This window comes from Rhipicephalus microplus, chromosome X, assembly GCF_043290135.1.
Source record: "Rhipicephalus microplus isolate Deutch F79 chromosome X, USDA_Rmic, whole genome shotgun sequence".
NCBI lineage: Eukaryota > Metazoa > Arthropoda > Arachnida > Ixodida > Ixodidae > Rhipicephalus > Rhipicephalus microplus.
Window position 1 is genome coordinate 393,938,674 of NC_134710.1, and position 576,716 is coordinate 394,515,389.

The 576,716-nt window shown below is 44.9% G+C and overlaps 2 protein-coding genes across 2 annotated transcripts; both read right to left on the reverse strand.

Annotated features, from left to right (window-relative positions):
* Positions 1–35,656: 35,656 nt before the first annotated feature.
* LOC142775430 (uncharacterized) lies at positions 35,657–50,068 on the reverse strand. The gene is made up of 7 exons (XM_075876823.1): positions 50,054–50,068; positions 47,215–47,348; positions 46,575–46,675; positions 45,546–45,646; positions 42,638–42,838; positions 39,696–39,759; positions 35,657–35,746 (listed from the first exon to the last, which is right to left on the reverse strand). The coding sequence occupies exons 1-7, from the start codon at positions 50,066–50,068 to the stop codon at positions 35,727–35,729; spliced, it is 636 nt and encodes a 211-aa protein (XP_075732938.1). The 3' UTR covers positions 35,657–35,726.
* Positions 50,069–417,493: 367,425 nt separating this feature from the next.
* On the reverse strand, positions 417,494–427,509 carry LOC142775431 (uncharacterized). The gene is made up of 9 exons (XM_075876824.1): positions 427,233–427,509; positions 424,715–424,785; positions 423,459–423,611; positions 423,276–423,363; positions 422,336–422,488; positions 422,023–422,235; positions 421,129–421,300; positions 419,458–419,543; positions 417,494–417,517 (listed from the first exon to the last, which is right to left on the reverse strand). Exons 1-9 carry the CDS (start codon positions 427,359–427,361, stop codon positions 417,494–417,496), a joined length of 1,089 nt encoding a protein of 362 aa, XP_075732939.1. The 5' UTR covers positions 427,362–427,509.
* Between the last annotated feature and the right edge of the window lie 149,207 nt (positions 427,510–576,716).

The window sequence follows — 576,716 nt, forward strand, 5'->3', positions numbered from 1 at the left end:
TTGAATGCGAGACTTACTTTCGTGTTAATTCACGTCACGTAACACGAAGTTTAGTACATCTGAAGCTCGAGAAACTGCCACGAGCGCACCATGAGCGTGGCGTGTAGTCATGGCTTACAGAACATACATGTCGTGATTTCCACGTTAGGTGTGTCACTTATGTTCGCCAAGCAGTCATGCCTTACCAGTTTTGCAATATGTCATGCGAACGAAATTACTGGAAGAGCGGGAATTAAGACCATGAATTAAGACCATGTAAGGGACGGCTAGTCACTTATGCTCATCATATAGTCATGTTATGCCCTACCAATTTCGGTATAGATGGCATTATTGAAACGGCCATGATATCTAAATCGTAGGTGGCTACATAGCAGATAGATAGACAGAATGATACTGTCAAACTCGGCAAAGTATGCTACGAAATGCTTCGCATTAAAAAAAAAAGAATCTGGCAAGGCATGAGAGAAAGAGATAGAGAGAGAGAGAGGAAAGGCAGGGAGGTTAACCAAGCTTAACTCGGTTGGCTAATCTACAGTTGGGGTGAGGGAAAGGTGGAATAGTAGAAAAGAAAGAGATAGAAATGAAGAGGAGTTAGAAAGAGAAGGATGAATAGTCAGCTCGATTCTACACAACACGGTATCACACTGTTCTTTCACAAGCACTCGTGAAGTATGGTGGTCCTTAAGAAGTACAAGAGTACAAGAGGGTTTTCGTGGCTTTGCGCGTTTGCGAAACCGTGGGCCAAGGCCCCAGGATTTTCTTTGTTGTAAGCGGCTGTAAGGAAGGTGACTGCGTTGCAATTTTTTTTATTGAGTGACGCGTCATAAAATGACGTAAAATATATATGTACAGAAGTTGCACGCACAGACTTATGTAGAAGAGTTACAGATGTTTATATAACCAGTTGTTCGAAATTGCGCAACGATGCCAACTGGAACATGTGTATTAGCAACACCAGAAACTGGTATGAAGCACTGATGCTCGCGAGGATGATGAGCCTGGACACTGCTACATAAATCAACTTCAGAGCATGGCAACTAACCACAATTCACGTTAGCGGGACGTGACGGCTATATCAAAGGAGTACATATGTATAGTTTATAAAATTTGGTAGGCAGCATTGGAACCACTATGAACGTTTTACGAAGATTAGCTTATATTTAAAAAGTAGTTCCGAGACCTGGCGTAGCTTTGTGGTAAAATGCTTCATTTCCACGCAGCATGCTTGGGTTCGAATCCAGCTGGGACCCTGACATTTATTATCTGAATTTGTCGGGTCGACGCAACTTATTTCGGGTATTTCTCAATTCTCGCGTGTTGAAATTGTCCATGTGTGTTCTCGTCGTTCCTGGGTAGATACGAAGTGCCAATCACGTGTGGCACATACCCGTCCGTAGGTATGTGCCACTGTCTGGCGGGAAGTGTTTGACGACGTACGCGACGTGATTGTGATATTATTCATGTCCTGACCAGCGCGTCATATGCGTCAAACCGTCTTACCTCCCCATGCTAATTTTGGTTCACGCCAAGTTAAGGGGATAACCAAGAGAGCACCCAAACGTAAGCGGCTAGATAGATAGATAGATACGCTCAAAGCCACCGAAGTTTGCGAAAAAATGCTTTGCATTTAAAAGTTAACAAAAACAAAAAAAAGCTGAAACACCATAAAGACGCCAACATAAAGCACCCAATAATCGAAGCATATAAGATAGAACAAATAAAGGCTAAAAGAATAAAATGAAAGGCTGGTAATCAGAACAAAGTAAAACGCCACAACATCACAAAATACCGGCATTTAAGCACCTAGCAATCGAAGCTTATGACAGAAAAACGTTTATTGACTAATATAAATCATAATTGTGACAAAACAATATCATGCACCTAAAAGCACGAACTCTTCATACTAGTCGGTGACGTCAACGCACACATTATGGACCTAACGACCTAGTTTGGTCATCGACTCTCCCTGTTCGGTGTCAATGTAGACCACCATAGTTATAGTCGAAACATGTGTGCGTATGTGAATAAAAAGTGGTTTAAAATAGCGGAACATCAATAACAATTGTGAACAAACACTATAAAACATGCACAAGCCTTTATATCACCCTTTATATAAGTTGTTGAGGAAGATAGAAAGAAAATAAAGGAAGGCAGGGAGGTTAACCAGATGCTAAGATCCGGTATGCTACTCTGCTTTGGGATGAGGGAATAGGTGTTTTAGCAAAAGAGATAAAAATAAATAAGAACAAAAAAGATAAGCACACACGCACGCACAAAATCAATTTACTCACAGTCGCTCAGACAGGCTAGTAGTTCGTAAAAAGCCTAGTAGCGCTTGCATGGCCTTCTTCTGCGATGATGAGTCTACACGATGGCGTAATATACTTTCCTCTGACAAGAGGCTGGTCATCTCATTTGTTGAGTGTATTAGAAAGATATCGTCTTTGTATGTTACATTCCGGGCAGTCGCACAGGACGTGTCGAATTGTCTCTTCCTCGTTGCAGTGTACGCAGGCGGTGGTGTCGGTCATTCCTATTAGGTATACGCGTACATACGGGTAAACGTGACGCCCAACCATAGTCTGCACAGAACACTAGCGTCACCACGTCGGAGTCTTGTTGGAAGCCCTAAGCGTAGCGTAGAATCAAGGGAGAGTAATCTTGCATGCTTAAAATAAAGCGAATTATAATGTGACATGCATGGCACATTTGGCGAGCAAGCATGCAGTGCTTCCTAGCAGCGTCGGTCCTAAAGAGAGGTACTGACAGGCCATGCTCTTCTCTATGGGCTGAACGGGCAGCTTGATCGGCCTGTTCATTACCGGTAATTCCAACCACGCCTTCGGAGCTACTAAAATATAACGGGGAGCCCTTTCTCTGTAATTTGGTGTAGTATTTCTGCTGCCAGAAAAATTAACTGTTCGAGTGGTCCATGGCGTAGGCTTGACAAACGTGACTGCAGTGCTGCCTAACAGTCGCAAAAGATCGTCCACCGTTGGGTGCTTTAGTCGGTGACTTCAACTTGGACATCAGGGGCCTCAATACCGAGCTTTGTCGTTGATGCTGTTACTTTATACCACACTCTCACTTTATATCAGTCAGTTTACAATATATGGGGCAACGTTCAGGTAACATATGATTACCCGAACGCTTAACCGAACCCGGTGCAGCGATGTCGTATTGATTAGAGTATCAACCTCACTTGCAAAAGGTCTATCATTCGAATCCCGGTCCAACGGAGTTTCTCACCGTAATCTTTAAAAAAACATTCTACGCGTGATGATGGAATTGTATTGGGAGGCCTTGGGTGCAGCCTCTCCAGTGACCACCGCCGGTAACGCACTCCCTTACCACTGAAGAATTGGTCACGCTGGTACAGTATCTGGGCACTACCTCCAACGCCAAATAACTCTCGTCCCTCAGTCCCCTGCGGCTGCGAAGCTACTGACCACGGCGTCGGTCAGATCTGGGACGCAGCAGAAGGTGCTAAAAATAGCTGGCTCCTGACAGGCCGCCATTAGAACCTGAACTTGGCAATGTTTAACGCTAGAACCTTATCTAGTGAGGCAAGTCTAGCTGTGCTATTAGAGGAGCTAGAGGGTGTTTAATGGGATGTAATAAAGCTCAGTGAGGTTAGGAGGACAGATGAGGCCTATACAGTGCTACAGGATTGGCACGTCCTTTGCTATCGTGACTTGGCTGACGGAATAGAACGGGAGGTGGGGCTCTTTATCCACATAAAACACAGCTAGTAGCATTGAGGAATACTATAGCAATTATGAAAGGGTAGTGGGTATCGTAAATATACTCAATAAGAGATACAAAATGGAGGTGGTAGAGGCCTATGCACCTACACTCAGCTATGATGACGTATTAGTTGAAAGCTTCTGTGAAGACGCGGAATCGTCCATTAGTAAGGTAAAAACACACTATACAAATCTGATGACCAACTTTAATAACAAAGAAGTAGGGAATAAGCAGGCTGAAGACCAGGCACTAAAGGATTAAGGAATCGGCACTAGAAATGACAGAGGGGAGTTATTAGTAGAACTTGCAGAACACAATAATTCACGGATCTTCAATACCTTCTATCGAAAACGAGTGAACCGTAAGCAGACATGGAGTAGCCCTAATGACGAAAGTAAAAACGAGATAGACCTTATATTGAGTGCCTATCCAGGCATCGTGCAGGATGTGAAGTGCTTAGCAAGGTACGATGCAGTGATTATAGAATAGTAATGTTTCGAATTCACCTAGACTTCAAGAAGGAACGACCGAAACTGATACGCAAGAAGCCAATCAATGAGATAGCACTGAGAGGGAAAGTACAGGAATTCAGTCTCTCTTTTCAGAACAGAAACTCGGCTCTCATCAAGGATTCCGACCTTAGCATTGACGCAATGAATGATAATCTGACGCGTATGATTACGAAGTGCTCTGTGGACGTTGCAGGTACACTAGTTAGACTGGACACTAGCAAGCTGTCCCAGGAGACAAAGAACCTGATTAAGAAACGACAAAGCATGAAAGCCTCAGACAAATGAAGTAAAATAAAAACGCAGAGCTTTCGAAGTTGAATAATAAGCTTGAGGTATGCAATATAAGAAGGTATACGATGGAGAGAATTTAACATACTCTAAATAATAGAGGAAGCGTCAAAGCGGGGAAAAAGAAACTTGGGATAGGCAAAAACCAGATGTATGCGCTGAGAGAGAAGAAAGGCAAAGTAACTACCAATATTGCCACAAGGCAGTAGTGGGATTGGGGCATGAAGCGGTAGAGGGTCTCTGCCTGGAAGAAAAGACTATGAAGTGAATAGAGACTGGTTCTAGCCCGCCAGTGTGCCAGGCATTGTCGTCGCGTGTAAAAGTCATAAATAGCTGCAAATATTCGTTTCCTTGTAAGAATATGGATAGTGTTGTGTACGCTCACACCTTCCGACAAGCGGCCACACCGAATGTTGTGCCTCGCTTCCAGGTGCAATTGACGTGCTCATGCTCACGTGATGCCGGATCACGCAATATTTTTCTCACACCCTTTTCTACCTCTTACGTTCGGTTCTAAGGGTTAATAAACAGTTTCGCGCCAGCCACCGTCTCATGGGGTCTCTGTAGCGCGGAGCTACGATATCCCGACTTAACAAAGAGGATAGTTAAAGTAGCGGAGGCGTTTTACATAAATTTGTACATTAGCTGGGACAGTTACGATAATAATGTAAGAACTAGCACCAAGCCAGATTACATCCCAACAGTATTAATAAAAGCAGTCAGGAAAGCCTCGGAGGAAATGAAAAGCGGCAAAGCTGCTGTTGGTTATCAGCTAACACTAGATCTGATGAAAAACGGAGAAGAGATTGTGTTAAAAAACTAGCCGCCATGTTTACGAAGTATCTCCTCAGGGAAGGGTACCTGAAACTTTGAAAAATGCTATCATCTTAATCGATACGAAAGGGGACGACAATGACTTGAAGAATGACAAGCCGATCAACTTGCTCTTCGTCGTATAGAAGCTGTTTACAAAGGTGATTGCTAACAGAATTAGGACATCATTAGAATTCAATCAACCAAAGAAACAAGTAGGAGGGTTGACAGGGGGGCTGGTTGGTACAATTTCATGATGAAATAATTGGAAGCGCAAACCAACGGGACACAAGAGAAGAGAGAAACAAGCGCAGACTGAAACTAAGTTTATTCAGAGAAGAAATAATATACCAGAAAGATGAGAAAGGGAAAAAACTGGGGAGAAGCTTCCACCATGATCAGGTGTCGTCCAGAAACAAGATTTCGCAATCTAACAGTGATATAGACGGTGAACTAACACAGCTATCAATATTCTTTATAATAAAAAAGGCGTCCACAATCTCTCTACTTTTCGTGTCACGATGGCTGAATAAGACAAATGTGCGCGAAAATTCAGGTACGCAGCCACACTTTTTTGCAATGGGTGGACAAATGTAAACCCGGGGCTGATTTTAGCGCATTGTAGTGTTCTCGCAGGCGAACATTCAAGCAGCGCCCAGTCTGCCCAAAGTATAACCTGCCGCAAGACAGTGGAATACAATAAACGACATTAGATCAACAATTGGTGAAATAATTGACATGCTTGACACCACAACCTTTCTTCACAAGACCTGCCTTCGTTCTGCTTTGTAAGTCAATTCGAGAACACATTTGCTGCAGCTTTCCACTTGCGGAAAACACAACGTCGAGGTTGATTTTTTTTTGCACAATTTTGTCTTATGCGAAAACTCGTGCACATATGGGACTACCGCAAACTTACGTCGTTTAAGGAATGCCCCTTAAAAGAAGCAGATAAAGGAAGCAAGGAGGCATTTAATTCAGTAGAGATATGAGCAGTCATAAATACATTCCAGAATCAGGGCGCCGATGATACATATATATGAAGATAATAAAGAAATATACTGAGCATCGACTGCCACCAGAGTGCTTCATGAAGAAAGCGACAGAATACAAATAAAGAAAAAGAAGAGTGTATCACAAAAGAATACGATTTCCCCAATGTGATTGACCACGTGCTTACAGTAGGTTTCAGAGGCCTAGAATGGGAAGAGTTAGTTATAGGAGTTCGTGGAAAATACCTCAGTAACCAACGCTTCACTGATGGCTTTGCATTCCAGAGTAACACAAGGACCGAGTTGCGATTCATCATTACTGAATCATTGATTGATTAATTAATTGATTGATATGTGGGGCTTAACGTCCCAAAACCACCATATAATTATGAGAGACGCCGTAGTGGAGGGCTCCGGAAATTTTGACTACCTGGGGTTATTTAACGTGCACCAATATCTGAACACATGGGCCTACATTTCCGCCTTCATCGGAAATGTAGCCGCCGCAGCCGTGATTCGATCCCGCGACCTGCGGGTCAGCAGCCGAGTACCTTAGCCACAAGACCACCGCGGCGGGGCATCATTACTGAATAACACAAGGGGAGTAGGAAGGCAGGTGTTAAACCTAATCTAGTGAAAACTAAAGTAGTGTTCAACAACTTCGGAAGAGAACAGCGCTTTGAAACAGACAGCAGAGCAGTTAGAGTCGTAAAAGAGTAGGTTACAGGTAGTAACCACAGAACCGAACCACCAGATGGAAGTAACTAGAGGAGTAACAATAGGGTAGAGCACAATCGGCAAGCAATCTCAACTAATGACTGGTACATTGCCACTATCCCTCAAGAACAAGATGTATAACAGCTGCACCTTGCCAGTAGTTACCTACGAAGCAGATACCTGCATGCTTACAAAGAGGGTTCGGCTTAAATTGAGGACGATGCAGGGAGCAATAGAAAAGAAAATGATAGGTGTAACCTTGAGAGACAAGAAGAGAGCACAGTGGATTAGGGAACCAACGGGGGTTAAGGATATCATAGTTAAAATCAAGAAGAGAAAATGGTCATGGGCCGGGCATGTAACGCATAGACAGGATAACTGCTGGTCATTAAGGGTAACTGACTGGATTTCTAGTGAACGCAAGCGAGTAAGGGGAAGACAGAAAGTTAGGTGGGCAGAGGAAATGAGGAAGTTTGAGGGTATAAAATGGAAGCAACAAGCACAGGACCAAGTTAACTGAAAAAAGATGGGAGATGTTTTTGTCCTGCAGTGGGCGTAGTCAGGCTGATGATGATAATGTTCCACCCATACGACATCTAAAACTTCGCCCACTTGTCATGATTGACTTCGTGAAGATGCATGAATATTTCAATCTTTTAGTCACCATTGATCAATTGAACCCTGAATGCAACTCGGAATGGAATGCTAGAGACAGCAGTTCAGTTCAGTTTAGTTCAGTTTATTTTTCTCTATAGGCCCTGTTTATAGGAGTGTTGTATAAGGGTTAGGGTACATAATACAATGAATACAACACTAGAAAAATAATCAGACTAGAAACAAAAACACGCGGTAAATTGTCGGATCATACAAACAACGATAACTGATTTGGCAAAATAGAGGACACAGCAGCATGGAACATATCGTGGTTATTTGTAGATACAACATAGTGGGGAAGAACATTCCAAACTGGCACTCTCCGAGAGAAAAATGAAGCAGAGGAGGTAGTAGTGTGTGGACGTGGTTTTGAAACCTGTGGCGGATGACGAGTGCGTTGCAATATCCTTGTAGGTGGCGTGATGTACAGCATGTCATTTAGCGAACTGTAAAAACATTTAAGTAAAAGGCCAAGACTGGCTATCGTACAACGGTGCACGAGTGATTTCAATTCAGATTTATGTTTTAGGACAGACATGCTTACACCATATGAGTAAGATGAATGAATGTATCTTGCTGCTCGATTTTGAAAGATTCAAGCGCGTTTACGAGGTAGTTTTGTCTTTTTGGGCGTGTTTATAAAGAAAACTTCACGACATATTGAATGCTAAAAGACAGGTACTTGAGAAAGAGGACAACCCAATGCGCTTGTGTTGTAACGCATTGTGTTGTCCTCTCTTTCATGTCCCTGTCTCTTAGCGCTCAATATGTCGTCGAGGTATTTTTGATATGGGTCCCAGATTGGTGAAGCATATTCAGCTTTTGATCTTAGTAGTGATCTCACGCTAGCAGTCTAAGGTTTTGTGGGGCATGATGCAAATGGCACCTCAAAAAGACGAATGAATGATTAGCGAGCGGATGATAAAATGTGGTTGATGTGTGTGCCCCAGTTAAGATCAAAGGAAACTAAACAACCTAAGTACTTGAATGATCCAAGCGTTTCAATGGGGCTGTTGTGTAAAAAAAAGGGATGATGTTATTACTATGGGTGAATGACAAATGTTTACACTTCTTTTATTGAGAGTAATTAGCCACCGGAAAGACCAAGACTGCACACTGTTAAGGTTCTGTGTCAAAGTATCTGCGTCGGTAATATTGCTGATGGTACGATAAATCACGCGGTCATCTGCGATTATTCTAATCAGCGTATGCGCTGATCCCACTAAAGGAGGATCTCGTTGATGGTTCCCAGGGCACCTTCAGTGATTGGGTGAACCATTGACAGCGCGTTGACATTGCGATAAGCCAGGGTGAGAGTATTTTGAAAACTTCTGAAGATTGTAAACTTGTAATAAATAAATTAGTTATAAAATAATTATCCTGAAATATTTGGGACATTCCCCAATTCCTAATGTATGATGATTACCAGATGAAAAAAAACTGAGCAGTAAGTTAATTAGCAAAGCATAATTAGTGAAATGAGTGTGAGTTACCTTAGGAAGATTGGACGTCAATCCAAGCGCATGTTGAAACATCCCACGTGGTTAAAATTTAAGGAGCCCTTTACGACGGCATTCCTCATGCTCAGATCGTAAGTTCTGAACATAAATGTTCAACAATTATCTTTAGATGCGAAGCAGCCTGTGTGACGCGGTCCGTCCGTGTCTCCGTGCCAACGAGCCGCCCCACGCTCACCTTACCGCAGATGTTGAGGTGGTGCAGAGTAACTCACGCCTTCTCTCGCAGTGCGCGGTGACGTAACTCACTCCCTCACCTGCCACGCGCTCATGACATGTCACTTCTTTTTCGCTTCTGCCTCTTCATCACTCGCAACGTTCGAGTGCACATCGAGTGAACCCTCTTTCGGCTCATTTATCTGAGATGGAGAAGACGCGTGAAAGCGAAGTTTCTTCACCCTCCAAAACATGCGCCGAAGCGATTTCCTCACCTGGCCGTCACCGGTGTTGCGAGGGTTTCAGAGCCGATCGCGTTTGCGAATGGCGATATCGCTCCAGCAACACCGATGAGGCGCGAACCAGGGAAGCGGAACGCAAGCGTAGGCAGCGGAAGACCAACAACACCGACGAGGCGCAAGTAAAAAACGCCGATCTCGTCCGTGCGCAATGCTGATGCTTGGCATCCCATCAGGGTTCCCTTTGGGAAGATGTTGATTTTATTAGGGTGTTGGACATGTGCATAAAATGCGTGCTAAGATAGCCACACTGGATGATTTTCACATTTCAGTTCTATTAGGTGAATGCATAAAGTGAGTGTTTCATAAATTTGCACAAGCAAGAATTGGACAAAAACTGCATAGCTTCATTTGATAGCTCTCGTCGGATGTAAAGAAATAAACCACTTGCCTCTACGAACCATTGCTGCTCTGTGAACAAAGCACTGATTCTGGTGATTTATCACTTCCAATCTAAGTTGAGTGCAAAAGTGAGAGAGCCGAGTTACAAAGCGCACTTTTCTTGCACAGTCCAGTTTTTCGGAGGAGCCCGTACTCTCTGTTGACGTACTAGATACTCTTTGATATTTCGAAGGTGTTACCTTACGACTGTTTTCACGGAAGTAGTTCTTCTATTAGGGCAAACGTAATACATTTCTGTCGCACGAGTGTGAACGTGTCGCTATAGCTTGCCACAATTCACCTCTTCCAGCCGACTACTGCAAAAACTCTGCCTACAGCTGCTTGATTTACCATAGTTCACGAAATGTACCGGCAGAACAACGTGCATTCGTCTTCCCATAGCTCCGTTCACAACACTTTCATTTCTCGAAATAAAACAGCACTGACCCAGCAAGACAGGGAGACGTGGCGTATGGTTTAAAAAAAGCAAAAGAGAGAAAAGAATGGAAGTTGCAGCGAGCGTAAAGAAGAGGTGGATTCATCGGGGCAAGAAGCGTTCGCGTGTGCTACCAAATTGCACGCGAGGCGCCTGTGCCGTGAGGCACGGGAAGGAAAGAAGTAATCCGGCCGCGGGCGTAAACTGAGCGGCGGCACATTTCTTGAAGCTGCTGTCTGGTGAAACGTCTCCTCTTCGAGAATGGCGTCACAGCGGATGGCCAAGCGGGGACGTCAGCTGCGTCGTTTCTCAAAGCCTTTTACGCGTGGTCGTAAAACTGCAAAGGGTTTCGTGCTGTGTGCGAGACACTTGGCAACCGCGCCGCCCTGATGCACTGCTCTTTTGTCCTTTGAACCTCAGACGCGGTGCTGCATGGCCCGACGAAACATTCGAGCGTATACGGTGATTGGTACTACAGTGGCTCATAGGGCTCGTGCACCTTACGTTGCCGCGCAGTGATTTGAATGAGCAACACATTTCAGGACTGAGCATCTAAACCTTTCACGAAAGATACTTTTTTTTCGCATGCGTGCTCACATATGTACATGCGCACTGAGAAAGAGGCACACATATTAGTAAAGAAAATTAGCTCCGTAAACAAGTAATTAAAGTACTCCAAAAAACAGTATGCCGACATTTTATTGATCGAAATATCAGCTTTGTGGCAATACAGTTGAGAGTGCTATAAACAAGCACGTCCCTCTTGCTGGAGCTACGAAGACCGACAACCAAATTCGACCTCCGAGACTGAATCACGCGAATGCAAAACAGTTGCTTGATTGCTTAATTTACTTGCAAATTGCCTCGTTGGAAGTTGCGTAATTTTTCTTCTCGAGAAAGCGTGAAAGCAACGAGTAAGACATCTTACGTGTATTGATTTGATGTTGCACCGCAGCTCCTGGAAAGTGTTCGCGTATATTACAGCGCACAAACACAGCGCTTCTGAGCGGCAGCATTGCGTTCGCTCTCGGCTTTCCGTTGTCGCAAGACAAGGCCAGTCAGACACAACAACTTTCAGTATCTGAAAGAGAGTGCATGGTTATTACGGTGTTTTGGTGCTGGGGAGCGCAAGCCGCTTGCGTACGCACTCTTGCACTCTTCTGTACTCGAAGCTGCGTCCACGGGCAATAGAAAGAAACTCAAGGACTAGCGTGCGTAAACAACTGTGGGGACCCGGCACTAAATTGGCTGACACAGGCGCATTCCCCAGGACAATGTTAGACTCACAAAAATAATGCTCTGGAGTGTTTGCTTTGAAAAGACCCCTGCCCATCGTGCATAGCACGCATCCATGCAACGAACAAGACGGCGCCTGTGCAGGAACTCACTGTATACTATGTAACAATAACTTTCACTGACCTCTATTTATGGCTTCATGTCCCATGTTTCTCTTACTCCGCTGAGAAGTACCAGGTGAGAGTTATGCAATTTTTCCACCACCCCTCCTTGCTCTACATTCCATATTGCCTTCTTTTCCTGATGCACGTGCAACTGCAAGTGTCTATTACGAAAGGAGGCACTCGTAACAAGAGACATCATATTTTCAAATCTCACAGGCGTTGCTCAACAAACTGCCAAGCACCGTTGACTCCAAAATGCAAACAGCAATCAAAACTACAGGCAGATGTTCCTTGCTCAACCTTGTTAAGGCTGTAGGATACTGCTATATCATCAGAAATGACGTTGTTCATCTATAGGGTACTCCTATATCATCAGAAATGACGTTTCTCATATATAGGGTACTGCTATGTCATCAGAAAGGACGTTTCATTAGAAATGACAAATGAATATGTTTTCGATTTGATAGTAAGCTCGTTATTTTTTTAACGTCTCCGTCAATGGGTGCTTGACAACTTTTGTACGAAGCTTCACGGCCCACGCTATGGTGGTTCCAAAACCCTAGGAAAGCTTAAAGAAACGAAAAGAAAAGCGTACGTTGGTAACTTACCACTCGAGCTGTGCTCGACGTTTTTAAACTGGTCGACGAAATCCTTGGTGTAATCGACGAATCCTAATGATTGAAAGGTACACGGAGGATACTGTAACAGTGTCAGATCGTTTCGATTTCTACGTAGGATGTGAAAGATTTGTTAGAAAACATGCGAAAGAAGTTACGAGGAGTGTTGCGGTTTTTTTTTTGTCACAATATTTTGCTGGGTATACTTAGAAATGTGGATATTTTTTTTCTATGGTGGATAGAGCTCGAAGACGTAACATATTCGATATCCACTATAGACCCGCCACTGCTTTAGCCATGCTGAAGTGACCTTTTTATACACTCAAGGATAAAGAAGAAGAAGCTTGCAATGACAAAAAATCCGTAAATAGGGATTGCGTGCTCGAACTAATGCTTCGACAAGAAGACAGGTCCTCGTGTAAAAACGCCGGCTCGAACTCACAGCCCCAATTTACGGGGTTTTTTCATCACTCTTTACACCATAGTTTGTGATAAGCTTGTGAACATGCCCGTAAGTATTACACATTGACTGACTGCGCAGGTTTCGCAACTCTATTCGTTTTCATTTTGAACAAGTGACTTTTATGTAGGCCACATTTCCATCACTGTTACTGGTCTCGGCGCGTTAAGTATAAGCATGGTAACGTGGTCAGCTGTTAGTTTCAACCATTATTGTGAAATCATGTGAAATTTTTAAACAATAACACAAAAATTAATTTTGATTTTAAGACCGCGAATTTCTTGCAAATGAGAGTTACACATAAAAGGTTGGAGGGTGACGAAGAACACAGAGGCTGGTATTCATCTCGTTACATACTGACAACTTCTCTTATAGTTTTCACCTATAAGATGGCCTCCCCTTTATTGAATACTGCAACTTTTCTTTTGTGGGAGGAGAGGGGGGGGGGCGGGGCTAACTTCTTTTCTAGTCCAAGGTGCCATTTCACGACCATCCAAACATTTGTGGTTTTCAGTGGAAACTAGAATTAGATGGTGTATTAAGCCTATAAAAATATGAAAACCGAGCCATAAAGAAGTATTTGAAAGCTAAACAAGCCCTAGAAATAGCCGCATGGCAAATGGCGGTCACTCGCCAAAGCAAATAGCAATGTGGCAGCTTGGGCTAGTTGGTATGGCATGACGATAGTTATAGCGCGAGAACACAACGACGACACAGATACAAGAAGGACACGAAGGACACGAGCGTTTGTGCCCTTCGTGTCCTTCTTGTCTCTGTGCCGTCGTTCTGTTCTCGCGCTATAACTATCGTCATGCAAATGGCAAATCGCCATTTTGCCATGGCGAGTGTGACGTGATGTGCAGCGGGGAACAGACCCATAACCTTCTGCCAAAGTGAGCTGCTTCGAGTCGGTTCAATTTCAGAGCCAAACTGAAGAAGCTATAAAACGTGTAGAGATCACACCCAGTTGTCCACAGAAAAATACCATACACCGAAATGATGGTGTTGGAATAGTGGCCGGAATGCAGACGTTCGACCAACTAGCTGTTTTTTTGTGTCACGGCTTGCGAGTGTGCCAATGTTACCTGACTCGCTGGCCAGTCGCGTGCCTATAAAAAGATTCAGTTATAAATTAACTGACTGACCAATTGCGCCGAAATTTCACCAGCTTACTGGTTAATGTGCAACGACGACTATGTTCGAAAGCTGGGGGTCATGGCCCTTTTAAGGTTCATGGTTTGCTGTGACTGCGTAAAGAAGCAGCGAACGATTCATAAAATAGAACTAGGAAGCTGCTGCAATTTTTATTTATCGTGGAATGATTTGTCCTTCTTATGACTTCGACTTATCGTAACATAGCAACAAATTAGACCTTTTGCAAAATAAGCAAAACATGAAGATCTTTTGATCTTGCTATATCACTAAGGAGTTAAGCTTAAGTCTACTACGCCATGTGCTGCCTCCTTTTTATTTTTCTTTAGCTTATTTTATTTTATTTAGGGCACAGAAGAGAACGGTATGAGCTTTTTGAATATGTAAACGTCCCCCACAGAAAATACTTTGTGTATGTAGTGAGAGTGAGAAGAAAATTTTGAAGAAGCCAACGAAGCGTGTATTTGGCCCTACTTGCATAATTAAAGAAATTCGTAATGAAGCAGATAAAGGACTTGACATAAAAATAAAGAGCCGATGACAAACCGAAACACCGACGAAGTTAAGTAATTGTGCCATAAACATGTTTGCACGTACATCACCCAAAAGGGCAGAGCTTAGCGCGGCGTCACTCAGACCTCAGCGAGTTTCCGGAAAAAAAAATATTTAGCCAGCTCTTTACATCAACTGAAGCGCTGTGTGCGTCGTTATGTGTGCCGTAAAGAGTGGGACCAAAAAATTAAAAAAAAGAAATGAGGAGAAAGAGCGAGTCGGAAGCAAAAAAAAAAAAGAAAGGAACGTCGAGAATTAGCGAGAGCACTAATTAACTTCCGCAGGAAAGGTCAGAGGGTGCAAAGTTTACGAGATTTATAGGAGAGCCAGAACGGTGCTTTCCGAAACAATTGTGCCTGTCCGAGCGGTTTTTACGGGGTCGATAGGGCCGTCAATTTTGCCAGAAGCTATGTGTATATTGTGTTAAAGGCCCCGAAAGTGCTCCATAAAAGTGCGAACGCCCACACCGAGTGCACCGCTTTAAGAAGGCACTCGACCGACAAACGTGCACGCGGGCTCTGTCGCGTATGTACGTGACTCTTGCAGTCAACCGTAGAAGCCCACGCGTTCGTGATGTATTCGCTGAAATAGACACGTATAAGGTTGTTTTTGTTGCACACCACTGATGCCTTACAGAAACTTGTGCTTTACAGAAGCAGGCTGTATGATTAATTGACCCCAGGGTCAGCATGAGGTATGTATGGTGCTCACGAATTCTCTAAAAAAAAAAAAAAGCCATGCCACGCCATGGCTAATTTGGTTTCTAAAGATGATGTTTTTTATTTGCGCATTCTAGCCGAAATTACAGGGATATGACGTGAACTGAAGACGGCGTAAACTTGAATATATGCGCCTACTTAGCCCTAAATTTTTGTTTCAGTCCGTGAGTAATGTGCGTCTGTGTGTGTGTGCGTGTGTGCATGTGTGTGTGCGTGTGCGTGCGTGTGCGTGTGTGAGTGTGTGTGCGTGTGTGTGTGTGTGTGCGTGCGTGTGTGCGTGTGTGTGTGTGTGTGTGTGTGTGTGCGTGTGTGTGCGTCCGACATTTTCACCGCCACTGGAACCAGCAATGACGGCCTATGTGAACTCATCCATAATATAATATGCGAAGAGTTGCAGAAGGCTGGTGTAACACCTCATCCTACGGTTAGCTCTATTGCAACTGTGATCAAGGATGAGCTGCACCAGGCACTCCGGGACACCTTGCCTCCTGATACAGCTGCAACAGTTCCTGCTGAATATCACAGTGAGACAACCTACGCGGAAGCCTTGAAACGCCCTGCTGCATCACCGTCATTGTTCGTTCATCCTGTCCCTGCTGTTTTACTCCAGTCAGCGCAGCACATACCGTACTACGAAAGCACGCACACGCCACTGCCTTTACCCTTTGTCCGTGGTGCTTCTGTCACCCATCATTCGGTGCAACCAGTCCAGTACATCAACGATCGGCATACGTCTCCTCGGAAGTCTGATGTTCGGCACAAACCTGATCGCCAGCCTCCATGCTTTCACTGTGGAGAAGCTGATCACTTGTACCGCCAGTGCCCATATCGCCGTCTTGGGCTTCGCGGCTTCTCTGCGTACTCGCTGCCACCCCGTTAGGGCCAGCGACCACGTGGCATCGAAAACTACCTCTCCCACCAGCATGCACCACCGTCTGCCGGGCGCTAGTCGCACTCGCTATTGCCGATGGGAGGTGATTTTTATCACCACCTCAGCAGTATTATACCGCAAGGTATCCCAGCCCCCGCCAGATAAACTAGCCAAAGTGGCCTCTGGGGGTGGGGTTGGTGAACGTCGAAGCACTGAAGACCTCCTATTGACGCACAACCGTACAGAAACTGGTCCGACAGCATCTGCTGCTGCAAAGATTAGCCGGCTTTCACTCGAGATAGCAGTAACAATTGATGGTTGCGCAGTTAATGCGTTAGTCGACACCGGCGCAGACTATTCCATACTGAGCGGGAAACTGACAACGCAGCTGAAAAAAGTGATCACGCCGTAGCATAACTCGCAGATTCGGACAGCTGGTGGCCACGTCGTTACTCCACTGGGTGCCTGCACAACTAGAGTACAGATTCAAGGGTATACATTCCTAGCAAGCTGCCTTGTTCCTCGTGAATGCTCCCGTGAAGTCATTCTGGGAGTTGACTTTATACAAGAAAATTGAGCTAACATTGATTTGCAAGAGCGCCGCATCACGTTCTCAGCCCAGTGAGCAATCAACGTGCAGGATGACAGAAGGCGTGTCGACGTACTCCGTATTTCTGAACAGAGCGTCACGCTTCCTCCGTCACTTGCTGTGGTTCTTGCACCAATCACAGTTTCGCCCGTACCTTTATGGCGAAGTGGCGGCCGAGACAAACTTAGAACATATCGTGCAACAAGGCATTTGTGTAGCTAGAAGTGTAATACACCTTCGTGATGGGCGATCTGAATTGCACGTTACCAACTTCAGCAACGAGCATCGACGCCTTTTCCATGGCACTTCGATAGCGTTTGCCCACGAAGTAGCAATCGTCACCAACTGTCTCACGTCAGAACTAGTGGATACCGAAGACACGTCAATGAGTAATATTGACACAAATTCTGATCTGTCCACCGATAACCAGACTGCGCTGCGAGCACTCCTGTTCGAGCTCAGGTGTTGCTTCATGAGTTCCTTAAAGATCCACCAGGCGTCCATCAATCTCCACAGTATCATCACGTACGAGGACGCACGCCCGATACACCAGCACCCTAACCTCGTGTCGGCTAAATAACGTGAATCGATACGTACGCAAGTCCGCCAGATGCTTGACGATGGCGTTATCGAACCATCCAACAACCCGTGGTCATCTCCAATCATGCTTGTCAAAAAAAAAAGGACGGGTCACTACGCTTCTGCGTTGATTACTGAAAGTTTAAAAACGTGACCAAAAGGATGCGTACCCGCTGCCGCGTATCGACGGTTCGCTGCATAAACTTCGTCGTGCGCCCTATTTCACTTCTCTTGATCTCAAAAGCAGGTACTGGCAAATTGTGGTAGATCAGCGAGACCGCGAGATAACAGCCTTCATGACTCCAGACGGCCTATACATATTTTGAGTACTCCTTTTTGGCTTGTGTTTAGCGCCAGCAACTTTTCAGCGGATGAAGGAAACTGTGCGCCCAGTGGCAGACTTGTCTTGTCTACCTTGATGATGTGGTGGTCGTCTCTGCCACGTCCGAGCAGCACCTTCACCGCCTGCGCAGCGTGCTGGAGGCTACACGATAGGCGGACCTCACACTAAAGCCACAGAATTGCCACTTGAGCTATGAGGAACTCAAATTTCTTGGACATGTAGTTAGCGCCGAAGGAGTCCGGCTCGATCTACAAGCTTGCCGCTGTTGCCGAATTACCAGCTCCAGTCGATAAGAAAGCCGTCCGGCGCTTTCCTGGTTTGTGCGCCTACTATCGCCGGTTCATTCATGGCTTTCCACAGATAGCAGAACCTCTGACCCGTCTGACAAGGGACGACACGCCGTTTGTCTGGAAAAACGAGCAACAAGCAGTTTTTGAGCAGCTGCGACAGCGCATGCAATCAGCGCCCATTCTCGCTCATTTTGACTATGATGTTGACTTGGAGGTCCATACTGATGGTAGTAACATTAGTCTCAGTGCAGTACTCATTGAGCGTCAAGATGACATCGAAAGAAAGAGTGATAGCCTATGCTATCCGCTCTCTATCCCGTGCCGAGGCAAATTATTCCACTACGGAGAAAGAGTGCTTCGTAGTCATGTGGGCAATCACCAAGTTTTGCCCGTACCTTTATGGTCGTCCCTTCAAGATAGTGACGGACCACCACACCCTGTGTTGGTTGGAATGCCTGCGCGACCCTTCAAGACGACTAGCACGGTGGAGCTTGCGGCTGCAGGAATTTAACGTCACCATCGTCCATAAGTCCGGCCGTAAGAATGAAGACGCTGACACACTGTCACGTGCACCCCTTCATTTCGTCAGTCAGGAAGCAGAAGAAGATGAAGGCTTCTTGGGTGCCATTAGCCCATCAGACTTGAGCAAACGGCAGCGAGATGACGCAGAGATTCGTCCAATAATTGATAATTTAGAGGGCCAGGGCGTAATCATACCACGTCATTTATGCCGCTCGTTGACGTCGTTCTACCTGCGAGACAGTGTGCTGTACAAGAAGAACGCTCGTTCGAATGAACGTGCCTACCTCCTGGTGGTTCTTCGAAACATGTGGGACGACATCCTCTTCGCTTGCCATGACAAACTCACGTCCGGTCATCTGGGCTACTCACGGACACTTGCCAGATTGAGCGAGAGGTACTATCGGCCAGGACTTTTGGCAAGCGTCAAGAAGTACGTCAAGGGCTGTCGGGAATGTCATCGCCGAAAGCAACTAACTGTTAAGCCAGCTGGCTTGCACCAGCTCATTGAAGCACCTTGCATGCCATTCGACCAAGTCGGCATGGACATTCTCGGGCCATTTCTCCTGTCTGCGGACAGCAACAAACGGGTGATCGTCGCGACCGACTATTTGACACGCTGCGCTGAGACGCAGGCGATCCTACGAGCCACGGCTTCTGAGGTGGCACAATTTTTCGTGCGCCACATCGTGTTACGACACGGTGCTCCTTCCAGTATAATAACAGACAGAGGGACGGCATTCACGGTGCAGCTTATGGACGAACTTTTCAAACTAACAACACCAGACACCGAAAGACAACTGCGTACCACCCGCAAACCAACGGACTTACGCGTCTAAATAAGACCCTCGCGCACATGATCTCAATGCACATCGACGTACAGCACGAAACATGGGACCGGATCTTACCTTATGGCTTCATGTATATTACCGGTACTTTGACCCATATAAAGTTTTACGCCGCGTCAGTAACGTGAACTACGAACTGGTTCCAGACTCAACACCACATGCACGGAGCAGGACACAACCGAGGCCGGATGTCGTTCATGTGTTGCGCATGAAACCATTTAGTGTGCGTTGTCCGTAACTTTTTCTTCACCGTACACCGCTCTATGTACTTTTTATTTACTTTTGTGAACTTGATTTTTTGTTTATTGTCTTTTGATATATTGGCACGCTCTTCAATTTTTACTTCCACTGTATCCGAATTTCCAAATTCTATTTTTCACGTGCCTATGTTGTAGCATCGGGGTTGTGCCATGTACTTTTCTTTCCCTCTTTTGGTACTTTTTTTGCTTTTCGAAAGGGGGGATAATGCCACCCGCACGTCAACAAGAACGGCTCTCACTCTGGAGGATAAAAGAAAATCACGCGCTTCTTCTCTGCTCAATAGCCAGCTTGAAATGACGCATCGTCCTGCAGCTAGCTACTCGGTGGTTTAATGAACCTCCCAATACTTTTGATTCACCGTGCCAGTATGTATGTATGTATGTATGTATGTATGTATGTATGTATGTATGTATGTATGTATGTATGTATGTATGTATGTATGTATGTATGTATGTATGTATGTATGTATGTATGTATGTATGTATGTATGTATGTATGTATGTATGTATGTATGTATGCATGTATGTATGTATGTATGTATGTATGTATGTATGTATGTATGTATGTATGTATGTATGTATGTATGTATGTATGTACGTACGTACGTACGTACGTACGTATGTATGTATGTGAGACAAACAGCTAGAGTGGGGAAGAAAGCGCATAATAGGTCAATCGTTCGTTGTGTCCACACGTAGAAACAGAACTCGCGACTCGTACTGCTCTTATGCAAGAAGCGCGTCACGTTGTTTTGGCAGCCTCTGCATAATGAATAGCTCGAACACTCAGCCACCTGCTCTCTTTTTTTCCTCACACGATATGTGAAAAGGCGACAACAAAAAGAGCGCCTAATGTCCTATCACACGCACTCAATGATAGCGTTGTTCATGTGCTTCACTTCGAAACCAATCTACCTCCTCCCTCACTTTTCTTCCCCTAGCATGTCGCATTAACCAATATTCTCATAGAAAGCGCAGTTTTAGCAAGTTTCATATTTAATGGAAATACGAAGACGATGGCTAAGACATAGTTTGCTGAATGGGATTTCTTTTTTTTTGTTATTTACTCTGACGAAAGGCATTTTCGCGCTTTTGAAATGCAATGGGGCTAACTTTCTAAGTGAGTCATGGTTCAATACACTGGACAAGGAAAGAACAAACAAAGCGTTGACCAGCAACCATTTGTTGTATACACAGCAACTATAAAACAGAGTGCCAAATACGTTTTTTAAGGGGCCATTGCTATTGGCCAGCAAGCTAGTTAATTATGCTTTCAGTGGTGCGGTTGGCCTAAAACTTCTCTCACGAACAGTTCCAGCTAAAGTAATCAATTTAGGTATGGTGAATGTCTGCCCATACTGCACTAGTATCACAACCACGTTTAGAGTACCCGTACAAGATCTTGAGTAGAGCTGTCGGGGCGGCCAGCACAGCGACTGCGGGTTCAGTGACGTCACAGGTGAGGAGTGAACACGAGCGGCAAGCATGGGATAAGGAGAGGCCAGACGCTGCCGTGCATGTTGGTTCCGCCTGACCCGCACTTCCAGACCAGATGTGCCTGACACTAATGAATGATAAAAAAATTGGTCTATGTAAGACTTCATGAAAGACAAAAATGGAGATGCGTAGAAGAATAAATGTTGAAGAGTGAATGTGTGGACGGCACATTCACCCTTCAACATTTAGAATACGTGGACGGCAGCACGTTAAAGGGAACGACGAAAGTGAAAAGTTGGCAGGGATAAAATGTAACCAGCCCTCGCAAGTTAGGGTAAATTGGAGATCATTAGGAGAGACCTTTGTCTTACAGTGGACCTGATACAGGCTACAAATGATGATCAATAATTGCAGTGTTCATACAACTGAAGGATGGCACGCTTCAACAAACACTCAGAAGTAAAATCGGGGCGCACTGTTCGCCAAGACTGGCTTCCAGTATTATTTTGTCCTCAGGATATGGTTACTGGTTTAAACTATTGCTTGTCTTGCTGCTCTGACTGATGCAAAACGAATTGAGCAAAACAGTTTGTCATAGAGTAGTAAAGCTTCGAAGAATTCCACACGATTGCGGGACTTTCAGCTGCATAGCAATTCACAACAATGTAGGCAGCACGAGTAGAGGAAGCAAACGCGGAGTGCTTGCTGCCTGCTGAAATATCTCATATTTTTCAGTGAAATACTAAGGCTTACCTTGTCGTAAAGGTCGCGGTTATTCATCGTGTTTTGCTCGTCGTACTCCATGCTAGTTGCCTCTTTCTATCTTGCTATGTTTGTGCTGTATTGACGCCCTGTGACAGCCTTTTTTTTTTCTTTTTGTCAGATATGTTCTGTCTTTTTACCTTAGTTGCGTATTGATTGATTTGTGGGGTTTATCTTCCCAAAAACACCATATGACAATGAGAGATGCCGTAGTGGGGGGCTCCGGAAATTTCGACCACCTAAGGTTCTTTAACGTGCACCCAAATCTCAGCACACGGGCCCACAACATTTCCGCCTCCAACGGAAATGCAGCCACCACAGCCGGGATTCGATCCCGTGACCTGCGGGTCATCAGCCGAGTACCTTAGCCGCTAGACTACCGTGGCGCGGTTCCCTTAGTTGTGTACAAGATATTTATATGTATGGAAGCATCTTCCGCCGTAGTGGAGGTTATGCCACGCTTGATAACGTTCGGTGTCGTCGACTCTAATAACACGCCGTAAGCGTGTGTTTCTTGAAGCCGTATGTCGGCTGGAGAAGGGCCATTCATAATTAGTGACACCGATGTGAGTGTACCTACTACGTCATTCAACGAATTGCACAGCTTCTTTCATAATAACAGCAGCTGGGTATCATTATGAGCCACTAGAGACCTCAGGTTAGTCAGCTATTCTAGGAAGTTCTTTCCTACAATAGCGATAAGTTATTAGACTTGGCGGCACTCCGACAATGCGGTTTGACGTACGATGCCTTTTCGCTTGTGCTCTACATATACAGCCTCCCGATTTCGTCCTGCGACTCTCTGCGTACAACAGCATATGCTAAAGGCGTCTCAGCCGTGAAACATGTTCACCTATCGGAGGCTTCTGCCTATCCTGCTTTGCTGCGTTGCTTACCTGGAAATGAAGCTTCTAGTCAAGGATTCCTACCATCCAACTCTAATGACCGGCAGCTCATTGGCACCCGACGGGAAGGCGTGCCGACACTTCGGTACACTAGCCCTGGAATCAGCCGAACTCCGTCACCACCGCAACGCCTCAAAGCAAGAACGGGAGCGAGCGCCAATAGCTGCTGCTTGTGTCGCCCTCAATCGGAAAATTATTCTGGCCGTCACTACCCGCCTATGCTGTACCGAATAACGCGTCGACACTGGCATCATCTTTAACGCATAATGCTTGTCACCCTTTCACACTCTGCTTAGTGGGTTTGACGGCAAACGAACAATTCGGTTCACTGACACACGACGCCTCACAGGTAACGAATGGCCATGCTGTTTTCGCGCGTCGAACTACATATGCCATATTATGGGTGCTACCAAGCCCAGGCTGCTATCTTGATATTGCTCGGTATTTTACTTGTATCATTCTATAAGCTCTAGCACTTTCTGGTGACACAAAAACTAATCCTGGCCACCGCACCCACTCGCATTGAAAGCAAGCTCCCAGTGATATAATAGCAGTGCTATAGAACAAATAAAGCCAGGTTAGGTGTCTTTTCTAAATGAAGTCAATCCAAACCAAACTTTCGTGGTGTGATAAAGCATTTGACGACATGAAGAAGCGCTTGGCCGAAATTAATGACAGTGCTTCCTTTGTGTCGACTTTAAAAGACAGAATCAATGATGTGGCTACTAGACAAAAATACGAAAGCCATAGCCGGCTTCTCATCTAGACAATACGATTCAGAAGAGAGGGCTCATCGCTCAACTTTTGCATTTTTTGTTATTGCCGACTGCAAACCTGAAACGTGCAAGTAACTAGAAGATAAAATATTTGAAGTCTGCGCTGCAAAGGTGAACTTCAAAATATGTTCCGCGAGTTGTAAGCTGGCTCACAAAATTAGCATGTACCATGTTTCTAAATATAAACGAATCTTTGCTAAACTATCTAACTTTAAAATGAAGCAGCACATTTTTTTTTATTACTAAAAACTGAAAGGCTTCAACCTCAGTGCATGAGGGATTTACTATCCTAACACCTGACTAGCGTGTAAACAGTTATTGTCGTTCAGAAAGACTCAGCAAAAGTCGTTTCAAACTAAACTACGACACACCTATATTAGACAACAAGACTTACAAATACAATAATGATACTCGCAGTGTTATTTAAACGACATAGTTAGCTGCTATGACATCTGCGAAACCCACCCTATGCTCTTTATTATTTATCTACATTAGCATAAGAAGCACGTTGTCAAAGCGCGATGAGCTTCCTAACCTGCTGAAAAGCACCAACTGCAAACTCGTACTAACTAAAATAGTGCTGAATTTAACCTTCCAGGACACAGAGATCACTTTAATATTTCAGATTTAAACAACATGATCAGACGTGACCATAAAATTAAATGAAGTGGTGGCATTCTGATAGCCTTTCACGAAAGCCTGTGCTGCAAAATCGTTAAGATCACTTCACCTCTCGCAGTTTTTTTTTGTGTTATGTACAAATCTGTTCTCTCAAACACTTATTGGTGTATGCGATCAGCCATCTGACGCAGATGTTTCTTCCTCCGTTCATTTTCACGAAGCTTTTCAAACAATCATATAATTCTGTCATGCACCGTTGCTTCTCTTTTGGGACGGCAACTTCTCTGACATACCTTGGTGCGAGGCCGCCCTTGACGTTAGCTACGAGCAACGCTGAAAGTACATTTCCTAATACATGCCTTACTTTCCGATTAATTCAGCTTGCATCTGATCCAACGTGAATGAACAGGCCATGTTTGAACATACTCCACATCATTTTATTTCCTTATCCTGATAGTACTTCTCCAGTAACACATTTTCCAGGATTACGTGATCATTCTGTATTACTCGCTGAACGCGCATGTCACACACGCATGAGCACAACGTTAAAACAAAAATAACGCTTTACGATGAAAGTGAGTGTGTGAGCCATCAACGCCACGCTGACAGATTTATACAGCCAGGATATTGCTACGAGGAGGCCGAAAGATATGACTGAATTTTGGAAGCATACGGTAGCAGTAAATAGGACGCTTTTTAAGAACAAACTACTAGCACGCACTTAAACATTCATCCCAGCTATTACTTTAACTTACCACCTTTATTATTATGGTTCAAGAGCACAATGAAACGTTTAAACAACAAAAAGAAGAAGTTTTTTTTTGCTCAACCAAGTGATAAAATTGTGCTACAGTTTGGGAAAAATACCGAGTAATGAAAGTAGGGTTGATTTCGTTGGCCGAAGGCACTAGACGCTTCTTTTGTTCGGATACGCCACCTACCATGCTATGAAATAACCCGAAATCGTTTTGTAAATATATCAATCCAAAGTCACAAAAATCATTTTAAATAGTAATTGACTATGATGAGCCTATACCCAACCGAAACGTAGCCTGTGTACTCAACAATGTTTTTTCTTTTAACGTATTCACTTCTGAGCCCTCCACTGACTTCCCTGAACGTCCTTACCCAGACCACCCACCAATGCTCGATATAACGTTTGAAGCAAACAATATTACTAAATTAATTGATACACTTAAATTATAACACCTTCAGCTGGCATCGACGGGATCAACTCTAAACTGCTACATAATACTAAGCACGTCACCAGTACTTTCTTGCATTCCATATCTTTCAGCAATATCTCTCATCTGGGGCAGTGCTTCATGATTGGAAGGTAGATAAGATAACTTCAGTACTAAAACAGATTCATCATCTTCATGTAATAACTATTGCCTTGTTTCCCTCACTAGTATCGGTTCCAAACTTATAAAAGTTACAATATGTTTTCACGTGGTAACGTTTCCAGCATCTGAATATTCTCATTTCTTCGATGCTTGATCAACACGGTTTTGAAAAACGCATGTTTTGCGAAACTCCTCTTGCTCTTTTCATCCAACGCATATCCTGTAACCTCAATCAAAACATACCCATTGATTTCTTTTTCCTAGACTCTCAGAAAGCATTTGACAAGGTTCCTCGTAAACAGCTCTTTCTCAAATTCTCACGATTAAGTCTCAACTCCCCTGTTTACAATTCGCCCTTTAACTTCTTGTCTAACCGTCAGCAATTCGTTCACGCTAATCAACACTCCTCTCCTTTAACGCCTGTTGTCTCTTTCGTGCCACAGGGAACTGTCCTGGGACTATTGCTAATTTTTAGTAGACATTATCGACTTACCCAGTAGTTGTACTTCTACAATCCGGTTGTTTGCAGATAACTATGTAATTTATTGTCCTGTACTTAACAATGTTGACAACCTCACCCCACAGCCTGCCATTTCTCTCATAGGATCTGGGTGCAACAAACGACTAATGTCACTAAAAGTAAGCAAAACACCCTTTGTAATTTTTCATCGTCGTCACTAATTCATTTTCACTAAATACACAATAGGTGGCTCGGAAATAGGCAAAATTTCATGAGACATATACCTTTGTGTTAACTTATGCAATAAACTTGCTTGGTTCATGCACATTTCTCACATCCCCAACATATCTAATGACACGCTTGGCTATCTTCGTCGTAATATGTGCCTTACTCCTTCCCCGTTAAAACTACTAGCACTATTGACACTTATACAACCAAATCTTCAGTACGCATGTCAGAGTGAGATCCACATCAAACTAACCTTTCATCTGTGCTAGAATACATACAAAAGCGCTCCGCTAAGCTTGTTCATTCAGACTATTTATATAACGCCAGTGTCGCCGAGCTCAGGTCACACTTTCATCTTCAAACCATTGAGCAGCGCCGCGAATTTGCAAGATTGTATTCTTCAAAAGTTCTATGACCTTCATCTTCATCAGGCTGACATCGAATCTTTGCATCATTCTTCATCCCGTCATGACCACCCAATAGCAGTTTACCCCCCGGCAGCCCGCACTACCACTCACACGAAATCATGCTTTCTTCTGACCACCAACAACTGAAATCCTCGTCCGGCCGATTTGGTGCGCCACTCCAGCCATACATCTTTGAAAGCATCAATCAAAACCACCAGGGCTAGTTATGTTCACTCCTCGTGTATTACTGGTCATGGGGCATTTGAGGTACTAATGGGCAAATAAATACTAAAACATAAATAAAAGCTTGAACTCTATGGCATCTGCGAATTGAGATTCACATAATATATTAATTGTTTACCTAATTGATACGTTAAACTAGCTAAATAGCATATGTATTTTGAGTGCACATATTTGTGGCTGGCTAAATTCGGTGATTTAGCATGTGACTGGCAATATTCTTCATTGGACGTTATTTCTGACGAAGCAAAAATCTCTCTTCATCATGCACGCGATCTGTTGGGGCCTATTCAGTCACCTGGTCGCAAAGGTCACTCACTTGTGTCTAGGTATCAATGTATTATTCTCACACGCTCTGAAGGTACGTTTCCAAAATTGTTTCCTTTAAGTTAGGCTACTACGAGGAAGAAAACATTTTGCTGTTGTGTTTCGTGCGTGCAGGGAGTTCACGAACATGGCCTCAACGGTGGACATTCAGAAGTCGCCGTTGGCGTTCAGTTCTGTTTGGCTCCGTTCCGTCTGTGTTGCATCGGCTGAATGTTTTACGCCATTCCCGTTACTATCTCCCTGATGGAATTTGTATAATACTGTAACTTCCACATTTTAACGTGTGAGCATTCTGCGGCTGCTTAACGTGAAAAATATACGTGCTAAGTGGCAACGCATGTGCCAAAATGAGTTCTTTATGGGCAGTGGAAACCCCACAAATAACTATTTCACATAGCTGCCTAACTCACCCCTTCTCTCAAATATGGACGAGACCGGTAGATTCCGCATGGTATGGCTGATGGCTCTCTCAAATACGAAATCGAATTGAAGCGTGACAGGTGCTCCGTCTTACCGCATTTACTGGCACACTGCCATCAGAGGTTAGAATTTGTAATGTTGGGTAATGTTTGCTAAATGATCATTAAAGTTGACTTGATCTGTTGAATATCAGATATAGTTGTCCACAGGTTGGTATTTGGTGCCTAATTTTGGCTATTGTCGTTGAGCGTTAGCTAATTGATGATTGATCGATATGTGGGGTTTAACGTCCCGAAACCACAATATAAATATGAGAGACAGCGTTGTGGAGAGCTCCGAAAATTTCGACTTCCTGGGCTTCTTTGACGTGCACCAAAATCTGAGCACACGGGCCTACAGCATTTTCGCCTCCATCAAGAATGCAGCGGCCGCCGCCGTGATTTGATCCCGTGACCTGCGGGCCAGCAGCCGACTACCTTAGCAACTAGACTACCACGCGGGTCTTGAGCATTAGCTGTCGACGCCTAATGTAGATTTGTATTGGCTAATGACACCAGTGTCCGGTGTTTATACTTAAATAATGGCTAATGTTTTGTATAACCTTGCCATACGTCGGTTAAGTGACGCAAGAGCATATAATGCGCTATCTGGCAACTCCCTAGTATGATGTTTCGGTAGAATGTTTTATGAAATTTTAAATATGACCAGTGATGGCTTTGTGCTATCTGAAGTAACATTGCAGCTTAACGCTTATTAATTTTCTTCTTTCAAACGCTCATGTCGGTGCCGGGGTAAAGTTTCACGGAATATATATGTACGTTGCAGCCGAACGTAATATGAAGCGAAACGTGGAGAAAAGCCTTGAGCAAGCTTTACAGTGTAGTGCAGGCATACACTATGACCTGGCCGAAAATGTGTATTGAAGTTAACGACCGAGTTTCGCGTGTTGCATTTTTTTAAAACTCCATCACTGACCTACGTGTCCGGCGACCAGGGGCCAGGGTGCACTACATGCGAATAGAGGGGAGGCCACACTGTTCGATCATTAACCTGTACATTTTCAAGTTAGGAGCATTTAAATACCAACAAAATTTATACGCCTTTACTTGAAGTTTACTGTTTCCGGTGGCCATTTAATTCCTTTTATGTCGAGAGCACTGTACTGCCATAGATACTTTTCTTTACGATTGGTTAAATTAACAAAAATATGACGCGGCTTATTGTAATTTGCTATTGGGCTACTTGGTGTCATCTTGAAAACTTCTAGTGTGAATGCATGTGTAAATGATAGAGTGCCAAACGGCTCCTGATTTTCAGTATGCTAGTATAACGCTGCTTGCTCTATTGTTACCCTGGTTTGCTATTGAGGCTTGAATGTGAACCTACACAATAGAGTTTTGTGCCTTGTGATGATGGTTTTATTGCTACTAGTTAAAATTGTTTGAAAACAAACGAGGGGGGAGGGTCTGTTTTGAACTGTTTTGTTTGAACATATACATAGAGGTTTGTAGTGCCAGTGCGCAAAATGATCGCGCGAGTGGTGTGGCGCAGGGTAGTGTTCTTAGTCTGTCACTAATCTGGTTGCGAGTACGTATTGTGTCGGCTACGCGCACACTTCTCTTGGTTTTTTAGTCAATATTTCTTGGAATTTTCGTGCGCCTTCGACGGAACAGTCTGATAACAGGGGTGGTGGTGGAGACTTCACGATTCCGCTTTGAGCGTCTGTACATTTACAAACTAAATACAGCAGACAAATTCATAAAGTTTCCATTTATATTCATGCACGAAAAGCAAACAAGTCTCTCTTCCCTTGCCGCGGTGGTCTAGTGTCTAAGGTACTTGGTTGCTGACCCGTATGTCACGAGATTGAATCCTGGCTGCGGCGGCTGCATTTAGGTAAAAATGCTGTAGGTCCATGTGCTCAGATTCGGGTGCACGCTAAAGAACCCCAGGTGGTTGAAATTTCCGGAGCCCTTCACGACGGCATCTCTCATAATCATATGGTGGTTTTGGGGTCTCAAACCCCACATATAAATCAACAGGTCTCTCTTCGAGCTAGTACCTCCTGCAAATTTCCTTCGCCTAACTTTTTCTCTGTCTTCTACCATTCTTTGTTTGTTATTTTACTAAATAACTACAATTTAAACACTCTCGAGGATGTACCACAAGCTCGAGAAAGAGACAGAAGTAGCAAGGAATCAAACAAGGTTCAAACGACTCCATGGAAACCATTGATTTTAGTCCTCTTCCGAAGCACCGACCCGTTGTACAATTATTTCTTGTTTCATTCGCTCTTGCACGAGAATCGCGTTGTGGCCATTCTTTTCTGCTTTGTTAATAATTCGCCCGCGGGCTACGTGCGGGCCTGTATTTATGTACGGTCGTTGAGCTCATACGCCTCCGGAACAGAGACGGGCACGGCAAATCGAAGCAGTCCGGCGACTGTCATATTGGCTCCGGCTGTCACCGCGTATATAACAAATGAGAACTGAGAACGGTCGGTGGAAGCAGCCACGCGAGTATTGAAATATTAACACGGTGCGTCTTCCCCGGCAGTGCCCTCTCGTGAGGACCGCCCCCGTTTTTCATTTTTTTACTACCTACGCACCATGTTCTCTGGTCAGATAATTTCTTTCTTTTTTGAAATATATCTTCTAGTTATAGCTGTCATTGGTCTCCGCATACGTCCCGACTTATAGCACGTGACGTCATTGTTAGGTGCAGCTTGTAAAGTTTGTAACTTGTAAACTTTGCTATTGAGAGGCAATCAGGTTTGCCGTGCGTAAAGTCACAAAGTATAGCGTCACATATACGTGAAGCAGATTCCAGGTGTGACTCCAGTGGTCAATCTTTAACAGTGAAATGGCTGTACAGAAACTAATGCCAGACGCGTTCCATAATTCTGAGAGCTTATCAAAGTTCACAGAGGTTGAGAGATCATATTAAATGACGATAGTGTCTATGTAAAAGTTCAGTACAAAAATTGGCTAAGTAATAGTAAACGCTGCGCAAAAGGCTAGGCATTTACCGAGATTGTTAACGCAAAGAAAGCTTTCAACAACTAACATTTCTGTTTAGCAGATAGTCATATCAGGTGTGGAGTGAGCCAAGCCTAGCCTTAGCTTTCTAGATTGAGATGCTGCTGGAGTGGAATATTTACCTCCGTGAATGTGGATTTCCGCAAACAAGTTCAAAGGGTTCATTAGGCGTACGTCTAGGACAACACGACATACCTAATACGTATGAAATTATTCCAATGTTGCAAGCCTCTCTCGCACACCATTATAAAAGCATAGTTTCTTCATAGTGCGCTGCAGTGCATTCCAATTAGATATCGCGTATTAGTGGTGAAAAAAAAGCAAGTTTCTTCGCAAGGGCGAAGCAATGAATCCAATAAAAAGAAATGATGTCAAGTATGACGTGCGCAAATTAGCGACGGACAGGTAGGACTCCCTCCGAACAAATAATGCTTCTGCACATCTCTTTCGTCAACGTCCGCGTGCAGTTGGGGCCAAGAAATGGTGCAGAACGTGCTTCAAAATCTTGGTTGCTACTGCATGCAGTTTCTCCTTAGAAAATGGGGATTTTTATAGCTGGTGCATTATCTTCCCAGCAGTACACTGGGGTTCTTGGTCGTTGTTGAGTGTTACAAATTCACGTTTGGAATATCAGAACTGCACCTACTATTTAAAAGAGTTTTAAAAGAGTCAGCAAATGTCAGTGGGATGCGCTCTCCTGCTGACTTCTGCACTGGACTTCTGACTTCTGTACGTGATGTTCAAATTCACCATCAAATTATGCAACCACTAATCAAACATCAACCAACCGATTTTCAATTTTGATCTTTCTCTCTCTAGCTGCCTTCTGTTTGTTTCTGCTGCTGCGGCTGCATTTTTAATGGAGGAGAAAATGCTGAGGCCCGTGTTCTTACATTTGGGTGCACGTTAAAGAACCCCAGGGGGTAGAAATTTCCGGAGCCCTCCGCTAGGGCGTCTCTCATAATCATATGGTGGTTTTGGGACGCTAAACTCAACATATCAGTCAAATAATTATCACACGTGTTTGATTCTTTGATGTTTCTAAAACCATCAGTTCAACTTGTTTTGTAGAACACAAGCATCAACATGCATAGGCCAGTGTTTTATTAAGCCGTCGCTCATGCACTATAGACGAAAGCATGCCTATCTCGCACCCAGGCGCCTTCGTGGGTATACTCTCGCTCCCACAGTCGCCAGAATACGTTTTGAACTGCCAAGGCGTGCATCACTAGCATGACAAGCAGTGGCTCTGGGACTTTAAAATGTGAGAAATGCGCCTGTTCACACTGCACCAGCGTATAAGAAGTCATCTGAGTACCACTGCGCTGTCTTCGTATATGCAAAAACAACCAGCGCCACAGTAAGATATTACTCCACACTGTTTGTGAAGATCCCAACTCGATGCGGTACTTGTGCTTGTGCGTTGTTTTCCGAGTGGATATAATCGCAATCGGCACAAAAAAACTACGAGTCCAGTAAAAGTGTATGAGTAACAGTATACCTATTGCATTTACTCAAGCGTGACGCCAGCTGTTTCGTTTTACAGCAACGATTAGCTTGCAGTATGCCTGTAAAGTATGGGGCACCAGATCATTGCCCTACTGTTTCGCAGGATGCATGCCAGTAATAGGACATATTACAACTCACGCGTGGATGCGACCACCACGCACTTATACGACAAAGGGCATATTATAGCGATGAAAAGAGACGTGAACAGCGCGAAAAGCATAGCTTTCGACTCAGTCGAACTGCGGCATGCCTTGACTCACAAGGCGAATCTGTGCTTTCTGTCGGCGTCACCGTAACATTTTAAAATCTCGTTCTGGTTGGCACTTTCGCAATGCGTGTGTGTTCCGTGTGCCCAGATTGAGTGGCAAATGATAAACAGATGCAGTGGTTGAGCGCAAGTTGAAGCGAGATTCTAGCGCTACGTTGACACCGACTTACAGCATAATTTCTGCCTTGCCGCAGCCAAGGCACGCCGCAGTGCAACTTAGTCGAAAGCAACGCTTTCCGCTGTTTGCGTTTCTTTCAATCGCAATAGTACGTACTCGATGAAGTTGCTTCCATAGTCTGCAATGCACGTGATGGAGACATTCCGGACTACCGAGGAAGGTCTCCTCGACGTTTCACAGGAAATCAGCTCCAAATTTCAGGAAAGGACGAGCGTGAAACATTCTTACAGCCGCACTCGGATTGTGCAGTTTCGCGTTTGATTTGCGGAGCGTCTGCTCGCGTGGCAGTGCATGGGTCTTGCTTCGCCCCGCTTGCAACAGATGGCGCGACGCGCTTTTCAATATGACAGCATGCGTTGAGCTCGTTGTGGTCTGGTGTATAGCGCAGCCGCACCGCGAACCCGAAACTTTTCAGCTTTGCTGTTCTCGCGTCTGTTTTCTTTTTTTTTTGTCCCCCTCCTTCACGCGCGCGTGCCGGTGGACATGAGCAGGCGCGCGTCACAATTTTTTCTCCCCCCCCTTCTCCTTCCCCTCTTCCTTCCCCGTTACCCTCCTCCTTCCCCGTTCACGGTGCAGTCGTTCCCGGCGCTTCGATGCCGCTCCGGCGCACCCTTCCAGGCACTGCGCCGTGCTCCCGACCGGGTTGCAGAAATTAGGTGCCTTTTCTCATCTTCTAACCACTACCACCACCACCACCACCCTTTCACTTCCCTCACACGCGCATCCGCGTGCGGGGCCGCATACGCACTTCGGCCGCTTATCAGCAATTGCTATAAGCGGCATTACTCAAGTTTGAGGCCACCTAAAGTGAGCCACGTATATCTCTCTTCGCCGGGCCATCCACATCCGTGATAATACACAGTACGTAGGAGTGCGCCACCAATACCCGTTAACCCGCGCCTGACTGAGAGTGTAGTGCAAGAAAATGGAAGATTGTTAGAACAACAGCAGGCTAGTGAGTCCTGCGAAGCATGTCTACTACAGTGTACACGTTCCCTGCAACTTCGAGTAAAGGAATATTTCTCCATTTTGTTTTGTTTCTTTCAATACTTTCTTTCGAAACTTTCAAAGCTTTAGGGCTTGAAAACTTTTAAAGAGTGAACGCCATCTTCAGAGCTGTTTTAAGTGCTTCGAGGGGTAGTGTTTTTAGCAATATAAAAATAGATGTTTCGCAAAGTAATTGCAAAACTCCACTTGTAGGCGAACATTTTTAATCGCCAAATTTAAGTGTCCTTTCTTCTTTGTTATTCTTTTGCTTTTCTGCGACCCATTTCAACTTGCGAAATGCTTTCTAAGAAATTCGCGCGCCACTGCGTACTGGGTTGAAGCGCTCATCAAAATAACTGTTTTTGGCGCTTTCCAAAATGGTAAAATGTCCTTATATGAGTAACGCTTAATTATGCCGCGTTTATTATTACGGGAGGCTCTCTAAATGACCATCACAAACTTCATAATCGCGTGATGAATCAATTAGTGTTCCAATCGCTGTTTCCGGCTTGATCTCTTGTTTCCATTTGCCCATCTTCTAGAAATGTTGGTGGTATGTCCACAACCAGCCTTTAGGCCTCTTCTTCACTTTATGATGGTTATGTAAAGCTAGGTTCGCGTCCTGAAGCTTATCGACGGTAGAAGTTAGCCCCTAAGCGGCCTCGGCTGATGGTATGAACTGGAATATGATTGCCAACTATCAGGTCATTGTTGTGTTCGAACGGATTTGTAGTCTCATGATGCAGCAACGACAAGGAATCATTTGTTTTTTCATCGCAACATGGACGCTATTATGTGAATGAAAATAGTGCCACGAGTGATCAGTACAGGCGCGCTTCATCGCAGCCAGGTGGACTTTCTTTAAAAAGCGTCAAAATAAGCTCGACGGGCATGCTTGCACGCGTTAGCCTTGTGCAAGTGGGCGATGCTTGCACTGATGGTCCATGTCTTTCAAGCTGATAGCACTTCTTTGCTAAAGATACAACACTTCAGGAATATAGCTAGCGATAACTTAGCGCACTCCGCACCGTAGCAGATAGCTCCCGTACTTGATGCAGGCTCCGAAGAGTGCAAGGCTGTTACTTGTTCACTCTAAGAAGGAACAGCGTGCTTTATCCTCCCGCTGAGATCAGCAGCCTTAAGGCAGCTGGGACAGGAGAAAGTGGCTAGCACTCTTTTTTTCCGCACCATTATTTCGCCATACACTGTAAAAAAAAATGTCTCGGTACACAGCAAAAGCTGCTGGTAAATCGTTGCCGGAGGCATTCTGTAAATGAGTAACAGCAGGCTCCGTATCACGAAGTCTCTGTTATACATTTTTCCGTATTCTCTTTCACATCATATCTGTATTCCTGAACACAGCAGATCTGTTATTTCAAACACAGCAAATCTGTTAACCCAAACACAGCAAATCTGTCAACCCAAACACAGCAAATCTGTCAACCCAAACACAGCAAATCTGTTAACCCAAACACAGCAGATCTGTTATTCCAAACACAGCAGATCTGTTATTCCAAACACAGCAAATCTGTTATCCCAAACACAGCAAATCTGTTATCTCAAACACATCATGACTCTGTTTGTAGGAATACAGAATTTGCTGTATTTAGAGGAGGAATAAACGGAGATCGCTGTAGAGCAGTCTGGCTGTAAATTATTCCGTTATTATTAATGAAAACAGAAGCTTCAGTAAAACACCTGGTTTCGTTTAATGGCTTTTCTGTGCTTGACTAAGGTTTTGTGTAGTTTCTTTGCCTTGAAGGAAAGAGTTGTTTCACTGAGCATAAAATAAACTTAGTTTTGGTAGTAACTTAATTTGTGAAAAACTAACACAAGCTTTTGTTGACCAGTACTGTCGAAAAGCCGATGTTTTACGGGATGGAATGGAATGTTTATGTGGCTGCCTGTAGATTCTCATGATTGAGTTTTATGTCCAATTTTATGTACTGTTTCAACCTACACTAATGCAGTCTTTATGTACTGTGTGTGTGTAAACCACCCCTGCTGCTGCATACCATATAAATAATAATGCAACATTAACAAAACACAGATGAATTTATTTACATATAATACATGTGCTGTAGCTTGCTACATCACCATTCTTCATCACTTCAGCATGTTTATGCCTGAAAAGAATGTGAAAAACAAGTGATCAAATGAATGCAAGAAGCAACTTACACACACTTTATAATGCCTTCTCTGTGTATGTATATGGCCCTTGATACAAAAAGTAGGGGCACGTGGTAGAGCAAAATGTGAAAAAAAAAATCGCTTTGTTTTCTTTGCAATTTGGGGAGGGGTGTCCCTTTGTGCATCCACATTCGTGCTTTTCATAAACAGCATTTTTGGTGGCTCAAAACCAGTTTTTCCAAAAGGAAGTAGCCAGTGAAAACACACTCTAGTGCAAGCCCCTTGCATTCGCTCTATGCTTACGGCCTAATTTTCTGACGTACAAAAGTCAAAATGCTTGTCTAGAGTCAGCTGTGTATAGAAGATTGTCGGGTAACTTCTAAAGCAGTCCGAAGACACTGTGCACCTTTGTATTCACAATCCGCCTTCAGAATACATAGGTTGGAACACTTTCAGCTCCTAGCATCATTACACCTTGCATTTGCCGTGCTTGTCGATAACCTTAGATGCTGGGGGTAAAGAAGGTTCTGAGGAAGTGTAAATTTCGTTGAAGCCCGTACAGTTTTCTTGTTAATGTGAATAAATCCCTGTGACGTACTGAGGTGCTGAACCAGCAAGCTCTTTATTGTTAAACCTCCCAGCCTTTTCAGCATCTTTCGAGGTGAATCACGTATATACATGGGGACAACGGGTATGCTCTAATGGACATGGACTAATATTTCTGATGCAACTGAATAACAATGTGTGAGAACGACTCAGTGTAAGTGTTGAGTTAATGGGAATTGAGTCACAGAATCTTTCCTTTCTTTGTTTAGGGTGAGAGTCCTAGAAATGGCGACATTGAATATTTTTTTTGCATTTAATAATGGTAGTATCACACGAGCCTCTATTCTGAGATAGGATTGAAGCTTGGCCAAACTACAATGAATTTGCTGGAAATCGTTGACCACACTTGACGATACGTTGCAGATAGAGCTGAATGACATCTCACAAAAAAAAAAAAACAAGACAAGCATTGCGAGAGGCTCCACGGCGAAAAATTGACTTTGGCAGTGATTACCAAGCTTGTAACTACTAAACAAAATAATTGAACAGTGTTTCTGACAGTGCGATCACTTTTCACCTGTTTTTGAACTTTATTCCATATCTCAAAACAGTTTTTTATTACTTAGCTACCATTATTTCCCATGTATTTTAAGATAACCAGTTGATTATTTTTTTTGTATACAGCTACTGAAGCAAAATAGAAGCTATGCACTTTACCGTTATTGTGTTACAAATTTTCATAGATGCCAATTAACTCAAAAGTCAAGCTCTAGTGGTAAAAAATTCACAAAAATTCTATATTATGAAGTTAAAAGAGCAAAAAGTTTGGAAGAAAATGATGTATGGATTATATGAATATCCCTTTTAGTCACTGAGAAAACTACCTAAAATCAGCAAAAATGCACAGGATGTATAGGGCCTGCCCGGCGCTCCTGAGAAGTTTCCCACTGGCTCTGATCATGCTCAGAATGAGCAGTTACATTTTCAGAAATATTTGTTGCTATTGTATAGCAGAATGCACGGGTGAATACCTATACTGATTTTCAACTTTGCATTCTGCTGTTAAGCTCTATGTGCCACATATAGCTACAAATTATGGCTGAACTTTCTTAATATAGATTTACCAGCGCAAAAAAAGACGGCACATATTTTAATCATGAACCAACTCGCCCAAGCAGCAGCTTTAGTGAAATTTTTTAAGCACTGTTTATTGATCACAGAATGTTTTTTTTCACTATGCTGAGGTGGGAGGGGGGGGGGGGTTGAGGATCCTGTAAAAAAACTGAAAGAGCTTGACCTGAACTAAGAAACATCATGTGAATATACACTACACTTATTCGTAGCCAGGCGGTGGCACACCGGGCCCGTGCCTCTCCCCTCCTTCCCCCCAAACTTTTTTCTCCATGAAATACTTAGCGCAAAATTACCATTTGCCTGCCCAGACCTCTGGTTCAGATCAAAAAGGGCCCCCTCCCCCTAAAAAGTTCTGTGTATGCCCTTGGTTTAGATGAATGAATTTCCAAACCCTGTTTAACATAAGCATCAGTGAGATTAGATAGATATATGGGGTTTAATGTCCTAAAACCACATATGGTTATGAGAAACGCTGTAGTGGAGGGCTCCGGAAATTTCGACCACCTGGGGTTCTTTAACGAAGCATCAGTGAGATTGATAACTAGGATAAAATTAAGGCCAAACCTTCCATTTTTCTCTTTTCACAACATACTATATGTCCTTGGCACAATTCACAGTATATAGAAATCTCAATTGAGAGTGCATTTTCATGTGCTGGCTCTTGTGAAATAATAGCAGTATATTTTGACTACACTCCGAAGGACAAAAAAAAAGAAAACGCCAGGCTCATAATACTTACAAACAAATTAAATTGAAAATGCAAAGCCACAATCAAGATAATATTCAGCTCTAATAACCGGATATCATCAGAAAATGTGTATGATTCATGCTCACACTTTCACTGATTGAAACGCAGCTTCTGGGCCAACTTCATTATCTTTGTGTGCACACTTGTGCGAGACTTCTGGCCACCTTCGCACCTGCTGCCCTTTTTCGTGTTGGAGCCCTTTAAGGTTATCAAGGTGTGGTTCAAATGAAACATATGAGAAGAGCACAAGGATGGGTACAGACTCGTCAATGGGCTTCATTTAGAACACGTATGGTTACACGCTACAGTCTGCAAATTCCTCATCTATGCATCATAGACTTGCATTAATTCTTGTACAATCTGAGCCAAATACGCTGGCCCAATCATTTTCCTCCTGAAAAAAAAAAAGAAGACCTCAGCAAGCTTAGGAGCCAATTGGTCAAGGCTGCATCTCCGAATTTCATTCTTGCCAGTAATGGCTGTCATAGTTTCTGACAAGTAATCAATGGACTTTCACTGAAGTCAGAGGCAGATAAGACCCTTGTCAGGAATCAACAACTTGTGTTCCCTGCGCCGTTCATATATATATTGGCCTGTTTGATTGATGTAAACATTCCTCCTGGTTTGATAAGCAACTAACAAACTAAAAGGTGTGGCACTTAGTGCAATTTTACACACCCTACTAGTGGTTTGTACGCTCCCAAAATTTTTCCAAGGCTTCCTTTGAAAAAATGTGCAATGGCCTTTTTCAGTCTTCGAATACGCACAATCATAAAATAAGTCTTCACATGCTCGTGGTAAATATGTTCAGAATGTATGATCTGATGTTAAAGTTGGGTTAATATTAAAGCACAGCATTTTGTCTGGTGAGCTAGTTTGTGGGTGAAGGTTACTCTTCTGTGCCGTTCAAGGTAAATGCTAAGACCCCGCATTGCCTCTATGAGGTGTGCAAGATTGCACTAAGTGCCACCCCACTGAGTTCGACGTGCGCTCGTCAAGTAGGATAACGAAGTCACTCAGACATGGAGGAATGTTAACATTGGTCATACAGGTCAATGTATAAATGAATGATGTAGGGAACACCAGCCCTTGATAAAGACCAGACAAGGTTCTCACCTGCCCAACTTAAATGCATACGAATTGTTTACTTTTAGTAAACCATGGCAGACTTTACTGGCAAAGACAAGAATTGAGATGCAGTTGTGACCCAATGGCACTTGAGCTTGCCTAGGCTTTTTTCCTAATGAACAAAAGCAATGATTGTGTCTGTGATACTTCACTCAGACTATCAGAATGAACGCAGGTTCCCTGCATGAGTGTACTGAATAAAACCCAGTTGCAGGTCTGCCCTCATCTTCCACTCTTCTCCTCCGACAACATCTGTTATTTAAGTGTATAAGTATCTACTGCACCTTGTAGCTGGAGTTAGGCTCACACTCATGTTGTAAAATGTCATCAATTTACTTGACCTCCTCGCACAACAATCAACACATAATGATATCGACAAGGGAACTCACCCAGTGCAATGATTGTAGGCGTTGATGGCAACTCGGCAAGCTTTTCAGTGATGCTTGTTCCCTCCTGGATGAGCAAAAATATCCCATGTACACAAAAGCACAAAGAGATATGTACAGTTGCGGCCATTCCAATATATAAATCAGAGATGCGATCCCTGCAATTCCGTTTTCCACCATGGTTCCTGGTCTATTGCAGGCTGTGTGCACCAAGTACAAATTACCTACCTAGGAGCCTTGAAACTTGGAACAATTTTAGAGCAAAGTAGAATGGATAGCGAGCACGCAAAAAAACCTGCTCACATTTTGATTCATTTTTCTCTTTGGATTACAGCAACATCATAGACAACTCTGAATGATTGCAGGTCAATATATCAATGTTAGTGGTGATAGTATTGCTTAAAATTATTTTGCATGTGCGACAGCAAGGGACAAAGTGAGCAACATCTTGCAACAACTCTGGCCTATTCCCATTCTTAGTGCCCTCCTCACTGCGTCGTAATGAGGCACTACAGCCAAAGTGACGAGAAACATTGTTCTGCAGTGCATTGCAAAAAACTAATGCTTTGTGCATGTGGAGCACTCTGATTGCACACAAACACTTTTTTTCCCATTGAGCCTGAAAAAGGCTAGTAAACCAAGTTTGTGCACTGTGGTTCACCATGCGTGCACCATGCCCCAACACAGTTTTTGTTGCATGAAGTCTCACTTTTCACAGCGCTACGTTCCTTCTCATTCACTCTGTGAACTTTATAGTCGGATGCTTGGGGACTTCACTCCCTATCCTAGTGGCTCTGATGAAACAATGGCACCTGCCCGCACTAACTGTTGGCTCAAGGGCAGTGTATTTTTTTTTTCAGAACATTTTTGTGACTACGACACAATGCGGATAACCAAAGTAAGTTCCACAAAAAAATTGAAAATTGCCTTTTTTTTACACTATCTTCAAATGCTGATACTTGTGACAAAGCGCGTGTTCCGGTGTAATTTTAATGAATAATGCTGCTGTACAAAGCCACCAAAATTACCTTAAAATGAAGCACAAAGGCAAAAGATATGCAAAGCTACACTATCCTCCTTTTAACTTGTGTCCAGCAATTCATGAATTAGGTATTTTTGGATGTTTAGCATATTTGTTCTGTCAAAAAATTTTGCTGCAGCGGTCACTAAATTCTCATACGGTAGCATTGCACTTGTTCTTTATGGGAAGAAAATACATCGATTAAAAAGTGTAAAAAAGTTAAGTCTGCTCAAAGTTCAGAAATTGTGAAATTAGAAGAAAACTGATTTCAGCAGTCAAAGTTTAATTTTCCTTTATACAAAAGCAGCTTTTTTCACAAAATTCAACTGAAAAAGCTATTGTTTTGTGCTAAAAACCTGCACAGCATTCAGTCGATCCCAGATATATTGAACTCGAAGGGGATCGCGATATATGTAGTTCAATATATCGATGAGTCGAAACACAAAATATGTGTATTTAAGGCATAAATTAGAGCATCTCAGACCTAAAAACAGTTTTTTGAAATCCTAACAAGCACTTAAAGAATGATTCTCTCACAATATGATAAAGAACAAGGCCTGAACATCTACTTTTGCAAGTTATCGCACTTCATTTCACTTGAAAATAGTCTGTAAACTTTTCTCTCTTTTTGCGTGCCACCAAGTTTCAGTTGTCCTCAATATCACTGGACCCTTCCAAGTAAGCAAATTCAGCTCATTCGGCCACAACAGCGCTGAGTGGCACTGAATGCCAATGTAAGCTCCGTAGAGCGTTGGTGGCGAAAGCAATAATTCCACGGCACCGTCAACATTGGGCATCATCTCGGCATCCATGCAGTCAGAACCAGCGACGTCGTCTTCTGCTCCAATGAAGCCGCTCGCTGTCCGAGATGGTGCCCGAAAACACTAACAAGGCATAGAATTTACTGAGGCATTGTACGCCCTTGACAGCAGTCATGACGCACTCAAAGTCGTCACCTGGCACAAAGCCCGCAAAGAAACAGTTCACGACTGTGCTTTACTTGAGGTCGCTCCTAGCACCAGCCATGATTTTTATCGCTACGAGCGTATCAATGTGTAGCGCCGACTTCCAAATGATGATTTATCAGTAACGAGGCGAGAAGTACACAGGTCCACAAGCCACAAAAGGCGATGCTGCCCACAAACGAGCAAGCTCCCACCGTCAGCATGTTGGTGATAGCGATGTCACTTGTGGCTTTGTCATTTTGTAACCGACAGCTGTTGCTTTGGTGCGGAAAGCTAGAAAAAAGCGTAGCCTCCGAAATGAGCGTTCTAAAACCGGAAGCACCAAAATACCTCATGAAGTTGCACATCTCGAAGGCCACGCTTTTCAGTCCCACATGCCATCATACACGATTGAATGCGAACATCGCAATGAGATCACTAAACTTCCTTAAGTCATTCCACTTCGTTTTGGTGCCCTCGGTCATCACCATGCCCCCACGTTAAAACCTGCAGATCGCACATCAAGCATACCGGTGCACTCACAAGTGCTGTGCAACGAGCTAGATCAGCAAGATGGAGTTTCAATGTTTCACTTTTCAGCACCCCCTTTTAGTCACTTGCACGCGAAAAGGGATCGGAACTTGTCGAATTGTGGCTATAAATGATCATTATTTGTTAGGAAAAATGCAATTTGTGGGCTTTAGCGTGGCTCAGAGTTCAATTTAGCGGATGTTCTGCTGTGCGTGAGTTCGATAGATGTGTACAGCAGTCCCGTATTTTTGCATGGGAAATTCAAGGGGATCTCTCAACTTTTTGATATAGCCAATAATTCGATATATCATAGTTTGATATACCCGGGATCGACTGTATTCTATAAAATCTAGAACCTAAAGCTGTTCTCAACAAACCAATACATCACTTTCTGAAAAGATGTTACTGTCCAGTTTTGTACTAACATAATGCAACAAAGTGAAACTTACTTCAAATACTTGGTAAAGGTAGTTCTTGTCTTCCTTAAAATGCGCGCAGAGGAATGGTAGCACAGCTACCTGGACTGCTTTTTCTCTTTGTCCTTCGTCTCTCACGCGCACCACCAGTTCCATAGTATGTTTCGTCGGCGCCTCCTCCATCATCTGAAATAATGCAGGCGCACAGGCCGCCATCCTCTCCTGGAAGATTTCCTGCAATTATTCCAAAAATCAAAGTAAATAACAGTTACTTGATAATAGATGAATTCATCTGTAGAGATATTAAAGTGAAAACTGATTGAAATGTAGAACTATATTACCACCCTACAATTGAGTGCAACAGCTGTGACACGCCAAAAAAAGAAGACAAAAAACAGACTGGTGGGGAATACCACCCTGAAACTACTGCACCAGCTTACTAGAACATGTTGTTGGCTAGTAGGTTCAGGCTGAAGAAAGGTAGGGACGTAAACCACATAGACAAGAAAAAAAGAAGTGGACGAGATAGAGCATTGATTGCAACAGATTTTGTTTGCAAAATAAAAAAGGCTCCTTTTGTTTTTGTAAACACCAAAGCATATGAGCAGGAAAATGGCGTGCACTCCACGATTATGACATCACAATAAAAAAAAAAAGGGGTTCAGCGGCAAATCGCTGTCACAACCAGACTCCCTTTCACAGTTATCTCCAACATCAGCAGGGGGTGTGCTACTGTGCTCTTGATCTGAACTGGATTCAATTTCAGGTACTTCCGTGCACTGTGTTGCAGTTTTGCCCCGGTGATACCTTGAAACATGTGTTCTGAAGGAACCTGCTGACCTCAGCACACTACCACAACCCACAAAAGGACACATAACAGCATCAATTCCACTCTCCAGATGGGCAGCTATGTGACCAAGAAGCTCCGTGCGAGTAGGCACACTCGCCCCGCATGACAACACAGAGCAGACAAACGCATCATCAGTCTGTTTGCTGCATCGCTTCTTGTGATGTCTGAAGACGTGACTTCTTAGGCTCTGATAGTTTTTAAACAAAGCTCCACAAGGCTCACAAGGGCAAAGGGCACCGCCCAACACACTGCTGTGATAGTGGTAGTGCTCGAAGTAGTCGGTCAATGTTGAAAATGTCTGTGCGCAATGCCGGCAAGTGGGCATTCTTCATTGATGTTATGGCTGCAATGAAGGTAGAGCACTTATTTTGCTAAATTACATTCACTGGCTTGTGCACTTTTTCAGACCGCCCAATTTTATAATAAAAACACTGCTACAATGGTAATAATACCTTACAGTCTACAATAGTAGAATCATTCCAATATCTGGTTAGCATGTCAGGTTATGTTCAATTTCATATGAACATTAGCCAATGCTTTTTAAGCAGTCCTCTATATAAGAGCACAGTGAATATAAATATTCTTGACCTGCTACAAATGTTTAAACTAAGTTGAAGCAGGCGGCGCAAGGAAAAGAAATAATGACGGAGACTGTAACATTAACTGCACAAATTCTACAGAAAACTGCACCCATACTTGCGCAACTTGGGTCTCTTAAAAGGCTATTCCTGAATGTGCAGTCAAAAGTGAGCTTAGCATATGCTCCAACATTACACATGTTCACAACTTAAGTAATGCTATCCATTATATCGCTAATGTTGACAACAGATGTTCATATCTTGCACATATGTGAAAGCAGCTTCAGCCTCTCAAGTGCAGCCAGGTCCAATATTGAATACAATTACTTTAAAATTTTAGCTTGAAACATAATTACTTTAAACAATTACTTAAAGCTTTTTGTGATATATTGACTAATCAAACAGTTGATACCAAGTATGAATTGCACCGTAGCCTGCCAGTAGTACGCGCAAGAGATGGAAATGGGTGGCTTCAAGATAGGGCACCCAAAACTTCGCATATGCGATCGCTTGATTCTGTTGCCATACACCAACTTCTTGGGTACACACAAGGACTCCCATGCTGGATTAGCTGCAGTTAAGCAGTAGTATGGCTAAGTGACGTGCAAATTCGCAATGTTGTCGGGTGTAAGCAATGTGTCGTGCAATTCCAAAGAAATGAACTGCTGAGCACGCAAATCAATAGACACAACAGAACATGCATGCGAAATGCGAGCGCCAATCGTACCTCACGGCTGTCACTCAAATTCCGCCAAGTACGGCAAAATAAGTTTACACACAGCCAAGTGACAGTTGCTGCCCCTGTCGTCTCCTACACCTATTTTTGTAGTAATGGACGTATGACTTGCAAGCGATGCAGGCATGGAAAACACGAGTGCTTTGTCTGCGCTCGATAAGACGACAAAGACACGTACACGCCTGGTGTGTACGTGACAGCAGACTCCTGCTGATCCGGCTTACAAGTGCACCTTATAACAGCCATGTGCATGGGCACCGAGGAGATCACTAATGAGTGCGTGCACAAACTGACCTGTGACATCCTCAAACTACAAAGATGCAACTCAACAGCAGGCTTCACCACAATAATACAATTAAGTGACACTAACAAAGGAAAAATGCCGTTATTGCTGAGTGCAAGCAATGCTTCATATAATTCCGAAGAATTAAACTGTTCACTGTACTGCTTCCTGCATGCGCAACTCAATAAAGGTGCAACACAGCGTGCGAGCACTATGGTCGTACCTCATAGCCGACACTAAAAATCCACAAAATGCACTGAAATATGCCTACGCACAGTAATGTTACCGTTGCTACCCCTACTGTTTTCTGTGCCTAATTTAGTAATAAGGTATGTATGAGCGATGCAAGCATGGCAAACACGTGTTTCATTATTCACCTTATAATAGCGACAGACATGTTACATGCCTAGCTCGTATGAGCTGTGGCATGCGAGTGCACCTTATAACTGTTTATAAGATAGGTAATGATCGATAACGGTGAAATAAATGCCTACCTGATTGTGATGTGTGCCAGGTGATGGACTTCGCAGGAAGGTGAGAGAGCTCTGACAATAGCCGCCTGCCTTGACCACGTAGGGTGCCAGAGACCACTGAGCTGAACAAGTGAAGAGTGCGCCAAAAAACTTGACAAGTGAGGAACCAAACAAATGAACTGCTAGCACTACTTGGTCCTGAGCACGTAAATCAATAACAAGATGCAACACAACCTGCATGCAAAATGCGAGCACCAATCGTACCTCACGGCTGTCACTCAAATTCCGCCAAGTACGGCAAAATAAGTTTACACACAGCCAAGTGACAGTTGCTGCCCCTGTCGTCTCCTACACCTATTTTTGTAGTAATGGACGTATGACTTGCAAGCGATGCAGGCATGGAAAACACGAGTGCTTTGTCTGCGCTCGATAAGACGACAAAGACACGTACACGCCTGGTGTGTACGTGACAGCAGACTCCTGCTGATCCGGCTTACAAGTGCACCTTATAACAGCCATGTGCATGGGCACCGAGGAGATCACTAATGAGTGCGTGCACAAACAGACCTGTGACATCCTCAAACTACAAAGATGCAACTCAACAGCAGGCTTCACCACAATAATACAATTAAGTGACACTAACAAAGGAAAAATGCCGTTATTGCTGAGTGCAAGCAATGCTTCATATAATTCCGAAGAATTAAACTGTTCACTGTACTGCTTCCTGCATGCGCAACTCAATAAAGGTGCAACACAGCGTGCGAGCACTATGGTCGTACCTCATAGCCGACACTAAAAATCCACAAAATGCACTGAAATATGCCTACGCACAGTAATGTTACCGTTGCTACCCCTACTGTTTTCTGTGCCTAATTTAGTAATAAGGTATGTATGAGCGATGCAAGCATGGCAAACACGTGTTTCATTATTCACCTTATAATAGCGACAGACATGTTACATGCCTAGCTCGTATGAGCTGTGGCATGCGAGTGCACCTTATAACTGTTTATAAGATAGGTAATGATCGATAACGGTGAAATAAATGCCTACCTGATTGTGATGTGTGCCAGGTGATGGACTTCGCAGGAAGGTGAGAGAGCTCTGACAATAGCCGCCTGCCTTGACCACGTAGGGTGCCAGAGACCACTGAGCTGAACAAGTGAAGAGTGCGCCAAAAAACTTGACAAGTGAGGAACCAAACAAATGAACTGCTAGCACTACTTGGTCCTGAGCACGTAAATCAATAACAAGATGCAACACAACCTGCATGCAAAATGCGAGCACCAATCGTACCTCACGGCTGTCACTCAGATTCCGCCAAATATGGCAAAATAAGTTTACACACAGCCAAGTGATAGTTCCTGCCCCTGTCGTCTCCTACACCTATTTTTGTAGTAATGAACGTATGACTTGCAAGCGGTGCAGGCATGGAAAACACGTGTGCTTTGTCTGTTGCACTCAAAGGTGGTGTGGTGTCCATGTCGAACGCGGACAGCATCATGGGCACTTCGGCATTGGGGTCACTAGTAGCCGGCGTTGCGCCCGCGCCAGTGTTGGGTCGGCGCGGGTGCTTTGTTAGGCCTAGCCTTGAACGTACCCCGGGCGCGTCCTCGTTGTGGGGTTTTTTTCGCTTCTGTGCTTTAAGTCCCGAAGATTTTGGTTGCAAAAGAGTCTTAGCAGCTTTACTGACCTTGCGCACAGGAATCTTGGAGGCAGGAAGAGAAGTTCCGGGGCAATCCGGCGTTTTTGTGGGAGCAGATGCAGCCGTGACTGATGTACACGACGCTCGTAGCGCCCTCTTAGGCTACGAAGGGAGGCGCTCAGCTGAAACGGCACCGGCGGGTGGTGCGGCTTTTAATCGAACTCGCGACGCTCCCTTTGGGGCAAACTGACTACTTTAGCGCCTGCCTACAATTTGTTTTTGTATTCTAGCCGACACCACGATGCACCGATGCTATCTTGCACCCATTCTATTGGGCAGTGATGGCCGGACACACCGCAGCAGTCGTGTTATTTTGTGTGACCATCAACGCATTTTTTTTTCTTTTGGCCTGTTGTGGTTGGGAAGAGCTATGGTGGTGCAAAAAATTTATCGGTTATTCAGGAAAAGTGGTGTAAAGGGAAATAGTTCTGAAGAATCGATGTTCTCGTCGCAGGTAGTGAGAACCATTCAACAACCGATGAATTCTTCGGTGACGAAGTGAAGTCGCCGTCGGTGTTCACCGAGTAGACTCATGAATTCATAAAAAGAACAAACGTTTCCCCGAGCCTTCCAAATTTTATTATTGGGCTTGAGCTTGCATGGTAGGCTTGACGGTGCGAAACAGCGTGAAAACAACGAGTTCATACAAAGAAACAGCAAACCGCACCCTTTTAAAATACACTTCATTACTGTGTTTCATTGACTGCGTGTTAATTGGTGTGCCAACTATACAACGCAGCTACGATTATAGGATTGCTCTCACTAAACAAGTCAAGGCTTGCAAGCACGAAAAAAAAAAGGAACGAAAATAGGAGAACATGTACACTGTCTCTTCTTCTGTGTGTCGTGCATTCTCACGATGTGACGAAAAAAAAAAAAACGTAAACTATTATGCACACCATCAAGATTCACATATATGCAGGGATTCTTGGACGGGTATGTTTTTTTTTTCACTATCTTTTGTCAATAAAGTCTCATAGACGCAGTACAAGTACCTGTTCGCTTTCAATCTTGCAAGATTGAAAACGAAGTGCAGCGCCTTTCGACGATATATATATATATATATATATATATATATATATATATATATATATATATATATATATATATATATATATATATATATATATATATATATATATATATATATATATATATATCGGAAGCGAAAAAGCACGACGTACGCCGAAACACCTTTACTAATTACAAATGTTTCGGCTGATGGGCCAGCCTTCGTCAGTGTGACCACACTAACGAAGGCTGGCCCACCATATCGTCTCGCTTTATAACTTTTTATGGCAACCCGACTTCGCTACTAATAGTAAATTTAGCTTCCCTTGCGGTGAAGTATCATAATGCTGTAATTATCCTCTTCCTTAATCGGTAAAAACTCTGAAACGTTCTCTTTTTCTTTTTTACCGCTGCTATCCTTCTCCGCCTCTCCGAATATATATATGTATCCATACTGGCACTTTCCAGTGATCCTGCATGCAGCTCTTTCTCTCCATTGTGAGTTAATGAACAGTTTCTCTTCCTCATTCTCTCGTATTTCTTAGTCTATCTTCGAACCCAATGTTGCTCTAAGCTTAATTTCCTCATCAAAGCCTGCCCAGTTATCACACTTTCCGTCTTCGTTTTCTGACTTTCCATGAGCGTACAATGCGAATCTGCGCATTCCTTACACACTGTGGGACGCCTCATCTTAGTCGGCGACTGCAGCGTTGCCGCTGTATGTATACGTTAGCCACCCGCCACGATAGCTCTCTCAAGGCATTGTCCATGGCTATCGCTTAATTTTCTGTTCTAGTTCACTGTATCATTGTCGAACGGGGGGAATGGTCAAAGTTCAGCCAGTATGTCGCCGACAGCTCTCTCAAGGCATTGCCCATGGCTGTCGCTTAACTTTCTGTTCTAGTTCACTGTATCATTGTCGAACGGGGGGAATGGTCAAAGTTCAGCCAGTATGTCGCCGTGCACACAAATCACGGAAGCGTGTTCTTGAAGTACAGAAGACATACGTTTTTCTGGTGTTTTACGGAAGGAGCGAAAGAACGGAAACATCGACTGCTGCTTTACGGCAACTCCTGCTGTTTCCCATAAACCGCAGCACAGTTTGTGCTTTAAACGTCCAGTCTCGCTATTTTTCAGGAAACAGATGTTACTCTGTAGTTTCTACGGTCTGCTCCGACGTTAAAACACGGATATTTTTTACAGTGTAGAAACTGCTCGCTTCTTCTTTTTCCCTTCAAATCCCTCTCCCCGCCACTCTAGCTTTTTCGCAAGCGCACACACACACTGCTTGCTTCCTTTTTATTGCATCTATCTTCAATTTACAACGGACATCCGTCTTCGTTTATTGACGGAAGTGAGTGACCTATTTGGAAGGCGCTGTTTTCTTCAGCAGCTTTTAATCTGAATCTGATAGAATGGAAATGAGAATACTTGTTCCTATTTCAAGAATATCACCTTTATAACAATACCTTAGTCACTCTGCATGCTCTCCCCGTCGTGACGCAGGTGCATATGAAGCGCACGTTCAAATTTACCTCTATTACAAATTGCGAACGTTGTGTGCAGAATAAAAAATGCACAAAAAATGGCTCTGTTTGGGCACGCACGTTTCTTCCATATGAAAGAAAGAAGGTAAAATTGCGTCTGCTTGTATAGAAATTGTGTTTTGATACTGACTCCGTAAATTACTTTTCCGGGAACTCAGCTTTTCGCATGGCATGGAGGTCTCGTATCATAAAAGCTCGATGAAGAAAAAAAAATATACATGGAGTAATGGAGCGAAGGAATTTCGAATAGAACCCGATTCCGGTCTCACTCTGAAGTAATACATCGTACTTTCGAAGGCTAACTGAAAAGAAATACACGCTTTATTTCTCCGTGAGTGTCTTTACATATCTGAAGACATTCGAACGCCTAAAAAAAGAACTTGCTGTTCGTTTGAGATGGTAATCAATGTGGCGTTTGAAATAGCCTTTACCCTGTTGCTAGGCGGGGCAGGGGACATTCACAGCACATCTCTGTCAGTGCCCGGTTTCTTTTTTTCCGAGGCTCATTTCGAAGTACCGCTTTATATATATATATATATATATATATATATATATATATATATATATATATATATATATATATATATATATATATATATATATATATATATATATATCCTTTTTTTGAGCTACAGAAGCAGGGCATTATTAAAGAAATATTATCGGAGCTTGGAAAGTAGACTCTATCGTGATACGGAGAACGCGGCATCTGCCATTTAGAGAAATAACTCTTCCAGCGTTCACGTCTGAACAGCGATGAACATTATATTATGAAAGGATGATGCACGAAAATAGCAAGATATCTACCAATTTGTAATCGTGCCGCAGAGATATATACTTGTGTGTTCGTTCGCGGACAGGCCAAATATTCGCAGAGTCACAACGAATATCTATAGACTTACTAAATAGTGGTATAGGCGCCACCGACATACTGACGTTCTTGTAGCGACGTCGCGGAGAGTAGGCTACGCCCAGCACAAGCTCGCCAACACCCTCTATGATCACGTGACAACTGGCACAGCAGCTTCAATGCTGCCTCCGAACGCAGCACGCCAGGGAGCGTCCCGCGCGGGCGCGCTGGTCTCGGAGGCAGCATATCAGCTACTGTGCCAGTTGGCATGGGAGCTCTGTGCTGAGCTCTGTGCTGGGCGGAGCCCACGCACCGCGACGTCGCTACAAGAGCCTCAGTATGTTGACGGTGCCTACCGCCAATATTTACATACATGGGATAGGTCTAGAGGAATGGCTTGGATGGTACTAAGAATGATAACTACCAGCAATGACTCAGGCTATAATAGGATGGTCTGGTGATCAAGTTGGTAGTTCATTGTTGTTAAAAAAAGCGAGAAAGCGGGAACCGGAACGACAGACGAGGTAGACCCACGCAACACGAGCGCTCGTGTTGGTGTTTATACATTGCAGGTCACACTTGTATCTACTTTTTAAGTTATATGAGCAACAAGGACGCAGAGGGTGCTTCCTCTGCTATGCACCGACCGTCACTGGCTCAAGAGTTTACCCCACATGTCGGCACGCAAAGGACAATCAAAGGCAAAAATTGTCACACTGTGTAACTCATTTGAAACGTTTTTTCTTCTTTCTCTATCTCTCTGTATATGATGAAATCATTTCTGGGCTTTGGGATCGTCGAAGACCCTTGCGGAGCCGCTGGAAGCGAGGCTTTATTCACACCATGTGAACTCTGAAGTGCTCAATAAACGGCGGGTCACCTATCGTGGAGCGAATCGCAGCGCTGTGCAACGAATTTTCGTTTTCGCGCTTGTCAGCCTGCCACCACCAAGGGTACAGGAGTGTTCCGCTGCCAGTTTGAAAAGGAAAACGAGAAAAGAAAAGAAAAAGAACCAAGTGAACCAGGCAGTATTTGCCTGAATCACAGCCGAGCGGACCGATATCAAAGCTGGGGTGTCGTTCAATGGCCCGAGAACTTTCGAAAGGAACGCTCATTAGTGCGTATACAGTTTCTGTCTGGTTCACGTGAGTCCGCTGTGTGCAGCGGTCTAACTGCGGGAAATATAAAGGGCGCGGTTTATTTGAGAGTCTAGTTGCAGTGCATAGGTACTTACAAGGCGCATTCAAGCGCAGCGCGCGTACATCACCGCATCGGCCACCAGGACCCCATTCTTTTCAGCATACAAATTCTATAGCGAGCTTGTCAAGCAAGGCTTGAATATTTAAAAAGCGGGCGCGGCCGTAGCTCTTGACCTGCAGAATGCAGGATATGTGGAAGCGGTTCTCAGGGCACCGAGTCCCACCACGTTATTGTACTAGCCCTCGTGTCTGCTTACACGTTATTGCCTGTGCAGCAATCAGGCAAAGAAAAGTAACAAAACGCGAAAGCGAAATGTAATTCAATCCCTCACGTCGATGCCATTCACGATACCTTTAAAAAGGTGGATAAAATTAGGCAACCATTTTCTGAGCCGACTTGTGTCACTCTGGTTTCCTCGTGCCTATGCTGAGGTGGATTGGTAAATTATAACAAGTACAATGGTGCACGTAAAGATCTGATTCGCTGATACCACCTGTAAATTCACGTGCGTGCTCGCAAATGGTACACTTTAAAACAATTACATCGCCATCGCAGTTCAGTATTGATAGTATAAGTTGCATTCAAGTGAAGCCTTAGTGCTCAGCATACAAATTGCAATTTAATTTAAATGAAGAGAGGTATGTCTTTTCTAATAGAGGATAACAGCCACGCCACTGCTTGCATGCAATAAGGGGGCCCAAATCCATATGCGCTGCCCTTTAGCCAGTGCACTGTAGCAAACCAGATATTTATTTTTTCAGTTAACATCGCTGCGTTTCCCCTACATTTACTTTCTCTCTGCATGAGTACTCCCCGACAAGCTCGCTAGCTCAATAGGGAACGGGTGAGTAATTTCTCGTTTTCCTTGTCATGTGCGCTGCGTCATATCCGAAAGCTCAACATTGCGTCCGAATTCCCGAGAACCCACGGTGCGTGTGATCGAGCAAGTGGTCGAGCGGTGAACCACGGTGAAGTGGCTTGGTCAGCATTTGCCGAGAAGGCTCGAGGAGGCCCCGTGGACCGTTGCTCACAAGAAGAGAAGCGAGGAACGTCGGCCGACCAGAGTAGAAACCCAAGGTTCCGGAGGTGAAGGAGCTTCGAAGAGATCCCCCGTCGGGAAGTGATGCACCGGGTCACTAATAACCGGCGTGGTTTTTCCGCTCCCGTCGCCCACGTATAATTGGACAAAGAGTCTACGTGAGTTATAAGCCGTCCCATTCACAACTCTGCGACGCAGCGAAGTCGCCTTTGTAGAGAAACTTTCGATGCCAAACTTCATGCGCACAGCTCAAGGAAATCTAGCAGTGAAACTACAGACGCTATCCCAGAATAATGGCTGCTGCAAGCCTACGCCTCCGATCTCGTTGTTCCCTTAATACAATCAGTGGCTTCATAAATGACTTCGACTATGCTCGCATTTCTGACCAAATCTTCGTTTTTTTTTCTTTAGTTTCCTGTCTTGTTTCTACTTTGAGTCTTCCTCTCTCCTTTTCCCCTATCACTTCCCTCCTACCGAAATAGCAGGCAGCTGTGCCCCTTAAAGTAGCACTTATCATCATTCTCCTTCGCTATTTCCTCTGTGCCCATTGTGAACTTGTGCGCGCGTATAAATATTAATAATAGTGATATTCGCATATATACATGAACAATAATCGCCGATGCTTCCTTCGCATTTTCTTTGTTTTGCTGGCCTGTATGGAGGGTGTTTACACTAAAAAGCACCAAGCAATAAAAAAATTAAAAATGAGCGCTACGTGTCTCCAGCTAGCGCAGTATTGTTCTTAGCTGTCTTTAACACGTCAGAATATTTTTTCTAATCAGCCGAGAACTGTAATTAACAAAAATTGCTTAATGAACTTATTGAATAGTAACTCTAGAGAAAAAAAATGTAATACAAGACTTGTAGCTATTATCCAGAAGTAACAAAATTTGCAACTTACGGTGAGATAACAACGCTAGTTAATTTTTTTCCAGGGTTTGTTTGAAGGGTGCGAAATAAAAAAAAATACCACGTGATTGCTTCCTAACGCGCGGCGCTTTGAGTGCCCTCAACTATAAGTTGAACGAATCCGCAAAGGCTTCTCACACATGAAGGTCACTTGAACACGCTATTGGTGACTACGATGGACATTAAGCGATGGTTGTATGGTATCACTTAAGAAAAAGAGGGGGGGGGGGGGCAAAAGAAAGACACGAGGACAATACACTTCAACGAAAAAGCGCCTGCCTCGTGCATTGCGATACGAGACCGGAGGCAGCATTCGGCGCAGCGCAGACGTTTATTTTTCTTTTCGGGCAAACGATAAACATAATGGTGCGAGAGAGGGTCACATTTTGATAAAGGAAAGATATCAAAAGCACGATGGGAATATGTGGTGCGCAGTTTTTTTTTTTGACACACTTCGACAAGAGAAAGTCTGAGTGTGGAACGATGTGTTTCACTAATGAAGAACGTGCGATTGTGGTTCTCACCCTTGGCCGAGCGAACGGAGACAAGAGAGATGTGGCACGATTATTTCGCAGTGCACCCAGGAATTCGAGTAAATAGTTCGACATTGGTGCGAAATTATGAAACACACAAGGAGACAGGCACGTTCCAAAAGCAGCGTCAGCGCACAAAAGAAGTGATTGAGTCTCTTAAAACAGACATTCTGGTTTGCATAGAAGTCCATCCCCCCGCAAGCGTGCGCCGCGTGAGTGTTGAGACCAGCGTTTCCAGCAGCAGTGTTTGGCGCGTACTCAAGAGCGGAGGACTTCACCCATGCCATGTTCACCTGCATCAACAGCGTGAAGACAGCGATTTGCAAAGCCGTCTTGACTTCGGCTACTGTATCCTCATACAGGAAGAAGGTAATCCCGGCTTTTTGAAGAACATAATCTCGTCCGATAAAGCTCGCTTCTCGGGCTATGCCCCAGTCAATGTTCACCATGGTCGTTACTGGAGCGCTACAAATCCTCACTGGCTGCTGCAGCCACAACACCAGGTGCAGCGGTCTTTCAGTGTTTGGTGCGGCATTTACGACGGCAACATTATTGGCCAGCTCTTTTTCGATGGAACACTCACCACAGAATACTACATCAGCGAAATACTAAATGACCCACTGAGTGACTTCACCTGCAACCTCCCTCTAGCACAGCTTGAGAATATCTGGTTCCAGCAAGATTGAGCTCCTCCGCACAGCTGCGCACGGCCTCGAACGTGGCTAGGTCGAGAATTTCCCCAGAAATAGATCGGTCGTCTTGGACCTAGAGAGTGGCCCGCAAGATCCCCAGATTTGACTCCGCTAGATTTTTTCATATGGGGATACATTAAAGACCACGTCTACACCGAATAGACGACATTGCCCGCAAGGCTAAAGTCTAAAATAGCAGGTATGTGCCGCTCTATTACTCCACGCATGCTACGAAACGCGACAGAATATGTTCTGACTCGACGTAGATTGTGTATAGGGGCTGCTGGAGGGCTGTTTGAGCACGCTATATAACTGCTCATGACGTCTCGATAAAAGAGCTTTGGACTTTGCAATTACGCTGACCTCTTTGCAACACCTAGCTTTCCTACTATTTCAGAGTTATCTATAAGAACACAGAACACTTTTTTATTCGTTCTGTTTATTTATACGCACGGCACTCTAACAGACGGGTAATAAACATGGATTTCTAAATGGAGAAGAAGTACGAGCAATAAAGTTTTGAACGCTAAGGCAATTGTGCCGTATTCCTTACAAGTATTCAGTAGAGCCTCGCACGTAATTATGTAAATACGACTAAAAGAAAAAAAACAACTTCTGGATTACGACCGTTGAAGTTTTTATATCCTTATTTTATAAAAATTTCACCCTCTCCCCCACCATCAGGTATATCGTTGGCCCGAAAAGATAAGAAAAAAAAAGCCTTTCCTGCGTCAAATGCTGCCTCCGGTCTTGTATCGGATTGCACGTGGTAGCCGCTTTTTCGTCAATGTTTATACTCTTGTTTCTTTCTTTCGCCCCTACTCTTTGTTTTTTAGTGATACCATCCAACCATCGCGTAACGTCCATCGTAGTCACCCATAGCCTGTTCAAGCGAACCTTCGCACATGAAAACCTTTGATCATTCGTTCAAATTACATTTGAAGGCAGTCAAAGCGCCACACGTTAGGCGGCAATTACGTGGTATTTCTTGAATTTCGCGCACTTTAAACAAACCCTGGAAAAAAATCAACCGGCATTGTTATCTTACCGTAACTTGAAAAGTTTGTTATTTCTGGATAAGAACTACAAATATTCTACTAAAAATTCTTTCTAGAGCCAATTTTAAAAAGTTTATCAAACAATCATTGCTAATTACCATGCTTGGTGAATGAAAATGTTTTGACGTGCTGCATACAGCTAAGAACAATACTGTGCTAGCTGGAGACGCGTAGCACTCATTTTTAATTTTTATTGCTTGGAGCATCTTTAGTTGAAACGCCCTGTATAGGAGGCGTTCGTGTCTGTTGCCATTGAATCCGCCTCTTTAAATGGTATTATTATGCTTAAAGGCGGCATTCCATAAAATAAATTTTCTAGAGCTACTAATAGTCGAACGTTTTGAGGTCACTTCGGTCTCTTCTCATGCATGACTCTTACTTACGGCCACAGGAGTTGCGTGCCTAAACGGTCATTGCTGCTCCTTACCGAACTTGTTGTCGACGTTCTTGCGTTGCTCTTTTGCTTGGTGCTGCCTAGGGTCATGCTGATTTTCGCTGAGTTATGCATACACAATGTCATCTAGATTTTAACGAAGGCTATGCCACGCTTTAGGTGGTTTATGTTCAGGCGTGTAATCTTCTTCAGTGAAATTGGGCAGGCGTCTCACTTCATGAACACTGCCTACGTCTGTTTCACACCTGCTTATGATTGATTGATATGTGGGGTTTAACGTCCCAAAACCACCATTTGATTATGAGAGACGCCGTAGTGGAGGGCTCCGGAAATTTCGACCACTTGGGGTTCTTTAACGTGCACCCCAATCTGAGCACACGGGCCTACATCATTTCCACCTACATCGGAAATGCAGCCACCACAGCCGGGATTCGAGCCAGCGACCTATGGGTCAGCAGCCGAGTACTTTAGCCACTACACCACCGCGGTGGGGCCCACCTGCTTATAGCTTGGGAAACAAAGCTATTAGTAAGGGAGTCCGACTACCTGTATCCCAGAAGTCGGTCACAACAAAGCGTAACACACGACCCTGGGCCCCGCTACACTGCGCCACATAGCGTGCACTATGGCAAGCGAAGAGAAAAAGAATGACGAAACCAGAGCATGGTATATATATATATATATATATATATATATATATATATATATATATATATATATATATATATATATATATAGTGGGAGTAATAAATCAATGGACCAGTTAGTCTTCGTGAAGGTATGGGATATGGCACAACGGGAGCGTTGTCAACAAGGATAAATATATTTATTTCCCAACAGTTTCGGGAGGGGTCATCCCCTGATAAAGGGAGGACCCCTCCCGAAACTGTTGGGAAATAAATATATTTATCCTTGTTGACAACGCTGCCGTTCTGCCATATCCTATATATATATAATGCACCCCTTCCCTCTCTGACTGTTCCGGGCACGTCAATTTTCATTTTCTCGCACGGTGAAAGGACTATTATGACTTCAAAGATGCTTTCAGCTTTGGTGTTCTTATATATATATATATATATATATATATATATATATATATATATATATATATATATATATATGATTCTGTGTTCCGGGCTAAGCAACAAGCTCGTCCAAACGCACGGAATAATAAAAAAAAAACGGCCAAAAATGAAGCACGCACTATAAGGGGCACGAAATGGTGGTGGAGCGTAACTTCGTAAGCGAGTTTTCTCGATGCGAGCTGGTGGGCCGTGTCTTTCTTGAGAGAGAAAATGCCGCTTGCATCTCTTCCGGCTCGGCTGGCTTTCCCGCGCAAGCGGCCGCGCCTTGGTGATCATGATGATGCTCCCGAACGATGACGACCTCGAGTGCCAGGGAGGTGTCTCGAGAAAGGCATCTCAGCTCTCCGGTTGGCCTTTCCTCGAACAGCCTGCGCATAGGGAGGGGGAAGAGGTCGCGGCGCATCGATGAGCGAAGGTTGCGCACCTCTTCGTTCTCGCGCACTCCAGCCCGCGATCGGCGCTGCTTGCGTCATCTTCTTGTTGCGCCTGTGCGCATCGATATACAAGCGACGAGTATGGATCCTGCCGCTAGCTGCTGTTGGCAGGCGCTCCTCACACCCGGTTGACGGACGAGTGCCTTTGAACCAGCGCCGTGTGGGGATCGCTTTTTCCCGCTTCATTCGATGCGCCAGCCACGCACGACTCGGGCGGGCCAGGTTTTCACTAAAATAAAGGGAGGGAGGGGGGAGTTTTTGAACTACGCATAGCTTCGTGGCCCGGCACACGTCAAAAGCAAAAAAAAAGTTATGGGATATAAGATTCACCAGCTTGGTTGGCAGGCCCGTCTCTGAGCGACAGCATCCTGTTGCTAGGGCGTAGAGGTATATTCAGAGATTTGAACGGTGCTCGGTGGAGAGTCAGGCACTCACGCATCTCGCGTACAGGGAGGCATCAGTGCTAATCTTGTATATCGATACTTGACGCTTGTTTTTGAGACATGCATTAGGAGAGACGGCAAGTGAATGAGTAAAAAACGCAAGAGAGAGAGGAGAAGCAGGAGGGTAGTACGTGATTTGATTCAGTAGAGTGAGTGTAAGTGGCTTCTTGAAGATGTCCTGAAACATTTTCAAGCTTTCCTGTGGTGAGTCGAGTGTCATTCAGTACATGTAGAATGCAGGGAGCACGTTGATGCTGCGAACAACAACAACAACAACAACAACAACAACAACAACAACAACAACCAACAGAAATAAAAATGACTGAGCAATGCGGATGGGAAAAACAGGAAATTTCCATCGGTCGGCTTTATTCGATTCCATAGCATGGAGTTGGCGATATCTTTCTTGTAATCACTGCATTTTTACGCTCTATGCGCGCTCAAAATATATGCACAGAGACCTGTAGCAACTGCGAAGTATTTGATATTTTTTAGAGACACTCTATTCAAAACAACCCTTCTTTTTCACTGGGGTTAGCTATATGCTTAGATTGATTGAGAGATTATCACAAATTCAATGTGCTATGTATTTTCAGTTATAATAAAGACATGACTCTCACAAAGTTGTCTATATTTTAGTGCGATCATAGAAGAATATAACGTCTTATTCGAAGGCAATAAAAATAAATGCTAGTGCACCATGGAGCATGTACGAACTTTATGATAGCTCTTAAATTAAAGAAAATGTCATGGTGAGGAAAAGAGAAACCTTTAGGCGTGAGGAATGATTGACATTGAGTCTAGAGCGGGCATAAGGCGCACAATTGGAATCCAGCACATGACGTGGCGCGTCCTTTACATTGAGTACTGATGTAAGGACTTAAGTGACTAACGTACAGTCTCGAAGAAGTATATACATGGTTGTTTTGGCTTCACGTCATACCTCCACGCACCTGTGGAATTATAATTTGTAGATGATATAACTGACGCAATGGCCAGCTCACAGAAAGGCATACAGTTTGCGTACTAAAGTTCACCTTAATTGTCAAAAAAACATATCGTCTTGTTCGGTTATTTCTTAACCCCACTGCGTTGAGGAGTTATGCAACTGTTGAAGTTCACTAGCGTTTCCAAAAACTCATAATAGCATTAAACCTAAAAATCACTCTTATAGATATCCTGCTTTAAAAGTGCTTTGAAACATATTTACAAACGTGACCTCCGCTATGCTTCTGTGAATTGAGAAGTTCACTAATTTCAATTACCTTGGTAAAAAAATATTGGGGAGACAGTATAGGGACCGTGACTCTAATCTGGAAATGAAAGTTCTTCGGTGTTTAGGCCGATTGAAATGTTCCTTTGCATGCAGGTGAAGGTGTTTTTAGAGCTTCCCGTTCCGAGTGCTAATGCCCGGAACTCATCTCTGCTATGCTGCATTTTAAAATGCTCGACACACGAGGAATGAGATTATAATGCCTCGCGAAGTGCAGACAATAAGTAAAACTAGCCCATATATTGTGCAGCATTAGAAGACGCTTATACATTTGCTCGGACGATCCGAGTCAATGTGCACAGCGTGGATACTAAAATAATACTAAAACAGAGTGGACGTACACAAATCTAACTCGATTGTTTTAGTTAGAGCTTGCTAAGGCACGAGTCAAGATCAACCGGGAAAAGGACACACACACCCAAGAGCTGGTGGGATTAAGAAGTTAAGAGAGCCATAGTAAGACGTCAGGAAGCCTCAAAGGAACACAGGCATGCTGAACAGAAGAGTGAAGTAGAAGATCATGCCAAACAAAAATTGGATAATGTTTTGAGGTGCAGAAGGGAATCGTGCAATCTGATCAGTGAAAAGATCAGAAAAAAGGGGGCCCAATAAATTGCGGAAGTAAACAAAAAGAATAGAAAGGCAGCTGCAAAGTCTTGGAACCATCTCGATTTTCTGAATAATAAGACAGACATGAAACAGAGGTTTATAACTACAGTTCAAGTTAGACTAGAAGGGAATGAGGCAATGGAATATGTAAAAACAATGAAGACAGAAAAACTTCAGCCCCAATAAAGCGCTGCATGTACCGTACCAGATGAGGATGGACCAATTAGTGCATTGGCTCTAATAGGACAACGAGAGTGGGGAAGGGCCGAGAAATGGGTTCCGATATAGCACATCAACAGGCCCTGACGGCATCCCAATTATGCTAATAAGAAAACTAGGACCAAACTCTGAGCAAACATTAATATATAGGCAGCGAGCAAAACAATATTGGATGGTGGAGCCCCCAATGGGTGGAAAATAAGCAGGATGAGCATGATCTATAAAGGAAAGGGAGACAAAGCTGGTATAAACAACGACTGCCCTATAACAGTGACATCAGTAGTTTCCAGGCTGGTGATGCAGATAGTAAAGACTACATACATGACTGGAGGATGAGGGGGTGCTGGGCTCCGTAAACGAAGGAGGTTGGAGGACAATCTGTTTTCGTTGATGCAGTGTATTGAAATAGCGGAAAAAGAACACAGGCCCCTGTGGCTGGTATTTCTAGATATCAAGGAAGCTTGCGATAGTGTGATCCAAGAAGACTTGTGGAAAATACTAGACACACTAGATGTTTAAAATGGAATAACTAACCTTCTAAAGGATATATATAACAGCAACAAGGTAGTTATAAAATGGGAAGAACAGGTATGTGATCCTATAGAGATACAACGCGGGCTTCGACAGGGATGTTGCTTGTCAACTTTTTAATTTATGCTGTATCTACAGAGACTAGAATTCAAATTAGAGGGGAGTCGACTAAGCTTCAGCCTCTCTTTCGCCAAGCAAGGAAAGCACATTGAACAGTCATTACCAGCATTGATGCATGCAGATGTTATAGTATTAATGCCTGACAACAAGGAAGATCTTCAGGAATCGATAGACATCTGGGGTAATGAGGGAGATAGGTTAAATTTCAAGTTCAGCAGGGAAAAATCAGAAATCATGATTTTTAATGATAACAAAGACAGTGAGCATAAGATACAGAATGTCACAATATAGAAATAGTAATTAAATACAAATATTTGGGCGTATGAATAAACAACGAGGCCCAGTACCTAAGGGAGCACAAAAATATGTAATGCCTAAGTGTAACAGGAACGCAGCTGTAATAAAAATAGGATACCGTGTAACTACAAGAGTTATGACGTTGTGAGAGCGATTTGGAAAGGTGTCGTGGTCCTGGTTTTGACGTTTGTCAATGTGGTCTTGTGTATGTAATCAGAGGTTCAAGCAAGATTGGAAATTAAAGAACGTGGCATAGGTAGACTTGCTTTGGGAGCACAGGGAATACCCCAAATCAGGGAGTACAGAGTGACATCGAATGGACATCATTTGAGTGCAGGGAAGCTAGCGGCAAGATAGAATTTGAGGAGCGATTGAAAAAAATGGGAGAGGAGTGATGGGTTAGAAAAGTTTTCAGCAATTTGTACATGAATGTTGATACTAAATGGAGGAAGCAAACTTCAAAATTTTTCAAATAAGGAGTTAGTCAACAGCAGAATACCAAGCCAAAAAGAAACATCGGATATGAAGAAGGTGAGGGAAACAGAGATGGATATGTGGAAGATTAGAATGTTTGCGAAATCATCACTACAGACCTACCGAACTTTCAAGCAGGTAATTGCAAAAGAAAAGATCTACGATAATTCTCGGGGTAGTTCTCTGTTGTTCGTGGCCAGAACGGGAATATTGCAGACCAAGACGTACCGAAAAAAATACGAAAGCACAGACATGGTATGCAGTGCGTGTGGAGAGGAAGAGGAAATGGCTGAGTATTTGATAATGGTCTGTAAAGAAGTCCGCCTTATAGTCGAAGATAATGGCACGGATTTTTCAAAGCATTGGAGTTTAGGGACAATAAAGGCAAAATAGACTTTAAACGGGTAGAAATAATCAGGAGGAGGCTAACTCATTGGTGGCTACAATCAAGGCGCGAGTGAAGAGAGAGATAGAGAGAGAGAGAGAAAAAGGCCGGGAGGTTAACCAGATATTGGCATCTGATTTGCTACCCAGCGCTGGGGGCGAGGAAATAGGGGCAAGAAAGAGGGGGTGGATAGAGAGGAAAAAAAACGCACGCGCACTCATGTGAAAACGAAAACACACAAAGGAAGGGCGTCCTAGCTACAACCGTTCAGTAAGGCCGGTCGATCGCAAAAAGTGTAGTAGCACTTTCAGGGCCTTCTTCTGTGAAGTTGCATCTTGTCGATATTGTAGAATTCCTTGCTCCGACAGAGGTCGATTATCTAATTTGCTGAGTTCCTTGCGAAGGCATAGTCGTTGTTTACTATACTCCAGGCAGTCACAAAAATATGTTGGATCGTTTCTTCTTTGCTACAGTGGCCACAGGCTGCGGTGTCGGCCATCCCAATGCGGAAAGCGTAGGCGTTGGTAAACGCAACGCCCAACCACAACCTACATATTAGGGTCTGGTCTGCTCGGCAAAGCCTCGACAGGACTTGAAGACTTAGGGTCAAGCGAGTACAGCCGGGCATGCTTGAAGTGTGGCTGATTCCATTGTGATGTGGTTTGCTGGCGAGCAAGCCTGCGGAGCTTTCATGCAGCATCTGTCCTAGAAAGTGGTAGTCGTAGTTTATGATCTGTGTGGGCTGAGCGAACAGCTTGATCGGCCCGTTCATTGCCGATGATTCCGCAGTGACTGGGTAACCACTGAAATGTAATTTGGTGCCCTTTCTCAGTCAGGTAGTGTATAACCTCTGCTATCTCTAGTAGTAGCTGCTCGTGTGGTCCATGGCGTAAGGCTGATAGTAGAGACTGCAGGGCCGCCTTCGAGTCGCAGAAAATAGTCCACTTGCGTGTAGGTTGATCAACGACAAATTGCAACGCGGCACGAAGTGCTGCCAATTCTGCTGCCGTTGATGTTGTTGCGTGAGATGTCTTGAATTTAATTGTCGTGGCCAACTTGGTATCATTACTGCTCCTGTAGAGCTGTCCAGCTGAACCGATCCGTCAGTGTATATATGTGTGGATTCTTGGTATTTCTCATACAAGAGAAATAGTGTGAGCTGTTTAAGAGCCGGTGACGACGAATTGGCCTTTTCTGGACGCCAGGTATGTTAATATTAATCATTGGTTGAGCGAGGCGCCATGGCAGAGTCACCGGTCTAGCGGCAGGAGAGAACGAAGTTTGGATCGACTCGCCATGTGCAGTCACTGTTTTGCAGTATGATGTGCATGGTCGGTCCACTGGCAGAGAGGCTAGGTGATGTCGAGGAGTTCGAGGAAGGTGTCGTATATGTGTCCTCAGCACTTCAACATTAATGGGCGTCTTGATGAGGTGGTCCCTTGTGATGGCGATAGTTGTCGCTGTTGATGCACTATGGGCAAGCCTAAACAAATCCGGAGTGCTTGAGCTTGGACACGAGTGAAATTCAATGCTTAAACACATTGTGATAGTGCTTAACTTCATGGCTAGGTGGTATGAGTCACCACCCGGTCTAAAAGGCACAGTCGGATACATACATACATACACACACCCGTCCGTCCGTCCATCCATCCATACACTGGTTCCCTATTTTTTGCTCTGGGAAGCCAGCAATGGGCGTGTCGTTTTTTAGGCTTGCGCCACATATCTTGCCACACTTCAAGAGCTTTTCTCATTTAGCGGATTCATGATTCCGAGTTATTTGACGTATGCATGTGGGAGGTAGTGACCAGATACTGCACCAGGGTGGCCCATCCTTCTCTGGTGAGGGAGTGCGTTCCCGACGGTGGTTACCGGTGAGGCCGGTAACCACCGGTGAGGCCGGTAACCACCGTCGCACCGTCAAACTGCATTACGAGGCCGCACCCCAAGCCTCGTAATGCAGTTCCATCACCACGCGGATTTTTTTTATCCGGTTGGGAACTGCGCGGCACCGGGATTTGAGCCACAGACATTTTGCATGCGAGGCGGATGCTCTAACCACTACGTCATCGCTGCTTACACATGCATACGTCAAATAAATCACGGCCCTCAGTCCCCAGCAGCTGCGAAGCAACTGACGACGGCGGCGGTCAGATCTGCAACGCAGCAGAGGGTGCAAAGAATCTCTGTATCCGGACAGGCCGCCATTGGAACCTGAACTTGGCAACGTTTAACGCTAGAACCTTATCTAGTGAGGGAAGTCTAGCTGTACTATTCGAGGAGCTAGAGGGTGTTAAATGAGATATAATAGGGCTCAGCGAGGTTAGGAGGACAGATGAGGCCTATACGGTGCTACAGAATGGGCATGTCCTTTGCTATCGGGGCTTGCCTGACAGAAGAGAACTGGGAGTGGGGTTCCTAATTCATAGAAACATAGCTGGCAACATAGAGGAATACTATAGCAAGAATGAAAGGGTGGTAGGTATCGTAATTAAACTGAATAAGAGATACAAGATGAAGGTGGTATAGGCTTACGCGCCTACATCCAGCCATGATGACGCTTCAGTTGAAAGCTTCTATGAAGACGTGGAATCGGCAATGAGTAAGGTAAAACACACTATATATTACTGATGGGAGGCTTTAATTCAAAGGTAGGGAAGAAGCAGGCGGGAGACCAGGCAGTAGGAGATTATGGCATCGGTACTAGAAACGCCAGCGGAGAGCTACTATAGTAGAATTCGCAGAACGCAATAATTTACGGATTTTGAATACCTTCTACCGAAAACGAGGAAACCGCAAGTAGACATGGAGGAGCCCTAATGGTGAAAATAAGAACGAAATAGACTTTATAATGAGTGCACACCCAGGCATCGTGAAGGATGTGGAAGTAGTTGGCAAGGTACAATGCAGTTTCCATAGAATGGTACAATCTCGAATTCGCCTAGATTTGAGGAAGGAACGACAGAAACTGATACGCAAGAAGTCAATCAATGAGCTAGCACTGAGAGGGAAAGTACAGGAATGCAGAGTCTCGTTTCAGAACAGGTACTCGGCTCTTAGTGAGGAAACCAACCTTAGCGTAGATACAATGAATGATACTCTGACGAGTATCATTACGGAGTGTGCAGTGGAAGTTGGAGGCAGAGTAGTTAGACAGGACACTGGCAAGCTTTCCCAGGAAACGAAGAATCTCATTAAGAAGCGTCAAATCATGAAAGTCTCAAGTACATTAGACAAAATAGAACTGGCAGAGCTTTCGAAGTTGATTAATAGGCGTAAGGTATCCGATGTAAGAAGGTATAACATGGAGAGAATTGAACATGCTCTGAAAAAACGGAGGAAGCATCAAAGCAGGGAAGAGGAAACTTGGGATAGGCAAAATAGGATGTATGCACTAAGAGACAAAGAAGGCAAAATAACTACCAATATAGATAGGATAGTTAAAATAGCGGAGGAGTTTTACAGAGATCTGTACAGTAGCCGCGACAGCCACGACTTTAATAGTATAAGAACTAGCAGTAACCCAGATGACACCCCACCAGTAATGATAGAAAAAGTCAGAAAAGCTTTGGCGGGCGTGCAAAGAGGCAAAGCTGCTGGTGAGGATCATGTAACATCACCTCTGCTGAAAGATGGAGGACAGATTGTGTTAGAAAAACTAGCCACCCTGTTTACGAGGTGTCTCCTGACGGGAAGAGTACCGGAGTCTTGGAAGAGCGCTAACATCATCTTAATACATAAGAAAGGAGATGACAAGGACTTGAAGAATCACAGGCCAATTAGCTTGCTCTCTGTAGTATAAAAGCTATTTACAAAGGTAATTGCTAACAGAGCAAAGAAAACATTAGAATTCAATCAACCAAAGGAACAAGCAGGATTTCGAACAGGCTACTCAACAATTTACCACATTCATACTATCAATCAGGTAATAGAGACATGCTATACAACCACTATACATAGCCTTCATAGATTACGAGAAGGTGTTTGATTCAGTAGAAATATCAGCCATCATGCAGTATATATGCATGATGGCTGAAGTATATATAAACATCCTGGAAGAAATCTACAGGGGATCAACTGCTACCAGAGTGCTCCATAAAGAAAGCAACAGAATACCAATCAAGAAGGGTTTAAGGCAGGGGGACACAATCTCTCCATTGCTGTTTACCGCGTGCTTACAGGAAGTTTTCAGAAGCCTAGAATGGGAACAGTTAGGGATAAGAGTTAATTGATAGTACCTTAGTGACCTGCGCTTCGCCGATGACATTGCATTGCTGAATAACTCAGGGGACGAATTGCAACTCATGATTATGGAGTTAAACAAGGAGAGCACAAAAGTGGGTCTTAAAATGAATCTGCAGAAAACGAAAGTAATGTACAACCTCGGAAAAGAGCAGCGCTTCGAGATACGTAATAGTGCACTTCAAGTTGTAAAAGATTATGTCTACTTAGGGCAGGTAATACCCGCGGAGCGGCACCACGAGATTGAAGTAACTAGAAGAATAAGAATGGGGTGGAGCACATTTGGCAAGCACTCTCAAATTATGACAGGTAGATTGCCACTATCCCTCAAGATGAAGATATATAACAGCTGTATCTTGCCGGTACTTAGCTACGAAGCAGAAACCTGGAGACTTACAAAGAGGGTTCAGCTTAAGTTGAGGACGACGCAGCGAGCAATGTAAAAGAAAATGGCAGGTGTAACCTTAAGAGACAAGAAGAGAGCAGAGTAGATTAGGGAACAAACAGGGGTTAAGGATATCATAGCTGAAATCAAGAAGAAGAAATGGACATGGGCCGGGCATGTAGCGCGTAGACAGGATAACCGCTGGTCGTTAAGGGTAACTAACTGGATTCCAAGAGAAGGCCAGCGGGTTAGGGGGAGACAGAAGGTTAGGTGGGCAGATGAGATTAAGAAGTTTGCGGGTATAAATTGGCAGCAGCAAGCACAGGACCGGTTAACTGGCGGAACATGGGAGAGGCCTTTGTCCTGCAGTGGGCGTAGTCAGGATGATGATGATGATGATGATGATGATGATGATGATGATGATGATGATGATGATGATTCCAAGTGATCTGAAGCGGTACAGAAGTGTAGATAAAATAGAAGAAGGTGGGGCTCAAGTCTTTTGAAACGGAGCGTGGAGCACACGCTGCTGTAATGCGATGTACCAAATATAGCGTGGTGAGACGTATTGTGGGAGCACCACAGTTCTCAACATAAAGCAGGTGGTCCTACTTGAGATCCATTTGTTTCACCTGTACTTTCTTGAACCAGTTCACGGAGGTGCTGCACTTCGGTATTCATTTCACGAGTTCAACATGGCGGCAGCGGCAGCGCAGTATTTGTTTCGAAAAGTACAGCTCTCGTGCGAGGATAGCTCACAAATTCCCTGCACCTGCTCGTGTGGTAATGCCGAGACCGTGGAGCACAAAATGGCTGCAGCTGCAGCAGATGACACAGCCGATTGCATTCGTGTCTGTTTTAGCGTCGTGTAACAAGTACTACAGATAGCATTTTCCGGTAGACACACGCTAATTAACATAAGCGGCGCCTTCTTTTTCGAATCAAAGCCTGCACAACTCTCGAAACAGCCGAAGAGTACCAGGCTTCCTCGACATCTGCACTCTCGTATTCTTTTCCGCGTCTCGTCACTGCTGAACCATTAGATTTTAGGGACCATACATAGACAGCACCAACGTAAACATGCTCTGGAAGTGCAGGGTGAATTGAATGAACCTTTGTCCTGTGCCGCTAGTGACATGCTCTTTGACTACTCGTCACCAGAGGCGCCGACATGCATCCGCCAGAGCAGTCCACCTGCCGATCGCTACACAATACCGTTTTCGGTCACTTAATAAATATTGGCCGACTGTATTCATGCGATACTTTTATGCACTAGAAAAATCCGTAAACAGGGGTTTGTATAGTATGATACATACACTAAAACACCACTGCGAGTTGAGTCTTCCGTTTAGGAGTTTCAAATCTGTCATTGTTAACCCCTGACAACCGATTCGAAAACCGGGACTCAGCAACATGCGCACATTCTCACCTCCCCACTGCTTTATTATTTTCTTCTTACTCACTGAATACCTGTTCCTTCTTCACTGATACCATTCATCCCAGCAGCCCCCTTCCCCCACTTTCTCACACCCGCGTATCCAATGTTGGTCCTCCCACTCCTTTGTTATAATGGAGGAAAGGGTACGAGGTGTAGACACGCTAGCGTTAAGATTATCAGCCCTGAGACGCTGCGCCACGCTCCCTACCGGGCTGAACTCTAAGAAAAGAGCGAGTAAAAAGGGTGTCTTTTTGTCCCACAACAATAATTGTCATCTATATTGCGTTCCATCCTTGCGCTATCGCCCCGCGCCCGGTACATTCCGGTCACGATCGACATGCCCATTATCAGGGTTACATTGCATCTTCGATAGCAAAATGGCCAGCGCTGAGTTTGCAACACGGAGAAAGGAAAAAGGTAAGGAGAGGGCATGCCCAGCCGGCGCAGGGCGTAAAAAATGTGGCGGAAATGACATCATGGCGGCCACATTCAGTAGGCACAATGGCGGCGTTGTTATGGTTACGTGTTGCGCAGTGAAGCTGGTCTAGCAGTGAGCGGCCGCAGCTGGCGGCGGAATGTGTGCCTCCCCAGGTCTCGTGCTGAGCCGTGGCGGACAATATCTGTGCTCTGCGCCGCGTTATTGGTTACGCAGTGTTCTTCTGGCTGTTACATTACTCTTAGCAACGTTTACAAATCCCTTTGTCCATCACGGGGTTTCAACAGTAGATAGAACAAGTGCATATCCATGTGTCGTGCGGCGGATGACGAGGATGAAGCAGTTAGTGTTCAGCGAAATGGCGTTGGGCACCATGACGAAGCTGAATGACGACGAACGCCTTGCAGGTCAGTGACGGTTGAGCAGTGCTCCTGCTCGTGACAACGGACGACGCTGTTGAGCCCAGCAAGACGCCGTGAGGACCATGTGCACATACGTAGTTTCATGTTGTGTGTGTACAGTAACAACTTGCATGTGCGTATTAAAACACCTTTTCTGTTCCGCTTGGTACACTCTCCACCAGCATTGCATGTAATTTCAACGTAACACCAACCACGTTCAACTGTCACTAGCACCGTGCTCAAAGTAACCAAGGTCGCAGAATGCTGACGCAGGTGAGTTTCACGCTGAACACGGACACAGTGGCAGGACGCTGCGTCAGTCGCGTGGCGGAATGCAACCGTAGAAGGCGCACCACCGATCGTGTTGTCTGTACAGTTGCTGAATTAATGACGTGAAAGCACTCGCCGTTGTCAGTGCATCTAGCACGCGTTCTCTCGTAGTTGCTTCGTTGTCGGCGAGCTGTTACTCCCTGTTATTACTCGGACGAAGCGATTTCGCTGAAGGTGTCCCGCTGGCTCAGAGTGATGAGCCCCGTTGCATTAGTTTCGGATCGTCACGACATACGCGCTGCGCAGCCCACGTGCTTTCCGAGCCGGAGAGGGAGTCGTGCCTTCTGCTTCGCATTCATATGTAAACAAGAGAGGAGAATTTGCCTAGTCAATATGGCCGACTTCCGGCTACATCGCGGCTTCACATCGAGTGACGTCAGGGCCTCTTCTTACCTTTTCCTTCCTCCGTGGTTTTCAAGAAAGGAAGCGCATGCAAGCCTGATTACGATCATTGTTGTGGAACAAAAAGACACCCTTTTTACTCGATATTTAATTTAGAGTATGCAGAAATTGGGTGCCTTATTTTTAAAATGTGGAGCATTTCTTAGTCGCACCATGTCACTCGTCGTCGGCGTCCACATCCCCACCGCGAATGCTCGGCTCGTCTCCCCTCCCTCTCTCCCATTTCATCCCCCTCCCCCTCTTTCGCATGACTTCACGCTTTGCTTGACTCGAGTAGATGCGATGAAGGCAATAGATGGCAACAGTATCTTCAACCATTACTGGGGCACAACCCAACATCATCCTCCCACCACTCGTTGAAGGCAACGTTACCCCACCCTCACCATCTTCAGCTTCAACAGCAGCCAGCAACGCCGACGACAAGGCTGCGAAGAGACGAGCATACGACGCTGAACTCAAGCGTTTGAAGCGAGCTGCGGATCCTTCACTCGGGGAACGTGAAGCAGCTACAGCAACGCCGAGCTGCAGATTCCGAACTACGTCCACGAGAAGCAGCAGCGAAGCGTGAGCAGCGAGCTTTAAGACAAGAGGTAAGTACGTGAGCGAGAAGCGGCGTGCAAACGTCGTCAACGAGAGGCGGCTCCGGAAGCTGCTCGTGAACACAAGCGCGCTGCAAAAGGGGCGGTGCAAGCCAAGCAGTTTTCGCTGTCGGTCACTTGTTTCGAACGCGACTTGGAAGACCGCAGGTTCCGACAGAGCTGTAAGATGGGTGACCAACTGCGCTTTGACAATGACCTTACGCTCGTCGGGAGCATCACGAACAAAGCGAAGTAGACCAACGCGCTTTGGGTTCTTTGGAGCACGTTTGACAACGTCGACTTGAAGGGCGTCGTCGTCAAAGCCAACGTTAACAGCGACAAAGATAACGACAAGAGACTGCTGGAGCTGTTCAAGTCGTACTTGGCGTGCGCATCGTGTAAGGACTCGTTGGTACGTGGGCACGTACCGTCGATGAGTGTCACCTACGGTTACCGTTACCTGCCTCAACCCGCACACTTACCCGAAATAAACGCTACTCGGTGAGTCCCAAACCACTCCCAATCACGCAACATTCACGAGATACCCCATCATTCTGCGACAAATTTACTCGAGTTTCCCCCGTGGGAAAATGCAGGCGTCTTTTTTTCTAACAACTATACCACTACCCAATCAGTTATGTTCTTGGCCTGATGAAGAAAAGTGCGCTTGCTGAAACGACGGCTCGACACAACCCATGTTTGCACTTTTTTCATCGCAAGCTTTCATTTCCTCTTTCTATGGTTTTTTGTATTTTATACACTAACTAGGTAGCTGAAGCACCACATGTGTGGTCGCTCTGACAAGTATGTTCAAGGAAATAGCACGCAGCTTCACCATGACAGCACAAAAAGCACGTACCCATAGTGCTCAGCTTGGTGGCAGAAGAAAAAAATCTCTTACAAAATTTTTCATTTAACCTTCGCCTACTATATAAAAAAAACAGGCACGCGTTTGTGCTCGTCAAATTGCCCCAGTATTGTACTGAGACGCGCGCAGCACGTCAGAATATTTTTTTAGAGTCCGCCAATATAGGTAATTAACAAAGATTACTTAATGTAAATATTTGAAGAATTAGCACTGTGAAAAATCTTCGATAGCAATGCTGTAGCATTTGTTCCGCAGCATCGAAGTATTTCATCTATGATGAAATAATTGCGAAGTTGCCAATCTGCGTAGTTTACAAAGATCACTTTAGGAAACTTTATTGCAGTAATTCCATTAAAAAATAAACGTTAAAACATTATTCGCAGTTCCAGCAATTCATGTGGCATCTAGCGGTAATATAGGGAAGCTGCGTACTGAGGTCTAAACAGTCCAAGCGCCAGTCGTATACGGATGGAGCACGGCAGGATGGTGCCACCCGTGAAGAAAAAACGAATGGCCAAGCAGATTTCTTCTTTTCAGGTGAGGCACCAGTGTTAACTTGTTAACTCGAACGTAATAAATGACCATTGTATTCAGCGACTGCATGTTGCTGCGGCGTCTGAAGTATGTAAACAAATTTCGCCGAGACGCGGTGCGCCATGTGCATTACACACATGACGCGACCACTTTAAGAACGCCATTCGCGCTTGCGGGACAACTGGTGCCGACAAAACTAAGATGCTCCGTGTCAACAACTCGCTTCTCTTCCACAAAGCAGCACGAACTGCAGTCATACTGCAGAAAACTCAATATTTATGTTAGTGATAGCAGACATGGTGACCTCCATGAATCCGCCATGCTGGAACTCTGTAGCGCCCTCTCATGTTATTTGAGTTGTGAATATCGAGTATTTTACGCTAGAAGTCCCCAATCCGTATCAATAAAATTCTTGCTCTTCTTTTAACAAAAAAAAAAATATACTCGATAGCGAAGTGGTAATGTTTGTGCAGCAACGTCGGGTTATTTCATCTACGCCATGATAGCTAACATCCTTATTTTTCCATTTATTCTTTAGAGGGCCCAAAACTAAAAAGAAACTGTATACTCGTTTTAGTTAGCCGAGACATCTAATCGTCTCGGTCGTGAAGCTGCGATCCATGTTCAGTTTGTTCTGAGAGTTGGTACCGGGAGTATATGAGGCTTCAAGACAGCACAGTGAAGCCAACACAGAAGAAAAGTGGCTTAATAAGGGTAATATAAAGTTCCTACTGCGACTTCTCACATGTCGACAGATCCATGTTCTGTCAGAAACCCTTTAGCACAAATGCACCACATTGTGGCTTATATTGAGCGTGAAAGCATACGTCCAAGTTTTTTGGCGCTGCGTTCGTCACATTTGGTCGGGTTTTATTCTGGACTGGTCTCTTCATGATGATTGCATCAGTGGAAAGCGGCTTGATACAGCCAATGAGTCTTTAAGACTGATTCGTTCCACTCGCAAAGCGTCGTCTTTAGTCACTGGCCAATCAAACTTCACGCACAGGATACTATTTGAATAGGTCACTGAATGCCCGCGAACGCTATACTTCAACGTATCATCAACTCAATTGCTTTGCTAGGCTTTTTTTTTCATTACTCAGGCGCTCCTTTCAGGCGTGCGCAGCCGCCGCGCGACGTTCTAAATGTGAATGACTGGAAACTTTCAATGGGGACGTTAGCGAGTGGTATGGCTCACTAGCTCGGGGGCAGTGAATGATACAATAACGAAACACACACACACACACACACACACACACACACAAACACACACACACACACACACACACACACATATATATATATATATATATATATATATATATATATATATATATATATATATATATATATATATATATATATATATATATATATATATATATATAGGCAGGCATGGTGGTTGAGTGGCCGTAGCGTTACAAATAGTCCAGTAGATCCTCCGTGAGTGGTCACAACGTGGTTTATTTCGACGTTTCGGCCTAGAGTCTCGGTCTTCATCATCCTCTAGAGTCTCGGTCTTCATCATCCTGATGAAGGCCAGACTCTAGGCCGAAACGTCGAAATAAACCACGTTGTGACCGCTCACGGAGGATCTACTGGACTATATATATATATATATATATATATATATATATATATATATATATATATATATATATATATATATATATATATATATATAGGCCCTAACACAATAATGCCAAGGAAAGTATAGGGAAACCTATTAGACCGAATTGTAATGGAAATGTATGTAAATGGGAAGAAAGAAGATAACTTGCCATAGGCAGGAACCGGTAAGTTATCTTTTCACCCACTTTTTTTTCTTCACACTTACATTACAATTTGGTCTAATAATTTTCTCTATACTTTCCTCGGCATTATTGTCTGTTAGATCTCATTATTATTGCCTCAAAACACGAAAAAACGAGCCCTTAGATATGCACTTATTTCCCTTATTCACTAACGAGATCTCGTACTGGCCGATTTGGTGCCTTAGGTTGTATACAAGGGACTATTGGTCAGCTGCCAGCTTGTAACACGTTCACGTGCTATTTGACGCCAAACAGGCTAATGAAGATTGTGCCACACTCGCCGCCATGGCTACTGGTGGCACTGACTGACATTCGCACGTGTAAATTCACATATATACCCAATAAAGTGTCTGGGGTGATGGCCGCTGTGGTAGCTCAGTGGTAGAGCTGACGTTTCGGCTGGTGGAATAGCCTTTTGTCGAAGTAACAATGACATGTCAACGAGTACTCTAAAAAATACGATCGAGATCGTAAAAAATGACGACGTAGGTCAGCGATTGCCCAATTCATTGCGTGCTGTGCTCATGACGGTACTTTTGATATTATGCAGAAGAAAAAAAACAGTACAGAAATCACATATTCGTTATATAGCATAACTGTGCAAAAACACAAGATTGATATCTACAGCGCAAACATGACAATATCAAAGTGCCACGTGGTATTGCAGCCAGATCGTACGTGATATACACAGCTCAGTTATTGCGATGTGAATAAGATGAGTAGTCAAGGCTTTTTATTCGCGCTTGCGTGGTGAAATAGTCTTGCATGCATACTCATGGTATAATAGCGACGATTACACATGTGCTCCGCCGCGGTGATCTAGTGGCTAAGGTACTCGGCTGCTGACCCGCAGGTCACGGGTTCGTATCCCGGCTGCGGCGGCTGTGTTTCCGATGGAGGCGGAAATGTTGTAGGCCCGTGTGCTCAGATTTGGGTGCACGTTAAAAAACGCCAGGTGGTCGAAATTTCCGGAGCCCTCCACTACGGCGTCTCTCATAATCATATGGTGGTTTCGGGACGTTAAACCCCACATACCAATCTATCATATCATCAACGATTACATATGTAAAGTTTAACATCCCAAAACCACCATATGATTATGAGAGATGCCGTAATGAAGGGCTCCGGAAATTTCCACCACCTGGGAGTCTTTAACGTGTACCCAAATCTAAGCACACGGGCCTACACCATTTTCGCCTCCACCGAAAATGCAGTCACCGCAGCCGGGATTGGATCCCACGACCTGTAGGTCAGCAGCCAAGTACCTTCGCCACTAGACCACTGTGTCGGAAAAATACCGAAATTTATTCCACACAACGATAAAACACTGCATAAGAACACAATACCAGAGGTATCAGACAGAGTATCCAACAAGATTAACCGATGACGCCACGTGCAGTGGGTTCAAGCACAAAAGTAAACGTAATTTATGAATTGTTCCAGTTATAAGGCTGATGATACATGGCCGGCACGCTAGAAGGTATACCTGTATGTCGTTAATACCTGATGACATGGTATTCAATTGATAAATTTCCAAGACTCGCATATGCCGTAATCGTGATGAGTAGAAAAACCCGATTCAAGTATAGTGGCCTTGATTTTTACGAAAGGATATCCTAAGGTTGCTATAGAGGGTAGTCCTAGATTTTAGGGCAGTCTAGTTTGCTCCGAGTTTGCTCTACTGCGTCCATGTTTTCAAGACAGTGCGTAGCGCGTGATAGCAGCGCTGATAAAAATGACTACAAGAACGCGCGTGCATGCCGAAAGAAACGCATGTTGGGCATTTGCGGTGTGCGTGCGTGCAAGAAACACGGCGCACGTGCTTACACGTCAGCCTCGCCACTCTGGCAACATTTCAACAACGCAGGACCATCAGCTTGATAGTCGCGCTACCTTTGTGCCACCTTAACATGCACTTCCACAGGTTGTTCCTTGGTGTTTGTCCTCTTTCGGGCAAGTTCTCTAGTTCTTTCATTACGCCTGCAGCATGAAAATTTGCCCTGTCGAAGGCAGCAAGGGTGCACACGCAGCGCTCTCGTGCTGCTCGTTCGGCTTCTACGCAGTATTGCAGGTAAATATAAGGGCATGTTGCCACCAGGGGCGCTCGCGTCATGGCTGCCACGCGTTTGTGAGTGGATACGTAGTGAGCGTGGTGAAATGTAATGCGATACATAGCAGCCACGTGTTTATATACCTTTTAATTCGGAGTGCGTGTGTGCATAGTCTGCGCGATAAAGGTGGTAGATGATTCGTGCCACTTGCTGGCATTGCGGCGTGAGAACTGCTCCTCGGCAAGAGCGGCGGGGTGACCTGGTCTTCGCCGCGGGCGTCTGTCATTCAAACGGACGCGTGAACTTGGATACGAACTCGTTGACTCTGAGAAGGCCCCCGTTCAACTCGTGGCTGTCATAGTGCCTGTGTGATTGTCAAGCGTTTGATGCGGTAGACGCTAAGAAACTGCTTCTTTGCATATAAAATAATTTGGCCATCTTGCACTGCAATGGCCTATAGCTTTTTTCAGCTTTTCAATGTGGTCGCCTACTCATCTGCCTGGTCTTCATCGAAGTGAAGGCCGCATCAGCTTTTTCTTAATTTTGATCATTCTAATTATATGAATCTCGGTGAACATAACATTGGACAGCTCTGTCCTAATAGATAAGTTTTCAGTTAAAACGGCAATAATTATCTCGGTTGCAGTTAGCAAAGCCATTATTATTATAGAGCTATTTATCGTAATTTTTATCAACACAATAATAACTGTCATTATATTAGCAAGGTTCAGTTAGCAGAATTATACTTAGTGTGCTCAGTATTATTGTCTGGACATTGAGGTTTTCAACAAACAACACGACCGTTTATTCTGCGTTGGTAGCTATAGAAGGTGGAAAGTGTTAGCGAAGGTGATGGCCAGGTGGATGTATGGACGATGCAATCCTGCATGTAGATAGCACATGTGTTTTCATCAGATATGATACATACTTCTTTTAAATAGTTGATAAAAGTATACGAGCTGGCTCTTCTGCTGAAACTGCTGGTCATAACCCAGATGCTCTAGCGGCACGTCTGTCGTTGACTGCGTCTCAGTGGTTGAGGAGATGGCAGCTTCCGTGGATGAGGCTGCAGTGATCGATGTTGTTACACTCTGAAATCAGGTGTGGTTTTTGGCAATGCCAGCATAGTCTGATGAAGCAGCACTATATGGCTCCTTCATGACCAGAAGACACCGATGGTTGCGCCTCGGCACTGTATTGTTCTCTGTGCGCACCTACAAGAATCGTGGGTCGGCCGATCCGACCACCTTAACTTTCGTTGCCCATAATGTCCCATTCAAGTGTATCATGTCATTGTCGCAGAGGCCAGTTAAGTGCGCCTATGATGACTTCTCTGCCGTTGTTTCTTGGCGATATTTCAGGACATTGGAATGAAGCCCGGCAGTGGTGTGCGCAGCCACCTTCCTTGCAAAAATCCACCCGGAGACCGGTCATCTTCAGCATGACTCGCCCTGTAACATAACAAGTCCAGCTAAAAACATTTTCTTGCAGCTTTTGTTTTCCTTAGAATACGTTTTACTTCGCGTAACCCTTTTCTGTGAGCCCGCTCGATTGAGGATACTGCGGGCTTGATTTAACATGGATAAAGTAACGATTTCCGAAAATAATAAACTCTTGGCTACTAAACTGTGGCTTATTGTCAGTGGCAACCTTTGCTGAAATGGCGAACGTTGAAAATATTTCACTCCGTCTATCAATGACAGTATTGGCAGCTGTATCGGGCAGTGGCTTCACCTCGGTAAAATTGCACATAAATTAGTCATAGGCGCATGCACAGAAGTCTTCCCGAGTACTGAAAGAGATCGACACTGATACGGTAGCATGAATAAGTCGGAATCGGTTGCATATTTAAAGGTTCCGATGGCTGCTTATTAGCCACGAGAAGTTGGAGTGGCGCCTCCTGGTGAGAGGCTTGCATAACATCATGACACGAACTCTTCGACTTTTGCTGTGGCGCGTCTATGCAGAACACGTGCTCGCTTCGTACGCTAGTGCGCTGCCAGCGTTCACCTTTTGGTTTGTCTCACAAAATAAATAAACAGCGAAAGCAGCATCGATAATTTTGTTGGCAAAACAATGAAAAACTAAACATTTCTCCCCCCCGTGCCCCGCCGCGGTGGCGTAGTGGCTAAGGTAGTCGACCGCTGACCGGCAGGTCGCGGGATCAAATTCCGGCTGTGGCGGCTGCATTTCCGATGGAGGCGGAAATGCCGTGTGCTCAGATTTGGGTGCACGTTAAAGAACCCTAGGTGGTCGAAGTTTCCGGAGCCCTTCACTACGGCGTCTCTCATAATCATATGGCGGTTTTGGGACGTTAAACCCCACATATCAATCAACATTTTCCTCAGTAGAATCACCAACGGTGTCCGCGCCCCAGTGTCGCACTGCTATTACAGAGGATGGGTTCAATTCTCGGTCACGGCAGCCGCAACCGCATTCCAACGGAGGTGAACAACAAGACCATGCAATTGGTTAGATAGGACAGCATGTTTTAAAACGTGAGGTGGCCACAATTACTCTACAGCATGCCTTGCAATCATGTCGCGATGTTTTAAACGTATACGAGAAGGTATTTTGATTTCGGGTTGCGTTGTTCACGCGAGAAAATAGATGTGACTGTTTCACTTCCACAAGTGGTATTTGTATAGGAAGCATCCTAATAACTTCTGGTAGCGTTTTTTTTCCTGTGTGCAAAGCCCCGTGCGTGAGCTTACTATCGAGCGTCGCAAAATATCTCAGCTGCGCTTGCTCGAGAATACCACTGCACTTATTTAATTGAATTTTCTTGTGTGTAGTTGCTTATTCATCAAAGTATTTAGCAGGTTTTTTTCATCAATTTCAGTGCTCATATTCACTACAAAAAACTTTTGGCAATTTCCAGAAACTGCTAGTGCTTTCAGATAGTGTCTTTGTGCAACAACGTACATGCAACTGTGATGTCACACTCGTAAGTACCAGTTTAAATAGCCACCTGATAATTTTTTCTCTCAGCTGATTACCCCTGAACAGCATCAACCTCTATATTGACATTACGTGCGAGACCAATAGTTCCTTCATCAAGGCAAAAGATGTTTCATTATCACGTGGGTCACGAAGCTGAGGGCGTCATCCAAACACGCTCCCACGTGAATGAACATTACAGTTTATGGCGCGGCAACAGATTGAGTCAGCTGTTCCTGTAAACCAGGGTGTGCGACTACATAATATCTGACGACTGTTGAGAAGAAATATGTCAATGAGATCCGTGTATACCTAGGTCTCAGAGTTCCGGACGCTATTGTGTAGGTTGCAGCCTATTACTTTACTTTTTTTAATGGTTTAAGTGGTTGTGTAAGACACACAGATTCATGTAGTCTCCTGCATTTTGAAACAGAATTATGTCAAATGACCTACAATATTTACAGAGGCAGACATAACGTGCGCGATGAAACTCAATGCTGTTAGTAAAGTCGAAAATGCCCTAATTTCATTTGCAATACTTCGACACACATATTTGAACGCGTAGTCTATGCCAAGTTGTAATGAAGTTAGACCCATTTAGCACAATCATTTTCTTAGCACCGATTTCGTGGATTTCGTGCATGGTAAAAATAACTAATGGCTCGCTGTACTTCACCTACATATTCAAAGTGGATCATGTGTTCGAGCGGGGGTAGCCCATCCTAAGCTATATTATCCATACTTCCTGCTGCGTAGTTACCTTTTGATGGTAATAAATGCGTTCACTTTGAGCCATGCGAGATGTACATTGCGAAAGTGAGGAGAAATCCCCACCACATCGCGGAAGAACGGGTACACGGCGGGCTCGGAAGGAAGCGACCGTCGGCATGCGTCGGCGGCGGAGAAGGCGAGTCCTTGCGGTGACGTCATTTCGCCACGACTGCAGCGACGACAGCGTTCGTTCTGAGAGATAGTAAGCGTATGTCTTGCAATTTGAACATCTGTCCATCAAGGACTGAATATCTGAGTTTATATTTGGCCAATAAACAATTTGCCTTGCTCTAGCTTTGCACTTTACCTGGTCAAGATGGCCTGCGTGGATCGGTTCAACATGTCGCTACGCATGCTGGTCGGTATCACCGCTTCAGTGCCTTTCAGTATAGTACGCCGCTTATTACAGATCGCTCAATGGTCACTGGTTTCAACGGGCGTCGACAGGCTGTCGTTTAGCGAGCGCTCTTTGCACTGAGCCAAGATGTGGACCGAGAGCCATTCCTGTGCCAGTTTTCTAGTTATTTCATTAACGAGTGGTGATACGACCGTGGCAGCATGAATCTCGACGTCACTCATGCATGCAGCAGCTTTGAGTCCAGGAACGGGTGATCGGGACAGCATATCAGCAAGGGCCATCTGTTTGCCAGAAGTGTAGAAGGAAGTGTAGTCATATTTCATCAACCTCAAGAAAATGGTTGCACTCTGGATGACATATCACTTATGCCTCTATTTGATATGTCTATCAGAGGATTGTGATCACTCTCGAGGATGATGAGGTGACCATTAACAGAATGATAGAATTTTTCGCAACCAAAAACTCAAGCCTGGTAAAGTTCTCGGCGCATAGGCTACCGGCTGCCAGCAGACTCTATGACGTTGCAGAAGTGCCACACCAACACCACTTGGAGGGGCATATGCAGTCACTTTTGTCCCCATATCTGGATCAAGTATAGCAAGCAATGGCGCACTACTTATGTTCCGGCATACAGTCTTCCATTCGCGTGGTTTGGTGTGCAGTCAAAGATGGCAACATGTTTGATGAGGGAACGTAAATTAGATGTACTCTGAGAGAGATCGTAGGTACTTGCTGAAGAAGTTAACTACACTGATGCCTTTGGACAGCTTCTTTGTCCTGACATTTTGGCATTTTCAAAAGAATGTCAACAAGATCAGGGTTCGGCCTAATTACCTTTTTGTTCATGATGTTACCCAAAAAGAAAACTTCTTGTAGTCCGAAGCATTATTTGGATGCATTGAAGTCAAGGCCTGCTTATTTAGTTGTTTCTAATGCTCTGCGCAGCCTTTCATCATGATAGGCACTGGTCCCTCCTCAAATTAACACATCGACTGCATACACGCGTACACCAGTTAGGCCATCAAAAACCTCGTTAAAGGCCTTTCGTAACACTTCGCTTGCCGACGCTATACTGAACAGTAGACGAAGAAAGCGACAGCAGCTGAAAGGCGTCGCGAATGTGCATATCTTTGATGATTGTTTGTCTAATGCGATTTGATTAAATTCCGCATTTGCGTTGAGAAGCGAACCAAACTTGGTGTCTACCAAGCCCTCCTCAATATTTTCTTGGCACGGCATTTGATAGTGTTCCCTCTTCATTTTTTCATTGATACGTCTTGGGTACATGTATACTCACAATTTGCCGTCCATTTTTATTACAACCACAAGGAAGCTCTGTCAGTCTGTGGGGCGGCTGACTTTCTGGATGATGCCTTCGTTTTGCGTTCTCTTCAGTTTGGAGAGGCTCCCTCCCGCATGGACAGGGAACTCTCCGAACTGGCTGGACGAGTGGTATACAGCGTCCCTGTGCAGCTGAACCTTGTATTCACGTGAAGCGCATCCTGTTCTATAGAAAAAAAACGGAAGAACTCCTTGACAATCAATTCGGTGTTGTACGTCATCACGTTGTTAACAGCCCGCTGTATGATTACAAGCTTCTCGCTGGTGTTCAGGCCTAAGATAGTGCTGTGGTCCTTCTTTATAACAAAATATTCTGTGCACGTCCTACTGAGCGATGAAAACTTGTCCATGTGCTTGATCATGTTGCCATCGTAGGATTTTAGAACAGCACTACTGGACACCAGGGATGTTATCTTGACCTTCCGAAACATTGAAAGCGGCAAAAACGTTTGCCTGCTATCCTGTGTTTACCTTAAAGATGACGTACTTACGTAAACACATACGTTCACTCACCAGTCTCATTCTCTGCTTGTGCTATTGCTGGCGACATTGAGTGCTTGAAAGTCACCAGTCTGATGTTGCACTACATACACGCTCTATTTCTCGCTGCAACAAGCCGCGATGTGGTTTCGGCCGTTACACGAGTAGCATACTTTGCCGTATGCTGGGCAGCATCTGAAGGCACGCCTTCGGTTGCAACTAATGAATTTTACGACGTTCCTGGACCTTCTATCGGTGCTCATACCAACTGTGGCAGCGTTCCTATATCGAGTTTTTTTTTTTTTTTTTTGCGTTCTGCCAGAATTTGTTTAGACGAGCTGATATTTTCGCTACCTTGCAGAGAATAACTTTGTTCAACGTCAAGTTTTTGTCCTTGACCATCTTTTCTCCAAACTTGTGTGAGTTTGTTCCGAAAACAATTTGTTCTCACACCATGTCATCCACCATGGTCAGAAAACTGCAGTTCTGCGCTTGTTTACAGCTAGCGTAGAAACTGCTTAAAAAGGGTCAGCCTCACCAAACAAAAACGTATCGTTGGGAACAAAAACAAAAACGTTGGGAACAAAAAACGTATCGTTCGTGTACTTCGTTTTGTTGACCCAGGCAGTAATCTTCGAATTTCGCAATAACGGTGTTGAAGTCTTCCTTGTTTTCTTCGCCGCTGGAAACAACATATTTAAAACGCCCAAGGCCTCCTGATCCGTCACGCAGAAGAGCAGGTTGCAGAAAAAAAAAACTAGAATTGCTGATGAAACAGATTCCAGTTCCATCCTTCATCAGCTGTCAAACGTAGCGGTTCGGGCGGCCTCAGGTGTTCCATGTCGTTGCTTTTTGCGTTCAATAATCCAAACAACAATTCGCTTATGCTGGTAGACTTCACCTCACTCCTGATACTATGTTTCATTCGCATGTAGACTGAACAGACTGAACATCTTGGCTGTCAAGAAACAAATGAACGCCATTGTTTATTCTGTGTTGGTAGCTATAGCCGAAGGTCCAAAGGGTTAGCAAAGGTGAGGGCCAGGTGGGTGTATGCACGAGTCGATCGTGCATGTAGATAGCACATGTGCTTTCATCAGATGCGATACAGCGTGGTCTAGTTAGCACGTCAACTGGCATGCTTTAGGTAGCACGGTTCTAGCTCTAGATGGCTTCATTGCCATGGTGTCATTAAGATGTGGCCTAAACCTTGGTCTTACCACGACTTGGCTTAATTACCTTGTTCATAGCATGTCCTGGCCTAACTAACAAAGTATACCGCCCAACCAAATAGGTAATTAGCCGGCCACACGTGCTCGGGTGCTAGCGGACGATGACGACAAAAAAGGCGTGTACTGGCCGAGCAGCAAGCTAGAATGTACATGCTGACCATGAAGATGAACACGTTACCTCAGGTTTGGCTATATGCGGTCTCAATGCTGGAAGGCACTTAGCCGGAACAAATCTTAGAGGCCACCATGCTGATTATACTAAAGCAGACATCAGTATGCTTCAAACTGATTTTAAAAAGCTTGTGCCTTTAAAAGAAACATAATCAGGCAAAGCTTCTGATACTTTTATTGCATGGGTGCACTTTTCCACTCAGTGGAACGACAAACAAACAAAAGAAGATGCTTCTGGTTTGAAAACACCGCCCAACTTTTTCGACCATTGTTGACGCGATGCCGGGTTTCATAGTAACTGATGGGACGCAGCGCGCTGTGTGGTAGATTTGCTTTTTCCTCGCTGTTGGCTCATTCAAAACGGGGTGTCACCAGAGCTCGGAAAGAGCCCGAGTTTCGCCAAGCTCGGGCGATCCTGCATAACGCTCCTGGTAAGCGAATATATGTTTTGAAAGCGGCATGCAGGTTAGGTAACGTATTGGTATGGGATTTGTGATCTTTAAGAGTATTTTAAAAGGCATTTCCGTTTGGCCTATATGCTATTTTTGGCAGACGGCTCACTCGAGCATGTATATAACGTTAGGGCTATCGCATTCTGAGGAGCCGTGAACTTCAAGGGTGAACTTTGATATGTAATAATGACTTCCTGGGTGGTTTCTATGTGTAGACGTACGCTGCAGCGGGTTCGTTGCAAGGTTCAATACCGGACATTATGGGTTTATTTATATTTGACGCTGTTCTTAACATGTCGTAGAGATTCTGGAACCACTGGCGAACTACGCAAGGTTTTCAGGAAAAATATTTTTCAGGTACTTTGTTTTTTAGCAACACTCTTTTTCAGCACCCATCGTACGTTTCCTCACGCAACGATCATCAGTTTAAAGTGGGCGTTCCTAGCGCCCGCACGAATTTATATTTTGAATCATTCATCCCGAAAACTGCAAATGAGTGGAACCACCTTCCCGTCCCTATCGCTGCTATCACTGACCTCACTTTGTTTAAAAACGCCCTCTCTAACCATTTCGCGTAAATTCGCCACTTAAGTCACGCTGTGTTTTCTCTTGTTAGTTTTTTTGTGTGCGCGTGTCATTCAAAGACGCAGCCATGTTGAACATTGTTGTTACAACTACCGTGCCTCTTCTTCACATCATGCAGTCTTTCTTTTCTTTTATGGTTTTCAGACCGCTATTGTGCGCATATAATTTTGATTTGCTGTTTTTCCTGATTTTCTGTACGATGTATACCCGCTCCTCTCTGTAATGCTTCGGCCTTGAGAGTAAATAAATGAAATGAAATGAAATGAAAGATGTTCACAATGAACAAGGATGTTGTGGTGGCGTTTCAGTATAAATAAGTCCTTCGGAACTAAAGACGAGTAAGACAGTACAATATTAGTAGGAGTACGTCATTCAGGCAAATGGTTTCCGCTAAGAATCTCGGCTCTATTTAATTGGTCTGCTCGGCCCTTAGAGCCATCAACCAAAACCACCGTATACTAACGTTTAACAAGAGAGCTTTTAAGTTACTCGCAATTAGATATGAAGTCATCGTGGTCGGAACGCAATCTTTTAAAACAATGCGCCTGATTGTAAGCTACAATTGTTTAGCGATGTCACACATGACTGCTATGGATATGTAGAAGCTGGTTTCTGTCAGTAGGCCCGCGGTATAGTTTTGAGACTAATTTTTCTTCGGAAAGCAAGACAGTTGGTTCTAAAAAGTTAACCAAACATATAGAATATTTGTGCGAAAGCTTGAGTGACTGCTGGAAATTATTATATCCTCCTCTAAGTTTTACGAGAGTCTCCGCCCTTACGTCCAAATAAAAAAAATATATCATGAATAAACCACCCATAAAAATGCCCCAGGTCAGTGCTTGGCACAAAATCATTCATTAGAATGACCAAGTAAATGTTACCGCGCCTAGGGCCTTTTCGAGGTCCTATACTGACGGGCCACTGATCTCGACTTAATAAAAGAATATTAAATTTAATGTTATTTCGTTACAGAACCGCTTTATTAGGGATTTCAGGTCATCTTTGCCAATCGGCCTCTCAAAACAAGATTTTATATACGGGGTGTTTCACGAAATGTGTCCAATATTCTTTAAAAATTCCAGAAAAGAGGTATCTGCGTGCTACTTACGGCGTTGTCTTTTCTGTGGCAGAAGGCACCTTCAGATGCGCACAAACATTATTTATGACAGTTTTATAGAAATCTACCATTCACTTCGAGAATGGTAGATGCGCTGTTTGGTGCGTCGGTTTCAGTTTCTCCAGCTAAATTGGACTTATGTCTTCGCTTCGCGGTGATTACAGGTGGCCGCAATTCCAATATTTGAAAACGGCTAGGAAGGTCTTGAATTCGCCATATTGACTCGACCGGCTATTAATACTGGTTCAAAAGGTAACTGTGTTAATTTCTTTATTAATTGCCGTAATAATATATATACATATATTAAAACTAGAACGTGGTTTGTTTCTGTCTAATTAATATTTAGTGATGACAAAACTCCTATCATTCCTTATAAAAGGGGAGAACAGGCCCATTAGGGTCAACAAAAAGTATGCTGTTAAAACTATACTAATCATCTCTTCATTTTTTGATGGCTTAGCATCTCTCGTGCCTGAACTGCCACTGCCAAGATTTCTACTAGCAGTGGGGTGACGCAGGGTCTGCTACTAAGTCCGTTTTTTAAAAGACTTTTTGGAAGTTCGGGTTGAAGTCGCAATCACACAGGACTAAAACAAACCAATCTCAAAGTGTACTAAGTGCCTGTTGAGGGCCAGGTGTTTGGAGGAAAATGATATATTTAGACTCTGGCAAAGCCCTTGAGTACCTCCAATACGAAGTAGTAAACCAAAAGAAAACAAAACAATAGCACACTTTTATATGAAACAAAAATTGGGTAACTCACGAGACCCTTTCATACATGTGATCGCAGTCCACCATAAACACAGAAGTGATGTCTGTTTTGTTAAGATCACTCGACCGTGTCTTGGGTTCATTATCTTGTCCGTAGCTGCGCAGCCCTCATCGTGGGTCCACTTTTGCGATATCTGCCCTTCTCTTTCTTCCTTCCTCCGTGGCTTGAGACGCCCTTTCTTCGTGCTTATCAGCTTGACGTGGCCGTACTCCATTCGAATCCATCTTCACTTCCCAAAAGCCCTCCTCTCCTTGCCGAGTGGGAGCCCAGCTTGTACCTGGTTCCTTTTTCTCGACTGTCCCCTGTACAACTTTACTTGGCAGATCAATCTTAATCCTATATACCTCTATTTTGCCCCGTCCTTGTCCCCCTTTCTCTTTTTTTTTTTCGCGTCCCTCCGGTCTTCTTTAACCTTATTTTATTGGCGGGCTGTTTTCTCGAGAGAATACTTTTCCTATTAGTTATTTGGACATTGCTTTAGTGGCATTTTTGCTTCGCCTCCATTCGCGGACCAATTGCTTTTTCGGTAGAGCACCGAATGAGGCAATCTACAGAACAGGCAAGACGGAGATAGTTCTGGGGAACAGATGTTTCCTTCGTCTTCATTAAGATTCCGGCTTCCCGAGGAGTGGTTGAGGTCGTTGCTGCGTATTCACAAGCGAGTGCTCTAATTTCTAATTTCTTTTTCTGGTATTATTACATTTTTGTGACGTTTACTGTTTTAGCCGGGAGGAATGATCCAAAGCCGAGTTTTAAGAGAGAATATTTCATCGGTACTCGCATCGCGGTTGGCCACTTGAGCATCTCGAATACAGAAAACCACGGCAGAAGCCGCGCTTCAATCAAAACCTTCGGGGGAAATGCGTTAAGAGGACTGTACAGGTTTAGACGCTGGGAGCTCTTACTGCTATCTTGAGAGGGCCATTGCAGTGAGAGGTGTAAGTTATTTATTTTCTCTACTGGTGAGGGAAAACGAACACAAAAATGACCCGACCTCCCCGAAGGGAACCACGAGGAAATGCGAATGCATTGCGTAGCGTCCATAACGGCATTTTGTACGTGCGAATCCAGCATTAGAAGAATAATGTTTTCTTTTTTTCTTACACCATGCAGCCAATAGCGCCGTTCGCTGTACGTGGTGTTTTTCTGTCGCGAGAAACGCGCTATGCATTTCCGGCTATAGTAGCTAGCGTGCACGGTTAAAAAATACTATGAAGTGAACAAAACAAACAGCGTTCTCGAATCGGCGTTGGCGTTTCACAGCGGCATCACGAGCACACATTTCTGGATGTTCTTGAGAGGCGCCCAGCCAGCGAGTGGTCGAGAGTGAGGCGTGAGCAGACGGTAAAGTGGGGCGCGGGGAGGACACTGAGGGCGAACGGCGACGGAAAGAGCGGCGAAGCACTGCACCTACCTTTTCCTAAACTCTGTCGCACCACATGCTCCAGTTGCTAGAGGCGAGGATAAGCACGCGCCCCCGCAGCTGTTGCCATGAGTTAGGGAGTGAGAGCGCAGAGATAACACCCGCCGGAGCGCATACACCGCCGCCGTGCTCCCTACCGGGCTGCAGAAATTAGGTGTTTTCTTCCTCTTCTAAGCAATACCACTACCACACCACCGCGGATGCCGCAGACAACGCCGGATGGCTGACATAGCCCGAGTAAAATATGCATTCGCATTTAAAAAGGGAGAAAGAGAGATAGAGTATCGGGAGCAAGAAATCATGCTGTGGCTTCTGAGAACTGCCAGCACGTCGCACGTGCCAACAACTTGTATCTGCTGTAATAAATGCCCAGGCACTTGCAAAAACAAGAGTACGAAAGAAAATACGGAATAGAATATCAGGAAATTGCGTTCCGCGAAGAAACCTGGTTAGAAGAACGGCGATGTGAAATAGAAAACAGGAATAAAAAAAGGCAAATGTGAAAAAAAGTCACGCGGGCGCTTTGGAGTGTGTCAAAGATGATTTAGCTTTGCATATTTCAGGCCCAGAGGCAGCAATATTTTCGGTTTTTCCCGCATGGAAGACGCTTGGTTGAGTGGCGCTGCAGATCATCGAAAAAGTTTGGTGGGATATTTGTCTTTATTTCCGGAATTCGAACGTATACACAGCATAAACGATGAATAGCGAAATATATAGTGAACTACTCCTCTTAACTCACCATGTTACGATACTCATTTACAGATAACAAGCTCTTTCTCGCCATCTTCATGTTCGATTTCTTTTACTCTGCGATACAAATTGCAGAAGAAATGTAGATATTGCACTTTAAACAGCAACGTGAAATGAGGCGACTTGACTTCCATACTTAGGGAACCATACCCCAAGCACTTCTAAAGGCTGGTAAATCTCCTTTGGATATTGCCTCATACCGTCCTATCGCGCTTGCCAGTTGTGTGGGAAAAACAATGGAACGAATGACTCTAACATGAATGGAGTGGTATTTAGAGCACTACGAAATCTATCTAGTATCCATGACCGGATTTAGCCGCGGCCATTTGTCAATAGACAACGTTCTTGATCTGGTGACATACGTTGAACCGCAGAAAGCTTGTAAGAGACTGTGCGTCACCCTGTTTATAGACGTTAAGGGGGCTTACGACAATGTCACCCATGAAGCCATCCTTAATGCTTTGGAAACAGTAGATCTTGGTGGCAAGATATATATGTTGATGTACAGCTACTGACACTTGAGATCATTCTACGTGATGACAGCGAATGGCCCAACACCTCATTATTACAGCAGCCGAGGAGTTCCTCGGGGAGGAGTGCTAAGCCCTACACTTTTCAATATAACTCTCATTGGACTAGTCCAGCACCTACCTAGCAGTGTATAACTTTCTGTCTACGCTGATGACATCTGCATTTGGACATCAGGTGTGACAAGCCCTCAGTTTCGCGCCCGCCTTCAGGAGGCTGCTACAACGACGTCATGCTACCTTCATAAACAAGTTCTCGAGGTGTCCTGCGGAAAATGTGCAGTGGTAGCACTCACGCGGAAAGCAATGTCTGCTTACAGCATATCGATTAACGGAGGCCGCATATCATTCAGCAGAAGCTGCAGCTTCTTGGGAGTCATAATAGACAGAAACCTGTCGTTGACTCCACACGTGAACTATGTGAAGAAGCGGCGGATCGCAACATGTCACAGGTTCAAATTCCTTGCAGCAAACCATTGGGGAGTGCCCATACCATCCATGCTACAACTGTACAGAGTGCTGTTTATCGGATTCTTATGGTACAGATTACCTGCAATATCTAACACCGGCAAGACCAATCTGCGCGTGATTCAGAACATTAAAGCTCAAGCACTTGAGATAGGACTAGGATTACCCCGCAGTGCATCAACGGCTCAAATCATTGCCATCCCTCAAGATCACTCAATCAAGACGCATATTATTACCGAGACAATGCGCATGCACCTCAGGAATTATGCCATGACCCCTTACTACCACTTGGCGAGCTTCGCTGCTGAAAGGCCCCGCACGACATACATTTCCACTGTCTGCAAGCATCGTTCATCGTTTACTGAGGCGTACGCACCTGCATCAAAGCCACTGCTTCCTCCTTGGAGCTTGAACCGGCCGCGAGTTCACTTAATGATTCCAGGAATGCGTAGAAAATCGGACTTACCGACACATGCCATAAAACAACTGAGTCTATTCCTGCTGGAACGAAACCGCAGGAACCACGTCCACATTTACACGGACGGCTCGACCACGCCATCTAGTTCAGGTGGAGCAGTGGTTATACCATCAGAAAGGATAACTCAGTGTTTTAAAACTTCACATGCGACAACCTCCAAGACGGCAGAACTCGAGGCTCTGCGTAGTGCACTGGAACTCATCAGTTTTGAAGAAAGACCAGGTAAGTGGGCCGTGCTTTCTGACTCAAAACCAGCGTTGCAATGCCTGCTGTCAGTTCTCTGACGTGGATGCCACGACCAGTTGACGTACCAAACCGTGCAGCTTCACCACCTCTTAATACAAAAAGGCCACGGCATCATCATTCAATGGTTACCTGGGTATTATGGTATAAGAGGAAATGATTCAGCAGATCATGCTGCTCGCAAGTAACATGAAGAAACAAACAGCGTTTCAATCCCGCTTTCTAGAGCGGACGCGGCGAGGTAGATTCGTCAACTGGCCAGCAGTCTCACACTGACTGAGTGGAACACACCAAGCATATGACGTACATCACTGCACGAGCTTGACCCTTTACTACAACTCCGGCCTACATCCGGCTTACATCGACGTGAAGCTTCGCTTCTTTATCGCCTTTCGCGGGGAGTTGCTTTTACGAAAGCTTATACCACGTTTATCGGAATCACTGACAGTGTGGCTTGCGATGTTTGCGGCACCGATGAAAATATCGAACGCCTGCTGTGCCACTGTCCTCGATTTGCCTCATACAGACAAGTACTTGCCAACGCAATGCGGTGACTGGATGATCGGCCTATTTCTATGCAGGTGCTACTATCGCAACGTCCACATCCCTCGACAGCCCACAAGGCAGTGAAAGCTGTGCTGTGTTTCTTGAGAAAGACGGGCTTGTGTGAACGCCTCTGACGTGCGGTGAAGTTCTACACGCTGCAGTGAAATTATTGTCAGTCTCTCATTTTTTCCCTTTCTTCCCTCTTTCTCATATTTCTTGTCCTCTTCCCTAATCCCCCAGTGTAGGGTAGCCAACCGGATGTCTTTCTGGTTAACGTACCTGCCTTCTCCATTTTGTTGCTTCCTTCCTTAAACAGCAATGTGCGTTGCGGTGTGCTTAGCAATGCATGCTACTTCACAGTTTTTTCTTAGGAAGCAGCTAAACAAGACCCATATGTCTGTTTCAAGCCACACATTTCTTCTACGTGATAAGCCTGTGGTTGTTGCCCGAGGAACTCGGCCTGATGGAAAACGTAGAAAAACGTCAACGTATATTATCATCATCTTCATCATCGTCATCAGCTCGACTACGCCCACTCTCCCTGAGAACTGCGACGCCTTCCCTCGCTTCTGGACTGTCGGTGCCTTTGTGACGATTTCGCGTCGGCGATGGCAGCCGAGTCAAGAGGTTGACTCCATGAGAACGGCCACAGTGGCCCCGTCCCACTCTGTTCGAACCCGTTCAATAAAAGGGTTGTCTAGCGAAGCTTTCGTTGAGACCCGACCACTGCCTGGAACACCTACAGGTCTGAATCTAGCTGACTGGGCGCTGATGAGGTTGAAAGCATCCTAGAAGACCGGTTTACGCACAATGGCGTCTGGCCAGACGAACTGCCGGGCCATACGTAACAGCGGGCAATATCACTGGACTGATCATATCCCCTTGTCATACACCCTCTTTATTGGTATTCTGTGGCTTTCCTCAAGGAGCACTATTTTAGATTTCTTCCGGCATGCTTTTTTGTTGACTTTCTGATTCCGCAGTGTCTGCATGACTGCTGATATCTTTTCTGAATCAAGTGCCTTCTTGTAGTCTATGAAGGCTATGTACAGTGGTTGTGTGTATTCTAAGAATTTCTCTATCACCTTATTCATAGTATGAATGTGGACGATTGCTAAGTAGCCTGTTCGAAATCCTTGTTGTTCTTTTGGTTGAATTAAGTCTAATATTTTCTTAATTTAATTAGCAATTATTATTGCAAATAGCTTGTATACGACGAAGAGCAAGGTCATTGGCCTGTAATTGCTCAGGTCATTGTCATCCCCTTTCTAATGAATTAAGATGGTGTTAGCATTCTTCCACGATTCGAGTACCATACGCGTCACGAGATATTTTGTAAAGAGGGTGGCTAGATTTTCCATCTTGCGGCAGATCTGATGTTACCTGATCCTGAAAACCAGCTTTGCCTTTTTTCATTCTGTCCAAGGCTTTCATGACTGCCTCGGTCATCACATGGAGAAAGTAAGAATGAAATAGACTTTATTTTGAGTGCACAACGAGTCACCATGCAATATGTGAAAGTGCTTGGTAAGGCACGATGCAGTGACTATAAAATGGTATTTTCTCGAATTTGCCTAGACTTGAAGAATGAACGACAGGAACTGATACGTAAGAAACCAAATAATGATCTAGCACTGAGATGGAAAGTACTGGAATCTATTGTCTCGCTTCAGAGCAGACACTCGCCTCCTATTGAGAAAACCAGCCTCAGTGTTGACGGAATGAATGATAATCGGACGAGTATCATTATGGAGTGTGCAGTGGAAATCGGAAGTATGGTAGTTAGACAGGCCACTAGCAAATTGTCCCAGGAGACAAAAACCCTAATTCAGAAACAGCAAAGCATAAAAGCCTCAAACACAGTAGACAAAGTATAAGAGGCAGAGCTTAATAATAAGCCTAAGGTATCCAATGTAAGAAAGTATAACATAGAGACTATTGAACATGCTCTAAAGAACGGAGGAAGCGTCAACTCAACGAAGAGAAAAACCATATGTATGCACAGAGGGACAACAAAGGCAAAGAAACTAACACTATGGATAAGATAGTTAAAGTAGCGGAGGAGTTTTACAAAGATATGTACAGTAGCAGGGACAACCACGACCATAATGTAAGAATTAGCAGTAACCCAGAAGGCATCCCACCGATAATGACCGAAAACGTCAACGTATATATAGCATGCTCCAAGTAGGGAGAGACTAAGTCACAATATAGAGCTGGTAGACACGTTTCAGTTTCCCTTGTTTCATTGAAAGCGTACCGTTTCCTGAGGGTGACTAATTTTTATCTACGGCACCCGGCAAATGTCACCCTAACAACTCAGCTGTAAGAACAGGGATATCCTTTTGCCATTTGTCGTTGGTAGGACGCTCAAAGCGCTTTCAGCAATTTCTTTCTTTAACGACAATCGAGGACAGTTTGCGCTCCTGCAATCATATCAAGGTCTCCGTGTTGTACGGTGTTAGCGCCGACCTGCGTCTTTTAATTACGATAAGTTAATCCCGCCTTCTTCTTTGCCACTGCCGAAGCTCTTCCCTAATTATTCACCCGCACCGAAGAGGAGTTGTGTCTCCGTGATATCTCTGCTCCCATCTTGTCTCTCCGAGTGTGGCTGGTATTGTTAATGAATCGCACTTTGCGAATACAAGGAACATCCATTGCCTCGGAGCACTATACAGGAGAGTGTGGGCTCCAAGCTCCCGAAGTACGTTGCTTTTGCTCGCTCGTGCAAGATTAGTCTTGGGTGAGAACTACCGCAGTGAGGAAATGATATTCACTGGCTTGTTACCTGAAGCACCTAAAAATGTATTTTGTGCTTCTATATAAATATCTCGAAAGGGACGTGCCTTTCTGTCTTTCTTAGACATCTACACAACTGCTGTTTTTTAAGGTGCTGTAAGTTTTATTTTGTAGTTCAGCAGAAATCATGCAAGCACCTTCAAATGGTGTAAGCAGCACCATCGTACAACAACGCAATACATTTCTGCTGTATTTTCTTCTTCTTTTTTGAATGAGCGAAACAGTGTCATTTGGTACACATAGACGCAAATAATGTCCAAATTTTCTTATGTGCGCACGACATAACGCTTTGCTTTCTCTTACGCATGTACAAGAGAAGAACGTTACTGATGGGACAAATAATGCTATTCAGATATCTAATTCAAAAAAGTCATTTATAAATATTTTTTAATTATTCAACGTAGGATCCATATTTCAATTGAGGAATTGAAGTCATGCATAAGAGAAGTCAGGTTGGCTTAGCTTAAATTACAGGTTTATCAGCACTTTCAGGTACTCGTGGTGACGAGTATGCAGCTAATTACACGCCAATTCAGTCTACAACCTCTTATGACAGTGTCGGAACCATTCGCAAAGATTTGAAACTGAAACGGTAATACACTTATTCAGCAGATTTTCGATGAGAGGGCCTGGTAAACGCCTTAATTTTAGATTTTCTATGTTGAGATTACTTCATTGGCTTCCGAGTTGCATAATTCATAGTTCATCTTCCGTCTGCCCCTAAGAAGGTGATGGTGATCGTCTTGGACGTTAGGACTTTGTCGGTCATCAAAGTTTGCCGCTTCAAAAATCTTCTCAAGTGAGTCCGAATCGCGTTTCAGCTACTGAAAATTAAGTGAAAATATGTATGAATTTCGCATTGCAGCGAAGCGGATACATGCATTATTCATAGAGTGGTACCAAGGTTTGGTGCTTTTGCAGAGTGAACATTTTCATGTGATTTGTAGCTTCGATGCCGACACAGACTGCTTTAGGAAGAAGATCAAACAGTCTCTTCTACGTGCGCCCGGTGTATATCACTTGAGAAGCCTTCAAACACGTCTTGTGCAATCCTTGCGGGCCTGATAATTGTATACTTGAAGAAACAAAATGTGTTTCCGATTTTGCTGACAGTAGGCGATGAATGTAAACTCGAAGCACCGAGCCTTCAGAGTCAATAAATGCAAAAGCAGGCTTCCCTTACAAAAATCGCTGACGCAATTCAGCCACATTCCGACGAGAAGTACATTGAAAACTAGGAAAGTCAACAATAAAACATGAGAATAATTATGAAGACTTTTTATGATTCAGTGGTCACCCAGCTGTTGCCCTACTGTATCGTGAGTGTATTGCACATAAAATTTCTGACTCTATAAAAGAGAAAAATGTTAATGGCTTGCGTGTTTCGCAGTAATTCTCATGTGAACGAGGACTTTCCATGACACAGCAGCTGCAATCCGATGTCTTCGTCGCGGCTCTTCGGGAAATAAACAATAGCAACTCTTTTTTTGCAGTATTTGCGTCGTCGTGCTTTTTTGTGCGTAGCAAAGAGATGGTTCTGTATTATTATTATTATTATTATTATTATTATTATTATTATTAATAATTTATAATGTTTTTGCATACGATACATTTACGACTCCTCGCTGAATACTTGACAGCGCGCACGTCAGGTATACAACATATTTGCAAAGCTGGTCACTCCTGCTACTACTTCGGCAAGTCTGAAGTATTCTCGCGCTTTGAAATGTTCTTCAGCTAGTTTAATTGTTATCAGTGCGGTTGCTGTAAAAAAATCAATAAATGTTTGCTCTTATTGGCTCCACAAAACGACTTATTTGCCTACAAGGGCTAGACGTTCTTGCAATATACATGTCAACATAAGTTGCCAACATGTGATACGTACTCGATGTATTGGTACCGCTATTGCGCACAGCTATCATTCCCTCAACATAAACGTATTTCACACAACTGGGCTTTGTAAATTTAATTTACTCTATAAACAATATGCAGCAATAAACATTTGTGGCAATGAGGGTGGTGTTATATGGGTCTACCACATGTAAAGTCAACACACATTTAGTATTCTGAAATGTTTAACTAGAACATTTATTCTACTTCATGGGTGAAATGATCGTTATACAACGTCTACTGTGTCTCGATAAACATAATAATTTTTGAAATATGTATTAAACCTTTACTTCAAAGTGGTCTTGAACACTCATAAAATGTTGATCGTAGATGTGGCTGATGCTTGTATGTAGCCAGGCAAAATCGAACGTAGATATTAGCTTCTTGGTGTTTCGAATTATTCTCTTCTCTCCTTGTCACCTAACTACATTTCCTCCAGTAATCTCTACCACCAAATAATGCTAAAAACGTCGAACTCTAAATTACCTGCTTCTGCTGCTACGAATAGAAAAGAGAAGGTGTAATATGGGTCTCCTCTTTTCATTTTTGTAGAAAGAAAATGTGTTGTGTGTTTGTGTTTCTCGGCAAAGTCGATGACAGTGGTGCACATTTTATGACGAGAGCAGAAGGATCCACCTGCAGCTGAACAAAAGCGCACACGGATACACTTGAGCATGCTTCGAATGATTGTTCAATATAATAAAGAAGTGAGGGCGCAACACTAGTTGATGCTCACGACGAAACCTCAGTTTCAAATCAAGTATGAATCATTTCAGTATAAGTAAGATGCACTTTAGTCAGATATGGTAGTTTGATTATGTGGCATGAACACAACGTTATTAATTTTTTTCACCACTGATCCATGCGAGACGGTAATGTGAATCTACATTAAAAATATCGCTACAACTTCTTGCACTGCTTGAGTAAAAATGTAAGAATTATTTTCACAGCCTTCAGCAACCTGTTATTCTAAAAAAATGTTTGATTGAGATGAGAGATAATTCGCTGATATGCTACATTTGAAAAAAAAAACTTGCTTTAGACAAATACTTCGCCACAGTCTGAAGCATCGGGTACGGCGAAAACTGCGTTGTAAGAGTGACATCTGGATGGGTGACAAAAATATGCCCTGCCAAACTTGGCGTTAGCAGGTTTGAAAAGTCTCGTGCATAAACATTCGTTGCATCAACTGTACCATGTAGCGGCAGGCGGTCACGCCATCCATGCATTTTCTAAATTGCACCCTGGGAACTGCTTCGTCGACAAATGCCTGTCAGCGTGCTTTCCAAGTTATATTGGAAACCTCAAGTGTTTGAATTCGCAATGTACTAGTAAGCAAGATCACCTAATAAGCGTGTTAAAGTGCTCCCTAACCTACATACCCAATATTGTACCATAGCGCCAACAACAGTGCCGTCACTTAGAGAATTTGGGTGCCTAATGAACCATGACGTATTGGTTCGTGCACAGTTTGCGAAGCCGGTGCTTCGCGTAAATTTTTCTTCAGGGCTATTTCTGAAAAGGTAACACTGAAATCCACCTTTTTATTTGTATTCGGAAATGTAGTAAGCTCTAAATCTCCGCCTACCTTTTTATACAAATGTCATTCACGCATATAAAATAACACACTAAAGAGAGTGCAGCAAAAGGTACTGCCACATGTATAAAAATTGTCAAGTGACACCTTTCTTTTCTTTTTTTTAGTGTGTACATTCCCACACCACCATAAATCACGTGTCTTTACGAGCCCAAAATGTTTCATAAAGTGTGTTCACTTGTTCCAGTCGGTACATATGCGATGAAACAAAGCGTTTGAACGAGACTAAATAAGACAAAAAAGAAAACACAGACCCTAGAGCTTCCATCTGCCATATCTCTTTGTCCGGCTCAAAATCTCTTTTTTCGCATCCTACCCAGCTTCGGTTTCCTCGTGTCGATCAACTAGCCTTGCGCCTTCGACATCACCATTTGTGCCCTCCTCTTGATCGATGACAAAGTTGGCACCGATGCAGCCTTTCCTGCTTCTTCGTCATCACTTGGCTGAAAACGCAAACAGCGCTCAAGAATGATCGCATTGTCGAAGCACAGCTATTTACCCGAAAGAAAGGAGGGGCTGATACTTCTCAAAAACCTGTGCGGCTGGCATCGTTAGCAAATGGCTCGAGACAACAAAGCCTCTGGTGAAGCGCTATTCTAAAAGAAAGTTATCGACAGTTAAAATTAAGGAATAAAAACGACGAAGACAGAGAATGTCGACCTGCATTAGAATCAGGAGCTCGCCAAAAGTGCGATTTGACAAGTCAATCAAAGCCGCACTTAAATTGTTGTTGAGGCCAAGCAGTTTGGTTTATCCTTCATGGAATTTATTTTGCTAATACTGCCTTATGAGATCTTAACTGCCAGCTAAGGCGTGACACTCGAGGTGAGGCGCAACAACTTCGTTCGTTTCATTTCCCCTAAAGGGGATTTATACCGGAGCAAAACAATAGACTTAACGCCTCACACCCATTATTGCAGTAATAAATAAACATTATTTCAACTGTACGCCATCAGCCACCATTTTTTTTCAATATTACTTAGGTTTTAGAACACACGCGAACTATCAACAAAATGTTAGACACTCGTTAATGTGCTAATAATCATGCAGTATTATATCATCAGCCCATCATTCTTTTCGTCATCTCATGCTCTGTTAAACGAAGCAAAAACAAAAGCGGAGCAATCATGCATTTCATTCATGCACCAGAACACTCCTACCAAGTTACAATGACCAATTAGAACCCTGAAGTTTTTCATTGAATAGAATGAGACAGATTGAGGACGCATCTCACGCGACTGAAACTTGCGGGCGTTCGTAGCGTCGATTATGTCGCGTTGATTTCCGTGTCTAAACGTACGCTGACATGAAACGACTGCTCGAGTATTTGAACTGCAATGTCATTTTGCAGCCCATCAGCACTACGACTGGCTGCGCTTATAAAGAACCCGTAGAACGTTATACTGCTTTGATATGCGTCAGTCTGTCAGCGTAGTGATGTTAGGTCTTCATACTTGGAAAAATTTCGGCGTGCACACAATAGACACACAAACGCAAGGGGAGAAGACAAACGTTTTCCGTGTATTTATTGTGTACGCACCGAAATGTTTCCAAATATGTCCTCAAACTAGCTCACCCAGCTTTCCATATTACTATTTTGTGTTAGGTCTGCTTTAGCTTGGGAACCAGAATAGAAGTTGGTAGTGAGAGAGGACACAAAGCTTATAGACAGAAGTGCCAAGGGAGGCAGTTGCTCGCCTTGAAAAATCTAAGATCCCTTATCCAAACGTTCGCTTCAGCGATACCGAACGCTTCAAAATTTTTCTCTTCCACCTTCCACCTTTTCCTGAATATTTGCTTAATGTGTGTCTACACACATGCAGTCATTTTGTTTTCGACAAGCCTCTTTCACTGCTTGTTGCTTTTTGTCACCGGATAACAATATTGGGCATACTGCGGCGGAATCGAAAGATGTGTGTGTTTCCTAAAGGCAAGTTATGAGAGAATAACGAGACCTATTTTCTAGCACAGGTCTCTTTGTTAAAGCCGGGTTAAAATGTATTCACTCAACAGCTCTACATAGAGCTTCATATACATTGGAGAGAAAAGGTAACTCGCTGTTTAACGTTACGTTAACAGGGCGTTCTCTGACAAAATGTGTGCATTCGCTTAGTGGGTGATCACCGCGGGGCAAAGAGAGCCCCGATCGTCCCGTAAAGTGTCCCTCTTTTGTCCCCCCTTAACCCCCCCCCCCCGAATTGGTGGCAGCAAGTGGTGCACTGGTCTTCGGAGGGGCGTTGTTGCGCGGGAAACCGCTCGGGGGAAATGAGGGCCCAGCTGTTGGAGCACTCCTCTTAATTAAATTCTGCACGCTTTCGTGGACCTTTTTCGAACCCGTTGGTGCACTGTGATTGGCCAAAGCCCAGTCGAAGTTGCCAATGGAACGACTCGGAAGGCGATTTCGACCTAATTTCATCTGCCACCTATTTGCATTGGCCACTCTTTTATTTTCGTACTGTTTCGTTTCTTTCTTTCTTGAAAACATGCTCGAAGTTCCACTCCTCTCAAATGAAACTCTGTCGTGCATGGTCGGCTGCATCGGCAGGACTTCTACTTCATGCAGTATACTTAGTTTCTTCTGTTTTTTTTTTCAATATTTTTGCGTAGATTGAATATCAAATGCCGAGCTAAACTTCGCCGTAGTAAGTGTGCGATTTGTTCGACTTCATTTATTTCGAACACCCAATTTTGAGAACTACAGCAAATATATTACCTGCTCGCTTACCGTGTTTTCACGGCCTACTTCAACGAAGTTTTTTTTGCTTTTTTGTTCTTCTTCATGACGTGTTCTATGCAATCGGTTCTCATGCAAATGAGGAACCTTAACTAAAATGCTAATTCTTGCCAGCAGCGAATGCAGCCTGAGAAGCTCTACAGAACGTGCTCCTTCCGCTTTCTAGCTCTTTTTGTTTAGATCATTGTTTTCTGGGCAGATATGTGGAATAGCACTCACTGAAGCGGTAATATATAATATGCGATGCATTGTTTTCGTTTCGTTCTTGTGAGTTGCGTCCTCACAACATGTCTGGCGTTCCACAACTATGTAGACGTTTTAGATGCAAGTTTTTTTGAAAAAAAAAAACGCGTTAGTTGTCTTCCGTTCAGGCTCCTTGCCTGAAAGCAGGAGCTTCGAAGAACTAGGTAGCAGTGCGGGGTATCTTTGTTTCTGCCATGCTTTGCTGTCAGAGCCATTAGCACCTAAGCCGGCATTAGCACCTAAGTGTCAGTCAGCGCCACCAGTAGCCATGGCGGCGAGTGTGCCACACTCACGTCTAGTCGCACACATGGTTAGTAGAGTATTGCTCCAATAATCGCGTGTAGTTCGCTTTGTCCTCGCCTATTGCATGTCGGCAAAAACCCCACGGCTATTTTTCCCAATCCAGCCATCCGCACCCCTAGGCTATTCGCGTTGCGAGTTATACTTCCTTCCGTTCTTAACACAAACTCTTTTTTCTTTAATTACCACAAGTGATTTACGTACATTGTGCAGTAGTCTGCGGACCTTCCAATGTTTATTAAAGTTTCAATCACTATCAGGACTACTCGACGTACTCGCTTTCTGTGATCACTAGTTTGCATTTGTTGTTCTTTGCTACCATTGTTTGGGATTAGCTATATTTGTCAGCGAGTTTTGTCCGAAAGACAGCGAATGCTGGCTGAACGTTGCTGAATCGTTGAAAATATTGTCTATCATTGTCTCACTATTAACTAGCGGAAGCTAGCATCACCACTTGTTGGCTGAATAGTGCTTACTTACTTTTTGCTGATATTACCTAGTATCGGTCGCAGTTTGCCGAAGTTTTAATGACCTCGTGTAAACATACACAACAGTCTAAGTCTGTTCTGGCCGAATTTCTTTTTTTTCATCGTTCTTTATCGTTTACTGCCGGCGTAAGTGCTTCGGCTGATCATCACGTCACGCAGGCCTTTCAGGCGGGATCGGTATAAGGTGAAAGAGGATGAAGAGCGTTAGCACAACGGGGGTATGGAACGGAAAACGCCGTGCAGCCCCAGGGGGGCGGTCGGCGAGCGAACTCCACTCACGGATGGCGAGGGTCAGTGTCTCCACGGGCACCCAGGCTGGATGCATTTTGTGGATGACCGCGGGTGACCGTGGTGCGTGTCGCCCGAACTCGAAGCCCTGCGAGGAAGAAGAGACGCGATATAAGCGACGCCAACGGGAAGCCTGAAATCGAAAGCAGCGTTGGGTTCGCCACGTCCCACTACGCCGTCCCTCTGCAGCTACGTGCTCCCACTCGGCCCCGACTCGCTCCTTGCTAACGGAGTTCGGTCTTGTTCTTTCTGTGTTTGTGACATCTTTCTGTTCGTTTCCTTCACTTTACCCTCTCATCTGGACGAATCCCACGGTGCGAGTGATGGGAGCTGCCTCGCCATGCAGGCTACCTATAAGCGGAAACACTAAGGTCTTGGTGAAATATCGGACTTTCGATCACTTTACGGGGGCGAATTGTATATTGCAGCGCCGGAAATTTGAGATTCTATCCGCGGAACATTTATTTATCATTTTTTTTCATAAAAAATTGACTGTTCATTTCCAGTCACTTTTGCTTATGTCATTTATACGACTGTTTATTTATTTATTCACTTATTTTTATTTTCTTGGAGCTGGTAAAGAGGGCAGAATGCCTTACACATGTACGAGAGAAAAATACTAATGAACAATATCGGCACACGGAGCATGCTGAATAATCTATCTTTCTATATATCTATCTAACGATGGCCGACGCTATCTATCTATCTATCTATCTATCTATCTATCTATCTATCTATCTATCTATCTATCTATCTATCTATCTATCTATCTATCTATCTATCTATCTATCTATCTATCTATCTATCTATCTATCTATCTATCTATCTATCTATCTATCTATCAGTCTATCTATCTACTGTGAAGGGAACGCCAATGTCACATCTTTCAGTTCAGTGCAGGTCATGTAGGTTAAATTCATTTTCTTAATAAGAAAATCATTGCAGGGAAGCAGAAACATATAAGATTGCGTGAATTCGCGGCAGCAATATTCATAAAAATTATGCGTAATGGTTGCATATCTGGACATTTTGTTTGTCTGCAAGGTTGCAAGCTACGCATGCACTGTGATTTCTTTCACGTGACCTGAAATTTCTGCGCACGCATGGTATTGAACTTTCATGTGTTCAGGTTTTCTTCATTTTCCTTCAATTGATAGACTGCACTCGTCCTGCGTCCATGTCATGTTCGTGTGTTTTTCCAGGTAGAAAATTGTAGGTCTTCGGAAACAGAGTGCTCGGCTACGTGACCATCTACAATTTCCTGACTGACGCTGTGATGTGTGTGGACAAGCTCTTCTTTTTTGCCTTAATTGTCGGTTTCCCTTTTATCTTTAATCGCAAAGCTCTATAGGCCAGCCGTAATTGTTCAGTATATTCTGTGTAGCATGTGCTGTGTGGACTTTCAAGTATGTGCAACATAATCTGGGTAATTCGCACTACACATCATTGTTCCACTAAAAAGGAAGAATAAAATAGTTAGCCTAAAGCCAGGCAACGGCAGATGCGAGAACACCCTGAAGCGATGGATAGTCTACGCCAACGATGACCTGCGCATATATTTATGAGAGGTGCGCCAGTTTGATTTCAGCGAGACTTCGTCCCTCTGTACTTTAGGTATCTGTGTTATATCTTTGTTTATTTCTCTCTCTTTCTCTGCTTTTACAATCAACGCAGAAACAACATAGCATAAACTAGCAAAGGCTTACAAACATCCTAAAAGCCACCGTCTTAGTCTTCAGAAACTTAAAAATTTGTAGCATCAAGCGTAACGCGGCTCAATGCGAGCGTCACTTCTTTTTCTCCCCATCTCCCTGTCCCGATGTAAAGAGATACAACCTTGTTAACCTTCTGGCCTTCTCTTCCCCCTCACTCAGAACATGCCAACGCTGACTTTGCTTCAATAGCACACGGGACACTCGCCGCGCTATCTCCTGAAGCCGCAACACATCCTTTAAATTTCTTTTCCATATTTACGTTGTGGCATCATTTAAATATTAGTGCACCGTATGTACAAAACTTGCGCGTGTTGAATAGATGTATATGCCAATGTCACTCTTCCACGGCCGCACCAATCGATAACTTCTTAGCGCATGAAATATATACAATGACTATATATCAGAAACAGTAATGAATTCATAATTCGAAGTATGCAGCATCCGTAACAACACTACGGCGCCATGTTTCAAGAGCGCGTATTGTATCCTAAAGTGCTCCTGTGGTTGCGCCGTATACACGTGCTGCAGGCAAATAACATTTACAGCTCGATTTCTGACTGCGAAGAAACTAACGGCCTCGTTTCAGTCCGACTGCTTCAATATTTTCGCTCCAGCACTGATTTACCCCCCTTCCCCTGAATACCTTTCCTCTTAATTTTCAATTTCTTCAGTTTTAGTATTGGTCTTCCATATCCCATCATTGCTAGAGACTCAAATATTTTGAATTTCTCCGCTTCAATCAACCTGTTTCTGTTTTACTTTGAAATATTTTGGCCGTAGAATTGGGATCTTTTTGTCTGTTTGTTTAAATAGTGCTGATCACTATCGACTAACACCATTTTTACATAGCAGTATACAATATTTTCTGCCTGCTTTATTGAATATTGAGATGACAACGTCGTCAACGCCACTAAATGAAATTTGCGCCTTTTTCTATGGACTGGAGAAGGACGTTGAAGTGCTTGATTAGGTATGTCGACAAGCTTTCAGTGTCGAACTACAAGTAGCCCAGATTACCCTAAGGAGGATGAAAACGTAAGACTTAGGGAATATTTTTTTTACCTAAACACAAAAACACACAATTCATGTCCATATGCAAAAAAAATATTTAGGAAAAGTCTCTTTGGCTTCAAACACATCTCGCTTCACTAATGTGCCAAGTACAGCTTTGACAACGCTTGCTAAATCACAAAGCATACAAAGCAATAGTACGCAGAACCTGGTGTTCTGTGGAGTTCTCTGCTCCACATAACTTTTCGATAGCCTGAGTGGCATAGACAACCCTTTCAGTAGCACTCACAACAGGAAATTTTAGCATTGACGATGTTACTGTAGCGGAAGCTGCTAAGCACCACTGCATTCTTTTCTATCCCGTCTGCAGCCGGCCGTCGACAGCGCGCCTACTCGCGGCGCCAGCTCCTCCTCCTCCGTGTTCGGGGAACAACGTGTTGTCGGGGCTGGCTCTGGGGATTAGACCGGCTGCATGCTACGTCTGCTCGCTCGGTGGCCCCCCTTTTCCTCTTTCTTGTAGAAGAACGCGGGGGTGCCTCATTCTCTCCCTCGTCGAGGGGAGCTCCCGTCACTCGCACGGAGTGGAAATAAACAGTCTTGCCCTGCAACTCCAAACCTGCTTCACGTCTCCTTTCTCGCTGCCTCCGGCAGCCGACATTTCCGGCCGCTACAAAATTGGTGACCCGAACGCTTCAACGAACACGCCGCGATGAGCTCCAACGACAACGCTGCTGCCTCCACGCCTGCGGTCATCGCCACAGAACTGAAGCTACCAAATTTTTGGCCGAAAAATCCAAGAGTTTGGTTCAGCCAAGTGGAGGCCCGTTTTCAACTCCGGCACATCACCTCGCAGTCGACAAAATACCTTCACGTCGTCGCAGCCCTGCCCCCCGAAATCGCCGACGCTATCGACGACATTTTGGTTTCACCCCCCGCGCAAGAAGAATATGACACCCTCAAAAAGACGGTGCTGGACCGCCTCGAGGCGCCTGAAGAAAGCAGACTGCAGCAGCTCTTGGGTCGCGAAGAGCTGGGCGACCAACGACCTTCCCAACTGCTGCACCGTATGCGGCAACTACTCGGTGTGCACGCGCGTCAGGACGGCCAGCTCCCACTTCTTCGTGAACTTTTCCTGCAACGGCTCCCCCAGTCGGTGCGCGTGGTTCTCGCGGGTTCAAATGAGACGTCCCTTGATCGACTAGCGCAACTTGCCGATCGCATCACGGAATACTCAACTCCAACCTTTGCGCCCATAGCTGCTGCAAGAACACATGAGCAACCAGATCGACTGTCGCGCCTTGAGGAGAAACTGCAACACCTTACCGAGACCATGCAGAAACTTGTGCTATCTGGCGCTCCCCAACAGGACGAGCAACGACGCAACCGATCTCCTTCAAGACACCCAAGCTCTTCCCAGAGAAGCCATGCACGAGATACACAGGACGGAGTTTGCTGGTACCACCGTCGTTTCGGCACGGGTGCTAGCCGCTGCACTCAACCTTGCTCGTTTCCGGGAAACGCTCCGGCCAGTCGTTAACGGCGGCTTACGACATCGGCCCTCCACCCAGCCGCCTGTTTTTTGTAGTCGACCGCGTAAGCAACTCGCGCCTGCTAGTCGACACGGGAGCCGAAATCTCTATTGTCCCGGCAACCCCCGAGGATCGCCGACATAGCAAGAACACATCGTCGCTGCAGGCAGTGAACAACACTGCCATCGCTACGTACGGCTTCCGCTCGCTGACAATAGACGTCGGACTCAGGCGCCTGTTTCGCTGGGTCTTCGTGGTGGCGGATGTTAATTTCGCCATACTCGGAGCAGATTTTCTCAGCCACTTCAACCTGGATGTGAGCGTACGTGACCGTTGCCTCAAGGATAACAACACATCCCTCAAAGTACGTGGTTTGGAGTCAAACATCTGCTCATCTGGCATCTGCGCCTTCCAGCCAGTATCAGCCTACCACCACGTCCTGGCCGAATTCCCCTCGCTCACCAAGCCCCGCAACACGGAACAGCCGGTGAAACATAACGTGACTCACCACATCGTCACCACCGGGCCGCCAGTCACCGCCCGGCCACGACGGCTGTCCAGCAAAAGGCTTCAAGCTGCACGCAGGGAGTTCGAGCATATGCTGCAGCTGGGAATTGTTCGCCCTTCGTCTAGCAACCATTCATCGCCGCTACACATGGTGCCTAAGGACGACGATTGGCGCCCGTGTGGTGATTACAGAGCCTTGAACGCATCGACAACGCCGGACCAGTATCCTCTGCCACACATTCACGATTTCAGCGCGCGGCTGGCAGGTACGAAAATATACAGCAAGATCGACCTTGTAGCGGCATACCACCAAATCCCCGTCGAACCGCAGGACATACCAAAAACAGCCATAACAACTCCGTTCGGCCTGTTTGAGTTTGTCCGCATGCCCTACGGCTTGAAAAATGCCGCACAGACCTTTCAAAGGTTCATGGATGAGGTCACCCGGGGTCTTCCTTTCATCTTTGTCTACCTGGATGACATTTTGGTGGCCAGCAGAACGCCTGCGGAGCACGAAGAGCACCTCCGCCAGCTCTTTCAGCGTTTGGATGAGCACGGTCTGGTGTTGAAACCTCAAAAGTGCGTGTTTGGAGTAGAGGCGCTCAACTTCCTCGGCCACCACATCACTGCTGAAGGCATTATGCCATTGGAATCGAGGGTGGAATCCGTCAAGAAGTTTCCAGCTCCAACATCTTTTCGCAAGCTGAGGGAGTTCCTCGGGCTCTTAAACTTCCACCGGCGCTTCATTCCGTCTTGTGCTCGAGTGCTCCAGCCATTGACCGACCTGCTGCGCCGAGACGACCAAAAGGCACCAGAATTTTGTTGGTCTGACGAACACCAGAACGCTTTCCAGAAAGCTAAGGACGAGCTAGCCGCGGCTACCCTTCTCATTCATCCACGGCCTGAAGCTCCTACACGCCTCATGGTGGACGCTTCCTCCACATCGGTCGGAGCAGTGCTGCAGCAACAGGAGGGCGCCCAGTGGAAGCCACTGGGCTTCTTTTCGAAACGTCTGAAGCCTGCAGAAGCACGGTACAGCACTTTTGGAAGGGAGATGCTCGCAATATATTGTTCCATTAAGCATTTCCGCTACTTCCTCGAAGGCCGTGAGTTCTACATCTTGACAGACCACAAGCCCCTCACCTACGTATTCAAAAACAACAGTTCCTCCTACTCAGAACGAGAGATCCGTCAGCTCTCATTCATCTCCGAGTTTTCTACAGACATCCGCCACGTTCCCGGGGTCGAAAACGAAGCAGCTGACGCCTTGTCTCGCGTCAATGCTTCCAGCACAGAAGTCCTGGACTTCGAAGCTATGGCCGCAGCTCAGCGGGACGACCCCGAGTTGACAAGACTGAAGGGAGGGGGATCTTCACTCGTGCTCTCGGAGGTTGCACTTCCCTACGTCCAGAGCACGATAACCTGCGATACCTCCCAGGCAGCACCACGACCTTTTGTCCCACTGAACTTTCGCCGAGTGGTATTCAACACTTTCCACTCCATCAGCCACCCAGGTGTCCGTGCCACCCAGCGGCTGATAACGCAACGCTTCGTTTGGCCCGGAGTCAACGCGGACGTGCGACGATGGGCTCGGACATGTGAAACGTGTCAGCAAGTGAAAGTGACTCGCCACAATCGGGCTGCACTACAGGAATTTCGGACTCCTGAGTCGCGGTTTGACCACGTTCACCTTGACCTCGTGGGACCACTACCGCCCTGCCAAGGATTTAGGTACCTGCTCACATGCATCGACAGGTACAGCCGGTGGCCCGAAGCTATACCAATTGCGGACATATCAGCTGAGACCGTCGCGCAGGCCTTCATTCAAACATGGGTGTCCCGCTTTGGCTGCCCCGCCCGCATAACAACTGACCGGGGACGGCAATTCCAGAGCAACCTCTTTTCCGCACTTTCAACGCTCCTCGGCACGAAGCTGCAGCATAAAACCGCCTACCACCCCGCCAGCAACGGAATGGTTGAGCGCTTCCACCGGCAACTCAAAGCCGCACTGGCAGCGAAACTCGACCGCCAGCACTGGGTGCAGAAGCTCCCGCTCGTTCTTCTTGGCCTACGCTCAACGGTGAAGGAAGACCTCGGCTTCAGCGCAGCGGAAATGGTCTACGGCTCAACAGTGCGCCTCCCGGGAGAATTCTTCTCCGACCAGACACCTTCCGCCCCAACAGCCTCCGATCACATCGAGAAGCTGCGCGCATGGCTCGCGCAACTCAGGCCAACAGCACCTCGCATCGCCCGCAACAGGAAAGTTTTCACTTTTCCTGACATGGACTCTGCTACCCATGTGTTTGTGCGACACGACGCAACGAAGCCGCCCCTTACTCCGCCGTACGATGGCCCATTCAAAGTTTTGGGACGTACTAACAAAACCATCGCAATCGACGTGCGGGGGAAACGAGAAGTCGTCGCCGTTGACCGCGCCAAGCCTGCTCATATTGAAGTTTCCATTCAAGCAGCCTCTCACGTACGATTTCAGTGCTAACCATTGGACTGTGACCTTTCACTATTCAGCCCGTAACTGCTGTCCTTCTTTAAAAGCTCCGCAATCTAGGGGGGGAGCCTTTGTAGCGGAAGCTGCTAAGCACCACTGCATTCTTTTCTATCCCGTCTGCAGCCGGCCGTCGACAGCGCGCCTACTCGCGGCGCCAGCTCCTCCTCCTCCGTGTTCGGGGAACAACGTGTTGTCGGGGCTGGCTCTGGGGATTAGACCGGCTGCATGCTACGTCTGCTCGCTCGGTGGCCCCCCTTTTCCTCTTTCTTGTAGAAGAACGCGGGGGTGCCTCATTCTCTCCCTCGTCGAGGGGAGCTCCCGTCACTCGCACGGAGTGGAAATAAACAGTCTTGCCCTGCAACTCCAAACCTGCTTCACGTCTCCTTTCTCGCTGCCTCCGGCAGCCGACATTTCCGGCCGCTACATTACCGTTAGCACTGTAGGGTATTGATATATGAGACCCTTACTTTGCCAAATACAGGCCTTGCAGATAAGAATATCGACGTTAAGACCTCGACAACACTTTATTTCCGTACTCGCCGGTAGTATAGATAGCTTTAGTTCAAAATTGGCGGAAATCTGAGAGTGAGGTTAGGATTGTTTTGCAGAGCGAATTTACTGTGTGGTAAGTACGAACACACAATGCCGTCTCGGTCCGCATGTAACTTTGCGGAATCTACAATAGATCAATTAGCCACCTCTATCCTCTAGTCTTGTTACCACACACAGTGAGCAACTCGAACAGCTAAAATATTTGAAAATAAAAAACCTGCATGCCAACCACGACAGTAAGGTATCTCCAAACGTATTCCACAGCAGTTGCGGCGTGTGCTTGTTGGGGATGAATTTGAACATATTTGATGTAGCGTGAAGCAAAACATCGACACGGGAAGGCAGAAATGGACACAACACACCGCTACTTGAAACAACATGTTTATTTTCAAAAATCAAGGCGCCTATATATTAACATCGCCAGGCAGACAGTTGAACACGTGGGGTGGCGGAAAACATGCACAAAAAAAAAAACACTGACATCTAGCGAATTCACAAGGATGAACCTTGCCTGGTGTGTGCGTGTGTGAGTGATCATGTCGTGTGTTCGCGCCAGAATTAATTTTTAGAAATGTTCTACTAACTTGCCTAACAATAAGGTATTTTGTAAATAAGCGCTTGCGCAAAAATTTCAACTTCTTAGGTGACAGTGATTAAGACGACTTGCTAACACACAGATCACACATAGTGTGTCGATAAATACAGCTTATAGAGACAGATGTGCTACCTTTTTTTTCATTTCGACCTACTTTGACTGTCTTAGGAAACAAAGCACGAGAACCACACGCATGAACGTGCAAAAAAACTCCCCAGATGCTACTTTGCTTGACTTATAATTATGCTCTCTCAAATAAACAAACAAGTTGTTACTAGTAGCGCTGTGTCGTCTTCATTTGTGCTTTCTCGTGTCCGTATTTCGCTTCGTGATGCATCAAATCATCTCAAGCATATGTATTCCATACGCTTAACCGGGAACGCTGAAACCCACGAGTTCTAAGAAACCCAAAATATACGGCGACCGGTCGAGCTTTCGTGTTTTCTTGGAAGGCGAAGACTCCAGCTCGCGGAGACATGCGTCAAACAGCACCACGCTTGGGCCTCTTTATCATTCCCACACAAGGCAGCTGCGGGGGGGGGGGGGGGGGGCAATTGTTTATTTGCGCGCCTTTCGATTATAGCGCGCACGGTCCCTCAAGGAACAGCGCGTATGCAGCCGCATTGGCGTTGTACGCAACTTCCCGCCGGAGACTCGCAGTGCGCGACGATGAAAATCCCCATCGCGCGACGCGGCCGGCTGCCTCTCGACGATGAGTCGTGGTGGAGGATATAATTCGGGGCTTTCGTATTAGGAAACGAGCTACTGTCTCGTACCCGCAAACCCTGGCACGGAAGCGCCTCTTTGAAGCGCGAGCCTTATTAAGATCTCCTCCTCAAAGTAAGGATGATTGAAATTAGGGCTTTCGAGGGTCCCCTCTTTTTTCTTTTTTTCTCTTTCCCACGTACTCTCTTTCCTAACCGCTCTCTCAACACGGCCGCAATGTGATACTGTCGAAAAATATAATAAAGAGAGAGATTTATGCGGAAAACAAAAGTATGAAATTTTGTCTCTGTTATGCTTTCTCGCTCCTCCTCCCCGCTCCCGACGAACTCATCTATAATTCGCGCGGCTTCAGCCTGTCCTCTGAGCGTTGAAATAAGCTACACTCGGCGCGCGTAAAGGGCAGCGCGCTTATTGTATATGCAAGACTGCCAACGCAAGACTTATATTTTTGCCGCGGCGTTCCTGCTTTTCTTTATGTCTCCCTTCTTGTGATTGCTGCTTGTTTACTTTTCTGAGCTAAGGGTTTTACGAAATACCCTCAGCTTCAAATGACGGCAGTGAGACCCCCCCCCCCCCCTAATCTTCTCTCTTTTCTTTTTCGCAACTACTTTTGTGCAACTGCGATGCGTGGCCATCTATAGTGATATTTTTCATCTTCGTTTCTTTGGTTTCAAAATTCTGTCGGCCCTGTATTTGCTTTTACTACACAGAACAGCGCCTCGTAATAAAGAAGCCAAGAAAACAAACTGCACCGAGCATTTTTGTTTGTATACCTACGTACAATTTTTCTTCTAATTATGCAGTGATTAAATTGCCACATTATTCTATTCGCACTATGTCGGAACTCGTTCCGCGCACGCGTATATAAATCAAGTATAAGTTAAGCAAGAAAAAAATATGAGCGAGAAGAACACGAAACATACAGAATAACTTATTCAGCGCCTGTGCTTTCGGGCAGGTGAGAGGAGCCTTTAATGAAAGGACCCGCAATAAACAGCATGTTAGTCGGGCTGAGGAGAAGAGATGGTTAAATATAAAGACAAAACAAGGCACATGAGTTAGCTATTAGGGTGTTGATTGAGCGTTGCAAGGCGCAAATAGTGCTTTGTTGGTATAATACAAAAAATATATATTACAGAGGGGCAGGCGGAAATTGATTTATGATCCCAAATAGCTGTTCCAGTGCCGATTTGATTTGTTCGAACTTAATTTTCCTAATGACATCGCAACCTAAACTACACCCCCCCTTTTTAGGTATAATTCTTACAATAGCTAGGTGAATGGTAGTCGTAGAAAGCGCACATTATTCGAAACGCTACTGGACTTATCCGCGAGGCATATTAGCAAAAAAGAAAAAAAAGTAGAGGTATGCCAAACCGAATAGTTCATTTGATTTTCCTACGTCGTCGGTTTTCTATTGTCCGGTGCTCTTCATACATATATATATATATATATATATATATATATATATATATATATATATATATATATATATATATATATATATATATATATATATATATATAATATGTATGTGTCGTCTGGAGTGGAGTGTACGTGGGTGTGTGTGCACGTGTGCGTGTGTGTGTGTCTATTCGGAAACAATGGAGGAGTGCAAATTAGGGGCAGGACGTAGAAGAACACACAAAGCGCAGAAAAAGCACAATTTTGCGCTTGTAGTATGCCTATTGGATTTTGTCCTGGCACCCACAAATGACGATTATGAGCCACCTGTCCAGCAACGAATTCACTTTATATACGTATTTCTAAGATGAGCCCGCAAATCAGGTTTCGCTGACACATTACTCCCACAAGAGAAGCCAGCTGAAGTCGGTAGTGGTTACAGCGCTCGGCTGCTGACTCAAAGGTCGCGTTCTGAAGCCGGCCGTGGAAGTCGCACTTTGGTTGAGGCTAAATGAGAGGCACGCGAAATGTGGACGTCAGTACTGTTTAGAAACACTAGATGGTCAAAATTTCCGCAGCGCTTTACTGCAGCGTTCCTGATAAGCATATCATTCCTTTGGGACGTAAAACCCGAGATAATATTAAATCGTATAAGGGAAATACACATATGCATTAAATCACGTACAATGTTTTTCCGACAAGCAGTTTTGAAGGTTGATGTAAAGAGATTCTACAGGGTGTTTACTCTTCTCGTGTCTCTTATGGATGGCTATGAACTCCGCCGCCATGCGCATCACAGAATGCACAACTTCAGGGGAGCGATGCTTCGCATTGAATGCTATAATGTTGCTTACTAAGCGCATAACATATTTCCACATATAAGCTCCATAATGTATATCATCATTTCTTTCATTTTCTATCTTTTCTTTTTATTTCTTTGTCAGCGTGCCGCTTACGGTCTAAGTAAAAGCTATGTTCTGTTATTCAGCTTCTTCGTATTCCGAGCTGCTTTGAATGCATTCACCTCTCGTAGACTTGGCGACCTTTTCTTGTGCTTGTTCAAAAGCGACTTCCCTGCTTCGAGAGTGATTCTTTCTGAATCAAGTATACTTTTATGGAAGGTTGTGTGAAGACTCTTAGCCTTTTATATTCGGCGAAAAATGAGCAAGCGGCACAAGTCGTTTATCTTCACATGTCATGGTCCTGAGGCACTTTTGGGTGCTTCGTAATTTTTATGTATGCCTGTATTGCTCACCAAAACTTTCTAAGACAACCAGTAATACAATCATTTTAAGAACAACGATGCACTATTTATGTTGTTCTGGCTAGACTTAATGTCAGTACCTTTAGGATTGAAAAAAAAAAACTCACGCGGCTGATCAACACAAATAAAGAAATTCCTCTGCTTAGAAATGCAGTGAAAGTAACTTTCATGCTTTACTGAACAAACGCGTGCTTAATACATGTTTCACAATAAAACATAAAATATTGCAGTAAGAATACGTGGAACAAGCGTAAAATTGCCATCGGGCGCCAAAACATGTCATTATCATAATTACTTTCAACTCAATTCAATTTTTAATCCATTTTTCTTGCCATACATGAAAAAATTGAGTAGACCCAAGGAAAAAGGGAAACAGTGTTCACTTGACAAGAATTCGGGTCCCCTTCCAAGGCATACAGCAGGAAAGTGGATGCTGTACACAGAAAACGTGCAGTATGCGCATATGTGCTTTCAGATATTGTTTGGCTGTATATTTGGTGTTTTCATGTTGCTTTTTTGCGAAATAAACATTTTCGGTAAGTGACAAAAAGCACATGTTATACTTCTGAAGTGAGAGAGACACAGTAAATACCTTAATAGCACTTTGCAAACGAAGGAAAGAGAAATAAGAACAATCTCTAAAGGCATATAAGCTCACAAAAACAAAAACGTACAACAAAAACGTACAATTTTCCGTTGGCCTAAACTATTGAAGAGACACAAGAAATGTCTTAATGTTTTCTCACCAGTCGATTTGACCGATATATTGAAACCCAGTCACGCACTACACAATGCACACACGTGTTACTGCGCCTATTCCCTTAAGGCCACATAGAGGTTGCATAGCAAGTTCGAAAAGTTGTCATGCACTAAGTGCATGAAGTACGCACTAAGGACAGAATATCGCAATCACGTTTAATATTTAAAGGCGAAGCTTAAGGATCCCCAACTTTTTACTTTTTTTTGTCTTTGTGCGGCACTCCACTTCATCGCAACAATGATGGGAGGCTTAGACCAGGATAGGCTCAAAAAACGATGCCAGCCAACTTCACAACTAGGCACCGATGTCAGCGAGAAATAAAACGAACAAAACACCCCGTGTTTATTCAAAATCCGGAGAGGTGCAGTTCGCCTTTACATGCATTTCGTCTTTCTTCGGGATATATATATATAAATAAATAAATAAATATATATATATATATATATATATATATATATATATATATATATATATATATAGTGGGAGTAATAATTCAATGGGCCAGTTAGTCTTCGTGAAGGTATGGGATATGGCACAACGGGAGCGTTGTCAATAGGGATAAATATATTTATTTCCCAATATTTTCGGGAGGGGTCCACTTCATCAGGGGATGAGTTATACCTATATAACTCAATCCCTGATGAAGGGAGGACCCCTCCCGAAACTGTTGGGAAATAAATATATTTATCCTTGTTGACAACCCTCCCATTGTGCCATATCCCATACCTATATATATATATATATATATATATATATATATATATATATATATATATATATATATATATATATATATATATATATATATATATATATATATATATATATATATATATATATATACGTGTGTGTGTGTGACGCTGGCAGAACGATCGATCAGTATGACTCTTAGATGCTCATCACCAACTATACTACTGGGAAGCATCAATCATGCTGCGCAGCAAAGTTGTTCTTTGAATTGTCGTTTAGTCAAGAGTTACACTAGACGTCGTGTGACAGCGCATATATACATGTGTGCATGATCGAACACTTATGATATCAGCCTGCTTATGCACGGTCATATCTTTCGGCATGTTTGTTAATATTTATATGCTACGCCAGTGGCCTCACGGGCTTAAAATTTGCTTATTCTTCATTCCTGCATGATCTCACTTCGCCCTCGTGTTCTCCCCGTTGCTTCTTTCCTCCTCTTCCTTTCTTTTTCTTTCTGGTTTTCATTGGTTCACTCATTCAATTTATTTATTTATTCACTAGAACCCTTATGTATGCAGCTGCGTCCCCTTTCCAGAGAACATCGGCGTCTCACAAGTCTCGAGCAACGAGGGTGCAATGCGATGGTTTTTCCGTGTGGCGCTTAGGGTTCTTATTCAAATGCCTGTATGCAAATAGAGCAGCAGCGTGCCACCCTTTGAACGAGCTCTCTCCTCTTCCTTCTCTTCGTCCTTTTCATACGCAGAGAAATTGCTGCACAAGGAACGCAGAGCTCTTCCAAAATCTCAGAGTATTTCCCTCTCTCTCTCTGACCAAAAGCTGAGGAGATGTGTGTGGTTTTATTATTTTTTTTACCCTGGGATCTTGGCACACGCGCACGCGAGTCTTAGCATGTGGCATGCCGTTCGCTTTCCGCAGTGCCCGTTCCCCTGTTTCCCGGAAAATGTTTGGGGGCTCCAAAAAGTGCTGAGGCGCACGTAATGTATGCATGTGCGTTAAGGGGCAACTGGGGCAGCGTCGACGAGCACCACAGACGCGTACACAACTCGAACTTGCCCGGATACCAGTGTATGCACGGTGGGGCAACTTTTGAGTGCGAAAGACTAGGCGAATTCGCCATAGTCACTTCGGTTTTATTTTCTTTTTGTTTCTTTGAATACGTCCTAATTCGTCTTTTGTTTTAGTTGTGAGGGATTACGAAAAAAAATTCGATATTGTAGGAAATGCAGAGAAGGTCCACTGGGCCTACAGTGCTCTCGGTTCTACACGGCGATCGCATGCATACTAGACAATATGCGACCATTCGAGGTCAATATAAGTGCTATTTGTTTGCTTGTACAGTGCACTGCTCAGAAGTGGTGGATGTTAAAGGTGTGTCGTAGCAATTCCATTTGTCTCTGTTATGCAGACGGAGAAAAGATGGACGGCTAAATGAAAACCTCACAGAGTCCATTATACGTTCACCTAAGACGACTGACAGCTAGCTGGAAGCTATAGAGGTAGAAGGCGTCGATGTTAACGTTCATAGAGGCCCATAGACCTCTGAAATTGATGTTGGCTGAATAAAGACATTTCTACGAAGCTTCTCCTGCAATCTCTTTTTATATATTTTCGATTTGATAACGTACGATTGTGCACTCGGTCTAATTTTTTGCATATTACTACACCAATGAGCAGACACGTGTAATATGCGCACATGTCTCGTCACAGCCGTACGCATTGCTTGTAGGACTGTTTGCCATTCTAATAAGAAATGCACATAAGTTAGTTAATTGAAATGATAGTGACCAGTGTGAAACAATCACTAGCGTGACCGTAGTGCCGAAGAGAAAAAAAAAACGCCATGGCGGTGGTGGTAGAAAACCTTTTATTATAGATATTGTGCTAGAGAGTTGCGGCATATTGCATGTTTGAGTGGCAAGACCCTATTCCGGAATGCCAATGAAGTTGGCCGCTGCTCAAGCGTGCCTCACCAAGGAGCGTTGAGCATCCAAGGTAGAGCAGCCAAGCAGGTACTCCTCCCAAGCCTTTCTAGTTCTGATAGGAAAATGGGGTGAAAAAGGAAGGGGGTTGGTGGTGCACGAAGCAACGACGTGGTAGGTGTCGGCAAGAACCTGGAAGGTCGAGCAGGTGCCACTGATTGCCGGCAAAAAATGCTTGGTGACCGCCAGACAGAGATAAGTCAGTGCACGTGTGGTGCAAAAAGTTGCAAATACAATAATTCGCCATGGCAACTGCATCATACGGTGAAGTGGCAGTTATCTCTGACACACACACAGCACGTTCATACACGCGCGCGTGCGTGCGAGAACTTTAGGCACACTATAGGAATTACGGATAGTCAGCATCCATGTTGACCCCACCACTCGACCTTGCTAGATAGGAAGTTTGGGGCTTCAGGCCTCAAATCTAAGCAACTAGTATAATTAATAGGAAACGTAGAGTCACGCTTGCGTTGATGGCGAATACAAGCTACAAAATGTTCACGTCTCTACTCAAGATGCATGATAACAAGGGGCGATCTTAAGAACCGCGTATTAGCGAAGACAAACACACGGTGGTTTCGTTGAAGCAGCACGTTAATGCACTCAGAAAGCATTACTAATAATTACAATATAGACGCCAGGTCGCGAGGCATATCGTTCTTGTAACCATTATATCGCAGTCTGCAGACGGTTTTGTTTAACGAAGCGACAGGCGACACTTGAATGCTCGTGGAGCCGCTACGTCTGTCCCTCTTTCTGTTTGTCTCTGCTCTTCATGACCCCCTGACAACAAAAGCGAAATGCCGCTCTGACATACTTCTCTGCGTATAGAAAATGAATACTCAGCACGTTGAAGGACACAAATTTTTCTTCACTGCTCCCAAAACCACGCGGGAATCAAAACAGTGCGCCGTCGTGCGTGGCTAAAATAGTACGTCAGCCCCTTTCTTTTTCTTTTCTATTTTGTTTAAATGGGAGCAAGGTGGCAAGAGAGCGCTTTTCTGCTTGCGTTATTCGTCGTTTTCATCTCTTTCTTTCTGCGAGGTATCAGTTTCCCTCCATAAGTCACGCGGCGCCTGTAGCAGTTCCAGCATGTTCCCTATGCCAGCACTTGTCTGAAGTCATTCGTTTTCTCGCTGCCGCCGACGAAGCCTTCTTTCGTTGTGTGCTTGCACGCTGCGCGCAAGTGAATCGTGCCCCGCGTCGGGCTGTTCTCTTCGAACCAACGTCACTCTCAGCCTTTCTTATTTCTTCTTCCTTTCGTGACTTACTGTGCCAACTTCCTCGCGTGTGCTTCTCGCTTCTTTTCCGGCCGACCATTATTGTCAAGCTTACAATATACCGTCTTGAAGGCGCAAGGAAAACAGTTAATAAATCAGCGTGGCATCTTAAAAGAGAGCCGCCCGGCCAGGCACCGCGCTCTGGCGTATTCCAAACGTGAAACGTCGCCTTCCCGGCAGTCTCGGGGTCCCCGGTTCTATTTCACACGCCAATCCTTCACTGAAAGCTGTCGTGTCGCTACCACATTTCTTGTCGGGCGCGTGCTGACGCATGCAAAAGAGCAAGAGTTCTTCGAGCTGCACTGGTGGTTTTCGGCCTTGCCAGCGGCAGTTTTTGTTTTGTTTTGTTATCCGAGGATTGTCTCTTGTGCATGTACTGTCCTTATGTCAGAAACGAAGTCTAGTGCTTGGAGTGCAGTTTACAATATGTGCTATTCGTGTCGTTTTGTGTTTTTTTCTTTTTTTCTATCTTTTGCTTTTCTAGCAAAAAGCACTTGTTCACGACATGCTACTCTGCAAATACTTGCACCGAACTGTATATTAAAAAAAAAAAAGGCTCGATTAGGTGAGCACCTAACTGATATTATGCTCCAAGATGGCGTCGGAATTTCATAACTCGATGTGTTCGACATGGCGTCAGTTCAGATATATGCTGGGCGTGTGGCTGCAATACTAATAGGGCCCTACAACAATTTCCAAATTAATCACGGCATGCCTTCATTTGAGGAGTTCATTACCTCAAGAAGGGACTGTCGCAAAATATCTCAGATCTCTTTAGCATGGTCTGGGTTACAATGATTCACTGCTTTCTCTCTCTTCTCGCACCAGCTAGTTCGTTCAAGGGTACGCATAGGGGGAAGGGATGAAAATGGGTCAATAAGCTGTGTCCTTTTCTCAGCGTGCGTCGTGACCTCAAACACTTTTTTTTTCGAACGTGCGGCTTACTTGCAGTGTGATCGTGAGCATGCTTTCGCGCATAGAGCAGTGACTATGCTGTTCACGATGCTAAAATCAGCCATTAGCCGTAAACATTCTGTTTATGGTGCCGTCATTCCTCGCATCATTTGTTCAGAGAAGAGCGGAACATTTTTGGTCGACTTTCACAATGAATTGTAAACTTTGGGCTGCGTGCTGGTGTGTAATGCTTGGCTCGCGTGTTCTCCGGAGCGTCGACTACCTATCGGTGGCGTTTCCCGACACTGCTGAAGAATTATTCTTGGGTCTCTTCAAGAGCGCAGCAGTGGAGCTTCCTGTCGCCGTCACAAGCGGAGCAGTACGGTGACCTGATAGGAGGCGTCACGTGTGACGTCATACCAACACAACATTTTGAACTCGAGAGAAAAGCTGCGCCTCGCGTTGCATAATTATCGCTTTTGTTTTTACTTCCAAGAAGTTTTTTTATAAGAAGCTCATTCATTGAAATTCGTAGGGGACTGTGAAATTGTTGGATTTTAGGAAAGTTCGTATTGGTGGGCTAGAGCTAGAATGAACAGACATCACTCCACACTGTGCGGAGAGAATGCAGAGGAGCCGCCTCTGGACTCAGTTCCTCAAATTAGGCGATACTACACGTTTGTGGCAAGTAATTTTGTAAATTAGGTTCATACTCCAACAGCAAACAGAATTTATTGTTCAGTCAGTGATACACCAGAAACAAGCAGTGACGTTAACGTGAGCACTAAGCCTCAACGCAAAAATATATAAAGGTATTCGTGCTTATGAAAAAAAAAAACCTTCCTTTACGAGGCAGAGTTAAATCTATGAAAATTTCGGTCCCTTTTTTCTTAGTTTTCTTGGAACAATATTGATATTGTGCAACAGATAGGGCTAAAGGCAAACACTACCTATCTGGGCCGTGCCACTAATACAACAGAAGCAGCAGACAGACAACATTTTCCAGAATGAAAGTATACACGGAAATTATTCTCTGCAGTTGTTTTACACAGATGAAAGCAATCAGTAAGTTTAACGGTCATTTACGGCTGATTTCTGCGAGGAGGAGTGGAAGCCAGGGTGCTGCCAGTTCAAATTCATTGTTGTAGATACCGACGTGTTCGAATTGTTGGGAATATTGCCCAATAGAAATACATAGACCGATGCTGCGACGCGGCCGTCAGGTTGAATCAACTGTAAGTTCAAATTCTTCGACTTCAAATTAACAAGATCTTATTGTAAATTATAAAAGCGCGAGCCTATAGGTTGATGACCATTTGTGTAATAAAATTTGAAAGGTTCTGATAAGAATGGTTGGTATGCCAGACGTTCACACATAACGAGTGATTTATATGTTGGGTTTATGTTCCAAAACCATCATATGGTTGTGAGAGACGCTGTAGTGGAGGGTTCCGGAAATTTCGACCAACTGGGGTTCTTTAACGTGCACCCAAATAGAGCACACGGGCCTACTACAACAGTTCCGCCCCCATCGGAAATGCAGCCGCGGCAGCCGGGATTCGATCCCGTGACCTGCGGGCAGCAGCTGAGTAACTTAGTCACTAGGCCACCGCGGTGGGGCTTCAGACATAACGACATGAAGCCATATGAACCAGTAGTAAGTTGTTATGATTGTCCACTTTCATTTCAAATCATTTCCTAAATACTCCACTTCAAATAAATATACGTCTCTAAGCCACGCACTTGGCTTCATAACCTTGTGTCTTCACATGGCCGTGTCCAGCAAAACTGCCTTTTACATTGATTCTTCTTCTTTTAATTCATGCCAGAAGATTAGTACAGCCAGTTTAGCTAATAATACAACATATTTCTGATTTTCTTCAATAGTTATTTTGTGAGAAAAAAAAGCTACAAAGAAGAGCAAACAAGTTACGAGTGACTAACCAAGCACGAATTTCTCCGAGAAGCCATTTAGCCGTCAAGAAGAAAAGCTAATGAAATAAACAGATCCAAGCATCCCTCTAGGGGCATTGGCGAGCTGTGACAGCTGATCTCTCATTTCAAGAGATGAAGACACTTTGTCGGCTTCGTTGCATTTCTATCCCAGTGATCGCAAGATCCCCGTCACGAATTTTCGGTTGCATCCTGTCCTGTCGTGTGCCGGGGCGTGAAAGAAAGAAAAAAAAGACGAAAAGTGCACACAGTCCCCAGCTATGAACTGTAAATCAAACTTTGACTTTTTGACAGCCCGCGAAGACAGACCGACGAAAGGCGGTGGTGCGGCCATAGTGTATAGCAACGAAACGACGCCTTCCTCGTGCAGCGGGAACCAGAAAGGGAGAAAAAAAAAACACGAAAGACTGCTTGCGGTGGCGTTCGGGAATCTCTCTGGGATGCCAAGTTTTGGGTGCTCAATCTCTCTTTAGCCCCGAGAAATTGGCTTCGAAGGATCGACATTGGTCCAGTACACGCGTCCGGCATCAGAGGCCCGCGGGATCCGCGCGCGTGCGTGTCCCGGCGTAAGCGCGAGCCCGGCGTCGCATTTTCTTCTCGCTCCTCTCCATCCTCCATCGTCGTTCGCCGTGGTGCCCTGGGTGTCACGCGCGTTACTGCAGCAAAAGGCGCGCCCCAAAAGAAAACAAAAGCTTTCAAAGCACGTGTGCTGCTGCGCCCTTTCCCTCAAGCTAACGTCTCTCTCACTTGCTACACTTCGCCCATCCCTCACTCTATTTTTATCTCCACTACATCTTGAGATGTATTACGTGGGCGTTGTGTTATTCGCGGCAGCCATCTTTCTCTATCCTTTATCTTGCTCAGTCATTTTCTCTTCCATATATGCGACGCGGCAACCCGCTATATATACGCCACATTTCGAGCAATGTACTGCTCTACCCCGCTGCACTTGCTACATTCGCATTTTCGCGGCGCTTCACACAGTAATATATGCCGGTCCGTTCCTTTAACGTTTTTTAACTTCGACTCTCAGTCTCTCCCGTTCTTTTTTTCATTTTTAATAGCCTAAGAAGAATGTCTGAACTTATTACTAACGCTTGTAGATAAAAGGAGAGTCTCAAACGGCATAACTTAACATGCCGAAGCATTCGTAATTTCGCTCGTTTTTGACGGAAATTCACGTGCGACTAACAGCCTCGCGGTGCCAAATATTTCCCATCGTGGCGGTGTCCTTTGAAGATTCTTATTCGCTCTTATCGCTGGTTCACAAGAAGAATCGCGAAAGGAAGAAATCAAACTCGACCAATCTAAACTTACTGTGCCTATTGCGCGATACTTACCACTGCGTTCATGACGAAACAGGATCATAAATTCATGAAAGTACGCATGACATACAGCTGGATGCTTCCGCATTCAGCCGACTCTTTTAGTTTTCTTCCCCTTATGCCTCCCCTCCCTCTTTGCTCTTTCTTTTGAGTAAGCCTCATCAAGTGCAAATTTTATACTGATGTTCTGCAGAAACTCTTGTATTTCCCAAGCAATGGTGTGGAGTTTACCCTACGCTAAAGCTTCAGGCGCCATCGGCCTTATTCACGGATTCGTTCGTCTTATTCGTTTTGGCACAGCATAGTCACCGGGCAACTCAGCTAGCCCACCAGCCAAGCTCTATGGATAAGCATTTCATCCATCGCCTCACAGCTGTTTTGGATGTTTTTGGTAGCTTGTCGTTCGTGTTTTGATACGCGCTGTTTTATTTTCGAATCTCGCTACACAGCCCCCCTCTCCCCCCCCTCTTCTTATCACAGACACGCATCCTTAGCTACTGTATCTTTCTAATTATGTTTATAACTTTTGGTGGGGCAGACAGAAAGCATTGTCGAACTCTAGGAGAGGCCCACCTTGTGGTGGAGTGGGACAACGATACTATTCGATAGTGGATTAGGGGGGGGGGGGATAGGGATGAGACACTGCGCTTATTTGATGCGATAGCTTCTCCAGATCTATGTAATTGTGTGTTCAGTACTAGAAGTTAACGCATGCGAAATGTTATCTTATAATTTTCCAATGCCGTAGCATGCTGTAGTTTTAGTATAAACAAACAAAAAGGCTTTGTCGTCGAAGCGGGTACAAAAGAGATTATGCGCAACAAAGTCGTCGCACTTGTAAAGGCCTAACGAAAAGCTTAATGCTCATGCACGCACACACCCACAAAGAGAGAGAGAAAAGAGATAGTAGCACTGACGTCATTTGTGCAACAATATGAAATGTCCTCACATGCTGACCTGTGTACACCCGAACTAAGTGCCTAGGCGGCTGCATTAACACTCCCACATACTGTGCCTCGGGGTGTGGGTCTCTTACGGAGTGTGGCCGCTAGCATCACGGCACCCTACTCTCACAAATCACACAGCGTTGAGGTGCCAAAGCGGCGTAAAGACGAATGATCGTGTCGGTGCTGTTTCGTGCTAAGCGCTGATATGCTACAGCGGTTATTGATGAAAAGCATGAGATGACGCAATTTTCTCTGGAGTGTCGTAGTAACATCTTGCTCTTTGTCAGCGTGTGATAGGATACGAAGCAGAATATTACGGACCCTTTAGTTTTATTTCCTCCAGATTTGATTTCCTATCGCCGACTGTTGGCATCATGGAGTTCCGCTAACTTTTAGAGAAAACAATTTAGCCTCAGGGGATCCGGGCAGCCTTAACCTGCATCTCTGGATAACACGGTGTCCCCATGCCCAGTGTGGCCTGCTGTGTAGTTTGCTACATGAACTTCATTTTCTCTGCTTAAGATTTGAAACCCAATGGGCCTCTAGTTGACCTTCCTGTCTCGGATTCATTCTTTTTTTTTTCTCTCACTGGACATATCTTTTTATATTGTAATTTAGCCCCACAATATTATTCTGTTTAGCCAAATAGTTTACTTACAGATACCTACCTTGCACTTCTTTCTGTTTTAAGCATAGGCGGCTCAGCCTCGTGAGCTTAGGGCGTGTTTTCTGGTTACTTGACAAATGGTAAGGGGCAAAAGAACTCAGCACAACAGGAACATCTCGCTCTTAAAGAGCTCGTTTTAGCAATAATTATTTTGTATTTTCGGTTTATTATTCTGAAATTAAGTTGTTCCGTTTAGAAGGTTATCGTTTGGTGATTTCAGTACATAGAAGTTACACTCTCTCGAGATCCACTGCGCATTACGAAAAAGAGAAAATGAAAAAAAAGCAAACCAGCAGAAAAATTGCTGCAGACCCAATTTCCGCTATGTGAATTGACGTACAGTGAAGCATCTTCTCAACTCGTCTATCGCCCATGCTCTGACAATTACTTTACTACTTTTCATAAAAGGTGGGACGTCCAGAACCATTTTTTATTGACCTTTTGTCAGAGACATTTCGTGGGTAGTCTACAACGGGGATGGAAAGTTCAGAACGAAAGCGAAAATAAGCCCTCGGCATCGACGTTGGTGTTGTGGTTTGTGAAATGTCCATGTTCTGTAAGAACGTGACACACCCTGCATGTAATAGTGAAACATTACAACGTATCCCGTTAAATAGAACCATGTGTGGGTGCGAAGCAGCGGGCGCTAACGCTTGCGCTGGTGTCAGCGTTGACGCTGGCACTCATCACGCCGTTTCGTAGACAAGAAATGTGGGGAGGTGCAAAGCACACAGGGATAGACCGGTGTTTCCTGCCCGAACATGAGAATTGCTACTAATTGGCAATGAGCGACAGAAGACTCCGATTGAAACTCGCAGTCCGCGTTAGTTAACGCGCACGCTGCAAATTCTCATCGTTCAACACAGAACAGGACAAATCTCTCACCGGCACTACTTTGGAGGTCAGTATATAGTGCTTATATACATGGGGTGGCCAGTGAACGGTTGTACAGCGTGAGCAGTAAGTTTTATCAATCAAGAAACTCGCTAGCGGACGCTGCCTGCGTGTTGGTTGCGCGACGAGAATTGGGGGAGAATAGGAGAGGAGAAGAAGATGCGCAATGGAAGTGTAAACGCCGTGGAGAGGGATGCCTAGAGGAAAAAGCGGGGATGGAACCGCGCATGCGCAGTAAGGTTGGTCACACCACACACCGAATTGAGCTCGACCATAAGAAGCTTCACTTATAATAAAGTATGGGAAGAATGCGCTGTTCTCACACACGCCGGGGAGGATTTAGGCGGTGAGCGCACCCAAGACGAGGAGGAGACAGCGGTTCTCCACACTGTTCACTCGGCCTGAAACAGTCAAAATCGTGCACGAGTGGCTTATCTTGCAAGCAGTCAGTGGCGATTCCAAAAGTTGAGCGAGCTGCGAGTGTCTATAGTGCTGTAGTTCGCATTATATGAAAAGAAGCTAAAGCAACACAATTTGCTGCTCAAGTGTACTTGTGCTATTTGTCATTGCAGTGTTGCTGATGCAATTTTTGGCGGTCACCGAGTGAAATCTGTTTGTGTATAGACGAACTATTCAACTCTATGCTCGTTAATTATTTTTATTACGCAAATGTATACACCTCAATATAACACATGACTGACGAAACTCCGAATTTTCGAAGATCCTTGGTGCATTTTTTTCCCGATCAGTGCTTCGCTTTTTGGGCGAAACAGTGATTTGAATAAACGTGTGCATTTTGTTTCATTGATATCAACAATTCAACCAAACTGATAGCTGGAATGAGTGGTGGTGTTTTGCCTCCATACAAGATTGCGCGCTTTGGTTCTCCCCAACAACGACCGCATTCCGATGAACGTGAAATACAAAAATGCTCGCGTCCATGGGTGCGCCTTATAAAAACTTGAGGGCTTGAAATGAATGCGGAGTTGACCTCCGTGTCTCTGTTATAGACGGCGAGATTGCAATGATACATGAAATCTCCAATTTATTTGAGGTTTGTTGTGTTCCAATGTTGCTCTGTGCATGCCCCTTACACAGCCATGACTTGCACTGCGCTTCTAATTTCATTTCTTATCTTACGTCATACCCAGCTAGAATATGATGGCATTCTTCCCTAACGAACAATTATATCTATGTCTCTCTCTCTCTCTCTCTCTTGAAGTTCTGCACCTCTTCTCAGTTGAATTTATGGCCCTTAGGCCATCTGCTCCATTTAGATCGGCTCTTTCTACCTAGCTCTGTTCCTATAACACTGTTGGAGTTGCTTCTGCGGATTGAAGTGTTCTCAAAAGCTCGACTGGCATTCCACCATTAACTCTCCTTTGTACGAGTCTCCGGCAAGAAGCACGCCCTTAGGGCGCAGTCTCTATCCAACACCTAGAACATGACGGCTGCCATTACGGCGCGCGACGTAACGGAAGGGGCTAGAGTGCTGAGCGTAACTTTTTGTGTTGGCCGTAAGTGGTCGGCAAGGGTGCGATCTCTTTTTATCATTTCTGTTGCGTGAAACTTTCGAAATACCCGCGGGCTTTCACACTCAGATAAATTGAAGGATGGTGCTTATGAACTACGGTTCTCTATTTACGCACTAGCTGGACAGATGTCCGTAAATACCCGAAATATAAAAAAACACGCGGTTTTGTTGACTGTGGAAGCATACGTTGCAGCAGATTATAAACAAATAGCGCAAAAAGAGAAGGCTACAAAAATAAAAGCAAGTACGTAAACTACCTAAGCTAAAAATAGCGGGACAGCTGTGAAGCGCAAGTAAATATCATAAAAAAAGAACAACACCATTATAAGAGCACACTGCGCATTGCAAACGTATGTTTTTTGAAAAAAAGAAAAAAAAAAGAAAGTTTGGGAAAACAACCTTGTTCATATATAGCCATTGTCCAACACCATAAAATTGCACCGCATATTCTTTGTTTTCTTTTTTTCTTGGCCAACGTTTATTATCTTTTTTTCTGAGCTATTTTGATGCTTCGTTGGTGCAGTTGTTGGGACGCTACCGGAGATGAAGTCGGACATGTGACAGATCGAGAAGAAAGAAAGGTTGCGATGGGTGAGGCGCAGGAAGAAAGCACACCGGCGACTTACTTTCACGACTGAAAAGGAGCGAATTTCTTTTCGATATTGACCATTGTGCCAGGGCAGCAGCTGCATCTTCGTTCAAGTCTCCAGCGGGGCTTCTGTTAGAGTACGATTTTCTTTCAAGCACCGACAGCAATCGCAGGGGAGAACAAACGCAGCTCGCGCGATGACAGTTCAATCGCTCGTCTCACGAGATGCGATCAATTCGGAGTTTCCCGAAAAAACAGTCTCATTTCCGCCTGTAGTAAAGTGATTACATCTGTTTCTTTATCAGTGCGAATTATCCTTTGTTCTCATTTTTTGTGCTTTTTTATTCAACCCGGGATAGCTGACTGGAGGTGAAAATGCTGTATATAGGCCCGTGTGCCCAGATATGGTTGCACGGTAAAGAACCCCAGGTGGTAAAAATTTCCGAAGCCCTCCACTACGGCGTCTCTCGTAATCCTATGGTGGTTTTGGGACGTTAAACCCCGCATATCAATCAATCAATCAAATCAATCTACCGGAATAGTGAACAGAATCATGAAACAAGTTCGCGGGAAAAGCACTGTACTTCCGCTGGAACTGCGTGCGTCGCACATACTCATGGGTCATCTTATTGGATAGTTCGTCCAAAACAATCGGCAGCACTTGGTGCGTGGTACTGGAGCCGGGGATAATATAGCACTTAGAAACTCATTTCTCTGATCTTATTAGCCCCGAGAACGAACACTGGCGTCACTGTTCTCGTGGTGATGTGACGCCACGGCGAGGACTCGCCAGCTCCGCCCCCGCTTTTCGTCTTTTTCTGCGCCCATTGTGTGCCCAATATTCGGTGCGATATGGTGGTGATTACTCAATATCACAACGCCAATCTTTCGGGGTAGATGCTGGTAGGTTCCAAAACTAGTCAATGTTTTTTAAGATGTAGAAAGCTGTGATAGTAGGACTTGGTGTATAGGCAAACGTCCACCCGTATGGCAGATTAACTGTGAAAGTAGTGATGCACGACAGCAAGACATTTCTTATTTTCCGTTCACACTCCGAAAATCAGTGCTATGAAAGTACGCTAAGTGGTACTAACTTTATTACAGCTAGGTATAGACTGCGCAGCTCAGACATGTGTGCCGATGTATTACGAATTATATTCAGATGTTTCGATTCCCCAACTACGTTGCCGTTTACCATGAAAGTTACGTCAGCGTCTGTGAAAAGTCTGCGTGATTTCTCAGAATGGCACTTTTTTCAAGACTTCAATTGAATCTGTCTTACATAAACAATGACTTGAACTATTCGAAAAAAAAAACCAAAATACTTCCGCATACACAACAATTTCGAAAATTCTGAGGCGTCGGTTTACTCAGGTCCTATGCACAGTGTCCTTTTGAACAGTCACTGCGAACCATGTAGTCCTAAACTCTAAACTTTGTGAAATGCTGGTCCGATCTATACTAGCGTCACAAAGCGTAATGCTAATAATAACCTCTGGTGCAAGCACAACAGATATCAACATTCGCAAAACAACTCAAAGGTCGAAATTAACTTTTTCGGTGGCACACTCAGATAGTGACGAGGCCCGCGTAATAATTTAACATCCTTCACCTCACTGAGGTGTCGACTGGTCTTACACGTCATGTTTACATGCACGCTGATCCTCAAGTATAATCTAGTGGAACGTGAACGAATTTACGAGGAGGCTATCTAAAGTGCTACTTACGAGCGTACAGCAGCTACGACGGTGTACGATGACACAATCTGACAGCAATAAGAGTGTCCGCGCTTAACCTCGTCCACTTCAGTGAAACGAAGAATTCGAATCTTTTGCGAAAAAACATGAAACTAAAGAACATGGGGACTGAGCACGTCCATGAGAAAAAAACTGACACAACAACTTCGGTGGTATTCTAGGGTGAGCGTAGTCGAGATATGTTGCGAGACTAGACGCTGCACACGTTTGCGATGCTTGGTACGCCGGCGGAAACGTTGTCCGTGTATACGCGGATGCGTTCGATACAAATAACCCAAGTGCAGGCAAGACTTTTATATCTTTTAAAATCACCCGCGAACTATTTAGCGTAAGGATGCAATTATGGTGCCTTGCGGGTTGAAACCATGACTTGACTATGTGGCAATAATTTTGCTGTAGCTAAAAAGAAACGTCTTCTTGTCTAAATGTCGTTACACGCGCTTCCCGCACAGCCACACCACACGCGCTGGAACCCTGCCGCACGCAAGCGGGGAGCAAATAAGCCAATTGGCGATGCTCTTTCACCCTCCGCTTGGGTGCGGCAGGTGTGCTGGCACGTGCGTTGCGGCTGTGCGGCGAGCGCGTGGAATGGCCCTAACACCCCCGTCGGCTGCCGAGGCAGCAGCACGACAAAAAAACTTGATTTCAGTTTTCGTACGACAGAGTGCAAGCACCATTCACAAAAACAAACTTAAACTGTTTTTCTTTTTTTGATTGTTTTACCATGAACATTATATGCGATTTTCATCATTCATCTGTAGCTTGAGGCAAGAAAAAAAACAAAGCAGAATGCACAATAGAACCCCGTACTAAGCGAGCGAATATTATGCAGAGTCCTTGCCGTGACATCACCCTGGCCTCCCACTAGATGGCATCACTACAACTTCTCGGGGCTAAGAGACGCGAATTACTAAAGTGATCCACTTAGATTTCTCGGCGTAAAAGCTTTGGCCCTATCATTAGGACATTTCTCTCGGTGCCGATAAGGTTATTTTCAGCGCACAAAGAATAAAGGAAGCTTTGTTTACCGACGAACACATATACAAATTTTCACGGCGGTGGGTACGAAACGTGTGACTACGGACAGGCCTTCACATTTCTCGACATTTAAAACATTCATTTTGTTATAAAATGCACCCGATTGTGGTAACCAGCTTAGGTTCAGCAAATAACATGGAAACTTTATCGAAATAATCCCGACGAAGCACCAATATTGGTCCTAGAATTGCTATCATCTTGAAGTCAAAATGTAAGATCTACAGGACCTTGCATATGGTAGCGTTGTTTGTAATGTCGTCCATACGCCTGATTCTCTTACACTACCAACCACTAGTTTCCCGTTTCTATAGCGCGCACTCGGTCACATAATCAAAAATTGATTGTTTGATTGACGCATTACAAGACCTGACAGTAGGATGACAGCTGCCAGCATTCGATCTATAATATACCTTTCAAGGGGCTGTTAGATTACCATTGATGCGAACACTTATTGTATCACTTGATATTTAATTCGATCGTAAGTGTGCTGCCACAGAAATCTATCAAAAAGGGTACCACATTAGCCGAGTTATAACGAACGTGTGTGCGACTGCCGCTATTTCTCGTTTAACCACGCTCCCCTACTTTACTGCTTGTTTCTCCACCTAAAACGCGATCGGCTCTCTGAGGTAACTGTGCTCCGCAATACGTCAAAACTGCGCGTCACGTCGCCACGTTTTTCTTGCTATTAGGGGCGCTGACAAAAGCGTTTACTCCGGTTTACTATACGGTAATACGGTTCCGCCACTGGCCTTTGTGCTTCCCGTAGTCTTTGTGTCCCGGTCCCTGCTTGGGATGCCCATCCCGTAAAGTGCTTCTGAATAATGGGGGCCCCACACCGGCACCTTGCTGTAGAAGCACCGTGGCAGCGCTGAAAGGGCGAGTGCCTGAATCGAAGCGTGCCAAGAGCCCACTGACAGCCGCCACCCAAGTACACTGCACGCTCCCTTGATAGCTGTAAACATAACTCTTTGCTTAGAACTCAGTATGCATACATCGATGGCTAACGGTCTAATACTGCCTGGTTTTCCTTGTCGTTTACTACTGATCCCAATGAGTGGTACACAGCTGGGCGCAACAAAGAGGAACGGCAAGTGCAGTGATTTAAGGAGTCTTTTGCTTGGACGGAAGAATGAATTACATGATGTATGCATTTCTTCCTAAAGAAGCCTGTGTATGACGTTATCAATTCATTACAGTCGGCGTTATAAAAAATGCACGGCCCTGAAAAGCTTACGAGAAGGAAGAAAAAAAGAGGCAGATAAAAAAACTGGATAAAAACAACAAAAACTGATGATAAGAATGCGCGTGACTTCGATTATGTGCAATCAATCCATGGTTTTGATCTGGAATTGAAAACGATCGAGTAAGTTGACATGACAGAGGATGATTTTAAAGTCGTTCGTCCCGCGAGCGAGCTCAATGCTCGGGATTCTACCTTCTCGAGTCACGCGTCGAATATCTATATATATTAGGTTAAGTTTAAGCCTCATTTGCTGACCCTGACGTCAGTGCTTACGAAAAGTCTTGTGCATTGCGTACTGTAGTTGTACAACTAGTCACTAATTCAATTGTTTTGTGGTGGGTCCGAAGGGGAACTTCTGTCTGAATAAAAATAGGCAACAAAAGAAGACAGCAATGAACTTTGGAAACACGTTTCTTTTTATATTTAGTTTTTAGAGTAAACCCTGACCTTCTCGGGGCATTCGTATACGGACCTGTAATTGTAGCCTAATCCTGTCACTTCCGAGTCCTGGCCACCGTTGCAGGGCACACGTTTGTCCCAGACAGCAAGCAATGATTTCGCCGCTATAGACTTCTGCTGAAGAAAACAATGAGGAAAAAACGACTTAACCGAAGCGCAAGGACAGTAAAAGGAACAGTGCCAAAGTAAACAAGACAGAACCTCATCCTCGTGACTATAGAGCCCTAAACTTGGCCGCAAAGCAAGCGGCCCCTCTGAACGGCAGAGGCCAGCAGGGTTGCCACTGACGGAAGGAGAGGCAGGATGTAGAATCGGTGCCCATTAGCGCGGTTTCGGACGCACCATGGCACAAAACTACGTTTCCTGGCCTCCAGACCGACCTTCCATAGATCCCACCGACTTTCTCGTCGTCTTCTCCCGCCCTCCTTTCTAAAAACCAAGGTCTGCGGCTTTTCAGGCTGTTAACCGCCACCTTTGTGTGCCCTCTTTGGGCTGTCTGTCTCTCCTACCATCTCTCTCTCTTTGTTCCTTTCCCTTTCTTCCGCCCCAAGGAATTCTGCGCATCCATGCCTGTATGGAGGCCTTCCGTCACATATAGAGACCTCCCGACGATGGCCCCCGGTCGCCGACAAGCCACTGCGCATTGTGCAATGAGCCGTCACTGAGCTCCAGCCCTGCAACAGATTGCTCCCGATGCCCTTGGCTCCGCAATCATCCCTCATATTGATTCTGCAATCGATTTCAGCGGCCAAGCGTCCCTTTGGCCACCACGCTGCGCCACGGCGTGTTCTCGTGTTTCCGTTACGCGTGCGTCGATACGGCTGCGTAGCCGTATGATAGAGTTTGCTGACACGTGAAGCGACGTGTAGAAAACACACGGAAAGCACCCCGAGTCTGAATGTTTACAGTGTGTCACATTGACACCCAATGAACTCTCTTTGGGCATCTTCAAGTCAACTTTATTTCGGTTGAACACGGAACGTGGACAAATACAGAGACGCTCATCACTTACTATAAAATGTTTTTTTTTCAAAAAAAGTCATACAAACGTAAAATAAAAGAACACTTACCAGGCATTTTCAAACCTATATTGAGCCAGAGGGAAAGAGACAGCCGAGCCGGCTCGAAAGACAGGACAGAGCTCTGCTCTTTCTTTCGGCCTGCTCGGCTGTGTCATTATTTTCCTTTTTGCCCTGTATCAACTAAAGAAAGGACCAACTAACTTGACTAATTCTGAAAACTAGGTTAAGTTAGATCAGAGCAACACTATGCGGTCTATTCCTGGAAAACAAAACGCAAGCTGTGGCGTGTACTTAGCCTTATGTAGTGTGAACTATCCAAGCCCTATGAGAACGTTGCCTGGGCAAGGTATAGTACTGTTGCACATTAGTTTTATATTATTTCTTTGCCAATAAGAAAGAGTTTATAGGCATGTGCTTGTTCTGTTACTGCAGCAGAATAAAGAAAAAACACTATAATGCCTTGTTTCTGTAGCGCGTCATCCACATTTGTAGCCAACAGCTTAGCCCACAGAGGTAAGGTTAACCTACTTTAGAAAATTTTGTCCATGTGGTGTTTCAAGAGCGGGAAACACCGTTCCCATTGGACATAAGCAATAAGGTCGTTAAAGCGCATTCATGGCAATCAAACGCACATGGCGTGGAAATAATAACGATAGTGCAGTTGTCGTGAATGACCATGCAGTGTAGAGGGAAGGGGGTCTAACTGCTGAGCGCGTTGGAGCGCTGATACAATTGCTGCAGAGTGGTGCCGATGATGGTGATGAAAATGACGCTGGTGGTGACCGTCATTCTGACGATCACATGCATGCTTAATGCTCACTGGAACCCACCGTACTATGCATAATTCACCTATCATGTACAAGTTCGTCAGATTAAGTAATGTACATACTCAATTATTGAAGCGCTAAAATGTAGAGCTAAGTAATCAACATACCATCACTTCCAGCCTGCGCAGTGCGCGTAAAATCAGCGTAGTTTTGACTTGAACACCTACATTGCAGATTTCATTACATCAAGTGGACATATTCTTATTGCGATACGACGTACTTATCTCAAGCAATTGCACACAATTTCTGTTATACTAAAAAATGAAGTCGGGTTGCAATGTGTGAGGTCTGTACCTATGTATTTCGTATATCGCGTCATTCATAACGAACGCAAATATTAAGACTTCGCTAAAAACGGTGACTCAGATATCAAATGAGAATGTGGAGTCCTCGCTTATAGAAATGCAACCGATACAAAGTGGTAACCAAAAGATGGCCGCAAGTTTGGTCATGTGACGATATTTTGAAGTTTGGAAAGGCACAAACTGTAATCAGCTCACGCAATATAGACTAAATTAGACATCATTGGAAGCCCCGCCACGGTGGTCTAGTGGCTAAGGTACTCGGCTGCTGACCCGCAGGTCGCGGGATCAAATCCCGGCTGTGGCGGCTGCATTTCCGATGGAGGCGGAAATGTTGTAGGCCCGTGTACTCAGATTTGGGTGCACGTTAAAGAACCCCAGGTAGTCTAAATTTACGGAGCCCTCCACTACGGCGTCTCTCATAATCATATAGTGGTTTTGGGACGTTAAACCCCACAAATCAATCAAATCAGACATCATTGGAAGAGAGAGGCCTATGCCCTGCACGGGACATAAGTATAGGCTGAGAATGAGCAATGATAGGGATCATGGAGTACGTGGTTGTGTTTTCATTGACACCACGCCAAGAAGAGAACATAACATCCAGTACAAAGCGTAGGACCGATGGCTCACCAATGGTGCTTAAATATTAGAGCTTCTTTTCCGGGTCAAAAGGGGTGCGCGGTTTGGCAGAGGAGTGTGTTGTAAGGTTTTCCACGCAGTATTAAAAAAAAACAATTCTCGAAGCTCGTACTAAACCGAGCATGGCTCGAAACAGCAAAGGTTAACGATTTTGAAGATTATTCTTGTGGCTTCTAGGCTAACTTGAGGTCTTATCAAGATGTAGTTTGTTTCTAGATTGCTTATAGGTCGTAGATACACTATTAAAAAAGTTAGTAAAAACGTACCAACTGCAAGCAAATAGGTAGCAACTGCAGTGCTTACTACCTTTCTTGGACCATAATTATTGTTTTGCTACCTGTTTACTACTTGTGTTAGTAAATAGTTACAAGCTGCAACCATTACTAACTTTTTGTGACCTGTTTACTACCTACGTTAGTAAACAGTTAGTAACTAGAAAGAAATAGGTATTAAATGCAGCCATTATTACCTTTCTTGCCCCATTACTACCTTTTTGTTACCCGGCTGTTGTCACACACTATCCAAACTAGTGTGAGATTTCAGTTTTGATAATTTATGAGAGGAATCATCTCGACGTATCGTCATTAAACAGAAAAATGGCGCCGAAGATATTCATAGATCAAGAAAACACATCTTGTTTTATATTGCTCAACCGAGATATGCAAACATCTTCGTGATATTGTTGAAACGGAGAAGTACAAGTTGACGAACCATAAACAAGTGCTACATGCGTCGTTATGGACAATTACAACAAACTTAGTAGAAACAGCAAATTAGCAAGACCGGCGGATCGAAATAATGCGGCGGTCACAATTCAGCCTGAGGACGGTCACAATTAATCCACTGCGGCGTGTCTCTAGATATTATCGTTGTTTCGGCACGTGAAACCTTAAAAACAATAATTAGCTTTTAACCGCTGATATATTACCGTGTGAAGCATTCATATGCATTGAGTCGGAGTTCAGTACTTTGTTTCAGCCACCGTACACTCTTCGAAAAAAGGCTGGTATATTCACTAAGTACTAGCCCGTTACTTGTCACAGAATCCACTAAGCAGCTAGTAAATGCAGCTAGTACAGTAACCTTAGTGAAAGACACTACCTCGTTGGGCTCATAGCCAACACTAGCCGAAATACTAACAGGTGTGTAAAAGCACTACGTCGTTGGGTAGTTAAAATTACTACCGTCTTGTAAGTGAATAGTGCTGACTCGAGTGGTTACTTCATTACTAAATTGTTAGTAACCCCCGCAAATTGAGGTCTACGCCTATTTTGTTAAATGTTCATGAGCATGGCCATAATAGTATGATTATATTATAAATCTATAGCATAAAAACGAATTAACATGGCCCTCGTAAATTATTAATGGCTTTTAATTACGCCATGTAACTATACTAGCGTAAGTGCACAGCACAGCAACATACTTATACATAATGAACGATATGATCATATGATCAAATCAGATTCACATATGTATGATAATATGAGTCTTATATGCTCAAATGGACTCATATGAGCATATGATATGTTCATGTGCGTCCATATGAGCATATGATTCTCATACTCACATGATTATGTGGTCATATGAGTATGAGAACTCATATGAGCGGATCACGAGAGCACACGCAAATGCATGCACAAGTAAATCTTCAAGACTTGGGCATAGCAGAATTCTACTGTAGCAGCAGTATGAAGACTATATATGTGACGCTTATGATGAATGGGTGACGTGGCCTGGCTCATACCCCATGTTTATTCCATTCTCTCTTCTTCCTCCTCTACCTCTACTAACCATCACTTGATACGTCACACGATTCCCCCTCCCCCCGAATGAAGGAATGAATTATGAACAAGAAAAAATAAACAAGGAGAGGTTGAAAAGTCACACATGTCAAAAGTCACAATTGGTTCTATACTCCAGAGGAGTTCCGTAAACTTTCAAGGACTTCAGTGGAGAGTGCAGCAGTCCAGTTAACGCAGGAGTTCTGGTGGGCGAGGCTGACTGTTGCGTTCTGGATGGCATAACCACACCCTTGTTATCTGCACTGATGATGACACGACTTGAGGTCTTGTGAGGAACGAACAAGGCTTGAACTCTGTGTAGCATTGGATTGACGGATGTCTTTGGCATCGGATCCAGCGCCGTCGTGGCAACAGACGCGTTGCTTCTAGTCGGCGTGCGTGAGAGCCAAGGCTGATGGGAGGAAGTATTTTTTTCTCCGTTGTATGCATGGTAGCTTCATGCCTTTTTCGTAACTTTCTGTGTCGTTCTCTCCGTTTGTTGGATCGCAGACACGGCCTTAAGAACTGGTGCAGAAAAATTTGTCGACGTTGCTTTCTGCGATGATGGCTTAGGCATTGACTTGGTCTTTGCTTCTTTAATTGCTGTTGTCTCTTATGACCTTCAAGCCACAAGTGTACTCGTGAGAAGGTTTCACTTGATCGCTGTTCTTGTTCGAGTAGCCGTTGTAGTTCCTGGGGTTCGTGGAGTTGCCTTTCTTGAAATTGCTCGTTTTGTTGCGAAAGTTGGTCAGATGGGCATCTCTCAGGAACATGAGTCTGCTTTTCTTTGCATGGTGATGTGATCAGAAGATAGTCGGTGGTCGATACTGTACTACTGGGCTTGTCTTGCGATGAAAGCATCGTGACAGACTGATGAGAAAGCTCCCAAGATGGTTGTGAGTCATCATTGATTGTAAATGCTTCTGTCAGTTGACAATGCGCCGGCGTTGGTAAATTCGAAATTCCTGCAGTGCTTTGACTCACATGTGTGTTATCCCTTGACGATGAGAGCACAACAGACTGGGCTTTGGGTGGTTCTGATGGCGTATGTTTTTCGTTTTGCTGCGTGATTAGGCTGAGAATGTCTATCGAACGACTTTGGTCCGGAACGTCAGGGTAGGGGCTGGTATTATGAGGATTCACTAGCTCGTCACGCGTGAATTCCGTCGCACGCTCGAAACCATCTGGGCCTTGTGTGTGACACGAAGCATCAAGGAATTCGGGTGGTTCAGTAAAATGTGAAGTGTTGTGGTGCAGTGAACACGTTGAAAATGCCGATTTCATTGTTCTTGGGAAAGCCGGCTTTAGGTTTAGTCTTTTGCCGAAATGGTCTAGATTCCCTTCGGTATACGGAGGCTTTACCTTGTTGGTTGCGACGTGCAAGTTACCAGTCGGTGTTCGAATGCGTGACGTTATTTCGGAAGAGTCATATGATGGTACAATGGTGGTAAATTTTCTCTGAGGGCTCATTTGCAAAATAGGCTTACTGCGGGAAAACTTCGCGTAACTGTGACGGGCGAGTTGAAAAGCCTTCCACTGATGAAGTACGGACAGGTCTTCATCGTATTCTTTGAAACGGGTGATCATCTGCTCTTTGATTTTTTGCCATGACTCGTCGTTCTCGAATATGTGAACTAGGTAAAATTTAAATGCCTCACCGGTGACGTAGTCGCTGAAGCTCGTAACCATCTCCCGTTCCGACCAAGATGCAGCGGTAGCGTGGAACTCAAACAGGTCGAACCAGTCCTGTACAGGTCCATCGTCCGCTGCTCCGGTGTACTTGGGGATGGAAAGGTCGTCTGATGCTGCTGTCATGATGCTTGGTGGTCTTGGTGGTCCGCGTTCGGTCACTGCGTCTCGCTGAGGTCTTCGATGATGATGGCCGGGCGATGAAGTGGTTGCGAGGTCTTCATCCTGTCGACTTGTGTGACGCTTATGATGAATGGGTGACGTGGCCTGGCTCATACCCCATGTTTATTCCATTCTCTCTTCTTCCCCCTCTACCTCTACTAACCATCACTTGATACGTCACATATAAACCCGTGCTTTGGGACCACACGCCACATACTGGTTAGCAGTTACAGAATTTATAAGATAATTTTTGTTTTCTATGCATGATCATGTCCCCTTCAATTTACTTATGTGTGTACCATTACGTTGCCCGAAACTTCTATTCCAAGGTAGTCAATAAAATTGAAGCTTGCCTGAATTTACCTTACCATGTCACTATTACAGCAAAATGTACTGCGGAATCTACGACTGATCTGGCAACGTAGGTGGCTTAGTAGTTGCTTAGTTAAAAACACTAAGAAAGGTTTCCTGGTTAGTAAAGGCTAAAATTACTAGCTCTACTTGCTGGTAGCTAGTAAAAGTACGCCGCGAAGGTAGTAAAATGCTCCGGAAACTAGTAAACATTAACGTTTACTGATTACTAACTTTTTCTAAAAGTGTACATAATGCCTTTTTATGGCCCTTTTATACTAAATAGATATGACATATTTTTATTATAGGTAAGTCTAATTAAATGTCTTGTGCTACGTCCCTAAACACACGTGACCAGATGCTCCTCTGTCCCAGACATGCATCTGGAAAGTATGGGGATATATATACCTCGCGCTTATTTCCTACTGTAGCGTAAGATAGTGAACTTGTTAGGCTGTACAGTACTGGCATAGATTGGAACCATAAACGTCGGGATATATGTGGTAATACTGTATCACCAGAGCCACTCTTGACCATATCCTATGGAAATGTTCAGCAACAATCAGAAATTCTAGGGTCATGGCCTCCGATAAAGACCTTCAGGTGCGTTGGCGGACTGCGCTGCTCAGTTCAGGCCTGGACAAGCAACTCTGGGCGATCCAGCAGGCCAAAGAAGCTGCCGGGAGACATGGTCTCTCCGTTAGCTCCTAGAGATGGGAGCCCAGCCCAGTAATCTGCTGTAAATCAATAAAGTTTACCTCACTCTTGTTAGGACAATGAATTCTTCGCGTTCATTGCGTACCACGCAACATTACCTGAAGTTGTGTAGTAATGAGGCATTGATTCACCAATATTAGCAATGAGGAAATAATATGACAAAATAATTGGACAGGGTAGTACTGGTTACTACTTTGTTCTCTTGAAACCCTAAATGTTACTACCCATGGGTGGTAACGGCTAAGGTAGTTACTAAATGCGGTAGTGAGAGCAAAGGTAGTAACTGGTACCACCCTCGCCGTAACTAACTGCCCTTACTAATAGGGTTGTAACTTAGACAAATCTCAAATTCCCCAAAATTAGCAAGTGCTGCTACCTTTTTCTAAGAGTGTGGAATTTATCTGGGTAATATTAGGTTGATTCTACGTTGATTGTCAGCGCAGCAAGGTTTGAGTTAAGTCAGAAGCAGCCACATTCACGACACGTATGTCGCAACTCCAGAGACAGAATCTCACGTTGAAACAAAGCGTTCACACTTCTCATTGTCTACGGGCATTTCATTGTAGTTGTAGGCCTTCGATCGATTCCTGGTGTTATCGCAGCCACTGTTGCTTTTCCCGCTCCCTATATTATTCTTTTGTTGTATACGTACTCGGCATCGTCGGCTCACCGCCACCGTTTCACAGACACATGATGGATTAACTGTTGCCTCCGTCATTTTTACTAGGTCGGTGGTAAGAACTGGGATTCATCCACTTTCTGCGGCACATAGCTGTTTATGATGATGACAGTTTTTTGATAGGCAACACATACCCGCTTAATGACGATATTTTAAACCATTTTCATTGCACCTGTTCATTCATTTTTATTGCATCAAGACTTCAGCTGAGTGTGCGTAAGATGATATATCTTGCGCTGAACTTGGGTTAGAAGTATTTTGTGACGTGTTGTTTTCATGCTCAAGCAGAAAACATACAACAGTTTTGACTCTATTTCTTGCATTCAACGAATATCCGAAACCTACAACCAAACGAAACAAAAAAGAAATGTTAGGTTTCCAAGTGCTATCATGCACATTCGATTTATACATCCTGTTTTGGTTCCAATGTGAGAACTTCGTCGTTCATTAGGGTGTAATAGGTAATCGCCTGGGAACAGGACATAGCCGTGTGCTTTATCAACCGTTCTCATTCGTCGGTTTCTGCTAACTTTTTTCTTGTCATGAGATCTAGCTACTTAAAACTGCAAACAATCAGGTGAGCCGACGCGGCTGTCAAAATGGACATCTATCTTGCTATAGCAGAGCCATTGTCATCATCAAGGCAACACTACGTTGTGTCTGGTTCTGCTGTAGAGATTCCTAATCAAATCAAGGTGGCTTTGATGGCAAATCTCTCAATCAGTAAAATATAAGTTTTTCTAACCATTTTGAAATTCATTACATTTAGAAGTAATGTGTGATTCACTATCTAAATAATTGTTTCCTGGCCAATCCTCCAGAGTGGGTGTGAGCCATTTGTTTAGATCATCATGATCTTCATCATCATGATCGTGGAAAACAAAATGAACGTAGGCTGTAGAATACTGTCTACATTATATTATTGTAGCGCACCAATTATAGTATATATATATATATATATGTAAATCGGCTTGAGTGGACAAACGTACGAAAACTTTTATTACTCCTACGTTTCGGCCGTGTCCGTCTTTCGTCAGGGACCCCGGCCGAAACGTAGCAGTAATAAAGTTTTCGTACGTTTGTCCGCTCAAGCCAGTTTCTATTAAGTGTGAATACACTTTGTAAGCGACCCCAAACCATCCACCGCCGTCGGCGGCGTCCGCAGTCTTCTCTCTATCTTTAAAAGAAAGAGGACTTGGCGGGCCGCAGCGCGACGCTCTACCGAATAAGCCACGGACGCGACGCTGATAGCGGTGTCAGTAACGCGCCTTATATCCCCTCGCCCTTTGCTCGCTCCTCCGCTCTCCTCGCTCGCGGCAGCTGCGCGCGCACCCCTCTCTCTCGCGCGCCCGCCTTCTCTCTCAGTCTCCCGTCGAGAGCGGGTCGTGAGGGGGAGGAAAGTTAAAATTCGTTGGCATTCGCCAGTGAGTTAACGTAAACTCCCCCGTGTGGTCAAATTGCGATTCCCAGGAACCATTACACCATAAAGGCACCATAGTGTGATTAATAAATATAATAGTGCGAATTAATAAATACCCCTCATAGCATCACTCCGTGTATTCGCACTTAACCATGTTCACCCTCGGGGAAATGCTTGGGAGTTTTTTTCATCACTGGATTCACAGAAGACACTCGCTTGATATATATATATATATATATATATATATATATATATATATATATAGTTGAAGGATCCATGGCACTATCATTAAAGCTCTGTGGCTTTATTTATATCGCTATAAAAGTGCGGATAATTTTGCCAATGTTTCCACCGGAGTATTCCGTGCACTAGCAACCCATCAACATGGAAACTATGCGCTCACACCATTTAAGTGATCGTAAGAAGTATTCAACAAGAAACTAGGTGAAAAAAATTGCACCGGATTTGCCACAGTGATTGCACCCTGCCGCAATTTTTCTTTTCCGCTCTTATCCTCATCAGTGCGCAGAAGCAGGTCAGTTAGGCTGGTGGCACAGGCTACTCCTTCTCACTTTGCATAAAAAAATGGAGATGTCTAACTTGTATTATGCGCCACACTTTTAAATCAATAGTGGAGACGATACGTGTAGACCTTGTGGCACAGAAAGTATTCCTTACTGACCATAGCTTTACATGAAAGTAGGACGTAACCTTTCGTGAAACTAACTGGCATTGAAGACGTTTTTCGAAGTCGAAGGTGTACGTTCACGTTATACATGATGCAGTTGGTAAATATTTTGGCATACCATTATTGTCTTTTTCATTGCCTGTTTGAACAGGCTTTCTTCGCAAAGTAACACTTGTCAAAGAAAGAAAGAAGCGTGTCTTTCGCTCATAATGCCAACTCCTGTTGCAAGCATATTAGACAACATCGGTGAAATGTAAAAAACAAGTACGGTTTAAAATGCGACATTGCAACAAGAAAAGCGCGTTGGGTACTCATTCCCTACTGCGACAAATCTGACGTCGTATAAGTGAATCTGCATTTCGCGACAACATTGCGAAGTATTCTACGACATAGAAGCACCAGTATTAGCAAACTTCATCAATACATAGTTTCGGTGTGTGCTCGCTCATCTCAGTTTGTCCTGAGATCGAGCAGAATCGTTACCTGGCGTCTAGTGGGGATTGCTTCCTGCATCCTCTTCTAGCCATGTCGTGTATGCATGTGAGCGTACACTATGAGCATCCTCGGAGCGTTCTTTTATTTTGTTAGCGTAATTTTAATTACTTTTACGTATGCCTAACACAGCGTGTAGAAAATGTTGGCCTTTCTAAGCTGTCAAGCACTGTAATAAGACCAGTAAATGTACTTGTTGAGAGTACTGTGCTTAGGCGTCGTACCCTACGTCCACCATTGGTACTTGGCTCAAGCTCATTATACATAGGCGTTACGTGCAGTCCACATTCTGTGAGTATTGCATTGAATTTGAAAGAATGTCCTGATCGGGATAATAATGATGATTCCTAAAGTTTGGAGTCCCAAAACTACCAAACTATTCTGAGAGAGGCTATAGTGGAAGGCTCCAAATTTTTGACCATCTAGTGTTGGTAATTATGCCCCTAAACCCAAGTGCACGAACCTCTATAGTATTTCAGCTCTATAGAAATACGGCTTCTATGGCAAATGTTCAGTCCCACAACTTTCGGGTCTGTAGTGCAACACCATAACTGCTAGAAAACCGTGGCGGCTAAGCCGTGGCTACTCTGGACGTTCACAATCTTTAGTGATGCCCAAAGTCACTCCGAGAGGCACCCAAGGAAAGTATAAGAAATAAAGAAGAGAAAGCGTATATTTCGCTTTATATTACTAGCTAATTTATCCTGTCACCGCGCGGCACTATAAAGCACTTTGATGGTCACCGAGTAAACCACACTCTCTGTCTTTTCTGTTGTTACCGGGAAGAAATAGCCAATAAAGAGTATGCAGAAAAAGTGTGCGTGCTAGCCGTCTCGTACCAATGCTTCTTTGGTGTTGATTACTCGGCGAAGTGTATTGATCGATTACAAGCGATGTCCTCGGGCGCCTTTGCAAATGCGATGCTCCAATAAGGAGGAGATTGAAGAGAGTCTTCGCGATGTGTTCGTCCAATGAACTGCAGGGATAAACAAAAGCGGCTGCTTCGCGTGGCAGGGTCAACGCCATTTTGATTCGGGGAGCCGGCCGCAAGAACCTATTTCACCCGCGAAACAAAAGGGCGTGCGCGTGAATGAGTATGCACTAAACGCAATCGCGATAAGAATTGGAGCCAGAATTTATGAGCCGCTTCCACTTCCAGCTTATGCTCTACTCGCGCAGGCGATCCCATTTCTCTCATTATTCTCTCCTAGCTGTTACAGCTGCGGAAATAATGGTAAATTCTTAACAAAAAAACACACGAGCAAAACGACCGTAAAGGCGACGGATAAGCGAGAGGCGCAGATAGGAGAAATCCCCGCCGCACCTCAAACAAATCCGCGAAGCTGAAGGAAAGCAGTACACGCGCTCGCGGTGGAAAAAGTTGGTAGCGAAGAAAGGATTTCCATTCATCGCGGTGGCAGGGCGGGCCGAAAGATAAGCGCCCAGGCTTCTCCGGGCGCATCCATCGCGAGCACCGTCTCTTTGTTTCACTCTTAGATATGCACGGGCTCGAAAGGGCGCGATGAAGAAAAAAAAATGGGTGAAAGCCAGAAAAAGAATCTTCGCGCCAGACATGTACGAAATTCCCTCACCCATCCTTCCCTATTGCCACCACCGAGCGCTTTTCTTTGGCCCCCTTAAAGCAAGATGTGAAAGCGTAGGGCCTCAATGCGGCACGGTGCGCTGACGCGCCATCTAGGCTGAATTTAGGAAGTTTGGTCATTAAACCAAACGGCGAAAGGTGGCGGAAGGCGTCGTAGAAGTGGAGAGGCAGGTGGTGGTGTAGCTGTAGGGGCGCCAGAAAAGGATGGCGAGTGCACCGAGAAGGAGGGTTTGCAGCTGACCTCTGACGTCAGGCCTGACGTCATCGCGAAGGGAATCGACCCGCGGATAAAGAGAGGTGGCTCCCTTTTTCCACTGGCACCATGACCCACCATCGGATTACTAGGGCATTTAAAATACCTCGGAAGTACTTGTCCTACGTTCGTTATTCTTTGAGCGTGCCGTGAACCTTTGCTGTGACTTGATTTTGCCGCCGAGAGATGCGGAATGCAGCCTGCACTGCCGCTCAAGGCGCCGGTGGTGTGGTTTAATGATAGCTTCTTTCTTCTTGTGTTTCCATTGTCCTTTGAGCCTGATATTTTTTACGCTATTCTGTTTCGGTAGCTTTATCTACGAAGTAAGGAACAAACACAGCGTTGATCACGCGCCGATGCACAACTGACCTCAGCCATTCTAGGTGGATGGAAAGGGGAGAAGAGGCGAATCTCTGTTAGGTGGTGCAGGAACTGAGGGGGGATGTGGTTATGTTGTAAGAAGGAAAAGAAAAGAAAAGTGAGCCCCGTAACTGTCTGCTTCAGGGAGCGACACCTCAACAGTAGCTCACAAGGGATGGGGGTAAGGAGGGATTAAAAGGATAGGAATAAAGGTGTAGAGAGAGAGAAAGAGAGATGAAGTAAGCGTGAAAGCGTGAGAGCGACGACATATCGAGGCGATAGGAGAGATAGGAAAGATGGAAACACGGTCACAGGAGTCCGAGGACGGGGCAACACTTGCGAGAGCTCTTGTAGGCGTCAGGAGATGGCGTAGAGCAAGTCCAGTCGGTCAGAGCTACACTGTCGTCGGAGGTCGGCGTCAGGAGATAACGTAGGGCGAGCCCAGTCGGCCAGAGCTACGCTGACATCGGAGATCGCGAGGGCACAACCGGTCGGCACGGAAACTTCTAAACGAGAAGAGGTTGATCATATTGAGAAACTTAGGCACTGCAACTGATGTCTGGTGGTCGTTTGAGGCATCCTCGAACAGTTTGGTATGGGCTCGTGTTCATCAACTGAGCATATCCTTTTATTTCGACACTACTGACAAGTAGTTAGGCGAAAAGACGTTCATTAGGACATAGAGCGTACAGCTGCGATGCTCCTTTCACGTGTAAAAACGAAGGCATCTTAAGTGCGTTATCACTCTCGACTTTTTCCGCTGATGTCCTCCGTATTTCAACTATCAGTGGGACTAAGTAAGGGAAGTACGTTAAAAAGCGAAAGTTCACTATTTCATTCGGTACGTCTTGGGTGACGAATATCTGCGCCAGTTACTGTAAAGGGGATTTCCAACCTACTTAGGAACCATCAGGTCTGCTCACGCTTGCAAGGCACTTACGATGCAGCCTTTCTGCCGACTTGTTGCAAGCAGGAACCCGCTAAGCAACAAACAGTCGTTTCGTTGTGTCCACAGTCCGTGATATTCAACGTACTGCCTCTATGTCATAGGGTTTATGGTCCGGCCTTACTAACGTAAATGTTTGAGCTAGTTGGTTATGTGACATTCAAAAGAAAACCGAGACAAAATACATTGAATGAAGTAAACGTTTAGTTTTGAAACAGTGGCCCGAACAATGCCCGGTGTCATATTGAAGTGGGAGGGCTCCTTAGTCCAGGAACCCTCTGGCTTCTACTGACCTCTTGGCCCTGGCGACGAGTTGTTGGTATTCTAGGTCTTCGAGGGCGAGCTTCACCTCCCACGTTTCGGTTAGGTCTTCGTTCATCCGTTCTGCTTCATTATCATTCGTGTGTTGTTGCAGATTACGTCTGGCAATACACTGGCATGCAAGAAGCAAGTGTGCCAGGGTGTCCGGTACGCTGCAGAGTGGGCACATGTAGCTATATCTCTTTGAGTAGAGACGGTGCATTGGGGCCCCATGTGTGTATGTGCTGCTTTGCAGGCGTCTCAGTATCACGCTTTCCTCTTTTGTCAGTTTTGGGTGTGGTAGAGGGTATACTCGTCGCTCCAGCCTGTAATGCTGGAGTAACGACGAGTAGGTGTTTTGAACAGCTTCCGTCTCTTCAAAGACGGGTCGGATGTCCTGTGGGTAGGGGGCAGCCCGGCTGACGTGCTCGCGGGCAGCGGCGTGGGCCGCTTCATTTCCCTGCAGACCCTCGTGTCTTGAAACATGTGTCTCGTGTCTCGTGACATTGCAAACGAAAAGAAAACTAGCGTGGGCCCCGTTGTGTCTTGCGTGTTTCTTTTTGTACACGTGTGAAGAATCATTGCTGTTTACCATTAACAGCCGTTTTCCATAATTGTAAAGCTAACATTCCTGCATGTAGCTAGCATATTTAATGGCAGCTAGTCAGTTCGGCAAAAAGCATTTTGAAGCGTACTTTGCTTGGCCTATGATGCGGAAAACGTAGACTCAACTCTCTCGATAAAAACGCGAATAATTGAGAAGCCCCAGAACGTGCAAAGAGGACCTTTTCTCCACTTGAAGCCGGCATTAGTTTAGCGAATGTGTAGCTTAGGGAAGCGCACTTGCGAATAATGACAAGGGTCTGTTATCGAGTTTTATCGGTCGAAAAGTATCTCTTGAGTGTTCTCTCTTAATCATACTCGATGTAAACATTAAACAAGTCGCTTTAGGCTACCACACAGAAAACAGGTATTAATAGGTTGAGCTTGACTATGTACGTCTACTCGTTAAATATGCCATATTTCACAGTTAACACATTAAATGTGCATACCGCTGTGCCTAATGTTTCAAGAATGTGCTGAAGCTAGAAGCCGAGACGGCGTCTCTAAAATAACGCACTGAGAAGCAGTTACCTGCACTGAATTGCATTACAAATGTTTATTGAAAGACACAGCTATAGTAATAGCGAAAACAGCGATACTGTCGTTCTATTGCAGGTAATAGAGAATGTGGCTGCCGAATAATGTTGCTGTCAGTTCAGCTGCCCGGTAGTCATGACCATCGTTTCTTTGCGTGAATATATTCTTAAGAAAAAAGCACTGGACACACTGGGCAGGATCGGTGCATCACGTCGTTAGGTCATTGACAACATTACAGAGTTTTAGCAAGTTAAGAATTACGGTAGCCCAATATGGTATGGCAGCACGATAGTGTTCCTCTTCCGGTGACAGTGCGTCCGCGTCTAACGACAGGCGTTTCGTTAAAAATGTGTACTCTGACGGGCAACAGTCAGGTGGGGCAACCCGACAGTAATATTTAAAAAATGCTTTCCTAGTGTTGTTGACGATCAGCTCGCTCTCCGTCGTATGCAAGCTATTTACAAAGGTAATTACGAACAGAATTGAGAAAACTTCAGAATTTAATCGACCAAAGGATGAAGCCGGCTTCTGTAAAGGCTACTCAACCACATACCGCATTCATGCCATCCATCCTGTGATAGAGAAATGCTCAGAATACGCCGAACCACTATACACAACCTTCATAGATTACGAGACGGCGTTTGATTCCGTAGAGATATCAGCATGCATGCAGATACCGCGTAATAAGGGCGTCGTCGACAAATCATATATAAACATCCTGGAAGAAATCTACAGGAGATTAACTGCCATCATAGTGCGCCATAAAGGCAGCGACAGAATACCAATCAAGAAAGGTGTAATACTATACAGAATGGAAAGTGTTAGGCATACGAGTTACTGGAGAGTACCTTAGTAACCTACTCTTTGCCGATCACATTGCGCTGTTGAGTAACTCAGGGGGCGAATTGCAATTCATCATTACTAAATTTGACAAGGAGAACAGAAAGATTGGGCTTAAAATAATTTGCAGAAAACGAAAGCATTGTACAACAACCTCGGAAGAGAACAGCACATAGAAATAGGTAGCAGTGCACTTGAAGTTGTAAAAGCGTCCGTCTACTAGGTAATGCCGAGGCACCGAACCACGAGAATGAAGTAACTAGAAGAATAAGAATGGGGTGGGGCACATTTGGCAAGCACTCTCAAATCATAACTGATAGACTGCCACTATCCCTCAAGAGGAAGGTATATAACAGCTGCATCTTACCGGTACTTACCTATCAAGCAGTAACCTGGAGGCTTACAAAGAGGGTTCAGCTTAAATTGAGGACGACGCAGCGAGCGATGCAAAGGAAAATGATAGCTGTAACCTTAAGAGAGAAAAAAAACAGAGTGGGTCAGGGAACAAACTGGGGTTAAGAATATCATAGTTTAAATCAAGAAAAAAAAGTGGACATGAGCCCGGAGCGTAACACGTATACAAGATAACCGCTTGTCATTAAGGGTGACTGACCGGATTCCCAGAGAAGGCAAACGCACGAAGGGGAGACAGAAAATTAGGTGGCCAGACGACATTAGGATGTAGGAAGACGTGCGGCGTTTGGTTTCTAACATTTTTTCATTTATCCCTGCTCTGGCATGGACGTCAACAGACGCTGTCGTTCTTGCTGGCGTTTTCTTCTCTCACGTGGCTCGAACGCGCAGAGTAGCTCCAGCACAACTTTTTCGTCTTCTCCGAGACGCTGACGGCTTGCCATAGGGCCCCCCTCTAGCGAGGTGGCCAGTGCGCGAAGGAGTGACCCCTATGAGCAGGTTGTAGGTTTTGCTGTTGCCAAGTGCGTTCCTCTGGTTTTTGCGGATGGCTTGTAGTCTTCGAGGAAGACGTCAGTTTCGAGGAAAGCCGGCTTTACGTGGTCAATGGAGATACTGTCTTCGCGTCCATTAGGCAGCAGAATGGAGTGCTTCGGGCAACGTTTGACGACCTTAAAGAATCCGTCGTAAGGAGGTTGCAGTGGAGGTCTATTTGCGTCATGTCGTACGAAGACGTGGGTGCAGTCGCGGAGCGAACGACTGACGAAACTTGTGCATGAGTGTTAACTTGCAAAAAGAGGAGACACATCTCTCATGGCATTCTTGAGGTGACTGGCATAATCAGCTACGTCCAACGGCTATACCAGTGACGTGTCAAAAAAGTGTCCACGAATCCTTAGGGTAGTGCCATATACGAGCTCAGCCGAAGAGCAGGACGCGTCCGTGCGTATCGTGCTGCGTAGGGCGAGGAGGACGAGTGGTAGTCGCTCCATCCAGGGTATCAACGATTGCGAGGCCATGAGCGAAGCTTTGAGCTGGTGGTGAAATCGCTCAACCATGCCAATCGACATCGGGTGGTAGGCCGTCGTCTTGATGTGGTTGGCACCAAGCATTCGGGACAAGGTGCAGAAGAGCGCGTAGTCAAATTGATGACCTCGATCCGTTGTTATGGTCTTGGAAACTCCGTAGCGGCTTGTCCACACGTTGATGAGTCCATGGGCGACTGGCTCTGCCGTGATGTCGGTGAGGGATAGTGCCTCAGGCCACCGCGTGAACCGGTCTACGCAGGTTAACATATACCGGCTGCTCAGCGATGGAGCCAAAGGGCCTACGAGATCCAGGTGCACGTGACTAAACCGTGAGTCAGGAGGCGTGAAGGTAGCCAGTAAGCTGACCGTGCTGCACTGGACTTCGGTTAGCTGGTACTTGAGGCAAGCACGTGTCCAGCGGCGGACGTCGATTCGAGGTCATTGATGCCGCCCTGTGATGAGGCGATGAGCCACATGTATACTGGGTTGCGACAAGAAATTCAAGGCGTCGAAGACTGTGTGGCAAAATGGTGCTCGAACGTGAGGGCGAGGACAACCAGTAAAGATGTCGCAAACGAGGAAAATCTCGCAACCTGTAAGTTGGACATCTTTGAACTCGAAGAAGTTCTTTTAGAGTCGCAACACTTAAAGCTCGCTGCCGTCCTGCTGTGCAGTAGCCATGGCTGTAAAATTGACTGCTGTGCGCTCATGTATAGTTGCGTTCATTTCTATTCGGAAAGTGTGTCAGCGACGGGGTTGTCTTCGCCACTTATGTGCCGGATATCACTCCGATATGTAAGCAAGCTGGCAGATCTCACGTGGAGTGTGGGCAGAGGCTCTAGTGGTCGATTGACACGTAAGCGGCTTGTGGTTGGTGAAGATATGGAACTGCCGACCTTCTAAGATGTGTCGAAACTGCTTGACAGCCAAATAGGCCGTGAGCAGTTCGCGACCAAATGTGCTATAATGATGCTCGGTCTATGAGAGCATCCATGAGAAGAATGTGACCGGCTGCCAAACTACGTCGACCAACTGCTGCAAGACTGCTCCTATATGGCGACGTCCGAGGCGTCCAGTGTGACTGACGTGATGGCGTTGCTCTTTGGATGCCCGAGAAACATTTCTTTAGCCAGAGCTTTCTTGATAAAACTGACAGCTGTCTCTGCATGGCCCGTTCAGAAGATAGAAGCGTTGGGCTTCATTTGACCGGATAGAAGTGCATGGAGTGGTTGCAAGATGGCAGCGCAATGAGGAATAAACCACCGGTATTAGTTTGCAAGGCCGAGGAATTCACGTAGTTTCTTCGTAGTTGTTGGTCGTGGAAACTGCACTATAGTTTCGACACGCGCGGCTGGTGGAGAGATCCCAGGCGAATCCACGTGATGGCCAAGAAAGTCTAGTGAGAAAACGCCCAACTCCCTCCTCGGTTCGTTGACGAATATAGCCAATATTTGCAGAGTCGTGTGGAGAGCTGACGCAGGTGAAGTTAGTGATAAACTGCAGTGGGGATGAAAACAAGGATGTTCTCGATGTACACAAAGCAGAAGGTCAAACCACGAAGCACCTGGTCCACAAACCAGTGAAAGGTTTGTGCGGAGTCTTGTACACCGAAGGGCACAAGCATATATTCAAACATGCCAAAATGTGTTATTATAGCAGCCTTCCGTACGTCAGATGGCTCGACAGGTATTTGGTGGTATGCCTTTACTAATTCGATTTTGCTGAATATGGTGGAACCATGCAGCAATGAAGGGAAATCCTGGATGTGCAGTATCGAATAGCGGTCCGGTACCATCCCTTTGTTGAGGGCGTGGTAGTCACCGCATGATCTCCAGTCACCCGAGGGCTTAGGAACCATGTGTAGCAGTGACGACCAGGCTCCGGAAGAGGGGCGGATGTATCCGAGTTCAAGCATGCGCTCGAATTCTCGGCGTGCAATCTTGTAGCGGTCAGGAGCGACACGATGAGGACGTGCAAACAGCGGCGCTCCTACTGTCAGTATGTGATGAGTGACATTGTGGCGTATCGGGTCTTCAAGAGATGAAGCATGAAAGAGGTAGGAAAATTCTTGCAGAAGCATAGACCATGGCGGGGAGACTTTGGCATGAGCTTGCAAGCGACGCAAAAGTGGCAAATTTGATGTCATGCCTTGAACTGTTAGGAGGGTCTCAAAATTCACGGGATGACTATGTTGTAGGTCTACCACAAGCTTACAATGCCAAAGAAAATCCGCACCGATGATAGGTGCATGCACGTCGACGATTAAAAAGATCCATCGAAACGTGCGTCAGGCCGATATCAAGCGTAACAGACCTCTGTTTGTAGGTCCGTATGGTCGAATCATTGACCGCGGTGACAGGCGGCGAGGTCTGGCGTCGTCCGCGTTACCACTTGTAGGAAGACGTGTGACGTTTGGTTTTCCACATTTTTTATATTTTTCCCTGCTCTGGCATGGACGTCCACAGAAGATGTCGTTCTTGCTGGCGTCTTCATCTCTCGCCTGGCTTGAACACGCGAAGTAGCTGTAACAAAACTTCTTCGACTTCTCCGAGACGCTGCCGGCTTACCCTAAGGAAGTTTGCGGGTGTAAAGTTACGGCAGCAAGCACAAGACCCAGCTGACTGGTGGAAAATGGGAGAGGCCTTTGTACTGAAGTGGGTGTAGTCAGGCTGATGATGATGATGAGTGTTTCGGTACCTCCACTGGCAAATGGTCCACGACTGGGAAAGGAAGATTGGTATCGTCACACGATAGCGTATTTGCGTACCGTATTTCCGTAACTCAGTAAAATTCTATAATTTTGCGTTGATTACGGGCCGTTGAGTGAACGAAAAAATGCATAAAGCCCCATGCGCGTATGAATTGAACTTGACGTATCGAACACGCCAAACAAAAAAAGTCTATATCTCTTTCCTGCCCCAGTTTCTGCATTTGTAATGGCGTCGCAGCAGGTAGTATTAATGATCTCCTCGTAAAGTTTCTATCATTTGGTACAGTGTGCGGAAAGATGTGGTTGTGGAACATCCTATAAACTACAGCGTACAGACTGCCTTTTGTAGTGTCATTTATAGTGTGCTCGATGTCATAGTTTGGGACGTGTTTTGACGCCGACAGTATCTATTGCAGCTATTGTGCATATTTAAGAAAATAATAGTATACTCCCCACGCACATCGCACTGGGTAATAGAGCGTGGAAATGAATGATAATAATAAAGAAAAATATGCATAAGGCTTGGTGCTCCAGTAACACTGGGCGCGTCAGTCATTTTTGTTTTGTTGTTGTTGTTAGGTGCCGTCGGCGAATCATCGGGATGTGCCTCCGTATATGTTAGGGCCCATGAAAAGGCGGAACTGCAGTCGTTGGCGAAGCTTTCGGACCGAGAAAATACGGTGACTTCTGTCTTCAACCACCGCCGAACAGTCAGTAAACCTTCCTGTGCCACTACAAATCGACGAGAACGCAATATCGGAGCTCTGTGCGCTTCAAAACTCCTCCGAACGACAGCTGCACGAGACGCATAACTTTGCAAAGCGCAACTGTTTTTCTCTAGTGGTGTGTGTTTCCGATCTGTTGTAGGCGTTCAAGAAAAGTGTTGGTTGGAGAAGAGATGTGCCTTTCAAACTTCTAAGATAACCTTAGAGGAATGCTTTTCATTTTATTCCCCACAGCGACTACAAAAAGACGTCATATATAAAAAACCACGTTCTCCCTGAGTGACCTGCGTAACGCTAAGTCACATTCCTTCAGTATTTTCCTTAGGCACAGAAATATCTCTATACACCCTTCGAAATAGCGTGTCTCGTAGTTTGTTTAGATAAACATGGGATATACGCGTTAATGAAGGGTGCGCTACAAATCAAACAAAATTAATGATTGCGCATTTTGATGGCATAGAAAGAGACAGCATCCCGAATGCTGCTTTTTAATGTGTAGTACTTGTTTGCAATGTCTAGCGGCCGCACTATATTGAGTAGATTTAGTATTGTTGTTTTGGTTGTGACAGCGGCTTGCATCAGTGAGGGTTTCACATATGACTGAATCCTGTGTCATGGGTGGTATATGCTCTAAACCATGAGCCGTGTGAACGCTTTTCGAACTTTCTATGCACCCGCTACGTGGTCTTAAGATAATACGTTCAGTAACGTGCGTGCATGCCTTTTGTAATGGGTCATAATCATCATCATCATCATCATCCTAACTACGTACACTGCAGGACAAAGGGCTCTTACATGTTCCCCCGTCAACTCGGTCTTGTGCTTGCTGCTGCCAACCTATACCCGCAAACTTCTTAATCTCATCTGCCCACCTAACCTTCTGTTTCCCCCTAACCCGCTTGCCTTCCCTGGGAATCCAGTCAGTTTCCCTTAACGACCAGCGGTTATCCTGTCTACGCGCTACATGCCTGGCCCATGTTCATTTCTTCTTCTTGATTTAAACTATGATATCCTTAACCCCCGTTTGTTCCCTAAAGCACTCTGCTCTCTTCTTGTCTTTTAAGGTTACACCTACCATTTTTTTCAATTGCTCGCTGCGTCGTCCTCAATTTAAGCTGAACCCTCTTTGTAAGTCTCCAGGTTTCTGCTCCGTAGCTAAGTACTAGCAAGATACGGCTGTTATATACCTTCCTCTTGAGGGATAGTGGCAATCTACCTGTCATAATTTGAGAGTGCTTGCCAAATATGCTCCACCCCATTCTTATTCTTCTAGTTGCTTCGATCTCGTGGTTCGTCTCCGTGGTTATTACCTGCCCTAAGTAGACATAATCTTTTACAACTTGAAGTGTGCTATTACCTATCTTGAAGCGCTGCTCTCTTCCGAAGTTGTTGTATATTACTTTCATTTTCTGCAGATTAATTTTGAGACCCACATTTCTGCTCTCCTTGTCTAACTCCGTAATCATGAGTTGCAATTTGTTCCCTGAGTTACTCAGCAATGCAATGTCATCGGCGAAGCACAGGTTACAAAGGTACTCTCCATTTACTCTCTGCCTAACTGTTTCCATTCTAGGCCTCTGAAAACCTCCTGTAAGCAAGCGGTAAATAGCATTGGGGCGATTGTATCCCTCTGCCTTACACCCTTCTTGATTGGTATTCTGTTGCATTCTTTATGAAGCAATATGGTAGCAGTTGATCCCCTGCATATTTCTTCCAGGATGTTTATATATACTTTATCGACGCCCTGATTCTGCAGTGCCTACATGACTGCTGATATTTCTACTGAATCAAACGCCTTCTCGTAATCTATGAAGGCTATGTGTATTGGTTGGCTATATTCTGAGCATTTCTCTATTACCTGATTGATAATATGCATGCGGTCGATTGTTGAGTAGCCTGGTCGAAATCCTGCTTGTTCCTTTGGTTGATTGAATTCTAATGTTTTCTTAACTCTGTTAGCAATTACCTTTGTAAATAGATTGTATACTGTGGAGAGCAAGCTGATCGGCCTGTGATTCTTCAAACGCATACCACCATGTTACCACCTGATACGCCTTTTACAACAGAGACAGCAATGGATAAAAAGGTCTCCAAAAATGTTCATATAATCGCTATCACAGTGAAAAGGTGGAGGTTCGCATACACAGGTGCATGATGTCACGGCAACTCTTGAAGAGTGTGTCTAGTCCTGCGGTTTGCGGAAAGACTACAGCCGCTCTTGTAATGATGGCTGATATATTGGCGTTAGGCCACGGACCTAACACAGATTAGTTTCGTATAGGGTAATGGTCTATTAGCAATGTGCAAGGTAGAAGATATCAATATTGTTCGTTGGCGCATCTACGCTATATAGGACCTGATGTAATTTCAAATAACCAAAGCAAACATTCCGGAAAAGTGTCTTTCATCAATACGAGCGATAAAAGAAGTTAACTACTACCGTTATGCATGTCCGATTGGAGCCAAACGAAATACGAACTGCGGCAAGCTTCAGCAACTGTAGAGTGCGTGCCGTCCAATCATCTCAACAGGCATGTGCAGTGCTGCCAAACCCGAGTGATGCGCGCCAGTCAGCGGTGATGATTGGATGGCACGCACAATGCGGTTGCTAATGCTTTCCGCTGTTCACGTCTCGTTTAACGACAATAGTACGCTGACTACTTGACGAAACCTCTTAGAACCCGAAGCAACTTCGTAAAAATATGCCCTAATCAAAGCATGCGATAAAGGAAACCAGGTTACTTCGTTCTGGCACTTTGATCTTGTAAGTCATATTAGAACCTTATCGGATGTCACCAGGCTCTTGGCACGCTTCATTTGTTTCAAAGTGAAGTTGTATACTTCTACTCGCTAATGGTTACATCTCCGTGGGCAGAAAACAAAACGACAGGCTCCCAAACCATGCAGAAACAGGCGTTCGCGCTCGCGTGCTCCTCTGTTACGCGCGTTCATTGTGTTTTAACCTCGTGCGCTCAGGACAGTCATGCGGATAAGTGGACAAACGAACCAATGTATGTACGGCTTTGCTGTAGACTTGTGCACAACTGCAACACCACAACTAAATTTCTAACTCGGTGTAGTTTAGGTGCCCTTTAAGGGTACAAGGGGAGGGGGGGGGGTACTATATGTACCATGGAATTTCGGTCCTTTCGAAGCACCGTTTTCAAGGTGACTAAAAAGAATATTGACATAATTCATTCAACAATATTTACAAGTTTTACGCTCTTTTATCTGAAACAAGTTCAATGAAACGTGAGCAATATTATAATTTTTGCATTTTAACAACGAGCATAATATTTTGGAATCAATTTGCATCTAGGAAAACTTGTAACAAAGAACTGTAAAGTGTACAATTTAAATTCTGCTTCAGTAGCTGTATGAATTCATCGAAAATACAAAAAAATAATCAACTGGTGATCTTGGAAAGGATAAGAATTAATGGTACCTAAGTAATGAAAAACATTGTTTTGAGATGATATAGTTTAAAGTTAGAAAGCAGCTGAAAACGAGCACGCTTTGTTATAAACACCGTTAAAATAATATATTTAGTAGCTGAAAGCTTGGTAATCATTTACAGAGTCGAATTTTCACTTTGGAGCCTCTCGTAATGCTTGCCCTGCGTCTTTTGTGAGCTGTCATGCAGCTTTACCGGCAATGTATCATCGAGTGTGGTGAACGTTTTCCAGCAAACTTTCAGTGGTTCGGCCAGTCTTCAATCCTAACTATTCCATAATTTGGGCTCGTGTGATACTACCATAATTAAATACAAAGACAATAGTCGCAATCATTTGGACTTTAAACATAAACAAAGAGAGCAAAGACTCTGTGGCGCAATTTCCATTAACTCAACACATGTACCGGGCAGTTTAAACGCGCTATTCGGTCTAATTGCATTAAAATAATAGTCATTTACATTAGAGCATACCCATAAAATTGACTTGCTGCGCAAACTTGAAGGAAAACGAGAAGGGAGACAGGAACCCGTTGTCATCACGCACGTGATTCTCTTCGAAGGACGCTGAAAAGGCTGAAAGGTTCACAGACGAAGAACTTGTTGGTTGAGCGTTCAGCGCCATGGTACGTCGCTGAAATTTATTCAAATTTACAAGTATGGGTTGCCGCGAAATCCACACTTGCTAAAGGCCTTCATAACCCACATTATATAAAGTTATCGGCAAGCACTACAAACACAAGGTGTAATGAAGCTGGGAGATGAAAGTTTTCGAAGCAATGTCCTTGGAAGATGAAGTGCGAATGTAGAGGCGCACATTGTCTTCGGACTGTCTTATAGAAGTTACCTGAAATTTTTCAACACCTAGACAAGCTTGACACATCACATATGACACAGTCTTGACAAGCTTTTAGACGATGTGTACATGAAATGCGTTTTTTGTTTGTTTGTTTTAGAAAAATAGACCGTAAGCACCGAATGCATACGAAGGGCCTTCCCTAGGGTGCGTTTTCCCCCCATTACTTACTTTCAGAAAAACTGGTTTTATGCCACAAAAAATGCTCTTTACGAAAAGTACGAATAGGGGAAATATGCACACAGGGACAAACTTCGGAAATTGCATAGTAAAAAGTGAATTTTTTTCGAATTTCGCCCTACTCTGTGCCCTTAACATGCGAAGACAAATTACCTATTTTTTTCTTTTCAATCAGGCATATAGTACAAAGTGCAGTACTCGTATCAACAAAACAAAAACAAAGAACAAGCATAGAAACCGCATGCTGGATGATAAGGCACCCGTGAACAATGGGAACAGCCTCACACAAGTTGCCGGCCAAGATTAGGTTGCAGCTGCTTTGCACTTCACACGAGGGTTTCTAATGACGTCTACAGCCCTTCCTTCTGCCCGCGTCTCTTTCCTGCTTTCATATGTAAAAGGCAGACCCGTCTACCAACTCATTCAGTTCGTTCTAATACTGCCATGGTGGACCACGACAATTAAGGACACCAGAAAAACCGGGTGAATACAACGCTCGACCGAAGGAACAAAGTGGGCTTTATGAAGAGGATCGGGGAACCAATCACGATCTACCACAGTCATCACATAGTCAATGTTTCTACCAGTACTCTAAAGTAATAATTAAAAATGCTTTCCCCTACGCCCACCAGTATGTGCGGCATTTGATACAACTTCTCTGTACATTTACGTTCACAGAGAGGGATGGCATCCAATTTTCGTAGATGGAGTCGGCTTTCACAAACATTCTTTACTTCGAAATTCTGTCATCGCTCTTGCGACCATTACTAGTGCATATATTTATTATAATAAATGAATAATTCCTGCAGCGAACCAAAGGCAGTTTGGCTATTGCTATCTATCTATCTATCTATCTATCTATCTATCTATCTATCTATCTATCTATCTATCTATCTATCTATCTATCTATCTATCTATCTATCTATCTATCTATCTATCTATCTATCTATCTATCTATCTATCTATCTATCTATCTATCTATCTATCTATCTATCTATCTATCTATCTATCTATCTATCTATCTATCTATCTATCTATCTATCTATCTATCTATCTATCTATCTATCTATCTAAGACGAACGGGAGGCACTGGTACACGCATGAATAACGTCACTGCCTGCCGCATACATCATTAAACCCTTTTCATGAGTCACGTACGGCTCATACCCGCATAACAAGGTGAGTGTTATACGGGTGTGTGCCAGAGGTGGTTCACCGTCTATATCGATTAACGCCGGGACTTGGATACTCGATTTTCGGAATGTAAACGTGATAACCCGTGAAACTTTGCTGCCGGCATCAGTGACGCTATCAGTCAGCGAAAAATGCCACTGGACGCAAAGAATAGATGTTTCAGTTTAACCAGACTTGAATCTTGGCCGTCTGCGTGACAGTCGACGTGAAGCAAGGCCGTGCTTCAAACTGCTTGGAAGAAATATCATATACAAGTGTCACTTCAGGTTGACGTCAGTTTGGCTGGGAGCGTTCACTCTACGCTTTCAGGGCAATCTATCAAATGCTCAGCGTGTAAGGTATAGTAAAGCGCTGGTCGTATACGTCGGTGACTGCTACCTATAATGTGCGCATTATCGAATTATGGCGTGCACTTCAGTGCGATAAAAGCGACATCTTCGCTCTAACGTGAATGTCACTGTTACATTGGTTTTTGAGCTAGCCTTTAAAGGACGGTGTCGTCGACGTGCCTGGCAAGCTCGCGATATGTGACTCGGCCCAAATGCAAGAATACGCTGCTGTTCGTCGGCTGCTCCACATGAAATCACTTCCCACAATGCGTGGGATCTACCAAATTTTAGTCTCAAAAATTAACTGATAGAATGATATTGAGTATGCAATGTAAGTATGAAATCAGATCTGCGAACACACAGTGACCATTAACTTGTATTTCACTAGGAATACATCCAGCTGAGGGGTCTCGCCCGATGCGCACAAATGAAGTCAGAACAACAACAAAAAATGTGCCCTTTTGGATGAGACTACTCCAAGCATTTTGTCCCACATAAAAACAACGCTCGTACGAAAAGAAATATCTAAAGAATCTATGCCACATGTGAGTGTGGAATCATCTTTAGAATGTACAGCCAAGAAAGCGTGCCCCCCCCCCCCCCCGAGCCTGCAGCTTCAAAACCATACGCCCAGAAGTTCATGCCAGGGTTCGGCTCTGGCCTGCATCGCAACCTACTTCAACCAGTGCGGGCTGCTTAAAGTATACTTGAATCAATTGGGTCTGGTAAGGCACTCCCCCCCCCCCCCCAAAAAAAATGCTTTGTGTGGTTGCACGCCCATGCAGTGAAAACAGTCCTTACATCGGGCTGATGTCTGCATCAGCGGTGAGGGTCAAGAACGCGGGATATTCGACATGTTTGTCGCGTTCACATTCTCTAAAATATAGGCGAGTGCTAACAAGTGTTCTTACTGCAGTCATTCCAGAAATATTAAAGCAAGGTCGGGCAGGGGGGATTTATACCGCAAATTCGAGCACGGCTGTCCTTAAGTGATAGGATTGCAGGCGGAAGATTCTCGTTTTCTGGTCTCTTAAGTCTCGACGTAACACTGTCCTTTATTATCGTTGCCGGTAAATTTGTTCCACGCATGCTTTCACAGGCTTGCTTTACCAAGTGAAAACACCATCTTCACCCTCTTCCGTCACTGCAGCAAGCACAAAATGACCATAGAATCAACGGTGTCACGAATGCGCCGGCATTCTTGGTGAGCGAAACTGAATATGCGTAGGCGCATATTTACGTGTCGGAGATGTTTGCGAAGCATGCCACCCACCGCATAAAAAATGAGGTCGACTGCTGCTCAGATCGCTATAGCTAGCTGCATTTCACCGCGCCGTGTTTGCGGAATGCTTTCAGTAACATTGAACATCATCGTGTGGCAGCATTAGTGACCAGGTTGTGTTGATCTCTTTTTTTTGCCCAAAGAAAGCAGCCATCCTCTGCATGCTTCCTTTAAACTTAGTTTTAGTTTTCTAACTTCTTAGCTAATAATTTTGTTAAGGCGATTGTCTTTCTTCAACAACAGCGACAACAAAATGTCAACGTCGATGCTACATGGTTCCGGTGCTCGCGCTGCTGAGCCGGAAGTAGTGTGATCGGCAGTGCTCTTTCTCTCTCGCCTTCGTAGCTTAGTGACTCAGGTGTCGCCCTGTTAAACTTTAGAAAATGGGTTTGATTCTCTACGGCGTCGACAACATTTAGATCCGGATGAAATGCAAGGGCAACCGTGGACTTAGATGCGGGTGCACGCAAAGGAATTCCAGGCGGTCGAAAGAGACCTGGAGTCTCTCCTTACTAACTGCGTCTCAATTACGTGCATACCGTAGCTCTTACAAGTGAAACCTCAAATTTTCTTCTCATATGTAGTGCAGAACACCAACATATGACATTTACACCCAAGCGTTCCGGAAAGGCCGGACGCGTTTGAACAACGCACGCGTCCATTACTCTCTTGCGTTTCTCAATGCGCATTGACTAGCGATGCGCATTCTCTAGCGCCCGCCTCTCCCTTTTTTATCAGCATGCGCCAATCGAGCTGCGTGTACTCTTGTCGCATTCAAAACGCTTCAGAATATTGCGCATCCTGCCTCTGAACCACCGTAGCAGATATATCTCGCGCACCTGCAGTGGCGCCATCTACCCGGCCTTCAACGAACTGGCCGATGCCTTGCCGCCAGAAGCCCGCCCCGTCTGCTGCTGAGGTGTACAGCATTGATCCCGGGTGTCCCGGAGGTGGACGACGCTGCTCCAGCGCTTCGGGTTCTTTTGTGATGTGGCCGCGCCATCGCGTAGCGCTAATTGGAACTGCTGTGAAGAGAGCACGGTCGAGTAATACAGCGGTGGCGCCACCGAATGACCTGCCAGCTGCGCTCGTGAGTTGCTGGTTGTCACGTGGTTGAGTTTTTTTTATTAACCAACAGTTCATGACGCATTACGCACAAACAAAACAATGTTTCTTAAAACCCTTAGATGAAAAGCTGAGACATAATTTTTGTTATGGGACGTGAACGCAGAACGTTTTTGCTGCAGCAGTCAATATTTGACCACATGCTCCAGCTACTACAGCTATGACGAAGCGAAGCTTTCATTTCGAAGCCCGTGGTCCGCATTCAGTTGCTTGCGCGTGAAAATTTTAAGTACGGTACTTTTCAATTCCATGGCTTTTACGTAAAATGAGGCGTGCTAGCATGGTACGATGTATTCTGCTTCATATAAATCGGTACGAGATTCCACCACGGTGTTTATTAGTCAGAATATTTCAAGAATGGACGAAATATAATCTGTTGCTCTGTTACACTTCTACAGAATTGTCATTGATGGTTTTCGTTGTGCACTTTGCTGCCAAATAACGAATCATTGCTACGTACAATAACTGCTGAGTACTGAATTTCGTCACTCTGGGAAAGGACCATTGAGGATAGCAGCTGCAGCTAACAGAAGCCAAATCTCATAAGTACCGATAGTTATAGCGCGATAACAGAACGAGGACAAAGAGACAAGAAGGACACGAGCGCTTCGTGTCCTTCTTGTCTCTTTGTCGTCGTTCTGTTCTCGCGCTGTAACTATCGTCATCTCATACCAACTTGCCCAAACTGCCACACTCATAAGTACCGTGTTTGGAGGCTCTTACGGCTTGTCAGCATGAAAGGGAGCGCAAATAACTTTAAGGTTTTGAAGGCGGAGGGGCAGGAGTTGTGCACTGATATTTTCTCTATGAAACGTAGTAAATAAACAATGCAAGAACAAAGCAAACGACATCATAGGGTAGTGACAGTTGCACAAGTTGCAGTAGTAAACTATCCTACTCGTTGGAAAAGAAAATGAACAGTGAGTCTGTGATTGAGTGAGTCAGTTTGGCATAGACCATATTGCTCCGGCGCCAGTTTATGCAGCCAGTGCGGTTACCAAATGTCTAACGTAATCATTGAGCATGGAGCCCGATTTGGGTTGCGGTGACTACTTGTCACTGTCTTCCAGAAGTTGACGAAGGAGTCATATATATCATTGATCTCCTGTTATCTCTGCTTGCAAAAGACGATTCCATCTGACACTTACTTATGATTCATATGGGTACAGCACTCTACGACAAGGAAATAAAGAGAGACACACACAGCGTTAACCTGCAACTAATGTTTCGTTTGGGATCACACATGATATTTATACAGTAACAGTAGATCGATAAAATGTATAAAATATTATGTGAAGATACAGCACTTGCCAAAGTCACGCTGGAGAGTGCACATTGTCGCAATCAGTGATGATACGCGCATGAGCTGTGCTGTATCTTCACATAATATTTTATATGCTTTATCGACCTACTGCTACTATATAAATAGCATCCCGGCTGCAGCGGCTGCATTTTCGAAGGAGGCGAAAATGCCGTAGGCCCGTGTGCTCAGATTTCGATCCACGTTAAAGAACCCCAAGCGGTAGAAATTTCCGGAGCCCTCCACTATGGCATCTCTCATCATATGGTGGTTAAACCCCACATATCATTGTATAAATAGCATGTGTGATTGCAAATAAAACATTAGTTGCAAGTTAGCGCAGTGTGTGTGTGTGTGTGTGTGTGTGTGTGTGTGTGTGTGTGTGTGTGTGTGTGTGTGTGCACCTTTGCGTCCTTGTCGTGGTGCGCTATACCCATGTGAATGATGAACCGCAACCAACTAGCCCGGCAACGTGCCTTAGCGAACTTACTCATGGCTTCAATTGCGCCACACATCACTAACACATAATCGCAATATAACATTAAACCGTGATTACAACAACATCGCACAACCAGAGACAGTGCAGGTCGGTTGGGATGTTTACAGCTGTGATATCAAGCATACGAACATGAAGAGTGTGGGCATGAGTGCTATGCCCAAAGACAGGACACGGTGTGTTACTTTTCTGGAAACTACTTTTGTACGGAAATCAGCGCGAATAAAATTATATAGTCAATCAATCAATGAGTGCAATAACATCTGCACTGCTTTGCCACATAAACATTTCTTAATGGACACTATTGGTAGCTATTCGACAAAAGCGCAGGCTCTGCCAAGTGATTGGCGGTATGAACAGAAAGAAATAATACTACGATTTCTTATTTCATTGCAGTAGCAAATGGTCCTCGCAGCACGCAGTGAGCACAAGCCATAGGACTGCGGTGATGGCCAGACGCCATAGGACTGCCGTTTCATTGCGGAGTGCTTCGACAGCGAATTAAATTTTAATGTGCCACTTCAGGGCGGCGGCAGTTACGAAAGATTGAACATCGTGCTGACTTGCCCTTCTTACGTTCAATGCGTTCAACGTGATGGACCTGTGCCGCTTATATCTTCTTGTTGCTTGAGTTGCTGCTTGAGCTCTACTGAACCTGGTTATCGCACCCCTCCCCTCGGTCCCTTCATTGCGCGGCACTTCAACAGAATGATCTCGGTGATTCAAATAGTTTCGTGATTTTCGTTTTTGAACGAACTTCGTACTCTTCTTGGCGATAATTGAAGCTGGGTTTGGAAAGCTACACTTAAAGCGGCGACAACTTTTCACAGTTGTTTACAAGCAGTGTGTAATATAAGAACAGTTGCTCAAGCAAACAGTTGTGGGTTCTTAAACAATTGCACTGAATCATTAGAACTATTTGCTTGGTATCGCAATGTACCTGCAACTGATTTATTTTCAGTGCACGCCTGACAAAAACCGCTGTGCGCTCTGATGCACAGGAAATTAAAAACGGAAAACAAACCTGTAACTAGATTTCCTGGTGCGCAGCACTCACGTCTTTATCTCCCGACCTCTGTGTGTGCCATTGGCTCTCTTCTCACTGAGGGTAGTAATTGATAAGGTAATTGTTTGATTTGGTTAAAGTAGTAATATTGTGCGTAATTATTTAAGAACTACAAAACACTTATTGCAAAACACTGCTCACATAAAGTTAATTATTCTACGCGGACGCTGAGCAAGCACAAATGCAGATTGATTGAAAAACAGGTCAGTGGACATCCATGGTCTTGTTCACATCGGCTACATGTGCTTAAATTGAGTGCCGGCAGGCCATGTGAGTGTGTTCTGTCGTGGTGTCGTACTTCCTCGAAGGGATCACGTACGCCCTGAAAATCTGCCCTAGACTACTTGTATCAAATTGAATAGCAAAATTATTCATCCATTTTTTCACTGCGCATTGAAGTGGAGATGTCAACAGGAACATAGCCGCACACACAACCACGAGACACTGTGCGTCTATGCCCCTGCTGACGTCTCATTAGTCAATATATGAAGCGACAAGGCAAACAAGGATAATTTTTTTTTCAGCAAAATTAGCCCTGAGCGCCTTGTTTGCCTTTGAGCATAACTTTGCGACAGTAAAATTATCCTAGCGCAACTTGGTAGAGTCCTGGTAGTTACGAAGGCACGACGCTTTCTCAACCAAACGCTCATAGCCCCACCAAAATGCCCTACGTTTTCAAGCAGAACGCTCAATGTGTACACAGATTTCCATCAATTCATACCATGACTTTGATTTTGGAGTAGTCGCGTTTTCTATACTTTTGCTGTGGCATGATGCAGGACGCGCAGATCTCAGCCCACACGTCTGCCGATGCCCATGCGATCACAGCGAAGCGGCCGGGCGGGCAGACAGACTTGACACCTATACCGCGGGGCCGCTCCGAGAAAAGTCAAGTGAGAGGGCGATCCATCAACATTGCTGACGATTGCCCCTGGTCATGAGCGAGAAGCTTCATTCGCTTCCGTTCTTTTCTGCTGTTTCTCAAATGCCCAGCCATTTGATTCTATATTTGTTCCTCGAGAGCTCTACAGTTTCAATTCTTCTTTTTTTTGCCGATCCACATGTGTGTTCTCACGCAGCTCTCCTCCCCCTCCTCTTTTGCGTTGTCTGCGTGGCTGCCACTTTGGTATTCTCATCGGCAGATATCACTGGCACTTGCGTTACGGTTCGGTGTAGGGTATGGCAAGGTGCAAGGTCTTGGCACGGCGACTCATGTCCACGGGAATCAGGCGACCCTGAGGCCATCGTTGAGGGCGACAACGGCGTTTGCGAGAAAAAAAAAAGAAGAGAGATAAAAAAGCAGCCAGAGTCAACAGCGTGATGACCCGCGCACCTCTCGAACCGTCGCCCCCTTTCGTCGAATTGGAATGCCGCCTGGAAACGTGACTTGGCATCACGATGCCCGACTTGGTGTGGGATGGCTCGAGAGCACACCTCCTGCATTAGACTCCCAATTTCCCTCTCTGCTTTTTTTACCACTTCTTTCGCACACCGAATCCCACCTCGCCATCATTCCTTTACGGGCTTAATATTCCCAAAGAAACGTCTGTACTCCGAGTCGAAGCTTGTACCATATACGCGCTCTCAGAAAAACGCGGCCCCCACCACATTTATTTGTTCCTACGCCACCCTCGCTGCAGCTACGTACACGCACCCTTCCGCTAGCCCTTTCTCTAGGTGCACTATTTATACTTATTTCGTCCCTGGGTGCTTGCATCCTATGACAAACGCACACTTGTCGGTCATAACGATCGCCAGGAGGGCGGAATTCGTGATCGCAGTTTACGTAACGCGTGGCGTGAAAAAAAAAAAAGAAACGACGACGCGAAAATGCATGATTTCCATTCCACTCACTGCGAAAACCGGCGTCACGCGCACACGTACTCGCAAAATCAGTCGCGCCGCGCGATAAATTCATAGGCAAGTTGGAGCGACTGCTGCTGGGGACGTGCGCGAATATCGGGCCGTGGGTAGAGTTGGTGGTGTCGAAGGAGCGGCATCGAATACTGCTTAGATCATTTTTATTTTTATTTTAAATCTTTTCACGCGTCGTCGATCTCCGTGTTGTCAGAAGCACGACGTTAAATATTGAAATTTTCTGATGCGTTTTGACTGCGTGTCTGGGCACGACAGCTCCTCTCTTATACAATCGTCTTGCAAACTTTTCGTAAAAAATAAAACCAAATGAACGAGAGAGATATAACACGACATTTGGAAAAACGATGACTACTCTGTTTACCAAAGTACCCCTTGCAGAGCATGTATTTTTTTTCCTATTTTTTAAGCGCATCGATACAAATTCAATAAAAATTCATTTTTCCCGGACTGCGTTTGTTTCACGCATAAACTTGTCTGCTTCGCTTGTGCAGCTTCGTGCATCGTAAAATAAGTTCTGTATATGCCTTCCCATAGGAAGCTGCTGACTTAGCGTGGACCTAGCGTCACTTTTCGGGGAACCGATAAAAATAAATAGAATAATTATACGTGGCTCCTGTTTTTCTTTCGGTTTTTACAAACACACGCCTACACTTATCCTTCGATGGAGTGAAATGCTGTCGTGACAATGCTTCAACTTCTTGACAGGCCTTCTCCTTCTTCCTAAATGATGCGAGATGAAGATGGACAGCATTGAACATTGACACTCGGGCATTGATTGATTTTGCTTTTGATCTTATCATTTAAAAAAAAATATTGCGTGGCTTGTACTAAGGCTGGGTCAGATAAAAACTGGTGAGTGTCGAGCTGTTCCTGGCATGAGTAGGCGTTTGCCCTCTCAGACGTCTTTTTTCCACCTCTCTGTATAGTATATGATACATGGACATGCTTGCTAGAGCTCCCTTTTTAGCTTTTTACAGAGGCTTTTATAACTCTATGTCTTTGTTTCTCTAACTCTCTCTGTAGTCGTTCTTGCAAATTCTGTTTGTAGTAGCTTTTCCTCCTTTTCTTTTTGTTTGTTTATCTCCCGCTCTTTTTTATTTCTGTCTATTGATGTGACACGTCAAACCTCGACCACACAAGCCCTGCTGAAAACCTCCTACGGCGCGTATGAGCCACAGAAACTGGCCGAGGCCGACTACTCACCACCCATGTCCACAAAAATTTGACAGAGACCAACAGGGTTGCCATTGGTGGCTACATTCCGATCCCGTCTGGCGAAGAAAATTTCAGGTTCGTGTCATGGGTACTTTTTGGCTACTTTTAACATTTATTTTGACGCATTTACTCGCCATTTTCTTGACAGCTCATATTTTATTAGATTTCTCTAGGTAAAGATAGGTTGTTAATAGTGTAATTTTGTAGCAATCTTTGTCCAATACTAAAAAAAAAGACAGCTGCAACGTTGAAAGTACCGGCTGAGTTGTTGGCCCAAAAGTATTTTTGCAAGGATTCTATCTAATGTAGAAAAATTGTGTGGAAGTGCACTGCAAGTATAATAGTTAATTAATTTATAGCAACTTATATGTGGCTTGAAGACTAAGGAAGAGGAAAAAATGTGGTGCTCGTAATATTACTTCTTTGCTTTTTCAAAATTATATAATTTACTGTTGAATGCTAACAAATCTACACGTTATTTATATAATTTTTGTTTGATTGGGCTACAAATCTGGCCCAAAAGTAAATGGCCTATCTACTCTGGCTATTATCAACTTGAGTTTTGGCTTCTTTTTATATCTGCTCAACGGCAAACCCTGGAGGAAGACACGATTGACAAACACCTATTAGGGACAGCACCTTGCGGTGTTTTAAAGACGATAGTCTCTCTTGGGGACCTTCGACGCACAAATTTCAGTATGTCTGTCGGTCTGTAACTTTGTCTGTTTGTCCGCCCATAACGGTACTTTAAATGGCACCAAAGTGGCCAAACGATACACCAAACGGCCGACCCCATCCGCAGCACCCACCAATATTGCTCAATATTCAGCGTTCACACTTGTGCCATTTCCAATAAACAGCAATTATTGCGGATATCAGAGGCACCCTAAAAACACTTTAATATTCTGTATGTGTGTCTATTACTAGAAAAGGCATACATAAGGATTTATAAGGACCGTAGCGTTTATCACGTTGCGCTGACCAGGCAACGCTTGCACGAAAAAGCAAGTGTTTCCACCGCTTTGCTAAGACGACACGGTGGTGGCACTTACCCGTCGACTTGCGTTATAAACCTTATCACCTCCGAGACAGGCACGCAGGGCACACGCGCTTCGTTTTCCAAGATAACTGCCAGATAGCGCTCATGTCTCACGTGTGACGTGACTTGATGCACTCGTTAGCCTCCGCTGCACGCTCGACGCACTCTAACGCAGCGCCTCCAGCATACCAATCACCAATTTTCTTGCGCGAAACATCAAATAAACGTTTTGTTCACTCTCTGCAGACGCAAGACTATCGTTTTTCGACGACATTTGCAGTGTAATATGCACAAAGTTATTTTGTTACCCACCCGTATACAGAGCTTGGGTGGTGACTTAGCACGTGTCGGTTCAAGGTGGTGATATTTTCCATCTGCGACAACCGACAAACCTCGACCGTAACATCTCTGCACCCCACCCCGTGTCACAGATAAAACTGCGACACTACTACGTCGTGACCACGTGTAGAACGCCTCTTCGTCAGCGCCTCGTAACGGGAGTCCCATGATACTAATACAAAAGATGTAAAGCGGAGCTATACATCGACTCCTCTTGCAGTTTTGCAGAGGAAGTGCGTGTTCGCCAATTGGTTATCAAATGCAGTCTTGATTAGGGAGAGAAAGAGCAAATGGATCAAAGAATGGCGGGCCATTCACTGTGCTTCGAATCTTCGAGGCCGAGCTAAATGCACCCTAGTTCCCTCTACGAAACGAAGTGGCGCTGCAGTCTCAGCTGGATTTTGAGTGAAGCTGCATGCATGCGCGTGTGCTTGCATGCATGTATGCGTGTGAGTGTGTGCATTTGTGTGTGCGTGTGTGTCTGGGGGGGGAGAGGGTAAATCACGCACGTTGCCTTGCATTATCTTTAAGTAAGTAGGCTCATCAGCACTTGCGTATGTACATACAAGCGCATAAATGCGGGAATCAACACACAAGTGTTTGCGCATAAACTTGACACAGGCAGAAACGTGCGCCCACGTTTTACGCAAACTTCGCGCATAAATAGCTATGACAAATAATTTTCTTTTTTGGTTTTTGCTTTCCTGATGGTGGCCCCGCTGCGGTGGTCTAGTGGCTTAGGTACTCGGCTGCTGGGTCATCGGATCGAATCCCAGCAGCGGTGGCTGCATTTTCGATGGAGGCGAAAATGATGTAGGCCTGCGTGCTCAGATTCAGGTCCACGTTAAAGAACTCCAGGTAGTAGAAATTTTCGGAGCCCTCCACTACAGCGTCTCTCATAATCATATGGTGGTTTGGGACGCTAAACTCGCCATATCAATCTTTTGGAGCGAGCGTTAAGGTATTTAGCCTTATCAGCGTACTCGGTGTATATATATATATATATATATATATATATATATATATATATATATATATATATATATATATATATATATATATATATATATATATATATATATATATATATATATATATATATATATATATATATATATATATATATATATAAGGGAAACATGTGTATACTCAAGGGCTCATTTTTCGTGTTTTACACAATATTAATGAGATCTAACAGACAATAATGTCAAGGAAGGTATAGGGGACGTTATTAGGCCAATTGTAATGCAAATGAGAAGAACTAAAAGTGGGTAAAAAGATAACTTGCCGTGGGCAGGATCCAATATATATATATATATATATATATATATATATATATATATATATATATATATATATATATATATATATATATATATATATATATATACCTTTAGTGAATTTATCGCATTGTGAGACCTGTGTTCAAAATTATTATAAACATAGCAAAATGTGTGCGTCTGCCAGCACAAGTATGTGTAAATTATGGGTTAATATGTAATTTCTTGGCTCATTGTCACCATACAATAACAAAATTTATCCCAGAAGAAAGGGTTTTTTTTATGCTAACATGATAGGAGGAGAGAAATTCATTGAGCACGCCTGACAAGCAGATTTCGCAGCTAATGATGGCGCTGTTATTTTTGGGTGCAATCTGATAAAACAACTAAAAGATCAAATAGACTACTATGTAAATGTTAAGGTATACACGTTACTTATGAGCCCATGGCACATATGAAACGCACTTTCACTGGCGCAATGATGTCAGGGTGGCGTTACCATTGTATCAGCTTGCTTGTTGATTTTTGTTTTCTTTGATATGTGTGTACTTTCTGACAAACTCGATCAGTTGAATAAAAAAAAAAAAAAAACGCCAGGCCTGCACGGAAGCACAGCACAGACAAAGCGAAATGTAGAAGAGTGGCATTTTGAGAGTTTTTTCTAAACACCCATTGGGTAACTTTTGCAAGCACACTTGCCGAGTACCCACTACGCCATTAATAATAATAATTTCTGGGTAGTAGGCCTGCATTCGCTACGCTATCCTTCGTCATTCTTCTGAGAAGCGTGGTATCCGTTAAAAACTTGCAAGGAATGTTGTGTCAATTGTTCATGCAGTGGCTGACGACGATGAGGAAATATGCCTGAAGTGGGTATCCGCCGCAGTTAATAGGTGATCAAGAACAAGCTTTTGTAGTGGGTTGAAGCATCGGATGACCCACTCATTACGTTATTCGCATTGTGTAACTACAGGCTGTTTTTTTTTGTTGTTCTAAAACGTTTTATTATTCATATTAACGCCGTTCCTTTCCCGGCATCAAGCCTGCCTAAGGCAAGTTTGCGAACAAGTCGCAAGCAGCGGCGTGGCTCACTGGCAGAATTATGGGCTAACACTCAGCGGACCCTTGTTCGTGCCCCACTGTGCCCTTGGTACTAGGATTTTTTTCCTTATTTCTGTGATATAGTGGTTACGGTAACCCGCGGCGGACAACGAACTATACGGTGCTACGCGTGCACATGATCCGCGTTTTGATAAATTCGACAGCTTTTGCTGTCGAATTTATTGTCTCAGGTTAAACAGCTTAATATTGTTATGTCCCTTTGATTTTACGATGTCAATCTTGAAGGCATGACAGTCTAACACCGCTCATCAAAAAGCTCAGTGCCAGAGCAGAGAAATGCGAGTAGTCAGCACATGATGCACACATCGAGGTTCTCAGAAAGCCTCATCCGGTACTGGAGGGACAGAAACAATGATCAGAATATTGAGCTGCTGAGTTAAGTGATCTACAGAGGTTCGACCGCGCATTTTTGTTAAAAGTTGTCTTCCAAAGTTACTATATAATGTCAATAGGATGCAACAACGTTGCCTCAATGGTCGCCAACTGCAGAAAACACTTTGAATCCACCAGAGATGAGTGAATAACTGCACTGAACAAGTGGTTTATTTTTTTGTTTTCCTATAGAAGCTAGCCTTGCCTTTCGTTCTGGTGCCGATATAGAACCGTTGCTATTGTCAAAACCTATGTGAGACATAAAAAAAAGTTTTTACAATACACTTCACCGCAGACATAACCCAACTATAAGGTATGTTCCCGACTATAATAACCTATCGAGAAGAGTATTGATGAGTTGATCTTTACTAAAATGCGTCTAGATGTTCAGGCTTCTAAAAAAAACATGTAACACAAAAGTGCACGTTGAGCCCTCTATGTTCCAAAAAATTATTAAAAAGGCATCTAACCACCGATAAGACAGTGAGTTCTTGCATTAACTTTCGAGAATATCCTCCACTCTACAACTTTTCGAAATCCTCTGTGAATTGCCTGGAAGGCGAAATAAATTTACATTTCTATATGCACTTTAGGTAACTCAATTCAGAATATAAGGAACAATGCTCAGTTAACGCACGATTACTCACCGATACAATAATCACAGCTTCGCCCACTCGTCATGATTCACTTCATGGAGATGCGTGGATTTTTTTTCGTAGCCATGAGCGGGCTCGAAGCTGCGCAAATGGGGTATAAAAGGCAAGGGGCAGGGGCGGCGACAGGTTTGATACTGTGGGGGAACCTCGCGACAATGAAGTTACTTCTGGGAGTGCAGGGAAGCGGAAAACCTATGCGTTGTTTAGGATGACTGCCAGTTGGGCGTGTTGGTAAAGGTTCATGATGCGTCGGGTTATTATCATGTTTAGTCTTCAAGGGAAGCGGCGGGGGGAGAGGGCAGTTGAATATAATTAAAGTGGGGATGCTGTGGCTGGCTGCCCTTGTGTCCCAGCACTCCATCCCTGGGCGACGCGCCATTAGAAATTAAACACCCGTGTCTCATGGGCTTGAGCACTTTTAGCATTCTAGTTTCCTTTAGAAGTATATACTAGACGCTGCTTCTGGTTTATGATCTCCAGCACAAATGATTCTGATCAGCGCAAGTACGTTGCATTTGTGTAATGTCAACCACAATGCCGTGTAAACTAGTTTGTTCAACAACCCATTCTGAACTTTTCCGGTATTTTAAAGTTATAATATATGCCTATCATTTTCCGCCCCATCGGAAGCTTCGGGGTCCCCATTTTTTATTTTTTATTTCTCCTAACGAAAAAAATATTTATGAAATTAAAAAAAAGGCCAAAAACATCAGCGAATCAGCTAGAGCGATGAATTTAGTAACCTAATAGGGACAAATAGGAACCAACTCAAGCAAAAAAGCATAAATTGATTATTCCTGAGGGAGGCCTCCATCCAGCAGTGGACAATAATGTAGGTGGCATTTGATTATGAGGATCAACCGACGCCTACGAGATAGTACACTCAAATCAGAAAGCAGGAGTACAAGAAATCACCTTCCGTCGACATTATAACTCACGTACTGCACACATACATATAAATTGACTGGTGGTGAACATAGGTCGGCAAACTCACGCATTAGTCGATTCACTCGGAATCGCACAGACTCAGATCAAACCGTGAGTCAAAGTCTAGGTGATTCTGGTTTAGTAATATTTTGGGACTTCGAGTCTGACTGAGTCTAGTTGAAAAATTCTTCAGTGATTCAGAGTTCGGACGAGTCCGGCTCAAGAAAATTTTGGTTAATCTGAGGCCGAATGAACACTTAGAGCAAGATCTATTCACTTAGTGGGCCTGAGTAAGCTCGCCTTTTATTTTTTTTTTTGCCAACCTACGGATTTCCCCTTCAGCTGATGCCATCAGGCTTATGTAGGCTTACGCTTACACACGGGTCTACTCACAAATATTTCAAAGCAGTAGCACTTATACACCAGTTCATTGTTTGTTGATCAGGGCTTAAGTTACAAGAGGGGGGGGGGGGGTTCTCGCTCGAAAACTATCTCAAGGCATGTTATGAAAATAGGTCATGCCTTTTCATACAATTGTCCTTATGGGATCGCAACCACTAATAACTCGCGTTTGATGGTGCGAGATCATGAGGCGTCACAAATTATGTGAAATATTCGTGTTATGCAGCATTGAGACCATGGTTAGAAAAGCTAAATCTACGCTAAATGGCTCATGAGCAGACACACAGATCGAGCCTTGACTACCATCGAATAAGAATTTTGATGAGTCTTAAGCGTGAGGGAGCCTTAAACCCAAAATATATTCCTTGAGTGAACCTGGGTGAGCTACCTATTTTTTTTCCCGACATATGGTGGCGATTCACCCATTTGTGATAAATGCCCCGAGCCTTGAAGGACTGCAATGTACTAGAAATTTACAGAAGAACGCATTCTTTACTGATATTCACAACATATTGCATGACCTCATCTATATTCATTAGCAGTGAGCCTCTTGTCAAGTTACACGTGGTTTTTGCAATTCGTAAAGAACGTTGCCTCTCGGAACGTTTTATATCGACGATCCAGTAAGCCCGTAGCAAAGTGCATTCCTCTATAACAGCGACCGCTGCGGCAATAAATTTTAATAAAGCGTTTGTTTCCTTGATCTTAAGAACAAAAGCCTCATTTATGAATACATATATATAAATGTTTTGCCCATATAACAACCCACTTCTCCCCATAGTTTAAATTTATATGTTACTAATGTATGCTGACTCATTTTAGGCTGCTTTATTCCATCCTCACCTATACCTTCACTCGCAGCAATAGCAATGCTGCTTTCTGACTGCTTTTTGCCCATGCGCTAAAAAACAGAATCTCATTATCAAAATGAACGAGAATACAGGTGGTGTGAATATCAAAAAAATTTTGAATAAAACACCAAATATCCTTCTATTCGGTTCGCTACTCGAAACGAATAATGAATATTTAATATAAAGGAATATGTATTTTTAAGATTCCTGAAAATTTACTGACTGATATGTGGGGCTTAGCTTCCAAGTTTCCTAAGCACTTAACAACAGGTGAAAGGGTGGTGTTCATGTAAACTGTTCTAGCACATAGACTGCTCAACACTCATGCTTACCAGCTTATGGTGGAAGGCTGCGATAGTTGGTTCAGGTTTTATTGCGTACTTAGCTCTATGTGTATCACTAGGTTCAACATTATTTAACTTGATTTGTGTGTCTCGGTTTCATTTAGGGGCTTGTCACAAAAGGCTATCATGAATACTGTAGTCACTGCTGTATTCTAGCCTAGTTACAAAATATCTCTAATGCTATAGTCGCTGCTGTATTTCAGCTATAGCTATGTTCATATAACACTACTCCTTCATTGGGTTTGTGATTGTTTTTTCCAAAAAAAAACACTCAGGAATTCTCGGGCTGTTTTGAAGGTGTGTGTCTCCCTCTTTCAAGACATCTCTATTGGAATCAAGCATTATTTGATTCATGTTTGCATTCTATTCGGTGTCATCACTATTAGTTTTGTATTTGGCACAGTTCTAAAATTTACTATCAACACACCTTTCAAAACAGCCGTAACGTTTCTTCATTGTACAGATAAAAGGAAGAAGATGCTTGACTTTCGTTATGTGCTGAAGCAGGCACCCTTGCTACTCCTCGACTGGTTAAAATTTCTACTTTTGTTCTTTCCAACCATTTCTTCTCTCTCTTTTTCCTGCACACGAACTCAGTAGGAAACAACAAGAGACACGAGACAAATGAGGTACAAAATAGATTCAAAGTGAGAAATTCAGATCATGAATATAAAGAAACACTCACCCGTAATCACTATCGAAGTCAATCTTATGAAACGTGACTCTTCAAGCCAGAACTTCGGTGGCTTTTAGCCCACCCGATTATTGTGACCACTGTTCAAGCGCCCATTTTTTTTTTGATCCTCACAGCAGCTGGATATATAACACCTTCAACGTCCTATCACGCTATACAACACCAGCTTCTTGGCAGTGCAGCGCTGGCGTATGCATACGCAACACCTGCTTTGGACATTAACGTACGACCGGCGATCCCAACGTTCATCTGTAATTAGAAAACGTACGGTTTCACGTTTATATGTTCCCCCCTTTTGTAATTCTGTGGGCACTTAAAAGGCCCTTCACCACCCCGCATTCAAAGACGAGAGAGTACGTGGTTTCCTCCTCGTCTCCGCTACACTTCACACAGGCGGTGTATTCTTCTCGCCACTTATTTCTTAAAAGCACGTGAACGATGGGAGCACTAAAGCGCTCGAGCCAGTCAAGATTTCGCGCTTTTCGGCTACACGCGGTTATCGCCGCTTGCGAAGTCGTGAACACACAAAATGTAGTGAAAGCAATCGATCGCGCATGTTGGTCGAACGAGACAAGGAATAACGGATAAGTGGCTGCGTGGCAAAACAGTGTAGGAGACAAATCAAGTCTGGTGTTTTGCGTATGTAAACCAATCGAGAGCATGGTACACTATAGACCCATTCAATGTTTGTAAACCATGGTAGGCCGATGTCGACATTATGAGTAAAATTATAGCGACGTCCGCACGTAACTTCCACCATAAGCGCTGAGGGCTGCGATATGCACCAACAAAACGACGTTGTGAAACGCCATAAGCGTTGTGAGAGCCATAAGTGCTGAGTGCTGTGATGTGAAGTTGTGAGACGCGACTCACATCCAACCGCGACGCAGTTCGTCGGCATACCGTTTTTTTTTACTCGTTGCTTGGACTGAGAACACCGCATGCACCATTGAAAACCCAGCAGAAACAGCGGTAGGCAGAGCGTCTTTTGCCTACCAAGACAGCGCCAGCACATTTTCGTGACGTGAGTCCAATGGAATTTGTCTATAGATGACATGGTAATCGCTGTCTGCGTCATGAAGGGTGCAAGAAAGACAGGAAGGGCCAGAAGAGAATAATTCGGTCGTTTCTTGTATTTTGGCAGGCTAGTGAGGGGACCTTTAAGGAGAAAAAATAATAGGACAAAAGGAAGCATAACACGTGAGATCGCGTCTTGAAAGCGACAAGTGCCACCGGTGTACGGCTATGTGCCCAACTAGTGGCGAACGAGCATGCATTGGCAAACGTGAGGCCATGGCTAGTACGAGAAAGTTATTTTTTTTTTAGACGCCGGTCAGCGTAGGTTGTATACGTAAGCCTTCAAGTCAAAAGTCAAACAATATTCAGGACCTAAATTTTACCCCACTGCTCTGTAATAATTGTTATGGCTCTGGTTCATTTTACGGCCAATATTTATGTAATGCACAATACTTTATGGTCCATCTAAAGGAGGAAGCAGTAAAAAAATGACATGCGCATGGCTTCAATGTCTCCTTGAGTTTGTTCTTTGAATTCCACGCAGTGTCAAAAAGTGAAAAGCGTAGCAAAAAAAAATAATTCTAAGTGAAATATAATGATACTGCCCCGAACACTGTGAATGGTGCAACAACATTGTCACGCCACTGGAGGTCTAATTATGGCTGTCTTCAAATTTGTCTTTCTTATAAAGACCAGTGCTGTGATTCCGATATCGCGAGCGTTGTATTGTGATGTGTAAAATGAAGCGTAACTGAACGTGTAAAAGTTCCCTGGTTTGGGTTTAATTCCCAGGTGCTAACAAACACTCCCACTTGACACATGGAGAGATTCCGCATAACGCCTTATTTCTGCACGCTTGAACCGAAAGGGCCATCTTTCAATAAGCACTTGCATAACTTTTGCCCTCTGTGTCCAGGGCAACAGATAGCAACAGTAAATAAAATTAAAGTAACTGAAGTTTTTATCAATGTTTAGGAATTAAAATATACCAAAGGGTTAAACAAAAGAACATGAAGAGAGTGGCCTGTGTTTCTTTTCTCTGCTTTACCCTCATCATAGTCGTGATCGGCTACAAGGTTCGTCACGAGGTATAGCGCCATGGGCGTTAGCAGGGGGTGTAATAGCGGCACTTGCCCCTCTCAACCACGCAAAAAGTGCTCCCTACTCCCCCACTTCAACCAAGCTACGCCAACAGTCCCCCTACTGCGACACGGCGAAACACGGGTCTCCACCCCCCACAACGAAGTCCTGCAGACGCCAATGTGTAGCTCCCAGTTTCCTAGCTTTATTTCTTTTTTTCGCCGACCACTGAAGCAGTCTCTTTCTATCTTCTTTTTTTTATTCCTGCCATTGGCTACTATATTATTCCTCTGCATCGAGAAATGGCATTCGATAAAATCCCCTGCAGCGGAAACAACGACGCCATCAAACCGTCGTAAACCCAACCGGAAACATTGCCCACCCTACGCCTTCTCAATACAGTTTTTATATCTTGCCCTCGGCCACGTCTCACTAATACAGACTTAGCAACCACCCTTACATCGTCTTTATTTTGCTCAGTTGTTGTCTTTCCGCAACGATGTTTTCTGCAAGAACACGACGCGACGTATACAGCGGTAGCCACGCCCACGTTGCGAGCGTAAATATAACTATTTCATTGATTAACCCTATCTCGCTCACTTCAATACTTTTTTCTTGTTTATTTAACCGGGAATAGACATCCCGTAGCTTGGTGGCCCTTCCTTAATTAGCTAGGCTTTGCTTAAAGTGGCGACCTCGAGATTCCTTCTCAAGTTCATCGTTACGTCATTTTCTTTTACTCGTCTTTTCCTCCCACTAGCATATCCTGGCGCGAATATGGTAAATAAGAGACAAACGGCGTAAGAACGCCCGAGAGAATACGCACTCATCAGTAAGAAAAAGAGGGAGTTCCAAAAAAAAATAAAAGAAGGACAAAGGAAACGAAAGAAGAGGCGAAGGGACCCATAAAAAGAGAGCGCACGCAGGCGAGTAGCTCCCCCATCGGCGAGATTAATTTCCTACTCTTTCAGCGGTCCCGCCTTCTCTACTTCTTCATCATCTTTACTATTATTGTTTTTTTCACTTGCTCCTTCTATCACTTTCACGTATAGTGCGGTCCGTGCGAACTTCTGGAATACGTTCTCATCACTACCCCGCGCGCTTTCCCCTTTCGTGTTAAAAAAGAGAAGCCTCTCCTTCCTTCTCCTCCAGGCTGATAATAGGGGAAGGAGAGATAGGGAGAACGAAAAATGTCTCATTTCGGCTCTCTTTACTTCTCGCTCTCCGAGGACTGTCTGTATAAGCGGAACGTCATTTACGCCGTCTGACCGCAAATATAAAGTCCTGAAAGAGGCCGTAGTTCCGCCCTCTGCTCCTCCTGCCTGTATCTTTTCCGTTCCCCACTTTTCCTCATTGTCTCGTGCAAAGGGCAACTCTCTCTCTTCTTCGTTACCCTCACCATTGATTCGCTCGAATTGTTCGGCATTACCAAGAAGCCTTAAAAGGCAGGCGCTCATGTGGTTTTACCTTGCTCCTCTCGCCATTCAAGAGTTCTCTCCCTGAACTTCCTGCGGAAGGTAGTCCTTGAATCCACCCTCACCCTATTCTCCTCCACACTTTTTTTTATACCCTTGGAGATTCGTGCTCGCAGCTTTGCGTTTCCTGTCGCTGCATTTGGGGCACTTTGCGCACCCACGACGCTTTCCTATTTCCGCGTTTGAAATCCTTACGCGTCCCTTCCCCTTCGCTTGATGGCTGTTTCGATTAAAACTTTCCAAAACACCAGCATCTGCAGCCACCTGATTCCGATGGGCGTGCGTGCTTGCGCAAGGTGTAGGCTGCAAGTTTCAGAGGCACTGAAGTTGTGGCGTGATTCGAAAGAACCTCAGAACGTCGCCGCGAACTACAGCTTAGCGGTGTGCCCTTGGGGTAATAATAGCGCTTGCCTTCGGGACCCGTCACAAGGCGCTGAAATACACTTTAAGTCGAAATTATTGAGATCGCTGATTCCCCCGTTGCGGGCGAAATGAAAATTCCGCCTCAGTCGCGGGGCTTTCTTGCGCAGTTCTCTTCTAGAAGCCAGAATTTATGTAATGTACATTATCAAGTATGATGGTACCAGTGGTTTATCGCGCGTGCTTTATTTCTATCGGTATAGTAACCTTCGCTTTCTGTTTCTCGGTTGAAACTATTGGGAATGCGAGCGGCCCGCATAGAGATTGACTGCCTCTGCGTTCTCCAAAATAACTGTCTGAGCAAGTAGGAGCGCGCGCTCCGTTTGCTAGATTTCCTTCCTGTCTAAATAAATGAGTAAATAAATAAACAAATAAATAAATAAACCGCTTTACAATATTGCTTTGAGTCAAACGGTGTGAGCTTCACCAACATTAGGCATTTTGAGTAGATATGAGTATACAGGAGACAAACCCTTAAAGACTAATTTTAGGGGGTGTTTGTCGAAAGCCTTGGCAAGCACAGATTTTGAGGAAAGTACATATTTTAGCAAGGTACAATTTGAAAGGGAACTCTCAGTCTTGGCGCAGCTCTGTGGTAGAATACATACCACGCAGAATGCTTTGCTTCGATTCCAGTTCTTACCACGATACTCAATTTCTTCGTTCCTTTCCTCTTTTTTTTCCCTCAACGCTTCCGGCGCCGGCCCCGCATTTTCTGCGACACAAACTCCACAGCGCGATTGTGTTGGTAACAACTTTATTGCCAATCCGGCTGAGCTTTCACAGACCGGGTCTAAGTTATCTCACGTGGGGACATCGAGGGCTTTCCTCACCAGCGCATAAAGATTTTCGAAAGTCTGTTATCGCCGTTCCTGGGTTTATACAAACTGTAAACTACCAGCGGCTCATACCCGCATTCCAAAGAGCTAAGCCTCAGCATGCGGGCGGTTACCACACGTTACTACAGGCAAGGGTTTCGTGACGGACGCGGCAAGTATAATGTTTTAAATGTAATGACTTATTCATCGTGTTTTTCGTACACTAACGAACTCTCATGCAAACTTGAGTATGCGTTAAGGAGATGATCACGAGGGCGTCCAGGGGTAGGCGGCTAGATAAAGAGAAATTGTCAAAGGGGCTTTAGTTCGTAAAGAAATGCTTTGCAATTAGTAAAGGCGAAGCAAAGCAGTGAGAACTGGACCTTTCCTACGTCGACGAACGCCGATCTTGCAGAATTTTTAATAACTTTTTCTCGCTAAACTCCCAAAACTTTTTTACCGCTTCTTATTTTTCTCAGAAAAAGTGTTATGCCCTCCTTTCAAGAAAGCAATTTTTCCGACAGACATCTTGATGCTCAAAACCTTAAAAATTATTATGAGGTGATTATCTTTCTTTTTCACCATGTTTTCTTTTTTTCACCCACTTTTTCACAATGTTGCTATCACCAAATGTAAAAATGAAATAAATGAAAAGCCTATCTTGCTTTACATAATATGTTTCAAAATTTTCTGCTTTGTCTGGAAACCACGAATCAGTAGCCATTTATATTACGTAATCGTTCTAGTGTAAGCTCAGGAACAATCCAGCCATTTTTATTGTTAACTGCGAAAGCACATGGGCGAGGTTTTGCATTAATTCTCAAAAAAAAAGAACAAAGTTATTAATGTGGTTGGCTATTCTGTTTTTCAATTATTTTGACTCTCCTAAATATTACAGACAACGAAACGAATTTCTTCCGCATTCAAAATGCTTTCGCGATTGTTACTCCCACTTGAAAAAGACAATACTTAGCAACTAAGAATACATCGACTAGATTGATCAATTGCATTATCCAACATTAAATAAAAATGCACTATTGCCACCTTCTAGAATTTTTCCACAGCAATTGTCTGTTGTACAAATGAATCTTCGATAGAAGCAATATGTCATGAAATATTTCACAAGAACACTGCTGGTTGTCACATACAACTAAAAATTAACAGCTCAATGAAATGTATTCCGAACAAGTAAGAATTGTAAAAAAATGAAGAAAAATATTTGAATATATGCCTAAAAACACGGTAAAGCGTGTATTGCTACACACTTAAAAATTGTTATAAGAGGCAGAATGTAGTTTAGGGTGATACTAAATTTTAAGAACCTAGACGGTTCATCTATGGCAATGATTTCGTTCAAAAATGAAAGATTGTGATGGCAAAACAATGACGCATCTTTTCTCCGTTCTTTTTCCCTGTTTTCTATTTTATAATCAGGGTAAAAATTCCCACTGTCCTGAATATGAGGAGAGGTAACCTCACTGCACGAAAATAACGGAATCAGCTCATCCAAGTAGTGTGAATTTTGTGTGAGCTTTGTGTGACATAGTTACGAGCACAAAAAGCCTAAAGGAATACAGTTGGTGACAGAACAGAGCGCAAGCCTTCAATTAGCGCCTTTTATTCAGCGAACATGTGAATATGCCACCATATCTTCAAGCGAATGGTCATCCAGAGGCACAAAGTACATTTTGAAAAAAAAGAGAAATCCAGAGGCCTGAGTAACACGAGGTAGATAAGCTCCTGCAACAAGTCATTACACCTGTTTGACGACGAAGTTTCTCTCAAGGTACAGATAGTCTTTATCAGATAGTACAAGAGATGGTGTGCGCTTAGGCATATATTATCAGTGTTTCGAATACAAAGGGCTTCGCATATTTTCCTATTCAACTGTATAACCACCTTAGTGCATGCATGTAATCATAACACGGGGAGCATTTACATCAACGTCAGTGGTCGTTCAAGTGACCAACGGCCGCTAGAGAGTTCACAGCAGTACCTGCGTGGGCCCTAAACTGATCATTCAGGCATCTACCAGTTTGTCCTACATATAACAATTTTGAAAAGATAGTAGAACCTCGTAGATCGCGCTCACACTGTAGCAAACCGAGTGGCGTTCCTTTTTGTGCAGGCATCTACATCCCATGGGAAACTTCTTAGGCGGTCCAACCTCGCAAGCTTTTCTGATCCTGAAAAAAACAAACACAAAAAAACACGAACGCCGCACCTGTTTGCCGCCATTTTTAGGAGGTGGGACAGCTCGTGAATGTATGGCACAGCCGCAAGGCCCCCACTGGGACTGGCTGTCGGGCCAACTCTTGACTCTTTTACGAGGATCTCAGTGGCAGACAGCAAAGTGTCTCCAGAATACCCGACCCTGCGCAAACGGCTCGCCTGCTCGTGAATGCTGAAATCTCGGGCCGTTCTTACGAAAGCAAATATGGGGCAGTTAAGAGCTGAATCTCGACAGATATACGGCAACAGGCCCCCTACTTTCTCTATTACACTACGGTGATGGGCCCCCTCATCGTAGCCATCGCGTTATGGTGACGGGGCCCGTCGCTATAGCTGCATCGCTATTATCACCAGCCCGCTCACTGTTTCGATTTCACTACGCTGACGGCCCCCGCACTTTAACGATAGTATACTGCACCGACGGGGCCGGTCACTGCATTCACGGTTACACTACGCTGACGGGCCACTCACTCTAACAATAGTCACTGCCCACGTCTCTTTAGTAGACCTGACACTGGCTTTGGCGCTGCTGGTGCGGAATTACCCGACGCTTTTTAACGAAATCTGGTGGACTAGAATTCACAGCGAAATAGCCTCAAGACAATTTCATTCAATTTAAGGATAATAAACTTAGTTTCACGAAAGACCACTTTTACTGGATGTAGAGCACTTGAGCAAAGAACAGGCTTTTGCCGTACGAGAGCACACATTCGACGCTTATCAATTTCGGATGCACTGAATCATGGTCAAGTAAGTGCATTTCTCCACTTTGCACTACTCATAGAATGAAACACGAAAATTTAGGACTAAGCATTGCATGTATTTTTGTTTCAAACGTTTTTGGTTTCTGCCACTTCTGCGTGAGTGTGGCTCCAATCTAAGAAAAAAGAACAAATATAGCTTAAAAAGAACGGGGATCAAGTGAGGAAACTAAGTGACAGACACAAGTGGTACTTCCAACTGCTTATCAGCATAAACCCCGTCGATTTATATAGGTGGTAAAACGGGATAATCTCATAACAGAAATAGACCCATAGAAAAACAAGAAAATCATCATGGTAGTGTTTATGGTAGTGTTTGCAATACGCAGGATACAGCTTTTCGCAAAGCACGTGGGCAGTTAAAAAACCCTGGAAATTGAGTAAAAGAGAAGGGCTAAAGAAAAGGGACACTGTGGCTTACGAAGACGAGGATACCAAAGTAGGAATTGATGGATCTGCTAATAGATACGATCTCTATTTATTATTTTAGGGGAAAGTGTTTGTGTCTCCTGAATCGAGAAACTCGACGTCGTACCCGTGAACACAATATATACGGAAAGTGAATCAAACTCGCATGTGACTTGAAACATCCGGCATTGGTTCTACTCTCATATGTTGTTTCTTTCTCTCCGAGCAGTCACTCAGGAGTGCAGCTCCTCAGCCGCTAGGTTTCTCGATTTTACGCAGCAAAAAAAAGAATGGTTATTCGAAAACAAAACAAATGAACATCTAAAGAAATTGATTGTGAAACTAAGATACATAAACAAAATAGCAAAGCAAGGGACATTTTGCTGGCAACAGTTCACTTTACAACAGAACGGTCATAAGTGTATGTTTCGGTTCAAACTCTTTCAAACAAGTTCATAACACATCCCTCGAAAGGTAACTGCAGAATGTTGTTCCTCAGAAACGATTGATTGATTGATATGTGGGGTTTAACGTCCCAAAACCACCATATGATTATGAGAGACGCCATAGTGGAGGGCTCCGGAAATTTTGACCCCCCGAGGTTCTTTAACGTGTACCCAAACCTGAGCACATGGGCCTACAACACTTGCGCCTCCATTGAAAATGCAGCCGCCGCAGCCGGGATTGGATCCCGTGACCAGCGGGTCAGCAGCCGAGTACCTTAGCCACTAGACCACCGCGGCCGGGTCCTCAGAAACGATTGTCTAGTTCAGTGTCCACTAAGCACTTTTCAGCTATCTGCCTTTTAGTGCAGATGCTTTACAGGCCATGACCCACGAAAATCTTTTAATGTATAAAGGGGCATACTTGTCCAAACATGCTAGAGTTGAAGAGGTCCTGAGCTGCTTTAACTACTAATCAATTGACGTCAGTATTGCAGTATATTGCCTCATGAATGGATCACTGCAAAGTTATTTTTTCATCGATGAAGTTGCAAAGATTTGCTCTTCCTTCGCTCCAAAGCACGCACTAGAAGCTACAAAAGGATAACACGGAGGAAAGAAGCTAATGTGACAGCGTGCCATAAACCGCGATTGCTCTTTCCATGTGTGGTTTCTGAGCGCGCTAGTGTGAACACTATGCAATTTTGGAAGAGTGTAGAAATAGGCACTTGGTACGTGGTGGCACCCCGCTGCAAGAAGTGCACCTGTCGACCAATGGAGGGGATCTGTTGTGTATTGACAGATGTGACGTATGAAATACCTCCGAAGAGTGTCAATATGAGCCTGTGTATGGACAGAGTATGCCTGAAATAATTTCAACTTTGTGCTCTGCTTGTCAAGTCTTTTTGCCCCGCACGACTGCAAGATTCGGCTGAGCTGTTCACAGCAGCGTCTGCTTCCTGCTGTTTTTCATCCATGCGTTAGGGGTGGCTCAGGGTCCCTTTAAGTTCTGAACCACCATTGGCAGACGTTCCACCATTGACAGACGAACCACCATTGACAGACGTTCACCAGCATTATTCGTTGTTGCTTCATGAGGGTATATTGGGGGCGAAGCACCCTATGCCATGGGTCGTGCGTCCGCGATGTATGTAGTAGTCGTCGTAGTAGTAGGTAGCCACCTCCCGGACCGGACTTGAGAAGTGGCACGCGCGCACCCTCTCCCATTGAGGAGAAAGCCAGAGCACGTTAATCATAAAAAATAGCTATTTATTATACAATATCTTACAGAGACAAGTACTGGTGACTTAATCTCTAATAAAATTTTACTGAATTTGATGCTTACTAAAGAAACTAGTATCAGAAGGACGCACTTTGAGCACTATATAACCAGAAAGGGTTGCCACGTCAAACTCGCAGGGAGTAACCTCCTTGGTTTTAGCAAGGCTTAGCGAGGGTTGGACCGCAGTGTCATGAATATAGTGAACTAGTATATAGCCATGAACTAGAGGCGGTGAAAAGTGGGAAGTAGACATGAACCGCAGGTCGTTAGAAAGTGCGCGAGTACCACTTGTATGGTGAATATATGATGAAAAGATGCGAGATGGTGGTACTTCGAGTGTTCACTAGATGGACGGACGGACAGACAGACAGATGCACGGACGGACGAATGGATGCATGGACGGACGCAGAGATGGACGCATGGACGGTCGCACAGACGGACGAACGAACGCAGGGATGGAAGCAAAGACGGACGCTTCGCACCTCTCATCATCACGATCTCCGCGGATATGCTGTGACTTTCTACGTCCTTAGACGATGTGATACAGTTACGCGTTGCCCCGCCGTGGTGGTTTAGTGGCTAAGGTACTTGGCTGCTGATATGCAGGTCGTGGGATCGAATCCCGGCTGCGGCGGCTGCATTTCCGATGGAGACGGAAATGTTGTAGGCCCGTGTGCTCACATTAGGGTGCACGTTAAAAAACCCCAGTTGGTCGAAATTTACGAAGCCCTCTATTACGGCGTCTCTCATAATCATATGGTGGTTTCGGGACGTTAAACCCCCACATATCAATCAATCAATCAATCAATCAATCAACTAACCAACCAATCAATCAATCAATCAACAGTTACGCTTTTCGTTTATGTAACGTAAATAGAGTAAGAGACCCATATTGCATTCCAGTCGCGCACTTTATTTAGTCGTTTGGGATTGACAATAAGCATGCCATCCACAATCATAGGGCATCTATCTCCTAAATTGTCCCATATAGACGTAATCTAGGGCCTGTTATGCCTATTAAGTCTAATGCAAAAACTTCACGGTCAACGCTTTCAAACGCCTTAGACTAGTCTGCCAATACGGATCCTACCAGTTTACCGTAATCAATAATTTTGTTTAGTTCCTTAGTAAGAGAGACAAATGCTAGGTCATTAACGTAACCATTTTTAATTCAAATAGTCCAAGTGACAGAAAAATTAACTTTTTCAAAGTATTTTATCAATCGCTTTTCGCTTGTTTCCTCTGTGACTCTGCTTAAAAAGGGTAAAACACAGAATAGTATATAATTACTAATAAAAAAATCTGCCTTCTAAAAACAGGAGCAATTCGACCACGTCGTGGTCAACTATAAAAGTTAAGTTATAAATATAATAGTAATGTCAGACAGCACAAGCGACTATAGTTTAGAAATTAATTTAGCACGACCTGGGAGAATGGTCTCCAGCCCAGCGCTACTTATGTTTCAATTGTGAATTTCTGACGCCACTTCATGCATCGGTAGAGAATGGAAACGTGTAAGGCCATCGTGGAAGGCACTTTGTCGCATATTGGAGCATCACTCACCACAAACGTTTGTTAGCTACACTATTTATCGAGGGGCGAAATGCTGTCCAAAGCCGAAAGGAAGAGCAGTAATTATGAAAGCACCAAATGTCCAAAGCTCCTTTGAAATCCGTCTTTCTGTTCTTCTCGCGCATTGGCCGCTCGTCTGAATCTGGAGCGCTTACAAGGGCCGGCCGGCCCTTTGCGGCTGACTTAATCCGTCGTAGTAATGCTGTCGCTTGCGACGCCAGCCTTGTGGCAATCGATGACAGTTTAACCTTTTCTTAACGTGTGCGAGGTTATTAGCAGAGAAAAAAAGTCATCTAATGCGACCGCAATTGCAAGAAGTGTAAGGTGATATCACGAAGGAATATTTAAGCTAAGTTATCAGCTGCTTGTTTCCTGTTCAGATGGGAGGATCTCCCTGCGCAATACTATCAAGGAGGTACGCCTTTAACTCCGACTCGACAAGCGTCTTCACTCTCCCACTCATACATAACTCCCTGTGCTAGAGGCTCGACTTTTCCGCCACATCCAATTGAATCGCCCTATCACCCCCTCGGGCCTTTTTCTCTATATATGTAGATCCAACCTATGTTGTCCCCAATTGCCCCTCGGCATATGCTGAGCTGTCACACTGCCTTTCCTACTGCCCATCTGCTCAGCAATCCAGTGTTTACCCTTTCCTTCTCTTTCCATTGCCACCTGGCTCGAGTCGATCGGTGCCGAAAGGGAAGAACAGCATCGACTGGTCGCTCAAATGATCGAAATGCTCGGCCTTTAGTTAGTGGCTAAAATAAAAGTCTCTTACTACTTCTACTTGGCTGCTATTTCACGAAATTAGAAGAATAAAAGTGATGTGTGGTAGTTGCCACACAAAAAGGGATGATTGGTCATTGTCTGTGCCCATCCTCACCTCGTTTTATGCAACTAATTATGAAATTACTGGTGTTCAACACTGAATTCTACTTTCGGTGCAGCAGGTCTTTGTTGCGTAGAAAAATTTCACATGCTCACCACAAACCCCTTTTATCGAACAAAAAGTATGATAATACACATGGTGCATTCAGCAACTTTTGCCAATTAACACTTATTGTTGGCTCTCAAAGCATCTCCTGAATTCGAATTAGCCCCGTGCCATTCATACTCCCTTATCTCCCTGCCTTTCCTTGCATCTTTATCTCTCTCTCTCTCTCTTCACGTCGTGAGCACTTAGTTTGACACGTACGTTTCCGAGCTGTGCTATAACATTTCTTTCCGTCGCTATCTTCATACAGCGTCTCAAACACCCGCACTGCATCAGAGTAGTGCTTCGCCGCGATGCTACCGGACGGGTTATCAGTTCGGTGCTGGTAACAGGCTCCCGCGCCAAATGAAAGGCTGCACCCGTCCTCGTTACGAGAGAAGGACGTAAGCAAACGCTGTGTACACGCGCAGGCACAAAGCGTCGCCGCCAGCGTCGTCGTCAATTGCCGGCAAATGAAGCAAGGGACGAAGTAGAAGAAACGCGCTTCCCTCCCTCCAGCTGGGTCGAGCGGCAACGCGAGAAATATAGAAGGCCACGTGGACACCCGCAACTAGTTAGCGAGCCAGTCACCTGAATCCAGGACTGGCCCCGCCATTCATTCATCGAGCGCGGTGCGAGAGAAGTGTGTGCGTGCATGGTGACGAGGCATCGGCCCGGCGCTCGCTACCGTCGCAGCGCCTACGCCCGGGGGAACGGCGTCGCACGCACGCACGTAGGGCCACATATAGCTATACAGAGCACTCCTTTGTGATCACGCGTCTCTTTTGGTCGGCGAATCGACGCGAACAAATGTCCTTTAGCTGCCCTCCTCCGTCCGTAGGCGGCCGGCTGCTCCTTTGCTCACAACGAGGAGGAAAACCCACACACGGCTTTGGCTGCACACGGGCGGTGAACAATGGGGACGTCCGCTGCAGATGCCGGCAGTAGAAATATCGCCCCCGCAATCGGACGGCTTGGCAGCGCCACCGCTTCATTCCCACGCGCAGCAGCGCCGGCGTCCGTGGTCTCGGCCGCGTAACAGCTCGCTGGTTGAGCGGCTGTGACGACCCGTCTTCGAAGGCGCTAACGTCCCGCCCATGTAGCCGGATGAGGCCTGCAGTGTCGCGTATCGTTCACGGTGTCAACTGGTGAATTAGAGTCGGGTGCGTGCGCTTGGAGCGCCGCTCGATCGAACGCTGCAGCACTTGCCCACACTAGAACGGGAGTTGGTCGTATTCTAAGCAACCCCTTGAATTTCTTGCCCAGTCGATTCCAGAAATAATCGTTTCAATGTCACACTGGGGTCCTGAATACCGAACTGAGCTATGAGCCGAAACGACTCGAGCCTTCTCTGAGAGACTTACGCGTACCAGATGTGGATTATCATACCGTATACTCCCAAAGTGCAGTTACGCACGCGCGTGCCTAATAACGTCCAGTTGTGTGATAATTACATTTATAAAGTTATCTCACTAGAAGTAAGTAGAGAGACAAGCAGGTGCATTTAGACAAGAACTCTAGGCACATAAGTTAAAAAAAAACATCTTTATCGCAGTAAACATCCACATAACACGTTCAAGATGTTCAAGACGAATGATTTAATAACAACCATTTTCCAGTTCACCTCCGTACCACTCCCTCATTTTCTCTCTCTCCTAATAGTGACAAATTATTAATAAATAAAAATGCCGAGTAAATGACTGGGGTGCTGTCTGCCGTTTAGAGGCAAAAAATAAAACATTATTGCCTTCCCACTGAAAAAAAAAATGTACCATGTGACAAGCAACTGAAAAAAACATTCTACGCAGACATCATTTTTTTACGTGACAATAATTAAATTGCTAGACAGCTGCAATAATACACCTGGTGTCGAAAACTATCACCTAACTGTCTATCATTGGTTAGAAGTAGTTATCGTGTAGTATTTTAGCCTTGTCGAGTGTTGTCTTAATAAACCCAGTAAAAACAAAGCAAATAAGAAAACCTGCTGCTGAAGACGCTTAGACATGCATCGCTACAAGTTACGCCAATATCGCTCGTAATCAGCTATTTCATTAGGATTCGGATAAGACTGTTTCATTTCCCGTTTTGTGCAACGCGCATTGGATAGAAAACCCTCACTCAGACGAAAGGCAATAAACGTCGCGGTGCCTTAATGGTTACAGCATTCGGCTGCTGACTTGGAACATGCGGGTGCGATCTCGACCGCGGCAATACCATTTCCATGGCGTCGAAATACTTAAAGATTGTATACTTTGCGATGGCAGTGTATGTCAAGGAACACTATATGGCCGCAATATCCGGAATTCTTCTCTACAGCGTCGCTCAGTACTTTGAGTAGCTTTGGGCCATTAAAAGGCGAAAGGCAAGACCTGCCGTGCACGTCTACGCTTTGCCCGAGCGTCACACGAAAATACGCCACGTTTGCAAACAGCCGTAGGCGCCGTCGACACACTGAGGCGCTTGTAGCAACGATGCGCCACGTAGGCTCTGCCCAACCCAAAGCTCGCAAACGCTATAGTACTTAAATCCCAGAGCCTCTGCGTTGCGCTGTGCTTGGAGGAAGCTTTGAAGCTGCAGTGCGAGTTGTCGCGTGATCATAGTGGGCAGTGGCGAGCTTTGGACTGGGTTGCCCACGTGGCGTAATTTCGATACAAGAGCCCAGTTTATGAAGGCGCTGCCTACCGCTGTTTACGAACTTAAAGTAGATGGACAGAGCACATTCGGAGCCTGATTTGAGCACGTTTTGGTAATCTTTCGTGAACAAGTCTAGTCCGTGCGTGTGATTACCGCGCGCAGTGTGGTCAAGGAATAGCACACCATCATCGCACATTGATAGCTTGCAAGTGACGTCATGAACGCACAATATGAATTGAACGTGTCATATTATTTCTCGTTAAGGCTGTATAATCACGTGGCGACTCACCTGCTTCATCTCGATAACGACGTCCCTGAAACGTTATTGGGCCTCTGCGCATGCATAGCGAGCAAACAAGCACACAATGTACTGGTAACACTAAGGGGACATTACAAACTTTGCGTCCCACCATGTTGGAGCTCCAACATGACTGTTTCAGTGACGCCAGTGCAGGCCGTCTATATAAGACTAGCATGCGATCGAAAAGAAAGGAGATTGTTAAAAAAACGCACCCTTTTGTTTGACGGATTAGTATTGGCAAAGTCTTCCAGTGAGGTCATGTAGATAAGTTTTATTGTGCTGCCCTTTTTCTTATACTAGGCTACGTTGTACGCGATGCTCAACTGCGACTTTGTGTTTCTCGTTCTTTCTGTGTTCGTGTTTCGTAGGCGTATCCTTTTGCAAAATGGACCCCTACCAACGTAATCAGTTTCCTGACGTTCAATACATCGTGTATTCCCTGACGAGATTGTCCCGGTACATTAAGCTCTACACGTGGAATGAATAATTTCCAGCCAATTTCAATCGACCTGCCCTCAGGTGATTTTCCTACACACCTCTACAGTGTAAAGCGGGACGAGAGTGCGTGGGCATAACCCCCTAGAGGCTTTAGCCAGCCGCCGCTTACGCATTGGATGAAGTAGAGAAAACCACAACGCATTCGCCCGCATGCTTTCGGCAGTAGCGCGCTTTTAACGCGCGAATAAAAAGCAAGCAGGAGGAACACAGAGAAAGGAAAGTGAATATAAGAGGAAAGCTTGAGAGGGGGGTCAGTAACAATGGCGAAACGAGATGGGAGCATTTAGGGCTCGAATTTGTAGCAAACGAGGCGGAATGCTTAATGAGTGTAGAGCGCAGCCGTTGAGTGATGATATATGACCCCGCAGTTGCGGAAGCGGCGCTGTTCTGTACGTGAGGCGCAACGTGGAATGCCCCCCCCCCCTCCCTTCCGGTGCCGGAGCTTGCCGAGTCGCAATCATGCGTGGTGCTCACCATCTGCATTGCATGGAGTGCCGTTGTCCTTGGCAGCCAAATATTGTGAACACCGAAGACCGCACGGCGCGTAATCTCTCAGAAAAAAAGGTCACTTCCGGGAAGAACACTTTCTTCCTTCCAGCCCTCTCTCTGTCTTAATTCCTTTTCGTATCTTTGGCAGGTGGGAACTGCAACTTGGCTCCAGCGGAGGGAAACTGCGCCTAGTTAATGGTGAGCGTTTTGAAAGAGAGGGCGAGTATGTTGCGGGAATCGGAGAACAAGAGGCGATAAAATGCGCTCTAGTAATAGAAGCCAAGCTGCGGATGACGACGTGTAGTGTGCGCAGGTGAGGAGGCACTGTTTTCAGTAATACTACAACGGCGCTCAAAAAACTTATCCACTCTATCTGCCTAACGCAAACTGTGGCGCCTTTAAGAGTGCGTGAACCCACAAATTGACCGTTGAGAATATTGTTATAGATCTGAAACCTTGTTTGAAGCAAAAGTGTACCAACCTAGGTTGCTTACTTTCTTTTTAGGCCATGGGGTCAAATCACGGCCGTGGCGTTCACATTTTAATGAAGGCGAAATGCTGAAGTACTGTGCACCGAGATTTTGGTGCGCGTGAGTGCATTGTTGAAATTTTCGGTACGCTTCCCCTCGGCGTTCCTCCAAGTCATATCGTCTGTTTAGTGTGTAGAAACCAATTTATCATTATTATTATGATTTTATTGTTAACATTACAATTTCATTAGTATCAATACTATTATTATTAAAATTTGTTGTTTTTTATGTGAGGATAGCTTTTATTCTTTATGTAATTATTACCAGTGGACGTTGACCTTTTTTTTTTACTGCAGCATGTGAGTTGTCCGCCCTGATCGTTTTACAGTCATGGTGCTCAGCTGCTGAACCGAAGGTCGCGGGAATGGTCTCGGCTTCGGCGGTCACCTTTCGAAGGTAGAAAAATGCTTGGTGTCCGTGGGCTGTGCGATTTCACAGCACGTTAAGAACCCCCGGATGGTCAAAATTTCCGTGGATCTCCACTACGGCGTCTCTAGTGATATTATTGTGGATTGGGGTGGAAACATCCCAGATATTATTATTATTGAAAGTATGAGCTTACCGCGGCTTTTACACATTTTGTAGCGTGCACCTCATAGTGAGATATAAAATGTTCTACACACAAAGACAACCTAAGAAAGTGCTTTAAAGGGAAACAAGGTAGTGTGTTTCTACAATTGCAACACTTCGTTAGACGAAAGTCATCAAGGCTGTCACACGAAACACTTCTTCCATATCAAAATGTTGCTAAGCGGTGACGAAGAATGCTTGTTGATATTCAGCAGCGTAGGAATCTTGGCTAATAGGTACATGTTATAATAACTGTCGAGGGTTTGCGAGCGTAAACAAGATGGCTCCTGAAATCTTGTCCATCTGGTGTTACTTATTGTACGCCTAAATATTAGTACACGGGTAGCTGTCATTTCTCCTGTGCGCTACAGCGCAACACACACACACACACACACACACAAACACACACACACACACACACACACACACACACACACACACTAGACCGAACACAAACAATGACGGCATCATTATGTCCGCTGTGTGTGTGTTTTATCAAAGTGAACCACAATGATGTACCAAGAACCCAAACTCGCCACTCTAACCTTTGTCATTTGTCCTCTATGGAAAATGCGGCCACCACAAGAGGGATTATATTTCGGGATCTTTGGGTCAGCAGTCCCAATTTAGTACATACTGAACTATTAAAGCAAGACGAAATGTGTGAGGCGGACATAAAAGCGCAAGACAACAGAAGCGCCAACTTTCAAGTCAGAGTTCATGTGGAGATGCATAAATTTTCTCTGATACAGCGTGGGCATTTTCGCATGCATAAACGTACTTTTCAGTCACAAGATGTTGATGGTAATTGTTGATGAAACACGAATCTACATCTGCAAAAACGCAACAAAGATAAACATGGTAAGGCCGTTATGAAGCACTCAAGTTCATGGTGCTATCGTACGTTACTACCTTGTTTTTCAACTTTTTGTATCATGTAACGTTCATGCTATACCACAGTTAACACAAAAATTTAGTAAGTGAGGTGTTCATTCACGTATGCGCAAAATATGAAGGTTGTGGGGTGAAGTGATAAACGTTTTCTATTTGACATCTCATTTTTGAGTTCACGTCTGCCTGGTGGTGCGTTTTTAGCCATTACTAATGTGTCACATGATTTATTTTGTTATACTTGCTCAATATTTATTCTCATTTGCTTTCATTTATTTGTATCATGCTAAGTACATTTCTAGAAAAAGATTGTATTACTCCTTCTGACCATATATTTGTAATTAGCCTGTCGCAGTCATGAGTACGTCCTAAGAGTAAAAGGGGTAAAGATGTGAAATATTATCGAAACCATAATCACCATGTCCACCAATAATCTGTGTAATGCACGTTTTTAATATGGTCTGACCGTTACAAAAGTAATTATCAATACTAACAGGCACTCGAAATCACTTCAGTATATTGAATCGAAGATTCATGAATATATCAGTTCCTACCATTGCCGGTTGTCGAGGAAAGCTCAAATTCACCGTTCTGCGAATATGGCCCAGCGAATGAGACTACAGCTATTAATTTGATTACTGTTGGTTAATATATCAGCTGATTCGTTGAATGAAAGTTGTGACATTTAACTTGCACCTCCAACGCGTCTCGATGGCAGCTGGCTCTGAAAGAGGTCAGCATCCATCGCGTGGTAAGACACCCGGTGATCTGTCGAGAGCTCTTTTCTCTTAAGTTATGCCATATTTTGATGGAAATTATACCAAATATTCGAGTCACCTTTGAGCTTTTGGCGCTTTTGTGTTGTCTTAATGCTGCATGATTTGTAGTGAAACGCACCTAACGTATGACCAAAACATTTTAATCCAGCTGAGCGCATCATTACGCTTTGCTCAATCAGCTCTTGAAGTCAGGGCACGAATCTGACTTTTAGCTGCCGGAGTTTACTTATATTGTTGTGCACACGTATATTGTTAAAGATAATTTCTTTCGTTCGAACTGTCGCGTTGTCCCACAGGAGAAGTTGTGTCGAGACACCTTCGTGATGCTTTTGTAAACGGGATAATGGCCAGGCTTGTACAGCTCCTTGCTGAAATAGACGGCAACGCTAACAAGAACGAGAGAGGAGAGAGAGTGGTGGGCGCGAGAGGGGGGGGGGGGACTCAGCGGCTGAGCAGAGGTGAAAGATGTTCATACAACGAAGGACGAAAAATCCTCAGCTGCCTAAGACACAAGTAAATATGTAAAGATAACTGTCTGTAGCAATTAGAAACCTCAGCGTCACTGAGTTATCGATGACGATGAGGTTCTTGACCCCGAAACTTTCTATAACATGCATGAAGCTGAGCAGGTGAGCATGTGTTTGCTATGTCATGGTGCAGCGTTGTCTGGGCTCATCGCATCATAAATACCAGAATAAGTAAGTCTAGTGATTTCAGTGTACGCTGACAAGAATTGCAAGGATTTCCGTTGGTATACTTCCATGCCCCATATATGCAAGGCCCCTGCTCACATAAATTAAATCATGTTAACATTGTGAGGCGCCTGACTCACGTACCCCGCCTCTGTGCCTGCTGCCTTTCAGAAGCTGTATCGCGTTCTGCGTCGCATCATAAATCATCTTCGTTTATTACTCGCAAAAATACTACTTTAAAAAGCTGAATTCTGCTGCATATGTCGCTATTGGATTCGATAAGTAGTGAAATTGCCAGTTTTATTGTTTTATTTAGTCTGCTATGTTTTTCCTCGATAATTGCCTAAAGATGAAGCCTTCATGTAAACGTAAATGAATGACGGATCATTTACGTGTGGTACCAGCGGTCATGCTTAAAACGAAAATCTCGCAATAACTAAAACATGAGAGATAACCTGAGGGCTGGCGTACAGCGCGTATATATAAGGGGTTACTTTTAGACAATACAGATTTCTGACGAACATGCTGTGACACACAGGCACCTTTCTTCTTCTCAGAAGAGCTATAGGTCAAGACTGAAATAACTATGTGCACAGCTAAATTTGAAGTAAAGGACTAATTAAAACTGTTCAATCGAATTATTTACCAACTTGAGGCCGTTTGTATACGTAGAAAAGTGCTGGGATACTACATGATATGGCATACCTATTTCTTAGAAATAAAAAAAATTAACATGTAATTCCAAATATCCGCAATTTATTTATAGGGTCCTGAGTGGGCCGGTACAGCTGGAACCGCGGTCGCTCTACGACATAGCGAATGTTCCGTGGCTAAGAGACCGACTTTCAATGAAGGCACGTCGTGGCATTATCTTGTCTTTAAAAGCGACAAGCCGTTTAATTTGACCAAGTAGGTAGCATTAAACGCTTACAAAACACCCACTTCGAAAATACCGTAGGCAATTCTACAGTCCAGCACGCCAAGTGCAGCCTGCAGAAAAGATGCAGCACCTCGTGACAACGCGAGTGTGTTACGACTTTTAAGGCATAACTTTATTTTTTTTAAATCCACACTTAGACAAACAGAGCAGTAAACTGGACAAATCAGTACATTATAAAATATTAACAATAGCAAAAAAAAGATACTATATGAAAAGCTTTTTTTTCGCTTTTATGTCCTGAAGGCTCGACATGATTGCCAGAGACGCCGTAGCGGAGGGCTCCGGAAAATCCGACCAAGTGGGGTTCTTTGAAATGTGCCTACATCTATAGCACACGAGCGTCTAGAACTTCTCCTCCGCTTAAATGCGACCGTCGTGGCCGGGATTCAGTCCCACGACCTTCGGCTAAGTCGTCGAGTGCCAAAGATATTAACCCGCGAGGTCGGCTTATTTTAAATATTAGGTGAAAATAACGAGCTGACTGGTTGGATTATACTTAATTTCTATTTCTTATAACTGTTTACATTTACGCATGAAAGAAAAGTCAGATCACCCATGCTAAACAGTTGCACGGCGGAAATTGTTCCATGTTAGCAGAACGTGCCGTTTGTCAGATGAGACGTGACACGATTGTTTTCCTTCCCACAAAGTTTGTTTCGCGTAGCACGAATAAATCAGATAGCACGCTGTAAATTTCAATCTCGAGACCCCTTTCGGGGACACGGACAAAACTGTGAATAAAAACAAGAGAGAAAAAGTAAAAAAAAGGAACTGCCATACTGTGCATAACTCCTAATTAGACGCCGCTTCTTCGCGCAAAAGAAAACATAGCACTCGTTCTATCTTGCAAGGCCAGCAAGGCCTCTGGTGCGCATTTCGCTTACTCGAGGAGACAGCTTCTTCCCTGTTCATATTTCTTTTATATTTTTCGCTTACTTGCAGAAGGTGCACGTATACTATCCACAATGAACTGGCATCGCAGATATATATATATATATATATATATATATATATATATATATATATATATATATATATATATATATATATATATATATATATATATATATATATATATATATATATGCGACGACATAGAATGGCTATGCACTGGCGTGTGGGTATTCGGAAAGCAAGAGTATTATAGCTTCTTTTGGGCAGTGACAACCTCGGGGCATGACTATAGGGAGTCCTACTCCTCTTTTTCCCCAAGAAAGAGTAGGGGGTGCAAGATATGCACCTGTTCACATGTCATCGTTGTCGCGAGCCCTTGAAGGCCGTTAGTTTAAGGCCGGCAAATTCGAGAATCTTCTGAGAACGAGATTTCACTTTCGTCTTTCTTTTATATCTCCGCCCCTTTCTTCTTTATTGCGACAAGCAGCCTGGGATGAAATGCAGTCCAATTTGTTCACCTAGGACTGTCGGAGAATACCTCTGCCTTTTAGTTTCTTTTTTTTTGTGTATTTGATTTCACGTGAAGCACTCTAAGCGAGGTTGTCTGACGCCGCATTATAACGCGCAAATGGCGAGACCTCGACACGAAGGACATACGTAACGCCACCCATCACGCTCTTCTTTTCAGTGCTGACAAACGAACACTTGTGAAGCGTTCGTAAATGTGTGGTGTGGTCAGGGCGAATGCATATACGTCTTCCTTGGTTCATTTTTGTTTATTTCAGCTTTTAAAACTTGCCGAAACAAATAATGAGCCACATGTGAGCTTCTTGAGTAAAAAATAAAATGCGAGAGGAGAAGGAGAAAAAGGAGGAGAAAAGGTTAAGCGGAAGGACAAGAAAGTTAGCCAGCTCTTAGACCGGCTGGCTACCCTGTGCTGGGGAAAGAGGTGAGGGGAATAAAAGATGATAGAAGAGAAGAGTAGGAGAAGGAGAGAAAATACAAAAAATAGCGTCAGAGGAAAAGCAAAATCAAAGAGGGTGAGACGCTAATGTCTGTCTCTGAAGTCAGTTGTTCACAAAAAGCGTAAAAAAACTTTCAAGGTCTTCTGGGTTGAGAATGGACTTGGCTAATTACCGAGAATCCTTTGTTCCGACAAAGGCTGATCATCTAATCTATCCAGAGCTTCAATGTGTTCTTGTCTTCGTGCGTTGAAGTGTGTACTCTCACATGAAAGGTGGACGATGGTTTCTTCGCAGCTCCAGTAAGTGCACGTGGAAGAGCTGGCCATTCCAATAAAGTAGGCGTATGCGTTCGTGAAGGCCACTCAAAGCCACCGGTGGCATAGAAGAGCTTCCTGAGCTCGAGATATTTCTGAGCGAAGACGAAGATGAAGATGGGGATCCAAGTTATGCAGGCACGTGTTTGTGAATTCCATCGAGTTCCACTGTACCAGCGTGAGGTCGCGTGCAAGCTAACGAAGTCTTATAACTGCGTCGGATTTTGAGAATGGGATGGCTGTGTATTGAGTACCGTTATGTGCAGATCTAGTGGCCTCTCCTGCGCGGTCGTTGCCATATGTACCGCAATGACCTGGTATTCACTGATACATTATGCTGTGTTGTTTCTCAATTGCTAGGTGATGAAGAAGCCTTATTTCAACTAGTAAATGTTTATTAGGCCCATGGCAAAAGGGTGCCATGAGACATTGAAAAGCTGCCTTTCAGTCCAAGAAGATAGACCACGTTTCTGCAGGTTCTTCAACTAGAAATTCGAGAGCTGCACTTATGGCAGCGAGTTCTGCAGCTGTCGACAACGTCAATTACGATGTCAAGAATTTCATTGTGATGAAATTCACGGGAATAACCACCGCCCTGGCTGAGCTTACTGAATACACAGAGCCATCTGTGTAAATGTGAAGGCATCCGTCATGCTTCTCGTGCAGGAAAAGTAATGTGGCTTGTTTTAGGAATATACGCGAACTCTTTTTCTTACTTGGATGCCAGGAATCATAAGAAGGGCTTTGAGTGGGTGTTGGCACCACAATGGTAATGGCGGCCATGCTGCATGCGTGAAGTGCAATGGAAGCACTGCGCAACGCTGAGGTACAGTTGCACTGAACGCTGAGTGATGCCTAAAAGTTAGAAGTGAGGGGATGTGATGTGATGGAGTCCGAGCGAAATCTCTTAAGTGCATTCTCAAAGCGTCTACGCGGATGTATGTGTTGACGGGATAGTCACGCGCAATTACGACTGTCGCTGCTATTGATGCGCATCTCGGAAGACCAAGGCATATTCGCAGTGCTTGGGCTTGGATCAACTAGAGGACGCGCAAGTTTGTTATTTGGATCGCGCAAAGCGTGGGTAAGCTGTAGCAAATAAAGCCTAGGAACCGTAGAGTTGAAGCACTGTAGAGTTGAAGCATTGCGCGTACTGATGCACCACAAGTTTTTCCAGCAAGAAACCTCAGTACATGGGTGATCATGGTGAGTTTCGTTTTCATGTAAGTGATGTGAGGGCTCCAAGAAAGGTGGCGATCAACTATGACTCCCAGGAATCAGTGGATCTTCACGTAGTTGATCGAGTGTCCGTGATTTTAATATTATACGGACCCATCGCCTTATGCGTGATTGCTATACGCGAGCACTTGTCTGATGACCGCTCTATTTCCCGTTCTTTAAGGTACTTTGTCGCCAGTGTAGCTGTTCTCTGAAGCCGGGAACGCAAATGAAGGCGTGTTAGGCATGACGCCCACATGCAGATGTCATTTGCACATAATGATAGGTAAAGTAACGAGATTAAAGGAACTACAAGAATAAGAACGGAGTGTAGCACATTTAGAATGCACTGTCAAATTATGCAGGTAGATTGCCACTATCCCTCAAGAAGAAGGTATATAACAGCTGTATCTTGCTGGTACATAGCTACGGAGCAAAAACCTGGAGTCTTACAAAGAGGGTTCTGCTTCAATTGAGGATGATACAGCGAGCAATAGAATCAAAAAATGGTAGGTGTAACCTAAAGAGGCAAGAAGAGAGCAGAGTGGATTACAGAACAAAGGGGGTTAAGAATATCATAGTTGAAATCAAGAAGAAGATATGGACATGGGCCGGGCGTGTAGCCCGTAGACAGGATAACCACTCGTCATTAGGGGTAACTAAGTGGATTCCCAGAGAAATCAAGCGGGTTAGGGGGAGACAGAAGGTTAGGTGGACAGGTGAGAGTAAGAAGTTTGCAGGTATAAATTTGCAGCAGCAAGCACAGGACCGAGTTCACTGGCGGAACATGGGAGAGGCCTTTGTCTTGCAGTGAACGTAGACAGGCTGATAATGATGATGATGATGATGTTGATGATGATGATGAACTGATTCTGTAAGTGCGTCAACCAGGCCGAGGAGCGCTAGATTTAGATGTATGGGGCTAAGAACATCACCTTGAGGCAGAGAGATGAACAAATGTATGTGCGAGTAGGAACGAAAAGTTCTTGGAGCAGGTGACGGTTGATGCGAAGAAGGTGAGACAATGCTAAAAAACGGAACAAACATTACGCTCTTTCACTTCGTTCTTTTTATGTTGATGCGAGTTGGCGAACAAAAAAAAATCGCCGAGAAAATCACTGTGAGTGCCAACTTTCACAGTGCGCGGTGTAGGGACTCTTCGAATAAGAATAATATGATAAGGACATTTTTTAACGCGAAAGTGTTTTATGCAAGGCTCCACCACGGCTTTGTGACGCATTTTCATCCCGAATATGATGTTGTAAAATGTTTACTAACAAGATTGCAGAGTAAATACGAGAAGGAAAAGTTCCGCAGCGCGGCGACGAGCTACGACCTCTCGCTTCTCAGCGCGCAATGATTCACTACACCGCAGAGCGACTCCTCTCCAAAGGATCAACAGCAACCCGTTTATATACGCCATATGCCACTGGCGGTTCTCAGAGCTCAGAAACTTCAGCGCGTCTTAGTAATCAGTCGCGAGATGGCACGACGGACACGTGTTGGGTGCGCGCGCTCTCAAGGTCATCGTGCCACGCCATCCCTCGCGTCTCTGTGCTCGCGCACCTTCACCAGCCGCAGTCAACGTGCGCATAGAACAGTGATGGCTCACTCACGCGTGTGCTTATCTCGAGATTCGGGCGCTTCGCACCTCTTGTGCTTCCGCCGAAAGTTTGCTTTGAAGTTACAATCAGTGGAAGAGAGCACGAAAGTCAATTCATGCGCTGCCGGAGCCGTGTTTACAAAAGGAGCGCGCTAATCACACACCTACTAAATATTGAGACAGTTGTTTGTCCACGCTCGCCTCATATATGCTCATTTCAAGGGTGCTTTCTCTTTGAGGTATGCGCTGCAAGTTTCAAGCTGCTTTCCGTTCATTGCGTGACATTGCAACTTGTTACTGCAGCATGCATTCCTTCGCCCTGGTGGCGAAAGAATTCACAATGAATGCTCAACTGGCTCTGCGAGGACACATTTCACTTTCGTGTTATACCTATTGCTAAAAACAGCGATCGACCGAATTTTTTTTTCGCCGTTGAAGTAGTATTCTTGCGAATAGTGCAAGAAGCACAAGCCGTCTATATCTAAGAATTTTAAAAGCGGCGCATTCGTGAGTAGGTTCAAGTGCACGAGTAGTTTTGTGGACTTGGGCCCAGTGCTGTGCGCCTGATTGTGAAATATTGAGGGTTTTCTTATTTAATTAGGTGTTTCTCTTTTTTTGCCCTAAAGCACTGCCGCTACATAAAAAAATATGTAGCCTCAATTTCTATATCTAGACATTGCAGGTGGAGGCTGGTGCACTGAAAAGTGACCAGCCGCTGCTGTACTATCCTCGTTGCATCTGGCCCTGGAAAATCTAGGGGAGACAGAATGACCACACAAGGTCAATCTCGTGGCTCGCGCACCATCTTTATCTGAAACCCCACCAATTATTCTGACTTCTACTCGTCCTCTCTCTTACTTTTCTGAAAGCCTCACAGAAAATGTGCGTGACGCAAAAGCGAAACGTTTGCGATGTGTCCATGCTTCGCGTGATGCACTTTGTCGAGAACGCGACAGGCAATGATTTCTCGTGCAGGTCTTTGCGAAGTGTGCGACAAAATTTACGAAACCATGGTATGCTTTCGTTACGGCAAATGTGAAGCCATGTATAGCATAGGATTGTAGAGCTTAGTATGGCATATTCTAATACAGCCACGCGTGATATTTCAATGTATTAAGATTTCTCCCAGAAAAGATGTTTGCTTCGCTCGGTGCAAACCGTGCCGCAGTGTTTGAGAAACTTCGTGATTGTTCGAGATCCCTCCGCTAAGATTGCGCGAAAGACACGAAGAGCCGAGTTTATTAGAGAGCCTACTCGGCCACTAGTGCTGACGCTGGAATCTTCCATACAACAACTATAAAAACCAACACGTTTGTCAGTTTATTGACGGCCAAAGCTCTGTGCACAGCTAAAGAGTGTATTGCTGTAGTTAGAGTTTTAGTTTCTCTGGCAGAGGTTCACCTAAATAAAATTTCATCTTGAACACGCCGATACTGCCTTCATCAAAGTCACTGACCATGTACAGTATAGCATCGCCACACACGTTTCTTGTTTCAATTAAGCTGCATGTGGTTTATGGCCACAAGGACTGTGAGTAATTATTGGCGCAGACCACGCCTCAGAGTTCGAGAACCTTCGCGAGTATACTAGACTGTGTCGGCAAGATTCTGCGCAAAATTCAAACAGTCAAGCTTATTCCAGAACTTGTAGGACCACAAGTGGTAAGGCTAGAATGTTATATGCCTGATGTATGAAAAAAGACGTGTCCCAACCTTGATCAGTTTTTTTATGACCAACGCTCTAATCGCCGATATCAGTGTACACCGTGCCTTTCTTACTTGAATTTAAGTTTGCGTTTCACAGCCTCAAGTTCGACCTATTAAAGAGTTCCTCCTTGAAGAAGCCGACTGCTGTCTTCGTCCACGTCAAGGACACGTGACACTAACATAGTATAGAATAGTGTTGCGAAGTGCCATCCCCTACATAGTTTTTGGGTTGTATAAGCGTTAGTCTTACTGCCTTGAGTACTATGACGTGCAAAATAAAAAAAATGAGCGCGTTTCGTGAAAAAGTAGCAGTACAGTTGAGATCAACAAGTTACGTGTCCAAGAATTACGAAAGCAGTTGCATAGCATGCGAGCGAAACGCATCCAGAAGCCTCCCGCGCGAGCACGTCGAGGCCTCCCGATGCACATGTGCTCTCCGGCTGTCTGTGCTCTGCGTTTTTGAGATGCTGTGCTAGATTTCATTTGATCATAGAAATCGGTGGGTAGCTTTGGGGTGGGTGCAACCTACGCACACAGACAGAAACGCCTCAGTATGTCGATGAAGTGTACCCCTGTTGACAAACACAAAATACGTCCATATATTTCAGATTTCAGCACCCGACATTGCCGTTATTCAATGCCACGTATGTGACGCTACAAAGAAAGGAAGAGACATGGAAAAGTAACAATGGGACAGAAAAAAGATGCTCGAGCCGGACTTTTCGCACCGCTGGTGACGAGCACCTTTCGACAGCTCCCTTTGGATCGTTAATGACGGCCGCTGTCTGTGTCGCTTGCAGCCTGAGTTTTCGAAGGGTGATGGGCCCGATCGTTACGCTGAGCGGCAGCAGACTGGCGTGGATGGATGACTTCCCCATCCACTTTGGTTGCCAGGCTTGCCTCCTCACGCGTACAAGATAGCCGGGGCTCTCCTTCAGTGCTGCCCGCTATCCTGGCCTCTCCCATATTCTTCACTTTCTGCTAAGGTTTCCCACTCTTTCGTTTGGATTTTTATGCGTGCCTCTTTATTTGCCGTGTCTTCGAGAACCTGCACCGAGTGAGGAACCGTAGACTCAGTATTCCATCGGCATGCTCGTTCACCGATTTCTGTCCTTCGTTCGTTATTTGTTTTGCGAGCCGTGCCACTTGCTTTTTCTAATATTATTCCTCTTCGATTCGTTTCAGCAAGCTAAAGCTGTCGAGATTCATCTCTCACAGCCTTGAGCAACACCTCACACTAGTGTAGCTATAGGGTTTTATTATTTCTTTTTTTCTTTATTTTCGTTCAGCACTTTTCGCTCGCCTTGGTCGCTGTAAGTGCGTGCCTTATTGTGCGGGCTTCAACCCTCCCCCCCCCCCTACATCCCCGCGTCTCTTCCCTCGACAACTTCATCTTTCTGGGTGACCGCACCATCGTCCGTCTACCGTTACACGCCGTCTCCTGTCCACCACTTTGCCAAAGTGGACGTCTAGCTCGTCGTACTCTCAGTGAGCGGCAGGAAATCACTTTACGGGAAAGGGAATCTAGCGCTGCATTAATTTTTTTTGTCTCTCTCGTGCCTGCTGTGTGTTTGAGTCCGGCTCGTGAGCCTCTGGCGTACCCGTCTTCTCGTGATTCTCTTCTCCATTGACCTTCCTTGCCACGTTACTTTTTGGGTGTGTTCTTCTCTTCTCACACTTCTCGAGCAAACAGAAAGGAAACAGAAGAAAAGAAAGACCTGCCGGCAGCACGCGTTTACACAGCTTGAGGAACGCAATTTCTCTTTCAGCGAGTTTGGTGGAAGAAGCACAAATTCAGTACAAAGTGCCGGCAACATCATAATTTCCGTCTGACGGAGAGCTTAGGAGCTGTAATTGGTAATAAATGTGGGTGCCATATGTAAATGGAGCATGAAAATTCGTAGCTAACCTTTAACGGCGAATAAAGCTGCTGGAAAAGCGAAATGATGCTACCGCGCTTCGGATTGCTAAAGCGTAGGTAGGATATCTTAGCTCGAAAGATAGTTGTGAATCTCAATAATATTTTTAAAATTTTCAGCGCCATGGTGCGTACGGAATGCACAGAGGCGGCCGAAGAGGCGGTGATTGCTCTTGCACTGGTAATGATCTGATAATGATCTCCATCAATATCAACATGAATGTAGCGAGAAATCTGTCGCCTGGATTAAAGTTCCCATGCAGAACACCGCCCACGTTGTAACAAGAATCTGACAATAACAGCGCTGGACAGTGACAGAGCGAAATTCTTTAACACGTGTATTCAATCAAAGGTGTTTCTATAGCGCAGTACAACAATTTCAATTTTGATTCTCTTGTTTGGGTCACTTGATTGAGTTGAACAAAAGTTAAGGCTATATGTGTTAATAAGACTTTTTTATTGATACTCGCATTGTGAAAGCAACCAGAAACAATGATTAGCATAGCCACACACAGCTGTCCCAGTTTTTCAGAAAATTTGTACGACTCAACAGTGTAGCCTGTGCGCATTAATTTTCTTGAGCTTCTGTCTATTATTAAAAAAATATGAAGGACGCATTTCAACTGTTCAGGTAAGGAGAACTGCAGTTCGACAGTGATAAATTTCCCAAATGTGGGTGCTCATCCGCATATATGTAGAGAAGTGAAATCATCGCCACTGTCGCACAGTTCAGCGTGCCTTGCTATTAAGGCTTTCTGTCGACTCTACTGCTTAAGGGCAATAGCTAGCGTTGCTAAACTACCACGCGCTGGATGGCATTGGACGCAGCTGCCATGCTAAACCGCAGAATTTCACAAATATCTAATCACGCGGGCCAGAAACTTGAAACTACTCAATAAAACGAATGCTTGGTGTCTAGGAACTCTCACCCCACGTATTTGTACAGCTTTTCCCCCTGGAATGGTTTTCTACGAACATGCCTAGAACTATGGCTACAGGCGAGTTTAAATAAAAAGCAGCAAATTTCAAAAACAAGAAACATAAAGTGAAAAGAGAAATAGACTGCGAATTTCTCAATATAAATTAGTTTGGAAAGTGCGTGTGGATTAACGGATTTGGACTATACTTTTTTTTGAAACAGAAAATCTCTAAAGGGAGAAATTACAATAAGTACTCAAATTCAAACGCGTTATCAGTTTTATAAAAAAAGTTGCACATTAAACAAGCGCTGAGAACGTCGTGCTCAATTTGTTTCGAGCTCATTTTTACAGTATCAACCTTGCTATAACTCGCAAAACACCGGCCACGAAGCTCGGTTGGAGGTCCGCACAATTTTTGTCTGAACTGGAAATCGAGGCTTTCTGGGAAAATGAAAAGAACGAATCCTAGCTTATTTCGCGGCATGTTTGGGGACGCATATTTCAAAAATAATAATATCGGAACGATGCATAAATTGAGACGTGAGCTGCTTATGTCTATTGCAGATTGACTAATGACAAGATTGTATGCTGACGAAACAAAGTAAAAACACAATTGTTTTATTACGATAATTTTGTAGCTACCTAATATTATCTGGAATGCACATGGGCGTTAAAATACTGGGTGATTTCGTTGCCTCGGCCATGTTACCTGATTTCTGTAGAACACTATGTGGTTACCTTTCAAACAAGGCAAACTGAACTTAACGAACCAGTACGTCCACTGCGCCCACAATACGCCTCCATGCAGCCCAAAGTTTGAGTGCGCAGCTATGGCTGCACCAGCTGTAGCTACACCATCTATTTTAATCCACGACAACATGCAGCACTCTTAAAAAAAGGTAGTGCTACTTATTCTAAAGCTCTGAGGTTGTAAATCTCTGTGGTATACTACCTGCAGTTACTACTTAGGTAGTGAATGTTGTGACACCTAAAAGTTAGTAAGTAGCAGTACATTTTTAGGAGTGAGGAGCATCTCCTCATGTTTACGGAAGAGTCTTTCCGGTATAGCCCCCGCTCAACCTCGGCTGCAAGTGCAAGTGTAATAGCAATGACGGGGGCGACCATCCAGTGCCACCTTCTATTCCACGCCCACACTACGCCCGCTGAATTGGCTGGTCTTCACTTGGTGGCTGATTACTTCACTGCTAAAACAACCAAGCAGCATGTGACGATGCTCTACGACTTTCGGCGAGCCCTGCAAGTGCCACTGCAGCCACTTCGAGCAGGGCTCACAATGGCACTGCTGCATGCCAGATTAACTGATATCAGGGCTAGCGGTGTGCACCTGTCTCTCCACAGTCTTCACTCCGGCGTTGGGATAGGTGGGAAAGAGGAGGCCAAACGCCACCGCAAAAACAGCTCACCATGGAGACACACCACTTTTCAAGGCGATAGCCGTGCCGGACTATTCCCGCCAACTCCAGCGGCAGCAGATACCAACGGCTTACCCTGAGAGGGAGTGATGAGCGGTAATTCACCGATACTCATAGTGGCGACAGACTTGGAGAGACGTCAGCAAGGGCTACTGCTTCGCCAGCGGAACGGCAGCGCCTGGCCCGCTGCATGCATGTGCTGCACGGGTCGCTTTTAATCTCCTGCGTGCCGCAGAAGTGATGCCGAAGAAACTCTAGAGCACATAATTGGCTACTGCGTGACTCTGGCTTGTTAACAATTCGACATCAGTGTGCCACTACCACTTGCTCGGTCTCCTTGTGACAACTGTGAAGGGCTTCCTCTTTTCCGCACGTCGCAGAATACCGACTCATGAAAGGCCCTGCAAGGCTTTCACAAGTTTGCGACTCCGGCGCGTCTCGATGCCCTTTAGAGGAACGCCTTGGCTTCGTATTCACGCTTAGACAGACAAAATACTCTCTTGCCAGACCACCACCAAAAGGGGAGGCAGGAACTAGCGTCCGTTTCTTCTTCTCCATCTCGAATCACTGTCTTTCTCACTGTAATTTCTTTGGTTCTTTGATATTTGAGCGTATTACTTGCAATTACCATAAAGATGATACTTTTTTTCGTTTGTCTAGGTACTTGGTTCTGTCTACACTAACGCCGCTCTTACTATAGAAGAAATTTATCTTCGTTTCATGAGTGCCGCCTTCTCGGACTTTCATCAAAACTAATTATCCATTCATATATCAGGACTCTGAAATGTCAAGCTTATAAAAACGCTGGAAGCATCCGTATTTCGTAAAACTGTCACAGCGAAGCTTGATGTCACTATGCAAAACTAAAATTCATTTGTCTTATGTGCTCCGAAAATTTCAGTGTGCAGGGGCCACAGCAATTCACTTATCACCACTTGCACACTAAAAAATACAAGCAGGACTGGATTCTAAGTGAGTGCTTATGTAACAAAAAAGAAAGAGAACATGAAACACTCATTGCCCTCATCAGAATGGGGATAATACGAGGCACAGTGAGTGGCATGTAAAACATACACTAGCGAAAAGCGCGTGTAGATTTATGGAGAAATACACAGACTTTAGTTACCCTTCTGGAGAAACTCTGCAATAAAAACTATGCCACATGTTTCAGTTTCATCAGTAAAGCACCTGTACGATTTCATACACGGTGACCTTTTCATGCTTTTTAATTCAAGGTAGTACCATAATTGTTTTCAAGAAATGCCAGAAGTTTGAAGAACAATTGAAGTTTGAAGAGACGAAAAACCACGGAATTGGTTGCCACAGATCCAAACAGCAACGTGAACTTCGCATGATGGCCGCACTTCAAGTGATCAATAAAATAGTCTATATTACATTGCTATCAAGGGATCAGGTGCTAATTCGACACGAGAGATGAAGCCCTACAGCCATTATGAACATCCTGGATAGACCTCCACTTTCATGAATGCCACTAGATGCTTCCATCATGGCGTGTGGGCCAATAAACGATAGAAAGAGTCAGTGGTCATGGAATATTATATCAGCAGTGCGAGTGTCTCTGTAAATAGTTTTGACACCTGGAAAAGCATGATGAGTCAAAATTCTAATAAGATGAACGTGGAAGTTTCGACGCAGTTTCATGTAGCAGAGCAAACATAAAATCATACTGCGCATGATTTATGCAGGTATAATTCAAGATTTACGAATATGCTTGCTTTTAGAGACCTAAGAGGGGCTTGGGGTTGGCTGCATTACTTAGTGTTGGTTGATATGTGGGGTTTAACGTCCCAATAGCGTAACTTCGTGTGCCTTGTTTAGTTCTCCAAATAAACAGGATTTCTCTACCCTTTATTTTGTTGATCTCTTTCTTTCTCTCTCTTTGTTACGCTTGCACATGTCACTCACTTCACCCAATGGGAGACTAACGAGCCGCTACGCAGTGTTGAGGCTTCGCTAGATGTAGCTATAGAGGAAGCGCTTCGCAATATGCAGATTTCACAGTGTGGAATATCCACGTCAACTAGCATGCAGATATCAATAGGCAGTCTGCCTCGGTGCATTAGTGGCTAGAGTGCTCGGCTGCTGACCCGAAGGTCTCGGGTTCAATCTTGACCGCGATGGTGTTATGTCGATGGAGGCAAAATGGTATAGGCCCATGTACTGCGATGTAAGAAGGTATAATGCGATGTAACAAGGTATAACATGGAGAGAATTGAACATGCTCTGAAAAACGGAGGAAGCGTCAAAGCAGTGAAGAGGAAACTTGGGATAGGCAAAAGTCGGATGTATGCACCAAGGAACAAACAGGGCAAAATAACTACCAATATGGATAGGATAGTTCAAATAGCGGAAGAGTTTTACAGAGATCTGTACAGTAGCCGAGACAACCACGACCTTAATACTATAAGAACTAGCAGTAACCCAGATGACACCCTACCAGTAATGATAGAAGAAGTCAGAAAAGCTTTGTAGAGCATGCAAAGAGGCAAAGCTGCTGGTGAGGATCAGGTAACATCAGATCTGCTGAAAGATGGAGGACAGATTATGTTAGAAAAACTAGCCACCCTGTTTACGAGGAGTCTCCTGACGGGAAGAGTACCAGAGTCTTGGAAGAACGCTAACATCATCTTAATACATAACAAAGGAGATGACAAGGACTTGAAGAATTACAGGCCGATCAGCTTGCTCTCTGTAGTATACAAGCTATTTACAAAGGTAATTGCTAACAGAGTAAAGAAAACATTAGAATTCAATCAACCAAAGGAACAAGCAGGATTTCGAACAGGCTGCTCAACAAGTGACCACATTCATACTATCAATCAGGTAATAGAGAAATGCTCAGAGTATAACCAAGCACTATACATAGCCTTCATAGATTACAAGAAGGCGTTTGATTCAGTAGAAATATCAGCCGTCATGCAGACACTGTGGAATCAGGGCGTAGATGAAGTATATATAAACATTCTGGAAGAAATCTACAGGGGATCAACTGCTACCATAGTGCTTCATAAAGAAAGCAACAGAGTACCAATCAAGAAGGGTGTAAGGCAGGGGGACACAATCTCCCCAATGCTATTTACCGCGTGCTTACAGGAGGTTTTCAGAAGCCTAGAATGGGAACAGTTAGGGATAAGAGTTAATGGAGAATACCTTAGTAACCTGCGCTTCGCCGATGACATTGCATTGCTGAGTAACTCAGGAGACGAATTGCAACTGATGATTACGGAGTTAGACAAGGAGAGCAGAAAGGTGGGTCTTAAAATTCATCTGCAGAAAACGAAAGTAATGTACAACAACCTCGGAAAAAAGCAGCGCTTCGAGATAGGTAATAGTGCACTTGAAGTTGTAAAAGACTATGTCTACTTAGGGCAGGTAATAACCGCAGAGCCGAACCACGAGATTGAAGTAACTAGAAGAATAAGAATGGGGTGGAGCACATTCGGCAAGCAATCTCAAATATGGCAGGTAGATTGCCACTATCCTTCAAGAGGAAGGTATATAACAGCTGTATCTTGCCGGTACTTAGCTACGGAGCAGAAACCTGGTGACTTACAAAGAGGGTTCAGCTTAAATTGAGGACGACGCAGCGAGCAATGTAAAAAAAAAATGGTAGGTGTAACCTTAAGAGACAAGAAGAGAGCAGAGTAGATTAGGGAACAAACGGGGGTTAAGGATATCATAGCTGAAATAAAGAAGAGCAAATGAACATGGGCCGGGCATGTAGCGCGTAGACAGGATAACCGCTATTCATTAGGGGAACTAACTGAATTCCCAGAGAAGGGAAGCGGGTTAGGGGGAGACAGAAGGTTAGGTGGGCAGATGAGATTAAGCAGTTTGCGTGTATAAATTGGCAGCAGCAAGCACACGACCGGGTTAACTGGCGGAACATGGGAGAGGCCTTTGTCCTGCAGTGGACGTAGTCAGGCTGATGATGATGATGATGACTGTGCGATGTCAGTGCACGTTAAAAAATACCAGATGATCTAAATTTCCAGAGCTCTCCACTATGGCTTCTCTCATAATCATATCGTGGTTTTGAGACGTAAAACCTCACATATAATAAATGAAAGGAGTATACAGGCAAAGTAAGTCGAGGACTAAGTGTAAACACACACACCTATAATGTATTCGCATGGTCTTCATAATATCACATGCGCCATAATGTCACACGTCACCATCATGTCACAACGAAAGGTCACACGCACACTCGTGACGTTTTAGAATGAACAACTCGCCCAACAGGTAAGCATGCCAAAATCTGGAGAACGCCTAGGTAAAACATCTTATGTAAGACGGTCACAGATACCATCGATACTTAACTGATGTTCTCTGAAACAATCGGCAAAACGTCGAAGAATACAACACTGAAAAGTTAGCAAGCAACGACCACTACCAAACTCATCATGTGCATTCGGTTTTTGTTGCTGCTGTGATAAGATGACGTAATGACAGTGCATGAAGGCGACCGCAACTCACTTGCAGCAGTACAGGGGCTCCCTGGAGAAATAAGTAGGGCAGTAGCCTGTCTATTATTTAAAAGCATGCCTAGGTACCCTGCTTTTGTGACAAATAACAATGTTAATATCCACCCATGCGCGTTTCCATAATCGAGGAGACTGAATAGTAAAAGTTAGTTTTTTTTTTCAGTCAACATTTGACCTGTAGGTAGGCCGACAACCGCCCTTGAACATTTGTTTACTTCACGGGGAAGGTAGATACAGGTGACTAATAAAGCCCCAATACCATTATGCTAGTTATTGTTGTCTTACTGCAATTCAGTGAGAGCTCATTGCTTTGCTTCGGTAAGCATCGCGTAGGCAAGCAGTGGGGTGAAGTGATTTTCCAGGTCCACGAGTGAAGAAAAAGAAGTGCACAAGCGTAAACATACATATCTCCGGGACAAAATTTAGGAGACGAGCCTCTTAAGAGGTCTCTTCCCAGAGGCATCTCGCTAGACAATCTTTCAGAAGTTGTGCGCGACTTGACGAGATTGAAGATTTTTTTCATAGCACTGCATAAAGTTTAGGATTTTCGCTCGGGAACAGTGCTCAAAACAAAGACCAGTTCATTTGATTTTAGCGAAGACCTTGGGTATATACGAAGTATGCTACTAGAAGTACTGTTACGAAAAAAGGCTATATCTAAAGGTCTAAGCAATGACGAATGTTCGACTGAAGCCTGTCTATTTATCTCTTCGTCGTCGCTGACCTTTGCCTCGCTTACAGACTCGGCCTTCCTACTGCCTGGTGACACTAACCCTCTAAAGCCTTGCGAAGTTATGAGTAATCGAGCGTGCTGCTCGAATAAACGAGTGTGCCCATGTGGCCGTGCCAGTGTGTCATCATGGAATGGCTTGGAGCAGAGCGCTGCAGCGATCAGACACAGGAAAAAACAACAAGCGCAAGTGAGCTATGAATAATTGGTTTATACTCGCAGCGTCTAACAAGGGCTAACCTGGTGCGCTAATTGAGCTAAGTAGTTAGGAACAAGCGCTTGTAGACTCGAAAATTGGTAACTAGGCGTCAGAACTTTTATGCGTGGCAACTTGTGAACTAGACATTAGAACGGAGTTTTCCCAACACATGCGAGTGTTAAGGCAAAAAAAAATTTTCGCAGTATAATAAGGAATGCCAAGTTGTATCTACGCACTGTAGTAATGCGTGATCATAAAAATACTACAGCATTCTTTATAGCTGAATAATATGTCTCTTAGAGAAGCTACTTGTTGGGCGAGTTGGTGCATGACCTAGTGTGGGAAAAGTGTGCGAATCTCGGACGAGCACAGGGAAAAACAAAGTAGACAGATGTAGTATACTTTGTTTTTTTTGCTAGGTTGGATATTTAGTGTAGACTTTTCTCATGTCATGGGAGGGTGTGCATAAAAGAGAGAGAGAAAGAGAGAGAGAGCGCTCACGCAATTATTTTAGGTAATTGGTTTTGATGAGTACACCTGCTATGGCTAGGAAATTTTTCTTTCATTTTTATTATCAATCGTTGTTTTTTGAAGGACAGTATGCATGGCTGTGAGGCTTCCAAAGTGTTCGATCATCTGTCCTTCAGCGCAGCGAATGCACTTTTTCTGTACTACTCTTCTGGCTTATGCAAATCAATTATATGGAAACAGACTAAAGACAGCCTAGACAAAGTGAGCTTGTACAGATTGTAGGTGTTGTGTGACATCTATGATGTGAGCTGTACGCTTCACTTGAAAATCCGCGAAAAAATTCATCTTGAGTAAAATAAAGTACAACATGCGAGTTACGAGAAGGCACTGTGATTTCTGAAACATGAGCAGTCCAGTCAACGCATACAAAGCAGTTGTAAGAACAAAGTCACCGTGATAGAAGAAATTATGGAGCTGGAAAGTAGACCAATAAAGAATATCAAATAAGATAGTATATGTGCGCATGCAATACAGCTGCATATCTGAATTTTCAACTACTTCCATATGACGTACATTTCAAATGTGTGACACCGAAAAGTTGTGTGCACATGCACTAAAAAATATTAGTAGTCGTTAACGTAGTCGAACTACTTCGCCATATCTAAGCACGCTGCCTCTCCTCGACCTACACTTTACGTTACACGTTACAGCATATGCTGCACAACATGAACAATTTCACTGCATTTTTCCTCTGCAGATTGCCACGTTAGACAATCACCTACAGAGGAACCAATAATGAAAGTCCCGAGTATTTCATGTTCCGCATTTGTCATTTGCATGCATAAATGTTTACATTAACTTTCAATGAGGCAGGTTTGATGATTGGTGACTTGTTGAGTGCATTTGCACTTCGGAGAGAGCACGGCAGGCAATGATGAAGTGGGTTCTGACTACGTAGTGTGAATTTCCAGGAAGTTCTTGAGATGATGATTCTGTGTACTCAGTAAGAACCTGTAGCCATAACCAATATGGGAATCGAGCACCGTAGGAATTTCTGAAGTCATTCAATTTCATTTTTTATACTCAGTGAGAGTCATAGCGGGATCCGGAAATCCGTTACATACACTAGGTTGTTGACACTGCTTATTTTAAAGTAACTTGCTTTTAATCCAAATTATTCGGTGATATCAACCTCGTAGGTACATGAAGATTCAACGCTCATTCTGATGTTCATTTGCTGAAGCAAAGTACAGTGCTCCCCTCTGTGCGCCTGTTCCTAAGCCTTCCGACTTACAAATAACTTCACCTCTTGACATACTTATTTGCGGCAGTGCACCCTTCACAGGAGAACAACGCAGTAGCAGTGATGTTGATAAGGGTGTAACATCTTAAAGCGAAATCCTTAGGTGCCTCGACAAGCACTAATTTGGCCGTTCGCGACGTCAACTTAAGTGATACGAAAAATAATTATCAAGTGATGACGTCATAAAATGACATCGCTTGTTGAAAGGCAGGCTGATCACGGAGGCCATTTAAAACCACGTTAGGTGCGGAAAGCTTTCGGAAGGGGAAGATCAAATCATGGACAGCAAAGAAACCGAAGATGGCTTTACCCTTCGAGTCTTCTTGAGAGAATGCATAAAGGACCATGTGCGTGCGTGTGTCTGCGTGTGCGTGTTCTTGTGTGTGTGTGTACGTGCGCGTGCGCACGTGTGTGTGTGCATGGTGTGTGTGTGTGTGTCCATTTCATTGGTATATAAAAATGAATTCTAATGGTGACGTGAGTTTCAAAACGTACGTTTATATTTTTTCTGTTGATGTGCACTGATCTTCCGGGAAATTTAGTTGGAATCAACACAACAGCATAGTGTCAAAAATTGTCTGGAACGCATGTGCATTCTTACCATGAAGCGGAGAGCGCATAATAAAAAAATGGTGCATGCCTTGAAATTTGTTCTCAGAGGATTTACCTTGCGAAATAATTGACTTCAACGTCCACTTTGCATTGCATGCGCCAAAATACATTAATAAAAAGTCCATTACTAAATGTGTTAATTAGGATACTTTATTTTTTATTTCTAGTCAGATTTCTAGTCATATGTGATACTTTCAAGCCAAATATGCAAAAACAAAACGGAAAAAATAGCATGCCAACTACACGCGCAACCAGTCTTCTTCATCATGATCCTTTTTCCAATAATAATAATAATAATAATAATAATAATAATAATAATAATAATAATAATAATAATAATAATAATAATAATAATAATAATAATAATAATAATAATAATAATAATAATAATAATAATAATATAATAATAATAATAATAATAATAATTATTATTATTATTATTATTAATAGTAGTAGTAGTAGTAGTAGTAGTAGTAGTAGTAGTAGTAGTAGTATTTAAATAGCCCGTTTATGCCTACTCCAGCATTCACGCATATTACGAAGACCTCATGCCTCTCGTACCCACGTCTTGTGCCAGTTGGCTTTCATCAGCAAGTGTGATAGGCTTTCACACCACTGTGTCTTCTGCCATTCTCAACTGCGTTGTCCCTGTCTTAGCACCTTTTCTCCAACTGTATCACACAATATGTTGCACTTGCACTTCTATTCATAACATTTGAGATCGAATTTAATTCAATTCCTAATGACAACTGTAGCGTCGGCAGTGATGAAAATCACACCTGTGTCTTTCTGTACTTGCGTTCTGTAACTTGTGGCACGTTACTCAACTTCTTCAAATGCTTCTCTGTTATTCTCCAAGTGTTTCTTTGATATGTTCATACTAACCTGCAGAATGCCATGACGGTACAATTTTGATTTCAAAGATTGCAGTAATCAAGACGCCAATCTCGTTTAGCTAAATCCTGCCGCATGTATATGAAACCACGTTTCTTTTTCTGTAATTGCTGTTATCAAAATTATCAACCAAATACAGAAATAATATTCTGGCTCACTTGTGAGAATTCACCCGCCACTGTTTGTTTGTATGTTGGGCTTAACGTCCCAGAACCAACCATCACTGTATTCTTCTGGGTATGGTGCTTCCCTGTTGACTCAAAGATTGCCGAAGCGAATACCAGCCAAAGCGGCCGCATTTCCGATAGAGGCGGGAATGTTGTAGGCCCGTGTGCTCAGATTTGGGTGCAGGTTAAAGAACCTCGGGTGGTCGAAATTTCCGGAGCCCTCCACTACGGTGTCTCTCATAATCATATGGTGGTTTCGGGACATTAAACCCCACCAGTTATTATTATGATTATGAGGAACTCGCCTATAAAGGGGGTGGCAATCATCACGCAGCAAGATAATAAAAAAGAGGAATGGCATTAAGCTAAACGAACCTAGGGCGTTTTGTTCTCAGTACAGTGTAGTATCCACTGTTATTTCTTACTTTGATGAAGGTCATTTATTATACCTACACAAACACACACACAAATATATATATATATATATATATATATATTTGTATCTCCACAGCTATTTATAAAACCATTAAAATGTCATTTAGGCACATTCCTATGATATCTACCCATGCTATTTCTTAACAACTTACTGATATTGTGATCACTTTCCCGGTTAGCGAATAAAGCAAGTACATGTATTTTTCTATGCTAGTTTTAGTTTTCACGAAGTTGAGGAGACGATCACGAGAGTGTCAAGACGTAGATAGATAGATAGATAGATAGATAGATAGATAGATAGATAGATAGATAGATAGATAGATAGATAGATAGATAGATAGCCGCAAATGGTCAAACTACCTTTGGTTCACTAAGAAAGGCTTCGAATTCAATAAACATAGTCATCTTTTAGGATAACACTAGTTTTCCACTGACAAGGAATGGCTTTTGCTTAGCGGAGACTCTGATAGAATTGATGGCACGATATTGTCAATGAATAACTTGCACCGGAAGCAGCAAACATGCGCGTTTTTCTGACATTGGGCAAACTCTATTGCTCAAATGACTAGGTGAATTCATTTCGAACCGCTGCCAACAACACTAGATAATAAAAATAGTTGAATAAAATAACTAGTGCCGCAAACGACAAGCTATTCAGAATTTTAAGGTAATGTAAGGGGTGACTACTGAGCAGCTGGCATTTCTTTTCGACACAACCAGCGCATGATCTAGACAAAGCAATAATACACAAAAAGAGAGACAAGGACTAGTGCTGTTGTCAACGTTATAGTTCTAGCTGATAATTTTGGGTTATGCGTCTACGCCTAATTTTTACGCTAGTCGCTCGAAGCTGATGCGAATACGAAGCATTTTTATTTGTAGTAGCCAATGGTGATTGTAAGCTTCACGCTAGCATGTTAGCGCATCCCCCAAGTAAAAAAAAAATAACTCATTGGCATGGGCAATAGTACTGTCGAGATAAACGAGTATGAATAGCCGCCTAGTCAAGTGTGTTTTTTTTTTCGAATTTTCTCGTATTACGCCTTCTTAAGGTACATCATGGAGGAAACAGCAGTGTGATCTCTTTCCGGATCTCCACACTGATGGCACCCAATTGAACCTTTCTTTCTCTCTGTATTGCACTTTTTTCATATAGTAACCACCATGGTCTTACGCTGCAGTGCATCGGACGAGTGAAACAGATAAACACGTTGGAGGTAGATTCGATTTGCTCTCCCAGGGGTACATCTACAGTTGGACCATGTCGATATTCGCGTAGAAAGTCGAGTTATTTTGGCCCGGTTTAGCGGGGGGGGACAATTGGGGGGTGAAAAGAAGGTTCGAACGTCAGAGCCTAGGCTGCCACGTTGGCCACACGACGAGAAGAAGCGGCAGCAGCCAATTCAACGGTCGAGTTGCCGCTCGGCCGACCAGCGCGCGTCCAAAGGCGCTGAGGGCCACGGCACTTGGCCACAGCTGCTCCGAGTGGGCCTACTACCGGTGGACGCGATCTGGGTCGTCTGCCACCAAGCTGCCGACCCCTGTGGCACCTATCCCCCTTTCTTGGTGTTGCCTTGCTCGAAACTCGCACTTCGCTGCCACCCCAATGCTGACAATCAAGTTTGCGATGCACCGCCACGCCCGACGCAGCAAGACCAAGAAGGAGAAGGAAGCCGAGGCCCGACTGAGTGGCCGTGCGCCGCAGCACCTTCACCATACATCTTCCCAGTTGCAGCGAGCGCTATCTTAGCATCCATACCCGCTACTTGCCTCCCCAGACGCGGCACCATGATGGCGTGTGATTAGGAAAGTTTCCTGTTGTACCCACGCTGGTCTGGCTGGCATGGTCTGTTGGTGGTCTTCGAGGCGCTCTATTTTTCTTTTCTCTTAGTGTCCATGCAGGGCCTATTTGCACCCTACTGCCATCCTTTGTCTCCCTGAAAGAAAGAGCCGCCAGTGAGCTCTGAAAGATTGGAAGGCTTCTGTATATGGTAGTACAGTTGCCCAACTAAACGTAGACTAGAGGACTGTGAAACTATGTGGTTCTTTTTTTTTTCAAAGGGTGTGAAGCCTATAACTCCTTCCCCCACTCCTCAAAAAAGGGTGAAAGGGGTAAAGAGTGGGAATAGACATAGTGCTATAAATTTATCGTTTTTTTCTTCATTTTTGCTTTATTTTTGCAGTGCAAACGTAGGAAAGGTTTTGATTTACCTATCAACATTTCTTCCGTGGCATTTTATCTTTGTCAGCACCCTCTGGCACTTATAACGTCGGAATTTGTCTAGAATGGATCAGACGAATATTCAAGGTTGAGTACTTCGTGAGAGCTTTAAGCGCACTTTTCCCCATCGTGTGCAGTACAACTACCCCGCCATGTGTATGTTAAAGATTCTGTTAACATAAACTGCTTTACCTGACTGTAAGCTTCATACTACATATACAACGCTATGGAATGATGTCATAGCAGCTCAGTCGAATGCGATGCGTTCGTACGAAGTCTTCGGCACTTATCGGTGATTTTTATTTCGCACTTTCTGTTCATGCGTTTCCAACTCACAAACGAGATGCATTTTCGAGAAACAGCTGGAAGTAAATGTCAGTGGGCACGAACAGATTAACTTGTACGCAGCACCACATAGCTACGTTATCAGCATAGCCATGAACACGCAATGCTTGAACAAACTGAATTAGGGGTCATTAAGCTGTTGTCTCGAGAGCGGAGAAAATAACCCTCTGTTAGTATTACTGAAAGATTCATTAAAATCACGCTATAAGTGCTAATAGACGCCGTTACTATTACAAGGTTACTATGTTTGCAGTTTATTGCCTTGGCAGTGTCATGACGCACGGTATCTGTAGTAAGAAACTCAAGGGCACATCGCACACTCACCAATTTGGCGCCAGTCTGGTAGTGCACTAAGAAGTTGGGTATTTGTTGCTTATTACAGTACAGGCATCTGTATGTAAAAATATCGGGTGTTTCACGTCCCAAAATATTTCATTTCGAAACGCGCCGTATTGTGGAGGGCTCTAGAAATTTTGGCCATCATGGTGTTCTTTCACGTGCGCTGACATGGTACAGAAGACAGGCCTCTACCGTTCCGCCACCGTCGAAATGTGACGGCCACGGCCCGGATTGACCCCGCAACCTTCAGGTCAGAAGGCGAACACCGTAGCCACTGTTCAACTAAAGTGGACCAACAACATCCTATGTAAAGCAAGAGTTTTTAACGCGATAGTGTTAAACACTCTTACAGGCTGGTACGCAGGCGACTCATCTTCGAAGCACAATGTGTTCTTTGTGTTTATTATTCACTTACATTTATTCTTATTCAGTGCGACAGTTGTCACGGACACCGGCAGCGGCCGCGGACAACTGCGGTGGCAAAAATGACCCACGTGGTGATCTCATAAAAGCTTTAAGTGTAAAAGAAAGTGAGAAAAAGGAAAGCAATGGCTAAAATATGAAAGAAAAGAAACATATGGCGATACTTAATTCATGTGCAATGAATGGGATGAGAACTTCCAATGTGCTATTTCGGTCGAGCGAAAAAATCATTCCTATTTCTTGCTCTCACCTTTTGTTTTCGTTCTTGGCTTCCTAGAAATCATACATGTACCACTCCGGTAAAACAAAACTAACTGATAAGAACATCTGGGGCTTTTCGTGCCTAACGTATCTATAGGATGTGATTATGACACACACTGTAGTGGCGGGCTCCGGATATTACGACCACTGGTGCTCTTAAACGTGCAATACCATCGAGAAGTGCAAGGGCCTTTAGCCATTCACCTCCATCAAAATGTGATTGCCGTGGCGGGGACTCAAACCTGTGACCTTCGGGTCCACAGCCGACCACCGTAACCTCTGTACCACCATGGCTGATAGCGAAATGACCTATGTAGAGTTTATTGTTTCTTGCACGTCGGCGAACCTTTATCGAAAGCGATCATGCAGCAGAAATTAATAGTAAAAACTTTGTTATAATATCTATTTGCATGTGGGCTCACACGCTTGTTGTATGTTATTTTGGCTATTTTCATCTAATCATCTTAAACGCACGCTGAGCTCAAATTATGCTTAGACAACTCCTCACTTGTATCACACGTTCTACTAGTCCGACTGCGGGGGAAAAGCCGTAACGAGTTCCAGCAGGATGAATGACGTGCGAGCTTTGTGTGGTTTCTTGGTCAACTCTATCAATCCTCAGAATCTTTACTAACAATCTGTTCCACCTCTATTGGTTAGTACGGTTCGTTCAGAAAATAGCCTATTTCTAGCAGATGCACGTACATTGTTTTGAAATGCTTCCGTTCATTTCTCTATATTTTGATATAAAGATAATGAAGCTTCTGCTGCTTTTGTATTAAGCCCTTATTCTTGGCCTTCCGTAAGCTTTCGCTAGTGACTTTGATTGCCGCCCTCTTAAGAAACTGACACACGTTGCTCTTTGGCTCTGTCTTCAAGCTGTCGCTACGACGACGACTGTGTGGCACCCCCTCATCACTCCATGGTGCAACTCAAGATGAAGTAAAAAAATGAAGAATAATAGTAACATATAAAGAAGCAATTACAAAAAAAGGGAGGGTAAAGAAAAAGTCATTTATTGTTTTTCATCTCAGCGCTCACTGGCGCAGCACTTACTTCACGCGCATCACTTTCCGCTTTCAGCGAAGATTCTCGAAGTGATGCAGTGCGAGTCGCTCTGCGAGTCGCTTTCCTCTTCATTTTTTTTCTTTTTTTCTCAATTTTGGCAACCCGGCGATTTGTCTCGTTGCAACATGGTTTTTCGCACACCATGGACGGCGAGAATGAACGATGCCAAATGAGAATGGCGTGACACTCGTCACATCTTTTTCCCTCGCATCGCTATGTCGCAGCATCACACACGCAGATCCTTCTTTCAAATTCGCGCATCTCGGTGTTTACTTCTCTTTTTTTGACCCCCAACCTCCTCGCCCATAGCGAGTGTCTGTCGGTGATATTGAGCACAGTTGTCGATGGGGCTTCTGTGTCCATTGTTTCCGCTTCGGTCTCGAGAAACTAAATACAAGCCGACAGCAACTGTGGCACCGAGCAAAACAAAGAAAGAAAGTGGAGCAATACAAATGGGAGAGGAGAAAAGAGAAAAGGACGTTGAAAATGGAATCCAAGCAGAGGGCATCACGAGAGAGCGTAAGTGAACGAGAAATGCTCGCGCACGCCAGCCATTTGAGAAATGTGCGCGCCCTATTTGCGGGAGGGGCAGCGTAGGGAGAGTGCGCCGGGAGTAGTGTTTATAGAGAATCGCTTTGGCGATGCACGGCGCCCTGTCGCATCGTCGCCTCCGTGTTGAATGTTGGCTCGAGTGGTTTCGGTGGGTGGGGGCGCGGATGTCAACACCCGAGCAGCTCCCTCCCCCCTTCACCCTTTTCCTTTTGCGCGCCCTTGTGCCTAACGCGCGTGTTGATGTGCCGGGTGCAACGCGCCGTGTCGCTGGCTGTGCGTGTTTGTTGCTTGTCTGGTCTTCCAGGATGTTCGAGAGGAGGGCACGTTTTCTCAACTGGCGCGTATTTTCCTGGGCCTGTCATTCAGATTGTCGGATGCATTTCTTTGCAGCTGAAAACGCCGCGCTGACCCGCCTGACCTCTCGCTGATATTCCCTTCAATAGCTTCGATTTTATTTTCTCTAGGGCCCTCAACGCGAGGCGAAGAACTAAACTTTCAAGTTGCGAAACTACTCTGAAAGTTTGGTGTGCAAAAAACTGAAATTGCATAATCGTGTTTGATGTTTGAGGTTACATCAAACATGATGTTTGAGGTTACATCAAACATGATGTTTGGGGTTACATCAGCAGTGGGACTTGCGGCACTTCGAGGTACAGTAAATGCGTACGAAAGCAGCCAGCCATTGGTTGGGCTGTTTGTCGCGGCTGAGACAGCCCTGAAAATTGTGTTTGTCATGCTTCACACGATACATGGTATCTGGTGAACAAAATAGGGTATTAGAACGAACATTATGCTCAATAGCGACGGCCGTAGAACGATTGCGGAGCTGTTGACAATGACTTCCGCCGACATACATGTGTACATACCAATGGGAAACAAGATTTGCAGCTGTCCATATCACGCTTTGGAACGGATGCTGTGCGGTAACTTCAATGAGCTGTTCATCAAATAACACTTTCAAGTGAAGTACGCATGGCTTCTTCAACTTCCCCGTCCATGCTCTTCACCTTAACTTGCGGTATCGTCTGTCATCCTTGTTGCAACTTAACGCTACTGCATATGGTTGAGCGTGGCGCATGCAGGCACCTATCTTTTCCTATTATAAATGGCTAAGATTTTCGTTTGTAGCTTTTGCCACTGTGAGTGTTAAGGAAATCGCCCACATTCTGTGCCATTGTCTATTCATCGAAACTCAACAATTTGCAATGGGGGCTAGGCTTTGACCCTTGGATGTGAGAATATCAACAGCGGAGCTGTTCAAGTCAGGCGTGATTTGTCGGCTGAATTCGAAAATTATCATACTCATCCACCGGCACGCACTCTCCTCTTTCGGCGTAGGCGTTCCAGAGGTAAGGCCGCCAGGGACGGAGTGCTAGGACGCTCATCATCGGTTCAATAGACGTTCCAGAGCGCCGTGGTAGGCTTTCCAGAGGCCAAAACTATACCAAACGCTTAGCCGTCGAATAACAGATGATACAGATTCGCTGTGCATTTAGCCTTGTAACAGCAACGACTTGCAAATGTAGCCCTGGCCTTTTTTCTTTGCAGGAAAAGATCCCGGGAGTTGGGCTACGATTCCTTTCACGATCATAGCTGGATCAGATCTAAATAAATATCATTAGCAAAAATTACTGGTCACTGCTCCAGTGTACAGAGGGTAAATGCAAACTAGGTTGCCTTCATCTTTTTAAAAACGCTGGCGCTTGTTAACACTCCGCAAAAAAGAGTGCCTGTCTTGTCGATTGCGAAGTGCAGCTGCGCCCTGTGGCCGCTCTTGTCCTCCATAGATGTCGGGCCGCCTCTCGCAGACACCTGTCATAACGGGGCCGCAAGGTTGGTCTTGAAGGGATGGATGGGAACACTGTCCGGCCAGACTGGAGCGTCGGGATGTGGCAATCAGCGGCGACCGGCCATGGTGTGCAAAGCTGCGTATGTCCAATGTCGAACCCGGCGCGGCTGCGACACGGCGCTTATTTGTCCGCAGCGCCACCTTAGTGTTTGGCACACAAAGCGGCCTTTCCTTCCGGCCCACCGGCGATACCTCGACGCACATCGGCGACGGATCAGAGACAGGCATGTGATCGATGAATGCCGCTTCCCTTCCACTCCGAGATCGGATGCGATTGCCGGAGGGGATTTTTTCGCCTTGTCTCTCTCACACAGGCTGCAGCGACATGAGCAGCTCTACGCTGTTCGAGAGAGATGCCCCGTCCTGAAGCTACTTTTGCCCTCTCTTAATGAAATAAGCCTGGGGTTGCCACATGATTGCTCAATTTCATATAGGAGAGAGAGAAAAAAAGAGTGGAAAACAGGGTGGTTAACCATGCAGACGCAGGTTCTGTTTGATGCTCCAAGGAAAAGGGTAAAGGAGAGTCAGAAGAAAAGAAAGGGATGAACGGAATAACGAGCACATTTGTGAGAGCACATCCATTCTACAGACGGTCATCTGAAATATTTCAGTAGTGCTTTAGTTTTCGGTGCCCTCAAAACACATGGAAGATCCAGGGAATCCTCAAAGATCCTGATATATTTTTAGGGGCGAAGCTCCTCTTAGTCTAACCTTGTCCTGCGTGTGGCCTAACCGAGAGACGAAGGCACGAGAAACCGAGAGAAGAAGAGGCGAGGAAAAAAAGGAAGGCACTATCTCCCGAACAGTGTAATAGACGGCACTGTTCTATAGAAGTACATAGAAACTGCAATTGAGTGAGGATATTCTAGATTGCGCTGTACCGCTACTGCTAGATTGGCTGTTTCGCAGGTTGTGTCTGGGTGGGCGAGGAAGGAGTGCCTCCCTCAGTCTCCTAGATAGTCGCCGTACGTGGCGGATCGTTGGTGGGACGTGGGCGAAGTAGAGCGGCGGGTGCGTTGAAGATGCTTGCGCTCGACTTTCTTGGTTCGCGTTTTGTCGGTGTTACTTGAGCGCTGTCTGCATTCTCGAACGCGATTGGACGCATGGACGCATGCACGGATGTGCTGACACTCGGACAGATGGACGGACGGACAGACAGACAGAAATATAGATGGACAGAAGCACAGACGGAAAGATGGATGGACATACAGACAGGCGCACAGACGGACGAATGGACGCACGAACGGACACATGAATGGACGTACAGAAGCACGGATGAACGTATAGACCCTTCGTCCCACTCATCATCACTCACTCCCTGGGTATGTTGTGATTTTTACAGATTATCGCTTAGTGTCCAATAGCAGCTGCGCTCGCTATGACGCCCAGCGATGCCCACTGCGGATTCTTTTGAATTTCGTAAGGCGCGTGATTAAGTGACTAATCTCAGAAGCGTGGTGATATGTGCTGATTGCAGTTTTGATTCACCTCTACTAGTGTATACTTACAGAAAAAGATAAAACAAGTCAAAACAAGTCAAAACGAAAACAATGAAGTCATCACTTTCTCTAAACACACACACACACACTCGCACACACACACACACACACACACGCACACGCACACGCACACGCACACGCATACACACACACACACACAGAGAGAGAGAGAGACTTATTGATCGTTGTTGTTGTTGTTGTTGTTGTTGTATAATTTCTGACAAGAACGTCACCTTTATAAATGAAAAAGTTAAGTCTAGTGTATGAAAAAAAACCTCTCTTCAATTGGATACGATCAGCTGGTTTGATTCGTCTGCGGTAAAGGCGTGATAATGCTGGTCGAAAGGAGCTTGAAGTTCGCCGTAACTACGCCACTCTAACCTACTGCATGCCAAACTTAATCAGTAGAAGTGCTTTCATTTTGTGTACTTTCTACGCGAACACATTATTAGTCAATATTTAAGCAAGCATTGATAAATAAATTGCAAGCGTGAGTGTTTGTCAGGTTACATGTAAAGAAATGGAACACTGTTTTTGTGAATGCAATAAAAACTATTGATGCTATTTTGTGGAAACCCACATGCTTAACCGATAATATAGGCAATAGCGAAAGATAAAGCATTCTTAGGCCAATATATGGAAGTTTTTTTCACATTTCCGCGATTTAGCCAAATCGCATATGTTTGCGCAGTTTATAAAAGTGAAGGCAATTCAGATTTGTCTCTTCCTGCTGCAAAAGAGTAGCACTTTTTTACGCAACATGCACGAAACAAATATTTTATGACAGCCCTTGAGTAGCGTGTCCCATCCGTCTTGATCCTCAACATGCAGCGGAAGCTGGTGATTTATTCTGACTGACATGCGAGGTCAATTTTTCAGGAGGACTAAATATTCAGTAGTGTTAGACCTATAGGCTTCTACCACGTAATACGTGTAATCTTTGGACAGCGAGGTCAATGTAGAGATTATTTGAGCAGCCGCCGCATGTACGATGACACGGCCTTCACATAAAGGTTATCTTACCGAGACAGCACTTGTGTGTCAGAGAAAGCTTTTTTCTTGAGCGTCCGTCATAAGCGTCTCCAGAATTTTTTCAAGGCGGGAAGAAGGAGGGGTGTCACCTACTTTTTTTCATGCCCATTCCTGTACAGGTTTTTGAAAGGAAAAAAATGAAGAAATAAGTGCGAAGCTGTTACTTTCTTTCACGAGGAAGGCACCTACACGACTTCACACAGCGAATGGGGGACGGGGAACGAAAGAAGGACTGCGTTTGTATGTGTGCGTGGACATATGTATGCATGTGCAAGCTTGAATAATTTAGAAGGGGTGGGTTTGAGCCTTTTTCTGCCCCTAATGCTACTCCCCTCCCCCTCCCCCGACATCACCGCTGGCTACACGAAGGCTGTCCCTATAATTTGTATGTTTTCCCGTTCTGTTGCACTCACTATGACGATTGTCTTCGTTGATGACACACCACAGCAATATTTGTTGTCACCAGAGCATTCAGTCATGCCACGCTTAGCCTTTGTTCCATCGCGAGAGAAGATTCTCTTAAATGACATCTATTGGGGTTTCAACCAACGTTTCTGAGGCAATGTTCGTCAGGAAGTCGAGCTCGCTAACCTCACTGCAACCACGTCTCTGAGAGCGGAAGCGGCCTTACATAAACTTAGATTCATGTAAGCATCCTAATTGTATTTAATGATCTGATTGCATCAAATATTTAGCGCATGCCGACGGGTTGGCGTCCAATTTTTCGCAGAGATGGTCATTACCAACAGGAGTGTTGGGGATGTTAAGTTATCCTACATGACAATGATGATGACAGTAATTGACTTAGAAGTGGCACCTACATTCAGTCTATTTTAGAGGTTATAACAAGAAGTTCTTCCTTATGACGTAAAAGAAAGGTACAAGTATTGCTAATCAACAATCGCTTCTACGTGTTTATTTCACGTGCAAATCCGTCAAAAGTTTACATGCCAATCCTCTTAAAGCTAGAACAAAGGAAATGTCGAGCGCTTGCAGAATGAATATAAATCGAATATAAGCAGTTGTCAGCCTTTATTGTGATTAGAATAATTGTCATTATTCGCAACGTCTTCGTCTTATATGCAAATACAAAAAGAAAAGATAATCATCGAGGCAGCTGTTTGGCTTGCGTTCTCGTCAAACTTTCTCTCAAGCCACGGTCATTTAAGGCTCACCTCAAGCAAACCCTGCACTCGCCACGACGTTTTGATTGGGGAAAATTGGCACAAATATAGCAGTCGATTCAAATGACTCAGGCAGTGGCGTGTGGTGCATACATACAAGGAGTATTGCGGAGAAGAAAAAGGGGCAGGGCTGGAGGACTCTTTGTGGACATCAGCATGTCAGTGTTAGCGCTGTACAGTGCGCTGCGAAACGATGTTGAATACCACTTGACCGAATGTGGAAACGTTGTGTGTACAAGAAAGAAACGTTTTTGGCTTTACCAAATTGTTCGACGAAATTCCGATTGAAATTCTGGCGATCATGAAATGAGCCTATTGTTCGAACTTCGTGGAATTTCTTGCACCATCAAAAGCTACTATGTTGTACAATGCCCGCTTTACATTGCGTCACTACAGATGATTCGGTCAATGTTTCCAAACTTCCTTTGTCCCTATTGTCAAACGCATGGACAGGAAATGAATGCTGCAATTCTTCTTAAGAATTAACGCTACAGCGTGATCAAGTGCGGTGTGCACGTTTGCAAATGTTAGTTGACTACATTTGATATATTTCTAGCGCTATCGGCAAGAACATTGAGGTGCACAATATCAGGCAACCAGAATACTGCCCAACTCAAATATTATACAAGGCCTTGTATTTGGAGTAAAATCAAAGCTAGTGCTCCCTGGCATAAGAGTTATTTCGCTGTTCCAAAGACAACTCATACACACATACTGGCGTTGCTCAAGCGCGGAACTAATCGACATTACTTCTTATAAAGCATACCACCAAGCTATTCACTGCCACCACCATAAATGTGGTTTCATGCTTATTGAAACAGAGAAAACTAATCTCCGAGCAGCTTCTTTCCCATTCACAGCTTCGGAAATGACTTTACAACTGAGGCTGCACTGCGGGGCTCTGTGTTCGTCCGGCTTTACTTATTCTTCCTGTGGGTCTGTTTTAGTGCAGCGCTTTGTTTTGCTTTTGAGAATAACTAATAAAATACCTAATAACTCACTAGAATGCCTAATACCTAATTTGCAACAACTTCACTTAACTGTTTTATCACACACCACAGGAGTTCTTGCTGGAAGTTAGATATATGCATTGCGGATGCCTTAGGATTAGTTGTCGAGTGGTCTAGTGGCTAAGGCACTCGGCTGCTGACCCACAGGTCGCGGGATCGAGTCCCGGCTGCGGCGGCTGCATTTCCGATGGAGGCGGAAATGTTGTAGGCCCGCGTTCTCAGATTTAGGTACAAGTTAAAGAACCCAGGTGGTCTAAATTTTCGGAGCCCTCCACTTGATATGGTAGCTTTGAGACGTTAAACCTCTCATATTCTATCATCATCAAACTATTGCCGAAGTAGCCTGCATGTCCTTTGTTTAGAGTAGAACCCACTAGTTCAAGTGTTGTGCAACATAGAAAGGAGCTTGTACTTGATGTCTGATGTATTGTGTTGCAGATTTTGGATGGACTAAATTACTTGTATCTTGGACTTTCTTACAGCGCAACACCAGAAAAAATACAGGACAGGGAAGGAGTAGAACAGAAAGAAAAGACGGCGCTGACTCACAACTGTTGTTTATTGGAAAAAACGGGGTGAAAAATATATATAGGTCCCGGCAGCCTACACCGCAACATGCGCAGAATACGAGGTGCACCGAGGTAGCGTTATCACACTCATGGCAATAAACAAGCTTGGCCTAAAAACCTAATTCTGTTTCATGCAGTGTGACGGATGGTTCACTAACGCACTTGCTACCCCTAATCTTTATATGATATGCCTCAGCGATTTCTCTAGTTAGCTGGTTAGGATGCTTGAAGATGATGGTGGTTCTCTCAAAAATGGGACGACAACCGCATGACCTGCAATGTTCCGGCAGATGAAGTCGCGCGATCCCTTGAAAAGATAACTCATGCTCCCTTAAACGAACATTCACACATCGTTTCGTTTGTCCCACGTACTCCCTGCCACACGATAATGGAGTTAAATACACAGCTTTCTTTACGCATGCGATGTACTTGTTTTTATGATTCACAGCGCATCTCCCTTTGGCCTGTTTGTTCCTCAGCGCATTATCAACCATCGGGCAAATGCGACCTACCTTATTTTTGGCGGAAAAAAGAACGTCGACATCATACCTTGAGCCTACGTTTTTCAACCCATGCGCCAATTTGTGTACATAAGGAAAAACTGCTCTTTTTCTTTTTCCATAAGAATTTTCTTGAGCTCCTCTGTGTTTATCGAGCTTAACGCTCCGAACCATAGACTCACACACAGACGAAATCACCTTGTCGGGATACCCAGCATCTACTAAGCGTTTTACATGGTTATTAAAAGCAGTATTCGACACGTGCACACAGGATTTCCTAAGCGATGCATTTAAAATTGTCTTTGCAATCGCTCTCTTCACAATCTTAGAATGGCCAGACTTGTAGTTTAAGATAGGCTTAACTGATCTTGGCTCATATTTCCAACACAAATGATCTTTACCAAAAGTTAGCTTTAGGTCAAGAAACTGTAGCTCGTAATCCTCACTGACTTCGTGGGTGAAGGTGAGGCCTATACCATGCTGACTAAACAATTTAAGAATGTGGTCAATGTCCTTATGGTGAATGTCATTGTGGGAAAAAATGACAAAATCGTCGACGTAACGAAAAACAGCACTGCAGCACTTACTAAGGTGACCTTCCAGCTGCCTGTCAATGTAGCCTAAAATAATGTCACTAATAATAGGGGCCACGCTGGACCCTATGCAGACACCAGACTTTTGTACATAAAGATCCCCCCGCCACAACACAAAGGTACTTTCAAGGTAAAATGACAAAAGTTCAAGAAATGAGTCTAAAGAAATACCGCAACCATCGATGAAAGATTGTTCATCGTTATCAAACACAATGCAGGCTATTACGCATTTCATAACCTGGCAATGCGGATGGGAATAATATAAATTTTCCACGTCTACACTGAAGGCATTACGTAGGCTCATCGAGTTATTTTTGAGGTACTCGCACACAGAATCCGAATTCGGTATGCGGAAAGTGTCAACAATATTCAGGCCTGCTAGGTTCTTTTGCAGAAAACGTGAAATATCTAACTGCCAGCTACCTTTTTCCGAGACTATGGCCCGGAAAGGCATGTCTTCCTTGTGCGATTTCACCGTAAAGAAAACTTCTAACTCCAGGTTTTTCGACCTCTTTACGCTGGCTGCCAAACGTTGCAGATTCATTCCTTCTAACAAGGAAAGCGCTCGGTGTTTTGCTTCTGTGGCCTTAACACTGACACGCCTGAAATTTTTCTTAACTGCGGCCTCGCTCTTCTGTGAATACGCTTCAGAATTCATAATGGCAAAGTATCCCTCTTTGTCGGCTACTAGTACATGCAGTTTGTTTTCACAAAGAAAATCAACGTGCGACACGGCCGAATCCACCAGCGAGTTCCTCTGGCGCATTGTACGTCCGACGCTTCCGGTGAAGAAGAAAGCAAAGCTGGTACAGGGCCATGTGCTTAACCTTAGCGCAACGCCAATACCGGAAGAACATGAGAGGGTGCTGGGACTCGGCCCGAAGTACTGCTTCGAGCCTCGCCTGAATCCCTTTGAAAAGGTAGCCACCGCGAGGAAGGTCTCAAGGTGTGCCAAGGAAGATGAACTTTCAAGGTGTGTTTCGGACTGTGTTGATACCATTGCCAGAACGGCAAAGGCGCGGGGGGGCACGGACTCACTAAGGCCGCTAGTTGATTTTCTTTGTGAAAACAAACTGCATGTACTAGTAGCCGAGAAAGAGGGATACTTTGTCGTTATGAATTCTGAAGCGTATTCACAGAAGAGCGAGGCCGCAGTTAAGAAAAATTTCAGGCGTGTCAGTGTTAAGGCCACAGAAGTAAAACACCGAGCGCTTTCCTTGTTAGAAGGAATGAATCTGCAATGTTTGGCCGCCAGCGTAAAGAGGGCGAAAAACCTGGAGTTAGAAGTTTTCTTTACGGTGAAATCGCACAAGGAAGACATGCCTTTCCGGGCCATAGTCTCGGAAAAAGGTAGCTCGCAGTTAGATATTTCACGTTTTCTGCAAAAGAACCTAGCATGCCTGAATATTGTTGACCCTTTCCGCATGCCGAATTCGGATCCTGTGTGCGAGTACCTCAAAAATAACTCGATGAGCCTACGTAATGCCTTCAGTGTTGACGTGGAAAATTTATAATGTTCCCTTCCGCATTGCCAGGTTATGAAATGCATAAAAGCCTGCATTGTGTTTGACAACGATGAACAATCTTTCATCGATGGTTGCGGTATTTCTTTAGACTCATTTCTTGAACTTTTGTCATTTTACCTTGAAAGTACCTTTGTGTCGTGGCGGGGGGACCTTTATGTACAAAAGTCTGGTGTCTGCATAGGGTCCAGCGTGGCCCCTATTATTAGTGACATTATTTTAGGCTACATTGACAGGCAGCTGGAAGGTCACCTTAAAAAGTGCTGCAGTGCTGTTTTTCGTTACGTCGACGATTTTGTAATTTTTTCCCACAATGACATTCACCATAAGGACATTGACCACATTCTTAAATTGTTCAGTCAGCATGGTATAGGCCTCACCTTCACCCACGAAGTCAGTAAGGATTACGAGCTACAGTTTCTTGACCTAAAGCTAACTTTTGGTAAAGATCATTTGTGTTGGAAATATGAGCCAAGATCAGTTAAGCCTATCTTAAACTACAAGTCTGGCCATTCTAAGATTGTGAAGAGAGCGATTGCAAAGACAATTTTAAATGCATCGCTTAGGAAATCCTGTATGCACGTGTCGAATACTGCTTTTAATAACCAGATAAAACGCTTAGTAGATGCTGGGTATCCCGACAAGGTGATTTCGTCTGTGTGTGAGTCTATGGTTCGGAGCGTTAAGCTCGATAAACACAGAGGAGCTCAAGAAAATTCTGATGGAAAAAGAAAAAGAGCAGTTTTTCCTTATGTACACAAATTGGCGCATGGGTTGAAAAACGTAGGCTCAAGGTATGATGTCGACGTTCTTTTTTCCGCCAAAAATAAGGTAGGTCGCATTTGCCCGATGGTTGATAATGCGCTGAGGAACAAACAGGCCAAAGGGAGATGCGCTGTGAATCATAAAAACAAGTACATCGCATGCGTAAAGAAAGCTGTGTATTTAACTCCATTATCGTGTGGCAGGGAGTACGTGGGACAAACGAAACGATGTGTGAATGTTCGTTTAATTGAGCATGAGTTATCTCTTCAAGGAATCGCGCGACTTCATCTGCCGGAACATTGCAGGTCATGCGGTTGTCGTCCCATTTTTGAGAGAACCACCATCATCTTCAAGCATCCTAACCAGCTAACTAGAGAAATCGCTGAGGCATATCATATAAAGATTAGGGGTAGCAAGTGCGTTAGTGAACCATCCGTCACACTGCATGAAACAGAATTAAGTTATTTAGGCCAAGCTTGTTTATTGCCATGAGTGTTATAACGCTACCTCGGTGCACCTCGTATTCTGCGCATGTTGCGGTGTAGGCTGCCGGGACCTATATATATTTTTCACCCCGTTTTTTTCCAATAAACAACAGTTGTGAGTCAGCGCCGTCTTTTCTTTCTGTTCTACTCCTTCCCTGTCCTGTATTTTTTCTGGTGTTGCGCTGTAAGAAAGTTCAAGATGGATCCTAACCAACTGGCCCGACTTACCGTCTTACTATAAATTACTTGTATTTAGTCTACAAATTTGAACACATATGCCGAGAACTTTGTAATAGATGTGAAGTGTGTTGTATCCTAATGTGAGGCGCGCATGTTTCGCCTTTTGTTTGCATTTCTGGATGAACTAAAGATTTGAGTGACGGCCTGTGTAGTGAGCGCGCCAAGGAGTGAGTGTGCCTAGTGGATAAAATGGATCGACGAGGACACTGATGAACGCGCAAGAGAGGCGCGAACATGAGAAGTAAGGGGTGGGAGAACAAAGGGAAGGGGCAGATGGTGTGAGTGGTTGGATGCAGTCAGCCGGATGGACCCGGGTGTCGATCTTCAGTGTTGCGGTTCAGAGTTGAGGATACCGGCGTTATGTGGCCGCCAACTAACTCTATCTCCTGCGCTTCAACATTGCAATCATGAGGCTCTCTCGCGAGTTCCCAAAAACATGTGCCAACCTCCCTGAAGCTGTCCTGTCACCTCTCGGCACCGCACCTCGTCACCAAGCATCACCACTAGGCCTCGCTCAACGCGATGTCAGGGAGCCTGCGTCAGCCTAGAGCACATGACTTTCATGTGATATTAGGGACGCTAACTGGCCAATGCATGTTTTTTTTTCTGTGTTTGTACAGTTTGTTGTAGTGTGTGTATGTTTGTTGTGTTCATAAAGTGTTTCAAACCTGCAAGTCACCTTGTCGTTTGTTGTGACCACTCACGCTCCCAACTATACCTACCATAATAATCACGCGTTATCATGAGACCCGTAACTATTATATAACCAGTCGTTTATAGTAGAGTAACGATGCAATAAAAACACAGGTATTACCGAGAGAAGCGGCAAGCTGACATGTAGCGCTTGGGCTTGTGAAGATGGCAAAGCTGGTTGGGGCAACATAGACCAACTTCAGCGGCGGGTGCATAATCGAACACTAAAGAAAAACAATGTCTTCGTTTAGATTGATAACCTGCGCTCTGAGAACCCTCATGTTATATGTTTCACTGTCATGATTTCATCATAAGCCGAGAAAATCAAGGGTGACATTTCATTTTTAAATTTTGCGCTGAAAGCTCTGCGCGTGACGTAGCAGATTCCAAAATGTATTCTTCGTATTTTCGTGACATCGGCTCAATGAAGTTTTTGAAACTTCGTATCCTAGGTGCAGGCCACCTGCAGGATACAATGTACTTCATTTTTATCGAGTAAAAGCTATATGCGGGGGCGCCTTCGAAATTCACTACGTTGCGGTTTTTGAAGCGGGAATCTCTTTTGGCATCTGCACCCGCTCAATTCAGGCGCTTCCTCGTTTACCAAGTGTCATGTCGCTCCAAGAGTGGTGTTTTCAGGACTGTAAAATTGTACTTTGCTAATACACGAAAAATCTCATTGCTCCTTAGTGTCTTTTAAGGAAAAAATTGTCGTTAACCCGACGTGACGCCTCTATCATGGGAGTGCACATGTAATGTTTTTGAAATTTGATAGCCAGCACTGCAACCTCAATTGACGTTTCACAGAGAATAAGGCTGCACAGGGCTTTCTTCTAAAAAAATTTCGAGGTCTGTAGCGTAGCTCTGTGGCGAAATACTGGACTATCATGCAGAACTCTCGCGCTAGATTCCTGCAGCACTGTGATATTTAATATTCGGACTCGTCGGGTCAACCACGCTGATGTCAGTATTTCTTGACACTCTCGCATTAGAATTACCGATGTCTGTTCTCGCCGTTCCTGGGTAGTTATAACCTGGCAATCCCTTGTTGCACGTATACCTGCAAATGGCGGCCAGCGGTATACGTGTATACGTTCTACACGTGTCTTGTGAAAAGAGTTTGTCGACGTACGTGACGGGACTGTTACCTCAAGCCTTGACCAGCGAGACATATTCTTAAAACCCTCCTACCTTCGCAACATATTCATGTCATGATCAGCCAGACATGTTCTTCCAACTCTCCTACCCTCCCAACATCATCTCAGGGTAGGAGAATTGGACGACATCATCTGATGTTGGGGGGTAGGAGAGTTTGACAATGTGTCTGGCTGGTAATGACATGAATATTGCCACAATCTTGTCACGTACATCGTCAAACCCTTTCCACCAGACACGTGAAGAACGCATACACGTATACCACGAGCCTTGGTTAGCAAGTAGACGTGCCGCAGAGGATACTCAGGTTATATCTACCCAGGAATTGCGAGAACAGACACCCACCCTACGTCTAGCAGGTCATCCCGAAAGCCCTCAGACGTAGAATAGATAGATAGATAGATAGATAGATAGATAGATAGATAGATAGATAGATAGATAGATAGATAGATAGAAAGGTATACTCAAAGTACCTGCAGTTCGCTAAAACGTTCTTCACATTTAAAATATTCTCCGTTGGTGTCAAGCAGGTGTTCTGTCCTAGAGCCACACGCGTACTTGAACAGTTTTTAGGAAAAAAGATTTCAGGGTGCTTTAGCTTTGTACTCAAGTGTAGAACGTGATCTCAAAATAGGGTCACGTCCGCATCATTTTGTCAGTCGCACACCAAGGAAGGTTCACTTCACTTCTTGTTGGACAATGAAACCATGCCGAAAGAAAACGACCGTCTATGTGCGTAACATTTGCGGTTTCAAAGTATTGTAAAATATCTACCGGAAGTATAAAGTTGGAAAGTGCCTGATACGCGTTCGTAAGGGGCCACGGGAACCTGCGTAAATGTTATGTTGACAATAATGATATATATAATAATATCTTGGATTTAACATCCTTAAATCACGAAATGATTATGACGAACGCTGTAGTAGAGGACTAAAGAAAACGCGACCACCGCCGCTGGAATCGAACATGCTACCTTCTTGTGACTAGTCAAGAACCCTAACCTTGCTTCGTGCCCTAACCTTTACAGCACAGCCGCGGACATGGACAATGATAATCAAATGTGCCCGAAAGCTTCGCAATGAATGAGCATTTCCACACACACGCTGTGTTGGCATTTTTGACGCCTAAAGTAATTGCCAAGCTAACGTGACCAAGAACCTATATCACGACGAAAACACTCATAACTTTACTCCGAAGGTTGTTCAATCAATTGCACAGCTTTACTTTATATGCAGTGATGTACCGGTAATAATAATTAAAGAAATGGGAGTGAAGGTGCAATCAACATCACAGCTGTCTTTCTCCCGACATTATTATCTTAGTTGTAGGAAATGGCCTTATGAAATCACTTTATTTTTACTACTTTCACCACAGAATGTCATGCTTGAGCCTCGCTGCTAGACTTGGGCGGATTGCGTACCCGTCATTGTATCAATCACGAGAAATATGCTCGGCCAAAGCTAACATAACATGTAAATAAAGCAGTGTAATTAGCAGACGCTCAGAAAATATTGCATTAACTTTTGTCGATGCTCAATGATGATCTTTATGTAATTCTCGATTCATTGCTGAATTACTTCATAAGCGACTTCCTAACAAATTTCAGCTATCCCTTAATCCCTGGTTATTTCAAGAGCCACCATTACGACCTCGCACTGGAAATAACTGCCGCGGAAGATTTCAAAGAAAGAAAATATGTGAGAGAGGGGGGCAGACAAAGACATATTACCAAACTCACCCCCTCATAGAAAACTCGGGGACGTCGTATAAATAGTAAGGCACTGTGACGAAAACGGACAGGGACAGACAAATAAACACACACACTCTTCATGAGATATGCTGAGCCAACACAGTAAGCCAGTTTTACCGAGAATGTCGTAGTCGTTCAACGACGCTGATTGACCATACAAACATCAGTAGCGCATTCGTTGCCAATACTGATGCCACTTTCATATAGCCACGCAATATTCTGTCTCAAAGCTTTTCAGAGACTTAGCATCTAGCTAACAAAATATGTAATAGTGTGTTGTTAGCACTTGACGCTGGTAAAACCTTAGTAAAATCACAAACAGTCCATGAAATATCCTAATTACTTAATAAAATTACAAAAGAAACGGCATGTCAACACGCTCAGTAAATTATACCAGTCATGTGCCACATTTTATTAATGTATAGCTGCATTACCTCGTCATTGGTTCAAGTTGAGGGCAATATCACAGTCTCGCAATTTTATTTCCCACGCGTTAGTGTGAAGGCAGAGTAGCGCTAACCGCTCAAGCTGTTGATAGCAGAGTTAGGGAGCTAGGTCAAAGAAGTTCACACAAGGTTGCCCATAACTTTCACTGAATGTGGACAACAGCACCTCAGAGCTGCGTGACATAATTATGTACAACACATCACGTTAACGATCGCTGATGACAGAAAATTGCACCATTAGGGGGTTTCGATGGTTCAAAGCCTCGAAGCAACACTGGGGTTGTGAAAGATTAGTATTGACTGCTTTGAATTCTTCAACATGTGTCTAAATATCAGTAAACTAGCATTTTCGCACTTCTTCCTTTCCCAATAACTCAACTGCATTGATGGTATCGCGGCCATGATTCAAACTCACGACCTCCTATGTAGTACCTGAACGTGGTCACCAATTCCGTAATAGCACCTATAGAGAGTTCGTAATTATATACATGTTTGCTACTATCAGTTCTTGCGTTTTTTATTTGCACTGATTGATAACCTAGCGTTCTTACAGCGACATGCTCAAAATTAAGGGCAGTTATTCAGACCCGCACGAAATGTGTAGTTTGTAGGTTTTTGAAAGCCTATATAAGTAGTTGACATGGCTCCATTATCATTATCGATGCTGCTGTGTCATTGGCTTTACCGGCTAAGCATTTTCTCAGGCACGAAAATTATTTGAAAAGCTCTAGAAACTGGACTATGTTGTTTGCAACAGAGAAGTGCGCTCATGCCTAATGAAGATCGACTTGTGTGGCAAACTGTCAAGGAGAAGTCACACCTCTTCTCTTTTCAGAAATCATCCCCATGGTTGGTGCGGGCAACATTACCCATTATTATCGCGTGCATTCACAAAACTAATAAATTTGTGCCCTGCCGCATTGAGTTGTGTCGTGATGAATCACGTGCAGCTCAAGTTGAAGTCGACGCCTGCGACTTGAACGTGCCACAAACAGCTCTGTCATCATCACTTTGTGAGAAGGCGCACTCACTCAGTAGGTGAAAAGCACATAGTAAAGAAAAGCACTGAGGGCCCCTGGCACTCAATGCTTTTCAGTCACTCGAAGTCGCAAGGGCAATCAATGTATACGAGAGTGAAGGGTTCAGTGTTTCTACCGCCACTGGTTCGTGGTTAAGTCACGTTAGGAGCAAGCCCTTATGCGGTGCTGTTGATGTAAATACAGGAATAGCCGACGTCAGCTGAAGTAAACGTTGATTGATGTCAAATCGTCCCTCATTGCCGCCTTGCAGCCGTGCGCGCGGTCCTACATTGAGACGGGGAAGGGCACTATATATTCATGAAACCCGTTGCTCTTCCATTCTGTCTTTGGCGTTCGACACGAAATAAATAATTAAAAACTGAAGGTTAACTTTTACGAACTACATTACTTATCTCCAAAACTTGGATATGTAGGCTTACGTATTGTACCATAGTTGCGATCTTTGCAATCCAAAAGGATTTCTTATGAGTTCATATTCAGTGATGTTCTGCGTGCTATCGAACCTTTCAGGGCTGTTCGCTTCAGTTTCAATAGAAATATGTTAGCATTCATTAGCGGCTTGCAGAATGATAAAAGTTGCGAAACTAAATTTGGGTCGCTCGTTATTCTCGCTCCTTCACGACAATGGGTAGGGGATAGAACAACTAATGCTGCACGCGAACAATGTTTTGAAACTTTATATTCGTCAACAATTCAAGTCAAAATAGTCTCGCCGTAATTCCGAGGCCACATCGCTTCAGGCAACTAAAGTTAAATGACAAAACATGGCATGAATCGACCCCTTGATGGCTGTGATCATTGTAGATTCCAAAAAGTGGGCACTGTATTTTGCTCTAGAACATTCTTCGGGCTTCACTTCTCCTGGATCTCAATGCTGGGCTACACCGTGATTGTTCAGTCGCCTATCACCGTTTTGACTAGCAAGAGAATATCAGTTCTGAAGAAAGCAGTTCTCTTCTAGCCTTGAGGAAGACAGGCCTGCTTGTCGAAACATCGGCTTGACACAACCCCTGTTAGCGGATTTTTCATTGCAAGCTTTCATCTTACCATTCCTACTGTTTAAAACAATATAGGCACTTTAAAGAGGAGAGGCTTCATTGCCACAAAGACCACGGTGGTGCATGAGCAGCAAATGCCGAGGTGTCTCTTCTGAGTATGGCCAATACTCAGAAGACAATACCGTCTTCTGAGTATTGGCCATAGTCAGTATCTCCCTTCTGGTATCAGACATTGCACTGTCTAATACCGACGTTCAAGAGGATCACTAGTTCAGGTTGTGGTAGCGTGGGTAATTGAACATTTGATGAAGCTTATACACTTTTATCGACCAACATGCCATTTCATATGGGGCAGCATATGCACACTCTAGTGTGCTTTGTCAGTGCAATAATATATATATATATATATATATATATATATATATATATATATATATATATATATATATATATTATTAGAATAAAGGTAAAGAGCCGACCGACCCATTAACGGGAAACCCTTCTTTTACGCACGCCGACCGACCCATTACGGGGAAACCCTTTCTTTACGCATGCCATCACGGACCCTCCCGGCACCGCGGCGACAATCTTGGGTGGCCCGACACACGTCGAGAACTGAACAGCACGTGATAAGAAACGTATGTGGACGTACACGGACAGTTGGTTTCGTTCTCAGTGTTGACAGTGGTTCTTCCTCTTTTTTTACTTTCTTTCTTTTCTTTCTTTCTCTTTTTCGTCTTTTTTCTCCCCCTTTTCTGTTTTTTTCCTTTCTTTAGTTCCCTCTCACTCTCGCAAACATCTTTCAAGGCGAGAGGGACGCGGCAGCAACGAAGTTTGGAAGTTCATGTTAGTATAACTCATCCCCTGATGAAGGGAGGACCCCTCCCGAAACTGTTGGAAAATAAATATATTTATCCTTGTTGACAACACTCCCGTTGTGCCATATCCCATACCTTCACGAAGACTAACTGGCCCATTGAATTATTACTCCCACTGCCTATATATACGTATGTATATATATATATATATATATATATAAATATATATATATATATATATATATATATATATATATATTATATAAATATAAATATATATATATATATATATATATATATATATATATATATATATATATATATATATATATATATATATATATAAAATCTAACAGACAATACTGCAAAGGAATATATAGGGGAAGTTATTAGAGCCAATGTAATGTAGATACGAAGAAAGAGAAGTGAGTGAAAAAAGCATCTAACGCGTTATTCGAAGGTCGTAGGTTCGATTCCTGCTGACAGCAAACTATTTTTTCACCCACTCTTCTTTCTTCTTATTTCCACAACATTGGTTCTAATAACTTCCCCTATACATTCCTTGGCAATATTGTATGTTAGATCGCATTATTATTGTGTCATAACACGGAAAAACGAGCGCTTATATATACACTTGTTTCCCTAATATACATTGTCACGTGCGTACCGTGAAAAAGACGAAGGCGACAGCGCATACGCGACTGCACGCTTTTATGCAGAACGCAACAACAAAAAAAGATGAGAAACTCTCTGGTGCGCGCGGTTAATAAAAAGACCGACCCGCTGCTGTTTTCTCAGCGTCTTCAAATACAACCTCTGTCTTCACGTCGCGACACTGGTGGAGGTGTTAGGGTCTGCAACCTGATGCAACAAAGCGTTGTTCGGGACCGTACACCTAGTCTGGAGCCTCAACATCTTGTTACGACTCCAGTACACCGATTCAGTCGGCGCCTACTAGGCCTAAGTCCAGAACGCTTGACGGCATCTCCTGTTACCAACATGGCGGCCCATTCAACGTCTGCGAATCTTCCTCCGGCCCAGACGACTCATCCTTACCAGGTAACTTTTGAGACTCCTCGTGTTCACGAAGTCTTCCGTGGAGAACCGTATAAAGATGTCGAGGACTGGCTCGACCATTTCGAGCGGACCGCTGTGGTGAATCGTTGGAGCGTGCAAGAAAAACTTGGCCGTGCCTACATCGCAATGGAAAATAGTGCTCGCACATGGTACGAGAACAGGGAGCCTACTTTCCAAACCTGGGACAATTTCCGCCAAAAGCTTCTCGAGATGTTCCTGAGTGCGGACCCACGGGATCTCGCTTAACAGATGATTGACGCCCGCGTGCAAAAGCCGAACGAAAGCGTAACCATGTTCGCTGAGGATATGGCCCGTCTATTCGCCCCGCTGACCCTGACATGCCCGAGGCAAGGAAAGTTCGTCACCTGATGCGGGGAGTTAAGGAAACGCTTTTCGCCGGCCTTGTACCAAATCGGCCAACAACAGTGGATGAATTTATCGAAGAGGCGACTGTCATTGAGCGGGCGCTCCGCCAACGATGCCGCTACTTTGACCACCTGCCCGACCAAACGCCTCTTGGTGCCGCCGCTCAAAACGCTGCCGTTCCTGAAAAGTCTTTACGGCAAATGATTAGGCAAATCCTGCGGGAAGAGCTGCGGGCCCTCGGCATTCTGTCTATGAAGCCCCCAGTTGCTTCTGTTGCGGAAATCGTGCGCCAGGAACTACGACAAGCCTTTCCATTACCGGCGCCACCACCCGAACCACGTCCACTGAACTATGCTGATGCCGTCCGCCGTCATCTGCCTGCCCAAGAAGAAGCACCCTTTCAGCCACGGCCCGTTACCTTGCCGTGGTGGCAGCGGGAACCTGTGCGTCCACCACCAGTACGTCGGACCGACTTGTGGCGCACTGCCGACCGTCGACCCCTTTGTTTCTACTGTGGCCAACCAGGCCACATCTCGCGCTACTGCCGTCATCGAGAAGCCCGGTTTGGAAACTTTTCTCGGCCCGCTTCATTTTATTTTCAAGAGCATCGTGACCATGGTGCTGATCACCTGCCGACCAACTCAGCGTATACACCAAGGCGTCGCTGGTGGTCTCCCTCACCGGCACGAGGTCAGAATTCCCCGAATCGCCAAAGATACGCTGACGCCGCCAGAAACCGCTCCCCAAGCCCATGCCAGGGAAACTAACTGCCGCGACCTCCGGGCGCAAGGTTGCCAATCGCCGAGACGCCAAAAAGACCCCCTTGCTTCTACACAAAGACGACGTGACGACGGTGATGACGAAGACGACGACAACCACGAGTACTACTGCCAATGAATTTCTACGTGCCGACCTTAGCGTTATTATAGACGGACATTACGTAACAGCACTGGTTTACACTGGTGCTGACTTCTATATTATGAGACAAGAGCTTGCCGACCGCCTTAAGAAGGTCAAGACGCCATGCAGTGGGCCGAGCATAAGGAGTGCTGGTGGACAGCTAATGACGCCAACCGGTAAATGCACCGCTCAGCTCGTGTACGGTGATTCGAGCTTCGTCGCCACTTTTGTCATTTTAACGGACTGTTGAAAAGAGTTGATTATTGGTATGAATTTTCTGCGAGACTACGGTGCTGTCATCAACATTCCAGAACGTATCGTCACCTTTTCCGCCCATCCTTACGTTGACGCCATCACTGACGAACAACTGTAACGTGTAACGTTTACGTGTAGCCGATGATGTGATGCTCCTGCCGAGATCTTGCTGACTTGTGTCGGTGTTGTGTGAACGGCCGTGCCGTAATGAGGTGATAGCGGAGCGAATAGACACGCTATTGCTTACGCAAGGTGTTTCAATAGCGAGAGGCGTTCTGGCACTAATTGATGGGCGTGCAGAAGTGCTCATCACCAACTTCAGCAACGAGCGTCGTCACATCCAGAAGGGCACCGCGATTGCCCACTACGACGACGTGGACCAAGCCAGAGATTACTTTGCTTTGCAGCCGGACGACGTGACTGTCCCAGCCTCGACACCTCTGTCTGTCAACATTTCCTTTACCCTGTCACCCTCGGATAAACAGCGCCTACTAGAGCTGATACACCAGTTCAAAAATTGTTTTTCGTGCACGTCGAAAGTCAAGCAAACATCACTGACCCGGCACCGAATCATCGTTGAAGAAAACACGAGACCGATTCGTCAAAACCCATACCATGTGGCTCCGAAAGAACGTGAGGAGATCCAAAAGCAAGTTCAGAAGATGCTCCAGGATGACGTAATACAGCCTTCCATAAGTCCCTGGGCATCCCCCGTGGTATTGGTTAAAAAGAAAGACGGCAGCTTGCGTTTCTGTATAGATTACCGCAAGTTAAACCAGTAACGAAGAAAGACGTCTACCCACTGCCACGCATAGATGACTTTCTTGATCGGCTGTGGCATGCACACTATTTCTCATCGATGGACCTGCGAAGTGGCTATTGACAAATAGAGGTCGACGAGAGAGACCGTGAGAAAACTGCTTTCGTGACGCCCGACTGTCTTTATGAATTAAAAGTGCTTCCATTCGGGTTATGCTCGGCGCCAGCCACTTTTTAGCGTTTAATGGACACTGTGCTATTAGGACTCAAGTGGCAGACATGCTTGGTCTATCTAGACGACGTTATCGTCTGCTCAGCTACATGCGAGGAACACCCAAGTCGATTATTCACAGTTCTACAAGCTATACGTTCGGCTGGCCTGACTTTAAAACCAGAGAAGTGCCATTTCGGTTTCAGCGAAGTTTGCTTCTTAGGCGACGTGGTCAGCCACAAAGGTGTTCGACCTGACCCGGGCAAAATCGACACTGTCGCAAAGTTTCCCGTACCGCATGACAAAAGAGCAGTAAGACGCTTCTTAGGCCTGTGCGCTTATTACCGACGATTCATCGCTAACTTTTTGTCTATTGCGACGCCTTTCACGCGGCTCACACGAGAGGATGTCCGCTTTCTTTGGAGTGAAAAGGAACAAACAGCATTCAACGAATTACGCCAGCGCCTCCAAACACCTCCGGTTCTTGCGCACTTTTACCAGGAAGCGCCAACAGCCCTTCACACCGACGCAAGCGATGTAGGCCTGTGTGCCGTACTGATACAATGGCAAGATAACTCCGCGAAAGTGATAGCCTATGCCAGCAGAGCTCTTTTTCGCACGGAAGAGAACTACTCGACTACCGAGAAAGAGCGCCTCGCCGTGGCTTGGGTGGTTCTCAAATTTCGACCATATCTGTACGGCAGCTCATTCAAGGTCGTCAGTGATTACCACTCACTTTGCTGGCTCACTAACTTGAAAGACCCATCCGGCCGTTTAGCACGCTGGAGCCTTCGGTTTCAGGAGTTTGACGTGACCATTGTTTATAAATCAGGGAAGAAGCACACCGACGCAGACTGTCTCTCGCGGTCACCCGTCGAGCCTGCCGCTATTAATGACGAGTCTATGGACGCTGGATTCTTAGTTATAAACGCGGCCACTATTTCACAAGAGCAGCACAGTGACCCCAACCTGCTTACGCTTATCGACTTCTTAGAAGGACGACGTGAAGACGTGCCGCGAGGTTTTGCGAGAGGAGTGCCATCTTTTTGTTTAAGGAACGACGTCCTATACAAGAAAAACTTTTCTCCCACCGGCAGCCCATACTTGACCGTCGTCCTTGCATCACTGCGGAAAGAAATTCTGGAAGCCTGCCATGACGAAGTCACCTCCGGTCATCTCGGTTACACTCGAACATTGTCCCGTCTGCAGAACAATTACTACTGGCCGAACCTACCTGCTGCTGTGAAACATCACGTCCATACATGAGCCGACTGTCAAAGACGCAAAGCATCACCCAGCAGACCGGCAGGCTTATTACATTCCGTCCAAGTACCAGCAAAGCCATTGGCCCAAATCTGAATGGATTTCCTGGGCCCATTCCCAACTTCTACCACAGGGAACAGATGGACCATTATCGCCACCGATTACTTGTCTCGCTATGCAGAAACTAAAGCCATGCCGAGTGCCACAGCAGCAGAAGCGGCTCATTTCTTCATAGAAAACGTCGTCCTTCGGCACGGTGCTCCAACAGTTCTCATCGCGGATAGAGGAACTGCGTTCGTGGGAGAACTATTGGAGTCGGCTCTTCGGCTCAGCGGTACAGCTCACCGGAGAACAACGACGTACCACCCACAAACGAACGGAACAGAGCGGCTTAATAAGACCCTCGCAGACATGCTCTGCATGTATGTCGACACAGAACAGAAGAACTGGGACGAAATCTTGCCTTATGTGACCTTCGCCTATAATACTGCCCGGCAGGAAACTACCGGAATGACGCCGTTTAGTTTATTACACGGGCGTGAAGTCACTACAACGTTGGACGCTATGCTGCCGCACGAGTGTGACGACACTCACGCTGACGCTGAAGAAATTGGTTATTGCGCCGAAGAAGCCCGACAGCTAGCCCACGTGCGTATTTGTCACCAGCAACACAAAGATGCGAAACGATACGACCTACGACATAAATTGGTAACCTACAAACCAGGCGACAAGGTATGGGTCTGGATCCCAATACGTCGACGCGGACTTTCAGAGAAGCTATTACGACGATACTTCGGCCCATATCGAGTCATCCGACAGTTGAACGATATCAACTACAAAGTTATTCCCGACGGCGATTGCAGTTACAGTCGCCGAAACCGCTCGCCCGAGATCGTGCATGTCATCTGAGTGAAACCTTACTTATCCAGCTAACTTTCGTTTGTCCTGTGAGTGCCGGTGCATATGTGCGTTTTTATAAGTAGAGTACCTTGGCTGCGCATCGGGACGATGTTATTTTTGGAGGGAGGAAAATGTCACGTGCGTACCGCGAAAGAGACGAAGGCGACAGCGCATATGCGCATCTGCACGCTTTTATGCAGAACGCAACAACGAGAAAGACGAGAAACTCTCTGGCGCGCGCGGTTATTAAAAAGACCGACCCGCTGCTGTTTTCTCAGCGTCTTCAAATACGACCTCTGTCTTCACGTCGTGACAATATATATATTATCATAGAGTGTTATGAATAGTTCAGACTTGTTTCGCGTCTAACTTGAATTTTAATATGTGTCGGGTATTCTCGACTGTTGAGAGAGCAACGTGGCTTCATCGGGGAGTTGAAAGGGAAACTCCGGTGCTTTTTTATTCATACTGAGATAATGCTGTTTTCTAATAGTATTGATAGTCCTGAAAAAGATATAGTGGTTCATTTTTCACAGACACTCGTCGATAATTATAAATAAGCAATACACGACGAGTCAAAACAGAAATCGAGACAGAGAGGGGCTCTATCGTCCATGGTTGGTATTCTATGACGTCATCAGAATGCGTCGCTGAAGACGTCCCGAGATCAGCTACATCCCGCCACGGCTGGCCAAGGTGTAAATATAGCTCACGTGCCTCGATCTTCTGATAGGCGAAAAGCAAGTGTGCGATGTCATCCAACGCAGAATCAAGCGGTGCCGCTCGTCCGAACTTAGCAGAGACAAGTTCAGGGATGATTGTAGCTACTATCTGAGCACGGAAGCATCGTTATTTGATTTCGACCCTCCTACGCCTGAAGCGTCTGACATGCCCTGAATCGATTTCTTCATTGCTCAATAATCTAAGACCCGACGTCAACAACTACTAACATGCTGTATGAAGCTGACAAACAAAACTGCATGAAGCTAACACGTTCTATGAAGCTAACAAAAAGAGTAGGCCCTGACGTCATATACATACGGTGGCCCGCGTTTACAAGTGTGTTTCCAGAATCAGCTACCAATTTTAAATTTGATTTCTAAAAAACTAAATGACCTATGGTTGTATAATTTGGCACATATCACGAAGGTACCGACGCAAACACATGTTCAAAGTTTCATTGAAATTGGTTAATATAGAAAAAAACGCCGGAATTCCCCTTTAAGCTCAGGGTGCCTGAATTGTCAGGCAACGCCAAATGCCAACCGAACAAAAGAACGCAAGGAAATACGAAATAACAGAATGTGGCTTTGCGATTGGGAGCCCCTCACCTAAAAATTTTTGCTGGGGCAGTGGTACATTGCGTGTATGCGTTTTCGGCAAGCCCAGAAGTACTAAGGAAGCTCGCGTTGAGCCTGTGCGCATTCTAGGGGAAACAGAACACTGGTACGCAAATGCGCTTTGGTTACCCAAAGCCATTTGGGTGGACGAGCTCTAAAGCTCCCCAGTACCACTATGTCCTCCTTATGGTCCTATTTACCACAGCAGTTTTTATGGGCAGCTTACAACATAAAACTATAAAACCCTTTCGTATCTGAAATACAACCCTTAAACTACGCTTAAAATAGAAGGATGTGCCACGCTCGTGAGAGTTACTCTATATACGGCTCCACCTAACCCTGTGGTCTACAAGCGCCATCAAGTGCAGTGTAAAAAAGGGATAAGAGAATTCATCAGCCTCTGATATTTATGGCATGGTTCCCACGGGGTCTTTCGATTAGCCTTCTGCAAGTCGTGTATATATTTAAAGCGTACAATCACTGAATGCCGGTTGAAGTGTAATGAGCTGCATGATAAATATCGCAGAGGTGTCGTATATGGTGGTATTCTTTTTTGTTCATTGTGGGGTGCTTCGGTGTTCAGTAAGACATCATGGTACCATTTAGGGCTCACTCATATGGTACACGTCGGGTAACTCTAAACTTCAACTTTTTAATGTCCACATTAGTGCACATGCTGTGGGGTTGACTTCAATCAAGCCCAGATTTCTTCATAGCCAATCGGGAGCGGACCATCCGCCGCCCACTCCTGGCTGACCAGCTGTTGACTATCCAGCAAGGTCAGTCAAGCGGCCGACAGGCTTGGCCTGGAGGTATCGACGTTGTCTTCCGAAGCGGCTTCTGAGCAACTTTGGAGCCTAATGAACATTTTTATATATGTGCAAGCCCATTATTCGCACTCAATTCTTTGAGGCCTTTATATTCCACCCTACTTTACGTTTGGAAATGTTTGGAAGTACATCGAAGCGCTATAGTCTGCAAATAGCACACAGTCTTGTGGACACGTTTCGTACTGAACTGCCAGGCTGTTATCAAGTGTGTATTCAGAACCGATGCTGTCGGAGTATAGCGCACACCATAGCTCACGCCATGCGTTGTAACCATTCCTCAGCGGCAAGCGTCGGTTTCCAGTTGTGACGTTTAAGGATAGTCCTCTCTTACCAAGAGTGCAAATAATGGAGGACGGTTAATGTCAATAAAGGCGGCGTGCCCCTCAATAGCGTGAAGATGCTAGTGACCGAACACAAATCGAGACATTCCTGGGGGAGGAGTTAGCGGCAAACAAGCCGGAGGCAGTGTGCTCTAGGAGTAGTGTTGTCGTGCCCATTCCAAATACCATGCTCAATATGTGTGTGGTTACTTCCGCGTGCGTACAAACTTAAAGTTCCCTGCAAGCGCGTAAAGTCCTGCTAATGTGTTTGAATACTTGGAGATGGGGAGAACTGAACAAGCCGGAAGAAACGAGATGTAGCCGAAGGAAACCTACTTGTGACATCAGAAGATTAAGCTATGTCGTTCGTGATAACATGAAGCATATATTGCTCTTTGGCGGCATGGTGATTTCATGGTTTATCGCAGGTACAATTTTTGCCTGCTTATTTTAGTTCGTAGATTGTAGGGAACTTGAGGTGTATTATGTACTTTCTGTAAAAATAATACAAGTGTATGGCACGTCTTTTCTACACTTATCATTCCTCAAAGAAAGAAAAAGCAAGCATGAAAGCAAAGGGCATCTACGAACGGTGGCTCTCTCTGGTTGCGCAGCAATACTGGTGTATTCGTTTGCCTCATTAGAGTGCGTGCACTATTCCGCATTAGGAGCAAAAATGGAGGATGATGGATGAAAGAGCTCGTAAAGTCAATGAAGATCTATGGCATTCGAGAAAGTAAGAAGTACAGTTATGAAACGTGGACATATAATCTCTGTTCCAGCAAACTGCGTGGTTTAGATAGCTAGGAAAAGCCATGTTTTGCTGTTTCTTTTAACAGCGATGCTCATTAACTGAGCTTAGAGCGTGCAAAGCAAACAAAACAGTATCGTCATCATGAACCGGCAAATGCTGCTTTTGTCCTCCTCTTCGCACCCAGAACAAGTGCGCTGATTTCTCGGGTATGGAGTGCAATAACCCTGATGTGCGAGAGAATAGGTCAAGAGAGAGCGAGAGAAGTAACGAGAAAGAAATAGATAGAAAAATGAGAGAAAGAGAACTAGAGCGAAACAAAGGGAAGAAGTACAGGAGATCAAAAGAACAAAAATTAGAGCACATCCACGGACTGAATGATGATGACCGGGGAAAGCGTCCGTCCGTTCGTTTGTGCATCTGTCCGTTCGTCCAACCATGCGTCGATCTGTCCATCCGCGCGTTTGTTCGTCTGTCTGTCTGTAGGTCTGTCTGTCTTGTGAACACTCCAAGTACCACTATCTCGCATCTTTCCATTATTGATTTATTATATACAAGTACCGCATCTAGCGGGCATTCCAAGAACTAAACTCTCCTATGGCACATAGCCGAGAGAGGTGGTTACTACAGAGGATGATAGTGTGAGGCCTTAAGGAGCTTCGCTCCTAAAAAGATTGAAGGAAGAGTGAGCAAGAGACATCGAATAAAAGATATATAAAGAAAAGAAAGGAGAAACAGAAAGAGACCGTAACAAAAAGAAGAAAGAAAGGGAAGAAAAAGAAAGGATACAAAAGTGCACGAAACAAAGAAATAGAGTCAGAAAAAAATAGGAAGAAAGTGAAACAAAAATAGAAAAACACACAAAAAGGAAAGGAAGGAAATAAAAAGAAAGTGATGTACAGGAAAGATGGTTCATCCTCCATCAAAGTAATGGTATAATACGTCATCGAAACGTGTACACACATAAGTAGCTGAATGTTTTTGTAAACTGATATGCGAGAGTTCGTACAATGTTTATCGGTATTTGGCAGCTAGAACACCGTTTTACGTGGATACTGCCACTTTTACACCTTGTTGCGCATTTCAATCCCTATGACTATAAGTGCATGGTTTTGATGAAGCATTTGCGGTTGGCTTAATAATAAGCATATAATTGGACAACGTATATGGTGAATACCACGCAAACATGGCGTCAATACGCACGTAATGAACCCTGGTACTCTAGCAGCACTCGATGTGAAAGATACGCACATCACGAGAGATTGTGGGCGCGACTACCGTTAGGGCAACGCCTTCTTTATTTCTTTCAATGATATTGCATGCAAACGCGCGCTTTTCAACGGGTGCCATCGGTCCGCCTTAGCTCAAGGAATAGTCATGATGCGATGCTGCATGAGGGGTCGCGCTGCTTGTGGTTTTCCTCGGACATGCGGTAGACAGGTTTCCCACTACAATATCCTAGTCTGTCAACTTCGTTCTTCGTGCTGCTTTTTTGTGGCTCGAAGCAACGCCGCCACCGCATCACGGCGCAGCGCATCTAAAAGCGTTGCAGCGACGCTTCCTCATTGGTTCCCCACATAACGCCACGAAGACTCTTTTGCAGAGCCAGCGTGACCACCAACATGGTGAAAGCGAAGAATGCAAGACGCCGCCACAGGGATATGTATACCACTACACGAGAAAATTACTTCGTATGATTTCCGTCATGAGGCAATGCATGAGGGGGCTCCCTCCTCCATGAGAGTAAAGCACGTGCGAAGGCTAGGTAATGGGCTAGAGCAGGAAAGGGCTAGAGGAAACGGTGTTGAACGGCTGTATTGGGCGCATCTGGCTGGCATTTATAAAATACAGGAGGCGTTGGTTAAGGGAACCCATCTTGAAATGTTTGCGGAGGCATAATGGAACACAAGAACAAACACAAAGGGGCGCAATCTAACAACTATTTTATTTTTAGAAAAGATTCAATTAATACTCCTCATATCTGCGCCATCTGTTCACCGAAAAATGTTTGAACTGCGCACATATCAACTTACGATCACAAGCACACTGAACACCAGACAGAAGCGCAATTTCTTTCGCTAGTAAGGCAAATGAAGGCTGCCTAACACACGTATCTTTCAGCTTGTTAATAAGATAGTCTTCCTATAGTTCTCTCCATATTCTGTTTCGATGCTTTTATTTTAAAGTAGTGTTACAACAAGGAGAACATGCGAACTCATTGCAACGCATTGCTAAATGTCTGTTTGGGCGACCTTTCAGACTCGACATATACTCTCTTAGCATCGTGCTAATAAATCTGCCAGTCCGCCCCATATATACACAACCACACTTTATAGCTATACAGTACTTCACCTTAGGTGCACTTTCAACAAACATGAGCTTGTGTTTTATGCTGCATTTGTGTACCCTGCTCACTTTGTCACATTTCTGGTTGACCAACGCGCACACTCCTCCAATTTTCTTTTTGTCTGAAAACAACGCCTTTACATCGTACCTTCCAGCTACCTTTTTTTTATTCTGTGTGAAAGCCCGTGTACATAAGCAATTGCTACCACCTTAGATCTAAAAATAAAGAGCCCACCCGTTAAAAAAATCGTCCCGTTCTATGTTCGAACTTCTTTAATAGCCTGATACTTACAGCCAACATCCAGGTTAAAGGATACCCTGCGTCCCTGAGCCGGGCAACCTGTTCTTGAAATGACCCATGAACAGTGTGGAAACAAGATTTTAACAAAACAAATCGAAAGCAATTTGTGACGATTTGATTCTTGACCAGATTTGAAATATTTGAAGCGATATTCATGAGCGACTTCCCAGCCTAGGCTGATAAGGTCCAACACACAATCTGGAAAAACCTCTTGACTTAGAAATTTTCAACCAGTACTTCTGATGTATATGGTACTCCCTTTCTTAGAGAAATAAAAACATTTATTACCGTTACTCTGAAGCCCTATTTGTGCACAGCGCACCTGAGAATTAAGTAGTCATCAACATATCTGAAGATTTTGTAGACTATACCTTGTAGGCACAATGCCAACTCTCCATCTATGCTACCCATGAATATGCCGCTAAGCACGGGGACTACCTTTGACCCGATGTATACTCCCTTTTCCTGAATGAACCTTTTTTCGCCGAACCCAACGTGGGTGTTTTCTAAATAAAAGTGCAGAAGGTCAAAGGTAAACACGACGGGCATAGCGCACGTGCAGTGAAACATCACTTCATTGTTATTTTCTGTTAGACACTCTTGGACACAGTTCATTAAGGACGTATGCGGCAACTAGTAATATAAGTCTTGAGCATTTATGCTGATACCCCAACTATTTCTTCTGCTCGCTGATGTTAAAAAGTTCATAAGGCCCTCAGAATCAGTCAGAAAAAAAAACATTGACTTCCAAGGAATTCTACACTTTTTTGCAGATTCGCCACAATGAGGCACTGACTCACCCCTTTTTCTGGAACAATAGGACTAAAAAAAACTTTTTGTGGGATTTTTGTGTGAAAAAAACGCCGACCCCTTCAATTCTTTTGAATCTCCAACATCGCAAGCAAGTTTTTCTAGGTTAAATTTCTTTAGTAACTTAACAGCCTTCTTTTTCACGCTTTCTACATGCACTTCACATTCTTTAAAGCACTTTTTTCATCAACGCTGAGGCTTTTTTCTACGTACACAGTCTCCAGTTGAATTACCAAGAAACCTTTCTTTGGGCGCTTGAACCACGATCAAGTAGTTGTCGACCAAATACCTAGCAGTTCGAGCAACATTAAGGCGATTGAGGCCTATTGCCTACCGAAACTTTGGCTACCTAGTCGACACATTCCACGACACATTTGTCCTTTTCTTTCTCAGGTACTTGCCGGGCAATGTCTCTTGTGAGGAATAGCCTGTAAACAAGGTCAAGCCTTGGCCCCAAGACGAACTTTGGTCCCAGCATCAGGGACTTTTGTTGGCGTTCATCCACCGCACAATCACCTAGAAGTAGAAGGCTGCCTTTTGGCGGATCCTTCTATTTTTTGGGCAAGCTCCGATGCACATCATTTCATAGGGCCTCAGTAAGAATGTTGACCTGTCTACATCACTCACGGATAATTTTAGCGTTGAGACGCCCTTCAAAAACAGACAAACAAGCAACTTTTAGACAATCCCTGAAGTGTTTAACCTGTATTCGGCTTTCTAATCGCAGACGCAGAATTTTGCTTATGATTCTTGTGTGTCTTTCCTATGAAGGCGACCATATACACTCAAGCAGAACCTCCACTGATCCCTGTGCGTAAAGGGAACAACAGACAGCTGAGATATTTGGTACGCATTCATTCTCAAAAACACAGGGCGTGCAAACACGGACGCAAGGAGGAAGTCAGGGCACCACAGGCGCCTACTAACAACTGAAAATGCGCACAATTATGAAAAAAAAAGAAGGAACGAAAACTGAACTGCGCATGCTTATGCGAAATGCGAACCTATTCATCAGACACGCGTGTTGGTCTACGTGAAAAATAACTGTTATTGGATTTGATTCCATCTTTGTGCAAGTTATTCAACGGTTGATTCACACATCTGCTACCGCTTTTAATGATATGCCATTCCTCGTTCATCAGACTCATTCCTTCATTCCTATGCCGCTACAAAACTGCGTGTTCATCGAAGTTTGGCGTGCACTTACGCTCTCGACAATGAAATAAATGATAAAATGCGTGCACGCCTCCGGTAAGCGATCTCTTAATTGCCAATAATATCTTGTTAATTCTGGGGGCCTCTCTGTCCTAGATAGAAGCAACCACAGCTGAAAGAGACCTCATATGATACACTTCTACAACAATTAGTGGGTTTGCTTTTGTGTTTTATGAATAACGCATCAGTCCAATGATTGACCCTTTTTACTCGCTCATTTTTTTCTCCACACAGTCGCAAAAATCTTATTTAGCTCATTTGCAGCCGTAAAGACAACATTAACGCCGTATTTTCTTCCTACTTTCTTTAGCCTGTGACATACGCAATGAATGTACGGTGCACCTACGACACGTTTCCTCTTATTGCTGAAGCTTCCTCCTATCAAAGTTTGTCTTTTTTCATTCAAACGTGTGCATTGTTTCGATGCAATTTCCGTGGCGTAAATGCAGCGCTGAAGCCTTGGTAGATCCCGCCATGACACATTTTCGCGTTAATAAGGAGAAGCAAGGCAGGCCGCCGATCATCCGTACTTCATTCAGGCTTGACACCACTGGAGCAAATATGGCTTAATTTAATTTTGGCTTTGCAGTAACTTCCTGGTAAATGTTGTAAGCGCATACGCGCGGAAGAACTGCAGACATCGCATTTAACCATTACGGGGACAAGCAGTGCGACAGCTGCAACAACAAAAAAGTAAACAAAAATTCTCACATCGCGCTGCTTTTCACAGCAGAGATATTGTTGTTCCCCGGTGCAACCTCTCTTTTAAATACGCGTGCTAGCAACGTCACGCACCCCTTGCATTAGTCCTCCAGCAGCAGAGGCGGCGAGGCAGCGTGTATATATATATATATAGTCTAGTAGATCCTCCGTGAGCGGTCACAACGTGGTTTATTTCGACGTTTCGGCCTAGAGAAGGCCAGACTCTAGGCCGAAACGTCGAAATAAACCACGTTGTGACCGCTCACGGAGGATCTACTAGACTATATGCAACGCTACGGCCACTCAACCACCATGCCTGCATATATATATATATATATATATATATATATATATATATATATATATATATATATATATATATATATATATATATATATATATATATATATATATATATATATATATATAAGGATAAGGGGCACTGAGTCTACAGAATCCACGTGGTCTGGGCTTTCTTATCCGCTCGTAAGTGCGCTATGGTTTGAAACTTTCCAGACGTTAAATACCGCGTCTTCCTCGTGGCTCAGGGAAAGAACGGTGGCAGGAGCTTCACAGGTTATGCATGCTCGGAGAGAGAAAGTTCGTGCCGCCAGCACCAGTTGTATGGCATCATCGTTGCCGTAGACCACACTTGAGTACTCAAACAAGCGTTGCGATTTGGGCGCTTTTTAGCATACTATATGATAATGCGAACTATATAGCACAGCTGCTACGGCGGCACGTAATCATGGGCCAGCTTTTTCTAAGCGCAATGTGCGTACGGGATGGCGAGTAAACTTGGAGTTTTATGGGACGAAAAATAGACAAGCGGGGATGTGGGGGGTGCGGGAGGGATCGCAAATGTTTGAAGTGGGAGAAAATTATTGTTTGCGATAATGAATTATCCACAGGTGCTCTTGGTGATATAGTTTGTCGTGTTTGTTTGTCAGCGTAGCATTTGTTTCTCATACATGTTCGTTGAAATTAAAGCACGTCTGTTCGCAAATAAATTGCTAAGTTGCACATCAGTTGTGTGAAATATTTATACCTTTGTGAACTCTACTGTAGAGTGGTCATTTGTTTGTGATGATGCGCTGGGTTTGCAATTGGGATCCTGGCAGCCTTTAGTATTATATTTTTATTATTATCTTTCTCACTCTTTTTGTTTATATTTTTCTTTATTCTCTTTCTATATTTCTCTATTTATTCGTTTTTTTATATCCTTTTCTATTTTGTTTTGCTCTCTATTTATTCTACAGCGTTTGGATGTGTTTTCTATATTATGGCATTTATTTCGTTTTCTCTGTCTTGTTAGGATTGACTGTATTGCTTCTCTTCCTTTCTGTCATTTTATTTCTTTCTCTCGCTCTCTCTTTCTTTCTTCGCACTCATTTCTCACTCATGATAATTATTGCATTCCACGTGTGACCAATCTTCACACGTGTTCTGGGAATGAAGCAGGAGATCAAGAAAATGAAGAGGAAAAACTTATGAGGATAATGATAATTTCGGTTCGCGACCTCTAGACTCCCTTTGATCTTTACCAGCTGCGCTGTCAGAAAACAGGTGTGGCTAAAGCTTCTCTGCACCCGTGCCCCCCCCCCCCTCCACACCCACACACACACGCACAAAAGCACAATCGGAGAAGCATACAAGACTTGGATAAACCGTATAATCAGATCGCGAACGAAGCGAAAAAAGTGAACGCGGAGAGGTGACAAGACACACATGCGCCAACTGCGGCTTGAATAACTATCCCTGGTATTTTGATGATAGGGGTCAAACTCACGCATGAGTCGACTCACTCGGACTCATTCAGACTAAAATCAAGCCGTGAATGTGAGTCTAAGTGAGTCCGGCGAGTCAAATTTTGGTGAGTGTGAGTCAGAGTGAGTTCAAAGTGCAAGATATACTTCTTGAATGAGTCTGAATAGGATACAGTTTTTTTATTTGACTGATATGTGAAGATTTACGTCCAAAACCACGATATGATTGTGAAAGATGCCGTAGTGGAGGGCTCCGTAAATTTCGACCACCTGGGGTTTTTTAACGTGCACCCAAATCCGAACACGCGGGCCTACATCATTTCCACCTCCATCGGAAATGCAGCCACCGCAGCCGGTATTCGATCTCACAACTTGCGGTTCAGCAGCCGTGTCCTTATCCACTAGACCACCGTGGCGGGGAGTAGTTTTTTTCCGACCTATGTTTCTATCTACTTATCTTCAGCAGTACTATTGGCTTCCACGTGGATTAACGTTTATTCTTCCGTAAACTCCCACGCATTTCAACGAAGTATATCGTTCATACACAATTTCAATATCATGTGATCGGAGGCGTGAATCTCATGGGGGGGGGGGGATGCGTTAACCTTCACCCCGCCAACTTTTTCATGGAAGTTCTGGATACATGCGTCTGCAGTTGTGACTTCTATTAAAAAATGCCTTTACTCCTTTGCAAGCCACCATGAATCGTATGATAAGGTACTCTATCAAAAGGCATCAAGAATAGCACCGATTACACGAGATATAGGTGTCAAAGCCCATTGACACCATGACCGAACAAGCTGATTTTAGGATAATGGACTAATGAGTCGACTCACTGAAGCTCACTTGGACTCAGATCAAGCCATGAATTGGAGTCTGTGGGAGTCCGGGTGTGTAATAATTCGGTGAGTTTGAGTCCGAGTGAGGTTGGCTCGGAAAACTTTTGGTGAGCCCTAAGCGCAAAATATATTTCGTAAGTGAGTGTGAGTGAGCTCCCCAATTTTTGCCGTCCTATGATTATGAATAGCCAGTTATAGAACATATAAAACTTTCATAAAACAAAAAATGAACAAAAGAACCTGTGAGTACATCGGCACAAAATATAGAATAATATATTTGTAATCGTAGAGAAATATAGCCTTTGGTAGGAACATCTTAGCAGTGTGAACAAAAAAGAAGCTTGATATCGTTTAGCACTTGTGTATTCATGGCTTAAATTCATACATAATTTAATGTACGTAATTCAATTTGCGTAATCTCAATAAGTGTAGCACCTCTTGAAAGCTGCACTGGATCAATTCCAGCCAAAATCTGCAGTGTGCACTTTTCGCTTTTATATTTTTTTGCAGTAAGCACATTCAGTAGGTTAAGTGAACTTGGAAGCAGTGCGCAGGCACAAATCACACAAAGGGAAAATACATCACCAGTCCTGAGTCGCAACTGAGGGCCTGTTCATTTATTACTTCTAGAACAATGAAGTTTTTGTTCTCTCTGCTTTTTTATCTCAAGGCACCACGGTGAAAGCGTAACAAATGAACTCAGCTCATTAGAGCGAAACTTCATGGCTTCAGTAACCTCAAGAACGAATGCGCACTTCGCCTCATATTTGTGGGGTTTGGTTACGAACCTGAAAACTTTGTCAGACGCATTGAGGCAGCTGTGGCGTTCGTACCATTGGTTGCATGCTCTAGATTCAGCTGACTTCCAAACTCGAAATATCACTGTCAAAAATTAACGCTCACTTCTATACCGTTAGTGTTTCCTACGACCATGTTGCAACCTACTCCAGATCTTATAAGGCATGCATTTCTCTAAACACGAATAAAAGCTCATGTTTCTCCGGTTTGTTCATATTGCTTTACGTGAAGTAGTCGGAACTGTAGACAATAATGTACCAGTGGATGCAGAAATGTTAGATTACCCTGCAGCGTCACGGTGCGCATTTAAAAGAGTTCAGGCACAATTTTGAGACATAGCAATAATGACATTTTTTTGTTTCCTTGGTAAGCGTTGTTAATGCTCTTCACGCACACCCAAGTTATACAACGTGTTTACGGTACTTAACTTTGATTTTAAAGTTTTTTCTTTCGCAGAGCATATGCGATTCAGCCCCACCTGACGATAGTTACAGCGCGAGAACAGAACAACGACAAAAAGACAAGAAGGAGACGAGCACTCGTCTCTTGCTTGTGCCTTTGTCGTCGTTAGGTTCTCGCGCTAAAACTATCGTCATGCCATACCAACTAGCCCAAACCACCACACTTCTCAGCCCCACCACAGTGGGCATTGCTCTGACGAGCGTATACAATTCCGCTTTGTTGGCAAACTCCGTGTCCTGCACGCATCCTCTATTATGGCACTCACTGTCGGGTGACTGGACGACAATTCCCTCATCGCTGTTTACGCGCATCACGAGCATTGATTGATATGTGGGGTTTAACGTCCCAAAACCACTATATGATTATGAGAGACGCCGTAGTGGAGGGCTCCGGAAATTTAGACCACCTGGGGTTCTTTAACGTGCACCCAAATCTGAGCACACGGGCCTACAACATTTCCGCCTCCATCGGAAATGCAGCCGCCGCAGCCGGGATTCGAACCCGCGCCCTGCGGGTCAGCAGCCGAGTACCTTAGCCACTAGACCGCGCATCACGAGCAGACGACGGATATGCCACTAGTACGTTGCGAGTCGCTGTCTTGTCGTGACGACACACAACGATGAAACGTCACTGAGAAACCACCCCATCAATACTGAAACCAAATTGTCCTTTAGGTCGCGGTAATAAATGTGTATTCAATGCATTGCTTAACACCCCAATAATTTTTTTAGCATTCTCGATGAGTGTTTCTATTTAGAGCAACAATAAAAAATATTTAAAATTCGTGTCAGTCCACATTTCATGTTTTTATGACGGTAAAAAGCTTTACCGGCTCAAGCTCATCAAACCGCTTCCCATGCTACCGAAAGGGATGGTATGCCAGTGCCTCACATCATCCACTCGTTTAAGTGAATAAGAGATAGTAGGGCTTGATAACCCGATTAGGGCGCAAGTGAACGGAAAGTGGATGTGAAGAAGGTTGAATTTGATCTAGTGAGGTGATCGACAGGTGTCGTGAACCAGGCGGGATGTCGCAGCTCCCAGGATGCGGTGCGAAGGGCGCATTGTCCAGGGAAAGTGAAAGTGGGCATCGGGACAGTGCGTCGGCATGGTGATAGTTGCCAGACTTACATGTGCTGGTAAAGGCACACTCTCGCAAGCGCAGCACACAGCGCTCTAGACGTCCTGACATATTCATCCTCGAGGACAGCCAACAGAGTGCGTGATGGTATGTGACGATAGTGAGGTGCCGACCGTAAAGGTACGGGCGGAATTTTTGTATCAAGTAGACAATAGCCAAAGCACTCTTGCTCCGTGATCGTGTAGTTCCTCTCCGCTGTCGACAGAGTCCGACTGGCGTATGCCACAACCTGCTCTTTAGAGGTGGCATCACGCTGCGAAAGTACAGCTACGATACCTTGTGCGCTTGCGTTAGTGTGGAAGATAGTAGGCGCTCTCTCCTCAAAGTGGCGAAGCACTGGTCCGGAAGTCAGGTGTTCTTTAAGGACTTCAAATGTGAACTCGCAGTCGTCAGACCCAGCGAAAGGAGCACCAGCGACTAAAAGCTTAGTTAGGGGAGCATCTATTATGGCGAAGCTGCGTATAAAGTAGTGAAAGTAGGACACCAGGCCAATAAAACTGCAAAACGCCTTTGGTTGGTAGGCCGAGGAGAGTACAATACAGCGGCTACCTTGTGGGAATCTTGGCAGACTCAGTCTTTGAAAATTACGTGACCGACGACTTTATTACTTTTGCTGGAAAACATGCACTTTTTTGGTATTTCTCTGGAGGCCAGCGTTCGAAAGACACTGAAGTACTTCGTCTAATCGCAGAAGGTACTGTGTAAAGGTAGATGAAAATAAAACAATATCGTCTAAATAGCAAAGTCAGGCCTTCCATTTTAGGCCACAAAGAACAGTATCTATCATGTGCTCAAATGTTGCCGGAACGTTGCACAGGCCGAATGGCATTACGTTAAACTCGTAGCCCATCTGCCACAGCAAAGGCAGTTATTCTTTGTCAGCCTCAATCATAGGGATTTGCCAATACCCGACCATAGGTCAAGGCTGGAAAAATAATTGGCTCCTTGTAGTGTGTCCAAGCCGTCATCTATTCGAGGCATGGGATATACATCCTTGCGCGTGGTCTTTTTTTAGCGCACACTAATCAACGCAGGAACGAATAGAGTCATCTTTTTTTTCTTCACTAGGACGACTGGAGAAGCCCAGAAGCTGGAAGATGACCCCATTATCTTGCGTGATAGCATATCATGAACTTGTTCTTCTATAAGTCTCCTTTCTGATTGCGACACACGAGGCCGACGACGTATAACACCAGAACCATTGGTTTCAATGCCACGAAGTCATTGCACAACTATCGAAGCAGACCTTATGCTTAGCTAAAAGAGCCAATAATGCTGTGAGATCTGGGGAGATGTTAGATCGGAACCGATGATTGCGCGGAAAGAGAGAGAACTAGCACCTGACGAGGGCAGTTGCGATGAAGATGGGCAAAGTGCTGCAACAGAGGTCAATGGAGAGTCGTCTACCATCGATATAGTCATTCTCTTGGGTAAAATCAGTGATTCTGCAGTTGTGTTGCAAATGGGCAGAAGCGCGTGGCCGGAGCAGACAGGAGATGAAAATTCCACGAGAAGTGCAGTGAAAAGCAGTGGCAACTAGAGCATCACCATCGGTTACTTCGCTAGATGCAACAGCTACCAAGGGTTCATGACCAGGGTGCAAAACACACTCTTCAGTGACAGCCAAGTTGAAGATCAATGAAGGCAGGTCTGACAGAGATGCATCCGATGTATCCGCTATGTGAATGACGTGTTCTTTACATCATTTGACAGCAGAGGCGGAATGTAGGAAGTCCTAGCCCAGGATAAGTTCATGAACGCACGGGCGTAGAACAATCATGTCGATGTGGTTACGTAAGCCATCGATGAAAACGCAAGCCATACACTGTTCATCAGGTCGTATGAGTACGCTATTTGTGCCACGCAACACAGGTCCTACATAAGGAGTCCTGGATTTATGGAGCCACGAGCACAAGCCACCACGTGTAATAGAAGTAGCGCCACCAGTATCAACAAGCGCGTGCACAGGAACACCTTCAATAGTCACTGACAACAGGTTGGCCGAGGAAACAGGAGGTACTTTTGATGATCGATGGGACGCAGTTTTTCCTACGAAAACTGCAATCCTTTTTCCGTGTGCTGTTCAACAGTGCGGTAGAGGGGGCGAAGTGGCGATGCAGAACGTCGGTAGGGTTACGGAGAGTGTCGTCTGGAGGAGCAGTAGTCCTGATGTTGACGCGGGTACAGTGTACTAGAAGGGGGCCGTGGAACGAGGCGGCCTCGCCGTATATCAGCTGATTTTCCCGCCAGTGACAGTAGAGGCGGCGATGTAGTCTCATGGTGCTGAAGATCTCAGGAGCGTCTGCATTGGGAGCGCACGCGCCGTTGGATGCGAAAGTGTGTAATTGCTCGTTTATAGCGTATCAAATACGTTTCAAAGCCTTTATCAGTGTATGCACACCTGAAACGCGCCATGGTGCACGAGTGAATACAGGCACGCCAAAATTCCTTTGAGCCATTCACTGTTTCAAGGGCCTGCCGAACCACACAAAAAATTGTACAAATGAAATTTTCAGGGATCCGCCTAGCTTCTCACTCAAGCAGCGCTTTGAGCTGTACTACATCATAGGTGGCTAATGACGAACTACAAAGAGAGGAGAGGTATCAAAACCGTGAATAAATGATACGATCGTTCTGTAGGCAGTCTCTACGATATCCAGAGCACAGTTCCTCATAAGAGACCATATGCGCTTGATGGTTTCGTCAGTGTGAGTAACGTTGTCACAACATTTATATCAGTGAGTAATCATGCCAGTTTTGTGAGGGATAATAATTTTTGCTTTCTGAAAGACTTATGCTGTTTTAACCGCGTGTTTTTCACTTACTTTGCTTTATATACTCAGTTATTAAGTGTCGAAAGTGTAGGCAGGCAGTGGTGCAATTTATTTTGAGGAATTCAAATTATGTGGTAGCGTTGTCAACACGGATAAATATATTTATATTCCCAACAGTTTCAGGCGAGGGGTTCTTCTTTCATCAAGGGATTCATACCCTGGCGAAGGAAGAACCGCTCCTGAAACTGTTGGGAAAGAAATATATTTATCCTCCCGTTGTGTTACATCCCCTCCCATTGCTCTTTCAGTACTAATCGACTGCAGCGCTGCCGCTACGGGCAACGCGGAAGGCATCAGGCGCTGAGGCGCGGTCACGCCACTCAACACTCATAGTACACTCTAACGCGGGGACGCTGGAGGAGACGGAGACCAGTACTGCAAGAACGGCTAATAGTCTGGACTATAATAATCGGGTCTTTGATACTGGTCCCGCTCGAGCTCAGCATAACTTCGTCGTTCATCCTGCTTGCGGCCACGGTAGTAACGATGTATGTGGACTTGGATACCGCAGTAAAAACAAACTGGACGGGATGAACGCCACTGAGGATAAGAGAGTGCAGCAGGTGCTCCGCCTCGCACAGAAGCCAAATGGCCACAAGTATTATCAGCAGGCCCAAATAAGACCGCAGGAGACTGAATTGCAGCTATATCCGCCCGCATATGTGGGGGTCAGTGGTTGATCAACTGATGCTGTCGGCGTCGTCATGGAGGCCACATCAGCGTATGTAGGCAGCGGGCGTGCTGGTGGAGCGACCGGCACTGTCGGCCCTCTCATAGCCGCCAACTCCTGCTTCACAAGAATCCGCAGGTTGAACGGCGCGGATTGAGTTGAGACGGCAGTGGACCACTGCTATTTCAGGTATCAAAGTTCTTCATGGACGATTGCGTGGATTAGCACTTTCAAATCAGACGGAGGCATAAGGCGAGAATCGCTGTCTCGTTGAAGGCGGAGCGACTGCAACTCATCAAGGCGTTGGCGTGTCGACATGATGTTTTCAACCGCAGTGGGATTGTTAATACCCAAGGTGTCGAATGCAATCATGCCGATTCCTTTGAGGATGTGGCGAACGCGCTCGGCTTCCGTCATATCACTGTTCGCACGGTGACAGAGGGCCAAAACATCGTCGATATACGAAGTGTATGTCTCATGTCGACGTTGAACTCGCGTTGCCAGTTACTGTTTTGTGGTTTCGAAATGACCTGACGAGCATGCGAAGATTTGTCGCAGCTTCATGGTAAAGGTGAAAGAATCAATGAAGTCAGTTTCATGGTTGAAATAACACACGTTTTGGCTACGCCGGTCAGATAGAATGGGAGATGAATCAACTTGTCCACTTCAGTCCACCGATTGGCTGAACTCACAGATTGGAAAGGTCGAGCCAGTCCTCGAAGTTGTCACCGCGGAGACCCGCGAACATGGGTGGTCCACGCTGAGGGCTGGTGACAGTGGACGAAGGGAGGGCAGCCGCAGGCATCAGTGTAAAAGGGTTAGGACTATAGGCGTTGGTTTCGTTGTCTGAATGGCTGTGGGGTGGGCCGGGTGCAGGCGGCGACGGGATCGTAGCTCCATGTGAGACACGAACGTAGGATGACGTCGGGATCTTTACCCCGCACCTCCACCTCCCTGAAAGACGCAGGAAGACTTCACCAGGCAGGACCAGCAGGAGCGTTTATTTCGCAATGATTGCTTCGGCTCAGAACAGCAACGAACGAGCCGAAGTGCGAATATGATTGTTATTTATGCACAAGTGATATATATATATATATATATATATATATATATATATATATATATATATATATATATATATATATATATATAATAGACCGGTCTACCAGTCAAAACCGTTCGAAATAAAATACGACGGCCGCTGAGTTGTGTCTCTGCTATGTGCAAGTACGTTTGTCCCATTGAAAAAGCTTGCTTCGTCAGTATATATATATATATATATATATATATATATATATATATATATATATATATATATATATATATATATATATATATATGTGTGTGTGTGTGTGTGTGTGTGTGTGTGTGTGTATGTGTGTGTGTGTGTGTGTGTGTGTGTGTGTGTGTGTGTTGCCAACGTATATTAGGATATTAGGTAATCAGACACGTCATCTTAGGTAGCGGATTCCTTGTCAAAGGTTGAAAACACTGCATGCTTAGACATATCTCGCCCCTGTGGTTCATAAGAAAGAGCTCAGGAATCTACTAGACATGTACCAACTAGCCCGACTTTCATCGCTTGTTCCGGTGAGAGCCGCGACTACAGAATTTCTTGTTAGGAACCTCCTTGCTCAGTGTAAACACCAGTTTGACTAAAATAGACCATATTCGCAAAAAAAGAATACGGTGGACGACCCCATCTCCCTTTATTTTACGCGGTTTCTGGTCTCACGTATGGCCTAAACGGCCAGGAAGTAGCATCGTTCCATATATTAAGTGTCTGCGCCTGCCATGGATTGTCAATCGCGATGGGGATATCGAGTGGTCTGTTCCGTCCAGCACCGATGTGTGGCTGGAGGCCACCTTCTGCGGACAGGGCTAAAAACTGTCAACGCAAGTCATTTAATCCGAGCACCGTCTTCATCCGAGCCATGAGCTCGGCCAACAGCGACTCATGGGCAATGTGATCACTTTCCTTAAAACATATACCAGAGACGGGACAACTATTTGTTGCGGTAAAGGTAACCCAACGAATTCCTCCGCAAGCATGCCTGATATGGTTATTGTTCGAAGTGGCAGTTTTAAGAACTGCCGTATTATTTTCAACCTGTATAGTCATCAATGGTCGGGCCGACGAACGTTTAAAAGGGTATTGACACAAAGATGTTGTCCTCGCGTTTTTTTTCCTGCAATATGCTTCTGGTGACCTGTTAATTTTAGCACGACACATCGTTTTCGTTAGCGCATGGCATATAATTATTTACGGACTCCTTATTACCAACCAGGGTCAGTTTCGGTTTCGAGAACGACAAGTCACCGGGTGCAGCTATCACCACCTAGCGAATGCAATGCTTGATGATGTCAGCACACAGAACTGTGACGCACTGCCACGTGCTTCACATGATATGTTTTTTTTTACAGAAAACGAGATAGCAGTGTCATCAAACACAGAACTTTCCACTTGTGCGCATAATTCCACTTGTCGTCCACTGGTCGTCATAACTTCTGCAGCGTGGTCACGTATAGTAGTAGGGTGTCCGTGAGGGTCCCCTTCGAGGGTGTTCATAGCGCGATGGAGTCAATCGCTCACGCAAACTTCAAAATTAATTTAAAATACCTTCCCAAGTATAATCCCTGATGATATTTGACAGATGATATGAGCATGTTTACTGGAATCGATCCCGCAGGATATATCGGTAGTGAAATTTTGTGTCAGTACCCCTTCAAGATATGATTGGGGGATTTCATATCCTCGGTTAAGCGTTACGCCTTTCTTCACATCTTTCTTTCTTCCTTTCTTTCTTTCTTTCTTTCTTTCTTTTTTTCTTTCTCTCTTTCTTTCTTTCCTTTTTCAGGATGGACATGTCACTGAGAGAGAGAAAAAAAATAAAAGGAAGAGACAGGGTGGTTAACCTTGAAGAACTGGTTTGCTATCCTGTACAGGGGTGGTCAAAGAACGGTCGGAAAGAGGATAAAGAGACAGAAAGTAAATTGCAAAACAAAACCAGATGCACGCACGTTCAGGGCTTTCCGATCACAGTTGTTTGGAGAGGCCGGTTGAACGCAAGAAGCGCAGGAGCGCCTTCACAGCCTTTTTCTGCGACATAAAGTCCTGTAGGTAGCGCAGGACTCTTTCTTCCGAGAAAGTCTGGTTGTGCAGTTTGTCTAGTACATTGCAGAGTGACTCTCTCTGCGAGCAGTATTGTGGGCATTCACACAGAATGTTTCAAGCTGTTTCGTCACCGCCGCAATGGTCGCATGCAGCAGTGTTGGCCATTCCTATGCGAACGCGTACGCATTGGTAAATGCGACACCCAACCATAATCTGCACAGCATAGTAGCATCTCATCGCCGAAGTTCCACAGGAATTCGAAGACTGAGAGTTGGGTCTAAGGTACATAATCGAGCATTGGCGAAATGTGAATCGCTCCATTGCGACGTGGTGCGCTTGCGAGCAAGCATGCGGAGTTCCCGTACAGCGTCAGTTCTGGAGAGCGGAATACATATTTGATCGCTTTCAGTATGGGCAGAACGGGCAGCCCCTTCGGCTCGTTCATTGACAATTATTCCACAGTGTCTTGGAAGCCATTGAAAGGATATTTTATGTCCTTTCTCATCGAAATGGTGAGGCGTTTTTGCAATCTCGTAGACCAGTTGTTCGTACGGGTCGTGGTGTAAAGGTGATAGAAGGGATTGCAGTGCCGCCTTTGAGTCACTGAAAATTCTCCATTTTTGTGGCCGTTGATCGCTGATGAGTTGCAATGCGGCACGAACAGCTGTGAGCTCTGCTCAAGTTGATGTCATAAAGTGGGAGGTCTTGAATTTGCTTGCTGTGTCTTTAATTGGTATAACAAATGATGCCGTTGAACTCTTCTGTAGGACAGGGCCGTCGGTGTATACGTGTATACAGCCTTGGTACTCCTCGTATAACAAGAGCAGAGCAAGCTGCCTAAAAGCAGTTGACGACATATCTGCTTTTTTCTGGATGCTAGGTATAGTTAGCATGATGTCAGCCTGAGTCAGAGACCACGAAGGAGTCGAAGGCCTGGCGGCGGGTGTAAAGCATGTTGGCAAAGAGTCGCGATATGTGGTTAGCGTGTGGCACAATGACGAACGTAGTCTGTCTGCTGGTAAAGAGATTAGGTGGTCTCGACAAAAACTACTCTAGCAATCGCCGGTGACCACCTCATCGTGACACATATTGTCATTAAGACACTCAGGACACATATGAGGCATGTTGCTCGGACACCCTGCTACCTCCTAGACATGTCAGTAAGCCTTATTGAATATCTTGTGGCCTCCGTGTTACAGGCATGACAGCGAAAATCTATTTCTTTGTACAAAATACTTCCATGCTGCTTTTTACCTTTTTATTTGTTAGGTGCAATGCAAATATAGGTGCTTCGGCTTTCTTTAGTTCAGTGGTGAAAATTTCTGTGTGCACGATTCAAAATGCGATATTGCTGGAACCGATCTCGGGTCACCCTCGCTTTACTGTACAGCACATTTTGAATACGGTGCCTCACTCTGCCCCCTTCTGAAGAAAACAAACGAACATATATATCGCAGCTGCATCCGCGCCACTTCCAGATTTCAAATGCGTTATACACATTGGCAGTGCATTCTGAACGATTTCATCGCCTCTCCAAGTAAATCACGTCGAAAACTTAAAAAAAAATAGATGAATGTCTCGCTATCACTGAATTCTACGAGAGGGCGCAGACTCTCTGGCAGGAGAAGAAAGAAATAAGAAAAGAGATATGTGCAGCGGCTTCACTAGACATGTCTGCCTCGTCTTTATAGCGTGGGACAGGAGACTCGCAGGATGGGGACAGAAAGGAGAAATAAAAGTGAACGCTGTCTAGCTAAACAAAACAAAAACAACCAAAAACAGAAGAAACATGGATCTTTGAGATTGTGCCGCGGTCGTAAGGAAAGTTGGCCACTCCATCTTTCGTTTCTGATCAATTCGCAATTCCTGAAGTCACTTTATCCCTCTTTACTGCGTTTTTACCTTTGGGAAAACTGCAACGCACTTTTTTCTGCTTTCCCCTCCCCGCCTCGGCCATACTACGCCCGCAGAAGTACTAACGGCTGTCAGTACACGCGCTGGCGAGCACATACGACAGCGGTGAATGGTTCGATAACAAAACAAAACCGACAGACAACAAGCCAACATGGACAGAAAATGCTTGGGCACCCAGCCCACCCTTCCTCTTATTTTATATCAAGCCCTTCTTTGCTGAACGAGCAACAATACCCAAACATTTGAAGGGGTGGGCCGGCCAAGCGAGGACCTCAACTCCGAGTCAGCCAGTCAATAGAAAAGGACCAGTAGCGGCCAAGTGCGCACCGCGTTGTTGCCTTTTTTTTTTTTTGCCTCACGTCGTTCTTTTCCGGAGAGTTTGCTGTTTTTGACTTTCACATCTAGCCTCGTTTATCGGGACCTCTTCACTGCCACCCCGTGCCTCCAGCGTGGGGAGTTTGGAGTCCACCCGATGCAATTATATGGTGTCCCTTGGAATCGATGCTGCTTGGCATCGCCTGTTGCCGCCGTTCTTCCTTCTTTTGTGGTTACCTTTGCTTATACTTCGAAGGTCACGAGACAATTTCTTTCTTTTTTCATTACATTTTTCCACTGCCTCTTTTTAATCCTTGCGTCAGTAGGTGAGAAAGAGAGCAAATTAAATACAAAACGGGCGCGTCCAGGCGAAAAGTCACTGCACGGCAACAAGGACGACAACCACGATGGGTATCGCTCCTTTCCCCTCGGCTTAACTTACAGCCATCTCCTAAGTCAGGATTATATTGAAGACGCGAGGGCCGAAACAAGCAATGTGTCCTCCTAGTTCCAATGGCCGCCTTGCCGGCCCCGAGAAATAGCAAGTACACTCGAGGCATGTGCCACTGAAACCGGTGCACCCTACACGCATTCCGATGCCAAAAAGCTTGTATATACGTTGCAGAGACTCCTTTTTTTTTATAGCAATGTGACGGGAACGTTGCGGGAGTGCTCCCAATTGCTCAACTCGGCCCTATTGCACTGGCAGCAGGGTTATAAATAACGAGAAACGAGAAAGTAAACATCGTCCTCATAAAAGTTGTATAATTTAAAACAAGCCACAGCAATAGCAAGTCTTAAAGTTGCTGGCTAAATGGGTCCCTTGCGTGCGACCTATCTTTTTTCGCCGTCACTCTTACAACAATAACGTTGAATGGCCATACTTTGCTTGTTGAAAGCAACTTAAATGTTGATTTCAAGATATTAATAGGACTATGGGTCGAATGCGTGCGTTTCCGCTTGATGCACTCAAAGTACGTGAAATAAAAAAAAAAAGTGAAAGATTGTACACACGACCTGAAATGGCGGTACTTCTTGGCGGAGCAGAAACCTTGTAAGCTGCGAGATATGGATCTTGTTCTTGTTAATATATATTCGCATGCTTCGATATATTACCATGCTTTTACAGTAGCCTCGCACTAAATCGTGGAGTTGGCTACATACTACAATAAAGCCCCCATTTCAGGGCACCTGTCCAAGACTGACTGATCAGTGATCACGTAGCGCAAACTATATACCTTGAATGCTGAAAGACAATACGGGATGCCATGGAAGTGTTATTCTACATACGAAGCGCACATCTCCAATTACGGAGATATCTCATCACAAATAGATTTCGCGAAAACGAAGCACGTGTATCGTACGAATCGAAGAGCTTCATAGCCTCGGAAGCCCTCGTACCGCAAATTTTGCGAAGGCGTATGGTAAAGCCCACTTCCCTGCGAGGCTCCCGCTTTCGTCGCAAGCCCGTTGTGAGTGGTTAACTCAGCTCAATTAAGCAAATCACGCTGTGTACTTGACCCGCTTCGAAAGTCCAGAGCCAAACGGCTCCTTGAAAGACAGATGGGGGAGGGGGAGCATGCGTTCCGGTGACACAAAGAAAGGAAAGGGAGGGAGGTTGGGCTATTAGAAATACATGCTTGCTGGTGTGTATTTCTGCTGTACTTTTCAAAGCAGTTTCCAAGTTTTTTTTACGATTCTTGCTTGTGAGCTGCCGTTAAAGCGACATAACGACAAGATGAGAAATTTTTTTTTCTGAAGCAGTGGTAAAGTCGGTATGTTGAACTTCACGGCACCGTTCAGCCTCTGCCCAATAAAGGTGACGTAATTTACGTGACCTCAACTGGCACTAACTTGCGTCTCAACCCGCCGCCTTGCCCACGAGTGGCGCTGGCCAACACTTCTACGACTGATATTCCACACGTGCCCGAACATCCCGTAAAAGTTAGCAGAAGGGAGACCACCGATAGCTGAGTACTTTCGCTCAAAACAGATGTTTGTGGCTCGTTCAAGTATTTTTCGGTTACCTCTAACGTGCAACAGGAATTAGTTTTAAGCCCTCTTTCATTTTTGTTTTTGATCAATGAAATGATCTCAGGCAACACAATCATTTGGTATGTGCTCAGACGATAGTACAGGGTGTTTGAAGAAATGAGTTCAGCATTCTTTAAAAATCATTAAAAGACGCTATTTGCTCGCTATCTTCACAGTTGCTTTTCTTGTAGTGGCATGCATCTCAAGATGGTTCAAGAGAAAATTTCGAACAGTAATTTGTCAGTTTAAATTATATACGTTTAAATTTGTGGAGTTTAGCAGTCAAATCAAATAAGTGAATTCAAGTCCTTCAAACGAGGAACTTATTGTCGCTTTGAGATTTCGGAAAAGTGGCCTCTAGTATTAGGTGAGAATTATTGAATTTACCATAAATTCTGTGGTGCAACCGAAATGCGAAAGAGCGCAACTGTTATATTCCTATGATATGCATCCGAAATGAGGGAGTGTTGTTATAGCAACCATAAACCGACTTCGTAGTGTGAGTGTATGTGTTGCGCTTGCAATTACAGCAAGCATGACGCGCATACGTTAACGAGTGGGAAACAACTGCAGCCCTGCAACCACTGTTTTGATGAGTGAAGTTATTCTAGTCGTCTGCTTGTTGCGCTCATTGGTCATTTGGTTTTTAAAAAAAGAGAAAAAATTTGTGCAGGGTCAGACCCGTGCTCCCGATTAGACGTAGACTGTTGCCCCCATGTCATAATCAACCCTTCCCGCGCATCTTTTAGCACGCTCGCGAATAAAAAAGGAGGGAAAGTGTTTGAAGCATGCAAAAAATAACTTTAACTCGAGTCGTTCTTGATGAATTCTGGATCATTTTTGTGGCAGTGCATTCATGAGGCAATACACTTCTATAATGAAACCATTAAAGTATTACTTGCAAAAGTTTTGCAGGCACTTTTAAGTGAGGATGTCAGCAAAGATAACCATTTGAACATGACTGACTTGTACCACGCCTAACTTCTATTCCGATAGCAATTATATGGAGAGCCTTGGCTGGTTCTCGCCGTCAGCACCACTGTCATTCACGTATATATATATATATATATATATATATATATATATATATATATATATATATATATATATATATATATATATATATATATATATATATATATATATATATATATATATATATATATATATATATATATATATATATATATATATATATATATATATATATATATATATATATATATTTATTTATATATATATATATAATGTTTTAAATGCGGAACACTTTTTGGCAAACTTCGGCGACTTTGAGCGTATCTATCTATCTATCTATCTATCTATCTATCTATCTATCTATCTATCTATCTATCTATCTATCTATCTATCTATCTATCTGTCTGTCTGTCTGTCTGTCTGTCTGTCTGTCTGTCTGTCTGTCTGTCTGTCTGTCTGTCTGTCTGTCTGTCTGCCTGCCTGCCTGCCTGCCTGCCTGCCTGCCTGCCTGCCTGTCTGTCTAGCCACCGACGATGTTTAGCTCTCCTGGCCGTTTCGTTAATGGGGTCTATACCATATTGCTATAGCATAACACGACTGTATGGCAAGCATAAATGAGAAGTCATAACATAAAAATCATAACTTGTATGCCATGAATGTCGTGATTTACATGTCAAGGTCTTACTGCCTTTGTGGTGGTTTCGTTCACATGACATACTGCAAAACTAGTATGGTATGACATGACAGCATGGTGAACATAAGTGACAGACCCTAACGTGGAAATCATGACATTCATGTCATGAAAGTCATGATGACACGCCATGCTCATGGTGCGCTCGTGGTCATTTCACTAGCTTCACATGTACCAAATTTGGCATTATGGGACGTGAATGAATGACAAAGGTCCGACTGGTGCAAACATGATAATCGTGAGATGCGTGTGATGTAAAAATAAGACTACATGCCACGGTCATGATGCACTCGCGGCCATTTTGCTAGCTTCACATGTAGCAAATTTGGCATTACATGACGCGAACGGATGACGAAGGTAAATGACACGTCCAAACATGGTAATCTTGAATGACATGCATGTCTTGTCAAACATGACCACATTCTACGCTCATAGCACGCTCGCGTCCGTTTTGCTAGCTCCAAGTAAACAAAATTTGGTATCACTTGACATGTATAGACGACGAAGGTATATGACACTTCCAAAGATGATTATCATTACATGCCTGTCATGTAAAACATGAAAACATGCTACGCTCCTAGCGCGCTCGTGGCCGTTTCGCTAGCTCCACATAAGCCAAGTTTGGTATCACGTGACGTGAATAGACAACAAAGGTAAATGTGCGTCTAAACATGACAAATATGACATGGGTGTCTTGTAAAACATGACCACATGTTACGCTTATAGCGTGCTCGAGGCCGTTTCGGTAGCTCCACTTATACCAAATTTGGTATCACGTGAACGTGAATGGACGATGAAGGTAAATGACACGCTCAGACATGACAATCAACACATGCGTGTCATGCACAGCATAATTTACGTCCACCTCGTAACATTGTGCTGATTTGAAAGTGACATATAGTCCTTCCTCATTCGTGCTTCGCAAATCACCGATTTCCACTGTGTGTGGGATCTGCCAATGTCTGTGTTTCATTTTCACCGGAAAAATATTTATTTAGCAGGTCTGTTGTTAAAAAAGGTTAGCGAATATTAAAATAGTATTAGGAAAAACCATTAATTTTTTTCTTGTTTTGCCCTAAATGCGCTTTACTGACGGATTAAGTGATTCTTGATTGACTGACTCGGATGCTATTGGATATGGTGGCAAATATTTTACCGCACACGTTTGACAAGAGTTAATCTCACTATAGATTAAAAGTGGTAACATGAAAAGGAGTGACGTTACAGAAGCGTCCCGGTTACAAACTGATTTTCGAAATACGCTGTTCAGTAGTAAAAATATAAAAAATTGCCGAATTAACGTGTTCTGTAGTTTCTACAACGATATCTCTTTTCGTATTGGCTCGTGGGCAGCACGACTGTATAATCGAAAACGATAATTTTTCCATTACACACATACTAGATCACTTAAGTCAAAACATGCTTATAAAAATATTTAAGAGTACTATTATAAGAAAGAAAATATTTATGAGTATTGAATACTCGAAGTATAGCGGAGCCCTAAACAACCTCAAAAGATATACAAAGAAGAAGCGCGTCATTCTCCCCGGGTGGTTCCCATCTTTTCGGCGCACTTCGTCACGCCAGCCGTTTGTTTACGTGACGTCATGACGAAATGAGCTCTCGATTGGTCGATGTACGAGAAATACCAGTTGTGAATATCCTCCTATCATGTTTTCTCTTGCAGTCGTACGTGCGTTCTACCCTGTTTCGCATGACTATCGTGCGATCAATTGGATTCAATTCGTTTCGTGCGTTTTTCGATTGTGCAAGCAGAGATAACATCATGTAGCCGAAAAACGCTAATAATGATAGGCCTAACGGTTAGTGCTGATATTGTCCCCGTGTTTAAACAGAAATGAGGGGCGAGGAGAAGATGGCGCCAGCAGGAAAGACAGTGAACAATAATAATAGTATTATTATTATTATTATTTTTAAAAATAATAAATAAAATTGTAAAATATATTATCTGGGGTTTAACTCTCAAAAACCACGATATGACTATTAGAGCCTCCGTAGTGGAGGATTCCGGATTGAACCACCTGGCCTCGACCACGTTCTTTAACGTGCCCCTAAATCTAAGTACAAAGGGCAGTGAAGGAGAGAAATAAAGTACTGTCTCGTCTTTATGCTTGCAGGGTTTTAGGAGTCCTCCAAGAAATACGTAAAATATCGCTTTCGTTACAGTTGCTTCAGTCGAGTCACTTCGACAGAGTCACTGCGTAGTGGCTGAAAGGCCGCATACAGCGGCATCTTTCACGTCATTGTAGTACATGGAGCATATCATTCGTAGCACCAAAGTAAGCGGCTACATTTTGGCATCCTCTTGTTGATTGTTACATACTAAAATATGAGTACACACGCATTTTTATTCTTTTTAGAGGTACCAGCGGGTCTATATGGTGCCTGATCTCGATGAAGCCATTCAATTCATGCAGTTTAAAAATAAACGCGCAAAAAATTATGGCAATATACCTTTAGATAGCCTAGGGTTCCACTAAAGACACCATGGGTCAGTAGCTATATTTGTTTATTGGGTAGCTCCTAAAACAGGTCGAAATAATTTGTTATGAAAAAATAAACCAGTTTCTAATGGGTTAGCAGGAATGCGACTTATGCCGGGGTGCACAAAGACTTCAGAGACGTCTCAAAAAAGAGGCACAATCAGAAAGCAAAGAAAAAAAAGATTCCGATAGTTGGAATCAAACCAGCGACCTTTTTGTCAAATATTCCGAGAGTTTTATAAACACGCCTTTTATATCTACCACTCTCCTGTCACAGTGCTTTTGGTAAAAAGAAGTGATGCATTATGAGCGTAACATCCGCGATAATTTCTTCAACAACTCCTTTCTATAGGCATTCGCCGTATGGGCGTGTTTTCAGAAAGAGAAGTCCGATTTTGTCGGCGATTTAGTACAACGTCAGGTGGCGACATCACTCCTAGAATCGGGCTCGCTCATATCAGCGATCGATATAAAAAAATAGCTGTGCGTCACCTTGCTGTAACTCCTCGTGCTACACCTATGCTCGCCCATGAAGGGAGAAAAATGTTTCTTCCGCCAGTAGTTCGCCGCACGAAAAATTGCGGCCGGCCAACAACGTAAGCAACACACGCGTTGCGTTTCTCTCTGCTCGGGCAGTCACGTTCAGTGCTGTAACATTCGGTGAGCAGGCGACCTTAGCCCAGTTCAGCGTACATGCAGTGACGGCTGTCCTGGCTGTCTTACCGCATTCTCCGATTCCACTCTCGCCATTAACTATTACAATTATCTATGACAACAAGGGTTTGTTTATTCATTTATCATTGACGTTAGTCGTTAGAATGGTTATGTATCACAAAGCGCCAACGCGGGTGCGTTATCGGTTCGCGGTGCTATAGTCAAACATCAGCAGCCATTGTGCGAGCTTTCATAAATTAATGTAGAGTAAACAATGAAATAAATCTGTGTGGACGTATCACTTTCGTGTTATATCAATTCCTATTACGGAAGGATCAACTACGTGTTCTTTCTTCAACAGCCAGCTCAAATTGCACTCACCAAACCGACAGATTGCGGGTGTGGAGAGTTGCAGGTGTTATAACCTGCAATTTTTCCGTCCACCGCAGTGAATACGTTTATCGGCGAACATTTAGCTGGCTGAAGAAGGTTCCTAAGAAAGCAAACAAAGAAACAAGCCCTGTTTTAATTCCTTGATGAACAATTTAGGCCTACCATACTAAGCCCTGCTCAACCTTCCAGAGTTTCCATCCTTCTTCTCCTCCTCCCCTCCAGCACTGAACGAGTGCCACGAAAGTTTCAGAGTTCACACTATGGGCAGATTACGCATATATGTGTCATTGATATGTATATTTATCACTTCACCAACCATGCTGACATCACATGAACAAATACCCGAATTTTAAAGAGTATGAATTGTGATTGAACGAAACATGTTGATGCACCGCAATACGACGTTAAACCCTTCGACATCTCGGTGGTCTATAGTGTGAATAATAAATCATCATCATCACCATTGATGTATTTACCCTTAAGGACCCCACATGGGGCATTACATAAGGGAGGCTCATCATCATAAGGCACCGAGCACTTCATTCCATAGTACTCATGAATTTTTTCGCAGTGGTTCTTATCTAGGAACGAACAACAAAACGAAAGAAATGTGAGGAAAGAACTCATTTCTGCCGCACTCGATGAAGACGATGCAAACTACGAACTACGGAACAATCGAGTTTAACATATAGCTAGCTTAGCGGGGACGGATAAGCCTGGGAAGTAAGAAAGGAGAAAAATAAGAGCACAGAGAGATTGAGCGTATTCCTTGAGCCTCTCACCAGGTCGGAGGGTGGAGCAGTGAGACACGAAACGAGATTTTGAATTTGGTGCACGTGATTACCAACCATGCAGCTTCGTTTGGCCGAGCTTCACTGGTGAGTACCGACGGACGATACTTCCCCGCCCGCCAATGGGAGGCCTCTGCCATTGCGAGACTAACAGGGGAGCTCATCTATCATTGTCACTTCGCAAAGCCTTAGCGCGGGGTAAAAAGTGGACGAACGCCAGAGAAGTGTCATTGTCTCGGAGAAAATGAAAGCACTGTCCTGTTCTTCCTTCCTGGCCATGCATCCCATCTAGCGCGAACGACTACGCCTGTGATGTATCACAAGCCTTTGCTTTGAGCATGGCTTCGTTTTTTTTTTTCGGATCATTGTCTCATTCACATACATCTATGACGGAGCATGAAAGAGTTGCTTGACTGTTACGCGAGATTCTACAACGAGTTTTAGAGAAGATTTTGTTCACGATAATCGCATGCAGCATCATTGCACCCGACAAAGAGAAAAATTACTTCCAAGTGGATTCAACGAAGATAATCAAGACGTGAGGATATTCATGTAGTGCTCACGTTTGTTGTTCATCCTGGGGCTTAACTGCTTGAATACTTTCTCAAACACAGACAGTCCCTTAGGTTGACACTAAGGGGATCACAGGCGAAGGCCTAACGGGGCACTCAGCAAATTGCTTTCGTGTTCTCGACCAATTACATCCTCTCCCGCCCACTGTTTTAAGCTTTCTGAGCAACACTCGTTGTCTCTCTACACCCGTGATTAGCCCCATTTTGACCAATAAACAATTTCATTTGATGACTTCTGATAAGACGCCATCACGCGATCACGTCACCTTTAGTGCTATTCATTCACGACGCATTTTGTAACTAATAGGGCATATTATTCTTTCGCCTAAATAAACATCGTCATCTCACGGTGAGCCCACCACTGCAACGACAAGCTGTGGGAATTAAGGCATACTCGAAAGGAAAGCCCTACTTTTTAAATACGAAGCTTGTATTAACTGTCCTGTGAAACTGATTATGATGGTGTTTAAGAAATAAAACAAAAAAAAACAGCATCACGGAAAAACACGTGAACCGCTCCGCCGAAACACCTCCTCACCGACATCTTGGGTGCACCAAAAAAAATGCAATTATCAGTGTGTATGGGATTTAAATTCGGGACTCTTCGGTCCGAAAGCGAGTACGTTTTCCACTGTGCCACGCGTCCATCTATTTAAATTTATTAAAAAAGTAAAAAAATAACACAGTTGTCCAACATGAACTCGACTGAAGCCTAGGAATGTTATCTACCAACGATGCAAAAAACAGTGCACTTGGTATGGCCGCTTCATTCAACGTTCCAAAAGTAAAGTCAGTTTCAATCCTCCGCGTCTCCACCAGCGGAGGAGGTTGGTCGGCTCAGTGGTCCCGATGACTAGAGGCGCTGCAGTCAACTCTTGCACTGTATACTTCCAGTGCGCGGTCTCCTATACAGCCGCGTACCGAGGCGGTCAGCAGTGCAGTTGCTTGTACCGACTTTATAGCTGTGCTGTCACCAAACCTAAACATTTATCGTCATTCCAGTCGACGTTGCCGCATCACATTTTGGGAATGCATGAGGTCACCTTCATGCATTGATTGACCCTAATGCGTTGTTCAGCAGTGTGCTAGCAATCAATGTTCATCCTATATTTTTCGAGCTATTTACCAAGCGATTACCTCCCAAGTCGGCAAGTTTCTAAGCGAATGAGCATTTCCGGCGTAGTATTTATAACTACCACTACAATTTTAGCCTCTCCCGTAGTACCTAGGCTGAAAATGACCAAATGCGGTTCCTAAAAGCTTTACACGTGAAAACAAGTTGACTTACTGTAAATACAAAGACGTTCTTGAGAAACAATTTTCTAAGGCTGTCATGAAATATACCAACAACCGATTCGCAGGGACCAGTGCAGTAGCCTTTGGTAGCAGCGTTCAAGTGGCATCTACAGTCAAGTGAACAAGCACAATGGGGGAGTTGGTAAGGCTCCATGATGAAAATATAAATCAGCGCTTCAACACAGGACACAGTTGCAAGTTCAGCGCCACGTGTGTGTCTCTTTCTATCCTGCGTCACATGAAAAAAAAAAGAAAATGAACGACCAGCTTACAAAGCAAGAAGGTTTCCACGAATATGTTTTTTTTGGGAGAAAAAAATTCAATGAAGCAGGCCACACGCTAATTTTGTCTGAAGGCTGGAATATATGGCTCTTTGAACACTTTGTTGCGCTTTCTAAATTAGGCTAATACAAAATTTACCGTACAGAACAATCGTAGGTTTTCCGCTTTAAATTATTCTTATAATCTTTTGTGGTTTCTGGAGTATTTAAGCAGCCTTAAATATGGACAAAATTGTTCATATTGCTTTTTTGTAGAAGAACAGCATTTAGTGAGGCACAACATTTTAAGTGAACTTGTTATCACGAAGTTTTACTGAAGGCAAAAAGTATTGCATTTGTATATATCGGGAAAGGTTGAGTACAGCTGGCAACAATTGTGGCAAAAAAGTGCCTTTTCGCATACGTTTCAACGTAAGTTTACCAGTGAGGTGGTCTCTTGAAAAATATTCTAAATAGCACATTAACTAGCACGTTAACTAGACACAGCGCTTTTGGCCCTCGTTTGTTTGTGCGCCTAAAAGTAAACGTAGATTACCGACTTGCCCAAGCATGCGCTCTTTCTTGTTCCTCCTCGCTACGCTTCGCACATAATGCACGTGTCTTTGTCCAAAACACTACCCATGGTCCAAAGCAGTCTCAAAAAGGACAAGCAAACAGAGAGGAGAAGTCCCTGTAACCCACGTACGCTTGCACGTCACCTGTGCCAAAACCACAAGCACCGGTCACGTGAGCAAGATCTGACTACATCGCCATTAATTCTCGTGACCACAACGCGCGCCACCTCTCCAACGGACCTTTGAAACTGAGTTTCCTTTAGTAACGCTGGCTTCAATGACTCTATGTCTCGTGTTCACGAACTAATAATGATAATAATAACAATTGTTGAGGTTCAACGTCCCAAAACCACCAGATGAGCTGCCGTAGGGGAGGGCCCCAGAAATTTCGACCAGCTTGGCTTATTTAACGCGCACCCAAATCTAAATAAAGGGCTTCAGACATTTTTCACCTCCATTAAAAATACAGCTGCCGCGACCGGGATTTCACCCCGCGTCATGCGGGTGAGCAACCGAATGCCTTAGCCACTAGACCACCGTGGCTGGTTGGGCTAAAGATGATCTCTTGAACAACGCGGAAGTTGATATCAGCAATAGAACTCTCATCATACAGTCTTGGGAAGCTCGAATACCTATGTTAAAGAGAGAAAGTTGGTGTCCTTCGCCTCCGACAACGAACTCTTCTTGCTAAATGACGGTAGTCCAACGTTTATGCGTGGTTCAAAGTATAGCAACTGCCTTGACCTGGCCTTTCTCTCACGAGGCCACATCAAGCATGCTGAGTGTTTTCCAGACATAGAAACGCATGGAAGTGACTACTTTCCTACTTACGTCAAAATTGAAGGATTATTCCATGCTAAGATACGCGATAGCGCTCAAAGGGTGGACTGGTTGAAATTTCAGTCTCGCATGGAAGAGCAATGTCAAGAAAACCGATCCCTTAACATAAAGAAGATAATCAAAAGCACAATACACGACACTACGTGTACCCTCACATGCTCTCCAATGTAACGGAATTTGACATAGAGTTAGAACAACTTCGAGCAATCCGACGGCATGCTGAACAAAGATACCGACGCATGGAGGCAATGGAAGCATTACGGATCGCTCGACGTATGCAGAAGAGGATTCAGTGCCGGATATATAAACTCGAGTCACAACGTTTTACTGATTTTCGTGAGTGACTTGACTCACGAAAACCTTTATCACAATTGTGGAAGACGGTACGAGGTCTCCGCACAAAACCCACTCAGTGGTCATCATTCAGAGCTCCCGCACTTTCTGAACAGCGACGCGACATTGACTTGGCAAAAGATTTCTGTGCCAAATTATCTGGGCCAATCACAGTGCCTAATAGCCTATTGCCCTCGACCAACTATCCACAAACACGACATTCCCGCATCGATATGCCCATTTTCATCCTTAAACTCAGAGCAGCACTAACTTTGTGTGGACGCACGTCGGCACCAGGGCCCTATAAAATTTCTTATAGGGCCCTGTGTCATCTGAGTGGACGTGTGAGAATCCTGCTCATGGAGTTGTACTACAAATCCTGGGAAAATGGGACGCTCCCAACAAGCTGGAAGACAAGTCACCTATATATATAGTTCCACTTTTGAAGCCAGGCAAGTCACCGTTCGAGCTCTCATCCAATCGCCCGATCGCATTGACCAGTTTTGTAGGCAAAGTTATGGAGAGGATGATCTTGGTATGCCTGGAGTAGTACTTGGAGTGAAACAACATCTACCCAGATGTCATGGCGGTATTTCGACGTGGTCAATCACCGACTAACAACGTAGTCAGCCTGGTCACTTACGTCCAACACGAGAAAGGCCATAAGAGTCTCTGTGCATCTTTGTTCCTAGACGTCAAAGGGGCGTATGACAACGTTACACATGAAGAAGTTCTCACCGCTCTCGAAGATGTAAGAATAGGTGATCGGATGTATCACTGGATACGTAGTTATTTGTCAAAGCGATCCTTCTTTGTGAGCCCCGAAGACGGTCAAACCTGTCCACATTACAGCCACCGTGGCATCCCCTAGGGTGGCGTACTCAGCCCTGTGCTATTCAATCTAACGCTAATTGCTCTCACTGAGCATCTGCCAAGCACAGTCCAGCTATCAATGTACGCAGATGATATCTGCGTTTAGGCATCGGCTGTAACACGCCTGAAGTTGCGAGCGAGAATTCAAAAAGCTGCAACTAAAACATTTACCTCCGAAATCGAGGCTTGGAAATTTCTTCCGAGAAATGCGCCCTCGTAGCGTTTATACACAAGCCACCATAAGTGACTTGCGCAATAAGTACAACATAAGCATCAATGGTCGAAGTGTACCATACGTTTGATCGCACAAGTTTTTGGGCGTCATAATTGATAGGAATCTATCATGGAGCGATCACGTTTCGTAATTGAAAAAAAAAACGGTAATAGACATCTGTAATCTACTTAATGTCTTTACAGGGAAGACTAGGGGAATGTCACCCAGAGAAATGCTGCAGCTGTAAAGGGTACTTTTTTTTCGGTTTCCTGTGGTACAGCTTACCGGCATTCAGCAATGCAAGCAAAACAAGCCTACGAACGTTACAGAATGTTCAGTCCCCGGCACTCCGGATTTGCCTCGGCCTGCCTCGGAGTGCGTCGACTATGAATACTATAGAAATCGCTGGTAACAACCTCATCACGACCATAATGACGTTGAGACACTCAGGCGACATATAAGGCATATTACTCGAACAACCTGCCACTACCTAGCGTCTTTACCAGCAGACAAACCACGTTCGTCATTTTGCCAAACGGTAAGCACATATCGCGACTCTTTGCCAACATGCTTCACACACGCCGCTAGGCCTTCGACCCCTCTTTGGTGCCTGACTCAGGCTAACATCATGCTAACTATACCTGGCATCCAGAAAAAAACAGATATGCCGTCACCTGGTCTTAGGCAGCTTGATCTGTTCTTGTTATACGAGACGTATCAAGGCTGTATACACGTATACACCGACGGCTCTGTTTAACAGAGGAGTTCAACGTCATCATTCGTTATACCAATAAAAGACACAACAAGCAAATTCAAGACCTCCCACCTTATGACATCAACAGGAGCAGAGCTCACAGCTATTCGTGCCGCATTGCAATTCATCAGTGATCAATAGCCACAAAAATGGACAATTTTCAGTGACTCAAAGGCGGCACTGCAATCTCTTCTATCACCTTTACACCACGACCCGTACGAACAACTGGTATACGAGATTGCAAAAAAGATTAACCATTTCAATGAGAAAGGACCTGAAATATCCTTTCGATGGCTTCCAAGTCACTGTGCAGAAATTGGCAATGAACAGGCCGAAGGAGCTGTCCGTTCTGCCCATACTGAAAGCGATCAATTATCAATTCCGCTCTCCAGAACTGATGCTGCACGGGAACTCCGCATGGTTGCTCGCAAGCGCACCACGGCGCAATGGAACGACTCTCTTTTTAACCATGCACGATTATGTACCTTAGACCCAACTCTCAGTCTTCGAATTCCTGTGGAACTTCGGCGATGAGATGCTACTATGCTGTGCAGATTATGGTTGGGTGTCGCATTTACAAATGCGTAGGCGTTCCGCATAGGATTGGCCAACAGTGCTGCATGCGACCATTGCGGCAGTGACAAAACAACTTGGTACATTTTGTGTGAATGCCCACAATATTGCTCGCAGAGACAGTCACCCTGCAATGCACTCGAAGAACTGGACAACCAGACTCTATGGAAAAAAGGAATCCTGCGGTACCGACAGGACTTTCTGTCGCAGAAGAAGGTTGTGAAGGTGCTCCTGCGCTTCCTGCGTTCAACCGGCCTGTCCTAACGACTGTGATCGGAACACCCTGAATGTGTGTGCACGTGAACTTTTTCTAATTTATTTTATATCTCTCTATCTCTATCCTCTTTCCGACCCTTATTTCCCCACCCCTGCACAGGGTAGCAAACCGGTTCTTTTAGGTGAACCTCCCTGTCTCTTCCATTTATTTATTTTTCTCCCTCCAGGAAAATTATGACTTCAAGATTATATAAGTTCCAACCCACCTTTCTATACACTTCATGAAGAAGATTTTTTGGGGCTTTCTAGTGGCTGACGAGCGCTGGAAAGAACACGAAATACGCCACGCTGATTCAGACCAGAAATAACGTTTTTGCGAGCTTAAACAAAAAAGGAAAGCAAAAATGAATAAAAGGAAAAAATCAAGAAAGAAAGAGAGTAGGTCAGGGCCGCTCATGTCAAGCCTCAGTTGCCTCCATTGCCCCAATAAGGAAGGGAACCTGACTTTGTTTTTAAACGCAAAGCATTAAGCATTATTTTGCGTACTGCACACACATTTAGTGAATCCTTTAGCGACACATTTAGCGAACCTCGACCGACTGAAGTCACCGGAACTGGGAAAGTACCGCGACAATCCAGAGGACCACCTTTGATGATCCAACGTGGCTGAAGCTCCGATGACGCGCAGTTGATTTTGTGCGGAATAATAACGCAATTCAACACGTTGCGTGTACTGTTTCAGCCTCGAATGAAGCACATATATAATTGTTCTTTAATTAATTAAGAAATAAATAGCGGCACTTTTCATTGAATACATGGGCGCGAACACGTACTAACGCGATAAAGGAATGCAAAGAGCGCGGCATTTGAGCGCTCGGTTTTCAGGATCTATCTATCTATCTATCTATCTATCTATCTATCTATCTATCTATCTATCTATCTATCTATCTATCTATCTATCTATCTATCTATCTATCTATCTATCTATCTATCTATCTATCTATCCGCCTACGTCTGGGTGCTCTCGTGATTACCCTCTTAAGTTGTGGTAAAGAAAAATAAGTGTGGGAGGGTAACACGGTTTGATGAACATGACTTGCTGGTCGTGACATGAGTAATGTCATATTGCCGTCGCGTATACGTCCTCAAACCCTCTACGCCAGACGTCAGGCACATACCCGGGGATGGGTATTAGCCATAGCATCATATATGTATGCAGGTACGTGCCACAGGTGATTGACAGATGATATCGACCCAGAAACGGCTAAAACAGACATGGGTAATTCTAACGCTTCGTTAAGAAAAAGCTGACAGCGGCAGCGTTGACCCGATGAGTGCAAAGAGTAAATGTCAGGGTCCCGGCATGAATTCAACCCAACCTGTCGCGTGGCATAATGTATTCTACTGCAGATTCACGCCAGGTCTCGGAACCATTTATCAAATAGACAGTAATGTTCATCACACATCTATTGTGGTGCAGTGCTGGCTATCCAACTTTATTAAAAAACATATGCCGTCCTATCGTAAAGCCGTCACGTTGGGTTAACGTCAATTGTCATTAGACGCCTTCTGCTGAAGTTTATCTATGTGGCATGGTGGACTTAAATGAGGGGTGTATACAAACAGAATCAAATAAAAAAAAGTAGTTTAAACCATCCAAGAGCTAGAGCAAGCGAGAGATGGTATTTGAGGCAACATGAAAAATAATTAAACACTACTTCAACTCAAAGGAATTTTTATTAAGCGCCAGCGGATATGGGTGAGCTGTGTGTAATGGTGAATAGGACTAAACAAATAAACTGACAGTGTATGTGCGTGTTTGACTAGAAATTCCGCCGAAAGACTTCTGTTTGTAGAGGGATAATAAGGCGTGTTTTAGATGTTCCGCAGGAGAAGATTGGTGAATGGAATCCTGATGGCGCTGCGTTAGACATCAGCGCCATCAGACAGTAATCTTAAAAAACGAGAGCATCTGTAGAACACAATGTCACGAGTAGGTCGCAGCACCATTTCGTCTTATGAGAGCGTAGGAAACCTCAACATTTTCATGTATAGCGCCGCATTGCCAGCGCAGCGTAATAAACAGGGCGGTATTTATATATATGTATCTATGCGTTATCTAGTATAAAAACACACCACGATATATTGACGCGTTGGTATTGTCCCTAAATATGCGTAATATTTGCTTTTTGACCACAATATGCACAAGTATGAACACAAAAATCAGATCAAGATTGGTGGGTGTTGAGGAAGTGGTTCCACTTTGGCTTAATAACTGCTTTCTATTGGTTGACAGACAGATAAACAGAAAGAGGGAGAGGCAGACAAAAATTGTCTGCGTTGAAGTGTCACAAGAAAGACTGTCATCTTTAAAAATGAAACCCTGCCGACGTCATACGGACTATCAGCCGTGCTTCAAAGAGAGGATGATTCGTGTTTCAGCGGACGATGTTCGCAACACGCTCAAAGCTGAGCTTCGAAAGAGAGTGAAGTGGGGCAATGATAGGTCGGAAATTGATCAGCGTCGATCAACGCGTCGCCTTCTCAGGAATGATGCCAGGCACGCTCGAGCGCCAATCCGTACTCGTCTCGGCGGACAAAGCTCGGATGAGCCGGCGGTGCGGCGAGGACGATGGCTGGAGGGAAAACGCCACTGCCGTCGACACGGTCGCTATAGCATGGAATGATGGCGCCACGAAGCACACGCCGAACGATCCGAGTTCGTCAGCGTGGCCGAGCAGCACTCGCGCGCGCTGAAGTTCCCGCGTGCCGAAGCAGCACGCCCATTTGGCTAATTGAATCGAGAAAGCATTCGGCCGCCCGGCCACTGCTACGGAGCTCAGAGAGGCTTCGGCGGTCAATGCACGTACACGCATTGAAAATGGCGCTTTAACAGCTTAGCCCGGGTGTGAGCTGGAACAAAAATAATGTGAGAAAAAAACATGTCCCCCCCCCCCCCGAATAAAATGGGCGATAAAAACCAGTACGGTAAATATAGCATAAGCAGAGAGTCACAAAAAAATAAAAGTAAATAATTACACTGTGGCTAGTTCGACGTGCGACCGCGTGCGAAATACAGAGCAGTGAAGAGCTTAACCCAGAAGCGCGCCATATCGGCCGCTCCTAATTAAATTTCCTGAGAATGGCCGCCGCAACGATGCGATCGAAGAGAACCAGTGAATTCTTGGACGCTTTGTTTGGCCTTCTATCGCACAACGACGACAGGAAGACCACGAAAGGCTTTTGTTACAATCAGTTTCGTTGCTTTCTTTGTTGATTTCTTTTTCTTCTGTCATCAATAGCCTCGCCAATGTTATAAGGTATAAAGGGCGTGTATCATCGAGGCAGCAGGGTTCGCATTCATAAGTGTGTACCACGTCTCTCCCTCTTCTCATTACTTCATGCTGGCCATTGAAACGTCTGCGGAACATAAATTAGGCTCCTAGGTTTAGCGCTCATCTTTCGTCATGGCCGATAGTCACTCTGTTTATATTTCCTTTCGTTATCGCGCTGATAGTGGCGTCGCGATTTACAAACCCCTGGATCCCTGTGGCGGTGCGCAAAGCGTTCGCACTATACACTAAGGCGCAAATCTCGTTAGCCGGAGTCTGATAATTTTCGCCCTTGCCAATCTTCTCATCCGACCGTTACATGTATTGTGCCGATGGACTCACTGACGGGCGAAAGTATTTCGCAAAACATCTCGCTTCTTTCTGCGTGTTTTTTTTTCGCAATGTATGCTGTTGCTTTCATCAAATTTGGTATTCATCTTTTTTCGCATACACTCATCGCAGGATCTGAGCTTTGTTTTTTTTTCCTTCTAGAAGAACTCTCAACACGATAGCAAAAAACAAAAAAAGCCGCGCGAGTTGCGTCAGCTAACAACGCTTCGGGACCAGAAAAGTAAAAAAGATAATCAGAAAACACAGTAAAAACACATGGTTAACTTGAGACGCCAGACTTTTTCTCTACATATTTTTAGTCTGGTCCAAGCAGCTTAGGCTTTTTCTCTACATATTTTTGGTCTGGTTCAAGCAGCTTAGTTACACAAAGCCGACGGAAACCAATTAACGCTGCTGGGTGCAGTCTTAACATTGTGGTATTGGGTGAGTACCGACTCTGGTGCCATTATCAATAATGCGTACTTAAAAAAAACAAAAAAAAACGTTGTATTCCGTCGCGCACGTACACGATGACGATGCTTGTGTGCTAGAAGCGCGCCTTCAGTGAGATAACATCAAGGTTGTTAATTAAATGTGGCTTCGCAACTGTTAAGCGGAAAACAGTCCCAAATTCCTGACACACACGCACACAAATACTATACCGCGAACGCAGCTGCGGCGTGTAACGTATGTAACACTCTCATTTTATTAGTAAGTATTAACACCCCACTCTTTTCTTTTTTTATTCTTGTAACGAGAGAGTCTGAAGAAGATCTAATAGCCTTTCCATTATTTGAATTATTTTTTTTAAGTCTGATGGCATAAGCAGTTCTTCTGTGACGATAGCACACAAAGAGGGAAATAATCTAAAGGGAAGATTTCTATCTCTTTCTCCCGAAAAGATTTTAGGTTTAATACAGTCTTGCCTTTCTCGCATACAGAAAGTGAGAGAGTGACAGAGTGTGAAAGCAGGGAAAGGCAGTGAAGTAAAGCAGAAGCGAAACTTATCATTTGCAGCATTAAACTTGGGAGACAAGGCAATAAGCCTAGTAAAAGTTGCACCGACATTAGTCAGATGTGCGAAAACATCGGTAGAAAAGGGGCAGCGACTATAATCGTTCTCGTAGGAACCTGGTAGTGGCACTGGCACATGGTGTATTTTTAGGGTTAAAAGAAGCCTGAACTATTTTTTCAAGTAATCATTAAAGACCTCAGCATTCGAGATTAGGTGCATCAGGAATCTATTACCCCAAATATTCCTTGTGTACGTCAAGAACGAGTGTAGTATATAGGCCGGATTTGTTGCGTGGTTCAGGTGGTTTTTCTCTCCTCCCTTATTTAGACGAGCACACTGACAGCTGCACAGCGAAGTATCGCATGAAGGAAAAAGTTACGTCAGCACACGTCTTCACCGTCAGCGCGGGTGATGAGACGGGATCGGTCTCTTGCGTTCTGATTACTAGCGCAGAAGCGTGACTACTGTGTAAGGCTAGCAGAATTGATCGATATGTGGGATTTAACGTCCCGAAACCACCATATGATTGTGAGAGACGCCGTAGTGGAGGGCTGCGGATATTTCGGCCACCTGGGGTTCTTTAACGAGCACCCAAATGTGAGCACACGGGCCTACAGCGTTCTCGCCTCCATCGAAAATGCAGCCGCCGCAGCCGAGAAGTGATCCCGCAACCTTCGGGTCAGCAGCCGAGTAGCTTAGCCACTAGACCACCGCAGCGGGACAAAGGCAGACTATAGAGCACGGCGTCATCACGTGAAGGCACCCCGTGGCAAGAAGCGACGTCAAACAACCAATGTCAAACAACCGGCGCCGGCACCTCGGAAGAGCGTGAGCACAGGTCTCTGTATGAAAATAGTGTGCCTGACAAAGTAGAAAACTTACGCTCCACTTCTAAACTCTAATAAAAGTATTTTCTGGGGTTTAACGTCCCTAGACTGAGATATGATGGTGAGAGACGCCGTAGTGGAGGGCTCCGGAAATCGAGATCACCTGAGGTTTTTAACGTGCACCTAAATCAAACTACACCGGGCTCAAACGTTCTCGCCCGCATTGAAATTGGAGACGCTGCAGCCGCGATTTCATCCCGCGACCTTCGGGTTAGCAATCCAGTTCCAAACCACTAGAACACCGTTACGGGGCACTTTAAACTCTCTTCGCCATACGCGACTGAAATATTTAGCTCAGCTGTTCATAGGAGTGTCTGCTTTCGGCAGGGTGTGTTGTTTCAATAAGCCCGAGCCCTGGAACATTGTCCAAAGCGGATTGGAGGGACTGCGTAAAAAAGGAGAACTTTCTCATCTAGGTGGAGCAACTATCCCAGCTGCTCACAAGAAGAACAACATATCCACGAATCTTCACGAAGTGAATGATGATGATTCGTGGGGTTTAACGGCCGAAATCATTATATGATTATCCACTAAGTGAATGATGGTGAGTGGGCGGTGCTAGGTCCTAAGGTCTATGATGTCTGCGGTGAGGTCACCGACTAGTATAAAGTGGTTGTGCTTGAAGGTGTTTTATATTGTTTCTATAAATATGATTGATATTAATATTGTTACACCTTTTTTCTCTCTCACATCAACGAACATTTCCGTGATGAACACGGGCGACCACAAAGCTAGGCCCTAAAGAAGTTCGCCTCTGACACTCTGCTCTTTCGAAGGACTCATTCATTTGTTTTTTGTTATATTCTGAGTTAATTGGCATTGTCTTAAGTAAAGCTGTGCTCCTAGGAGATGTGCACCCAAAGTAAGTCTTGAAGCATAACTATGTATTTCGTACGAATTTTTGGAAGCTTTTCCTTGGATATTAGAAAAACCGGAAGTAAGTGCTTGATCGGAAGTGCTGGGAAAAGAAACGAGAGTGCCACTCGGTACTCGTGCCATTAGCAAGAAATGCCAGCATGTGACACTGCGTGCAACATTTGATGGCAAAGGCCTGCCACACAGTTGGCGATGCATTAGGTTGTGCGATCGGAGAACCTGGCTTCCTGCAAGACACAATGAGCTGCTGCGTGAGAGCACGCAGTAAGTCGCTTCGACGGTTTTAGTCAATTTAAATGTTTCTTCCACTTCCACTTAAGTTCCTCGCACCTTTCGAGGTGTTCTTCTGCCGCCGGGTTCAGCCTATTCTTTACCGACCGAGGATGGCAGACGATGACATCCCAAATTTTTTCATTCGTGACGCCACGATGACGTCTTGCTGTGACGCCACCACTCGCTCGGAGAAGTTCATGTGTGATAGTGGTACAGGCTTTTGCCAGAACTGCGCGACACTTCACGACATCTTCAGAGGCTCGTAAGTTATAGCCAAGTCTCGCCAATGGGAGCGCCTTCATAGCAACTTGACGAACAGCAGAGACAACTTGCCGAAGACAGTAGATCACGCAGCACGACCTGAATACTGGTTTACATTGACCTACATTAATAAACTAGGTTGTATGATACCGCAAATTATGACACTTTTCTGTAGAACGCTTTGATTTCTCATATTCAAAGAAAGGTTTTGACAACGCAAAATATCAGTGATTTGATCAATATACAATCAAGATGATTTAATATTTTTAAAATACTCTTTACTTACCAACTGCTGGGACGTACTTTCCGTTCTTTAATTATTGTTTGCTAGATCCAATCTTGCCTCTCTATTTTATCTGTTTATGGTTAACTTGCTTGTTTATTTCTCGGTGTATTGTTTGGCTTGTTTATGCGTAATTTTCTTTCCTTCTTATACTTACCTTTCGTTCTTTTTTACACTGATCTTAGTCAAAAACGACCGGGCATGACACAGTGTTTCCGAAGGTGGGTGGCTGTGGCCTAGACAGAAACTGTTTTCTAAAAAGTAAAGCATCATCGTTTACGGGCAAATGATGCCGTTGTTTTCGAGTTCCTGTGCCAAACGTCATTAGATTCGACTCAATAGTGTGTCCCAACAGTCTTCTTAAATGGGTTGCCGTGACCATGTGCTCAAACTGTGAAGGGCACCATTCGCCCTTGAAGCGTGCGAACGATCAGAATCATAAACGACAAGTAATAACAAGACAAGCAGAAACATCAGCCTGGAAATGCTGGACAGCACTACTTCAAAGTTTGTAGGAGAGGTCGGGGTGCTACCAGTCGTCAACTGAAAGGGAAGAATAAAAGGCTATGACTTAGACATCTCCATCGACAACTCGTAGTTATTCAACTTGTTTATTAAGGAAAAGGGGGAAACAATGTATTTTTTCCATTATGGCAATGACGGCAACATTGATGGTCATTACGAATTGCAGCATATAGAAAATTTGGGCTATTTAACTGTCTGCTATATACAAAAATCTTCGCGAAAGAACAAAGGCCGTCTTAGTCAATAAATCAGAGCGAGTTTTGCGTAAGTATGGAAATATTAGGCAGTGATTACGACGACTAGTCATACCATCATAGGCCTTTTCGTTTTTAGTTAGAGCAGAACAAATCTATGCGCCCGCGTACATGGACGCTTCTTGAGGCATGGGCAAAGAAGGGAAAGTGCAGGAAAAAGTAAGAGACAACCATTATAATTGCCTTAAGAGTGTGGTAGCTGCACTCGTCTGTCGGAGTTCATGTGCGTTGGTGTATTTTTTGGGTTAACTTTGCGTATCTTCATTTCTTTGGTTTGTGGCCTCCGAGACCCGAAATGGGTCTCAGAGGCCACGTAAAAAGAAGCCCGCGGCTGAGACGTGCTCGGCCAGGCACCACAACGATACCAGCACCTCACAAGAAAGCCATCTGCTCTACAATGAACACATTCAGTTAATTTGCACTTTTTATCCTAATGGTTCATGACCCATATCATAAGTAAAATTATGCTTCCCTATCATATGTATTCAGCATATCTCTTGTATTAAAACAGAGCCCTTGATTGCGTACTGGTTTTATTTCGTAAATTATTTTTATTACGCTTGACAGAAAAGTTTGGAGGGAAAACGGGTCACACTGAGACTATAAATGTCTCTCAGAATGGTTGAAAATGGGGCATGTTAGTTTACTGAACAAAAGTGAGACAAACGAAGAGACGATGACACAGAGAGCACTATGTGTCTCCGCTTCTTTCGTGTAGTCATTGACCTGTTTGCGCAACTCAACGCTTTTCGACAAAATGTAGACGACGCTCAGGGCATTTGATCTATCCTGCGCGTTATTCGCCGAGCTGGTTTCTAACTTTACGCTTTGCATTGGTCGTCGGATAAGTGCGCTTGGCCATCTCGTTCGTGCCAATGCAATCTCACCCAGGCAAAATCTGCGGTGGTACGAACTTTACATTCCTAAGCGTGTAAAGGGTGTACAGTACTTACAGATACTCACTTGACAAGAATTTTCCAGTTGAAGGATTAGTATGCGTAACTGCTCGGGGTAACCACGTCATGTCGCAATGAATGAGGATCTTCAAAAATAATGTTCAAGGTGATTTACATCTACCAGTTGAAATTACACCCATGTAGCACGAACTGAAGTAGTTGTAGAGAATACCCATGTTACACCAGCATGTTAACCTCGGTTACGATAAACCTTAGTTTGTATTTTCTAATCGCAAAGCTGAGTGTCATGTTACGTGCCTCACAACCCAAACTAAGGATGAATTTTCATGTGAAGCGAGTAACATGACACTTAGTTTTGCGATTAAAAATAGAAACTTCAACTGAGATTCCTCGTAACTGAGGTTGGCGTGCCCACGTAACAACGAAGTAAAAAAAACTCACAACTTTGTCATGAAGGCGAAGCAATGAACGCGATAGCAACAAATGGGAAGGTCACGCGCAAAATGGCAAGCAGATCAAAATGAGCTCCACGTTTCTCACGCATAAATAACGCATGAAACGTATATACATGTACAGATGAATGCGAATAAGCGTCACAGTTGTTACTTCGCCGAGTCTGAAAATCGCGCTGTTTTCGCAAACGGAGACTGTGCAACAATTGCATTAACCTTTTTACGCCCAGTAACTACAACAGAATCGTTCCTGTGAAAGCCATAGGCCAGCCAAGACGTACAATTCTCCCCACTGCGAGACAAGCGCGCGCGAGCGAGCGTCCACCTCCTGCTCTCTGTGGGGCAAAGTACGCGTCGGAGTCGAGAGCACGCACCTCCACACGCTCATTGCGCAATCTTGCTGGTAATGCTGAAAGCATGATAGTTCCTCCTCGAGGTGCCCATCACCAGCGGCAAGTGGTAGATGCTTGCCGTTTGAACATTGAAACTTTTGCTTCTCCGGGGCTCAGTGGTTAACGCCACGCAATTACGACTCAGAGGTTCCACGTTCGAGCCCCGCTGCGGTGGTCTAGTGACTAAGGTACTCGCCTGCTGACCCGCAGGTCGCGGGTTCAAATCCCGGCTACAGTGGCTGCATTTCCGATGGAGGCGGAAATGTTGTAGGCCGGTGTGCTCAGATTTGGGTGCACGTTAAAGAGCCCCAGGTGGTCGAAATTTCCAGAGCCCTCCACTACGGCGTCTCTCATAATCTTATGGTGGTTTTGGGACGTTAAACCCCACTTATCAATCAATCAATCAGGTTCGACGTTCGATTCTGCACGCCGTAGTCTTTTTCAGAACCTTTTTTTTTCTTGTGTTTTCCCACATATAGATACGGATACGTATATGATGAGTGACGGTGACGCCCACGACATCGACGCCGGCGGCAAAATACAGCCGAGAGTGCCCATAGAATTGTTATGGCAATAAAATTAACTCGTTAATTCAAGCTTGGTTTATTTAAAATTAGAGTTCATTCGAACAGGCGCCTTGGTTCTGGTACAGCGCTGTGTATTTTCTCGAGGAAAAAATCCCCAGAATTTGATTACGTCAGTATCGCCGATGGTTTATTTGAACTGGCAGCTCCTGTATTTCATTGATTAAGGCAAAATTTGGCCTCGAGTGACCACTGCTTCACTAAGTCGACACAAAACTAATTCACTAGAGATGCAAAACAACAAAACAGTAACACCTCTCGGCAAATGTGAATTTGGCCGGTTTGTTGGGGTTCTCAGATGAGCTGCAAATGATACTTAGGGAGTCTCGACAGAAGAAAGTCAAGCAAATTCAATTTTCTGGTTATTTCACTTTTTGATTCCGTTATTTTCGCGTTTATATTAACGTGTTTTCGAGCATAAATAGCATCACATATTGTGACATTGACGCTCTCTGCTCATATGGGAAAATGTCAGTGCTTCTTTCTGACGTATCGGTGGCTGATCGATTAATTTTGGTTTACGGCTTGAGCTGTGTCAGCCTTATTAAGCAAATCATCTGTAAAAAACGTGCAGTATAGCTTCAATTGGCTATAATAATTTGAGAGGTGGCTGCTTTTGGTACGGCCAGCGTAGTGAGGCACGATGTGCATTTTTTTCTCTTGCTAATTTGAGCTATACTCAATTTGAACAATTTCTAAATGTTGGCTTCAATTCCAAATTAACGAGCTCTTTTTCCTGTATAATAGGTGTTCGGCTTTAGCGTTCCAAACTGACAATTTTAATATAAGGGGCGCCGTTGGGGCGACTCAAGAAATTGCGACTACCTCGGATTCATTATCATGCACCTATGTCAAAGTAATACAGGCTCTAAGCAGTTTGACTTCCATCGAAAATGCAGTCGCCGCGGGTGAGATTCGATCCCGCGACCTTCAGGTCAGCAGCCGAGCCCAAAGCGGTGGCTGCGAAATGAAGGCGCTGGAAACCGAGGTATGTGCATCAAGTAGCCCCAAAGTGTCATGTTTTATTCCGTGAGTACAGTACGTAGCTTCAAATGGACTATGCTCGCCCTTTCGCCGCTTTGAGAAACGTTTGCGTTAAGAAGATCGTCTCGCATCAAGATTATATATAGGCTACAGTGTTATGCTTTGAACAGTGCCGCTAACCATGAGCATTGCACATACCTATCGCTGGGAGCTCCACGAAAGTTCTCAAGCGTGTTTGACCATTTTAATAACTTCAATATTCCTCTGCAATGCTACGAAGAGCTCAAGATGAACAATGCAAACTTTATAAATGGGCCATTGTATCTAAACAGGCGTGTCAAGCGCGAACGTTACTAAATGACACCACTTCGATTCTGTTTGGTCGCTAATTTCTTTGTGACTGTTCATAACTCAGCAAATACAAAATATGCTCGACATTTGCCTCTTGAATACTGCCGTGTTTTGTCGAGCCCTTAACCATATTAGGCGCACAAGAGAATTGTGAAAGAGCTGCGTTCTTCGCGGCACAGAGTGCTTTGTCTGCTTGCGTCTACCTGAACGGCTTGCAGGTTACCCCGTCCTCTTAATGAATACGCGGTGTTTAATTGAATACTTTAGCCGAGTCGTATGAAGCAAGGATATACAATGTATGCACATAAACATTCCGAGCCCGACATTTTGTAAGATTGCTCTTCAAACTATTTTGGGCTCATGAGTGAAGTAAATTGAATTGTTGTTCTACTGCACTGCTTTACATGTCGAACAATGCAATGGCGAGATGTCTGAGTATGTTGGTATTATTTTTGCTTCACATTCTTTTATTCGTTTGGGTGCGTGCCTGTGGAGGTCACTGCTTTTATCATAGGGGCTGACAGAAGAGCAAACGGGATAGATACCAAGGTCCGGGGAAACCGAAAATTCACGTGGGAAGTTGATATGCTTGGCTTCAGCCAATAACAATAAGAAAAAAAAAACGGAAGGAGGGAGAAAGGACACACCGAATGCATTGCAGATGCGAACGTTCCTGCATACAGAGGAACAAAACAGCAGAAAGCACATGCACACAAAAATGGGAACGTGTGATATGACAAGAACCAGAATGTGAGGGCAGTGCAGTCTGCCCCCCCCCCCCTCTCCAACTTCTGTGGTCTTCTTTTCGAAAGCAAAAAACAAGCTTTTCGCCCTTTACAGTAGATATGCAAAACAGTTTCTGCATGGCGTCAATCCACCGTCTGCGTGAATTTCAAATTCTTCATTTCAGCCGCCTTCCTCCCCCTCTTTTACGGTTATACTGATTATGGCTTTCGTTTGACGAACACATTCGCACCCTTCATGCATCACAGGCTTCCTGCTTAGGCATCCGGGAATTGAAAATGGAAACTCCGAAACTAAAAGGTGTGGTGTTATATCGTTTTCTCCAGTTTTTTTTTTTTTCAGATAACGAGCCTCGAATGGAAGAAGATACGTCGAGCACGTTGGTGAGAGCACCCAATGTTCTGCCATAGAGGTCCTTGAGCTTTTCCTACACACTCTCTCTCTCGCTCTCTGACTCTCTGATATCTGTATTTTATGTGTCATTATCATGTAACGATATGCTCCTTTCAAATGCTTTGCAGTTCTTTTGCTTATGAATGTTTTTTCCTCGTGCGTTTGTAGTTAGTAGCGCTTAAAAAGTTTTCTCTGAGGAAGTGGCTTACCGAAAAATCTAACGCAAGAAAAAATACAAGGAGGTCAACAGAAGAACGTGTCTTGTCGGCTGATTTCCGTTGGTCGTAGGGAAATTGGGAATACAAATATAAAACAGCGCGAGAAGGACCGAGACAGAGAAAGAGAAAATGCAATAGTTGCAGGGCTTTCACGTCAGAGATGCGAGGAAATGATGGTTAATGTGGCCAAGCTATGTCAAGATTACGAGGTATGCTGTAGTGTGGGACTCGAGAGCAGGGTTGCCACTGGTGGCTACTTTTCACCAAATTGGCGAATTCTAGAGGCCCGTGGCAGCGTAAAATTATGAAGGGTGACATAGCGAATTTTCGAAGATTTTCGGCTTAGATGTCGACTGAGTTATGCATACGATAATTAGTGTATTAAAAACAAATGGGCGACAAACTGTTTCTATTTTTATGGTTTCAGATCCACCGGTAAAAGGCGCACCTAACGCTAAATTTACCATGTCTGTCTTCTTTCTCGTGTGTGTCTTCTAATTTACCTAGGGAAGTACTGGCGCACTGGTGCGTCCGTCAGCAATTTCCCAGCAAAATTTAGGTCAGTGGACTGCTTCGCCTGCCGGGCGGCGGCGGTGTTACACTACGTTTTTAGGTACTTTTAGAGCTTTATGCTTCTTCAAAGTTAGGCTTCTGAAATGGTCAGGGAGGGCTGCGTGTTTCGACCACAGCTTCAACTGCCGTGAATAGCTTGTCGACTTTTTTCATGCTGTAGTACCCCCTAATTCCGTATATTGAGCTTAAATTTGTTTTTGAGATACTTTTTGTGTGAGTCAACAAGTCGGGCTTCTTTGGCAGCCTTCTGAAATTGCAGTGAGGTAAATGTATATTGTGAGCATGACGCGTCCTAAAGCGTCATGCGGAGATTTCAACGGTTACGCAAAAGTGGCGAATTTATTTCCCTTGTTTTAAAATTAAGTTGTTCGATTATTGGAAACTTGACTCACGGGAAGGAAAATCTTCAAATCTGCGGGAAGGCTATGCACGCCAATCTCCAGTAATCCGGTATTTGCTACAACGGAAGCCATCACAAGCTTTTGTTAAGAGGCGCTAGCAATCATCGACGCTGCTATAGTACATGCATGCCCTTTATCAAGTCTCCCATTGAGAAGTGGGTGATGTGACTGGCATTAAAAAACGTCAATATAATTCGGGTCTTATGATTTCTACTATACATTTCTAGGCTATATATAATTATAAATTTTTATTACTCGTAATGCCACACATATGTATAGTGGCGGCTTTTTTGGCAAAATTTGAATGAAAATGGCAACTTTCGACATTTCGCTCGTAAGCGAATTTCACTCGAAAGTCAGTGGCAACCTTGCTTCAGAGTAACTTTGACTACGTAGTGTTCTTGAGCGTGCACCTAAATCTAAACGCACGCGTGATTCTCGTATTTCGCCCTTATAGAAAAGTTCCCGCATTGGCCCTTATAGAAATGAAGTCGACCACGCGCCTTGAAGCTGAGATTTACAACACAACTCTTCTAGTTACCAATGTAGAGGCCGATTCGTGCACGCGCTCGAGACAAAGACACTCAGCCGAGTACATTCAGGCAGGTTAATAGTCCTCAAACAGGGATGGGCACCTGCCTGGAACGTCTAAATTATTGTTACGTGAATGACGAGTAGCTTGCATCATAGACTATTTACAAGATATATTTACATCAGTGGTCGGACAGCTGACTGATTAGGAAGGAATAAAGGAAAGAAGTGCCTGGAAACTGCGGCACACAGCCACGCTAAGCTCAGAGAGCGAGCAGCCAGAAATCCTCTCTTCGTCGGCCGCACACGCGCATTGTTTAGGCGGCTGGCACTGTGCATGTAGTGAAATCCCCGGTGGTGGATGCGTCGTCTCGGCAAGTGTGGACATTAATAATATTGTGGCTCCGAAGACAGCAAGTGTTGGGTGATTACGACCAGAACCGCAACCTCAAATGCTGATTGATTTGTGGGGTTTAACGTCCCAAAACCACCATATGATTATGAGAGACGCCGTAGTGGAGGGCTCCGTAAATTTCGACCACCTGGGGTTCTTTAATGTGCACCCAAATCTGAGCACCCGGGCCTACAACATTTCCGCCTCCATCGGAAATGCAGCCGCCGCAGCCGGGATTTGAACCCGCGACCTGCGGGTCAGCAGCCGACTACCTTAGCCACTAGACCACCGCGGCGGGGGCAACCTCAAATGCTACTCATATGCTTCTTATACAAACTCTACGGGACTATCTACCTACGGAGGGCAAATGTAGCTAAATCTTACAAGTAAATTTTATTACAATTAGCGTCATACTTATTTGTCAGCTTAATGGGTGTGTGAAAACATAAACAAAAGCAAAATAAAAGTTAGAAAATAGATTGAGCATTAGATGTGTTTTTTAATAAAGCATTTTATTTTCAATTTTTTTTTGCTCTGACTTGGAACATACGAATGAATTCGCGGACTGAATAAAGTAAAACACAGAAACATATCTATTCGTGTTAGCCCGTATAACAGTTTTCTTTTTGTTCACCCACTAACGTGTTACAGAAGATAGCACAAGAAAATATTAATGTGATCAGACTAGCCTAATCACTACAGTGAAATGATTTCCTGGCCTGTTTAGAGTCGTAGTAAAACTCGAGGCCGTCCTAGGTGAGAGATGTTCGACGCCACGAAGAGTCCAGTTTCTTAGATAAATTTGGGATCAGGCAACAGGTGTGGGAGCGCGAGCCAGCCTTCAGAAAAAAAAAAGTCGCAGTTTTGTCTCAAGGGTGAAACAATCGGAGCGATAGTAACCATTCCGAATGTTGCACAAACTAAGGCTGGCAGCTGTCTGCTTCAGCATCCAGCCTGACGTAACTCTGCAAAACAGCAGCTCAAGAAAACGAGGTGGCTGCAGCGAGCAAAAAACGAACTTCGTGTCGCCTATGACTTCATCACAAAGAGAGTGGGGAGACCAGCGCGGACAGAGGTATACGAACCCCCGTTAAGATAAAACAGGCCTGATTACGCCTGGTTGAGCAAAATGCAGAGTTGCGGCAGGAGCCACGCCACTACCACCACCCTTCCTTCCCGCTACACTTTCCCTTTATGGGTCTTTCGTGCGACGAAAGCAAACCTGTGCGTTATCTCACCACTTGATGAAGGCGCGTTTATACTAGAGCGGCATGACACTGACACGAGCCCGCCGAAGACACGAGACAGATGCAGACCATCGGCTGGCGAGTCACCCGTCGACCAAGTCGCCAGACCCCATGGTCACGCTAGGCCGACGACGACAATGACGCCTCAAAAGACAGCACGTGGTCGTAGTGTAACATGATCAGAGACCGAAAACACCAGCGAAACGCATCCGTAAACCTGTCGTCGGCATGTCTTCAGTAGATCGGCGGCTGAGTGAAAATTTGTCTCATGTCTTTGCTTCAAACGACCACGAAGCGGGTAACCTTGGGGGAGTTAATAATGCCCTCTCCAAGGCTTCCACGCCGTCCTAATAGGTATTTTGAGCACCCAACCGAACTCTTTTATTTGCTTCCCTATTGTGTCCACCACTCGTGCCCCTCGTCACCGTGGATTATGGCTGGGGCTGTGCTGTGTAGCCAAAGAGGGACAATGGCAGAGCAGGGAGCATGGCTGAAAACGAGGTGCAGCTGTGCAAATTTAGTCGGTGTCTCTGCGTGTGCCTACAATGTGACTACAGAATCGGCCAACTAAAGACTGTCAGCGTGAGAAGGTGTGGGTGGATTTTTGAGAGACCACCGGCGGACTGTTTGTGTCTTTGCAGTGTACATAGGCTGACGACAAGACCAGAGACACTCCAAGAGACAGTCCACAGACCAATATCGGTGCCGTGTCTCTCAACTGTAAACGCGTTAAGCGTAAACTAGTGGCACTCTGCTGGTTTAAATCACACACGACACATGCAATGCGAGGGAGATGAGGTGGATTTCTTGTTTTTATGGAACCTCACGGCGTCATCAACGGTGACATTAACAGTGACAGCAGCAACACACCAAGATTGTATAAATGCTACCACAATAAAATGATGTGCTCGGGGCTTTTTCACCGTGTTGAACTTTTCCCTAGCAATATGAAGTAAAGAAATGTTGGCGCACAAATAGGGCATCAATTATTCTCTATCTTTTAAAGGTGTCTAACGTGCTGTACGTAGGGTCTACGTCTCTAAGCGTGGGGAGGTCACAGCACTGCAATACACACTTTGCATAACCGTTAGGACCTAACATTTCAAAGCAACGAGTAAACAATCAGACTTATGGGTACTTACTGGTAGTTCAAGAATTTTATTCTTGCGGATCTGCTGGTTTAGCTCGTCTTGTATCTTTAGCAAAACGCCAGGCCTGCTCGGAAGGCGCATCAGAGTCACAGCGAAAGCTAGAAGAGCGGCTTTTCAGAGCCTTTTTTATCAGCACTGATTGGGTAACTGCTGCAGGCATACTTGCTTGATGCCCCCGGCATTAATAATAAAAAAGCTAGTGCAGTAGGCTGGCATTCGCTATGCTATTTTTTGTCATTATTCTGAGAAGCATTGTATCCACTAAACTATTGCGAATAACGTTTTGCCAATTGTTGCTGCAGTGGATGACGACGGTGAGGAAATATGCCTTGATTGATTGATATGTGGGGTTTAACGTCCCAAAACCACGATTTCATTATGAGAGACGCCGTAGTGGAGGGCTACGGAAATTTCGACCACCTAGGGTCCTTTAACGTGCACCCAAATCTGAGCACACGGGCCTACAACATTTCCGCCTCCATCGGAAATGCTGCCGCCGCCGCCGGGATTCGATATACGACCTGCGGGTCAGCAGCCGAGTACCTTAGCCACTAGACCACCGTGGTGGGGCAGGAATTATGCCTAAAGTGGGTGTGCGCCGCAATTAATAGCTGAACAAAAACAAGCTTTTGAAATGGGTTGAAGCATTGGACGACCCACTCGTTATGCTATTCGCATTTTGCGACAACTGCTTGTTCTTTAGCTGTTTTAAAACGCTTTATAAACTATAATAACGCGATTGCTTTATGGACATCAAGCCTGCCTAAGGCAAGTTTTCCGACAGAACGCAAGCACCGGCGTGGCTCAGTGGTAAAATACTGGGCTGGCGCCCGGTAGTTCCGGGTTTGAGCCCTCTGTGTCATTGGTACTAATTTTTTTTAATAATTTTGCGCGATGTGGTTACGGACACCGGTGGCGGCGGCGGCAGCGGCGAACAACTATAGCGCTGTGAAAGACTCGAGCTGTGATCTCATAAGAGCTTTCGCTGTAAAACATGTTGCCTGGAGTTTCTGGCTGTGGATTCAAATACAGAAATTCGTACATGTGGGTGCCTTAGATGTAGGTTATATGAGATTCCGCTTTCATGTGACAAGGTCCCACATACTACTCATCATTAGACTCACTTATACTCAAATGGAGCTCTGAGTGTGAGTTTCAGTCAGGGTGAGCACTATTTTGGCAAGCTTGTGTCCGAGTGAGTATGATTGAGAAAAACTTTAGTAAGTGTGAGTCCGAGTGAGTCTAGTTGAGGAAATCATTGGGAGAGTGTGAGTTCTAGTGAGCTCTGAGGGCGAGGTATGTTTCATAGGTGAGTCTGAGTGAGCCCCGTTTGTTTTGCCGACCTCTAGTCCTACCTACTAGGCTTCAGAATTACTATGAGCTTTATGTCAGCTCACGTTTACACTAATAATGTTTACTTATGCATCAATGCAGTAGCATCCGTAAGCCAACTCAATAATAATTGAATAAACGCTTGAGTTATGGAGGAAAGAGCGAACATGGCCCTCCCTCCTTTATTTTTCGAAAAAAAGGTCTTGTTAAAAACGTCTCCTGTGAGCCACCACTTGCGATAAAAATTGTCTCAACACATTGCAACCACTGATTACGTATAATTAGGGATATGAGATGAAAAGCGCCAAGTAAAGCACCGAATATGCCAGATATCAGTGTTGAAAAGCACTGAAACCTTTGACGAAACAGCTAATAGTAGGCTAATGGTCTGATGCGTAAAGTCGCTTAAACTGCCTTAGACTCAGATAGAGTAGTGAGTCTTAGTCTCAGTGAGCCCAAGTGAGTAATATCATGGTGAGTTAGGGTCTCAGGAAGCCCGGTGGAGGTACATTTTAGTGGGTGTGAGTCCGAGAGAGTCCGCTTGAAAAAACAAACAAACATTGGTCAGTATGAGTCTCCAACACAATCCCACTCTGATTAGCTTTGCAAACAAACTACGTAAAAACATACCCATATTGTTCTGTATCGTTATACCACCGCTGTGAGGACCTTACTTAATATTCCAGTGCACACCAACGCATGCCATGTGCAGTTGATTAACATTCCCACTAAGCTTCCACCCGTCCTGTTCACTTCCGATAAATGTGGCAACAACTGTGAGCATAATGGCTCTGTTTTGGTCGGCCCACCTATTGGCAGTGTGTTTAATGGGTTCTCATAAAACAAAGTTTGAAAAACCTCCATGAAGGTACATCATACATGAGCGGATCATGGGTCAAAATGAAATTAAGCATTATTGTTTAAAAAAAGACATATCATTTGTCCTCGCCTCAGGAATATAGTTTGTGAATTATTGTTGACGTTTTTGCCTTTCCTTTTGTTTTTTTCTTTTTACCGGCATTGACCAGCGGTCATCTTCACTTGAATACATGCACTTTATTGAAAGATAACTCACTTACGAAGAGTCTGTATAAAAAAGAACGCACAGAATGACTGTACCGGCATTCCCTGTTCAAACACGAAGGAAAGGGCATAATAAATCACGGGGCGATCGGATTCTTCAGCTCATAGCAAGATCACAAAATTAGATACGGCGCCATAAATTCCCCGTCACAAATCCCAGTTCCAATCCGCTTACTTACAAGATCGCAAACTTACAGTGCCTCTTCAACACTACGGCGCGCGCTTTGCCCGCTCGGGTATACCGAAGCCTGGCTTGGAAAAACTCCCTTTCATGGCAAATATTTGATGTCGCTTGGAGACCGAGGACCCCCATCGGCGCACTTATTTATAACTCAAGGAGCAAGAATAAGAAAGCAGAATAGCATATATAATTTTGTTCGCGTGCTTATCTCGTCTTAAGTGACGACGATATCAGACAGGCGATACAGTGAATGTATCCGCTCGGGCGTCGACGCACTGAGTGCAACGTTAGAGATAGATTACAAGAAAAAAAAAGAAAGCGAACCTTTGTCCTCTGAATGCTACGCGCCATAATTAATTTCAAATAAAATGCACCTTTTGCTATCATCCCGAGGGAGGTGATAATGGGGGGCAATAAAGTGTTCAATATACAAAACAAAACCGAAACAACGTTGTCTCTATCGTAACCCCTCTTTATTTTCCGTTTCTGAAATGAAGTAATAAAAAGTAACAACGAAGTAGAGCGTACTCGCTCCATACTCGCTTCCCTCACCGCTGTATTGCCTCCCAGACAGAATAAAAGAGAAGGCAGTTTCTTCCTTTCCATTCGCGTTTCCCTTTGCTTTCGCTCCTCGGGCGCTTTCTTTTACCCTGCACTTTTCATCTGTTGGAGCTAAACGCAATTTAATAGCAAGATTAATGGACGCGTGGCTCCTTTTCGCTCGCACCAGGGAGGCCGCAGCAGGTGTTGAGAGAGTGCACCGTCTCCGCTTTCCTTGGAACATGCGTTAGAGATAAGCGCCACCACCGCCTCTGTACGCGGAGGGGGCCAGCGGTGGCGTATACTTTCCCCTATTCACTTCTTACCCCCAACCATCGTTTTTACACCCTTTTTTCATTATTACTCCAATATTCCGTAACACCGCGCCACTCTACGAAAATTCTCGTCTGCATCGCGGACTCCAAGCTTCGCACGTGCGCCTTCTTCCGCTCCATCATTAATTGTTAACCCTGATTTATAGTTTGATATCCCTTCGCGGAAGGGCTGCTCCCTTGTACTTTCTCGAAAGAGAGCCGTTGCCTTTAGAGCAACGTTTCATTTGCAGATTAAATAGGTCCACTGCTCCCCCCCCTTCGCCCCGTTCTCGCGCGCGCGGAAGTCGATAATATCGACGTCTAAGAGTGTTTCCGCCCGATTTGTTCGAACTTCGCTTAACAACGCGGTAAAGCAGTCTGCTGCGTGCGCGCGCCCTTTTCTCTCTCTCGCGCAACTCTTTCCTTCACATCCCTTTTCTAACGCGTTGCCTTTGGAGCCGATACTCGCTGACCATCTCCCTCGAGACCCTTTGTCGGGGCGGAGCATTTCTTGCGCTATTTGCTTCCTCCGCTCATTGTGCGCCCCGCTGGACCCTCCTATTTCTCGAGAAGTACGGTGCAAAAAAAAACTCCTCTTGAAAAGAATTATCCCCATATGCAGAAGAGCCCACCAGGCATTTTGCACATGCTATACAGCATCGGGAATTCCTCTCGAACCCAACCCCGGCACTCGATTACAACATCAACCTGCCGCCAATTGAATGAGCCTTTTTTTTTTCGTTCTGCCGCTCGCGAAGTAGGAACCAGCAGCTTTTCTATATTTTTTATTTCCTTCTTTCAAACCTGCACGCCCGTGGGACGGAGCTTTAGTTTCACCTCGTACAACTCCTCGTATCTGTACGATTGCTACTCGATTGCGTAACAAACTGGCCGTGGCTTAACGTGTTTCAATTCATCCCCGCAGAGAAAAAGGGGCGTTCCCTGGATATGTGAGAACTTGGAGCACACAGTGCAACCGAAATTTGAATAGTTTACAATTGATTTGGAGATGGCTGAACACGTGCTTTCACCCCTCGCCACGGCGCATGCTCCGGCCCTCTGGCCAGGGTATAAAAGCAGTCTCTTCAATAAACGTTCACCCCCGTATTCTAGAACGTCCCTTCACTCAACGCTTCACCTTCGCTTGAGAAAGCCGATGGAAGCGTCCCCTTTAGGCACGGCAAGTCACTGCATATTAGCGATAATGTGGTGCGATACTCGAGCAGCGCAGCGTCGTTTACAGCCGAGCAGCGGCGCAGTGCTCAACTCCGTCAAGTGAAGGGTGAAAGTCGAGTCGAGGAGCGATTGAGAATACGGGGGTAATTTTGTTCCTGCCATGAAGTGTCGTTTTCTCGCACCTACGTTAGATATACTACAGTGGCGACAAGGGTGGGAGCGTTGATCGCACCTCGATTCTGACACCACAGTAATGGGATCTCGACCCCCGGCCTCCGACGACGCTGTGAGTAGCTGGAGTACGTAAAGTGTACGTTTGGAAGCTACTTTGAAGTCAAAGAGATTACAGACACACCTAAACGTCAGGCCCTACTGGTTTCATGATTGAGCGACAGTGTCGTCCATATTTTGCAAGGGTGCCAACCGGGGGTACCCATGCATCAACTCTTTGACGTATGACGACGTTGTAAGATGCCTAGAATACTATTTCAACCATCAAGCAAACGAAGTAGCCTCTGGCTATACCTTTTTCCTGCGAAGGCAAAAAAGAGCAAGAAAGCGTCCCGGACTACACTGCTGAGTTGAGATGACTAGCCATAAATTGTAATTTCGGAACGACACTGGATTGTATGTTGCGGGACCGAATCGTTTGTGGGATTCGAGATGATGAAGCACGGTGGTGCTTGCTGGGCCACAAGAATTTAACTTGTAAAGAAGCCGAAGAATTCATCTTAGCTTCTGAAAAACCGAACAAAGATGCTCGTGGCATGCAAGTTCCATACGTACTAGCTACAGGCGGTGGCGTCAACATGATATAGAAACAGCCGCAAGGAAGGAAGTGCAGAAGAAACGACCTACAGCGAAGTCCTAGTTTCTTGTGCGACAGATGCAAAGGGCCGCATACAACGGCGTCATGTTGATATCAAAGTTCCCATCGGCCATCACTGTGGCAACAGAGAACTTCTTGCTAGGGCCTACAAAAAATCCCACTTCCGACGTCGGGAACGTTGCCGTCGACGGAACGGAATGCGAAGATGAAGAAGAGATTTTGTATGCTCTATAGTCGCACACAGTTCGGTCAATAAGCGCTTAGTGCAACCAATTGAACACACCATAATGTGGAAAAGCCATCGGCTACGAATGAATGTCGATACGGGATCGTCAGGAAGTGTAATTCTCAAAAGCGTGTACAAGAAACCATTGCAAGTGCATGGTGACCGGCTTTGCAGAAAACCCCCTTACGCCTTTCGTGTTTCCTGGGACCGTTACCCGTCTGGGGCAAAGTGAACATGAAGGTACAGCTTCGTCCAGTAACGGTGAGCAGTTTTCTGATAGTGGTAGACTATCAAGGGCTCCTGCTTTGTGAAAGAGACACAATAGAGGAATTTTGCAAAGCTGGCGTCTTCCTTTTGCAGAGAGGGATGTCTTCGACGGTGAATGTTGTGCACGTCAACAGTAAACTCGCCGCGCTTCTTGACGAATTCGCAGACTGCTTTGCGAATCTCGAATGCAGTAAGAAGCCACCGGTGAAACTATATATACCTAAAGGAAGGCTCAACTTCGATGTATGAAGTCTTGGACAGTTCCGTATGCCATGAGAGTGCAAGTATCCACCGATATCCACCGAGAGGTGGAAGTGGGAGTGCTGTTCGCAGTTAGCATGGCTGCATGTACCACGCCTGTAGTGCCAGTGGTGAAGAAGGAGTCATACGGCTGTGTGTAGATTTTGAGCGGACGGTCTATCCAGCGACAAGAACACAACAGTACCCACTTCAGAAATTCTAAGACATCTTTGTGACGCTAGGAGGAGGCGAGGTGTTTAGCGCGCTCGACTTACGGAACGCATACAACCAACTTCCTTTGGATGATGATGCCAAAAAGATAGCTGTGCTGAATACGCACAGGGGCCTCTTCTGCTACCACCACATCGTACAACTGCTACAAAATCAATCAACTCCACGCAGTATACTGATTAATCCTGCCATACGCAAGAATCCAGAAAAGTTTATGCGCGTGAAGACACTAACGTGTGACTTACCAATAGATGTTGAATTTACCGATCTTGTTGCCTCTGCTAACACATAAAAAGATAAAACCATTATTTTGCTGCAGTTACCAGCCGAGTAACACTTCAATGAAGAGGGGTGATTTTCGACGCTGAGAAACACGCGCACAATGAAAATATGCTGCACTTCATTCAAATTCATAATAATTATTCTTCTTGAATTACACGAAGAAAAGTACAGAAGCTAATGGTATAGCAATACCTGACGAAAAGCCTCTGTACCGGTTTTACAAAATGAAGAACAAATAGATAGAATATTGTTCGTATACCATAAAGTTTTTAGTTTGAATGTTTAATGAAAAGGAGATACAAAAACAATTTGTAACAGCTAGTGGTCAAACTAAAAAAGGTTCTTTTGTGCAGAATTAAAAAAAGTATAACAATATATTATACCTGCTAGTTGATTTCATTAAATACAATATTTGTATTCAAATTTCAAAATAAATATAGCATGGACAAAACAAATTTAAGGCACTAGTACATCTAAAGAAATGTATTAGAGGTTCTTATACAGAAATAAAAATTGCATATTTATGCAAAAAATTGTAAGGAGTATATATTTTATTTAGAAAACCTAAAAGTAGGTGCTTTGTTTATTAATACACTTTTTTAGTTCTTTCTTAAACACGTTTGTACTAACATTGAAGTCCAAATCGTTTTCCATTCTATTAGGAAGAAGCATGGTTTCGTACTTCATATATCACTCACCATAATGAGTTTGTGTTGTTGGCATGTGTCGTTTTTGTGCTCTAAGGCAGTGCGTTGATTAATTTTAGTCTGAGTAATATATAATTCTTTTACGATGTACTGATTGAAGCAACTTGAAATAGAATATTTAGCCAGCCCTTACCGTATCATGCTTTAAAAATAATGTTTGTGTTCCTAAATCCTTCGGGTTGCCCGTGTATGGCTCCAAGCAGCATAGTAAAAAATTTTGTAATACTTCTAATGTATTAAAGTTAATTTGTGTTGTCGTCCTTCATACTAAATTTCTGTAGCATAATTTCGAGTAAAACAGAGCATTACACAATGTTTTCATCAGCCTCAAAGAGATTAGAGTGGCCACTTTGTATATACATCCCGCAAATTTTCCCAATTTCACTGCTAGGCTATTTATATGCACATTCCAGGATAGGTGCTCTCCAAATTTTACACAGATAAATTTTTGTGTTGCGACCATATTACTAAACTCCCTTTCAAATTTAAAGCACATCCCGGTATTTATAATTTTATCCACTGTGTGAAATATGACGTATGCCGTTTTTTGCGTTTATCTGCATCACATTTTCTCTTGGTCAGTATAACAAATATGATAAATATTTGTTACCGTTTGACTTGACTGTTTTTAGCTCTTTAGATTCAAAGAATACGCTTGTGTCGTCCACCAAAATAATTATTTCAGGAGAACCACGGACATTTACTAGATCATTTACATAAAGCAAGGATAGAAGGGGGCCTAGAATTGATCCCTGTGGGACACCTTGCTTTAATTAATATTCAGTTTAGAAGAAGTGATGTTATTTATGTTGACTATTTGACAATAATTTTTCAAGTAACTGTTACGCAGGTTTAGCGCTGTACCACATGTACCATACCTGGGCATTTTGTTTAGCAGTATGTCTTGATGGATGCTGTCGTACGCCTTTTTAAAGTTTAAAAACAAACCAAGCATACATTTTCTGGTCTCAATAGACGATATTAATTTATTTTTAATAAAAGTGAGTGCCCTCTGTGTTGATTTGTCCTTTTGAAAGCCATATGGGCTTTTCGTTAGTATGTTGTCTATATTTACGAAAGATATCGGTCTAATATGAAAGATGCTTTCAAAGACATTTGATATGCACTGACACAAGGTAATAAGCTGTAAGCATATCTTGTCTACCACTTTTATGTATGGGCGTAACTTAATTTCTGGAAGACTTGCATACGCCTTCTTTCGTAATTTTCTTATCGAATGTTTTCAGCTCGTAGGCAATCTGGTCTGCGAGCTTGATAAGTAAGGGTGGACAAGTTTATTTCCTTCTTATAAAATGGTGTTAAAATGTTTGCACTTTTATATGACACCGGCTGTTTTTTATAGTAAATCCAATATATTCAATGTGACAGGCATGATAAAGAAAGCTAGAGAAAACTCCCCATAGTTTGTACTCTTTAATGACTGGAGGCGCGCAAGCAACATCTGAATGAAGATGCACGTCATTCACTTCTGCGTTTCTTATGTTTTTTGGCACAATTCGTGACTCAGCCGTGTGTTCACTTGATTGACTTAATGACTAAAACAACTGTAATGTGATTTATCTGATGTCGTTAGGATATATGGAAGCTCTCAGATATGTCTACATACTAGGAATATCAGTCGTGGCTTGCCTCCTACTTAGCTTTGTCATGCAGTCGCATGACCATTCTGCCTTTTTTCGCATGACCATCACGCACGATCATGTACTTTGGCTTTGTATGGTGCGTTTTGGACTGCGCAAGCAGAGATAATAGCCTGTAACCTAAAATCGCAGAATCCTGGTATAATTGAGGCTTAGGACTGAGATATTATGGGTGTTTTATAAACAGATAAGGGGTGGAGAGGAGATAGCGCCCGTAGGAAGGGTACTGAAGGTGAAAAATAACGAATCTCTTGTCTTCGGTCTCGGAGTGATATATGGGCCCTTCAAGCTTATACCTCAAAGTGAAGCCACAGGGAGAAAACACATAAGCGTGTAATCCAGTAACTATAGCAACACTGAAGTTCGCACAGTGACCAGTGACACGTTAGTATTGATACCTAACGCGAAGGGTATGCTTCAATGCGACATCGCACAAAATGCGGCTCGGAATAATTTGAAAGCACATATCCCTCGATTAAAAATATAAAAATATATTGAACACCTTAAAAACATGTCTTTGAAGGGTATGTAATACCCACCTGTATTTGGAACGTACACGAAAAGATACTTCAATTTAGATCTCCGCAATGCCCGTACTTTCGTTTACACAGTTTACACAGCTAAAAGCTCATGTCACATTCGTAATACTGGGTCATACACTTACAAGAGAGCTGATTTAACCCCAAGTTTTGATGTTTGTAGCGACCAAGAAGTCATCTCGAGCATTGGCATATACCACGCTGTAAGAAAAAAAGTCATTTGACTTTTCTTGGCGACGTATATAGCTGAAATTTTCATATAACCCTCCTTTTAAAGAGATACATGCGTGACAGTTATCAAAATGATAAAAACGAGCCAAATGACTTCTTTTTTAGTGAAGTGCAGTAGCTATTCCTCAAGTTTTTATGTGATGTGATGATTCCCCGAGTATAGTGCCTGAAATTCTTAACTTTGAAGGAACTTTGCTACTATGCTGACAAATGACGTATTGACTTGTTTTGCCATGTCACGTCACGGACGTCCTACTGGATTATGTATGTTCTTATCCCCTCCACCAGGTTATGAAGTTTTATGTGAATAATGTTTTCTCTACATTTTACAGAGCCACTGGTGCGGATTCGATGATTTAAACATGACTCTACTAGTATATGACATGATTTTTCAAGAGATCATACATTGCACGGTAATGCGACTTTGATTTCGAAGAATAGCCCATTGTGCAAAACACCACTCTAACGATACTCTTGTCCATTTTCATTGATGAAAGTGAACAAGCCTGATTATATTCATGTAAATTCATGAAGTGTCATCACCATCAAAATCTTGCCAAGTGCTCGTGAAGTACCTGTGTGCTTGTACCGCAATTTAAATGTAGAAGCTAACGTGGAAGACGCAGACAGAGATCAGACTGGACATGCACAGCGCTACCAAAAACGGGCTTACACTCCTGTTACACGGGCACCCACGTACACCGTTCAACTCCCTCGTCCTTGCGAAAAAGAAGATGCAGTCCGTGTCACACGGCGACCCTGACGCAAACTAAGGTAGACAGACCATTTCGTAAAGGAAGTTCGGCGATCTGCTTTTGCAGAGGAACGAGGTACTCTCATTCTCAGTTCTATGGGTGAGAAAACAATTTCACGCACTAAATTGCCTTATTTAAAACAGTAATACATTTTGGCAATAATAAACGTTCTTTGGCAGCAGTACTTATTCATAACGTGTGTTTCTTCACATATATATACGGCCGCCAGAGTGCAGCTACTCTCCACAATGATTCCGTCCACACGGTGACACAACAATGATCACACCGTGCCTCACGAGTCACGAGTAGGACCGGGATCAGTTATGCCACGGAGGAATGAATAAGAGGAGAGGACATGCCAGCCGGCGCGCTGCGGGGAAAGTGTGGCGGGAATGACGTCATGGCGGTCATATCTTCTGGGCACAATGACGGCGGTCCTATGGTTACGTGCTGTGCAGTGTAGTTGGTCTAGCAGGGAGCGGCGGCGGCATGGTAGTGGCATTAGCGCCTCCATAGGTCTCGTACTGACGTGCGGCGGGGAATATCCGTGGTTTTTGCCGCGTTGTAGGCTACGCAGTTGTCTCCTGGTGGTTATAAGTACTAGCAGCAACATTTACGAAAACTGTTGTCAGTCTCTCCTTCTTTTCCTTCTCTTCCCTCTTCTCATCTTTCTTGTCTCCTTCCCTAATCCCCAAGTGTAGGATGGCCAACCGGATGTCTTTCTGGTTAATCTCCCTGCCTTCTACCTTTTGTTGCTTCCTTTCTTGTTACAGTGCATAGAATGCATAGAATGAGCACGTATATTCATATGCCGTGCAGCGGATGAAGTAATTGAAGTGCTCAATGAAATCGCGCTCGGGCACCAAGAAGAAATGGAAACACAACGACCGTGCATGATCTTGCAGGTAAGTGAAGGTTGTGCAGTGTTCCAACTTGTTACAACTGATGAGACATTTGTGCTGAGGACGTCATGTGTACTTCACATATGCAGTTTCGTGTTCGATATGTGTACATTATCAGCTTGCACGATATAAATGTCATGAAAACATTGGCACCACAATCACCGTAGTCTGTCGATCTAGCGTGCGTTCTCTTGTGCTTGCTTCCTTTCGAGCAAGTTGTTACTCGTTGTTTAATAGCTGGACTAAATGATTTCACCCGTGGTGTCGCACTGGCCCAAAGTTTTGAGCCTCGTTCCATTAGTTTCAAATCCTCACGACACGCACGCTGCGCAGCCCACGTGCTTTCCGAGCCGGAGAGATAGTCACACATTCTGCTTTATATTCGTATACAAGCAAGGGAGGAGAATTGGCTCAGTCAATATGGCCGGCTTCAGGCTTCACTAAGGCTTCACAACAAGTGACGTCAAGGCATCAATCTCCTTGGTTCTCTCCTCCAGTGATGCCAACCATAAAGCTTTTCCGTAAACCTAGGGATTTCATACATTCTTTAAGAATTTGGCATCTTTTTCGTTCAAAATATAGCTATAGCTAGGAGTCAATTAGCCAAAATAATCATAATAAAGAAATTTAGGGAACTTTCTTGTAATCTGGAGAATTTTTGTGGGTCAACCTAGGAATAAAATGTTGTTTTCAGTTTGAACAGGTTGTCATGACTAGCCGGGATATTTCGTCCGTGCGTGTCGTTGTTGTCGTCACCGTGTTTGCGTTTACCCGTAAGAGGAATGATTTATACCACTGCGTCATCGTCTCCAGCTGAACACACAGCACAATATACAGACGACAACGTGTGGGCCCGCGAGGCAAGGAAGCAAAGAACTTTCATACAGGGACTACAAAAAATCTACTCGAAGATGGCGAAATTGTATACAAACATTTTCGGCACAAGGTCGCCAACGTCGCTTCATTTTGTCTTCATTTGGAATCATTTTATTGCTTTTATCACTTCAGATCAAGAACATAGCGTGTTTTTGTAAAAATTTCTTAACGAAGATTCACAAAAAAAGCATCTAGAGAAAAATTTAGGATATTTCAGCGAAATAGAAACAGCGCCGGCTGAATCCCTCGCGGCCACTGTTACAACCTTGTCATTGCCGTGTGACACTACCACAACTGTATCTCCGTCGAACTTTCTGAGGTAAATTTACGTTGACAGAGTTTAAAAGAGTTTAGTGGTGGCCTTGTGACAGGGGTATTAACCAATGAGATACGTCTGACATCTGCTGAGAGTGTCTTGCTGTGCATGTAAAATAAACACACATGAACCTTGCAGGCTATTAGCGACATAGTGACACTGGGACTAGACGAAACACTGATGAAAGGGCCCGATGTATATGAAGTTTGTCAGAGCACTTAGTGGAGCTATAGTTGGTGCGCCCTCAGAGTACTTAGTAGGAAATAGCGGTGGCTGCCTGTTAGGTTTGTGTGTGTTCATTTTACATTCCCAATAAGGCACTCCTGGCATATGTTAGGTGGCTCTTATGTGGAGTAGGCCCGTCTGTCGGTTGCACTTGCATGCGCCTTGCCCCTATGACCACGTCTTCAAAGTGGATCCACGTCGGCGTAATGCAGAACAAATTAGCCTAACTGAATGCGCTTGAATGTAGTGTCAGTCATTTGGTTCATTATTTTGCGCAAGCAGCTCGTCAAACCTGCGGCACTTAAAGATTAAAGGAAAATTGAGTACTATAATACTTGAAAGTACGTGTCACACAAGCAGTCGTCCACATCAGAAACACGTTACATATCGATAGGTAAGTTTGAGGGTGCCAGTCAATGATCAATTCACATTTTTTATCGTTTTGTAATACAATCGAGTGGTAATTGACCCAAGGTGGTCTGTTCTGCGACTAAGCAAGCGCATATTCTAGCTGACTCATACAAAACTTCTGCTCTAACTATGCATGCTGTGACTGGAAATAGACTAGAAGTTTTCATTTTGCCACGTCAGCTAAGCGTTGATTTTCCGCGTGACCACAACACTGACCAAACAAGTGGTTAGACAAACAAGCAGAAGAAGACGCACGAAAAGAAAATGTCGGCCAAAAGAAAAAGTCAGCTTCAGAGAAGAAAAAAAAAGATGCCATCAAAAGCAACCAGATATTAAGTTAACAGCCAAGAGAACAGAGCGAAGTGAACACCGAGGAAAGAGTTCTGAGCTACAGAGAGCTCAGGAGGATGGAAGCAACACACAACGAAAAAAGTGTTGACAACCTACAAGTGAAGAATTTGGTAATAAGGTGTGTCGTGTTGTTGCGTCAGTGGTAATCGCATTAACGTTGACGTTCGTCCGCAGATGACTGCTGTTGCAATTTTTTTCTTCCTAATGAAGTTTATCGGGCACAAAACAAAAAGCTATATATATATATATTCCAATTACATGGCGTGAACCCGTCATTAGTTTTTTTTTGTTTTTGTCAATATACTTTTGTATCCAAAGTAAGTATTGAGGCAATAATGTATGCAGACCCGGGAAACGAACGAAGTGTCATTACATATAAAAAATAAGCAGATCAAAAGTTCTGCCTGAAACCTATAGATTGCTATGCTTGGAGGTGCGTATAAGCTTTCGCAATAAAAAATAATACAAGAGATGGTGGGATAAAGACATTCTAGAAAGAGCAGATACGTAATAAGAACACAACAGTTTGGCACCCTTCGTTGATGTGGGAAGCGCTGGCCAGCGAGAGCTTGATCCACTTCGCAGACACAGCGCCTGGGAATTTTTGTTTTCTTTTTATTGCGATAGCAATTATATGAACACTTTCAGCCGGATTTTGCCGCCGGCGTCGGCGTCGATGTCATGCACCATATATGTATGCGTACCTATATATATGAAAACGCAAGAAAGAAAAAAATCCTGAAAAAAACCCTCCGGCGAGCGGAACCAAGCGTGGGACCTCTGCGCCGTGAACGCGAGGCGTCAACCACTGAGCCACCCCGGAGAACATCCTTCACCGTTCAAACGGCTAGCTACTTATAGTTACCACTTACCACTATTCACGAGTCTCTCGGAGGCAATTGTGTTTTCAGCATTCAGCAAGATGGCGCAAAGAGTGCGCGTCGCCACACCGCCCGGCGGCGCCCGCTCTAAACTCCTATGCGTATACTTATCCCAGCGAGGAGGAGAAGGTCGTACGCCTTGGCTGGCCTAGGGCTTTACCTGGAACGATTCTGCTGTAGTTACCTAGTGCAAAAAGGTCACTGTAATCATTGCAGTCTCCGTTCGCGAAAAGCGCGCGCTTTTCAGACACAGAAAAGTTACAAATGAGATGCTTATTCGTGTGCACCCCTATATATGTGAGTACGTTTTTGTGCGTGAGGAACGCGAGGCATGTTTCGACCTGCTTTCAATTTTGCAGGTGACCTTTCCTTTCGTTGTTATCGCGTTCATTGCCTTCGCCTTTCCGGCGAAGCTGCCACTTTTTCTCCAACTTTCATTTGTCGTCTTAACAGTTTCGTCGCTTGCTGGTTCCTGCGTTAAGCTTCTACGTGCTTTCAATTCACCGAGGCGCGTAAGGAATGAGCAGTACTATTCACGGCAAAATTGGGCTATAGGTGACCGCACCGTTCACGCGGAGGTGTGGTTAGGCGGCCGGCGGTGCGTATACAAGTACACGCAGCGGCGCTTCGTTGCTTGTGGTCTGAGCCGATTGTCGGCAAATAAAACACGTTGACTACAGTTTACTGTTAATTACACTCGTATCTACCTAACTGATGCACGACGCCTATGCAACGTTTCATGCGAGTAAAGCACATTCTGCCTTTCATAAAGATGCTCGCCCTGGGTGACCCTCTTTACGATTTCGCACTAAATCACGCCTTTGCTGTGTTGTTTGTATGTGGTTAGCATGTGTTACGCCTGCTACGCACCGCTGTAGCATGATTGAACCACGTATTTAAATTTTTTTCATCTGCATACTACAAAAAAGAGAGAAAGAAAGATCGTACAAAGCCTGCAAATCTGTGTGATTAGTTAAGTACCACCGTTCGCACCTCATACGCATATGACTTTTTCTCTCATTCTGTTCACCATGACATGTGGGACAGTCGACAGTCTAGTCAGGAAAGCTTAGTGGCTGACGACATTTTGCCCTACACTGCATTTACCACGTGCACGCACATGTTCTCGCACCAGCAAAATACTAAAAAAATCCTATATAAGAGTTCAGCAGAAAGCTTTCATCGATGGATTACGTGCATGACAGTGCTACAACAAAGGCCTGGTTAATGGGACAAGCATGTTTTTTTAAACAAAAAATTACCACTGCTTTCCTTCGGTCACTAACAACTCCCCACAAATTGTAAAAAAGCTGAAATTTTTAGTGAAATATACGACATTGTGTATAACGCATGCCGTCTGAATTAACTTTCCACGTCTGGGCTCTTTAAAGCGTTCTTAAATTTAAGCACACGTTGCGCACGGTAACTCTGTTTTGAGTACAGTTTAAGCACCGATGTATCACAGTTTATGTGATAGTAATATTTCTATGTAGTGGTACCACGACCAGATAAATACAACTAAGGCTTCTCGCATGATCGATAAACTACAGTGCCGTTGTTGTACACCTACCAACAGAGCGCAAGTGCATGGACTAGAGCCTTTTTTTTAACAACTTAGTCGTTATAAAACACTTAATTTACACACATTTAATGTTCCTCATGTTTGGGAGGATGCAAAGAGGATTTTGAGTTGTGCGTGGAACAGGAAGTGGCACCCACGCTGAAATTATTGAGGTGAATAAAGAGCACGACGACAATAAACAGCACTCTGGAAAGTTGCACTCACCGATCCTAATACAATGCATTAGCAGCCGAGCAAGACCAAATGCTTTCGTACGTCGTTTCAGGCATACGTAGAAACAGTCACAGTCACGCTTACATGACCAGAAAAACCACACTTTGAGAACGTGCATGACGTACGCGCACATATAAACACGACGTGGCTAGCAGACGACGCACGAAGCAATCCACACTTCGCCTCTTCGGCCAGTTGCTGCCAGGCGGCGACTCTGCTGGGCCTCGCGGCCAATACGTAATGGCTTTTGGCGCAGGGCAGTGATGTTCATGAAGTCACGGGACATACGCACACATATATCACCTTGTTTATATGCGTAACAATCCGATGGTAGTGTAACTTCTTGCAATTGTACTGACAAGAGCGTTGTAAATTGTAATACCGGTGGCACACGGGCACTTTTAATCGCGATCAGGGTGATCCTGATCGGTTTTATTCGTCGCGACCAACTTTATGACCGCTGCTACGTAGCCCAAGCTAATCCGGGTCGAGCTTGGCTCGGATGAAATGCATCAGGTGGCGCTTGCGTGCCGTAAAATACGTCACTGACAAAACTCGGCGTACAATCTTTCTATATAGGCATTTACCAGCAATGTTATTTGTGCAAGAGGCGCTCAAACGTCAAAAACTTCACGTACCATCTACAATAGTAACGTCATACATCTATCCTTCGAGAGAGTTTTCCTTGCACTTGCCCGTATTGACTTGTGAGATTCTGAGCCTTCGCTTTTATTTCTGCTGGCCACCCGCTCGTGTCCAGTCGCAGCGAAGCGTCAATCTCGGTGTACGCGCCAGTGTTTCACTTCTGGTGCCTCAAGTCTGTTCCGGTCACTCCCGTCAGCGATCAATTAATGTGGAGGCTTCTTCATTCGACCACGAAGTGCGCGTACGTTGTGACGTAGTCGAAAGGCTTGCGACACTCATAATCAGTTCGCTTCGAGGTGCTCCGACAGCTCCGTCGGGGTGAGAGCTGGAACTATGGGCTTGAGGCAACGGGCGACTGCTTGTCGTCTGCTTCTCCCGTAACTACATGCGGTCGATACGAATCGTAAAGTATGCGATATTTCAGATGTTGTTCAAATTTAAACAGTCTAGAATTCGCTTTTTTATAAACATCTAGATGATTTAAAGTCTTTCGATTGAGCTATGCTCGATTTTCTTGATTATTGTGCTTCCAACAAGCTCGGATAGGGGGTGCAGACGAGAGCGAAATTGCGATCTCTCAGGCGGATCGCGAAGCGCGGATTGCGATAGTCTTGATTTCAATTACGCCTGATTGTGGTTAAAAGCGACCATGTAGCATTATCTGATTTGGATCGTGGTTAATCCGGATCGACACTGATCGCCTTGAAAGCTGCCACTGTGACAATAGTATAAGAGCCTTGTTGCGGCCGATCACTCGCTTCGTGCCCTGCAGGTTTCGCGAACGTTACCGCAGTGCCACCTAAATTACATTTCGCATAATACTGGTCGTGGTAGCAATAAAACTATGGCATAGTTTTGGTCAGCGGGTCGTCGTGGTTTCAATCACAACTCCACTGGTCATATCTCTGCTCAACAATCAGGGTTGACATTTGTCATGGGCACAGTCACAAGTGTCTGCCGCAATAGTCATGGGTGAAGTAACGGCTGCAATAGCACAAAATGGGATTGTTATGCGTTGTAAGGCTGGCAGCTAACTTCTTTAGCATCGGGCCTGGCATACCTCAACAAATCGCTCGTTTAGAGACAGGAAACCGCTGCAGCAAGCAAAAAAAAAAAACGTTCGTGGTGCCTATAGTTTCAATGCAGACTGAGTGAGGACAACACCACTCGTACAAAGGCACAGAGGAGCATTCTGAAAATCTCTGTCAAGATAGCGCGCGGGAAACTGTGCGTGGCCGTTCAAATGGCGCAGTTCCTGCTGGATACAAGCAGCGTCCCCAACCCCGCACGGGCCCTTCACGTGCAAGAAGATGGCCTGCGCGTTTCTTCTCTGGAGGAGCGGCGATCATCGGCTGTCGTCCTATGTTTTTGCTATTGTACATACATATTGCGACACGTGGGATGATGTTACCACCCATGGACTTTATACTATACCTTCTGTCAATAGAATAATACGCCTGAAGTGTCCATATATATAATATTAGAATAAAAAAATATACCCTACGTGAAAGTGTAATAAATGACTTCGTGACAGAGCAAGAAACGTGCCCAAGTTACACAGAACGTACACCTGGGGTTCAATTGCGCTTATGTATGTTAAAAGCAGCTTGATTGAGGAATGCATGAGCACGCAGTAAGACTAAAGACTACAACATACATTAATTTCTTTCACGACTGAGGGCTATGCCATACGAATGGCAGTATATAGCAGAAGCTCCAAACAGGCAAAATCGGTAATTTATACTTGTTCTTGAAGCTCCCTAGTTCAAGAACCACCCATAGGCGGGATTTTTTTTTGTCGCACCAAAGGGAATGCCAGATAACACGATTCTGCTTTTTTCTGTCTTTTAAGTTGTATTGGGATCCCAGGAAATGAACGGCGTCATTAGTAATCAAGATCAACTGAACATCTTAACGTACTGAACGTAAATCTGCCCGTCTGGAATGGAATAACCGTTTTTCCTTTAAGTACATATCAGTTTGATAGGCAGTTTCAGTGTAAATGATCAGAGAACAATAAAGTTCAACTGAATAATTACACTTATCCTGAGTAAATAAAAGTTCTACTATCAGAGAGAACGTTTTACAGAAGTAATCCTGTGCCCTTCAAACGTAAAGCGCACATGATGCATAGCTCTTAATGAAAAGAAAAGCAACAGTGCCCTTATGAAAAATTTCATGAACAGTGCTCCACAATCTAATTACGTGCCCGCATTTAGAAGTACATCATCAAGAAAACCTATGCGCACCATATACGCGTAAAACATGACAGCATAACGCGCCACGTATATGTTTGGAGAAAATATGCTAAGAATAATGTGACCCATTTTTTAGACGGAGCGTATTTCTTCATTCGGCTTTAAAGGCAAGTTGAAGCAGTTTATCAAATAAAAACAAGAAAATGTTTCGAGTGTTACACTACCATTTGATCCCTCCTTGACTCGAGAACTGAAGTTGGAATTTTTAAAAGTAAACGCAAATAGCATTTTTGGCAATAAAAAAGCGTCCTCGGTCTCTTTGAGGTGGGCAAACATGGTGACGTAATATTCATTGTGCCACGTCATCTGCAAAATGTGTAAGCGTGGCCTCCGGAGCAGCTCCGGCAATGGCGAGTGGCCGTAGCTATAGACACGAAGGCCATAGTCAAATATACGAGAGACGCTTTGTTTCATTGCACTGAGCTGCTTGTGATTGTGGCAGATATGTAATTCATTTGTACAACTTTCAGCGTCTCTATACTTACTTGAGCTTCTGGTACAGAACCCTGGTACAGGGTTACCGTTCAATGGATTTGAAAAGGAGTCGAAACTCAATCTAAGGGTAGCCAAAGTAGGCAGGTTATTTAGTTTTAGCGCAAAATTTCTCACCAAATCAACAAAAAAGTGATTTAAGTAAAGAGTGGCTAGTACTCAAAAGTAATTATTATTTTGGATAATCAAAAAGGAAGTGAAACTAGCGCAATACTTTTCTTCTTGCTAAGTCTCCAAGCCGCAGGTGAGCTCCAAATAAAATAATTGATAAAATATTGTGCTTTCAGTGCGCCTGTATGCCGTTTGTCTAGAATAGATGGAGTTCTGGGGAAAGTATTTTGGGCCCATTGATCAGGATCATTAAACGTTGCAGCTGCTTTTCTTGAAGGCATTAGCTGACATCGCTACGAAGTTACATTAATGCCAGTCAAGCTTCAAGAAGTGAATATATGATCGAAGATCCCTCCATTTTTTTTCAGACAAAGGGGCACTCATTGGATGCCTCGATGAGCACTAGTCCGTTGATGGGGCAAAATATATATGCGTGCACAGGCCGACACGACAGAAAAGCTTGAAAACAATAGTGATTTAATAAAAATATTGGCTGTTTTATTTTCAAGTAATACGAAGAAATGTCCAGTCAATGTGCCAACATGGAAACCCAAAGTTGCCAGAAAATTGCCACGGCGCCAACCTGAATTTGTTCTCGCCCCATGCAAGGTCGGAGAGTAGCAAGTTTGGCGCAGGGTATTATAGCCACCATTGGCAACCCTATTCCCATACATAAACAACGCTGGCGCACTGTGTTCGGATCAGTCCGCGGCGAGAACATTCCGTCTGATTGAAGCATGGCTCCGCCAACGGAAGCAAAGAGGGCTTAGTCCTTTCCAGATCCACTCTTTTGGCGTGCTCACGAGGGAAGAGCTAGGAGCTGTTTATTTTTTTGCGTATTCTAAAGCTCCTGCTTCTGCAACCATGGAAATGAATATGACATTGTCGACAATCTTGTGCGTCCTTCTTCAACACAAGCTTTTACCGAGTTCCAGAACCACTTCAGTTTTCTTTTAAAGGACCACGACATATTCTGCAGTTATAACGAAATTCGAAATTTTATCAACCTGCCGCTAGCGCATTACAACCATAGTCGCTTTTGTGCCATAGAACTTTATACTTAATCACTCATGGAACTTTGATGCGCGAGGGGCGGAGTTTTTCGCTGCAACTGTTGGGCCGTGGGGCAGGGAAAGGTGCATCTCCGTGGTGAGATGAGCTTCAGAGCGACGGCGGATGCATATATAAGGTGTGTTTCCCGGGTTTTCAGGGATTAGTCCTTTATATACGTGTGAGCACATCGGCGTGCAGGCGACCGTAACAACTCATTACCTTCAAGCAGCTGTTAGGTCTCATGGTGCCAGTGCAAGTTTATCTGTAACAAAAAAGCCGCCAGCATCTTCCGATGGGGGGAACTCGAGTGAATGTGTCGTACAGTGGTGGGCGTATCGCGTGAATTTTGCGTGATTGGGTATGGTATGGAATGCTTAATTGTTATTTCGTCTGTACTATTCATATTTATTGAATGAAGGAACAGCGTTGCAGTTAGTATGAGGCACCTAACAGCGGCGTCTTGTGTGAGGCTTAACTAATGCAGTTGCTGCACAGCGCGGGGCGAGTTTCCAATCTGTCCACTAACGATGCCGATCGGTTCCGCGAAAGCAAACGCGGAGGACCTGCGCAACGGAACTAAGGAGACTGCCTCGTTCACCCGGGTCACGAGCAGAGCCGTCAAGGTCACCCTCCGTTTGTTACAAGGGAAACGGTTAACCGAAAGCGCGTCTTGCAAGAGTCACGCCAAGCGCGGTCGTCTGAGTTTAAGTAATTGTTGGCATGCACGTGTGCCATCAAGAATGTCGTAGTGGCGCGACCACTGGGCTAACCGATAGATGGTTGTGGCACGCAGACAAGCTTATCCTCCCCCGCGTCGTTAAGGGGTGTTGTTAGGACGGCGGGTGTATCAATGTCACATGCACACCTGGTCAGCGCAGCAGGGCCTGGCGGTGTACTCACCGCTCTTAAAACCAACGTTTAATGAGAGAGTTGACGGAACCCGAGCGTGACAACGGCTACCGACGGAGGTCAGCCGACGGAGGCCAGCACGGCCTTACATGGGAGAAAGTGTCACACACTGCAAACCTATCCCCTCTTGTGTTATATTTTGTAACGTAGTATTAACCGATGCAGTGCCTGTATTTAAAGTGTGTTTTGCGATTGGTTGTGGCGGTGCAAGCCCCCACGTGTGATTGGCTTGTGTGGAGACCCTTCGTTTAACGGAGGGTTGCAAAGATGGTGTTTGAATGTCAAATGAAAGATTGGAGGTCCGGGTTTGGACTCGGGAGACGCCTCAGTGCTGCAATGAAAGTCTCTTCACCGGACTATGGCTCTTCCTTTGCACTGCCACTCGAGTACTCGAGTCATCGAAGGGCACCCATTCCGAACCTCAACGCGTTCCCTCCTTGGCTAGTGTAGAAGCTAGCCGAGGGTGAGGAAATTAGCTGTTGCCTTCAACGAGTTGTGGGATGCAGATGTTTGGTTGCGCCCCACTACTGGTTTAAAGTACTGTTGCTTCCATCCCATCTATTCGAGTCAAGCAAAGCATCAAGTAAAGTGAAAGCACAATCATGACGCACGTGACTAGATACCGAACGCACGATTTAGTGCCTGCGTATACAGGGTGGCTGGTGAACGGTTGTACAACGCTAGCAGTCGGTTTCGTGTCGAGGATTCCGAGGAATGCTGCCTCTTTATCAAAAGAAGCAGCCGGTCTTATCGGTGATTGAGAGAGGCAGTCGGCGTATATGTGTCGTTTTACCGACTTGTACACCATCGTTACATAAAACTCCTGCAGTCGAAAGCTCCAGCGTGCTAATCGCCCGGACAGATGTTTGAGACTTGTCAACCAACACCGCGAATGGTGGTCACTGATAATCTTGCATGGGCGCCTGTACAAGTACGGGCGAAATTTCATAACTGCCCACTATGCAGCGTGACATTCTTTTTCAGTTGGCGAGTAATTTGCTTTTGCGCGTGACAGAGTTCTGCTTGCATTAGCGATCACTCTTTTTTCGTCCTCCTGGCGCTTCACAAGCACAGTTCCGAGGCCAACATTGCTGGCGTCAGAATGAAGAATTGGGGGCTGTCTCATCGAAATGGGCAAGAACGGGGCTCGTGTGTAGACGTTGCCGCAAGTCATTGAAATCAGCTTTCTGCTCTTCGCCCCGAACGAATGCAACGTCAACCCTCATGAGGTGAGTTCAATTCGACTCAATGCACGCAAAACCTGGAATAAACCACCGATAATAAGCACAGAGACCCAAAAAACACTTGACTGCCTTTCTATCTGATGGAGTTGGAAACTGTACGACGGCGGCAGCTTTCTCAGGATCTGGACGAAGTCCTGCGTAACTGACGACATGGCCAAGCAAATTTAGCTCCTCAAAGCAGAAGTGACACTTCTCCGCCTTGAGCGTCAGGCCTGCGGCCCGTATGGCCTGCAAGACCACTTGCTACCGTTCAAGGTGTTCGTCAAACGTTCCAGAAAACACAAGGATGTCATCAAGGTATACTAGGCTGGTTCTCCACTTAAGCCCAGAAAGCACGGTACTCATGAGACCCTAAAAAGTAGCAGCCGCGAAGCACAAGCCGATTGGTAAGACCTTAATTTTTTACAGTCCGTCTGGTGCCACGAAAACGTTTCTTTCATGATTCCTGAGGTCGACTTCGATTTGGCAATATCCACTTTTCAAGTTCATGGAAGAGAAGTAACGTGCGTTTCGAAGCTTGTCGAGCGAATTATCAATGCCTGGAAGCGGATAAACGTGTTTTTATAGCGATAGCAATTATACGGACACTCTAGGTTAGATTTTGCAGCCGGCGTTGGTGTCGCCGTCACTCACTGAATATGTTTTCGTATCTATATATACGAAAATGCAAGAAAAAAACCCAGAAAAAGACTCAGGCGTGCGGAATCAAGCGTGGGACCTGTGCGTCTTAATGTAACGCGTTAGCCAATAAGCCACGGAGGCGCACGATCTTCATTGTTTAAACGGCAAGCTACTCTTATCTACCACACACTGGTGCTGACAAGCATCTTGGGGGGAATGGTGTTCTCAGCGTTACCAGCAAGATGGCGGAATGAGCGCGTGTCGCCACATCGCGCGGGGGCGCGCACTCTAATTTCCCACGCGTGCTTTTCAACGCTTAGAAAAGGGGCACGACGCTCCCTCGCGCACCCTTGACTCTATGCTCGCGCAGCCTTATCTCGTGGTGGGGTTGAAGGGAGGATCGTACGTCTTGGCTGGCCTCAGGCTTTAGCTGGAACAATTCTGCCGTAGATACTGGGCGCACAAAGGCCACTGCAATCATCGCTGTTTCCGTTTGCGAAAAGCGCGCACTTTTTGACACAGTGAAGTAACTGAGACGCTTATTCACGTTAACAAACCGCAGGTGGTCAAAATTTCCCGAACCTTGCACTACGGCGCCTCTTATAGTCATATGGTGGTTGCTGGAAGTTAAACCCCACATAGCAATCAATGAGACGCTTATTCTGATAACGTTCAGAATAAGCGTGCATCCGCAGCTGTGAGTACGTACGTTTCATGCGTCATTTCTGCGTGAGAAACGCGGGGCACGTTTCGATGTGCTTTCTATACTATGCGTGGCCTTCCAATTGGTTGCTATCATGTTCATTGCTTCGCCTTCGCGCAAAGCTGAGACTTTTTGTCACCCGATTTACTTTTCAATTGTCCACACAAAAACACAGGCTGCCGTCCTTCTTCTTGACTAGAACAGGGGACGCCTAGGGGTTCTTTGACTGTTGAATTCCGTCGTCTTCAAGCATTTTGGCTACCTGCTGTTCTATCGCTTCTCGTTCTTTTAAAGCCACATGGTAGGGGTTTTGGTGGATTGGTCTCACTGTCTTCTGTGATGATTCCGTGCTTGGTCAGGGATGTCGCGCCAACTTTCGAGGTCGACGCAAAACAGTCGTGAAACTCGGCTAACAGAGCAAGGATGCGTTCTGGCTTTCGCTGAGTTCAAGTAGCGCTGACATCAAGGTAAGGTGCTAGGTTATGTGGGTTTTGTGTAGGCATTGATTCGAGTGCTGAAAAGCAGTCACAAACATCTGCTGTCTCGTCAAAATACGCCAAAACTGTACCTTCTGGAAGGTGCCTGCACTCGGTGGTGCAATTGGTCAACAGGAAGAGGGATGGATAGATATGTGGGGTTTAACGTCCCAAAACCACCATATGATTATGAGAGACGCCGTAGTAGAGGGCTCCGGAAATTTCGACCACCTGGGGTTCTTTAACGTGCACCCAAATCTGAGCACACGGGCCTACAACATTTCCGCCGGTCAACAGGAAGTTAGTGCGGCCATCGGTCACATGGAATATTCCTCGTGCTACTGAAATTCTGTGAGTGAAAAGCAGCGAGGTTAGCTGGTCGGCGACTCCTTCACCGCTGAACGGTACGTCACATGCTACTGAAAAAGGGTACTTGATCGAGGCGGCACAATTATATCGTGGTGATTGAGATGAAAGGATTTGTATTTCGGTGGTAAAGAATTGGCCAGACGAGCACTTTTGTAAAATGAAACTATGTGGTCCGGGATGTTGATTACAGCACCATGCTCCCTGATAAAGTCCATTGCTATAATTAAATCTTTGCAGCACTCTGGGAGAATGATGAAAGTCGCGAAGAAAGAGGAATTTTCTATGCTGATATTTGCTGCACACCTTTCAAAGCTCAGCAGCAATTTACCAACAGTTTTTCTTATATGTAGTGCTGTCTGCGGTGTTTTTACTTTTCTAAGAAGCGTGGCCAGGTCAAGACATTTGGAAACGTTGGCACCTGTATCGAATAAGGCAGGCACTAATACATTGAGGTCGGCGCCCACCATGATGTCGCTGTTAATATTCGTCGGCATCTGGTCATTCTGTAGCGGCTGTACTGGGGACCTTTATTGTCTTGGGGTCGGGCTGCAACCTCACCCCAACAGGTTGCCGCCTTAAGTTCCCCCGGTAAGGGCTAGGCGACCTTGTTGCACTAAGGTCAGCAGAAGTACGTCGACTCGGTGACGTAGTCTGTGCAGGGGATAGAGAATGTTACAGGTAGCTGTAGTTGGGCTGGTGAATGGGAAGCGACTCGTGATAGGGAGACTACGTCGTTAGAGGTCCTGGAAAACCAGGCTCGTCATAGCGTACAATGTTTTCGGCGTTCGCACGGCGACCGTCGTACCCTGACCGACAAAGGCGAAAGGATGTGTTATGGTACCAACAATAGCGAGATATATGGCCGGCACCACCACTGTGTAAGCAGATGGGGTGCCGATCAACAGGGCGCTAAGCGTCTATTCTGCGCAATTTCGGGCAGCCCATAGGGCCCTCTTGTGGTGGTGAGTTAGGCGCGGGAAGTGATGGCTGGTGACGTGAAGACGTCAGAGTCATGGGCGAACGTCTGAAAGACTTATGCAAAGGTTGCGACGAAGGTGCGATTGTAGGTGGCTGGTAGCATGACGTGATAGGCTGGACAGGCGGTGGACGGTGAGCAGCATCGGCGTAACTCATTTGACGCGGCTCACGAGTGAGATCAGCTGCTGAGAAAGCATGCCTAAGTTCGTCGCGAACTACTGCGGCCACGGCGGCCACTGGTGTATCTACAGGCAGAGTTCAAAGCTTCAGAAGTTCTTCTCGAACAATATCCCGAATCAAGTCATGTAGGGAGGCCTGATTGTCCAGAGTCACTGAAGCCGCGTTGATTGGGGTGGTATAGTGGACAAGCTATCCTACCGCCTTTACCTTTAGTGCAGAGCGCGCTCAATGGGAATGGCTTCTCGTATAAAATCGGCCACGGTAGTTGGGGCATTCGCAGAAGGCTGGCAAACAGTTATTCCTTCACTCTGCGCATAAGGTAGCGCAACTTCTTTTCCTCGGACATTAGGATCAGCCCGAGACACAGGCGTGTCACATCCTCAGCAAACATTACCACAGTTTTAATAGGTTTCTGAAGTGTTAAGTTTAGCAAATGCTGAGCACGCTCTCAATGATCGACGCCAGCAAATGTGTCAGTGAGCTGCTGACGAAAACCAGCCATGTCAATGCGCTTTTCCGCAGTGGTGAACGGGTGCTGCCACGTTTGAACACGTCATCTAATGGCCTCATTTCCACTTCTTCACTGTCGTTGATGGCCAGCCGATTCACAGCCGCCACTCCTGGGTAGAAGGCCAGCAAAGAGGGAGCAGCGCATAGTCCGCGCTGCCCGTTTCTTTTTCATTTCTCTTAGGCAATGCGCCATGTCGCCTTACGGCTGACAGAAATTAGGTGCCTTTTTTTCTTCAAGAATCACTACCACCACCGTTTCTCACCATAGGCTGCAGGTCAACGTCCGCCACACGCCACATCGCGGCCGCGCCGCCGAGGATAAGACCGTGGCTCCTCGGAGTGGTGGCACCATCTAGTTTTGCATACACAAAATAGCTGCGGAAAACTGCCTATACGGCTTTTTCGATACTCCAGCCACGTGTGAGCACTGTCATCAAAAGGGAAGTACGTGCGGGCAAGCTTCTGCTGAGCATTCCATTGAATGATGTCGGCAAAGTGTTCGTAATGTTCAAGCCAATATTCAACGTCTTCATGCTGGGCACCACTGAAGTGATCAGTTACAAGTGACCGAAAAAGCGTTACCTGAGCCGGATTGGAAATGGAGCTGCCTTGTACCCCTTGTACCACCTGCGGCCATTGGCAGAGGAACGAAATGCCTGGGAGAATGTTCATCCAAGAAGGTCAGCTCAGGAGAGAGGCCAAGTAATTGCCGACTGAAGCGGTGTACTGTAGTCTAACAGGTGACTGCTTGTCAGTACTCGATCAACGGCTGCCAGAAAGGGTGTGGAGCATCATGCAGGTTTGCGGTCCAGCACCTCCACAAGTGTCGCGGGGCGCCGTAAACAGAACACTGAGACGTTTATACTAGAACTGACGGCGTGTTTTCTGCAGCAGCCGAAAGCAAAGACGTAAACACAAACACACAGTTTTTTTTCAGTCAGTGCCTCATTTCCAGAGACTGTTCGAGCGCACATCGTCTTCGTTGTCTGCCCATTGTGAGTGCGGCAATATATTAGCACGCCGGTGGCATGTTCACATGTTTACACAATGAGCACAAGTTTAAATGCGAGCTATTACACTGTGTTGTACTGTTTCTAGTTAGATCAACCCCTACAATTGTGGCTTATCTCGGACATCAAGACCTGCACTTTAGCTTGCGTACTTCATAATTGAAATACAGCCAGAGTGGTTACACATCACATTTCTCGGTAGTAACGAGTAAGGAGCGTATCGAAGAGTACCTTCTTCTTCATGATTAAATGAGCGTTCTTTATACGCACGTACCAACGTAACGATGGCTATACTCTGCGCCGTGGTGTCTCCATCTCGAGCTTCTTAACCGGTCTCGCTCTGGACCACGCCGCACCACTGGTCCTATGTGTGTACCCGTTCACGTTGGTCGCGCGTCATTTAGATAGGTCCTTGTCGAGCAGCGGCTATACATCCATTGTCCCTGCGAGGAATTCTCTTTCCTTTTCGGGGCGTTTCGCGGGCTCTTTTTTTTTAACTCTACGGCGTCTTACGCCGCATGACGCTGCTCCCTTCTTGCCTTTCTTCCTATTTTTCCTCGTCGCTCACCATTACGAGCGTCGTCGTTCCCTACAGGTCACATTCATCTTCGCCAGGATTATTTGCGCCCCGCACCGCCATTCTCCACACCCGAGCGCGCTTTTGTTTTGCGCCGCACGCCACGCGCCCGCGCGCGGTGGCGGCGCCTTATTGCACTTTAAAATTTATGCGGGCTGGGAGTTAGCGGCGCGAACTGAGCGTCCTTAAAATGAAATCTTTCGCACGTTTCTCTTAAAGCGAGGTAGGTGAGTGGGAAAGCTTGCTTAAAGCGCGCTACCTCTCTCCTCCACTGGACCATCGTTTCTTGTTCTGGCCTGCGCGGTGCGATGCCCTTCTCCTTCGCCGCTGGAATGAACAAGACAGTAAATTGCATTACGCCAGGCCACAATCTCTTTCCTGTATTGGGCCACCCTCCAGCCTGCCCCCCAGACCTTTCTAATTTCCCGACTTTCCTTTCTTTCACCTCCTTCTCTCCCTCTCTGCCACCTCGCGAGTGCGAAACTCGTCTGTGCACGAGGAGATATTGAGGTCTCCTGTGTAGCGGCGTTGGCTAGTTTCATTTATTTTTTCAACTTGACTTCCTTTTGGTTTTCTAGACTATCCCATCTGCTTTTTTGTGTGTGTTTTTGTCTTGGCGATCCTTTCCGTTTCGCATTTTTCGCGGGGTCGCCGTCGCCATTATCACTACAGCCTCCACGAGCTTTTCCCTTACCCGCTATAGAAACTGCTGCAACCCCTCCACCCCCCCCCCCTTTCGTCCTCGCTGTTTTAACCCTAACATGCCACTAAGAAGAAATAAATAAGCAAAAAAATAAATAAAGTACGAGTGAGCAACGTTAGTGGAACAAACGAATTTTCTCCGTAGGCCATTGCAAGATAGCAAGAACATCAGCGGATGTCAAGGGCGGAGAAAACATTAATGCGAGACCTCGCGCGCCACTTTTTACACCTCCGGTCCGTACTTTAGGGATAGGAAGGCGCGGGGGAAAGGGCGAGGGTTGATGCAAGCCGTCATTTATCATTCGCGAATAATGCATGGTGTGGAATGATGTACTTAAAAAAATTTCTTCCTTCTAGCGTTGTCGCCGTCGACATCATAGAAAAAAAAAGATAGAACAGCTGCGCGGCGAAACAAAATGTCATAATTACGGCAGCAAATCTTTCTAAACTGGCTCGCACTCCCAATAGCTTCCGCTGGTGAAGGCGCAAAGGGCGGTTGCATTGAACCTTTAGAGTGCGTCCGGGCTGCCCTCCTTTCTAGGTCGCATACGAAATTACCGAAATGCACCATTAACCTTCGCGAAACGTTCCTTTTCGTTTCTCTTTCTCGGTCTTTTCTCACTCTTCATCCTTCTTCTGCCGTTTGTTTATATTACCCAGCGTTGTTTTACACTTTAGGTGGCACTTTACCAGGTGTTCTCCTTTGGTTAGGTCATGTATTTTTTTTAAATCTCTCGCATTAAACTTAGAAATTGGGCCAAGTACGCTAGTATTACTGGAAGCGGTGGAGCTTACTCGCGCAAGACGTTGCAACATCCAGGTGGCTAAAGTAAGAGATTGCAGCGGTCTTAAAAGATTCGTTAATTAGTTTTCTTGTGACCTTGAGTCATGTGTTGCAATCGAGGTACTCGAGGTACTAGACAAGTGCGCTTTGCTGAGTACTGAGAAATCATGAGACTAGCCCCACATTCTCACGAATAAACATCGTACAACAGTGTTTATATCATTTGACTTCTGATGTAGTCAAAGTAAATGAAAAGCTGCACTGCAGAGTGTGTGATCGGCAAGTAGACTTTGCTTTCCCGTGGGTGTACTGATTAAAAAAACTGCGTTAAAATAAAATCTTCAAGAAAGAATAAAAGAACTGCACCGGGAAACTAGCATTTTATATAGTAAGAGTGAAATAAATTGGCAAGAAAATAAAACTGGACTTTACAATTATTTATTAGTTATTCATATTTTTTATATATTTATTGCGAATGCGAAATGAAAAGAAAACATCAATAGCGACATCTAAAACGCCCCTTGGGAGCAAACAGCTTCTAACGAGTGTTCTTCCCAGAGGAAAAAGCAGAGAAGTAATGTCAGTATCTAAGCGGGGCCCATTGTCCAGCGCAATCGACGAAGATGTCACCGTCGCAAACAGAGTCCGCTTGCCCCGCGCCACTCTGAACTGTTCACGCTACAGCGGTCAGGATGACGCGCCGAATTTACATTGTCCATCGCAAGAACTATACCGAGCTCCACGGCCGACTCTAAGCAAAGGCTTGTCCGCCAAGTCAAGCACGCAGTCGAAGCCACCTTGAACGCTTGTTGAATCAGACATGGGCTAGGCTCAGATTGGAAGTCACTCTGTTAGAGCCACATAAGTCGACCGAAACCACAGCTTACTTTTTTCCGTTTATCATACCGTTTTGTAGTCACCAGCATTGACGATTGAAAGAGCTGTAGATATTGTATATAGAGCCCGCCAGAACGTCGCATATAGGTTTCACTAAAGTGAAAACGTACTTGTGCACATGTCACTTGTTTCTTTAAGTTTTATATGGTTGTAGCATGCAAATAAGAACGCCGTGTGTTTACTGGCCAGTAAATTGAAGCCGTTGGGCACTTAGGGAATGATGTTCGAGCTCACTTATATATGTATGAATTCCATCTTATAGAAAACTGTTCGTGTAACAATACATTCGTATAAGGAGCCAGAAACTTTTGATACGCTGCCAGTATGATATGCCGTAAAACACAGACACTGACAATTGATCCTGCTTTTTTCTGTTTTTTTTACTGTGAACACTACTAGCTGTATAAAGCCCGACACGCATTATACCTATTGGCACGTAAGTTTTAAATAATGTGAAATCTGTTAGAGCATAAAGTTTTAAGGCGCGTATGAACTTAGAGATAAGATTCCACACACCAAGCCTGTGTTGTAGCTAATTCCACAATCATAGCGCCAGCATGAACGCCAGAATATATAACACTCACGGATTGAAATGCAAAAATTCACGGCTAAGTAATGCTTACACTTTCGCTTCGAGTGTCTAAAATTAGTGTTATATACGCAGCGTAATTTCGACTCTAACATTTACATCAGAGCCAACATTTTTTTCAGAGGCCAGCTTTGCAGCGACATGAGGCGGTGATCACGAGCATTTGCTAATGACAATCTTTGCTCTAAAAAAAACAATTCAGGTGGTTTCGCCCTATTGGGAAGATGGAAGCGAAGCTTCGAGTGTGCGCGATAAGACACGCACACAGAAAAGAAAGAAACAAAAAAAGGAAGAAGTGAATAGACGTGGTCTGCTACTTCTATTTCTTCATTTCTCAACGGATACGAAGTTCGTGCAGCACACAAGACACGCTTTTGAGCCTTTTTTTTTTTCGGATGAAAGCGAGACGACTCTAACTGGTTGTGGGCGGGGTGTGAGGGCGTGCCTACGTTGTTGCCATCGTGCGTAATGACTTGACGTCATGCGTTCTTTCCAAGCAACAGTGCAACGTGGCAATTTGAAATGATGAACAACCTCGATAATATTTCACATTGCCTTATTGGAAACAGCTGATTACCTATAAAAATTCACAATCTCGATAGATAACATGAATTATTGCAAAACGGCGTATACAAATACGCATGTTAGGCGCAGCTTTGAGAGTCGCATTCTGCACCGGTTTTTTCTCGTGTAACAATGCCGCGCCCGAAATATAACTCGTAACACGCTTCGCCTGAAAATAATGATATCACACATCAATCCGAAAGCACTGCATCGTGTGTAATAACTAAAACATTTCCTCCGACGGTCAGATTATCGACGTCCTACGACTGTACTCGCCACTGTATAGTTGAGTTGCGGCTGTTTCTTCTTTAGCTGGGCTATAACGTTCGCCTAATAGAATATTCACTTATTACTCCACACGACACTTTTGCAGCCACATAACCATCATCGTGCACGCGGTGTTTTACGGCCTGAGAATCAGTTGTGGCGAAAGACTAGCCAATACGAACACATCAAGCATGGTGTTCTCCATTCAGAGAATGTATTCATTGCAAACGTAATTTTTCTTTTTTTTGTAGGCTTAAGCGGTGATAATAATTAATTAGGCGCACACAAATGAATAATGTAACTATGGCAACAGAAATGCGTCTAGATTGGTCTATACCAGCCTCACTCCACTTTAATGACATACCACGCCATCTCAGTTTGAATCTTAGGCTGTTAAAAAAAACTAACACTCCACACATGAAGAATCACACGTAATCGCTTTTTAATCACCTTCCCATTTTTGCGAGTTAGCGGCGTATGCCTCGTTTAAAAGAGTTTTTATGCCATGACTGATTAGTTCTTCACCGTTTGTCGATGCTTTTCTCTGTTCTCTGCCTAAGATTCGGTGATAATGAGATATCCGAAAAAAAAATAAAAAAGACATACAGCACGACTGTCGTTTATTTTCTCACTGTAATAATACGAACGCCTCTTTCGCGTGATAGCAATTTCGATCTAAAAGCAGCGCGGCAACCGTCTCTTTTAGTGGGCCGCGCGTGCCTGTGCTATCAAGACCACAACTGAAAAACTTCCAGCTGTTCCGTGTAGGAATACAAACGATGAGCAAAGTTCCCTTAAATATGGGATGCAAACGACCACTGATAATCTTGCTGTTGGCTTGGAGATGCGTCTTGATCCCGATCAAGCACTGACGTGTGTACCTTTGGCTCCGCGTACTTTTCATGTTATGACCACCTCTTCAGGTCCTTGGACACTGGATTTCCCATCACACCAACTGTGAGTGGATCTGGAACCTATTCTACACCTTGTAGGGATGTGATAGTTCTCCCTGAGAACACTTATGACTGTTTATTGTTCAGCTTGACCGATTCCACGCTAGGCCTAACCACCGGCCTAGCATGAGCGGAGGCGCCAAGCGAGACGCGGCCAGCGTCGCAGCGGGCGTCGCTGCTGGAGATGGCGCCACTCGTTCATGGCGTGCTGCGCATGCTGACTTTCGTCTAACTGGCCACATTTCATCGGCTGACACCTGCAAAGCAGACCTGAAGAAACCATCCACATGGGAGCCTAAACCCACAACACTGCCTGATGTGGACTACAAGGTGATTCTACGGATACGTGGGGGTCTCGACAGTACCAAGTTGCACCCCTGCGTCAACGAGAACTAGTTTTCAAAGCAGTCAGACTGCCCTTCAGCAGACCTGATTAAATCAGGGTCAATCCTACCAGTCACACAGTTCTCGTGAGTATGTAAAGCATGGACCGAGGAGATTTATACCACAAAATCCGGACCTTAAAGTTCAACGGCGTTATCTACGAAGTCGTCACTCATGTTGCCGACCCTGTAGATTTTAGTCGTGGAAGGTTTTATCACCCTCTGTATTACTCTGCAGAGGAAATCCTTCCAACCCTCCAAATATGCAATCCAGTCATAACCACTGTGGCCGCGTGCTGTCTGGGCACCACAGAAAACATCTTGGTCGTATTCCGGGGCACACGTGTCTGCTTTTACATCAAGTACGAAGGTTGCACGCTTCGCTGTCTACTATTCCGACTGTAGGTGGAAGCCTGCACCCGTTGCCGAAACATTCGACACCGACATGATCTCTGCCCTTCTACTCCTGATCCAATCTGTCACAAATGTGGACTTAAGGGTTCTTCAATGGGCCATGAATATGAACCCGACTGTGTCGTGTGTGGTGGAGCTCACCTCACTGCTTCACCACTGTGCAAACAGCGTTACAAGACCAAGACACCTAAATACCAGACACCTCCTAAGCCCTCGGAAGTTCCATCATCCAGGACACCCAGCCTTAATCAATCGCAAGAGCGTGGCCCACAGCGGGGTCGCAGTAAGAACAAGAGACGGGGCCCAAACTCGATTCCCGAAGAACTTGACTTCCCTACCCTGTCAACGGACCCCCATCCTAGCAGCCATCTCTCAAACCCATTAAAGGTTAGCTGGGCGCAGGCACCTTCCTCTAACTGCTCCTCACCTCAAACCATTAACTTACAAAAAGTTCTAGCTGAAACCGCCAGTATCAAGGCGGAAATCCAAAAGTTAAAGCTCGAGCTACAATTCCGAATGCCCCTTTGCAATCCTTCGCAGAACTCCGAGCCACGGTCTTCTATTCCTGCTGACTCGCCCCCTACTATTGAACCCACGATGCCTCTTCCTCCTACTCATATGAACACTACACCCCCAATGTTTCGAGACACCTCCCTGCCACCCTAAAATAAGCGCCAAACCCCTGCCACACCACGCCAGGAAGAATCTATCAGCAACTCAGTTTTAACTCTTAATGATAGGATAAAAGCCCTTGAAAATAAATCACAGAAGAAGTTCGCCATCATTGAAAGCAAGATTTCTCACATAGAAAGTCGATTCACGGTTTTCAAAAACGGCCAACCTGCCATCAACAACAAACTTGACAACTTTATAGATTTTGTAAACGCACATGCAGCAGACCCCTGCATGGATTGCGGCCATCACGACCAACAATCCAAAAATAGCCGTACCCACCCCCTCCCCTGCACCCCCTCTCGACAATGGCTGCAAACCCTAATCGCTCAAACTTTGTGGTATGGCAATGTGACTGCAGGGGGTTCCGCAAAAAGAAAGCGACTCCATGTATATTTGGCCTCCTGCCCCGATCCCCCTGCAGTGATTGCCCTGTAAGAGACCCACGGAAACATAACTTTTCTGGGTTACAGGGTATACCAAACTAAATCTCTAAATTCTTCTGATACTGCAATATTAACGCAAAAGCACTTGACGGTAACTCCCTCTAATTTCGACGGCATCGACGCGGAGCACAACTTTTTGGAAGTCCTTCCTTTTAAAACTCAGGAGTCGCCCATATATGTGTTAAACGTCTATAGTCGGCCACAGGCAAAACAACATCGCTTCAATACTCACTTTGCCCAAACATCACCCTCTCCTAATACTTGCTGATTTTAATGCACCAAATCAAGTATGGGGCCACTCTGTTTCTACACCCAAGGGTAGGAATTTAAGGGTTCACATACAGGATCACCGCCTCACCCTCCACCCCAATATGGACATGCGCACAAGGTTAGGTAATTGTAGCTAATGACACATCTCCCGATCTGACACTCAGCCATCGCGTTCAGTGGGTCACATGGACCAACCTGAGCATTACCTTCCGTAGTGACCACTTCAGTATTCAAACTACCATACACTTTCGACACAAACCCTTAGCTCCAAAGCCCCTGAGCCCTACTAACTGGAACATGTTTCACGAGGCCCGTAACTGCTCGGCGCCTACTGAAATAGACAATATATCGGAATGGGTACAGCAGCTGCACACTGACACAAAAACGCATCATCATCATCATCCTGACTACGTTCACTGCAGGAGAAAGGCCTCTTCTATGTTCCGCCAGTCAACTCGGTCCTGTGCGTGCTGCTGCCAATTTATACCCGCAAACTTCTTAATTTTATCTGCCCACCTAACCGTGTATCTCCCCCTAACCCGCTTGCCTTCTCTGGGAATCCAGTTAGTTACCCTTAATGACCAGCAGTTATCCAGTCTACGCGCTAAATGCCTGGCCCATGTCCTTTCTTTTTCTTGATTTAAACTATGACATCCTTCCCCCCCTTTGTTCTCTAATCCACTCTGCTCTCTTCTTGTCTTTTAAGGTTACACCTAGCATTTTTTCAATTGCTCGCTGTGTCGTCCCCAATTTAAGCTGAACCCTCTTTGCAAGACTCCAGGTTTCTGCTCTGTAGCTAAGTACTAGCAAGATACGGCTGTTATATACCTTCCTCTTGAGGGATAGTGGCAATCTACCTGTAATAATTTGAGAGTGCTTGCCAAATGTGCTCCACCCCACTCTTATTCTTCTAGTTGCTTCAATCTCGTGGTTAGGCTCCGTGGTTATTACCTGCCCTAAGTAGACATAATCTTTTACAACTTGAAGTGCACTATTACCTATCTTGAAGCGCTGCTCTCTTCCGAGGTTGCTGTACATTACTTTCGTTTTCTGCAGATTATTTGAAGACCCACCTTTCTGCTCTCCTTGTCTAATTCTGTAATTATGAGTTCCAATTCATCCCCTGAGTTACTCAGCAATGCAATGTCATCGGCGAAGCGCAGGTTACTAAGGTACTCTCCATTAACTCTATGCCTAACTCTTTCCATTCTAGGCCTTTGAAAACCTCCTGTAACCAAGCGGTAAATAGAATTGGGGAGATTGTATCCCGCTGCCTTACACCCTTCTTGATTGGTATTCTGTTGCATTCTTTATGAAGCAATATGGTAGCAGTTGATCCCCTGCATATTTCTTCGAGGATGTTTATATATACTTTATCGACGCCCTGATTCTGCAGTGCTTACATGACTGCTGATATTTACACTGAATCAAACGCTTTCTCGTAATCAATGAAGGCTATGTATAGTGGTTGGCTATATTCTGAGCATTTCTCTATTACCTGATTGATAATATAAATGTGCTCGATTGTTGAGTAGCCTGGTCAAAATCCTTCTTGTTCCTTTGGTTGATTGAATTCTAATGTTTTCTTAGCTCTGTTAGCAATTACCTTTGTAAATAGCTTGTATACTATGGAGAGCAAGCTGATCGGCCTGTAATTCTTCAAACGCATACCACCATGTTACCACCTGATGCGCCTTTTACAACAGTTGACACCCGACTTCTTCACATGTGGGAAGCTAAGCAATCTCTCCTCAAACAATAAAAAAAGAGGCGACACAATCGCCCACTGAGACTGAGAATTGCGAGACTCGATTTGAAAATTCAGGGTTATGCTACAAATCTTCCTTGCCGACAATAAACCCAGAAATGCGAAAGTGTGCATGACCACCTAGACAGCAAAAGAACATGGCAGCTCCTGCGGCGTTTATTAGACCCTGACATATCTCGTATCACAAATAATCATCACATTGACAAACGACTTCACTCGCACAAAGGCAACATAAACACTTTTTATAATGATCTCCGCGACAAACACCTATCCAGCGCGTATCGATACGATGCACCTGAATATAGGCGACAACCAAATGATGATCTCAGTAGTTCCATAATGGAGGCTGAGGTTGGACATGGCCTTGTGAACCTTCACACCTCATCCGCACCAGGCCCTGACCTCGTCCATAATAAACTTTTCCGCAACTTAAATGAAAACTCAATTATAGCCCTCACTAGATTTTTTAGCCACTGTCTCGACACTTCTACCTTGCCGGCTGCGTGGAAGGACGCCAGAGTTATTTTTATACCAGAACCTAGTAAGCCCATAAACACAGTCAACCTACGCCTGATTTCCTTCACTTCATGCATCGGAAAGGCACTTGAACACGTCATTCTCAGCCGCCTTAACAGATTCATAGAAGAACACAACTTACACCCTCGCGAAATGATAGGCTTCCGTAAATCCATCTGCAGCCAAGATGTCATGCTTCGACTGAAGCATGAAATAATTATTCCTAACTCGAGCCTCGATGCTCAAGCAATTCTCAGTCTCGAACTTCCTGGGGCTCTCAACGACGTCAGCCACACCGCGATACTGCAGGGAATTGAGCGCTTTAGGAATGGGTAAAAATACATAATTACATATATACGTTCCTTTCGAACCGTAGGGCCACTATTCACATTGGGTCTGAACACTCTTGCTCTTGCTCCTTGTGGAGTTTCCGCACACCTCAAGGATCAGTGTTATCTCCTTTTTTTCTGATATCGCCATAATACCGCTGGCTAGAACGCTGAGATCCATATCAGATCTGAAATTTTCACTTTATTCAGATGATATTACCCTCTGAATGACAGGCAGCTTTGACAGTCACATTCAGGAGACTGCGGGACTGCTGCTGACAAGGAGGTGGTTTGTGCGGATAACATGAATCTGAGCTGTTCCCCCACTAATTCCGAACTGCTCTTTCTCCCTGCCCATCGGGGCTCTGAAAAGCACATCTCTGACATATAAATAACTCTAAAAAACAAACCCGCACCTAGAGTTCACAGACTCAGGGTGCTTGCACTAAACATACAATCAAATCGACTAAACACACACACCATTAAATCACTTCAGACAACTGGGGATCACACTCTACGCGTTATAGGCAGGATATATAATAAGCACGGCAAGTTACGGGAGGCTCCTCCACTTTATCCAAGCCTTCACCCTCAATAAAGTGACTTATTTTCTCCCTCCTGGAGGCCTAGCCCTGGCCAGTAATTTCTCGTTCTATCCTAATAAAGTTTATTACCTGCCTACCTTTCCCTTATCTCTCCCTTCTGAGAAGCGAAGAAAAGAACGTAGAAACCTTGTTATGCAAAATCTACTATTTTCCTCGTGGGGTGCTCATTCGAAGTTTCACCACACGGCTCCTGGTGACAGGCACATTAAACATCTTACCTGAACTCATTGAAGCACACTTAACTTCACAATATGCCCGTCTTTCCAACACAGAGACCGGAAGATGCATACTTGATACCCTTGGTATCAGGCCAATTCCAAGCACTAACACCAAACACACTGTTCCACGTGATATAAACATGAATCTACACAATCCGCCGCTCCCAAAAAACGTGCACCCTGTGCACCACGAGCAACGTCGACGACAGCGTGCTAAAACTCTTCAAAAACGATTTTCTACTTCTAAAAAAGGGCTCTACGTGGATGCTGCCAAATACAGTACCCGTACTTTTTTCGCCTTCTCAGTTGTGAATTCACAACGTCAATCCTTACAGCAGCTTTTATTTTTGTTTCCTGTTCTAAGGAGGCGGGGGATGCAGTCATTGCTCTCGATCTTGCAGTTCCAAATTATTCACTTGTTATTTGCGATTCAAAAACTGCCATCTACAATTTTGGAGTGGATAGGGTGTCCAAAACACCCTTTTCTCTCCTCCTGGCCATGTGTGATCCTATTCCTGCATTTTCTTGCGTTGTTCTTGACCTATTGCTGAAGCATTATCTACTGAGGCATTCTGTGTTCTGCTTTCGTTGTTGATTTTAAAATGTCCATGCTCATGTATACTTTTTCTAACCACTTACTGTATGGGCCTGTACAAAGGCCTACAGTATTGTTTAATAAATAAATATTAAAATAATATAAACAAATGATTAAGACACTACTTTAATATGAACTCCCGCCCACGCGGACCTTGCCGGTAACGATGCGGCTCACACCAGCGCCCGAGGATTTACGTTCCGGGCGCAGGCGCTGGAAGAGCCAAGCTCCGTTTCGACAACGGCGCCATTTGCTGCGCGGGATCGCCTTATAACATTTCACGACATATGTAATCACTACCGCCTCGGGCATTTAAACTTACCGCCGCTAATGTCGAAATCCCCGCGAAGGCGTGAAGTACTGTGGCAACAGCTGCAGACTCGCATCTTTCCCTTCCCCTACATTCTTCACCACATGTGCCCTTCTCTTTACTCGCCCCCCTCTTGTAAATATTGCTCCTCAAGGAAAGCAAATCTTAGTTTTATCATGTGGGGGTGCCCTAAGCACACCCCTCCACAATACCTTCGAAAAGTAGTTAGTAATGAGGAGCAGTGGGGGGCTGCCTTGCGTATCTTGAAACCCGACTGCAGGAGGCCATCCTGGGTTGGGAAGAGAAGGTTGGGGAGAACTACCGACCGAATAGCAACCTCTCCTCATCTCTGTCCCATTGCCCCTTTCCTTTACAAAAAAATAAAGTTTTTACCTACCTAGCCGTGCTGGCTTTCACGAAGGCGGTAAAGGAGGGAGAGCGTCGATCCACTGCGAGTGAGTCTGCTGCGCGCGAGGCGCAACAAGAGCCATCAGCCGCCGTGCTTGTTGTTTTGCTCGGCGTGTTTGCCCGGGTCAAGGAGCTTTGACAGCGACGACGGAAAGCGGACCTAAGGAGCTCCGCTCCTATATAGTTCCCTCGATAGTTCCAGCTCACTACCAACTCTCGAAAGAACAAGAAGAGTTGGTAGTGAACGCCCATCCTGCCTACTTTTTTACAGTATCTCATCTTTTCTTGTGCTCTACTCAACGCGTTCGAGGTGGCATGCCTGACAAATAAACAGTGACGCAGAGAGCACGTGGCAGAAGCGGTATCACGGCGCGCGTGCGCTGGGGTGCTTGGCGGGTCCTTTCTGTGTGCAACATTGCGCATCGCAGCTGCGGGCGCAGCACGAAAACAGTGCATGTGAAACGAAGCCATGCAGTTGCAACAAGTTATAGAGATGCCAATAGAGCTGCCCTAAGAAAAAAAAACGCCATCCGAAACATAACTGTGTGGTGCGGCCTCAAGGTGCAGCCTTATCCAGCAAAGTAAGCCACAGAGCTCACTTGAAGCGTGCTGGTGCAGTGCCAAAAGCGATGACCTTAACAATTTGACGCCCATGCTCTCCCCTCATTAAAGTGAACGAGATGGCCTTTGCGTGCTCACACTGCAAAGGTTGGTCCAATGTTAGAGGGAACACGCGAGAACTTGGCCTGCGTTCGACGGTAGCTACCTACAGCTGCATCAACCGACAGTTGAAGAAAGCACGTTCGCTTTCAGCGTCATCTATTCCCAAATAAGAGAACGAGTCACGGCCGGTGGCAAGCGCTGCTAGATTACGCTCCCTCTCCGCTCGCGCAAAGGGTGATGCCTGCAGTGCGTCGTCTTCCGCCAACAAATCGGACGTGGTGTGTGAGCCCGGGGCAAGCTGCAGGCGTTGCCGACCATTGCTAGTTGCGAGAGCACTGAGGGAGTGCAATCTAGCAGTGTTTGTCAAACAGCCATGTATCGATATCTTGGCTGGCAAGAGCTGACGCCGAAAGCGAACGTGTTTTCCTTAGCTGTCGGTGGTTGTTGCAGTGGGTCGCCACCGCATGCGCAGGCCACGCGCTCGCGTGTTTCCTCTAACAAAGGACTGACCTGTACAGTGGCGATCAAAAGTTTGGAGACCACGGGAGCGCGTGGCGAACAGCACCACAGCGTCTTCTCACGGCTCCGAGAGAAGGTCGAGAGCGCGTACTGCACAAGCGCGTCCTTTTCTACGTGCCAGCCTGCATTTTCTCTCCCTTGAACCGCGCGCACACCAGCACGCCAGAAAAATTGCAAGTAGATCCTTTTGCAGGCACCGCGGAAGCACCGAGCTATGACATCGCGACAAAAATATCTCATTTGTATATAGTGGTAGTGCACGGCGTGCACCGCTTTTGCTCCTTGGTTCCAGACGCTCTACGGCGGCTAAAACACGCATAATGCGTCAGTTTTTGTTTAATTGACACATGTGATAAGATTACCGAGCAGTGCTGTCTGTTGGCAAAGCAAGCGTGTTTCCGCCGCCGGGAAATGTTAGGACCGAAGGCGTCGAAGCGGCGCGCAGGCAGCACTGCCCCTAGAAGTTATATATTTTTATCACGATATGTCACTCGGTGCTTCTGCAGCGACTGCAAAAGTGACACCTTCTAATTTTTCTGGCGTTCCGGTATGCGCGCAGTTCAAGGGAGCGATAGTGCAGGCTGCCAAGTAGAAAAAAATGCGCTTGCGCAGTGCGCATTCTCGAGCTTCTCTCGCAGCCGTGAGAAGGCGCCGCGGTGCTGTTCGCCACGCGCTCCCGTGGTCTCTATAATTTTGATCAGCACTGTACACTCAAAAAGGTGGTACCCCTATTGTTTCAAACGTCTTTAGGCAATCTGAAATCGGATCAGTATGGTTTAGTTGTAATTCTTGGGGGTTAACGTCCCAAAATTGCCATACGATTGAGTGGGGCTGCATGGTAGGGCTCCGGAAATTTATACCACCTGGGGCTCTTTCAGGTGCCCCCAAATCTGAGCACATGGGTCCTATAGCATTTTCGCCTCCAATAAAAAGGCGGCCGCCGCAGTCGAGATGTGACCTCACGACTTGCGTATAAGCATCCGAGTGCTTAGCGACTAAATCATTGTCCCAAATATCAATTGCTGGAACCAACGTCACTGATCAGAGAGACATTGCCCGGCATTTTAATCAATACTTCCAGAGTGTGTTCAACACTTCTGATTTCAACTGTATATCTAATGCTACAGCGTTTCCTTATGCTGAAGCACTGTTTATTTCTTATCGAGGCGTGGTGTCTATGTTGCTAAATTTAAAAACTAAGGCACCCTGTGGTCCTGATAACATACCAAACGTATTTTTATGACAATATGCTTTATTTCTAGCAAAGTTTTTGGTTATTATTTTTCGCTGTTCTTTGTTGTCTTCCCAGCTGCCCAGTGACTGGAGGACCGGCCACGTTGTACCCATCTTTAAAAAGGGGGACCGCTTAGTGCTAGGAAATTACCGTTCAATCTCACTAGCTTCACAATGCTGTAAAATTATTGAAGACATCATAGCTACAAGTATAAACAAGTATATTAAAGAACGCTCTATATTAACCATGTATCAACATGGTTTTCGGAAAGGATTATCCACCGTAACTCAACTCGTCACACGGTTTCACTCTCTTGCATTAATCATCGATAGACACCGTAGGACAGATAGGCTCTTCTTAGATTTCTGCGAAGCCTTCGATAAAGTTCCCCATAGTAAACTCATTTCCAAACTTAGAACAATAGTATACTCGAGATATTCGTTTGTTGGATCTCTGCGTATTTAAATAATCACGAGGAGTACGTTGATGTAGGGGGCCAATATTCGGACTGTCTTCCGGTCACATCGGGCGTACCACACGGCAGTGTGTTAGGCCCTTTGCTTTTTCTATTGTATATCAATGAAATTGTTGGTGTTATTCACCCTAGTGTGGAAATAAGATTGTTTGCACATGATTGTGTTTTGTTCAAAGAAATACGTTCCACTAACGATTTCAACGATATGAGCACTAGTCTTTGCAATATATATGATTGGTGCAACAAATGGGGAATGTGTCTCAACGCGAACAAATGTATGTGCCTTCCAGTGACTCGCCAAAAGAATCCACAATCGTATACATACATATTAGGGTCTTCACCACTGCAACAAGTAAACTCCTACAAATACCTTGGTGTGACACTCACTTCCAACTTATCTTGGAATCTCCATATTGATATTGTTTGTTCATCTGTTTTTCGTAAACTATGTCTTCTTAAACATAAACTTCAAAGTGCTCCCACGAATGTTAAACTACTTTGTTACACAGCCCTTGTGCGGCCAAAACTAGAGTACGCGAGCAGAGTATGGGATCCTTATACAAAACGTAATATGTACACTCTTGAGCGTATTCAAAGAAAAGCTGTTAGATTTATATTCAACGAAAGTACTCCAAGTTAGACTCACCCTCAGATTTAATGCTAGCCAACAACATTCCCTTACTGCAGATGCGAAGACAAAGAGCTAGATTAGAATTTTTTGATCAACTTTTGAACAAAAAAATAGCTCTAGACCCATCCACGTATTTGAAACCTTTTAGTAGCCGGCCCACCCGACACCACCACCCAAAGGCCTTGATCCCATATTTTGCTCGCACAGACCTACTGAAGTATTCGTACTTTCCAAGAACCATATGTCAATGGAACTGTCTTACTAAAACATGTGATGAATGAACTAACCTACCAAACAACCTTCTTCGCCCTTTATTGTTTCGTTTCGCAATTATTTTTGTGTGTGTGTTACCACCCTGCTTGGACCTCGAGCCTGCAGTATTGAATAAATAAAATTATGGCGGGGTAGATTGAGAGTGTTATCTACTGCCATTTCATGCTCCTTTCAAGCCATATTGTTATTTGATGTGTGGCCCAATACCTCACAGTTGCCGAAAAGACTCACAAACCGTCGGATTCTGCGTTACATAGGCTCAATTATGTCAAGTGCTTCGCCGCACTTTCTTTGTGTATGACGTGATTTTGTTGCTTCTTTTTCTTCTCTTCTTTCGTTCTTCACCATGTATTTCTATAATAGCAAGCTCTAAGGGGTAGAAAATTAGGGAATATATTTTACCCTACTTGGCGAGCCCACGTTTGCTGCGTGGACAACCATCTTTAAGCATATCCTTGAATTCTCGTCTGTAGTGGCACACCTCCCATGACCCTTCGGAGAGAGTGTGATGATCTTCAAACGAGATCGAATGTGCGCAGAGAGTTATATCTGCGGCGAGACAGAACCAATAAAAAAGAAGTCGCAGCTTTGCCACAAAGGCGAAACTATTAACGCGATAGCAACCAATTAGAAGGTCACGCGCAGAATGTCTAGCAGTTCAAAACGTGCCCCGCGTTTCTCGCACACAAATGACGCATGAAACGTACTCAGAGGTACTCACGCGAATAAGCGTCTCAGTTGTTACTTCGCTGAGTCTGAAAAGCGCACGCTTTTCGCAAACGGATACTCTGCAACGATTGCAGTGACCTTTGTGTGCCCAGTAACTACAACAGAATTGTTCCAGTGAAACCCCAATGCCAGCCAAGACAAGTGATACTCCCCCGGGAGATAAGGGTTCGCGAGGTAGCGTCCACACCACACCCCTCTTCTCCGCGGCCAAAAGTACGCGTGAGAGATGAGAGACGCCGCGCGCTCATTATATCATCTTGCTGATAATGCTGCAAGAATGATAGTCCCCCCTCCCGAGATGTCCGTCACACAGCGGTAAGTGGTAGTCCGAGGTCCTGTGTTCGATTCCGCGCACCAGAGTATTTTTCTGAATTTTCGTCTTTCTTGCGTTCTCACACATATAGATACGTACACATATATAATGAGTGACGGTGACTCCCACAACGACGCCGACGCCGGCAGCGAAATCCAACCGAGAGTGTCCATAAAATTGCTATCGCTATAAAAAAAGACGCGTAGTATTTTCTTATTGCGATAGCAATTATATGAGCAGTATCGACTGGTTTTTGCCGTCCCCACCACTGCCGTCATGCACCGTATGTCTATACCTATATCTATCAAAACTGAAGAAAGAGAAATTGGCCCCGTATCTGCATGCTATCTGCAAATTTCATCAAAAGACGATAGTCTTGCGTCTGGAAAGAGTGAACAAAACGTTTATTTGATGTCCTGCGGAATAAAATTGATGAATGGTGTTCTGGAGGCACTGCGTTAGAGTGCCTCTAGCGTGCAGTGGAGGCGAACGAGCGCATCAAGTCACGCACACGTGAGACATGAGCGCTATCTGCCAGATATCCGTCTCGGAGGTGATAAGGTATAGAACACAAGGCGACGGGTAGGTGCCACCGCCGTGTCGTCTTAGCAAGGCGTTGGAAACACATGCTTTTTCGTGCAGGCGTTGCCTGGTAATCGTGGCGTGACAAAGGCTACGGTTCTTAGACTTTTTATGTATGCCTTTTGTAGTAAAAAGACGCACATACAGAATATTGACGTATTGTTATGGTGCCTCAGATATGCGCAATAATTGTTTTTTTTAATTGACAATCGCACAAGTATGAATGCTGAATTTTTGAGCAATATTGGTGGGCGCTGCGGATGGGGTTGGCCGTTTGCGTATCGTTTGGTGCCGTTTAGAGTACCGTTAAGAGTGGACAAAGAGACAAATGTACAGACATACAGACAGACCAAAATTTTTGTGTCGAAGGTCTCCAAGAAAGACTATCGTCATTAAAAAGGCCGCCCGCGCTCGGCACCCAGCTTGTTGTGATGCGCCAACGCGCGTTTATCTCCCACGCGTACCTTGCTCCGCAGATGAGGGGGGCTGGTGCTTGTGCGTGCGCGCTCATCCTTCGGTGGAAAGAATTGTGTGCCTGAGCCTTTCACCGGAAAGATTTAGTTTAGTTGCCGGGTGCACAAAGATCCCTTCGCTCGCTGGGCAGGCCCGTTTGTGAAAATAGCACGCTTTTCAAAGAGCGAACCAACGACTGGAACACTCGTTAGTTCGCACTCATATCTGTCCTACCTGAGATAAAGTTTCGTGCATCATTTTTATTTAAACAGCGCAGTAGGCGCCGAGCTGTAAACGTTGTTAGTTCGCTCACATCCTGTGTCTTGTTTTCGTGTGTCATTTGTGCGTGAGCCGTGCGCTGGCCATTTCGATCTGCTAGCCGTTCTCAGCGTTACATTCCAAGTTGTTGCTATCGCGATCGTTGCTTCGTCCTTGCGGCGAAAGTAACTTTTTCTTATAGTTTGGGGAGGTGTTGTGGCCTTTAGGTGGATGTTGTAAACCCATATCCTCCGTTATATATGCATCTTGTTGCATATAATAACAACTCTGATAATATTGATAATATTATAACTAATCATAATAATAACAATAGTATTAATAAGATTATTATCAGAAGAAGAAGAGCACATGCGCATCAGCACGCATTGCCTCCTTTCCCGGTCCGTGCTGCACGTTAAACTCCCGAAATTTCTCTTAAAGAAGGGGAATTACCGGCATGCCTCGCAAACTTTCACGGATTTCATCCTTTCTCATACTGGTTCTCTCGTGCGATGCATGCGATACTACAAAAGACGAGGCCATGTTATGCCTACATCGTTCGCATACAGTATCGGCGCCACCAAAAACAATTTTCTCGGGCCCTGTCTCGGCTTCGTGCCGCATTCAATTACTGCCTAGCAAAGAAAGAGCTGCGGTGACTGCGAGATTGCTGCTCAATTTTCGTTTTCTTTCTCTCTTTTTTTTCTGGGCTAAGAAGAATAGAGGAGAAACAGCATTATATTCTTTCTGCGATGATAAAAGTGAATAATTGTCTCAAGCCCAACCGCAATCGAGAGACTATTCGTTCTGCCGTCCTTAGTATGATGGATTGTGCAGGTCAAATAAGCCGTCATTCAAACTGATAAATTGCCCCGCCGAAGCCTCCCGTTTCATCTCCTGTAGCAGTATCAGAAAAAAAAGAAACAAGGTATTAGATAACGTAAGCGAGCGTGAAAGAAAATGGCTTTATTTTGTACCATTAGTTATGCACGCCTTTGGTATTTAAGATTCAGTTACTCGTGCTACGCAATTTTCACAGATATGGACATCTGTTATTAGTTTCTCCAACTTATAAAACAATGCTTTAAACGTACTATTGGCGTAAATTATTCTCGTGGCATTAAGAATGGCACCCAACGGCGTATGCTTCGTTGGTGATGATTTTCGTGCACGATAAATACTGAGGCTTCCTGTCGTGACGGCTTGTTTGCTTTTTTTCATTTATTTCATAAGTATTGAGGAGACATTTCTGCAAATTTTGTTTTCTGAGCTACTGTTTCGCGACAAGAAGCTTAATCACGCCAAACCTTTCGTACACTTAACGCATGTGAAGAAATTGGCTTGTCCAAGCAGAAAAAGAGTACATCCGATCCTAATAGTTTAGGTGTTAAGATACAGCATAAATATTATGTAGTTTTTATTCGTGCCAGGTATCCTCGAACTGACCGGTTTCGTCAGTGTATACAGAGGCACACCTTCTCTTGTGTACTGATGGACAGCGTGCAAAAAACGAAAATTGTTTGGAATCAGAATAGGGTAGTAGTACGCGTTGGCAAAAAAGTTTGGAGAAGGAAACTATAGGGTTTCTCAGGTCCCAGTTCAGCGGGCCTTAAGCTCATGTTCACGATATTTATGGCAGTCCCTTTGCCAGCTGACAGTTTTCCGCCGGGTAGCTTAGCAGGTATAAGTTGTCGCGAGGACATGCGTTGGGTTGTCGTCCACGGTGGCCCTATTACAATAATAAAGAAGAGAGAGGGGTGGGGGGGGGGAGAAGGCGAGATGCAAGAACACCCATGCACTTCGATTTAGAGGCACATTAAAGAAACCTCGATGGTTAACCTTTTCCAGAATGTCGTATATACCATGACGTGATTTCTAATCAAATTTCAGTTATGGCATGTAAGTCACCGCAATTATTATTATTATTATTATTATTATTATTATTATTATTATTATTATTATTATTATTAATGGCACTCATTCAGCAAGCCCGCGACGAGAAAACTAACGACCTTAGGGGTGGCACCAAGCGCTCCGAACACGGTGACGGCTTCCGATAGACACGAGTGAAAAGGGGCGCTTATTCGTATATTACTCAACTGATTATCACTCACGATAATCGATCTCATGAGCTTGTTATATAACCTTAAAGAGTGAAAACTGACATGGATACAAGGCTTAGGGTCAACACGCACGACCACGTGCACCCCGCATCCAAGCAGCAATACGGACGATTTTACACAAAGACATGGGCACCCCTACCTCCGGCTATTCAACCGATGTTTTTTTTTTTTTTTGTGCACGACGTGAGCCAATTAGGTAGGGAAACGTCGAATGCACCAACTCAGTTGTTTGGATACGTATGCGTCGGCCGCATCAGCTGTAGCTTTCGTGCAGTTTTAAAGGGCCACTGAGCAAAATTGAGATAAAAGAAATACGAGAATGGTTCTTTCTCGCTTTTGCTGTCTATTCCCATCGGTGCTACCTTCGCCTTGATACTTATTTCTTCATAAAACACCTGGCCACTGTCAGCACTAAGTGTTGAGCCTATCCGGAATTCGTGATTTTCGGCTCCGCTCTCCAAGTAGAAAACGCGCCAAACGAAGCGAGATTAGCTGCTCTTAATATTGCACGATGAACAAGCAATCAAGGCCCAACGGGTGTGCGACTGCGACTGCATGACGGAGGAGGATAGGAGACTATTCAGGACAGATACTCCTCGCATACGAACCGATCGAGAGCTAATTCACTCATGACATAATGCAATCGGACGGCTGTGCTCACGAGTTGTGCCAAAAAAAATGGGACATGGCAAGAGAGGACAACGCACTGGTTAATTCTATTTTTGGAGATTCGTTAAAGACACAAAACGTCAAGCTTACAGCACAGTATAACGGTACCGAAACGCACCCAATGAATATAGTGAACGCCACGTTGTGCAGCCTATCAGAACGCGAAACGATTCGTGCATAGGCCCCGTAAAGAAATTCTTGATGACAGTGTTATTATTGAGCTCATATGTGATTTAATCTGCAATAGTTCTAGTAAAAAATGAATATAGCAACCATAACATCTCTTGAATTACAGGCTAGCAAAATAGAATGTTTACCCGCTTCCACGCACGGACGATTCCCTGGATGGACTTCAGCGCGAGTCGCATTTCGCACGGCTCCTGTTGAAAAGTGGGTGATACCTGATCGATGCTCACTAGGGTGACTGCCAGTATAAACTTCCTTTGCGATTCTCGTGAGTCTCCACCAAATGTCTCTATTCGCCCTGTATCGAGCAACTTCACAATAAATTATGGACACTGTTCCCGTCGTATTCGGGTATCATAGGACGTGGTCGCTTTGTTTTTCCCGAATGTGCGTATCTGATTGTGCATCGTAAGAACTCATGTCCATTGTTCTCAAGATCAAGCCGGGAAAGTGCCAGTGTTCCATGTGAAAAGCGAAAGCTTCCGAAAAAAAAACGTGGTTAAAGAAAGATTAAATAACCGACGCGCCACAGAGTTGCTGCCATAATCTCTCTTTTTTTTCTGAACTGACAAGAAGGCCATCCCAGAACTTGGGGGCTTCTGCTTATATATAATTGCGTCAATACAGAAGAAGTTTTTGCAGAGGAGGAACTTCTGATTATCCTTAATACGTAGGTTGTGCTATCTGAGTTGGCAAAAAAAGAAAGAAAGAAAGAACAAAAGTAACAATGAATGAATGAATGAATGAATGAATGAATGCATGAATGAATGAATGAATGAATGAATGAATGAATGAATGAATGAAATAGCTAGGCCACGTTCGTTCAAGTACACCAGCATATGTAACTCCAGTACACGTTTTTTGTTGCCATTTGACCATTTACACTATGACATTATACCGAAGTGCTTGCAGGCGCAAGCAACTAAAGACGACGTACGCTAAAAAGCTCACCCAATCAACCAGACAGGATTTCTTGCTATTGGCAGAGGCTTACGGGTTAAGAAAACGTTTCCTTGCCGTGATGAGTGCACAAGAGGCCATGTTGGGCTCCTCTCGAACAGTCAGCAGCGTGCACTACTAAACTGCTTGTCCGGACTTGGGCGAGTGTCACTGCCCGAAAGGCTGCGGCGAACGCTGCAGCGCCAAACGCAACAAATCATCCGACAGTCTCATCCGCTTGCTGTAACATATTGAAGCACGTCTTTTATATGCCAGTTGAGAAACTGACCTTCCTGTCTACCGCTCCTCCTCGTCATTGCACCTTTTCACCTGTGGGCTGTCAGCGACATGGTACTCATGGTCTCGACTTACTACTTTTTACTTACTACGCCAATATTCCCGAGCAAATTCCAACTTCCGATATATGCAACATGCCTCCATGAGACCTCCATGAGACACGTCCCACACCCCACTTCCTTTGTAATCACTGCTAGGAGACTCTGTTTCAAATTTATGGAAACAATCGGTCATCAGAACATTATTAGTCATTGAAACACGAATCCGCTGATCAAGCAACTAATAGGAGGGTTAACGAAGGGCATAACCGACATTATCTCCATGTATGTAAAACGTGGTAAAAAGTTGTCAGTCTATGCTACCTTAGAAGTATATTTAGAATACCACCCTGCAAATGTTAATCCCCCTAATACCCCCTGCCCCCCCCCCCCCCCCCCCCCCCCGTATATCAGGGTTCAGGAGAGAAAATGGAACCTAGGTTACATGTTTTTTACAGCGAAAGCTGTTATGAGATCAAAGCTTGGGTCGCGCGCGGTGCCAAGTTGCTCGCCGCTGCCGTTGTTCGTAACCAATATCCCACAAAATAAGGAAAAATAAACCTAGTACTAAAGACATAGTGGGGCTCAAACCTAGGTGTGCTGCGGGCCAGCCCAGTACTCTACCATTGAGCCACGCAGGGTTTTTTCTCTTTCCTAGTATTTATTACAATGTGTGTTAGAATCAACTTAAAATGACATAATCCGGAACATAACTACAATCACACAGCGACGACAAGCGCTCTAGCGTTACTCAGGAAACACTCCACAAGTAACCAAGTTCAGTGAAGCAGCGAAAGTTATATTTTATACACAGAAAGTGAAAAGACCAAGCACCTCACCAAGATGGGGTGCCAGTCTGGTATGAAGTCCATTTCATCATAAATGTTTTTTCAGGTGAAGAGCCATTGTAATAAAATATGAGGTCGAAGAAATGGTGCGTTCTGCATTGCGGTCTTGCATACGCGTCTTTCATAGGCTGTGCATAGCCATGAGAAAAGCATATCGAAATGAACTTAATGAAGTGATGTTGGAAAAAGATGACGGATGGTGTAAAAATTAATATCAAAATTTTTCATCGGAGTCTGCTGAAGGACATCCCAGAACAAGATAGCATCTTTGCAACTAACAAAACAGTGTTGTATTGTCTCCAGCACATCACATAGGTGGGTGTTAACAAAGGATACCTTTTCTTTTAGCCACGTTTTAACGGGCAGCGTTGCAGTATGTAGTTTATAGAAGAACGTTTCTTGAATTTGGAGAGGCATACATTTTGCGCACTCGTTTCAACACATCATGACCTGGCATATCGGAGTATAATGAACGGTACAACGGAAGGAAAAAAAGGATAAATAGTCAATCTTTGTATAATACTTTGCGAAGCACTGTGTGCAAGTATTCTATAGAAAAGCGAGCTTTAAGGAACCTAACTGAAGAATGAACCCCTTGCATCAATCTCCACAAATATGGGCGTTCGGAAAAGTTTGAAGAGATGACTAGGTTCGGCAAGCAATGCACAAATTAACCTGCAAGACGGAATGAGTTACGGGATGGGAATAGTCATAGAAAAAGAAAAAGCGGGAAACTGTTTGCCATAGATATAGATGTTTTAATCCTAACCCAACAGCACTCTCTGGCCTAAAAATGTCATGACGCATGGGCTCAAAAGTAGAAGACTATATGAAAGTTGCAAAACCCGGGGAAATTGTTTACTTAAAAGTTTCATAAATAAATAAGTTAGAATACGGAGTCGAGCTTTGTTGCTAGAAAAGCAATACAAGGTTCCGCTTTCCCAAATATTGATAGACAATGGGGAAAAAGTGTCTGGGCTTGTCGTTCAAGTTTAGCGACGCGCTCCTTTCAGTAATGTGCACTGAATTTATACGCATCCAACAACTGGTAGGTAAGTTGGCGGAGTTCTTGTCCAATTAATTCCTGCATATTGACTAGGTGTTCTGCCCCACGAGCAAAACCATAATCTTCATCTCTCCGAGGCGTTCAAACGAGCTCTTGATACTATGGCAAATTTGTCTATTAAAGACAACACATTTTCTATGCTTGGTTTATCTGTGCAGAAGACTGATACGTTGTCTGCATGAGCTAATACTTTCATTTCAGTTCCTAACATATCGAATCCATGAATACTACCTGATCGTAGTATGCTTAAGCACAGCGGCTCTAGATAAAGGGCAAACAGAAGTGGGGACATAGGGCAGCCCGGCTTTAGAGAGGAGCAAACCGAAACTGGTTTCGATAGCTGACGATTAACAAAAAGACGCGTTAAACCTGAACAACATGTCTCCTCGCTCCTTATTCACTCATTAAATTTTGCTGAACCCCACCGTGTATTTCCAGCAGAGCATCAAAATGTGAGCATATACCGTATTCACTCGAATGTAACACGAGTTTTTTTCCAAGTTTCTCTGAAGTGATTTGAGGGTCCCCGTTATAACTGCAGCACCTCAAATCGTGTCTTGGCGGTGCCGCCCCACTGGTTCCTTAAAATGGCTAGGACAAACCTGGCGATTTTTCAAGCTTGTGCTGGCAACATATGCACGCTGGCAAAGTCGAATCGAATCGAATCCGATCCTATTGTTTGCGACGTGCACATGGCGACTTGTTTTGCGGGCGGTTCATTTCCTTTGTGCTTCCGCGACTTCAGCTCGAGCAAACAGGAGCGCGACGAGTTCAGTAGGAAGCCCGCTTTAAGAGAAGTGCAATACTGATGGCTGAGGAAAACGGGAACTCAGTCGCGGCTCGACGGCCAGATGTGGCGGAATCTACTATACGTGGGTGGAGGCTCCAGCGTTCAGTGCTCTTCAAGAGTGAGCCTGGCGGAAACGGCTTCCGTGGGCCTCGTTGTGACCGTCACACAGAACTCGAAAAAAAAGTGGCGGAGTTTGTGATTGAGCCGTGAAATCGCGTGTTGGGGGTCAACGTTCAGCTGATTCATTGGAAAGCCCGAGACGTAACTCGTGAGACAGGAATCTCGCGGGAAAACTTTAAGGCTACACGTCGATGGGCACAAAAGTTCATGCGAACAAATGGACTTTCTTTCCGGCGAGCAACGTCGATGTGGAATAAGCTGCCAGCAGACGATGGAGATGGAGGACAGATTGTGTCAGAAAAACTAGCCACACTGTTTACGAGGCGTCTCCTGACGGGGAGAGTACCAGAGTCTTGGAAGAATGCAAAGATCATCTTAATGCATGAGAAAGGAGATGACAAGGACTTGAAGAATTGCATGCCGATCAGCTTGCTCTCTGTAGTATACAAGCTATTTACAAAGGTAATTGCTAACAAAGTAAAGAAAACATTAGAATTCAATCAACCAAACGAACAAGCAGGATTTTGAACAGGCTACTCAACAATCGACCACATTCATACTATCAACCAGGTAATAGAGAAATTCTCAGAATTAATTCAACCACTATACATAGTCTTCATAGATTACGAGAAGGTGTTTGATTCAGTAGAAATATCAGCCGTCATGCAGACACTGCAGAATCACGGCGTCGATGAAGTATATGCAAATATCCTTGAAGAAATCTACAGGGGACCGACTGCGACCCTAGTACTTCATAAAGAAAGCAACAAAATACCAATCAAGAAGGGTGTAAGGCAGGGGGACACAATCTCCCCAATTCTATTTACCGCATACTTACAGGAGGCTTTCAGAAGCCTAGAATGGGAACAGTTAGGGATAAGAGTTATTGAAGAGCACGTTAGTAATCTGCGCTTTGCCGATGACATTGCATTGCTGAGTAACTCAGGGTACGCATTGCAACTCATGATTACGGAGTTAGACAAAGAGAGCAAAAAGTCGGGTCTTAAATTAATCTGCAAAAAACGAAATTAATGTACAACAACCTCAGAAAAGAGCAGTGCTTCGAGATAGGTAATAGTGCACTTGAAAATGTAAAAGACTATGTCTACTTAGGGCAAGTAATAACCGCGGAGCCGAACCACGAGATTGAAGTGACTAGAAGAATAAGAATGGGGTGGAGCACATTTGGCAAGCACTCTCAAATTATGACGGGTAGATTGCCACTATCCTTCAAGAGGAAGGTATATAACAGCCGTATCTTGCTAGTACTTAGCTACGGAGCAGAAACCTGGAGACTTACAAAGAGGTTTAAGCTTAAATTGAGGACGACGCAGCGAGCAATGGAAAAAAATGGTAGGTGTAACCTCAAAAGACAAGAAGAGAGCAGAGTGGATTAGGGAACAAACGGGGGTTAAGGATATCATAGTTTAAACCAAGAATAAGAAATGGACATGGGCCAGGCATTTACCGTAGAGACAGGATAACTGCTGGTCATTAAGAGTAACTAACTGGATTGCCACAGAAGGCAAGCGGGTTAGGTAAAGACAGAAGGTTAGGTGGGCAGTTGAGAATAAGAAGTTCGCAGGTATAAATTGGTAGCAGCAAGCACAGGACAGGGTTAACTGGCGGAACATGGGAGAAGCATTTGTCCTGCAGTGGACGTAGTCAGGCTGATGATGATGATGATAATGATGATGATGATGTTTATGAGGACGATAACCAGCAGACACGAAGGCAGACGCACACGAAGGCAGATGAGGGGCGCCCACTGTGGCCCTCGAACACCAATCCGGATCTAAGCCAGGTGTACTCTACGTTGATATGGCAGGGCCGTCGCCCAATCGATTCTACACGGCCACCATAGTTGACCAAAACAAACGCGTTAACGGGCTCTCCTATTGGGCTTCCAGCTCCACCTGCGCTGAGGAGGTAGCAATAGCAGTTGCGGCCTCACAAACGGACTCTAGAATAATCATTACAGATTCACGCCGAGCCTGTGAAAATTATCTGGCGGGCGAGGTATCACCTTTAGCCTGCGATATTCTAAAGGGAGCCGTCAGGAATTTAGACCCCTCACCAAAACGCATTGTTTGGACTCCGAGCCACCAGTGCCTTAGAGGTAATGAGACTGCGGATGCGGCCACCCACGCGCTTAACTACCGGGCACCTCACCCAGGCTTTTCCGGCTCAGAGGCTAGCCAACCGCTTCTACGATTTAGAGAAATTCTGGTGTACTATTGCGAACGACATCGGCTTTTCCCGGTGCCTGCTAAGGGTCTGAGCAAGGCCGATGAACGGACCCTAAAGCGCCTGCAGATCAACACCTTGTTGTGTCCTGCAGTAGTGAAACATTTTGACCCGAAAGTCGATGGGCGGTGCCCTCAATGTGGGGAAGTCTGCGATAACTTTCACATGGTGTGGGCATGTCAAATGAATCCTTCCCTTCTCCCTAACCCTTCCCCAATCAGAGAGGCATTGGAGGCAGCCCCACTCAATTGCTCAGGGGTGGAGGCTCAAAGAGCTTTACATAGTCCAACGGGTGCGCGTAGCGGCCTTGTCCATGGGGTCCCGGAATAAGGACTCCCCCTGTGAAAAGGGCCCTTATGAACCTGCAAACTCTCTATGAATATATTTTCTTCACACACACACGCACCAGCAGATTGCGAAGCGAAGCTAGTGGAGCCACGCTATGTGCTCGACCTGCGCCGCTCGTCGCAAATGCCGTTGGGGCACATTGACAAAGCAGACCAGACTCCCATTTTTTTTGACATGCCAATGTAAAGGACTGTCATTGAAACAGGTGCCCCCTAGTTTGCCTAATGACAACAGGCACAAGAAGACGCGGCTAAACGTGATGCTAGCCTGCTTGGCGGATGGGCGCAAGTTGCCGCCATACATCATTTTCCAGCACAAAACCATCCTGAAGGAATTGTTCCCCAGAGATGTGATTGTCCGCTGCCAAGAAAAAGGTTGGATGGACACTCCGCTTATGCTTGACCGGGTCAAGACTGTGTGGTGCCGACGGCCAGATGTGCTCCTCCACCCCGCCCCCCATCATAGTCTCGACTCATTTCGCGGTCACCTGACGGCAGAAGTGAAGAAGCTGACGCGGCAAACTCAGACGCAGCTAACCGTTATTCCCGGAGGTATGACGTCAGTGCTGCAGCCATTAGACGGCTGCCTAAACAAACTATTTATAGATAGAATGCGGCAGCTGTACAGAGAATGTATGCGAGAAGATTGGTCATTGACACCTGCGGGTAAGATAAAGCGACTTAGCGCCACGAAGATTGCCGAGTGGGGTGTCCGCAGCTTGCTACGGCCTGCCGCACGACATGATAGTTCACGCGTTCAAAAAGTGCTGCATATCGAACTATATGGATGGCACGGAGGATCACCTCATATGGGAGGAGCTTCACCGCGGTGGTCTAGTGACTAAGGTACTCGACTGCTGACCCGCAGGTCGCGGGATCAAATCCCGGCTGCGACAGCTGCACTTCCGATGGAGGCGGAACTGCTGTAGGCTCGTGTCTCAAATTCGGGTGCACGTTAAAGAGCCCCAGTTGGTCGAAATTTCCGGAGCACTCCACTACGGCGTCTCTCATAATCATATCAAGATTTTGGGATGTTAAACCCCACTTATCAGTCAAATCAATCAGATGGGAAGAAGAAAGTGACAAAGAGGGCTCGACTAGCAGCGATGAAAGTGACGAATGAACAAAACTCACTTCATATTTAGAAACTGGGTTGTCTTTGCCACTACCAAGTGCAGCAAATAAAGGCACTGTTTTCCCGCCACTGTACTCGCGTTACATTTGTGTTTTTTTTTTCGGCACTGAAAAGTCATTCCTCGCGTTAGAATCGTGGTCGCGCTACATTCGAGTAAATACAGTACCAAATCTACATATGCATTTACCTATTCATATTGAGTTTGTTGTGGCCATTGGGTTGTGTTTTTCCTATTTAAATGAGATTGTTCATTGCCACATATTTTTTCTAAATCATTTTGTGCATGTCATATTACGGTCGTGACTTAGCGTTGTTACATTTATATAAAAAAACACCCATTTACTTTATGCACCCCTACGCTATTGTATTTATAGTTATGCAAAGTGTCTTAGATTTTTGTTAGCATGCCTTGTACCTCTATTCAGTGCTGCACACTGTCAAACTGTAACACAAGGGGGCCGGGCTTAGTCATGATGCAGTAAGGTAGCTTTTTCCCGCAAACACCTTTCTGTTTACTGAAATTAACTAAAGTTTGATTTCATATCATTTGATTTTAAAATTGAACATAACATAGTTTACCGCCTTTAGGCACAACAGTACCAACGTTGGCGTGTTCCAGAAGAGAGAAAAAAGACGAATGATTAACACGATCGAAGGCTTTTGCAAGGTCTACCTGTAATTTTGCAAGGTGGTTTTGATGTCCCTAACAGTATACTCAAGGACAGCACGACTGACATGTATACTGTTTTGTATAGATCAACCCTTAATTCCACATTTTTGGTGGAACTCTTTCAGTATGAACATCACAAATTGCAACCTATTTGATAATACTTTGGCGACAATTTTGCAGTCAACATTTGATAGTGTCATTTGATAGTGTCAATAGTCAACATTTAATAGGCTGGTAAGTGAAGTTTTTTCTTGTGTGAATTTTTCGGCATGAAAACTGTGTGGCTCTTGCAAAGGGATATTGGTAGTGTCTCCATTCCATAACCTATTTGAAAAATATCCAGCAATGTAGGAAAGAGGGAATTTTAGAAGTTTAGTAAAATTCAGCACAAATGCCGTCAGGGCCAGGTGACTTCAATGAAGATAAGCTGTCAATTGCAAGCTCATTTTCCTGTATCGTAATAGCACAACTAATGGCTGCGCAATCAACGTCTTCCAATTGACTCAAAAGGGAAACAGAACTCGTGGTAAAGTCAATATCAGGGCTAGAGAGAGCACTAAATAAACGTTTATAGTACTTTTCGAATGTCGATGTTATGTACGCTACGTCTGTTACAAGAACAACATTAGAGTAAAGGCCTGGGATTACTTTGAAAATTGCATGGCGGTTTTCGTCGAGTAAAGCTTGACGCGTTAGCTATTCTCCGTTTAACGCTTATTTTGATATCCAATACGTGCATGCTCCTCTGTAACGAGCGGCATCATATCTTTGAAGTTAATGTTAATATCTTCAATTTCCTTTAAGTACGATGCCGGTTTCTAGCATCCTGTCTCACAAAGGTTGCACAAGCTTTTAAGCCGTGTGGTTTCCTCGTTTTTCCCATAGAAAGTTTTAGTAGCTGCAATCTCTATAGCCATAACACGAACTTGTTTAAATAGCTCCCAATCAGCATGTACATATGAAGGCCTCTTGAGAAAGGCTGTCTTAATGTTGTCTGCACGCGAATAATAAACTCCTGAACCTACAGGAGCTCTGTGTTTAACTTCCAAAGGGCCAAATGTGGTCGGAATCGGTTTCTACAATTTGCGCTCATTTGTGCAAGCAATAACGATACAGTGATCTGAGAACGACATTGGTGCAGTGATACAGGACCTTTGGCGGAAAAAGAGTGATTAGGACACGTGAATTCGGTCAAGGTGAGCATAAGAATTTCCCTAAACTCTTGTATATGCAGTCATTGGCACGCAACACCTATGTCAATGAGCCCTGCATTGTCTACACTTCCGAATAAAAGCTCGCCACTCCTGCCTCAACGACCATCATGACGGCTACGATCGTTAAGGTCACATGCACAATTGAAGTCACTCATTAGCACAGTGACATGGGCTGATTGAATTAGACTTGACATATATTCAAATATTTCAAGTCACTGCGAAATCTTATTAAACGCATATAGGTTGATAATTCACCACAGCGTTCATTGAAACAGAAAATCACAACATATGTATCGACCATCTTTATCAACACAAGTAATGATTGCCGAACATGGCCGGTACTTTCTCAGAAACAGCCAACAGCCCGCAGATAAACCTTTTGGATGTGAAACGCCCACATTACACTAAGACAGAGAGGGTCGCAGAGGCCTCTCTGTTTCCTCGTCGCTCGCCATCTTTGTCTCCTGGATGGCGATGAACTCGAAACGCTTTCGAGTGAAAGGTCTACGGAGCTGTGCCTGTTTCTGCCATGACCTGAGGCCGCGAAAATTCAGTTTTGCAAATATAATTCGCTCCGACTGCGCCATGGTGACTACCTTCTGTTGCGCTTATTGTGCCATGTGGCCAGTCCAGAAGGAAGATTGTGAGACTTCTCTCGACCCCCCCCCCCCCCAAGCCTCCTAGATTGTGCCCACCGGCACTTTTTTTTTCTGAGTGGTTGTTGAGAGACGGCGCGTCTTCTTATGAGCAGTCGCTGCGTTACCCTCGTTGCTCTATTCTGAGCTGTACGTCGTCCGGCGCTCAAGTATTGCAGTATCCGCAGAAGCCTGCACATTCTCTTCTAACGTTGTACCGTGTTGGAGGTACTGCTGAGAAGCTACGGCACACGCAGTTGAAGCATCTTCACTGACCTCTTACGTAGAAACATCCTTCTGCCTAAGAGGCTTTTGTAGTCATTTTGGGTTGGCTGTTTGCAAAAATTCTTTGGTTCTTTGCGTGCAGGAACTTCATCTGTTTTATCCGCGTCTGATTTCTTCGCATCCTGTGACTCCTTGTTGCTGAAGTCCGTAGAGTAATTAATACATCTTAGATTTCGGCGAAAAAATTCACGATGGAGCAGTGGGAGACCTTGCATGCTTGCCAGCAAGGAAAAGGAGGCCCAAGTGGCGCTCCTGGACCAGGTGCGGCGAGCTGCTGAGGACAGTGGAGCCCTGGACTAGAAGCCCCACCGACATGTTTCTAACTATTATTTAATTTTTTCTCTTTAATAATGATAATGTCGTTTATAAAGTGTATCCTCCAGAACTTCTGTGGTATCCATGATATGCTCTTGCAGCTTATCGTCATGGTGCTGCGTGCACTGTCGTAGCTTGCCTGCATAGGTCACGACACAGTCCTCAGCGGAATGCTTGGGACTTGTTCGCAAACTTGCCTTAAGCAGGCTTGATGTCGGGAAAGGAATCACGTTATCATAAGTAATTCAGCGTTTCAGAACAGCAAAATAACAACCAGGCGTCACACAATGCGAATAGCGTAACGAGTGGGTCATCCAATGCTCCAACTCATTACAAAAGTTGGTTCTTGAACTCCTATACACTGTGACGCATACTCACTTCAGGCATCATTCCTCATCGTCGTCAGCCACTGCTTGAAGAATTGCCAGAAAATTGCTTGCAAGTGTTCAGCGGATACAATGATTCTCAAAAGAATGACGAAGGATAGCGAATGCAGGCCTACTACCCAGAAGATATTATCAATGCCGCAGTGGGTACCCAGCAAGTGTGATTTCAGCATTTACCCAATGAATGTTTGGAAAAGGATCTGAAAGGCTGCTCTTGTAGCTTTCGCTGTGACTGTGCTGTGCCTTCCGCGCAGGCCTGGCATCTTTCTTGCAACTCTTTTCTCCCCTTCATCCCTTCCCCAGTGCAGGGTAGCGAACCAGATGTGCGTCTTGTTAACCTCCCTGCCTTTCCTTGCATCTTTATCTATCTCTCTCTCTCTCTCTGTGCTGCACAAGGCGCAGTGCCGTATGCGTCATTTTGTCTTTCTTATAATCCCGAGGAAGCTACCGAGGAGAAGTTGACACGTCTTTTATTTTAAGAACTTTTTCTGCTTTTTGGGTCGGCGTCCATTTTTATATTTCTCATGTCTTTCCCATACAAGCTTTCTTTCTATTCATCTGCACACTTCGCACATACATTGTGTTTTTGGTTGCTCATTCACCTTACTATACTTTACGTTGTCGTGCTTTTCATTGGTCATTTTTCGTCCATTTTGGCACTTGCGCTTCAGTGTGGCTGGCAATCTTATGAACTAGGCTAGAACGGGAAGGTTTTACATTTCTTCGTGCACTCGGTTTCAAATCATTTTCACTGTCGCACGTACGCACCATTTATCGCGTCAACGTTGCGCATGGGGTTTTCCTAGAAGAACCACTACTTGAGCATCGATGCGATGCTTTTTCTGAAGGAAGAGAAATATGCTACCTGTTGCACAGGCTGCCTCGAACACACTTTTTTTCTCTTCTTTTGCATTGCTTTTTGCGCACTCAAGCATCACTCTTTCAGAGAAAGGAAAATAACGCCGCCACCTGCAATATCGGGCAGCGTGTAAACGACTATGTTGATAGCCACAAAAACGAAGCACGAAGGAAGGTGGAGGGAGGTGCTCGAGAATCAGGACCAGCCAAACTCCCTACTGAGAACTAACGCGTTACTGAGGCCGCAACGATATCGTATTTCTTGTAAGCTATGTGGCAACAATTCTCGAGAACACCTCTCAGAACCCTCTATTTATTTTCAAGATGCTTTACAACAGACATGTGCCCGTGGGTGACAATAACAGCTGGTCAGTAGTGATAGCTGGTGGTAAGCAAATCTTTTGGTCTATGTACTTGCATTTTAACTGGCTTGTATTCTTGTCTTTGTGCCTGCTTTTATACCATTATGCACTAGTTACCATGGCTGCCAAACGTATCGATGTAGTAGCCGTAGTAGGGTACTCTACGGAGTGTCAAAGAAACTACAGGAGGCTCTGAGCTGAACGCAAACCTTGCTCGCAATTAAGTCCACCATAGCTGCCACTGATTGGGAAGTAAAATGTAGAGGCCATGTGGTTATTCGTATCATGACGTTAAAGAGTGTTCCGGTGTAATCGAACCGTATGTTCAGATCAGAAGCTGCCACAGTTTTCAGAAGAACGTTGTCTTGCCTTATTGTAATATTGTTGCCTCGTATAGCGGTGCAGAAGGCATCACTGTGGTCTGTCAGGGTTTTAACACGGCGTGTCGTTTTTGGCAAGTTAAAACAGAATATTTGTTTTCAAAGTCGCGAGAGAAGACAGCGCAAACAACGTCTGCCATTTTCGATGCCCTTTCAAAACCACTGGACCACCAGGACAAAAATGTTTAAAATCTGTTGGCGAAAATGTTGGCTTGGAAAGCATAATTGTCAAGATGGGCCCCGGGTATCATTGTTTAATAAATACATATATAACGCACCAATATCATATTGCAGCATCAAACTCTCCCATATAGGTCACAACGTTTATATTGTTACTAGAAGGAGACCGACTCGGAGGGGCAGTCATGGATGTATTTTCAGCCGGTTAAGCGAGTAGCACCAGCTACAGATATTAGCTCACGCCAATCTATACGCTTTTCTTCTTCGTCTTCATGCACTGGCACGTAGCATGACCCCCGGCGGCCGAGGCACCGTCCCGGTGCTTTAAAGGTCGTTATCTGACGCATTCTTGTAGGGCTTGATCCGCGATACATGTACAATATCACTGAACCGCACAGCAGATGATGATGGATAGATTGGGCTGATCTCGTAGGTAACAGGTGTTACTTAACGCAATATACGGTAGGGTCCCGTGTAACGAGACAAAAGTTTTTCTGATAGACCCAGCCGACGATGAGGGGACCAGAGTAAAACGAGGGTACCGGGAGTGAAATGTACAACTTTTACTACTTTTACTACTTTAACTTTTAACTTTTACTACTTTAAACTTTTACTACTTACTAACTCTAAAGGAGCAGCGTTTCTCAGGACCCAACAAAGTGAGGTAGTAAGTTGTTGTCACAACATTCACTACCTAAGTAGCAGTTGCAAGTGGTAGACCACAGACATTTACCACATCTGGTTGCTTCGAAGGTAGTAAACGTCTGTGGTCTACTACCTGCAGTTACTATTTAGGTGTGAATGTTGTGACAACAATTTGCTACCTCAAAGTTAGTAAGTAGCACTGCCTTTTTTTAAAGAGTGTACGTCTCTAAGTACCGCATCGTACCGACGGCATTGGTTGGTTTGCAACGCCATCAGCCGAGCGCGAGCGAGCTGACGGCCATGATCGGCTCGAGCAATCGCGTCGCGGGCATATATACTCACTGGTGGACGAGGCGTAAGCTGAGATGACTGTGTCCAATGGTAAAGTTGGCTCTCTTCCGTATAAACTGAACGGCGAAAAGCCCACTGTGTCGTGACGGGATGAATTATATGCAAAAGTTGCGTAGGGTAAGACAAGGTCCCAGTCTCGGTGGTCGGGCGACAAATACATAGCGAGCATATTTGTTGAAGTACGGTTAAATCGTTATGTGAGGCCGTTTGTTTGAGAGTGGTAAGCGGTGGTCAGTGTGTGTTGCGTGGAACAAGAATGCAAAATGTCGGCGATGACTTCAGATAGAAATGTACGGCCACCGTATGTGAGGAGTTGTCTCGGAGCACCGTGAATTGATATAACGTCCCGTAACAAGAAGTCGGTGACGTCGGTTGCACAACTGGTCGGTAGAGCTCGCGTAGTAGCGTAGCGTGTGGCGCAGTCTGTAATCACGGCTGTCCATTTGTTTCCCAATGTTGACGTGGGAAAAGGACCAAGCATGTCTAACCTAAAAATGGTTCCGTAAATGGTGAAATGGTAAATGGTAAAATGATTCCGCGATAAAGTCGATTAATTGAAGATGACCAGCGGGTAGCAGCGATGGTGTTTTACGATGTTGGCATAGGTCACTCGTGGTGACGTATCGGCGTACCGAGCGAGCAAGGCCTGGTCAGAAGAAACGGCGCCGGACGCACTGGTACGTGCGGAATACGCCAAGGTGTCCAGCCGTGGGAGCGTCGTGAAGTTCGGTGAGAACACAGCGGTGCAAATGCTTGGGCACAACAATGAGAAGGTCAGGCCCGTCTGGTCGGAACTTGCGGTGGTATAGCACACCTTTTTGGGAGGAGGAGGTAAGTTTATTTACAGAAAGGCAGAGAGGTTGGCCTGAGCGATAGCTTGCTCTAGCCTGCTACTCTACACTGGGGGAAGGGAAAGGGGAAAAGAAAGATTAATGGATGACGATGGTGAGATAGCGAGGTGAGTATGTAGTGTTCTTTCTAGCTGAGACTCATTTTATAGCCGCGCACATAGTTCAGTTGTTTCTAAAAAGGTAATAACTGCTCTTGTGACCGCAGTTGCACTGTTGGTGTCTGACCAAGGGCCCAACATGATCTCATCAGTTAATGACCTACTGCGATATAGTTCAGTAGAAGAAATCAGTGTTCGTCGTTCACGTGCGTATGCTGGGCAAACACAAAATATGTGCTCAAGTGTTTCTGGCACATCACAGTGTTCACAATTAGGACCGGTGTCACTGCGAACGATGATATGTGCGTAACGTCTGGTGTACGCTACACCAAGACGAATACGGTGGATCACACTTGTGAGTTGCCGTTTCAATTTAGTAGGCATGTGGAACCTCATTTCCGGGTCCCATTTGTGAAGTCGCTGGTGTCGCCGTTCCGGTTTGGTCCAGTGCTGAAGTGTGTAGTTGCGCATCACGTAGCGAAGCAGGGCGTTCGTGTCAGCTCGTAAAAACTCAATGCGTACTTCTTTTTGAATGACAAAGTTGCGGACGGAAGCATCATTTTGGGAGGATTCCGTACGGCTGATGATATCAAGCAGCACTGAATCACGCTTCTGTTCTTCCCCAATGTTAAGGAAGTCGGACACTGACAAGATAGAGTTCTCCGTGGGCTCGTCAGTGTCCTCAGGATCGCGGACAGGGTACCGGGAGAGACAATCGGCATCATAGTGTAGACGGCCAGATCGGAATTTCGGCACCACCCATACAAGAGCCAAGCACTGACGCTCTGTGATAGAATAGTTACGTTCAGGTGCGGATAGGAGGCGGCTGGCATATGCAATAACGCAATTATGACCTTCTTGTGTCAGAGCCAGCACTGCACCAATGCCATGTCCACTTGCATCTGTACGAATTTCCTTGGGGGAGCAGGGTTTAAGTGTGCCAGAATCGAAGGAGTAGTCAGAAGAGAGATGATAGTCGAGAACGCAGCAGCCTCTTCGGAGCCCCATAAAAATCGGACGTCTTTCTTGAGGAGCTGCGTAAGCGGCTTCGCTATGTGCGTAAAAGTTTTCACGAAGCGTCGGAAGTAGGAGCATAGTCCGATAAAGCTGCGTACATCCTTCGCAGATCGTGGTACAGGAAAGTTTTTGACAGCGCTGATTTTTGCCGGGTCTGGTTGTACACCGTTGGCGTCTACTAAATTGCCAAGTACTGTGATTTGATGGCGTCCAAAGTGACATTTGGACGAGTTGAGCTGCAAGCCAGCGCGACAGAAGATTTCTAAGATGGCTGAGGGGTGCTCTATATGAGTTTCAAATGTTGGTGAAAAGACGCTGACGTCGTGCAAGTAGCACAAACAGGTGGACCATTTGAATCCTCCGAGCAGGGAGTCCATCATTCGTTCGAAGGTGGCTGGAGCATTACAAATGCCGAAGGGCATGACCTTGAACAAATATAGGCCATCGGGGATGATGAATTCCGTCTTTTCATGGTCTATTTTATCTACCTCTATCTGCCAGTAGCCGGTACGAAGGTCTATGGAGGAAAAATAGTGGGACCCATACAGGCAATCAAGTGCATCATATATTCGTGGCAGAGGGTACACGTCTTTTTTGGTAATTTTGTTGATTTGTCGATAATCAACGCTGAAACGCCATGCACCATCTTTCTTGCGGACTAGCACTTCAGGAGAAACACAAGGACTGCAGGCTGGATCAATGATGTCTTTGCCGAGCATTTTGTGGACCTCACTTTGGATAATATGACGCTCGGCCGCCGACACTCGATATGGACGCCTATAAATAGGATGCTCCTTACCAGTGTTTATGTGGTGGGTCATACAAGTAGCTTTCCGCAACGGACGGCCGCTGAGGTCAAACACGTCAATGTAGGACAGCAGAACTCGGTGGAACTCGTCAGTCTGCTGCGGCGTTTAGTTGGAAGCGATCATCGACGTAATAGTGCTGTCGGAGCAAGTGTCAGATTGATGTTGAGTGTGGTGGTCAGAAGGAGCTGCCATCATGAAAACAGCTACCGCATTGTCTTCTAAGGTGCAGAGCAACGCCAAAGATATACCTTGTAGCAGCAGCACTTGGGGTGTCAAGCTAAAGTTGACAACTGGGAGACACGTGGAATTTCCTGCGACGGACAGAATGGAGTGCGGCAATGTAATGCCACGGTTTATGAGGACATCGGTGATAGGGGTCAGAACATAGTCACCATCGGGAACTTGTGGTATTGAGACGAGCTCTATGTAGGTCAGTGTCTGTGGAGGGAGGCACGCATGTCCCGTTGTGCAGAGGAGGAGGAGGAGGAGGAGGAAAAACCCTTTATTGATGCTGGCTGTGCCACTCGGCCTTTGTGCAAGAGGTTCTGTTGCGGGCAAGTGTAGACAGAGCGTACTGGTCGAACAGTCTATGAGGGCATAATGTGCGGACAGGAAGTCGATGCCTAAGATTACGTCGTGGGGGCATTTATCCAGGACAGTGAAGAGAACAACTGTGTGTCGATCCGCAATGCTTACACGAGGGGAGCACATTCAAACGATAGATGCTATTCCGCTATCCACAACACGGACGAACTGAGTGGTCGCCGGTGTGAGAACCTTTCTGAGCTTGCGACGAAAATCACTCGTCATTACGGAAAGTTGAGTGCCAGTGTCGACAAGAGCAGTGACATGTACGCCATCTACTTGTACGTCTATAAGGTTCCGTTTTGTCCGTACCGTCAAGAGTGGTTTTTTGAGTTCAGTCCGAGCGATACAGCGTCACGTACGGGGGCTGCAACACTTAGTTTTCCGTCGAAGAACCTCATGGGAACGCGGGGGAAGACAGTCGGTGGGGCTGTGGAGAACGAGACTGGTGACGTTGAGGGGATGGAGAGCGGGAGTAGTGGTGTTCAGTAGCAGGTTCTTGAGCAAAATGGTCGCGGCTGGTCTCATGGCGATAGGCAGGGCGTGCATGGAAGTGACTAGAGGAGGCTTGTGCAGAAGGACCCTAGTGACTTCTGCAATGGCGAGAAATGTGCCAGATTCGGTGACATGAGAAGCAGATCGGCTTGTCATCGTTTGTTCACCATGCGTATGGATTACGGAACGTTGAGGGAGAGCCGGTCGGGTAGGGCCGTGCAGGCGTGTATTGGGGCAGGAAGTCGGTGCGGGGAGGCGGTGAAATAGACTGAATTCCCAAGCTGGTGATTTCTTGCCGGACGACTTCTTGAATTAGGGGCAACGTAAATTGGAGGAGAGGGGTCAGGGGACATTGGTCCCACCTTACCTTGAGCAGCCGCTTCAAGTTCTCGCCTGACGAGTCGCGTCGAGTTGTAACAGGTGTCTGCTGGATAATACGTGTCGAGACACGAGGACGTCTCAGTGATGTTCGGAAGGCGCTGGAACTGATGGGAGGTGCGCCTGCTTTTAGATTGCTGGAACCGGCGGAATTCTTGAATAATCGCATCAACAGATGACACCTTGTTGAATACCAACAGGTTGAACACATCGTCGGCGATGCCTTTTAGAATATGCGCAACTTCGTCAGGCTCGGACATTTTCGTCAGCTTGGCGGCATAGTGAGAAGACAGCCTGAATGTAACTGATGTGAAACTCCGTGGAAGACTGTGCGTGAGTCGACAACTCATTTTTCGCAGCTTCACGACGACCAAAGGGGTTGCAAAAAAGCTCACGGATCTTTTCCTAGAAGCTGTCAGCTTTTAATGTCATGCTTGTGGTTGTCAATTCAAACACGAGAGGTTACGTCGAGATAAAAGATGACGTTCGCGAGCATAAGTTTAGGGTCCCATCTGTGAGTGGCGCTGACGCGTTCATAGAGGCGTAGCCACTGGTCGACGTCGGAACCCTCGCTGCCCGAGAACACGCCGGGGTCTTTGAGCGCGGGGAGCGTCACGAAAGTTGTTGGGGGAGCTGGGTTGACAGGCCGGGCAGAAGGGCGGGCGACGGGGGAGGATGTCGCCGAGTCTTGAGTGGTCATGTTAAAAGCCGCTCTTTCGCTAGCGTCCCCTTCGGAGTTCCATGGCGAGGACGGGGATCGCACCACTCCGCCGAACATGTTACGAGAAGGAGACCGACTCGGAGGGGTAGTCACAGATGTATTTTCAGCGGGTTCAGCGAGCAGCGCTGGCCACATAGATTAGCTGGCGCCAGTCTATATGCTTTTCTTCTTCGCGTCCATCCACTGGCACGTAGCAACGTAATCACTTCAAATTCATGCGCATTTACGGAAAGACTAGCTCGTTCAACTATTCCGCTCTTCCAAAAGCCATTCGCCTTTGAAACGAACTTCTTTACACTATTGCTTATTAGAATAACAAAAAAAACTTTAAGCATTTACAGAACGCACATCAGCTGAAGTAATGTTTCATACCACAATTATTCTCTTGTTTTTTTTATAGCGTTTATTGATATTTGTGTGCAAATATACGTTTTATTCTTTTGGTATTAGTCACTTTAAGTCACATTCACTCTGTGTTCCCATTGTTCATATTTCAATTCATTACCAAAAAAGTAACTAAATACGCTATTTTTTACTCCAATAAAAAAGAAACGTATTACCGCACTTTACATTTTAGCTACCACAAAAGGTAACACGTTACCGTTACTGAAAAAAAATAATCAACGTTCGCTCTAACTTTACAGAGCAATATCATACATTTTATTTGATATGTCTTCGCTGCATAGACTCAAAATAAGTATTTTTCATATCTCAATTTTATGTCTTACGTAACACTTCTAAACTAAAACAATGATTATATTCAGAACGCTCTTTTGAGATGTATAATTTGCACAAATGTATCAGACCTTAGTAACGCTATGCTGGTTTAAAGTTGCTTTTGGAGTGGCATCTGATGGCTTGTGACTCTGTGGCACATGGTGAAGTTATAATTCTCCATGCGACAATAAACACAATATCAAATTCAATCATCGACGAAGAAAACATTATTGAAGTTGCAAGAATTTTCAATAATCGGCTTTTTCGGGGCCAACAGCCCTTCCAGTGGAGATCGACAAAATCGAAAGTGGTGCTACTTGGAGGTCTAAAATCGCACGCCGCGCGCCAGTTGGCAATCGCGGGGTCTGCAATGACCCTTTTTTTTCTTTAGGTTTTTACATTTACATGTTGGTATCTCTAGATGTCGATTGGTCTACTCGTGTCGCCTTGTTTAGGACACCAAAATTTATGGCGTGTGCCTCATTGACGCCGGCATGCATGCGCCAACTACCTACGCAGAAAAACCCCATTTTGAAGGCGCAATAATGAAATGCTTGACGGCCTAGTCACGGAAAAAACTAGTTGTGCATAAACATTTCTCAATTCTCGTTTACTTTCGCCTGTTTATTACGCGTGCGAACGTTTATGTGAGGTTGTTCGACTGGTTCGGGAGTTCAATAACCAAAAACGTGTATATATATATATATATATATATATATATATATATATATATATATATATATATATATATATATATATATATATATATATATATATATATATATATATATATATATATATATATATATATATATATATATATATATATACCGAAGAAGTTTTTCCAATGGACCATACGTGATCGGAAAGAGGAAAGACAAAACTTAGCGGCCGCCTTCATTTTATTTCCAACGGTTTCGACTGGTGGACAGGTCTTCGTCAGGGTTTGCGAACTTGTTAGCAAACCCTGACGAAGACGGGTCCACCAGTCAAAACTGTTCGAAAATAATATTAAGGCAACCGATAAGTTGTGTCTCTTCTCTCTCTCTCTCTCTCTCTCTCTCTCCCTATATATATACATATATATATATATATATATATATATATATATATATATATATATATATATATATATATATATATATATATATATGTATATATATTCTCTCTTCAAGTTTCAATGTTCCTTCACTCTTTATTGTGCATATATTTCGAAAGCAATGAGTCTTATTTGTGATGGTAATATTTGTGTGTTACATATATACGAACTTTGAAGAACCACTACCTATGAAATTAGTCCCTCCATGTTCAATAAGTGTGATATTTTTTCTCTCGTAAATTACCCAGAAACAAAACAGTTTCTTTTCAGGCTATTGGGAGCTATATGTACAAAATATGAAATACTCAATCAAATATATATTATCAATTTCAGGATTCCTGTCGATATATCGTAGAATGACCCGTTTTCATCAGCGTAGTAGACGGGGGCCAGCACACGGGGCCGGTGCCCTACCCCCTGAAAATTGTCTCACCATGGCATACATAGCGCCAATTGACCATTTGCTTGCCCCCCCCCCCCTTCAGCTCAAAGGGGAACGCCCCCCCCCCCAAAAAAAAATTCTGGTTAATCCTTGGTTTGTGAAAACCATGTTGAGGAGAGTAAGTGTGGTTATGTCTGCTGTGTAGCTTCCTGTATTTGTAGTTGGCCGTAGTATTCGTGTGACAGCGGTAAAAATGAGCTTTATAGAGGGTAGCGAGAAAAATAATCAAAAATTTAAAACGTGAAGCATTTGTTTGCGTACTGCAAAACATTTTAGCATCTATCTATCTATCTATCTATCTATCTATCTATCTATCTATCTATCTATCTATCTATCTATCTATCTATCTATCTATCTATCTAGCCGCTTACGTCTGCGTGCTCCCGTGGTCACCCCCTTGAAGGCGAACCCCAAAGAAATTTGACTTTGGCAAAATCGACTGGGAATGTGCAGTATATTGCCACGCGCGTTTCCTATTTTTTACTCTTGTTCCATTTCGTTTTCGCCCACAGAGCCTCTCAGGAATGTTCACCGCAAACTGCACCTCGTTTTTTGAGAATGTTCGTGATTATTGTAGATCGTTCGAGATTAATCTATGCTTGCGCAAGGACTACTAATACGGCGGGAATATTCTACGGCACAGGGGGAAATGCTGACGTGTTTCGTCACTTGTTATTTGATCGACGGCCGACGCTCTGTTCGCCGCTATCAGTGCCAGTGTCTTGCTGTAATCTGACTTTCATTTTTTTTCCTTTGACGTGGCCACAAGTTCGGCCAAAAAGGACTTTACTTTGAACAGCCAATCTACCGTTTCCTTTGTCCATGTCGCAATCCCGTGACAGTATGTTTGGTAAGCAGTGATAATTAGTGCCAAAAACCTTGCAATCGCGTCCTTCATCTGTAATCGGTGCTCGAATTGCCACCTAGGAGACAACGCGAAGCTCTAGCGGCATGCCCAGGCAAATTTGACACAACAAAAATGAAGTCAATAGGAGTTAACTGCTCACCGCTTGTGAGCAGTTACTTCTTGGAGCCACATTCCTTACTTTTCTGCGTGACGCGCCTCAACGAATGGATAATTCAGAGGAGACTAACTCGTTTGTAGTACGAAATGCAGTGCCGCAGGCTGTTGGAAGATATGTTACGGCCTGACTAGCCTTCATGCTTTTTCTGAAAAACGTGAAGCTCCAAAAGGTGTGGGTTATCGGAGAGAGGCGAAGGGAGTGGACGGTACCGAAAAGCATGATGCTGTACGCGGTGCACTTCAATGATGACGAATATAAAAACAACTGGTCTCTCCGCCAAAATACTGTTTAAATTGAAAAGAATGTTGAATCTTGACGCAATGCCATCAACATTGAGCCACGGCCAACACAACAGCAGGAAGCCCCAATCGAAGTATTGAGAAGTGCCAGCGACGACATGTATTCATATTGGACAGCTTTAGTACAGCGTAAATTGGTTGCGCTAGCGCGCTTCGCTCATTAGGTTATAGCGTAACACCATTACAAAAGCAAAACCGGTAAAACGAAGCCCCCCGAAGCAAAGCGGTAGACTAACAGCGCAATCTATGATCGTGTAATCAAAGCTCCAAAAGCTGATCAGCTCGTTTTTAGTTGCAAATAGTCAAAACAGCGTAGTTCGACAGAAAAGTTTTGTGCTTGGTTAAAAGCAACTTAAGCACATAAACGTATTATAATAAAACGGACTGTGCTACGTCAAGTTTAATGCGAATGTTCTGGGTGCAGTCAGACAAGTATCTATAGAAGGGCAGGGACGATTTTAATAGACGTTGGAGTGTGTAAAACGGAGCATCGGTATTGAAAATAACACCGTCTTATACCCCTATCAACGAAGTGAGGATATCTGAAGCGTAAGTGAGCTACATCATTTGTTGTGAAACAGCGAGTTCGCTAAGACAGCAGGACAAGACGGTAGGCGCTATGTGGGCAGCCGTTATTTAGTTATGCGCTTTAACGAGCTCTTACAATCACGTATCCTGTACGGTGCATTGAAAAAGAAAAGTGTGGGGCATGACCGCAAAGCGCATGTATACTTTAGAGCGCAGAGCAGACGATTCACCTGCATCGGTCAGTCTTTCAAGCTGCTGTCCACGTCACTTCTGGTCAGCTGTAATGGCATCGTTTTTGGTAGTTTCGGTATCAAAAGATATGTTGTTCGCGAGTAGTTTTAAATGCGAATGCATTTCGTAACAGCGCTATGCCAGGCGTCTGTTAAGATCCGTCCACCACCTCTCCCATAGCAACAGGTTTGTTGGGTGTCGGATAACAGAGCGTTAATCCCCATTAATACGGAAACGAAATGGAATCCCCAAGAACCTTATATCTGTCGACGAGCAAAGTGGACAGTATTCGAGCAGTCGTATCTGCGTCCAGCAAAGAGAGGTCCATCAGAAGAACTTCCCTTACTCGCCACAACGAGTTTCGAAGCTCGATACCAGTAGTATTGCAAAAACACATTTCTGAAACAGCGCATCAGCATAAGAAGATTCAACGAACTCATATATTTTAGAAATGGTCGCGATGAAGTTGCGCTACCAAAGACATCAAAGAAGGATCATGACAGTGTTGCCATTTTGAAGAAAGAACCAGTTCAACCTTGTGTAAAAAGTATGAAGTCACACAAGAAAAATGGACATGCGGAAAAGATCGCCACTGATAAGCTGTCAGAAGTAATCAGTGAAACAGGTACGCTAAGAACCCCAGCTATGCATGACGCCTCTTCGACCGGAGCAGAAAAAAAAAACACCTTACAATGTCCAACTTGAAGAGGCAGTTGAAACAGGTACTCTTGGCGTCAGCTATACCTACGGCAAAGCGACAATTCTAGAAAACGGCAACTGGCCTAAATGGCTGCCGCAATATCAGCATTACGCACACCTCAATAGGAGTGAAGCGCATCGGCGCCGTCGTCATGGAGGCCTTCATGGCACTCTCGCTGGGCTATGTGGACTGTTCTGGTCCTAAGATGACACCCACGTGTTAAACAAGTGTGCTGTAATTTTGATGCACGCACGCGATTTAGACTCAATAGTTCATCAACAACTACAACACCTCTCCAAAAAACAGCGTGTCCCAATCGAAAATGCTTCAAGTCAGCTGTGTCAACATTGTGCCTGTGGCTGCGAGAGGAGACTACCGTGAAAGTCGTTAAACGTGTTCCAGTTATAACAGTGCACACTTTTGAAGTTTCATGGAGGGTAAGTCATGGAATGGAATGAAAAAACTTTATTTGAATGGAATGAAAAACACTTTATTGTAGGGCAAGTCATCTCTGAAGGATTTCTGTCCTTTTATCGCGCAGACTACTGATAAGAAAGTAACGCTCAAGACAGGTAGTCATGAACTAAAGTCGAGGCTCTTGAAACACATGAATATAGGGCTGCTCTTAAACTCGTGCAAGTAAGGTGATAACATCATTTGTTGTGTGGAGGATTTGTGGAAGGATGACACTGGCTGTAAAAGGCTGCCTGCGGAGCATATTAAGGGAAGGTTAGTGAAATTGTCGTAGTGGGAGGATGTAGAAACTTGCGCCTGACACGGACTTAAGGGACGAAGAAGTGTATTGGGGCAGAGACTTGTTTGTTCTTGGAGTGTTCGAATGCACGCCATGTTGTAGACGGCACTGCACTGAGCGCCAGTAAAGGCTCCGTAGAAGTTTACCCACAGGGACCTAACATTTTCAAAGATCGAATGCCGTTACGAGATTATGATTAGGCATATCTTCAGGAAACAACGAGGATGGTAGCACGCTTGCTTATGGGTGTGGGTCGTTTTGACAGGTAGTGGAAGTGTGGTGGCGGTGACTCGGGGAAGAAGGGCGGGAAAAATAACCCTCTTGTTTTGAGCTCAAAAACGCAGTGTACCTTGAAGACAGCCGAAAAGCCAACGCAATAGCTTTAAATTATACAATGCGGTCCAGCCTGGTGTATGCCTCCCAGAAGTAGCTAGAGCATGTTTCTTATTGCGTGCCATACACAGTGAAGTTTGCCGGAGATTCGTTGCTTTCTCGCGTGCAATTTATGTAGACTCACAATATGAATGCTTGACGTCTTTTCACACCCTGGGAACTGTATATTTTGTAATCGTTTTTTCAATGCAAAAACATCATTGTGTGATTTGCACTGCGTACACGAGACAGCTAGCTTTGACTACGAGTGTGTTTTATATAACCCTGCAAACATTTCTCGAAAGTGTTACGCGCGTAATTAACTGAACGTACACAGAGTAGGCCACTGAAAGGTCGTGACCCTGAAATAAGTTCCAAAACACTCACTAGAATATATCTGAGTGAGGAAGGTATGTTCACAATAACCGAAGAGTGGGCAGTGACACGTTTATGTTCAAGGCATCACTGGCAGAAATCGGCCGAGCCGGGTTGGGCCAGGCTCAAGCATTTCGGGCCCGGGCTGGGTACGAGCCGTATTGAAAAACACATGGACGGGCTCGGGTGGGCCGAAACCAGATGTTTTTGGGCCGGGCTGGGCTCGGACAGAAAAAATTGGCCCGTGCAGTTCTCTAACACATACCCCCGCGCAAGTATGTGCTACTGATATTCGGGCTACAGGTGTGTAACACTGACGCCCGTATTCACAAACCCTCCTTAACTTAAGGGATCTCCTCGACTTGACGAAGTCTAGGCGGAGAGAACATGAAGAGAACACACAAGGGTAATTTTAACGCGTGACGAAAAACCTGACAGCCACAGCGTTGACCTGACAGAATGCAAAGAATAAATGTCAGAGTCCCAGCAGGAATTGAACCTAACCATTGTGCGTGGCAATCACGCATGCTAACCCAGAGCCCCGCCAGGTCTCGTAACTACTGTCTACACACACCCTAATGTTTGTTAAACGTCAATTGTGCTTGAGTGCTGGCTATCTAATTTTACAAAGCTTACATATGTACTCTTTTGATGGACGTCACGTCGGGTTGACCTCAATTGTAATTAGGCACCATGCGCTGAAGTTGATTTATGTATCAGTGTCTATGGCTACTATTCTCACGAGCACCAGCGCTTCATATCAGCTTATTGCTTGTGGCGTTCTAATACTCATTGTGATGTTGGCATTGTTGTGCAAGTGAAAACAACTAGTTATATAAACATCTGCAAATCCTCCACATACATCTATGTGGGCAACATTTGTACATATATTTGGCGTCATTTCATGACGTGTCGCTCAATAAAAAATTACAACACGATCAACTTCCCTCCGTATGCTTCGCATTGCGTCTATTTCCGGAGTAAGTGGGGTCTGCCCACTTTTTTTTTCTTCGCAAGAAAAATTTGACGCCTTGCGCCTCACTCTCATTCTTTTTAAAGGTTTTCTTTCTCCCATACTAATGTCTATGATGTACGAAATTCCGTTTTGGCAGGCTCTCCATGGGGAGTACACCTGTAGACTGGTTAATTTACCGGCTGTCTTTTGAATGAGCCAGGATGCCGCAAAAAGCCACCTATAAACTGGGCTCTAATTGTATGATGTTGAACTTGTCCAATTTGATGCCGTGGTCATTCACCACGCTGCGCTCAGCGAGTGCACTCCTTTGTCACTCGAACATGCACACATCGGTTTTATGTTGGCACAGGATTTCGAAGAAGTTCTTTGTTTTCCCTGCGTACAAAGCGTGACAATCAGCACGCGGTATCGACAGAAAAGCAGCCCATAAGCTATTCCTTTCGAGAAGCCTGTCTTTTGGGCACGGAAAGCGCAGGGTCCAGCATGTCTCTACAGTTTGCTGTAGAAACAGGCTGGCCCTAGAAACAAAACATGTTTCAACAGTTCGTCATGATGGATTCCGCGGCTTTGTTAAAGCTTTGCGTGGCGACGGCCCTAAACTCGCCACACGGGGTCCGCCCGTTATAGGAATTTGTATGCGCAGTTTCTACGAAAAAAAATGCGATTACACATTTGCTTTCTCTTTCAGAGGCTGCAGGCATACAGGTGTCCGATGCTGCGACAAAACAATTCATCGTAGCGAGCTCTGGGAAAAGGGCACCTACAAGATGAGAATGTAACGAGTAATGTGACACCGCACATTACCGAAAAGTGGTAACATATATGTGTACGTTACCCGTTACAGTAACAAAATATTATTGAGTGCGTTACAAAGTTACCGAAAAACGTACGGCGTTATTGGTAACGGTGTTACTTCCAACGTGTCACCGCCAACACTGATATATATGGGCCGAAATTCATTGTGTAAATGAGCAGTCGCGATTCAGAGTGTATTATTCTTCTTTCTTCTTTTTGTTGCATTGCACATAATGCAGTAATATCACATAATGCGTAACCACTTGTGTTGTAGTAACAATTTTTATGTTGTTCTCATATACCGGGTGTTCAAAATTAAGCTTTATGATTTTTTTAAAATTAGGCGCTCGAAGGCACGTGAGAACCACTTGTGCAAATAAGTTAAGCGGCCAGGGGGACAGAAAGTTAGATGATAATTATCGCTGTCAGCAGCCCAATTAACTAAAATTTAATAATTAACTTTTTACTGGCTGCGGTAAGTTGGCATGTTTATATTGAAAAAATGTAGGCAGTGGTGTTTGTACACAGTTTCAGTTGGAAGATTTTTTCTAGCACGCCTGTGTTCCGAGATATCCGGCTCGAAAGTTTAATTGTCTTTCGCACGATTACGCATGCAAGAGGGTGAGGGTCCGCGCAAAGCTCCTCCCTAAAGTGACGCATCTGTTGCGTGTGGTGTTTAGTGTGTGAAGAGGGTGGAAGCGTAGGCATAGGTGATAGCAATTACCCTTGCCCTCTTCGGCCGGCGAAATCAAAATGTGACAGCGCGGTGCGCCATGAGCCTTACGCATGATCCTGATGAACGCGATAACAGGAGACCATTTTTCGCGACGTTTTTTCGTGACTTTAGATCACACTGAGACATCTTCTTGTGAACGCGTTAGCAGGACCGTCCTGCACTAGGGTGCCTCCGGTTAGAGCACAGCGTCTCTGCATTGAAGGTCTACCAAGGAAATCCACGTGGAGTCCTTTCGAGCTAATATGGTTGCTTCTGGCGTGAGGTATTCTACCAAAGTAAAAGTAGACGTGGTGCTTGCAATGGCTGAAATGAATGGCAACGCTTCGTTAGCAATGGAGCTTTACGCGTCTCGCCACCCACACCGTCCCCTTCCAACAAGGCCCACTTTCACAAACCTGTTTCGACGCTTCTGCACAACAGGCTCTGTCCACCTTCCGAGACGGACCAGGAAGGCAATCGTCGATGAAGACTTTGAAATCGACGTTGTCGCGTGCGTAACCTCGATGCCAGAGCTCAGCATCCGACAGATTGCCGATCAGTGCGGTCGCAGCATCGGAACAGTCACAAATGTTTTAAGAAAGCACAAGTTCCATCCATATCACGTTTACCTTCATCAGGACCTAAATGAGGCGGACTTTGAAAGGCGAGTTGACTTCTGCAATTGGGGCCTCATCAAAACTGATCAAGAAAATGACTTTTTGCACAGAATAATTTGGACTGATGAAGCTCGGTTTTGCCGAAATGGAAGTGTTAATCTTCACAACGCCCATTATTGGGCACAAGAAAACCCACACTGGCTGAGGCAGCACAAGCATCAAGTTCGCTGGAGTGTGAATGTGTGGTGCGGCATACTCGGGGACAGGATCATCGGACCTCACTTTTTTGAGGACAACTTGAACGGAAAGATGTACACAGAAGAAATATTAGGTGTTGTCATTGATGATCTTGTCTGCAGTCTTTCCCTGAATGACCTGCGCCAAGTATGGTTTCAGCACGATGGAGCACCACCACATTTTTCTACCAGGGCGAAGAACTGGTTGGACAGACGTTTTCCACAACAGTGGATTGGGCGCGCAGGAGCGATGTTTTGGCCACCAAGATCACCTGACCTTTCTCCGCTCGACTTTTTCCTTTGGGGCTACGTTAAAGATCGAGTTTACGTAACAGAGCCCAGCGATGTTAATGACATGAAGGACAGGATAACATCTGCCTGTGCGAGTATTCCTGCAGAAGTACTGCGCCGAGTCATCGAGTCGACGCGACAGCGGTTCATGCTTTGCGTTGCTGCCGAAGGCAGGCATTTTGAACACTTTTTGGGGCATTGACGTCTTGAGAGGTGAAGAGTTTCGATGAGATTTGTGCATGACCGAAATATGCTTATGTAGCAGCAGGAAATATGCGTTAGCAAGGATAAAACTGTTTCAGTTATTATTGGTGGAGTTGTTGCTCTTGTTTCAATAAAAGTTACAGTACTCGGACATCAGCAGTCACGCTATTCGCGTAGCCCAGGCAACGACCACGCATGCTTCTCTAGTGATTATTACGCACGCGCACTGGCATCCAGATTCTCCGCTCGCACCATTATCTCGGCATGGTATCTGCCACTATCGTTAGAGGCTCTGCAGTTGCGTGTTACGACACTGGTTGCAAGCGTTCTTCGATTTTTGATTTCGACGGCCGAAGAGGGCAAGGGTAATTGCTATCACCTATGCCTACGCTTCCACCCTCTTCACACACTAAACACCACACGCAACAGATGCGTCACTTTAGGGAGGAGCTTTGCGCGGACCCTCACCCTCTTGCATGCGTAATCGTGCGAAAGACAATTAAACTTTGGAGCCGGATATCTCGGAACACAGGCGTGCTAGAAAAAATCTTCCAACTGAAACTGTGTACAAACACCACTGCCTACATTTTTTCAATATAAACATGCCAACTTACCGCAGCCAGTAAAAAGTTAATTATTAAATTTTAGTTAATTGGGCTGCTGACAGCGATAATTATCATCTAACTTTCTGTCCCCCTGGCCGCTTAACTTATTTGCACAAGTGGTTCTCACGTGCCTTCGAGCGCCTAATTTTAAAAAAATCATAAAGCTTAATTTTGAACACCCGGTATTTTTATCTTTTTGTACTCGATACATGGTTTAGAACTTTTTCTGTATTACCCTCTTACATAATGTCTCTAGGGTTCTGTAAGATCGTTTTCAATAAATAAATAAATAAATAGATAAATAATTACACTTCAAAACGGAAATAAAGAGCTAGTGAGTGGGAGGCCAGATGAACTACGTCAGATAAGCGCTGACTCGAACGATCGGGAAATACGTACCAGTTATAGAGACTTGGAACTTCGATAAATATGAGCGTGGCCTCCAAAAATTCAGTGCTTTGAGTAGGCGTATCAAGGTTCCCAGTTCAGCGACAATGAAATTCGAGATGATCGCAGGATACCAGGAAAATCGTAAAAGTTCCCGCTGTTATTACGCGTTTAGAATGACAGTGTTTGAGAAATGAAGGACTGCAGAAAATACATCCTTAATATACACAGGCTGCATACTGCCATGTAGTCGGTGATTTCGATGTTCTCTTTCACACAGCCTTACACCCATCTGCTCACACCAAGTGCACTGCTACGCCGAACAAACCTATGAATTGGTGGTGGGAGGCGCGACTTCACAAAGTGGACTTGGGGAAGCCAACTGCTCGGCAAACCACAACAGCCTGAGGGGCACCCAGCGAGGAGCTTAACCCACACTAAACAAGCCACCTCATTTTATTACTCTTGTTTTGTTCCTTCTGTCCATGGCCTTCACACTGTCAACTCTGGTTTAAGGAAATTCAGTTTTAGAGTAGCCTTCTGCCAATACGGCACAGAATTTTGCCGTTACCAACTTGAATATGCGTGTGTCATCTGATGAGGGGCTTCTAGGTCCAATAGCAGTGCCATTAGGCAAGCCCAAAAGACATTTTTATGAATGTATAGCTAACTTTTGACGGTTGCAAAGTCGTTCATTTAGATGACCTGGGTGCGGACTACCTATTAATAAGAGAAAAAAAGAAACTGGCCGCCCTTCTGGAGAGAGGGACGATGCCTTGAACCCTACCACGATTTCGTTCAGCTATAGAGGAGATATCGTCACAACACTCAGTGGTTTCACGGTCCGAATACAGATTAGTTGTTCTGCCTATTACTAGCTTGAGCATTTTTCGCCGCTGTTCTCAAGACCACGTTGTATACGTACGGACTTTCTCAGGTAGCGCGGCGTTGTCGTCCACATGTGGCAAAGCCTCGTCAAGTTCTCGACAAAGAGCGCCACAGTACCGAACGAGACCAGCCACCACCGAGTAAGTATCCGTATTATCAACGATCACTGAAAATTTCGGGGGGTCGAACCTATCCACGATAACCAGCCTCTGCACTTGCCACTAACCTTGATGTTTGCTCCTTGGAACGTAAAGGATTGATTGATTCATTGATTAATTAATTGATTGATTGCGCAGGACTCGTTCATATTAAAGAGCAGCAGTTCCTCAAGGTATAGGCAACACAATACATGTGAATACACATCGATCTACACTGCATGAAAAATTATCAGTGATATAATTCGACAATCAGACTTAGGTGAACATTTTTAATGTAGCAAAGATCGGCATACAGGTGGCAGCACAATCACCGTGTCGCTGTGAATAGGTGGTCGGTGGCGTGTATGCAAACGTGTTCATATAGTGGCGTTTCGTCGTGAGAGGTTTGAGGTAATTGTCGACGAATAGAACACGTTGATTGCAGCCAGCTGGTAATATGCATGTTCTGCATTCCCGGAATATTTCGTGAAGCTCTCCGAACGTTATCATTACTTGGGAGAGAAGTGCAATATGCCAACAAACAGTAAGCTCGCCATTAATGACAGTCTCAGTTTTCGCGCTATATAACATTGTTGTTGTATTCCTATAGTGTACATTGGGTTTCGCCTACTACCTACCGTTGCTACGCAACTGAATTCATGGAACACATACCTATTTTTAGCTCATCTGACTACAAAATGCAAATTTTTTTCATGCGCCCTTCTTCATGACATGTAGGGTATACCTAAATAAAGTTCACACATCTCTACTAAGTGAACACTGTAAGGCGAAATTTACCAAAAAAAGCAGTAACGGAGACAATAGGCGCGCGTGATGAACGGATAGAATGTTGAGGAGTACCCACAGAGCGACGCGTACCGCGTGCAGACCACTTAGTCTCCAAAGGGATGAGGCGCGCGGGAGATGCGGGCCGTACGCGAACCGTTTTCAAGGGCACTAGCCATCCTTCTGACCTCCTCTCTCTTGGCTCAGTCTTCCTCCATATTTTGCTAGTGACGGTTCGCGTTGCGTCGCGCTTGAGAGCTCGACGATCTAGGAATTACGTCGCGATGCTATGTGTGTACGCTTGGATGAGCGTGCGCTGCTGCTTTTACGTTTCGCTGCACCCATGGAGTCTGGAGCAGGTCTCGACACGTTGCCACGCCGCGCTGAATAACTCTGGCTTAGTCAAGATGGTCATGACCTACTCGCGACACCACCGGCTGGGAACGAAGGCCAACATGGTGGCCGAGAAGACAGCAGGCCTGTCGGATACATTATTTCAGTCTCACTCAGGGCAGAAATTAGCGCTGGATTCTTCCACAAGTAGGTGATCGTACTCTATTCGGCCGTACTTGTCGGGTGTGCGATACGGACCGCGCTTGCCGGCAATGACCTCGGTCGTGTTGTGTCTTCGCAGCGACCTTCGAAGCGCACTAAATGCACTGCGAAGGTCGGCTTGAGTGTCTGCAGTTCGCTTGTGCTTTGTGACCGCCTGGAAATTGGCCGCCATTGCCTGCGTCCGCCCGGACACTCGCTCACCGAGTGCTCGTTTGTGTTTGCCGCTGCGATGAGCTCCGGGCTCACAATATTGGGCGGAGACCTCGTCGCTGTGTTGCGAATCGCTCAAAACACGTTGCGGTTGCACGTAATGAGCTTCGTTGTAGTATGTTGCGCTCTGTAAGTGCACCGGCACGGGCTGGCGGGACTTTGGTTTACGTAGAACTCTGTGAAAATTGGTCGCCATTAGAGTTGGCTTCCCCGTCAATCAGTCCTAAGCAGCTGGACGCCGGGCGTTGTTGGCGGGGGTGGTGGTTAAAAGAGGAGAAAGACACCTAATTTCTGCAACCGGGTCGGGAGCACGGCGCAGGCGGCCGCGGCGGTGGACTCACGTTTGCTCGCTGCATTCACACCCGCTCGAGTTTGCGGAAAAGGGCCGCATTACCGTCGGTTTCTTCGGCGGTTACTCCAAACCATGGAGCTCGGCGCTGCTCGTTGCGGCGGCCCAGCATATACGCTCACTCTCCTGCTCGAGGTTCGCTGGCGGCTGAGTCAGGCGCTCCACGTGCAACGTCCTGTTTGGTGTCGCGTTCGCTTGCTGGAGCTGAACGACGTCGCTCGCTTAAAACTCGCTGACTTGTTGGTGGCATGGTGGTTCGTGGTGCCTCCAATTTATGGCTGCGGCCGCCGTACTTAAAGGAACACTTACATCAAATTTAAAATTTGAGACGTGCCCTTACTGTGATTGCTTGGTGTGCGTAGGTAGTCTTCGTGAAATTTGAATCGAATCCGTCGTGCGGAAGTTAATTTATTTACAGCGTACCAGAGTATAATCAAAAGGGGATGCCCTGCGACATCGACACTAGTGCTACGTGTTCGGTGTGATACATTCCACAAATACCATTCTGAGTGACAATGCGCTAGTAGCGATGATGTCTACAATACGAGTGTTCTTATCGTGGCACCAGCTGGCGCCGAAGCCTAAATACGCACTCGCTCGTCACGTCTGATCTTCGTCACAACGCTTTGAATGACTTCGTGAACTTACCAAGAAGCAAACCACCTTCAAAAGAACGGCGAAAGAAAAAAAAAAGCATGATTCAACGAGTGCTTGTTGGTCAGCATGTCGGGGAACCGTTGTGAGTTGCAGTCGTCTCGTTCGAAGAGCAGAAAAAGTGCAATGAGGGCGTCTTTTCATGTGACGTATATGTTACACGGCAACACGACCACAAGCTATCGAAGTGGAACAGCGTATGGACAGATACCATCGCTAGCAAGTAACACGCAGGTATCGTTGAATTTTAGTTCTTATTTAGACTTCTTGGGTCCGCGTAATACCAGGTTACTGCTGCCGCGACCGCAAGAGTGGATAGGTGGGCCCAACTGGAGGCGCAAAAAAGAACCTGGCAAGCAGGGAACGTATTATATTTCTCCGCTGATGCTCATTCCCGACAGCGATATTATTTACATTGACCCCTTTGAGTATACCTGAATGCCGTGCATGCCAAAACTTACCAATACAGCTAACTCAGACACGCTAGCGAACATGGCATCCTCGAGAACCTCCTCAGTGCTCCTCAGAACACCGTCCATTTTGAAATCGCTGTTCTCTAAAGGGTCGATCGAAGCAAAAAGAATTCGCAAAATCGCGAATCGCGGGAATTCAGAGCTCTAGAGTATCGTATCCAATCCGAATCGACACTTTGTATGCCGACGATGCCAACGCAGGTGACAAGGCATGACTGAATGTTTCCGCCAAGCAGACGAAATGTTTACGAAGCAGCTGAGCCTGACGTCACTTTTTTCTGTGGAGAAGTGGTCAGCTGTGGCGTGATCTGGAGCGGACCGGAAGGTCGCGCCACTGGTACTACTCCTAGCGCTAAAATGGCGGGATTGCCACCTGTTTTGTATTGTGCTAGATAGCAGTGATATAAAACAATAAAAGTGATAGTTCTTCATCCCTCAGTTTCATTCTAGTTCACGAATCGCTGCTAAGGGTCTATAGCTACTCGTTGATGCAAAAAGCTTGGCATGAGTAAATTTGATGTAAGTGCTCCTTTCAGCTGTTGCGCTATGGGGATCGAAGTGCGTCTTTGACGATAAGTGAAATCACTGGAGAAATCATTTGCATGTCATATTTTACACGTATGTTTTTATTTCACCTTGCACGTATTTTCATATGCATGCATACTCATCCACTGTCACGTGTGACTATTTTTACTATCTCATTGTGCAGCTGTGAGCACGCACCATGCAGAAGGCTATGACTGTGTGCGCTGGCGTCTGCAATGGCTGTAATCTATTGTATTCGTCGGAGCAGCTTCAGAAGCACTGTACGAAATGTGAAGGTAAATTTCTTCTCCTGTCATATTTTACACGTGTGTTTTTAATAAACTTGCACGTACTTCTCCCATGCGTTCATCGTAAATTTTCGTTACGTGTGACTATTTTTACAATCTTATTGTACAGCCGTAGGCACACAACATGCAGAAGGCTGTGTGTGCTGGGGTCTGCAATGCCTGTCATCTATCGCTTCAGTCGGAGGAGCTTCACAAGGAATGTACAAGATATGACAACGAGGCTGGACTTGTATTGTGCATTTTACCATGAATGCACTTTAAGAATGGAGAAACTTCATGTTTATATAGAAAAATAAAAATTTCAATGGCTCACTTTTCTCTTTTGTTGTTGCAGTGACGGCAAAAGCAGTGATACTCAGATGGCTAAATAATTTTTCGCGTGTCCTTTTCCGCGCAATTTGTTGCTCACACACTGCGCAGCAAAACAGGCGAAAAAAGTATTAGGCGTCACGGAGAGTAACTAAAAAAAACAATAATTTAACTGGGGATAAAAAGTTAATCCGAATAGAGTATTTGAGTGGACCAGCCGTTCGTTCGGCAAAGTGCAACTGTGAGGACTAACGGGTGCCCGGTAAGGTGTAAATGTGGGGAAGAATGGTTACTTGAGAAGGTGTAAATGTGATGACTAAATGTTAGTCCTTTGAGGTGATTAGTGGAAACTAACAATTACCCGCTAAGGTGTAAATGTGAAGACTAAATGTTAGTCCTTTGAGCCAGTCTGTGGAGACTAACTGTTACACCCAGTGCCGTTAGTCCTAAAAGGAAATAATGGTTGTGGCAGCCTATTAGTTCCCAAAAGGACGAAACACACCCCCTTTTAACACCCTTTTGCCTTAGAATGAAGACGAGTGAATAAAGGCAGATCTTAAGGCTCTTAACGTCTACGTTAAAGTCACCGACTAGTATAAAGGAAGGAGGGAGGGATCGACAGGCGCACTGTTGCACAGACGAACAGACGGGGAGATAGGCGAATGGACGCACGGAGAGATGGATGGACGGATGGACAGATGAGTGGATGGACGAACAGATGTATGGCCGGAATATGGTGAATTTTTAAGCCATGTGCGCCCTATATGTGCGTTCTGTAGACGGTTTTTGCACACAGTTTCACACTGGCACTCCGAATCAGCCCGCCGGGAAACAGATACAAATTGTACAACCTTAAGGTGTTTTTCTTTAAGATTTAGTGAGAAAGTCGACGTGGCTGACAGCGCATTCGCACTCTCGAAATGCTGCACACATAAGTGTTTTTTTTTATTGCAGTAACAGTATAAGAAGGTCAAACTTCAGCCGACTTCCTCTAAGGCCGTGCTGGGGGTCCGCACACACACCACACTCGACAACTGCACTGATTCCTTCTCCGTACAGGGCATATACAACCCCATGGGCAATATACGTAAAACAGTTAAGACTATAATGGCACAACTGGACAAGCATCCATTGAGGACGTGCATGACGTACGCGCGCATGCAATCACGTCTTGGCTATAGCAGATGACGCAGGAAGTCGTTCACCCTATAGGCGTGATTTAGCCAGTAGACGCCAGGCGGCGACTCTGTTCAATCTCGCGACGAATATATGCCGGCTTGAGACAACGAAGATTATTTGTAACGTCTGTGCAAATGGACCTACTGATATCATTGAGTTAGATAGGGGTTGTTGCGAAAGATGCAGGTCACTGGCTCGGCCTCTGTCACTCTAAAGCTTTTGTAAGCGGTATAGATAGAGGAGTGGATGTGTTTAAGAAATGTAAGCAAAGCTAATGAAGCAGCGCTTATATGTGAACTATTCGCTTAACAAAATCGAAGCGGAGCACTTAGAAAAGAGCAGAAAGAATCGGTCAAAGTTGCGTACTCATTCTTTTTGGTATTCACGTCCTTCGTTTTGTGCACTGTGATCTCTAGAAGGTTTTTTTGTTACTTTTGCTGTTTCATGTGACCCCGGGGGGCTCTTTAGCGTCTTCGTATATGATTGAAGGACTCAGCTGTCACCGAAGATGTCCAGTTCAGCCCGCGCAACGCACTCTATTGTAGTTCCTGTTTTAGTTGCTCATGTTTACTCGTTGAAAGACCCCGCCGCTAATGCACCGCTGCACCCGCACGACGCGCGCTCCTGACAACACAAATTTTTATGCGCTATTACGAAAACCCATTTCCTTGCGCAACGCTTCAGACAGCTCTCCGCGTCCGCGATGAACCCATTTAGCCCAGGCCCGTTAATAACTTTTTCCTGCGGCTGATGGCAGCGTCTGTGAAGGACATTTATTGACGAGGGCAGGCAAAGAAGAGCACGCCGCCGCGTGGGTGCCCGTTATGGCACGGAAGGCGAGCTGCTTGGCGCCTTTGCCGCGCTCACAGCGAGCCTCTGTTTGGGACACTTCGGAATGACGTGTACAGCACGGCGCCCAAACCTCCCACCACGTTGTGTGCACGGGGCTTCTATTTGCATGCCTTGTACACTTCACGTATACGTTGGTGCCTAGAGAAGCTTTCCGTTTTACCGTTATACCGTGTCACCACTATAGGGCTCATCAGTGCCACTTTCTTCGAGATGCCGGAAGAGTTAATTATACTATGATATGATTATGTTTTACGTCTTAAAATCATGACATCATTACGAGAGAAGCCGCATTGAGGAGGACTCCGGCAATTCTGGCCAACTGGCGTTCTTCAACATGTGCCTAAATCTAAGCACACAGTTTTCTAGCATTTTCCTTCCACTGAAGTGCGGCTTCAGCATCCAGGATTGGATTCTGCGACCTTCGGGTTAGCAGTGAAGCACCATCACCACTAGACCGCCACGGCTTGTGAGATCACCACTAGACCGCCACGGCTTGTGAGATACCGGAAGCAGGAACTTGCATACAGGGTGCTTCTAGAAAAAACTCTCCGAAACTTCTCAAAAGCAGTTTCTATAGAGGCTAGAATGCTTGAGCCCATTCTCTTGGTTTTAAGTGCACGTTAAAGAACATCAAATAGTGAAAATTTCTGGAGCCCTCCACTGTGGCGTATCTCATAACTGTATGGCGGTTCGGGGACGTGAAACCCCCACAAATTGCGATTTTCAAATCTGTAAAGTTATCTTTCCTGCTACGCAGTTTTAACAACTAATGGCGGCTATTCAATTACTGCAAGTAGCCTGTTCAAGCACTGCTTAAGCAGTGACGAGGAAAATTTTGAGTGGGATGTTTTGATACAAGCACTCATCACGAACAAGCCCCAGCACTTTCAACTGGAACCACGTGACAGGTGTCGGCTTTACTTGGGCAAATATGCAGTGCAGACCAGCGGACTTGCAAATTATGAAAAGGGTTTATTACTCTAAGGCTCTAAAAAAACTAGGGGAACTGGGATATTCACTCACTGCTTTCGCAGTTATTTTTCCTATGGTAAGAGACAGCTTAAAATGACTGAAAATGATAATTCTGATATAATTGATAAATATGATGATACAGGAGCTCGGCCTAAGCGAGAGAGTTGATGTCATTAGTGCAATGGGCCCATTTCCGTTGAGGATTTCCAAAAGCGACGTGATAATTTTTGCAGATAAATGAATATCGATTAGATTCAACAGTGGGAGCCAATGATTCGTAATATAGCAGACGAAGAGAATGAAATCACTATTTCTGACAGCAATTGTGGTTGTGTAAGCTGCTCTGTCTTCATTAACTTATACCTTCCAATGGCAAACGCAGGAAGCAAAAGGGATAATTTGTTGATACAATAAATCTCACTCGTTCTTGACGTATTGACGAATCATGACACTTGCATGGTCCCATTCTTTCAATGCGCCAGTAATCCAGGCCTCCAGTAAGCACACACACACAGCCATATGGTTTATATATATATATATATATATTTATATATATATATATATATATATATATATATATATATATATATATATATATATATATATATATATATATATATATATATATATATATATATATATATATATATATATATATATATATATATATATATATATATATATATTAACCTAGTGGCTCACGCCCCTCTTGCCATTGCTGCCGTAGCCATTCTTATATACTCTGATGTCGTGCTTGCTTATTCGCGGGCTGTGCGCATACATGTGCAGTGACGTTAAAAAGAGAAGCTCGACAAAAAAGCGATTTTCGGGACTGAAGAAAGAAGTAACCGCGCAACCACGAAATTTCGAACAACTGACGTCATGTATAGCGGACTTCTTTTTCTACGGTAGTTCCAGAAACGGCACGTTTATCAATTTGGCTGATAATGATACCCTCAAATATCTTCCCACATCTATCGCTATAGGAAGGTACCGCCAGATGAGCTGGACCCTCCAACTGGGCCACATTTCGCTTTTTCAGGTCTAGAATCACGCCATTGTAGGGAGTGGAACGATCTGCCAACAATCAAACCATTTCGGGGTCATCGTCAGTTTTGTTGCTCTTTTTCCTCATTTTGCAGGACCTTCACTCGTGACCCTACTGCGTAATGCATATAAGACTTTCACATGGAGTTATCTCAAAGATTCTCGACCAACGTAGCCCGTGCGCACTGTGAGTTCAGTGGTTACAAGCTTCCATGCCCTTCCGCAGCCTCCTTCGATCGCTGGTGCAAATCAGTGGCTTCAGAAGGGTCAACGGAGTAAAAGTCAGCTGCGTCTCTCCGAAGTAGCTCAAATAGGCCGCCGCAGAGGCTGCGATTCAATGGCCCGCGGGTGGCCAAAGAGTTAAGCAAGCAGGAACATGCGCCCATCCGTCGCGCATCTATCTCTCTCTCCGAGCAACCCCGGTGAACTCTCTGGCGAAGACATGTTAATCACCTCATTTGCCTGATGCGTTGGCAATCCCGGCGCTCGGCCGCCTGGACGATGGCCGTCCCTGTTTTAATACTCTGACGAGGACGGCATGGATGCAAAAGATTTTCCTTTACTGCTGGCCTGATGCGGGCTGCTCGTGGCATGCAGGCATGCACGCATACACGCACGCACACACGCACAAGCGCATAACCACGCCTGGTTCACGGGACGGGCCTGCCGTAGGAAAGTCGTGGCGGCCTACAGCAGCGCTTCCGCGGAATATGCGGAAGCGCCGACCGCGATTGTGCGTGCCTTCTCTGTTTTACGCCGTTTTCGCTTCCTGCCTCCCACCTTTACAAAAGTCTCGTCTTTCAGCGCTCGCAACCATCTTTTTTTTTTTCATGCTATGCCTACTTGCAAGAACGCGTGTTCTCCAATCTCGCAGCTGCTTGTGTACGCACCCGGGCTACTGATTTGCCCAGGCTGCCGTTGCAGAAGCGGCCTCTTGTTGTTGTTCTCAAGGCGGGGTCATGGCGTGGTAGTCACGCGCGGTAACGGCGGGATATTAATAGTGATTTATGTCTGCTTACTGTGCGTTGATAGGTGTAAGACAAATACACCAGGTACATGTAAGAATGTCATAGATACTCTGACACACTCGCTCACACACACACACACACACACACACACACACACACACACACACACACACACACGCACGCACGCACACACACACACAAATGAAAATGGAGCAAGAATTTAGGGCGTTCAGTTCAGTCGATAGAGAGAATGACTTGCCATTAGTGCGGTGGCGACTAAGTGAAAGAACACGAACTGCCACTCCCGACCTAATCTCATTTTCTACCATTAACAGTTCTTCTCTTCCGATGCTTCTGAAATTAATAACGATACTCTTCAAGGTAACGCTACTACTCCCGCATTAACAATCAAGGTTTTAAGTTACGAACTTATCATTGACGCCTGTTTTCACAATGGTTTCTCCATGATTTGGTACTGGGTCCCCTTTTACGCATACTTTATAATAGTAATCTCCCACTACACCCCTCAAATAAAATATGCCTTTTGGCAGAATATTTCACTTTTAGCATACCCTTAAATCTACAACCAAAGATGATGTTTGCTGAATTATGGAAATGTTCAAATATATAAATGACGCATGAATGACATTTTTTCTACGATCATGGCTATGCAATTTACTTGGCGCTACAACGCTTTCTTCTTGGCCTATGCATTTATTATTAAAAGTGGCATAGAGTGTTCCGAACAAAATATTGAGTTATAGTGCTGGCAGGTGACTTGTCGAAGTCAAAACACGTTGATGACACCTATACAAAGGTCCTTAGAATTCTACATGGCAGGCTGTATTTTGTTCCTCAGAAACCTACGCGTCAGTCATGGGAAACAATCATTTTTACCATCCCCCGCAAAAAATTCAAGGACACGTTGTAAATGACAAAGTGTGTGCAGTGAAAGCCTGTGGCCATTCGACTGACTATGCCGTGCCTTTATGTTTTTTCATGTGTAGCGTTCGGTACAGCGTTTGGTATCAGGGGAATCCACACTCTTGGAGCACTTCTACGAGCCGCTCACCGTGGAATCACTAGCCGACGGGCTTGCCCTTCTCCTGTGAACGGCACTCGGGCCAGTTGGCGTCCCTTCAAACCGCGAGCACTGTTTGTTGGCGAATATAAGTCTCACGCATATTATAAATGAAGGTTCTTTAATTAATTTGTAATAATAATTTCTTTGACTGGGCAGTATTATCGGAACTCAGAAGGAAATTTACCAGGGTGTTCTAGTTTCATAAATGAAACCAGGGACGCTATTTCAGGTCTGTATCATGACTAGGCACAAGACAGAGGGTGGTAGGACGGGCGAAGAAGTAGACGTAACCTTGAGAAGATTAAGGCTTTCCAAATAGTATAGGTGTGTAGTGTGAAATCCGTGCAATATTGAAACAAAATAAAAACTGTATTCGGTACAAAAAAGCATTTGGTTTTGCATAGGGTGTGATACAGATTTCTCTTCCCGTAATTTTCTTACCTAGCTTGCTCTCACCACTCTAGCGATGCGTTGAAAAATAGACCCGACCTGCAAAGATTAAAGGCTTTCGAAATTACAGAGGTTCGTTGTGAGAAATTCATCCAATATTAAAACAAAATAGAAATGGGAACAGGTACAAAAAAGCAATGTTTTTGTAAAGAATGTGACACGGATTTCTCTTCGCGTAATTTTCTTACACAGCGTGGACTCCTCACCACTCTAGCAATGCCTCGCCATCTTGAACACAATGAAATTTTGTTTTATGACAATCGGTTCTTCTAATAACCGTTCTCCAGACAACTGTCTTGCTTTCTCTGAAACTTTCATCAATGAGTTGGCATCAAGCCCTACATTCATCAAACTTGTTTACCTACACCGACTGAATTAAACATAGCTTGTTGGCGTGAACAACGTAATGCGTAATTCATTATCGCGAAACACCCATTCATTCAACTAAACTTGTCCCCCTCCCCCCTGTTGCTTTATTATAGTTTATATTTGGTAATTCTTCTGTAGAAGCCTCGGTGAGGCTGATGTATGTATGTATGTATGTATGTATGTATGTATGTATGTATGTATGTATGTATGTATGTATGTATGTATGTATGTATGTATGTATGTATGTATGTATGTATGTATGTATGTATGTATGTATGTATGTATGTATGTATGTATGTATGTATGTATGTATGTATGTATGTATGTATGTATGAGTAAATTAATAAATGTTCTTCTAGTTAAAGCGATAAACAAAAATGCGTATATAAAAAAGGAGATTTAAAGATGAAAGTCCTGTCATACGCAGAGCACGCTCTATCCGCATTGATTCGGTGTCTTCAAACTGATTTGCGCACTTAAGTTATTAACGTACAGCCGCACAAACATTAGACACTAAATGGGTCATTAATGTAAGAACTTTCCTTCGATATACATATACGTAACCCTCGTCATACCGCGAAATACAGAAACGTATTGTCAGGGAGCTCGTCCTCGTTTTTGCTGGTCATATGCCAAAGAACTGGGTCATACCTGAAGCGGTACACGAAGAAATGTGTGAATTTTGAGTTGTGTAAAGTCCACGAATGAGGGAAAAGAGAGTTCCTCCTGTAATATTTTTTTGTGAGTGTAAGATGTATATGCGGAATGGCATGGTGCAGCATTGCTTTCAAAATAATATCAGAGACCACCTTAACATTTGACTTTGGTGTCTTGTCGTGGCTCTGTCACATTAGGTGTTATGTAAGGTCCGAGTAACCAGGTCGCAAATTTTCAATAACCGCCCCTCCTCAAGTAGTTCGAAGCTCGTGCCACCATCACTATCTACCTAGACAAGTAACAGCGAGGAAAAAAAAAAAACAATATGACGTTACAACCAATAGTGACTCCGTGTACAAGTGCTGCATGGTGCAATATTGCGATCTCCTTTTCAACGGCACATATTTTCCTTATTTTTGATGACTACGTGATTATATTGCCTATTTACGTCTCTCCAGTGGAGCGTTCTAAAAAGAAAAGACGAGCAACTAGAATGATTATGGATGTAAGCTTACTTTATGAGCCGAATAGTGGGCTGTAAATGTACACTAGCATATTTTGATGCAATGTCTCACGAGCACAGAAGCATAAATTCGAAAACTCACGTTGCTCAAACAAGGAAAACCACCGGGACGAGACAGAAGCCCTAAAAGTATTGCTTTTGTAGACCTACGGCATAGGGTTTCTTCGTTAAACGTGCCGTATTAACTATCGCAACTAGTGATGGCACACCGACCATGCGCCAGCGACAGCAGTCGGCGTCACAGAAGTCCTAAAGCATCAAATTCTAGATGGCAGAAACACTCGGGACACTCATGAAAAATTGCCCGCAGCTTCCCTCGGGGGAACACTGAGGAGGATGCGGAGCATATAATTGGTTAACGGGATGTTAAAGTGCGACTTACTTGGGTCGATGGCTAAATTGGTTAACGTGGTTGTGAAATGGGGTGTTAAATTGCGACTTACTTGGGTGGATGGCTAAATTGGTTAACGTGGTTGTAGGAGGGGGTGTTAAATGAGTGAACACGTACACACGTATGCGAAAGGGCGGCGCTGGTCGAAGGGACGTCGATCATTGTGTTTGTGGATTCGTTGGAATTCATTTCACCGTGACCTTGGACGTCGACGCGCCGTACAAACCAACCGACGAGCGGCAACTGAGCGAGCGAGCGCCGACCTTGAGTATATATAGAGCGCGACGGCGCATGCACTGTCAGCTGTCGAATGTTCGAGAAGGGGGAGAAGCGCAACGGCGCATGCGCGCGCGTCAGCTGCCGATGTTCTCGAAGCGTGACGGCGCATGCGCGCTACATTATACAGCTAGCGAATGTTCGTGAAGAGGAGAAGCGCACGCGGTGTGTAGAGGAGAAAGGGTGCACAGATGGTGGAGGAGTGAAGCGCGCGCGGTGTGTAGAGGAGGAAGGGATGCACAGATGGTGGAAGAAGGAGGAGGAAGCTTGCGGACGGCGCCGCACTACAAGCCTCGAGTATTAGATGCTCCGCATCTAAAACTTGGTCTCGATTTAGAAAAGGCATTTGATACCATAACGCACTCGTCAATCTTGAAAGCGATCGCAGCTCTCGACCTGGGGCATCGATTTTACTTCTTTATCGGCTCTTTTCTCACTCGACGCAGAGCCGTCCTCCGCGGGGGAGACCTGGTGTCGGAAGAAGTGGAGCTCAAAGAGCGGGGAACTCCTTATGGATCCGTCCTCTCGCCCACGCTATTCAACCTTGTGCAGATTGGGCTTTCCGAATAACTTTCGAAAATCTAAGGCTAAACCACACTATTTATGCGGACGATGTAACCATATGGTGCTCCACAGGGTCGGATGGCTTGATTGAGTCCGCCATGCAAGAGGCCATCGACACTACCGAGTCCTACCTCGACCCCACTGGTCTCAGGTGCTCACCCGCGAAGTCGAGAGAGTGAGAGAGTGAGAATTTATTAGAAGGCAGAGAGGTCGGCCTGACCTAGTTCGCTATAGCCTGCTACTCTACACAGGGGATAAGGGAAAGGGGAAGGAAAGAGGGATAAAGGGTGATGATGGGGACAAAGTCGAAGCTGTTGATATATTTGCCCAAACGCTGGGGTACCAAGCCCAAAGGGTGGAAACCTCCGGTGGAACGCAATATCACCCTCCACACCAGAGATGGCCGTACAGTACCCAGCGTTTCCATTCACAGAAGCGGCTGTATACTCATTCTATCAGCTTGTTTAGTTTCTCTCAGGTGTCGCGCCAGTAAGTACAGAAAATAAATAACGCGTGCGACATACGCGCCAAACCACTACGCAAAAGTGAGCGATGCTTCGTTAACCCGACCATGTGCGAAACTAAACACAAGCCCACATTAGCAGATTGCATGAATACGCCCCCGATTTCTGACACTCGACCAGAAAAAAAAATGATGCAGTCCAATATTAGGCCTAGTGCCAGATTAACTGTACAGAAAATTGATGATTTACTTTGGGATACCTGAAATAGGAATATTAAAGAAAGCTTTATTAAGTTTCTGTTTTCCTCATTTCCCGCTGCTTCACATAGCCGCGCTTCAAACGTAATGCGCGAGCTGATGTCTGCGGTAATATGTTTTCAACCGCTTTTCTTTCCATGCATGAACGTGGAGCTCACTTAAAATCACTCATGTGGAGCTAAAAGAGAGATACCTATGAAATATATTTGGCCTTTGGTACTCCATGGTACTCAGATTCAGCAAAAAAATTTCCAGCCGGACTCACTCGGGTTGAGCCTCACCTAAATATTGCTCCCTTGGCCTCCATCCGACTAAGACTCACGGCTCTACTTCAGTCTGAGAGAGTTTCAGTGAGCTGACTCATGAGTGCGTTATCAAACAATTGGCTTTTTCGAACATGGTTTCAATTGTTTTCATTAATCGCGTAATCGTCGCTCTACTTGGCTCTTTTTGAACTTGTACCTTCAAATGTGGGAAATCTTTGTTGTGACGCAATAAGGACATTTTTATTGAAAGAGAAGACGTGAAAGAGGTTCCAGAGTGGAGAGGGGCACTTTCGTACTCCGTAACTGACGCGTTTGGTCAATATTGAGCTCGCATATGGGCACTGGTGCTTCCAAGTATGTGTAAATCGGCGTGAATATAAACCTGCGCCGGCATAAGGCTGATATTAAAGCTGAAGGTGAGTAAATAGAACGAGAGATCGGCATGAAAGTGTAGAGCTCACTCAGACTCACTCAAGAAGTATATTTTGCGCTTTCGACTCACTCGGGCTCAGACTCAACAAAAAGTTCCGCGACCGGACTTACTTGGACTTAGAATCACTCAAATCTTTCCCAACTGGGCTCACCCATACTCGAACTCACCAAAATATTACTTACTCGGTCTCACTAAGACTCAGACTCGCGGCTCAATATAGGTCATAGGCAGTCTGAGTGAGTCGACTAATGAGGCCGACAAGTGCGAAGGGCCACCGAACTGGGTCGAGGACGATTCGCTAACCCTACTGTAACGGATGCGGCTCGCAACCAGATCAAGAAAAACACCCTCCTCATTCCTCTTTCACATAGCCTTACCCTTACAACTGGAAGGTAGCTTCGTCACCCGGCAAGTAGTGTATGCCATGAAATATGGTAAATATTCGACATACGTGAGTACAGCAAATAAACACCACTCCAGAACTCCAACCTGCATCCGAACTTCGTCGACGTGAAGCTTCGCTTCTTTACTGACTTTGTTTGCGGCCACACGAAGGCACACAAAACATTTATTGGAGTGTCCGACAGTGGGGCATGAAGGGTTTGGCGCTCTGAGGACGTCATTCATCATTTGTTGTGCCACTCACTTCGCTTTGCTTCTAAGAGATCAACACTCGTAGGCAATCCTCTAGAAAGAACCTGATCATCTTTCTCCGTAGCGGCAATCACGTCAATCAGTCTCATAATAAGCAAATATGTAGTGAGAAAAACCTATAACATGGCTACGTTAGATCCCGATTGCGGTATCTCTGTACAGTGTACACAATGGCAGTATCATTGCGCGGCTTCATCAGAGACGTGTGTCATTCGTTGGAACGCTATAGGAATCTGATATCCACTGATAGATGGTGGAATGTTTCTTGTCGGTGTCGGGGTGGCGAAAGGCTCTCAGGCCGATCAATGATTGTTATAGAGTTATATGACAGAACGGTGGTAGGATACACTAAAGAGGTGCCTTCGAGCCACGAAAAGTGAGCCATGGCTATAATGATGTGTTCACTGAACTTTCGTGCAAAGTGGAGGCTGCAGTGCTCATTTACAAAGAGTTACTTATTGAATTTATTAATGACAGGTTGTGTACCAGCTGAGTTTTAAGGTGAAACAAAAACGTCTATCTGTGAAGGTGTGGCCATGCACAAACGGTTATTCTCATGCGAGAATAAAAGCATAATTCACAGTGACGTGTGATATATGCGCTTTCATTTATATGGTAGAAATATGGAGAATGGCTTGTAATGGTGGCGCGTCCCAAAATATGTAAAGGTGCCCTATTTACAGGCGTGAAGTTAGACGGGAATGTTTCCCAGTCGACCCCGATAATCTTCCTAAGTTTCAAATGTCGTCTATCTGTAGGATGGTATAGGAGAGATGACGTGCTAGAAGTCGGATGCAATACTCTAGGGGGTGTTTTATGGAACATGCGTGAATGTAGTACATGGGGCTGGGTCAGTCATGCGTGGTGGATAATATTTCTGTCTTGTATTCACGCTTTGGACGACCTGGAAATGCTAGTAGACCTTGCACATGCGCAGTCAAGAGGACACCGTTTTTTTCGGTGGGCGCATACATAGCCCAGGTATAGGAAACTCCAGAAAAGTGTGTCGACAAGCGCTGCTTTCATAAATGCACACAATAAGCTTCACCCGTGAACTTCGTTGATCATGGCTACCTTAATATTTATAAGGGACACATGATGACCCTGTGGAGAGGAATGACTCATATTTACTGAAAAAAGAAGGAAAGCGCACAAGAAAGCAGTCTCTGAGAAAAAAAAAGAGTGGCTCATTTACATTGTCATACTTTGATAGGCAAGTGATTCTCTCAAAAACAGGGGCACCTTGCTTCAGCAATGCGCACTAAATGCAAACTGTTCATAGCACGACGTACAAACTTCCACGATGCGCGGCAGTTCGTTCGTACTTCCATCACTTTCATCTCGAGAAACGCACGCGGTGACAGCTTGTTGCTCGCTTCGGAGCTGGCCAAATCAAAGAAACGAATCGTGTACTCGCGGGCCAGTCCAGAAGTTCGCAGTGAGAAAGTAATTTCGCGCGCTTTGCCGTTGACAAAGATAGCGGCCAAAGGCTATTCCGTGCGCTCTGCTCTCCGCAGGCAGCCGCCGCTGAGCACGTCCGAGAGAGCGCAAAGATTGTCAAATTCAATTAAGCGTCGGCGCCCTGCACCCGCTTTCGCAAACAACTGCAGCACCGGTAAAACGGCCGATGGGGTGGAAGGGGAAGGCGAGATGTGCGAAAGTGGTCGTCGCAAGGACGGGCAAGGGGAATGCTAACGAAAAACAAACAGCGCTCGGCACACTCTTCGCCTTTCGTGCCGCTTCGTTTACTCGACACTGTATAGCATTTTCCACTCATTTTACCCCGTCCGGCTTTTTTTTTTCGCTTCCTTATTTCTAGAGTGCGGGCGCGCTTCAAGCACTCGACCGTATCCGTTGCGAGGCGTGTGTACACGCCTAAAAAAAAACTATGCGCATTGTTCCAGCATTCGCGTTTGCTGTCTCGTATTTTTCGGTTAGGTGGTTTAATCTTGTCCCCCGACATCTGCATATTCAGTTGTCTTACTGCTCGCGCGCGTTCCGCGACGTCTGCTATCACTATTTTTGCTTTCGCTCTCGTGGTGTTCAAGTTTCACCGAGATTCATTTGCATATAACTGCACGCTCGTGGGACCCTTTTAAGCACCGATCCAAACAGCTCGCCGCCGACGTCGTGATGGCCGCGAGTGAGGCATACAATAAGACTCTCTTGGGCTGCAGTTGAGTAATGATGCATGCTTTTAAAGGCATAGAAAGGTGGGGAGGTGGCGACATTCTCGCAAGGCGCAGTCATAATCGTACAAAACACAAGTACGGCCTACCGCGCCTAGGAACTCCCTGAAAAATGAGTCGTCCACGTACGAAACTCGGATGCGTCACTAACATGCGTGCAATTGAATTGAGCGCTGTGAAATCTTCTTGTTCCGAGCTCCAAATTTCTCGGCGAACACATACGAACACATACGTCGTACGGACACGACGGCGAGAAACAATGCATCATGTTCAAAGAACACTCCGCTTTTGCCGACTTGCATTCCCATTTCTATGGCCCCGTATTCACTATATCATGTTTGTTATGTTAGTTACTTGCTTTAGGTGCGGAGCACTTTAAAGGGCTGGTCCGTGGTATGCTGTTTAGTGTTGTCGTGCCCGCCTGGCGTAACACTCAATGTAGTATAGAAGTACTCTTTGCTGGGCTAGTCGACCCGTGTTCTCGTAGGAGCGACAAACAATATTGACACGTGCGGTTCTTTTGGTTTACGAAGGAAGACGCTATCACTTTCTGTTAAGCGCGACGCAGGCCGCGTTTATCTTGTATGCCACTCTGGAACGCGTTACGACGCGTGTATAAAAAGACTGACACGTGCGGTTCTTTTGGTTTACGAAGGAAGACGCTTCACAAGGACACTTTCTGTTAAGCGCAACGCAGGCCGCGTTTATCTTGTATGCCACTCTGGAACGCGTTACGACGCGTGTATAAAAAGCCGGCGCAGTGCGCCACTGGGGGTCTTTTTTTTTCCGTCGGCCGACGACTGTTCACGCCGCTGTTGCTGTGAGTTGTGTTTGGCCCTGTTTTGCTGGGCACAAGTTCGCTCAATAAACAGTTCTCCCGACACCGCCCTGACTCCTGCGTGCTTCCTCTCAAGTGCTGCGTGTATCACAACCTCGTGACATCTGGTGGAGGTGCTTCTCTGTCCATGTACCGTACGCCCCCGTCCAGCCGTGAGCCAAGCCCAAGCCGCCAAGAGGACGACGCCGACCCGGTCGTTCGAGTGAGCCGAAGACAACAAGGACTACCGCCCGAATATCTGCCGCTCCCCGACAAGGACAAGAAAACAAAGGTTGCTACGAAGCCGGCATCCACGATGACGGAAGCAAGGTCTTCGGCAACCGTGGTCGTCAACCAGCCCAAAGAGCCGCCTACCTTCCGCGGATCGACCTACGAAGACCCGGAAAGCTGGCTTGACATTTACGACCGCGTCGCAGCCCTCAATAAGTGGGACCCGGACGACAAGCTGCGTCATGTGTATTTTTACCTGGAAGACGCCGCAAGGACTTGGTTCGAGAACCGCGAGTAGTCAACGCTTCGAACCTGGGACGACTTCCGCGTTGCTTTCCTGCGCACCTTTGCAAGCGTCGTGCGGAAGGAAAGAGCCGCATCACTGCTTGAAACTCGGGTGCAGCTCCCCAACGAAAACGTAACGATCTTCACGGAGGAGATGACGTGACTTTTCCGCCACGCCGACGCCGACATGTCTGAGGACAAGAAGGTTCGCCTGCTTATGCGAGGAGTGAAGCAGGAGCTCTTCGCCGGACTGATCAGAACCCCGCCAAAGACGGTACAAGAGTTCCTCTCCGAGGCTACCACCATCGAGAAGACTCTTGAAATGCGGACCAGCCAATACGATCGGCGCATGTCGCCAGTCGTCGCAGAAGTCCGAGGACTCTGCCCCGACGACCTGCGCGAGACCATACGCGCTATTGTTCGTGAAGAACTGCGCCGCATGTTGCCATCGTCTCAGCCCCAAGTCGCCTCTCTCGAAGACGTAGTCCGCGAGGAACTACAGCGCTCACTGAGCGTTCCTGAACGGCCACAGCCCCAACCGGAGGCGATGACCTACGCCGCTACTGCACGACGACCTGTCGCCGCTCCTCGCCAACACCAGGACCCAACGTCTCCGCAGTTTCGTCGCCAGCCACCGCCGCCACCCCCGACGCCTTCCCGCTCGCCAGTAATCCAGCGCTCGCCGAGGAAAACTGACGTTTGGCGCACCCCGAACCACCGCCCACTATGCTACCACTGCGGCGAAGCCGGGCACACCTACCGCTACTGCCAGTACCGTGAGATGGGACTGCGTGGCTTCGACGTGAACGCGCCGCGTCCGCGCCCAGGTGAGCGACCTCGCGACATCGCCGACTACATCGCCGGATCGCAGTGGCAACAACGACGACCATCCCGTTCACCTTCGCCTGGCCGCTACGTCTCCCCGGATCGCCGCCAGTACACCGGCCCTAACCGGGGCCGATCCCCAAGCCCCTACCCGGGAAACTAAAAGCAGCAACCGATGGAGGTGCGGTTGCTGCACGACGCAATGCCGAAGATCCTCCTCCGCCGCCGCCGCCGCTGCCGATGACGACGACCACGACGCACGAACTTTCCCGACGTAGTCGCAGTACGCCGCCTGAGCAGAGTCTTTACGACAAAGCCTCGCCGCCGACGCGACATAGCAGCACCGGACCAAGCCGACGCAGCCGTGATCCGACGCCCCGACCTAACCGGAACGCCAGACGACGAACCACCGACCTCGACGTGATCATCGACGGCCACAGCGTCACCGCCCTAGTCGATACCGGCGCCGACTACTCTATCATCAGTGGTCTCTTCGCCGCTAAGCTCAAGAAGGTAAAGACTGCATGGGAAGGACCGGATATCCGAACAGCAGGGGGCCACCTTATAACACCGACTGGAACCTGCACGGCAAGAGTCACGATTCACAGCCAGACGTATTCTGTGAATTTTGTGGTCCTGCAGCAATGCTCGCGACACGTCATTTTAGGCATGGATTTCCTGGACCAGCAAGGCGCAGTAATCGACCTAAGATCCAGGTCAATCACGCTGTCCACGGATAATGCAACGGCGTCAGACTGCAACGTCGCTCACAATGCCTTGAATGTGACAGAAGAGCAGGTAACCATCCCGCCACTGTCGAGCGTCATCATTTCCGTCGGCACCAAAGCGTCTACCAACTTACAAGGTGTCATCGAAGGCGACCAGCACCTGCTCCTAAACCGTCAGATGTGCGTCGCAAGAGGCATAGCCAAGCTTCATAACGGCGAAGCCAAGGTAATGGTGACGAACTTCAGCAACGAATATAGGCACTTAAATAGGGGCACGACGGTAGCACATCTAAGCGAATTTGTGGAAGCGAGCAATGCCTTCGCCCTCACTGATTCTCAGGGAGCCGCAACGTCGACAGCAGTGTCCGCGCCCGCCTTCGACGTCAATCAAAGCCTTTCCAGGCAGCAACAAAAGGAGCTCAAAGCCTTACTCCACCAATACAAGGACTGCTTCTCGTCGTCGTCGAGGCTTCGTCAGACCCCTCTCGCGAAACATCGCGTCATAACCGACGAATATGCCCGTCCGCTCCGTCAGAGCCCCTACCGAGTTTCTGCACGGGAACGCGAGGCCATCAAGCAACAAGTCGACGAAATGCTGCGTGACGACATCATTCAGCCGTCTACGAGTCCGTGGGCATCACCCGTGGTGTTGGTGAAGAAGAAGGACGGAACCCTACGTTTTTGCGTCGATTATCGTCGCCTGAACAACATCACGAAGAAAGACGTGTATCCCCTCCCACGGATAGACGATGCTCTGGACAGACTGTACAACGCCAAGTATTTTTCGTCGATGGATCTCAAAACCGGCTACTGGCAAATCGAAGTAGACGAGAGAGACCGAGAGAAGACTGCCTTCATAACACCAGACGGCCTATTCGAGTTTAAGGTCATGCCCTTTGGTCTTTGCTCGGCGCCTGCGACGTTCCAACGGGTTATGGACACAGTACTCGCAGGCTTGAAGTGGCAGACTTGCCTCGTCTACTTGGACGACGTAGTCGTATTTTCTTCCAACTTCGACGAGCACCTCCGGCGCCTTGAAGCTGTTCTTCGGGTAATCAAAGCCTCGGGACTTACCCTGAAGCCAGAAAAGTGCCGCTTCGCCTACGAGGAACTATTGTTCCTTGGCCACGTTATCAGCAAGTCGGGAGTGCTCCCTGATCCACAGAAAACAGCTGCGATCGCCGACTTTCCTGCACCCACCGACAAGAAAGCAGTACGCCGATTTCTTGGCCTCTGCGCTTATTACAGGCGCTTCGTGAAGAACTTTTCGCGGATCGCCGAGCCACTGACGTACCTAACGAAGGCCGACGTCGACTTCAAATGGGAAACGCCGCAAGTCGAGTCATTTCAAGAATTAAAGCGACGCCTGCAAACGCCGCCAATACTGGCGCACTTCGACGAAGAAGCTGACACCGAAATTCACACGGACGCAAGCAGCACAGGGCTCGGCGCCGTGATCGTGCAGAGGACCGACGGACTTGAAAGGGTCATCAGTTACGCTAGCCGGTCACTTTCGAAGGCAGAAGCCAATTATTCCACGACAGAAAAGGAATGCCTTGCCATCATCTGGGCTACATCAAAGTTCCGCCCCTACCTGTACGGCAGGCCCTTCAAAGTCGTGAGTGACCACCACGCCTTGTGTTGGCTAGCTAACTTGAAGGATCCATCAGGGCGCCTCGCACGGTGGAGTCTCAGACTACAAGAATTTGACATCACCGTCGTCTACAAGAGCGGACGAAAGCACTCCGACGCCGACTGCTTGTCTCGCGCCCCTGTCGATCCGCCGCCCCAGGATGACCAGGACGACGACTCTTTCCTGGGACCCATAAGTACCGACGACTGCGCGGAACGCCAACGAGCTGACCCGGAGCTCAAGATCCTCATGGACTACCTGCAAGGCAAGACCGCCGACGTGCCGAAAGTATTCCGCCGAGGACTGGCTTCGTTTTTCCTGCGAAACAACGTCCTCCTGAAGAAAAACTTCTCGCCGCTCCGCGCCGACCACCTCCTCGTGGTACCTTCAGCGTTATGTCCAGAGGTTCTGGAAGCATTACACGACGACCCGACAGCCGGACATCTTGGTGTTTCCCGCACACTGTCACGAATACAAGAGAAGTACTATTGGCCTGGCCTCGCTGCCGACGTCGCCCACTACGTAAAAACATGCAGAGACTGTCAGCGACGCAAGACGCCGACAACTAGGCCAGCCGGACTTCTGCAACCCGTCGAACCACCTCAACGGCCATTCCAACAAATCGGCATGGACTTACTGGGGCCGTTCCCGACGTCAACTTCTGGCAACAAATGGATTGTCGTAGCGACTGACTACCTCACCCGCTATGCCGAAACAAGGGCCTTGCCCAAGGGCACTGCCGCCGAGGTCGCCATGTGCTTCATTGAGAACATCGTCCTCCGCCACGGAGCCCCCGAGGTCCTCATCACCGATAGAGGTACGGCCTTTACGGCTGACCTAACGCAAGCGATCTTGAGGTACAGTCAGACAAGCCACCGCCGAACCACCGCGTACCACCCACAGACGAATGGCCTCACCGAGCGTCTAAATAAGACCATCGCCGACATGCTGGCCATGTACGTGAACGTCGAGCACAAGACGTGGGACGCCATACTCCCGTATGTAACCTTCGCGTACAACACGGCCGTGCAGGAAACGACGCAGTTTGCTCCATACAAGCTCGTCTACGGACGGAGCCCAACAACAACGCTTGACGCCATGCTACCGGTCGGCACCGACGAAGAAGACCTCGACGTCGCCAGCTACCTGGATCGCGCTGAAGAAGCTCGACAGCTAGCCCGCCTGCGTATCAAGAGCCAACAGACGGTCGACAGGCGCCACTACAACCTTCGACGACACCACACCGAATACCAACCAGGTGACCTTGTCTGGGTCTGGACGCCGATACGACGACGGGGATTATCTGAGAAGCTCCTGCGACGCTACTTTGGACCCTACAAGGTAGTCCGACGTCGTGGTGAACTGGACTATGAGGTCGTGCCCGATGGCTTAACGTCATCCCAACGACGCCGTGCACGACCCGAAGTCGTACACGTGGTGCGACTTAAACCTTATTACGCGCGCTGATTAGCTGTGACGCATTGTTAATGTAATTTATTGCATGTACTCTCTCTTGTGTTCTGTCTTTAGCATCGGGACGATGCTTTTTCAGAGGGGGGTAGTGACACGTGCGGTTCTTTTGGTTTACGAAGGAAGACGCTATCACTTTCTGTTAAGCGCAACGCAGGCCGCCTTTATCTTGTATGCCACTCTGGAACGCGTTACGACGCGTGTATAAAAAACTGACACGTGCGGTTCTTTTCGTTTGCGAAGGAAGACGCTATCACTTTCTGTTAAGCGCAACGCAGGCCGCGTTTATCTTGTATGCCACTCTGGAACGCGTTACGACGCGTGTATAAAAAACTGACACGTGCGGTTCTTTTCGTTTGCGAAGGAAGACGCTATCACTTTCTGTTAAGCGCAACGCAGGCCGCGTTTATCTTGTATGCCACTTTGGAACGCGTTACGACGCGTGTATAAAAAGCCGGCGCAGTGCGCCACTGGGGGTCTTTTTTTTTTCCGTCGGCCGACGACTGTTCACGCCGCTGTTGCTGTGAGTTGTGTTTGGCCCTGTTTTGCTGGGCACAAGTTCGCTCAATAAACAGTTCTCCCGACACCGCCCTGACTCCTGCGTGCTTCCTCTCAAGTGCTGCGTGTATCACAACCTCGTGACAATATATATATTTTTTGTGAGACGAGAAAATGAGAAATGGACACCACGGCTTAACAAATGTTGGATGCATTCCACATAAAAGCTTGAGGTTCCTCTTGTATCAGTCATATATGTTCCCAGGTTGTGATTAGGGTGGTTTGCAAACGATGTGTGTCTGGCTTGCTGCGCGCGTATGTGCCTATGAATTTTGATGCAGGACATATTGAACAAAAAAATGAAAGTTTGCATTCCCTTTGGCCTTTCGTCTCACTTTTCCGACACGCAAAAACAGCTATATCTTTGTGGTGTGTACTGGTGTAACGCTCCATGTGCATAGTGACGGTACGCTCGCGCTCAGAAGTCTTCGTCCTCTTGTGCTTCGAATCGTTAATGGTGATCTCTTACCATTATTAGCAAAAAAAAAAAGCACCACTTGGCGTAAGGTAGACGAAACCACGTAAAAAATAGAAAAATTGAGTCTTCATTATTTTTAAGAAAAAATGAAGTTGAAGAAAAAGTAGAAAAATGGAGAGGAGTTTACAATAACCGTCTCTCGTTGAGGAAACCTAAACCGGTACACTAGGTGGGGATGGGGATATAAGAGAGAGTGAGAGAATGTGGTGTGACGGAAAAATAAAAAGAAGGAAAAAATTAAACAAGGAGGAAAAGAAAAGTTGTAGTTAGCAGAGGGTCAGAGAATCGGTTAACCATTGCGAAAAGGAAGCAAGCGTGAATTAGAATTAGAGAGTAAGGGGAAAATTCTGAAGAAATAAAGAAAGAGCAAAAAGGAAGAGAAGTGGACAAAAATAGGTAGAAAATCAATGAAAAGACGACAGAAAAATTAAGAATAAAAAGAAAAAGAAAGAGGTGAGGAAAGGAAAAATTCCGAATCGAAATAAACAAGCCTTTCTAGCTCCAGACCTTCTTCAGGCACCCCTAATGTGAAGATTCTTTGACTTTTTTTGTTCTTTTCTTCTTAAGAAGTGCTCCAAAAACATAGGTTTATAACTTTTTCTTTCGCCTACCTTTGAACCCAAAACAAGCAAGAGCGGTGGGAGTAAACCACCTACTCTTGTTCATCGGTACTTGTGTCGTGTTTCGGCTGTTAATTCTTTTTTTGTGTGTGAACTGTAGCAACGAAGCAGTCTTTCGCCACTCACGCTATGCAGGTACAAATAAAAGCCGTCGTTGACACGGGGAGATGCTGTGGGCTTGAAGCAGCGACAACCATAAAAGGACAATTAAAATAATTCCGGCAAACATTAAACGCAGAGCCTACTCGAATGCACAGCGAACGAGTGGACGGACTGTGGAGACAGACGGCTGTGACGGTCACTGTGCAGTGTTTCATCGGTCTACAGAACACATCCTCGCTCTAGCGGTAAAACCGCAATTGCAGCAGTGACGCGCACAGAAGCGTCCCACACCAAGCGCACCCCGCAGCAAAGAGACGATACATACATGTACGAGTGGAGCGCGTGGAAAGGGAAAAGAGGGGAAAGCTGGCTGGGAGGAACGTACGTGCGGGCGCACTGGACTTCGGCGTTTAGCCGGTAATTCATCAGCCGGATGACTCCGCATTCCGTTGCCAGCCCTCTTCTCCTCTGGACTCGTTGGAACGCTTGTCTCTCTCTTCGACGTTGGCACCTCCTCCCCGCAAGTTCGCGGCGTGCGTTCGCTCCGTTGGTTCGAGTTCCACACTGACTTCTACTTTCTCTTCCGGTCAGAACCAAGCGTTTTCCTCTTTATTGTTCTATTCCCGCGTCCCCATTTTTATTTACCCTTTTCATACTTACTCTCTCCGCTACCCTCCGCAGCGCGACGAGCACACACATTTCAGACACGGATGCTGCAACCCTTTCTTCCTACTCAACCCTCTCCGCGACTCTCGTGTTTCTCCGCCTTTCCGTTTCTATCCTCCCCAACGTCGCTGCCGTATCAGGATAGCTCATCCACCCTTCCACTTTGCAACCATCTCTCTCCACTCCCGCGAGTTTTCGTGACTCTGACGCGTCCCCGCTTCTTTTAGCAACTATCAATCCGTCTTGCTTGTCCACTTTCTCTCGCTGCCCAATGATTATCTATTTGTTGTAGCCGCCTCTATTTCCTATCTATATACGATGGCTTCCTTTCTATACTTTCACGGCCTGCGTTTGTTCGCAACGTGCGTTCCTGTGGTGAGATTATCCATTTCGGCACAGCAATTATAACGCCGAATGATGGCCGCATTACTATTGAAGCTCTTGCTCAATGTATATTTTTTTTTGCAGACCCGTTTCCAAATTACTCATTTTCTGTTCGTTTGCAGTTCTGCTTTTCTTTGCAACACAGACAGCTGAAACATATATTTCGTCTGATTGCGAATGATATCTTCGATCCACAGATTTTTCCGCTGTTCAGCACGAATGGCTATTGGTTTTACAGATACCCTATTTTGTGTGTGTGTGTGTTTGTGTGTGGGGGCGTGCAGGCTTGTGCACGCGCCTTTGTGTTCGTGTGTGATGCGCGTGAACAGAGAAGGAGTTTTCATTGAAACGCGTAAATTATATGTTCAGTAATATTTTAGCAATGCTTCGGCATATAAATTAAAAAGATGCACGCACGTTCTCGTTTTTGACATTCAATCAAACAAGAATATTGCAGCGCTCGAACCGAATCTCGAGTACCGTTTTGAAATAGTTTCGGCATAATGTGCAGCAATGCTATCTTTCCCATCAAGAAAATTCACCCTCAGGGTTTGCGCAGCACTGAACCATTTGTTCTATTACAGTGTATATTTCAAAGCATGATTTATTGAAAACGCTGATCAAGCTTCAAGAACAAATAAGGGTTTTGTTCGTAAACTGGGAACTATATTGGCGCATATGCGGTTCTGAATCGTAACGTTTATGAAGGCAGACGCGTTGGTGAATCGACCGCTGTGTCAAGACGTTCACAGCGAAATCATAATAGCGAATTGCCTGTGATAACGCCAGATAAAAAAATATTAACATAACAGAGCAAATAGAAAATTTTCTCTGCAGTCCAAATAATGCAGTTATTATGCCAAGTTTTTTACAGCTAAGCGCGTGAAGTTTAAATTGGTGAAAAGATTGGCATGGATGCTACTTTTGTTGAGACTACCAAAAACGTTTTATATCGGGTGAGCACCATTTAGCAGCAATCAAAGCCCTGTGCCGGCCATTAGGTGACCCACACGTCGGGTAATTCAATATATATCTTCGCCCCGTCGTTGCTTCAGTTGGGGCACCCATACGCACCCATTACGCGGCCTTGACGGTGCAGTAACGTGTGTGCGTTTTGTAGTGGATGACTGGCTTTAAATTATAAAGTCATTACGATAATTTCATGTTTTGACGCCCGATGGCAACGTACGCTTGTACCACACATTATTACGGCAATATTTTGTGTTGTATTGTGAAGCATGTATCTGGACGCTTGTGTTTGTAAAGCATGAAAGTTACTTTACCTGCATTTTAAAGCAGAGGAAGCTATTCGCACTGCATTCACAAGCAGCGGCGTGGCTACAGTACTCCTACAGTTGTCAAAAGTATGTTGCAATGCTAAAGATAAATCTTTTGTAAAGCTTGAGATCATGTCAACCATTCACTTTTTTTCCTCTTCTTGAAGGTGTCAATACTGGCTCGATAGTGCTTAAGGGTGTTAGGTTTTGCCATAATCAATCTTTGAGTCGTTTATTGTAAATGGTAACCTCTCTAAACTTCTTCTTATTGGCTCTTCTCTAAAGCAAGGATGCCCAACGCCCAATGTCGCCAGTTATGTTCGCCCTTTATCTTGAACCACTGTGTTTGAGTATGATTCAATCGAATCATAATCGAGGATTCAATATACAAGACAATTAAGTTAAAGTATTGACTTAAGCAGATGATGCAGCAATATTTTGTACCAATAAACCAAGTGTTGAAAATGTGATAGCTACAATGGGGAAAGTTGGTGTTGTTCCAAGAGCTCGTCTCAACTCCTATAAAAGTTTAGGATTATGCTTTAGTTCAAGGGGCAGTACGCCGAATAAAATGGCAGGCATTAATTGAGCTAGCATTCCACGAAGAAGATAACTTGGTGTGCCACTGATGCGTATTGATTTATTGCACGCTATTGGAAGGAGCACGTCCCTACGCTAGAGCGGCAGACACTGGCATTTGTCCCATACCGAGTTTCAAGCTTTGAAGGGTGTGGGTTGTTCCCTTCTCTGTAGTAGTAGTAGTAGTAGTAGTAGTAGTAGTAGTAGTAGTAGTAGTAGTAGTAGTAGCAGAAGTAGCAGTATGTAGCCACATATAGTTTATGAATGGCTCAATAGGTGGCGTTGTGTATATATGTCCTTGAAAAAATTATCATTAATTGACGTTAGTGGTTTTCGTATCGTTGACGAATGCATGTAGTGGACGAACATACGGATGGACGCACGGACGGCACAAACAGACAGACGAACGGATGGACGGACGAATGGACGCTTTGCCCACTCAGCATTATTCACTTCGTAGACATGCTGTGAAATCATTTGGTCGAGCTGAAGTTTGTAATACATTTCTAGCAACAAACGTTTACTGTGTATTACAGCTTATTGATTGTGCCAGAATCTATGTGAAACGCTTCCATCGTATTTTTGCAACTTTCGTATGGTCTTCGACATTTGAGCCCATGCGTCTTGACAACTTAGTCTGGAGAGTTAATTATGAAGGGTTGGGTTTAAAACAACTTCATCTATGCAAACAGTATTGTGATTCCTCCTTTTCTTCGATAGTTCCCATTCAATAGTCGGTTCGTGTTCCCAGGTTACACTTGGCAATTCCTTACCTGATATTGCTGTTTCTTCAAACTTCTCCGCACGCCCGTGTTTTTGGGAATTCATAGAGGAAGCGTATTCTGCAGTTTGGTTTCTTAAAAGCCGATTTTCAATAGAGTATTTGTCTACAGTTTCACGCAAGACACTGTATAAATATTTACAATCAATGCTCTTCCCCTCTCCGCTGTACCGCTCAATATACTGAGATCTCCAAGGCGATCCTGATGTATTGAAACGGGTTTGCAAAATGTATATATCTCCCAATTCAAGAAAATTATTTTATAAACTTCATTCTGAAACACTGCTCTTTAAACTTCAGTTACAAAGAAAATGTATTTTTTTCTGGACTGTTAATTGCCGTCTCTGTGATGACCTGAAACAAGAGAGCATTGCTTCGTGAGCTGCAAATGTGCCATTCTATTCTGTTATGTCCTCGAATGAACTCTACAGAAAACGTTTCTAATTAATTCGTACATTGATCTTACGCCAACATCTCTTTATGAAGTGCTGTACGATATGTTTTTCCTAATCGGTATACACAGCCTGTGTGACACACGTATGCAGGACCGCAACGCTGAGCCGATCCCCTCTTCACGCACACATTTCATACGAATGGCTAGTCCCTTCAAAGATTTTTATGATGAACTTGACTTTCGACCGGACTGGTACTCTTCCTTGGTTAGATGCTTAGATTCGGCACTTTTTTTTGTGCGGCGCACATAGAACTCTTTCTAGACTGTCGGACTTTAGCCTTCGAGTTTCATTCTAAGCAGTGCTTGTACGCTTCTTGTCGTTATAGTACTGCAACAGAGCAACTCTGTGCGATACTGTGTACTGTTTTAATACTCATTCTAATAAATACCATGTTAAAAATAGGCATCACTGTGTGGTAGGACACCCGCTTGAGTTCGGTCCCCACACAGACCCAGGTTTTAAAATTATTTATTCTATTTGCATCTTTCTATACTTTTCGGTCACACAAACATGATATTTTTTGCTCACAACCAATGTAACCAACGCCAGAATTTCTGCGAAATGAGTTTTTTAACGCTATCGCGTTAAGTGAGAATATTTGCATTTACGTTGCTAGTATCAGTCAAAATCCTATAACAGAGCTACATTTTTTGGCCTACGTGAACTGATGTAGGTTGGTGCATTTAGCGTCAGGGAGTAACCTCGGAGCTTTAGGTTAGGTAAGTAGAATTTGAAGAAATTCAAATGGTAAAGCTGTGTTCCGTGAATGTAAGTTAGGCGTAATATAGGTTAAGAATATAACTTAAGAATAAAAGGTAAGTGTACAATCTTAGTTTCGATACGTTTTTTTGCATACATCAATAAGTAAAAATAATTTCAATCAGTTTTTCGTACCTGCGTATTCCAAAACACCTCTTGATCTACAACTTTCCCAAAAAGCTGGTGTCGAGTGGTACACATAATGTTAAAAAATTCAGGTGACCTGGGAAAACACCCGAATCAATTCAGAAACAAAAAGAATTAATTTTCAATACTACTCAGTGACACTTTTATTAGGTAGAAAATTGTTTGTCAGACCGTATTATTGGTAATCATGGGGCTGGACATACTATTGCCGAAGTCAAAAGATCAATATAAAATGGCGATTATAACCGAGAAGCCGTTTACAAATAGCGCCCTAGATAGCTTTGACGACGCCTAGCAGGCCGGCACTCGTTATAGAAAAAAGTTTTAGAGCTGGTTTGAGAAAGAAAACACTATAAAATAACCCCCAACACCTCTTTAGGTAATATTTATTCAGTGTTTTCAAGACCTACGAGCATGTGTATACAAGCAGGTGGTTGTGGCGCTTAGAATCCTGAAAATATATTTACATATGTAGCATGATTATTCGCGTCGTGCTTCCGGCCAGTTACTATAACTACAAGTACAAGGTCATGGGTTCGAATCTGGTCAAAAGCCGAGACAGAAAGGAAGGACTGTTGTACTTATACATTTATCTAGAACGCAAAGTGGTTAAATTCCCCCGAAGTATTCCGACTATCTACAATGCGTCTATTTTTAAAATTAAGGACTCATTTTTTCTTTGTTTGACACAATAGTAATGAAAACTAAGAGGCGGGAAAGCCAAGGAACGTATAGTGGATGTTATAGGTATTGATTTCAATATATTTGTAAAGAAAGAAAAGTGGCAGACCAATTATCTCGGCACCAGCAGGATTCAAACTTGCAACCTTCCAATAACGCGTCCGATGCCCCACCACTGAGCAACAGCTATGGTAATCCTCTTTGTCCCCTTTATGGGGCATACATGTGCACCATAACCTGGGTTTCATAGACAGCACCACCATTATAGCGAGTGTGGACCACTCCTATATTGCATGTTGGCCTCGCGTAGCACGTTATAATATTATATTTTTCTGAAATTTGAGAGATAGTACAAATTCGTACGGCTTTTTGAGTGTGCGCGGGCAGGGGAGGCGGAGGGCAACTGTCGTCAAAACTCTGCAATTAACTGCTGCTAGCCACGGTTGCTTGGTACCCGCTAAGGGTGGGCTAGTCAGTGTGATCTATTCAATATATCCAAAAGTGCTGAAGTTAAACTTGCCTGTGAGCCATTAAAGTGTATACTATTAAACGCAGATTTCAGCCATGTGAGCTTAATAATACGTATTTAGGTATGACCATATTTCGTTCACCCGTTTTAAAAAGAGCTCTGATGGTTCTTTTTACTGCGAAAGCTGTTATGAGATCAGAACACGAGTCAGGCGCGGCACCGTAGTTGTCCGCCGCCACTAGCGGTGCCGCCACAGGAGTCCATAAGCAGTATCGAAAAACATAAGAAAAAATCTCAGTTAATAAAAAAAAACACTGAAGACACAACAAGAAATCAACCCAGGTCCGCTGCGTGCCAGCCCAGTACTGTACCACTGAGCCAAGCCAGTGCTTGGAACTAGTTTCTAAACTGGCTTTACACATGCATGATGTCGGAAAAGGAATCGAGTTAATATGAGTAATAAAGTGTCTTAGAACATCAAAAGAACAACCAGGCGTCACACAGTGCAAATTACGTAACGATTGGGTCGTCCAATGCTCCAACTCATTAGAAAACTTGCTCTTTATCACCTATTAACTTTGGCGCATACCCACTTCTGCCATAATTCTTCATCGTCGTCAGCCACTGCAAAAAACAATTGCACAAAAATTTCTAACAAGTGTGTAGCTGGCACCACGCTTCTCCAAAGAATGAGGAAGGGAAGCACACTGATTGCTGGCCTACTACACAGAAGTAATGATTGATTTTTTATGATGTAGTGGGTACCCAGCAGGTTTGTTTGTAGCAGTTACCCAAGGAGTGTGATAAAAAGACTCTGAAAGACCACTCTTGTAGCTTTCGCTGTGACTGTGCTGCATGTACCGCGCAGGCTTGGCGTTTTTTTTTGCGCCCCTAATTACAAAAAAGTGATTAGTCCCATGAAGCTTCCGGAGTAACTCTCATACGGTCTCTTTATCAGAAACCGCCCAAAAGCGAGATAAAATGCAAACATTACTATGCTGAGCAGTTCAACGCATTTGTGCATGTTGTCACATCGTCCCATCAGCCTGAAACGCTTGGGTACTTGCTAGTCTGACCTGTCTTTTTATTTTCTAACGTGTCGTGTTGCCTGCTGCTCTTGATGACATTAACACTGCAACCCCGCCATGGTGGTCTAGTGGCTAAGGTACTCGGCTGCTGACCCGCAGGCCGTGGGATCGAATCACGGCTGAGGCGGCTGCATTTTCGATAGAAGCGAAAATGCTGAAGGCCCGTGTGCTCCGATTTGGGTGCACGTTAAAGAACTCCAGGTCGTCGAAATTCGCGGAGCCTTCGCCTACGGCGTCTCTCATATTCATGTGGTGGTTTTGGAACGTTAACCTCAACATATTAGGCCCGTGTGCTCAAATTCGGGTGCACGTTAAAATCCCCGGGTGGTAGAAATTTCCGGCGCCTTCCACTACGGCGTCTCTCATAATCATAAGGTGATTTCGGGACGTTAAACCCCACATATCAAACTCCACATATCGTCAATAACACTGCAAGTTGTGGTCCTCATCGTCACTGTGGAAGTCGTTGTTAATCCCAATTCTAAGCTAAATATGATGTCTGTACTAAGATATACGCACGCTTTTGTAAATTCGCACACACGCTGGTAAATAATAATTCTGGCAAATCAGGTAAACAAATGAAAAGATCAAAACCAGTACGCTTACGACCAAACAAATTTACTTTTGCAAGTTCGCCTTCTCTAGAAAAGTCTTGAAACGCTGAATCAAAAACAAAATCTCAATGTGTGCGTCGACGTGTTTACAATATTCTCGATAACTTGCGAACATATGAATTTTCTTTCTGTTCCGTAAAAGATCCAGAGCACAATCTGAGTGCTGTGCGTGCGCCGGTGATCCGTTAATGAGAAGAACCAGCCTGCTTTATTATTTTTTATCTTTCCGTGTGGTTGGTGCGTGAAATGGGTGGCTGTGTGCTTCGAAGGTTTCAAAGCAATTACCAGCGCCTGAGATTGCTTAACTTTTCCGCCATTTCAACTATAGTTTCCTTTTTTCTTGCTTAAAGTTTAAGCAAAAAAATGTAGAAGCTGTTTTTGTTCTTTTAACAAAAAAAGAAGAAAAACGTCACTTTGGTTAGCGAGATACTCCAAACGATGCCTCCTGAAGTGAGGACGCTGGCAATACCGTAGCTGTAGAAACCCAAGTAAGCGAGATAAGACTATCATGTGACTCAATGGCAATAATCAAAATACAAAGCCACAGCTCCATTCAAGTGGAAAACACTGAGTGAGAAACTGTGAAAAAAAGAAAAAATTAAGGCATCATCGCCCTCATGGAACCAGGCCGGAGGAAGGTGCTGAGCTTGGCAGCCTTCTTTGATTCTTTCCGGTTTTGTCTTTTTTTCCTGCTATGTTTTTCTTCTTTTGTATATTTCAGTTTTTCTGTGCTTTTTTTTCTTCTTGAGGTGGAAATGCTGTAGGCCCGTGTGCACCAGATTTGGGTGCACGTTAAAGAACACCCAATGGTCGAAATTTCCGGAGCCCTCTACTACAGCGTCTTTCATAATTATAAGTTTTTTGGGACGTTACACCCCACATATCAATCAATCAATCAATCAATCAATCAACCAATCAATCAATCAATCAATCAATCAATTTTTCTGTCTGTTTTATTTTTGTGTGCTTCCTACCAATTTTCTCTTTCTTTCTCTTTCTATTTGTCGCTTGCTTCGTCGCTTTTGCAGCTTTTACACATGGTTTGGCCTGCTATAGGCCGAGCGATGAGAGAATATGATAGCCCGGGCCACTACAGGGCTTCGAACCTAATATCACCCTCAAAGCGCCCAAAGGACACCATGAAGAAGACTTTTCTTTGGCGCGAGCACGCGCGCAATGCTTTAGCTGGGGTGCTCTGCGAAAAATTAAAGTGCTCCCCCTAAAGTGCTCTGCGAAAAATTTCTGCATGCTATCACTGTTTTTTAGGTTCCTTTTTAAATGGCTGCTTAACGTTATTACACTTAAGATAAAATTACCTGAATGAATCTAGAATGCCTACTACACTGTGCAGCTATACAATTCGCTATCATTATCATTATCATGAGCCTATTTCATGTCGACTACAGGAAGACTACTTTTTTACATTGATCGCCAAACGATAATGCCCTGCGAGAGCGGACACCAATTCGTGCTGGTTAATCTGCTAATTACATCGCTGCGCAGGCCAGCAATGTCTTCCGCGACCACGCTTCCCATCTCTTGGTATTCATTCCGACGGTCCAACTGACTATCGGTTAGTTGTCCACTACTAGGGTATCGGCTACTCCCGTTTTTTTTTCTCTGATCCATGCTCTTGTATTGTCATCGCTTGGAGTTCTGACTGTCATTTTTCGTTCATCTTGATATGGCTTTTACATATATGAAACGCTTAACTTCGTGAAATTTTACAGTGAAACCTTTATATGGCTGGGCGAAATAAATTACGCCTTTCCTCTTCCTGTTAAAAACTTCTCCAACGGCACTTCAGCGAGCGTGGAAATGATGGATAGTACATGGGTTTGTCCAATCTTCTTACTATCTTCTTACTTATGGTTCCGTGTGTGTGTGAGTAGCTTCGAGTTGTTTTGTCACGAAAAAAAAATCAGCAAATGTTCAGCGGTGGCACTTCACCACCTTATTTCTTTAGGCTTACAATTTCATATTGGGTCATGAAGTACAAAAGGGTTGGTAGATTTTTTTTTTGAAACAAACCGAAGCGTGGCAATAAACGAAGCCCCAAGTGTGATTCGCTCCGGCCACAACTACGAATACTAGGCAAGTCTGTGTACTACCCATCATTCTCATGCCCACTGAACAATTGCAGCGCCAGAGTCCCCTCTAGTTAAGTTTAGGAAACGATATGCTCGCTGGGGCAAACACCCGCTCTCGGCTAAAGTTTCTCGAGTGGCACTTCCGCTGTGATGATCCCGTTTAGTACGCGTCTGTCATGTACGCAGAAAGCCGCACGCGGTGTTTGATGACGCAGCTATAAACTCACCTCACCTCGTCGACAGCACGCTTTGCCATCGCTTCCTGAGAAAGGCAGGTTCCCCTGCCACTACTCAGCGACGTCTTCAATACATCAAGAAATTGTCGTTTCCGTCGAGATTCGTACACCTCAGCCATTCTAAAGAAATCAGAATTCCAGACGCCATACCTTACTCCAAGGCCACCAGTGAGGTACCGTCGAGGTGCCGAACCAGCTCCCATCTTGTACAACATGCCATCAAAGTGATTCGGTTCAAATTCTTAGAAAAGACCGTCTCATTCGATAGCAATAGTGTTACAAGCACAATCATACGTCAACAACTACAGAGAGCGGCGACTTCATGAGATATGCACCTGACCAATACACGGTCTTCAGGCATGGACTATCAAACACGGCTCATTTTTGGCAGGAAGGCAGAGAGGAGGTGTTCGCAATGACAAGGTAACTCGGTAAACCAATGTCATTTCTGACTTTGTCTGCCTCCGAAGGCTTGATTGAGCTGCACGCATCAGGGTAGACGGCGGCGACACGCAACGCTGGTCTGTGCAAAAGATGAGATGGCGTTCCTCGCACATGCATGCCCAACTCTGGAACAATGATGGTGCAGCGTGCGTGCGATGTACGTCATCAAGATCTTCAACATCATTCTGAAGATCCTCAAAAACTGGGGTATTTCGCCATTCAAACCACATCAATATAAATGTAGAAAGGATTCAATACACCAGCTGGATCGACCCGTATGCTTACTAACACCGGGTCGCACATTTCAGCTTCGCTGGTTAAGCTTCTATGCATACTGCCTGGGTGACGATTTTTTTGTGTGGTTGTGCGTTTGTGCGTGTGTGTGTGGGGGGGGGGGCATTTGAAGGCTAATTTTCACTGGAAGACTTCAGGCTTGTTTAGTTCTTACAGTAAAATTATTCAATACGATGACCAGCCTTGCGGAAATTTGAACATATTAATAAACGTTGTCCAATAACTTTTTATTTTACAACTCACAACGTACAGCCTGAAAGGTAGATTGCCTAACTGCAAGACAATATAATTTTGCGAGAAGGAAAGAAAAAAGTGTGCCACCTTCTGACGAAAGAGGTAATAACTTAGCCTTTTAGCTTTTTATTTGAGGGCATGGAGTTAATTGCGTCAAGTGAGTAATAGAAGAATAATAGTTAAAGTACAATTTGTTTTGCAAATATCCCAAAATTGATGCGGCAAGTCCGCCTACAAAGAAGGCTGCAAAACTTGGTGGCTTTAGAGTGTAATGCTTTTAGGGCAGTCAGATCAGTGCTTTTGTAAACTGTCAAGTGCAATGGTGAATCTGTATTGAAGTTTAAGTTCTGAAGCAGCTACTTCGAAGTGAAACTTGCGGCGCGTTTTGGCCCTATATATATCTTCACGCGCACTTACGAAAATGCACGTTGTGAATAATAATAACACAAAACATACAATTTACCGTACAAATGTTCTAAAGTACCACCATAGAGAGTTAACGGTACACAGTAAATTTTTTTACACCCTTAAGGGTGTAAACTGGCTTGTCGCCAGAGGAACACCCTATGGGTGTTTTCAGATACACCCTACTGAAAGGGTGTTATGTGAACACCTTAGACGAAGGGTGTCGAGCAAAATGAAAATTGGGGTGTTAGGGTGTTTTGAACTGGAACACCCTTTTTCAAGGGTGTTGGAAAAGTGTGCACCCTCTGCTATATCGATAGGCGTGCGCTGCAGTGTTCCGCTTCAGGGCAGGGTGAAGTCAATATATATGTGCACGAATATCCATGGCTATATATCGACTTCCACAGAGCACTAACGGGTATGCACGGCACATGTATGCACGGCACATCCTAATATATATAGTACTCAAAGCAGTGTGCCTGTCTATTGCAGGATGCAGAGAATACACATATTTCAGCAACTTAATTTGCAGTTAAACCTGGCATGGCTAAATCAAGGTTCAGTCTTACCAAGTTAAAAATATTGTGCATATATAAAAACAACAGTGCTATGTAGATGCGCATCGCTCTCACTTTTAAAGAAATCTGTTTTTGATGCATTCTAGAAATAAATATGGATTTGTGCAGACTAAATATCAAGAACAAGTACCACAAGGCAGTTTTTCTCTAAATTATTTACATTTATTGCAAAATTTTACACATGCTTCTTGCAATGTGCATTATATCATAATGGCCCACATAATCTAATCTGACCATAACCAAGGCAGTGTAATGTTATTTAGATTAGCAAACAAGCAGCAAAAACTATTGCACAATAGTTCCGTCTTGCAGGAATGTAATATGGTAATAACTAAAAAGTTCAATGACCATGGGTTATTTGACAGCATGTGTGCCCGGCTATGCAAAAGGAGAAACATGCACGACTTGTGAAGCAAATGCAAAATCAATAAATTTTCAATCACTAATACAATCAAACATAAAAAATATGCAGTAAGGCAAATGTGCAAGAACATTACCATATGGCATTATCATATGACTATGTGGATTTTACGACAATGTTTAAGAACTTCGCAACAACAGATCTTGGTGTTGTCTTTTCGAGCTCAAAAAAAAATCTTTCGAGGACGACAAGGGTGTTGAACGCTTTACAAGCATATTGAACATTGAACAACCAGTTTGCACACATAATTGCGACAAGTCCTTCCTCTGCATTAGTCACTTGAAAACACTTTGTCTGGTCTACCATCAGCCAGAAAAACTCTGCATCTTCAAGGACGGCCCCATTATAAGATACACATGGCGTTGCTGGCATGTCGTCCTGTATAGGCAAAGTGAAAATGCATAAGACTTCACTGAGTGGCTTACTTCAAATTCTGTACAGTTTAAAAAACAGGTTTAGAGCACTTTAAAAGACACAACTTGTGTTTTAGCATTACAGATGTGATATCTATCATTAACAACAATTTCAATGTGTGCAGCATAACTATGGTTTAACTGGGAGATTAAAACAATATAATGCATCTGACAAAATGAAGGGAACAATTGTAGTGTCACGAGTTCTCTAGGCAATCACAATGCAAAGCAATGAAAATTTATGCATCCATTCGACATACACAAACAAAAAGCTGGTATTCACTGCCCCTTAGCGTGCACAAAACTTGCCTCATTAGGGAATAGGAAAAGAAAAAAAGCCTCGTTCAAGAATTTCTTCAGACATATTTAGTTATTCTACATCAGCTAACAAAAATAACTGTGTTATACTTGAAAAATAAAAAATTTTTTCTTCCTGGAAAAATAAAAACATTCCTTGACACACACAAAAAAAAAACAACAGCAGGAGAAGGTGATGTAGATTGTACCATATATTTTCATCCTTGTTTCATCTTGAAATTTATTTTTACTTGCTGTAAAAATCTAATACAATGCAACTATAACGCTCATCACACTGTTATTCTATGTCTGTGTATTTAACCTGATACTCAGATTTTTTAAACCCGAGTATGGAGTGCATAAGGTTAAGGAGCACTCAAGAGTTTGAATATGTCTCTTGTTTTGCAGACACAATAATGGTGGTGGAGGATAGCCTTGTGTAAATTTATTTAATGCACACTGCTTAAAAGCAAGACATGTCACAAAGCAAACAAAGCATAAAATGAGCCTGGGGCCTTGCATTCATATATTAAAGGAATCAAGTCACAAAACTAATTCGTGATTACACTGATCAGATAGAGAGAGAAAGTATATGCTAGCAGGAGTTACTGCTGTTTTGCAAAGCCACATGCGAAACAATGTTTAGAATGAAAAAAACACCATCTTGACGTAAAATGCAACCTAAAGTGAGTATTGCAAGGCATCATTTAAAGCATATGGACGCAAAATTGCAAATCAATGTCATGCACTTGAAAAAAAAATACTGGCTGACTGACCTTCACAATTCCTTCATTTACGTCGGTCACAGCTTACAGCCACAAAATTATGTTTTACACGTTATCTATCGCCATCTCTAAATTTGGTATTACAGTCAAACCCCTTTACGAGAGACACTGATATAAAAGACAAACGGGTATCCGAGACACCAGTGTGCCTACACTAAAATATGGGCTGATAAGAAAATGCGTACGAGGCACCCTGCTTATAAGAGACATCTTGTATAAAAGACAAGAATTGCCATCCGAAGCATGCCTCTTATAAAGGGGTGTAACTGTACTGGCATTGCTTTGTCATAACTTGACCATTGGCCTCTGCTAGCAATAGTGAGTTCGCTTTGATGCAGTTTGTCTAAATTTTCATTTGCTAACATGCAGTGACATTAGCTACTCAGTGTTTCATATACTCACAGTCTCTTGCACAAATAAAATTGACCATGCTGACCGTTCCTTCACATTCTCACAGACGATTTTCAGAGCTACAAGTGCCATAATATCTGCAAAAAATAAAATTATGCAAGGCTATTTTATTTGACAGTAATAAATAATTTCAAACTGTGATAAGAGGCAATGAAGCATGCATTTCAACATCTAAAATGCTTTCTAAATAAGCCTGGGAAGGAAAAGATGCAAGCTTGTCATACAAAATTTGTAAAGAAGCGGCATATTCTCAAGAAATTGGCTAGAAGGGTAATGTGTTGACTTCAATCACAATTGTATAAAACACAAATGTGATAGCCAGCTTTCACAGAACACGTGAAAACATATTCTTCATAGGAATGAATCTGGTAATTACACTTTCTTTGAATATAGATTAATTCTAGCCGTGACTTCTACAAAGGAGGGCCATCAGCATACTGCTAAGTATTCCCTTGTGAGAAAAATATTCTTCGTGGCCCTAAGAAAGGGTGTTACATTTAGGAAAGGGCCAATGGTGCAAGTGTATTGAAATGTATCAAAAGGGTGAGTTGGGGCAGATAATGTGAGCTCATGGATTAAACAACAATAAAAACATAAAAAAGGACTCCATACAGGCATTTCTGATGTTCAGCTATCATATGTGTCTTTCATCCTTTAGGCTGTTCAAAACAGTAAGTGTAAAGTTGGCAGTCTGTACAGGTTCATCCATTTATCAGATGTGTAGCACTTGAAAGAAAACATGGACAGCACACACAAATGAGCTCTGAAGTGCAAACTTAGGGCACATTGAAACAACTTTTCTTTTAGGTTGTGATACATATGGCCTCCTAATATACAGCCTCCTGTGATTTGACCTCCTGTGATAAGTTAGCCTTCTGATACATATGGACGCAATTCCACTCTGCTAGCCTTTAAGTGAGGAGCTGCATAAAATCTCTTTTCACGAGAGCAAGGATGTGTGGCTGCCAACATTTCAAGTACCCTTGCATGTGTGTGCTGCGAACAGACTTTTCAGGGCCATTTTTCTTCAGCTTCTACAATTATTAGAAGCTGTGTCATTACAAGAAAGCAAGAAATGATACACAAATAAAGCAAACAATAAATTTGAAAGCACTGAATTTTAAAAAAAATCATAAAAGGTATACAAAAGGTAAGTAATACATAAGTACACAAACATGTTTTACTCTCTCTGCAGATTTATATTTTTAGAATGAAGATGAGCTATTTATGATAATGCAGATTGCAATTTTATGTACCACAAAAAAAAGTAGGTCAACACAAGAACATAGTGCTAAAAAAGTATGTGACCTGAGCAATGTAACTGATTGAATTCACTAGGAGTAAGCCAGAGTAACTCTGATTTAAGTGGCAAAAGCTCCTTGAACAGCTTGGGCTAGTTTCATGAAAGACAGGCAATTATTAGGATCCTTGATAGGGAAAACAATAAAATTATTTGCTGATAAATATTATAGTATACGGGAGAGTGCATGCATATTACATTGTGGAAAATTAACTATGGGGTTACCGAAAAACTGTAATCTAATGTCTTACAAACCTAGCAAGTACGCAGTTATCCTTGTCTGTTGTCTTCCCTGTTTTTACACAATCATATTTCAAGTATCGAGTACAATCCAAGCTGAAATAAAATTCTCATGAACTCACGTCTTGTTCTCATCCTTTTGGGGTCCATTTGACGTGCTCTCTCCAACATTTGCCTCGTGTTTTCACTACAACGTATTTTCTTCATCACTGCCAATTGGGTTAATTTATCGATGGCTGTTGAAACCTTCCCGACTGGTTTTATGTCGGTCAGTCTTGTAAAGTCATTGCAAAACTGCATAGAATAAACAGCGAGCACCATTATAAAACAAAATGTCAGGCCTTTCATGATGAGCAGCCTCACCTACATAATTTTTCATATATTCTAAAATAGTTTCTGGCGGCACCCAAACAATCTCTCTACAAAATACAAATAGAACATTGCCCACTAAATATATGTCCTCGATCATGAAATAGACAACATTCAAATAACTATACAGTATGCGCTCAAAATCAAGTCCCCATGTTTTTCTTATCTTTACTGTCAGCTCGTTTTCATTGAAGCGGCGTCATACGAAGAAAACCGAGGCCTAATGTTTCCACTTTTTTCTTGCGTTTAGAGCAAGAGTCTTGTTCTGGCAGACTTGATGCCTTCAGAAAGTATGTGAGGGATTATTGGTAAACTGCAGCTATAGTACAAAAGTAATATGCCGCGGGGTGGCAGCAGGCAAAAGGTGTTCAACACTCATCGCAATAGCTTAGAGCATGCAGCACTGGCTAACACTCCCAAGTTTAAGTGCACACATCGACCCCAATTAAGTGTACAGGAGGAAGGCTGGCACTGTAGCTTGACTGGCAGAGCATTATATGAGTTACTTGAAGGTTGCAGGCTGGGACCCCAGTGGCAACAAGTTGTATTCTTACCCAGTTAAATTTCTTCACTTTTATATAATTACAGCAATACAGTTAATAAACCACAGATGTACCCTACCTAGAAGTAAAAAAAAGCCAACGTACTCGCTGAAAGTCCATCATATAGGGGTAGTTCTTTTTCACATCACGAATCGTTTTCGTCGCAACGTCAGGAAGCCTCTTCCCAGCTGTCAAGGCCATTAACTTTTCCACGAGTTGCTCATCCGGCAATAGTTTTTTGGTTTCCAAAACAAGTCGATCTTCATGTTTGGCAATACTGTCATCATCTTCTGCTGTTAGATCTGTGATGCTCACACTCTGGAATTGGAATCAAATTGCAAGCTATTGATGAGACTATTCATGCAGCTTTTACAAATGGGTGGGATTTTCTGTGAGCACGGTATTAAACTATCCTCACCATTTTCCCAGCTTTTTTCCTTTGAAGCTCAGTGGTGCCTCCTGTTTTCTTTTGGGCACCGAATTTCTGGCGACTTGCTAACACATCTTCATGATCATCCAGCTTCCTTCTTAGGTTTTTATACTTATTGCGGAGGGCTACTTTCCAGGAGTCCTGTCAATTCGGAAAATGAAGGTGCTCAATATATTCATGTACACAATGATACATGCATACCTGGCCTTTTCAATGAATTTCTTTTCATAATAAATACACAAACTAAAATTCAAACACTATAAGCCCACTGATATCAGTGACTTTAGAACTGCTGGTAATGAAATGCACTTTTGATAAATATATCCAAAGCATTCACTAGTTGCAAAACATTCACAAAATGTCTAGCAGCACTGCTTATTTATTAAAAAGTATGTCTCACAGATAAATGGCTGCTGCAATACCCTGACTAAAATTTAGTAGCACGCTCACTTATCCACTCGTCTGGTGATTTATGTAGCTGCAGGACATTTGAGCCTTAGTATTGTGTATGCGGCCATATACAAGACCCCAACTTGTTGCTACTCATGACAGCGGCTGCGAATAAGAAAAGTGACCACTACCAATTACACCCTACAGCATATGAAGCTTAAGACTATAATGACCCCACGAGTCCCAGCTAATGAAGAACCCTCTTTTTCTCTTTTGTTTTCGATTTTACATATGAATCTGTGCACAATAGTCTTTGTAATTGTAAGCATCATACAGTGTCACTTCAATGCAAAATTAGATTTTCAAGATTGAACATATGTTTTATTAAAGTGAATGTTGTTATATCAATGCATTGTGAAACACTGAAAAAAATGTACCCAAAACTGCTTTTAAATGTGATTAAGGAGCTTTAAGGAACATTAGGGAGCAATGTGATTAAGCGTAAGTATCACATATCTTACAGCATAACAGTACTTACGTGCCCACTTCCAATTACATCTTTCAGCTGTGGATACTTGTCAAGAAGCAGGGTTGTCACCTTACTGTAGAAACAACGCGTTGGATACCTGCAAGACAGTTGAGCATCGCAGCTTAAGCTGTCACAACTTGAAGTTTAACAGGGCAGGACACTATATTTAAATGTGCACCTCTGTGTACTCACAGTGTGTGCTTGGCCATTTCATTGTGCAGGATGTCAATGATTTGCCTGAATGTAGAAGGTGTTAGCAGCGGAGAGCTTATCACTTTTTCATGGAGGGCACCAAGGCTGGGTAGTTTAAAATTTATGCCATCATTATCCCCTGAGCCGAGTGGGCTGTAAAAAATGTATCATGATGCAAATTACCGCAAGAAAAATAACACTTCGGGTAATCTTTCTGCTCATGCACACGTTAAAAATAAAGCCAGAAATTAGCAGATATTTGGGCTGAATAAAACAAACAACAAGAAACCTGCAGCAAAAGCAACACAAACACACTCAGGCCAAAAGTGCTAGACAGCAGTTTATATATCAGCAGTTTAAAAGTTTATGAGTCATTCACAATTGATTTATAGTGTTCTCAAGGCTATAGAAGCTGAAAAAGTGAGTTTGCAATAGATATTAACAGTCAAGTTGAATGTCATGGCTGGATTGTTATTGCAATGCTTTAAGTGTGCCTCACATCTATAAAAACAGCTCAAGTAGTTTTGATCAAGGTGGAAGATAAGAAGAACATGACTAGAACATGCATTTCTTACTGCATATTCATTGCACTTCTGCAATTCCTGAACGCACATGTGTAAGTGTAGCTCTAAAATCGCCATGGCTTTGAGAAGACTGCAAGTCATTAACCAATCAGTGTTCTTATCTTCTAATAATGCTTTTGATTAGAAAGTTATACAATTCAAAAATTACATTATTTGAAATATTTCAACAGAATATGACTTTGTAATAATACATGCCAAATGAACACAAATATTTATATAGCCACGAGTAATGTTGCAAAGTTTACGTAATAAGTTTTTCAAGTTTATTTAAAGGATTAAGCTATGATGACAAGATCAACACATAAGCACTAGTGTGACTGGTGAACAGCTGTTGTTACTGCCTAGAGAAATGGTGACGTACATTCGTGTCACAGCTCTCTAATTATACCAAACAGCTATCATTCCTTCACAAACATGTTAAATAACTGCAAATGAGGTACCCTCAAACAACACTGCATAATTCTTATGTAATGCTTATTGGTGATAATTTTCATTTCAAGTTGATCTTTTCCTAGTTTGTTGATGTATCATTCCGAATTGAATATATTCAATTCAACCTGGTTTTTATTACTCGGAACTGCTTCAATATGGTGAACTAATATTTGCACATCTCTACCCATAACTCATAGCTGTTCATACTGCAATTACAAATGATCCTAAAAAAGCCCTCACCGCTCGACAGGCTCAATGACCATGCTTGGTGTGTCTTGCTCACCAGTTTCAACAACAGCTTGTAATGTGCCCTGAAAGCAAGGGAACGAACAATAATGCAACTTTTACATGATACAAATAAGGGGAGGACAACCAGCACATTAACCATTTCACTACAGTCGATGAGCATGTATCTGTCATGAGACTTGGTAACGAAATGAGCCATGATGACTGCACTTTTTATCAGCAGACGTTAGTCTGCAATTGAACTTATTATAATAAGGCTATATTCATGATACTTTTGTTCCCTGATGCCAGATGGCTACAACTGTTTATGTTGGGCTGTTTAGGTCTCGTTTTTCATTTTTGAGAAATCCCATATATTGGTTTCATTGAAGTCACTTTTAAGGTATTACTTTCATGCCAATAGTGAAGTAAACGAACCCCACTGAGTTGAAACAGTGGCACCATTTCAATAAAAAACAAATTATTAATATTTCCACAAACTCAGCAAAGAGGATATTTTTTGTTTTCTTCTTTTCATATGTTTGCAGAAGGGGCAAATAAATTTCTTATATCTGCAATCCATGGCCTCTCACAAGACTGAAGGCATTTGCTTGAGAACCATTTTTCAACCAGGAGGTCAGAAAATCGTGATCACTAATGCGTTAGTATACGCATTTCTGCAAACTGGCCTGGTTCTTGCAAAATACCTTCAGCCACCTTGCGGATCTCCAAAGAACTCATTTACAATACCTCATTGACATTTCAGAAAGCTAACAAGACCCGCATACAAGTAAAGATCCATACTATGGGCTATAAACAACATTTTTATGTCTCATTAGGCACCCTAATAAACTCCGCTGCACTCCATTGGCAGTGTTGTTCAATGGTACTTCGCTAGCTGTTGGTGAGTAGTGAGTAATAACATAGCAAGGGCAACTTAATAAGCTGTATTTCGTAAAGTTGCAGTGTTACGATAATTGAGAGCTCCATCTTTTATTACTTTGGTCAGTAAATGTACTAGATATTGCTTATAGCATGGAGATATTTAAATACACGCCAGTCTTTCACAACACATTCTAGAAACTGTAAACCTATTGCTATAGCTCACACTGCCATCATTTATTATATTACTGTAAGCCCTCGCGGGCAGTTTCAGGGGTGGGAATGCACAATATACAATATTGAGATACAATGCATAGCATAGAGGGCAGCGGCAAGTTGGTATTCATACATTGCAATGACGAGGTGGTAGGTATTTTACAATAATAACGGCAGAGCTGGTTTAAGCTTTTCATTGCACCTGGTAGTGCAAGCAAAAATCGGCATTTCCATGAACTGGTACACGCTCTCTCGTACTATTTATGCACTGTGCACAAGAAAACTGCAATGAAACTTTTCCCCTGTCTAAGAATAAACCTCTGGCGCAGACACTTTGCCATTTCTTTTTGCAGAGAAGTGAAATGTTTTTTTTAGTCTTTTTATATTTTCAGAACGGAAAATATCAGGACCACCCATCTTAGACAAATGATAAGCTGTCTACTTGGGTATTTTAAGATGTTTGCAGACTTTTTACGACCAGATTCTGCTTTGGCGCACCATTCCATTTAAGTTTCACCATTTCCGCTCCACGGGTCATTTCGGTATTATGCTGTGCTTCGTGCCGGCCAGGTGCGATTACTTATGATTTCCCACTAGAACTTTGATATATACGGCACTAAAGCCCAAAATTAAAATGCTAATTGAACAGTTTTAAATTTGTCACGTGGTCGTCATTTTAGCTGCAGAAAGTTATTTTCGCTTCGCCATCGAGTTTGTGCGAAAACGACAGGAACCAGCGTATCATAGACTTCTTATTTTAAAAAAACTGCAATGGTTAAAAAAAGGCACCCTCCTAAAATTGCGTGAGTGCACGCAAGTTTGTGTCACACGCAAAAAAAAAAAACATAACCAGGGCCTTGCATGCTAGCGTGCGAAAAGCGCAGACAATAAAACAATTTCTTCAATACAATTTTTTTAATTTAAATAATACTTCAAATAAAATACTTCAAAATTTATTAATTCATTCCCTGCTATTCCACAACACCGATTTCACCCGCACCTTCCGCGAAGAAACACTGCGCTTGACTCAAGTCCCCCTGCTTTGCTGCTCACAATCACACTTCCTCTTTCACCCACAGCATACATGTCCCTAGCCGTAAGTAATATTCCAACAAAATGTACTCAAATCAACATAAGCCGGTAAAACTTAAAAAGCAGCTAGATCGTAACATCCGCAAAGGATTTGTACCATATTCGATAACTAATCTAGAGAAGAGCATCAGGCGTTAGGACTTAACATCGGACTTCTAGAATGACATCAGCTGATAACAAACTCAGACATTTCGTGCCGTTTTGCTCTCGCTGCCAAAAATCGCTCGCGCCAACAGTTGCAACTGATCATCAAAACTAAATAACTGATAATTTAAATATTTATAAAAGAGCATTTAATCTTAATAATATTAAACAATAAGAACGAAAAACTCAGAAAATTTACCTGTGACGATGAACATGACGGCGCTTCATTCCCGCTACTTTCTTGCTGTGCCATAAGAACGATTTTCGACATATCGGGTATGCTGTCTTCAGTAGCGAGGTCGACAAGTTCATTGAACAGAGGATCCATTACCTGCAAACCAACCCCGTATATTGTCAATGAACTGAAAAAGATGTATGAGGGTTTGTTCGCTACTGTATGTTCCTAGATCGCGAAGACACGGCTCAGCTGCCAGCACGCATGGCCTGTTGGAGACACGGCCTCCGGAATGCCTTGCACACACACACACGCACACACACACACACACACACACACACACACGCGCGCGCGCGCGCATGCACGCACGCACGCGCACACAAACACGCACGCAGGTACGCATAGGCATCTTTACTCGAAATAAATTTTCGACTAATCCCCTCACTATGCAATTCTCCTCACGTACACTTGAGACAACTCCACAACTCGCATCATACACGCTATATATGTTAATTCAACAATACAAAACACTCGAGAGCGCTCCAACTTACAATACACTCTAGATCGACGATAACACAGGTTTGTGTACGATAAGAACAAAAGTGACATTCTTGAAAATATTAAAGCAAGCGCCTCACTACGTTCTCATGCTTTATTTGTGCATTCTATGAAAAGTGGTGTGCGCTGACAACCGTTCAAAATCAACGAACTTTGTTGAAGCGAGTGTAGTTCAGCCGCATGCTCAGCGAACTAAGTTTAAAAGTGCACGGCGAACTCGTTCGGCCACATTGCAGCCGATGTTATCTCGAGTATCAACACGTTTTTTTTTGTAGTGGTGTGTGGGAGGGGTGAGTTAAATTACATCAAGGAGAGGTTAATGCGGTCAGAACGTAAACACAAGGCTTGCGACCATTGACAAGCCTTCAGTGAGGCCTAGCTACGATGTCGATACGCGAAACATGTAGTTGCCTTTCGACATACTGTCAATTCGGGCACGCGTACACATGTATGAGGCAGACAATAAAAACGCATGAGTTGTAAAATAATACAAAAACTTGCACGCTTAGTTTTCCTCTTAGAAACACTGTTTCGGCAAACCGGACCCCACTAGCAATAGTACAGAAGCGCACATCCCCAGCCTTTAAATACGAAACTACGCAAACTCGCAGCAAAAAAAAAAAAAAAGAAAAACGGGCCTCAGCTTTCAACGACGATTAAAAGCACTTATCGCTCTCAACAAATACACAGTTGAACAAATAAGCAGTCACTTGCCTGAAATTTGCTGCAAGACAGTTGAACTTGCGACCCAAGGACAGGACATGTGGCAATCGCATGTTTGAGGGCGACCACGGAACCTTCTTCCAAGTGGTACGTCCGCTTTATCTGAATGTGCGGTACAGTCAGCAGACAACGGATCGGCGGCATCTCGGATGACGCAGCGCACAAAATTGACGTTCCAAAGTCCTCAGCGCGAGTGAAGAAAATGCACGCCAAATACTATTCAAACGCTTCAGCACTCTGCGAACGGCGCAGATAGTCACGTTTTCAACGGCGCAGTTATCAAAATGGCGCGCACTCACGAGTACTGACGGAGGAGTGAAAGTTTGCGGGTGTGGAAAGAGATGCCGAGAAAGTGCGGAAGCATCACACCTTCTATATGCAATGGTATCTCCCTCCGCGCTCGCTTCTCTACGTTGAATTTGAGGGGGCGGAGAGGGACAGGGGGTAAACCATGCTTACATGGACACGACCTCTCTGACGCGTTTGCTGCTGGAGTCGTCACTTGCAAGCGAACGTAACCTTCCAAAGACGCTGCCACTCTTTCTCTCTCGTCTCCTTACATCTTTCATCCCCTCTTCCCGAAGGCGCTGTGCCCTGCCACGGCCGCCGGAGAAAGAAGTAAAAAAGAAGGGCCAGCAGCCGTCGTCGTGCTAACAGCGCTCCCGAAAGGAAGTGGTAATGGCGGCGTCTCCTTCTTGATCAAGCACATCCTATATTCGAGTAGCGCGTGAGAACGGCGTGCGCTCGTCGTGGCTGTTGAATTTGAGCCTTTTGAACTTTCCGGAATGTCGTTTGAGAGTCGTTTGTAGAAAAATTATTTCAAAAGTACCTCTCCTTCTTTCGATACCAAATTTGTTCCACATGTAAATATAAAAATATTTACACACATGTTGAACCTTTGCGAGTGTGTGTTCATTTTTTGTGCATTTTCTTGATTGTTCTTGTACAGTTTTCTGCGAAGCAAAAAGTGTATATCATGATCTTTTCTTATGAAAATAAAGATATTACAAAAAATAACGTTGTGACAATGGCTTTATAAAGGATTTCCTTGTTTGTGTGGTGTCGATGACACCATAATCTTAAAAAATGCAGTACAACATACACTTTGCTCCACTCAAGTCTTTTTAATATGTAAGCATGGATGCATTTAATACTCGTGCCACACGGGCAGAAAAAATGGCATTTATCTCCTATAATGCTTTCAGATTGAAGGCCATTCGCGTGGTGCCACATCACGGATGAACGAAATCGCAATCGCCCAAATGCCGTTCGTCCTCTAATGTCATCGCCAGGACTCATTTGATTGAGAAATATAAAACGACATTTGATTCGACTAGAAGGAAACTTTTCGCGGATCTTATTTACACCAATCACTCAAACAACTGCTTAAAACTTCTCTTCAGCTGGTATATATGCAATGTAAAATAAATGCGCCAGGCGCCATTTCCTTTTTATGCTGTGGATCTGACTAGCTTTGGCTTAAGTTGCCATGGTTGGTTGCAACGTCGTGAAACAAACTAATGAACGAAAGCTAACGGCAGTGTAATATGCTTATTTATTCTTTCAATTATCATTGGATGTGTATGAAGCTTGTAAACGCTTGTTTATTTTTTATTGCTATATATACTCACCCAATGCTCACTAGGAAGGTGGTGCGATCGAAATCATCAAGTCAAATGTCATTCGCTTTGGACATAACAGCAACGCCGAGAAAAAATGTCATTCGGGAACTGAGTGCACGTGTCTTCGCTATATATACCGAATGTCATTTTCTGTGCCCGTGTGGCACGGGTACACCCTTAAGTCCTTCCCTTAACACCCTTCATCTTGTTCAACAACACCCTTTTTGCCTGTACACCCTTCTTGTAGGGTGTTCCGAAAAAAAAAGGGGTGTGAAATTTTGAAAAAAGGGTGTAAATTGCGATAACACCCTTTTTACACCTATAAGGGTGTAAAAAATTTTACTGTGTATAGTATAATTTCTTTATACATGTTGGTGAAATGGGATGTCAAGCGATCATAGTGAGAATAAATGTTAATATGTGCTACGCTTTAGATGAAAATTCGTTTTGTGACCCTGTAATCGAAAACGGGAATGAAAGGGTGAAAAAATAACGAAAACACATTTTAAGAGCAAAAGCTACACATGCAGGTAGTCTAAAAAAAATGACAGGAAACGAATTTTGTCAAAGCGGTGCAGTCTCTGCGCAGGTCACCTGCTCGGAGATAGCACGTGATTTGACGCATGGTATAGTATATTGCCATGCATACGCAGAACCAAAATACAGGCGAGTTGGAACGATTCCGCGTTGTTATTGCTCGAAAAAATACCAAGACTAATTGTTTGCGTGGCTTCCAACTTTGCCCCCTTTTCCTCTTGATGCAGTAGTAGGTCTTCTGTATTTTTTCTAGGGGATGTGATGGTGGTTATGAAGCGGTGCCCCTCCATTCCTAATGGTTACCAGCACTGCGTTCGATGTACCTGGTACCTTCGAGGTTACGTTGAACCTTAATTGTTTGACTGCAAGGTTCCTTAAGTATGGCACACACGTAAATAAATAAAATTAATAACCGGCATAGCAGATTTAACGCTGTATGGTTTCACTGATTAGGCTCGGTAGCTCAGTGGTTATGGCGTTATGGCACGGCACGGCTAAGCCCGAGGGTGAGAGTTCGTATCCCTGTTGTGACGGCCGCACTAAGATGGGTGCAAAATGCAAAAAAAAAAGTCCGCATATGCGAAACCTTAAAGAACATACGCTATTAAAAATTAACCCCTGGCCAATCCCTCACTAAGGTGTGTCTCATAATAATAGCTTGGATTTGGTGCATACAACTATAGCATTTCGTTTATTTTCCATTCTCGTTGCTCATGCTTGGCTTTACTTTTACTTAGCCGAAATATAATATTACACCCACAAAACGTTCATATAATTATATATTGATCCGAAAATTCATATTTAAAGGGTATAACTAATGATAATTTCAAATTAGTGCAATGTTGCGCTAACGCGTGCGCTGTATGCCATAGACTATGCAGCCTAAAATTGAATTAGGTCGTAAAAAGTTGGCTTTCGGAGAGCTACAATTCGGTATATCCTTTACATCAATTACTTAACGGTACTATTGTTTTTACTCATTCCTTTATTTATATATAATTCATTTTGGTATTATTTCGTTGCTAGCTTCTTTCACTTAACTAGCAAGCTAACGGCCTTCTATGTTTGACGCATGTAGTGTATATCTTTTATATTATTGTAATGAATTGTGTACCAGGTTTAACGACTGTGCCACTTTGTTAGATTGCAATGAATATGTGATTGCCTGTCAAATCTCATATGCAGGCACTTAGTGCGTATGTTATTCGGTCTCGAAATGCAAGCCCTTTACACTTGTCCAACATTGAGCTTGTTGCGTTATTCATCGTCCATAAAGGGAACTTGTTAGTGGCTCTCTATATAGTTCCCGGTCCTGGTCTTCATATATTAGCACTTAGCGCACGGACACTTAGCAACGAGAGCTTGGTTTGGGGAGTTGGTTCATGACGAATACAGCACGTACAGAGCATCAAACGTCTGTTTTTCCCTCCTACATTTGTATCACTGTACCTGCAATTTTCGGCACTTACTACTCACGCCTTGTGCTAAAAAGTGGGGACATCGAAAAAGAAAAAAATTCCAGTCCCCTTCGACATTCTCAGAGGAATCGGACTCGAAGATTTTTCTCGGCCGACACTTTCTACGCATGTTCAGTGAACACCGACATGCTCCCTGATCCGCTCTCCTGTACTTCCTCTTCCTTTTTTTGTTTTCTTAAGCCTCTTCCCCGCTCCGCCCATTTAAGAAAGCCAATTGGGGGCAACTTGGTTAAATTCCCTGCCTTTGCCTCGCCTTTCTCTCTCTCTTACCACTCTTTGAATTTAATCAATAATTATTACAAACTATCCACGTTTCACACAGTTGCCACTGTTGCCAATGAAATTCTTTCGCATGTTACAGAATTTGTCTGAAGCCCTCTAACAATCCTAAGCGCTGTTGTGTGCTCGAAAATGTACATATGAAAGGCATGCATCGTATATTCTTAAAGTCCGCAACAAATTTCAAGCTTCAAACAGCGGCTTTTGAAAGAGGCAATATCAGAAAGAATTATAACAGAGTTGCAGTTCTCCATGCGTCAAGGCAGATCAATCGAGTACCATTGCTAAATTTGGTTACCATACAACACAACACATTTTCATTTTTGCAGTATTTCTTCTTTTTTGTAACCTCTACGTACATACGTGCGCAATAACATAAGCATTGTGTGTCTTATACCCGAATGCGACGTAGTCAAGAAGGGCACGCATTCCATGCCGGCCGCCGACTCGCACTGCCGTATATATACGTGGTTTCATTGTCCGCATCGCGATACCTCTTAGAATGCAGCGCACGTTTTTTTCTCGCGTAGTAGGCATCTATTTTCTCTCCGCGCAAGAACAACAAGCGGCATCGGTTTGAGCTGCGCTCGAGGCCAGGCAGCAACCGCATACGTCCAGAGTGCACCACTTGTAATAAATATCGATGTTTTAATGCTACGCCTGCTAGCGTATCACCGTTGCCGTCTTTGATTTGCTGTTTTTTTAATCTGTACTACGAAAATAAAAAAAAGACAGCGTAGACAAATGCCATAGCTCAGGCAATGTCCCTGCGATATCCTCGCGTACGCGTTGGCTTATCATTTTCTTAATTTTTTATTAGCGTGTTTCAACTCTCATCAACAGTAAGTCGCGGGTGTTGTAGTGATTAAGGTGCTCAGCTGCTGGCCCGAAGGTGGCGGGTCCGATTCCGGCGGCAGCGGTCGCACTTTGACAAAGGCGAAATGATAGAGGCCCACGTGCTTTGTGATGTCAGTGCACGTTCAAAGAGCATTAGATAGTAGAAATTTCCGGAGTCCTCCACAACCGCGTCTCTCATGATCATATTGTGGTTTTTACCCCTAAAACCACCAACATTATAAGAAGTTCACCAGAAAGACTCAACGACTAGTGTTGTCTCACAAAGGCTGAAGCATATGCAACGTTATGTAACGCCTGCCTCATAGAAGGAAATATTCATTGTGATGATCACATTGGCAATGATGATGAACAAGGACAGGAATAACATGATGATGCTGTATACTTGCATGGTGCAACGGCCATTTCACACTTTTACAAGCATGGATCACCATGGACATATACTTTCAGACTGCCAACTTAATGCCTCAGCGCGAGAAAGTAATTGAGGGGTGTTTCTTTCTTTTGTTATAGGTTGAAAATGTAGCGAGAAGGGAGTTCATAGATCATTTGCAGAGAGTGACTTCAACCGACAAAGCAGATAATAGCATCACCACCGCGAAAGTTTGTATATCAAATTAAATTTTTAGGTGGTTGAGAGTTAAGTTCAGTGGCTGTTATTTTGTGCGATTGCTTTGCGCGTTAACTTGCAACGCTCAACGAGTTTTCTTCATGTGTTGGTATGTGCGTGGGTGTGTGTTTCTTTAGTAACTTGCAAAAACACTTTCCTATCCCAACTACTCAGTTGCAGCAAGGAAGAGTTTTTAAAAATAGCCATTTGCCCTTTGTATAAGGACATTTAAAGTCATTTTCAAGGTTACCGTCGTTCTGGTGCTGCTGCAGGCTTTGGGGAAAATGATTAATAATTTTATGGTACCAAAATGCTATCTGGACCACTTTTGCGCCCAACTGGGACTCCGAATACGTGAGGCTAGCCTGATTTATTGTCTATTGCTAGGAGTAGCCATTAGATATATAGCACGGAGCAACTGCTGCAGCGTTCGTGATTCCTTCAAAGAGCCCAGTGTTGCGTGACATGACTGCATTAGCTCAGATCAAGTATGCGAAAACATGGGAACTGATGCAGTCATATGGAGACTAAACTTTTTTGGAGTGCGAAAATCTGAGGCACTCTCGCATAGCAAGTCTTCTCTGGACTTTTTGAGCAATTCTTTTTCTTGAAGAAGTGTACAGAAGATTTCAGGATTTTCTCGACAAAAAATTCAGTACATGGCTTACAATAACCTTGAATGGCTTTCGTTGTATGTGGGTATAGCGAGTAATGAGGCTGCCTATACACATGCGCGGAACCCCCTAGAACTTTGCCTCACAAAGAAGGTTGCTAAATATTCTCAGTGGTGGATTGATTGTTAATTGATTGTTGATTGATTCATTGATTGATTGATATATGGGGTTTAATGCCCCAAAACCTCCACATAAATATGACAGACGCCGTATTGGGGGCTACGGAAGTTTCGACCCCCTGGGGTGTTTTAACGTGCACCCGAATCTGAGCACACGGGCCTACAGCATTTTCACTTCCATCAGAAATGCAGCCGCCTCAGCAGGGATTCGATCCCACGACCTGCGGGTCAGCAGCCGAGTACCTTAGCCACGAGACCACCATGGTGGGGCCCAGTGGTGGAAGTCAGCTGAATTCTTTATGAATGCTACCTCAACCATTCTGTGTGCCTGAAAGACTAAATAGGGCCACTGCTTACCACTACATCTCATTCGCACTGAGACCATATTGATTGCACAAGGGCAGACCTGCTGCCACTGTCACACTTGCTCAAGGTCAGACATGCTGGCTTGAAAAAAAAAAGGAATGAGCTTCCATCCCCGTAGATTACCGCTGACAACCCATTCATTTGTCCACCTGAATGAATGAAAGGCTAGGGTGCTCTGCTGCTGACCCGAAGGTTGCGGGTTCGATCCTGGCCGAGGCGGTCGCATTTCCAAGGAGACAAAATGCTAAAGAACCGTGTACTGCACGTGCGATATCTGTGCACGTTAAAGAACGCCATATGGATAAAATTAGCGGAGCCCCTAACTACGGCATACCTAATATTCATATCATTGTTTTGGTACGTAAAATCCCACATGTATTTGTCAACGCCGTTTTTCGCAGGCAGTACCTCCAATCCTCGTTAGGATAGCGGCAATACTCGTGTTCTACACAGTTAACGACAACGATTATCTGCGACTCGGACGAATAAGGGTAACGTTGAACGCTAGTCGTTCGGCTGTACAGCACATGTTATAGATTCAAAATGCTTGTTGAAAGCCCTCAAGTGTTGTAAAGGAACACTAAAGATAAGAACAATTTTGCTCGTATTACTAACTTACTCTTTCACGATACAATAAACGCCACGCTTGCTGCGTGGTGTTCGTCCCGTTCTGAGTACCAAGTTTTTTTCGCCAGTATTGTGTTACAAACTACAGAAGATCAATAATTTGAACTCGAAGGGGACCATACAATTTTTAGATTAAGCGGAGTTCTAATCATTGGGTGGGCGACAGAATGAATCAGTGTTTTTGTAGTAAGCAATTTCTTTGTAGTAAGCAATTTTTTTGTAGTAAGCAATCAGCATTTTTGTAGTAAGCAATTTCGTTAATTAATTTTACGCAGTTCTAACAGCAAACGGAAATATTCGATCAGTCAGTGATACGCCAGAAACAAGCACTGACATGGATTTGAGGGAGCAGTATACCTTGATGTTGAAATCAGTGTTTTGCATTTGCTCCCATTTCTTCCGTCCTGGCTTGAGCCTCTAGCATCGTCGACAGGACCAAGAGCTCCAGCGTAGCATTTAAGATACGCCCGAGATCGAGAGAACTGGTGACGAACGCGTTTGAAAAAGAGAAGAAACGAGCCGGCACTATTCACCGCACGAAAGGCACATGCGACAAGCATCACCCCGCGTACGAGGCCTGTTGTTGATTGCTCCTAAAGCACACCACAGATGACGCGTCAATGTTTCGTTAGGTGAAGGAGCATAAAAGGACGCTGGTGAAAAAAGGCGGCTACGTCTTTTGAACAGAAGCTGCGAACTTTTATCATGAGGGCTGTGGTACGTGCGCGTTATCTCTATACGTATTATGTACCCTATTTTATGTGCGGCGCTCATACCACTTCGCATTGAGACGACGGACTGCACGAAAACCGCTTCTTTCCTTGCAGGTGCTGTGTTACGTTACACCAGCCTGACGATAGTTATAGCGCGAGACCAAAACGACGACACAGAGACAAGAAGGACACGAAAGGACACGGTTTTGGTCTCGCGCTATAACTATCGTCATGCCATACCAACTAGCTCAAGCTGCCACACTTCTAAGTTACACCAGCGCTTTGTAGAGCTACGCTAGATCGAATCCGAAATCACTGCTAGCCTTACTTAGTGTAACATTACCATTTGCTGCTATAGCATTGATTGCTTTGCCATTGCAGCGAAACTGACTTTCGAAGAGCTTGCTGTTTACGCTCGGGGCTCGTCCTACGCCATAGCCATTGCTTCAATGACGTGCATTCCAGAGCACACATTTTCTTTCCGCCATCACGGCACAGCACATGCAAGGCACCCACTATACCTCACGACTATGACGATGGCAGTAAAACACCTGCCATGCCACTACGCCATTCATCCTTCTTCTGATAAGCGTAGTACCCGCGACACATCTGAATGGTTTTTTCCAGTTATTTAAAGAGGGTACAGTAGATGTCTCACCACCGTTCAGACGACGCTAGCTTGTACGCTACTCGTCAAAACACCCAGGAAGCCGAAGCAAGAGCTCGGAGGGCTCGGAATGTAGAAGCAGCGCGGGCTGGCTGCCAAGACCCTGCGTTGAAAGCTCGCGAGACCGAGGAGACCCCTCATGTCGCGTTACGCTCTTCGGTGAATTTCATACAAACGTCCTACCAGCATCAGGGGCACTAGTATATACATCGTCTTCTCAAATTTTTACTACATTCTGCAATTCGAGATTCTCTAGATTCGCACAAACGCGTTTGAAACACACTATGTTCAGTGCTCCCGGCCGAGGCTGAACAAACGTGTTTAAAGTGCGCAGTCTTCAGGCAGTAAGTGTCACCACAATCCCTCGAACATTATACAAATAACGACGCAATAATGATATTGAGCAATCACGACAAGCCACTGAAAAGTTCTCCAAACTGTTTATCTGAAGCGACCACTGCAATCCTGTTATAGTAAGCGTATTAGGTAGTCTCCTCTCGAGTGGACACAAAGTATATGAGACTTGCCTTCTTAACTATAGTTCTGTATGGTATATCAATATTTGTAGCATATTCATACCTAATTTTAGATTTATACCTAACCAGTCTTTAAAGGAAAAATACAAAGAAAATAAAGCGAAAGAATTTATAGATGAAACGTGCTGTGGAGAATAACCAAGTGAAACAGATATGTCATACGCCTAAATGCATGAAACAGCTAGCGGAAGAGAGACAACTCCATTTTGCAATGAGAAAAAGTGCATAAAGTCCCTTTCTCCTCTTTATTAAACTGCACTGCTGACTAGTGGAAACTCCGATTGGGTCATGTAATGAGTTAAAGGGTTAAGACATATCATAGAATAGGGTAGATAGATAGTGGAACTGTGAGCGACGCCAATATATTAAGTGAACATTTCAAGAAAAACTTTAGAGAGTAACTGATACCTAGGGCGGCAGCATCGCATATGATAGACTCTGCTCTGGCGAGAGTTTAGAAATGCGAGTGTACAAACATTCAGCTTTCGAATGTACGGTAATAAAAAAAGCAGACCCAAAACAACACGCGAACACGTATTACACCTCCGCGGTAGCTTTATTGAACTAGAACTAACATGCAACTAAATTATTATACTCGAGGTATTTTTCCTGTTTGAACAATGCACACGTTAAATTGAGGTCACTGTAACGGACTGGCATTGAACCTGCGTTCTTTTTTATTTTTTGCGCTGCAGAGTGGCACAAGTGTAGCGCCTACGTTACTGCTGAACGCTCTAAATGCCGTTTGACTTGCCTTTTGTGTGTTGTTTAGAAGGCATTATTTTAAAATAATTGTGAAATGCACCAGGTAGAGCTTTTTTGGTATTTTTGTTGTAACAAAACTTTTATCGATAGCCTACAGCAGATACCGTAAGCCAACTACTCCAGTATTGAGACAAAATAGAGCCGTACATATATTTGTGAAGTTTTCTTAATTACCTACTTGTGGTAGGGAGCGCACAGTGAATCTTCTGAAGCTCTTTTAAACTCGTACAGGCCCCACATTTCATCGTTGTGAAGAAAAAATCAACTGGTTGTTGTAGCTTTCTTCCTGAAACTTCGGCCCCAGTTATGGATTGTAGACTTGTTCTGCGTCTTCCTATGTGCATGTATGCATGTTAGCCAATCACTCTTTTTTTTTTCTTCTTGCACTTACCTTCTTAGGATATTTTCTGCAAAAAAACAGCTCGAAAGAAGTCACATGTGGCTGCAGATTGCGCAACATGCTCAGAAGGGGAGGATATCGAACTGGTGTGGCACTTAAACTTGACCATTCTTCGCCAGTAAGCAATAAAGGCGCCCTTGGCGCAGCGCCTTTACTTCCCGTCAGACACCTTCTCCCCCTACCTCCATTTTCTTCTCCCTGTAAGGGATTTCTCATCACTTACACAGGTCCACAGGGTGTCCCCGAAACATCCAAGGCTGAGAAGCATTGCTTTAGAGTTTGGCTGCGCACCTGCCGTGGCACCTTATATCCAACATGTGGTGCTGTTGAGCTTGAGAACGCAAGTGCGCCTCCGGATCGCGGGGGTCACACTGAAATGGGTGCGAAACGCAAAAAAAAAGAAACCAAACATTCGTGCATGTAGGTGCTCGTTGAAATTCTCCACTTGGTCAAACCTAACCTTCAATTGATTGATATGTGGGGTTTAACGTCCCAAAACCACTATATGATTATGAGAGACGCCGTAGTGGAGGGCTCCGGAAATTTAGACCACCTGGGGTTCTTTAACGTGCACCCAAATCTGAGCGCACGGGCCTACAACATTTCCGCCTCCAACGGAAATGCAGCCGCCGCAGCCGGGATTCGAACCCGCGCCCTGCGGGTCAGCAGCCGAGTACCTTAGCCACTAGACCACCGCGGCGGGGCCCTAACCTTCAATTACCACAGCATGGCGAGCATCATAGTATTTTGTACTCGGGCTGACATTTTGTTGTCTTCTCAGCCCTTATAAAACAAATAAAAAGTTTTCAATTGGAACGCATCGAAACTAGGTGGGGCGGGCCATTTTTATATCAACATCTATAGAGTCTATTTTCGCCCCTAGTAACGCAGTTTTAAAACACAATGTGCCATGGGGATTGATGGCCTTTAGCTTGTGGACGGAACTATGTGCATTTGAGTAGTCAGCTTTAAAGTTGTTTTAGGATGTTCTGTTGATTATGCAATCGTACGTCTTTGCTTTCACGCGTATGTAGTGTGCAACTGAGCAACACAAAGCGTAGCAGAAAGCTAAGATCGCACAGTTCTGTAGAACCCAGCAAGGTGTATGAAGTTTCATGAAATATATTTACTGTCATCCACTCATTGCATAGCACCCAACTGTTAGAAAATCTGCACGGCTTTCCTACCTTCCAACTACGGTACTTTCGATACAACACTGTTTGTTAAGGCGAAGGCATTAGATAGTCTTAGATATCTCATCAAACACGAAATATGACTTTCGGCGTCAAAATATACTGCTTCAGGTATTGCACTCGCTTTCACTGTCTGATAAGCACTTCATCAAGTTGAAGCCAACCCGGTTTATTAAAATATCGCAAAGTATGGCTGATGGCACTGGCCTGACAATCCCGACATGAGTGTGCTACGGGTTAACCCAGAGTCATCCTTCGGGACCCAATGAAGTTTTTCTCACCGTACAATACTGCTTACACTGCCAGAGGCTGAAATGAAGTCATCTGTGGGGCATTAACAGCAATACTAGCAAAGGTAGCACGTCGCTTAATGTTCCTAACATAACGCGTGTAAGTGCCGTGATACATTAGTTGACAGGTGTCTGACGCAGTTTCTCGTTCATTTTGCGTTCATTTTGTCGCATTCAGTGCATTTTGCACTGAACGCGAAAGCGATATCTCCCCGCACGCACACACCCACACAGGCACATGTGCGCACACACGCAGGTACACATGCACTCACATACACGCACAAGTGCATGCAGACTATCGCTTTTCTAATTGCTAGCGTGTCTTTGCCCTCAGGCTAGCATCCTTATCGCAAGCATCTCAAATTTTCTTTCCCGTAAAAGGATGATTTTTTGTCCAAAAAACCAAAATGCTGAGACCAAAAGTGCTAACGCCGACACCGCCGACGCCAACACCTGAATTTTAACGAAAAGTTCTCTTGAGTGCTGTTGGGTCAAAATGCGACTGCTCTCCAGGCAAACGCTCGCTGCCCTTGGAGAATTTATATGACAAAAACACTATTGGCAAATAAGCTGCATATATAACAAGGAACTCAATTTCGTCAAAGCAGAGTCACCGTGCTATATTGATTTGTGGGGTTTAACGTCCCAAAACCACCATATGATTATGAGAGACGCCGTAGTTGAGGGCTCTAGAAATTCCGACCACCTGGCGTTCTTCAACGTTCTTTAACTACACGGACCTACAACATTTCCACCTCCATCGCAAATGCAGCCGCCGCAGCCGGGATTTGATCCCGCAACCTGCGGGTCCGCAGCCGAGTACCTTAGCCACTAGACCACTGTGGCGGGGCAGTCACAGTGTTATAAGTTATTGACATATATATAGATGTGTGTGTATATCGGGCGTAATAAACAAGTGAGGCTCCGCAGCAATAACCTTCTACACGCGGATAGGAGTCACTACCCAGTGAGCGCCATCTATCACATCAAGCGAAAACAGGCCAGGCGGCGAACACAATCTGGACACACCGGTGGGCGCAGTGTCATCACCTAACATATTCTTGCACCGCAAGTCAGGCATTCGCTTCATCGACTTCTGCCATCACCTTGAGAGGCGCCCAGCCAGCGAATGGTCGAAAGTGAGAAGAGAGCGGACGAGAGAGTGGGTTTCCAGCGTTCCCGTCTCGGCGTTGGCGTTTCAAAGCAGCATCTCGAGCACACATTTCCTGATGTTCTTGAGAGGCGCTCAGCCAGCGGACGCTTGAGAGTGAGGTACGAGTGGACGGGAGAGTAGGCGGAAGGGAGGAGAGAGAGCGAAGAGCGAGAGAAGAAGCGGCAAAGAACTGCACCTACCCTCTCTCGCACCATATTTTCCAGTTGCATGGGGCGAGGATTAGCTCACGCGCTCGCCACAGTTTGCTATGGGAGAGGGGGTGATAACACCTGTTGGCGTGCGGACAATCTCGGATGCCTGGCGTAGCCCGACTAAGAAATGCATTCGCATAAAAAAAAAAAATGTTTCCGAGTACCTTTAAACCAGACCATATCCTGTAAAGCGTGCACAACTGCTTTAGCTTCGACCTTACGGAGAAGCCACTTTCAACAACGCGGCTCGACCAACGAGTCACGCAGTCGATATATTTACTTGCAGCGCTTGTTTGGTTTTTGTTCTTTTCATGCGCTGTATTAGAGCTGAGTCTCAGTTTGAACAGCTCATTGAGTCGCTAAAATGCTAGATAAATAGAAAACAAATATTTGCTATCAAAACACAGATATTGGATCGCAAAGGAGTACCATTTTTTTTACTGCATGTGACTGAGCTTCATAGCAGGCAGAGGTTCAAGATATGCTTCTTTGCAGGTATGATATTAAAGCAAATAGAAGCTGCTTTGTGGTCGTCCTAACTTTTAAAAAAGTGCAGGCCATAACATGTGGCTATTTCGCAATAAGTGTCTGTCATTCGGCAGTAATTCAGCGGCACACGACTTTAATGCCCAAGTTAGCCTGCTCCTAAAGCCATATAAGCGAAGACAGTCAGGATTGGTTTAAAAAATGAAAGGTTGGCGTAAAACACAAAGCACGGTAATGGCGTAAGATGAACGACCAGCCTCTTCTGAGGTGGTCGTATACAGTTTAGGGCAATGTCATGAGCGTAGTTTTTTTTTTTTTTCAGAAAAACAACTCGACTACTCACCCGGTGCCGACAGTGATATGTGACTTGTGCTCATTTTTGGGCATCACTCTGTTGAGCTTGACGTATCTTGAGTATACCACCGTTCAGCTGCACGAAACGCTTCTCGAGCAGTAGTCGCCATCATGTGAGATGACTCGACAACGTGAATCGCCCCGCCGTGGTGGTCTAGGGCCTAAGGCACGTGGCTGCTGACCCGCAGGTGACTGTATCGAATCGCGGCTGCGGCGGCTGTATTTTCTATAGAGGCGAAAATGCTGTAGGCCCATGTGCTCAGATTTTAGTGCACGTTAAAGCACCCCAGGTGGTCGAAATTACTGGAGCCCTCCACTGCGGCGTCTCTCGTAATCATACGGTGCTTTTGGGACGTTAGAACCCACATACAGACAACGTGAATCCAAGACTCGTGATCGTATATGCAGGGCTGTGGACACTTTCACAGTGCGGGGTGTTACTCATCTCTGATCGCGTGAAGTAACACGACGGAACTGCTACGCTTCATCGTACTACCCAGAATAACAAAGCGCGCACGCTAGACGAGGCGTACTAGTGGCCGTGAGGGCAAATAATTGTAATAGGACTAAATATCACAGGGTACCTTATGCATTTGCCTAAAACTACGGGAAAGCTAACTCAATCGTCTGCTTTTTTTTTTTTGCAGTCAATGTTTTGTCTTTTTTGCACCCCTTCCAAAAGTTACCAGAATCTAACGCGGCTTTGCACAGCCTTCAGAATCGGAGGCATCGTAAGCTTTCTGCACCTCAACCGGAGATAGTACTGTCCTCCGTGATCCGCCAGGTTTTGACCAAACAACGATGTCACACGACGTCGTCATCACGAGACGTCATGCGTAGTTGACGTTATAATTACTGCAAGATGACGCCATTAATTTGACCACATGGGATGTAATGATGACGTCATATCGGGGGGTCACGATGTGATTATCTCTTCTTCTCCGTCACTTGTGTTGATGACACCGGCAGTCAGTTTTTGACTTTGATGAGGCATCTAAGGTTTTCACATTAAAAAAACATAAAAAATAGCGTCACTCACAGGCGACTGATCGATTTATATGCTCATGATAGAAGCCGTAGTGGAAGGCTCCGGAAATTTCGACCACCTGGAGTTCCTTAACGTGCACCCTTATCTGAGCACACGAGCCTACAGCATTTTTGTTTCCATCGAAAATGCGGCTGCCGCAGCCGGAATTCAATACCGTGACTTGCGAGTCAGCAGCCGAGTACCTTAAACACTAGACCACCATAGCGGGGCTCGCAGGCACTTGTGATATGAACGAGCGATCAAAGAAACTTGTAAATGACTGGTAAATTAGGTATATATATGCTTCAACTCTATTTATATTGACTGATATCATATTCATAACTACAACAAAGTGTGATGTAGAAAGGTATTGCTGAAGCAGCCACAAGACCAGTAATTATTGCGATTCTGTCATACGACCCAATAATTCTTGATTTTGCGATTGTTAATCTGAACTTATATATGATTTCACCTGAAAAGATTTTCTATACACATCGTATAACGTAAAAGTAGTAATAAAAACTGTGTACTATCTACCCGGAGGGAACCCAGATGGGATGCCAAGTAGCAATAGTGCGCAAGGCGTCGACGCAGGTGCTCGATGAACGGTTTGAAGCGAAATTTTGTGTAGCGTTTACCCGAGGAAACGTTTGTTTGATAAGAAAAGACACGGTAGGTGGGACGTGCTGAAGACGCTTGCTCTCGGCTTCCTTGGCTCACGTCTCGTCGGTGTTACCTGCACGCCATCTGTATTCTCGAACGTGATTGGTGTTCTTGACTCGCACCTCGACGGTGTCGCTGGTCTTTCACTGCCGAAGCTTGCATTCGGCTTTCCTGGCTCACGCCTCGTCCGTCTTGGTGTCGCCATTTGCGAACGTGATCGGCTTTGCTAACCCTCGTCGTGGGGAAAGCAGCGGTGCGCTGCCGACATTGATGGCCCCGGAAGATTGTCGCTGCCGAAGGTCGGCCCCGGGAGCCCGCGCACCCATTAGCTCGCTGCCAGATGGACAGAGGTGGCACGGTTGAGATCATGTCCACGTGAGGAGTGGGCTCGAGCGTTGCAAGCGGTGGAGAGGATGAAGATGGCTAAGAAGCTCTACGGGAGTCAATATTTCCTGCAGTTGTTTAAATGTTTTTACATGCGAGCTGACACGTGGCGAGCGCGCGGCGGGTGATAGAGAGAGACAGCACCACGCACTGCAAGGAAGGCGTGAGCTACTTGGCGCCGCTCCAACACCTACGGTGAGGGGAGCAGTGCAGACGGAGGGACAGCGTTACCGAGGCTAGGGAAAAAGATGCTCCGCATCTAATAATATTGAACCAACCGCAGGAAATAGCGACTCCCGTAGAGCTTCTTAGCTCTACGTAGCTCTACTGCAGCTTTCTAATAAGTTTTGTAGCTAGTTACATTTTCGCTTCGCTTCAGTTTCGTTAAAACAACAATCTTGACTTGTGCTTCATAAGATTTGCGGTTTCAGTAAAATCCCCCCTCAGGAGCAAGAAAACGCATCGCGTGCTACACTTTTCCACCAACCGAAAAAAAAAAACGTTTTTTGTGTGTGTTTCGTCTTCTCTTTACTATATCTTTTTTCGTAGGAGAGAGTGATGTTTCTGTGAAATGCTTGCAAAGCCGAACTCGCGAGCGTTTCGCAGCCGTCATGTGCGTGAAGTGGGTTGCACACTCGTGAACGCTGGCGTCCGTGAGAGTTACAGACACCGACGATGCCACTACCCCTGCTGCTGAGACCCTGCAGCGTGTGCAGCGGGGGCCGTTTCCTGCTCCGATGGAATCGCTCGAGCAGAGAAGCAGGCTTACCGTGAATCCGGCAGCGGGCCTCCTTTCGACATCGGAGCACGCACGAGCTAGACTCGCGCAGCTTCGTCCTTTCTCCGGTGTCCCTCTCACTTTCTACGTGTCCTTCTCTCTCTCTCTCTCTTTCGGCGCGCCCTTCCTTGCATACACGACTGACTCGTCTTTGCCACCAGCCAGTCGTTTCTTCCGTCGCTTAACAATAAATAAAGCAAAGCACCAGATCCAAGAACCATAGGCAGCAAAGTAAGTAGACAAAAGAAGTAAAAAGAATCTACGAGAAGCAGTGCCATGAGCGGGGCTTGTCTTCCAAGAGTTGTAGCCATGCGTGTAGCAGGCTTACGGCATATGAAATTGTTTCTTCCTCTGCAGTCGTGAACCACACCGCCTCCTCGTTTCCCTGTTTTGTTTTTTCTGGTTGTGGTTGTTGCTTTCTCTTGAGTGGGGCTGTGTCTGTGAGCTGTTTCGTTTCTCTGATATTTCAATCGCTTATTTTTCATTCCCGTTTGCGCACTCATTGTTGATGTTGGTGGCGGTAGATTTCGCCCATCCGGGTGAGACGTAGCAGCTTCAGCGGACACCTTCGGCATCACTCGTGTTTGATAATTGAATAAAATGTGCAGTAAACGAGAAAAGAATAGACGAAATGAACGTGCATTCCTACAAACACGTGTCAATATGTATACGTAATGAGCACGAGTGCCGTGTTGAAGACGTTTGTGGAACAATTGAAAATCTAGGTTACGAGCGGGGCGCACCTTATACCATGACACAATGATGAGCGTTCGAAAACAGCCAGATTCAGAAGCAGATGGGTTAACCGTAGTGAATCTTGATTCAATAACGAGCGAAGTTGTGAATAAACGTGTTCAATTGGTCTGTTTCCAAGACCACGACGGTACCCTTGCACACCGCCGTACGACAGGCAGATTGATTGTAAAGAGCCGCCGATGCACTGCTGAAACAGCGGATATTTATGCCTAGTCATTGATGCACCCCGAAAGAAGCGTATGACATCGCGTCTTTCCTGAAACACTTTCAGCAAGGGGCCTAGTGAATGAGCAGGCCCGGGATGACAGCCGCGGCTTGAAAGAGAGCAAGAAAATCGCAGTATGGCGCTCTGTCTGTCCCCGCGAACAAAACAACGACGATGTGGACGTGGTGGTCGGCAATATTCATAAGAGAGCGGCATGAACCGAGCGCGTTGAAGGGACGACGAGAAAAGTCTGTACGCAGCGAACCGCGATATATAAGAACCGAACGCTTATTCCTGTCACTGTCGCTTTATCGGAACGAAGACATGGCACGCCAAAGCAGCGTTTTCAAGAACGTGAGAGAGAGTCGGTATTTATTAGCTGCGCGTATACGGTTTTGAGCCATAACAACGACCCTGGCCTCAAAAAGGTCTCAAAAGAAACCCCGGGGCAGTGAACCCCCTTTCCCCTTCCACCCAACCGTTTTTTCGTTTTTGTCCAACCAGCCGCATTGAGAGACAGCCTTGAGTTGAGCGAGAAAAAAGCATGATGAAGAGAATACGAGACATTGTGCCGGGCATCGCTTACAGACTTTCCTTTTTTTTTACGCGTCGCACTTGCCGATACTTTACTTCCTTTCCCGAAAGGGTGGCTGCAGCTACTAAGTAATGTTTTTTTTTTTTTGCCAAGCGGTAAATAAACAAGGAACTCTGGAAGGCCTGCGAGGTATTCATAAGCTGACATATCACGTGGTTACTGCTAGGGGATTCAGGGAAAGCATGGTCGACTCTCTTAACGATGCTCACAAAAAAGAAATGGATCTCCTATGAATTGTTTCATTCTTTGAGTTGGCGTAGCACGAAACGTTTCGCTATGGATCAACCCGCCATCGCACGTGACAAGCTGTGATCTGATACTTTCTTTTGTTGCGTGCTTTTGGTTCGATGTTTTGTTTTTGTAGCACTGGTACGTGCTCAGTTCATGTTCAGATGAGGCCATATCACTGCAGCAGTGTTTGCTAGTGCTTTCATAGACGAAGAAGGCACAAGTGTATCTTTCGTTTCTAGACAGAGTAACCGCAGACCACCACAGGTGACCGCAGGCCTCGGGTAGGAGAGTAACACACTTGGAGGGACCTTCATTGAGGTGTACATCATGCGTTACCAAATGAGGGAAATATGATGAATGGCGCGGCTAGGAATTAGGTTAGTGGTGAGCACCGTGAATCAATGCAAACATAAACTGCGTACATCAATGAAGAATATAACATTTGTGACGATTATTTTAGTAATTGGTGACAAGTATCTGAAGTATCCTTGTCACGTCGTGTAACGACCACGCCAAGAACAATCATATCCCCCATTTTCGCAAACAGTGAAGATTCGACCACGTCCAGTAGCTTGGGCAACGGATTGTCAGCGCCAATCTGGGTGTCACGAACGATGTTTAATTCAAGCTTACGCGTTCGAATGCCTGATTCTGAGCCACGGTGGAGTACTTTGAGACTTCGTCGCTAGAGTTTCCCGGTGGCTTTAAGACCATGGGGTATCCTGTTGTGCGCTAGACCTCGTTTTTGCCGGTTTCTTGCACCATCTGCACAGCTTACTGCTGGGAATGTGCAGCGTAGCAATTGTGGATCTAGCCCTGATCGTTGCTCTAAGCTGCCATCTTCTTGCGGTATTCGGCGTAGTCGCACGCGTTCATGGTATATATGTACCCAGGTAATCTCGGGTGATATTATCGCTGCTGTTTGCCATACCAATCTTTTAATAGCTTGGGCTTGAAAGGCGATGAACTCGAGACCCTACCACCAGGATCGGCTTGAAGAACATGAGGGGCACGTTGTGGGGCCCCGCGTGCTGTTGCTTCTTGGGTGAATATTGGCGGGTTAGGGCACTGCGTGATGTATAGTACATGCGTTCCCGCTCTTGGTCTATATGGTAGGCACAAGCGCTTTGGCAAGCTGCGGCTCAGGCCGTAGAGAACCGGGGCCTTGTGTTCGCAGCACAAGACGCACCCGTAGTCTCCCTTGGCCGTAAGATTCCCCGCGGCGTACCCATCCAAGGGCTCGGAGCGTCGGAGTGCCGTTAATAATGGCAAGCGACAGCTTTTTGGCCGTGCACTTAAAGGGCCCCTAAACCACCAACAGGCTCTCGCGTGATGCTCTCCGTGCCTTTCGTTTATTGAAAACAGCCGTCATAACGTCACCTGTAAGATCAGGTGACGTCGCAAGCAACAGACGGGGTTAATGGGCGAATGAGAGCCTGTTTTCTGCTAGCAGATGCGCGGTTTTTGCGTCACCACCTCGGACGCAGAGGAAGGCCCCTCGGAGAGGTGGACAGGTGAGCGGACGAGTGAAGCCTAGCGAAGGAAAGAGTGAAACGAGCAAACGCGTGTGACCACGCCAGCATTCTTCATAGACTCGCGTACAACTGAAACGCCACAACAAAATTTCGACCTCTGGGTGGTTTAGGAGCCCTTTAAAAACGCCAGGCCTGCATGGAAGGCGCAGCACAGTCAGAGCAAAAGCTAGACGAGCGGCCTTTCAGAGTTTTTTCTCAACTCTCATTGGGTAACTGCTGCAAGCACACTTGCTTTGTGCCCACTACGGCATTACTAACAAAACATTTCAGGTAGTAGGCCGGCATTCGCTATGCTATTTTTCGTCATTCTTTTTAGAAGCGTGGTATCCGCTGAACTATTGCGAAGAATATTGTGCCAGTGGCTGACTACAATTAGGAAGTATGTCTGAAGTGGTTAATAGCTGAACAAAAATAAGCTTTTGTAATGCGTTGGAGGATTGGACGACCCATTCGTTACGCTGTTGGCATTGTGCGATGACTGCTTGTTCTTTTGCTGCTTAAAAACGCTTTATAAGTCGCGATAACACGATTGCTTTCCCGACATTAAGTCTGTGTGATGATGCAAGTTTGTCAACAAGTTTGCCAACAAGTGGTTCAGTGATAAAATACTGGGCTGACGCCCAGCAGACCCGGGCTCGAGCCCCACTGTGTCATTGGTACTAAGTTTTTTGCTAATTTCATGCGATGTGATAACGGACACCGGCGGTGGCGGTGGCAGACAACTACGGCGCTGCGCAAGACCCGACTTGTGATCTCATAACAGCTTTCGCTGTAAACTCTTCGACTTTGGTGAGTAGGGTCAAGGAAGGCTCTCCGTTGGCTTGTGCGTAGCCAACTGCTATTTAGCAAGGGCCTTGTTTTTCGGGCTTGCGCTTTCAGACCATGTTACCGACTAAAAAAGACCTCTGGGATGCTGAGAGACACTTTGGAGCATAGCCTGAACGAGTGCAATGCGAGAGTCTAGCCCTGCAGCCAACGCTGAAGTAGTGTCGTGCGGTAGTTTCTCAATCATGCGGACAGCTGATAGTAGTGGCTGCAGCTAACCAAGGGTGTGTTAATAGTAATAGGAGGGGCGGGGGGCTCTATAGTGGGCACTTTCGGCAGCCTTCGAATACAACACCCCTAAAAGTTATCGTCTAGCAAACTTCGCAGCAAGGCAAGACATCAAAAAAGAAACAAACAAAGGTGGACTCCCGAAAGATTCTTAAAAAATAAATATTCTGTCTCGCTTTGTGTCCCGTCCTGTCTCGCCTTTTTCTAAAAGATAAACCCACACCAACTCGCCCAACTTTAATAGCTTTACCCTTAGGAATTTTTCACATGCATTCACAGTGTGGTGATAACTTCATTGAGATCCTGTGGAAGACAAGTCAGGAGAAGGCAAAATTTGCTTGTGGTGCGAGGCGTGCTTTCCTGGGCGTGGCAGCCACGGCTATTCTTGACCGACTGCAGACCGTGAAGGCGGAGATGCTGCAGACTCCCTCAAATCAGGCGTTTTACGCTGCAGTATTTAGGCTCGGGTATATGGGCCACGGTCTTTGACCCCATGCCTGAGTCTCGTGCTATACGACTGAAGTGATGCTTTACCGGTTGAAGGCACATCCGATGGGTAGAGTGATATCACAAATACTTAGCCTTTTCATAACAATTGAGAAACAAAAACTGTGCAATATTGTTACTGTCGAAAAAATAGGACCAGCAAGTGTCAGCAATCTTCTGTCAGCAAAAACCAAGGGTAAGTTAAAACCGAAATGGAACAGTCGGTGAAAGAGAAATTGTCCTATAGTATTCAAGTCAGTAAAAAACAAACTCACAGATTTCCTGACGCTTATGTCTAACGCAACTTGAAAGTAAAAACCATGTTCTTCTAGTTAATTTGTTTTTGATTAGATTGTGCTCATATCATGGCAGAGTCGGTATAGGATAATTATATTGAAGTAGTGCGACATCAAATTATAATTCACTTGACAGGTGTGCCAAAATGAATGAAAATAAATGAATGGTTGATTGCTTTAAATCAATACGACATGGAGGATAATAAACTCTGGGATGTAGCATGTATACTAATAAGGTCAAAGACGCACGTATATATATATGCTCATAGTTACGTTCTCTATTCTAGCAGCCATTGACCCAAAGTGAAAAAAGTAGAGTGCCGAGGACAAGACGTACCCTGCTGTACCCCGAATGAAATATTAGTAGTATAGAGGAACTAGACGATTTATGGCACACAGACTGGGGGGGGGGGGGGGGGATCAGAAAGAAAGCATGCCGCCAATTCAGTGAGTCTAGATTTATTGAGAAACCGGCTGTGCTTTTATGTTGTTTTAGAGTAAACCCGAACGTACAATCCTTTAGACACATCCTTGAAGATAGCATCAGCCTGTTAATGAAATGATCACAAAATACTCGGCCTTAGCTGTTGCGTTCAGCGCCAAAAGTGATCGATGCACTGTAGGGTCTTGCGTTGTTTATTGTATGAACTATCATTTCTCTTTGTCAAAATGGTTAATTTTGTATTTATTTGCGTCACCAACACAAAAAGATTGTCGTCAGCAGCATAAGAAGTCTGCTAAAGAATTTTTGTTGCCGTACATCAACTGATATTGAAGGTTCATGTCTCTTTGAAATCATGACAGATGTTAATGAACTGTCACGCCCAAGTATCCAAGTCGAGGAAGACCGTTGCTGTGATATTACTACAAAATGCAAACGACGTCCACAACGTAGATGCGGTTTGTTGAACCTCAAATATGCGTAGAACAGAGGTTAGATTAGAATCATAACCAGTTGGTTGAATATGATTCTTTTTTCGTTTCTGTGTACTGTAATAAACAATGACTGTTAAGGGGAAGCATGCATTGAGGGGCTCCAGCAACAGCTGTTCAGCTATGTATCTACCTATTAAATTCCAATAAACGTTTAGTGGGCTACACGACAAAAGAGGTTTTCTGTTTGGTAAACTAAGTGAAACAAAAAAAAAACCTAACTTTTGTGTTTGTTGCCTGCCTTGTTATGTAAGCTTGTCAACATGCATTGCAATTGGAACGCCTCTTTTTAAAGCACAACTAAAATAGTGAAGATAGCACAAACGTAAGACGCATTGCAACCAGCCATAATCAAGGTACATTTCTATTAGATAAGTTGCGCATGAGAAATTTATTTTGGTTTGAAGATCAACTGAAGGGGAGATATAATCAACTCGCTGCAAATCAATAAGGCGAGCTGGACACTTGACCCAACGTGAGTGTAACGACATCTTTAAGCCGAATGATTGTGGAGGCTTTAGGGCTATGTTATATATTTAACGATCATTATATTATACGGTCATTTCAGCCTTCATTTCACTGCCATCAGTCCCTGCAAATTTATTGCCAGCAACGGATGTGGAACAGACATTTACAGTAAATGGCACGCAATCTTCGCTGAGCTATGAGCGTTACTAGCTCTCACCTAAATAAAAAGAAAAGCACAGTTAAACTGAGCGACAAAGAAAAAACAAACTCAACTAAGGCTAGTTTCTCGCAGCCCGAAGCGAAAATGTCAAGCAGAAGTTGGGAAATTAGATTTTTATTTAAATCTAATCAAGATGGCTTTGGTGGTTCCGATGGCATCAACTGAAAAACTCGGCGAAAGCGCACCACGTCATGACTCTGGAGGCAATTTCGATCGATGAGGACAGGAGGGGGGGGGGGCAAAATTGTTCTCTCATTGATTTTTAGTTGTACCGAATGATTGGAGCGATTCACGTGTGGAGTGAAAAGCGCCACTGACATGTTAATGAACTGTAGGCCCACGCTCGCTTGAAGTGCTGCCAGATCAGAGAGCTTTTATTTATTCTGTAAGGTGAAAAATCCGGCGCGATTGTGAAACTTTACGAAGAGTAGAATTTTAGAATAGGGGACGCAACACACTGAGTCACCAAGCTTTGTTCCGTAGGTTGCTCTTGAATCGGAGCAGCATCCGAGTTTAAAGGAGACACTGAAGAGCAAAACAATTTTTCATTTTTAGTTAAGTACAAAATCTCGAAAACATTATTGTTACTGCCACACGGCGCTTTGTAGGTGAGAAAACGCGCCAAAAGAAAATGGGGGGGGGGGGTGATGCTATCGTGAGATTCCCGCCACAAACACTGTGATGCAAGATATTTTGAAGGCGTCCGCTTCATCTTACGTAGCCTCCAGTCGATGAAAATGAAGCACATTCTCTTTGTGGGTGTCCTAGATTTCGCGTACGAAGTTTCAGAAATTCCATTGAGCCAATGCCGCGAAAATACCAAGAATACATTTAGAAACTTCTGACGTCACGAACGGGGACTTTGGTGCGAAGGTTCAAATAAAATTTCAACCTCAGTTCTCTCCACTGGTAATGAAGTTATGATAATGAAACATATAGCATTATAGCTCTCAGTGTGTAGTTTGTCCGTCTAAACCAAGTTCATTGTTCTTTTTAGTGTCCCTTTAAAAAATGGGTCAAACGCGGGCGGCATTGGGCCAAACGCACGGGACTCCATACGCGAGAAATCAAGACTATGCGTCCGGCAGGCCGCTAACTGTGTGTCGCCTGCCTAGAGACGGAAGAAGCCTGGGAGATCCATGCCATAGTTCTTAATTTTGGGGTGTGGGGTCGACACAAACCCAAGAACCCAAGCCACACTTGAGTACTGCTCATGCACACAAGTGGCTCGTAAATTTTTAGACCTCAAGCCTCTTTGGTATCCTATTTGAAATTTCTCTAACAGGAAAAACCAAATTATTGCGTGTTTCAAATTGCGTGAGTGTCGTTGGCACAAAAAAAAAAACAATTTTAAAAGTTAATGTACGCTTTCGACTTACATTCGTCTCTAGTGCCGCGGATACTTGTGGAATTTTTACAGATGTGCATAGGTGACAGACAACTTCGCCTTGAATTTCACTTATTCAGTGGTGTAATGTACTTTGTAGTATTATTCACCTAATTACATAATAATATATATGTGTAATATTTGTTATTTGTTCAATAATATTTTATACCGGGATACAATTTTGGCAGCGTGGTACATATATAGGCGCGTACAGTGCGATAAGAAAAACTTTATCTATGACATGGAACATGTGAGTTTCGCACATGTGCTTTGAAAAACAAAACAAAAGGCTAGGTACCTTATTTCAACAATTTTCAAATGAAATTTAAAATCAGTTATTACGAGTAAAATATAGAAAGAAACACCTTAAACATCCCAGCCACTCAATAAAATGCGCACTACTGAAAATGTGATCACTCTGCGATAGTACATCTGGTCTCATATATACTTTTTATAAGAAATTCGTTCCAATCCACTGTCGTTCTAAGAAAATAAGAATACTTCAAACAGCTGACGTGTTATGAATGGAGTTATAAAGCTAGAGAGTGTATGTGCCTGGCAGCGTAATCTAACAAATACGCAAGTAGATATGACGCGTTGCTCATGCCCTGACCTTTCACTAGTTAAAAAATAATTTCAAATGACACACGCGACTTCGATTAGTTATAGCAGGTAAACCCTTTTGAGATTTGAGGTCAGTGATGGAAGTACGGTCATACTACAGTGTACTAGACGAATTTAACAGTGAAACTATATTCCCTATAATAAATGAATATAGAGTGACAAAAAAAAAGAAAGAAAAACGTCAGGCCTGCGTGGAATACGCAGCACCATCACAGCGAAAGCTTGAAGGGTTGCATGTCTAGAACCCGTTAAAAACTACCTTTGGGGCTACTCATACAAGTGCACCTGTGAGGTATACGCTTTACCATAAACTTACGTAAATTTTATGAAAAAGGGTAGCACCCACTACAATGGTATTAGTCATACTGCGGTGAAGCGAGGTACCCGCTACAAATGTACAATATTAAGAGAATTTTGAAGATACCGTGGCGGATGAAGAATCACGGCTGAGCCCTTTGTAATGTGTTGAAAGGTTTGCACGAGTCACTTGTTACTTAATGCTATTTTGTAACGCCCAGTCATTAGTTTATTCACCTACTCCACTGTATTACTTATGTTAACGTGAGAGGGAGAGAGAGAAAGAGACTTTATGGAGATGTTAGGGGACCTATGGATTTTCTTGGCAACTAATACATCTACACTAATGAGATACCTAGGAGTTTATAAATCATTATATTTTTTGTGAAGTAGGCAACCATCCATGCCGTTATTCTTAATTCCATGCCGTTATTCTTAATTCTGCAGACGCACCTGTAAATCAATAAGTGCACTTCGTTGATGCTTCGGCTTATTACGATGACTAATTATGGCCTATCCTTCTGTAATTGGTTGAAAGTAATAAAAGACCCGCTCGTTGCGCAGTTCACTTTGTGTGACGCCTGGTTACACAATTCTAATTGCGTGACTTTTGGTTGTTCTTTTACTCCTTTGCCAATCTATATTACATATAATAACGGTGTTTCTTTTTGACATGAAGCCTCTATAGAGTTTTTATGCGAAGAAGCTTCATGAACCGGCAGGTATTTGTGGTAGAATACTGAACAGGCCACGGGAGAGGCCTATAAAGGTTCGACTGCCGTTCCATCCTGGATATTGTGATTTTTATTGTGATGCCATGAAAGCTTTCCCTCTGAATTCAATCTTGGTATCCGTTGCATTGAACTGACCCTACTCTGAAAGGGAGAGGCGGGAAAGTCGAGTACAAGTTTGCAGGACCTTGCATTGTACACCTTGGCCCCGAAAGGACATCGGTGTGAGGTATTTTATGGCGCAAGGGCTAATTGATGGCCAAAGAGCGCCAGAAAGGAAATCGAGAGACGGCGAGAGTACACTGCCCGACCGATTTCATTTGGCTTCCCTGTAAGAACATAACCCATAGGTGACTTCACCTATTGTGCTTTATGTCCTGGTGGCGTCACGGAGAGTCAACGATACTTAACTGCAACAATGACTAGGAAGCTATTACACTTTAATCGAAGTGGATTGGGAGGTGTGTGTACAAAGCTAGAGAATGCTACACTACCAACGTGTACGATGTAAGTGCGAGTGCTAGGTTTAGAAAAAAAGGTTTGCTTCGTTCCTGTTTTTTTTTAGTTTGGCATTTATTACGTTAAGGCATTCAACTGCAGAGAAGGTCAATGGTATAGTAGCACACAGTGAGTGATGCAACATGATTTAGTAACGTTCAGTTACACTGTATCAGAAATATGGGAAGTTATATTGACAGAGCAACCAAGTACATTGATAATGACGACGACGAGGATGCTCAAGTGGTTAATTAATGTGAAAACTGCTTCAATTTACGGCGGGAACATGTACGCATACGTTGATTTGTCATGCGCAGCTCGTTACACTGAACCTTTGCAAACCTCTGCAATCCATCGAGCGCTCTGTTTTTCAATAATCGAGCACAACTGTCAGTCGCAGCCAAGAGAATAAAAAAAAGTGTTCAACGATTCAGCATCGAAAAGCCAATTATCGCTTTTATTTAGGTGAAGTTATATGCGGCACTTGACGCTGCACCCAGAGTGGAAGCTATGCGCAGCTTCCTCCCTTCACCGCTGCTTTAGGCTATACCGGGAGGAAATAAATATAAAAAAAAGTTAACAGATGCAAAAGTGGAGCCAGGCTCGCTGCGAGGACGACGTGCAGCACGTAATGCGGACTCGTAACGAGCCCGGTGGCGAATTAGGGCTTCTCGGGAAGCGCTTTCAGCCCCCGCAGGCCATGGTTTTGCGCCGCCCTGAGGGAACGGGACGAGCAAGCTCTCCGATCGCGATCAACCGTGCGGCTTCCCGCAGTCGACCAAGCCTCGCTGGTCGCGGTGGTCTCCTCCTGTAGATGTCCCCGCGGTCCCTTCGGGCCAGAAAGGGGCCTCCCGCAGAAGTAAAAGTGAGGCGACGTCGAAGGGGAAAAAGGAAGCAGTCGCGGGGGCTTGAAGGCGAGTGAAATCAATTTCTGTCCGCACAATGAATGGAGCGCCCAATATAGGCCGATTGGCTCTTTTTCTCGACGTTCTCGAGGCTGCTCGCTTCGTGGCCTTATCCCCCTTCAGATCCTCCTCCTCCACCACGCACCGGCCGCGCCGCGTTCCTGAAGTCCGGACTCCCTCGGCCGGAGAACATGTCGTCTCTGGTTCTTCGCGTGAGCGCATTTCCCTGAAGTTATGACCCGTTATTGGGCGCCACCGATGCGCGCGTCGCATGCCAACGATAGGGCCGCCGCTTGTCCTTCCTCCTCCCCATCTTCCCTCCCTCGCTCTCTTGTCTTCTTCGAGACGCGGCACGAACCGAAGCGCACGTATCTGAGTGAAAAGAAGGCGCTTCTCGGCGAGCGGACGAAGCGATCTACGTGTCCCGCCCCCAGTATTCCCGAGCTGAGAAGCGACGGGAAATTCCGCGTCGCAACTGAGCGGCATCGCTGAAGGATTTTCCCTGCATCATCCCTGTCTCACACGCGCGCACAAATTACGAGATTCAAGTTTAACCTGCTCAGTTTGCTCGATGCTCTATAACGATCGCACGAACGGGGCGCGTCAATGACACCACGCGCGAAGGCAAGAAAATAGCCTACAAAAGCTTACGTCAGCCCCTCCTCTATTTTGTCAATGCCAAGCAGATGAGCCCGACCCAGCCATTCACCACCTTCTCCTCTAGCCCTTTCCTGCTCTCGCCTATCGCCTAGCCTTCGCGAGTGTTTTGCGGTCACGGGGAAGGAGCCCATCATGTGGGGCGTCACTACGGAAATGATAAAAAGTATTTTTTTTTTGTTCAGTTACATACAGATCCGTGGGGCGGTGTCTTGCATTTCTCGTTTTCTTAATGATGTCTGCCACACTAGCTCTGTAAAAAATACGGTATTTTGAGATAGCGTATTCCTTGACCACAGTATACTGGGGACCAAACTGATGTCTATTGGTATTGTTAGACCTGCCTTGACACTCATTAAAGTTACCTCTGTAAGATACACTAGAATGTTTATGTTCGCTCTACAATATGAGATTTTTTTTTTACTAAAGGTGTCCCTCAGGGGTACATTATTGGCCTACATTTATTTTAATCTACATGAATTACCTTCCCCTTCATGTTACTAACTCTGAACCATTTCTTTATGCACATGGCAGTATGATACTAGCCACTAATAATTCAATTCACTATTTAACACTAAAATCACAAAATGATTTAAATAACATTCTAAGCTGCTGTTGTATTCACTTCCTCAGTATTAACCCTACCAAAACTAAGTTCATGATATTCCACTCAACTAACAAAGTTCTTTCCTCCAATTTTCTATCAAACTAATTGACATATTCAGTGCTCCTGACACTGAGTGCTCTTTATTAGGAGCCATTCTCGACTTCAACGTAAAATAGACTAATCATGGTATGCACTTGCGCAAAGAAACTTGCATTTCGTAATAGGATTTTAATCAGAGCACGTAACTACTTTACCACTTCAGCTCTATACTCGGGAACAACTTTATGTGGCAACGAAGGGAAGGCTACGGAAGCTAGGTCGGCGTGTGCAACCGCTGAAGAAGATAGACCCACAAATGCGCCCGTGTTTCCCGTGTGCACCGGTGGGGTCGCAATTTCGTCGCAAATGATGCAGGGTAGCAAATAATTTACAACTGATATTTCTCGTATATGGACCATCCGACAGCGTGCGCTCTGACAAATGTCACGTGAATCACCAGTGAGGCCTCACGAAGTGCGCCAAAAGAACGAGAAACGCCAACACAGAATAACACGCTCGATTGTGTATCTTCATAAACACTTTTAGGGCATTAACATATACAGGGCATGAAAACACGGCCACAAAAGTGCAATGAAGACATCGCAAACGCCACTGTGAAAAATTTCGGAGCTGCAGAAAACAAGGTGAAGTGATGTATTTTATGCCCTGATTCATCGTTCACGTTCAGAAGAGACAAACGACGGCGCACCGCAATTATTGTGGGGCAGCGCCGTGGCCTCTCTCGGAACTTCTGGCGCGTTCACAATTGAAAGTCAAGTGAAAACTAAAACGCCAGAGCGGCCGGCATACCATGACCACGCGCGTCGAAGATGTTCACATTCGTTCTGCCCCATCCCGCCGCCGCTGCCGACGCTATCTTCAGAATTAATTCGAATTTGCTTGCTTTCTCAAAACTGAAGTTCGTACTGAATTCTATAGTTATTCACGCTAAGTACTGAAAAACAGCTCACACCTTTTCGAACGTTGTTTCGGGAGATACGCCACAGAAACGACATGAGCGAATGCGCCGGCAGCAGTGGCGGCGGATTCAATACACAAAAGCGAGACACGCTGGGGCATGCCGACTCGCCGCAGCTGCAGCGTCTACTTCTAAGTTCTCGGCGACCGTAATCCAAGCCAGCTGACTTTACGCCATATGTTGAATCTGCGGCGGGCTGCTTAGATCACATAGTTTGATCTAGCGCTGCCAAAGCCCTGAAGCTGAAGCTGGATCCACTTTCAAGTGGCTGGAAAATCGGTCTCAGACCGATTCTTGTGCGCCGATCGCGCAGCGTGGTTTTCTGGCCGTTTGGGTGGCGAAACGAGGCAGTTTCCGGAAAGTTTAGCTGCTTTCGCTCTCTTCGAGGCCAAGTCTAAACGGACCCTTCGGTGGTCGTGCGAACGGCGGTCACAAAAATGGGTGGTGGCGCACTGCTCCACAGGTGGCGCACTGCTCCACAATATAGCACGTAATAATCTAACAGGTAATTAGAACACGGAATCTCCGCAAGGCCACTTCAGTTTTCGAGTACCACTACTAGGCAATAATAACGACATGCAGTGAGTAGGTATAGCGAAATCGGCGCCGCTTTGTGAGGCTTACGGTGGTGCGCTCACGGTGCGCTCGGGGCCATTTCGCTAGCTTCACATACACCAAATTTGGTATTACGGGACGTGAGTGAATGACGAAGGTCTGACTGGTGCAAACATGATAATCATGAGATGTGTGAGATGTAAAAACAAGGCACATACCAGGCTCATGATGCGCTTGTGGCCGTTTCGCTAGCTTCACATATACCAAAATTCGTATTACGTGACGTCAATAGACGGTGAAGGTAAATGACCGGCGCAAATAATGATACTCATGAGATTCAGTCATGTAAGAACATGACTACATGCCACACTCTTGATATGCTCGCGGGCACTTCGCTAGCTCCACATACACAAAATTTGGTAATAACGGACGTGAATGGATGACGAAGGTATTTGACTAGTGCAAACATGATAATGATGACATGCGTGTCATGTAAAAACATGGCACCTACCACGCTCATGATGTGATCACGGCCATTTCGCTAGCTTCACATATACTAAAATTGGTATTACGTAACGTGAATGGACGACGAAGGTAAATGACACGTCCAAACATGAGAAGAGAGAGAATAAATGAAGGCAAAAGCAGGGAGGTTAGCAAGAAATTGGGGCATTTGGTTTGATACCCTGCACTAAGGAAAAAGAGAATGGGGAAGAATGATGAGAAAGAAAGCGAAGAGCAAAATAGATCCACGAAAAAGACAAAAAAAAATTGAGTTGGGGTGCTACAACCTATTCAATGGGCAACTACCACGCAGAAAGTTCAATAAGGCCTTCACTGGTTTGCTGTGCGAAGACAGATCTTGTCGGCTTTGAAACACTGACTGTTCTCAAACCGTTCTGTCGTCAAGGCGAGCTAACGCAGCAGTTAGCGGCCGTATTTGCACGCTGTAGCAAGGGAAGTGACAGAGAATGTGCTTTTTCGTTTCATCACTGCCGCAATGGTCGCAAGTAGCCCAAACATGAGAATCATGACATACGTGTCATGTAAAATATCGGACTACATATTATGCTTCTTGCGCGCTCGCGGCCGTTTCGCAAGCTCAACATGTACCAAATTTGGTATCACGTGACGTGAATATACGACGAAGGTATTTGTCATGTCCCGACATATTATTATCAAGGCATGATTGTCATGTAAAGCATGACAACATGCCGTACTCATAGCATGCTGGCGGCCGTTTGGTTAGCTCCATATATATACCAAGTTTGGTATCATGTGACTTGAATGGATGATGAAGAGAAATGACACGTACAAACATGATAATCATGACATGTAAGTCATGTTCTACATAATTTACGTCTGCCTCGTAACGTTTCGCTCATTTTAAAGTGACCTATCAACCTTCCTAATTTATGATTCGCATAACATGGATACCCACTGTACGGGGGATTCGCCAATTTTTTGTTTCTTTCGTCGATAAACAGAGATACCTAGCTGATCCATAATGAATCTTCTTGAATATTTTGCAATTATCGGCATACATCAGAACCAACGCATTTGCAAAATCAGAACCAGCGCAAGCGCAATTCAGATGACATAACCTGTCATTTGTGTTCGTCATACACCCACGTCATACTACAGGCTATAGTTTTCATATACAACCAGTAAACAAAATCACCGGATGCGCACCCAAGCACTGTACTGTAAAATTCACGCTAGGCATGTCATTGTTGTCATGTCACAATCCATCGATCATTTTCGTCATATAGTAACGTTGCGGAGTATTATATCCAGGTAGCGAAAAAGCCGCGCGCATGACTTTGTCATGTCAGTCATACACCACATGAAATGCAAGTCATGATTTTCATATTACCACCTGTTAACCTTGTTGGTCATCCAGTCCTCCCCTCTCCACTCTATCAATTTTGGTGTATACAAATCTAGCGAACCACCTGCGAGCGCACCATGAGCGTGTCATGCATATCAAGTGGTAATAGCATACACTTCGTGCATTTCACATTACCACCTGCCATTTACATTTATCCTACAGCCCCTTTATTCTTCATCAAATTTGGTATACATCCCTTCAACAAAACTTCAGAGATCACAAAGAAATAGGTGGTTGGTTGGGTGGACGGACGGGCGAACGGACGGACGGACAGACAGACAGACAGACAGACAGACAGACAAACAGATAGATAGATAGATAGATAGATAGATAGATAGATAGATAGATAGATAGATAGATAGATAGATAGATAGATAGATAGATAGATAGATAGATAGATAGATAGATAGATAGATAGATAGATAGATAGATAGATAGATAGATAGATAGATCCCGAAAGCCAAGCGCTCAGATGCCGTGCTGTGTGCATTCCTTTATCGCGTTAGTACGTGTTCGCACCCATGTATTCAATGAAAAGGGCCGCTATTTATTTCCTAATTAGTTAAAGAACAATGATATATATGCCTCATTCGTGGCTGAAAAAGCACACGCGACGCGTTAAATTGCGTTATTACTTTGCACAAAATCAACTGCGCGTCATCGGATCTTCAGCCACGTTGGATCGTCAAAGGTGGTCCTCTGGATAGTCGCAGTACTTTCCCAGTTTCGGTGACTTCAGTTGGTCGAGGTGCTCACAGGGGAAAGGCTTCGAGCCCCCGATCCCCGTGTAGAAGGTTATTGCTGCGGAGCCTCGCTTGTTTATTACGCCCGATTCACATATGCACATAGGTGTCAATGAATTAAAATACTGTGACTATGATGTAACAAAATGGGTTTCCTAATTGTATGTGCAGCTCCCTTCCCAGCAGTGTTTTTGTCATATAAATGTACTGACAGGAAACGTTGGCCTAGACAGCGGTCGCATTTTGACGCGACAGCACTGAAGAGCTCGTTTCACTCAAATTCATCCGTTGGCGTACGCATGTTCGGTACATAACTAAATAGCAACGTTGTTCTTGAGAGAAAATTTGAGAGAGACATTCAAGGAAAAGCAGAAAGGTTAACCGAACGCACGTCTAGTTTGCTACCTGCACTGGGGTAAGGGATGAATATATTAAAATATTATGTTCGTAAATCCTGCGTTTTATTTGAAGTAAAAGTTGAGACACACACAGAACATATGCTCGCGATATACATTATATCTTGGTATACGCGCTAATAAGCGCAGTGGTTTTGTTTGAGTGGGACATATTGGCCGAGTATGTTTCGCCCTGCCCGTGATGCAGCAAGCAGCCAAAATACTTCATGTTGAGGAGTACTGAAGTTCTCGTGTGCATAAGCATTTTTTTATTTGCTCTGCTCATTACCCTAAGGATGCTGTTAGGGTTAAACAAGTATATGCAAACTGCTGGCAAGGAATTGACAATATAAGAACGCTCATAAACCTCACAACTGCCACGAAGCATGGCCGTTCACTGAACATGCAATAAAATTCCTAAATAATGAATACCATTCTCGTTGCTATGCTTACTTCGCGCACATGAAATTGCCACTAGCAATATTGTCATTATTGTTATATAAAATGCAGTGGCTAAAAATTTCAGAGGCTGAAGTTAAAACCCACATTCTGTACTTTACTTGCTTCGAAGATGCGCACTGTTTCTGCAGTTGCCCACCATTTTTGGGGCAGCAGGGTTTCGTCCATTTTCTCTTCTGCCGAGTCACTCACAGGGAGGTAAGTCTCACATTGCGCCACGCTATTTCGACGTCTCAAGAGAGGGCCTCGAGATAGCCAGCGTCTGTCTTGGCTTGTTATCCTTGGGCTAATAAATGACTCCGCTCTTTCCTGGCCCCGTTCCCTACAGCGGCTATCTCAGAGAACGCTCGACATTAATTAAAACTTTTTCTCATTAGCGGCAGCCGCATGACCGTTCTTCCACTTTCTTCCTTTTTTACCTGCTTTTTTTTGTATATACCCCGTTTAGTGCGTCTTTTTTTTTTGCGGTTAGTGTGAAGACGAGGCAGAGAGAAAGAAAAGAAAAAAGGGATCGAGAGCTAGCGAAAGCTCATCGGCTCGAGGTTCCATCCGGCCTAGAGAGATTATAGCGTCAGCGTGCTTAACCTTATCGTTCATCCGCTTCCAATTATTTTCTTATCCCGGAAGAAATTGTGTTATAACGCTGCGCGACTGCGTCGTTCAGGCCTCGGTATGTGGCGACTGTATAACGCGCCGAGGAAAACAAAACCGCGCCGTCACGGTAAGGTTATTACTGGTTCCAACCGACTCCGCAAGCCAAAATTGCATATTATTTCTCACTCTCATGCACCTAGTCTGCTCGTACACTCTATAAAAGTTTGCATTTTATTGTGAAAGTTTACAAGCTCTGCGAAATACAGTTCACTCTACACATGCATGTAAAAGTAATCTGCGTGCTATCTCTTCCTCGCTGCACATTTTTAAAGTCTACTACAAGAAAGATAATTAAATATACGCACGTACACGTGTGTACATTGTGCCCTCTTTCGCTTGGTTCGCTCATTTTTATCTTGAACTTTAGCAGGTACTGTAGAGAAGAGAAGGCAAAAACAGCAGTCTAAGTGATCACGCAGGGTCCAGTTACTCGTGTAGTACTTTGGACCTTGTCTTGGTAGGTGGCTGGTCATTTGCAAGCCATGTCCTGGGGGATCATCGTTTTGTATAGCCTGTATTCCCCAGCTATCTCATCACCCCTCCTCGATCCAGCTCAACACGGGCCGACTGGTTCTTACTAAGAAGAAAACAAAATCGATTTCGTTTTTTCTACGTCGATTTGCCGGCTGTTGTCCACTCTAAAGTGAGAGCAAGGCGAAGGTAATGAGACCGTCAGACAGCGGTGTGTGCTCTGAAATTTTCCGCTTACGTTTCAGCATAGGAAACAGCATGAAACCCCCTCTCTTTAGCAGAAGTAATTTGTATAGTTTTTGTCGTGCTACTAATGATTAAGACCGCTGCGTAGTCTGCGTCGCTTGCTGTTTCTAGAAACGGTATGTTCTATTGGAATGTTCGCACGCACAAAGTTCATACAGTTTCTGTGGTGTAGAACTGACGGGTGTATCAGTCGGTAAAACTCGATTGCTTTACTATATAGACCTTCTAAATAATTTAAAACGCCGCAGACACTTTTGAGATTTTTTTTTTGCTGTGTGGCGGGTAATTTTTTAGAAAACACGGAGTGAGCTGCCGAGAAGGGGCACGAAGCTGGAACAACTTGTAGCATAAAAGTAGGCTTCAGATAACGCCCGGTATAATTTTAAACAGGTTTCATTGTTATTATTTATTTGCTATAATATCATTTTTAATTTATTACTATTTTATTTTATTTACATACACGGTGACACGAGGACACAAAGGCAATAAGGAGAGAGCGGGCTGGAAACTGCCACCCGGAGGAGTGCTACGCCATGCCTACTCTTTCAGCAGGAGGGAAGAGAGTGGAACAAAAAACAAACAAAGAAATGACGAAGACTTAGACAAGAACCGGTGCCATCAGACAGTAATGTGAAAAAACAAGTTTTTTTAGGGCGCAGAGCCACTGGTAGGAGGCAGCACCGTGTTTTAGTTAAAGACATAGCTAAAATCATAACGAAAGGTAGGACATACCCGCTTTTTCGTTCATAGCGTTGCATTGGACACAAGTATATGGGTGTATGTACTGAGCCTACCTACGCAGAATGGCTATGGGAGACTGTGCATGCGCTGTAGGTAAAGCATCTATTCTACAGATGCGTGCGTACGCGCCCGAAAAAAAAAACCGAACGCATGCAAACGTAACGATTCGTATAGCGCTAGCTACATGACACTCTCAGGAGATCTCAAATGAAAGAGCCGCCAGATCGCAAGATAGCACAGAACCATGGTGTAAGAATAAGTTAGGGTGGTTACACTACACCCGCGGCGAGTCCAGATTTTGTTCGCCGCCTGGGCTGTTTCTGCTTGATTCAATAGATGGCGCTCATGAAGGGTGCGTCAAAGCACTTACTGCAGAGTCAAAGCACTTACTGCGGTTATGGCTGTGTAGCCTTGCTTGTTTATTACGCTTGATTCGGTTCCGAAGGACGATCCTGAGTTAATGAGGGTGGCAATTTGGGCTTGTTGGAATGGTAGCATAAAAATATATGGTAGCACAGAAAAAAGATACGGTAAAGAGAAGTCACATTCAACACAACACAGCGCTAACTCTCAACAACAGTTGATTACACGCAGATCCCCCTAGTGTATGTACTCCACCACGCCATACGTCACATGTGCACAGCTCTCACAACCATGAATTATAACCAAAGCGCAAGCATCAGCACAATACAAAGCTATATTTTTCCCACTTTTTTGCTTTTTCTTTCTTCCTTCTTTTTTTCTCCCGTGCGTAGGCCACGAGCAGTACGTGACCGAATGTGCTATAACGACGCTCGGTCTGTGAGAGCTTCCGTGAGAACAAAGTGACCGGCTGCCAAACTCCGACCAACTGCTGCAAGACTGCTCTTATGGGGACGTCCGAGGCGTCCACTGTGAGTGACGTGATGCCGTCGCTCTAGGATAAGCGAGGAGCATTGCGTTAGCCAGAGCTTTTTTGATAGAATTGAAAGCTGTTTTTGCATCACCCGTCCAGAAGAAGGAAGCGTTGGGCTTCGTTTACCAGATAGAAGTGCATGGAGTGGTTGCAAAATAGCAGCGCGATGAGGTATGAACAACCGGTAACAGTTGGCAAGCCCGAGAAGTTCGCGTAGTTTCTTCGTAGTTGTTGGTCGTGGAAACTTCAACATAGCTTTAACACATGTGGCAGGCGGAGAGATCCCACGGGAGGCTAACCCCGCCTGCTGCAACACCACCACCACCACCACCAGATCCCACGTGAATTCACGTGATGGCCGAGCAAGTTCAGTTAGGAAACGCCGAACGCACTCTTTGGTCCGTTGACGACTAGTCTATATTTGCAGAGTCATGTGAAAACCTGACGCAGGTGAAGTTCGTGATCTTCTGCAGTGGTGCTGAAGACAAGGATGTCATCAATGTATGCGCAGCAGAAGGTCAACCCACGAAGCACCTGGTCCACGAACCGCTGAAAGGTTGGTGCGGTGTTTCGTAGACCGCAGGGCATACGCATGTATTCAAGCGCTCCAAAAGGTGTTATTATGGCAGTCTTCGGTACGTCGGAAGGCTCCACAGGTATTTGGTGGCATGCCTTTATAAGTCGATTTTGCTGAATACGGTGGAACCATGCAGCAATGCCGTGAAGTCCTGGATGTGCGGTACCAGATAGCGGTCCGGTACCGTCACTCTGTTGAGGGCGCGGTAGTCACTGCATGGTATCCAGTCACCTGAGGGCTTGCGAACCATGTGTTGCGGTGACAACCAGGCTCCGGAAGAGGGGCGGATGTATCCGAGTTTAAGCATGTGCTCGCGTTCTTGGCGTGCAATCTTTTAGTGGTCAGGAGTGACATGACGAGGACGTGCAAACACCGGCGCTTCTACTGTCACTATGTGATGAGTGACAATGTGGCGTATCAGGTCTTCAAGGGATGGAGTCCGGAAGAGGTCGGAAAATTCTTGCAGAAGCGTAGACTACGACGGGGAGACTTTGGCGTGAGCTTGCACGAGACGCAAGGGGGCCACATTCGATGTGACGCCCTGATCTGTGAGGAGGGTTTCAGAATTTACGAGACGGCTATGTCGTAGGTCTACCACAAGGTTCAAATGCCAAAGCAAATCCGCATCGATGATGGGTACACGCACGTCGGCGAGTAAGAAGGTCCACCGAAACGTGCGTCTCAGGCCGATGTCAAGCGTAACAGACCTCTGTCCGCTGGTTCGTTTAGTCGAACCATTGACCGCGGTGACAGGCGGCGAGATCTGGCGTCGGCGGCGGTCCTCCAGCGTAGGAGAACCGCCCACACTTCAGCACCCGTGTCGATGAGGTAGCGGACTTTGGTGATGCGGTCTGTGACGTGTAATAGGAGGCTGTGTGTCGGGCATGAAACACTGGCCGCTGTCAGTGCGTGGCCCGTGTGTTTTCCGCAAACTGACATGGCTGTTTGCACTGACGAGCTCGAGCTCCACACGCGTGGTGGTACCAGCAGACGCTGAGAGGCAGACTTCGCGATCTTTCTCGGCTTTGGCGCCGTTGTCGTGACGCGTTGCAGCGGTGGTCTACCTTGAGCGCGCGCTCAGTTCAGCGGCCAACCGATTCACCTTGCAAAAGAGCTCCTCGTTAGCCTGAAGAAGGCGGTCGAAGCAGTCGTCTCGGACTAGTGCAGAAAGGGTAGATTCACGTGGTCTCTTGATCGCAGATATAAACGGGGCACCAATATCTATAATCTTGTCAGCTACCCGCGCTGGTGAGTCGAGGGTTTCTGCAGACGATACGCTCAAAATCATTCGCACCTGCTGTGGCAGTGTCTGTAAGAAGAGTTCGGGGCGAAGAAGATGCGTCCATTGCAGCAGAATGTCCCCGATCAGGTGTCGCATGCGACGCAAAAGCTCTGTAGGTTTTTCGTCACTGAGTTCTTCCGAAAAGAATAGCTGCTGCTGCCTACGCTGTTCCCACTCAGTTGGCTGGCGTATGAGCTCGTCATTAGGGGGGCGTAGGGGTTGTCAGAACGTGGAGAACGCAGAATATCTTTTACGATGGCGATGACAGCAGGTGGTAAAACGCCGATGACATAGTCGTACCTCACTGTTTGCGACGTTACCTGGTGTTGTCGGAAGAGTGGCTCGACGCTCAGAAACCAGAGTTCAGAGTCCACCTGCGAAAACCCTTGGAGATTGAGAGTAGCAATGATAGGGTCAGGTACCTTGGGATTCGGCGTGGCGTTGCGGTTGGATGTGGTGTCCATGGTCAGCCTAAATGAATGGGGCTGAAGAGGTAGAGTTGGCCGTGGCGTTCGGCGCGTTGACGAGAGGACGAGTAGGTGCGCGTTGCTGCTCGAAGTCCGGGTCACCACTTGTAAGAAGGCGTGCAGCGTTTGGTTTCCTACAGTTTTTATTTATCCTTGCTCTGGCAAGGATGTCCACAGACGCTGTCGTTTTTGATGGCGTATTCTTCTCTCGCGCTGGCTCGAACACGCGGAGCAGCTGCGGCAAAACTTATTCGTCTTCTCTGAGACGCTGACGCCTTGCCATAAACTTTATCAAAGAGACAAAGTTTCACCACAATTGTGGAGCAATGTGCGATAGCAACAAATTAGAATGTCGCACAATGAACCATAAACAACTCGGTACTTGCAGCACGTCGATCAAGCGCGAATGACGCACGTAGAAAACACACACAGGATGAGCACCAACTATCAATTGTCACAACTCGACACTCGCACCGCTCTGCTCGAACACAATATAGGACGCTCAAAGAGAACCCACGGGTATACAAAGGACAAATGCGAACAAACAGACTCAGTTGTTACGTCTTTGTCTTTGCTCAGCTCACTGCAAGTGTCGACTATGCCAGCACCTTGTTGCTGAACGTTGTAGCGCCTGGAGTGACCCCCCCCCCCCCCCGGCGCTTCTTGTGGCGCGGGGCGTTCTAAGCATTGCTTGCCCTGTGTTCCACATCGCGAATGAGTATACATAAACGGGCCACTTATAGTGCATGTCTCAAGAGCAGGTGAAACAAAATCTAGAAGCGTCCGTTCAATCTCACATGTGGTACTGAATCCTCCAAGGCGCCTCCGAGATCTGCGTATCACCAGTAGTAATTAGTGCGTGCATACAAAGTTGCTGGCCATCATCATTCAAAAAAATGAGTAACACGTGGAAGATCTATAAACAAAAGGGTAGCCCGTTGTAGAGTTGTTTCACGCGGTGAAACAACTCTACAACGGGCTACCCTTTTCCAGAGCGAGGGGTCAAAGGTTCGAATCCCAGTGGCGCACCTCAGCAATTTTTTTTTCTCACAATGACCTCTCGGTGCCAGGGTCAAGGACGCGGCTAAGGCCAGATCATTCCTGGCACGAAGAGACCTCCCACCTGGAGGAAATGCGGGACTTGCACCTCTTTACCGTTACAAGAAATCAAGGTTAATTCCTCTTTTCTCTATTTTTCTTTGTGGCTGTCATTTATACACACAAGCCTATACACAAGCAGGACACGACGTTGATGACGAAAATTTACCGAGCATGTCCATATAATTGCTTTCGCAAAAATGTAAGATCCTCTATGCGTACCATCTCGAGTAACAACATTTTGTAGAGCGTGCGAGCAGCCGGCAATGCACTGTAGGCACACAGCTTGCGGTGGTTGCGGAACCTGACATGGTGCGCCCAGGAATATGCGCGGCCAAATAGACAAGCCGAAAAAAAAGGGCACGTCCTCACACATCCCGGATAGTTGTATCTACCAAAAAAAAATGGGAACCTAATGCTTCTCCTCTGTATAATAAACGTATAAATATCAAACGTTGCCGCAGAATTCAATTTATTCATGGCACACTGACAGCGGAAGGGCGACGCACAATGGCTAATATGAGGCGCATAATGTCCCAAAGAGTGATGTACGCAGCAATAGTGTCCCCTATTTCATGCACTTTACAGGGTCCTCCTGGCCGCTTATAATGATGGATCGTTTAGCGATGCTTCTCGTGCCAGCCGACAGCGGGTGACAGCAGAAGGTGAGCACCATTTATTAGCAAGAAAACCTGTGGCTGATACCTACCTTAGCTGCAGATGAATAAGGCTTGAAGTTGGACTCGAAAATATCAGTCTAGCATGGTACATATATACAGCATAAGGAACGTAGAATGTATGCAGAATATGCGCAAAAAGGGAGGAAAGACAATGATAATCGCGCACTTGCCTCTGCGGGAGAGTCGAGGTCTCCGAACAACTAGCGTGCGGTCATGTTCACGGACGAAGCCTCACTCTGGACACGCTTGAACCAGAAGCGAAAGGTGTTTTCTTTTTACAACTACCGGGTTCTAATATACTACTATCGTTGTCACTTATTGTGTACTTGTTCCCTGCTTCTTATAGAAACATCACTGTCTGAAAACAAAAACGTCTCCTGTGTAAAACACCATCACTGTAAAAGCTGTAACAGCGGCATTGCAGATCTTTTTCTAAACACTCTGGGTAACTGCTACAAGCGCACTTGGTGAGTACACACTACGCCATTAATAATCACAATTTATGGGTAGTGGTCGTCATTCACTCTACTATCCTTTCTCATTTTTCGGAGAAGTGTGGTATGCGCTTCACTACACACTTGCAAGCAATTTCGTGCCAATTCTTCATGCAGTAGCTGATGACGATAAGGAACTAGGCCTAAAGTGAGTATGCGCCACAGCTAATAGTTGATCAAGAACAAGGTACTTAAATTGATTGGAGAATTGGACGACCCACTCGTTACGCTATTCGCGTTGTGTGACGCCTGCTTGTTCCTTTGCTATTCAAAAATGCCGTATTACTCATAATAACAAGATTCTTTTCGTGATACCAAGCTTGCCTAAGGCAAGTTTGCGAAAAAGTGCCAAACTCGCATGTTGGACAGGCCTGTAGTACCAATTGTGTCTTCACGATGCCACTTTTTGCAAATGACTGTGCGGCTAAGTGAATTTTATGACCAACTGCCATTTCAGCTGGACTGGTATGTTGAGTTCATGAAGTAAGCTACTCAAATACCCCTTTAGACAATGTGTTGTATGAGATTTACGTTGTAACGTCCATTCTACATTTGTCGACTTGACCCCATGTTCCATGAGTAAGAAATAGAAAAGTCATTTCTGCCTTGGCCTTAAAGCAAGCAACTCTGGACTGTTTACACACCTTCTACGCTGAAAGAATTCCCGTATACACAGATGGATCTACCACCCAGACTAGCTCCACCGGCGCCACAGTCATCCCATCGCGATACATCAACGTCACGTACAAACTTTGCCACGTGAGCACATCAACTGGTTCGAAAATTGTGGCCCTGCGAGGTGCCATCAGTTATATCAAGCAGCAACGGGCTAATCACTGGGAAGTATTCTACGACTCCAAGCCGGATATATACAATGTCTTTCGTCGGCACATCGTTGCGGGTCATACGAACAACTTGGGAGAGATCAGAGAAATTCTGCACTATGCTAGCAAACAAGCACACAACGTTGTGTTCCAGTGAATACCAAGGCATTGCGGTTCTCCGGCAGCGACCTCGCTGATGAAACAGGCAGAAATGCACACATACAAACAAAACCTGTTTCCATACCTTTATCTAGGATCAGCGCTGCTAGATACCTAAATAAGCTGGCGCAGAACACGACACTACAGAAGTGGCAGTCATCACAGTTCGCGCATCATCGACAGTATTCTCTCGACCCATCTCTACGACTGCGGCTACCATCTTGAACTTCCAGGGAGGAAGGTACTATGTTGTGCCGTCTGTGTCTGGGCGTAGCCTTCACAACGCCTACTCATTTAACATTGGGATGGCTGGCAGCGCGCAGTGCAACGACTTCGCCATCGATGACTATTGAACACCTCTTGTGTTGCTGCCTGGCATACACAAACGAGAAGCTTCGCCTGCGCAGTGTTCTAAATGAATTGGACAGAAGTGATTTCACGGTCGAGAAAGTGTTGGGACCATGGCACTCCCCATCCCAATACCGAGAGGCAACGAAAGCGCTGTTGCGTTTTCTCAAAGACACCGGCCTATTCCATCGTTTGTGATGTGAAACTGTTACGCGTCGGCCCAGTCAGTGACCTTTTTTACTCCTCCATACAACTTTCCTTCCCCTTTCCCCTTTTCCAGTGCAAGGTAGCCTACCGGGGCTCAGCCCTGGTTAACCTTCCTGCCTTTTTCTTTATTTTCTCTCTCTCTGTCTCTCTCTCTTGACCACATGTACGTTGTACGCTATGCATATACGTAAGCCGCATTTGTATTAAATACCACGTAAGAAAAAAAAGAAAACCTGCGCGGTTCAATGATAAAATACTCGGTTGGCACTCAATGGACCCGGTTTCCAACCCCTCCCCCCTTTGTCCTCAGAGTTTTTTTATTTACTGAGTTTTTTATAATTCGTGCAGTAGTGGTTATGGACACCAGTGGTGGCGATGCACAACTAAGGCACCGCGCGTGGCGCGTGTTGTAATCTCATAACAGCTTTCACCATAAAAGAAAAAGGAAAACGTTGGAGAGTTGACGGCCGCGCTGGATTAACTCGACCCAAGATCGTGGTCGAGCCGCTGCGACTGCTGCTCTTACATTGTGCGCGCTGGCCGTCTTGGTCGTCGCAGGGACGCCCGCGAACCGGCGGCTGCACGCGTTCGCTTCGTTTAACGCTTTAATTACGAGAACCAAAAGCGAAGTCAGGGGGGTGGGAGTGGGTAACGCTACAGGGCCAAAAGAAAGTGGCGCCACACGCGGCGATTAGCTCGAGCGGGGCCAGCTGCGTGGGATCGAAGTGGCTCGGACGGATGGCGAAAGCGGTGGCGCATCCTCATTGCCCGAAACCTTCCGTTCCTGCATCGCCTCTTTTCGGCAGCAGCACCATGGAGCCCCACTACCTGTATGGATTTGTCTGTAGGGCAATCTGCCTTCCTCTCATTCTCCTCTATCGGCGCGCCGTAATGTTCGCACCAATCAACTCCTTCTCCTCCCTTGTAGCCTATAACCGCACCACTCCTACTGCGCCCTATCAGACCAAATCACACCTCTTCACCCATTCCCACGGCGAGCATGTAGACCTCTCGTTTAATGGGAAACTTAAATTCCTTCTCTCTTTATCAGAACCGGTGAGCATTTGCGTGTCTGCGTTTGTGTTGATACTGATCCTAAAAGGAAAAAATCAGCATGGCAGCGGGGTTGTAACAGTCAACAGAAAAGGCAACGAGCCTTTTCAGAGCAGGGCAATTAGAGAGGCACCTCAATGGTATAGCAAATCGACGTTCCTCTTTTTCCTTCTTTTTTAAATGCGAAGCATTTCTTAGCGAAATTTAGCGACTTCGAGTCTATCTATCTATCTATCTATCTATCTATCTATCTATCTATCTATCTATCTATCTATCTATCTATCTATCTATCTATCTATCTATCTATCTATCTATCTATCTATCTATCTAGCCGCTTACGTTTGGGTGCTCTCGTGATCACCCCTTTAACTTGGCGTGAACGAAAATTAGAATGAGAAAGTAAGATGATTTGGCGAATATTACGCGCTGCTCAAGACCTCAATAATGTCACAATCCCGTCACGGACGTCGTCAAACACATCCCGCCAGACAGTAGCACATACGCACGAGCGGGTATGTGCCGCTGGTATGCGGGTATGTGCCACAAGTGATTGACACTTAGTATCTACCGAGGAACTACGAGAACACACATGGGCAATATTAACATGCGAGCGTTAAGAAATAACCGAAATCGGTAGCGTCAACCCGACGAATGCAAAGAATGAATGTCAGGGTCACAGCTGTAATCTAACCCAAGCATTCTGCTTGGCAATGAAGCATTTTACCACAGAGCTACTCCAGATCTCGGAACCACTTTTCAAATAGACGTTAATCTTCGTGAAACGTCAATAGTGGTTGCAGTGCTGCCTACCCAACTTTATAAACATTACACATGTGCTCCTTTCATACATGCGTCATGTCGGGATAACGTTAACGATGAACATTTGCAACTCTTCAACATATGTCAGTGCGTGCAACATTTGTAGATATATTAGCGTCATCTTATGACGTGTCGCTCAGTAAAAAAGTTGCAACACGGTCACCTTCTGTCCGCATGCTTCGCATAACGTCGCCTCTCAGGTACGTGGGATCTGCCGAATTTTTTTTCCATGACGGAGACATGCGATGGCCGCCAGTCTTGGGGCTACTAAAGACTACATCGTGGTGCCTGTCGGTTGTGATGTATACAGACAAGTGCAACATGCTGACCATTGACGAACCGCCATGTGAGCAATACTAGTCCAGAAGAAAGGAACTTGCTTCTAACAAATACGCAGAAAACTTAAACACGAGACGGCTGCTGATACGTTTCCCCCGTCCACGACACACTTTCTGATGACCGGGCACTGCTGTTAATAGTGCCAGTGTAGGTTACAAGCCTATTTGAAATTTGTGTCGTCCGATGCAACTGTGCTATGGACGTCTGAAAGATGAAAATTGAAGCGCATTATACAGAGGTATGAGTTATAAAACTTGAAGAAATGCGCGAAATAAGTTATACTAACAGGATATAGTGACAAATTTTATGCTGCAGTGCGCAGATTCAAGGTTCAGGCTCCATACACAACCTAATTAATGTTTTTGATTTTTGATATCATAAAGAAGTGTGACTTCATATGCCAATAATCCATAACTGTGCGTCATTTCATAATTTTCTACATTTTCATTAGGGAAACAATGCGTTAGTTCATATGGGACCACATAAAGCAGTTTTACCAGCATGACAAAGATAGATAGCGCATGAATTTGCCTAACTTTGTTCTCCACGAATCAGATGACCCTGGCACTTTGAAACTTGACAAATGTCAGCAACATGTTGCGTTACGAACGTGAAAGTGCCAGCTCATAACGTAGGTGCTCAGTCTAATAACTTCATTGTGCTCAGAATTCTAAGCACCCAGGAAGAAAAGCATCATTTTTGGAGGTCTGTAAATCATGACTTTACGGCCGTTTGTAGATGATCCCTTTCAAACGCCTTTTATTGTTATCCTCACTGGCACCCCATACAGTGCTACTTATCTCAACGTATATGTTTATACTGCTGCAGAGTACAAGTAATACAGCTAATTCTAATTTACCTATCTTCTTTAAATGTGGAACTTTTTTTTCAGTGCACTAACATATCTCAGAAAGGTGCGCATTTGGTCTGCCTGATAAAGACTGGCGAAAAAATTGCAACTGACTCAAGCTCACTCAAAAAATACATTTTTTGGACTCACACTCACCTATATATTTAGAGGGAGTCTCAACTAGACTCATTCGAGCTCAAGGTCGCCAACGTATTACTGCCAATATTATTTGACCAATAGTGTTGAATAAGATCATATTATTGCATTGAAGATTTGACTTCTTCATATAGCAGGCAGAGAATTGTTACTGTTGCTACTAATACACGTCCACACTGAAACATGCTTACAATTGTAATTACAATAATGTTTGATTACAAGCCCGCGAAGCTGCTTGCTATGTTTTCTCAATTTTCATTTTCTCAAACAGCCTATTTATTCTTCTGTTTCTGCAGTTACTTCTTAGATATATGCATTCCGAATAATCAACGGCATTACATTCGACCCCTTTGCATATCCTTTGTTCGCACTGATAAATTTCATCCATCACATAAACAGTTACTGAACTTGACGGGAATTTGTAAAAAACACGTTCTACGAAGAGTAAACACAACTCTGGACAATTGAGTCAAATTTTGTTGTCGTTAGTGACCCGAAAATTTAACCTGCAAAGCGCGAAGATGTCACTGTCTCCACTGCTGCTGCCTAACACAGGGGCCCCGTCATCCATTCGGTGATTGGGGCGCCAGCCATATGTCGTCAAACAGCATGTATTGGCTATTGGCTGATAGCTGGCTTAGATAAGGAGCGTCGTACGTATCATGTGTGCTACTTGCCATGAGCTGCCGTCGCGTGCTGCTTTCAATAGTGGTCTAAGGTTATACGATAGCAACACTAGCGCGCACAGGAATCACGACAGAACAAAACAATCGGATCTCATGACGCGCTCTGCCGTAGCTTTTTCAAAACTATAGGTCTTTTCAGGCTTCTTTTGACAGTTAGGAACAGTGAAAATAGTGCCACATTTACATGAGGGCTGGATAAAGTCTGATATGATCTGAGTCCGGCAGACATATCACTGCTTCTAACGCTCAAAAGAAACCTGAAACGTTTTCGTTTCGGCAGTGTTGTTGCCATCTGAGTGGCTGTCAGAGTCTCTGAAAGGCAGCTGACTTTCTGAAACCTTTGCACGGTGGGAATAATGTTAGCAACGCTGTACAATAATGTTATCGCGGATATTACGTCATAAAACCGCGATATGATTACGAGTAACTCCTTCGTAAAAAGCTTCGTCTCCACTGAATTGCAACCGCCGCTTACGGTATCTAATTCGTTACCTTCAAATCATGTTTTTAAGAACACGATGCTAATCAGGACGGAAACAATGAGTTCCGGCCACTGTGCATGCCTGTGTTTCAGCTTTTTGTCCTGGCTTCTATTCTGCTTAATTTTCCCAAGAATATACAGCATCTAAGAAGGGCTAGGGGGGTATTTCTTCGCTGTGGTCGTTGATTTCTGCAGCTGAAAGAGCAGGTGCGCAGCCGGCCAACGCATTGCTCTGAGAACGGCACTTCCTATAAGGCCTACTCTGAAATAAAAATGAGAGCGTATTGCAGTGCAGGGGGCGGCATGCGCGCACAGTGTGGTGGCTTCCAAGTGATGATGCGAAACGGAGTCATCTACTGAACCACTTTGGAAGCTTGCGATAAGCGCCGTCGAAACCATTCAGCGGCAACGAATTCACGCCGCATCTCGGCATAACAATGCCGCGCCTCAAGAGGTCCCCCCCCCCCCTCGTATACTTAGCAGTGCGTGTGCGCGGGCCACCCTACGCATACAGCTTGATCGCCTTGAAATGTTCGCAGCTCGCATAAGCGCTTCATTGCGGAGTCACTGAGCGTGTCAAAGGATGATGCTGCCGGCCATCTTCAGCAGAATGCGCGCCTCCCCTTGTTTATTATTATTCTATGCGTGCCCATGTACGAGAGAGGCGTCCCGTCTACTGAGACAGTGATGGGGTGACACACAAGCGCTATCACTTTGAGGTGCGGCGTTCTCATTTGCCCAGGCGTCGTCGCGAGCTTCGAGTGCGCGATGCGCTGCGGATGCGTGCACAAAGCAATGGATGGGGGCGTGGACCGAAACGTACGGGAGCGAGTGGCGTGCTATGCCATCTTTCCATCGGAGGAAATCTTGTAATAGGTGCGCCGGCTTCGCGAGAGGGCGCCAGTGCCTCTCTCGCACCGCTAATGCTGCGTTGGGCTATATTTCTAGGCACTGTAGTTCGGCCTCGCTTTGAGAGGGGCGCTTCCAAACCGTGACGTTTGATTGTCCCGGAAGTCGAAACGTTAGCACCCCCGGTCAAAAAACTCGGTGGCGCGGTGCACAAGTCTCGCTAACAGCCGGGGCAGTGCCAAGACAAGCTGCTAATTAGCACGGCTCATTAGGCGCGCCTCGCATTCCTTCTCTGCAGCGCAACGTCGACAAGGTTGGTTGCATGAGAGAGACAGTGAGAGAGCTGGTTGTGCGGACGGCTCCTGCACCTCCACCCCCTTACTCTTCTCTCACGATCTTCTCGCGGCGCCTAAGAGCACTCCAAGATTGAGATCGCAAGCGTTGTCGGCTGCCATCAGCAGTGCGAAGAATGAGGGGCGCTCAAAAGAACAGCAAAGTCCCTGGCCCACAAAACACGCGCACAAGTTATTCACACGGACCGCTACTCAAAGCACACCACGAGAAGTGGGCTACACAGAAAAAAAAACACGAAAAGATTAGTAAAGAACCTCCGACGAACAGCAACAAAAAAGAAAGCGTTTTTTATTTTTAGTTGAAGGCCCGAGGTTCTTGAATCAACAGCGTCTCTTAGTTGCTTGGTCGTCTGCACTGGCATGGCAACCAACGAAAAATGGTTTCTTCTTCCTCTTGCTTCTGGTTTGGGAGAAAAAATTAGCTGGAGTGGAATGGATGGCGGATCTCTTGAGGTCCTTGCAATTAATTTGCCAGTGTGGAACAAAAACAGATTTCATCTTTTCAGCTTCAACGCTCTGATGAAAGAGTCGCCTTTTTCTTGGTGCGTGGAATTTTCGCCGGCCTTCGTTTCACGTTTTATGCTTTGTGATTCGTGTTGGCCCTCCTCGTACAGTACGTACACCATTCTAGCAGACTTGGGATTGTGTTGCTCCCGAGTACTTTCACCAAAAATCAAAGTCTGCCTTGGTGGATCAGTGGCTAGGGTGCTTGGGTACTGACCAGAAGGTCGCAGGTTTGATCCCAGCCGTGGCGGTTTCACAATATTCGAGGCGAAATGGTACAGGCCAGGGCACAGTGCGATGTGAGTGCACGATGAAGAACACCACATGGGTAAATTTCCGAGGCCCTCCATTAAGGAGTCTCTCGTAATCATATCTTGGTTTTGGGACGCAAAACCCCACATGTTAATAATACTTCACGAAAAAAGAAAACGGAGTGACATCAGTGTTGCTTTTCTCCTTCAAACAGGCGGTGCTTGTTTATGTACACTAATAATTTTTATGAAAAGCAACATGCGAGCTCATTGCCTGCTCTGGCGGCTACTTGCAGCCGAACAATCACAGCCTCTTTTCGCGTCATCTAGGGTTGAGAAAAACAACCAGTCATTGGTGATTTGTAACGGGCGGCAAGATAACAAATCCCCTCCTCTTTCGAGGCGATCACGCAATACCAAAAGTATCTGTGGTTGCTCTCGCCACTTGAGCACCATGGCAAAATATAGGTAAAAAAAAAAACTCGCCACAGTGATCTTGTGGTGATGGTCTTGCTGTAGACTTGATAATATATTATCAGAGGTTCTACGTCCCTAAACTACAATATGGTTACCAGAGACGCCGTAGTGGAGGCCTCTGGAAATTTAGACCATCTGGTGTTTCTTAACTTGCAGTGGCATCGCACTGTACTATTTATTTATTTATTTATTTATTTATTTATTTCATTTTATTTTCCTCAAGGGTCCCTAACAGAAGGGACGTTACATGAGGGGTGGGCATGCAAGAAGAGGGGGGGGGGGTGGTAACAGGTACATTTGTTTGAGGACTCTGGATGAAAACATTTTTCAGTGACAAAAGGTACCACTTAAAAGGTTTCGAAACATTGCTAAGTACACAAAATATACATACATGCCATACTAGGAAGATGACACTAGAAACCATTATACAAGAAATAGCATGGCAGGTCACAGTTCAGTTAGCTATTACAGTTCAGTAATGGTTGTCAGGGAATGTTTAAAGGCTTCTGCATCCTGAATGCTAACAATGGTATCCGGTAGGGCGTTCCATTCCTTAGCTGTCCGAATGAAGAAAGATTCTGCAAATTTGGTAGTTTTGGGACGAGGGTAATGTACTTGCATAGTGTTGCAACAACGATCAGAGAAATGGGGGCGTTGGGTGACGTAAATGCTGGGTTGGGATGCGTGATAGAATTTGTGGAATAATGAGAGCCGCGCAGTTTTTCGGCGTTGACTAAGGGGAATGAATGCGGCACGTTTCTTTAAGTCTGTTACACTGGTGAACGTCAAATCAGCGTCAAATTAAACCCAAGCAGAGGCAAGCCTTCGCGAGGGTATTGTGCATGCTGTCCAGTTATCACGATTGACAGGCGCGCTCGTTCTTTCGGCAGCCCTGCGCTTACATGTGTGCCTGCCCACGGGGATAAATGGTCAGCGCGCACTATACCATCCCAAAGGCTTGCCGCTGTTTGGTTGTCATTTGACGCGGATAGTACACGGGCGCCTACCACTTCGTTTCCGTAGAAATGCGACCACTGCTGCCGGGATTGAGTACGCGACCTTTGCGTCAACCGCGCAGAACTCTGGCCACTGTTCCACTGAGGCGGACAGGCTGCTGACCTGAAAGTTGTCGAATGAAGTTCCGGCTGCGGTGGCTACATTTGGATGGATGCAAAAGGCTGGCCCGCGTGATTAGATAAGACGCAGGTTAAGGAATGCCAGTTGGTCGAAATTGTGGACGTCCTACTCAGCGACGACTCTCATAAACATATCTGTGTTTGGAGACATCACACCCCGACAATTATTTGTAACTGTCAGCTAAATTCCCCTACATTGTGAGCGTGTCGCAGTCGTATCGCTGTCTTGGGACGGGTCTACTGCCACAATTTTTTCGAAATCCTTCAGTAACTTGGGTCGCAATATCAGAGATCTACGCAATTTCTGCTCGCCCACGTTGTCCAATGCCGCTTGGCGAAGCGCGAGCAATGGAGCGCGCGAAGAAAAAGAAGCGCCCGTTGTCGCCGCGCAATTGACGCCCATCGGATAAAGCTAAGGCGCCTCGCCGTCTTTTCCCGCAACAGGAAGCGCGCGCCGATAGACTCGCGGCCGTGACTGCGTCTCCAGCGCCATGGCACCGTCAGGCGTGGCACGTCGAACGCACGACCTGCAGAAAAGAAATCTCGGAAACAAATTTTGCGCTCGATAGAGGCGCACTGTTTTTAGAGCGCCATCTCGTTACGAAAGCATCGCGTTGCCCATGTCTCCTCTTGGCAACCACGCAGCATCGATCGCTTTATCGAGCCGAGCATCGCGTTAATAAGGGGTAGGTTTGATCTTTCTTTGTTTTCTTTATTTATACCGCTCGGTCGTCATCTGTACAGGCCGCGTGAGGATCGCGTGGTGGCGTTGGCGCGTCGCAATTCTTCCCCTCTATATGTCGAGCTTCCACAAACTTGTTTAATTTGGACGAACCACGTCCGTCCCTCCCCCCTCCCCTTTCAGACACTCTCTAGTTTCTAGTTCCTCGGTGTTTTGCCTTCATGTATATAACCCAGAGAATCGCACTCTTTCAGGCTTTCAGCTAGCTCTGCCCCCCCCCCCTCTTTTTTTTTTGTCCTTCCACTTTGTCCCCTCGGAATTTTTTTTTTTCGCTTCCGCTTGCAGTTCTTCTTCCGCTCGTGGTAAACATGGACCCGACGAATGACGGCGCACCGGATCGATTCATAAACAAATTTCCATATAGTGTGCGACGGCGAAGCGCGCGATTGAATTCTCTTTGCGCCTCAGTTTTTTTTTTTTGTCCGAGGATGAACAAATATATCGGAGTATTAGAAGAATAAAGAAAAGACAGAAAGAGAGAAACTTTGGGGAAGAGAGAGCAGGGACGAAGGGAGAAAGCAGTGCAAGCGACCAAGTTTTCACGACTGATCATTTCGAGAAGGGAATATTGCGGGGTTTGTCTGCGGAGAGCGCTGAAGTTGGACGAAGCCGGGTCAGTGGTTTGCTTCGTTCGACTGCGCCGACGCCCTTGGCTCGCCGGCTTTTCGGGACAGAGGAAGCCACCGGCTCAAAGTAACGCAAAAGGAAAATAAAAAAAAGTTCGTTGCGGAGCAAATTGCGTTTGTATATAATACATCCAGCTTATTCTCGATGCCTTTTGCTTTGCTTGCTCTCTTCAATTCGAAGTTCCGAGCCTTTCATTTAATAAGCTTCATAATGGACTTTTAGAAACACTCTCGTCTTATTTAATATTCAGAAAGGGCGTGTGGCGTTGGCCCTTGTTCTCGGGGCGTGAGTGTAACACCTCCAGGAGAAGAGGAAAATAAATTGAAAATGTAAAATGTACGTAAACTCTCTTTTTTCTCGAAGGCGCGACCTGGTGGTCGTTTTAACAGAGGAGCCATTGGTTGTGTCTTTTTTCTTTTACTTTTTTGTTTTGTTCGGGGGAAAAAAACGAAAGTTTCGCAAGTGCTGCCAACACAGATTACGGCACTGCAGAGAAAAGATATATTAACGCGAAGATGTAATGAAATGACTCCTAGCAACTGTGAAGCTGCTCTCTCGAAGATTCTGGTATATATTGGTACAAGACAGCGTTTGCTGGCATGTGGAAGCTCAGATCACCCTTTAATAAAGAAAGTAGACAGTAATCAGTTCTTCTCGGAAGCTGTTTTTTCAATGAGGCGCAGGCTTGAGAAACAACACACCAACCAATCTGCTTGCTTCCGTGTGTTCTTCATTTCTGCAAGCGTCGCAAATAAATTAAAGTGATATATTATTTGCGTCAGAGTCTGGTTGCACCTCACTAATACGCATGCGGACGGCATTGCCCCGCTTCTGCTACAGCGTTCTTACTAGCGGCTGGCGCAATTTTCAGGGTATATGTGCATGCAAGAAATACATCGACGACGCGAGACGGGCTTTCTGGACAATCAAGAACAGGGGAAATAATGTCGCGAATTGCGTACCATGCTTAACACGGAGTCTGCTGAGACTCCTCTACAGTTTTGATGCGTAGGGACCAGAATATAAGTGAGTGGGTCAAAATTAACAAGATGAGCGAAGCCGACGGCAATCAAATGTAGACGCACAGAGATCTCCATCAATTATGTCACCTCCCGGGGCACTGATTTTTGCCTCCATGGTAAATAATGTTACGGTTGCACCATCGTCATCACTGGAGGAGCTGACTGGGAGTGTAGGGTAATGATGCAGGCCAGAGAGACGTCAGCAGAAGTGGCACTGGAGAGAAGCTTGTGGTAAATGATCCGACGTAAAAGCAGCAAGATGGACGATTTGAGGCATGTAGGTAATGGCTGCTATACCGAACTTACCGTGAAGAAATTGCAACAGCCCTGGGGCGCAGCAGGGCTGCGGGAGAGGCTGACCGGTCAGCGAGGCGCAGTACTGCGATTGGACGCGTTTTCAGCATCCGTACTAAATTAAACCTTCAAAAACAACGAGAAAACGACCTTGAAGAGTACACGCTGAGAATAAAAGAAGGCGCGTGGGCTGCAGTGCGAGACGGCATGCCGCGAAAAAGCGTAACGAAACAAGTCTCGTGTGGGGCCGGTGACCGTCAGTTACAGCTGCCTGTCCGGCTAATAAGACACCGTCAGGCGCTGGGTAAACCAGACAGCGAATGCCGCGCAGCCTCAACGCGACGCGGTAATCTCTGGAGACATTGCGACGGTGGAGCTCCCGTTGCGCTCTTGAAAAAAATGCCAATAGTGTCGCGAGGATGAACAATAAACCTTTCGCTATCCGCTGCGTACACGTATATCTAGTCTAAGTCTACCGTACTAAGAAAGTTGTTCATGTAGAATTGTTCGTAATTGAAAGCTCATAACTCTGGACGTATATGGGAGCTACTGCTGTTGGCCAGCGGCATTTTTTTTTTAATTTGAAAACGACATTACCAAGTAAGGGTGAAAAGGCTTCGTGAACTCGGTTCCTGTTTAGGCCCCTCTCATGAGATTTTTTCTCACTATATCAGAATATCAACTTCATGTTCACAAGTAAGATTTAATCCCCTGCTTCCTTCGATGTCAGCGGAAATAAGCGGAAATCCCAACGCAGAAAGAGGAGACGTGTCTTGGTATTGAATTGACGGACAGAAAAATAATGCCAGAACAATGAAACGCATCCACAAAGACATACTAATGGTACAAAATGGTTCGAAAGAGCACATGCAACAGTCACCAGTGATGTCGAATGTTTCATCGGTGGATGCAGCCGGTTTACTTAATATAAAATTTGCGAGTGAAAACTTTCGTTGGGTCGGCCCCATGTTACACAGACAGTTCTGCAGTTCGCATTTTCTTTACAGCAAGGATTTTAAATGTGTTTGGTAAGTCGTAATGTTTATTAGAAAATGCGCCAGCAAATCCTATATGTGTTGAATTGTACTACGTAAATCCCACGCGATTAGACGTGGCAGTAGCGGGTATTGCTATAGAAAGATTAGTGTTCAGTCGGAAGGAATAAACGCTTGGCCATTGTCGTCGGCAGGATTTTCTCTTGGGGGTACAAACCATTCTTGCATTGTGGTTTAAGGAGAGCGAGAGCACCGTGCTAGCTTGGGTGAGGGCAAGTGCTGTTGTGGCTTGAGGGGGGGGCAAGGACCCTTTTTCCACTTCTCTGCTGACGCCAATGCGCCTGGCTTTTTTTTTAATCTGTTCACGGCACTGCAAAACTTGCTCTATTTGTATTAACTACAGATTCAGTAGTGAATACATTATACATGCAGAGTTTGGCAGCGTGTGTCAGCTGTATACGTCCAAATTAGTCTGGCGGTCAAAAGGCCAAAAATAAAAGGAGAACTTAAACTAGAACTATTTGAATCGGCAAGGTGTTGCTGCTAGTGCGTGAATTGAATGCTGCTTTAAAACCTTAAGCGAAAAGAATGTTGAACACGACAGGGTTTTTGAACGATGATTCACATCAAGTGTCGTGAGACGCGATTGTAATACGATCGCAATACGAGATGCGCCCTTAACGCGGGCGTCGCACAGCCACCCTCGGTCACTATCCAGCTTGATTCAGTTGAAGACTACAAAGCTTTAGCTGGTTAACTCACACAGTTAACGAATGAGCATAACACGATGAAAATATTCCATCCCTTGCTCAATCGCGATTAAGAGTGAAAAATAATTTTATATATTTAAATGGAAAAAACAGTCCAAAAGAAGCCGGAGCTAATGTGTGGCATACTATAAATATACATATGTACAACAGGTTCAATGAGTTGACGCACGTTTTTTTTTATTATTACTTACCAGAAACGTAAACATAAAATCAAGGCTTCCAGGCATGACCAGAGCAACTGAGTTTTTCTCGTACCTTCATAAAATATAAAAAGAAAAGAAAGCGAAAATATGGCCCCGTATCTGCATGTAATCTGCAAATGTGTCGAAAGACGACAGTCTTGCGTGTGGAAAGAGCGAACAATATATTTGATGTGCTGCGCAAGAAAATCAGAGAATGGTATTTTGGAGGCGCTGCGATAGAGTGCCTCGAACGGACAGCGAAGGCGAAGGAGCGCATCAAGTCCTGTCACACGTGAGACATGAGCGCCACCTGGCAGTATTTTTGGAAAACGAAGCACGTGGCTCTGATACGGGTGTGCGCGCCCGTCTCAAGCGCGAGACAGACGTGCCATTTTCCGTGCGATGCGGCGTGCGGTGCGACGATGCGGCAGCCGGGGTGGTGTCGTTTTGTCACGTTTCGTGACGTAATAGACAGTTATAGTTTAGCGTTAGCGTGATAGCGTACGTTAAGAGAATGGCGTTACCGCGGAGCAAAAGTTCGTTGTGGGCAGGGTCTTATAGTTTAGCGGGATATCGTTTACGTGGTTTACGTGCCCCAGCTGGGATGTTGGCGCCACCTATTAGATGGTTATTAAGTTAAACAGTGAAAATGAAAAGAAAACGAGAATATTTCCCTATGCCACCACGCGAAGCATTGTTAAAAGTTTATTTTAGTGATAATAAAAGTAAATAAATATGAACCACGCACCAAACGCGAAACATATTCATTGCCGATTTCTTTACATCGATCTTGTAGTTAGGCCTAGGCGCGTTCGAAATTCGAAGCTATCTCAAAAACTACGCCAACTGCGGCGGCGTGACCAACATCAAGTACTATTCCCTGGTTGCGTGATATCATTCCGGATGGAATAAAGTGATCTTTGAAGTGTGGCATTTCTGCACGACAACGCCCGTTTTGAAACCGTTAGCGAGACACCGGAGATCGTGACAGCTATGCAAGGTCATTTCGCAGGTAAACACGGCTACCAGCGTTTCTGCACTGGCTCGCTTCGCTTCTTCATTTGCTCTTCACATCGGTGGAATCGAGAAAGTAATAGCGTATGCTAACGCATCACATACGACTGCAAAGCTTAATAGGATTGTCAAAAACAAGCACTCGATGGCGAGCTTGCGTAAGAACGGCGTAGGCGACGGCTGGCGCCCGCCATGCTAGGCCTACCTGTCGGAGTCACGAATAATCAGCTGTTACCGCTTTTGCGACGTGCTTGTCATTCACGAAGACATTTTCTTCATTATTTTTTTATAGAACGAAGCGTGGCTGTGCATTGTTGTTTGTTTTGAGCTTCATTACGAGGATACAAAGTCGTCCGACTGCGCATGCCGAGGCGCCGCATGGGAGTGGGGCCTGCCGCTGAGAGCTCCTTCACCCCCGTGTGTCCCAAAACGTCGCATGCGGCACGCCGCACCATGCGACACCGCACGCTGCATCGCACTGAAAATCGCACGTCTGTCTCGCGCTCAGAGGTGATAAGGTGTAGAACGCAAGGCGACGGGTAGGTGCCACTACCATCGCGTCTTAGAAAAGCGCTGGATACCCTCACCTTTTCGTGCAAGCGTTGCGTGGTCAGCGCAGCTTGATAAGCGCTACGGTCCTTAAAGTTACTTATGTATGCCTTTTGTAGTAAAAGATGCACATGCAGAATACATACGTGTCGTTATGGTGCCCCAGACTTGCACAATAATATCTTAATTATTGACGATTGCACAAGTATGAACGCTGAATTTTGAGCAACATTGGTGGGCGCTGCGGATGGGGTCGGCCGTTTTAAGTACCCGGGGCCGTTAAAAGTAGACAAACAGACAAATGTACGGACAGACAGACCAAAATTTTTGCGTCGAAGGTCCCCAAGAATGACTATCGTCTTTAAAAATAGAGCAACGTTATAAGCGCGAGCGCTGCTCCTACGCGGGAGGTGAGTGGCTTTCCCGCAAGACATTTGAACCCAAGATGGCGTACATTGGTGCAACTCTGCTACCTGAAGGTAGCATATACAGTAACTCGAGCAGGGGAGCGTGGCGGTGCGCGCCCTGGTATGAAATATACGCTTTAATAAGACAGCGTATATTTCCTCACATACTACTATGTATAGGATCAGATGCCGCGGACAAAAGGCATTGTAGGGCCCATCAGCACCAATTCTACCCCAGTGTGGACAAAAATGTCTAGAACAGCGTGGTTCGCGTCCAGTAAGTTCTCAGCCAAGCCAGATTGTTTAACGAAGGCTCCGTCAGGCCACACCAAGTATAGTTAGAACATGTTTGTTGCGTTATATAAGGCTACTTTCCGAGACTAACCTCAAGGATCAAGTCTCTACCGACGCGCGTTTGCACATGAGCACAATGTTTTCTCACAAGAATGCCGGTACGCAGAAGTCGCCGCTCCGCTTCTCCAAAAAGTAAAAAAACAAATATTAAGAAATGGCTACACCTCTTTTACTATAGCGTGCCACACGTTCCTCAGTGTCCGTCCATGTTCCTCAGAAACCATGCAAGCGCCTACAGCTGCTGGTCTGTGCCTGCAATGTTAGCATCTCTCTATCTCTTGGTTCCCTTCTTGTCAGCGGCGCAAAGTGTTTCGTAACGGTAAGCAGTTTGAACGCGTCTTCGGTATAGCGGTGGCCCCGGCCCGCAATCGCGCGATCACCGACGGTGAGCGGCGTTTGCAGCCTGGATGCGCGACGTAATTAATCTTCATCTCCACTCTCTGCGTTTGTCTCTCAGCACAGTCAACGCACTGGCAGCGTCGTGCAAACATCTCACCCTGCGTGAAGTGGAGTATTAGCTCGGTAACAGAGAAAAACAACTAAGAAAAGAAAAGCAAACTCCTGTCGCTCCAAAAAGATTGTCACTGCGTAGGAGAAAACGATTATTTAAACAGTGGGTAAAGCAAACATACGGGAGACACGTTATCGGAGAAAGTGCTGTATATCACCGGGAGCACACACCTTGAAATTCACAACTTCCTCCTCCGCCCCTCCACTCCCCCTCCCCCCAAAAAGAAAGTGGAGATAATAAAAAATGAACCATCTCCGTAGACGTGAAACTAATATTCAAAGAGCACGCTACATGAAAATAGGATATGCTGCCTGCTCAAGATATGCAAAACAAGGGATCGACCAAGGCGGGTGAAAATGTACGCAGCCTTAACTAGGCGGGAGGGTGTCCAAATTTCTAGCAGAAAGAAGGGGAAACAATACCATACGACGAGGAAGCAAAATGAAGGTGCCACATTGGGGGGGGGGGGGGCGCTAATGAGTACAGCAGCAGGATCATCTGATAAGAGGAGTGGTGTTTTTTTTTTTTTCGAGATTGGAAGCGGACGGCACACGCTTGTTCTGCCGCGCTTATTCATTCTTTTGTTTGTTATTTTTTCACAGAGAAGCGCTACCGGTACCGAAGGACGGATGTGCTTCAGCGTGGCTGCTAAAAGGTACGTATTAAAAAGATTAAAATTCAGAAGAAAAGCTCCGAAAATGAACAGCTAAAACAACCCGACTCGTTGGCTTTTTCGTTGCGTCTCATTTCATAGTTTTTTTTTAATACCGATTACTAAATCAGAAGAATTTTCAAATGCGCTCACCCCCCTTCTCCCCCTCGAACCAGAATAAATCCTTCGAAGCTTTTTTTTTGGCTCTGTGATATACAATTACGAATCATTCTTGCATCAATTATCCACCTCTTATAGCCCCGCCACAGTGGTCCAGGGGCTAAGGTACTCGGCTGCTGACCCGCAGGTCGGGGGTTCGAATCCCGGCTGTGGCGGCAGCATTTCCGATGGTGGCGGAAATGCTGAAGGCCCGTGTACTCAGATTTGGGTGCACGTTAAAGAACCCCAGGTGGTCTAAATTTCCGGAGCCCTCCACTACGGCGTCTCTCATAATCATATGATGGTTTTGGGACGTTAAACCCCACAAATCAATCAACTTGAAGTGGTTAAAGAGTGCAAGCACGAAGGTCTCTTCGCTCGCTCCTGCGGCCGCATGTACAAAAGAGGCTCACTGCTCCCTCGCGCACAAGCGTGAATTGTGACCGTTCGCGTTCATCTTGTGTATACTTGTGCTTTCGTTTCCAGTATTTTGTGTATAAGCAGCACTCTCTATAGGGCCCCTAAACGACCTTTAAAAACACGCAGAACGAGCACGTCATTCCATCTCGGCATTTCCCGTCTTCGCGACACAATGGTGACGTCAGCTGTCTCTTCGCGTAACGTCAGGGTCTCAATTGTTCGATATTGGAGACATATCTGTCGTCGATTCCCACCCGCCCTGCTTTGCCATATAGTTGCTTGTCCGGCCTGCCTTGTCTCACATGACTAACATGCGCGCTTTCTGCGTATGCGACTGCGAAAGGGGACATAGCAGCGTGCAATTGGAAAACGTGGATTCCGGATGGACTTAAGCTTAGTGCTGACATTGCACGTGTTTTCTGAAGAAATAGGTGCTCAAGGGAGGAAATGGCGCTTGTAGAAAGAGTAGTGAATGTGAGAGAGAAACCACTCTCTCGTCGTCGAAATTAGAGAGTTTTAAGCGCCCTATGTTGCTATGTTGTTTGCCATATATATATATATATATATATATATATATATATATATATATATATATATATATATATATATATATATATATATATATATATATATATATATATATATATATATATATATATATATATATATATATATTTATATATATATAAATCGGTACTATATAGACTATCAATCGGTACTGCTTTTAATACCGACTGCTTAAGAGAAAGCCTCTATGATGCCAGCACTTTATCAGTGTATGTACAACTAAACTCGCAGCCGAAACGACCTGATGATAATCCAATCAGGATGCAAGAAAAGCCTTAATCTAGACAGCTATTTTTTTTTCTCAAGCGAAAGTACGTCAGTTCGCATTCTCTGCCTTCCGAGCCTAGCACGGCGACTCCGAGCGAGCTTCACTACCGCGCTTAAATCTTCGTGCTAAGTGCTCCGGTACCTAAGTAATAGGCTTTCGTGTACTCCGAAGAGATGGTGGCCGCAAAAAAAAAAAAAAAAAAAACAAGGACGCTCGGCTCAAATATTCCTATCTACCGATCGCGTTGCACCGACCACTACATGTGTCGGAAGTGGCATTATGTATACATACACGGACTCAACCAGAGGTGACAATTCACGATCCCTCGCGCGTGTTGTGTAGCCGCCCGGAAAAGCCACGCCAAGTTGAAAGCGGAGGAGAGGGGACGCATGCACACGCACACCCTCCCGGGCGATGATGAATTAAGCGCGCGCCCCTCGCGAGAAGGTCTTCCCCGCTGCACTGCGCGGCCCTTTCAATCGAATTTAACTGGGCCCTTATTTGCCGACACCGATAAACGTGCCGCGCGACTAACGACGGGCCAGCCCACCCCTTTCAGCCGAGTTATTAATCATCGTAAGAACATTTTGCATCGATGGCACACCCTCGGGGTGACTCTGTCACTGCTTGTTTCGCGAGTGCCAGTGGACGTGCACTTGAGCTCTGGGCTGATAACTTTTCGAGCGGTGGCTGCTTCTACTACGCCTGATGCTGCTACTCGTAAAAAGAGACCCACAGCAAAGAAATAAAGGAAACAGACAAGCAGAATTTCGGCATACTTCCCGACTTTTTTACGTTGTGGGGCGCATCACTCAGTGGTGTGAGAGTATAGGTGTGTTAAATTTTCGCTACTTCGCAAAATAACTCAGATGATCGGGAGATTGACGCGATTGTACGTTCTGGCTATTTAAGGCACTATCTTCATTAACTTTTTCCAGCAATTTATTTATTAGAGGAAAAGTTAGTCTAATGACACATTGATTCGTTTGAGCCGCATACAATAAGGAAAATATTGGCCGCGTGTCTCCGTGCGTTTCTGCAAAGACAGCGAAAGACGATAGCCTTCTGCCTGGGGGCGCTATGTGACATATGACGCCATCTGGCAGTATTGTCAAGAAGCGAAAGTTTTTTAGAACGCAGGGCCACTGGTAGGTGGCAGCTCCAGGTTGTTTTAGGTAGAGCCCCTGAATTTTTTAGCGCAGCAAAGGAAAGATCCTTTTTACCATTCACAGCGTCGCATTCTAAGCGCAGTGTAATAAACACTTCGGTCTTTATATTTACACATCTATGCATGTTCTAAATAAAGAGACACATTGCCGACATCTACGTATTGATGTTGCGTCTCATATATGCGTAATATTTGCTTTTGGCGGAAAGCGTTCACAAGTATGAACGTAGCCAATAGATCAAGAGGAGTGGGCGTTGAGCAAAGCGTTAAACGTTCGCCGAGTGGCTCAATTGCTAGACAGGCACCGATATTCAGACTGAAAGGCTAAAATGTTTGCGTTGAAGTAGTCCAGAAAGACTATCGTTTCTAAAATTGTGCGATGAGTCTGACTGAATAACTGCACCCGATAAACTTGACTGTAACTATCGGGCTTAGACTTGGCAGCGAAACAATGGACCAACTATAACTTCTCAGTAACGTGACGTATCAGATGGTAACAAGGAATCCGACAGTATGATGTCCAATGGATTTAAACAATTCTTGTGAACTCAATTTCGTAGGTTTAAAGCACATATACTTGATCCAGAGTACAGCGTCTGAGTGTTTCGAGTATGCTGACTGAATCCCTTATTCTCCATAGCGAAGAATGTGCAATCTCCTCAGCTTCTTGAAGGCAACGTTCTTGTACGGTTGGTTATAGGCTAATTGTGTTAGTATTACTGTGACGTGTGACTGTGAGTGCACGTGCTCTCCTCTCTCTCCCTCTCTCCATCCTTCAAACTCCATGTTACCTGTCTCCAGTGTAAGGTAGCATACCAGTCGTTCGGGACTGGTTAATATCACTCCCTTTCTTTTCTCTCTTGTTCTCTATCCCCTGAGCATAATTATCATCACGATTAGAAGGAGATTCATGACAGCCGTAGCCCACTTGTGGAGTTGGCGCTGCAAGATACATTTACAAGAAGTCATTGCAGGTGGTCGTCTTTCGCGTTTCTATGAGCACCGGCTCCATGAAACGTGGTCTCTCCTGAGCGCGCGCTTAGGTCACTTCGTTTGCTGCCGCGGCCGCGTTGCTAACACACGATGGAAGAATTGGGACAGTTGTTCGCGCTTGCCCTGTGTGTACTTTTGCGTTCGATTTGTGGGTTTTCCCGTTTGAACAGCGCACTTTAAGTGTCAAGCTCTGACAGTCCGCGCTCGTCCCAAGTATGCTCAATTCGTGCGCGTTTTCGACTTTAAATGCGCGCTGCAAGTTTGGAGCTGCTTGCCGTTCTTCGCGTGAGTTGATACTTTGTTGCTGTAGGATTCATTGTTTCGTCTTTGTGGCGGAACAGTGCACAATAAACGCCCAACTACCTTTGTGAAGATACGTTTCATTATCGTGTTATACCAACTGCTAGAAATAGGATGCTAGAAATAGGGAACTGCTAGAAATAGGGAAAAGTTATTTTTATTAGAGCGCATGCGCACTAGACGTAGATGGTACTGCGCACAAATGTCTCACAACTGCGCTTCGACTAGGGACAATGGCGAGCCTCGAAGACAATGGTAGGACATCGTGAGGGTGTAAAGAGCTTCGCTTCTACAAAGCACGAAAGGAAAGGCGGAACCTCACGATGAAAAATTCGTAAACAGATCAAGTGTGCTGCAGAGCGGACGTTTCAACAAGTATACTTGTATTTTTCAAGGTTGTAGACTTGAAAACCACATGTCACTCTTTACAGCACTCATCTGACATACCTTTTCTTGAAAAAGACAAGTCGTCAACTCCAGCTCACAAACGCTGTTTACGAATTTCTCATGACGTGATCGTGGACCTTCGTCCTAAAAAATTAGGCACTTGTAGTGATAACAACGAGTGTTTAAAGGCCCTGTAGGAAGCTACAAAAGCCGTTGGCCCTTACTTGATACTTGGAGTACAGAATCCCGCATATCAAACTTGCAGACGCTTCTCTGTAAGCGCCTTCATAAACATGGTTTTTATGACGTTTAAAATTACACACAGAAAGAAACACGGAAGACAAACGCCGATCCTCTTGGTTTGTCCTATGTTTGTGATGTTATGCTCTTTGACGTGTATTAAAACTCTGTTGCCTGAAGTAAGCAACCAACCAGCCCATTGTGACTCTATATAGGAGTCTAGTGAATTGTATACTACTGCGCGTGCTAACTGGATACAGCTGTTTAACTGGCGGGCGGGCACCATTGGTCATCGATAACTTTGGAGCACTCTCACATCGGCACACAAGCCTGCATGTTCACAGTCGACTTTGCTGGACTACTACGGAATACGACTGCAGGACAAAGTAATGAAATCCTTCTTGTTTTTCTGCGAACTGCCCGTGCCGCATCCTGATGCTCTGTGCCACCTTTTGCCCCAGTTCCTAAGTACCTTCGGCGCTGTTACCGTGTTCTGGAGTTTTTGTTAACTTCTTGCATAGAGTTTCCTACAATGTATACTAGAGAGAACTGGGACACTGTGATCGTTCGGTCTCCATGGGAATGATGGGCAATACACTGATTTGCCTTGTCTGCGTGCTTGCGGCTTCGAACCTATTTGTGACTTTGGTTAGTGTTGTGTTTTGGATTTTGCTCTGAATTAAAGAGCAGCTCACTCTCAACCTCGTGAGCTGTTTTGAATGTCTGACCACAAGAGTCAAGGTGGTGGAATGAGATTGCTGATTTAAAAAAAATATTTGGGAGCTTTAAAAAGTCAATTAGCCAGCTGGAGCCGAAAAATAAACAATGATTAAATCTTTGTGCTGCCCTTCATTCTCACGCTCGCAGAGGCGCCATGCGTTGAAGCTCCTTGGGGTACTAGCGCCACCCTTATTATTACGAAACGCTATGCTTTGGTGTCACGTCCACTTCGAGTCCACAGGTAGTTTCAGTTGCTTACAACGCGCTGCTGGTAGACTGGTATCACAATGTGCCACGGTGTTTCCATTCTTCCCGACAGTAATGGCATTGCTTTTTTTTTTCGACGCGAGGTGGAGGCAGATAATATTGGACAATCATTTATTTAGGAAGAATCGGGAGAGGCAAACTCTTTGCATTTAGGGAAAAAAGTTATTTGTCCCTTTTATGTCATTCCTGACTTGCCACTGTATATATCTCTCTTTAAAGAGACATGTAAGCTCTCTTTGGGAGTCAGCATATGCACGTAGCAGTTTTTCAACGCGCAATATCTCCTAATGGGACCAAAAACAAATTTTAATGATGCCTATTTTCTTTAGCGCGATGGAAAACTTACCGGTGAGAGCGTCTAATCACGGAACAGTAATCTGGAAAACGCTACGAAACAATTGCAACCCAACTTTTTTTTTTCAATCTGTGGCGAATACGAAGTCGCAAACACTAGCAATAACCGTTTCTGTAAACACTGCGAGCGAGAGCGGCTTGTGTTCAAAAGTGGTGCTTTGCTCCGCAAGCGTGCTTGTCGTGCGCATGCACCATGGCTAGGCGTGTTCCACTGGCTACCATGAAGGCAGTGCCACTTCTCCCTGCGATATGTAAACAGCTCAAAATGGAGCGTGCACAGATGATAATACACATACTGTAACCTTAAGGAACAACTATGGCACACATGACAGCATCAGAATACGTAGCGACGTACAGCAAAAGTGACCGACTTCAATATCAAGATTCAAGGCTGTTCCAATAGGCAGCGCCACATACCCTTTCTCGTTACATTTCAACTCGATTTAAAACTTTAAATCTTTCTCAGAATACAAAGAGAGTACTGGGATTTGTTACTATATTTTACGGTCTTTTTATTTCTACCATGACTTAAACACACGTTTTGGCCTGCTGTTGATCCCTTTAAAAGAAAGTTAACACGGCTTGTGCGCTAGGGCTTTTTTGCAGTTATTTTTCACTCTGTCTTGAAGAGAGTTCTACATTTGTCAAATCAGAGCTAAAAATAACATCCAAATGACTTTCTTCTCTAGAAAGTGCCTGATAGGTTTAAAGAAAATAGTTGAGAGACGATGTTTATGTCGAATCGAGAGCACTGGCATCATCGGGGGAAGTGTTAGAAATACAGCAACTTTTTGAACGTGGGCACTTTTCTACCGTGTGTGAATGCCTCAGCCATCTCGAGCAATATTTGATTTTTCTTGCACACTAAAAATAAAACTTGCAGGAGAATCCTATTGCGCACCTACAAACACCAAGTTCCCACAGAATGGGTGCGAACAAGGTGATTATACGTGGTGGGACCGAACTTACTTGCTTCCTCTAAAAAAACGTTCTGTTTTCACTTCCAAGTTAAAGGTCAGCTGGCTCAACTATTACCTGGCTGAGCATGACTAGAACCTGTTCGAAACAAGTTTACCATGAGCCTATAGATACTAACATCTCTTATTTCCTGGTGGCATACTACCTTATGAAGATGCGCTAGGTAAACACCGACAAGAATCTCGTCAGGAAAGCTATAGTGGTCTGCTAGGAAAAACAATGAGGCAGTCGTGCGCTTAGTTTTTGCACACAGTGAAGGACCCAGTGAGAAAGCGCTAAGCAAGAGTAGTGTTATCTTATTATTAAAGCAGCTGAATATATGCTATTGTTTGTTGGAAATTTTCTTTTCTGTGATATTGCGTTTTAATACAACAGCGTCTGTGTTCTCAGGGTGATGTATGTATACATCGTGTTCATGCCGTGGTTGTTCAGTGGTTATGGGGCCCGGCTGCTGACACGAAAGATGTGAATTCAATAACGACGGACACATTTCAATTGAGCCGAAAAGCTCGAGACCCATGCATTTAAAGTTATGTGCACATTAAGAAAGCCCAGCTGGCCGAAACTTTTGGAGCCCGGCACTACGACGTGCCACATGATTGCATCGCGTTTTCGTCCCGTAAAGCCCTAGCATTTACATTGGTATTTTGAAGTAGACAAAGTGGAGCATCAATTGCACCACTGTTAATTGATTTCGGAGGAATGAAGAGTAACACATGTGCTTACACAATAAATATACGTGTGCTAATATTGTAAAAACGTGTACGTGTCTTTTACATTCAGACATTTCGCACAAAATTCAACGGAGAGCTCTAGCGCTGCATTATGACAAGCTAAAACAAACAGTATACACCCTCGGGGAGCCGGCTGTCTCCTGTCACGTGATTTCTTCCCCCCTCTCTCTCTACCTTTTTTCATTCTGCTTGACCGCCATTTGAAAAGCTAACAGAACGTTTTGTCCCATTATCTTTCTGGCGCATGCTGCCACTATCGCTTTTGAATTTTCGCGAGTGGACATAACGTAAGGAGGAGGATGGTTCGGGGGTGGGCTATCCAGCTGTATATGGTATTAGTTTTTTGAGAGAGTGACTGTGTGATGGCGTTTGAGCCACCTAATCGAATCAGTTGCTTGAATATATATATATATATATATATATATATATATATATATATATATATATATATATATATATATATATATATATATGCAGTGCCGTAGTGATTGCCGGTGCCACCTTAGTTATGTCAGGCGTAGTGGACGACAGCGCACACGTACGCACGGAACACGTCTTTGCGTGCTCCGTCACGAATGCAGCAGCGGCACATCTGCCATTTTTCATTTTATTGATGGTGATCAAGACGGCGCAAGACTGCTCTGTTCCCTTTTGCTGCCAACCTGGAGTCCCTGATAGTGAAGAGAAGAAGGTACATCTATTTGATAAATGAGAAAAAGACGTTACTGCCTGTTTGGATAGAATAGGAGAAGCATCTGTATTTTGTAAAAGCTGCTAAGCGACATCAGCCACTTAGCGCTTAATAATGCGTAAGTGAAATTTCTTTTGTGTGCTCTATCTACTGCAGCACTCACTGAAACCGCGTGCTTGTACACTCTCCTTCAATATGTGCTTTGTTACTCAACAAGAGTGAGATTGGTAAGAGAGCGTTGTGTTTCTGCTTTTTGATACACTGATCTTGTGCAACACAATTCGTTACCAGGATTTGTAGCCCCAACAAGCTCTCTTTAGTTGCCTCTCAGTGTGAAACGACAGCGCCTACCCACGAAGCTTTCTAATGAATAAATTTGATGGCGCTTGGTGGCTTTAGCAACAAAGAAAAAAAAACAGCCACAATACCTGAGTAAACATTGTATACGCCTTCTGATTGCACTACTGCGTGGATAACTTACTAGTACAACAATGTTACTTTTGAAGAGTGTGTGTACATTGCGTAGTTCTTGTCCACCGTCATTTTAACTTAGCAGCGCTGCCTATGCCATATTTGATGTTGCTTCACGGCTGTTGCATTACGACAACGATGACTTGTAATATTTCAGTGAAATTACGTTGTAACTGGTCTTATGAAATGATTTTATGTTACGGCTGTAGTGCAGAGTGAAGAGCAAGAGAGTGCCGTCGAGTGCTATACGCTTGTTCATCAGTCCAATTCATTGGAATAAGGAAATATATATAAGGGAAAATCAGAGTCCAATATGCATAAGAATGAAAGGGGACGTTTAATACAATCGGTGTATGTATAGATATTTGCTTTCATCATTTCTGTCTGAACGTGTTCAGAAAGAACAACTGCCGTGGCGACATCACTCAATAGACAGTAATAAATAATAATAATAAGGGGAGCTTAACGTCACAAAACCACTATATGATTATGAGAGACGCCATAGTGGACGGCTCTGGAAATTTTGATCATCTAGGGTTTTTCAACGGGCACCCAAATCTGAACACACGGGCCTACAGCATTTTCGCGTCCATCAAAAATGCATCTCCCGCAGCCGGGATTCAAGCCCGTGACCTATGGGTCAGCAACCGAGTGCCTCGACCACTAGACCACTTGGGCGGGGACACCCGATAGATACGTACTGCATCTAGGGGCAAGCAATGTTCCCGTCGCGCAGTGTAGAAGTGCTGTTACGCTCACGAACGTACAGTACTCGCGCATTGAAACAGGAGATTGTAGCGCGTGGCCATCGGTGCATGTGTCACCGCACGTGGATTCTTGCAGAACCAGGATGTTGCATTGTAGAATAGTGTGAGGGCGAGAACAGCTACGCATCAGGCTTACCCCTTCCGGTCGCTAAAGAGTTCGCATTTAGTTCACGAAATCAACACTGCCAGCATGACACTGCAAGGCTCTTACACTTTTGCGTGCATGCAGCCCGAATTGAGTGGACTTTGCGAACCATTTATATTGTGGTGCAAGCAGAGGATGCTCTCGATCGGTGCACTTCTACGATGGGGCACGTAGGCTTCGCAAGTAAGAAATTGGATACCGCTAAGATGTCTCGCCTACAATGCGCTTGTAGACGTAATAAATAGCTGCACAAAAGCAGATAAAGTTTGTAAAGCTTTTTGTCACGGCGAAAAAGAAAAGCAGCATTCAAGGGCCTGTTTCCGTGCAGCATCAAAACAATGACTTAGTACTTTGTTGTTTCACCGCGAGCAGTGAATAGTGCGGCTTTACTGTGTGGCAAGCATTTGTAGAGCGGTCTGCCATGGAAGAAAAAGTGAGCTTCTTGCATTGTATTAAAAAATAGGCCACAGTTTGCCCTAACGACACTAACATACGATATTATTTCCATGTTGCACGAAGGCGAGCATGCCACTCATTTTCTTTCTTGTCGAGGCGGAAACCCCGAAGTATACTTTCCATGCTTTTGTGTACATATTTATCGTGTCTACGAACGCACGCAAGGCGCAATCTCCAAACTGAGTCCTGTGTCTTACTTGCACAGCATGCGTACCAAATCGCCTGAGCAAGCAGAACGAGAGTGTAGTCCATTGGCGCGGCAATAACAGTGGTGCGCAGCGGCGAGCCAGTTCGGTCGACATGCGAATGTGCGTGAGCCTTGCAGCGCCACCTTGGCAGTGTACACATGGTGAACTACAGGTCGACAATTTGGGGACCAGAAGGAGTAACCCTGCTCTGCAGGTGTTCTCCCCCTCGCTCTATACCACTACGCAACACATTGGTTCTACGTGCACCCGTGAGTGGCGGTACATTTGCCATCAGCTACACGCTCCGAGTGTCCTGTTTCAATCCGTGAGTACTGTACTTCAAATCACAGATGTTCGTAGTTGCCGACGACGATGAGGTGTACGCTTCGGCAGACAAAAGTTTTCCAAATTCATCAGCCGGCGAGAAGCCACCGTTGTGCAGAGGATGGCTGAATCATCTTCACTGACATGCGGCAAAATCGCTCTTCCATACTGCGTGGCCGGTGGTTTGAAAGCGCTGCTGTTGAGCATTTTTTTGTAGTACGACGATTCTAAGCGGCTACATTAGAGCGCATAAACACAAAATTCAACGTGAACACACTGAAAGAACATAATATGGAGTCCCATGAGAACGCTGCCGCTTCTGGACATAACCAAGATGGCGAGTCAAGACACCCTCCTAGTACTGTTGCGAGACGTCCGAGCGATTTTGCATAATTTGAAATCTGACCAAAATGGCTGGTGAAACCTAAACCAAAACTTGCAATAGCACAACTGCTATACCTGTCCCAGACGTCTGGAATGGAGATTAAGTAAGGCCCCGGAAACTCAGCGCTAGTTTCGGTTTCAGGGATCATGCATGCTCGTAGCGCTTGCCGGGCATCCTAACACCTGATTTAACCCAGTGAGGTTAACGTGGATGTTCGCATTTGTAATCTATCACGAGTTTTTATGCATAAAGAAATTTCGATCACTCATAAAGAAGTCATCGTTTGTTCATTCGTCTTTCTTAGTCTTTATTTTATGAATTTTCAATCGGGCGAAGCACGGGAAGACTTTTGTTTGGCACTCGCCTCTGCTCCCCCTTGCCACTTGCTCACCGATATCACATCTGGGATCGTGCTCTGTAATCTTGGTCGGTTAGCATGCCAAGTATGAATGCGGCAAAGATAAGGCCTTTGATGTAGCGTGCAGCGAACGTAAGTCACAGTAGGCCTGGTGAATCAGGTTAACCACGCATTAGATGAAGATGGCTGAATCGCAACATCAATGTTTTACGTGGCTCTACAATGTGTTTACCCCGGGATTTCCATCCCGCCGCGATGGTCTTGTGGCTAAGGTACTCAGTTGCTGACCCACAGGTCGCGGGATTCAATCCCGGCTGCAGCGGCTGCATTGTAGGTGGAGACGAAAATGCCGTAGGCCTGTGTTATCAGATTTGGGTGCACGTATAAGAACCCCCGGTCATCGAAATTTTCGGAGCCCTCCACTATGGTGTCTCTCATAATCATATGGAGGTTTTGGGACGTCAAACCCCACTTCTCAATCAGATCGGTAATTCCAGGTCCGCGAATATTTTCGAGCTTTCCTAGTAGCGATGGCTGAGTATAAGTATTTGGACACATTATTTCAGCAGGTATTCATTTTGCATGAGTACATGAATAAACCTAGTTCTCTGCAAGCCTGTTCGGACTGACAGAAGTGCAGTGTCGCTAGACAACTTAATCACAATGGCCGCCAAGCTGATGCCAGCAAAATGCGTTTGATGAAGTGCTTGAATTCATGTTAGCTCGGCTGAATATTTTTTTTATTTTTGCTTTTTGTATGTAGCTCAAATGATACCAAGTAAATATAGACCCCTTCCTGTTCATGAAATTCATGTAGCCGGGGTTCGAGTTGTTCCTTCTAATACTGTTTGTCAAATACATGTGATGGACTAAATGCTTCTAAAAATCATTAAAGCGAATTTCGCTGGAGCCAACACTTTGACAAGGTAACTTTTCTTCCTGAAGGCAATGCTGTTGCACTGACGAGGACAAGTCAACTTGCCTAAAATCTGTTTCCAGCGACGTTCTCTCATGAAAAATTTCTGATCTCCAAAAGCCTGTCTGTGGCTCTATACTACAGTCTCATTTGTCACTGAAGTTCTGTAGCAAAACTATGCTTGCCATCATAACAAACGTGATCGAGCAAAATACGACGTGTCCTACTTTGGATTGTTGATAAGTTTTGAATCAGTTCGAATATTCTGAGTTCAATGTTCAGTTAGTATGCCCATGTGTCAGTTGTCAATTTCAGCTGTTTTTATAAATTGACATTCTCACACTGCGTGTATGTCTGCTCTTTTTTGTACAAAACGTGATAATGCATAATCATTTTAATTGTGCATTTCGAGTTTTATTTTATTGTAAACTAGCCAGCTTCACTTTTGCCATTTCAGAACACGTGAACAAACAATTGTAAAAAAATGTGGTTACCAAAATTTCACTAATGGCCATATCGCCAAAGCAGCCAGTGGACCCGAAAGAAGGCACGAGCGCATTCTGCTTGCATGCGAAGTGGGTAAGGAGAACTTCCACGGCAACCTTCCTCCTCTCAATTTTTGTTCTTTCCCTCTATTTGATGACCTCACCCGTGACGTCATAGAATGTTTTTTTTCGCGATATCTATAGTAGGATGCCCGGCAGCCGCCAGTGGTAAAAGCGGCACTGCCGCTGCGTATCAGCATGTGAGAGCGAATACAGGGGAGGTATAGTGAGCTTCCACCCCTGATTGAGTCAAACCACCGATCAACTTCACTTCGTGGGTGTGTGGGCTGTAAGTGTGATAATAGCACGCACGACTCACGGGCGTTAGCGCATGTCGAACACATACCCCTGCAATCATTGTCGTGAACAGCCGCATCATTCGGGCCGTCTGCTATAGCAGCACCCATCTTCACTTCGGTTCGCTTGCTTATTTCGTTCAATTTAATTACTCTGCAATAATTACCAGAGGCCGCTTTTTCAAAATATCAAAGCCTCAATGGACTCTTCGCCGTAAGAATGTCAAGGCTCTCATTTGACCCGACTGTCTGTCTCCACTAATTAGAGAAGTAATTTATTGAATTGTTTTAATTACTGCCGTAGGAGACGTCTGCAGTCAACTTAAATGCCTACCACTGCGGAGCCCGCCGCGGTGGTCTAGTGGCTAAGGTACTCGGCTGCTCACCCGCAGGTCGCAGGATCGAATCTTGGCGGCGGTGGCTGCAGTTTCGATCGAAACGAAAGTTCTGTAGGCCCTTGTGCTTAGATTTGGGTGCAAGTTAAAGAACGCCAGGTGCTCAAAATTTCCGGAACCCTCCACTACGGCATCTCTGATATTCATATCATGTTTTTGGGACGTTAAACCCCTCATACCAATCAACCCATCAATCAATAATAATCTGCTGAAGATGCCCCCTTTTTTCCCTGAGGCCGCGGATCGCATTTCGAAATCCCGGGTTGTTTGCGGTTTCGGAACTCTGACCGGCTGGAATTTTTCTTTTCAGAAGAAGCTTTGTTGGTAAAAAATCTGCACGACTTTGATGTCTAGCTTTGCACTGAGAAAGAGCAGACGACTCTTTCTCCCCTCCCGATATGTACAGGGGTGGTCCGAAGTTTTCAGTGTCTTGTCCCATGTATATTTATGGCAACGTGGCCTGAGCTCTTTTTAGGGTACACCTGTGAACCCTAGGGCGCTCCACCTTGCGTAATTTCACGCCCCTCACACTTACATTCAAAATGTTCGGGCGGTGATAAGTGGGAATGCCGAGCTCATTTAAAGCAACGTCTCCGCGGTGTCTTAGCGATGCTTCATTGAACGCTGATGCTGCGGCTTTATCATATGAGGAGCTGCGCAGCTGGGCATGAGGTCGAGTGTTGTGTGTTCTCGGTCGCGGCCTCCTCCAATAAAGGCAGGGCAGACTGCAAACATCCTCGTGTTCGGAGCTTCAGGATCCATGATGTGCATGCGGAGGGTGGATGAAATTGACCCGGAGCCTCCCATTTTACGACGTTTCTTGTAATCCCGTCTGACGTTATCCGGCATGCTTAAGCCAGTAATTTAAAAAAACGCTCTGCTTTATTCCCGATTACCATGCCAGCACTTCTATGCATAACCACAGCGCGAGGAAGCTTGTGGTGAATGCCACTAATTGGAACTTTACATGTTTTCGGCGCTTGCTCCCCTCGATACAAAGACGACGATGTGTGCCTCTTTCACAATGCTTTGTTTAGAGGCTGACAATTTTCGATGATTTTTTATATTCCTCTCGTAGCTACTAGGATTCTTTGCGCTCTGGAAGTTGACTCACCTGCGTACCCTCCAGGCATGGCACCGCCATCGGCGGTCACCTCGGGGAAACGAAACACCAAATTGAACATCAACAGTGAGTCCAGCAAAATGTATTCATCAGGCAGTGACGATTCCTACTTTCATTGCACACCTGCTTACAGTCTTAAACCGAAACGAAGTCCTATGAGTGCTTCACCACCTTCAACAGCATCTACTGTGAAGCAGGAAGTTGCTTCGATGTACTACATCGTTATATTTGTGCCAGGACGCCATCGGACACACTGAGGCACCTCAATCGGTAGGCCATTTTGAGAAAACTCGAGTCATTGGCGCCAAAAGATATACTAATGTACTAGTGAACCCCTCAAAATGTCTCTGCCATCGACGTAATACACCACCCATTTCGCTATCTCTGACAAACGTCAGAGACTTTCATTGTATCAAGGTCGAAGCCGATATTCCTCGAATGAGGACATGATGGTTTGTCTAATTTACGATGTTGAGAACACAATTCCTTCTGCCGACCTTCGTATGTTGATCAACACAACGAGTGACCACACCAACATCGTCAAGTATCACATCTGGTTGCATCGCGTTGCTTGCAGATTGTTTTCAAAGAGGACACTTTGCTACCCAGCACGTTTCGAAACGGAGTTCATCGAATTACATGAAAACCACTACAATGCCACAAGGGCCAGAAAATGGGTCATGTGAGTCGAGTTCACAGGAACGCGGTTGTTTACTCTGCATGTGCAAAGCCCACAATGAAGGATTTTGCTGAGAAACTAACTTACCCCAAGTGTCCCAATAGCCACGCATCCCATGAAGCTTCATCGTGAAACCATCAAGTAATGGATCGTAATAAAACATATGGCCAAGAATGGCTGAACACAAAAAATCCACTGATATTCTTGGAAAGTGACAACGACGTTCCCGTCACCCACGGGGATCTAGCAATCATCATCGTCATCAGCTTGACTACGCCCACTGCTGGGCAAAAGCCTCTTCCATGCTTCGCCAATCAACCCGGTCTTGAGCTTTCCATTGCCACAATATACCCGCAAACTTTTTAATCTCATCGGCCCACCTAACTCTCCGTCTGCCCTTTGTGCGTTTGCCTTCTCTGGGAATCCAGTCAATTACCCTTAATCACCACCAGTTATCCTGCCTAAGTGGTCCGTGTACGGCCCATGTACATTTCTTTTTCTTGATTTCAACTATGATGTCTTTAACCCTGGTTTGTTCCCTGACCCACTCTGCTCTCTTCTTGTCTCTTAAGGTTACACCTTTTATTGTCCTTTCCGTCATCACTCGCTGCGTCGTCCTGAATTTAAGCTCAACGCTCTTTGTAAGTTTCCAGGTTTCTGCTCCGTAGGTAAGTACTGGGCAACTGTTACATACCTTCCTGTTGAGGGAGAGTGGTAATCTACCAGTCATGATTTGAGAGCGCTTGCCAAACGTGTTCCACCCCATTCTTATTCTTCTAGTTACTTCAATCACGTGGTTCGGCTTCGCGCTTATTACCTGTTCTGAGTAGAAATACTCCTTAACAACTTCCAGCGCCTCTCCACGTATCACAAAGTGCTCTTTTCTGCTGAGATTGCTGCACATTATTTTAGTTTTGTGCATATTAATTTTCAGACCTACTTTTCTGCTTTCCGTGTTCAGTTCAGTAATCAAGAACTGTAATTCGCCAGCTGAGTTACTAATCAAGGCAATGTCATCAGCGAATCACAGGTTGCTGAGGTACTCTCCATAAACTCTTATTCCTAACTCTTCCCAGTCTAGAGTCCTCAATACCTCCTATAAACACGCGGTGAATAGCAATGAAGAGATCGTACCTCCCTGCCTTACATCTTTCATTATTGGGATTATTTCACCTTCTTTATGAAGAATTATGGTAGCTGTGGATCCTCTGTAGATTTATTCCAGTATGTTTATGTAGGGTTCTTTGATGCCCTGATTATGTAGTGCCTGCATTACTGCTGATGTCTCGACGGAGTAAAACGCTTTCTCGTAATCTATAAAAGCCATGCATGTAGGTTGGTTATATTCAGCACATTTCTGTATCACCTGATTGATAGTATGAATATGGTCTTTTGTCGAGTAGCAGGTACGAAATCCTGCTTAGTCCTTTGGCTGATTCAACTCTATTATCTTCTTAATTCTGTTAGCTATTATTTTTTAATAATTTGTAGAGAATGGAGAGTAAGCTGATTGGCCTGTAATTTTTTAAGTCTTTGATGTCTCCTTATAGGTCAAGGTGATGTTGGCGTTCTTCCGAGATTCTGGTACCCTTGCCGTCAAGAGACACTTGGTATATAACATGGTTAACTTTTCTAACATAATCTCTCCGCCATCTTTCAGGAGGTCCGTTATTACTTTATCCTCACCAGTGGCTTTGTCTCTTTGTATTACTTCTAGGGCTTTTCTTACTTCCCCAGTCCTTACTGGTAGGATGTCAAATTCACTTGGACTATTATAGTTTCTCCCAATACCAAGCTGGTTCTTTTGGCTTCTGTACAGCTCTCTGTAGAACTCCTCCGCCATCTCGACTATCCTATTCATAATAGTTATGACATTGCCTCCCGTGTTTCTGAATGCATACATTCGATTTTTGCCTATGCACAAGTCTGCCTTCGCAGCTTTTAGGCTTTTGCCGCTTTTTACAGCCTGCTCAATTCTTTCCAAGTTATACCTCCTGATGTCGGCTACTTTACGCCTATTAATTAACTTCGAAAGCTCAACTAGCTCTATTTTGTCGGTTGCACCTGAGGCTTTCATCATTTGTCGTCTATTGATAAGATTTTTTGTCCTTTGAGATAGTTTGCCAGTTTCCCGTCTAGGGACTAAACCTCCAACTTCAATTGCACACTCTTTGATGGCACTAGTAATATTATTGTGCATTGCGTCAACGCTTACGTCGGTTATCTCATTTAGTGCCTTGAATCAATTCTGAAGCAAAACTTTGAATTCCTGTATTTTTCCTCTCACCTCCAGTTCATTGACTTCTTGCGTATCAGTTTTTGTCTTCGCTTTTTAAAATATAGGTGTATACGAGCTCTTACCATTCTATGGTCACCGCATGTATTCTTGCCAACTACTTCTACATACTCCTGCTGAATCTGGACCGTCACTGGGGTGGCATAATCCAGTGGATCACCGGACTTCACCTTCCCGACCGCTGCCACCCACTGCCGCTGCCACCTCCACCACCATCAACGAACGCATTAGATTCGGAGAGCTAAAAACACGCAGAAAAGATTGAAGTAGTGGGGATTGTCGCGTGGTCATCCTTATTACCATTGCACGTTCATAGTGAGACGACGCAATATTCTACTAGCGATCACCGTGACGAAGACCTACGTGTCATGGCTGTGTTGAGGTCACTGACATGCACAATGCGCACACTCCACACTAGATGGGCAACGCCATCTGCTCGAAGCGCACTGCAAGTTCTTGATGACTTGAAGCCAGTCCTTCCAAGCCTTCTTTAGATCGTGAGTTTTATTCTATTTCATCTAATAAAGTCGGAGTCGACCCGTACTCCACGACAGTTAGCAGTTTCATGACCTTCTGGACATGCGCAGTGCATGCTCCTATGCGCGCAAGCTTATTAGTTACCCGCTATTTCCTTTCTTTAGGCTTTCCACTCAATTTCCCTTTTTTTTTTCGTGTAGGGTAGTGAACTGGGAGCAACCTAGTTCACCCGCCGGCGGCCTTTCGTTTGCCTATATTTATTTCTCACTTCCTAGAATTGTGGCTTGCAAAAGAAGCGTATTAGAATCTTCATTTAGCGCCTAATTATGTTTTGCATAGTACAATACTATGTTCATCATGCTGTTACCAGCTTGTATACGCTTCCCTAGTTTAACACTTGCAACACACTTGAGGGTTTGTCGCTGTATAGTGTTGACGACCTTAAGTGTTCATTGTTTTAGTACTTAATAAGAATAGAAGTTACAGTGAGTTGGTATGCGTTTATCTTGATTCATACTGCACACACGACACGATGACCAAAAATAAGAAACACAGAACAAGCGCTTACTCGCAACTAAAATAAAGTTGAAAAACAAACAAAACAAAACAAGCATATATACATAAGTAACGTACAACATTACGGAAAGACAAAAAATTAAAAAAAAACGCCGACAATAAAGAAAATACCAACGAACCTGAAGCAAGGAAGTACTTATACTGATGTTCACGGGTATCATATTTTGCAGCTTCTGCATAAGGACATACATTCTGAGGTACTCATGAAAGTTTACGGCAGGTTGACACGCCCATCGCTTTTCCTTCTAATATCGAAGGCTTCACTCACTTCCATTGCTATCTGCTCCTCGTATTATGACAGTATCATCGTGTCTCTGATGAAGGGTGCACAGCCACATTCGCGACAATTAGCCGTGAGAGAAAATGGCTTTGTCTCTGACAATGAGCTTTCGTGTTCCTGAAGACGAACGTTAAAGCGTCTTACACTACGGCTAATAGAAGTTTTTCTGCGTGATAATATTACTTGATACATAATGCCTCCTTAGAATCTGTAGAGTAGAAAGTGCGGTTGATCCAAGGGTTGCCACAGTTCTAGTATTTAATGGCAAACTGCAAAGCAGAAGAGTAGGTCTGAAAATTATTATGCACAAAACTAACGTAATGTGCAAAAGTCCCAGCAGAAAAGAGAACTTTGCGATAGGTGGAGAGACGCTGGAAGTTGTAAAGGGATATGTCTAATATATTTACTTAGGACAGAAGGTAGCTGTGGAGCGGAACCATGAGAGTGAAATAACCAGAAGTATAAGGATAGGGTGGAGGTGGATCACATTCGGCAAGCATTCTCAAATCATGAATTGTAATCTAACACTAACCCTCAAGAGGAAGGTATTTAACAGATGCTTCTTGCCGGTACTTACCTAAGGAGCAGAAACCTGGAGACTAACAAAGAGGGTTCAGCTTGAACTGAGAATGACGCAGCGAGTGATGGAAAGGAAAATGGAAGGTGTAACCTTAAGAGACAAGAAGAGAGCACAGTGGGCTGGAGAACAAGCCGTGGTTAAGGATATCATAGTTGAAATGAAGAAGAAATGAGAATAGGCCCGCCACGTAGTGCGTAAGCAGGATGACCGCTGGTCAATAAGCGTAACTGACTTTATTCCCAGAGAAGCCAAACGCATGAGGGGGAGACAGAAAGTTGGGTCGGTCGATGAGAATAAAAGTTCGCTGGTATAAGGTGGCAGCAAAAAGCACAGGACCTGGTTGAATGGCGGATCAATGGGAGAGACCTTTGCTTTGCAGTGGGCATATTCAGGCTAATTATGATTATCTACTGGGGACCCGAGGCCTCAGTCGGGGCTAACAGCATTTACTTATTTCCTTCTTCTTCGCAATAAATGAAGAATTGACTTTGGGAAAGGAGGTGCAGCACTAAAAAAGACTAGGACAAAGTGAAAACAACAACTGACAAACACAGCCGCCATAAAATAAGCAAAATGCTTACCTAAACATCGTGGCTATACCAAACGAAGCTTACTTTTACCGTGCATCGGATAAGAGTTTTCACACGGGGGTTGCGTGCATTTTAGTTAGGCGACTCTGTGTTTACAACCATTTGTGTCACAGTCAACTAATATTTATAGGCTGCCATTTATCGCGCTGTCATGTTGCAGTCGTATTTCAGATTAGCAATGCTGTCTTGTTTTTTTGTTGTTTTGATCTATGTAAATACTTATCAGCAGGATTTGAGTTTGTTAAATTCCTCCAGTGGTCACTTTGATGAAATTCAGCAATATGAGTGCTTCGTTGACTTTTTCTCCTGAAAGTACACGGAGAAAAAAAAAGGAAAACGACATAGTGCTTAACATAGTGCTGACATAGTGCTTACGCGGTCGCTGCGTCAACTTAACACCATGCACCGACAAGCATTTTCATATGCGGTCCTTATTATCATATATAACAACAATATTCGGCTATGAAACCAAAGTTTTAGAGAAATTTTCTTGATTTTCGGTTCAACCCGCTTGTCGGTAATCACCAGGTGGGCCGAAGCCAGTTGTTGGCCCAATGAGAAACGATGAACATGGACACTTGAGTGAGTGCCAGTCGATTATCGCGAGGGTTATGCCCCTTGCTACTCGTGCGCTGTGTATATATGTGTAGTAAGTTTCATCAATAAACACAATCGAAAATTAGCGTCATTCACGCGGTCTTTATTTGTCGTGTGCTGCATTGCACTAAATTTTTGTTTGCTTAAGAAGTCATGAACCAACTAGCCCAAGAAAACGTTTCGGTAAGCCCATCTAGCCACGCCATGGAGCTTTCTGTCGGCGCCACCAAATAAAGCGCTCCTCCGTGTGCCTGCTGTTGCATAGAAACGACGGAAACGGAGCAGCCATGATTATTGAACAGCGTACGACCGCCTTTCATATGCATAGTCATTTCACACACTATACATAATTATCAGCCTTTCGATGAAAAGAACGCGGGTAAAATTGAGCACCATACATGAATAAACCGAGCGCATGATATCTGTATCCTCTAGAAGTTTAAAAAAGCAAATCACTCTATGACATCTCCATTATTTCATGTATCATTTGAAAGAAACACGTTCTGACTTAAGGGCGAAAGCCATTTGCGTCTTGTTTTTTTGTTCTTTTTTCTACTTTATCTATTGTATTATTCCTGTGCGAATAGCTAGCTCACTCGATTACGCACTACAGGATGAAGCGAACCCCATGAAACGATCATAAGAGTAGCACTCATCGCATCTGTTTTCTTGTTATGTTCCTTGACTGCTGACCAGAAGGTTGCAGGATCGAATACCGACCGCAGCGACTACGATTCGATGAAGCGAAATTCTGGGTGCCTGTGTATTTCCATTTATTATACTTCAGCGCACGTTAAACAGCACCAGATCGTAAACTTCCAGAGCGCTCTACTATCTCCTCTCCAATTATAGTATTGTGGCTTTGGAACCTATAAAACGCCAACTATTATCATAAAAAAGTGGCCATTTAAAACTTCCCATGCGAATGTGTGTGTTTCGGGTAACACAGTGCAAACATCTTTTTCGCAAATGCGCTGTATTCGTTACTAAAGGGGAAATGTGATGAATAGCGATGCTCCAACGATAGCTTGCCAAGCACAGAATGCAGACAACGTGGCAGCGTGTGTCAAGGCTTACAGAAAAAAATGCATCGAGTTCGAAGTCAGCTCACGTTGTAAAGTAGCTGGAAGTGAATGCGTGACGTTTTAGCGTTGTTTCTTTTTTCGCCGCGGTGGTGTAGTGGCTAAGGTGCTCTGATGCTGACCCGCAGGTTGCGGTATTGCATCCCGGCTGTGGCGGCTGCATTCCCGATGGAGGCGGAAATGTTGTACACCCGTGTGCTCATTATTTGGGTGCACGTTAAAGAACCCCAAGTGGTCGAAATTTCCGGAGGCCTCCACTACGGCGTCTCTCATAATCGTATAGTGGTTTTGGGACGTTAAGACCCACATATGATTCATATCAATCATTTTTTTTGCTTTGAGTGGTCGGTTTCACAGTGTACTTTTACAAGAAGTACATGAGTTCAGCTCTATTTGAGGTGAGTAAACTAAATTACAGACAATCTCCCCGAAGGGAAATGGGATGGGATTAGAAGCAGCTCCGGTGCGCACACAGTTCACCCGGCTGAAATGGGTGTCGACGCGGGTGCTGGAAGAACGGTTTGAAGCGAAACTCTGTGTAGCGTTTACTCGAGTAAACGTTTCTTTAAAACACCATGACACGGGAGATGGGTTGGCTTTCATTTAGGTTTCATCGCAGATAAATGAACCGATAGAGTGTTTCCACACGACGTGCGGTCAACCATTGTGGGCGGTGGAGAGGGTGAAGTGATAGAGAAGTGTGTTGCGAGTGGGCGGAGGAGCAACACCACCCAGGTGTGTTGGGAGGAGCCGGCAGCTGCTGCGGTTGCGGTAGAGAGTGAAGTCAACGTGCAGCTACAATTTGAGCTACATGGCGGGACTCGCTCACTGGATTCCGTGCCGACCGGTTGTGCCCTCACGATCTCCGACGTCAGCGCAGCTCTGGCCGACTAGATTAGGCCTACGCCATCTCCTGTCGCCGACAAGAGCTCTCTCAAGTGATGCCCCGTCCTCGGACTCCTGTGACTGTGTTTCCATCTTTCCTATCTCTCTTATGTCGTCGCTCACTGTCCTTGCGCGTCTCTCTCTATATCTCTCTCTATATATACCTTTAATCATATCCTTTTAATCCCTGCTCATCCCCATCCCTTGTGAGCAACTGTTGAAGTGTCGCACGCTAATGCAGACCATTACGGGGCTCACTTTCCTTTTTTTTTCTCTTTAAGAATCACAAAAGAAAGAGCTACATGGAATTGTTGCAAGAACTGCGGCGGGGTGGGGGTGGGCGCACTGCGGCGGTTTGTCGCGGAGACACGGACGGACTTCGTTACACAGGCTAGTGAAAGAGCTGCTTTGCATCTGAAAGTGTTCCTGGGCATTAAAGCTGAAAAAAGGCTGAATAACTCTACAGACTCACAACGTAGCCCGTTGTTGGCCTTTTTGACCTTTCAGCATTTGCTAACATAAGTGTCGTATATACATTTACTGGCTACTGGTACAGGCTTGGGCATGATGCCCTAGTTCGTAAACTTTTTGTTTGTCTGTACCATGATAGTAATGCTCGAAGAATAAGGAAAGGAAGCAGAGTTGTGTGCTCCAGCCTGTCTGAAGTTTCGACGGAATATCTTCTACGAACTTCAGTCAGGGCTGTAAAGCTGTAGACTTGATGCGTGGCTTCCATGCATGTATTTCCGTGAAATAGTTGTAAAAATTGTTTATGCATTTTTGTTCAAGACAGTCTGTGCAGTGCACATACGAAGCTTACCATGAAAAGTGACCTGTTTAATGTCACAGAATATTTATTGCATAATTCTTCCAGCACCTACTGTTGCGTACATATAGTACATCCTGCGTCACCACTTGCGTAATAAAAGAACATCCCCCCCCCCTAGCTGCAGGCTTTTCGTCTTCTTATTTTTAAAGGCTAGAGCTGACCTAAGCATTCTGTTGTAGCACCTCTCTTCAACAGCCTAATAATCAATGTGAGCCCAAGGAATCTAACAGGATTCAAGTTTAAATTTTTGCTTGGCCGTCCGTAGACAATTGCCACGATTATGTTTGGTTGTAGCTGCTCAGGTGGCACTACGCCATGCCTTACTAAGCTTCCTTCTTTATTCTCACCCGCCTTGTAGCCCCCAATGCTTATTGCCACCGGAGAAAAAGTAAACAAGAAACACGACCTGTTCGAAACTTTGGAGGCGCAACATTGGAGTATTGGGTGCAAAAATTACAACATCCGGTGCATCTCCCGCGAATCGCTTCATCGGCATTCGGCGCCCCTAGGCACAGACGACCGCAGAAGGGTAAGGCGGCTGCAAAACGCCGAGGCGTGATAATGGCCTTCGGCGCGTCTTCGGCGGAACCAAATTAGGAACGAGCGCGGCGAGGAAAATGCCCTGGGACAAAGCGCGCAATCGGCGCTCTTCCCACGCTGCTGGCGCCGTTTCGGGGCCGGCAACGAGCTGTCAGAGGGCCGTGCCTAGGCGATTCGAGACGGAGGGTACGATACCCACGAGGGCCGTGGACCAAAGCAGCTGCCCAACGAGCAACAAGACCGCGCATAACGCCCGAACGCGACAAGGGCAATCTAAGACAAAAAAGAAGACACTGGGGCCACGGGAAGAGAGTGAAGCCGTATAACGCCGTGGGTGAGCGCACTGCGTTTCTTTCACGATGCTTCACGGGACGCCGGGTGTATCGGAAATGCGCTGGGTGAAGCAGCAGCGCAGCAAAGGAAACATGCTTGACCGGCGGCGTGGCCGCAGCAACAGCAGAAAGCCCTGTCTTGAACGCGGAAGCCCGGGGGCACGATCAATGCTCTTTTCCCGCAAACGGCTTGGCCCGTTCCCTTTAGCCAGCCACCCAAAGTGTAGGCTCAAGCAAATCCCGCCGCCTCCCGCGGGCACTCTCTCTGCATTCTCTCATAGGCCACGCGGCTTTCACGAGTCTCGATGGCGCCAAACTGTTGCTTGCCGCCACCGACCAAGATACCCCGCAGAGGTCTGCACTAATCCGGAGCAACGATCCTTCTTTTCTCCTTACTTCTACTCTTCTCATGTTTGTTCTCCTATTTTTATTTCCCTCACTCTCGCGGCTCTTGTGAAGAAGGGGTGAACAACGTTCGCCTTTCACGGCCTGTGGTGCGCTCCCTGGCAGTTCTTAGCTTGGCTCCTGGGTTCGGGCCAAGCGCATACCAACGCCGCTTTGCAAGAACCCACTGGGCCGACGAACGCCGTAGTGGAGGAGAACGCCGTTCGGTCGAGCGCGGGCGGCCGTGTTACGACTAAGCACGCCACCGATTGACCACTTTTTTTTTCGCGCAGACATCGACTATAACGCAGAACGCTTCCTCATTATCCGCGAACCCCCTTTGCCTCTTCCTTTTTCTTGATTTTAGTCGGGACATGGTGCTAGTGCTAGTGTTTAGGCAGACCTCATTTCTCGTCTTAGCAGATATTATGTAAATTACCCGGAATTTGCGAAACAACCACGACCACATATAGTCAGACAAAATTGTTTTAAGAATGTCGCCGAAGAGGAATAAAGTGTACGAACAAGGAAATGCCATCAGACTTTTTAGTAGCATCTAAACTTAACTATTTCAGCTGTTAGTAGGGATGAAAATTATGATTAAGGTTATCACTCATGGCTAGAAAGACGATTTCAACAGCATGGAAAACAACACAAACGCATAAAAAGCAAGCTGACATCGACAAGCGCTGTCTTTTCGTGCATTCATGATTTTTTTTTTCGCGCTGTTGAAATGTTCTTCACGATAAAAAAAACGGACGTTAATTGATTGCTAGATGGAAACGTGTACACTACGCAGCAAGTATATGGCGTGCTGCGTGAAGTGTACAGCGAGCGGGAGGCAAGCTTTTAGCAAGGGTTGTAAGTTTAGGAGATATGACGCTTGTCTGTGTCAGCTCTCTCTTCGTGCGATAATGCTACTTCGACAAATTGTTAAACATAGGGACCAGTTTTAACTGATAAATAATTGTAGCACCCTGAGTATGAAGAACAAAGTTAAACTATTGAGAAAGAAAATTGTGAGAGAACGGCAACACCGTTCGGCGGTCGTTTGCACGGTTCCACATTTTGATTCAAACATATTCAAATAGGTATTGAAGCATAACTTTTATCGAAGAAAAAAAATAAAGGTGGAAGCAGCGGGAGGAAGGAAGCTGTCTTACTAGTACACAGTTTAAATATTATCTGTGGTAGCCTCGAGAAATTGCTCAGGCGCAACATATTTATAGGCCGAATAATATAAAGTGCAAACTCTCCGTCATGGTCACTGCAGCGCTAACACTGCCAGTTTTAAAAGCTCATATTTACTCCATAAAGTGGACGGGGAGATATACTATTGCTGTATCTCATTTGGTGCGTTATTGAAAGGTCACAGGTTTGGTCCCTGCCAGTGACAAGTTATCTTATTGTACACTTTTCATCCTTAACATTGGTTGACAATGACTACTATTGTAAAGGGGTTTTATTGAACGAGCCGAGCAAGCTGGTGGTAGCTCTAAAAGGAACGCAGGCGGACCAAGATGAGGGTGCTCGATCGCTGATCTCAAGCCTTCTTCTTATGGTGATGGCAGTTTATCCAATGGTATCAATGTCTTTCTTCTTCATTATAATCACCCCCGGCGAAAAAGATTAGGCCATCCTGGCAATCTAGCAGGTGGAGACAAGCGGGTTGAAATAAGGCTTGAGACGGTTTACGTGGACGATATCACGTCCACGCCGACGACGGTCGCTCGGTGGCGTGAGAGGTTCTTTGACAAAATTCACGGGTACTGTACGCTAGACCACATAGTATACGGGCTCTGATAATTGGAGAGTTGCTTGGGCGATAAACCAGGAGCGCAGGGTGGTACATGCAGCTACACAAGTGCTCCAGGAAGGAACATGGGTGCAGAACGATGGTCGTCGCCACGAGTCTCCTTCTGGTGCTGTTGGTCGGCTGTAGTGAGTCGCTTGGCCAGCTTGCGACACTCTTCTGCGTAACGAGCGGCTTCCAAGACAAGCGCGCATTTATAGGGATCTGGCGTGTACGGCAGCAAATTGCCGATGGTGTGCAATAGGTGGCGACCATACAGGAGAAAAAATGGGGAAAATCCGGTAGTGACTTGCGTAGCGGCGTTATATGCGTATGTCACAAATGGAAGAACGAGGTCCCAGTTTGTTTGGTGAGAAGCGACATGCGTACGATTAAACCACTCAGTCGATTCGTTCATCTGTGGGTAGTAGGCTATGGTCTTCCGGTGTACAATATGGCACTGTTGAAGAAGTGCTTGGATTACTTCAGAGAGGAATACACACACAAGGGACGAAGCACGAAACGATTGAGGAGGAAAGATGCGACGTCTTGTGATGTTGCTGTGGGAAAAGCAGCAGTTTCAGCGTACCGTGTAAGATAGTCCACAGCCCCGATATCTCATCGGTTGCCTGCCGTTGTCAATGGCAGTGGTTCGTTCAGGTCGATTCCAACATGGTTGAATGGGCGGTATGGGCATGGAAGTGGTTGCAATGAACCAGTAGCAGGATGTGGCGGGTTTTTCCGCCGCTGACATTCAAGGCAGGCGCGAGTGAACTGGTGGACAAAGGCAAACATTCCACGCCGGTAATACCTTTTTCGTAGGCGCTCGTAGCTTTCGAAAACACCGGCGTGAGCACATTGCGGGTCGGAATAAAACCATGCGCAGATTGGAGATCTCAGCGTTCGGAGATTGACTAGTAGCCATTTCCTATATACCATCGGCTGAATCGTTGCGCCGGTACAAAAGGCCATCCCGAATACTGAAGTGCAGAGCCTTGCGGTGCGGGATTCGAGTGGTCGGAAGTGTCGGTGCCTCGGATAACACGTCAAGAAGCGAAGCGATCTATAGACCATTCCTTTGTGCAGAGGAGATGGTGTCCACGTCAAGAGCTGACAACGTGTTGTCTGGGGGAATCGATCCAACGTCAAAGTATAGTGGGAACATCGGCAGTGCATGAGTATCGATATGCTTGTAGCCAGAACGGTGCACAACGCGGATGTCGTATTCTTGAAGCCGAAGAGCCCAACAGGCAAGACGACCGGATAGATCATTGAGCGAAGACAGCCAGCATAATGCATGGTGGTCTGTTACTACATTACAATTACGGCCATAAAGGTATGGGCGGAACTTGAGAAGCGCCCAAACGATTGCCAAACATTACTTCTTGGTGGCGCTGTAGCTAAATTCAGCCTTGGTGAGAGTTCTGCTGGCGTATGCGATGACATACTCGGATAATCCAGGCTTGCCTTGCGCATGAACCGCACCGAGACCGGCACCGCTGGCCGTCAGTGTGGACTTCAGTTGCCGCCGTAGGATCAAAGTGACGCAATATTGGTGGCGAAGTGAAGAGACGACGAAGGGTGGAGAAGGCTTGGTCACACTCCGAAGACCGTGAGGAAATATCAGTGGCGCTGCCTAGAAGTTCAGTCAAAGGCGCAATAATAGAGGCGAAGTTGCGCACGAACCGGCGAAAGTATGAGAATCGCTCTACGAAGCTCCATAACTGCTTCACAGTCAGTGGTTAGGAGAAATCGGCGACAGGACGTAACTTATCCGGATCGGGAAGCATACGGTCTTTTGATACGACGTGACCGAAAATCGTAAGTTGCCCCGCAGCGAAATGGCACTTTTTGAGGTTGAGCCGGAGGTGATAATTTTTGAGGCACGTGAGGACGTGTTTCAGGTGCTCGAGATGTGTTGCAAAGTGTGGCGCTAACACTACAATATTGTTTAGATAGCAGAGATATATTTGCCACTTCAAACCTCGAAGAACCGAGCTCATCATGCGCTCGAATGTGGCAGGCGCATTGCAGAGACCGAAGGGGACATCACATTAAACTCATACAGACCGTCTGGTGTCACGAAAGCTGTTTTTGGTCGATCAGCATCTGCAAGGGGCACATGCTAGTACCTTGAACGCATATCTAACAATGAAAAAACTCGGCGTCTTGTAAAGTACAAAGGGCATTGTCAATCCTGGGTAAAGGGTACACGTCCTTTCGAGTTATCCTATTTAGGCACCGGTAATTCACGCATAAGCGAATGGAACCATCATTTTTTTTTCACGAGCACTACATGTGATGTCCATGAACTGTGTGAAGGTTGAATGGCGCCGCGTTGGAGCGTATCACTCACCTGTTCTGTAATGACCTGGCATTCTGCCGTGGAAACACGGTATGGTCGTTTGCTAAAGTGGTGCATGGGAGCCGGTATCGATGTAAAGAAGCGTGGTAGTGGTGCGTCCAAGTGCATGTTGAACAACATCAAAAAATTCTCGAAGCTAGTACAGCAGTCGGAAGAGATCAGATCGTTCAGATTGCGACAGTCTGTCTGCGATAGACGAATAGAATACTTTCGGAGCATCTACATCAGAGTGGTTAAGGGCACTGACGGCGGCGAGGTCACTTCGGCATGATTCTTGCTGCACGGTAAAAATTTGTCCCTTATTAATGGGCTGCACGCATCCAAGAGAATCGCCATTAAACAGTTTGATGGTATACAGAAAGGGATTGGTTAGGGAGAGAGCACCGGCCCCATTTGAATTTGAGGGGCTGAATAAGGGACAAGAAGTGGTTTTAGACTTAGAAAGATGCTTGATGGCTCAAAAAGTGCGACTTCATCACACATGCCGTCGGAGAACTCAGGGAGAAAAACAGCTGCTGTCGGTGGAAGGTCGGTGTGTTCTCTGACAACTAGCTTGTGTGCGGCTTGATGCGTGTGGTCGTAGAGCTGGTCGAGCAACGGGAGCAGTTCAAGTTCGGAACGGGCACAATTTATAACGGCGTGATTACGCGATAGGAAATCCCAGCCAAGTATGATATCATGAGAGCCGGAAGAAAGGACGATAAACTCAATAATGAAGTGGTCCTCCGCGATGGTGTGTCGGGCAGTGCAGGAAGCTAGCTATAGGCTGAACAGGTGCTTCATTCGATGCACGCAAGCACATCTCATCAAGCGGCGTGGTGCCTTTTCCTACCTTGCGGCAAACTTAAGCGTCTATAACGTACACGGCGGCACTGATATCTACAACAGCGTATGCATGGGCACCATCTACAAAAACTTCGACAATATTTGACGGCAAAGTTCGAGAATTTGAGCGTTTCGATAGCGCAGCTTTTGCCTCCTTATCTGCAACGACTAGTTTCCATCATTTTGAGGGGCTCGTCGTCGACGCATGCGTGACACGGAGCGACGATTGGGTGAAGGTGGGCGACGACAAGACGAAATTGCCAGATAGCCACGTGAAGACGTGCTTGACTGAGGATACGAACTTCAGTAACCAGAAGAGGTTCTGTCCATGTAGTTAGTCTGTAATCGGGCGTCTGTGTAGCCGGGCACGCGACGACGGCAGTATCGGGCGATATGGCTAGGGCCGCCGCATGCAAAGCGAATTGGCCGGTTATCGCACGTTCGCCAGGCATTTGCAGCAAAGGGTAACCACCCATGCGGCGTATGGCTGAGTCGAGGCTGTGGTAGCGAGGAGAGGAGCCCATGTGACGGACGACTGAGTAGGAGCGGGGACATGCGGCAGTTCATTGAACGGCAAGGGCTGGTGTACCTGCTGCCTCTTTACTGCGTCACCGTAAGTATAGAGGCGCGGCGACAACGTGCTGCTGAAAGGGCACCGGCATATCCTCGTCGATCTGGTGCTGAAGCGCATGTCAAAGCAGGGGAGTCAATGGGGTCGGTATTGCACTTGCTTCTGCTGCTACTGAGAGAGCTCTTGGCGCTGAAAACAGCAGGAGCCAAAATTGACGTGTGACCTCCTCACGCACGAAGTTTTTTCATTTGTACAAGAAGGAGGGAGTGGTCAGGCACGACGTCCAGTGCAGCGAGTGGTTGGTTATAGATGCGATGGACGACGGGTGAGAGCTCATTCACGTCGCAATTCATCGTAGCTCTGACACAGAGTTACAACTTCGGACACTGTGCCAGAAGATTTCGCATGGACCGTTTGAAAGACGTCGTCATCCACACCCTTCATAATGAGCTGTATTTTGGCACTTTCACTTATTGCGGCATCGACGCGCCTGCAGAGATCGAGTATGTCCTCGATATAGGCGGTGAACGTTTCGCCTGGTTCTTGTGCCCGTGTACGCGGGTGTCGCTCGGTGCACAACTTCCGCACAGCGGGGCAACCGAAAACAGAGTATATTGCCTACTCGAAAGCGGCCCATTTTTCGAACTCGGATTCGTGGTTTACATACTACAGCTTCGCCACATTAGCCAAGTAAACGTGGACGGTGCCTAGCTTAGCAGCGTCATTACACCTGTTTGGTCCACTGACTTTTCCTTAGGACGACAGCCAGTCCTCGGCGTCTTGGTCTTCGGTGCCCGAAAAGATCGGCGGATCTCGCTGTTGAACCAGGCCGGGGCAAGTAGCGGCCGCGAGAGGTATCGTCTGTTGGGCGGCGTCAACTTGCATCGTCGACGGCAAGGTTCGGGATCGGAGTTCAAAGGCGTAGGCAATTTGGTTACCCCGTACAATCCAAAGGGTGTTTTATGAACGAGCCGGGCAAGCGGGCAGTAGCTCGAAAAGAAACGCAGACGGACCGAGATGAGGGTGCTCGATCGCAGATATCGTGCCTTGTTCTCGTGGTGATGATAGTTTAGCCGATAGTATCAAGGACTTTCTTCTTTATTATAGTATTAAGATCTCCTATACTTTCCTTGGCGCCAGTGTCTGTTCTTATTATTATTGTGAGTAACAAAGCTCCAAAGCTTTCTAACTAGCCTTCACATTTCCACTTCTTCCTTCTATACGAAAGAAATGGTAGTTCGTAATATGCAGCATCGCTGAGCATTCATTTCATTTCTTTCCCTCCTTTCGACAGCAAATGGGGATGGCTACTTTGGGCTGCGGAAAAGGGGCAAAAGGAATTGAAGATACTAGAAGGATAAACTACCACTATAGAAAAACAAAAGTATACTGTGCATGAAATGAACACTGTGCGTCGGGCTCGCAACTCCTCAAAGTCTGCCTCTCTGAGCACTTCTCCACGAAACAGAGAGAACAGCAAAGGAAGAAACGTTATCTTTGGACGTCTGATTAGCTACCCTGCAATGTGATGTCGATATGCATTCTCGTATGAAGCTCCAATCATCGTTTTTACTTCTAAATATGAAGTGCAACAACTCGTTTAATATGTTCTGTACAGAAAAAAACAAAACAAAAGACCAGGCCAGGAGGTTCCTTAATGATGTACTTGGTTGGCAGTTTTTCACATTCAAATTAGAGCAGCAATACAAATAATAGATACGAAAATACACTTTATTTATAAATAACACCTTTTGTAAGCACGCAGAACATGCACTAACCAGTTCACGAATGTCTGTGACGTTAAGTTGACTTCAGGAAGCACGACAGACCTTTGCTGCCGTAAAGGTACATAAACAATAAAAATGGCATACCTTCTATTTAGTGAACTGACTCTACACAATACCAAAAGCACCCCTGTTGCTACTAAAAGACTCAGGGTAAGCTAGATAACTTTAGCGAAAGCCATACCAACGCGAGGTGCCTCCTTGAAGTGTGATATATTAGAACTGAACCTGCGCTCTGAACTCGCTAGCTTTCTCCCTCCCCTGTTACAATGTTTGACTCGGGTACGTACCAGGATTACGCAACACCAACAAAAGGTTGGGTAGCGGCAACGTGCAAATAAGGCAGTCCTGCATCTGTCGTCTTCGCACTTGAACTCTACGTCGAGGTGGAAGCACCTCGCTATTGCTATAATTACATTGAATAGAATAACTAAAAAGTGCAATCTATATATGTATAATCAAATTAGTGGCATTTAAATTCTGCAAGCTGTAGAACCTCACAATTTACGGCTGACAGTTTTCTTTAAAAATAAAAATAATGGCCACGTATGTGCTTGCTTCCCTGCAAAGGACGTTGAAAGACGATAGTCTTCTGTCTGGAGAGAGAGTATAAACAAATTATATAACGTTCTGCGCGGGAATATTGGCGAGTGCTGCGTAAGATTTGGTGCCATCTGGCAGCAATGTGAACACACACAAATCTTTCAGAACCGAGACCTACATGCAGGGGGCGGCACCATGTTGTTCTAGTGAAGCATGGGAAACGCCCGCTTTTCGTTCATAGCATCGCATGGTTAGCTCAGCGAAACAATCACTGTGGTCTTTTGAATTACGTATCTGTGTGTTTTCAAAATAAAGAAAGACACTTTTGTCTTGAAGTTTTGCCTCAAATATGCGTTATATGTGCTTTTCGATTTACAGTGCTGACAAGTATGAATTAAGTCACCAGATAAAGATGCTGGTCGATAAAGAGGCTGGTCGTTGACCAGGAGATTAAACTTTTATCGGCTGATTGAAATGATGTATACGCAGACCAGCGGAAAGTCAATGTGCTGAAGTATCCCAACGAAGACAATTGTTCTAAAAGGGAAGATCGCGCTTGCTAGATGCTCGTATTAGATTTAGCGCGTTGCATGTTCCATTCCGGCCACGGCGGTCACATTTCAATGGGAACAAAATGTTAGAGGCCCTTGCTTTGGGCGATGCTAGAGCATGTTACAGAACACCCGGTAACATTCATTTCCGAAGCCCTCAACTACCGAGCGCCTCACGCATGCTTCGGGCACCTTATAAACCTTAGATGTTTACCTAGCAATCACAGCATGGGTGGCTATAACTTGGCAGATAAAGCTGTTCCTACATCACGTGAAGAAGCGCGCACAGCGTTGCCTTTCCACTTTCTAGTACAGACGCTGCAAGACATTGTTTATATCCAACACGTAGTATCTCACTGACGAAGTGGAGCGCGACAAACAGAAGGCATACTAGACTGCACCTGTTGAAACCTTGACTGCAACTACGGCCAACATTGGCAAAGCTTCGCTTCCTGGTCTGCTTTAGTTATAAGTTTGACTTTTGCACATGTTTTGGGAGTGTGCTGGAAAGTTTAACGTCACAATCGGCGCTCCCTTCGCGGCGCATGTTAGGCAAAGACAAGTTCCGAGGCCAATTGCTGCTGCTACCACCGCGCGAGGGCAGGGGCTGGCCTCCTCCGCGGCTGCGGTCACTGTTGCCGATCGGCGGCGTCAGCTGCGCTGCCCCTGGGAGGCGGCACTCACAAGCGACGAGCTGGCCCACCAGCTTTGGGCCGTCCGGCAAGATGAAAATGCCGCCCGGGTACAAGGACTTCGATCGGTCACCTGAGGCACTGCCGTCATAATCGACGGAGAGTGCGAAGGGATATGCGTTAATCCCCTCTTCCCACACCTCACCCGGTTAAAACTGCCGGACTTTAAATAAAGTTTATTCATTCATTCAGAAACGCACATATAACGTTAATTTGGATAGCTGTATGAAGCCTAATGACAATGTTATCCTGGATGAGGGTGGCATTCAGCGTTTGAGGCACTGAAAAACACATTGATCACTTGCGGTACCCTTTGCCCTCTATTCGTCTTCGAATGACATGACGTTTCCAACGCACAGCGATGATTTCACAGTCGACCACTTTGCATGCAGATGCTGATACAAGACCTTTTCCTTCGCTTGTCTGCCAACGAGGCAGTGGAGGCACTAATATGGTCCTTGAGTACGAAGGGCTTGCGCGAACGCCTCTGAATAGAGGCAGAGAGAGTTGCGCAGTCCCGCACGCGTCAGCAAATTCACAGCTCATTGCCTGCCTCCTCTCTCTCTCTCTCTCTTTGATCTTTTCATTGCCTTCCTCGATCCCCTGTGTAGAGTAACCAGCCACACGCTTTTCAGGTTTTGTTTTGAGTTATTTCTTTCTTATAAAAAAACCATCGTAAAAAAACTTCTCTGAACAAGAGAATCAAGAAAACTACTTAACAAATACTATATCTAAGCACAACCACGGATGCACCTCGCCATTTTTTGAGACACTCTAAGACGCATTACTTACTCCTCGAAAGAATACTGGCGTGTTGCTTCCACCTACTGGATACGTGCGAACCTCAACGAAGTCCATGGTTTGAGCGCGGAATTCATCCAAAGTAAATAGTAAGCAACACAATATAGGAGACGTTCCCTCTATGCGAAATGATATAGCTCACTCCTCGCTAGTTCCCGAAGACAACTTCTCGACGAATAACGCCGTGCGCACACCACTCATTAGTCTTAGTCAAGGTGTGTGCATACAACACGTGACAAATCAAGTGGTACTGCTGTTGTTCGTTTAGGCTGTTTGTCTTTCTCCCCTTTCTTATCGCGCATGCAGAGCCGACGTTCGGACTGGGCTGACTCGCTGTCGCGAATGTCAGGCTGAACACTATTTAAGACAGATGAAGAAACGCGCCAATTTGGGCGTAACTCGCAGCCTGAAATCCTTCCTTGCGTCGCCTCGAGGGCAAATAAATGACCGAGACAAAAAGAAAACGAAAAAAGGAGCACAATCTCAGATCGATGGAGTGCGGCACAAGGAAGCAGCCTAGCAGTGGATGGACTGCGGAAACACGAGGCCCAAAGTCGGCGGGATTGGGATCCCACCAACTACAGCCGTGAACTCCGGATTATTTCTGCCTTCGTCGCGCCGGCGGAAATCTGTCTTTTGCCGCGTGCCGCGCCTGAAAGAGTGGTTTAGATCCTCCCCTTTCGTGTACGGAATGAAAATTTTCTTATTGCGCCTCTTTTCGGGGCCTCCTGTCAACCAGATTCGCTTTACCCGCGTTTTTTTTTCTTCCTTCAGAACTTGCCACAAGTTCTCACAAGTTTCAGTTTCACTTGGCGCGCCTGATGTGAATCTAAAGCAACACAGAGAGAGAAACAGCGCTCGCCGCGTGAAAAAGGCAGGCGGCCACAAAGGAGAAAAGGGAGCGCAAAATGAAGATAGAAAGAAATATAAATTCTCCACAGATGACGTTCAGCTTGACGGGTTGAACGATGAGAGCGTATGTACTGTCCGAGCATCTCCTTGTTGCTCCACAGACACAGCGAGACAAAATATACACCTCGTCTAGCAACTGTTGAAGCTTCCCGATGCTATAATGAAGAGAACTGGTTTCTCACGCGATTCGTTCAATGCCAAGCGAGTAAGAGAAATGGCAGTGACAACAAAACCGACAATAATGACAAAAAGGCTACACACACACCATCGGGGAACTTCAGTCGGCTCGAGAATGGAGGATAAAAGTGTGCAATTGAAAAATTGAAGGTGCCATGCATTCTTACCCTCTTTGTACAGAATCGTCTTGCGAAAAAGTGCTGTGAGTCGGCATAAAAAATAAATTTCGACAAAAAAGAAAAACCTCTCAATTTTATGTTGGTGTGTAATGAGCTCGGTGCAACTTTCTTACTGCGTGGGTGCTCGGAACTTGAGCGTCGCGCTCAGCTAGAGAAAAAACTTGAATGCATTTCTCTCACTGATTTTTAGTTTTTTTTAAGCTGAAAAAATATTTTGCATAAGCGATAATGAGATTGCTTCCCTTACTTTGGTTTAGTCGGCACGATGCACTCGTTCGTAGATTTCTCGCTGCTACTCTCACCTCTTTGTCGATCGTCTCGCTTGATTTGATCTCAGCCCAATACTCGAAGCAAGCCTGTGGTCACCAGCCCTGAGACAACTATGTGTTATGTGACTTGCGCTGTAAGTGGATAGATTTCGCTCTTGGTATCTCATACTGGAATCTTCGATTCCTCACTGGGGATGTTGTTTTACGCGTAATCTAGGCTAGTGAATTAGGTACATACAGCAGGGATGTAAAACTATTGGTAGATTGGCTGTCGGTAGCATTGATAGCTTTTTGTTTAAGGTAACAATAGTAAAAAGAAACTATTGATACAACTACTGTCGGCAAATTATAGATAATAGTATTGAGAGTGCCGTCGATATATCATCAGTAGTATTACTGCCAGTCATATTATATCAATAGTGCTGTGAATATCAGGGTGTTCTTGGACGGCAATATTCCACAACATTTGCGGTAGCGTGCCATCACCAATACCCAGTTCATTTAGTTTATGAGCAATATTCTTGCAAAAAACTCGGCCAATCATTTTGTTGAAGGAACACAAGCAAGTCAACTTTCTTCACAAGCATGCTACTGTGAGCCGTGGTCACTTCAACTATTGTTGAGCTGGTACATACATGATAGAATAGACAACTCAGGCGGTCCGATCGATCTCGCACAAGGACACCATGCTGCCAAAACAGAGCAACGAAGTCGCTTCGCTGCTCTAGCTGAAGCATGATGCACACAAAAACCACTTCGTCATGCATGCCGAGCATGTAGCCAGTTCATATAAAAACTTTCAAGAAAACTTTTTAAGGAAACCCATCAATCACAGCTATACCGTCATCGAAAAACTATTGCCACACACCGGGTTGGGCTGAACTGTATTTGTGGCTTTCGAAACGTGTTATTCTGCAGACTACTTTCCAGTGGTCCTCGCGCACTGCGACTAATAGGAATATGTAAATATTTATACTTATTTAAGAAGCTCAGTGCATATCAGGGATAATAATTTTGAACTGTACTTTTTCTTTGCTTGGAATAGTGTCCTTTATTATTTGTCGCACATCGATCAGCCCCAGCACTGCTAAACAGGAAAAATTTCAGCGAGTGACAAATAACGGAATTCACTTGGATCCACTTTGCTAATCCAAACAAATGTAGTCGCTTGAATGATTGTTCTGTAAACAGGCTTTGAATAAGATTGGAGAGATCATGTCTCGTTTTTTCCCCCGGTAGGTGGGTATTTTGGCGCTCTACCTGTGCGTAAATACACCAACTGTGGGGTCCTTATTTATAATATATGACGTGAATAAACATGGCATAGTGGTATAATCTTTGCGTATAAGCAGTTTCGACCACAGGGTAGGTCTTCCTTAATCTATACAAGACAGCATTTTTAGTACAGTATTTTTTTCAGTCGTATTCCTGTGAACCAGGATGCCATGATGAAGGCTAGACCACCAGTGGAAGCTGTTGGCTAACACGAATAACCGCCAAGTTGTGTTTTTATTTTATTTATTTTTATATACTGCAACCCATAAGGGATATGGCAGGAGTGGGTAACAGGCCGGTACAAAACAAACATGGTGTAATACTTTGCGAAGGAAAGCAAAATACAAAGTGGCAATGCATGGCATCACATGGTGACATAAAGAAGACATGGTGGAAGGAAGAGAACACAGTAAACACAGTAAACAGTTAAACGGAAAAAGACAAACTGTCAAAGGGTATTTATGGATAACAAGAATTCATTTAAGGGCAAAGAACGTATGTCACCGGATAAGTTATTCCAAAGTTCAACAGTTCGTGGAAAGAAGCTAAATTTAAACGTGTTAGTACGGGCGTAGAATGGTGTCATATTCAGAGGATGGTATTGGCGTGTTGAAGAAGGTCTGGAACATGTTAAGTAGAGATCTTTTAAAAGTTTGCACGTCGAATAAATTATAGAATGTATTAACTTGAGAGACTCAATGTTCCTTCGCGATGAAAGTAGAGATAGGTAACTGCCAACTATAAATAGGTTTCGTGCCATTGTAAGAATAATCCCTGGAACCATACATCTAAATGCTCATTGTACAAATGTTTTGGTCAGTAGCAGGAGTTACACGTCAATACATATGACTGATGTCACAGGAGCGGCTTTCTCACAAGTTAGGTATATATGTTTGCCGAGATGTAGCATGTGTGAGTTATGCATATTTGCACCCCTAATTAGTGGACTTCGTTGTTTTTATATTCTGCATGTGCGTCTTTTACTAGAAAAGGTATACATAAGCAATTTGAAGGACCGTAGCGCTTATCACGTTGCGCTGAGCATGCAACGCTTGCACAAAAAGGCGAGTGTTTCCAACGCTTTCCTAAGACGAGACGGTAGTGGTGCCTACCCGTCGCCTTGCGTTCTACACCTTAATACCTCTGAGACGGGCGCGCACACCTGTCTCAAAGCCACGCCCTTTGTTTTCCAAAAAAAAAAAAACTGCCAGATAGCACTCATATCTCACGTGACTTGAGGCGCTCGTTCGCCTCCGCTGCACGCTCGAGGCACTCTAACGCAGCGCCTCCAGAATACCGATTTTCACCAATTTTCTTGCGCAGAACATCAAATAAATGTTGTGTTCACTCTCTCCGCACGCTAGACTATCGTCTTTCGACGACATTTGCAGATTAACATGCAGATACGGGGCCAATTTTCTCACGGTAAATATTTTGGAAATATACTTGCAACAATATTTCTATGTAAATAAATTTTCATTCATTCAGGTAGTATCGCACTATAGTGGTACCAAGCCTGCAGAAGCAGCGGAGCGGCGCGGCCTAGTTTGTTTCTTTTTATCTTGCTCTTCTTTGTTTCAATTCTTTTTTTCTTTCTCTTTCTCTATTATTCCCCTTATCTACCTTTTTCTCCCTTTCTCTTCGTTGGTAACTTTTTCTTCATCTGTTTCTTTCTCTCCCGTTTATGTGTTGTGTGCTTTTCTTTTGTTTTCTCCAGAAAGCGCACGCATTAGAGCAACGCAGATGTTGCACAATTATCGCCCAACTTCAGTGTGTGTGCACTGTGCTGTGCACATGTGTTATTGTCTACCAAATTACTAGTAAAACACGTACCATAAATATCCTTATTTGTCGAATGTACGTCACCAAGAGCAAACTGTCTTTATTGTAAACCGTAAGAGTAACAGAACAATTTGAGCCCTCGCCGGCCACATTATTTTGTTTCACGTGCTAGGCGTGTCATGGCCGTTCTTGATGGCAACAGTTTCTGTTAATGCGAAATGGCAGAAAGTTAATTATACAGCTCCACTGTTCAAATTTGTCGGCAAAAGGCTTTTATTCTTTCCCAACAAAACAAGAAAAAAACAATAAACTTTCTATGAGCCTATTATAAGAGCCATTAAAAGAGAATACCTGAGTGAGTTTGAGCGATGTAGTTTTCTGGACTTTTCACTTCTAATTTTTGGTTGTATTATCTGCTTCGCGCTCAGTGTTTCAATATACAAAGTATCATCATATTGTGCATCATAGTCATATTTATAGCAGTGCTTTTCGTAGTGTTGTAAATACTATTGTTTCTGATGTATCACAGTGTATTGTCATATCTCTTCTCACATATGTATTACATTTCTATGTGGTTTTTAAGTACCATGTGTTCGTAGGAAATCACTAGTGTTATTCAACATGTTGCAAATTCCTAGTTTCAATAAAATGGTGTATTATATTTGGATATATGCTAAACATCTGTATTTATGTTGGTTTTAGGGTTACTGCTGCCATGTGAGGGCCTTCAGGCACATTCAAGATGTACCATGCAGCTTTTCGCCTGAAGGACTCCCAACAATTTCGTTGGAAAATAAAAGCATTTATGATTTCTGATACTGCTGTGAATCAATCAGTGACTTGCACTTGTAGACTAAGGCATATACTTTCATACAGAGAGAAGTTATCGACAATCAATACTTTGGTGAGGCATAGCTGATGATAAGCAAGTCAATAAAAAAAAACTTCAACACCCCTTCAGGCCCACCCCTACTTCAAGGCGCATGCCTCTAGAGTTTTAACAGAAACTGCCGGGGAGTCGATTGACTGAAAAAAAAAAGAAAGCCTATTGTTAGAAGAGTTAGTTGTTAGGTCACTTTTTGGACAGGACCTTCCTAAGCGATATAAATTAGGTTGATACTTTTTTTTTAGGTTCTATACGCTTTTCTTTTAGCAACCTGCATTAGATACATCGTCGTTATACAGCGCCATGGCATACTACGGTACCCCTACACTCTCTGTACTTTCAGCATAGTTTAGTGTAGTGGTGGGCCATGTAAAGCGACAATTTTTTTTCTTACGCGGAGTATAAAGTACGTCTCTCTTACAAGACACCTAAGCAATATGCAAGTGCTAAATCTTTCGAGGGTCCCTTAAGAAAACAGGAAAAGAACGGTAGACATGAAGGACTGAAAGAGTTTGTACAAGAGCAAAAATGGCATTCACTAGTTTGCATCAGGCTCTGTCGAGTCAGCGGAGAGTCTCTGCGCTCGTTTGTTCCATACATACTAGGTAATCCACCATCGTTTATGCCTCGTCAAACTCGTTTTTTTTTTTCACTTCCCTTTTCGAAGCGCACTTTGCCGATGAGACACGGAGGTAGTTCTCGCAAGCATGAGCGCGTGGATATTCTAATAAGTCGATTCTCTCGATGCCTCGGGCACTAAATAGTTCAAGTTGAGAATCATCTGCAAGTCAAATCATCCGGAAGAATCCCTGCACCACAAGAGCTCGCGCCACCACTCGCGTGGAGAGCTTGGAGATACGGGTTTTGCGGGGCCTGTCTCACTGTCCTTCCCCATCTTCCCGCAAAAAAGACCGCGTATGGAACAAATGTACGTGCCGCAACAGCCCCATTTACGAAACTGGCGCAGCGATAAACGACCGGATTACAGGCAGCTCCGAGCGAGCGCATCAGCTTTCCTATCCCTGCTCCTTAGTCCCGTATTACACTTGTTTTTCATTTGGCAGCAGAAAATGAATAACCGCATGTAATATGCGACGGAGAAGACTCAAGAGCTAAAAGGGAGGGCAAACTAGGGGGAGACGCTTAGGAACGCGCCTTCGGTGACAAGAAACCGCTAAAGTTGTTGTACAGCGCACACTACCCAAATTTGGCCGTTGGAACATCACCCCTGCCTGAAGATCCAATGAGTCTTTAATGATTCGGCATTAGAGTTCCGCGTAATTGCGGCTGTAGCTTGTAGTGGCTCCAGTTTTAGGGCTCGTCTAGGAGATTACGTTAACGAGGCCATTTGGAGAAGATTGCGTATTATGCACGATGGACACGCGGCATGCGTTCAAGAAATGCATGCCACCGCATACAGTCCAGCCACGCGCGGAAACAAAGCCCCAAGGCAGTCAGTGCCGGCTGTGTGTACGGCGTCCTGAAGGCAAGTGCAGGGGCGGGGGGGGGGGGAGTTTCAATGCCTTTCAAGTTTGGTGCCGCGTGTAATGGCTCCGGCCTCACAGGCAGCGTGTGTGCTGGACGTTACATGCTCGAGTCGGCTCGTGTGCTTTAGAACGTTCTTGAAGACTGGTTCGCGTCATAGCAGAAGGTGAAAGAAAAGACCGAGGGTTGAATGCTTCTCCCTGCGACATTGGTGCGTGAGTGAGAGCTCCAGAATTACGGCAGCTAATCAAGTCACGTCCAAAGTGGTCATAACTTGTGCATAATGAAGAGATACGACGAACCTTCATTGGCAGGACAAATGTTTAAGTATACTAAAGAGTCACTAACATATATAGACCAACCCTGTTCTGGAGCGAACAAGTCGACTGTTTGATTTACTCAACATTGTCGAAGGCAAAGGATATCACGCTCCATCTCATACCAGCGTGCAAGTAGAAAAAGTAAGCTAAGCTCCGTCTGAAGATGTTATCTGAAAATTACGCGGTATTGAAAGAACAAACATGCTTTTTGCTTGTAATTTGTAGGTATGCCTAAAATACTAGGCTCTCAGACAGCCTCACACTCACAAATACACAATGTAGACAAATAATAAATGAGTTTCATTAAATGTGTATATTTTAGTGTTGTACATCACTGCACAATGCTCTACAGTCCACGTGCCCCAGTGCCTGTAACAGAACGGAAAGTTTACTTTGAGTGCAAAAGTAGCCCTTCTCGCAAAAACAAAACAACAAAACAAAACTCTTTAACGTGTATTTTAGCTTAGGATTTCTTTCTGTTTCATTTTTTTCTTATTAAGCCATTTCATTTGCAATAATTTTGTACGAAAACGCGGATTTAACCGACATCAGCATAACCAAAGCCGACAACGTGTACAATAAGAAGGATCTCTACGTGACAATGAAGGCTTCAATGTGCTCTAGCACGAGACTAAGTAGGCAGCCGCGATGGATTAAAAATGAAGTAGAATAATGCACGTCACTCGTAAGACTCTGTAGCACAGTCGTTATTCGTAGTACCGCCGAATACCCACAGAACTGAACTCTTCCATAACATTTTTTGCTTTATTTTCTGTTCTTTGAGCCCGAACCTTCAATTCCCGCACTACGGTCGCCGAGCTCTTCTATATCTCACGCCACTTAGAGCGGGACATGGTCGGCATATTCCAGCGCCTGCGCGTAATTCTTCAGGATGTACTGAAGCAGTTCCTGTTATGGGACGCGGCCGGGAACCATGGCTTAGCGATAAGCGCATTAGCCTACGCCTGCAGGTCTCTCATGGTGGGCCGCACGATCCTTCTAGCAGAGAGCGCTGACCAGATCAGAGAGCATGGAGCCTGTTCAACGGGTTTCTTAGCCTCAGCTGCAAGAGAAAGATGGTGATGATGATGCTGACGATGCCTAAACGAATATTTTGAATGCGAAGCATTTCTTACGAAAGCATAGGCACTTTTGCCACCTATTTATTTATTTATTTATTCATTTATTTATTTATTTATTTATTTATTTATTTATTTATTTATTTATTTATTGATAACTAGCTAGCCAACCATGCCCTGCGATAGTGATGTTCGTTTAGACCAGAATTTTTGTGTTACGATGTGAGCGTGCGATGAAGCCGAATATTAGGCCACCTCATGAAAAGCACGGCACCTCACGCAGTGCGCATCGTGACATAAATATCAGCATGTTATCATTTTGTGGCTGTGCATTATACGTGGCGCAAAGAAAAATGCTGACTGCAACGTTGGCAAGCACTGGACGAACACCATTAAGTGAAAGCCACATATTGTGAGCAATAAACGACCAAACAGTGTCAAAAACTGCTACAAAGGCTGTTCTAGACTTTATAAAAAGCACTGCACTAGAAACTAGACTGTAGGGTACTATGCTAAGTGGTTACTGTACATACGCACCACATCTTCTTGTCCCCATCATCACCCTTCATCCCTCTTGCCTTCCCCTTTCTCTTATCCCCTGTGTAGAGTAGCAGGCTAGAGCAAACTAGCTCAGGCTGACCTCTCTGCCTTCTAATAAATTTTCACTACTACTACTACTTAGTGCAATGGTGGTTGTTTCATTAAGTTGGTATGTACTACCGAAATGTGCAATTCGTGAGCAGCGTGTACGACAATCATGAATTACACATCATGGCATGAATGACTTGAGATGCGTGTAGCTTATACCATCACATGAGCGCCACAAATACTTTTGTTGAACTCGCCGGGTAACAGTCGCTGTCATAAAACCTCTATGAATGCATGACAAGCGCACGGTAATCATTTGAATTGTATTACATAACCAAAAATTTTTGTAGAGAGAATGTAGCTGTAACCAACATTTCATCCATTCTCAAAGCTTCTATAAATGAGGATCTATCTATCTATCTATCTATCTATCTATCTATCTATCTATCTATCTATCTATCTATCTATCTATCTATCTATCTATCTATCTATCTATCTATCTATCTATCTATCTATCTATCTATCTATCTATCTATCTATCTATCTATCTATCTATCTATCTATCTATCTATCTATCTATCTATCTATCTATCTATCTATCTGCGTCTCGACGCTCTCGTTCATCAGTTTGCAGTACCATTTATTATGTGTAGATAAAGCCACTGCTTAAGTAGGCAAAACTGCGGTTTGATGACTTGCAACTATTGTCTTCCAAAATCTCGTTTTCGCACTTCGCGTACATTGGCAGCCTTTAAATACGATATTTGGTAAAGTTACCAGTACTTGCTCAATTTTAATCTTTGACAAAGTTTTCAATATGACTAGTCATCATACTCACGTGTATATTTGACGCTGCAGTTTTTAATGGTCTTTTGTGGAACTTCTCTTTATGTTCTCCATGTCACGATTCCCACAAGTATACATAAGAAGGTGGTTGCGTGATGACCAAGGCAGTATAGGTTTCACGCTGTCGTTTGCAAGAGAAGCTACATGATCAATTTACTTGTCGTATGGTGTTGCGTATGTGTTTTATTGTACGGCAGCGTGGCGTGGACAGTATTATAGTAAAACTCGTTGGAACGCCAAAGCCCGTAAACTCAGATTCTGCATTTTTTTTAAAGATATCCTTCAAATGCTACTCGGTGTTTATAACTTCTCACATTCAAAGTGCACAGACGCCTGTAAGAACCAAAGTTTTGTTTATCATTTTATTCGTTTTCTTTCCTTCATGTTCTTTACAATTTTCTGGCAGCAACTCTTTTCGTGTACACTGTTAAAAAATATAAAAGAAACGACCAAGACATTCGTTCTTGTTCAATGTTGATGTCAGAAGACGAACACACGTGGCAGAATGGTATTTTCAGAGATAGTCTTATTCCATATCGCTCGCAGTCCCGAGGGACATTTCTTGTCCGGCCAACATCACCTAGATTCGTGTTTGTGCTGCATTTTCAACATGCGTTGAACAGAACAAACAGACTTCAGTAAAAGTTTGAAAAGTCTGTTGAGTTTTCCTGTTTGTTATTTTGATTGAAGCGTATGCGAAAATTACTTGTTTCTTGTAGTCGTCTTCATCTTCTGGGTATTTAGAGCGACATGTTGGATTTCTCAAAAGTGCGATGCTTTCGGCAGCTTGATGTAAAAGTGCTGCAAGCGAAAGTTCTTCCCGACGCATTCTTTTGCAGCTCTTATAGCATCTTATTTTACGTAAGACATACCGTGGCTCTTAAACGAATGTTCTCGTACTTTCCTGTTTCGCGACGTGAATAGATAAGACGAAGAAACGTCGAGTGCATCAACGTAACCGTTATCATATTGACTGATTGATATTTGGGGTTTACGGCAAGGTAAACAGCTCAGCATGGCCGCACCTAAGTCCATTAATAAAAATAGCCCACACCATTAAGTCCAGTTTAAAACCTTCACTAAATTTTAACGCAATTGGTTCACTTTCTCCAAACAGTGGAAACGTCTTTTAGTGATATTAATTATATATATTTTAGGTGTATGAAGAAAGTTGTGTGGAGCTTCGTTATTTCCAAAGGTAGACAGGTTGATTGATATGTGGGGTTTAACGTCCCAAAACCACCATTATAAGAGACGCCGTAGTGAAGGGCTCCGGAAATTTCGACCACCTGGGGTTCTTTAACATGCACCAAAATCTGAGCACACGGGCCTACAACATTTCCGCCTCCATCGGAAATGCAGCCGCCGCAGCCAGAATTTGAACCTGCGACCTGCGGGTAAGCAGCCGAGTACCTTAGCCACTAGACCACCGCGGTGGGGCAAAGGAAGACAGGTAATAAACTTTATTAGAGATCCAACGAGAAATCACTGGCCCGGGCTAGGCCCCCAGGAGCCGAAATCTTGGTTTTATACAGAAAGATATACGTTCCCCACTTTTATTATTCATAGGAGTGTTTCTCCCTATGTGCCGATGCGAAATGCGGGATAAATATTGGGGAGAATTGGGGATGTAATAACAAACCCTAAAAGTTTGTTGCCCCAATACAAGTACGCCAACCGTCTGATAGGTGTCCATTTCCATCACAAACCGGCTGTGTTTGAGTTTGTGGGCATCGGTTGTTGTCTATATAGAAGAAGCAGCAGATTTAGGTTCAGTTGGAACCATAGGTCGTAGTGCACCATAGAAATTACACGAAGTTCATTCAAGCGCCTTCACTGACGTACGACAGTGGCTACGCTTGAATGCACCTCGTGGAATCTGTATGGTGTTAATATGGGTAGTCAGCTTGCTTGTAAGGGGGCAACAAGACCTGACTCAGGCAGTTTACAGAAATCGCTATGTTTACCGGACACAGCGGACACAGAAGTTCCGTGGACTTCAGTCGTTGCCCCTTCGTTCTTTTCACACTTCCTCTAATGGGCCACAGATATAACGACCCTCTCAGGTGCCCTTCACCTTCCAACATTTCGGTGGCTCAGATAGAGAGAGCCAGCGTTGCACCAAAAGGCGCTCCCTTACGGGTTGCAGAATTAAGCGTCTTTCTTCTTATCAAGCTACTACTACTAGAGCACAGTGCGGATATGGTGAATGAGCAGGAGAAAGCGCCCCGGATGGCTGACGTATCAAGAGGAGGACCCATTTTTTATTAAAGGCCAAAGCTATACATAGGTCCTCCTATCCAAACGTCGGCCAACCTGTCGGAGGCACTGTCGCCTGTTCATGAAACCAATGTGAAATTCTTGCTTCCATCTGTCATCTCCCACCTTGATTTTGAATACTAATAGAGACGACATCTTCGAGCCGTTAGTGCGCACGTACTTTGAAGGATGGTCATATAGTTTTCGTTTTTTGTTCCGAATGCGTATTATTTAAGCTACCACGAGCATAACAGGAGTTATCTTGATACAATTTATATCTTGTTTCTATCGTCTCAGTCTGAGCACTTTTTTATTTTTCTGAGTGTGTACACTGAAATGTATCTAGTAAGATAGAGAACAAAAGCCCCTCCAAAGTGGCGTCATGATTAGGTCAATACTTCACTCTCAGCATGAATGCAGAAAGATAGTTATATATTTAGGAGGACAAGAGGCAAGCGCTAATGTGTGAAAACTAACTTGCTGCAAAGTGCGCCCCTTCTTTATTTCGTTGGTCTGTGTCCAGTTTATTTGAGCCTATTTGACGGAGTTAGGTACTGGCCCCACATGTCCAACCTTCAGTCCTCCTGAATACCTCGCTAATGTTAGAAGACGAAACACGGAGACCATGCCTGTTCTTCGGGATACACGGTGTGGGATGTACTACACCGACTGCAGTTAGACTGCATCAGAAGTTTCTATCCGAAGTTTGCGTGAGATTGCTCGGCACGTAGACGCGCCAGCAATTAACGGCAAGGCCACATCCACGTGTGAATCGTTGGTTGTGATGGAGCTCAGGGGAAGTGTTACACAATAACTTACTGAACGGCATTACCCTCGGACTGCGGCGAGGAATAAAGGGTGGCACATTGTCAACTATAAAAGTAGCACTGCAGCCATAGCCCTAAAAAAGAAGAAAGAATTCTTTTGGCAAGGGATGTCTGCCATGCACCAGTAACATTTCCTAATGTCATGTCCAGCGTCAGGGCTGACTGAAGTTTCATCTTACAAACAGTTCTGGAGCAATAGCTTTTTGAGAATGTAGGTCCACTTATCAGCAGAATAGAGCACATCGGTGAGACGCGAGAAGCAATTAACGCGGATACCTCGGGAGATGGAGCTTAGAAAGTTTCAAGAAATAGGTAATTTTAGTGCACTTTTATGCTCTGCCATGTAGTCTCCGGCGCACCTAACGTGTCGTGACAAATTAATTTCCCAGAACTAAGCCCCTGCTCATATGGCATGCACACGGGGTCAACTCAACTATTATGTAGCGGTGCCGTGACAAGGCTCAAAGCGTCAGCCGTGTTCATTAATGTGCTCTCGAGTGCCTGGTAACATCATTCATTATTCGTTAGAACATCCTGAATTTCACACAATGCGTAACTTGTTACTCTCGATTCACGGAAGCGCACAATGGCAACTCTCCACAGGCAAACGCGAGAGAGTAAGCATTCCAGCAGGTTCAGCGCACATTTATGTAGGGGCTTGTTCGGGAAATTTCCATGTTCCTGTGTGACTGAGAGTTTGAGAGTGAATGGTGAGCCGTGTCGCCGGGCTTGCAGGATAAGGTGAGATGGATGACGTGTTGTGCACTGCTTTTGTGCGTTAGCGCATTGGTATTTTTTTTTTGTTATTCTTACTCGTATGCGTAATGAATGACTCGTTTTGAGGCCTAAACGTCATGGCTCAGCAGTAATATGCGTAATGAATGGCGGTATCATTCTACTTCCAACGTCGAAATAGCAGCTGCGCTGTGGCGGGAAAATGTGTTTCGCCAAACTTTTGTCTAGTGCAGCCGTGTTGAGGCTCATATGCCAGTCGCCTTATTCATTCAGCTAGCTTCAACACCTGCGTCTGCGTACGTCTCTAGCACCTTCGAATAGACGAACGAAATCGAGTTTGCTTTTCAGCACAGAGTGTTTTGAGTTAAACCATTGACCGTCACAGACCCGACGCGAGCGTCCAAATTCTAGAGACAGAAGCTCGCGCTGAAACCAATCGTTCGCACTTCCCACAGATAAATGAGCCCTTCGTCGTTTGCGTAGGGCTTTAATCGCTTCGGGGCCTTCTAGTAGCTGCAGTTGCCTTTCCTGTTGTTCAGGTCTTTCTCGTGGTTCGTAACGCTGAAGCACTCCACGCAGATGCTTTAGTGAAGCTGACACATGCGACCATGGTGTTTACCCCTGGATTATTGGCAATGGTTTGTTACAGCTTTAATTCTCAATTTATAATTACGTGTGTCTAGAAATCTCAATTGGTGTCTGTAACTGTTCAGTTGTCTTCATTCCATTTTCAGTCGATCTCCAGTGAGTAGTGGAACATTCCCAATTACTGTGGTGTATACCCGCTCCTGATTGTCATAACTTATGGTACACAGATGTTGTACAAACCAGCTTTTTACTGCAGACTTATACAAACCTGCCGTGGGAACTGACTGTTTAGAGTTTCATGTTATTCGTCAGAAGTGGTACTTCTATGTAACTGGAAAAATCGTAATACTCGCCTATTGGATACAATAAAATTTGCCCCGACGCGGTGGTCTACTGGCTAAGGTACTCTACTGCTGAACCGCAGGTTGCTAGATCGAATCCCGGCTGCGGCGGCTGCATTTCCGATGGAGGCGAAAATGCTGTAGGCCCGTGTGCTCAGATTTCGGTGCACGTTGAAAAACCCCAGGTGGTCGAACTTTCCGGAGCCCTCCACTACAGCGTCTTTCATAATCATATGGTGGTTTTGTGACGTTACACTATACATATCAATCAATTACAATAAAATTTGCTCCCGTTTGAATAAGCAGTGCGATAAAGTACCACACTTTGACCGCTTGCCATACTTTCACTTCATACTCTCGACATTCATGTGATTTCGCAGTTATCTGATCACATCTGACCATAACGTTTTGTCACCAATGACATAATAGCTCATGTCAGAATCCGCATGAATATTCACAAAAGCATATATGAAGAACGCAAGAATATACACTTTTGCTATAGCATGCGACGCAAACTCGATGATAAAAACATGACTTAATGTTTCTGATTTAATTTTTATTGGACTTGGAAGGAATGTGAAAGTTCATGCATGAGGGGTCTCAGTAGGAATACACTCTGTTGATATGAAGCACACCTCGCTTACCAATCCCACTAACATGTTGGCCTTTCGTTGCCAATGTTACCACTCGGTAAGTTCGCTTCCTGCCAGTGGCCTGCTTGCGCTATAGGATAAACACGTAAAAATAAATTTTTAATAAGAAAACTTTCGCTTTTTCGTGTTTTTTACTCTAATGACTATTGTAATTTAGCAGCGGTTTCAGTTTGCACGCTATATACTCGACCTTACAGACTAAAAAAAAAAAAAGCAAGATTTTGAGCTCATTTGCATAGCCTGATTTCTCTGCTCACTATTGCCTATCCGATGGCGCGCAGTGGAATACGAAAGAAAATTCTTTCTTTCGGTCAAGTTTCCAGCCGGGACCCTTTCATAATACAATATTGGCAAATGAACTTTGTTTCATCAGCGCTTAATTTTGAACTCCAAACAGAAAGTCACAGTTCGGCCGGGCGAAGCAATGAATGCGATAGCAAGAAATACAAATTCCACACGAAAAACGACAACCAGCTCAATACTTTCAGCACGCCGCTGCAGCACAAAGAAGGATGCTCAAAAAGAAAACATATACAGGTATACACAGGACAAGTGTGAACTAACAACCATCCTATAGTTATTACGTGTTTGCATTTGAGGAACGCTCTGCGAATGTCCACAATGCTGATGCTGACATTCTGTAATCTTTTTTAGTTTCTTTTAAACTGCGGGCCATGGGATGATCCCTCTGCGTCTCCTGACACGCGGTGGCGTATGACGCTTTGTGTGCCCCACGTTTCTTTTTTTTTTCTCCATCATGACTGCTACAGAAATTCTGCAAACAGAGAGTGCCCGTAAACAGTTATGTGCTTTATTTTCCGGCAATAAAAGGACGAATGCGAAAGTTAATATTGTCAGTCCTGACATACATTCATTTTTTTTATTTTAAAGTGTCCCCTCTTTTATAAAATATTCGCAGAAATGTCCAGTAGGGCTTCCACGTGGTATTTTCGAATAGAGAGCTGACAGCCTAACGTAGGAGGAGCACGCCAGCGTAATCCTATACTTAGCACGCAAGAGAAGCGTGTCCGATAGAAGACGACTGCTTAACGCCTCGCCCCCAACATAACAAAGTTGGTATTGCGTGGCATGCGGGCATGACAAAGATAAATTACAGGTCGTAATATGAAAGCCGTGAAGTGAATCCCACGTAATGCCTGATTAAATGCAACATTCGTGATGCGCTCGCGGCCGTTTAGACATACTAAAATTGATATGACGTGACATGACTATAGTGAACACAAATGACAGGTCATGACACGTACATAGCGAAATGTATGTTTTGTACGGCTTGTTCACGTGACATTGCCTCAGGGCGCTCGCGGCCATTTCGTTTCCTGGATACACACCGACATTGGTGTAGCATACCTTAATTGGCGTGACGAGAAGTGATGCCAGGCCATAAATTGTATATACCACAATATACTTTTCATTAGTATGGTATATGCCGTTGCGATAGATAGGTATTGGATTTTACTCCGGCCCAAACTAAAGTGACTTGTCAGTTGTGGTGCACTTTAGTCTGGCTACATGTATTTTCTCGTACCAAAAGCCATAATAACTACCAGCGTCATCGCCCGCCCCTTTGCGTCAAAGATAGAGCGCTTATTTTTTTCTTTCCTTTCGCAATTTTTCAAAACAGGCTCTTTGATAGCCTGCGTTGCTGCGGCGCACGCGACGAGCTTCTGCATGCTTGCGAGGTTCTCTCGAAAATAATACCCGGAGTTTCGTAACATCCCCCATTATTATGGACGTTGCCCTTAGGGCATACACAAAAGCAAACGACCGGCTTTAGCGGTGCTCGACCCCACACTTGGGCACGCGAGTCAGCTGTGTTGGTGCCTAACTGTTTGTTAATATTTAATCATTCGTAACTCCTTGTTATAGTCTAGCACGGACGTCGTTCGCTCCTTTCTTCAGACAAAATATCTGACAGGCCCTTTGTGTACAAAGCCATCGCTGTGGTGCCAGCGGCGTGGATAAAATATTGTAAATTAATGGCAGGTCTAGGCACGAAAACGAGAGAGAGGTTAGGCGGAGATGTTAAACAATTTGGAATAACCGGTATGCTATTCTGCACAGGGGAAGAGAATGGGAGAGGCAGATCTATCCTGGCAACATAATGTTGCGCACATGCACGAAGACAAAGAAGCGTACACGGGGAACGTACTTGTCGCCCAGAGCGAGAAAGGAAGAAGAGGATCAGGAGGATCTTTAACCAGTTGGCTGCTTCTGAGCTGCCCCTCACGACCTAATTAAACGGCCCCTTTCAACGTCTACCAGTCTCTTTCAAACGTAACAGAGTGGTGGAGGAGCCGAGGTAAGCGCTTCAACTACGGAAAGATCACTGCCACAGCTTCGACGAAGCCGTCGACTTGCCGGTCTCCCACCATCTGCCGTGAGTGACTTCGACATGCCCGAAGAAGCAGGCGTTTCACGGCACCGTCTGGCCCGCTTCCGTACTACCGAGTTTCACTGCCCTTCGGAGGAAAAGCCGAAGAAGATGTCGACGCCTGGCTCACCAAGTACAAACGTGTGGGCAAGTCCAACGGTTGGGATGCAGCCACTATGCTAGCCAACGTAGTGTTCTCCCTGACCGACACCGCACTGGTATGGTACGAGAACCACGAGGACGCACTCACGATGTGAGATCTTTTTGTTGAAGAGCTCAGGGCGTGTTTCGGCGACTCGGTTGCTAGAATGAAGCGGGCTGAGCAAACACTGTCGCAACGGGCACAGCTACCAGGTGAGACATGCACCACTTACATAGAAGAAGTGTTAAGGTTGTGCAAGGTGGTCTGTGCTACCATGCCGGAAGAGGATAAAGTTGGGCATCTGCTCAAAGGGATTGCTGAGGACGTGTATAATTTTCGAATTGGAAAAGAAAACCTCAGTTCTGTGTCCGACGTCATGCAGCATTGCCGAACGTTTGAAACACTCAAGATGCGTCGAATTGCGCCCAAGTTTAGTCGGCTGGCTAACGTTACAACTGTTGCCAGTGTGGACACGAATCCTGGCCTCGACATTTTTTCTGCCATTTGACAGATTGTTCGTGAGGAACTGTCCCACCGAGAAATGTCGTGTTCGACAGCTGACCACCGCGAGTTGTGTCTGCCACGTGAGGCTATGGATGTGCCTCCTTTTACCTCATGGCAACTGACGATGAGCGCGGCAACTGTGGAGTACAGCCCAGCCCCACAGTCAAGGATGACAACCAGATTTCCCGCGTCGTGGTAAGACTGACGCTCTCAGCGCATGCCTCCTCGACACCCGACGTCTCGGTACGACGTACCCGACCAGTACATCCGTTACACAAGAACAAATGATGACGCTCGATTCAACGACGAGCGACCAACGTTTCGACCTCGGCCGGTGTGCTATTCCTGCGGTGTGCCAGGCCACATATCGCGATTTTGCAACCGTAGGGTGACTCCTCGGTATCACCAACCATCCGACTTTTCACAACCCTTCGAACAGCCTCATGGTGTCCGGCGGCCGGCCCACAAACCACCTGAAGACAACTATTGGCCCAGCAACTTCCGCAACAACTCTTCGGCATCTGACAGGAGTTCAACGCCCCCACCGCGACCTCGTCCTCATCGTTCTCCTTCACCACTGCGTCGCAAAGCGCCCTCTTCGCCACCGGAAAACTAGCGAGCGCGGCCAATGGGGGTGAGGTCGGTGGAAACGTGCTCCTGAAAGAAATAACTCCTGTGTGCATGTTTAAAACAAACTGCGTGTTTTCGTGGATTATGTGCCTGTGATGGCCTTGGTGGACACAGGTGCAACGATTTCCGTGATGAGTGCTCCTTTAAAGACGTGTTAGGGCCGAAAGTTGTTTTTACCTGGGATGAAACTTCGACGTTCTGTGGAGTGAGTGGAGAGCCGTTGCACCCTATTGGTGTGTGTGTTGCTGAAGTATTTTTGGGAGGCCTTATGATAACGACAAAGTTTACGATTATTCCTCGGTCGACACATGATGTCATTCTCGGCATGGACTTCTAGCGAGAATGTGGTGCCACTGTAGACTGTCGCACGGGGAAAGTCTTTGTGAGTGGCCTCATGCCAACAGAACGTCTGGAAACTCCAGCGAATAATCAAACTACGCTGTGTGTCTGTGGCGATACGTTCATACCTGCGTTGTCTACCGTACGTGTTCCTGTTGTTTGTCGCGGCGCGGATTCTGGCAGCTTCGATGCGAGCGTAGAACCAATGCACATAAACTGCGTGAAGAAGAATGTGTTGGTTCCCCATTGTGTGGTGTCGATAGATGGCGGACGAACTGGCCTATGAACTGTAAACTGTTCCTCTGAGCCCGTGACACTACCCAATGGTTTTAAATTACCTTCGGTCAGCAAAGAACACGCGAACTTATCAGTGGTCGAGCTCACAGACGTGCCGGAAGAACGTGACGGAACTGGTTGTCACAATTTGGACGCAGCGCTTATGGCAACAATAAATAAATCGCTTAGCTCAAGCGAGCGCCGAACTTTAATAAATGTGCTGTTGAAGCACGTTTCGGCATTTGACTTTGCGCAGAAGGGCAAAGTAATCCCTATCCCCCAGTCTCGAACACGCCATACCATCAACACTGGCGCGGCAAGTCCGATTCGCCAAAAGCCATATTGTGTTTCCCCGTCAGAAAGACAAATTATCAACGACAAAGTGCAGGGAATAATGCAAAATGCAGTGGTACAAGAGTCAGCCAGTCCGTGGGCAGCACCGGTAATCCTTGTTAGGAAGAAAGATGGATCTTGGAGATTTTGCGTTGACTATTGCCGACTGAATGCCGTGACTAAAAAGGACGTATACCCGCTGCCCCGTATAGAAGACGCAATAGACTGCTTACATTCGGCCTCTTATTTTTCCTCCGTAGACTTACGATCCGGTTATTGGCAAATTCCGATGCACCCAGAGGACAAGGAAAAGACTGCCTTTGTAACTCCTGATGGGCTCTTTGAATTCAACGTGATGCCATTTGGACTGTGCAATGCACCGGCAACGTTCGAGAGGTTTATGGACACCATTCTGCGTGGCTTGAAGTGGAACATCTGCATGTGCTACCTTGACGACGTCGTCATCTTTGGCCGCACGTTCAGTGAACACAACTCTCGTCTGGTTACTGTTTTGAACTGCATCCGAAATGCTGGCCTAATTTTAAATTTGGAGAAATGCCACTTTGGAGACCGCCAGACGCTTGTCCTCGGGCATCTCGTTGACAAGGATGGCATCCGCCCTGACCCCCAGAAGACAACAGAAGTTGAGGCGTTCAATGCGCCGCGTTCCGTCAAAGAGCTTCGTAGTTTCCTGGGGCTTTGTTCGTACTTCTGCCGCTTTATTCCAAAGTTTGCCGATGTTGCGTATCCTCTCACACGCCTCTTACGAAAGGACAATTCCTTTGAGTGGACTCCAGAGTGCGATTCTTCATTCCGTCAATTGAAACTTTTGCTGACGTCACGACTCGTCCTTCAGCACATCAGTCCTTCTGCTCCGACAGAGCTTCATACGGATGCTAATGGCATAAGTGTTGGAGCCGTCCTAGTACAACGTTACGGCGACCGCGAACACGTCATCACATACGCAAGTCGCTCCCTAAGCAGGCCGGAACAAAACTACACGGTTACGGAACAAGAATGCCTGGCGATATTATTTGCAATTCAGAGGTTTAGGTCTTACCTGTACGGACGCCCATTCACAGTCGTAACCGACCACCACTCGTTGTGTTGGCTTATCAACCTTCGTGACCCTTGTGGCCGCCTTGCGCGCTGGGACCTCCGGCTACAAGAATACAGTTTTACCGTCGCTTACAAGAGTGGTCGTCGACATGCTGACGCGGAGTGTCTTTCACGTATGCCACTTAGCACAACGGACTGTGAATCCGATGACCTTGACCAGCTTGTAGCGTCTGTGTCGCCTACGTTTCCGGACTATCCCAGTTTCAGAGCAGAACAGCGGAAGGACGCTAAACTAGCACCACTATTCGCCGCTGCATCCACTTCCACTAGTGCAAGCCATTTCTGTATGCGTGATGGACTGTTGTTCAAAAGGAACCTCTTCAGCAGTGGCGCGCGTTTCCTTCTAGTGGTCCCGGAGAGCCTGCGAACCGTTATTATGAGTGTCATGCACGACGACCCTACATCTGGACATTTAGGCTTGGTGCGGACGCTTCACCGGACTAAAGTATACACAATACATACGTGTGTATACGTATGTATTGGACAATATATACGTGTGCAGGCCTACACGAGGCGAGGATGCTTTGGTTGCCAAGTCAAGAAAAAAAGTTGCACCGCGAATCGTGCTCAACGCTGCACTAACCTTAACTTAGCCTGTCAATCTCTTTTTCTAAGGCGAAAGGCTTAGATGCCCAATAACCACTAAAATTGGCCGTCGGCATCGGGCAGTGTTGGCGTGAGCGTGTGTTAAAAATCATTACGGGTCATGTGCGTCGAAAGAACGTTTATTGAACGATAGCGCTCTCATATATACATTCTATGCCGAGGGGCGTTGCCCCCAATCTGGCGCACGTGTGCATGACTGTCACATCTCCCTTCTTAAACAAACAAAAAGACTAAAGTTCCGGCATGGGGTATCTTTGCGGTGGCCGGCGATTGCGTTCGCTTCTGCGTAGTTGTGGCTCGGCGGGGCCCACGTCAGCTTGATGTTCTTGTGTGGGGGGCACCAGTGGAGTGGGGGCCAGACGGAGATGTTCTCTGGTGCGCTGCAACTGGAGTCCATCTTCGGTCTCAACAATGTAGGCTCTCGGACTGTTGGCAGGCTTGATAACCGTAGCAGGGGACCAGGTCTTTGATGGTACGTTGTACACTGTGACGCGGGAGCCCTCAGGAAGTCCTGGTAGCGGCCTTGTACCCCTGTTGTAGTAGGAACGTTGTCTACTTCTGATGACGTGGAGCCGCCGTTGAACCTCCTCTGGCGGTATGGTCTGCGGTCGCAGGTGGGTTTCCGTGACTGGCAGCAGCGTCCTCGCATTTCGGCCCATGAGTCTCTGCATTGGAGATTTCAAATAGGAATCGCGAGGAGTGTTTCTCCATTCAAGCAATGCAGCACAAAAATCCACTGTGCCGTACCGATACCTCTTCAGCAATTTTTTGGCTTCTTGCACCGCACGTTCAGCCATTCCGTTTGATCGAGGGTGATAGGGGCTGGAGCGAACATGGTGCAAGCTAATCTTACCGACAAATTCACGAAAGTCCTGGCTGCTGAATGGCGGTCCATTGTCCGTGCATAGGCGCTGCGGGAAGCCATGAGTGGCGAATATGTCTGCGAAGGCAGCAATCACCTTGTCAGCGGTCGTCTTCACGGGCCTGATTTCGAAAAAGAAAGAATAAAAGTCAACAACCACCAAGTACTCGGTAGCGTTGTGATAGCATATGTCGGCTCCCACAACTTCCCAGGGTAGGCTAGGAATTTCATGGTTCATCAATGGCAAGCGCCGATTTCGTGGCTTGTGCTTTTGGCAGGTCTCACAGCGTCGAGCAACTTCCTCTAGATCGCTGTTTATAGAAGGCCAAAAAAGTACAGCTCGAGCACGTGCTTTCATTTTTTCTGCTCCCCCATGCGCTGCATGAAGGCAGGCAAGAACTTCGCTGCGCATCTTGGCCGGAATGATGAGGCGGTTGCTCCTGAATACAAGGCCATCTTGCGTATGCAGCTCGTCGCGGAAGCTCCAGTAGCATCGTAGCTCGCTGCTGACGTCAGCTTTGCTCTCCGGCCACTGACTGCTTGCGTACTGTCGAAGTTTCACCATCACAGGGTCCTGGTCGGTCTCTTGTAGAACTTGGCTCAGCCGTCTGTCTGAAACCTGCAGGCAAGCAATGGTGTTCAACTGATAATTCAGGCACTGTTCTTTCAATATTGCTTGGCTCGGGGACCGTGATAAAGCGTCAGCAACAAACAGCTGTTTTCCAGGTGTGTATTTGACGACTATCGGGTACCTCTGCAAGCTGAGGCGCATGCGCTGAAGCCTTAGAGGACATTGGCATAACGGCTTCTTAAATATAATTTCTAGTGGCTTGTGATCGGATTCTACCACAACTTCAGGCTGCCCGAAAAGATAGTCGCGGAATCTTTCACAGCCGTGGACAATTGCCAGCATCTCCTTTTCGATCTGGGCATACCTTTGCTGTGTTTCTGTCAAGGAACGCGACGAATACGCTAGTGGATGCCCGTCCTGTATGATCACTGCGCCAACTCCGTTCTGACTGGCATCTACCGACAGCCTGATTGGTTTCCCCTTCTCGTAGTAGCTTAGTACAGGGGCTGTCGCAAGCGCTTCCTTCAGAGCCTTGAAGCTTGCATCTTGGCGGTCCTCCCAAAGCCACGCGACATTCTTCTTTAGTAATTCTCGAAGTGGTGCTGTTAGGTCCGACATATTCGGAATAAAGCGAGAGACAAAATTTACCATGCCCAGGAACGTCTGCAGCTCTTTCTGGTTGCTTGGCGTCTGGACTTGCAAGATGTCTTCTAGCCGCTGTGGATCCAGGCTCAGGCCGTCGCGCGTCAAAATGTGTCCCAAGTACCGGACGGACTCCTGTAAAAAACGGCATTTCTTTCTGTTCAATTTCAGTTTGTACTCTCGGCAACGTCGTAGGACGTGTTCAAGGTTTGCATCATGCTGCTCTCTTGATCGGCCCCACACTAGAATGTCGTCCATGACAACCGCTACGCCTTCGAGGCCTTCTAGCACGCGGTGCATGGCCCGCTGAAATATTTCCGGCGCCGACGAGATTCCAAAGGGCATGCGCAAAAATCTATAACGGCCGTATGGAGTGCACATAGTGCAAATCTTAGAGCTTTCTTTATCCAGCTTGATTTGCCAGAAACCGGAGGCTGCGTCCAAAGTTGTAAAGTACTGGGCCCCACTTATCGAAGGTGCTATGTCTTCCAATGTTGGCATTGGATAGTGCTCGCGAAGCAGAGCTTTGTTTAGGTCGGAAGGATCAAGACAAATGCGTACCTTCTCTCCTTTTGTAACAACGACCATGTTGCTGGCCCACTCTGTCGGCTCGGTCACTTTCACGATGACTCCAGCAGTCTCCATGCGGTCGAGCTCAGCTTTCACCTTGCTTTGCAATGCTATTGGAATCCGCCGTGCTGGTTTCACTACTCCCTGGGACCCGGGCTTGAGCTTTAGATGGTAGACAATACCCTCCAGTTGACCCAGACCTTCAAACACGTCTTCGTAAGGCTTGGCAGTGCCGTAAAGCTCTATTTGGTCGACAGAGCAGACACGTTGGAGCAAGCCAAGCTCTTCGGCAACTGTACCGCTCAAGGTCACGGCGATTTCGTCATCCACGACGAAAAACTCTGTCAGAATCTTGCTTTCTCTCGTTGCCACTTCAAGACGAACTTGTTTCGTCGCTTTTTTCTGGAAGCCAAAAAATGTGTTTAAAACAACGTTGCAATCAAGTGGCTGCTTGTTTGTTATTTTCTGCAGCTGGCTGCGTGCTATAACCGAGCATGTTGCGCCTGTGTCTAACTTGCAAAAAATAGGCTTTCCTTCTATCTCAACGGTAGCCGTCCAGCGGTCGTCTTTCCCACGGGCATGCGATAGCGTTTCTAACCAGAAATCGCCTTCTTCTGCATCGACAGATGCTACTGCGTGCTCTTTCGAATGAAATCTTTTTTGCATCTTCTTGCAGGCTATCGCAAAGTGATTTCTGCCACCGCATTTCCTGCACGTGCGTCCCTTTGCTGGGCACACACGGTCGGTCTGATGAACCTTTGCGCACTTTGTACAACGCTGACCTTTCGCTTCAGATAGCGCGTTCATCTCGGCTGCGTAATCGCTTTTCGGGCGCGCCTGTATCTCTTCACACTGTTCTTTGCCATGTTCACGAGAGCGACACATTTCTACGGTCTTCGTGAAAGAAGCATTTTCGGAGATTAGCTTTTCTTGCAGCTTTTTATCTCTAATTCCGAGAATAATACGGCTTCTCAGCATACGCTCTTCAAGCTGCCCAAACTCGCAGCTTTTTGCTAGCACTCTGAGGTCTGTCAGCCAGTCATTGAAACTTTCACCGTCCTTTTGGTCGCACTTTCCAAAGCGGAACTCATGGTAGGCTAAGTTTAGAGCTGGTTTGTAAAATGCCTCAAACTTCATTTTCAGTACTTCTACGTCCGACTTCTCTTCGTCAGTTGCAAAATCAAGAGTGCTGTACGTCTTGCGTGCGTCCTCTCCGATAATCATAAGAAAGGTGGCTGCCTGTACCTCTTTCGGTTGCTGGTTCAGGTATGTTGCCGTTGCGAAGAGCTCGAACTCTTGCCGCCATGTCTTCCAGCTTCGCCATACGTCTCCTGTGGTGTCCAGGGCTTTCGGCGGTGGCAATAGCGTGGTGACTGGTCCGCTGGCCTGCTGGCGCTGTTCCCCGTTCTGCATGCTTGTAGCTGGTTGGGACCTTCGAGCCGCCCCTGTTGGCTTGCTACGCGTCCGCTGTTCGTTCGCCGGCTGCGTGTATCGGCTGCGGTCCGACCACTTCTGACACCATGTGGCTTGCACGGGTCATGTGCGTCGAAAGAACGTTTATTGAACGATAGCGCTCTCATATATACATTCTATGCCGAGGGGCGTTGCCCCCAATCTGGCGCACGTGTGCATGACTGTCACAACAATGACGTCGCCATTTTACGTCACCACATTATTATAGGATGTCACATAATGTAACAACACGTGACGATGTGATCAGTGACATGGTCGCTTGGTCAAAGGTAGACCAATCGCAGAGGTAGTGCCAAAGAAGAGGAGGGACACAGAGCTTGCAATACCTTCCACACTAGAAGCAATGAGAAATGAAGTTACACGCAGTAGGGGGGCAAGAAAAGAAGCCCTGCTTATTATGACAGTATTATGTCCCGAGTGCGTATTTTCATGATGAAGAAACTCTTGAAACTAATATGCGTGCCCATAAGTCAATTATGACAGCCAGGTCATATGGTGCGAGTGCCTGCAAGTAAGAAAAATTTTACAAATGACTGAATAAAACACAAAGAAGTTCGGGTCTCTGTACTTGTAGCCATTTACTAACTACATTCACGAATTATTCTTGCAAGCGCCCGTGTATTGTGCGATGTGACTGCACGTTAAGGAACACCAGATGGCCTAAACGTCCGGAGCCCTTCACTAAGGCGTCGCCCATAATCATATCTGGTTTGGCGCAAAGACAACCTGCAGATTATTATTGCAATAGAAAATATAGGGCGCTCTTTAGAGTTCTTTTTTTTTTCGCCTCAGTTTGGTGAAAATTCCAAACCGATAGCCCCCCTTCGCACATCGTATACCCACAGGCGAAATAGCGCTGTCAGGGTGGGGGACTTCCTCGCTCGAACAGCAAGTATGAATTTTCCACATAAGGGCGGAGTTCTGAGCACTAGAACACACGCTGTCTCAGAAAACTTGACGAAACGGTTCGTATAGGCCTTTCTACTTGCTGTACTATCATCGCTTCGTGTTCACACAAGACTGGGCGAAAACCGCTTCAGCTTATGAAACGGCCTTATTCCCTTGCACCAGAGTTTTACAGTGAAGCTATTAATGTCGAGCTCAAACAGGCAAAGTTTAGTTGAGCAGACAAGTTTAAACTGCAGCAAGTCAGCGCGTGCGAACTTAGAACCACGTACTATATATGCTATACATAGGCCCGTATTCACAAACGCTCCTCCACTCGACCCTTCACTCGAAACGCTCCTTAATTGGCGTTTTCCCATTCACAAACCGCCCTTCACTTGAAACGCTTCCTTCACTTGAAAAAATCTTTCCTCGGGATTGTCAAGGAAGCGATCGTGCTACCTTGAATCATCCCTCGAGTGAAATATTTGCGCCAGCATCGCGTCCATGGCGGAGCCCGTCTCACTTTGACGGCGTTTCTCGATCAAGTAGGCTGCCACCGCCACGTTCTTTCTACAATGACGGTGCGCATTTACTACAGAGCTGTCTTCCAACGGTTCAGCAACGGATACTGTGGCGCCGGGACAAGCGGGCGTGGTGTCAAGAGAAGCACTCACCAGTGCCATGATGTGTTGCGTTCCGTGCATGAGCCAGTGGATTACCTGCCTTCGTGTGTGCGTATACTCTTCGTGCGAGTGCTCCATGACTTACTGCGGATTCCAGTGCTTTGAAGTGTTTTGATGAAGCTCGCACACCGCATCAGTTCAAGCGTGGTGCGAAAGCTTGACAAGCAAGCGGCATAGCAAACTTTTGATGCGCTGGGTTCACCGTACTTTAGAGTGGCTTCCTCTCCGGTGAACCTTTGCTGCCCTAGCCGAAATTTACGACGAAGCATACCTCCGTTAGACGACCATCTGTACCAATGAGAAGGTAAGTTCTCCTGTGTTTTTTTTAATTTTTTTTCCTGCTTCGGTCAGATTACTAATAAAGACAGTTTAAGAAAAGCACAACACAATACATTGGGCGCAATGAGTGTGCCGCTGTAGCTACTACGCGTGAAACATAGCTTCTTTATACAGTGTCTATGCAGCTCCCAATACCAATGAACAACCAAGTACACATTTAGGGGATCAAGCAGATGATCATGCTCTGTGAAACCTGCATGTACGCAAAAGTGCGGGTGTCGTAAGAAAACGCAAACATATGAAATATAAATACAGCAGATACATAATGAGATTGTTTTTTTTTTAATTTAACCCCATTCCTACCCACCGAAGAAGAATTCCTGGCTATGACACTGATTCGTGCAATTAGATAATGAAATTATATACCCATATGCCTGGTCAGCTGCCCAAGTGCCTGAGCCGAACATGTGTCAAAATAGTCAAAGCTCAACACTTCAACCATGTCTGTTCTTGAACGCGAGACATACTAATGAATGTGTGCACAGCTAGATATAAAGAAAAATGCGGTTTTTGTATCGAAGCTATTACTTTTTTCTAATATTATTTCTTGCCTCTTTTGTGCAGGGGACCAGCTGCCGACAGAAGAACACAGAGAAAAGGCCTCCTATAATCTGTCGTATTATCAATGCATTGCAGAGTTTGCACGACTGTATACAAAAGCACAAAAACAGCAGTGAATGCGTGCAGCTACACTGCATTAGGCGCGCTATGGTGTCTACTTCCTTAATCTTATTTATGATGTCCTCCGAGCTCGTACTTTATCTTTACAGTGTGTAAGTTGCATATGTTTGATTGATGAACACTTTTCATTTGCATTCTTATGTTTGCCACGTTGCTCCTCATCAGCCACATGTAATAAATGTCCATTTGCCCTTCACAACTTCTGTTTTGTTCATTTATCAATACATAAATATCATCGTGTTTGTCTTTTCATGATGAGACAGGACTGCAAAAACCACTTCTCCGATTCTACAGGAAAGCAGTTCTAGGAAAATTAAACTTGATTTATATATAGCAGCACCACTTCTCTTCCACGGAACTGAGATGGCGTGGTTCTAACTGGTAGACTTGCTAATGATGCAGCAATAGCGGATATTTTATTTACGGGGTTCTGACCAGATGCATCCGTGGTGACTGCAATACTCTTGAGCATTTTTCATCGCTTTGTTGCACTGGTCTTCAATAAATCAGCAGAATAATATACGCTGCTCTTGAAGACACTTTCTCGAAGGTTGAGAGAACCCACAGGATAGTTTTTGAAACAGAACAGCGCCAAAAGTCAGACACGGCTTCAATTTTTTGATTTCCAAAAAAATAAAACATCCCCTATAATTTATGTTGTGCCAGGGCTTCCGAATGCAGCACAGACACCCCGATTCTTTTCAACAGGTATTTCCAGTAGGTATACTGCAAATAAAATCCAAAACAATAGTGCGAAGGTCATTCATGCACTAACGATTGTGTTTCTGAGCATGCAGATGAAGGAGACGGGAAAAAAATTCAATACGTTGCCGCTGAGTGAACTTGGAGACGGAAGCTACACAAATTTAAAGGTTACTTCTATGCGAATCTGTCAAATTAGACGCATCCACAAATGCAGGGCAAATAGAAAAACAATGCAAAAACAATAACTTATTCCTTGGAAGTTTAAAATGTTAAAGTTGACACACACACACACACACACACACACACACCGGTCCCTGTTAACCGACTATATATGTTACCAAATGAAGAAAACAACTTTACAATGTATTTTTCGCCAATAGTGAAAAAAAGGCACATGATCGCTTTTCTTAATTTGCGTAGCAGTCTAATTCGAACGCTCAGCTACGAGTATAACATGCGTAGTTTTTAAAGGTATACCCTGGTATAACCTTGAATATCAGTTGCGAGTAATGTCTTTTAAATTTCCTATTATACGCAGAGGAACAACTACGAAAGCGCCACGGTGAAACTCGCAGTAAATGAGAAAAATAAACAATGCACAGGCCCCTGAAATTAGGAACTGTGCACGTACTCCCGTAGCGAGAACGAATTTACGTACGAGTAATCCTTATGCATAATGCGGTGGTGAATGCTAAAAGCACGCCAGCATACTGTGATATATAGTAAAAAATACTCATTCCACCGCGTTATCCATTCGGTGGCTACATTAGTGATCAGAAGGCTCTCAGTAAAGCGAAAGTAAACAAAGCAACAAACCATCTATTGCGCTTCCTGTCATCACTCACGTAGTTCGTTAGTTACCCCGGCGAAAGTAGGCTCTCAAACGACACACACGCAAACACTACCGTAAATATAAACTGCAATTAATAGATGCATACAAGACAAAATAAACTAAGCAGGTAGACACGTTCAGCAGCAGACGAAATGCCATCAGCTGTTCGTTCAGCTCCCTGGGTTCGACTGTTGCCAGACTTGAAGGAGGGTTTCGCTAACTCTATCAGCACAAGGCTTAGGGAAACAACACTACCACTCTAAATGCACGTATCTTGCTGTAATGTCAATTTAGAAAAAAAAAATAACTAGAAAAGGTGTTCTCTTAATGTACATAGATAGGCAATTCTGAACCACAATTGCGAATACTTTCGTTATCAGGCGCTTTTCTCGGCGCATGCACTTCACTGAAGTGAAGGGAGCATTTCCAAGGCCTCCCTTGGCGAAGGAAGTGTGTAGAAGCGTTCATAAAACGCAGCGGTCCCTTGAGTGGAGGAGCACGCTCCACCTTGACTTCGTCAAGTCGAGGGGAGCCCTTGAGTGAACGAGCGTTTGTGAATACGGGCCATAGCATAACCATCTAAGATAGCAAGGGGTGGAAAAGAGAGCATGGGCGGAGAGAAAGATTGGTATGTGGGGTTTAACATAACAAAAACATCATGTTTATGAGAGATGTCATAGCGGAGAGCCCCGGAAATTTGGACCACCTGGAGTTGTTTAAGTGCGCCCAAATCTGAGCACACAGGCCTACAGCCCTTCCGACTCTATCGAAAATGCAGACACCGCAGCCAGAATTCGATCGTGCGACCTGTGTGTCGGCGGACAGAAAGAAGCAGAGATAATAAAGCATAGTGTAGTGATAGCAAGAGGAGAAGGGAGGCGAGTTGAAGGTTCACTGAGATCAAATTTGCTCATGTCAAGATATTTGCGTCAACCAGTAGCTATCGACCCCATAATAGCGATTCACGGCCTAGAACGCATCTGAGTGACGAATGAGTATCTGTAATATTGATTAATATATTTTCTATCGAACATGGTTCAAAATGGGTGGAAACTTCGCCAATTTTTAGTGCTGGCAACGCTACCTCGCGACCACGTCGAGGCCGCTGCGCAGCTGATGTCGCTTTCACAAAAAAAAATGGTGACGTCACACTGGTGTTTCGTCTTAGCAGCGCGCGTACAGTAAGTCCAGCTGTGTCTCTGAAGGGGTAGACATGCCTCTGTCGCCAACATTGTCGTCATCGCTGCCGTCGTGGTCAACATTGGCAAGTGATGATTACAGCGACCTGGAATTGAGTATCGCCGCGATTCGCGACGATCCTTGCTTGACAAGCTCCGCGTTAAATGCAATGCATTTATCAGTCCCGACCGTACTGTCCGAGCTCAGGAACACCTACTACGCACCTCATGTCGCGGACGTTTGGCGAGTGAATCGCTGCTTTCAGCTGCAGCCGGGCACACGGTATACGAATAGCCCCGGCCTCGAGAAGAGGACTCGTACTGCTAGTGAAACCCAACTGGTTCGCCAACACAGGATTTACCCTGTAGCAGCTCGCTGCAAATTGAAGGGAGCAAATGTGACTGTTCTTCACAGGCCTCCAGTCCCTTTGTCCAAAGGCGCGTACGAAGTCAACCCACTGGCTGCGTTGAGGTTCGTGGCTTCGAAAGGCACCCTCAGCTTTTTTCGCTCCTCGACGTGCAGGTTCCCGCAACGCAGCAATTCCCCGACATTCTGGCACGTATTGTCGCTCTGAATGATCGTACTCACATGCACTGGAGCACAACGCAAATAAGTTGATGCGACACGATGAATCGCACGCACGGGTCAACAGAGCAAGGAGAGCCACCACTGACATGATGGCCGGGAGTCGGCTCCCAAAACACTCAGAGATCGCCGACGTCATCTTTACTAGCATTTCGTCACTCAGGATGGTATTTGTGGAATGTATCACACCGAACACGTTACACTAGTGTTGATGTCGCAGGGCAGTCTATTTTTCGTTTTTTCGCCTTAGCTTTTCTACGCTCTTTGACGTCGAAATAATAACTTCGACGCGATGGACACCATTAAAATTTGGCCAAGAAGATCTATGCATATCAAGTGATTGAATGGTGGGCACATCTCGATGTTGAAATTGTCAGTGCTCTTTAAGGGTGTATCCACATGAAAGACCAAATCTGTCTTTTCCGCGGCGGATTTTCCGTGGCGGATGGCGCATTACGTAGGCAACGTCATCAATTTTTCCCATCTGAGCCGCGTCCGTGAACGGAGAATGCCAAGCTCTTTTTCGCATTCGGATTCACGCAAAATAACACAATGGATTAGGCCAAGGGTGCTATTAAACGTCTGGCAACAAGGGCATCGTTTGTTTTAAATGCGAAGCATTCCTTAGTGAACTTCGGCGACATTGAGCGTATCTATCTATCTATCTATCTATCTATCTATCTATCTATCTATCTATCTATCTATCTATCTATCTATCTATCTATCTATCTATCTATCTATCTATCTATCTATCTATCTATCTATCTACGACTTTTAGCTCTTCTAGCCGTTTCGATAATGGTATCGATACCAAACTTGCATGACACAACATGACTGTATGAAGAACACGATTCACTAGTCATAACATGAAAATCGTGAAATGTTTGTAATGAGTGTCATGATCTACATTTCACGGTCTTGCAGCTCTTGCGGGGGGTATCGTTCACATGGCATGTTGCAAAACTGGTATGGTATGATATGACTGAATCGCGAACATAAGTGACAGACCCTAACATGAAAATCATGAAATGCGTGTCATGTAACAACATGACTAGATGCCACACTCATGACGCGCTTGCGGCCGTTTCGCTAGCTTCGCATACACTAAGCTTGGTGTTACGGTATGTGAATGAATGACGAAGGTATGTAGCTGGTGCAAACATGATAATCTTGAGATGCGTGTCATGTAACAACATTCCTACATACCACGCTCATGACGCGCTGGCAGCCGTTTCGCTAGTTTCACTTATACCAAATTTGGTATTGCGGGAGTGAATGAGTGACGTAGGTATGATACTGGTGTAAACATGATAAACATGAGATGCGTGTCATCCAACAACATGACTACATGCTACGCTTGTGAAGCCTCCTCAGCGGTTTCGATAGCTTCACATGCATCAAATTTGGTATTACATGACGCGAATGGACGACATAGGTAAATAACACATCCAAACGTTATAATAACGACATACGTGTCATGTAACAACATGACTACATGCTGCGCCCACGATGCGCTCGCGGCCGTTTCGCTAGCTTCACATATGCCAAATTTGGTATTACATGACGTAAACAGATGACAAAGGTATGTGACTGGTGCAAACATGATAATCATGAGATGCGTGTAATGTGAGAACATGACTACATGCCATAATCAAGGCGCCAATACGTTTCGACGTGACGCGGTGCGCGTGTTCGCCGGCGTTTATTTAGTCGCGTCATGCCGCGGCGTTGCCACGCCAGGCGCCGGTCCTGCCATATACTCGCAGGTGCGCGGCGCGCTGCGTTGCTTTGACGCATGCGCGTTGCAGCGTGTCCGGCGTTCCCCCGTCACGAAAAGAGGGACATGCATTGGTGTCTAGGTAATGCATCGGCGCGAAATGCAGCATGTCACATTTCGAGCCGGTTGCGTCGGGTCACGCCGACAGACGCTGGTCGCGCCCGTCACGTCTGGCGTCAGACTATAGAGTGCTCGCGTTTTGATAACGTAGCGTCGCTGTGCTCAGCGTGCTTCAACGTTACATTGGTGTTTATTGGGCCCTTCATGATGCGTTCGCGGCCGTTTTGCTAGCTCCACATATACCAAACTTGGTGTTACGTGACCTCAATGGATGACGAAAGTATATGACTGGTGCAAACTTGATAATCCTGTCAAACGTGTCATGTAAGAACATGACAACATACCACACTGATATCGTGCTCGCGGCCGTTTCGCTAGCTCCACACATACTAAATTTGGTATCACGTGACGTGAATAGATGACGAAGGTAAACGACACATCCAAACATGATAATCATGACATGGAAGCCATGTCGCCATCATTTACCTCCACTTCGTAACGTTTTGCTGAATTTAAAGTGACATATCAACATTTCTCATTCATGCTTCGCATATCTTCGATTCCCGCTGCACATGGGATCTGCCTTTTTTTTCTGTTTTAGGGATGAAGCTCCTTATGGCGTGGTTTGTGCGTCCACACTGTGGGTAACCACCCCTCGTTAATTCTTGAACCAGCCATAGAGTGTGATATTTCTACTACACGCTCAAAAATGCAAACTGTATGACCCTGGAGGGAGTTACTTGTAGAAAAGAAGGATTGAAGTCACACGTACGGAATGAGAGAGAGACGATCACACGACTACGATTGCGTGTTCTTCGGTGGCACCGTACGCCAGGTGGCGCTCTATAGCACAATACAAGCGCCGTTTTGGCGCGTGCACGCATCAAGAGGCTCGGCGACGGAGGATGGACAACGCTGCTGAGCGGCGTGCGCGCAGGGCGGCGGCGGCTTGCGCTCGAAGTAGAGACCCCGTCGTGCGGGTGCGTGAGGCAAAAGCGCACCGCTAAGCTGCACGGTGGCGCCACGAGGACTCTGCAGTATGACAACGGGAGGCTGCAGCGGCGTGCGGACCCAGCTTCGCCCCACTCTCCATCATTCACCCCGTGGACATTCTGTCATTTTTTTTTCTATCTCGTTTGGTTTCATAGATTTAGCCGACAATGTTTCAAGTCTTTGCAGGCGTTTTCTAACACACAGCGTAATGCCGGCTCTACAAGCGAGGCTCTCCAAGTTTAGGCGTAGGTGAAACCGGAGTCCTTCAATACCTTTACAGGTCATGAAGCTTCGGCGAAAGTTTGATATAGAGACAAAAGCAACCACTAGGGGTGCCCTCACCCACGGTGGAGCCAATTGTACGGCACGTGTCGGAGCTGTGAAATATTATTCAGTGTATCCGTGAAGGTTCAATACGTCTTGAGAGTGATGTTAGCTTCACGGAAATTCGGCAAAGCTCTAATACAGTGAAATTTTGCGTCAAACGAGGCCTTGGGGCTAGAAATTCGACGGCATGCTAATTCTATTGTAAGAAATGCTACCGCTATAAAAGCATGCTTTTTTAAGCATCTAGTCAAAATTTGTGTGATATTTGGAGTGTTTTAACAATTTTGGTGGTTCTTATCGCGTTGCGGAAGTGCAGTGGTTGCCACTTTTGACTGCGCATATCCAATCTTTCAGGCTATATAAACATTGGGCGTTTCTATACGAATATATCTTAAAATTGCCTCGTGTTTACTAAACCAACAGCTGCGAACCAGTGTTCTGATTTTAGCAAGTGATGAAGATCAAGCTATACTTCACAAGACAGTTGCCTCGTTTTCGTGTTTTGTTTTGCGTTGATTTATCACTACGGTGGTAGTGCGCGTTCTCAGTTCGGTTGGCCATGCAATGTAGTTTCCCAGTCCTTTACTCTACTGCGTAGCTTACTTATGATGTGTTTTTCCGGCCCTTTTTTATTGTTTTCACTGTTAAGGCAAAAACCTTACATGCCTCCTCAAACGTGGAAATTGACTGTCTGCGTCCCACGCCAGTGGTGTGAACATGTGACGCAAGAAGTTATCTTCTCGTGCTCATGATGCACTGATATCGAAAAATGACCTTTCACAGTTTTACAGGTTGCGCAAGCTTTGTACAGCATTTTGGCGCAACCTCTGTTGCACCTTTGCCCTAGCAAAGTTCTATTGGTATAACGCTAAAGTCCCTGTTCCAGGCAACACATGTGTGGTTTGAACTTTTAAAGCTGTGACGAACCGCATGTAGCTCCGCCTGTTTAAAATATCACCTCTACACGTCTGTTCATCTCAGTGCCTGTGTAAACTAAAACGGTGAACGTTTCACTCGCCGAGCTTCTGTATTACCTACTGGCAGAGAACGAGCAAGAGTCGGCTAGTGTGTTCACCTTCATTAAATGCCTCATTATTGATTGCGGCTAAGTCAAAAGGGCTCATGCACAGCGTCAATGCAGCCACAGTATCCAGCTCAACTGATGGTTCCCGTTGGCGCTTGGTAGGTGGGCGAGCTCTGCACCTTTTTGCACTATACAAATACGCCTTACGCCCGTGGAAAATCCTCGGCACAGCGTCGGCAAAAATTTTGGAACGTCGCACTGACTTCACAACAACGATTAGACACTGGTTAATGCGAACGATGTCACTCTCATTGAACTTCTTCCCTTCACAAGTCATCGTCATGCATCATTGTAATCCCGCGTTTCCGGCTCTAAGAAGCGAATCTGATAATGGAGGGCACAAAAAGAAATGCTTTGAGGTCTGTGCGCGGGACTCGAATACATCTGTAGCCTGGGGTGGGAGTTTGGACAGGCCATGAAAGTGTGCTGCGGTCCCCAAAGCCTTCCTTTCAGTCCTCAATTTTGTGGGCTCAACCACGTCACACTGTCTACACCGTAAGATCTCAGCAGCCGAATAAGCAAAGTATGCGAAAGGTTGTGCTAAAACCTGAGGAGCTTTTACACAAGCACAAAATGTGCCTCTGGTGTTCATGAGCTACAAAACAATTTTTTTTGTTCTCAGGTTCTGTTCAGAGGAGAGCGTTGACAATGTTTCCAGACGCGTTGTTTGTTTCTTTTGCAGTATTTCTCCAAATATCGTATTTATTATTATCGTAAGTCTCCCGATAGCGGCGAGACAGACCCACCGCGCTCCTCTTTTGCTTTCAGCGTCGCTGTCATTCACTTCAGTCATCGAGAGCTGCGAATGGGTGAGGTGGAAGAAAGGAAGAGAGACCGTATGTTACTGTGAACTGAGAAGAACAATTTTCTCCGGCTCCGTTTTGCAGGCTGCTCCTTTGGACAAAGGGAACGCGCGCTCTGAAAAGGCGTCCCTTTGATTTCTTATGAAGCCACCAACCTTTCTTTGAGGCGCAGCCTCGGGAGTCTCGCGTAAAACCTGAAAGCCCGCAAATGTTTACGCCCGAGAGCTGATAGCGTTCGGGGAATGCGCGTGAAAGCTCTTTACCAATCCGTTCGTTCTTTCTTTCATTCTTTCCTTCCTTCTTCCTTTCTTTCTTTCTTCCTTTCTTTATTTCTTTCTTTCTTTCTTTTTTTCTTATTTTCCTTTCTTTCTTTCTTTGTTTCTTCCTTTCTTTTCTAGTTTCGTCTTCGTTCACTCAGTGCTACAGTCGCACTGACCTCATTTTCTGTATGTCGCCATTCACACGTTTTCGTCTGAATGCAGCTCCATCTGTCGATCGGGAAACGGTCAGCTGCTGCGAGGAACTGAAGTCGTTCGGTCGTTCGCTCTGGTCCGGGTTTATTAAAAGGGCAAGATGGTCTTACGGCTGAATAACGCAAGTGCCTTGTACCTGAAGATTTAACTCGGTTCATTGATGAAGTACGCCAGTGCGCGATGTGGTGTTGTAGGTAAGGGTACGACCCACGCTGGTGTGACGACCCACGAGGCAAGCCGAAGAGTCCGATCACACGAGTCATTCATCACCACAGATTTACATATTTATTTATCTATTTATTTATTTTTATTGCGATAGAAACAAATGGACACGCTCGGCTGGATTTCGCCGCCGGCGTCGGCGTCAGCGTCCTGCACCGTATATGTATACATATCTAAATAAATGAAAGCGCAAGAAAAAAATCAGAAAAAAGCTTTGGCGCGCAGAATCAAGCGTGGGGCCTCCGCGTCGTGAATGCGAGGCATTAACCACTGAGACACCGAGAGGTATTTTTTCTTTATTACACTTTAAATACAATTTATGCATATATACATATGTCACACATCACGCACTAGGGTGCGTAAGGCAGGCTGTATTCACTTATGCACCTTAATCACTTTCAATGGGTCTAATAAACTAAGCATTTCATCGCTGGTTCCTCGGTGTTCCAGCACTTCTCTTAGCTTCACTACCTGGTCAACAAAATGAGCGTTAACCGATCGTGCTCTGGGCTCAGCACGTTGTACATCCATACGTGACTTCCATATGCTATGAAGACCTTGAAACATGAAGAGGTCATACGGGACACAATTTCCTTGAACAGGCATAAAACAAATGCTGTAGGGCGTCGATTGCTAGCTCCTTCTTCAAAGTTATCTGTAGTCCATCCCACTGTAATACAACAATTCAACAGTCAACAAAAACGTGTTCCAAAGTTTTTGCTTTGTTGCATAAAATGCATTTCACTCCCTACGGCACAAACATACCTCATTGTTCAAGCCATTTTTTTCACAGGTAGTGCGCCTGTGTGAAGTTTCAAGAAAACGTTTTAACCCCAGGTGGGAAAGCCACCGAGAGGTACCCCCTTCAATCTTCAAACAACAAGCTACTTATATCTATCACCGCTGCTGGCGCGCATCTCGGGGGGCGGGGGAGCAATCGGGTTTTCAGGATTATCAGCAAGATGGCGCAATAAGCGTGCGGTGGCTCTCATCTTTCACGCGTACTTTGGCCTGCAAAAAGGAGGGGAGTGGACGATCTCTCGCGCGCTCTTATGTCGCGGTTGGCAAGAGGGGAGGATCGTACACCTTGGCTGGCTTGGGCATTACCTGGAACGATTCCGTTGTAGTTACCGGGTACACAAAGGTCACTGCAATCATTGCAGTTGCCGTTTGCGAAAAGCGCGGGCTTTTCATACACAGCGAAGTAAAACTGTAACGCTTATTCGCGTTCATCTGTGCCTGTGAGTACGTTTCGTGCGTCATTTGTGCGTGAGAAACGCGGGGCATGTTTCGATCAGCTTGACATTCTGCGCATGACCTTCCAATTTCTTGCTATCGCGTTCATTGCTTCGTCTTTGTGGCAAAGCTGTAACTTTTTTGTTTATTCATTTACGATGAGCTTCTTTGAGAGCAAGGCAGTTGAGCCATACAATACTTTTTACCGGAAATATAAACAAAAAAAAACTCAGTAAAAAGCGAACACACGCACAATAAGAGAACATGAATATCGTCGATACAAACAAAGAATGCAGAAGGCAAATAATACTACTACTTGACATACACAATCAACAAAATATAATGTAGGTTATAAATTTTATGCAATGCTAAGATGAAGTTGACGGCCGGATAGAAGAAATGACCCGACACTAAAATGAAGAGAACACAAATGTAATGAACTCTTTCTCTCTCTCTCACACACACACACACACATATATATATATATATATATATATTTATATATATATATATATATATATATATATAATGTCACACTGACGACCGCTGATATAACGAATGATCAGTTATAGCGAACTAAATATGGACTTCCGTTCGTCACACCTCATTTAAGTGCATTTATTATTTCATTATGAAATCTAAAACATGGCAGACATGCGAATGTCCGCTAAAATGAAGCAATATTCTTGAAAGGAAGCATACCCTGTAAAACACGCATTGAAAGTTAAAAGTTTGCATCCACACGTTTTTTTTTTTTTGCAAATAAAAAAGAGAAACATATTTGGCTGACTAGGCCACTGAATGAATATAATGGAAATATCACGTAATGAAAGGCGGCACCCCGACGTTTATGTTTCTGGGATGATTGCCTGAAAAAGGTAGCAAATTTCTTAAAGCCAATTTTTTATCACTGCTGCAGCAAATATCGGATATAACGACCTAATATATCGTCCTGATTCGGCTTTGCTCGAATGAGGTTCTAATGAGTAAAATGTATAAATGATTGCTAGAATGACCAAACGAGTCAACACGAAATGTTATTCACAGGAAAACACTCCTCACAAGTATACTTCAGTGAACAGCGCCAGAATTCAATGTTCAGCATGTTTGTTGGTTATGGACACGAGTCAGCAATCAAGTGCATTTAGTTCCTGGTAAGCACGTGAGAACGCTTTCTTAAATAAGAGCGTTCCGTTTCCATAAAACTACCCACGAAATCTACAAGAAGCCCACTTGGCTGAAAACGTTACGACAACTCAGCAACGTTTCTTTTCTCGTCTCTTTCGTGTGTATTTCCTCGTTTGTCTCACAAAGAAGCATGCTGCTGAGCTCCTGGAATGATTGTCGCAAAAAAAAAAAAACTCCCAAATAAACTACGCCTGTCTCAATATTGAGGTAATGGTGATTGCACTTGAATGAAGGAATTGCTCGCAGGCTTCCCAAAGTAATAATAATGACTTATATGGCTTAATATGCCATACCAACAATATGACTTTTAGGTACGCCACAGTTGACGGCTCGAGAAAGTTCAACCACCTGGCGTTCTTTAATATTCACCTAAATCAAGGTACACGGGCCTTTAGAGTTTCGCCTTCATCGAGAATGCTGCCGCTGTGGACGGAATGAATTCGCCTTTTTTTGTCAGTAGTAGATCGCTCCAACCACGGTACCACCGTGGTGACCTGTCCCCCTATGAACTTTGGGGGTATGCAATACACATTAAAAGAAAACAATGGCTGGATGTATTTCGGATGTCTGCTATTAAAAATTTAAGGTGAGATATAATCATATGTTGAGAATAATTGCGGCGCATATTGCGATAAGAACTACACGGTGAATATAACAGAGAATGAACAAAGGGGGAAGAAATGGGACAGAGTAAAACAGGAACGTGTCTTACAGTGCTATTTTCTACTCTGTACCATTTTAATCCTGTGTTCACGCGCTGTAATTTTGGCCATCAAGAACACAGACCAACTAGCTTAGCTCCTACATTTGTAAACTGTTAGACGCCATGCACTATTGTGCGCAAGTCATATCTGCACAGTCAGTCGTCCAGGCAGTGCCAACCGAGAAATAGCGCTTTAACAGAGTTTAGAACTGCACTGCGTGCTTACTCACGTTATTAGAAAAATGACGATCAACTGCACAACTTTCACAACATTGGCAGTAATTAATCGATAAAGGTACCAGTTTTGAAACGACGAACACAGGTTTGAATTTTCTCTTCTGAGGTGACAAGACCATGTTCATATAGTGCTCCCTCGTTACATTAGACTGTCCGATGAATCGGAAGATGCAGTCGGCGCGGGGTATGTAAGCAGTCGACATTTTCATCACAATGTTTGTCTCATTTACTATCAATATATTCCGTTATCTGCATTTTGAACTGTTAAGTAGTTTGCCAGTATTTTCCTATTCAAGCCAGCGTCTCTGTTTTTTCCCTGCATTGCAAAGTTCCCATATTTACCTCGGTGCCACGCTTTCAAGTTTCTCCATTTCATTTCCTGAGTTAGCGCGATCCATGCCTAAAGCCACCGATAATTACCACGCGACTGATGTCGTCTACATGTCCTGAAGTCTCCGTTTGTTTGTTCTCTGCGTGCGTGATGATAAGGGCAATGTATGTCAATGAGGTGTCTCTTTGTGTGATGTGACAATATAATTTAGTTGCTCGTGTACCTTATTGTGTAAAAAAATTAATAAAATGGGAACGTGTCTTATCTAAAACAACATCCCAACTACTGAATGCCCGCGAGGCAATGGCCGAGTTATTTTGTTTCATTCGAAGTTGTTAAGGGGCTATTAGCAGTGACTCCAGCTATAAGAGCGCCACAGGCCCAACGCTTGACTAGATGGGCATTAACTGCTGCACTAAGACGATATTTAACGTCAGTGGAAATGTCCTTTTTGTTATGATGGTTGAACCCAGCTCCGAACGCAGAGAATGAGTTGGCAGCGCATATCTTGGCGAGGCAGATGGCGGACGGCGCCAACGTCTTGCTTAAAGACGACGGGAGTCAAACCCGAGTGGTCAAGCCCGAGTTTAGAATGCAACGAGAGAACGAGCAAGAGGCAGCGCCGGTGCACGTAAATCTATAATGCTGTCCTCTCCCCCCTTTGAGTGTCACTGGCTTGATCGAGTGGCTCAGCCACGGCGAAACAGTGATTAGACGAGTGGAAGGGAATAGAAAGCAGGAGGCACTAAATTTAATAGCCCGTTAGTCAGAGAGCCTGGCCTGGTGCTCGAGTGGCTATTAAGGCACGAGCCACTTCCGCGCTACTTCGGAACAGTTTGGAACAAGAAGCGTGGCGAGTGGGCATTAAGATTCTCTCCGCCGACGGCTCGTGCAATGCACCTTTTTACGCCTCGAAGCACATTCAGTCGAAACACGTCGGGAAAGATTAATCGCTCTTCCGTGCTCCTCCAATGCGTTTGCATATTCTCTTTTGTTTTTCCTTTGGGGGAGGATAAAATTGAAGAAGACGAGGAAGAGAAACAGTTACTGGCGAAATTCGGGGATGGTTCAAGCCTTGTTCTTCCTATGACAGCCCTGCTACCTCTCACCATATACCATGCTCTCCAGAGGAAGGGCAACGAATGAAATTTACGCGAGCACTTCACCGCCTCATTGGCTGCACCATGACTTCATTGGGGGGCCCATCGATATAGCTCAAATAGATAGGACGTGGCGTCCCGGTTAGCATATCCGCGAATGCCTATGGCTATATGCGGAGAAATGGCTATGCGCCGTATTTTCCTGGATGAAGCGATAATCTATGCGCGGAAGGTGAGCTGGAAACACACTCTTTTTGACAAAAACTTTAAATTTCGGGGCATTACTTTTCACTCCGGGCTGCATGGTGACACGCAATAAATTATATTGCGGTCGAACCTTCAAACAAGCACCATGTGCTTCAACGTGTCACACGCGTACGATGAGGTGACAACCCGACGATTCTTCCTATAGTTATATTTTTACTTTGCGTATGTGCCGTAATATAAGCTGGATTGTAATATCGGGCAGCCGGCATGACCGCTTGGAACCAATACATTAGAAAGGCATTTCGCTATGTCTAAACTTCTTCCAACAACAACAACAACAACAACAACAACAACAACAACAACAACAACAACAACAACAACAACAACAACAACAACAACAACAACAACAACAACAACAACAACAACAACGGCGGCGGCGACGACGACGACGACGACGATGACGACAACAACAACAACAAAAACAACAACAACGTGATCGTAGGCGCTTAAACCATGATTGTCGATCTATAGCACCGACTGTAAGTAGTCGGGGATAGTGCAATAACAAATAAAGGCCCGGCCAGCGAGGCCTCATTGTCCTTATTTTGCATGCTTCCACCGTGTTGCTAAGTGCTTAATGCTACGGAAACCACGAAACGCGATAAAGTGTTGCAAAAACACTCTATATCCCACCGCAGTGGAGCAGGGGTCAGGGTGCTCGACTGCTGACCTGAAGGCCGCGGGTTCGATTTGGCCCTAGCGGTCGCATTTCCATGGAGGCTGAATGGTAGGTCGGTCATGTACTGTGCGATGTCAGTGCTCATTAAAGAACATCAGATGGTAGGAATTTCCGGAGGCCTTCTCTATGGCACCTCTTTTAATCATAGCGTGGTTTCCGAAAGTACGGCCCCGCATATTATTAAAACACTCCGACCCGCTGTCGCTTCGGTGCACGTCAAACGCAGCACATTCACAAACTTCGACTGCACCGAATGGTGACTGCAGAAGATGATGCTGTGTACGGGTCGATGAGAGTTGAATTTTCTATCGGCTCGTGCTAACCCTTACGTAATAAAAAAGGGCAGATTTAATTACACGCGTATAACAAAAATAGATAGCAGTAGAGTTTACTTTTTATTCCCCTTAGCTTGTCAATGACTATATTGTTTAAAGCATGTTGTGGTGGTGTCCCGTGCAGCAGGCAGCGGTAAGCTCAACACACTTCTTTTTGTACTGCCAGTGTGGGAGTTACGTGACTGGATTTGGGGGTCTCGGGCTGTTTGTCTGCGCATGTATTTTGTTATGACGGCACACAGGCGACGAGAAAGAAGATTAAATTGACCTTGATTTAGTTTCAAGTTGAAACACACGAGCTAAGTTGTTTCTCTACCACTTAGAGTGGAAACATTGTTCTGAAATTTGCTGTAAAAACTTGAGCTCAATCCCTTTCCAGAATCAGTGTTCCAAGGATCTCTATGTCAATTGTTATGATTTGGTTGCTCTTCGCTGGTAGCTTTGTTACTGCTGCCAGGCAAAGCAACTTCATGCAACGCTGAGCACGCGCCATACATCACGAAGTGATGGTAGATGCAGCGGTAATCTTGGCCGATCTGTGGTCGCCTAAATATATTACACTCAGTTCACGTTCACAAATAACACATTAAGAAAAACTTCACTGGATGTGTACATGCATTCTCGCTTAAGCTCTTTGAGCACGGCTCATACTAGTGAAGTCGAAGCCTTCAAAATTGCGCATATCAACTAAAAACAGACATAAACAGCTACACAGCTCCTTTCTGTGTGCTCTCTCAAAAAGCTACGTGGTGTGGTTTGCTGAACCATCGAAGCCGGGCCAACTGAATCTGATAAGTAAAACTTTTGCTCTGCCAGTGGTATTTTACTGATTATGTTCTACAAGCCAGCATAACAGCCAAATATGTCGTGGTTTACTGCTTTGCGAAATCCAATGCAAGTCACTTTCATTTGTGAAAGTAGTCCTGGAAATGTTCCACAGCTGCAGTTTTAGTGGATCCACTCCAATAACGGGATCGTTGAACTTAAGACAGCACTTGATTTTTTCGCGTGCAACACTCAAGTTTGCCAGTAGCCACGATTCGAAGCGAAATGAATAGCGGAAATAATATGTTCATGAGCATTTGCGGCCGCTCTGAATGTCGCCACTCACTGTGTATCTAAGCTGTTTAGACGAGAAGAAACTGCTACATCAGGTAGCGGCATAATCAACCTGTCACCTGTATAGCTAACCAAACGCGGTAGACGGATTTTCTGCGCTGTTTTGCCATCACAAGTGCAAAATAGGGCAAGCTAGCTTTCCTACATCATGAAGCAGAGAAAGCGAGCAATGTGAAAGGTCAAAGCAATTTTACTGTAGATAAAGTTGACCTGGCTCAATCTCTTTTCTGCGTCAGCTACTCTCACTTTCAACTTTGGTACCCCTGTAGCGCTCAAACGTCCCCACACCGTTTGAATGCAATACAATACTTGTACTTTTGCGAGCCGCGCCACTAGTTCCGAGGTCTTGTGTTTCGTTAGCTGCATTTTGGCCGCACGTCAGCAAGCAGCATCGAAGGAGGACACCCCGGGCGCTTGAGCGATGGAATTTAGAACGCATCAGGAACACTTGCCCACATTCAAGGCTGTGTTTCCATGATGAGTGGGTACGACGTCTAAAGAACATAAGAGCGCACCAAACAGTGTTATCTACAGCGATGACCACATTCTATTCTTCCCAAGACGTCAGGGAAGCAGCGGGTGCTGAGCTCGGTCTAATGCACGACGTGACTTGGGGCCCGGTGCCTGTCGCCGCTGTTGTAGCTTGCAAGAAGGAACTCAGGCTTGTACAGGGAGCTAGAACGGTATCTAAAAGGGAAGCGCCCTTTCAAGGCGCTCCTACTTCCGAGTCACCGGTATTCCAAATGGGCCAGCCAGTGCCTGCGGGGGTTCAGCTCTCTCGGTCAGATGGCAAGGATACTTTTAACTTGTTTAGTGGGCACGGGCTGCTTTTTTCTACGTTTTATTCTCAAAGAGAGGAAGATGAGTAGGCGTTGTAGATTGTAGTTGCCGAGTGAAGAAAGAGAGAGGGGTAGTAAGAGGAGGGTTCGGCCTATGCCAGGAGATGGGTACCAAACTCACAGTGGCCTAATCAAGCTCGGAAGCCATCGACTCTGGGGCTATAGCGAGTGGCTTGCCCCAAGGCTAGTTTTCATCCGCCCTTCGCGTCCTACCCAGCCTTTCGCCACTATAGTGCCCATTCTGTCTAAGACCTAATTTTTCTTCTTATTTCTCGCTTACGCTCATTCTCCATCACAACTCCCTACAGCCTCTTTTCTTCACCAACCTTTCAGTCGTCCTCTAACGCGAGGCAAGAAACTTGTCGCTTATTTATCCATTTATATTTCTTCGCCTTTTTCGCACACATACTCAGTCGCAGTTCGCACCCGCCTCACTTGAACAGCGAGAATAGAGCGCTGTGCCACATCACGTCCCAACTGTCGGAATTGAGTACGCTAGCTTAGGCAGCGAAAATGAAGGCAAAAAAAAAAGAAAGAAGAAAAAGAGACTGCAGGTGAGGACTACTCTAATAGACGGTGGGGAATAAAAAAATGAAGAAAGCGGTCCTCGAAGCTATAACACCACTTGGCACCAAGCTCTACTCTATTGCATGTGAGAAGCGTTGGCAGCGGTAGAGTGAACTTGAGGAGGCTCATGGTTGCGGCAAGCAGCTAGGGGCTGTCTACATGGGACCGTCGGGAAATAACTCGTTCCAGGCCACTCATCTCTCGCTTATGTGCTCTGTCGTCACCAGGTGAAAAAAAAAAAGATGCATGGTCTGGTGTTCTGAATCACTCTTGCAATAAGTTTAGAAATGCTTTGGCCAGAGAATAAGCACCCCGCATTGTTTATTGCGATTTACGTCAGACATCAATCTTCTTAGGAAAAAAGTTAAAATACGTGGGCAAAATAGAAAAGAGAACACTGTTTGCAATATTCTTGAAGAAAAAGACTTGAAGGATAGATTAACCACTCCAGCTTTGTTGCGGACTTACATCCCTGTTACACAGGCAGCCTAGACCATGGTTAAAGTGTATATACATGCTCCGTTATCTTACATGGTATTTGAAACCAGGGTTATGCCACTAACCATGGTTCTAGGAAAACGAGCTTGGCAACCTGGGTCCGGCGGTTAACCGCGGAAATGGCGGCGTTCATGGAGGTCGCGCTACCAGTCTTATCCGATGCTTTTGCGCCATGTAATATCGGCGCTAGATTACACTTCGCCATAGAAATAGACGCTTGTGTCGGTAAAAAAAATCTATCAGTAACCAATTCAGGGGACTTTTGAGCTTCACCTTCAAAAATAAAGCAGGAAAGCGTAATAGATCCCAGTTCAAATCGCCATTTTAATTCGGCCAACACCTCAACTGTGCTGCAAGGAAAGGTACGTCTGCGCGCGTACACCATAGGTCCTTTTAAACGAACCGAGAATGCGTAGCAGGCACAGTTGCGAACTGGTTACTACGCCACAATTCTTCTATTTGCCGATTGGCAAAGTGCCCACTTCGCGACCACAAAGTAACACGTGCAGCTGCTCGCTGCACACTTTGCTCATGATATTGCTAATGAAGATTACTAATTACGCCTAAACGCTTCATTATTGGTGGGGCCCGAAACCACCCAGTCGTGGCGCAATTTACTAATTTTGACGCCTGCTGAAATGAAATGACACGCTTCTGCCACGCAATACAATTACATGCGTTAAAGAGACTGCTCACGTTGAATCACACTAGTGTGTACGTTTCTTTTTTTCTTTTCCAAACAGCTTTAAGCACTAACATGACAAGAAATAGAACGCCTACTTTCAACACTGTTCGATTCCCACTCGAAGCGAAAGTTCTTAATTTTTGTATATTTGGACCTATCTTCCATGTTCCCTCACAAACAACGCTAATTATAAGCTCACAGCCAACGACGCCGACGCTGACAACGAAATTTCTGAGAAACTAGCTCTGCAACGCTATGGCGTTAAAGTATGCAGCGTAGTGAAATGCGATAGCTTAAACAACTCAACCGTTACTGTAAAGAACAGTTGGTTAGGTGACTATCGTTGCCCATTAAAAAAGGGCCAATGAGCGTAATAATCCTCATTATGGCTAACACGAACCAAAGGGGCAGGTAGTTACCAAAATAAGTATTCTTGCAGTGGTAGCTTCATGACGTTCAGAAAAAGTTGAACAAGCATGTAGTGGTAAAAGCAGTGAATAACTGACAGTTTGGGAATTGATGACTTCACTGTGTTTTTACAGGCGTCAATTCAGCTGTTTAAACACAGAGCAACGGAAACAGCTATAAGAATTTAAAAGGAGCAAAAGGAATCTGTGATCGCAAAATTTTAAATCAGTTCTTTACCTTGCACCTGGGGAATGCAATCGCGTTCTTATTTCTATTTCTCTTTTCTTGTCCTTCTATGAATTTTAAAACTCCTTTTTCATGTGACCGGTTAACATGGAGATATCCTTGGGTTCGCAAACGCCACATTTCCAAGCAGCATGTGAATGTGTATATATAGCTCGACATACATTGTCTTTTACCGTAATGCTCACTTTGGTTTTCAGCGCAACTGCTAGCCAGAGGCACATGTGTGTAATAATTTGGTGCGAACCATTTCCATGATGAGCTTGGAAAAGCGCAATTCCATATCGCAGAGCTGACGCAATAGGGCCTTTTCTTGCAACAAAATAAAAAAAATTGATGACATAGAAATATCTATAGTACGAATAAAAACGTGCATAATGCGCCTCAATCTGGCGATCCGGCTTCGGCGAGAACTTAGCCCCGTTTTGCAAATTACAACAATCGCGGCGCCTTTTAAAGCTCCCCGCCTGCTGCTTTTATAAGCAGCGATTTCACTGTTCATATTCGGAAATCACCCGCTAATAGCTTCAACATTGTGGCAGCTCCACCGCCCCCATCTTGGAAGCCCGCTGCTGTACCTTCCTTCTTATATACAAAGGGCAAACTTAAGCCCTGTGAACGTCATTAGCCTGTTTATTAAATGCTCTAGTGCGGCCGCCAATTGTCACTTTTCTTTTCTTTGAAAACAACACACACACAAACTATTTTTATCTTCTCATGCTATTCCTTGTTTCCGCTTTACTTTTCGTTTTTTTTTTTGTCGAACGCTCTGCATAATGTGGTCGGCACAGTCGGTGCCGCGGCTTTGGCGGTCACAAGCGGGTTCTCTATTTAGGGGAGGACTGGCATCTCAGAATAACTAGGAATGTTAAAGCAGCTAACGCATAGGCGAAAAAAAAGTGAAGAACGATACTGATACAGCGTGTGCTTATTTTGCCTGCCACCCTACGCACTGTTTGAATATACTAAACTATGTTGCCCGAACTGAAGCCAGCGTCCCATTTTACACTACTTTTTTAACAACTTTTCCTTGAAGTATACTTTCCCTTTTCAGTTATTTTCCGTCGCTACGGAGCAATATGTGAGTGTGCCGCACACACACATGCACATACACGCGCACACAGACGCACGCACGCACACCCACGCGTAAGCGCACACGCAGACTGAGAGAAATTAGGCTTAGCGATGTCAGCTCTCAGCCAGTATGGTTAGGGGTCTCTCCATGGTGATAGCACAGGGCAAACGTTATCGTGAAAAGAACACACGAAGTTCTAACTTACACTACTCCAACCAACCACACACATGTTACACAGGCAATGGAAGGCACGGCTTGCCAGGCAAAGCCAAATAGCTTTGCTTGACCAGGCCCAGTGAGCCACTCGTGCAAGCGGAGCCACAAAATGCGATCCCGTCCTTAACTTCCTGCATTTACCTTTTTTTAAAGACGATATAGCTTTTTCTGCGATGTTCCTATGCAAAAATTTTGGTCTGTCTGTCTCTTTGTCTTCACCCGCAAAAGGTCAACGCGCGAAATTTTTATGCTTTGCTCAACGCCTACCCATCTTGATGTTGTGGCTCTGGCCTTACTTGAGAATATAGTTAATGAAAAAACAAATATTACGCATATATGAGGCGCAACATCAGTGCGTAAGTGTTGTCAATATGTATCTTTATTTAGAACATGCATAGATGTGTAACAATAAAGACTGAAGTGTTTATTACACTGCGCTAAGAATGCGACGCTATGAATGTGAAAGAGGATGTTTCCTACACTGTGCTAAAAAATTCAGGAACCTTAACTAAAACAACCCGGTGCCGCCACCTACCAGTGACCCTGCGTTCTAAGAAAACTTTCGCTTTTTCATATTACTGCTAGATGACGCTATATCTCACATAGTGCCTCTAGACAGAAGACTGTCGTCTTTCGACGTCATTTGCAGAAAAGCACGGAGATACGTGGCCATTTTTTTTTCAATAAAGTTTCTTGTTCCTTCTCTAATATATTTGTTTGATTTGCTGTATATAGAACTGCTAAATCGTATCACATTCCAAGCCCGCACATAACAATTCTACGTAGATCAAAGTTATTTATCACTTGGAAGTGAAGACAGGGTGCACTCGGAACACATGTATGCGATGGATTCAGATTCATGATTTATCTTATTAGCCTTTTTTTGTAGCCACGCCTGTGTTAAACCTGTGTTCGCTCTGCGTTTCTGACTACGAAGATCATATACCAACAAGCGAAAAATTCAACCCTGGAAGATGTTTCTTTTAAGGCAGGGGGGATAACTTTTCCTTACCACTTCTTTTTGAAAGACATAAAGAAAATTGTTTTTTTTTTACAAATAGTCGCATAGGTGAAAAAGAGTGCTTAACAGCGCAATAAACAGGAGGGGATTTGGTAAGATGAGACAAAGCACTGTCTCAGCGCTGTCTCGGCTCTTCTATCCCCTCCTGTCGTTTGCGCTTTTAAGCACTCTTTATCATGTTATACCAACACGCCTAATCCTAGTGTCGTATAAGTGAAACTGGAGACAAACATGCATACTGTAAAGCCGCACAGGACTGGCTTCGAGGCATGTTCAGCTAAGCGCCAAATTGTGGATTTTAATCCTGGTGGCAGCGGCTGCGTCTCGTATGGGGGTCAAATGCATAGACATTCGCGTACGTATATATAGATTAAGGTTCAATCACCTCGATTGAAAACAGGTTTGCTGGAGACTCCACAACTGTGTGCTCAAAATTTTTCGTCGCAGCTTTGCCAAGTACAAAATTGTTGCTTTTTTGCAAGGTTGAAGGAGAGATAACTGATAATGGTAGAGACAGTTTGTAAACAAACAATGAGAAAAAAAAACACTAAAAATTTGAAGTGCTGATATGCTTAAACATACTAGATCATTCTGAAGAATGCCCTTGAATATCCTTGGTTCATTGAAGCAGTGTTGTTTGACTTAATTCGAGCCTCTACGTTCTATTTACCCAGAATAATGCACCGTGTTTTTCTTGGTAGAATGAGCAGAATGACAAACTACGGGACTTCTAGTTGTGCGAGCCTATACAGGAGTTCATAGATAATACCGCGCGAATAAGAAAAATTTGGCAGATCTCACGTACCTGAAAATTGATGTTATGCGAAGCCTGCCCAGTGAAGGTGATCAGTTGGAATTTTTTTTTATCGAGTGACACCTCATAAAATGACACCAAATATATGTGCAGGTGTTGCGCACAGACATATGCTGAAGAGTTGCAGATGTTTATATAATCAGTTGTTTGCACTTACGCAATGATGCTAAATCGAACATGCGTGTTAGCAACACCAGAAGCTTATATGAAGCGCTGATGCTCGCGAGAATGCTGGCCCTGGACACCTCTACAAAAATTAACTTCAGCGCATGGCAACTAATCACAATTCACGTTAACCTGACGTGACGGCTGTATCAAAAGAGCCCGCATGTACTGTTTATAATAAAAATTTGGGTATAGGCAGAACTACAACCACTATTGACGTTCTACGAAGATTAGCGTCTATTTGAAAAGTAGTTCAGAGACCACGCCTAGCTTTGTGGCAAAATAGTTCATTGCCACGCAGAATGCTTGGGTTTGATACCAGCTGGGACCTTGGTATTTATTCTTTGCATTTGTAGGGTTGACGCTACCGATGTCGGGTATATGTTAACGGTCGCGCGTAAAAATTGCCCATGTGTGTTCTCGTCGTTCCTGGGTGAATACTAAGCGTCAATCACCTGTGGCACACACCCGCCCGTGGGTATGTGCCACTCTCTGCCCAGAAGTGTTTGACGACGTTTGTGACGGGATTGTGACATTATTCATGCCTTGACCAGTGCGTCATAATCGTCAAACCATCTTACCCTCCCACGCTAATTTAAGTTCACACCAAGTTAAGGGTACGACCATGAGAGCACCCAAACGTAAGTGGCTTGATAGATAGATAGATAGATAGATAGATAGATAGATAGATAGATAGATAGATAGATAGATAGATAGATAGATAGATAGATAGATAGATAGATAGATAGATAGATAGATAGATAGATAGATAGATAGATAGATAGATACGATCAAAGTTGCCGATGCTTGCTTGGAAATGCTTCGCATTTAAAATAAGCATTAAAGTACCTACGGGGGCACTCCACATGTGCATGCTTGCGAATTTCAATGTCTGTTTACGCATGCATCCTCGAGATAATGCACAACCATAGAAGTTCACGGTTCATGTCCGATACTACGACATCGCTTTCGGTGATCCGTATAGCGTGCTGTACACTTTTCTGCCCTTCGCAGTTGTGTACAGCCGCATTAAACTGTAGCGTTCGCAGCAGCTATACTTTTAGGTGTAACAGCGCGATATGATGGAACGAAGTTACAAATTTTTTTTGTCGGCATGCACACGCTTTAGCAGTTTTTGCAACTTGATTGAGTTCTTAGTTCATAAAAAACATTGCCCCTCGCGCATGCTAGTTGAATATTTAGGCTACTCCACGCTTTAATGATAATAATATGTGAGAATCAACGTCGCAAAACCACTTTATGATTATGAGAGACGCCGTAGTGGAGGGCTCCGGAAATTTCAACCACATGGGGTTCTTTACCGTGCACCTAAATCTGAGCACACGGGCCTACATCATTTTCCCCTCTATCGAAAGTGCAGCCGCCGCAGCCGAGATTCGATCCCGCGACCTGCGGATCAGCAGCCGAGTACTTTAGCCACTATAGACCACCGAAGTGGGGCTACTGTACGCTTTAAAAAAGAGTTCAAAAAGGGAGGGGCTGGTTTCCGAGCACCAGGCAGATTATGCATACATTGGTGCTATTTGTAACTTCTTATTGTTGTTTAGAACAAAACAGATAATAAGTTGCGCAGAGCGCGAACAACGCAAGATTATTGACATTAGTTACACATAATCACGTTCTCAGCTCAACTGCACATCCGCTTTCCTTTCGACAGCGTCGATAGAGAAAACGTGGTCGACGAAAACCGCTTCGAGTTGGTTAGTTGCATGTTGTATTTATTTCATTGATTTATTTTTGGTAATAGTACGTCATTGACGGGGACATTTTATTAAACCACAGTAATTTATTGTATGCTCAAGTTCATTGTGAAAACATGGCAAACGTGAAGTTCCGCGTAATTCTTGCGCATTGTATGAGCACTATACTCGGTCTAACACGGAGAACGAGTTAGAGCCGTGCCTTGCTGTACGGTCTGGACCTGGCGAAACACCTGCCCTTCCACGGGGCGCCCTTCTTCTCGTACGGGCAACTTCCAACCTTTGCGCGGTCGCCTCAGGAAAGCGATATTGCAAGGAAGGGGCGGACATTATTACTAATTCAAAGAGTTCACGGCGACGGACGTGGTCAACCGTGGGCGGGCGGCCATTTTACTCCTGCGGTGAAAAGAACGCGCGACCAGCGAGACATCGCGGGCATCCGTGCCACCACGGCCGCTGCCAAGGACATCAGGGCAGCTCGTATTTCCCTCTGCGTGTACAGTACTAGATTATTAATCCTTTTACGCTGTACTCACTTAACCGCGAGTGTGGATGATTTTATCCTTTGTTTTTCGTCCGAGTGCACCTCACTCACGATAGACAGAGGGAAGATTGTCTCCCCGAGAAAGAAAAATTTTAAAAATCGGAAACTCTTTTGTTGAGCGTGAGATGGCAGCCAAATGTGCAGCGTTTCCTTTCTACATGCACGCAGATTTTTTTGTTTGATGAGATCTAACTTCATATTCAGTCTGGTAGTTCGTGATTATCTTGCCGAGTTTCAACACGAGCGAAACACGAATCACATTCTATCATCTATTTTTTGTTGGTTGCAGCACGATTCTTAGATATTGCACGAAAAAGCACGTAATAATAAACACTATAGAAGAAATATTTTTCAACATGAGAACATTTTTGCAAATATCGCTTGTATATATAAAAAAAAAAGGTGACGCGACGTTTTTGTGCTTCACTCAGCTTGCTGGAAAGTTTACATAACACCGAATTGACAATCATATGTTATTTTAAGCTCTTGTGTAGTTTAAACATTCTCGCATGGAAAGAGGCGACAACATGACGTATGGTTTAAACAAGACAGATGAGCGAGCGAGGTTGGGTCTTCCCGGCACCCAACCCTCCTCGCAGATGTGTCCGCACTTACATGCACACACACGCACACTGACGAAAAAAATTTCGAAATAGTCTTTCTGGCCATGTGGCAGTATACACTCTTTCAAATAAAATGCGTTAATAGAGAAAACAACAATAACACTTTA

What these genes read in the sequence shown, in the direction of transcription:
- LOC142775430 (XM_075876823.1), bottom strand. An exon ending in CTGGCACACATCACAATCAG is followed by an intron (nt 42,839 to 45,545) that starts GTAGGCATTTAT and finishes GAATAATTGCAG; the next exon opens with GAAATCTTCCAGGAGAGGAT. An exon ending in GCCTACAATCATTGCACTGG is followed by an intron (nt 35,747 to 39,695) that starts GTGAGTTCCCTT and finishes CATTCTTTTCAG; the next exon opens with GCATAAACATGCTGAAGTGA.
- LOC142775431 (XM_075876824.1), bottom strand. Translation starts at nt 427,361, where the DNA reads ATGGATCCTCTGTTCAATGAACTTGTCGACCTCGCTACTGAAGACAGC. An exon ending in GGAAAAAAGCTGGGAAAATG is followed by an intron (nt 422,236 to 422,335) that starts GTGAGGATAGTT and finishes TTCCAATTCCAG; the next exon opens with AGTGTGAGCATCACAGATCT. An exon ending in CAAAAGGATGAGAACAAGAC is followed by an intron (nt 419,544 to 421,128) that starts GTGAGTTCATGA and finishes TATTTTTTGCAG; the next exon opens with ATATTATGGCACTTGTAGCT.